The following is a 576,716-nucleotide window of genomic DNA, read 5'->3' on the forward strand; positions in this document are numbered from 1 at the left end:
AGCTAAATCAGTGTGTCTTTACTGTTGTTTGATTGGGTGATCGAATCTCATGTTAATATTTCAAATCCATCCATTTGCTTTTAATTAAACTAAAGCATTTGTCCTTAGTCTAATATAATCAACTTACATTCAGTGTACATTTTTCAATCAGCTAGTTCTATGAACTGCTGCTGGCTGGTGCCAGTAAACTTTGGTTTTACTAGTTTCAATTCATCTTGTTTTTCTAGGTAGTGCAAGTAAAGCATCTGTTTAAATCAAGTGACAAAGTCCTTTGATTTAACGACAGCTCCTTCTCATCCTTGCCCACGTTCACCATCTCATGCCATGCATTTCTTCAGTTAATGCCAGGCAAAGACCAGCAATTTAGAAAACAAACCAATAGTAACCATGAGCTTCCAAGGGCAGTGTTCGCTCAGTTGAAGCCACAGTGAGCGGGCTCGTGCAAATGTAAACACTCTTCTTTTTATCAATGGCCAATTGTCAAGTTAAATATACTGTAAGTACTGACGACAATAGTAACATGGTAGACATGGTAAATATTTACCTCGGTAGTGATTTAGGTATTTAGTAGGGATGATCTGTCTGTATCTGTATCTGTTCACCCATCTTAATTATCCGTATCCATACCTGTACTCGAAGTGGGCGGGGCATAAACCAAAAGTGGGCATGGTTTAACTGGAAATAGGTGTTGCTTAAATCGGTGAATTATTTTAAGTCTGAAATTGACATGGATTGATCTGAAGTTGCTACATTTATTGTTTATCATTCAGCTATGTGTGTACTGTGCATGTGTGCAAGTGATCTGAAAGACTTTATTATTTCATGACTTTTTAAATGACGTTGGTGATTCATGCAAACATCCACTGATGGCAAGGGGAAACAATCTGTCAGCCTTGTTCACTGCATTTTTCTGAAAAGCACCACTTACTACAAGCAAAGTTTTCCAACTTTACTTTTTTTACTGTTTCATTTTTATATGTAAAAAAATACACAGATCCACAAGCATAGTTCTAGCCATTTTTCATACAAACCTTGGAAATGTCCACCATGAGATTTCAAATTTTTCTTGCGGACACCCCACCCTTGTTCCGAAAGGCTTCCATCATCTGTGTGGCGTATCGGTCCAGCTCACAGATAGCAGAGGAACCTTTGATTTACGCATGAACTCCTTATCGATCTAAAAATGATTAATGCACTTGTCAGATATTCCATTGTAACACCAGAACAATATACATCAGAGGAAGGATGAAAACAATCATTTACAGTGCAAGCCATTTGATGACTAGATATGTTAAATATCACTTTATCAATATCCTTGCTTATGGTCATATTTGATTTGCCATTATTTCTCTGTTCTTGTGTGAGCCCACTAGACATAGAGGTGTGAAATAGATTTACGACATGGAAAATGTGCACTTTTTTTTGCTGTGAACAGAGCTGGCCATCTGCTGTTAAAGTCTGCAATCAAAGGCTGTCCTTGTAGAACTTCTTGCCTTGTCTTGCCCATTTTGGAAGCCACTACAGCTTTGTTGTTTCTTTTTGTAATGTCTGAGTAGTGCAGTTCTCTCCTTTTCAAGGCTGTCAGTGGTTTCACCGTGTGGGTGCTGTGGACAGTAATTGACCTTTTCTCTTTTTGGCTTCTTCACATTCCACACTCCATGTCTTGAATGTGCTTGGACATTTTCCATAATGGTGATTAGGTTTATCGTATTTGAGCAATTTGTTTGTATGAGATGAATTAGAAACTTACCATTTACTGCTGGGTGACCATGGGTGACCTGGGTGACCATGAGAGCATGAAACCATGAAACCACAAAATGGTTTATTTTGTGATGGACATGCAAAGAAAAAAGAAACGCAACACTCCTCAGGCCAACTCATGCGGCGTTTACACATTTTCGAGTCCAATAACACAACCAACCAATGGAGCACCCCCCAAACCAAAAGTTAGAGCAATTGCATTATACTGTCAATAGGTCACGACACTGGCCTGTGGTGTGTCCCAATGGCCTCGGCTGCCCTGGTGGCGGGCCGAAACCTGTCACGGAGATGTGCCAGCCGGTTGGTGCGGTCTTGTGCAGCGATCGCTACACGGGGGCAACCAGTACGAGGGCAGTCGTTAGAGGTGGTATCGCTCAGCAAGACGACATTGGTAGAGCGGTGGACTCCAAACACCCTGGCGACAGCAAGACAGCGGTGGACTCCAAACACCCTGGCGACAGCAAGACAACCCCGTATTGAATCATGGCAGTAGCTCGATGCCTCTTTGGTTGCGACAACCCTGGCATCGTGACAAAGAGTGTTTTTGGCTTCATTCTGGTGCCCTTTCATAGAGAAGGCTTGAGCACAGTTAACAAGCGGTAAAACTCAACTCTAAGTTTCAAACACGAGCCTGAAATACACTCTTTATTGTCCTCACGTCAGTCAGTCAAGCGGAACCAAGGAATCTGTTCACCGGTCTTCAGCCCAATTTGGAGCGAAACCATGATCCTAAGCCATTTTTCCAAATGCACCCGTATTTCTTAGGAATTTTCGAAAATTAAAATGTTGCATTACTTTTTTCCTTGAGTATAGTTCTGGTAAAAATGACAAATGTTTTCAAAATTTACAACAGAAATCATGAGTATTAAAAGGTCTAAAATTACACATACTTACTGAAAAGAATGGTGCCCAAGCTTAGACTACACAATCAGACAGCGGAAGAACATAAAATTCCACCTCATTTCACATTATTCTTATTGTGATAGTCCTCAAATTCTGGGGCCAAATAAATGTATCAGTCTGCTGCACCAGGACATGTTTAACTGCAACGCAGGGCTATGCTGTTTTTACATTATATTGCTCTACAGTACTTTGTCAATTTTGGGGAGAGCTGAGTACACAGCATACTGCTATCTTCACATAAAAACTATAAACCACGTTCAGCAGATCTTTGGTTTGGTTTGCATCCAGTTTGCATACGTACAACCACCTTGTAGATACTATGCAGTATTGTGCTATACTTTATCTTGAGCCTATATAGAAAGTAAAAAAATGAGCAACTTAATCATCGTAAACAATGATTTACCTTGGCTACGACTGTGTCCTGACACTTCTCTCAGTCTTAGTGAGAGAAATGTCATTTTACTGGATTGACGTTTATGACATTGCGTCTGTGTAGGCTCTCAGTCGTACAGGAGTTGTCCATCGAGGAAAAGGCTTCTTGAGACGTCATCTGTACTTCTGTGTAGAAGGTGTCGGACGTTTCGCTCCTCATCCGAAGAGCTTCGTCAGCAAACTAATAAGTGCTGGTAGCTTAGGCCTTAAATACAGTAAGAGTGGGCGGAATTGGTGTGCCAACACCCTCCTCCTATTGGTTCGTTACACTAAGCCTGGGCGGAGCAGTGGTATAATCCTATCCTGTTATTCACACCTACGATAAAAGGGAAGTGTCGCTCCCTGAATTGGGTATGAACGACTCTGATACTGGCTTGTTAGCATCTATTGTTCTGGCTCGGCCCTGCCTTCACCTCATTTGCAAGACTAAGAGCTGTGGGTTTTGGTCTCAGTAACCTGCTGAACACAGGGTCCAAATTAAACCTCAAACCACCATTCCGATTCAATGATGGGTTCTGTTGTTTGACAAAAATAGCTTCCTTTACTCCTCTTTCAAACCATCTGTTTTCTTTGGCCAAAATCTTTACCTCGCTGTCCTGAAAAGAGTGATTGGTAGCTTTCAGGTGTAGATGTACTGCTGATTGAGGACCACTAGCATTGTCCCTGCGATGTTGATAAAGCCTTTTTTGGAGCATTTGCTTAGTTTCCCCAATGTAGTGCTCTTTGCATTCCTCATCTTTACAGTGGATGGAATAGACCACATTGCTCTGTTTCTGGTTTGGAGCCTTGTCTTTAGGATGCACTAATTTTTGTCTCAGGGTATTTACTGGTTTGAAATAGGTAGGAATTTTGTGTTGCCATAAGATCCTCTGGAGTTTTTCGGAGACCCCCGCTACATAAGGGACTACCACTCCTCTCCTTTTTGCTTCTGTGGGCTTTTGGGTTTCTTTCCCTACTCTCTTCTTTTGACATTTGTTAAAAGCCCACCGTGGGTACCCACAGGTTGAGAGCGCTCTCTGGACATGTTGTGTCTCCTTTTTCTTTCCCTCAGCACTAGTTGGTATTTGCTGAGGGAAAGAAAAAGGCAAATAGCAACTAGTGCTGAGGGAAAGAAAAAGGAGACACAACATGTCCAGAGAGCGCTCTCAACCTGTGGGTACCCACGGTGGGCTTTTAACAAATGTCAAAAGAAGAGAGTAGGGAAAGAAACCCAAAAGCCCACAGAAGCAAAAAGGAGAGGAGTGGTAGTCCCTTATGTAGCGGGGGTCTCCGAAAAACTCCAGAGGATCTTATGGCAACACAAAATTCCTACCTATTTCAAACCAGTAAATACCCTGAGACAAAAATTAGTGCATCCTAAAGACAAGGCTCCAAACCAGAAACAGAGCAATGTGGTCTATTCCATCCACTGTAAAGATGAGGAATGCAAAGAGCACTACATTGGGGAAACTAAGCAAATGCTCCAAAAAAGGCTTTATCAACATCGCAGGGACAATGCTAGTGGTCCTCAATCAGCAGTACATCTACACCTGAAAGCTACCAATCACTCTTTTCAGGACAGCGAGGTAAAGATTTTGGCCAAAGAAAACAGATGGTTTGAAAGAGGAGTAAAGGAAGCTATTTTTGTCAAACAACAGAACCCATCATTGAATCAGAATGGTGGTTTGAGGTTTAATTTGGACCCTGTGTTCAGCAGGTTACTGAGACCAAAACCCACAGCTCTTAGTCTTGCAAATGAGGTGAAGGCAGGGCCGAGCCAGAACAATAGATGCTAACAAGCCAGTATCAGAGTCGTTCATACCCAATTCAGGGAGCGACACTTCCCTTTTATCGTAGGTGTGAATAACAGGATAGGATTATACCACTGCTCCGCCCAGGCTTAGTGTAACGAACCAATAGGAGGAGGGTGTTGGCACACCAATTCCGCCCACTCTTACTGTATTTAAGGCCTAAGCTACCAGCACTTATTAGTTTGCTGACGAAGCTCTTCGGATGAGGAGCGAAACGTCCGACACCTTCTACACAGAAGTACAGATGACGTCTCAAGAAGCCTTTTCCTCGTTTATGACATTGGTTATTCTGATTTTTGTATGAATCTTATTCAAACAGTTAAATCATTTATGATTGGGTTAAAAGTTACCTAGCAAACAGGAAGCAATTTGTAAAGCTAGGGGAATACACATATGCAAGTTTAAATATCACGTGTGGAGTACCCCAGGGGTCAATATTGGGACCAAAACTGTTCAATTTGTATGTCAATGACATCAAAGTGACAAAGACTTAAAGTTGGTATTATTTGCGGATGATACCACTGCCTTTTGTTCTGGGGAAAGCACACAAGAACTAATTAAAAAGGTCAAGGATGAAATGATAATATTAAAGACATGATTTGATAAAAACAGATTATCCTTGAACCTAAGTAAAACTAAAATAATGCTCTTTGGAAATAGCAGAAAGGATACGTACGATCAAATACAAATAGACGGAGTGGATATCGAAAGAGTGAAAGAAAATACATTTCTGGGGATCATAATAACCGAAAAATGAGTTGGAACTCTCATATCAAAAGTATTCAACAAAAGATGGCAAAAAATCACCCCACACTCCTTACTGTTCTTTGGTATTAGCATATCTAACCTATTGTGTGGAGATATGGGGCAATAATTATAAAAGCAATCTTCACTCACGAAATGTACTGCAAAAAAGAGCAGTGAGGATAATTCATAATGCCTCGTATAGAGAACATACAAACCCTTTATTTTTAAAATCACAGATATTAAAATTTGCTGATTTAGTACGTTTTCAAACTGCTAAAATAATGCATAAAGTTAACAATAACTTGTTCCCCAAAAACGTCATACAGTATTTCTCTATAACAGAGGAGAAATATGATTGTAGAGGAAAATGAAACCAAACCAAACATCAACACCATAACTTCATTTACAGTGAACATGTTTGGATTTCACTAATCATTGGTTGAATATTCTGGGTGCATGAAAAGGAGAGTGAAAATATGGACTACGACTCAGTATTCACTTTGAGTAGGACGTTCCTCACTGCCGCTAAGGTTTGTTTAAAACACCCTAGAGATGGGTGGGTGAACCTTTGAGGCTTTCCTTCAAATTGTGCCAGAGCATTTCGGAGCTTTGGTGCTTCAGTGAAAGCAAAATTTGGGACAGCTGGTGGAAGAGTGAAGTCAAAGCAACCTACTTTATGTCACTAAACGGAGTGAAACACTGTCAGCGACTCACTTGTGTTATCGTCAAGCAAAAAAAGTAAAAATAAATACGATACCGATTGACTGTTTGCTGTTGCCATAAAATAGCTTGTTTCATAAGTAAATATGTTGGTCATGTGTGCATCTTTATTATAAACAGAAACAACAAAGGGAAACAAGGATGTATTTACAAGTTTTTCCAAAATAATTTCTACACAATATAAAGTTTTAGGTGGCCTCTCTTCACTTTCAATATTTTTCTGGCTTTTAAAAATATATGTTCACATGGCACTGACGATGCTGGAAGATGTAAGTATTTGCAAGCCACTTGTCAGTGACCCAGTACTTTAAAGGGTCCTCTCCTCGTGGCAGATGTGCCTCTTTCAGATACCTATAAAACAGGAAAAATTTGCATGCTGTAAGTCAGTAATGCATAGTATATTTGCACTCATATGTACTTCTGGATTTCCACTGCCAACTTGATTTTCAACATCCACATGGCGATCAAGTGGAGCCCACAGGCTCTAGTCACCCTTGTTCTCATCCGGCCAACAATTGCTACACAATTTTCAACTGGTGGAGAAACAACTTGTGGCGTGGCACCACATATGATGCTAACACCTTTCCACTCAGCCTTTCCACTGCCATTTGAGCATTTGTGTGGCTACAGAATCCAACAGTTTTGAACCGTGGATTCAATATTAATGCCGTCTTTCCCAATCCATGAAATTTTTCATTCCGATTTTTCATTAAGTTATTTGCCATTACCAATCTGTTGCTTGGCACTGACTGGTGATGAAATATTTAAGCATTTTTGCAATGAGGATTGCTTTTGAGCCCGAGACCCTTTTCTGCTCAGACTGCTCCGTGGGGCTTTGTTGAAAAGCTTGAGAATCAAAAGGCACTGGTGAAGTGAAGTGAAGCCAGCGCAGTGGTTCTCTGTTCATATAGTTGCTGGAACATGGCATATGTGCTGTTCCACCAGTATCCATCTCCTGGATGGTTTCATCTGAGGTTTTCTAATATTGGTTTAAATGGCATACAATTTTTCTTTACCTCTGGTGTTGGACTTACTTAAGTAGCCTACAGTTTTGCAAGCTGTGCTGCCCGGTGAACTGTGGTTTCTAAGTCTGGGCAACGGATTTCTTTACCACAGTATTTGGCATGTGTGCAAAGCAGTATATGTGTCTGATGCTGAGCTGGTTAACGCTTGCCACAATATTAGGAGCCCCACCTTCTCAGTTAATTCCCACCCAGACATTACATTGGTGACAATCTGCATTAACTACTGAGTGGCTTAACATGGTTTCTTCCTGGCTTTTAGCCTTTCCACTGCCATTTGAGCATTTGCGTGGCTGACAGTTTTGAACCGTGGATCAATACTGTTGCCATCATTTTTCCTAATCCATGAAATTTTTAATTCAGATTGTTCATTAAGTTACTTGCAAGTACAGCACTGATACTGCGATCTGATGCTTGGCACTGACTGGCGATGAAATTTTTAAGCATTTTTGTCATGGGGATTGCTTTTGAGCCCGAGACCCTTTCCTCCTCAGCTCTGTGGGGCTTTGGTGAAAAGCTTGAGAATCAAAAGGCAGTGGTCATATTCTTGATGTCCTTACTAAGTGAAGCCAGTGCAGCCGCGAGTAATTCTCTCTGTTCATATAGGCTGGAACATGGAACATGGCAATTGTACTGTTCCACCACATATCCACCTCCTGGAGGGAAAATGGTGACTACCTAGAAACACAGTGGCCAGACCCATGTTTGGTTTGACATAGTGGAATGTTACTTATTTTTATTGTTATTAGTTATTGTTATGAGGCATCCATATTGGTGCAGTCAGACTTACAGCTGAAGCCGACTTGACTTCATCCATCGTCTTTTCCCTGGTGCTGAACTTTGCCTCCATCATTGCCGTCACAGCGTTTTGTGTTGATACGGTAGATTTGTAGGGATGAGTGAGTACACCACTATCTGTGAACAGATACTGTACTGTACTGTACTCCTAAATCAGAAGTGGGCGTGGTTTAACCGGAAATTGGTGGGGCTTAATTCAGTAGATTATTTTAAGTCTGAAATGGACATGGATTGATCAGAACTTGCTATATTTATTGTTTATTATTCAGATATATGTGTACTGTGTATGTGAGTAAGTGATCTGTAAGGCTTTATTATTTCATTATTTTTTGGAATGAAGTTGGTGATTCATGCAAACAGGAAAATAATCTGTCAGCCTTGTTCACTGTAGTTTTCTGAATAGCACCACATTCAGTACTACAAGCAAAGTGTTCCAACTGACTTTATGTCACCAGTCAAATTAGAAGCAAGCAGACGTAACAAAAAAAACCCAGCTGTAACCGACGCAACACGAGCCGTTTAGAGTCTTGTCAAATGCACCCCGTACGTAACGAAACAAGTCTACCAGGTAACTTTAGATAGGTAACAAGCTGAGCTGAGGGAAACCTAAAAAAAAAAGTGGAGGCAGTGTCCAACGCGACGCAAGCCGTTTTCAACTGTGTCTTGTCAAATGCACTGCGTACGTAACAAAGCAAGTCTTCTAACTAACTTTAAACTATCATACAAACTGAAATAGAGCGAAATAAAGAATGTGAGCTGCAATCAAGCCAAGCAAGCAGAGAGTCACGGTGTGTATTGTGTTTGTGTGTGAACGAGTGAGAGGCATGGCTCCTCTCTCTGGCTGTAGCGAGTCTGTCTAGGGAGGGGCGGTCGCTGTATGTGACTGGCCAATCACAGAGCGTGAAGAGTGAACACATACGTAGTTACCCAATGAGGATTTTCCTTCATCACAATTATGGATAATGACGAGCTGTACTCGTTTCATGCTCGTACTCGGCAAAAATGCATTATCCGTAACGGATACTCAAAAAAACGTTCAAACATTTTTCCGTAAGTTTCAGGAAAATATCAGTTCCCGACTAGAAAAGGGAGAAAACCAGCTTTTTATACCAACATAAACAACACAAAAAATGGGTTGTTAACATCAAAATAACAATTTATTTACAAATGCAACACCATGAACTATTCACAATTTTCACATTTGGAACTGAACTATGTGTGTGTGCATGAGTTAAAATTTTAAAATAGGGAACGCTGCACTCCCATGCTATCTCACTTCCTCCTTCCTGTCATGTGTGATTCTTCCACTCACATGAAGCCTGCCCAGCACGTATCAAACGCACTTCTGCCACTTTGTGGTGTTTTTATGGCTTAAATTGCTCTGAAGTGAAATGCGTTAGTGAAGAGTTGCGTCACCACCTCTTTTTGCCTCTTGTGCAAAAAAAAGTAAAAGACGTATAAATACGTTGTTGGGATGGGGCGTTCGGGTTTATAAAAACGTATAAGTACGTCATTGGTATTGAATGAGTTAATATGGAAACGGCAGAAGTGCACCGGTGAGGTTACCTTACGTCTGGTGTAACTTTCAATGCTTCATTGTTATTGTTGGAGCCAGAAATGAGTGTTATGAATGGGAAATGAGACAGGCAGAAACACTGAGTGTCACCTACGACGCGGCGCCGAGTTGATAGACTGTTACGTGGGAACCGGAGTAGATGTGTATGCATGGACGGTTGTGAACTTCAGCCGATCCCACCATATTTACATACATCTGAAATGACTTCTGTCTGTTCTTACATACATACATACAAAACAACAAAGAAAAACAAATTATATTCATCAACCCTTACTCCTGTAAGAACTTTACTAGAATACTAGAATTACTAGAATCTTCTGTTTGATGCTAACAACATTTTTGAGACTAATCCCCCACCTTGTCAAAGAAAGGCCATCCAACACCCCCCTTATAAGCCTCACGGCCTGTACCACTTGACAAGCCAAATAAATTGGAGATTAAAACATCCAGTCATTAAAACATCCAGGGTCAAAAAACATCCATTATTACATTTATGTTTCTTTTAACATTCTTTAAATACAACCATTGTAGTGGTTAAATAGTGTTCATTTGTCCTTCTGTGATGAGTTCACACCCCTGCACCGAGTCCCTGCGTTGGTTCAGTCTGGCAATTGCCTCCATGGCTACGTTCACACTGCAGGGTACGATACCCACACGGATAAAAAAAAACCCCTGATCTTTTTAGATAGTTGTTCACATTACTCCAAAAAATGTGTCCGGGAAGTGATGCACATGCGCACAAAACACGTTGCCACTCCTCGTAGTCCTGTTGTGTTCATGGTAATTTCAAGGATTTTGTTCATCAAAGTCAATATTTTCTCAACCAGTTCGCGTAGGAAACTAAAACGGAAGAGAGCAAGAATTTTGGCGATGGCAGTTTTTGGGACACTTGCTGCAACGTCTGCTTGGAAGACGGTGTGGGTGAGGAACCGGAGCCAGGAGGGGTGGGACATTTACGCGAGCCACTTTACTGACACAGATGTTAAAAATAATTTGAGGATGACAAGAAGAACTATTGCCTACATCTGTGAGCACCTTTCCCCAACTCTCGCAACGCAAAACACAAATTTCCCATCCCCATAAGAAAGCGCGTTGGAGTTGGGCTACACTGGCTGGCAGCAGGTGCTTGTTTACGTACAGTAGCAAGCCTTTTTGGTATCGCTTGCAAAATAATTCACGAGTTCTGCAGGGCAGTACGTCTGGTACTCCTGCCAGAATACATCAAGATGCCAAAAGAGAGATGACTTGCAGGACGTAATTGAGGGCTTTCGACAGAGGTGGGGTTTCCCTATGTGCGGAGGAGCACTAGGTGGGGGGTCAAATTCACATCATTGCTCCAGAAGTTAACCCTACAGAATACTTTAACCGCATTCTGTCATCCTTCAGGGTGGTGTGGTTCACCAGTGCTGGTAAGACTTATTCAGATGTAATATTTCTTCGTTGATCAAGTTTATTTTTTGAATATGCATTTAATATTGTACTTTTATGATTTATAATGCAGTACTCACATCACTCACACAATCTATTTGCATCCATACTTACACCATGGACTATATTGTTCTTGGAAAGATCTGTAGATAGCAGAGCCAAGTTATATTTGGTATTCATTGCAAATTGTTAGATTTTCTTCAACCAGCTTTATGAACATCAAAGTTGGATGTCGGGGGGTGTCCACAATGCCACAGTTCTGAGGAATTCAGATATCCAACTTTTGGCAGAGAGAGGAAAGTTTTTTCCACCAGTGAGTTGTTTAAACTTTTATTAATAATTTACTCATTCTGTTTTTGTGAATAGCTTCTATTATCCACTATGAAAGTGGCTGCTCAAAGGGTACGCAGACACAGGGGCCCTGACAACTGAGCAAAGGTACTTCAATGAGCGCCAGAGCAGGGCCAGGATGACTGTAGAATGTGCATTCGGTCGACTGAATGTGGTGCAAAACGCCTGGATGTGGACATCTCCACTGACACCACCATCATAAGTGCATGCTGCACACGTCACGACATTTGTGAGAAGCATGCGGAGGCTTATGAGGAATCTGACAGACCTGTTCGTCAAGAAGACTGGGCAGAGGAGGTTCGATATGGACCAAAAGTCATATCCCGATATATACAGTACTGTGTTTAGGTTGAATATCAATATACGATATCCTGTATATCCCAATATTTTTTTCCATAAAGTGAGTTTAGACAAAGGTCAAAGCCAAATATGCATGCAAAGTTGTTTTGTTAAAATGTGAAAAATCTTACAGAAAAATAGCCGCTGAAATAAAATTGTCCATTCTCTTTTTGAAATAACTTTACAAAAAGTGAAATATAATCTTCTGTCTTAATCAGGCTGTACCCTCTACAGCTGGGTTAACGGCGTTAGCTCTTCCATCTTGTTGGGGAGAGATCGCACGTTCCCCATGATGACAGACGGTAAACATGGTTTATACTGTCTTTTCCGCCGTCGGCGCTTCACTCCTGCTATGCAGCCTCCTCCTCCGTATCTCCGCGGGGATCTCCGGTCGCTCGGCGAAGCGAAGGGGTGTGTGGCTCAAAGCTACAGCTGCTCCCGAGTGTAAACAATGGAGCCGTGAATGAATGCGTCTCCCGCAACAAGCAAGAGGCAAGCTACAAATATAACAAGATGAACATCATAGCTGCACACTTACTTAAGGCAGGGGTGCTCAATACGTCGATCGCGATCTACCAGTCGATCTCCAAAGTGCTATTGGTAGATCGCATGACAATAAGATTCGATTCAGTCTGTTTCCTTAGCTAGGCTGTTATGTATTTGACTTGTCTGTTAAGCGCCCTGAGGTGACATTGTCATGAATTGACGCTATACAAATAAAGTTGAGTTGTTTTGAATAAAAAATAGACGTCAGCCTATCATCCATCCTTTCACATCTGATTTTTTTAAAACTTACAATTAGGTCACTGTGCATGTTCAAACAACGCCCCCAAGTGCTGCAAAACTAACAAGCTAGTTGTTAGTTACCGCCCAATTTTTCACTTTCATGTTTTTCCTCTTAAACTTACAGTAAGACAGGGTATAAAAATGAGTGGGGGAGCTGGACCAAGAAGGAAGATAAAAACATATTACTTTCATACGGAATGGGAGGAGGACTTATTTTTCACGATGACATTTTCAAAGTGCGTTTGTCTCTTCTGCCAGTCTACCGTCGCAATACCAAAGAAGGGAAATCTGTATCGGCATTTTCGGACTCTTCATGGAAAAGGGGAGCTGAGAAAGACAAAGGTGAAGGAGCTAAATCCCAGTTGTTAGGACAGCAGTCATTTTTCACACAAGCTACTTCTAAAGCGAAAGCTGCCACCGAAGCATCATTCCGAGTATTATAAATATATTACACATTTAGATATTTAAAAATACATTTTCCATGTTTTTAATAGGACGCAGATCTTTGGGACTTGGTCATTTTAAAAGTAGCTGGCTGAAAAAGTGTGAGCGCCCCTGACTTAAGGGGTTGGTTTGACACAAAAACTACAAGAAAGTAAGAATAAAGCACTTTTAAACCCTAAAAACGCCACAGAAAGTACGAAGCTACTGTAACTAGCTGCTACTCGGGCGACGCCATCTTGAAACATAAGACCTCTACATCATCAGTCTATAAGGATATGAACGATATGCTTGTTTTTGATATCGTGCTTAAAAGAAATATTGATATTTAAAAAATATCCCTCTATCGTCCAGCTCTAGTTCTTACCAGATGTGGAACTAACAAGACTGAGAGAAGCACTTACCTCTTTTGTAGCCAACGATGAACAAGAATACACAACAGACTGAAGCGACATCGCAGGTGAACTGTTTTGAGTTCAATAGACACAAACAGCAACATTGGGGACTTGTCTGAAACTCAGTTTATTGTGAAATGTTCTGGTAAAAATGAAGCAAAGTCTGTCTAGAGCAAGACAAAAGTATATATTTTTCAGTTTTACATCAAACGTCAGTGTTCAACATGGAGCATGTTAAAATGAGTCAGAATATTACAGTGACTAAGGCTGGCTGTAATGCTACCTGTATCAATAATACAATTAAAAAAGAATAAACACTCTCATCTTGGAAAATGCTTTTTTTGAACATTTGGATTGTCAATAGTATCAATACAAACTGGTACTACTCGTATTGACAGCAGATACTCATTTGCAACACAGTAGTAGTAACTTTACATTGTGCAAAACTGCATAACATGACTTGTAGGAACCTCTTTTTTGTTTTGTTCATCTGAAAGACGGTAAGGTGAAGGATGTTGCTGTCTGAAGAATGTTTGCTGCTCTTCCCAATTATCTGTTGTCTGTCTAAAGGGCTGAACATGTGTATTGTTGAAAGGCAGAGGCTGGCCTACATGTTGGAGGAAAGATGTAGGCTGAGATGAAGTTGAGGGCAACAGTGTGGAATGTTGAGGAGGTGGATGTTGTGGTGTGTAGAGCTGGGACGGCTGCCTCGCTGCAAAATAAAAAGGTGGTTGTGGCGCTTGTGACCTGTTCCGGTACTGAGTTAACGGCATCAACATTTTACGTTCATGGTCGTGTTGAGCTGTTGCATCTTCAGCAGAATGTCGTCATCAATGAAAATCTAGTCGGCAAAAACTTCCAATGTTGTCTCCATATTTGATCTTTTTCTACTCTTGCAGAGGAACCTGTACGCAAAGAAATATATATTTTTTTAAATTGATAAGGCTTACCTTTTGTCTTTACTGTGTATATAAAATATGATAGTTTATTGATAAGAAATTCATCATGAAAAGTAAAATACACTGACATTCTCAAATAATAAAACAGGAATGGTGTTGTAGGAACATTTTCTACCAATTATTTCTTACCTCAAGTGGATGTGGAGGATGCATCTCGAGAACGCCGTTCTTCTGAGGCTGCCTCAGAAGATGCCGAGTGCCCATTACCCTGTAAACACATATCCAATATCAACACATAGTTATGGAAATTGTAACATAATTATTGTTAAGAGATGAATATGTAGGTTTGATAAAACAAAAATAAAAAATACATTTGGTTATTAGTTGATTCATCAGGTCTAAACAGGACACAGCTTCCTGTTTATATGCTATACTTTGAGGACATGTAACCATTCAAAAGACATATTTTGTAAATTGCTGTGGCAACGGTTCAAATTTTTCATCATGAAACTCATGGTTACCTGGTTGGCCAATAGAGCTGCTGTGGCGTTCCCTGAAGATGAGGTGTCCTCCGTCGAGACATTGGAGCTGCCAAACAGCTGTACGGGCTGAGAGCTGGGTTTGTCACCCAAAATTGTATACAGCCCCTCGTAAAATGGACAGGTTACATGACTGCAGCCGCTCTTTTTGTTGATGTTTATTGACGTGCGAAGGCTTTTGATATTCCGCTAGCACTGCAGCTAGCACTGCAGCTAGCACTGCAGATTGATGCCTCACTCATTCCTTGACAATCTCTTTGAATACCTGTCCCCCCATATATTAATGAGTTCTAAAACATCTTCTTTTCACCATTGACTGCTTTCTACTCCTTCGTCCGCCATTTTTTCTCACGACTGTCTGTTTTGGTGGCGAATTGTGACGTATGTCGCCTTTCAATGACATATACGTTGGATAACAAGACCCGAACGTTCACACTGCAGTCACATCGCATACATGTCGGATTTACATCCACATACGAATGAGGCCTGAGTCACATTTGAAAAAAATGGAATTGTAATTGTAATTGCATTGAATTGAAATTGTACTGTTCACACTGATGGGAAAAAATCAGATACAGGTCACATATGAGGAAAAAAAAATCGGAATTTACCTGCAGTGTGAACATTGTGGACAGTTCAGGTGTGCTCAATTTGGAAGCCTACAAAAGAGTTTTTTTGTTTCTTTTACAACTAGTCTCACTCTTTTGAGATGGCTCCAGACCAGCCATATGGTAAGACCGCTGTGTTTGATAGTGATGGGCAGATGAGGCATCATGAAGCGTTGTGGCACATTATCAAAGCTGTATTGATACCACATCGAATCTTAAAGATCGTTGCAGGCAGGGGTGGACCGACCATCGGGAGTACCTGGAGTTTTGTCGGTGGACCCATCAAGTCAGTACGAGGCTCTGTCATCAGTTAGAGAATAGAATTTGCAGAGTTAACCCACACTGATGACAGTCTCAGCTGGTGTAATGGGACATGCTGCTCCCTTTCAAGGTAGAAGTTGCAGGTTTGATCCCAGCCCAGAACTTCTTCTTTATAAACAAGAGGAGGTTCATATGTGGTATTGGGCGGGGCCAGTCTGAACAAAAATGTCCGGAGCTGAATTTTTGTCCCAGTCCACCCCTGATTGCAGGCAACAGTCAAGACTCAGCTGACATACTGATTCCATGACCTAGTATACACAATGATATTTAAATGATTGTATTATTTTATATATTATTTTATACTTACAAGTAAAACACAGTGATTTGAATTTCACAGTGAATTCCGTCTCTTTTTAGAGAGCCGGTTCTTTTGGCTCGGCTCACTAAAAAGAGTCATCTCTTTCGGTTCCTAAGTGGGTCCTAAGTTTTTTTTGTTGTCTTAAATGAATTTATTACCAAATTTAGTGTATTGTGTAAAATCAACTACTAATGTCAAAAATACAGGTTATGAAATGTTTATTATTTAAATAGATTTATTTAACCCTCAATGAACAGCTCCAAAAATATACTGTATTATAAAATGTTACATTATAAAATACAAAAACAAAGACCTATCTCAACAAACAAATTAGGTCAAATCTCTTCATACAAATTTCTCTCCAACGAATCGGCTCTAAGAGCACCACAGCGTGTTTAACCCCGCCCCTCCACCTGCTCAGTGTGGACACAGAGACGTGGCCACACATCTTGACATTCGCCTTTAACAGAAAAAAGCCGAGGAAAAAATGAATTGGCTCCCAATTGGCTCCCAATGACGCGAACCGGCTCCTGTCGTTCATTTTAAAGAGCTCACTCTTACAGCCGATTCGTTCGTGACCGACACATCACAAGTAAAATAGCTTTGATATCTTTCAAGTATAGTCATCCCTCTCAATATTGCGGACCAATTATCGCTCCCTTGCTCTCTCGTATATCATATTAATGATCACTGTGGTTGACTGTGGTGTATTATTCGTCCAAAATATTGAAAGACAAAGGTATATGTAGTATTCTGGCCCCTAGGCGTCAGTAGTGTTCCTTTATTGAAACAAAACATTACATTACCGTCACACTGCATCTAGTCAGCCATGGCAGGTCCGACATGATAGAGTGAAAAAAAGTTCTCCTCTCATTCCATGTGGAAGTGGTAAGTTCTTGGCTTCATTGTCCGTCTTCTCCACTCTGTTTTAAACCCTTTCTTAAGTTCAGAATCCAGTAAATAAATTGGAGGCGGCTAACTAATTAGCTTGCTAATGGTTAAAGTCATGGCTGTAATCCTGTAGTCCGTGCAGTAATCCTGTAGCCTGCGCATTACAGTTGAGCAGTGTGGTGTAAACAACATTGGTTGTATTTAGAAAGTCGTAAACACGTTTTCTATGCTCCAACTAGGAAAATTAATTAATATTGAATCCTACTTTGTGGAAATTCACTTATTGCGGTCGTGTCTGGGAGGTAGTCAATAAATATGAAACGTGGAAATCAAAATGAAAGTGTTGTGAATGTGATGTTGACTATCGTCTGTAAGACAGGAAAGTTTATTTTGTTTTTAGTATTTTTTATTCGAGAAAATAAGTCTTGGCATTCAAAGGTAAACCAAAAGCAAATCAATATTGTATACTGAAATCAGGTATTAAATTAATTTAATTTTGTATACCTTCGCTCTGTGTTTATTCTAGATGTATTTGTGACCTTCTCATTTTCGTACCTCGCTCTGAAATGCCTCAGCATTAATGAGGTACAATTCGGTAAAACAAATACGACATTTAACCTGCAGAAAATAATACAAATATTTTCTCATAAGAGCCACTAAAATGGAGATGAATTCTGATAGCTCGAGAGGAGATGACCTTTTTCCAGAGGAACAGAATGAATCAAGAAAATAAAAACAAGTAAATAAAAAAACAAATAGCTTATTTGTCGACATAAGATCAAAATGGTCCCACATGGTGGAATTTTTTTTTTTTCAGTCTCCATGTCACCCTGGATTAAATGGAAGAATTGTGCCTCAAAAGATTTGTTTTTATCGCAGAGACGTTGCACCGCTTCCTTATAAACACAGTTTAGCACCTCAGTGACAGGTGAAACAGCAACTGTATTGCTTACGTGACTTTTTCTTAAAGCGATACGCGCATGTGGCTTCACTGCATGAGGCTGACACATGCACACATACACATCGACGTTACCGGAACCATCACTGGTGTTTGATGTGTGATGTGGAGTTTACTTTGTAGTCAAATAGTCACAATGTCCGTTACGTTACATTAATGAGGTTTTCCCAAACCAGCTGTCCGAAGATGATAGCAAAGCACTTGGCTTGGGCTATGTGCCGAGGAGGACAGGCTGCATGTGACGGTCACTCTGAACTTTTCTAAAAGAAAGAAAACAGGCGATGGGGTGATGACCTGAACACAGATTGGTGGTGGATACTCAGGTCAGTGAACATGGACATTATTACAAGAGGTGCTACCCCCAAAGACTTGGCAGAAAGTTCTGTATGGCAGACGGGTCACAGTTCCGCTAAATATGTTGCTGCCGCATCCAGAAATAAAACTGTGAAAATACAATAAACTTACCAAAGCTGGTGCAAAACGTCAGGCAGATTAGAAGCTGGGTCCAAAACAAGTGAAACAAACAAGGCCACCTGCAGGCGTTTCAGTCAAAAACCTGGTCGATGTCAAGCTATTCAGCACCCTAACAAGACAAATAAAGATTATAGCACTGGTCTGGAGAGCAGCAAACTAATTCCTGTGGGCCGAGACCAGGAATTGACTAAAGTGAGAGGCAGTCCCTGCAGCTGATGTCGTCACGTTTCAAGAGAAGGAAGATGCATTCCAGGATACTTGACTGGCGGCTCAAGAAGGTTTGACTTTGGAACTGCTGGAACGGGCCTTTGCAGGGACATCAGGCGCCTCATTGTTCTGCTTCCTGCTGAGGAGCAGTTTGCTCCCGAGTCGTGCAACCTTCCTACAGTAGTGTCAGTGCCGAAAGGTTGAGTGAGAAATGTTATGGCAAGCTCTGCCCCGCCCCGCCCCGCCCTTCTCAGAGGAGACAAGCGGCAGCTGTGCCTCATTTTCAGTCAAGGTGCACTGAACTTTAAATGCTGCACCAACACTCACATTCAGTATGTCCTGGAGCCAAGCATAGAAAGGAGGGTGAAATTCTGAACTAAGACTCACTCTGTATATGATGTGACTCAAGACTGCCAGTTTGTTTAAATGCTCGCTCTTGTTGTTGCACATGCTGTATTTTGTTGCTGGTTTAAAATTTTTTGTTTAGTTTACTTAGGTTTAGTAGTACTAAAATAAAGGCTAAATTTAATGTAAAGTTGAAAATATAAATGAGTCTTAGGTTCAAGGAACTACAGTATATCACATGGAGTAATTGGGCTCGATGGTCGCACATTGACACTGTTCATTGTAGAACAGGGGTCACCAACGTTTGTCCTTGTGAGAGCTACTTTTACAAAATGAAAATGGCCAAGAGCTACTCATTTTTGTAACATTTATTTTCAGAGCTTATTTTAAACCCAAACAAAGCAAATATGCTTGTTTTACCAGAACATGAACAAAATGCTGGTGTCCACAACTCACATTTTGTATTTCAGAATGCATTTCTTTCTACTGTTCTTTCATTATTAACTGAAAATGAATGAAAAGCAGGCTTGCGGGCACCTCATGTGGTCCTGGGGGGGCTACCTGGTGCCCGCGGGGACCATGTTGGTGACCCCTGTTGTAGACTATTCAACTGACAGTGAGTAGAGAAAACACGCTCATAAAAAAAACTCAACAAAAAGTGGACTAATTGTGGAATATTGCAAACCACCTGAGTGGAATACAGGAGTGGAATACAGGACATACAGTGAACGACTTGAGCAGTATTGTCTTGCTAATAAAATTGAGAATGAAAGAAAAGTTGCCGCACTGCTGAGAGTAATGGGCGCAAAGTCATAAAATCACAATTTAATGGGGCCACCTAAACCTGCTCGGAAGACTTTCAAGGACATTGTGGATGCGCTGCAGCATCACTTAAACCAAAACCACTGGCCATAAGCGAAAGGTCACATCACAAACAGCTAGCAGGCGTACAGTGGTGTCAACATTTTTCGGTCCTCTGATTGGTTGATCAGAGCAAAACTGTTCAGCAAGCCAAGTTACGCCCCCCAGTGGCTGACTGAGCAGAAACTATCATCTCTGGTGAGTAGATGTATTTTATTGAAAAGTTGGATGTGTTGTCATGTTTTCAGATAAATCTTGATCGTAAACTGCTCCAGATGATATTGTAGTGTAGAAGTTTGGAGTTGTCTGAACCCTTAATCACCAAACCATTCCATTTACACTCATTAGGGCTCACTTTACAAGCGCCGGCGGTCACTGGTGGACGTTAGTTACTAATGCTCCAAGTTACTTGCACTAACATAAGTCAGGCGTATCGGCCCATCATCCACAATCCTTATAAGAGACATGAACACACGCCTTTCTCTTATTTGTGCCTTGTAAGGATATAAAAACAGCTAAAAAGAGGCAGCTGAGAATGCACGTACCGGGACACACCTTTTCCATCTATAAAACCTTCTGAAAAAACCTTCAAAAAGCGCCAACAACACTCCATTTACATAATGTGACCTGCATATTAACCAAGCTACAGCGGCATTGTTATATTGTTACTTGCGTTACTTGCCGGATAGCGACTAGCTTCACCTCACACTCGCCTGTAGTGTGTCAGCGCCACACACACAAGGTGTCACCGAAAGGTAAATCTACATATTGGAGCACTGCTACTGTGTTTTTGAGTTTGGAAAAGTTAATGCTTGGTGTAGCGGTTGCTTTTATCTTGCTATGTGAAATCAATGGACCCAGTAAGGAAGTTCCGGTAACGCTTAAAATAACCAAAATACAGGAAAATACTGTATTACATATACACGTATGGCAGGAGCTCTGTTGAAGATACTGGAAATTTCAACTATTTTGGTGCTTTCCTGACTATACTTCATGAACACAAGATCAGCACTGGTTGCTGAATCCCCCAACTTGAACTTGGATAAGAGAGAGGTACAGATTCCTTGAAATAAACTAGTTACAAGTGTCGATACCTGCTAGCAAGTCAGGCTAACTGGCTAACTGCTGAAGTTCAAAGCGGTTGCCTAGCAACAATGCCAAACACAGCAAAATGATACTGGCTCTGGAGTTACAGACTCAAAATCAGAAATAAGGTCAGGCAGGCTGTCGGATTAAAAAAAACAACTCCAGGATTTGAAGATTTTATCAAGAAGAAGACACCAGAGATTACTCCATTACAAATAGTGCAAGGAATTGAGAATCTGCAATTAAAATCCGTGCAAAATTCTGCATATATAAGGATGGACATATCGCTTCTGAAAGCAGAAGTTACATTTCATTACAACAGCTTCTATGAAATGATCACGGATGTCCATAATGGTGTCACAGAGATTATGAAGAAATCGAGCACTGAGCAAGGCTGTCAAAGCACTAAGAAAAGAAGTCAAGGAGTTGCAAGATGGAAACACGGACTTGAGTGCTGCTCTTAAGGAGGTTAAAAACCCTATAGAAGATATCAAGGCTCTGCAGGACGATATCAAGGTATTATATTGAATGACAATGCTGCCTTGCCCGCTGCTCTTTAGGAAGCTAAAAACCCTAAAGGAAATACAGCATTATGCAGGATGATATCAGGGCATTATTGGAAGGCAATGCTGCCTTGCGAGCTGCTCTTAAGGAGGTTAAAGACCCTACGGAAGAAAATAGAGCATTATGCAATGATATCAACATTCTACAGGATGATATCAAGGCACTATTGAAGGATGGTGCTGCCTTTCGCACCACCCTTGAGGAAGAGAAAGAAGCAAAGGAAAAATCATTTAAAAAAGTGAAAAAGGTTTTCCTTGTTGATGAGGCACCCAATGAAGACCACCTGGGGTCTCAACATCCATGAGACCGACATGGGAATCAGGATACAAGCAATGAAAAATCAGCAATGGTTTTGTATCAAAATTTTATTTACTAAACGAAAAGAATGCACCAAATACCATTTCTATAAAAAGGAGCATGGGACTGTTCTACAGTGTGTTACAAAACCAGCATTTGTACTGAACATTGTGGATAGAAACCTCACTTGACTTTATGCCAGACACACATTTCTTGTCTCCTTCATTCAAATGGGGGAAAATATTAAACACTGCAGCAACTAAGCTAATTTGGAGATAATTCAAATAATGACATACAACTATTTACGTGACCCGAGTGGGCCGGTCCTCTGTTGATGTTCTGGATGAAATGAGGTCATTGTGTGTGTGAAAAGGAGATAAGGGGACTTTTAATTTGGCCCTTTCACTGCAGTGAAGTCGAAATCATGTTTTTTTTTCTCCACGTCTATTCAGACACAATCATTTCCTTCTTGTTCAGCACTGCACTCATTCTGTCTTTCATAAACCTGCCAGCTAGATTTTTTTCTCTTTGTAATTTCTCCCTTTTTTGACCTTTAGTGGCTCCCACACGCGCGCACACACAAAAGCAAATGAATGGAATTGAGTTTCTCTTTCAAATGTGGGAGACAAGCGCCCTGAATGGCCACCTTATCAGGTGTAGGTGTTTCTGATTTCCACACAATCACCACATGCACAGGACAGGCTCATGAGGGTTTGGACCCTTTACAGAAAAATAGTTAGGTTCTGTTCTGGGAGGTTTCTGAAAGTTACACCATAAAATAAGGACTTCATCAACTTTCCTTCACGTAACACAAATCTTTGAAATCCACATTGTTTTTGTTGAAAAATAACACATTTTCAGACATAAGAATCAGACAAAAGATGCTTAATTTAAATGCTTTATCAGATAAATCCCAGTGTTACCATTCTTAACCCATAAGAAAGCCATTCAGCAATTCTAATGCATAATAGAGTTGCAATTCAACTCTTACTATGTTTCGTCAATGAATTAATAGAAAACAAGCTAAGAAAATATCACCATCGGTCTTTTAGCCTTAAAATTGGAATGGGAAGCCTGACATGATATATTTTTCAGAACAGCAAAAATGTTAATGAGGCAGTGTTTCAATGAATTTCAATGAATATGTTTTTTTGGTTCAATTGAAAGTACATTTGTGCTCCACAAAAAGTTGACTTATTTTCAAATACATACAGCATGAAAAATGGAACATATATGTAACATCACATTATCTTCCTTTTAATTATTTTTATTGTGGATGCTCTACTATGATTATTTTATTGCATGTAAGGTGACCTTGGGTGTTTTTGAAAGGCGGCAACAAATAAAATTTATTATTATTAGTAGTACCTGTAGAGTGGTACCTCGGTTTTCATATGCCCCACGTTTTGTGCGATTTTTTTTTTTTAGCCACAGTTTACAAATACCATTTTGGTTCCCATGCAGTCAAACATTGCGTGTATCAATCTAGTCTGTTTGCCCACGTATCATTCTGCAGACTGAAGTGACAAAGCATCCCTTGTCTTGGTGCTACATCAGCCAGAAAGTTACGAGCGCCAGCACTTTGACAAAGACGATGAGAAACTGAAAATTTAATTCAAGAAAGAACTTGTAGCAAAGTATGACAGTACCCCTCCTCCCTCAGCAGCGTCTTTGCCAACAAGAGTCTTCAGTAAAAGTGAAAGTTTTATGTTAAATGTTAATTTATCCATTTCATTCTTTATTTATAATTATTTTTGCATTTTTTAATGCATATAAAACAATAATTATTCTTCATAAACATGTTTTTTGTTTACTTATGGTTTTCTGGAATGGATTAATTGGAATACCATTATTTCTTCTGGGAAAAATTACTCTGCTTACTCCCTTTTGAAGGGATTAATGAAAACCCAGGTACCACTGTATTTTAGAAAAAAAAAAACATCACAAATGTCTGTGTTCCATTTGATCCGTGGTATATCTCCCACATTTTAGTTTAAAGGGGTCTGGATACTTATGGGTTAATTCATGATTATTATTGCAGACAGTCAGCTAAAGTAGGACCTGATGACATTACATTTGTGTAGATAAGGTAAAACATCTAAAAAGACCACAAAGACAGATTGGACTTCAACTTGTTCAAATCTCTTTCTCTCTGGTGGAAAATGTAAACTAAGGTATCAGATCTGCGCTACAAAATATCACTTTCAGTCACAGTTTGTTATAAAGGATAACGTAAACGTGAACTCAGTTAAATGTACATTAAATTGTGGTGACTGTTCCTCAGAAGGAACCACTTTGGCACTGAATCCCTCATTTGAAAATCTAAATACATATAGTTTACAACATCAGACACCTGAAGGCAACAAAATACACCAAAAAGTGCATCCTTTTTTCCTCTTTACTTAACAAAATGGACGTTTGTTATAAGTAAACATTTGAACGTTCACTCATAACAAAGTAAATACAAAAAAATATTAGCAACCAGAGAAGGCAAGTGATGTAGAAATTGTGTGTGGATGCTGGTGAGCCAAAGCTGAACAGAAAATGCGGAATTACGGAAAGTGGGAATTGTTGGAATGTGGAAAATTGTTAGCCTAAATGTTTTGATACTGGAATGATTTGAATGGGTTGAGAAATCGTGGAATAGTTACAATTTCAGGCAAAGGTCATTTGTGTTTGGAAAATATGGAACTTGGGCAAAAGTGGGAATTTTTTGGATGGGGAATATTGGGAGTGATCGGTCCTGGCACGAAGGCAGCTGGGATAGGCTCCAGCATAATCCCCAGACCCTGGTGACGACAAGCAGCATAGAAAATGGATGAATGAATGAATGGAATATTGGTAGTCCTGAATGAGCTGAGGTTTTCATGTAGGAATGTTGTAAATCATTTAAGGAATTGAAGAAGTCTGAAACCTGTAAAAATGGGAGGGTTTTTTAGGGCCACAATTAATTATTTTCCTAGTCAATTAATCTGACGCTTGTTTCGATTAATCGAGTAATCACGTAGGCCCTACACCATGGGTCAGCAACCTTTACCATCAGAAGAGCTATTTTGCATCCTCTTCCTGTTAGGAAAAATAGTCTGGAGCCACAAAACATTACACAGCTTGTACATTTTTAAAAGTTGTTGTTGTTCCGAAAACAGAATTCAATTAACAGAAGTCCTACTTTGAAATAATTTAAACACTGAACTATGTAGGCCTTTTTCAGTCATTCCCATATTTGTGTAAAATTAAAACAAAACAAAACGTAGCCAACTTCACATAAAAAAGCCCATCAGAGTTGACACATCTGCTCAATATGGGAACTTGACTCATCACAGCCAATTCAATTTGCTAGCACTGAATTAATGTCATCTGCCAATGTTTTGGTCCCTGTCTTTGCAGAGACGGTATTGCTTACATTTTCAAAATAATTTCCTGTTGAATTGGGAGGATAGATGTGCTGATATTTGAATGAAAGGTTCTTTCATGTATTCTGCATCTGTGAACGACTTCAGCCTCCTTATGATCTCATATGCAGCCACAAGGCTAGCAGCTGTAGTTGAGTTTGGAGCGTTCATCCACTTCTAGAAAGTATGCTCAACTTTCAGTAGTAGTTCCCAAATCGCTCTCTCACGCCCATCTGCAGTTGGGTACTTTTCAGAAAAAACTAAGTGCTTGATTTGAAAATGTCTTTCAACGTGTTATTGGCGAATTTCTTGCCACATATTAAGCAGACGGGTAAGCCAGCGTCATTGGCAGTGAAGACCATTCAGAAATAAAGTCGATATTTTCTTCTGAGATTTTTCTTTTTAGGGAGGTATTCATAGTTAGAGATACAGTAGCTTAGCAGGGGTAGCACACTCAACAAGATGGCTTTTTCATGTGTCACTGCACACGACGGTCCCCCTTCCCAGCACACGACGGTCCCCCTTCCCTTGCTCATTTAATCAGCAGTCACAACACAGTCTAGATGCATTCACAGACCTGCAGTGAGTCAAGTATTTCAAACTCTTTTCGAAAAAGCACATTTGCTCCACTTCGGTGTTAAAAAAAAAAATCACCCAACTTGGCAAAGGGAGCCGCAACAAGTAGGCTGAGGAGCCACGGGTTGCCGACCCCTGCCGACCCCATGATGGACCAAATATGAACCAAACACAAACAGTTAGTGACTTGGTCCACAACACATCAAGAAAGAGGCAAAAATGTCGATCGCTGATTTCCAAAGTTAAAGCTGATACGTGTGAATATTTTGTTTTGCCTAAAACACAAAAATAATAGGTTTGCTTTCATGTATGACTAAGGAAATTAAAAAATATTCACATTGAGGGGCAGAAATAGAGGATATTTACATTTGTAAATCAAAAACTGATTTATGGAATACCAAGATAGTTGTTGATTACTTGGATAATCAACTAATCATCGATTAATTGCTGTAGCTCTACTTTTGTTATAGAATTACAGAAAAAATGGGATGTTTTTGGAATGTATCAATAGCGAGCCATTGTGTCGCAAATGAGAGGAACATTCTGATGTGGGAATGGTTTGAATGCTCGTCAGCAAACACACAATATAATACTTGTATTAAATCTGATTATAAAATTACTGCTACTGAAGTTGAGATCACACTCAAAAATATATTAAGCAGCATTTTGCAACATAGTTCTGCTACAGCAACACTGATCAAGGCGAAACCAGAAGCCGTTTGCGGATTACCACGACCTGGATGCCTGAGAATCCACACAGACTCATTTTGATAACTGATTGAAAAAAGCCAGACGCCCGCAGAAGGTATACTTTCATATCAGGGCACATTTTAGTTCAATGAAATGAAAAAAAAAGTTTTCCAAGCAAACCGTGACCTTGAAGCTGGTATGTACGGTGATTATGGTGAACCGTGAAACCCTGGTTCATAATGTGATAGGTATTTGTTAACAGCCACCTTTTCGCCTACCAAAAATGGAGGAATGCAACACATAGCCATAATACCTTTGAGGAAATTGAGAAGCAATGAGGTAGTCTGCCCTCATGATGAAACAGAATCAACGTCCTATTATTAACGACGACTACTAGATGTGGCGTGATGTCACTTTTTGCTGGAAAATCATTTTTAAGATGCTTCTTTAACATTTCTGTAGCTTGTCTTTTTTAATTTAACCAACATTTACCTTGTATGAAAGGGAACCCTAACCCGTGGCTTATGTTGGATGTTCTGTACGTTGGATTCAGGGTGAGGTCAAAAAAGGTTTCGGGTATGAATTGTTGAAGAATGTGATCATTTTGCAACATGTAATTGTCTCAGTAAAATTGAACTAACATAAATGATCCCTTATCCTAACCGTTAGTCTTACACTAACCCTAATCCTATATTTGAACCATTTTACATGAACTCAAATCCTAACCTTAACCGTGATCCGTACCTTCACTTTAACCCTTAGTCTAACCCTGAACTAACCTTTGAACTAACTTACTTTACATTAACCCTGAACCCTTAACCCTACCCGAACCCTAACCCGTACCCTAACATTGTGCAAGTTGAAAGCATTGCACACCAAAATAATAAATACCCGCTCCATATTCTTTTCCATCGTGACGTGAAAGACGATTAAATTGTACAAAACTATTTCCTGTTGTTGATGTTGCTAAAATAAAAACATTCCTACTACTGAATCGAACTGATCTAAGGTCTCAGGCGAGAGAGGAGGAAGACTCGGAGAAGAAAGTAAGTGGATTCATCTCCCAGAGCAGGTTGATGAGTTTGATCCCCACACCGCCTGTACCTGCCCTCTCTAACCTTTCATTGCTGCATCCATTCTGCGGAGACGTTACCTTTCTACCGTCTCTGTCCCCGGGACTTTTTCCTGCCGCTGTAACGGCCCAGTGAGCATGAGCTTGAATCATAATGTTTGCAATGTCTTTTTAATGAATTCGCCACCTCATTCCTCAGTGCCCTGCTCACACTTGCGAGCCAGCGTTGAATATCAATGCGACTCGTCTGCCCGAATCTCCCCCAGGATTTTCCTTTTCATCACATAGAGATAAAGGTCTGTAAATTGCAATATGGTGACGAGGGTGTCAACTGTGGAGCAGACTGATGGCTTGTTTTCTTCACCTCACTTGGAATCATTTGTCAATTTAACCCATAAGAATCCAGAGACATTTCAAATTATGGAGGAAGTGGAACACAGAAAATATTTGTGATGTTTTTTCTAAAATACTACGACAGTGGAACCTCGGTTAGCGTCATTAATCGGCCCCGGTAGGTACAACTCAAAGCGGAACGTAACCAAAACAGTGTTTCCCAAAGAAATAATCCAATTACTCTAATCTGTTCCGGAAACCCAAAAATTTGATCTCAAACAACTTAAAATGCATATAAATGATGAATGAAAGGGAAACATGAACATTTAACGTCACCTTTAGCTTCACTGAAGATGTGATTGTTGCCACATACACGATGTGGCATCGAGATCAGCGTGGACACCACCTTCGTGCTGTGTGATGAGTGTTTCTCTGTCTCTATTGTGGGTTATTTTGCAGCCGTTCTCAATAAGCAGACACTTGTGACGTAACTGTGTTAGATAGAAAAGAACTACAGAGTCATCTGCTGATGATGTTCCGGTTCCGGTTTCCATTTTGTTAACATGCTAACAAGGACGTTTTGTGATAAAAATACATTAATAGTTGGGCTCACGCAGTAGATTAATGACACCACAAGGCACGCACCATATTGTATGACATGTACACAAACCGAGGCAAAATTTTGCAATACATTTTTTACCTACTGTAGACGAAAAACACGCTAACCGGGCTACGCTAATCAAGGTTCCACTGTAATTGATGTCAAATTTGTGTGACGTTACATATACATTATTTATGCTAGATGTATTCCTGATTTGAAAAGAAGTCAACCTGACACTTTTGTGTAAAACAAATGTACTTTGAATTGAACAAAGAACATATATTCATAAAAAGTCATTAAAACTTTGACATTTATTGAGTGTCTTACTAGCATTTTTGCTGTTGTGACAAATACGTCAGGTCAGGCTTTCCATAGCAGTTTTAAGTATAAAAGCCAGAGAGTGATATTTTCCTAGCTTGTTTTTTCTGAAATCATTGAAGAAACTTTAGTAAGAAGAGTTGAATTATTAATATCTGACACCCTATTATGCATTCAAGTTGTTAAATGCTAAATAAATGTTAACAATTAGCTTTCACAGCAAAAATACATTTTTGGAAATGAGCTAGCTTACCTGACACACCGCCATTTTGGGGAAGCCATATCCTGGGATAGTGGTCACATGACACCACTCGGCAGTGTTTCACTTACGGCAGGCGTGTCATAATGGGTTCTTATGGGTTAAGTTGAAAGATATTTTTGTCTCCAAACACTTGGAGATTAGAGGAGGAGATTAGGTCTGATATTGGGGAACATATTCTTTCAGAGATTTCTACAAAGGCTCGCTCCCACTGCTTTTCATAAATGAATATTCTCTGAAGCAAGATAAACAAAAGGAAGGCAAACTCCACTAATTGGACACTTTTCCTTCTTCGCTGTCAATACAAATTCAAAGAAGAAAGCCTCTGATTGACCTGATGTTTGAAATGTCTCACTCCAAACCAAAACACTGTACTGCATTGACATTCACTACATTTCCATGCACTCAATATAAACAATATTAATATTATTATTAACACAGCTGCCAACATTTGGTGTTGGCAATGTGGGAGATGCATTTCCATCCCCACCTGCTCAGCTGGAGCCCTCTAGACATGAAATAACACCCCTATATTCACCTTTAACCTCATATTACCCAATATGGTAGACATAATAAGATAAATAGGCTCACACGTGAGAATTGGGAGAGTTCCTTGTTGTCCCTTTTTTACTTCCGTTTTCATACTTCCTGCAATGGCTTTTGTCGCATCCTTGTGACATTTAGTACCAAATACTACATAACAGAATGTCTTTTGTGTGTTTTCTTAATGCCTTATATTTCGATTTTATTTAGCAAATTTTGTGCTGGAAAATTTGCTTAAACATGCACATTCTTTGACTAATAATAGGCCGTAGTCAACCACAAAACAGCAATGATTTGTAGGAATGCTCCGATCTATCGGCCACCGATCAGTATCGCCCGATTTCTGTGGAAAAGCATGTGACCAGCATTTGCAGATCAATGCCTTTCAACACGGATCACAAACACCGTACTATTGCAGCCTGTAGAGACCCTTGTGTGCAGTGTAGTGCCCCCCTACCCCTTTCTTTCACACTGTGCAGGCGTGCGGCCGCAAGCCAAAACGTTTGTGCCGTGTGGACCTTATCTGCCATTTGTGACAGTGTATCCTGCAACACATGCCATGAGAAATACCTCACAAGGGAAGCATGTTAAATAGCTGTAATAATTACTGTAAATTGCGGTGTATAAGCCGCTACTTTCTTCTTAAACTTTCAACCCAGCGGCTTATGAAGCGGTGCGGCTAATTTATGGCTGAATTCTAATCTCGTGACATCTCCTTTACTTCAGAATTACTACTGATTGTTTAAATACTGTGCCGCTCACGAGTCAGTGAGGAAGCGGTAGCTCTTTCTTTGCCAGGAGCCAATCATGAGCTATCAGTGCACTCACAACGAGCTTGTCAACAGGCCCGTCTGATTCACAGTGTCATCTTTTAAAAACATTTAACTAATAGCGCTAAATTCAGCACAGGGCAACTTGATACAAATATCGAAACATGTCCCAATGTGACATTAAAATAAAGAAAAAGCCAACATTTTAAAGGTTTCCCAAAATACATTGCGTGTGAGCAACGCATTCTTTGGGCTGGTGCAATGACTTCACTTCCCCCCATCGCAGTCTTTTGGCCCTCTGGCTTCCTCTGGTGGACAAAAGCAGCATTGCAGCCATTTTCTACAAGTATGCTTTGTATGCTCTCCTCCAATGAAATGGTTTTCTCAACCAAAATGCATTATGGGCACACTTTAAAATGTTTGTTTTTTTTCATAAAAAACTTGTATCGATACATGTTTCTATATTTCTGAGGTATAACGTTTGAGAGTTATTTGTTGTGTGATGAGTTCAATGTTGTTTGTAAGACGAAACAGTGAGTCGGACTGTTATACTGAGTAATGACCTCCTGCAATTTCCAATGCGTTGACAAGCTCGTCGTGCATTTATTCATAACTTATTGATGGCTCTTGTTAAATAAAGAGCTGCGTGGTCCTGACGGACTCGTGCGCGCCACAATATGCAACTTTATGATGTGGGCACATGCGGCCTATATAACAACAAATCTGTTTTTTCCTCTAAATTTAGTGGGTGCGGCTTATACACCGGAAATCATGGTAAATAGCTAACATGGTCATCACTCACCCGGATGTGTGTGACAGTCAGAAAGTTAAGCAAATGACCCCAAAAAATAGTTGACTTAATCAGATTAGGCGACCAGCCTTTCTTAACGGTGGAAGACACCGCGGTCCGGCCAAACTGCTCTCTCACTTGGAGCCCCGCTATGTGCTACCTTGAAGGGGATATTTCACAGGCGTAGCACCGCCAGAGGTTCACCAGATAATGTACTCTCACGATTGTATTTACATTACATTTGTTTCCTCCTCACCCCACACGTGACCTTTCCTGCCTCCATCACGCCATGCCGGACAAACAATCCCTTTGCCATCTGAGCAGTGAGCATGCTCGATAAACACTTCATATTCCACCATTTACATTTTATTATGAGCTCGTATTGGGCATGATGCAGGCTTACGCCAGGCTTATGCCAGGGGTGCCAGTGGGGTTTTTTATAATTGGAAAACGACCTTGACTGGAATTGGTCTTCGTCAAAAGACGTCAAGTTTTGTATTGACTTTATTCGGGTATATTGTGTGCATGGAAACATATCGAGTGTTTGCTTATTTCACTTCATGCAGACTGCTTGCATTACAAAAATGAAACTGGAGAGAACGATTGCCTGTAATGTCTTCTACATGCTGTCTGTATCTATGCTGACCTCTGGTTTAGCTCTGTGGAAACGTGTTCAAAAGGTGAAAAAATACACTTTGTGGAATATGCATGATTTGGGGTTTGTATTCTTGTTTTGTATCAAAATCTGACCCCTCCATGTGAAACTTAAAATTCAAGACTGACATCGGTACAATGTGGGTTTATCTAATCCAAAATAAATATGAATCTATTAAGAACACATCCACCTTAATAAGTCAAATATATACTGAAAATACACAAAGTAAAAAAATAAACAGTTGTCATTTTCACACTCATTACTGCCATCATCACTACTGTTTTGTTTGAATTACAGCGCAGGTCCGGTCGCCACATAACATCCAGAACTGACGAGCAACCGCCCGTCCAAAACTGCTGGAACAAATGCAGGGCTGGAATGTGACAGGGACGCTTCCCTACATGTATTTGGCAACAACACACATCCTTGCTGATCAAGTTCGTCCGGTTTGGTGGTCTGTGGTCCAGAGTTGAAAGTGGTTTGGTCCGGTGAAACCACACCAAAACGAGAGGCTGATGGCAAACGTGCAGAAATGTCAGCCTGAAGTTCACCAACAGGGAAACTAAAAGCCGTAGAAGCAGAATGTTTTGGTGAAACGCTGGAGGATGGTGTGTATTTCACACCCAGGGTACTGGTTCCAACCATATTCACATCGTGTAAACGGTGTGTGTGAAGGTTTGTTTTAAATAGAAAAAAATAATAATACTCCCGACGGCAAGGAGGTGCAGTCACAGTAACTGAGTTGCAGAGAACTCAGCAGAGGTGGACGTTAATAAATACTACAAAGAAGAGAAACAGGAAAGGTCTTACAATTGGGTCTTCTTTTTCTCTCATTTCATTAAGTCATGGTGGTGGGCATTGGTAGTTCCTCATTTTGTTTCTGTTAGCTTGAACGCTCCACCCTTATCTTGTTCCTGGAGTTGATGATGTGTGGTTCAATCCAGCACAGATGGAGGTCTGAGTCCCCGAAGGCATCTTCAAACTTAAGATGCTGCGGCTGTTGCCGGAGACATGGAGGCTTGAAGAACTGTTCCTGCTCTGGGGGCTTGAAAGGTTTAGAAAGCAGAGCCAGTAATGGCGTTGAGCTGCTTCATCAGCCCCTCTAAACTAGCCATCTGCTCCGAAAGGTCGTCCTGCTCGTACACCTGGAAAACAGAATCAGAAAAACGCATTACACGGCTTTCAGTGGTTAGTAGGCGGTACTGTGCAAAAGTTGCCATTACTTCAGTATGAACAACATGTAGAATTGGTCTCGTTCTGTGCATAAAGGGAATTCCCCTTTATTGGATTATACCCGGGTACTTCACTAGTGGACTGCGGTCTGAGTCCAGACGCAGATGATGTAAATATTCGCTTCTATTTTGAACGCTACTGGTTAATCAGGAATTTCATTGACCAATTGCATGTTAAGTCGTCCCACATGGTACAACTCAGCCAACCAAATCTGTGCTTTCCAGACGCTAAAAACTGCGACTAAATACAGCAACAGATGGAAGAACAGGACGGGACAAGCAGACCTGGCAACATGTACACATTTTTCACACTTGGCACGCAGTTTGACCCTTGAATACGCTTGTACGTTTTGCTGGTCTCCATGTGCACATTTTGTTGCATTTGTTTAGGTTTCACACACCAGCCAGTCTGCGGATCGTACTCCTGCCTCGACACGTTTCAGGACCTCAACTTCTTCCCGTTGCTACGGCCAGCGTCATACTCTTACATCTATCATTGGTAATCACTGTCAGCTGTCAAAAGAACTAAGAGGTGCTCGGAGTTAATAAAAGAAGCTTAAAGCTAAATGCAAAGCCGAGCCTTTAAGTCAGGAGAGTCTGGACGTACTTGGATGTAAACAGACCGCTACTGGAGTGAGCCCGATTGCAACGGGAAACTGACTCGCCACCAGTTCAGTCACTCAGACAAGCGTTACGTTTACAGCGTTGTGAAAGTTCGGGCCAGGCATTTACTAATATGGACATGGGTGCGCCAAACACAGCAGTACAGTGTAGCACAGCTGCCGGTCAGCTAGCTGAGTTGCTAACTGACTATACTGGCCATTAGTGTTGTTTGCAGTGTTAGGTTGCAAGTCTAAGGCAACCTAGACTTGCAACAGGCCCATCGTACGCTGCCTGGGACCACTTCACACCTAAAATCCGGTATGTTTGGCTATTGCAAGCACAGTCATCTGCGGCCAGACTACGGCACGAATTGAAGAGGTAGTATAAATAAGTATACAGACGTCCCTCGTTTATCACGATTTTGACTATCGGTGCTTCAAAGGTTTGGACACACGTTCTCATTAACTAGCATGAGCAAGCGTGTCCAAATTTTTGACTGGTAGTCTATAATACAGACCTGTCAATTACACATGCGATTGCTCCTCTTGTACGTAATTAATGATAGACTCGAAATAAGACTGGAAATAATGCACAAAGTGACAGAAATTGGAGTAAAATATGGGATAAGCAAACAGGCTGCAACAGGAATCAGGAATGGTCAGTGTGAGCGCAGGCTTGCGTACAGTCTTGATTTTATAAACAAGCGTGACATCTTGAAAGACACGATAAAGCGTCAGGAAGGCAAACCTCAAGACCAAGTGCAACCAATGGAGCACCGTCCAACGCCTGATTCTAGCTTTAGTAAAACTTTTGCAAAATTTTACATTTTATTTGTCATTGTCAAATTTGAAATGGGACTGCAGCTCTGACCCCGTAATATTTTCCAGTCCATACCTCCAACACTTGAAGTGTGCCGTGCGTCTTGCTGGTGTTTTGTAGACGCAAGTAAAAGGCTAATTTATCATTTGTATCGTCCTGCCTCATCATCATTTCGCCGACCTTACAATATTTTATACTTTTATTTAACAGATCTGCTGCGCTAAAACAGTTTTGACTAAGCTTTTGGACACGCGCAACCGATTCAAACCAATCTATTGGATTTTTTTGTTGTAATTATAAAATATTCTTGTGAAAATTACTGCTGATTTTTCCATTTTTGCTGTTTGTTTTGTTTATTTCTTTAGTGTTGTTGGTAATTGGTTCCAGAGGGTTCCTTATTTATAAATGGAATATTTCATATAGAAAACCTATTTTTGACATTCTAACACAGTTTTTTTTAACATTATTAGGGCCCTCTAGACATGAAATAACACCCTTACACTTGTACTACCCAATATAGTATGCTATAGAGAAAATAAATAATAATAAAATAAATATATACACACACACAGATATATATATATATATATATGTATGTATGTATGTATGGGACTAAATAGTACTTTCATGTTAGCATTGGGAGATTTCCTTGTTCCTTTCTGACTTCTGGCGTCATGACAGAGCCTTCCTGCGGTGGCTATTACTCATCAACAACTTAACAACATTACTGACACCTGGTGTGTAGAATACTGCATATCATCATGTCTTTAAATGCATCGTCTGAATGTCGTGATCCTCCTTTGTTTGGTCTTGCTGCCGCTTTACCGCGGTGCCTTTTCTGGTAGTTCCCGGGGCAGAGCCACCTGACACTCATCTGCTGCACACCTGCGACCATTTGCTCATCAGACTTTATCAGCAGGCAGTTTGCCACACTCCGACTCTGGACTGTCTTCCATGCTGTGCCACTTGTCCTGTAGTCGTGCTCTTTGCCCTGGTTAGAGTTTTGTTTTTTTTATTTAGTTCTTGAATTGTACTTTGTATTTTTTTGTGTGGCTTCGCCCCAAGCTTGCGCTGTGACTGTTTTTGTTACAATTTTGTTTTCCTTTACGGAAACCTTTTGTTGCAGACACCTTTTGTTCTATTTATTTATATATTGCGGTGCTTTTGTTCTTAGTAACGTTACATCACTCAGTGTCTGCTTTGGAGCCCAAACCTATGGCTACGCCTCTCCTTGTGACACTGAATGCCTTATATTTATATTTTAGTTCATTTAGCCAGTTTTATGCTCGAAAATGCTTAATTAAAAAAAAAAAGCAAAAAAAACATAAAATGTGCTTAAATATACATATTTCTTCACTAATAACAGGCCTTACAACCACAAAACAGCATGATTTATTAATATATTTTTGTGAAACCATGTTTGAGTGAAGCTGCAAAATTCGAAGCATGAAGTGGTGCGGGGTTGCTAGACTGAAAAAAATGTGTTTATGAAGTTATGAAACCTTTTTAAGATCTTACGAAGTCGATGCAATTTTTGTTTGAAAAACTTGGCTGGTTAAAATGATTCATTATGTATGTCTAATGCATAATACATGCATAATAATATCATAGTGGGGCTTCATCAAAAAATGGCCTTTTCCTGTGTCCCACACAGTTTATGGCTTTTTAACCTTCCATTTTCACACTGAACGAAGCGATTAAAAGCTCATGTAGTGTCACCCCGCTGGATTGTCCACTTCCGACATAGAATGAATAGCCCAGTTCCAGTACCTTTTCATCTCAGTTGTCCTGTAACGCGTCACTGATGGGACAAAAAGGTCTGTCATAACTCTCTGGTGGTATTAGTGTGCCCGCTGACCTGGACTGAAGCTCTGAAATCCATCGGAAGAGCAGGACATTGAGTGCTCACGTTCCAGTAGGTGCTGCTTCGTGAGGATGAAGATAACGTTAAACTGTTGCTATGATTTGTTCGTGTAGAGTACGTAAAAACTATAGCCAGCAAGTTGCACACAAACAACCTGTGGACAAACAAAGCACATTGTCACGCTTCGCAGGACAGGAGCGTGTACTTCCTGTCCTGCGCCATTATTCTGGCAAGCTATGCTTCCGGGGTGGTGGAAGGAACTGCCACTCCACGCCTGGTGGCCGCACAGCTGCGGTCAATACTAATCACTGACAGTTAAAAGACCAGCGCCGTCGTATGCGCCGCGCTGGTTCATTGTTGTTGTCATTTCCATCGTTGATTTTTCCGTGCTGTCACCTACCTGTGTATAGTTGATATTATTTTTCCCACAGAGTTTTTCCTCTGTTATTTTTAGTTTGTTCCTGTCCTGCGCAATAAAATTACTTTTATTTTTGCACCTTGCCGCCTTCTCTCTGCACCCTGGGGGTCAACCTGCCGACAGCTTCAACGTTCGTGACACACATGACCTCCTTGGCTGAGGTGGTTTCATACAACAAGTATTTGATATTACAGTAATATGCTGTATTTGTGCATATTTCAACACAGTGGGGGTATTATTATCATTCAGACTGTATTAAGTTGACTGCTACATAAAAGATCAGTCCCTTGACATCTATTAAGAAGAAACTCCTTAAGATTCCAGGATTTTCGAGCTAAAACTAAAAGCTAAAAAAATGTAAAGCTATCCTTGCACAATTTGGAGTAGAGCGAACAAGATAAATGTCCTGAAGTGTTACTGACACTGACAAATAGGAGTTTGAAAACACTGAAAACGAAGGATTTTTTAATTTTAATTTTTTGCCTGTTTTTTTTTTTTTTTTTTCAGAAGCATATGTCTTCAGAACACAGTGGAACCTTCGTTAGCGTACGCCACGCGTTTTTCAGTTAAGGTAGAAAATTTACACCAAAATGTTGCCTCTGTTTGCGTACATTTTCCCGTTAGTGCGCAATATGATGCTATTAATATTATATAATGCTATTAATACACTGCATGAACCCAACTGTGTTTTTAATGTATTTTTATCACAAAATGTCCTTGTTAGCAGCTTGCTAATACATGGAAACAGTAAGCGGAAGTCAGCTCCGTCGCCCGTCTATGATGTCATCAGCGGCTGACTGTAGTTCTTTGCTAACAGTTAAAAAAGTTAACACAAAACGTTTTTACAGTTTCACAATGATAGTTTTACATGCATAAAACAATTCTAATGCATAGAGATGATGAATCTAATGGATAAACAAATATTTCAGCTTACTTTTACCTTCGTTGATGACGTGATGGTTGCCAAAGACACCGTGTGGCGGCGAGATCAAGATGGACACCACCCTTGTGTTTTGCTTTGAGTTATTTGTTGAATTCAATAGTGTTTCTCACCTTCTTTATCAAAACTTCCAACTTTCTATGGCCGCATTTTGGGTTATTTTGCAGCCGTGATGAAAAGAAAAGCAGAGCGTTGATGTGAGAAACACGACTAAATGAACTCATGTCAAACATAAAGGTGGTGTCCGTGTTGATCTCGCTGCCACGTGGTGTCTTTGGCAACAATCATGTCTTCAATGAAGGTAAAAGGAAGCTGAAATGATCATTTAGCCCTTTCATCTTTTATATGTATTTATATGCGTTTTTTGCATGTCTGTGTTAAAGTTTTTTGCTTTCTGGAACAAATTCTTTGGATTTACATGATCTCTAATGGGAAAAATTGATTCAGTTAGAGTGCAGACACATAGTTGGACCTTGTGGAACAGACAATGATGCTAACCAAGCTGGCACTAGTTCCAATGTACAGACTGGAAAACACAACGAGTCTTAGCTTGAGTCCTGAACTAATCCCATTTGACAAATTTGGCAATGATACGACAAAAATGTAGTATTTTACACATCTTTTTCTGAAGGACCAGGCATTCCAAAGGTCACACTAGGTCAGAATCTTCACAAACTCGCGTTCATGGCTTCCCGACTACTGCAAATGTGTCTTTGAAGACCACTTTGTCACGATTGTTTGAAAAATAAAGACTGAAAATGAACTTCAAAGTTGTAACGTTGACGCACAGTCCACGTTTTCCGTTGCTCCGTCACGCAGGAAAATGTCCCGCCCGTCCTCCCACGTATGCCGCATTAAAACAGGGAGTGACATCAAAATGAAAGTGTCATTGCGCTGTCTGGCGTTAAGCCCCCACTCTGTGTGTGTGATGGAGGGGCCAGAGGGCTGATGGGGAAAGACTCGATCAATTACAGCGATGAAGAGCAGATGAAGAAAAAGACCTGCTGACCTTTCACACCCCGTCTGTCCTCGCTCAGCCTTTCCATCTCCTTTTTCTCCACCTATGACACAGACGGTTCTGGCCCAGTCTTTCTTTGCTTCATCCGTCCGTCACCCTTGTCTGTCCCCCTTGAACTGTCATCACACTCACCCTGCCCCTTCATTCCCTCTTAGTTTGTATACTTTCCTCCTTTTGCTTCTGTCTGCTGGCCTCTCCTCCCTGTTGTCATGGCAACCACTTGTCCTGTTCTGTTGTCATTGAGTAGATATGAATATTTAACAAGTTCTAGCATCTGGCAGCCCTTCACATCTACTTCTGTCATTTCTTCTGTACTTGCCCTCTACCGCTCCCTCTTTTCCATCTTTCAGTCATGTTCTCCCTCAAATGTCCCCTCAATTCTTTTCCCATGCCATCCTCCCCAATATCACTTCTGATGCCCCACCCCCCAACTCGTCCTTGGTTCTCTTCTCCGTACCCCACTCTTCCCCTGCTTTCCTCCTCACTTATCTTCATCAGGCCATACCCCCTCCCTCTTCTCCCTCCAGTCCTTTTTGTCAAAGGCTATCAAGCAAGCAAGATTCCAGATTGAGGGATGTAGCTTTGGTTTAAAAGTAAACCGGCAACATTAGCTGCATTGCTTTGATCTCCACTTACGTTGGCAGCTGAATCCTCTGTGGGTTTTGTTCCTCCGTCCTCGAGTATGTCAGGCGCTGTCGGAACTGAGACAGGGAGCAGAGGGGATCGAGCCTTCCCAGCTTGACCCAAAGAAGCTGTCTTCACCTGAGGCTTTGGGAGGCTTGTAGCTGTGTAAAAAGGAATATATATGAGTACAGGCAAATGGAATCACATTTCAGATGTAGGTCTGCAGTGCTTTTATGACATTTGATGTTTTTTCTGTTGACTAAAATAGGCAAAAATGAACAAGATTGGACATGTCGCTTGAATAAGTTTTATTGACTAGAGAAGGCAATTTGTGTAGAAATTGCGCGTGAGTGCTGAAACTGAGCTGAAATGCTGCACGGGACATGTGGATTTATGTGAAAGTGGGAATTTTTAGGATGTGGAAAATAGCCTGAATGTTTTCATGTTGGAATGGTTTCAATCGGTTGACAAATGTGGAAGTACAGTCCATTACATACACAGTACAAGTACAGTACATCCATGCTTTTCACGGGAGTTACACGGGTCGGAGACCACCAACGATTGGCAAAAATCCGCAGCTAATTCAGACGCTTCCAAAAACGTATATTTTTGACACAGAGCTCACACCTCCCGATCCAAATCCTCCTGCTAGCTTGACGTTGATGAACCCCTGCTGCTGACCGATCCAGACGGCAGCCACTCGTCAGAAGAATCAGGGTCAGGTTCTGAGTCACCCGACTCTGAACTGCTTTGGTGTCAGGCTCCGGTGTTGCGCCACATGGCTCAGCAACGCTAACCACTAGCTTGTTGCTTCGGCTGGCGTTGTCAACTGCATTTGTGTCTACGTCACCTGCATCACCCATGTCACCTCTATCTTTCGTGATCGTGTCACTGCTAAAGGCAGATCCACTGCCAGACGAGCTCTGTGACAGTGTTAGCTGCCTGTATTTTTTTGTCTCCGCTCGATTTCTGCATGTGTTTTGCTGTTTTCCTCTCTCAACCCACAATCCGTCTTCTTCATAGACAATCTGTTGCTGCCGGTTGGAGGAAAAGAGAACTGTTGCCCCCTACTGGGACAGAAATACATTCACACACAAGATGAATAAGACTTTGATCTGTAGCTCCTGCGAAAAAAAGCAAAAGACGTCAATAGACGTCTTTGGCAGTCAACGTTACTTTTGGAAAAGACGTCAATGGACGTCTTTGGCAGTTCATTGGACTGAAGCATCTCAAGAGTGCTGTTTTTTTTTTATTGATATATTTTATATAGATCGCATCAAACACAAAGATGTTCATTCCGCAAGTCTTTTTTTTGGTCCATGTCTAAATATAAAAATACATTTCATGTAATTCTGTTGTTGTCTTTTGGCTTCTTTATTTTATGACGTAAGCTTAATGACTACATGAACAAATGATAACCGTAGAATCGTATCAATCTGTTTTTAAAATATATCTTATCTGTATCATAACCCGTGTATCTCGATGTGTATGAAATTGTCTATCACAAGGAGATATACAACCCTGCAATTATCCACGAAGGGTGAATGATTTGTTTTCTGCTGGAAAGAAAGTAACTGCGGGGCCATGAAGGCTTCTTAAGATCAAGGGGCGTTGGACTTTGGAAAATGCGGAATTTCGAGAAACGTGGGAATTTTTGGGATGTGTAATTGTGGTTGTCTGAATGCCCTGAAAGAGATGAATGTTTTCATGTTGGAGTGGTTTGAATGGATTAAGAAATGTTCAATCATTGTCAATGTTGTCATGAAAAATGTACATTTTGACATTTTTGGAATGTGTCACTCTAAAGCCGTCATGTGAGCTGAAAGGGTTGAAATATGTGCAAGTAGTTGAGCATCAAAAAGGATGGAATAAGAATAAATATATTTTTGGAACAGAACAACATATAAATTCAAATCAGCGCTCATGCAAGTCTTACATATGCTCGTGATAAAACACAAATAAAACATCACTCAAGAACATTGCATGCAAGAGAGAAGATTAGTAGTTACATAATCTAGTTATTTCTCGTATAAGCTCAAATATGTACTGTTGATCTATTATTATGATATATTTCATCATTTCTCCTTGTGTCACTCCTTATTCAGCAAACAATCCGCTATCTGCTGTTGAATGCTCGTGTCCCTGCGGGGTCAGTTTGATCTGATTACACACAGTTGCCATTGATTGATCTAAATGACAAGTTCATATGCGACTAAGTGGACCGTCAAACAGGAAACAGATTGGAGTCTGAGTCCTCCGGTCATTTGTCTGACCGATGAACCATCTACCAATTCATCCATTAACACAAATGGACTCAACACAGGAAATATTTTAACAACAGAACTAATATGGATTGACAAGACAACAAGAAAACTACAGATGGCAATTTGTGTATAGAATTGCGTGTGAATGCTGAAGAGCTGAAGCTGACCTCAAATGCGGAATGACTGTTCAAGTGGGAATCTTGGCGATGTGCATAATTGTTAGCCTGAGTGTTTTGATGCTGGACGGCATTCATTTCAATGAGAAGCAGAACCTGAAACTAGATGTTGGTACGGGTTGAATCTGTTGGCAAATGTGGAAGTGGTAATAATTCTTAAAGTGTCACCGGCATGATTTTTCAACTTTGCTTACATATGTTCCATATTGTTTGTAATTATGTTCTACGTTGTTTGTTTTTTTTTAAACCGAACGTTAAATAGCAAAAATTACATTTTTGTACGTGGTGGCCGCCATGATGGTCTGACATCGTCAGAAAAAGGGCGTTTCCCGTCGGCAAAGGAGCAGCTCTCATCTTAAGCAGAGTAAACCGCTTGTAGAGTTAGCGCTAAAGCTCTAGCTTAGATCGGTATATTTTTCATCAAAATAGTAGTCATTCCAAATCGTTGTGTTGCCGCCGGCTGCTCACAGTGTCCGGGTGATAATGTAAGTTTGACATCACGTGACCACTCTGAGGAAGACTGCAAGTGGGCAGTCGAAATGGTCAGGTACGGAAAAAACTAGCTAACTCTGGTCTTCAAACAGAACTGTTTTAGAATACTGTAAGTTTGTTTTCTTTTCCAAACACTACAATGAACGACGCAAGTACAACAACCACCCGCCGTGCCCGAGGAAGGTGCATTGCAAGCGGACCCGTCCTCTGAGCAGCTCCGGGTGGGGCTGTGGATGTCAGGAGAACCAGAGCATAGCGCGGGATGAGCCACCGGCCATGGCCGACAAAGATGGACCAATGGACCACTGCCTCTTGTTCATTGTACTGAAGACCGCTATGAAGAAACACCTTTACAAGAAGCATTCAAAGCAATATCCACGTTATAAAACATATTTCACAGCGATATGTTGATGGTGGGGGCGGGGCGGCGACGACGCCGAACTACACAAGGCTCCAGAGAGCCCTTTACTCTCATTAAGAAACCGATTTAAAGCAATAATTGAAAAATAAGCAACTCCAAGGTAATTTACGTCTCACATTTTATGTTTGAAGCTTCATAGATATAATCTTCATAGATAGATAGATATACAGTAGATAGATATATTGATCGGCAGGTCAGACATCCAGTTCCTGTAGTCCCATCGTCGCTGGTTCATCTCCAGATGTTTTTTCCTCCTCCAAAACCAACGACCGATCACTCAACTCTTTGCTATAATCACAGTTAACGTCTTTGTCACGTCCAGTCTCTCATGTTTGTTTCTTCTAAGACATCACTTGGGAAACACCCCTTTTCTGATGACGTCAGACCATCATGTACAAAAAGTTGACTTTTACTAATTTAACGTTCTCAAACGTTTGAAAAAAACTAACAACGTTCGACTTTTTGGGATGTGGAAGAGACATAGCCCGGATTTCCTGAATGAGCTAAATTTTGGACATTGGAATGGTTTGAATTGGTGGTGAAATGTGGAACTTTAAATAAATAAAATAAAATAAAAGTCCATTCAAAAACGCATTTTAATAGGAAAATGTGTAATTAAAGAAAATGTGGGATTTTTTTGTAAAGCATCAATAGGTAGCCATTGTGTCCGGAAGGAGCTGAACATTTTGGTGTTGGTTTGAATTGGTTGAAAAATGTGGAAGTATTTGAGGAATAAGAATAATAAATAGAATCATTTTGGTTGTGTGAATGACTCACACAAACGCTCCAGATGATAAAATAGAAACAAACCTTCAAGCACACAGCAAGGAGGAAAGAGAGACAAAATGTACCCAAAGAAAAAAAAGACAAGGAGTAAAGAAAAACACGAGTGAATATTATTTTGCCTTTCAAATTCCCTGAACAGTCTCCTGATGTGTCAACATCCCCAGGCTTCTTCTACACGCAATTCCTCTCTCTTTGCCCTGCGCTCATTCACAATCTGATCAATAGACATCCATTCTTGCTCCTGTGAAACAAAACACTGGGGACAGTCTTGACAGCAATGAATTACAGCAGAAAAACAAGGCACAGCTGGATCTAAACTGGTCAACCAAATTCGTGTCACAACAGACGGGACATGCAAACTATTTATTCAAGTGTGAGGCCATACACCGTTGCTATGCAAATACTCCCCGCTGTCTTACGTGTCTTTTACACAGATGAAGATATGCCGCAAGGCTATCTCGATCTGAACATCTCAAAACCCGCAGCCCTCTTTACAGGGGGCAGCGTGGTTGCGTCTGAGTTGCTATGGTAACTGCGGCGTGACACTTGCATCAACATACACATGCTATACATCCACGTAACCGGAAGAACGTCAGCTAAAAGCAAAATCTATTTTAGAAAAACAGAAGACCGTTCAATGCACAAGCAAAAAAAATAGGCCATTGTTTTCCACACGCAAGAACAAACTTAGCAGCATTTGAACGCTAACACTCAACCCTTCTAGTGTCATTCCTCTACCACTGAAACCCACTGCCAGCATCTTCATTTACTCTTATACCGTAGTAGAGATGTGCACATGTTCACATTTACGACTAGATGAAGCAATTTCAGTAGAAATTGCGTGTGAATGCTGAAGCGGAACTGAACTGTAGAATGAATATGTTGAAGTATCCTAGAAATGTGTTGAAATGTATTCATCGACTGAGGATCGAACCAGCAACCATCCCACTGGGAGACGACCGTTCTACGACCTGAGCCCGGCCACCATGCACAGAATAAGCGGAATGTTGCAACGTGAAATGTAAAATGAATTTCCACCAATTGGTAGCGACACTGAAATTTGTCCATTCATTTTCAATGGAAAAAATGTCACAGAAAATGTTGAATTTTAGAAAATACATTTTCAGTGTCCTGAATGAGTTGAACTATTCATGTTAGAATGGTTTGAAATGATTGAGAAATGTGGGAGGAGTTAGCAGGCAAAAAATGGCAGAATTAGAAATGTTGGAATGCAAAAATTGGGAATGATTGTTTTACATGAGGAACGGACCAGCAATCTCGAGGTTGGGAAAAGATGGAGCATATTTAGGAGAAATTGTGTGTGAACGCTGAATCTCAACTGAACTGCAGAATGAATATGTCGAAATATCCCACAAATGTGCTGAAATCAATCGACTGAGGATTGAACCAGCAACCATCAGGTTGGGAGAAGACCACTCTACATCTCAGCAATGTCACCCGGTAGAAGAAGTGGATTGTTACAGTAATGTAAAATTATTTTTCACCAATAGGCGGCACCATTTAATTTGTCCATTTGTATAAATACAATAAATGATTACAGCGAGATCGAGGCTCGAACCATCAGGTTGGGAAACAGAACATATGAAACTGCAGGAAATGTGAGATTTTTTTGGATTAATTCTGATAGGTAGCCAACGTGTTCTGAAAACGTTTTGAGGTTGGTTTGGTTTGGATCGGTTGAGTTGGTGAACAAAACATGAGGCGGAATCAGAAGAAGTGGAGGAATAAATACGAAAAATAGTGTACAATTTTCCATCACACAATAACCATCAAAGCCTTTCCTTTAATATCAACATCATCCATGTACACTCAAATATGATTGTTTTGGATATACTGTATGTTTTTCTCATGAGCCTCCAAAGCCAAGGGTTTAGGAGGTTAAATCTGGAACTCGTGTTGGAATTCGTGCTTTCATGCAAAGTGAAGCATGTCTCTTGGCCTCCGGCTAAGAGCACGGTTTTGTTTAAGAGTTCTGTTTGATTCCATCAAAGGACTAATGCATCTCTGTGACGGATGTTCATTCATGCCAACATTGTTTCTGGTCATATCTCCAGTCAGAGTTGTGGGATCGGGACGAATGAGGGAATATGGCCTCTGTTCAAATCATCTCTAACTGTCTAAAATGCCAAATATAGCATGCCTACTAAATTATCAAGGTGCATTGTCTGACAGGTGTCGATTTATTCCCCCACGGTCACTAACAGAAATAATTACTGATTTGATCCAGTCGGATTTGATACATTTTGGATTTCCCTCTGATGCTGTCGAGACTCGGAAGAAAATCATTTTATTAATGCCCAATGTTCTTCAGTGTCTAAAAAATATCATTTTTGTATGTGAAGCGCCAGTATGTTGTGTTTTTTGTTATGGGCTCTACTTGAGCGTAATATTGCAAATCCTTTCGAAATTGCCACTGAATGCAAAAATGTGGTGTCTGAATGAATTAAACATTAAAGCCTCATTTCCACAAAACAGCAGGGTTCATTTGCCTTATTTCTTATGGGAAAAATTGATTCAGTTAGACTACGCTTTGGTTTGAGTCAGACCTTTTGGTTTGGATTAATGATGCTAACCAAGGTTCCACTGCATAGATACCACTATGAATGATAATTTAAGAAGATGGTGTAGAAGTTATGTAGTGTATAAGTTTCATTTTTGCGTCTCACTACAACTACAGAAAGTTTGCTGCTTTAGTGTTTTTCCATCTTTTTGTCAGATGTTACTATGCCACTTGCCACTAGAAAGCGTATTGTTCGTCACTAAACTGTTCTTGAATGTTGGGGTGAAGTTGCTTTCGGAGGCTGTTTTGTATCACTCTTTATTCATGGCTGTGTTCTTAGGCAAAATTGTGAGTGAGCTCACTCCTTTAGGTGAGAAGCAACCCCATAGAAGAATGATTTCAGAATGCTTTGCTGTTGGCATGAGACAGGGCTGATGATGGTGCTCAACTTTTCTTCTCAGCAGTCAATGCCTGTACCTTTTTGGACAATACCAGTCTGTCCCCAAATGGCTCTATGCTGCTATGGCTTCTTGACATCATGCAATCTTCCAAAAGTCTTCGCCTCTCTGTGCGAGCAGATGCACTCGCACCTGCTTGCTACCATTCTTGAGCAAGTGCTGCGTAGGCGGTGCCCCGATCCCGCAGCTAAATTTAAACATTAACTTTCGGAGACAGTCCTGATGCTTGCTGGACTTTCTTGGGCGCCCTGAAGCCTTCTTCACAACAATTGAACCTCTCTCCTTGAAGTTCTTAATGATCTGATGAATAGTTGGTTTAAGTGCAAACAAACCAGCAGCGATATCCTTCCCTGCGAAGCCCCTTTTTATGCAAAGCATTGACGACGGCACGTGTTTCCTTGCAGGTAACCATGTTTAGCAGAAGAAAACCAAACATTTTAAGCACCACCTCGCTTTTTCGAGTCTATTATTTTCACTCAATCAAGATAACAGAGCCTTTGTCCTGTCAACACTCTCACATATGCTGATCAGCGGATAACTAACACCATGTCAAGTTCATTTTTATGACAAGGAGGGATGTTGTAATTAATTGCCATTCATCTTATCACCCTTGATGACATTCTGGCCCCGGTCGTTCAAAACCTGGTTATTTACTTAACCACTGGTTCAGTAAACTTAACCAATCGTTAACGGCGCCGTTATCTTGTTGTCCAAAACTCGATTAACTTTAACCGGCTGTTAACTTGGCGTTAAAGTTAACACACCTAAGGACCACCGCTAACTTTTTAACAGGTGGTTAACTCTCAAGATGGAGTTTGCAGCGAACGCTGCCTTCATGACGCCATACTGTCATGTCTCCTTACGTGCGTTGCTGAAGTCTGGGTTATGCATTACTTCACACTTTACTGTACATTGCAGCTTTTCAGCACATGACAATTTATTTATATTTGCAAGACAGAAAAACATGCTTTTAACTGCCTAGATTTGAAAGGAAACTATTTTATTGAACCGTGTCAAGCTTGCAAATTCTATCTTAGTCTTGTTTAACAACAACTACTTTCATGGAATAATTGTACATAGAGCTATGTGAAGCTTTATCGGCGTCCCAAGATTGTATTTTTATTAACTTGCAATTTCAGGCGATAGTTACATTATTTTGAAAGCTTTCCAGAGGAACTGTAAGTATAGCGTGTCTGATGGTGTACATCGTCTTGCCTTTGCAATGTATTGAACGCTGTGTTCTGTAAAATCGTGTAACAATAACAAATAAAACACACATTTGATAAATATGGCTCATGTGTGGTTTATACATGAATAGCTATTATACGTACTATCGTCTTGGCACCAATATTAGGTTGAACCCTAAGACTTTTACTTTGAAGGCGAGCCGACTTTCAGTATTTTTCCAAACTATAACACCTTGTGCTGAGCAAAATACTGTCTTTTTAACACTTTCACAGTGAAAACAAGATGAGGAAAGCTCATTGCTGGACTTTGCTTGTTTTTATGTACAATAATTACCTTCAGTTGTGTATTAAGTAGTGACTTCATTTAGTCACTATGTTTACATGCACACAACATTCTGTATTAACCAGAAAACAACAAATATTCCGAAAGCCTTTGAGACAACACCAAGGCAATTTGGTGATTATTAAACAAAACGGTTGACACCCCTGGCATATGCTGTCTCACACCAAATATTAGCTCAAAAATAAAGACATAAATGGTGGAATAATAAGTGGTTATTACACATGCTCACTGCTGATGTCTGGCATGAGATGGAACGGATCCTTGAAGACTTCACTATTTTGGACTGCATCCATCAACACTCACAATTTCAAGAAGCTGCTTTTGTCTGTACAATATCAGGACAATAATCAACCTATATTGCCCACAGTAGTGATGGGAAACTCAATTTTTTCACTGACTCAAGTTCTTATGAGTCATTCAGTGAAGTGAATCGGGTACTCTCTACATTTGAGTCACTTGCCACAGAGCGCATGGGCAGAGTCTTGTGTACGTGTAACAAGCAGCCCTGCTGTAGATGCTCGGCAAGCACCTGTCAGTTGGTGAAACTCCAGTCTTCGTCGAGCACCCATTAGTCAGTGGACGTCAAGTCTTTGTCGAGCACCTGTGACTCAGTAACACGCGAGTCTTTGCTGAGCAACTGTTAGTCAGTCAGTGTTAAGTCAGTCCGTTAGTCAGTGAAACTCAAGTCATTGTTGAGAACCTGTTAGTCAGTGAAACTCAAGTCTTTGCCGACCACCCGTAAGCGACACTTGCATATTTGTTGAGCACTCGTGAGTCTATGAAACTGATGTCTTTGCTGAGCAGCTGTTAGTCAGTGAAACTTGAGTCTTTGTCAAGCACCCGTTATCCTTAGCGCACAGAAACAAAGTCCATGTTTAGTGTCTTTGTGTTTTGAAAAGCGCTATATAAATTCTATCTATCTATCTATCTATCTATCTATCTATCTATCTATCTATCTATCTATCTATCTATCTATCTATATTATTATTATTATCTTCTGTGTAGGGTAGAAAAAGCCGACTGCCTCCAGAGACACAATGTCTCCCTAAAGACACTTTTAATCTTGAGCTGTATTTTTCTTCAAACCGTCCACAGGATCAATAACCCCTTCGCTTCCATCTTCACCTCATGGCGCGGTATATCGCTCAATCTTTCACCCCAACCCAGAAAAACAGACAGACAGCGCTGATGTGACCCCCGGCAGGCATTTCACAACTCCGGTCCGACATGTCTGGTAAATATATCCACCTGCCTTAGCAGACAAGCCGCCAATCTCCCCCCACCTCCACCCTTCTCTGACAAACCCCCTGAGGCTGAGCCAGACACCATGAAAGGCTTTTTATGGCTTTTCCCACTGTGGCTGTGTAACCTGCAGCGTATAGTTGCAGCACATTGTGTTTTACCCACAACTTGTTTTATTTCTTTGCTTCACTTCAGTGAATTTGGTCCGACAGCCGCTTGCAACTCCAAAGATGTCAACACTCTTGATATTCCAGAAAACCCAGGAGGGAGAATTCACTTTGATTCATGTAGTCACACTTTTTTTCATTTGGCGGAAGCTTAGTCAGGTGCCACTTGTATGTGTATGTGTGTGTGTGTGTGTGTTTCTGTATATATACTGTATATACAGTATATGTGTTACAGAATACATTCTCATATACTTCTGCCTTGGAGACTGTGTCTGTAAGTAATATGCAACTCCAATGATATGATACCTGTGTGGATTGAAAAATGTGGTATTTTAGACAGCAGTGTCATTTAATTAGGACACCAATTATGCCCAGCTTGGAGATTGTATTTACTATTTCAATCATTTGTGAATACACAAAAAGGTTTTTGTGTCAAAATACAGCTGCATTATATACATATACTTTTCTACACACAAAGCGCAGCGGCATCGGATACATATGGGATTTTGACCACATATGAAAGTGGCCTGCGGCGCATTTGAAAAAAAAACAGACTCGTTCGCACTGACATGAAAATATCAGATTGTGGAGATATGGGGAAATAATTACAAAATCACACTTCAGTCACTCAGTATGCTGCAAAAAAGGGCACTTGGGTAACACATAAGGCTGAGAGCATACAAACTATATTCATTAAATGACAAATACAGTGGATGCCTGCAAATGTGCGGATTTTTGGTTAAAAAAAAAAAGTTGTTTCTCAGAAAGTATAAAAATAGTCATGGCCAAAAATATTGGCATGCCAGAGATGCCCATGCTTTTGGCCATGCCTATGTGTGTATATATTAGGGCTGTCAGTGGATTAAAAGATTTCATTGCAATTAATGGCATTTGTGTTAACGCATAATTAATCACGCTTAATTGCAGATAGATGTCTGACTACTGACTACGATGTCTGACTACTTAGAGGAAGTCTGTCGTAGCGTGATATATTTGCATGATTGCATTTGCATGATATCATACTGTTCAACTGAGCCAACTGCTCTTTTTTAAGAAGTTAAGCCAGACTTTTCATCTGCTTCTTCTTCGCTGGTGCTTGCCGGCTACGCAACTTATCTGGTACTTTTTCAACAGTCGTGCACAAAGCAAACAACAAACTGCTACCCCCATTTGATAATGGACAACCATTTTTTCCAACATGAGGAGAATACAACACAAAAAACTTTATCATATCAGTTTATGGAATTCTATGACCGAACGGACTGAGCAAGAAGCTACTATTAAATAGCTTATCCTTCTTTTTCCCTATAATAAACTGGTAACCTGGTACTTGAGCAAACTACTGGTAATTGTTGACAAGCGGTAGGATGAAGTGAATTCGGCTTCTTTGTCCTTTTCGGACATGTGGAATTGTGCAAGTGTAAACGTGATGTTCCTTAATGTAACTTTAACAAAATAAACAAAACATTACCATTAAATTACCATTAACAAGCTCCTCCTGAGTAATCATGGCCGATCCATGTCTTTGTAAGAAGAATCAAATAATTATTTCCACAACTTTATCTTCTACAGTCCCAGCAAGACATGAAAAATCTGATCAAAGTGCTACTTGCTGTCACAATATCGCACTTTCGGTAGCGCTTGTCCTCATCAGGGTTAAGCTGGAGCCTAATGTCAGTTGACTTTGAGGTACAACCTGTGCATTTAGTATGTGCATTTACTGTACTGTATATACAAACTCACACCTGTAGACTTTAAGAGGCACCAATTAGATGAGTGTCATTAGTCCAAAAATAAACACAAAGAATACCAAGACCAGCAACACATGGCTTCAGTTTTACGTTTTGTTGTGACGGTTCTGTGGAGGGTGGGGGTTATTGGGGTGTGTAGGAGGGTTGGGGGTAGGTAGGGGACCTTGATGGACGATTTTGAGGTCTTAAGTTGGTAGCCACAGGCTTGCTTTTCCTGTGAGAAAGGTTTCCTCGAGCTGAAAATCAATGTTGATTTGAGGCCACCTGGGTATATAAATATAACGAAATGGTACAAAACCCAACACACACTGGTAATGCACACCTACACAATTCACAACACATTTACGCCTACAATCAAGGGCACGCACGGTCAAGAGATCAATTTGCTTTCTGCTTGTGCTGCTGCAGGCGATCAGAAAGGATGACGGCATGAGACACACACGGAAAGCAATTAAAATACTATCTGGTAAGGAACATATCTGAAGGATGAAGACAGAAGTGTAGAAGACTATGTGGGAGAAATGTGTTTACCAGTGCACGTCTGCTGACTTTGAGGGTTCATGAAAGAGTGAAAATCAATTCTTTTCCATGGCTGGGGTACTTGTTTATACAATAGATCTGTTTACAGTTAAAAGGAGGTGAAACCATTCACCAAACATTGTTACTTTTTGGAAAACTCAAGTGACCCTTTGTACCTGTAGAGTACAGACCTCTGCCATGCTCATGCTTATCTAGATCAATTGGGGCGGCAGTGGCTCAGGGGGTAGAGCAGGTCGTCCAGTAACCAGAAGGTTGGCGCTTCACCCACCTTGCCTCCAGTGCTGCCCACACTGGTGTATGAATGTGTATGAACGTTTGGTGGTGGTCGTAGGCGCGAATTGGCTGCCACGTTTCCGTCAGTCTACCCCAGGGCAGCTGTGACTACAGATGTAGATTACCACCACCGTGTATGAATGAGGACTGAATGAATAATGGGTTCACTTGAAATCGAATCTATTATTATTATTATTATTATCAGCAATGATATGATTATAGACCACAGTTGATGCCCACCGACTGAATTAGGGGTGTAATGGTACGGCATCATCACGGTTTGTTACATCCTTTGGCTATAAGGTCATCGTTTGGTTTATTTTGGGTACAGGAAAGGAACAAAATGCACTCTCAGGGTGTCGAATGGATGGCAATTAGACATTTGAGCTTGTCTGAGAAGACATTTCACCCCTCATCCTAGCAGGTTTGATCAGTTCATGCTCAAAGATTAGGTAGGACAGCTTTAGTCTAGTGTCCTATGTAGACTTTGAGCTTGAACTGATGAGACAACCTGAACATCCTGATCTCCTGTCGTAACAGTTCCCCAACGCCTGAAGTGTACAGCGCTATTTACAATCTGCATCAAACTCAAGTATTATTTATTTATAACTTATTCAAACCCTTTTGACAACAACTGATTTAACTTGCAAAAAGTTTGTCTTGTCACGCCGACTTCTGCAGCGGTAAACGCTGTTAAACGTTGATAAATATTGTTAGTCCACAATGGATGCAAGCCTTTGCTTGCACACATGCACAGAGACACAAACACACAATGTAGAACCTCAGGGCACATTTAGCGTTAACCAATAACAGGTTATTGTGCTGAACAGTAAAGAGAGAAACCTGAAATGCAGCTTAAAGACGCATGTGACAAAACAAAATAACCTTGCGAGTCTTCAACAGATTTGAATTGTGCATCTGCTCATTTCCTATTTTTACAGCAAGCAGCTGCACAATGAGAATTAAGCGAGATGGATCTGTTCCAAAAGCAAATGGCTTCTCTGTAAGTCAATGCTACACACAGAAAATCCTTTAAATCACTAGAGTCCAAACGACAGCGTGCAGGCCAATTTTGGCCCACAGTTCATTTTTAACGGGACCCTATCGAAGCCTTAAAAACAAAATTGACTATCGCCCACATATAATATGTACTTAATTGTTTTGTACTTCTTAGTTTAAATACTACATGGAGCTATTGTCTTGAACAGGGGTCGGCAACCCGCAGCCCCGCAGCCGCATTCAGCTCTTCAGCTTCCTTGTTGCGGCTCCCTTCACCGAGCTTGGTGTTTTTTTTAACACCCAAGTGGACGGAGGCATGAGCAAAGAATGAGCGGAGAGGTGCCAGTGTGTGCAGTGAGACACGAGTGTTGAGTGTGCTGCCCACACTGTAAGTTATCCATAAGCATGAATAAGTCCCTACAAAGAAAAATCCCACAAGAAAAATTAGTTTAATTCTGAATTGGCATTTTTAGTGCCAATGACGCTTACTTGCTGCTTGATATGTGACGAGAAATGAGCAAATAACAAACAATGTAATGTTAAAAGACATTTTCAAAACAAACACTCAACGTTTTCTGAAAAGTAACCAAGTCAAGTGCAGATGGGAAGGAGAGTGATTTCGGAACTACTATGGAAGGTTGAGCAGAGCAGGGGAGGGGGAAGCCGTTCACAAATGGGGAATACATGAAAGAATTGTTCATAAATTATATATATATATATATATATATATATATATATATATATATATATATATCACATCAAAAAAAGCATCCCGGCGGCAACTGTGGACCCTCTACAGTTTGCATATCGCCAGAACCGGTCCACGGATGATGCAGTCAACACTGCCATCCACACAGCCCTTTCTCACCTACAGGGCCAGGACACATATGTCAGAATGCTATTTATAGACTATAGCTCTGCTTTTAATACAGTCAGCCCCCACAAACTCACAAATAAGCTCCTCACACTTGGCCTGTCTCCCTCCCTCTGTAACTGGGTGTTTAACTTTCTCACAGGCAGACCACAGTCAGTCAGAGTCCACAACCGCACATCCAGCTCAAGAATTGTGAGCACTGGGACCCCACAGGGGTGTGTGCTGAGTCCGCTCCTCTACACGCTCTTCACCTACGATTGCGTGGCCTCCCAGAACAACACCAGCATCATTAAATTTGCGGATGACACTACAGTCATCGGACTGATCACTGGTGGTGTTGAAACATCATACAGAAGAGAGGTAGCGGACATGCTTGGTGTCATGCTAACAATCTCCTTCTCAATACAGATAAGACTAAAGAGATGATCATCGACCCAAGAACAAGGGAAAAGGCGCCGCATAGACCCCTGTTTATTGATGAGACTGAGGTGGAGAGGGTGAAAACCTTCAAGTTCCTTGGCACACACATCAGCGAGGACCTCACCTGGTCTCACAACACCCAACAAATTCTGAAGAAGTCCCAAAGGAGACTGTACTTCCTGAGAAGACTGAGGAAATTTGGCATGCCCACCACAATCCTGAGTTGCTTCTACAGATGCACCATCGAAAGTGTCCTTACCGCCTCCATCACTGTTTGGTACGGTAACTGTACAACACGTGATAGGAAGGCACTCCAGCGGGTGATCAAGACCTCACAGAACATTGTTGGGGCAGCCCTCCCCTCACTGCAAGACATTTATACATATAGAGTCCTACGCAGAACACACAACCTCATCAAGGACAGCACACATCCACAACACTCATTATTCACACTCCTACCGTCAGGCAGACGCTACAGGAGTTTGAAGTCCAGGACCACAAGGCTGGCAAACAGCTTTTACCCACAGGCCATCAGGCTCCTCAACGAAGCACTCGCACACGCCGCACGCAACACACGCACACACTCATAGCACTTTATTTATTTATTTATTTATTTGCATTATTTACTTGTATTAATGTCTCTTCTGTTGTTGTTGCTTAATTTATTGGTATATATGTTTATGTGTTTATGTTTCTTATGTTCTTATTCTTTCTTGTGTTTTCTTTCTTTTCTTGGGAGAATGAACAGGATAAGATTTTCATTGCATGGTATAACTGCTGTTTTACTATGCACATGACAATAAAACTCTCTTGAATCTTGAATATATATATATATAAATCATAAATAAAAAAATAAAGAATTCATAAAAATATCACAGCATCTATTTTCTGAATTAAAAAACAAACAGGAAATTGTTCAGAGAATTAAATAAATTAAATTAAATTAAATAAATACTCTCTGCAAAGACATTCAAGGACCGGACCAACAGAATGGCAACAAACGTCACCAGTAGGCAAACTGATGACTGATGACTAATTCAGCACAAGCATATTGAATTGCCTGTGAGTAATCCATCCATCCTGTGAGTCATCCATCCATTTTCTATACCGCTTCTCCTCATTAGGGTCGCGGGGGCATGCTGGAGCCTATCCCAGCTGACTTCGGGCGACAGGCGGGGTACACCCTGGAATGGTCGCCAGCCAATGGCAGGGCACATATAGACAAACAACCATTCACACTCACATTCATACCTATGGACAATTTAGAGTCACCAATTAACCTAACATGCATGTTTTTGGAATGTGGGAGGAAGCCGGAGTACCCGGAGAAAACCCACGCGCACATGGGGAGAACATGCAAACTCCAAACAGAAATGCCCCAAGGGAGAATCGAACCCAGGTCTTCCCGATCTCCAAGCTTAAGTGATGTAAAAGTTATATTGAGCAGACAACACTGATAAGCAGATTTTATGTTTGTTTTTACACAAATACAGGAATGACACAAAAATGCCTGTATAGTTCAGTGATTCAATTATTTCTAAGTCTACACATGCATGCTGCACTTCTGTTAGTTGAATTCTGTCAGGTCAAACAGGTCAAATTAAAAATGTTTTAAAATGTTTAAAAGTTTATAAGCTGTGTAATGTTTTGCAGCTCAAGACTATTTTTCTTTACTAGAAGAGGAGGCAAAATGGCTCTTTTGATGGTAAAGGTCGCCGACCCCTGGTCTTGAACATGGCAGTGGCTCCACAAGGAAAGCGATCACAGAATAAAAATTGTTCAGAGTAACGAGAAATGGCAGAAAGGCATGCAAGATTGCAAGCGGGTGCAGAAAATTTCTGAATCGTCGGAAAAATGAATATTTAAACCAATGGGAAGTGTGTGTGTGATTTACAGTCACAGTGTGGCCGTGATGAAAGAGTACAATGTACGACGGAATTATAAAACAAAACATCAGGCCTTCACTGAAGCGGAGGGGGTAGAGAAGTTTAGGTTTGCTATGGCAGCAGCAGTTTTTTCCCCCGTGCTAAAAAAGCTCAACAATGCAATACTCAACAATAGCCAGTTATGAGGTAGCTAAACTCATTGGCACAGACGGAAAACCCTTCTCAGACGGTAACTTCATCAAACAGTGCCTCACTGAAGTCGTGGGAATAAACATGCATCAGCAATGTCAGCATGTCCAGATTGTGCAAATTGAAGACTTGGCTTGAAGCTTTTGTGTTTTCGATTTTTACTCAATTGCACGTGATGAGAGAGCAGATGACACAAACACTGCACAGCGGGGAGTTGTTGTCATTTTTGCATTACAGATGTATTGCTTGATCTTTGGAGTCGAAAGGGGACAACAATTCGTCATAAGACGTTTTTGAAGCTGTGTCAAATACAACTGACCAGACTGGACTTCAGTGGGAGAAGCTGTGTGGTATTACAACAGGTGAGGCTCCAGCAGTGAGAGGAGAGTGCAAAGGCATTTATAACATGCTCCAAGGCGCGGGAGAGCTGAGGTGACGCTGTCAAAATGCACTGCATCATCCACCAAGAAGCCGTCTGTGCCAAGACAGTCCATCTTGGCGATGTGATGAACACAGGAGTAAAAACTGTCAACATACTGTAATTCAGACACAAGGGTTCGACCACAGCAAATTGCTGCTAATTCTGACAATGGGCACCTACTCTACCATTCTGAAGTGCACTGGCTCAGTCGCGGCTCTGTGCTGCAGCGGTTTTATTCCCTGAGATCAGATACCGACAAGTTTATGTAAGACAAGGACAGAGCGCTGCATGAGACCAGTGACCCTTCATGGCTGGCAGACCTGGCATTTTCAGTTGATCTCAGTGAGTGTGTGGTGAAGCTAGTCACTAGCCGGCTAGTAGCTAGCTGGTGTGGCGAGGCGTCACTACGCCAGTAATGTAGTACTTCATCGTGACAATATTAACAATAACAAAGGATGAGTCCGTTCGGCTCAACATACATACATGAAATAAAAAGCTTGAGAACCACAATGACTGATCTCTGTGACGTCCTTCACATCTCAACCATAAAACGTATTCCTGATCTGCCGGCTATCCTTCAGACCTCCCACAGAGTGCAACATTTTTCCATGACAGTGACTTAAAAATATAAACAGTTTTCATGTGTTAATAGGACAAATTATTTAATAAATTGTATTAAAGTGTGTTATTTTCCTCTTCATTTTGTTAGAACAGTGGTTCTTAACCTTGTTGGAGGTACCGAACCCCATCAATTTCATAGGTATATGTTTGTTATAGGTATATGTTTGTTTATAGGCATATGTTTGTTTATAGGTATATGTTTGTTATAGGTATATGTTCGTTTATAGGCATATGTTTGTTTATAGGTATATGTTTGTTTATAGGTATATGTTTGTTTATAGGTATATGTTTGTTATAGGTATATGTTTGTTATAGGTATATGTTTGTTTATAGGTATATGTTTGTTATAGGTATATGTTTGTTATAGGTATATGTTCGTTTATAGGCATATGTTTGTTTATAGGTATATGTTTGTTATAGGTATATGTTTGTTATAGGTATATGTTCGTTTATAGGTATATGTTCGTTTATAGGTATATGTTTGTTTATAGGTATATGTTTGTTATAGGTATATGTTTGTTATAGGTATATGTTTGTTTATAGGCATATGTTTGTTTATAGGTATATGTTTGTTATAGGTATATGTTTGTTATAGGTATATGTTCGTTTATAGGTATATGTTTGTTTATAGGTATATGTTTGTTATAGGTATATGTTTGTTATAGGTATATGTTCGTTTATAGGTATATGTTTGTTTATAGGTATATGTTTGTTATAGGTATATGTTTGTTTATAGGTATATGTTCGTTTATAGGTATATGTTTGTTTATAGGTATATGTTTGTTATAGGTATATGTTTGTTATAGGTATATGTTCGTTTATAGGCATATGTTTGTTTATAGGTATATGTTTGTTATAGGTATATGTTCGTTTATAGGCATATGTTTGTTTATAGGTATATGTTTGTTATAGGTATATGTTTGTTATAGGTATATGTTTGTTATAGGTATATGTTCGTTTATAGGCATATGTTTGTTTATAGGTATATGTTTGTTATAGGTATATGTTTGTTTATAGGTATATGTTTGTTATAGGTATATGTTTGTTTATAGGCATATGTTTGTTATAGGTATATGTTTGTTATAGGTATATGTTTGTTTATAGGCATATGTTTGTTATAGGTATATGTTCCTTTATAGGTATATGTTCGTTTATAGGTATATGTTTGTTTATAGGTATATGTTTGTTATAGGTATATGTTCCTTTATAGGTATATGTTTGTTTATAGGTATATGTTCGTTTATAGGTATATGTTTGTTATAGGTATATGTTTGTTTATAGGTAGATGTTCGTTTATAGGTATATGTTTGTTATAGGTATATGTTTGTTTATAGGCATGTTTGTTATAGGTATATGTTTGTTATAGGTATATGTTTGTTTATAGGCATATGTTTGTTATAGGTATATGTTTGTTATAGGTATATGTTTGTTTATAGGTATATGTTAGTTTATAGGTATATGTTTGTTTATAGGTATATGTTTGTTATAGGCATATGTTTGTTTACTGGTGCACAAAATGACAGAGACAGGACGCTGACTCCCATCACGGTCCGTGATACGTGTGAATCCATGCTGTACATATTTGTCCTACCACTTTCTTTTTTGCTCGACATAGTGAGCATGGATTAAAATAATAAGATCAAAATCACATGACGTGCTACCACATCAGTCACACGTTGACTCCTTGATGGTGCGTTTCATTTGTACTTGGAACTGGGAAGTCGGAGTGAGAGTTTCAAGTTTCAAGAGTTTTATTGTCATATGCACAGTAAAACAGGTAGTTCTGCTATGCAATGAAATTCTTGTTCTGTTCATTCTCCCCAAAAAAAAGAAAGAAAAAAAACCACAAGAAAATGAATAAGAACAGAAGAAACATTAATACCAATAAATTAAGCAACAACAACAGAAGAGACATTAGCTTTCCAAAATGGGGACTTGGAACAGCCTTCAAAGCACCTTTCATGTTGCTGTAGACTTGGTACAGGATGCTATTTGCCCTCGTGGGAAAGCTTACATGCTGGTAACATTCGGGGAGAACAGTCCCGAGACTCTGTGTCCACAAGACGCTGAAGTCGGCAAATGTCCCAAACCGGACCGCTGAGTCTGGTATATCCTCCGTCCGAGCAAAAAATAGAAAAAAAACGGAGAGTGGCGTGATCTCCGAGTTAAAGGTGTTCCAGTTGCCAAGTCAGAAAAACTTCACACTATAGCAATATTTTTTAAAAATTATTTATTGGTTATTTATCGTTTACACACGAGGCAGCCATCATTGATTGTTGACTCGGAGGTGGTGTGGATGCTCTGACTTCCAAGTTGAACATTCCGACTTCGGGGGACGTTTCAGTCGGGTGTTCCCGCTAGGAACTCGGAAATTCCGACTTCCAAGTACAAATGGAACGCACCATGAGCTCGCTAAATTCTTCGCAGCACTGATTGGCCAAAGCAAACAATGTAATGTGATTATCTGCAGCCAGTGATGGCTAAGCGGCGGCGAGTCATCACGAATTGACACGATGGGTCCGGTGTGTCTTAACCTCCGTGGCGGAGGCTCCGCCAAACCCCTGGGACTGACTCACCGAACCCCTAGGGTTCGATCAAACCCAGGTTAAGAACCACTGGGTTAGAATTTAAGGATGTACACTACAGTCAGTTAGATAGCAAGATATCTTTAAGTTTCCTGAAAGTTTTTTTTTTCAGACAGATTTTTCTTTATTGTATGTGGCTTTTAAAGATGAAATGCAGAGTGATTTTGATAAAACTTTATAATTTGTGTTCCATGTGAAGAATTTCAGGCCCTCACACACGACCACCTGACCAAATGTGGCGCCCTTTACAAAAGGTTTGGACACCCCTGCTTTATATCTTGTGAAAATGCCAAGTGTGACACCCAAGAAGAGGCCATGATCACATCACTTCCTACTTCCTTTTACCAACATGAAATATGACCTTGCACAAACTTTCAGTGTTCAAAAACTGAACAAAAGAGCAGTACTCACTGGACTGTGGCATCATGGAGGTGTACACCTTGGGGTCGATGGTCCCCATGGGGGGTGGTAAAAGCGGGTTGGTGAAGCTTCGTAGTGGGTGGGTCGGCCGAACACACGCAGTGGGTATGTTCCGACTTGCACCCACTTGGCCTTCCTCTGAGGCAACAGCGGTCGCGGCAGTAGCAGGGGCCCCGGGAACAGGGCCCATGCCTGGAACATGCTCCCCGGGAGGGACGGAGGAGCCGGGGAGGAGGGGAGGTGGCTGTTGTGGCGGAGACTGCTGCTGAAGAAGAGGATTGGTGGAACCATCTGTGGGTATGACTGCAGAGGAAGGATGTACAGAACACAAATCAAGAAAGGAAGATGAGATATAATGAGTAAAATAGGAGTAAAATAAAATACTCTCATTTACTGAGCTGCATCTGTAGAGTATATATTACTATACAGTATACATACTGTATACAGTAATCCCTCGTTTATCATGGTTAATTGGTTCCAGACCCAGCCATGATAACCGAATTGCCGCAAAGTAGGATTCCTTATTTATAAACAGAATATTTTTGTAGTTACAGCATAGAAAACCTGTTTCCAACCGACATTATTAAAGCCCTCCAGACATGAACTAACACCCTTATAGTCACCTTTACACTCCTATCACCCAATACAGTAGACATAATAAAAGAAATGAAGCCAATGAAGACATAAAGAAGACTTACGCTCATGTGTGTTGCTGTGAATGTGTTCTGTAGGGAGCTGAGAGGAGGGGCAGACAGGAAATCATGTTGGGGGTTCAGAGTTAAGTTTCAGCTTTGCGTGGGTAATAGCTGCAAAAGTAGCTCATGTTTTTATTTGGTTGGATTTCTGAATTGGATCTGTATTAGGGATTATTGTGCTGGAAGTGAGGTCATTTAAATATTTAAAAAAAATCCTGTTTCTGCGATCAAGTTGTGTGTCTCACCAAACGTTACAGTAACATTACAGTACTGCCGCCTAGTGACCACTGTAGAGTACAACATATATACAACACCTTTCAATGTGTCTTTTGAATGCCTTATATTTGCATTTTTGTTAATTTAGCCATTTTATGGTTTAATTTATGTTGAACAAGCATACAGTTTACATTGGAATACTTCATGTTACAATTCCCAATTCCACATGCAAGAAGCAGATGATATTTAATCCCACCACCTCTTCATTTCACATCTATTGCTAATACATTTGTGCACTTCCTGTATTCAAATGTCAAATGTTACTGAATGTAATCCTTCCAACTGCATCGTTCTTTGTTCGTGGGTTGTACCCTCCATTTTCCTTGTTGACATGGTGATGTGATCGTTAATATTTACAGTGTCCAGATCCTTGATATGTTTGACAACAAGCACTCTTGCCTCTTCTGGTCCTCCATTTAGCTTGATGTATATTTTGCCGTTGGCACTTGGAGTGCCTTTAATTTTTCCCAGCTTTCTTGGCGATGTCAGCGTTGCGTTTTGTCAGATGCTCATTCATAAAGATGTTTGTACTTTTCAGCTTCTTTCTCTGTTTCAGCAAGGCAGTTTTCAATTCGCTGTCTGTAAAGTTAATGGTGATGACAGGTGTGGCATCATGTATTGCTTCTGCCATGCAGTGGGAAGCAAGTATCGATGGTGTCAATATCTACATCTGCCTCCTTTGGTTGTAGAAAAAATTGATAGTAGAAAATTAGCAATTTGTTGAAGGAACATTAATTTCTTCTCTGTTCTGGACTGCCCTGGCTTTTGTCCTAGGTATAATTTAGAGCCCCGTGAGGACCACATTGTTCATTTGTGCATACTTTCCATCCAAGGCAGCATTATCATCTTGTAGTACCTTGATATCATCATGTAGTGCTTTGGTATCCTTGCACAGCGCTCTATTTTCCTTAAGTTTTATGACCTCTTCATAGATCTCCAAAAAGCCCTTCTTGAGGCTGTTGTTGTTGAGGCGGTGTCTTGTGGGGGGTACTCAAGGAGTACGGGATTGCTGGTGCGCTACTACGTGCCACTCGGTCCTTGTACAATCGGGGCAGGAGCCTGGTTCGCATTGCCAGCAGTAAATCGAGCCTGTTCCCGGTGAACGTTGGCCTCCGCCAAGGCTGGCCTTTGTCACGCTGTCAATCTGTTCATAATTTTCATGGACAGAATTTCTAGCCGCAGCCAAGGCGTCAAAGGAGTCCAGTTCAGGAGCCTTAGGATCTCGTCTCTGCTACTTGCAGGCGATGTGGTCCTGATGGCCTCATCGGGCTGTGACCTTCAACGTTTACTGGGGTGGTTTGCAGCGGTTTGAGTGTGAAGTTTCTGGAATGAGATTCAACACTTCCAAATCCGAGGTCATGGTTCTCAGTCGGAAAAGGGTGGATTCCAACCTCTGGTTTGGGAATGAGGTCCTGCCCCAGGTGGAGGAGTTCAATTATCTCAGGGTCTTGTTCACGAGTGAGGGTTGTGAGTGAGGTTGGCCTGTGAGGTCAACGGGAGACTGTTGTGGTGAAGAGAGAGCTGAGCCGGAAGGCAAAGCTCTCAATTTACCGGTCGATCTATGTTTCCACCCTCACCTACGATCATGAGCTTTGGGATGTGAATGAAAGAACGAGATTGCGGATACAAGAGGCTGAAATGAGTTTCCGTTGGGTGGCTGGACTCACCCTAAGAGATAGGGTGATGTGCTCAGTCATCCGGGAGGGGCTCAGAGTAGAGCCGGTGCTCCTTCACATTGATAGGAGCCAGTTGAGGTGGTGGTAGTCCGGATGCCTCCTGGGCGCCTCCCTGGTGAGGTGTTCCGGGCATGCCCAGCCAGGAGAAGGCCCCGTGGCAGACATAGGACACGCTGGGGGGGAGTATGTCTCACAGCTGGCCTGGGAACGTGTTGGTGTCCTCCCGTTGGAGCTGGAAGAGGTGGCCCGGGGAAAGGGAAGTCTGGGCTTCCCTACTGAGACTGCTTCCCCGCGACCCAGATAAGCGGAAGAAAATGGATGGATGGATGGAGTTCAAGTGTTTGGTAAGATGCTGTATATGTGCGATGTAGTGATTGCTCTGTCGTTTCTATTAACAATGCCTGGTACTTTTCATGAAACAGCAAGTCAGTGGTGTTGAAAATGGAACTTTACTTCAAACAGCACCTTCAAACATTCATGAGCCATTTATACTTAAGCTGTACTTGAAAATCATACAAGAAGGTTAAGGAGGTATAATGCAGCATGAATTAATTTTTGATGCCAGAGGAAGCAATGGAATAACCTCTCAAAGTCATTCCATGGAGCTAAAAGACATCCTGCAACCTTCAACATCTAATTGGGATGACATTTGTGTTATCGTAATGAAAATTAATTCAAGCTTGTCTCCCATACCTCTGGTAATGATGCATATTGTAATAGGCCCTATTAATATCAAAACACACTGCATTTAATGTCATTTAAATACTGTACAATGCTTTCCACAGAAGATACACGTGAAACGGGACAATCCTCGGCCCAAATGAAAGTTGTTACTGCTGCGGGCCCAATAACCATCAGACGGCATGTGCGAGAGAAGATTCCACTGTATTGAATGGCTCGATGCAGATACATGTCCTGTTGCACCCCTAGGAAATAAGTGTTTGATGGCATACAAAGGTGGTTTAGTAATTGGTGTAGAAAGTCTTGTTGGCAAGCACAGAGGTCAGGTGCTTGTTGTAGTTCCTCGTCAGGGTTGCACACATCTCAGCAGGGATTTTGGTCAGAGAAACATCCCCAAAGCAGAATGCTCCCACCTTCGTGTTTGACAGCAGGGATGCTGTTGTTGGGCTCATATTCATGTTCATTCTCTGCCTCCAAACATCCATTTTGGGATCATGTGAGCACATCCCATTCTACCAAGCCATGTGTGAGTCCTTCAGACGTTTTCATGTTGAACGTTCGGACGGGTCTGCACATGTGTCTTCTTGAGCAGGGGGACATTGTGGGCACTGCAGGATCTCAATCCATGACAGCAAAGTGTCAATAATGCTTTTCTTGCTGGCAATGCTCCCAACTCCTTTGACATCATCAACCACCTCCTCCCTTGTCATCCTTACCCCACCAGGTGAGATCTTACATGTGGGATGCTTGACTGTTATCTTGGATTTTTTTTTTTACATTGAACCAAACTTATTCTTCATGCTGTTGTAGTCCATTCCAGTCTTGTGCAGGTCTACAATCTTGTCCCTGAGGCCAGCTCTTTGGTCTTGCCCGTGGTGGTGGAGAGGTTTGAATGGAAGAGAGTATTTGTGTGGCAGGTGTCTGTTGTCCACATCATGAATTGAGATGAAGAGTACTTTCTGAAAGGGACAGGACTCATTTGTGTGTTTCATCAACATGTAACCACTCTGTGGGGTCACAGCGCTTGCTGGTTGGTAGTGGATCAAATACTTTCCTTCATTAACTACAAATAAATGTATTACCTTTATTCAATGGTAACTTTTCATGATTGTTTTTTACATTCTGTCTCTCTCTGTTAGAATGAGCCTACCATGAACATTTTTGGACGGTTCATATCTGGGATCAAACATTTTTATCACTAATGAGAACTTAAAGTTAGTGTTATTACTTAGTTAGTATTATTTGCAGATGATGATGATGTTTTTTGTTCTGGGGAAAGCACACAAGAGCTAATTAATAAAGTCACACATGAAATGGCCATATTCAAAAGATGGTTTGCTAAAAATGGATTGTCCTTGAACCTAAGTAAAACTAAATTAATGCTATTTGATAATACCAGAAAGGAGAGACACGTGCAAATACAAATTGAAGGTGTGGACATTGAAAGGGTGAACAAAAATACATTTTTGGGAATCGTAATAGATGAAAAAATGAACTCAAAATGTCACATAAAAAATATACAACATAAGGTGGCGGGAAATACCTCAATATTGAATAAAGCAAAATTTGTCCTTCAGCAAAAATCACTCGACACTCTTTACTGCGCTTGGCATTACCATATTTAGGTTATTGTGTGGCAATATGGGGTAATAACTACAAAAGCAAACTTCACTTGCTAAATGTCCTGCAAAAAAGATCAGCTAGGATAATGCGTACTGCTGCGTCTAGAGAACATCCAAATCTTTTATTTCTAAAATCACAAATATTAGAATTTGCTGATTTAGTAAATTTTGAAATAGCTAAAATTATGCATAAAGCAAACAATAATCAGTTACCCAAAAATGTCTTAGAGTACTTTACGACAAGAGAAGAGAAATATGAAACTTAAAACCAAACTAAACTTAAAACACTGATATGCGAGAACAATGCTAAAAACCCACAGCATTTCAGGATGTGGAATTAAATAAGGGAACGGATTGAGTGAGGAACTCAAACAATTTTGATTTCAAGAAACAACACAAGCAGTTGATGTTTGCAAAATACAAGGAAGTCTTGAACTTATGTTTTGTCTATTTGTATTTATTATTATTTATCGATAATTATATTGATTATGATATATATTTATTATCTATTATGACTGTGGAAAAACCCTGACATTTATATTACCACATTGATACATTACTTATCACTTTTTTATGTATTAAAAAGTTCACATGAAATACAGGAAGTCAATAATTGTACTTCAACAGATGTAAAACGAATGAGGGGTAGGATTAAATATGCTTCCTACTTCTTTTGGACATGTGGAACTGTGAATTGTACTATGTGATGTATTCCATTGTAACTTGTATGCATGTTCAAATTAAATGAAACCATTAGCATTAGCATTAGCATTACCACTGTATGTAAGCGGTACAGAAAATGGATGTCTAAATAGGACATCTCTGATCAACTCAGAGGTTCTACCCCCAGTACACAAATGAATCAAGTATACATCTTCTGCACAACACACACCGCACACTCACCTACTCAGGCCGTTTTTAATATGCTTAATGTAATTAAACTTTGGTCAAATTAGACAGAAACTAATTAACTAATTGAATTGCATTCACTGAGTGTGTGTAATGTCATCTTCATCATTAAGGTGCCAATATGAACGAATAATGAGGTGTGGCTGAAAAAGCCCCAGCCCCACCCCACCCTCCCCCACCCCCATCCCCGCCTGGCGACAAACCAGGGGAAGCGGAAACCAAGTGAAATTATTCACCCGAACAACACATAAGCAGGGAAAGTAGCAGGTCTAAAATGATCATTTTTAAAGGCTAATGAGAACTGATGCATTAAGCAATGTCACACAAGGTGTGATGGACACAAAGGCTTCATCTCACTGCCAGTGATCAGTCCTCCAAGTCCTCCACACAAGGCAGTGTGGAGTGAAGCTGAAGCTCTTCCTTGTTGCTTAACTGTCTGTAAGGCTATGTCTATGCAAACATGCAAAAATGCATATATTTCTATGCTTCTGTATGTGTGTGTGTTTGTATGGCCGGGAAAAACTGAGCATTTTGGTTTGTGTCATAAGACATGACACGGTAGTCCTGCCATTCTTTAGTTAGGAGTTAAAGCTATGATATTTTTTTACACTATATGTCACATTTATTTTTGTTACTTTGGCTGGTCCTGCGACTTATAGTCAAGCACGACTTACATACAGTCACGGAAAAAATGATCAGACCTGCCTTGTTTCTTCAGTCTCTTGTTCATTTTAATGCCTGGTACAACTAAAGGTACCTTTGTTTGGGGAAAAACCTAAGAACTAAAGTAAGAACTAAATGCATACCTCACTCACAGTGCAACCAACCATGTGAAATAAACGCTTACACACTAATATACATGCAAAACAATAACATTTGCTAGTAAATGTTATACTTTTACACTAATTTGCTGGGTGACTTCCTGTTGGGGAAGTGTAGGCTTCCCAGCATGCCTTGTGGGTGATACAGTAATATGGTTTTGCATGTATATTTTAGTGTGTAAGTGTTTATTGTTGGTTTGTCATGTGTGAGTAAGAGTGTGAATATCCAGCTGCATATAAAGAACACCTCCTCAAGAAAGTTACTTCGGAGTCTTTCTAATATGAAAGTTTTGAAAGTAACTGTGAAGGACCAAATGCAGTGGTCAGTGCTGCGTGTTTGTCTACCCTCCCGCCGCCACCACCCTGACGACGTAACCTAAAAGAAACACTGCTTAATATGTCATACTGTACTGCAGTTTTACCTTGCGTGTATCCTCTGTCCAACGTTAGGCTGGAGAAAGGCATTGGCCTTAAGCTGAATTTGTTGTGGGTGAAACTGCAGGAGGGGGAAGGAAGTATACCAGGATACTGAGAAGAATCTAGAGATGGCACTGGGATGGCACTGACCACAGCTGAAAGAGAAAGGAACAGTGGTCACTGCAAGACGTTTCAAAGGCAGATCCCAGATCGATAGATGACGTGTGCTGATGCTGCTGAGGGTTCTACCAAAATACAATTTGGGAACATCATGACTGATGCAATGACAAAATGAGTACACTTAATTCATTACAGTGGTACCATGGTTAACGTCCACCCCAGTAAGCACATTTTTTAACATGTTGCCTTGGTTTCTGTTCACCCGCATGGTTAGCGTTCAATATGGCGCACGTAACAAACTGTTGTATTTGTGCCTGTTTTGTTTTTTTTAAGCAGGCATCTTGGATCACGCGCCCCAGACAAAATCTCGCGATACTTAGTTCACCCGTTACAACGACAGCCTGTAAGGCACATACATGGAAGGCATCTGGAAACAATGGACCCTCAGTGTTGACGACTCCTGTCGGGGCATTTTTTCCACTGAGTGCGACAAACTCAAATGAGACGCTATGAGTTTGAAGAAGGTTGGCGTGACCGCAACATTCCAAAGAGTGAAGACCACTCAGGGTTTTCTCAACATGTAATTAATTGTGGCAGCCCCCCACTCCAAAATAACAGCTCCCACACCCGAAAAAAGATTTTTTTAAAACTTGAAAACAATATTAAGTCAAATATTGTATGAATGGATATACTGTATATGCTATATAGATACGTATGTTGTATACTGTAGCTTATTATTTACGCACATATTGACCACAAGTAGTTTGAAAACAATTTAAAATATCCTAAAAATGTTTTACTGCGATTTATTTTGATAAACATGCACAGGAATCGCCTGTCTGACGTGTCGGCAGTTGCGTATGTGTGACCAGATAAACGTACGCATCTTGTCTTCTCATTGAAAAATAGTCCGTGAAATGCGTAGTCAATTGACGACGGCTTGCCACAGGTGAAGCCAGCGTTTGTGATCGCTCACGTTTCAATCTCATTCGACTTTGTGGCATCTTTGTTTACACATTTTGCCTCTCTGGCGATAGCTAGATAGCTCGTTTTTGTCCCACGGCCAAGCTACAAGTGGCTGTCATGTTCATGCTCACGTGCTTATTTTACTTGCTTTCATTTCAGACTTATGGCTTGTCTTGTACTAGTTGTGTTTCTAAGTTGTTAAACCTAAACACAAAGCATACAACTTTAAGATAGTAACAGGTCTCCAACAGGTCGCTGGTATGCTATACAGGCGCTCACTAGCTGATGTTGAGCAGTTCACCAAAGAATATTTAGTATTTTTATAAGTGTTCTATTCAAACATGACGCCTGTATTTAATGACAAATGAGCAAACTGAGTGGAGATGTGTTTTGTAAAAAAGTGCCATTTAAATGCTGGCTTTCTTTTTGTTTTAATGCTGCTGCAAGTTGGATACACCTGTGCTATCATAACTCTGAATTATACTGTTTATACAGGAGAGACAAGAGAGAACAAAATAATTTAATTGTTATTTTATTTGTTGTGTTATTTTGAACTCAAAAAAATATATTATATATTATATTTCCCATGTATTTGTATTACTCTAAAACAGTGTGTCAAATAGTTTGTGTCAAATAGTACATTTAGTACTTCTGTACTTGTTACATAGTACTATTGGACTAAATAGGTCAGGTAACAAAAGGAGGCTCGACATTGAGACTCTCGGTTTAAGTGCTCTTAGCAAATTTGCCATAAAATCAGCAGTTTTGCAATGCTCTCGGTTGATATTCTGCTGGTTGTTGAAAAACCTTAAGTAATTAAGTTAATAAATAAATACGTCATAAAAATTATTTGTCATAGCAAAACAAATTGCAGACACAGCAGCGGCCGTCCGCCCTCCCATGCAGCCCACCACCACAGCTTCAGAAAATCTTAGAGCCTGCCACTACTGAATTCAAGAAAGAAGTCATAGCAAAGTTGGAAGATGGCGTCCGTGTTGCCGATCTCGCCAGGATGTGCTGGACGCGCTCATCAACAATAAGTACCAACGTGAAGAATAACAATGTCATCAAGTGAGCTAATGTTGAGTAACAGTGTTCAGAAAACAGACACCACAAGTCATCAAAGGTGTTGAGAAGTTGTTGCTGGTGTGGATCAATAAAAAACAGCTGGCGGGAGCTGTTTCAGAAGCAAGCCTGGTGCGTGCGGATCTAACAAAGAAAACGCCTGCAAGGAGTGAGTCTATTCACGAATTTAAGGCAAGCAGAGGCTGGTTCGAAAATTAAAAAAAAAAGAAGGCAAACATAGCGTCTTCAGGCATGGCGAGTTTGCAAGTGCAGACACGAGCCTCCAGACTCCTCCATCCCCAACCCTTTCTGGGTGTTTGCTAGGGTATCCGCTACAGGTACAAGGATATTAAATGTTTATTTCCCCATTTCATATGTCATGTTTGTAGCATTATTTTTAAATGTAAAACTGTGCATGTTAAAAAGTCATTAACAGACCTGTCTGCATAGATTTTTGTGCCACATGCGTGCTGTAACAATTTAAAAAAAAAAGAGATTTTTCGACTCCTCCCCTCTCTCTTTCCAAAACTACGTAAAAGTGATGTTAAATGTTCAGTTGTCCATTCATTTGTCATTTTGTAATTAGTTTTGCATTGTTTTCTGCATGCACAACTGTGAAAATGTGTTTTGAATTAAAATCTTTGGGTGTCTGGAACTTGCCTTGGTTAGAGTCTGCTTTGGTTAGCAAACCAAAGCACCACTGTACTTTTTTAAAGGTTAAGTCACTTTGGTTGACACAGTAACAGTGATAACATGACTTGCTGTTGATCAGTGAAGAATAATTTGCTGATGGTGTGAGTATTTATTTACTTTGGGAAAGTTGACAGCGTGGAGAGAATTTAAACCCATAAAAACAAACACTTAACATGTGCTTAAAAAGTGTCCCGTATAGTTTTGTACTTGACTTGTAGTCATCAAGTCCAGAAGTGATGTGTAAGTGGCGTATTTTGGAGTGGTTGTCATGTGACTATCCCAGCATCTGGCTTCCCCAAAATGGCAGTGTGTCAGGGAGGATCGCTCATTTGCAAAAGTGCATTTTTTTGCCAGGAAATCGTACTTCAAATCCATTTAACAATTGTAACGCTTTAATAGGGTGTTAAATATTGCAATTCAAATATTCTTACTGTATTTATTGAATTAATTTATACAAAACAAGCAAACAAAATATCGCGATCGAGATTTTCGCCTTAAAATTGCTATGGAAAGCCTGACGTTATCCAAAATAAAGCCTGACGTGACGCATTTGTCGCAATTGATGATTTTCAATGGATATGTTCTTTACATCAATTCAAAGTAAAAACATGAAGTGAAGAATACATTTAGCATGAAGAATAATAAGTTAAAATAAATAGTCATATTTGTCCATTGAACTGAATTATAAATGTGTTTTCTGTATGATTCCAATTGCTTTCAACATCTTCTTCAGTAAAAATGGCTACATTTGCACATTTCCTGATCAAATACAGGGCAGAAACCTAAGGTGAGGCAGTCGCGAGCGTCTCTTCTCGGCTTAGTGCGCAAGCCCCGCCGACTAATACTACTATTAGTAATAATAATAAAAATAAAAATAACAATAATAGTTATTATTATTATATAATTTGATCATTGAATTTAGATACTGTAGCTTGATATATTATATAGTATGTTGGGTACAAATGCCATTGCACCGGATCCACACAGTGTAATGTAATGTAATGTAATGTAATGGGATTACATCCGTATGCTCAACAGCATGCCCAAATAGCTTTTTCAATTTCACTGAAGAGGACAAGCGGAGAGGGGGTTTTATTTACCTCCTTTGAAAGACGAGCTCTGATTTCACTAAACTCTGATCGATAGCAGTATTGATTGGAAAATATTGATTATTTGAATGCAGCAAGGCTGTGATCAGCAGCTTTAAAGAGATTAGTGAGTGAGTGTTTACGTGCGGTTTACTGTATGTGTCCTGATCACTTAAAAGCCAAGCAGCAATGGATTACTGCAGCAAGAGGGCCGCAGATGAGCCAGGGTCATCAATATTGTTATTGACTGACATTATTGATCAATCAGTGGGGCAGCTGCAGGTTGTGGAGACTCGTGCATTTGTGTATGGAAACAACGTGAAAATACCCGGGAAAGAGTGAAAAGCTGTTGAACGTATTCGTATATGAAAAGCAGAGAAAATGCAAAAAATGTCTATAAATTGACAATATAAATAACAAGAAAAGTGCCTGAAAAGTAACCAAAAAGATGACACGATGTAAAGAAATCACCAAAACCACGTCTGTCTGAGGTAGAACATATCGGTCTTCTCAGATTATACGAATGCTATGCAACAAAAGCAGGGAATTTAGCACTGGCAAGTGAAAACATCAAAAAATGTAAACATTTTCTACAATGTTATCTCGAACAGCACTAGGATTTCCCAAATGAATGCCCAAATAAGGAGTGTCAAAAGAATGAATATACTGTATAGAATCTACTCTCCCATACTGCTGTTTAGATTTTACATCAGGCGGTGTCATACGGCAGCAAATTCAAATTTTTTGTAGATGTACGGTAGATGTACGGCTGTCCAAACATGACGTCTGCTTCAGTATGAATAACGAAACGGCTAAAAAAGGGCTGAATTACATTTATCAACATCCAACAGTCGTAGCTCCTGGATGCTCCACGTCGCGACGATACGATCCAAAACAATTCAGTAACTTTAAATCGATTCAGTAATTTTTTTGCCAAAAATTCAACCACTGTGACTGTGAAATAAATGTGCTGGATACTGGACAGTGCAGGTGAAGTTTCTTAGTTTCCCATTGTTTTTTGTAAGGGAATCAGGTATACATTGTTAATAATGCTGACATACTTAAGAATAAATTGAGGAAAAGGCTTCTTGAGACGTCATCTGTACTTCTGTGTAGAAGGTGTCGGACGTTTCGCTCCTCATCCGAAGAGCTTCGTCAGCAAACTAATAAGTGCTGGTAGCTTAGGCCTTAAATACAGTAAGAGTGGGCGGAATTGGTGTGCCAACACCCTCCTCCTATTGGTTCGTTACACTAAGCCTGGGCGGAGCAGTGGTATAATCCTATCCTGTTATTCACACCTACGATAAAAGGGAAGTGTCGCTCCCTGAATTGGGTATGAACGACTCTGATACTGGCTTGTTAGCATCTATTGTTCTGGCTCGGCCCTGCCTTCACCTCATTTGCAAGACTAAGAGCTGTGGGTTTTGGTCTCAGTAACCTGCTGAACACAGGGTCCAAATTAAACCTCAAACCACCATTCCGATTCAATGATGGGTTCTGTTGTTTGACAAAAATAGCTTCCTTAACTCCTCTTTCAAACCATCTGTTTTCTTTGGCCAAAATCTTAACCTCGCTGTCCTGAAAAGAGTGATTGGTAGCTTTCAGGTGTAGATGTACTGCTGATTGAGGACCACTAGCATTGTCCCTGCGATGTTGATAAAGCCTTTTTTGGAGCATTTGCTTAGTTTCCCCAATGTAGTGCTCTTTGCATTCCTCATCTTTACAGTGGATGGAATAGACCACATTGCTCTGTTTCTGGTTTGGAGCCTTGTCTTTAGGATGCACTAATTTTTGTCTCAGGGTATTTACTGGTTTGAAATAGGTAGGAATTTTGTGTTGCCATAAGATCTTCTGGAGTTTTTCGGAGACCCCCGCTACATAAGGGACTACCACTCCTCTCCTTTTTGCTTCTGTGGGCTTTTGGGTTTCTTTCCCTACTCTCTTCTTTTGACATTTGTTAAAAGCCCACCGTGGGTACCCACAGGTTGAGAGCGCTCTCTGGACATGTCGTGTCTCCTTTTTCTTTCCCTCAGCACTAGTTGGTATTTGTTCCGCTCTATGTTGGAGGGTCCTAATAACCCCTAGTTTATGTTGTAGTGGATGGTTTGATTCAAAAAGCAGGTATTGGTCAGTGTGTGTGGCCTTTCTAAAGACCTCTGTAAGTAGCTGTCTGTCCTTTCCTATAATTACCTTGCAGTCTAAGAAGGCTAGTTGGTTTTCTTTAGTGTCCTCGCGAGTAAATTTGATATTGGTGTCCACCGCATTGATGTGATCTGTGAAAGACTGAATTTCTTGTTTTTTGATTATGACAAAGGTGTCATCCACGTATCTAAACCAGTGCCTTGGTTTTGTCCCTGAGAAGGATGTGAGAGCCTGTTTCTCCATCTCTTCCATGTACAGATTCGCCACTATGGGTGAGACTGGTGAGCCCATAGCACAACCATGAATTTGTCTCTAGAATTTCCCTCTAAACTGAAAATATGTGGTGTTAAGGCAAATTTCCAGTAATTGGCAGATGTGGTCAGCACTAAGTTTTGTTCTCCGATGCAGAGTTGAGTCCTCGAGCAGTCTCTTCCTCACCACCGAGACTGCTGCTGAGGTGGGGACAGATGTGAAAAGTGAAGTCACATCATAAGACACCAAAGTTTCCTCTGGCTCCAATCTGAGGTCTTTGATGCTCGCCACAAACCCTTTTGTGTTCTCTATATGATGATCAGTGTTGCCTACCAATGGGGATAAGACTGTTTTTACATATTTCGCTACATTGTACGTGGTAGAGTCAATGCTACAGAACCCATCATTGAATCGGAATGGTGGTTTGAGGTTTAATTTGGACCCTGTGTTCAGCAGGTTACTGAGACCAAAACCCACAGCTCTTAGTCTTGCAAATGAGGTGAAGGCAGGGCCGAGCCAGAACAATAGATGCTAACAAGCCAGTATCAGAGTCGTTCATACCCAATTCAGGGAGCGACACTTCCCTTTTATCGTAGGTGTGAATAACAGGATAGGATTATACCACTGCTCCGCCCAGGCTTAGTGTAACGAACCAATAGGAGGAGGGTGTTGGCACACCAATTCCGCCCACTCTTACTGTATTTAAGGCCTAAGCTACCAGCACTTATTAGTTTGCTGACGAAGCTCTTCGGATGAGGAGCGAAACGTCCGACACCTTCTACACAGAAGTACAGATGACGTCTCAAGAAGCCTTTTCCTCGATGGACAACTCCTGTACGACTGAGAGCCTACACAGACGCATTAAGAATAAATTATCAATGAGTACAAAAAATGAGTTAAAAATGCAATACAAAATCAGGATGGACAAAGGTTGGTATAGAGGTTGCCATGATTTATTATTTACTTTAAATAGTGCAATCCAAACCTGCACTTTGCACCCAAATACCTCAGCAAATGAATGTGGTATGGTATCTTTGATTGGGTGTTGAAACTTTCTCACCTGTACGGGTCGATGGCAGCAGGGCCTTTTTTGTGCCGATAATCCCCCTGATCAGAGCAGCCATTTGAAAGAACGGTGCAGCAACTAGCAATAATACGCAAGCACACGTGTGTTTTGACCTGGACACGCCGTGCTGGATATTGACTAAGCATCACTCGGTCATAAACTACCAGGCAAAAACAAAACGTCCTTACTTTCCATGTTGTCCCCATAAATGTCACTTAAAAGGAGTTCCAAATAAGGACAGATGAGTTAATATGAATACTGAATGAAGTGAATCTGACCAAAAGAAAAGCGAATCAACCACCACATACCCGGAAGACGATGATGTCACAGACAGGCAGACTGAATCGAGTCACGTTTACATCTTTTTCATTAAAAGTGCTAAAAAACCCCACATCCATATAAAGCCTGCCGTGCAAAAATCCAATGCTTTATTTCCCAGTCTCGATTCAATTCATTGATTACCTTTTCAACGATGTCGTCCGGAATGGAAACTTGTAGAAAACAGATCAATGTAGTTGAACCATAGCAATATAAATCGATGAATTGACGTAGTGGATGCAATGTTACACCCCTAATATAAATACATATAAATGATGAATGAAAGGGATACATTAACATTTAAGGTTACTTTTACCTTCATTGAAGACGTGATTGTTGCCAAAGACATGATGTGGAAGAAAGATCAACACGTAAACCAGTTTTGTGTTTTGCCATCAGTTGTTTCTCGAATTCAGTAGCGTTTCTCATCTCAAGCCTCTGCTTTTCTTTTGATCACGGCAGAAAAATAACCCAGAATGGAGCCAAAGAAGGTTGCTGGTGCCAGCATTTTGATAAAGTAGGTGAGCAACGCTGCTGAATTCAAGAAAAACAAGCAAAGCAAGATAAACAGTTTTTATGGCGAATTCTAAAGATCATCACTAAAGTTAGTGAAAGCCCAAAATGCCACGTTGGACCTCAGCGGCTTAAGAAAAGGCTAGAAATGTCTCACCATGAGCACATATCACAGACACACTTCCAGTTTACGAATACACAGGATGGCATGTCACATTGCAAGCACCCACTGACTCATGCTCTCCACAAATAACCACATGGGGCTGTGACCTAATTACTGATGTAAAATTGCTGATTGCTGGATGGTTGTCTTCTAACTGCAGTAAACAACAACCTCAACACGAGTGTGGAAATGAAAACAAGATAAAAGAGGGCAGGAATCCTTAGAAATACACCAGGAGAGGGAAAAGCATCATTACCAGTGGGAACTTTCAGCTGAATGTAAGGTGACGCACACAAAGAGAGTTTGATCATTGGCTCTATGGAGATGGAAACTTCATGCATCCGACTTTCAAACCAGCCTGAGAGAAGGAATCCCAGCAGGTAAATTGTGTCAATACTAGGCGTGTAACGGTACACGGATTCCTCATCTGATTTTGCGGTACGGTATCGTACACCTTGGATGTTAAGTGTTTTTTTTTTTTTATTTTACCAATCATCTCCAATGTGAGACCAGAATACGTCTTTCCCTTTTCTGTGAGTTCTAGATAGCCAACTCATGCTGGCAGTTTTTCCACTAACAATGCAGGTAATTGGGACTCACCTACAGTATTTCGCCTATAAAGCCCTCAAAAAAAAACATCCAAAAACAGCTAACCCCATTTACATACCGTGACCTGCATATTAAACATGCTATAGTGACATAGTCATTGTAGCAGTTAACACAGAGGAACTACTTTTCTGACGTAGTAACACAGCACCTTGCTCAGAGCACTTAGATGGACCGTGTAGCTGTGATATCAAGCACTACGTGCTCCATGTATCAGAATCAATAGCATGGCAACTTAGGCGATGGACACTTGTCCATATAGTAGTCTGGCTGGTAGGTGGAAAAAAGTTTCTAACACTTCAGGATTTGTTAGCTTTAACAATTCTTCATTGTGATGCAGTCTCTTGGAGCAGTGTCCTCGTTGCAGGTACATGAAGCCTTTCCATCGACGGTGCCACTGGGTGCCACTCAGTGTAGTAGAAACACTGGATTTCTGTCAGCACGGTCCCGTCTGCTCCGCCGTTTATTCCGCTTCAAAAATATAAGGTTCTGATCCTCATTTGTCCTCAAGTTATTGTTGGTGGCGGCTCTCACAAAGTCTGCCATGATTAGCAGCAGCAAACACAGAATGCACTCTCTATGCTGCTGTTGTATGGAAGTAAATCAGTGTGCCCAGGAAAGCGTTTCTGGTAATGATTAAAATGACCAAAATACAGTAAGTATTATATGTTATCATAAATGTGCCTACTACATGGTTACAGCTGGTATATAAAATGTTGCTGTTTTTAAAAAATACTTTCTTAAGGGCTTTACTGGCAGAATAGGTGAATCTTTCTTTACTTGCATTGTTGTGAAAAACTGCCAGCACAAGGCGGCTATCGAGAACACACAGAAAAGGAAAAGATGTGTTCTTGTCTCACAAAGGGATTAAAGATGATGGGCAATATTTTTTTAACTGCAGTTTGCAAGAGGAAATACTTTTCACAACATCACTGTAGTCAACATTTCATACTATCTCGTGGGCCACACTTCCTTCTACACTCGCAAGAAATTTAAGAACTACAAAAGCATGAAGACACATCATTTCTTTACATGTGGTTTTAAGTCCATGAAAGAAAATGTGCAAGGGTAAGTAGCGTATTTGACGGATGTTAGTGCATGTCGTGAGATCTTTGTTTATCTGAGGGTGTTGTCAAGCAATTTGCTTAGAAATCTCAGATTTCGGATTCTTCTCAAATATGTTGCTGTCATTTGTAAGTTGCCATCTGCAGTTGCTTTGATGCTGTCAAGTTAATTGTGCCTGAAAGTTTAGTGAGATGTTTCACTTGCTTAATCCCTGTTGTCCAGCATAATAGTTTTGCATAATAGGCGTTGCTACCATTTTCAAGACCTTTTAAAATCAACTCCATTTCCACTCCCTCTGTTGAAATTATTTGAACGCATCACTTTAAAACTACTCTCCTCCAGCCCCCTTAATTACTGTAATCTGCACAATCTGACCTTCGCCATCTGAAAGCACAAAAACTCTGGCTTGAAAGATTTTCTAAAAAAACTCACAGCTTCTCTTCAAGCATACACAGACCATCTTCAACTCCACAAACGAACCCTTATCCATGGCAGCTCCACCGATTACTCAAACCTCAGTCACACTGGCTCCAACAATCAGACTCATAAAGACTCTCTTTTCCACCATTAAAAACATCCTCAGCTGCAGCGACAACACCTCAACCACATTCACCGTCGACAAATGCAATTCCGTGCTCTCGTTCTTCCAATTAAAAATTTACTCCATCTACAACTCACTATCCGCACTGCCCTCTCCCCATGTCTCGTCCGTCCCCTCTGCTCCCCTTATCAGCTCTCCTCTCTCCAAATTTGCACCCATCTCCCAAACAGATTTGTCTAAAATCATCGCTTCCATGAAACACTGCACTTTTAGACCCCATCCCATTTGACACAATCAACCATTCCATTCTGCTTTCCTGCCTAAAATATTTTTGCCACATCACGGACAGCAGCCTCACCAGGCTGACATACGCAAAAAGTTCATCTTTTTTATAACCGCTCCTCTACTGCTACCCTGTCCCAAGGGGTCCCTCAAGGTTCAGTGCTTGGTCCTCACCTCTTCATCGTCTTCCTCCTCCTCCTTGATCAGATTTATCCATTGGCACACAGTCTTTATTTCCACTGTTACGCAGATGACATCCAACTTTACATATCCACAAAATCCACCAACCCTCAACCCACTCTTCCTTCTCAAACTGTCTGATTTTAGCTTCGAGATGCAAACACATTTCCTTAAACTTAACTGTACCAAATCCGTCATCCTTCATAACTCCCTCACCTCAACAATCAAAGACTTCCGACTGTCCTCTGATAACTCCACCCTCTCACCTCCTGCCATTGCCGGAACCTTGCAGTCATCTTTGACAGTAAACTTTTATTCTCGCAACACATTCAAGCAGTCGCTAAAACAGATTTTCGCCACCTCAAAAACATCACCCGCCTTTGCCCCTCTCTTTCCCTGTCGCTGAAACAAAGCTGAAATAAAGGATATAGATATAAATAAAGGGGAACAGCGCTACAAGCTGTAACTATTAATTAGCCAATGCGACCGGATATCCGATTTGACGAGCCAACATTTCGGCTGCGCCAATAGCAGGGTCCTGTGTCAATAAGAATAAGCCATAAATCTTCAGATTAATCGATGATGGAGACATTCACTGGGTATCGCAAGAGAAGCAATTGGTTGACAGAGTGTCTTTTAAACAACGCGACAGCCTGGGTTGCCGGCAAAAGGACTGTCGCGCATGCTCCATAGCTTGCCATGGCAGAGATGAGAATGGATGTAAGCTAGCTAGTCCGCCTGCTAGCTAATCTCCGCCTAGCTAGTCACCGTGAAAGATTTTCAACACGTCAATTAAAAAAAAAAGAAAGTTTGGAGTGTCTTTGGATTTTACAAGAAGGACACAAAACTTGACCAGCCAGACCAAAAGAGGTGAGTGTGGTAACTTTTTTGCTTTGTAACTTGTTAACTATAAAATGTTGTAACTTTGTTACCTACCTGGAATGTTGAAAACACTATGGTCAGTCTGAAATGTTGCATGCTTACAGGCGGTGTAACGATTCATCTACTACATCGATTACTGATTTATATTCCTGTGATCCAACTACATCAATCTGTGTTCGGCAAGTTCCAGACGACGTCGATCTAACATCGTTTAAAAGGTAATCAATCATTGCATTGATACTAGAAATAAAGTATTGGACTTAAGTATGGCAGGCTTTAAATGGATGTGTGTGTTTTTTTAGCACGTTTAACTCTTTCAATGCCAAAGACGTCTATTGATGTCTTTTCAAAAAGTAACGTTGACTGCCAAAGATTGATGTCTTTTGCTTTTTTTTCGCGAGAACGACAGACCAAAGTCTTATTCGTGTTGTGTGTGAATTTCTGACTTGTGTGAATGTATTTCTGTCCAAGTAAGGGGCAACAGTTCTCTTTTCCTCCAACCGGCAGCGACAGATTGTCTATGAAGAAGACGGATTGTGGGTTGAGAGAGGAAAATGGTGAAACACGTGCAGAAATCGAGCGGAGACAAAAAAATACAGGCAGCTAACACTGTCACAGAGCTCGTCTGGCAGTGGATCTGCCTTTGGCAGTGACACGATCACGAAAGATAGAGGTGACATGGGTGATGCAGGTGACGTAGAAACAAATGCAGTTGACAATGGCAGCCGAAGCAACAAGCTAGTGGTTAGCGTTGCTGAGCCATGTGGTGCGACACCGAAGCCTGACACCGGAAGCAGTTCAGAGTCGGGTGACTCAGAACCCGACCCTGATTCTTCTGACGAGTGGCTGCCGTCTGGATCGGTCAGCAGCAGGGGTTCATCCCCACATCCAGCAGACCCCACCATCACTCTGCTTGAATTTGCTTCTCTGCAGAAAAAGCTTGTTTTCTCTGTTTTTGGTCAACTACCGCCAATTTCTAAAGAACCAAAAAGGCTAGAAACAAACTTTTTTTTTCCTGATGAAAGAAGAAAGTCTAAAGTTTCTTTAGATAGTTTCAGTGTCTATGTCGTCCTAAAACTCAATATTCTGTGGGTCTTGAAAGTTCAGCAAAAATGCTCAAAAACTCTGGCAGTATGGAGCTCTCTGCTCTGAACATGACTGGCAGTCAATGGGTTAATGATAAAGTGTTAAACGTTACTCGATTCAGTCTGCTTGTCTGTAACGTCATCGCCACACGCCAGCTGACAACAAAACATAGCATGGCGGATGGCAGAGGACAAGCCGGCAAGCGCTGAAATCATTAAGCCACCATTGCGGTCCAGTGTGTGGAAACACTTTGGTTTTTGGAAAGCGGGAGATGCTCTAAATAAGTCGCTTGCTGTTTGTCTCTCCATTTCATTCAATCAGTCATTCACACTCTTCAAACTCTTACTGTTGCACTTACTTACTGCATCTTTACACTTTACTAGAAAGAAACCTTGTACAGTATAGTATTAAATATCATTCATATTTAGGTACTTATTTTTTAATTAGAAAATTGTATTCATTGGAGAATTGCCAGCTTGCAGTTTGCAGGTTTTTATGTTTCATGTACACAAAAGCTAAGCACTTTCCTGTTTTGCATTTTGTCCTCTTACTGCACCCAGGGGCGGACCTACCATTGAGGCAAAGTAGGCAATTGCCTTAGGCCCCCAACCAGTAGGGGGCCCCAACCAGCTTCCCCCTCCCTCAACCAGGGCCACCACTGCAAGCAGCACCCCCAACTATATTCATATTATTATCAAATTCATATTATCTATCCCCCTCTCCCCCACACTATAATGGACTGTTCCATGATGACGGCTGTAATGAGCCTTTGTGAGAAGCTAAGTGTGACGCTACTTAAAATGAAGCCAATTCACCAGAGCGGGTTTGATAAGAGGCCAGAGGACGCCAAAAAATATGCCTCATTGTCTAAGGTCTCAACATTCTTTACGGTGTCGGTAGAAAAAAACTAAAGCGGCCTGTGAGCCGAGTTCCAGTCTGCTACCGGAATGCTGAGTTTGGTGCTGCGACACCTCACCTGTGTGCGAAGTCCGGTGAGAAGTTACAGCAACAACAGCAAGTAGGACTTTCTTTCTTTGACATTTATGCAATGAAAAACATGGACAACAATATGGATGGACTTCAACAAGATAATGAGCATCCACGTTATGTATTTGTAAAATATGAGAAACCGCCATTTGACCTCTCTCCCACGGAAGGCATGGAAATGGGGAGAAAGCAATAGTTTGCAAAGTGTTTATGTCTTCCTCCTGACACTAGTTATAGTTATGACTGTTGGCATACTTTATATTGTTTAGTAATTGCTTTTGTTACATTGTAATTCTTCAACTTCACCCTCAATACATGCACAGTCTCTTCCACTTTCTCTCTTAAACACACACACACACGCACACACACACACACACACGCACACACACTCACACACACGCACACACACTCACACACGTGTTGTGATAATGTCTGGGTTGTTTTTGTTCAAAAATAAATATCTGTCATTTTGACATACATTGGTTTGATATCTCAAACTTTATTCTCTCATTCTGTTCACCCCATATTAGTTTAGTGCAATGTTGTATACTGATAGGAGCCTTTCAGGCTGCCTTTCCTGCTTTTTTGTGTTAAAAGAACATGTGAAGCGGGCCCCTGGCTGTGTTCGCCTTAGGCGCCAAAATTGCTAAGTCCGCCACTGACTGCAGCCAAAATGAATCGTGAAGTCAAAACCAAGGTACGTACTGAAACGTGATGATGGCACACCGTTACATCGAATACATCGTGATTTATACACCTGACAGATGACAATGTTAAAAACTGTCCTCTATGACGCCAGCTGACTTTAGCAAGCCTTCCGGATTCTATGTTTGCTTCACCTATGTGTAATTCATTATTCATTATTTTATTTCTTTTTTTTCCGATTTTACCTTATTTTATGACGCTTTACATTCTACTTGCATGAGAGTGAACGGCTGTTTAACTGTTATATAAAACATTGCCTGTACAATAATTCAAGTTTTATGATGTTGAATTGACACTGGAATAATTTAGGAAAATTCTCACTGAAATTAGAACAAAATGGAAGTGTTACGTAATAGACTGTGGTTGAGTTTGGAGGTTCAATTAAACAAGGTGCTGCATCAGTTGCCAAAGAGTTGTACGACAATGGAACCTCAGTTAGCGTGTTTTTCGGTATGTAAAATGTACGCAAAAATGTTGCCTCGGTTTGTGTTTTTTCCTGGTTAGTGCACAATATGGTGCATGTTTTGTCGCGTTATTAATACACTGTGCGCGTCCAACTTTGTTCGTAACGTATCTTTAATAGAAAATGCGCCTGTTGGCATGCTCTCAACTGGAAAGCGGAACTGTAAGTCATTGTCCCCCAGCTCTGTCGCCCTTGTAATTCAGTTTATATGAGTTGTTATGGGAAAAATTGATTAGGTTAGGGTACATTTCCGTTTGAGTCTGACCTTCTGGAATGGATTAATGATGCTAACCCAGGTTCTACTGTACTGGGTTACATACTTCCATAGGTTCTGTGTTACTTCAGCCTCTTTCATACACACTTGGCAGTGGCCAGCTCACAGTGTACACAGACGCCATTTCCTGAGCCCTAGACATCATGATGAGACTTGCTTTAACACTCATCAATGCTACCTTGACAGGCACCAAGTCACAACAAATTACTGATGATGCTGACCTGCAGGCAGTGACTCAGAGTATGTGTCGTAATTGCTTACAGTACTTCCACATTATTACCATGAGAGGTTGCAGCAGAGTGACACTACGCTTAGACAGAGCTCACACAGAATGCTGTCTTTCAGGAAGTCGTACTCTGGTCATATTGAGACAAAACAATCCAAGTATTGTAGTACTGTGGGAGCTACTTCCCTTCACTGGACTTTAAAACAGCTCTGCTTGTGTACAAGTCCTTTCATGGTCTTGCGCCAAAGTACATCTCTGACATGTTAGAGCCACATAAACCATCTCAGGCTCTGAGAAGCTCAGGGAGGGGTCTCCTGCGGGTGCCCAGAGTCAGGGCTAAACACGGTGAGGCTGCGTTTCAGTTTTATTCTGCCAAAATCAAAAGATGTGCAACAATCCTCAACATTGGCGATGTTCAAATCCAAGCTGAAAACACTTCCATTCAACTCCACTCTTCATTTTTTGGTTTTATAGAATGATTTATGGAATTTTATGGAATGATTTTACAATATTTTTATGTTTCAAAAGCACTTTTCGCACCTTGTGTGCGAATTGTGTAAACTTGTCTTGCCTTTCTAGTCCGCCTCTGCCATTTACAGTATTATCTATCTATCTATCCATCCATCCATCCATCCATCTTTGCATGCATGCTTTTTTTTGGTACTTTCTTTTCCTGCTAGCGTTTTTGCTTTGACTCAGCTGTTATTTTTGTTCTAGTTTTGCTATTTTTCCATGGTCGTTTTGGAATCACCATTTTCGTGCTTTGATTTGTATTTTCTATCTGAGCAATCTAATAAAGACAACATTTTGTCTGTTCTCCACATCCGGGGTCTGACCAGTATGAAATCCTCACCACGATACATCTTAAGTATCAAATGCATTCATTCAATTAGCGGAATTGCAGTACATACGTGTGTTGCTTGGTTGTGAATCCATAGGAATCATCATTTTGCCCCGTGTTCCCCTCCTGGCAGCCAAGGAGCGTTCCAGAGTAGAAATAGCGCTGGACGCCTCATCACCGTCTGCTCCTGAAAAAATACAAACACTTTACTGGAATTTACTCAAGTTTTACCTTATTTTCTAGACTATAAGTTGCACTTTTTTCATAGTTCAGCTGGTCTGGGGACCGTATATGTAGCAAGTACTGTAAATACTGTATATGAAGCAAGGAGTGAACATTACAGTCAACAACCGCAAGAGGGCGCTCTCGGCTTGAATTCAGTGATGTGGAATGAGATTGAGAGCTTGGTGAACTTGCTTAGCTTGTTGGACTCACTGGCTTCTTATGTTATGCTTATGTTCTTATGCTTCTTATGTTAATCTAACCGATTCAGGTATGTTCTTTGTGCTATTGTGTAGCATAAAGGGGGGGGGGGGGGGGGGTGTATGGAAGCTAATCGATACACAGTGTTAATGTGTTACGTTAACATAGCGGCCACCTATTCAGCTGACTTAATAATAGAAAATAATAGTTTAGCACGTTTCGTGCATGCTTTGTTCCTGGACTGATTAAAAATGACTTACTGAGGCTTGAATAAATCATCACATCTGAATGACACTTTCAATTTCAGTGCAATCTTTTCACAGTTTCCGGAAAGCATTTTAATAATTAACTGAATATATTCAGTAACAGGGATAAATCCTGCACCTGAGTGGCTACTCTTGCTGCCCATCTGGCTCTCTGATTGGCTGTGAGCGACCTGGGGGAGGTCCTGGCAAGAATGGATCGGTGAATCGTGTCCAGACGGGGCCACACTGGGAGCCTTCTCAATGTTCTTCATCTCCATCTCTTCATGATGGATCCAGAGATCCGGCGGTCGCAGATCCTTCTGACTGCCCTTCCTTTTACTCGCACTGTGGCTCGCTCTCTTCCTGCAAAAAGTCGTTGAAGAAATATCCATGGGGAAGAATATAGCAATAAGACTGCAAAGCAATTAAATTTGGTGTGCCCACGTTCACGACATGTGTGTGTCTGTTGGGGGGGTTGTATGGATGCTAATCGATACACAGAACAAACATGCGCTCACATCCACAGTTACGTTTCACAAACTTTCGTAATAGCAAGCGAAAACTTCAAATTAGTCCACAATAAAGTGTGATTTAATTAATTAAATCACACTGCGATTGCTCCTCCACACACGTAAAATTGTAACTGTGACCATGTTGACAGAAATGATATGCTGTCATGTAAATAAGATAAGACTACTTAGTTTAATAAAATAACAATGTGCTATTGAAATGTATCCTTAAATTACGTCTGCTGTGATTTGAGTGCTACAAGACAAGCTAAAATTTGGCATGAAAAAGACCAGTTTTTGTGAATTTAATTTGATATTTAGCTAGCTCCCATCAGCTTTTTTTTCCTATTTTTTTATTTGTATATTTGCATGTATATTATGCAATTATGTATTTGTGTGTTATTATTCAAAAATATATCAATTTTAAGCAGGTTTTATGTATTTTTTTGCCTAAATGAAGCATTTTCAAGCATAAAAACGGCTTTAAAAAAAGCAAAGAGCAAAGTTCATACTCGTTCATACATGTGAGAAGGAGTGTAGCCTGTCTGATACTGTATGTCAGGGGCGTCCAAACCTTTTCCACTGAGGGCCACATACTGAAAAACAAAAGGATACATGGGCCACTTTGATATTTTGTAAATATACTAGGAAGTTATATATATTTCAAGAAAAACAATGCATCTTAGCTTTGTGATATAGAGGGAAAGGCTTCTTGAGACGTCATCTGTACTTCTGTGAAGAAGGTGACGGACGTTTTGCTCCTCATCCAAAGAGCTTCGTCAGCGAACTAATAAGTGCTGGTAGCCTAGGCCTTAAATACAGTAAGAGTGGGCGGAATTGGTGTGCCAACGCCCTCCTCCTATTGGTTCCTTACACTAAGACTGGGAGGAGTTGTGGTATAATCCTCTCCTCCCATTAGCGCCTCCGATAAAAGGGAAGTGTCGCTCCCTGAGTTGGGTATGAACGACTCTGATACTGGCTCGTTAGCATCTATTGTTCTGGCTCGGCCCTGGCTTCACCTCATTTGCAAGACTAAGAGCTGTGGGTTTTGGTCTCAGTAACCTGCTGAACACAGGGTCCAAATTAAACCTCAAACCACCATTCCGATTCAATGATGGGTTCTGTTGTTTGACAAAAATAGCTTCCTTTACTCCTCTTTCAAACCATCTGTTTTCTTTGGCCAAAACCTTTACCTCGCTGTCCTCAAAAGAGTGATTGGTAGCTTTAAGGTGTAGATGTACTGCTGATTGAGGACCACTCGAATTGTCCCTGCGATGTTGATAAAGCCTTTTTTGGAGCATTTGCTTAGTTTCCCCAATGTAGTGCTCTTTGCATTCCTCATCTTTACAGTGGATGGAATAGACCACATTGCTCTGTTTTTGGTTTGGAGCCTTGTCTTTAGGATGCACTAATTTTTGTCTCAGGGTATTTACTGGTTTAAAATAGGTAGGAATTTTGTGTTGCCATAAGATCCTCTGGAGTTTTTCGGAGACCCCCGCTACATAAGGGACTACCACTCCTCTCCTTTTTGCTTCTGTGGGCTTTTGGGTTTCTTTCCCTACTCTCTTCTTTTGACATTTGTTAAAAGCCCACTGCGGGTACCCACATTTGTGATATTGTGTATTTGTGATGTATATTTGTGATATAGGTGAAAAAGCATATTATTAGTATGAACTTAGCTCTTTTCCCATTTTGCTGTTGTTTTTTTATTTGCCAAATATTTCAACTTTCTTCTTAAATAATTTTCTTTTTTTTTTTATATTATGACTTTATTCCGATAATATTTTGACTTTATTCCCATCTAACTATTTGCCTAACCTGTTTTGTTCCTTATGTTTTGAGTGAGTTTCCTGGGATTTACGAGCATACTTAAATGCAGCAAATTGTAGTTCCGCATTAAGAGTTAGAAAGTAAGTGATAAGAATATCCACTTATTGTTTTTCTTTGCATTTCTGTTTATTTAGACCACACATACATGCATAATAAAAACGTTGTTGTGATGTTTGGACACACCGTTTTGTGGATTTTTTTAAAGTAAGATTTTTTTTTTTTTTTCTACAGTGTATATAACGCTGTTGCAGGCCGAGCCTGGCCCTTTAAGAAGAATTGCATTGTGGGAAGTTGAGTGTTGTAGTTCTGTGCCTTAGCACAGGCAGCGGTCTCTCTCTCAATTCTCTCTTTTCTGTCTGCACCGCCCATTGTCTTCTGCGTCCTGATTGGCTGTAGACCATTGTCAATCAATCTCCTTCGTGCGGTCTCTTGTTGTGGTCATGGCTAGTAAACGAGCTAACCGTGTAAGGTGCTTGCTGACCGCCAATACTATAAACAATAGGAGAAACAGAAGAAGCTAACCGTGTGAGGAAAATACGAAGACAAGAAGAACATGTTCGAACAAGGATACAAAAACGTCGCCAGGACAAAGAGGCACGGTCATAGGGTGAAATATGTGTGAGTCACTTAATAATTTCTTGTGTCCAACCTAGTAGGTTGATCAGTAAAATTTAAATGAGATTTGAACTTTGAGAGTGTTTAAACAAGAGAGAAAAGTGAGAAAATGTTCATGCCTTTTTTAGAAGAGTGTATAAAGTGTATGGTGAAGGGTTCTACAGCCTTAAAACATATAATATATAATAATTATAAACATATATATATATATATATATATATATATATATATATATGTTTATAATTATTATATATTATATGTAAAATATATTATATGTAAAATATCTAAAAAAGGCATGAACATTTTCTCACTTTTCTCTTTTGTTTAAATATATATATATATATATATATATATATATATATATATATATATATATATATATATATATATATATATATATATATATATATATATATATATTTAATATAATATAATATATAAACATGGAAAATATATATACATATTTGGCTACTTTGCAGATTTCACTTATTGCAGGCTATTTTGGGAACCTATCCCTCGCGATAAATGAGGGAACACTTGAAAACTGCCCTGAATATAATATAAACTTTCTTCCATTCAAATAGGACTTTTTTCTCTTTATATTTTTTTCTTCTAAAATTTCAGCTGTTTTTTTCATTTCTGCTGTTTTTTTTTAAATATATATTTTCCAAATATTTCAACTTTCTTGAAAATTTTCTTCCCGTAATTATGACTTTACTGCCATCATATTTTGACGTTATTCTCGTAAAATTGTAACTTTTTTCCCCAACCGAATTCAAAAAAAATTCAAACTTTGTTGTTTTGTGTGTTTTTAATAATATTACAACTTAAAAAAACAAAACATCTTTCGTTACTATTCCAACTTTATGCTACTAAAAATATTTTTTTCCTCATAACATTATGTTTTCTCATAAAATTATCGTTGGATTACAACTTTTTTTCTCATAATATTTTGATTTAATTCTCCAAAAATTACTGCTGATTTAAATTTTTGCTGCTGTTTTTTTTTTTTAATTTTCTTGTTAAAATAGATTTTTAGAATGTGCCAATAAAAAAAAAAAAAGCACGGGCCGCAAACGGCCCCAAGGGCGCAGTTTGGACACCTCTGCTGTATGTCTGTCTGTCATAACTAAAATTGGCCAAGATCATCGTTGCTGAGAGGAACACAAATTGTGTGTGACACATGGCAGAGGCCATGGAGTTATTTCAGTCTCTCTGATACTCACTAAAACATTCCAATCAAAAGAATAACTGACAAAACATCACAAACACGCGTTCAGTTTGATTTAATGATTTGTGGAAAAAATGACGTAATATTCGGGCTAACAGTAAAAAAAAAAGAAAACAATGGCAGCTACGTGATAAATGAGAAGTAGAAGACGAACAGATAAATTATGGATGAATGCTGGTGTAGATTTTACATAAACAGGAAGAGCAAATTACTGTTAAAAAGTAATATGTGAATAAATCCTTACAGCGCAGCTCTGTTTCGGTTTTAAATGGAATTTAGTTTGTCATACATTCATTGGAGGCCATATTCGGTAGAAAATAAATAACTCTAGAAAGCAATCAGGGCGAATCATTAACCATCTGCTGTGTTGCACGCTGATGTCAGAGAGACCAATTTTAAGGCGTCTTACTTGCGCTGCTGGGCGGAGGAGCGTCGGGTACAGATGAGGGCCACGATGACCACCACCACCACGGTGATGGCTCCCACGGAAACCACGATGATGACCAAAAGGTTGCTGTTCTTTTGAGGCGTTGCGCTGCCATGTGGCGGATGCATTTGACCGATGGGAGACTCTGGAATAGAAACAAAATAGGATCACTGTGCATGATTAACACAAATGTTTCGGTTATGCCCTGGTGGTGGAGTGGTACATTCAGCAGGTTCAATTCCTGGCCAGGTCCCCAACACCCAGCCACTTGAAATGTCTAGTGCTGGTCCCCAGCCCAGATAAATGGAGGGTGGCATCCGGATTGTTTTATTGGGACCCCTTGGTGCCAGCGTTGTTTATGGACTACCGTAGGTTTGACCTGCTTTGCAAATTTCAGCGGTGTTCCCGCAGTCTCTGGAACAAGAGGGATCCTAAAGCCCATGACCACAAAACCTACCAAATGAGAGTTACATCAAGCAGGCGGGGGCGCGTTGTTTAGGAGGGGGGCGAAAGTTGTTTTTTTTCATCTAGGTGATCTTATGAGGATCCTCATTCCGTTTTTTGCGGTGCTGCTTCAGATGTGTGATGGGGTTGGCTGTGTTGAACTTCCCCAGTTCCCCCCCAGGGGACATGTGCATGGCGGGTTTTGCACTGGCAGTGGTGTCTTTTTCTGACTTTGACGTCGCTGCTGCTAGCACATTAGCACACGCTGTGGTCACTTATCCAGTCACTACTGGATAGAAGTGCTGAAGGGGAGTCTGAAATGGACTGCTTGTATCGGAGTGTTGATATCACAGATTTTAGAAGCATCCATCCATATTCTTCTGCTTGTTTGGGGTCGGGTCGTGAGGAGAGCAGCCTAAGCAGAGAAGCCTAGACTTTCCTCTTCCCAGCTGCTTCATCCAGCTCCTCCCGGCCAATTCCGAGGTGCTCGAAGGCCAGCTAAATGGCATCGTCTCTCAAACATGTCTTGGGTCTTCCCCAAGATTTCTTACTGGTCGGGCGTGCACTGAAGACCTCCCCAGGGAGGCGTGCATGAGGCATCCTGACCAGATACCCAAGCCGCCTCATCTGACCCCTCTTAATGCGGAGGAGCAGCAGAGGAGCATCCAGGCTTTACTCCTGGATGACAAGGCTTCTCACCCTAGATATTACGTGCAGGCTGATATATCTGATATTTTGCTGATATCAAACTGTGTCCCATACCAATATATAACCTTGTACATGCACACGCACATATTATTTATTATGAGGATTTATTTTTCTAGCAAAATGGCCTTCTTAAGAGCAGTTATTTGTATTTGATGGCATGCATATCTGCTTCTCAGTTGGCACAGAAAGAAAGAGAATAAGTAGAACACAACAATGAAACCCAATGGAGTTAAATGAAAGTGCGTTACAGAGCATCAGCAGAAAGAGAAAGCATGAACAAGGTCAAATGGTGTGAAAATGGAATGGAAAGCTGAAATGACGAAGGAAAAAACATGAAGGACTGAGTGGAAGAGAAAGAGAAAATGACTGTGACACAGAGAAGGGGGCATTTTACCTCTTTCACCTCCTCACCAGGGCCCTCTGTCTTTCTGAAGTCAGTTGTCTCTCCCAATGAAAAGCACAATCCATCACATCTTACCACTGAAGCAAAGGGAATTCAGTGTAATTCGCTCTTTTGAGGAACATTTTGTAGTCTTTAAACCAGGTGTCTTGAACTCATAGCCCACGGGGCAATTGCAAATTCCAAAAAGCCTGTCTATGTCGTTTCATAAGAACGATCGTTTCATGCAGTAACAGGCAGATTCATGATAACATGTAATACTTCATGTATTTTGCCGAATTTGGTCATTTTCAGCATTACTGGAACTTCCTTCCCACACACTTTGATTTCATAAAGCCCATAGCAACAAATGTTACTTCCGCCAGCACCAAAAGCCTAGAGAGTGCATTCTGCGTTTGCCACCACTAATGTGACAGCCACCGCATTGACTACTTTTGGACAAATGACAATCCAGAACCTTTTTTAGCCTGAATATACGGAGGATGAGCAACAGGTTTAGAAGCTGAGCGGGCAAGAAGAGCGGGTGAAACTTCGGAGCAGACAGGGGCTGAGAGAGTCAGGACTGTTTTGGAGCCTTCTATCTCCTGACTCCACAAACTGGACGATTGAGACGATTGTTCAGTGGGTCTTTTTGTTTATCAAGGTGCACAGATATATGTGCTGTAGCAGTCAACTGGATTGAGAACCCTCATCCAATCCATGTATTTTGGATTGTTGCCTCCCATTCACTGTTTTTTGTGATTTCTGCCCAGATGGCAGTACATCCAGGTGATGGGCGGAACAACGAGGCACAGCCGCGTTGAATTGATGGTGATTCTTAAGCATGCAGCTCCAGCAGGAAGATGCTGGATTGGTACCCTGCACCCAACACTGACTGATTTGCCCTTTTCCCTCATCCGCGTCCCGGCCTGTTTTGCTACGTTTTATAGCTTCATAGTTACTTGCTTCTTGTTCTGATCTTCCACTACATGGTTAAGACTCTTAAGTTTCGTCTATCATGTCTTCCTGCACCTGCCTCGTTGTTTTTAGCCTAGGTGTGTGTTTTCTGTTTTATCCTTAGTGGTTTGTGCAATACACTATTGCTTTTTGTTAATTGTTCTTCCATGTGTACCTTCTTTATTTTGTTTTGCACTGTGCATGTGGACCTTCAAGCTCTCACTTAAGACTATTTTTGTACTCACTGTCTCTGTCTCTGCATCTCGGCTCCAAGCCCCCCGTGAACACTCTTGCGTCAGACACATTTAAACCCAGTAAACTCACTAAGCAAATGATTACTGGCTGAAACATTCAGTGCAAAGGGAGTTTAGTTACAAAAGGACTGGCAGAACCAATTGGTCCCAGGATATTTCTTCAACTGTTTAGCAGCAAATGTCGACAATTTACTACTCAGCAGCTAAACACTTTCCACAAATTTAGAGTAGGTGTTTTCATCTTGGCTATATGAGATGCATTTACCAAATTGAACACATCCATTTATTTTGTACTGCTTATCAATTACTGCTTATCAATTACTACCCAAAGCTCATGACCATATGTGAGGGTGGAACCGTAGATCGACCGGTGAATTGAGAGCTTTGCCTTTTGCCTAAGCTCCCTCTTCTCTTTCACATCCTGTGATTAATATTAGAAAAAAATGAAGACATTATGGGTCATGATGTCCTGCAGTAGAGAGGCTGTGCTGCTTAGAAGCTCTCCAACAAGCTCAGATTAGAACGCAGCAAAATTTTCTCTGCCGGGAGTTTCTTGGGTAGTGAGAGAAAGCTCAGCATCGTGAAGAAGAAATGTTAAAGATGAAAATTGGTCAACCCAGTGAATGAGCCTTTGCCCTCAGTGACCTGCCATCCAGCCAGAGCAGGGCTTAGGTCAGAGAGGATGGATTTATGATCATCTCTGGCAGCAGCAACAGAAATGCGGACAAAATATTCGTCCACAGACTCCAATGGCCTACAGTGATACTCTAAATCACTACCAGATAGAAACCTTGACTTCTGCCCTCCACAAAACAGGTTGTCTTCAAGCACAAAAATATTTATCTACTGATCTCCAGTGGAAATAGTAAGCATTTATAGGCTCTGTTGATTTTGTAAGTACAAGTAAGTACCCCCTTACTTCTGATTTTTAATGGTAAGTTTATTTTAACAGAGAGAGACTGAATGTAAAAGAAACAATCCCAAGTAAGTATTTGATGACCAAGTAAAGCATGACCTAGTAGTGTACAAAATCTTGTTGGTAAAAACTAAGGTTAGATTTTTTTTTTTATAGTCGCTCACCAGGGTTGCACACATGTCAGGAGGGATTTTGGTAACAGAAACATACCCAAAGGAGAATGTTTGACAGTAGGGATGCTGTTGTTAGACTCATATTCACCATTTCTGAGTCTACCTGATGCCAAAGAGCTCCATTTTAGTGTCATGGGACCACACCACATTCTCCAAAGCCTTGTGTGAGTCATTCAGGTGTTTCCATGTCAACCGTTCAGACGGGTCTGTACATGTGTCTTCTTGAGCTGGGGGACCTTGTGGGCACTGCAGGATCTCAATCCATTACATCAAAGTGTCTTTCTAATTCTTTTCTTGCTGGTTGTTCTCCCAACTCCCTTGATATCATGAACTTTGTCACTGTGGGCAACTCCTTCACCTTTCTCACAATCATCCTTACCCCACCAGGTGAAATCTTGCAGGGTGATTGACTGTTATCTTGTATTTCTTCCATTTATCAATGATTGCACCAATAGTGCTCCCTTTCTCTTCTTCTTCATGCTCTTGTAGTACATTCTAGTCCAGTTTTGCGCAGGTCTACAGTCTTGTCCCTGAGGTCCTTTACAGCTCTTTGGTCTTGCCCACGGTGGTGAAAAATGGAAGGGAGTTTTTGTGTGATCGGATTTTATCCACACAATGATTTGCGGTTAGGAGTACTTTCTTAAAGGAAAAGGGACAGCATTAATATAAAAACGGCCTGTAAGGATCGGAATGCTCAATGGTTGGTAGGGGATCAAATACTTATTTCACTAAAGCAAATACAATGAATTTATAACCTTTATTTGATGTTTTTGTCTCGGTTACCATACACCTACCATAAAAATGATCAACTGTTAATGTTAAATTAGCTAAAATTAATGAGCAAATGGGATTGAGGAGGTCTTCAAAGTATTCCTTCCACCGGTCCACAACATCTTGAGTCGAGTTTAGCAGCGCACCATCGCCACCATACACGGTGTTGACAACGCACTGCTTCCCCCTCCTGAGACGGCGGATGGTAGTCCAGAATGTCTTCGAAGCCGTCCGGAAGTCGTTCTCCATAGCTTCTCCAAAGTCCTCCCATGTCTGAGTTTTTGCCTCAGCGACCGCCAGAGCCGCAGACCGCTTGGCCTGCCGGTACCCGTCAACTGCCTCCGGAGTCCCATGGGCCAAAAAGGCCCGATAGGACTCCTTCAGCTTAACATAAAAAATCATCAGGAATAACAGACGCTCGTTTACTACAGCGTACGTCAAACTATTTACAATATATCATATCAAGATGCTGTTATTACGTTGATGAGTTCATGGCTTTGCAGCACATTTTGTCAGTTGGAATAACAATAAAATACACAAATAGAGATATTGCTTGTTTCATTGCTACTACTACCGTAGGTCCAATTAAACCAAATATTTTTTTCAACTATCCATCTTCAGTCAAAGAATAAAAAACAATACAGTCGTTTTACCGTTTATGTTGCTTCTGTCAATCAGGTTGCTATCAGGTGGCCAGTAGGCGTGGTCTCCTCCTCGACCTTGAAGACCCAAAAAGACAAGTACATTAGAACGAGATATCGGAAGAAGGTAGGGGACGGAGAAGCAAAGACTTAGATGTACTCGACCTGTTGCCCACAGATATTGTTTCCTGGAAAGTAATGGTCAGGGTATACAAACCTCCACCACCACCACCACTATACCACTACAATTCAGCAGGTCAGCTCTATTTTTTGGTTCACTTGGTAAATATTGAAGGAAACGTGAACAGACTACCTTCTGAAATGGAACACCATAATGAAGAGCAAGAGAAGGTTCTGGGGGTGGTGATTCCACATCAATTATTTTGCTCCAGTGCCACTGTTAATTTAGATTGTGAACATGGAATAGTAGCACCATGTTGGTTCTTATTCTGAGACCAAGTACTTCTGCCTTCAGTACAGCAGTTAACAACACAGATGGTAGTACTTCATTACTACGTTTTATTGTCAGTGCAACAGGTCAAGGCTGATTTTGGCTTTTTCCTTAAGCCTGGGGCACCACCGGACGTACGATTTTTTGGCCTTGCCATTTGTGACGCTCCCCAAATCGCTGTTTTTGTTTTTTGTTTTTTGCTTGTGGAGAACATAGTTGTGGTGACCATGACGGAGTAAGAGAACTGTGCACCTAACGTACAGCCTGTAAGTCAAACGTGAATACTACACACAAAATCTGAGGCTGGTCGGACGTACGACTGCGCTTCATTTGAACAGCCAACGCTCGTAAATTGTAAGACCAAAGTCCATCAAATTTAAGTATTGACCTTGCGTTCCATGTGGGCTTTGTAGGGTTGCAAGAACTACGCATGAGCTGTACGTTGTGCGTGCCAACCACATGAGATCCCCATCGGAAACATGATTCCAATTTATGAACATAAATGGCCAATAACCCTACATAATATGTGTAATATATATTGGGGGTTCTTTTCCATAATTACACTTATTAAAAGACTTCGCCAGCATGTAGACTGTCTTTATTCAACAACCCTGACCTCGTGCAGCGCATGTGCAGACGCACCAAAGGCATAGACGTCATATCTGGTATAAATAACATAAATACATAAATAACAATATGCATTGCAACAGGAATCAAATATAAATATATATTTACCTATCTATTACAGACATAGCAAACAGAGCAAAAAACCAAATATACATTGATAAATACAAATACAGATACAATACATCATATAAAATAAAGCCCTTAGGCACACTTGCAACTTTACATACCGACGTATTTGTGCAATTGATGCACTGTTGCCGTACGAGCAACGCACGACTGACTTACTCAACACGCATATAGCATGTAAGAAATATCTAAACATGCATTGGCCGCACTAATTACATGTGTGGGGTGCACGTAGACCGGTCGTAGGAGTCTGTACTACCAGTTGTGACCTAGGCTTTAATTATGAGCAGTGTTGGCAGTAACAGCATTAAAAATAACGGCATTGCCAAGTGACAACTCATCTAAAAACCATAATATAAGTATGGTCTTGTGGATCAATAGCTTATTGCCATCCATGTAAATGCAGACAAGGTGGTAACATCATGTTGATGTGTGTGTGTGTGTGTGTGTGTGTGTGTATGAATTTCACACAGAGTCAAAAAGCTACAAAAGATAACAAGATGAGACAAGTGTTGGAAAACGAGGTCATGGGAAGTCAATGGAACTCATCAACGATGGCCAATGACCCTCAAAATATCTGCTGCTACACTAATCTCACCTGGAGTGATTTCTTTAGAGCAGCGACTTTCCCTCCAAGGCCTGAATACAAAACAATCAAATGATGGAGGGGGGTGGGGGGGAGGCACTTGATATTCTTCACGGTTGTGTTTATATGACATGCTGGAACCAATCCAGTGTAGGTCAACATATGCTAAACTGTTTTATATATTTCACTACATATTTTACTATGCTCTTTATGAATTAACACTTTTCCTGGTTATCCAACTTTTCAAAGATTTCAAAGTTTAGCGGAGAAAATTTGGCAATCAATCTTAAAGGGGTCCTATTCTGCTAATTTCAGAGGCTTTTAAAATGATATTGGGGCAGTATAGTAAGTTCTTTTAGTAAAATATGCCGTAAGTATCAAGTTGTGTACAGTGTAAATCTGCATTCTTCTCTAACATGCTGGGTTTCTGCAGTCCCCTCCCCAACCACGCCTACTCTGCTGCTGCAATCGGTCAGGGGTCTAGGGTTGGCTCCAGCCACCCAACCCCTAACCCCCACCTCTGCCACCATTCAGTGCTGCAGAGAGACATGCCCCTGTAACAGTTACGTGCTAATGGTTATCAGCAAACAGTAAAGAAGAATTGGATATTGGATATGCAGGTGGTCACGATTGACCACCTGTTTGGAGACGATACGACTGCATTTTGCTCTGGAGAAAGCACAGAAAGCTAATAAAAAAAGTCACAGATGAATTGACTATATTAAAAACATGGTTTGATAAAAAACAGACTATCCCAGAAACTACGTAATACTAAAACAATGACATTCAGTAGTAGCAGAAAGGATACTTGAGAAATTGACAGCGAAATTGACAGCGTGGACTTTGGCAGGGTGAACGAAAATCATAATAGATGATAATGGTCATAATAGATGATAATATGAGCTGGAAATCTCACATTAAATATATACATATATATACAAAATTTATACGCTTTATTGTTCTCTGGTATTACCATTAGGAATGGCCATTAATATCGGCCCCATATTGGCATAAAAATTTAATATCGGTCAATATCGGTATCGGGATTGTTCCCTATAATTAAAGCCGATAATAAACATAATGCTTTTTATAGGCCCATGTATACAACCGTGTGCGCTAATAGCAAGCTAGCTCACTCCATTCCATCCATTTTGTAATGCCGCTTAGCCTCACTTATAGGAAGGTTACAATTCCCAGAAGTAAGCAATGGTAAAATCTGACACTTCGTGTGCGTGCTCGATTAGGAGAGTCCGTGAGGACGTCTGTGAAAATGCTGCTTTTTGATGTGTTACTGGGTGTATTTTCATTCGAATACATGTTTGTTAGGTAGATTACTTCTTCCTCTTCAATTCTGTATCGGATTTATACTGAGTGCTGGACCACCTCTGGTCATATGAGTGCTTTGAAAGTTAAGTCCAAATTTAAGCCTTTCAAACTCATGGATTGGAGCTTTAGGAAAAGATAAAAGGTAGGATATAAATTCACTTTAATGTCTATCTGCAGATTCAATTTCATTAAAATCTAGTGGTGCCAAATATGTTAATTTTGGCCCTGAATTACTGTGTACATGCAATTTGTAGTGTGGCGTGGAAACCAATACAGCGTGCTGCTGCACTAACAGTGCGAGGCCTACGTGAAAATTATGACACTTGATTTTCTTCCCTGGACTTTTTGCTAATCAAAAAAATGTAAATGGCTACTCTGTTGACCTTTGAAACAAATTTCACAGCCTAAGCCTAATTGCAAGTATTTCCCTGATGTTGTACAATGTTGATTACACGCTGAGAAGCTAATTGTTGATGCTGTATCACGACAGAAGTGTGTTAATTCCATGACACGGGATATGTGATGTTATACATATCGTTATCGGCTTATGTCGATATCGGAAATTGAGAGTTGGCATATCGGATATCGGCAAAAAATCGCACATCCCTTATTACCACATCTAACTTATGTGGAGACACGGGGAAATAACCATAAAAGTATACCTTACTCGATAACTGTGCTACAAAAACAACCAGTTAGGATAATTCATAATACCGCTGATAGAGAACATACTTACCTTCAAATGATCATACTTTAAGGAAATTTATCGTACATAACCGATTTGACGTTACTAAGGACCACCTGCTACATACAGTAAATCATTACCACAGACTGCGCTATTTCAGCTTATTATGCATTTTTTTAACCTTTTAAATAAACTAAAAAGGACTGTCGGAAAAGAAACTGCAGCTGGCAGAACAGCGTCCCCACCTGGCTCCAAAGAGGCACCTGAGACAATACACAATGACCGCTCACACAATTTAGGAGTGGCGTAAAAATGAAAGAGGGGATAATAAGTTAAAAACATCATGTAGAACAAGAGTACAACATTTTAAACATATTCAGATTTTGCTGTTTTGTGGTTGCGCACACACTTCTATAAATAATTTATGCTGCAAAACTAGTCCACACTTTTGTGACTTCCAGGCTGACTACTGCCAGCAGGTCCAAAACGCCCCTGCACATATTCTAACCAGAACCAGGAGAGGAGATCATCTAAGTTCAGTTTCACTTCACCGGCTACCTAAAAAATATAGAATAGAGTTTAAAAAATTCTCCTCCTCACCTACCAAGCACAACATGGACAGGCACCAAGGCACCACTGTATCCTAAAGACCTCTTGGTCCCTTACCATCCTAGTAGAACTCTACGCTCTCAGAACTCACGTTTACTCTTGTTTCCGAACTAGAGTGGGAGGTTGAGCCTTTAGCTGTCAGCCTCCTCTCTTGTGGAAAAACATCTTTCTGATTCAGTCCGGGGAGCAGACACCTTCTCTTTATTCAAAAACAAATTTAAATCTCACCTTTTCATTATCGCTTATAATAGTGCTCGTTAAACAGAAATTTGCCCTTAACCCTAATACCTCCATTAGCACCTCCCCTCCTGCCTTCACTTCAAAGATGCTGTGTGGAGAGAGGTGAAGGCTGAGCGACAAGCCCAGCCTTCCTGACCCTCATCTCCATCAAACCCCAAATTACTGTAATTTCTATGGTGTGTACACTGGTATGTAAGTTGGACCCACTAAATAAAAAATAAAAAAAAAGATTTGTATATACAGTTGTCACACGCTACATTGCGGTTAATTAATGAATTCATAAATGACCGCTGTTTTGTGGTTGACTATGAACTAGTATTCTGGTCACCAGCTGTCAGTACTGTTAGACTGATGAGACGTGATACTGCACGGAGGCAGCCATGGCAAGTCTGACATGACATAGTGCAAAATAGTTATCCTCCAATTACGTGTGGAAGTGGTCAGTTTCTGGCTTCTTACTTTGTCCTTCTTCCCCACTCCGTTTGAAACCCTTTCTCAAGTTTAGACCACGTAAATTGGAGACTAACGTTATAGCTCGGTCGCATGCGATGTTTAAAGCGGCGGCCGTCTTGTGTCCCTGCAGTGATCCTGTAGCCTGCGCATTACAGTTGAGCAATGTAGTGTAAACAACAAATTATAGGAGTGTAAAGGTGCCAAAGGGGTGTTATATCATGGAAAGTAATAAACAGCTTTTCGATGATTTAAATACAAAAATATTCCATTTATTAATATTGAATCCTACTTCTAAATCCTAAATTCACTTATTGCGGCTGGGTCTGGAAAGCAATTAACAGCGATAAAGGAGGGACGACTGTATATAGGCCGCACTTCTCTATTAGCAATAGGTGTCCACGTTGTAAAATGGGATATTTAACACACAGAAAGATGTTGGACGGAAAGACTTTAAACTTTAAACTAAATTTTCCGAACAGTGTCGAAGGTGCGTGTAAGAGTAGCCTGCCAGAAAAGTCATTCATCGCTGTCCTCCTCTTCCTCCTGGGAACTAAAACCACTGAAGTCAGCATCACAAATGAACAGCCTCATAATTCTTTGTCAGGCTCTCTCTCTGTCTTTCGTTGTCACTCTTGGTTACTTTTGTCCCGAGGCAAGTTATAGATTTAACTTGGGCTATCCTCTTTATCACGCAGTAGTCCAGCCTTTTGAAACCCGTTTGTGATAACAGACGGCTGGCGGTCCGAGTAGTCCAAACAGAAGCTGTACTAATTCTACACTTGATCAAACTTACTTAAGATGTGTCATAAGACTTCAAAACTTGAAATGATCTTCCCCTTCACTCGTCGACGTCACTACTTCCTGAAGCTGCACTCTAAGCATCATGGGAAATGTAAATTTGTTGCATCACTGTACAAGCCGCAGGGTTCAAAGTGTGAGAAAAAAGTATCGGCTATCAACGTATCAACGGAATTACGGTAGTCTTCCCTAAAACCCCAACCTGGCAACACCCCTAATAAATACCACAACCTTCATCTTGATGATATTTTATATGATGATCTATGAAGTGTCTTACTAACCCCTCTTTCTTTGTCTTTCTCTCTCCCGTGATTGGTGCTCCTTAGCCCCGGGAGATGTGATCGACAAGGGCACTATTGCACCCTCACTTTCATCTGCTCTTCACTGACCATTACTGTCGCTGCTGTCATCTTGGGACTATTACTCTTGTTGCTGTTGTGCCCATTGTTCTCTCCTCCCCCCCCCCAGTTGCTGAACCCCTCCATCCTATCGTCTCTCTCTATCTACCCTTTGTCCTTCTACTCAGTCTCTCTACCTCAACCCAACTGGTCGAGACAAACAGCCACCCACTAGAACTCGGGCTCTGTTGGAGGTTTCTTCCAAAGAGGAAGTTTTTCCTTGCCTTTGTCGCCAAGTACTTGCTCATTTGGGGTTCAGTTGGTTTCTCTTAAACGTATAAGCAGCGTAGTTCTCGACCTGCTCCATGTGTAGAGCCTTGAGATAACTGTTTGAAATGGTGCTATATAAATACATTTGAATTCAAACTAAATTAACTGAGATTGCCCTATAAGCGGCACAGTGGCAAAATGGCGACAAGCAACATTGCGGAATTGAACATGCCAGTTCTGCAAATATGGTGCCACAAGTAGTTAATACTTTACACCAGGAGATGGCGGACATCTGCAACTTCAATCTGAGCAACACTTGTGGGCGTGTTTTTATGCAAAGTTTAGGAGGTTATAGACTTTGAACCACCGTGTGCGTGCGGGAGCGAGTCCGCTCGCCACAGTCCACACGCAGCATATACTTGAGCCGATGCTTTGCTTCGGGGAGGCAGGAGGGGATGTGGTGTGTTGTCACAACAGCACTAATGGTGAGGGGGGTAGTGGGAATGCAAAAAAAAATGTGAAAATGGCAGCATACGAGGTACTATCCGCTGGAGACTCCTCGACAGAAAATGCACTAATAGATAGAGAATAGAATAGAGAATACAATCACCTGGATGTGTGAAAATATTCAAAGGCATAATAGATAGCTACATAGATACTTTATATTCATATATGTAATCATTGCGGTAATAATAGCGGTTGAGGCAGCAGTGCTGTTCAAGATTCCGCTGCAAATGACGATGATGATTGCTGGGTTTGCTTGAGAGATGAGGAAGAGTATCACAAGTGGATCAGAAATTTTGATGAGCCTGTTGATTAGCCGGTGGGATCAGACAAATTCTGAGCCTGGTGACATCATAATATGCAAATTAGATGAGTAAATTTAAACTTTGGGTCATACTGATGATTGTTCTCATTTACAGTATGCCTTTTATCTAAACATTTTCAAGCTACAACGTTTTGAAATAGTAATGCCAACCTTAATTAATGCCTAAAGGGTTAATTAAGGTATAATCTTGGTATAAGATTCGGCTAAAACTCGATTTACATCACAGTCTAGGAAGGTGACCTGAGGACCACCTGTACATACGTGTGAGAAGTTGCAAATGTAGGCTAGGACCTCTTTAAGAGTCATCATTAGCGGCATGTAACGCGATGCTTTTGGTCTGCTGAGACTGATGAAAGGCCTGCAGGACTGGAGAGCAAAGCGTGAATTATGTCAGCTCTCTTCTATTGTCTCTCAATTTAACGATGACAAAATGTTCTCCTTCTGCTTCTTGTTATCCGCCCTGCTTTAAAGAAAAAAATCATTTTACTGTGCTGGTTCCTTAGAAAAATCAATTCGGCTTAGCTCAAAAATTAATAACCTCCTTTATTTTCTACTTTTGTGTCCTTGTTTTAGCAGAATTATTCATCAACTATTTCCTCGCCTCATTGCTCCCTATCACCTCCTGTCACTTTTTACTTTAAATATACTTTTTACACATTATAATAATGCAGAAGCAGACAATTATATTTGGTTTTTAAAACCTGCAGACCCCAGTACAGGGGTCATTGCGGTTGCATTTGTGTTGCTATGGTAACCGGAAAATAATATCAACTAAAAGCTCAGTGAAACCAGTTGTAGGAAAACAGAAGACAATTCAAACCACAAACACTTACATGGAGAAATGTCTAAAACACGCAAGCAGTCAGAGAAAAGCATATGGCATGAATAATTTCATTAAAAAAAAACTCGAATGCCACCGTTTGAAAGCGAACATGTAACCAACCCTTCCAACCATACAAGTATTGTTCTTCTACCACTAAAACTCACTAACGAGCAGCATTTACACTTACCCGATAGCATAGATAGAGTATCTAAATGGTCGTAAAAACAGGAAGCATCATAGTCTCCCTTTTCGTGCATTTAAGGGGGTGTAGATATATTTTTCTCTTTATAATAATGCAATTATGCTTGCTTTATTTAAACCCGCGGCACATTCTAAAAATACAATTTAACAAGACAACTAAAAAAAAGGCAAAAATGTCAATCATTTTAGTATTATAAAGTTAAAGACGTCATTTTTTTAAAAGTTGTAATATTACAAAAAACAAAACTACAAATGATGGTGATTTTTGGGGAAAATTGGGTTGCAGAAAAAGTTACAACATTATAAGAATATTTTGGAAAATTACGTTTGGAAAATCTTCTAACAAGATAACACAGGTATTACGAGAAGAACATTTCCGAAGATGAGTTAATTTAGGAAGAAAGTTGCAATACTTGGAAAATTAAACAAAGAACCGAAAAAAAAAAAAGCAAAGAAAATTCTCCAGAATACTTAAATAGTAGGCTACTGCATAAAGAGGTAGATTAATGCATTATGAACACATTATTACCACACTAACTAAAAGTCATCAATAGACATCAATGACCTAATAGTGATTGATGTCATGCTTGTGTGTTTGGGCCATTTGTCACAAAGCATGAAATTGCATGCATACATGCATGCGTGTGATTAATGACAAGTCCTTTTAAAGGTCATTGCTACAAGTGAGACAGTTGTCCAACTTCAGGTTGTCTGCATACATGTTGATTATGTATGAATTATTTGCATTATATATGAATATACTTGCCTTGGTCATTTGCCATCTTGTCTGGATGTTCCACTGAACAATAAACAAAACAAAACAAGAACAGATTAAGCACACTGACTGCATACAGAGGGAAGAAGCACATTCATAGAATATGAAGGTTTCTACACATATAGAGTTTGTATGCACTCACTATTGAAATGAATGTCAAATTTATACATCCAGGCTGAAATATATACTGTACATGCATTCACTTAATTATTATAACAAGTGGTGCTGACGGTTCCAGGCCGTGTAAACTTCTCATTAATGGTCATGATTGACTGCAGCTGATTTCTCTTTGGCAGCATAAAGTAACAAACAATACTTGCAACAATTGGGAAATCCAAGGAATTCTGTGAACATCTAAGAACTTGTAGATTTACACAAGTTGGGAAAGTCTTTTGGAGCCATTTCTACAAAACAGCCGATTCCAACATGATCATTGTAAACAATTGTAGTACTGTGGCAGTTGAAAGTAACATGCAGTGTTGGTCTCAAGCAGGTCTTTACTCTTCAACCCCAACAACAGAATGATTGTCAACATAGGAAAATTCTCCTTGAAGCCAAAACATAGTCCACAAACCACACCGCCAACCCAACAGCCAAATGGGTGAGAGGCATGCCCTGATGTCCACCACACAGCCCCCCGCGAACACCCACACCCTAGGGAGATGGCAATAAGCTAACAGGGGACTTCACCAGTCTGCCACAACGGCTGTGTAATCCTTCTACGGGAGTAGTAGATGAAACCCGAGAGTAACAAGAGGGAAAAAGACACCCAAAATTGACCTGTGAAGGCTCAGCAGGCGGTGCAGGGGGGTGATCACGTTGGCGTCACCAATGTGGCAGTTGAAAGGAACACAGTGTTGGTCTCAAGCAGGTCTTTATTCTTCAACCACCAACAACAGAATGAATGTCAGCACTGAAACTTCTTTTTGGCGGCAGCACCTGCACGCCTAAAACACAGTCTGTAAACCACGCCCCCAACCCAACTGCCGAAAGTGAAAGGTGTGCCCTCTCGTGTCCATCACAGTACAAATGTATGGATGTCTTTGTTTTTCAAAGAAAAACACATTTTTGCACAATTCTCCATCCATCCATTTTCTTCTGCTTATCTGGGTCCGGATCACGGGGGCAGCAGACTTAATAGGGAAGCCCAGACTTCCCGGTCTCCGACCAACTTTTCTACTTCGACCAGGAGGACATTCCCAGGCCAGGTGTGAGACGTAATCCCTCCAGCGTGTCCTCTGTCTATCCTGGGGTCCTTTCCCAGCTGGGCATGCCTGGAACACCTCACCAGACAAGATGCTCGAGCCACTTCAACTGGCTCTTCTCAACGTTTAGGAGCAGCAGCTCCACTCTGAGCTCCTCCCGGATGGCTGAGCTCCTCATCCTATTTCTTAGGGTGAGTCCAGCCACCCTGTGGAGCAAACTCAACTTCAGGCACATTGTTATCCATTTCGCAAACAATGACAATCAATCAGAATGTTAAAGTTGTAAAATTAAAGTTATTCAATAATTAATCCAATGAGCCGATGAGGATGAGAACGATTAACATTTTTGCACAGCTATCAGCAACTGTCACTACTCCATATCTCCCAGTAAGGTTGTAAATCCGAGTTAATCCATTTTCTAAGACTTATTGATTATTAGAATTATAGGGAGCGTGCCGTGCTCAATGTAAGCGTATTCCGGCAGCTGTTTGTCCAAGCTTGTAAGACCCCTTTAGCTTGATGGCCGCCTTAATGTCTGGTGTCCATCATCCAATTCCGGGGTTGCTGCCACAACTGTCACCTGCCTGCCTACCGGACGCCTCAGCAATGGAGCCACAGAATACGGCCCATTCGTACTCAATATCCCCGGCCTCACACGACACAAATGTGAGTTGAAGATTCAACTGCACCCTCACTATACACGGTCAGGCACCCTCCCCAGCCATCCAATCCAACGCATCACGATGTGGTGATCAGTTGACAGCTCAGCCTCACTCATCCGAGTGTCCAAAACATGTGGACGCAGGTCGAGGGTACGACCACAAAGTTGACCTGCGGCCTAACGTGTCCTAAGGTGTGATCTCAGGTGTTTTGGTGTCAGGTGAACTTATGATCAGTTTGAACATGTTTCTGGACAAACTCCAATAAGTGAACACCACATGGGTTCGGATCCGGGAGGCCGTTGTTCCGCCGAGTCACAGCCCTGTAGGTCACATGATTGTTACCAACATGGCCATTGCATTCTCTCAGTGCATGTAACCTACAGGTAATACTAGTGGGGTCGTATGTTTATATTTGAGCCCATGTGTATAATTTTGAACCTGTGAAAATGCAAAATAAAATAGCAAAAGAACAGTTCAAATAAATCATTAAGGGCCAGAAATGAATCTGTGCCATTTGCTTGTTGTCACTCTCTCAGAATAAACTTACATTTCTGTATGTTTTTTCAACTCTAAATCTCATAATGCACATATTGAACTACGTACTCAAAATGTGTATCGGCCCATCTGAAGCAACTTTATTTAATTTTTTAAATAAAGATGACTCATTTGAGTAACATGAATGGACATACAGTAGAAAGGCCTACTTACCTTTGGCTGTCCTAAAGTGGACAGGTTCTGATAGTGGACCAACTCCTTTGGCGTTCTTAGCCTGGATCCGGAAGTAATATACCGTGTCAAGGTTTAAATCAACAACCTGATGGGTCAGCCGGTCGCCGCTGATTGTCTCCATCACCCAGTTGTCTATTGGCATGTTTTTGTCCAAGGTGTAGTACAGGATGTAACCTGTGTGAAATTTATAGCAATGATTGATTTTCAAAAAGCTTCTACAGTCCAAAAATAAACCGTCTATGCCAGGGGTGTCCAAACTTTTTCTACCGAGGAAAGCCTACTGAAAAATCAAAGAACGTGGTATTTTTATCTCATTTCTTTTGTAAACAAGTTCAACCCAATCCAACGCGGATGTGCTAAGAAGTTATATACTGTATATTTTTAAAGATATACAGTATATTAAAGATGTTTGTGAAATATGATAGAGTTATCATAGAGTATTAAAGTTGATATTATATCAACTTTTTCTTTTTATGACATTTTGCTCCTTTTTTTAATTTTTGCTGTTATTTTCTTGTTTAATTGTATTTTTAGAATATACCACGGGCCAATACAAACAAACACAGACGGCACACATGCCAAAATTTGGACACCCCTGATCTATGTGAATGATATTGATGATACCTGAGTGATACATATTGAAAAATACCGTTATACTATTTTAGAATGATGTTGTATACAGTTTAGCACAGCAGTTTAATATGTGGAAAATACATGGATAATGAATAAATGAAACTATCTATGACGGTGAAATAGTTGATCCCGAAGAAATGTTTCACTCTACAGCAGTGATTCTCAACTGGTGGGTCACGACCCGGAAAACTTTTCAGTGGATCGTGGGTCTTTGCTTGAGCAAATGATCCCATGTTCATGAATGCACCTTGCGTTGTTGTCTGTGCAATTTGCTTGCTACGCCACCAAGAGGTGTGTGCCAGGTATATGGGCCACTTTGTCAAGCTTGCGCGGGAGGGGAAGGACACCAAGCCGGGACTTAACGTGCCGTCCGTCCGACACACAGCCGCAGGAGAAGAGCGCACGATAAAGAGAGAGACAGCGTTGCACCGCTGCAGCTGAGCTTGTGTCGTCCCTTTAAATATGAGACATTTGACAAGTCTGAGTTGAAAAATTTCCGCAATTCACGTCACTGCTTGTCATTGAGGGGTGACGGTGGCTCCCGCAGCCAAACCACTTGAGAATCACCACTCTACGGAACGCTGCCGCAGAGCTCGTCAAGTGGATTGCCCTCAGGAAAAGGGAGAACAATAGAAGCATGTGGATGTCTGTGTGTGCAGCCCAATAAACACTTGTACTTTCTTTTAGTGTTCATTTTATCGGTGACATGAGATGAGGTTGATGGCTGGTGAGGACTGACTCCTTTTTAATTGGTTGCTCGTTAAGAGGATAACCAAACAATAGAAGAGACTAATTCACTTTGGTTAAAAAAAAAAAAAAATCAAATTTTTTTCCTGGCAAATGACAAGCACCTTCCAGCTCCCACAAGCCTGACCCCTTCAGGATGGATCGGTACTGCAAGCGCCTCGTGGATGACATTTCTGTGCATTTTATTGTCTGATTAGCAAGAATAATGATGTCACACTTACATGAAAGACATCATACAGGCTGTAGAAGGTCATGGCATATAATAAATGTTTCTGCAACATTACATTATTGGCGATATGCTGAGAAACACAAACTGGCAGGCGCCATGAGCCAACTCAGACTAACCGCTCACGGTGGCTTCACATTAGGTTTCTGCCTGTATTTGGTTTGGTTTGGTTTGGTTTAGTTTATTTGAACATGAAGGTTACAATGGAATACATCTCATGAATCATTCTTTGACAGTTCCACATGTCCAAAAGGAGTAGGAAGAAGCAAAGCTTATTTAATCTACCCCCCATCCATTCTACATCTAGTACAGTACATGTTGTTCACTTCCTGCTTTCCATGTCATGTTTTCAGTGATAGTCAGGATAACACATAATAGATAACGGTAAGATAGCCCTCCCCCCCCAAAAAAGAAAGAAGAAAAAAAAATTGTATATATATACACTGTATATATATATATATATATACATACACATACATTAATAATAATAATAATAATGATGACAATAAATAAAAAAGAACAAAGCTTTTTTTTTAAACACAACAAAGAAAATTATAAAAAAAATAAAAAATAAAAAAAATAAAAAATAAAATAAAATAAAATAAAAAAAAATAAAATAACAAACCTGACAGAACAATCAGGACTCTTCTGCCTTGTATTTAGCAAACATCAACTGCTTGTATTGTTTTTTGAATTTGCTCACCTCTGTACATTGTTTGAGTTCTTTACTCAATCCGTTCCATAATTTAATTCCACACACGGAAATGCTGTGGGTTTTCAGCGTAGTTCTCGCATATAAATGTTTTAGGTTTAATTTTCCTCTAAGGTCATATTTCTCCTCTCTGATTGAGAAATACTTTATTAGGTTTTTGGGTAACGAGTTGTTATTAACTTTATACATTATTCTAGCGGTTTGAAAGTGTACTAAATCTGCTAATTTTAATATACTTGGCATTATGAATTATCCTCACAGATCTTTTTCGCAGTACAGTGAGTGAGTGAAGATTGCTTTTGTAATTATTTCCCCATATTTGATCAGGAAATGTGCAAATTCAGCGATTTTTACTGAAGAAAATATGAGAAAAACAATTGGAATCATACAGAAAATATATTTATAATACAGTTGACAACTATTAATATTTATTATGTTATTGTTACATTTTTGTTTGTTTTTTTTCATCATGACAAGTAAGGCTTTGACTCACCTGCCTCCCCTGACTGCACCTGACTGGATCCAGTCCTCCCATGAGTAGACAGTATATGTATTTGCTGTGTTTTTGGGAACACTCACCTGTTATCCGCCCGTTAGCCTCCATTGGTGGTTGCCAGCTGATTAAAATGGCTCGGGGCCGTCCCTCCCGACTAATAACTGTCAAGTCTTTGGGAGCCGAGTTGGGAGCTGTCAACCAAGCGTGAAGAAATGGTGAAACCAAGCAAAGACAAAATGTTCACACAATACCCCTTACGACTAAAAGCTCTGCAAAAATGACTACCTTTAGAGAGATAACATGGAGCAGAACCTGGACCCGACCGTAAGACTTTTGTGTCTTCAGGTGTACGTTATCACATAGGAAATATTCACAGATGAAAATGAATGTGGTGTTTTTGTTGGTGCAAACATGCCCCCCTGCCTCCGGCTTGGCCTTCTTGGCTTGTGAATTTAATGTTGTTAAAGCTGCACCATTAGTCCACAGATGATGCGAAAGCGATGCTTTCCAGTGTAATAGTCTACATGTGGTAATCCAACCTTTAAAAAGTTGACCACTATATAATTAAGGTGTTTCAACCAAATTCATGCAGTAATTTGTTTTTTTGTCATCGTCATTGTTTTCAGGACCTTGCACGTCTTTCTTAAAAAAGACCAATCAGCATCAGTTTGAATGGTCTCATTAGACCAGTGGTTCTCAATTGTTTTCTATCTCCCCGAGGAGACAGAAATGTTTTCATGACCCCCAGATTTGAAATATTATTGAGAAACTGATAATATCAATTTATTCATCTGTACTGTACAGACTGAACTTGAAAGTGAAGCCAGGAAAATAAAACAAAGAGCTGTGATGCATACAAGCTTCACAGTTTACAAGCATACAAGAGCCAAATTGCATGTTGAGTACGATAAATTTGTACATGTTCGCAAATCTGCAGTAACACTGAAAGTACCCCCCCCCCCCCGCCCCCCGCCCCCCGCCCCAGGGGTGCCTGCCAACTATTTGAGAAGCACTGCACTGCATTAAACTAAGGTTGGATTTACACTACATGGTTGAAGTGACTCCATTCCATTTTTTTCTCCCATGTGGCCCAGTTTGGATATGCTTCATGGCAACAAAAGCGGGGAAAATCACATATCCACAGATCCTAATCGGGTCTCAATATGTAATGCATATAGAAATGTGACTACAGTATGAGTAGAGAGATAAGATATACTGTAACCTGTCATTGGGAATGCTTGGCTGTGCATTGGCAAGCCTTTTCAAAAATTGCTTTTTTGTGTGTCACAGATGATATAGTCACATGGTAAAGGTACTCTTTATTTAAAAAGACAATTTTTTGTAGTTTGAATTGAAGCAAAGAACATATAGCCATTGAAAAATGTAAAAATTGATTGTTTATTGAGTGTCTTATTAGTATTTCTGCTATTGTGACAAATACATCACGTCAGGCTTGGGTGGCCAGCAGAGTAATGCTGAGGTAAACACTTTTGCGCATATACACTATGAAGCCTGCTCAAATGAGAGTCAAAACATCTTTTAAGACCTAGGTTCCCAAAGTGGGGTACCTCTAGGGCAGTGGTGGGCAAAGTATGGCCCAAGGGCCACATGTGGCCCGCCAAGCGTTTGAATCCGGCCCGCCAGTTGCTTCCAAAGTATTTAAACCTTTAACATACAAGCTGGCAACATGACTTGCAAGTAGTCAGAGTCAATCTGAGAACCTTTTGATGGTTTAAATAGCTTTTCACTACCTCACCTATGGTGCCGAACAAACAGTCAACAAATATGATGTAAAACACAACTTAACCTACCCACTGCACTGTCTGGGAAGTAAAAAACGAGGGACGTTCACCTACTCTTCCATAGTCAATGTTTTATCATTCATATTGTGTATCACACATCCTTTATTCATGTTCACTCCGGTTATCTTATTCAGTAAAAATACGGTAACATTAACTTCGTTATTTGATGTGGTCTGATGTTTAAAGTGCTCCTGAAAAAAGGGACACGTTTACAGATAAAATAAGACAAATAATGCGTAAAGTAGTGTGCATGTATCAAATGTATAGTCTGACCCCCCAGCCAATTTTGTTAACTTAATGCGGCCCTTCGAGTCAAAAAGCTTGCCTACCCCTGCCCCTGCCCTAGGGGTAGGCAGAGTGCCGTGGGGGTATGTGAATAAAAATTAAAAACTGCTTGACTACATGAGCACCGAACACTGAAATGTACATCATGCGCTCGAATGCCTCATGTGAACAACAATAGCAGGTAGCACAGTGCAGAAGAAAGGTGACAGCATGAAGTTGTTCATTGTTCTGAGTACATGAGATGAGCAACGTTTGATGATGACGTTGTACATTAAAAGGTTTTAATCTTGGAGATTTTTGAAGATCATTTATATTGTGTGCTAATTGAGAGCTGGTCTTCTTAAATGGTGCTGTCACTAATTAGTGCATTTCCTGTGCTGCCATTTGTTTGTTGACTGGATGCACTGACTGTTAGAAAGCCTCCAATTTTGCACATATAAGTAAATTTATGCTTAAACGAATAACGGCTGCAGCGCCCTTCTGCGGGCGCTGCAGCCACTTTGTTCGGCGGCCCTTGAAGACACCATGTGTGACGCAGATCGAGACTTACGTGTATGACTTTGTCCGACGCTGCACAGACAAACGTGCATTTTCTATTCTTCCTTTCATCTCGTCATTGTTCACAAATGTTGATGCTGTGCGTAAATGCAGAGAGGTGAGGTTTAATAATGCTAGCTCTGGGCTGCTGTGAATTTTTGCTTGGTGCACAATATCATGCTACATGTGCTCACATGTCCATTCGGCTCAGTAATAAGCCTTGTATTGAATTAATTTCCATATTGATTTCTGTACGTTATCTGCCTTTGTTTTCATAATTATTTAGACGTTTGTGTAACATTAGTTGCAGTGTACTGCTTATTTCCATGTTGTCGCAGACCAAATCACAGCAAAAAGAGCATAAAGTTCACAGTTCACCACATCTTACCACAGTTTGTCACCACTTGTTATAAATAAATTCACCAAACACAAGACAAACCTGCCAGGAGATATCTTATCCCTTTAAAACCCTCTAGGTTTTAAATTAGTAGCCTATGTGTGCAGTTGAAAAATAAGACACGTGATGTTTTAATATAATGTCATAATATATTTAATAATATATCAAACATGTTTTATTGTGTAGTTTATGTTTGTTAAGTGTGCAGGAGTAGGGGGTACATGACATCCACTCAGATGTCTGAAGGGAAACGGAACTGCGACACATTTGGGAACCACTGTTCTAAGACAATCTGAACAGTTCAGCTTCATCAGTTCATGCTCAAAGACGAGATAAGACAAACTGATAAAGCCTGCGGATGAGAGGTGAAACATCTTCTAAGAAAACCTGACCAGTCCAGTTTCATTAGTTAATGCTCAAAAACTAGATAACACAGCCCCAGTCTGTAGTCCTATGTAGTCTTTCAGCATAAACTGTGCTGACATGTCACATCTCATCAAATAAGAAGCGTGTTCATGTTCAAAACATGCCCATTAGGCTTTAATCACTTATGCAGAAGCACAAAGATGGCGTCACGTTGGAACGAGGCCAATCAACCGAGCGCACTGCACTGAAAAGTGAGTCACATTAGCGTGTCAGCAGTAATATGTAGGTGACGCTTCATGGGGTTTGAGGGTCAAGACATTTTTTTCACATTTGCATATATTCATATTTTATGAACTTGTATGAAGCCGAATGAGCTTGATCTCAATACAGACCAGCACATTCAGTCATTTGCTTACATGCAAACTGCTTTGGGTGACTGACAGGCAATAAACTTTGGCTTTAAACTTTTGCCTTCATCCTTGCATTTGTGTGGTGTTGTTGTATCTTACAATGCATGCAAGAATGCATGTCCCCTCAGAGCTCAAACATAGTATGATAACCCAAAATAAGTTCTGACATGTGCACAGGAACAGGGAGAGCGATGGAGAACACTCTGCCTCCATCAAGTTCAGCGTTTGATTCTGTGAAGAAGGGACAGGAAATGGTTGTTGGTGGAAAATAAGTTTCTGGCAGGAATGTGAGGAGTAGACTGAGGGGGTCTGGTTTTGGAGGGCTTTGTGGGTGTGGGGGAGACCCCCACTCCAACAAGTCATTGTCTGTCAGTGAAACATACAATCGTGAGGCTCTTTTTAGGAGAAATTTAGATAGTGCTCACCACTCCAAAAACTGCATGAGGCTGCAAATAAAAGTGGTAAGAAATCTTACCTTGTTCTGTGTTTTTTGCAGTGTCATGCAGGACAAGAAGCAGGCGACACAGATGTCTGTCTTCCAGTTGTGTTTGTGACCCCAATTATGTTACGTGAGGGGGGGCGGGACATTGTGAGGTTTCTTGACAAACTGAAATCTTGGATGGGGGATTTTGGAGTGATATTGAGGAGTTCCGTTAGTTGAGTTTGATGAAGTTGTTGGCATGATGGACCGGATTGAAATATAATTATGTGTGTCATCGGCATAGTAATTGTAGTTGGCGTATTATTTGTCTGAATGGGAGTATGTACAGAGTAAAAAGGAGGGGGATAAGTACCGAACCTTGGCGGACACCTTGGAACAGGAGGGCGATGAGGTATAGTTATTGCTCTATAAATTGCTGTCTGTTGTTGAGTTATCACCGTGCGTAGCCTACACTGCCAGCTACAACATGGGGTACACATACATAATCAAAGGCAATCCAATGCAAGAGCTGTGTTAAAAAATATTATGTAATAATGTCCATATCTGATTGACACGGTCATGAGTGTATCGATAACGCAGAAATATGTTATTTTACTGGCATATAGCATTCGGTGTTTGTGTGTTTTGACTTTGTGTTGAATTGGGAGTTACTCTAGCAGGTGTGAAAATGCAATAGCAAAAGTGACACAGGTCACCAGCGTCCCCCTTTGGAGCCAGGCGTGGAGATGGGGCATGATTGCAAGCGTCTGGCGGTCCATGGTCTGGCGAGCTTCCACCCGTAAGGCCCAGCCTGAATAATATGAAGAGGCAACCTCCGGATGCCACCTGGACGCCTCCCTGAGGAGGTGTTCAGGGCACATCTGACCAGTAGGAGGACGTCCTGGTAAGACCCAGCACATTCTGAAGAGACTTTGTCTCTCAACCTGGAAGAGCTGGACGAAGCAGCCAGGGAGAAGGACATCTGGGCTTCTCGTCTAAGGCTGCTGTCCCCGCGGCCTGACCTCGGTTAAGCGGAAGAAGACGGATGGATGGATGGACGGACACACACTGGTTTCATTGATTTAATTTATGTGTTCATTATTGCTGGAAGCTGTTCCTTTAAATCGTATCAACAGAATGGGAAGTTCCAGATATGTCAGTTTATTACTGAGTGGAGCTGAGAGGATAACGCACTCACGTCAACAGCACAATATTATCAAGTGGTTTAAGAAATGGTATTGTATTGAGATTTCATAACAGATAGAAATTAAGATGTGTATGAGATTCCTTTTTTTTACATACCAATAGCAATTATGAAGTTATTAAATAGCGGCATGAGATGCAGTAAAGTTAGTATTTCTTCTTTTGTTATGTGTGGTCAGTGTGCGTGCGCGTGTTGTGTGTTCAGAAGCGGTGGACCACTGTGGGGACAGAGTGGGCTCCGTCCATCTGCTCTCTCTGAATGTCAATGTATTCCAGCACACCCCAAGGGAGCTGGTGGGTTAATGCCGCTCACGCTTAATTGGGTGACAAATCCGACAAACATGATTGTAAACACGCTGTAAGGGATACCTTGACATTTTGATTCTGGTCAGCTCTTGTGTTTCATTGTTGTAGACGATTGTCATGTTGTTGCTGTAGGGTAGTGTTGCTCACACCAAACCCACCATTTGTGTTTTTCCTCATTAGAGCTAATCACTTTTCAGAGACACAAACAAGGAGGGGAAAGTTCAACACTTTACTGAATGATGCTAACTGCATTTACTCAGGTTGCACCTTGATTTCAAATAGAACTTCCAAAGAAAACATTTTCCCTCCTCTTCATTTCGTGTTTTCCATGTACATTTTGATGGATTGATATACAGTCATGGAAAAAATGATTAGATCAGCCTAGTGTCTTCCGTTTCTTGCTCATTTTAATGCCTGATACAACTAAAGGTACATTTGTTTGGACAAATATAATAATGACAACAAAAATTGACTGTAAGAGTTAATTTAAGAGCTGATATCTAGCCATTTCCATGTTTTTTATGATAACCAAAATCACTTAAGTTCTTACAATAACCAACAAATTAAACTCTTATGAGATATCTTTTTTGTCATCATTATATTGGTCAAAATAAATGTACCTTCAGTTGTATACTTTGGAATACTTCCAGGCCTTTCTCAATCCCACTGACATACCTTCCATAGAGGAAGCAGAGTCTGAAGGACAGCACGTGGACATGAGGTATCTGAGGTAGCCAAAAAAACGACACAGTGGCAAATTTCCAGGGGTAGACGTGTCTGAATGGCTGTGGATGTTGAGGCACTGTCTTGGTTGACACCTCTCTTCATCATTGCACGGAAGCCGAGAACAGTACCTCTGGACTGGCAGACTGGGGTGACGGTCCCCCTTTTCAAGAAGGGTAACCGGAGGGTGTGTTCTGACTACAGGGGGATCACACTCCTCAGCCTCCTGGACGCCTCCCTGGTGAGGTGTTCCGGGCATGCCCAACAGGGAGGAGGCCCCGGGGCACGCTGGAGGGATTATGTCTCACAGCTGGAATAGGTTGCTGAAGACCAGGAAGTCTTTACTTCCCTATTGAGACTGCTGCCTCTGCGACCCAGATAAACGGAAGAAAATGGATGGATGGATGTACGGATGAGTTTTTTTTGTTGTCATCATTATACTTGTCCAAACAAATGTACCCTTAGTTGTACCAGGCATTAAAATGAACAAGAAACTGAAGAAACAAGGGTGGTCTAATCATTTTTTCCATGACTGTATGAGACAATGTACATATGTGTTTTGTCACTGAGTAATATCTGTGAATATTCTCATTCATCCAAGTCATTGTATTCTCAGGACATGTAATGGATCGCAACTGGACTGTTCAGGTTGTCTTAGAAGAAATTTCGCCTCTCATCTGAGCAGGCTTCATCAGTTTGTGCTCAAAGACTAGCTAGGACAGCTGTAGTCTGAGGAGATGGTGCAGGATACAAAGTACTTATCCTCTAAGGTAGCGGCACGACCAAACAAGCGATGTTCCACTCTTTTGTGTTACAAAACGACAGTCGTTACGAGACAATGGAGTCGGGCCAGCCAACAACAGTCATTTGGATGGTATCACTCTCCTTATTAGTTTTCTATTCAGTTGAGACAGTAGTCATAGCCGCTAACAAATAAACATGACACTGTCCCATTTGGTTCCAGGTACTATCGTGACCATTGTTACAAGTGAATGAAATGTTAATGACTGTGATTCCTCTCAAACAACTGTCGACTACAAAAGTGTGGAACCAATCTGGTTTGGGCACTGGACTAATATAAAAGCACTACTTCATTCACATGGAGAAAAAAACAGCAAAAGTAAAACAGGATTCATAACCATTGTTTGGCAATCATGTTTTGGCTCAATTTTAGCGGTAGAGGAATAATATTTGCACCGTTCAAAGTGGCAGTTAGCTTCACGGCAGGTGATGTTTGTCATGGAAATCCTGTGATTTTATGAACTTATTAATGATATAATTAATGGCATAATCTCAAAGTGTTGGCTTTTTTTCACATTTGCCCATTTAAGTGCTTGTGGTTGGAATTTTCCTAAAATTTGCTTTGTTGAACTTTAAGCTGACACTTGATTATCTGCAGAAAATTGTACTTTTTTTATTTTTTAATTTTGCCCATCATCCACAATCCTTATGTGAAACATGAACACGTCTTTCCCTTTTCTGTGCATTCTAAAGAGAGAAAAACAATTAGCATAAGGGAGCTAACAATGCACATAATGGGATACCACCATTTAGACTGTAAAGCCCTATAAAAAACCTCCAACAACGTTTTATGGTTTTATATACATGCAACAACAGGTACTTTCACAATACCACGTGATACTTACTTTGACCACCGGAATTTATTTCCTGGGCGCATTAATTTCACAGAGCCCACAGAGAGAAACTAGCGCTACTTCCGTCAACAACAGCAGCATAGAAAGCGTGTGTCTGTTTGCAACAAGTCAGTTGTGTAAATAGAACACTTTTGGTATTTTTTGTTGTTTTTTTAGGGCTTTATAGTCTAAATAGGTGTGTCCTGTTACATGCATTGTTAGCGCCCACGTGCTAGCTGTTTTTCTCTCTTTACAACGCACAGAAACGGGAAAGACGTATGGTCCTGTTTCACATAAGGACTGTGGATGATGGGCAAAATTCCAAAGAGTGCAGTTCCTTTAACGACTGGATGTTCAGCAATTTCCTTTAGCTAAATGCTGACAAAACTGAAGTTCTGCTTGTTTCTGTTGCATGTATGTTATCCCACAGATGGTTAAAGGATTAGGTCCACTCGGTCTAAATGTGCATCCTGATCTAAGAAACTTGAGGGCTACTTCTGGTTATTTTTGTTTTTTCACCTCCAGAACATTGCAAAAGAGAGAAATGTTATCTACCACTCTGAGCTACTTGATAATTCATGCGTTTGTTTCCTCTACACCGGATGAGTGGAATGCCTTGTTTTCCTGTCTGAGTAAACCCTCAGTGGGCTGCCTGCAGTTTGTGCAAAATGCTGCTGTCGGGCTGATGACAAAGTCTAGTAAATACTGTCACATAACTCCTTGACAGCCTCCTGACACTGCTTACCTGTGAGCTGCAGGGTCCAGTTTGAAATACTGCTCCCTACCTAGAGAGCCTTAAATGGGCAAATACCCGCATTAAGTCAGGATTTGTTTAAACTAGGGATGAGCCGGATACTACGGATACGGATTTTTGACAAGTGCGAACATGAAACGAATACAACTCTTTATTATCTGTAATCGTGATGAAGTCACGCTCTGTGATTGGCCGGTCACACACAGCGACCGCCCCAGGCTCGCTGGCTGGAGCGCACAGGCAGCGCCTGTCTGTATTGTGTCACTAGCATAAAGGAGCACCCGGGTGAATACGTTTTATAACCCTATCATTCGCATTTTGCTCCTGAAATAAGTCCATAAAAAGTGAATCAAACTAGAGTCAAATTTTCGTGCATCTGTATATAAATCGACACGTCCCCCACAGCTTTTCTTTGTTTACATCGCCAACTCTCACATTGATCCGCGATGACGTCTCAGCCGCACAAGATGCACTTGTAGCTAACTAGCTATGTTACCAGATGCATTCTTATGGGCCTGTGAACTGCACATTGTAGAAAGAACATAGAAAATAAAACTGGAAAAATACAACAAAACTGAAAGTGGTAGAGTTGATAAGTCTTACAGATCACTTACACACATGTACAGTACACATATACTGTAGCTGAATAACAAACAATAAATGTAGCAACTTCTGATCAATCCATGTCAACTTCAGACTTAAAATACTGTAAAGTACAGATTTAAGACACGCCCATTTCCGGTTAAACCACACGACTTCCGGTGTATGCCCCGCCCATTCCGAGTACAGGTAAGGATACAGATAATGTAGATGGGTGAACACATACAGAAACAGATAGTGGTGAACTCGCTCATCCCTAGTTTAAACTGTACATTCCCTGCCAATCTTTGAGGTCATGTCATCAGTTTCTCCTGAGAACTGCAACCGAAATCCATAAAAAAAAAAACACTTCTCTTCAGACAAGCATTTGACTGTTTGCTGATTACACTGTATTTTACTGTATTTTAATGTTTTTATTGTGCTCTCGCTGCATCTTATTGTATGCTATTATTCTCTACCTTTGATTTTATTATTGCATTTTGTTGTTTATTATTTTGTAAGTTGTGTTTTTATTTTGTATATTGATTTAGTGATATAGCATTTTATTGTATGTTATTATTTACTATATTGATTTTATTCAATGGCATTTTTTTGTATGTTATTTTTTTCCATGTTGAATTTAAGCTGTCAAGCACTGTATGACTCATGTCTGCGAGAACTGCTCTCAAAATAAAGTCTTACTGTAAGAAGTGCTGCTGGTCCAAAGGAGATACCACACCTTCAAACCACACGCTTAAAAACCATCACAATATTCTTCAGGAATGTTATGTTATTTATATATTTCCCAGTCCACCATGTTTGTGGGGAATCACAGTTGCACTTTGTTTTGGGGAATATGTCAGTCTGTATGCCAACAACTTCTTATTTTGGGCAGTTCCTGTTCTGTCTGGTGTTCCTGTTGCTGCTCTGTGTTTTCGGCAGCCTGGTCTGGTGACTGGGGTCGTCGCTATGAGGCAGGTGGACGTACTTTGCAATTAACTCCATTCATAAACTCCATTCATAAACCCATGCTGTGCCTCTTGTTGAGTTTTGTAAGACTTTTTATTGTTCTCTGTCTCCTTTTTTTGGCGTCTTCTTGGGCTGCCTTGTTGCTCGGCTGACAGCTCATTGTTTTTATTCCTGTTTTTGTCTCCTATTTCGACAAAGTGAGTTCTTCCTTATTATTATTTTATTATTTTTTTTGCCTTTTCCGCAGCTCTGTCGTTTTTAGTTTGCTTTGTACTCCACTCCTGGCATTATTGTTATTTGCTCTAGTTTATGCTTGTGCATTACTCAGCAATAAAGCATTTTTTGTATTCCATCCATGACTCTCGCTGAGTACTCTAAAACGTACCCTTTGTGTACGTAATATTGTGTATGCGCTTTGAGCTATCCATCCATTTTCTATGGCGCTTATCCTCACTAGGGTTGCGGTTATGCTGGAGCCTATCCCAGCTGACTTCGGGCGAGAGGCGGGGTACACCCTGGACTGGTCGCCAGCCAATGGCAGGGCACATATAGACAAACAAACATTCACACTCACATTCATACCTGTGGACAATTTAGAGTCACCAATTAACCTATTTTTGGAATGTCGGAGGAAACCGGAGTACCCGGAGAAAACCCACGCACACACGGGGAGAACATGCAAACTCCACACAGATGCCCAACGGAAATTCGAACCCAGATCTTCCCGATCTCCTGACTGTGTGGCCAACATGCTAACCACAAGGCCACCGTGCGGCCCGCTCTGAACTACTGGAGCTATATTTTTCACCCATTCCAAACAATGTGCAAACATTGTTAATTCGGCTCAAGTCTCAGCCAAGAAAAAAGAAAAACCCATATATGCACTAATCATTTTTGTGTATTTTCCCTCACAAATAGGGACTGAGTGTACTTGTGTGATGTACCTGCTTCATAGGTGGTGGCGTGTGCTGTCATACTCCAGGTACTGGACTTGCGACCTTTGGTTACCATGACTGCAAACTCATACATGGTGTTGGGTTTGAGGCCAGTGACAGTGTGGCTGAGCGCGGTGGTGTCTGCAGACTGGGGGGAAAAAAAGGCATCATTATTTATTAACTGTTGGCCTATTCTTACAATACCTCTGGAAACGGTTTGGACACCTCTGCTTTAAAGTGAACTGTAACTGTAACGTCCCTCAACAAGTCTTCAATAAAGGTAAAAGTTACAATAAAAGTTAATTAATCAATTTCATTCCTCGTTTATATGTATTTCACATTGTCTTCTGCTTGTAAAACTCTAATTATTCTCTCTCCGTGTTCATATTTTCCCGTGTCTGGACTGGAGGAATTGGATTTACATGATTTCTTATGGGAAAAATGGATTCGTTTTTTGTAGGTTTCACACCTTTTGGAACAGATTAATAATAAAAACCGAGGCTCCACTGAATTTAAAGATTATTCAATGAAGTTGACATGAGCTAAAAAAAAAATACACTGAATATTTTGTTTCCCCCCAAAACTATTGTGTGCTATTCGTGTACATATTGCTGTGTAAAAAGTTACAGTATGATACAGGGGATGGTTTAGTTTGTGCTTTGTCCCCACAAGGTGGCAAGTATGACAAATGCATTCCAGCCATTGCTGATCGTTTTTTGAAAGTGGGCATGCTGTGAAAGAAGCAGGTGAAAAACTAAAACCTCTACAGAAAAATGAATAATGCTGACTCATACAAAACAAGTTAACAATCCATTAAAAGGACAAAGTCACATGAAGTCGCTGAGGGTTTATTCTGTCGTCACCATTTTAGTGATGTAGAATGACTGCACTTGGATAGTCTGCGTTTACCTTGTACTTGCCGCTGGTGGAATAGCTGGTCTTCCACTTGACTGAGTAATAGCGAACTTCAGATGACTTCTGGTTTTTGGTCATGGAGTTGTCAGCCCACGAGACCCGGACGGAGTCTGAGGAGAGAGCCACGGCTTGTACCCCAACAGGGGGGATCATGGGTGTGCTGGTGTCTGGCATGGGAGTGGGGTATTTATCAAAGAGGTGGAAAAGGTCATCTTCAGATGGGTCTATGGGGTCTGACAGGGTTTGATAATATGACAAGAGTGTTTGGAGGACATTGATGAGATTGTGTGATTTGTACAAGCAGTAAGGCAGGCATATAGTTATATATTTTGTCATGGAGCACAACGTTATAAAAGGAAATGCGTGGGACAGACATGCACGTTTGGAAATGACATGCAGGGAGGGAAGTTAGTTGAAGAAAATGATGCAGGATGTGGATGAATGAGGGAGGGGAAGGGGAGAGAACAAATGTGGAGAGAAAAAGACAAAGAATAAGAGGAAAGTTGGAGACAAAAGTTTTGACTATCAGAAAGATACTGGAGCCACAGATCAACAGTGTAGAATTGAAAGTAGCAGAGAATATTGACTCATCAGTTACTGCAGCGTTCCAACGGTTTTCTTATACAACTGCAAACATTGGAAAAAATAGTTTGTTGGTTAGGGGATGAGGTGAGGGTTTTTTAAGGCTTAAGGTTTGGTTTGGGGTTAGGGCTAGGAATAATAGCTACCTGTAAGTGTTGGGGTTGGTATTAGGGCTAGGGATAATAACTACCTGTAAGTGTTGGGGTTGGTATTAGGGCTAGGGATAAGAGTTAAGAGTTGGTGTTGGGGTTAGGGTTATGGGTTAGGGGTAAGGGGTAAGGGTTGAGGATTAGGGGTTAAGGGCTCAGGGTGAGGGTGAGGTTTAAGGGTTAGACCTTGCCTCTATGACAGTTTTACAGGCTATGCAATCTGCAACACATACATTTGCTTTACTTTGAGACGCTTTGAAATATGAGCTTTGAAAATCAAGTTTGACACGAGATACGAGATGATTACATCTCCGCCATGCACAGTGAAGATACAAACTTTTAATAAAACAATATTGTTGTCCGGTTCTCATTAGAATTCACGCATAAAACCATGTTTATCATTGAAACTCATCTGATCTGTGGCTTCAGACAATCAAGAGAGTATGCTGCCTTCAAGTGCATTCAAAAATGGAGGCTATAAGTAAAACATTTTTATGAATTGGGGGATAAAATACAGGAACATGGAGATACGTGTAACAGGGGCTTGTTATTGAAATACTGTTCTATGTCTGTGTAATTTCATGGATGAAATCTCATTATACATTTTTGGTCAGAGCAGTGGGATATGTTTGTTTCCGTCATGCACCAACTAAACCAGGGGTGTCCAAAGTGCAGCTTGGGGGCTGTTTGCAGCGTGCAGCTCTTTTTTATAGGCCTGCGCCACATTCTAAAAATTGAATTTAACAAGAAAACTAAAAAAAAAAAAAAAAAACAGCAATAAAAGTTGCAATTTAACAAGAAAAAGTCATAATTCTATGAAAAGAAAATATTGTGGCGTAATATGAGCAAAACTAATGTTATTTTAATAGCATAAGGTTGAAACATTTGTTGTGTGGTCATTGACTCATATTTTGATTTGTTTGATGATGTGAAACACTTAAGTGTGACAAACATGCAAAAAAATAAATCAGGAAGGGGCAAAAACTTGTTCACACCACAGTAGGTGAAAAAGCGTATTAGGAGTTCGAACTTTGGTCTTTATGCTTTTTTCCCCCTTTTAAAAAAAATATCTTTCAAAATATTTTTCACACCACTGTATATCACAAAGCTGAGATGCATTTTTGTCTTTAAATATATGTAACTTGTTAGCGCATCTACAGTATATGTGCTGCTTTACAAAATCAAAGTGGCCCTTGCATTCTTTCATTTTTCAGCATATGGCCCTCACTGGAAAAAGTTTGGACACCCCTGACCTAGGCATTTCTCAGACCTTCTAAATGCGACTGCTCCATTAATACAAAGTCGTCAGCATCATGAGGAGCACCTGAAGGCAGCAAGACACAAAACAGACGCTATGACAGATGTCACCACAGAGCGGGAATGAGCACAGGGAAATATAAAAACGAGGTCTGCTTATTCCAGCTCTGCTAACTGAGATCTGCGGACAGTCAAACCTAGTGGAATCACAACAACAGTTACCGACAAACAGCTATACAACATAACAATGCTTTGTAACTGGACCTGGATATTTTTTTACTAGACTCCTTATTTATAGCTAAAAACAACAATGTGTGTTATTTTTTTTTATATTTGATGGCTACAAAAATCAAACATTATTTGAAGGCTGTATTTAGTACACCTTTGATGATGTTTACAGAGTATACAGCATTTTTAGACATGCTCGACATTGGCGTTCTTACCGATATCTATATTTTACTGATACCAATATCAACCGATACCGATATAGGCAGCAGCTTTTCTTTCAAACTAACGTCATGAATGAATACATGGTGCTTCTTTTATTGTGATGCCACAGGATGCATTTCACAAATAAACACTTATATATGTAATGTATAAAACCTAAAAAAGTAAAAGTGCCATGTTTATTGTCTCAACATAATTAGTTAAAAAAAAATCATAACCACTCGTCAACTACAATAACATGTTTGACTATCAACAAATCAAATTAAATAATGCAATTTGGAAAGCTGCACATTTCTATGTGGCACAAACATCTGTATAAGAAGTAAAGTGCATAACAACCCTCTAAATTAATGGTTTGCCCCCCCCATATCAACATTTTAGAGGTGAAAACTCCACAAGAAGCAGCCTCATCTCGCCTCATCGCTCATCTCTATGGACGTGCTGCTTTGCTCTGTTTTGAAACCGAACACCACAGCGCTGCATCTTGGTTCATTTGCATACTAACAGTGCTTTGATGCTTACATTTGGAATACAGGAAGTGGATAAATGTATTGCAATTGATGTGAAACGGATGGGGCTTAGGATTAAAAAAGCTTTTCTTCCTACTCCTGTTGGACATGTGGAACTGCGAATCATATCATGTGATGTATTCCAACTAAAAACAAAGGTTAACATAACATCTGTGTAATACATTTGTTCAATCAACTGGTGTAATAGTTATCACATAGCTGTTTTTCCCCAGTGGGATCTTTTCTTAACCACACAAGCACAGAGGGGAGACTGCATGTAACAGACTGCCAGGAGTTGACTCTTCAGGTGGGACACCCAAGTTTGGACAGGTCTCAGGGTAGAGACCTGACAAAGTGCAATTCACTTCTCCAGTGGAGAGCTGGACACACAGCTAACAACCCATGCCGTGAAGAAAACATTGTTATAAAAAAAAAGTGTTAGCGCAAGTGTTGGCGCATGATGTGTATTCATAATGCCCTCTTAACATTTCTGACTGCCTCCCCATATGTGCATGCGTAGAACCGGCCGTGAGTATACATAAAAGCCAAGCCGACGGACGAGTGCCAACATTTCCAAGATGGCGAAGACACAGAAGAAGGGGTCAGCTGCAACTGCAACTCAAAAGGCAGCGCATAGCCAGAGGGGCCCGACAGAAACGGGCCGCGGAAGGAGAAGTGAAGAAGCTCATGCGCTACCACTTGAAGCTGCTCTTGCAGCATCAGAACCCAGAGTCTCTGCAGTGGAATGGGCGGCATCTTGAGGCAGCAGCAGCAGGGACTTCTGGAGAACCTCGGAAGGTCGTCCAATATACAGTCATGGAAAAAATGATGAGACCACCTTTATGTCTTCAGTTTATTGATCCATTTTAAGGCCTGGTACAACTAAAGGTACATTTGTTTGGACAAATATAATGATGCTAACAAATATAGCTCATAAGAGTTTAATTTAAAGCTGATATCTGGCAACTTCCATGGTTTTCTTGACAATAACCAAAATCACTTAAGTTCTTACATGAATAGCTATACATTGTACTGCCAAAAAATGTAACTCTTACAAGCTATTTTTGTTGTCATTGTTATATTTGTCCAAACTAAGGTACCTTTAGTTGTATCAGGCATTAAAATGAACAAGAAACTGAAGAAACAAGGGAGGTCTAATCATTTTTCCATGACTGTTTGTTGGTGTATTGGTCTGATCTGGTTACAACCAATCATGGCTAGGAGGTTGTGCATCTCAGCTAGGAGACAGAAGGGTAAGTCATAATAATTATACCATAATTTTCGGACTAAAGAACACACCAGTATTTAAGTAGCACCCACTAAATGTAAAGAGAAAAACAAATTTGTCCATCATAAGCCACACTAGTCTACAAGCGGCATGTTTCCATGTCCTGACATGGGATATTTAGTAGACAGAAAGATGTTACACACAAAGATTAAACAGTACCCTAACAGAAAAGTCAAGCTGTCATTGCGTCTTCAATCTACTCTTGAAAAGACCAGCAAGGTGCACTGTGGTTGGACACACTCTTCGAGCAGCCCTGGCGTGCCACCATGTTCTCCAACTGTCTCTTCTTCAGACATTTGCTCAACATTACTGAGGATATAACTAGATGTTCTGATCGCTTATGGTATTGCAGTTCACTGCATGAACCTCCCGACACCTACAACCTCTCCACACATTCTCCATGATGAGGGTGCTGCTTGGAAGCACACGAGATGTTGTGAGACCAGAACGTGCCACATATTAGCCGCATCACTGTATAAGCCGCAGGGTTCAAAGCCTGAGAAAAAAGTAGCAGCTTATCATTGGAAATTATGGTATGTGGGTGTGTGTGTTGTGAGTGTGTGTGTGTTGTGAGTGTGGTATCTCTCTGTTGTAGATACGTGTTGCAGCACCCATCCAGAGAAAAGTGGAACACATTCCATTCCTAACACTGCGTTCGGATCAAACATGAGGCTAGAAATAACACTAATTTGAGAGCCGTTTGGGACCAAAAAGAGCCAAGCTTCTCATCACTACCAGCTCCACAGTAAAGCTTCAGTCAGGACAGAATACTGATAATGATTCTTTATCCTCTTCCTGTATCCTCTGCTAATATCGCTCCCTCTTTGACCACCTTTTCATCTTACCGCTCGCCCATCATTCTCTTGACACATTCTGCTTCTGCTTCTGCTTCCATTCCCCGCCTTTCCTCCCGATCCTAGCTCACTTTACTTTTGAAGTTTTTCATTTCTCATTTTACATTTCTTGTTTAATCTTCTCAGGGGTCACTTGAGGTCCCGCCCCAACTGTTCCCCTGTCCTCTTTTTTGCACTTTGAAATAGAAACTGTGTGTGTACAGAGAGTGTGTGTGGTGAGGCCAAGACAAACCGGTGTATGTACTGTAGATGAGGAGCACACTATTAAAATAAGTGTCTGTTAAGGTTAAATATAACATGTAAAGACGCCAGCCACAGTTATGAGAACACAGATCTGATGTTCATGAACGGGTCGAGTTTTTCAGCGACTCTTTTGAGTGAACAATGAGAACCAATTTACATTGCGCGAGATGCTTTTTTGTGAACCATTCTTATATGCAAATTGTCGATGCTGCCTTTATACGTCACCACCTGTATGCCTCATTAGTTGGACTTGTTGGACGCTCCATTTACGTGAACGCAGCCATACAGTAAATGTGCAGCTAACTTAGCCTTAGCTAACGTAGCCTATTAGTGAGCGGCAATTTTCAACATTAACCGAAAAACATGCTAGCCGGGTTGTACGCTAACTGAGGTTCCACTGTACTACAATAGAAGGCAATTTGTTTGCCAAAATCACGTGTGAATGCTGAGCTGAACTGAAATGCTTTATGAAAAATGTAGAATTAGGAGAGAAGTGGGATTTTTCCCATTTTTTGAATGACAGCCTGATTGTTTTGAATGGACGAAATGTTTTGGTGTTGAAATGGGCTGAATCGGTTGAGAAATTGGGAGAAATGTTGAACTATGAAAATTGTCGATTCACTTTTAATTGGAATGTTGTCGCGGAAAATGTGGACTCACAGAAAATGTGCAATTTTTTTGGAATGTGTCAATAAATGGCCCACATGTCTCAAATGAGCTGAATGTTTTTATTTTGGAATGGTTTTAATTGGTTGAGAAATATGGAAGTAGCTGAGCTTTAAAAAAAAATGGGGCAAAGTCAAACGATTACATTTTGATGCACATATTTAGAATTGTTCAAATATTACTTTGAAAAAATCCTGTCCGTATGATGACAACAGAACAGAATATTCCTATTCCAATTCTTTCAAACAAATCAGAGGTTGTCAAGCTCCTGTCAGACGTTGGAGGTTCTACTGTGCTTCTACCTGTTTTAACGTTTTCTGTGCTGCCATGTTCCTGTCTCTCCAACGGCTAGCATCAATATCAGGTTATCAAGTGTTCGACAAGACATGCATTGTATCATTAACCTTGCAAATGTGATTATAAAGGACCTACCTGTCAGAGATCGAGTAACAGCACTCTCATATAGAGGAACTCCTTCTCCGGCATTGTTGAAGGCCTTCAGGGAAATCACATAGTGCGAACTCGGCTCTGTCAGACACAAAAACACAGGTGGAGAGTTCTTTGGTGACATCCAACTCATCATACACTTTTAAAGAACTTTAAAGAACTTTTCATGTCATTTGCTTTGATTTATTTTACTCAACACTCTACAAATGTAAAAAAAACCCACTCCAAATTAAAATGAAATGATTTTTTGTTTTGTTTTACCCAGTTTCACTACAACATACGGCTTTTTACTTTACTACTTTAGTTTACTTTGCTTTTAGTCACTTGGAAGGGGCATTCAATGAATGTAGAACTCATGTGCAGGGTTTAAGTTGGCGCGGCATGATAATGCAGCAATGCAAACACTCCTTTTCAACTGGCATGGAAAGTGCAGACTTCAAACTGCATACCGAGTCTTTAAATGGTGTCAATCGGTAAAGTAAAACCAGGCTTAGGATCAATAATATTTGCTATGATTTAGTTTTTCTGTTGCAGGAGAAGGATCCGCTTGCAAACAGAAACGTAGAAGGGGGAGGGGTAAGCAAACACTGCCGCCATGTGTGTAACGATGTCCAGAAACAGGTCGTGCCTTTGAAAGACCTACAGGCCTAACTCTTCCCCTGGGCTGCCCTTGGTGTTACATCAGCATATGGAGGTGGACACAAATAGTGTTTTTGGAATGGGAGACATTGTTTGTTGTGGAAAAAGTTAGTATCGTGTTCATATAAGTGCTGATTTGGTCCCATATTTTCCAGAGTACACCTTCTTTCATAGTTTGGCTGATCCTGCAACTTAGTCAGGCGCCACTTATACTGTACATCAAAATATACAGTACACTACACATGACTGGAATCGTTTTGCTACGGAATACCTTCTAATATGCTTCTGCCATGGAGACTATGTATCTGTAAGTAATGTGCAGCTATAATGATATGTCCACCTGTGTGTTGTATGCTACAGTGTTTTAGACAAGTGTTGTTTCATAAGAACATTAATCATGTTTAACTTGGCGATTGTAGCTGCGGTGTCAGCCACTGACTAACTAAATGCACACATATGATTTTCAGTCTATTTTCATTCATTTGCGAATATGAAAATTATGTTTTGGTGTTAAATACGGCTGTTTGATACGTTTCTACACACCGGGATGTGTCCAAGCTTCCATGTACCAAAAAAAAATGTTAATTTTTTCAGCTTGTGTAGCTTAGTTTGTGTTTTTGTTGGTGTAAACATCACCCTCCCTCTGGCTTGGTGTTCTTCTCTTTTTTTAATTTAAATGGTTTTTTTTTCTATGAAGTTGTATGACATCCCCATCAGCAGTGTGGTACATCGACAGTGACTTATCCCCCGCTTTGTTCCGTGAGCGGAGTTGTGGTGGGATTTTGGTGAGGAGGAACGTAGTTCTGGTTAGTTGCTGGGGTCACTTAAGTAAAGAGTTTGGCTTCTCAAAACAATATGCATTCAAAAGAGTAATACATTTGCATCACAAAACCGTTGCTAACAAAAAAAAAATCAGCCCTCTTAGTCGCTCAGCGTTATTTCCTCTCTGTTCGTATCACTATGCGCTCTCGCCTGTACATTGTTGTGCATGTGTTCCACAGCGGATGGAGACTGCTGCGACGGGAGACTCTCGCATTGCAGCAGTCTCCATCAGCGCATGTAAACACTGTGGAACACACACACAGCTGTTAATATACAAACATATTATAATCTTGTCCTGTCTTTTATCTCTCTTTCAATAAAGTACAGTATAAATGGGCAGACGTAGTTGCAGATGGTGATTAATCATGATTAATTTGAAAACTGTGATTAATCTGATTAAAATATATAATCATTTGACAGCCCTAATTTCTACTAATAGACCACAGACAGAGTATTAATTTATTAATGAATGAATTTCTGAAAAAACGCGCTATAGCAAGAGAGCGATATTCGAACTGTGATCTCGCGAGGGACGACTATCTTTGCTTCAATTCAAAATATATTTGTGATACACAACAAAAGTGTCAAGATGACGTCTGTTGAAATACGGAATACATTTAGCATGAACAATGTAACATTAGCAACGTCAAAGTATTTTAGCTCTGGCTGGCTCTTCTTTTCTTCAATACACACGAGAACAAGACGGCAGTGGAAGGACATGATGGAGTGTATTGTCATGCCTTTTCTTATTCTGGTGCTGCTCCATGTTCAAGAAGTGATGATGCTGCATGTTCTCTCTGTTAAGCGTTCAACACTTGCATCAGTTAAACAAACACCTTCTCTGCTCCCCAAGCGCTTCTGTGCCTGCATTCATGATCACCATGAATTATGAATGCCATGTACGTACTGCATGCAGCCTCCATCCACTGCAAGCATGCAATATGACTCTTTCATTACCATTCCATTAGAGACCCGAGATGGGAATTTACATCCACGTCAGAGCATTCGCACAATTTGTTAACATCTGTTTGCCGTGCAAATTGCTTGTTGCCTGCGCTGGGAGAGTTTTTTTTATTCACAATTAGATTTCCACCTCAAGCAGCTCCCCTATTAATGCCTTCTAAATCATTGATTCCAATGAAATGAGTATTTCATCATCACAATTAACAACACGCCGGGCTGCTGTGTCAATATTGGCACAAGCAGGTAGATTTATAGATGGGGGGAAAAGTCTTGATGAAACATTTGCTGACAATGTGTGGAATCATTAGATTGATTAATTAGTTCGCCGTGGAAAATCTGCATGTCTCTCCAAAAACTACTTTGATTGGGATAGATTCATAAAAAAATAAATACAATTCTGATAAATGGTCTGTGCGTAAGTCATACAAATGTATTTTGCACTCCAGCTGAAAGAAAGAAAACCAAATCAGGTGAAGTGAGGTGCTTTATCGATCAACAAGACAACAAGGCACTGGATTAAAGCCACGTGGGTTTAAGGTGGTGCATCATGATGACACGGTCACGCAGATGAAAGTGCAGACTGCATTGGAGTGTTTAAACGGTATAAATCAGTCAAGTAAAGCCAGACTTATGATCAGTAATGTTACGCCTTTGTCACGCATTTGGATGCACTTTTGGTGCAGGATGCAAGGAGACGGATCCGCTTGCACGATGAAAGTAAATGCATGCAACCAAACATGACATTGCCGTCCTATTGGTGGAAAAAAAGGATATGTAAATACTGCCATCGTTTGGACAGCTGACTTGGAGAAATAAGTAAGTAACAGACCCTTGGCTGCCATTCGTGTTTCTTCATGGGGCACATTATTTGTTGTGTACAGTAGATCCCTGCTTTTCATTGGGGTTACACTCCGGGACCATCGGCGAATGGCAAAAAACCACAAGTAATTGATATGCCCATAAAAATGGCTATTTTTGACAACTCCAAACCCCCCGACCTCCAAACATATGGAATCACAGGAATGCCAAAATTAAAAGGAAATACGTGTGGAAATACAACGAGAATCAATAATAAAAAAATATAGAAATATAGTCATATTCTTTTACCATTTTGTCATTGTTTTTTCTGTATTGTCTTTGTTTTTTTCCATTTTGTCATTGTTTTTCCTGTTTTGTATTTGTCTTTTCCACTTGCGTTTTGTCATTGCTTTCAGTAATGACAAAGACAAAAGAATGATTTCTGTATTGTCTTTGTTTTTCCATTTTAGCGTCGCTTTTCCTGTTTTGTCTTTGTCATTTCCATTCATGTTTTTTCATTTAGTAATGGCAAATGCAAAAGCATGCAAATGCAAAAGAATGACGACCATTTTTTTTCTTTTTCCATTCAAACAATTCCCATTGTTGACTTGCGACACAGGCCAAGTTTAAGCTCTAAATATGCTTCACACACTTAAAACTTAAAAAAGTACAAAATGTGTAGCTAATCACCACTAATGAATGATAATCTAAAATGATCTATAAACAGATGGAATCTGAGTCATGATGTAGCCTATGGCATGGCCCGCCAGGCTAGCGCTAGAGGCTATCGGTCGATAAGGCGTTTCTCCAGGACACATCTAAATAATTCACACTGCTTATCTTTTGTAATTATGTTGTAATTCCAGTAACCGCTTACCATCACATATTAACTTTTTTTTCACCTTGCGAGTTTTGCGGCCAGTGCTAATGTAGCCAAACAAATCTAGCCAAGCCTCACAAGTTGTTTGAGTTATTTCAACATACAAGGCTACGTCGTTTATTGTGGTTAATTACAGTTCCAGACCAGACTGTGATAAGTGAATTTCCGCAAAGTAGCATTCCTGATTTATAAATGGGCTATGTTCGTAGTTAGAGTATAGAAAACCTGTTAATGACCCTCTAAATACAGTTTTTTAACATTATTTGAGCCCTCTAGACATGAAGTAACACCCCTGGAGTCACTTTTACACTTGTATTACCCAATATAATAAAGAGAAAATTATACACAAAATACTACTGCTTGTGTTTGTTGCTGAAAATGCGTTCTGTTGATAGGGAGGCTAAGCGGGGGGCGGACAGGAAGTCACGTCAGGGGGGTTCAGAGTTTAATTTTAGCTTGTTGTGGGTTACAGACACAATGGTAGCCGGTATTAGTGATTATTGTGCCTGTTGTGAGATTATGCACACCTGCAATTAAAGCCTGTTGTTCCGGCGATCAATGTGACCAGTGTAGAATACTGCATATCATCACAATTTCTTTGAATAAGTCTTCTAATGCCTTATATTTGTATTTTACTTTATTTTGCCATTGTAATGCCGGAAAACGCTTGTTTTGGGCAAAATGTATGTAAAATTTGCTTGAATATACATATTTTTGGACTAATACTAGGGTTTATTAAACCACTAAACAGCATAATTCATGAATTAATATATATAATATATAATATATAATATATAATATATATATAATATATATAATATATATAAAACTGTGATAGAGAGAGGCAGTGAAATTAGAAGCACGATGTGGAGAATGATTACTGTATCTTGTATTGTAATTGTGCGTGTCCCACCCTCCTCCTTCTCACCGAGGTTTTCGATGGAGAAGTATCTCTGCTTGCTGTCCACGCGAACCGTCTCTGCATAGGGACTTCCCACTCCATAGCCGATGATGTAACCTCGTACCAGGATGTTGGGACTGATTGGAGGAGTCCAAGACATGATGATGCTGTTGGGAAGTGGTCTGACATGCAGAGAGCTGGGCTGGTCCGGAACCTGACTCTCTGTCAAAAGACAAACACAATCATGTTCATTTGCTTGTTTGTTCAGTCCTTGTTTTTCTGATTTGGATCATGGTTTTGTTAGCCCCACCCTGTCCCTTTCATGTCATCCAATTAGCTATTTGTCTGCAGTTGGTATCACCATCTGTGTCTCATGTACGTAATTAGCCGGAGTGTATTTAATCTCTATTAGGTGCACTGAGAACATTGTTTTGTAATAGTTGCTTGTCTCTGTGAGTCTTGTCGACCTTGAAAATTAAACAGCGCTTCAGTTGCAACCAGTTGCAGCGAACTTATTTTTTAATCCACCTGTAAAGACAAAAAGGACTCTTAGACCGCACTGTTAAGTTCTGTATTTTCTCTTCCTGTCTTTTATTTTGTGTTCGGACGGAGCAACGAGGCACCACTGCAGCCACCATTGGCATTCATTAGCACAGTACGCATATTTCTTCGTGTTAAAACTACTGTGACTGATGTACTACCACTGCATTCTGAATATAGTAATCCCTCACTGCTTTGCACTTTGAATTTATTTGCACTTTGATTTTTCCAAAATATATTCATTAATAAATCATCACTGTTTTGTGATTGAATATGGTCTATTATTATAAAAAAAAAATGCACATGGAAGCAAATTTTGCATATTTGTTGCCTAAATTAAGCATATTCACCCATAAAATGGCTACATTAAGTATTTATTTATTGTAAATGTATGATTTATATCTTAAATGTAAACATTCAGGCCGATCGATCGGCGGCGCTTTCCTTAATTTTGGGGGATAAGCGATCGGCCGATCCTTGCATATACGTAAAACCCATCTTATCCATCTGTCCCCTTTTGCTTTGCCAGACCAGCCATTTTTACCTGCTGTACACTTTCGTTTTGATCAGAGGCTCTAAAAAGGTCTACAGTGTGAGCTGTTGTGCGAATTTTGTTTGTTTTTAAAATGTGAAAAATAAAAGATTAAATGATTTGATAAAAATAGGTTATCCTGGAACCTACGTAAAACTAAAATAATGCTATTCGGAAATAGCAGAAAGAACACGCATGTGCAAATACAAATTGACGGTGTGGACATTGAAAGGGTGAACGAAAATACATGTTGGGGGATCATAACAGATGAAAAAATGAGCTGGAAATCTCACATTAAAAATATACAACATAAGGTGGCAAGAAATACATCAATATTCAATGAATCAAAATTTGTTCTTGACCAAAAATCACTCCATACTCTTTACTGGTCTTTGGTATCACCATATCTAACTTATTGTGTGGTGGTATGGGGTAATAATTACTGTATAAAAGTAATCTCAATTCGCAAAATGTAGTGCAAAAAAGATCCATAATGCCGCGTATAGACAACATGCAAAATCTTTTTCTAAAATCACAAATATTAAAGTCTTGTTTACGTATGTGTTTCACAGCGGAAGAAGATGCGAGTGTCTTTGTCACATCCACATGAACGCACAGGCGGCAGTGCGCGGGGAGACAGCTATAACGCCGAGCGTTTTGTGAGGTTTGAGTATTTTGAGAAGGCATTTTTGTGATGCAAATGTTTTTAATCTTTTGAACGCATTATGGTTTTGAGAAGCCAAACTCTTTACTTAACTGTCCCCAGCAACTAAGTGGAAGTACTGTACGTTCTCTATCACAGAAATCTGACCAGAACAGGACTTAGGAGACCAAGTGGGGGGTAAGTCGCTGTTATTGGACTACAATGCAGATGGAGTATACATGAGAACAACACTAAAAACCCACAGCAAATTATGGAACAGCTTGAGTAAGGAACTCAAACATTGCATCAATTTAAAGCAATTTAAAGAAACAATACAAGCAGTTGAAGAGTCTTGAACTTATGTTATGTCCATTTGTGTTGATTGTTATTTATTTATTATTATACTGATTAGTAGATATGATTATTATTTATTATGATTGTGGAAAAACCTTGACAATTATATTACCATATTGTTACATTACCTTATCACGTTTCTATGTGTTAAAAAGACCACATATGAAATACAGGGAGTGAATAAATGTCTTGCAATTAATGTAAAACAGACGTGGGGTAGGATTAAATAAGCTTTGCTTCTTCCTACTCCGGTTGGACATGTGAAACTGCAAATTGTACTATGTGATGTATTCCATTGTAACTTGTATGCATGTTCAAATAAGATTAAACCATTACCATTACCAAAGGAACTGATGTAAATTGTCATTTATATTTGAGAGTGCTACTTCATGTGCAGTTAAAACTACAAATTTTGCATTGTTTCACGGGTATTGTTCAGTGTTTTTCAACTAAATACAATTGGACATTGAAGGTTTATAAAAAATTAAAAAATAAAAAAGAATCGGAATCAACCAAAATCGAAAACCATAGGTCAGGCTTTTTATAGGACAGAAAATTGGAATCGGTGCACCTCTACCTAAAGGTCGTTTTTCTCTGATTATGTCTACTGTATCGGGTAATAAGTGTGTGACTACAGGGGTGGTACTTCATGCCTAGAAGTAACATTATTAGATCTAATAATGTTAAAAAGTGTATTCAGAAGGTCGTACACAGGTTTTCTATGCTGTAACAACAAACATATTCTTTTTATAAATAAGAAATCGTAGTTTCAGTCACTTGTTTATCGTAGTTAATTAGTTCCAGACCCTACCACGATAAGTGAATTTCCACAAAGTAGGATTCAATATTATTAAACGGAATGTTTTCGTAATTAGAGCATAGAACACCCGATTGTGACCTTCTAATTACACTTTTTAACATTGTTATAGCCCTGTAAACATGAAGTAACGCCCTAGAGTCACCTTTACACTCGTGTTATGCTTTCTTTACACCCCATTGAGGTGACAAGATACAAGCAATGGCCGCCGCTTTAAGCATGGCAACATCTGAGCTAACTATGGAGCCTCCAATTCATTTATTCTAAACTTCAGAAGGAGTTTGAAATGGAATGGGGAAGAAAGACAAATAAGCCAAAAACGTACCACTTCCACAGAGAATGGGAGAACTTTTTTCCATTGTGTCATGTCGGACTGACCATGGCTGACTCCATATTGTACTACAACTACTACTACTACTGTATTACAGTAATGTAATATCTCATCAATGTAACATTACTGACACCAAGAATACTACGTATGACTTGTATTTCAATATCTTTTGACCAATAATAGTCCAAGAAACAGAGATCATGTATTCATTAATGAATTAAAAAAAAAAAAAACACAATAGAGTGAGGGAGCGATGTTCAAACCACAAAGTGGTGAAGGATGACTGCACCTGGATTGGATGGTTGACTGATATTTTTTTAAGGGGGTAATCTTACAAAATCAGCAGGGGATCCGATACATGTTATCCCTACTGTATAATCAGACTGTAAGAGGAAAAATATAAACATTTGATCTATGTTTTGTGCATTCGGAATTCATTCACTTTGACAAAACCAGCTTTTTGTTTTTTGTTGTTTTTTTTACACATAATATGCACTCTCTTACAAATCACTAATGCGATGCCGAGCGAACAAAAGGTTTCCTCGGGATTTTGAAAATCCGGGCTTCGCTCCCACTTCCGACAGCTGTGGCTAACATATGCTAACACAGTTAGCTTCACATTAAGCCCCAATAAAGCCTGTCACTTTGTGTTAAAACTCAGCACCAGATTATATCAGATTAGCCTTCTCTGGGTCTTTAGGGAAAGATGCTCCCCTTTCACTTTATTGAGTGATAATCCATTGAAACTACATTAGGGCCTCTGCCCCACCGTGCAAAGACGGTTACCTTGGAATTTTTTTTTTGCTGTTAGTGTTTCCCCTCAGCACAGATACTCCAAGTTCCAACATGTTCTTAACTCTTTATATAGAAGCACAAAAGCAGCATCTTAGCAAAGTCTTAAATAAGATTTCCTTAAACACATCTTGCTTTAAAAAGCATCTCCCAGGATCTCCGCATGCATCATTTATACGACTCATTAATTGTGTTTTTTTTTTTTTTTCATTCATCCCCCTACTTCCCCCTACGACGTCAAGCCTCCTTCCACGTGTCTTGGCCTTTAAACTGCTAAATATTTATGAGCCTGTTGGGATAGCGGCGGTATTTACATTTAGTTTCACAGATCAGTGCACTCACACAAACATATGCGCGCACACACACACGCGCTACCACTCTGTGATTTCTCACCATCCAAATCGTTCTCGGGTGTCTCAGCGGTATACCAGTCACTGGCTGGACCTGTTCCATTGGTGGTCATGGCAGCTACTTGGAAACTGTACTGACTGCCCTTCTCAAGACCTGGAAAGAGAAAGAGAACATGAGATTAGACAGTACATGCATTCATTTATTCTTATACTGCTTATCCTGTCCCAGTCATCGGTGAGATGGAACTGATATCAACTGACTTTGAGACTGGTTGCCAGTCACAGAAACAACCATTCACACCTTTGGACAATTTGGACATTGGACTCTGGACATTTGCACTATGCAATAACTACATACAACAATTACTGTATATAAAATACCAACTGTATGTACAAAAGTTGTATAAAATACTTACATGCAACTATATGCAAAACTAGGCACACAAAAGACAGACTTATTTGGTAATAATTTGGAGTAATATTGATTGGGCATTGCTTTACGTTTGAATCAATGTGAGCTTTTCCATTTTAATAGTAGTAACTAGTTTTAATATAATTACAGTCGTCCCTCGCCACTTTGTTCTTCAAATTTCACGGATTCACTCTACATCTCTCACTCTCTTACTTCCTCTTATTATGTCTACTATATGGGATAATATGAGTATAACGGTGACTAGAGGGGTGTTATTTCATGTCTACAGGCCTCTAATAATGTTAAAAACTGTATTCAGAAGGTCATAAACAAGTTTTCTATGCTCTAACTACAAAAAATATTCCACTTATAAATAAGGAATCCTACTTCACTTATCACGGTCTGGAATCAATTAACCGCCAGGTTGGAGCTGCAGAGCTTATTTTGTGTAGGACAACAGCGGAACAAGATTGTTAAATCGTAAAACAGAGCACAAATCGAGTTTCCTCAGGGTCAGCACGGTATGTCAGCAGCTTCATGTCAAGTAATGCATTGTCATCCTTAGATGATGAACATGATGTGATTTACTGATTCCCGCTCAGGGGACCAATAGCATCATCAGACCACATCTCTCGATGAGACATCAACTTAATTAATTGGATTTGTGGTTCTCTTGATTTGAGGATCTGGTTCAGGAAATAGGGTTAAAAATGCCCCGAGGCAGATGAAGGCTTAACGATGCTCCGGAGGAATGCAAATAGCGGTTATTGATTGATTGATTGATACATTTACAAAGCCCATGCACGCACAAAGAGAACGTGTAAACTCCACACAAAGCTGTTTAAATGGAGATTTGAACCCAGATCCCCTGACTGTGAGACAGACGTGCCAACCACGACGCTATTATTCTGTCCTCAGCGCTTCTCAAGAACAGTCATTGTCGGAATTTAGTATTTTTCCACAGGGAAAGTCTTGTATAGTGACTTGTGACGGCATGCGGCTCGTGCGTGCTAGGTGTACTTCATGTAAGACCTTTCACTGACCGGAGACGTACGTGTGTGGACATTGTACGGGGCTCGTTCAGCCCACTCACTTCGATTGCAAGATGGGCGGACTGGCTTCCTACGGCACATACGGCTATCGTGACCGGGAGAAGCGAGCAAGACGCATTGATATTAATTGCTTCTTAATTGTGCATTGATTTGCATCCCAATTTTCTTCCTATCAGCTTTGCGTGCTGTCTGCGGGTTTGAAAATCTGTGCGGGTCACGTGCGTGTCTCTTGCGATTTTCCCCATTTTTGCACATAGCCAGTAATTCGTTCCAAAACTGATATGATTCCTTTCTGGGATATTCCATTCACTTGGTTAACTCGTCATTATCTTTGGTCTGGGACTTGATCTTGCAACCTAAGATTCAAAGCCCAAGTCCAAGTCTACTGTATACTGTGGCCCTGATTGCCACTTGAATTAGGGTTGTGTTCTGACACCAATGTTCATTTGAAGTAGAAATTCTACTAAAGAAGTCGACGTTGTACTAATAATACTACTTCAGGTTGTCTTAGAAGACATTTTGCCACTCATCCGAGCAGGCTTCATTAGTTCGTGCTCAGTGACACAAGTCAGACTAGATAGGACAGCTCCAGTCTGAGAAATTGGTGCAAGATACAAGATCTGAGAGTCAAAACATCTTGTAAGACAATCTGAACAGTCCAGTTGCAATCCATTCAGCGCCCTGGGAATACAATGACCTGGATAAAGGAGAATATTCACAGGCAACCATTCGCTTGTTTTTGACATTTGCCCATTTAAGTGCTTGTGGTTTAAACTGTCCTAATTAGGGATATCCAATATTATCATCCAGTACAATAATCCATTGCCACTTTGTGCTTCAAATTTCATGCTTCACTCTATCACGGTTTTTAAAAAAATATTAGTTGATAAATCATCGCTGTTTCGTGGTTCAACGCGGCCTATTATTAGTCAAAACACTAGCATATTTAATAGGGGTGTAACAATTTCTTTAAATAACGATTCGATTGGTATCATGGTTCTTGATACGATTCTAGGATGATATTGGTTCATTTAGAACTATACGATCTGAAATGACTCAGTAACTTAAAATTTTAACCAAAAATTCAACCAGTGCGACTGTGAAATAAATCCCTGGATACTGGACAGTGCAGGTGAGGTTTCCTAGATTCCCGTTGGTTGGTGTATAAATGATTAATAATGCTTAAGAATAAATTATCAAGGAATACAAAAAAATGAGTTAAAAATGCAATAAATGCAAAATCAGGATCAACAGAGGTTGGTATAACTTGCCATGATGAATTATTTACTTTAAATAGTGCAATCCAAACCTGCACTTTGCACCCAATGAGCGATATTATGCAAATTCCTCAGCAAACAATGTGGCATGGTATCTTAAATAGGTGTTGAAACTTTCTCACCTATACTGGCCAATGGAAGCGGGGGCTATTTTTGGGCTGATAATCCTCTTGATAAGAGCAGCCATTTGAAATGGTTTTGATTTGAAACATTTGAACGGCGCAGCAACTAGCAAGGATAAACTGACAGACCGTAAACTACCATCCAGAGGCATACAAAACGTCCTTACAATGTCCCCATAAATGTCACTTAAAAGGAGTTTCAAACGAGTCCCTGAACACTGAATAAAGTGAATAAACTGACTAAAAGACAAAGAAGCAAATCAACTGTATTTCATAGGTCAACTACAACTCCCATGACCACCACATACCCGTAAGACAATGATGTCACCTTCAGGCAGACTGTAACGTTTAACGTTTTTATCATTAAAAGTGCTAAAAAACAGCACATCTTTATAAAGCCTGCTGTGCTTAAATCCAATGCTTCACTTTCTAGTATCGATTCAATCAATTGATTACCTTTTAAACAATGTCAGATTGATAAATATGATCTATAATAAATGAGGAATTACTGTACTCTATTGGCATAAACATGAGACATCAGTTCATCATCGATATCAGTTTATCTGCCATTACAGATCGGCGGTCAAGTGACGCAACAAGCTTGCTAGCTCAGTATGTGTGGAATTAAATGATTTTAATAAAATGTCTGCTGATGCTGTACAAGCTCAACACAACAAAAGGAGGGCAGGCATGAAGCTCGAGAGGCACACAGCTTCACCTCACCGCTAAGTCACACCACACTGTCATCAAGAACAAAAAAGGCAAAATGATTTATATTTACTAGCCTCTTTTGTCATTGGCTGAGACCGGAATCCCTTTACTGTGATTGAATGAACCGTGCCAAGAATGAAAGTAATGAAATGTGTGTTAATAAAGATTTAATCTTCTGTTCCTCCTCCCTCTTTCGAACCTCAGACAGTCAACGGGGATGATTACAGACGACAGCTACACTTACAACACTCACACTCACCTGCCACGGGGAAATGAATTCCTAGGCGAACAGTGAAATGAAGATAACCATCAGTGTAAAAAATATATATATGAAAAGGAAGATCAGCTTCTTCTAAATCCTGCAAACATTAAATTGAAATAACAGCTGGCGGCGATAAATGAGACGCACACGCAAATACATACATTAAAAGTGAATTTATGCAAATGCAATTTATACTTCACAGATGAAAAGAAAACAAAACCGACTAAGTCCACCCAGTGTGAACCCAAATTCAAGTTGAAAAAAGCCAGAGGCTGCGGAATGTGTTAAGATCTGTATTTCCCCGTCTCATCCTCTGCTTTTCCCCTCCAGTCATGTCATGTTTTTATGCGTGCTGTCTGTCAGGGTGTGGCTAAAGCTCTGCCTCTGCTTACCGCCTCTCCACCATGCTTGCAACTGATTGCCACACTCTTATATGCGGTCGTGTCATTCAACAATTCAACAAGCGTTTTTTTGAAGTTGTTCACATACTGCTGCAAAAATATTAGTGTTGATGGTTGCTTGCCATAATATTGAAGTTTTATGGAAGTTTGGTTTATGCAGTTAATTGGTTCCACACCCAACCGTGATAAGGGAATTTCTGCAAAGTAGAATTCCTATATATATAGAAATAGAATATTTCTGTATTTAGAGCATAGAAAACCTGTTTAACACCTTTTGGAATACAATTTTTAACATTATTAGAGTCATTTAAACATGAAATAACACCCCTATAGTCACCTTTGCACTCGTATTACTCAATATTGTAGATAGAATAACAGAAAATAAGATGACATAAATAAGACTTGTGCTAGAAATGTGTTCCGATCTGGGAGTTGAGTGAGGGATGGACAGGAAGTGATGTTGGGGGTTAAGAGTTGAATTGTAGTTTGCCGTGGATTAGGACCGCAACAGTACAGTAGCTAGTGTTAGAGATTATTGTGTCTGTTGAGAGATCATGTAAACATGCAATAAAAGCCTGCTGTTTGGGCGATCACGTCTGGAGCTTGTGTGTTTCACCAAACATTACAGTAACATTACTGACACTTAGTGACAAGTGTAGAATACTACATATTACAGATGTCTCCATAAACAGTTTTGGCCTCTGAATCCAATCAAATTTTTTGGCTTCAGATCTGATCCAATTTAGAGTCCCGATACTTTGACAATGTTATTATAGAATATGGAACTGAAAATCTTTTTAGCAAGTAAAGTAAACACAATAACACATTTTTATGAAGCTTATTGCCTTAAACTAAAAATTTGCTGGTATTGTTGTAAACCAACTATGTAGTGTCGTGATGGCAGAACACAGCATGGATTCATACACTGTAAACGACGGGAAAAAACCCACGGAAAACCCCACGGGCGGAAATGGGCTGGTTGTCAAGGCGCGGTATGTCATTTATTTTCTATTTATGTAATTATTATTAATCTATGTATTTAAATAATTATATAGATTTATTTTTATTATGTGTGTATGTACGCTACCGGTCAAAAGTTTTAGAACAGGTTACCCAAAACTGAAAAATAACGTGTGTTTCAGAATGATACAAAAAGGCCTGTTTCAGGGACCACAAAATGGGTCCACAATTTAAAGCTGTTCTGCAGAAATGGAGGTTGATCAAGCCTTGCCAGTTGGTGCAACTAATTCCTACAGATGTTCCAAGTTCTGGAGTACTTACTACCTCCTCCGTCTGCATAAAAATAGTGTTCAGAGCACACTGTGGTACTACACTCTCGTGAACAGCATTGTATTAAAGAAAGTAATTTGTTGCTACAAAAATGGCAAGAAAAGAGGGAATTAACAATGGAAGAGAGACAGAACACTTAACTGCATAAGATATCTGTCTATTGTTACATATTCTCTATTCCTTTTTGTCCCTTTTAATATTTAGTCATAAATATTGATATTTCATATTTATAAATTTTATTTAAACACAGGAGTTGAACGGTGATTGTTAACACATTGGGCTGCACAGTGGCCTAGTGGTTAGCATGAACTAAACGTTACTTAATAACAAAGGTTGGATCACTCCAGGAATTCTCACCTGTGAACAGATACCAGAGGTTGTTTGGCTCAATGGCCTCCTGGTCCCCACGGCGACCCGTCTTCCTATATTTGATCTTGTAAGCGCTGATGATGCCATTCTGTGTGCCTCGTGGAGGTGGTTGCCATGACACTTTGATGCTCTGAAGGAGTGAAACAATAAAACAATGAGTGGATACTGTGTGGAAATGACTGGATAGTAGCCAAAAAATGGTCAACCATTTATTGTTGTTACTTTGTTTTCTGTTTGTTTATTCAAGTGATTATAATACCACAATAAGGCATTCACTTTCCACCCTGCTGTATACTATATGCAGTGGGGTAAGTAGGGTAAACAGGTTATGTATCCATGAAACACACAAACAAGTCCTGTCCCATTTAAGAAAGTGCTCCTAATCTCAACTCAATATGTGGCCAAAAGACACGTCATGCTAAACACTCTCCTCCATTCAAACAACAGGATGATAGAGACCTGCACAAAGCTGGAATGGTCTGCAAGACGATCAACAAGATTGTTGATCTACACAAGACTGGAATGAACTACAAGATCATCAACAAGATTGTACACCTGCCCAAGACTGAAATGGACTACAAGACCATCAACAAGATTGTTGACCTGCACAAGACTGGAAAGGAGTACAATACCATCAATATGATTGTTGACCTACACAAGACTGGAATGGACTGCAAAACAATCAACAAGACTGTACATCTGCAGAAGACTGAAATTGATCACAAGACCATCAACAAGATTGATGACCTGCATAACACTGGAATGGACTACAAGACCATAAACAAAATTGTTGTCCTGCACAAGACGATCAACAAGATAGTTGACCTTCACATGACTGGAATGAACTACAGGACCATTACCAAGGTTGTAGACCAGAATGGACTACAAGACCATCAACAAGGTTGTGGATCTGCCCAAGACCAAAATGGACTACAAGACCTCCAAGAAGATTGTCGACCTGCACAAGAATGGAATGTACCACAAGACCATCAACGAGAAGCTTTGTGAGAAAGAGAGCACTTTTGGCGCAATTATCGATAAATGGAAGAAATCCAAGATAACAGTCAAGCACCTTTGCTCTGGAGCTCCATGCGAGATTTCAACTGGTTGGGTAAGGATGATTATGAGAAAGGTGAGGGAGCAGCCCAGAATGTCAAGGGAGGATCGGGTTAATGATTGTAGTGCTACAGAGTTGGGAGCACAGTCAGCTAGAAATGCATTAGTACTTTGGGATGCTCTCACATGACACCAAAACGGAGCTCTTTGGCATCAAGTGGATGTGTTTGGAGGCAGAGACACGGAATGTGAGTCTAACAACAGCATTCGTCCTGTCAAACATGGAGGTGGAAACATTCTGCTCTGGGAATGTTTGTCAAAATTACTCCTGAGATATGTGCAACCCTGGTGAGCAACTACAAGGAACATCGGATCTCTGTGCTTGCCAACAAGACTTTCTACACCAGCCACTAAGTAATGTTTTCCTTTAAATACTTCAATACACACACATACACACAAGCACACACACACACATTTCCAACAGACGTTTGCCAGTGCTCGAGTGTGCAATGCTTTCAGACAGTTGCTATCAACAATCCAGCTGACAAACATGGTATATTCAGCACACTCCTGTGTGAATGTGTGTTCATTGGCTACAATGAATTAAGATGATGGGATTTTATACATTGCTCATCAAAAAGACGATTTACAATTTCAGCAACTCCAAATCTAGAGGTGGATTACAGAGTGTTTGCGTTAATGTAGTTGTTGTCTCAGACAGTCATGGTGTAGAGAGAGCTTAGCCATAAGGTAAAGTTCTCAATTTTCTGGACAATCTAGGCTCCATTCTCACCGATAGTCGTTGCGTAGTGACCAAAAGAGCAAGCCGAAATATATTTGCAAGTGTGGAGCTTCATCACTCAGGAGGGACTCCTAGTCGTGTAACTTCTCCTTCACATTTAGAGGAGCCAGTTGAGATGCCTCTTGGACCCCTCACAGGTCAGGATAGACCGAGGGCACGGAGTGTTTACAAGCCGTGTCAGAAAAATTGATGGTATCCTTGGATGACAGGGGCATCGTTCACTGCAAGTTCTTGCACAGAGCCACACAATCAACCAGTATGTCGACCAAGAGACACTGAAGCGTTTGCTTTGTTCAGAGCACAAGAAGAGGCGAGAGTTGTGGCAAGATAACTCGTAGCTGCTTCCCCATACCCTGAGCATCCAAGACTTCCTGGCCAAGAAGAACATCACGGTGCTGGAGCAACTTCCCAAATTGGCTCCATGTGATTTTTTTGTCTTTCCCAAGATCAAGGGGGTCAAAAGGACCCGTTTTGAAGATGTGGAAGACATCAAGATGGCTGTGATGACAAAGTTGTGGTGGATGCAGGAAGAATCCTTCCAGGAGTGCATGAAGGCATGGAAGGGAAGGCTAGCAAAGTGCCTAAGACTCCAGTTGAAAACTTGGATGTTTGGATTTGAAATATATATTTTTGTGACACTAGTCCTTTTCAGACACACCTCATATGCCTCCCAGTTGACCTGGGAATGGAACTGGAGGAGGTGGCCGGAGACCGGGAAGTATGGAGAATGCGGCTCCCGTAACCTGGACCCAGTTCATGGGAAGAAAGTGGATGAATATTTTACAATACCAATTTTTTTCTGGACTACAGTATATGGGCCTGAAACTTATAGTCAGGTGTGACTTACAGTATATATATATATATATATATATATATATATATATATACACACACAGTATATATATATTTAATTTAATATATATTTAAATGTGAATTCATACTGACTGTCTTGAACCAAGGTGTGAACATTATTGGCACTCTAGGCTTGAATTCAGAGTTGGGGAATGAGATCAGGAGCTTGGTGAACTTGCTTACCTGTAAGTTGCTTGTTGGACTTGCTGGCTTGTTATGTTAATTTTGCCTATTCAGCCTCCCAGGTATGTTCTTTATGCCATTGTGTAGCTGAATAACTGTTAATGTGTTATGTTAACATAGCGGACACCTATTCGGCCTGTTGTTACGTGTGCTCTTGTGTAGTTTCGTAACTTGCCTTTCCAGATTAAATGTCTGCCCTTGGTCTTGAATTTTGTGAAATAAATGCATAAGAAATGTGACTTAAAGTCCTTTTTCTCTTCATGACACATTTTTTAACTGATGCGACTTATACTCTGGAGCGACTGGAAAATATGGTACCTTTGAACTAGTAACTATTATATACTGTATTTACAGTGTATATGTTGGGATACGTTGGTTTCAATATTTTAGACTTTAAATTAAGGATGAAAACATTTTGAAACCAGGGATTCAATTACAAAGGCTAGAATGTTTCATGGTGACAGAGAGGCAATATTAACGGCAATGACCTTGTTAACCAGGATGACCTTTAGATCTTCCCTGCACTCGTGTGTCAAACCTTGACGCATGTACACTCATAAGTTTCTCTGTACCCTTTTACCAACTATAGCATGTACTATCGGATGTATCGGATGTGTTTTAATTTATTCCAAAGCAAAGGGAAAACATTGTTATGTTTCTGCTGTTTCCCAAAGGTTATACTGTTTCATCCAGATCCCATTTTTTTCGATGTAACTTTTATGATAGTCTTTTTCTATCCTCTACTGAAGGATTCATTTTTAAATCATATGAGCATCAAAATGGCAGAGTTAGTAGATGTCAGAGAGAACATCACAGATTCCAATGCATCTGAAATGATATCTGATGTAGATTTTTACACGTACCCATGCACACATTGCCTCAAACACATCCACATATCTGTTTGTAGATGCCACAGTAAAAAATGCCCCGACACAGATGGATGGTGCTCCCCGTCAGGCCAATGAGCAGTTTAAAAATCCAGTCAATGTCACTGTGACAGTGGCCACAGAGGAATTCATTTAGCATGCACCTGTTCCCAGTGCTTCTCCTCGCCCTGCTAATTGATTACAGCAGAACTGATTATGGAGAGGAGGAGGGAGCAGTCAAGAGGAGAAAAGATGTTGTACATTTGCCAAATTCCTCCATATTCTGTCTTCCCCTCTCCGACCCCACCTCCCCTCCTCCCTGGCATCAGTGTGCACTTCATTAACTAATTAGCCACTGTGACAGCACAGAGTTGGATGTGTGGTCTCCATGGAAACAACAGTAAATACATGGATGAACATCTCCCACAGAGCCAGGCGGTGGAAAACCAGCCATAAATGTGAATGGCAGCGCCAAGCACGCCTTTATCACCTCACCAGTGACAAAAAAGGAAAACAATCAGAGAAAGATTACCAATAACAACAAATAATTCTGGCCACGTTAGGTATACAGACATAATTAGGCTGCAAGGAATAATATCCATCTGCCTGTGATGAAGCATACTGAACAGTGTTTCTTTTATTTGCTTCATGTGGCAAAATAAGGTTCTCTAAGCAAACAATCTCAGTTTAATGCCGTAAAATCCTGCATAATTGTGTCCTACAGTCACCATTCTGGGTTGTAACAGTACGGGTGGTCTTCAGTTACGTTTCGTGGCTATGTACTTACTCGCATACATTAATTAAAAATGTAATTTTGGTATGTAAACACGAGACGCTCGAGAACTAGTTGCAGCATACACCAGTGAATATATGCGGTGCGCAGCACAAGACTGCAGTGTGTGCCTGCAGCCACACTGAGGAAGAATAAAGTTGCTTATTGGTTAGGACGACAGACTGAAGCTGTTCTAGCTTGTCTTTCAGCATGAACTGATGTAGCCTCAGTTTATGCTCAAAGACTAGGTAGGGCTACAAGTAGTGTTACCCCATCTAGCCTTTGAGCATGAACTGGTGAAGCTGTTCAGATTGTCTTGAAGACATCCTACCAGGCTTCATCAGTTCAAGCTCAAAAACTAGATAGGACTACAGAGTAGAGCCGTCAGACTAGAGCATATACTGATGCGACCGGATATCCAGTTTGACAAGCAAACGATACGACTGCACTGGTAGCAGCCATCTGTATCAATAAGAATCAAGCCATAAATCTTTTGATTCATCGACTGTGCAGACATTCACCGGGTATCGCAAGAGAAGCAATCGGTTGACAGAGTGTCTTTTAAACAAGCAGACTGGGCTGCTTGTTTAAAAGATTGTTTTGCATGCTCCTTAGCTTACCATGACTGAAGACGAGAATGGATGTAAGTAGTAGCAGGCGCAATAGCTAGTGCTAGCTAGCTAGTCACCATGAAACATTTTCAACACATCAGCAAATAAAAAAAACTAAAGTTTGGAATGTCTTTGGATTTCACAAGAAGGGCGCAAAGCTTGACCAGCCAGACCAACAGTATGGTAACACAAGTATGGTAACTTTTTTGCTTTGTAGCTTGTTTACTTTGAAATGTTGCACCTTGTTACCTACCTGGAGTGTTGAAAACACTCCAATGTTGCACGCTTACTATTGTTATGGCATTTTGAGTATGGGATTGTTGACTTTTCCAAGCTAACAGGATTTTTATTGCACCTGTGTGACAAATAGTTCTATTTACTTATCTGTGCTTGGACATATTTTTGCCACTTTTGAAGAGATCTGTCATTATTTAAGGGGCTTTGCACTACAGTGTTCCCAGCTCTATCGCGGTTGACCTTTCGCGGATTTGGTGTTTTGCAGATTTTTTTTTTTTGTGCTTAGCGTATGAACGCTGATACAGGCAGAGCCTAGCCCTTTAAGAAGAATTGCATTGTGGGAAGTTGAGCGTCTATCTCTTCCCTCTCATGTCTGCCTGCACCACCCATTGTTTTTTGCATCCTGATTGGCTGTCGACCATTGTCAATCTTGCTTGAGAGTGTTTAAACAAGAGAGAAATGTGAGAAAATGTTATTGCCTGTCTGAAAAGTGCATAAAGTGTACGGTGTGGGGTTTTACAGCCTTAGAACATATAAATCATTGTAAACAAATGAAGTTAGCTACTTCGCGGACTTCACTTATTGGGGGCACCAATTTTGGGAACCTATCCCCCACGATAAACGAAGCAACACAGTATTTATTTGTATTTATTGTTATATTTTATACAGCTAGATTGATAGATCGATGTTTATTGTCATTGCACACAGTATACAACAAAACTTAGCTTGGTGGCTCCACTTCCATTTCTAGCAACATGAAGACATGTTAAAACTTAAATGTTCTAAATCCAAATTTAACAGGTATAAAAATATAAAATATAGAATGTAAAATATTGATCCCATCAAGCAAAAAGATGTTCACTCAGCTAGTCTTTTTTTGGTCTGTGTCTAAACAATAAATGCATTTGACATGTTATTCTGTTGCCTTTATTTTAGCCAGTGCCTTAAAGCATAGTTAGGGATATGGTGTGCTCTTTTACACACTGGAAAATACTGTAAGAATGCTACTTTCATATAATTGGCATCTTCATTTTATAATGGAAGATTAAAGTCTCCATCAACAAACATTAACCGTAGAATCGAACCAAATCATATTGTTTGTACACTGCATTGAATCGTATCAAATTGTTCTGTTTTTAAAATATGTCATTTTTGAATCATAGAATAACCTGTGTATCTAGATTCAAATCAAATAGTCTATGACAAAGAGATGTACATCACTAATTTAGGCTGGATAGGATTACAGACTACAGCCGTCCCATCTAGTCTTTGAGCACGAACTGATGAAGCCTGCCGGATGAGAGGCGAAACATCTTCAAGACAATCTGAACAGTCTAGCTTCATCAGTTCATGCTCAAAGACTAGATAGGATAGCACTAGTCTGTAGCCCTATCTCGTGTGTGTTGCTGCTCAAAGACTAGATAGGATAGCACTAGTCTGTAGCCCTATCTCGTGTGTGTGGCTGCTCAAAGACTAGATAGGATAGCACTAGTCTATTCTTTGAGCATAAATGGAGGCTTCATCGCTTCATGCAGAAAGACTACATGGGAGAGTCTGTAGTCCTAACCAATAAGTGACGTTATTCTTCCTCAGTGTAGCTGCAAGCACACACTGCAGTCTTGCGCTGCGTGCCATGCACATTTGCTGGTGTGCGCTGTAACTAGTTCTCTATCATCTCGAGAACAGGCTAGAGCCGTCCTCTCTAGTCTTTGAGCATGAACTAATGAAGCTGGACTGTTCAGATTGTCTTGACGTTTCGCTTCTCATCCGAGCAGGCTTCATCAGTTCATGCTCAAAGACTAGATAGGACTGCTAAGATCGAGTGGTCCACAATCACGACCACGGCTGTTGCTTTGAATTAGTTTTACATGAAGCATTTCTATTTTTCTATTGTCAAATGCCAGTTTACTTTTAATAGAGGACCAACCACAGCTGCGATTCTCTTTCCATGCTGTATAATATTAGTGGTTTATTAGTGGCGTACACACACTGGCTGGGTTAAATTGGCCTATCAGATCAATTAATTTGCCTGTTCTTTCTTTTATGCGTTCTTGGTGAAGTGGCCGCAGGCTGTACTGAATGTGGAATTGTGTTGATGTTCATAATTTTTTCATGAAGAGAAGAATACAAGTGTTGGGCGGGGCTGCTGCTACTGTTTTGTATTCAAATGCATCTGGCATTATAAAAAGCAATGAACGGCAATTCCATTTGCAACATTGTTAATGCCAATGCCTTCAATGCAGAGAGAGGAAAGAAGGGTTTTTAAACATTCAAATATTGCTGTGTACTTGCCGCTGTTGCAGTAGTTTGACGGATGGATGCATAAATAAGTTTTGAAAAAAACAATACAACTTTAAACAGATTGGCCATACTTTTGTCTTGCGTTTCAGTATGCAGACCTGTACTGAGTGCAGCATTCTAAACACGTCACCGGCTTTTATTGACTTGCACACACACACACAGCCACCCACACACACGAGCGATCAGGTGAGTAAACACTCACAGAATTCAATCTGTGATTGTTTGTTCATGTCCTCCGGGTGAAAGCTGCAATCACATCAAATGTGCCGATGTGTGTGTGCGTCTGGGTAAGAAGAAGGTGGACAGTCTCTCTTTGCACCAACATAAAGTATAGTCACCTTAACATTCCTATTGCAAAATACAGTAGACTCTCGGTTCCCAAAGTGGGGTACGCTAACTGTGATGGGGGTACGTGAATAAAAATGAAAAAAATAAAAAATACAAGCGCACCCGAACGCCTCATGGCGCGAGGATAACAGAGTTGTTCATTCATTGTCGTTCATTGCTCCGTGTGCATTATATAAATAAATAAGTTTGATGATTATTTTCTACATTAATAGTGTTTAATCTTGAATATTTCATTTATATTGGTGTTCCAATCCTTGCACGGCGCAGCGGTGAAAACACTGAGTGGGAATTCCCCCTAAAATGAGGCTTTATCGTTAGTTGTATACATTTTTGTATTTCGGATACTGCTTTATCACACTTGTTAAACCTTCCCCTTCAATTTGGTATTACATGAATATGCAGATTTAAACCACAGGCTTGTGAATGGACAAAAATGTAAGCTCAAATTCAACCCAGTGAAAGGGAAGCATTCCAAAATCAGACTGGAATAAAAAATATGCAGGATGATTACTTATCCAATTATCAGTGCTCACTTGATCAAAATGTGACCATGACACATACGCATTTTTGACCCAGACTATGAAATTAATTACCAAATTAATTAATATTCAATATTAATGTTCAATATTTCAATTTGTTTTAAGTGTGCAGGAGTAGGGGGTACATGGCTTCAGGTCAAATGTCTGAAGGGGTATTCCACTGTAAAGTTTGGGAACCACTGCAGTAGACATAAAAAGAGAAAATAAGACATTTGAGACATAAAAAAGACTCGTGTGTTGCGGTGGTAGGGGAGCCGAGTGGGGGGTGGACAGCAAGTGATGTCCGTGGTTCAGAGTTGAGTTTTACTTGGCGAGGGTTACGACCACATCAGTAGCCCGTTAGGGATTATTGTGCCTGTTGTGAGATCATTCAAACCTGCAATAAAAGGCTGTTGGTCTGGCAATCAAGTCTGGTGCTTGTGTGTCTCACCAAACATTACAATAACATTAATGACACCTAGTCATTCGGGGTGTCTTAGAATAGTCGACTATTTGGCGATTTGATTTGGAGGAGTCTGATTTGCTGTTGAATCATATAAAAAGATCAAGTTTGTAACATTCTGACTACAGTACATAGGGGGTGGCCGCAGCTGCTGCTGAACACACATTTTTACAAAGCATGTCTTCATTTTTGTTATAAACAGCCTATTTTCATACAAAAACAGTCTAATTTGTGCTAATACATTGAAAACCCTAACGAAAGTGATACCACCCATGTATCGTTGGCGGGCAGAGGCCCCACTCCACTGTATCCTGACGACCATCATTTGACACCACAAAAGAGTAAAACCATTCCTGTGTGGACATGCCTCCTCCTTTAGAGGATAGATACATTGGATCTTCCACCATTGTCTCAGACTACAGCTGTCCTGTTTAGTGTTTGTCTCAGCTAGTCTTTGAGCATGAACTGCTCAAGCCTGCGGATGAGAGGTGAAACTTCATCTCAGACAGCTTCATCTAAGACAACCTGAACAGCCCAGTTGCCATAAATGCAATGCCCTGAGAATACAATGACCTGGATGAATGAGAATATTCACAGGCGTCCACGTCACTGAAAATCCAGTCCATGTTTTGCAGCACGTGTGTACATTTGAATCAAACAGAGCCGAATAAAACAGCATAAAAAGAAACAAGAATGAATATCAAAAATGTTTTCAAGAAAGTAAGTATTCACCACTACTGGTAGTAGCTGTCACTGCACAACAAGTCCCGGAAACGCAATCGGTTCTACGCATTTGCAGAACACGTCTACATCCAGTCAGCCAATTTTTAGGCATGTGTATTCTACGCCATCCGTCAATCTAGCTAATCTTTTGAACGCATATTGTTTTGAGAAGCCAAACTCTTCACTTAACTGTCCCCAGCAACTAAGTGGAACTACGTTCTTCATCACAGAAATCTGACCAGAACTGGATTTAGGAGACCAAGTGGGGGGTAAGTCGCTGTTATTGGACTACAATGCTGATGGGGATGTCATACAACTTCATGTCAAAAAATCTTAACTATCCCTTTAAAGTGCTCAATCATCTTTCATTGCAAATATCAGATAAATGTCGACTTACCCTCGACAGCACAACCTCTAAGGTGATGTTCTGGGGAGGAGCACTGGGTACTGCATCCAAAAAGACAAAAACACACAAACATCAAAATGCATCACAGTAAGCACCATCTACTTTCTGGTACATAAACATACACAGAAAAACACGGACAAGACAAGACAACGGAAGTTGCATTCACAGACACTGCGTCATTAAATTTGTATTTTTTTTCCCCAGGCAAAGACCCGTGACCCACTGAAAACCCACTCTTGAGTCACGACCCACCAGCAGAGCCGAAACAGAGCCAAATAATCAGTGTTTTAAACCATATGTTCGTATCATCTGCAAGTCGGTGGTGTTCCTATATTTTGGGGTTAAAAGACGAATTTATAGCCAAAGAGGGACAGCACCTTTAAAAAGTCAGGCAATTACCATCGCAGTGCGGACACAAGCCAACATCCCCCAGAACCTGGGTCCTGCGGTACATAACGTAATAAGTGCCACTGGTAATAATTGACATGTTACATTAAATCAAGGGTGTCCAAACTTTTTCCACCAAGGGCCACATACTTAAAAATGAAAGAGTGTAAGGGACACTTAGATATTTTGTAAAGCCACACATATAGATATGCTAAGAAGTTATATACTGTATATTTCAAGAAAAAACTGCATCTCAGCTTTGTGATATAGGTGAGGTGAAAAAGCCTATTATGAATTTCGGATCCTTGCTTTTTTTCCCCGTTTTTGCTGTTGCATTTTTCTCCATATATTTAAACCTTCTCCTGAAATAATCTTCGTAAATTTCCTTCTTGTAATACTATGATTTTCTTCCCATAGTATTATAGTATTAATTGTTATAATTTTGGGACTTTAGAAAAATATACTTTCAACTCTAAGTTGACACTCCTGCATTGAACACTAAGTCGTCCTCTGGGAATAACAATTTGACTGATGGTCACGTTGAAAGCCTGACAAAATGAACAAAAAATGAACCAAGCACCAACAGTTATTGCATGTGTGGGCCAGGCAGAACGTACAAAGGCCACACAAAGACTTGAATTCAAACCAGAATCTTCCTGCTGTGAGGCAATCACTCTTCCAAAAAGTCATTTTAAAAATTGTGTCAGTAGCAGAGTACTGCAGAGTACTGTTCATTCACACAACACGGCTCCAACAGTGTGTGACTAAGCACGCTCACATGACCTGAACAGGAGGGAGCTTTCCTACTAGGTCACCTTCCTACATCTTCTGGAATGTAAAGGCTTTCCAAGTGATGCTACGGATTTTATTCTCCTTGCTTGCGTGCGCGCCCCTCATGTCAGAGTCCGTGGGGTGATGTGCTGTGGGGTTATGTCGGGGCTGTGACCAGAATGCCCAAAAGAGTGAAGATGATGTGATCTCAGTCGCTGACACCTTAAGCGAAATACTTTACCGTCGAGGTTAGCCATGAATTCCCCTCGCCAAAGGTTAGACTGCACTATAATTACAAGGAGACGCATAACGCCACAAACACATCCGGGCTCTTACCGGTACTTTAAATGTGTGGGAAATTGGTGGCTTTTACCAATACATGTACCGCTACACCCCTAGTGAGAACTGCATTACAATGGATTATGCAGTTTGGGTGCCAGGGTGCTGAACAGACTTTGTTTGGTGTTACATGACCGCCGTCAATCAAATGCGTGACATGAAATAGGAAGCTGACAGACTGACGCGCTGACAACATTTAGCCAGCGCAATCTGTCACGTCAGCAAAACAACACTTGACAGGTGTTGCTGTCCACACACACACACACACACACATGCATGCGCCCCCCCCCCCAGCCCTCCACACACATTCTACTTCCTTCTGAACCATCAAGATGTCATTGCGAGTCTTTGCTGAATCTGAATCTTCATATGGCAATTAAGATAAAATCACAATAGGAGACGCACACAATAAGATAAAAAATAATACAATATAAAAAAAAAATTGCTTGGCTAGAGTTCTTATAACTAGAATAGATTTTTTGTGACTTAAGACTATAATGAGTCCTAAAATAAGAAATCAGGTCCAAGTTGAATCCAGTTGTTCTTGTCACATAGCTAGATTTAAGTAAAATGTTCTTATTACAAGGTAAGAATTAAGCCAAATACTCTCATACGATTTATACATCGAGATAAGATTTGCTTTTAGAGGCTAGATTTGAGCAAAAAGCTGTTACATATTGCAGAGTTAGGAATATTATTCTTTAACAGAGGTGTCAAACTCAAGGCCCTGGGGTCAGATGTGGCCCATCACATATCACATTTATATGGCCCGCAAAAGCCCGGAAATAATGTGTGTCAATGATGCACGTCACCCTTTTCCTTCTAAATGTATTTATTCTTTCATTTTGACAGAAAAATCGTATCACATGCAGTTCTTCTAAATGTCAATATTATCTGATCATGCAACAAGATATTACATGTTTTTTTTTATAATCTAAAAGAAACACTTGAATGTCTGCTTGTGACTTTGACGTTCTCACTTCACTTCTCATTTCAAAGCAAGTTATCCATCGGTGTGTTAGTAAAAATATCATCATCAAATGCATGGGCAATTGTGTAATAGCATCACGAGGTTGTATTCATACATACCGACAGTTACAAGTGGCCCTCTGAGGGCAGCCATAACCGCAATGTGGCCCTCAGTGAAAACGAGTCTGACACTCCTGCCATAAACAAGCAACCATTTACACTTTTTAGAGTCTCCAATTAATGTGTGGAATGTGGGCGGAAGCCAGAGGGAGACAGGGAGAACATAGAAACACCACACAGACATGTTACAACAGAGATTTGAATCTGATTCTGGGGCCAACATGCTAACCACTTGGCTATCGTGCAGCAAACATGCTTTCTAACAATGATTATAACAACAAATTATTGCAGATAAACAATATTATTGCCCACATTATTTTGAGACCAATTTTTCATTAATGCAATGATAATATATGGCATAACAATGCGAGTGCAGAGTATCAAAAGTAAAAAACTATAGTTTCTCACGAGTATTGAGCATTGTAATAACAATGTTTGAATGCGCTTTTCCATCCATCCATTCTCTATGCCGCTTGTCCTCACTAGGGTTGCGGGGGTACGCTGGAGCCTATCCCAGTTGACTTTGGGCGAGAGGCAGGGTACACCCTGGACTGGTCGCCAGCCAATCGCAGGGCTGTCACGATCTTTTAAATAAAATAAATTAAACAAACAACATAAAAAACTCAACAGTCTCTTTGAGCAAAAATTGCACTTGCGGTAAATCAAATTGCAAAAATTGCACTTAAATAAATATATAAATACATTTCATAAAAATCGGAATCATTCACAATGTTTCTGATTTTGAATCAGTGCCACTTTCGTTATTTCATGACACAAAATTGTGGAATTTGAAAAGAACACTTTAGCGAGGACTCGGGATCGGACCAGTAATCATCGGGTTGGTAAACAACCACTCTACCTCCTTAGCCATGTCACCCAAGCAGAATGTTCCAGTAAAGGAACATGTAGAATCATTTTCCCCCAAAATTGTTCATTCATTTTCTATTGGAAAATTGTTGCAGAAAATATGAAATTACAGTAAATGTAGGATTTCTTTTTCCTGATAGATGACTTTGAATTGGTTTGAATCGGTTTAGAAAAGTGGTCGTTAGCTAACAATTAGGTCAAATAAGAACAAAAAGCAGAGAAATAAACAGATGAAAAATGGTGTAAAATTTGATATCCTTCTCTGCATTCACACAATTTAATACATTTTTAAAAGTTGGAAATGAAAAAAAAACATGCATTTTACCTGTAATAAGTAATAATATCAGTATAAAGTTATAATAAAAAAAAAAATATCCGAGCGGTTGGGAAGAGAAGAAATAATCAGGTGAGCAAAGTGATGCAACTACGATGATGGTTAGAAGAATCAAGAGACAGTTTGAATGTTGTGGTTTCAGTGTAGTCTGTCCAACCACCTACCTGATTAACTGTCTACAGCCTATCTGTTGATCCAGCTGTTCATTATGGGTGTGTGTATGCGTGTTTGTGCGCACGTGTGTGTGTGTGTGTGCAAGAGAGAGAGAGCGAGCGAGCAACGTAATTAGCCCACAAGTCTTGGTTATCACAGAGCGACAGATGCGGAGATGCACAATATGGTCACTCGAATCACGGTGTGCTGCCGCTGCTGCAGCACACATTATATTCTTTTAATTTCTATGCATGCATGTTATTTATGACAACTTTCCTATCTGAGCACCTCCCAGGACTTCAAATTGAAGTTGACAGCCTCGTCATATTCATGCAAGAGACAGCAACTAAAGCTTAGTAACATTTATTGCAATAGGAGATTTATTTCACTAATGCAGGGGGCCTTAAAACTGTATTATCCCAGTCAGTGGCAGTTTGGGGCATGAGCATTATGTATACTGAAGAGGCGGTGCCTGCTTGCCATCAGCTACAGCAGTTCCAGCTACAATTCAGATTTGTCTAATGGGAAGTGTGTGATCACATTGGCTGCTAACAGATCACGCATGACAGAAGCTGGACGCCATTCTACACTCCTGAAAAAAATCTCAAGACCAGGAGGAAATTATACACATTTATAAATGTAAATACGTACAGTCAAACCTCGGTTTTGGAATGCCTCTGTTTTCATATTATTCCCGGACTGGGCTTAACTGTGATATTTGATCCTTTGGTACGCTGATAGCATTGTTTGTTTATTCAGCCGTCTTGGATCACACACCCAAATTTCACGATACTTTCAGCGGAATCAAGTGTCCAAAAACATTTGACACGACTCAGTCTTGTCACGTTATTAATAGACTGCGTGAGTCCAACTGTGTTTGTGATGTGTCTTTAGTACAACTCTCACCCTGAAGTCCACGCAGGTCTAAGGTTGGATCACCTCCGGCTCAAGCGCAACACAAAACCGAGGCCAGGTGCTCGTGCTCAATGTAAGGCCGATGACAAAGCACCTCCAGTTCTTGTCCCAGTTCTGCGTACATGCCTGCGCCAGCCGGCTCCAGTTCTTGCTCGGCTCCATGGACGTGGCCGCCTCCAGCAGGCCAAGGCACTATCCTGCTCACCTGCAGCAATGGCGTACGACTCCTCCAACTCCTCCTTGGCCAAGCACCCAGAGGGGTGTCAATGTTGCTGGACTTGCCGTCCCAGCCGCCCCCCTGGATGGGTTCCAATGACACCGCTGGGCTTACCATCCCAACCGACCTGCTGACTTCTCCAGAGGGTTCCTTCTTTGTTTCTGTTTTGTGTTTTCTCTGGACTTCAAGCTGTAGCTTTGTATTTTGGATCCGGTGTTTCTACATCTTGGAATTAAACCTTTTTAGAGCAACATTCCACTTTGACCTTACTGCTTCCAAGCACTTGGGTCTGCCACGCATTGCCACCAAATTAGTATACTAAGGCTCCCAGCATTTGTGAAATAAATCTGTTTTGTAATAAATGTTATGATGCGTTACCTAATATTATGTGATAAAAATTCATATATATATGTATATATACAGTATATATATGTGTGTGTGTGTGTTTGTGTGTGTGAACTTTATTAGTGTCAGACTGAGAAGACCTTAATTAAAAGACCCAAGGTCCCAAGTGAAATGACTGACAACAGAAAAACACAACATTGAAGTGTGCACAGCTGATCTTTGCCTTTGCAGCGCACACACACACACCAACCATTCACATAAGCCACCAACCGTGACGCGTCATACGTAGCAGATCATACACATCAAGACGATGGCCACGTTTGCGTACTGACTTGAAATGGTATGATTGATTATAATAATTATTGTGGTAGAAATGTCTGCATAAGCTGGTTGGTTGAAGGTTTATAACATAATAACATGTTGCTGACATCTAGTTACCAACAGCAGATAAATGAAGAGGTACAGCACTCACCATCTGATTGGGTGGTGACAATGATGCTCTCTGAGGTGGGTCCAGGTCCAAAGCGGTTGACTGCCAAAACGCAGACCACGTATTGAGTGAATTTATTCAGTCCCTCCATCTTGTAGTTCAATCCACTGACATTGACACTCTGAACACAGATCATTCATAGGACTTTAGACTTCTTCATACTGTACAGTATATTGACAAAGACCAGACACCTTTTTGAAAATATGAATTGTGTGTTGATTAATATGTCTTCTACTGGATTTACAACAGATCTTTCAAGTGACACAATTCAGATTTTTGTAATGGGAAGTGTGTGACCACAGACAGATCACGCATATTCTGTAATTGCGAGCCAGATGGTGTACGCCAATGTACACTCCTGAAAAAAAACTCAAGACCAGGAAAAAAATTATACAAATTTATAAATGTAAATACAGTCAAACCTCGGTTTTCGAACGCCTGTGTTTTCGTACACTGTCTCGGTTCTCAAACAATACTGGGCTTAACTGTTATATTTTATCCTTTGATATGCTAATACCATTGTTTTTTTATTCAGCCACACACCCAAATTTCACAATAGAGTAGACGCCCCTACAACGTAAATAATCCGTTCCGAGAACCTTTATGTTACAGGGTTTTTATGTTATACGAAGCGTAAAACACATGTAAATACATGTAAATGCCCCGATAATCAGCCAATGAGACGAGAGCGGAGGCGGTGCCCCGAAAATCAGCCAATGAGAGCGTGATGCGTCAGAAGGCGTCACCAAGTGTTAGTCTGAACTTGCACCGACTTCAGGCATAAATAAAGTTGATTGAAAAAAAAAAAAGACTTGCACTGACTTGACGCTTTATGTTATATGGAATTTCTTCTGTAATACGAAGCAAAAACTTAAAAACATAAATTCTTTATGTTCTGTGGAATTTATGTAAAAGGAGGTTTACGTTATGCGAGGTACTACTGTACTTAGTAGACAAAATAGTGTGGTATCCTGTACGACACATTCATTTGGCAAACTCATATGCGAATGTTACACAAACAGTCTGTTTCATTCAATGCCCAAATGCCCAAACAAAGAATTTGATGCGACTCAGTCTTGTCACGTTATTAATACACTACATGAGTCCAACTGTGTTCGTAATGTGTCTTTCATAAAAAATGTGCTCTCAACTCACACCCTGAAGTCATTGATCCCCACCTCCACCACCCGTCTATGACATCATCAGCGGTTGTCTCCGGCTCTTTGCTAACTAACACAGCTTTTCTTCCCACAATATAGCTAAAGAAAGTTGCTAGTTCCAGCATTTTAATAAAGAAGGTGAAAAACACTACTGAATTTAAGAAATAACTCATGACAAAACACGAAGGTGATGTCCGTGTGGCTCTCCCTTCCCCTGCTCCCTCACTGCTCATCGCTGTCTTTTTGCCAACAAGAGCGTTAAACAAAGGTAAAAGTGATGTTAAATGTTCATGGATCCATTGGTGAATGTACCTCCCTGTCAGCTAGTGACAATGGAGAAGAGTCTTTCCCAGGAGAGCGGACTAAGAGACGTGTTTGTGTGTTGGAGACACACACAGGGTGTTGGAATTGCACTGCTGTTTATGTGTTCAGGTCAAAATAAAGTTATTGAAGAGACTGTGGGGAAGCTACTGTCGCTTCATCTGCTGTCATTAAAGAGAGGTGTGCCTTGACATCATGCACATGCATTAATGACGCTAAAAATTTTAACGTAATTATCTCTTTCACTGCCAAAGACGTCTATTGACGTCTTTTCAAAGAGTAACGTTGACTGCCAAAGACGTCTATTGCTTTTTTTCGCGAGAGCTACAGATCAAAGTCTTATTCATCTTGTGTGAGAATTTCTGACTTGTGTGAATGTATTTCTGTCCCAGTTGGGGACAACAGTTCTCTTTTCCTCCAACCGGCAGCAACAGATTGTCTATGAAGAAGACGGATTGTGGGGTGAGAGAGGAAAATTTCCAAAACACACGCAGAAATCGAGCGGGATAAATTACAGGCAGCTAACACTGTCACAGAGCTTGTCTGGCGGTGGATCTGCCTTTAGCAGTGACACGATCACGAAAGATAGAGGTGACATGGGTGATGCAGGTGACGTAGACACAAATGCAGTTGACAATGGCAGCCGAAGCAACAAGGTGGTGGTTAGCGTTGCTGAGCCATGTGGTGCGACACCGGAACAAGTTCAGCCTGATTCTTCTGACGAGTGGCTTCTGTCTGGCTCGGTCAGCAGCAGGGATTCATCCCCACATCCAGCAGACCCCACCGTCACTGCCTGAATTTGCTTCTTTGCAGAAAAAGCTTGTTTTCTCTGTTTTTGCTGACACTAGCCTATGTTTATCTTATATTAATATCTAAAGACCCAAAAAGGCTAGAAACAAACTTTTTTTTCTGATGAAAGAAAAGAGTCTAAAGTTTTTTTAGATAGTTTCATGTTTATGTAGTCCTAAAACTCCCACATTCCAAAAACATGCATATTAGGTTAATCAACGAGTCAGAGTCTGCACGTTCATTTCAATTTCGTCAGTCTAATCCCCCTCAACCTTCGCCACATAAGGGAAATGATGGCTGACGGCAGCCAGTGGATTTATGCAGAGGTTAGCTGCAATTAAAGCTATGGGTCCAGTCAAACTACACAGTATATGTTAGTATAGTACAAGTATATGCATGTACAGGAGTTGTTTCAAGTGCTCAGTGAATGTACACACAGTGACATGGGATGTTTGCCATTCAGCAGAACTCCATGCTTCAAATATTCCATTCATTGGGGGGTGATTCTGCATCCAGTAGAATGACGTGTGTCACGAGACTCACCTGTTCCTTGCTTGATAAGCTCTCGGTCCATAGCACCCTGTATCCCAGAATGGGTCCGTTTGGAGCGTTGGGAGGCTCCCAGTTGATCTGGATGGAAGTTGGAGAAAGAGCTTCAGCACGTAGTGACTCGATCCTGCTGGGAACCTGGACTGCAAAAACAGACAGCATAGTTTACAAACTGACTGCACAGCTCTCTTCCAGAACAACCCATGGTTTCATGGTAAATACCGTAGAGAAGTGCAAGTAGATTCTTTCAGGAGGAATAAAGCAATAAGAAACCCCAAGTAAACTAGTACATTGAAAAATGCTTGTTGGACATGTGATGGCACACAATAATGCCAAACAAAGAACATACCCGAATGTTCCAATGAACGTACCTATTCAGTTTACTGCACGTCATCTATAGTCACTGGGTGCAGGGTTTATAATACAGCCTCTGTTTAGCACCGAGTCAGCAGTAAAAAACTACAACATCTTGATGTACGTCTTAATAATAAAAAAATAATAATAAAAAAATACAAATTACCGGTTATTTCATGTACACTTGCATGCCTTCAAAATGCGTATTGATGTGAAACAACTGTTGTACATTATGTTGCTGAGCAGTTTTTTCCTGATTGGGATTACAACATTGGTTCTGTTGCTATTGTGTTGTGCAATACACTTGTTATAATAAAAAAAAGTTATGTACAGTATACTGATCTTTGTATATGTGCTGTTTTTGCTAATTTACTGCGTCATGATTTCCAAACACTTGAAAAGACATAAGATGCATGGCTTTTTTATATCTTACGATCGGGTTTGGTTGTGATTCTCAGGGGGGCGGCGCTTTCTCCTGGTCCCACATCGTTGTAAGCCACAACTCTGAAGCTGTAGCTCTCCTCTGGCTTCAGGTTGGAAACAGTCAGTTCCAAAGACTCGGGCTCTGACACGTTTACTGACCTCTCCCTGTGGCAGGAAAACACTTTTTTGAAAAATCAAACATACTAAAATGCTATTTTATTTATTTTTTTTCCAAAAAAAACATCAGTTGTTGTCCATTCAGTGATGTGGTAAATGCACCATTTGGACTGTGTTGAAGTTTACATTTTAACATATTACAGAATTAACAAGAGAGCCACATTTTATTTTGCAACAATGCAGATAATCACGGGAGTAATCTATGTAATCCCTCGCTAACTACCGTTAATCCTCAGATTACAGCGCCACTGCAGATGTCTAATCACCACTGCAGAGATGAGACAAAAGCAGCAGCTGATGACACTTGCCAGTGCAGCGTCAAATACAAACTGCACACCACTTTTTCCAGTTGCCATAGAAAAATGACGAAAATACCACTAATTTTTGGCAAAGATTATGTTACATTGTTCATGCTAAATGTATTCTTTATTTGAAAAGAAGTCAACTTGGCACTTTTTTTGTGTCGCACAAATGTACTTTGGATTGGAGTAAAGAACATACATTCGTTGAAAATCATTGAAACATTTATGACATTTATTGAGCGTCTTACTTTGCTATTGTGACGGAAGCCATATCCTGGGATAGTCACATGACACTTACTCCAAAATGTTTCATATACACTCCTGATCAAAATCTTAAAAACAGTTGAAAACATTATTTATTTAAGAATTTATATTTTGCACTAATGGATCTTAAGGAGGTTCTAAGTAGAGCTTCAAAATTCAAAAAAAAGAAGAAATGGGAGTGGGACAGAAAATGTTTTGAGAATATTTGGGGGATGGATGGCAAGGGACGTTTACAGTTTCAGCTCCAGTGGATGCCCTTCATGAAGCCATCTTCACCACCTACAGCAACATTCCCACTAGCCTCCTGGAAACACTGGCATCAAGCATGCCCAAACCCATTTTTGAGGTGATTGAACTATTGAGTTCCTTTTTGAAAATGTTATTTCCTTTTAGGAGGGGTTCGGGTTTTTCTGATCTATGGTCTTAAACTTTTGATCTGCTAATGAGTGCCTGAATGTTTGTTTGAATGTTTGTTTGCAGTAAGTAACTCAAAACATGTTTTGTCTTACTTAGGGATTTCAGTTCAAATGAAACACAAAATGGGATACAGAAGATTTTAGGACATTTAAAGGGAAACTGCACTTTTTTTGGAATTTTGCCCACCATCCAAAACCGTTATGTGAAAGATGAGCACACGTTAGCATGAGGGAGCTAACAATGCACGTCATGGGACACACCTATTTCAACTATAAAGCTCTCTAAAAAAACCTCCAACAACGTTTTATCGTTTTCTATACATGCTGTGATGATGCACATTAACAGGTACATTCATGATAACATGCAATATTTAAAGTATTTTGCCGTATTTTTAAACATTACCGGAACTTCTTTCCTGGGCGCAATGATTTCACATCTAGTGCTCCTTCCACCAACAACAGTAGCGTGTCAAGCGTGTGTCTGTTGACTACTACTAATCATGGCAGAATTTGTGAGATCCGCCACCGCCGACTAATTTTGGACAAATGAGGATCCAGAACCTTTTATTTTTGAGCCCGAAGGATACTGAGGATAATCTACAGGTTTTAGAAGCTGAGTCCACAAGAAGAGAGAGTGAAACTTCGTAGCAGATGGGGGGCATGACTTGGTGGTGTAAATGTGGAGCTTATCAAGCCATGCCGACGGAATTGGAGTGTGGCATACAGTGTTACCATCGATGGAAATGCTTTGTGTGTATGGCGAAGACGACATTGCTCCAAGAGATTGCATCACAACAAACAAAGAATTGTTAGCGCTAGCAAACCCTGCCGTAAGAGAAACTTTTTTCCACCTACCCAAAATAAACTGGAAAAGATGCCCCAGACCAGCGAGACCAGACGGACAACTGTCCATCGAGTAAGTCGTCATGATATTGATTGTGATACAGGGACCATATAGCAAATGATATCCCAACACAGTGGGCTAATATTTTACCGAAAATGTGGTTGTCTATTCGTAGTTGTTCATATGCTTCTTCTTGTTTCCTAGTCAGTACAGATTGGTGTCCTATTGCACTGTTTTGAACAACACTCGGTTGTGGTGTGGGGTGCTATGTTAGAAACAAATAGTTGTTTGTGTTAGCTGCTACAATAACAACGTCGTAGGTTGGTTTATATACAGATCAGTTGTTCATAGAACACTGTTGGCATTTTTGGAGGTTCTTTTTAGGGCTTTATAGTAGAAATAGGTGCAGTTTTTCATTCCTAAAGTGCTAAGGGTCCTATGCTTTAATATCTGCTGAGGATCGTTGAAATCCTGCCTCCTTCATCCCAGTCACTGTTTTTGTGTCCTTGGGCGAGACACTTTACCCCACATTGCCCCCAGGGTTCCCCACACGCGAATGCTTGACTGGCCTAGATGCTGACCTACAACCCGGCTGTGGTCTGCAGGCCCCGCACAATGGCTGCCCACTGCTCCTCAAGAGGATGAGTTAAACACAGAGACCAATTTTGCTGTACATACGACACGTGACAAAGACCAGTCTTTTTCTTTCCTACTGCATACTGCAAATGACTGCTGCCAAAGTGCATTTATTTCAAATGAATTTCCAGCTTTAAAAAATGAATCCCACTTCTTGCTAACCCGAGGGTTAAATGTCTTTGTCGTGCCTGTTGATGAGACGTGAAATGAGAATGTGAATATCAAACTCATGTCACCAATCTCTATTTCACAGTGCAGTATTGCCGTCCAGCCTGGCGATGCATAACAATATACTATGATATATCATATGAATAGACTATGATGTATCATATCGATATACAGCTAATTAAGAACGGATTATTTGCTGTTGCTGTAGAACATCTGCTATTTTTTACTTACGCCATGCACCAAGCATAATGGGGGAGGATGCTTCATTGTTTCTCTGTTACCAGCATAACTGAATCACTACCCAAGCATTCGTCCGTCCATCCATTCACTCATCCATCTACGCATTCATTCAGCTATTTATTTTCTTTCAATTCATCAGGGTACAGATTGCCAGGGCAGCGGTCTAAGCACGGATGCCCAGAATTCCCTGTCTCTAGTCATCTACTCCAGTTCCACCAAGTGGATATCAACATATTCCCAGGCCAGGTATGAGACATAATCCCTCCAGTGAGTCAGAGGTTGACCACAGGGACTCCTTGGTTGGACATGCCTGGAACACCTCATTAGGGCGTCCTAAATAAGATGCTCAAGCTATATCATCTGGCTTCTCCCTATGTGGAGGAGCAGCAGTTCTACCCTTGAGTCCGTCCCGGATGACCTCCTCACCCTATCTCTAAGGAGAGCCCAGCTGCCCTGCGAAGGAAACTCATTTCTGTTGCTTGTATCCGCAAATTTGTTCTTTCGGCCCCTGCCCAAATATTCTGACCACAGGTAAGGTAAGAACAAAGATGGAACGGTAAATTTAACTTTTGGCTCAGCTCTCTCTTTACCATGACAGTCCGATACAGCAGCTGTGTTCCTGCTACACTGATACTTTTGTCAATCGTGCAATCTATATTTCGCTAACTCGTGAACAAAACTCTGAGATACATAAACTCCTCCACCAGAAGGAGGACTTTGCATGCTCCCAACACAGGAGGCAATCCATCCTTTTCCAAATGAGAACCATGGATTCAGATTTAGAGGTGCTGAATCTAATCCTGGAAGCTACATACTAAGTGGCAAAATGCCTCAGTAAACTTTCCAGCTCGACAAAGCCATCAGGACAACATTATCTTACATTATATAGCAGGGATGAGATCCTGAGGTCACCTAGGAGGTGAGACCAAGAAAGGTCCAATAAAATGTTGGTGCATCTCCAGACATCCGGTGCAGGATTTTTCATTTATGTATCTTCAAATTATTATTCATATTGATCTTCCAAAAACTGCGGACTATATGGTCATTTTCAACATAGAGATGATCAGCTTTGGGGGAGAGTGCTCTTGTTTGAGAGGAACCTGATACTTTGTTTTTGTTTTAAAGTGCAGATGTAGATTACATTGAAAATGAAAGAGACACGGTTGGGGAGCTGTGAATTCCCACACGTACCCAGACTTTCTGAAACAGAGCAAGATCCGCTTCTTTTGGAATCTGGGCCGCATACTATTCACAAGATGCCAGTGATACCAAAACACACCTCCACGATGACAACTGCCTTAGTGAGAAAGCTGAAGGTCTGCTGAAGGCTGACTGTCACCTGCAAACATCCTCTTTTTCAACCCCAACTTTGACTCAGTGGTACACACAATAGCCTTGGGCACATTGGGTCAAAGCAAAGCAAGGAACTTTAAGCTTACACTTGACTTTTGACCATCAGAACCATTATTGCTATGCCTGAGCATTTAAACACTAATCAGATGGCAAACTGACTTTGAATCCAACAGCAGAAGCAAGGAGGTAAGTGCAAAGATACAGTTCTCAGGGTTCCTGAACCCAAATATTCATGTAAGTTGAAGCTTGAAAGGCCTTCCAAGCTGGACATGGATTGAACCAGCAGATCTTCTGTGTGAAGTCAGTTTGTTCTTCAAAAGCCAGTGTTTGAGGTGAGTCTGCATCCTGCAAAACAAGTAACCCACTGACAGAAAAGTCTTTTTTTCTCTCTTATTTCTCCTGCTCTTTCTCTCTGATACTCAGAAAACGCAAATGTCAGACCATTTCATTATTTATTTCACCCTCTTCAGTTGTTTTGTTCGCAGCATCGAAAACCTCTTTTACTCTGCTTGCAAAAGCCTGGGTTTCTCTGAGTAGCTTTTTGTAAAAGCTCTACTTTGAGGAAAAGTGGGCACTAAAATATTTATATACCCAATTCTCCCTCACAATATTGCGGTTCGATTATCAATCCATCGCTATATCGCGGTTTGTCAGACACTAATGAATTCATTAATTCATTGCTGTTTCATGGAAGACTGTGGTCTATTCTACAACAGAAAGAGCTACCGTTTCCTCACTGACACACATGTATAGCGCTTTTCCACCTCCAAGGCACGCAAAATGCTTTGACTCTGCTAGCATACTTACTACTGAGGACGCAGCATCAGGAGCAACTGGGGGTTCAGTATCTTGCCCAAGGACACTTTGACATGATCACAGGAGGACGGAGGATCAAACCCGCAACCTTTAGGTTGGGAGACGACCACTCTACCACCTGAGCCATGCTGCCCCTTATACTGTATATACAGAAGGGTATACAGTCATGGAAAAAAACATGAGACCACCTTTGTTTCTTCAGTTTATTGATCTATTTTAACGCCTGGTACAACTAAAGGTACATTTGTTTGGACAAATATAATAATAACAAATATAGCTCATAAGAGTTGAATCACAGAGTTTATCACATAAAGCTTGCTTCTCCGTCACGCATCGTTTTTTTCTGCGAGGCAGTCGCTTGAAAAACCTCTAGTCCAGAAACCGTTTCAAAATGGCACTGCAAATCCTCTCGCCGGCAACAGCTTTGATTTTAATAAAAAAAATTTGGAAAAATTGTGCGGGCCAAATCAAAAAGCTTTACGGGCCGTCGTTTGCCCATGCTTGGTCTAACATGTTCAACACACCCCTCCCCCACTTGCACATAGTATCAAGCATCATAAAATGCAGAGAGGTGGTTAACTAGCAGCTGATCATGAATATCACCTCCTTTCTGTGAAAGAGTATATGTGAGCACCATCTGTACAGCTTAATAGACCGTAAGAAGCCATTATTATTACGTTCCTGCTCTAGCAAGAAATAAGGCCACCTGCCATGAGCTGCATGTAGCTGCCAGGTGCTTTGTGTCATGTCTAACAACTGACTTTTTCATATTTATATTCCTCTTCTGATTGTGTGAAGAGCAACGCCGTTTCAGTTGGAATAGTTCATTTAATTTGTACGTTTTGGCATTACTGTCTTGTGAAATAATAATAATTCCAGTTCGATGTCTTACTTTGTAATGTTAAGGTGCACTTCCACAGTTTTGCTGACAGTAACTCAAAAGCAACTCAAAAGCGGTAGTCATACAGTTCAGAGACAGTCATAACATTTGTTGTATGTAATGTAATTACTATCAAAGTCATTAGCACAGACAAAATCATCTGTAAATCTTTTTTGTTCTTTCCGTAAGCCTTTAACAACTGACAGATTCTGTGTTCTTTCATAAAGAAAACTCAAAGGCTCTTTAGTCCTTCCTGACGCTCCAAAAACGCTGCAGGCTGGTCAGTCCCCCAGGTAACAAAGCTTAAAAGCCTGGATGTGAAAGCATTCAGCTGGAGCTTTGACTGTCAGAGGTTACCATTTAACATCAGCGGGGGACTTGACAATGTCACCCAGAGGGTTTTTACTAAACGTTTAGAGCCGCTGTGTGCAGCAGAGATGTAATGAAAGGATAAAACTACCATATCTGACATACAGTAGTGTTAGTATACAACACTTACACCATGTCATTTTCAGCAGCACTCTCACAAATACAGGAGGTCTCATATACTTTCAAGACCAAGGATCAACCACTTTTTATAAACCACAGGCCCTGTGCACCAATGGAACAATGTGAAGTTACAGAAACGTGCCCCTTTAAACCTGATGGACACAATAAAATCTTTGGCTGGCTGTTGACTGTTTTACTATGTCACAATGTAAAAATAGAATCATTAACGCAATACCGCATGGCCTCAGCAGCAAATGCTAACGGGACGTAATACATGAACTATGTATCATGAACGCTATGTAGCTATTTTGACTGACATACTACTCACATTATGTACAGAGCTATTGAAGAATTATGTGTAATTATATTTATTGTCATATTGAACTGAATTGTGATTTGATGAACTGTGAATGTGACATACTAGATAGCTAGCTAGCTAGATACTTTATTTATCGCCAAGAGAAATTAATTAGTATTTAGTATAGAAGTTTCAAAGTTAGATTTGTTGTGTTTTATAGTAAAGGTGGATCATTTTCACTTGTAAATTGCATGCTAGATATACATGCACAATGTACATGAATACTCATACTAATAAATATACTAAATACATATATTTTCTGTGTTTATAGTAAGAGGTCTTTGGGACTTGGTCATTTTAACAGTAGCTCACAGGATGAAAAAGTGTGAGCACCCCTGCGCTACACAGAGCAACACAGTGCTTCAGCTTTTGATCAGCACAGGAGTGGCAGCCTCGCTATTTACACAAACAAGTCATTGTGGAGTGATGCTAAAATAAAATCTCAACATGATGTAGAGTTCCTGGTGGTCAAACATCAACCTCTCTACTTTCCACCAAAAATGACAGCAGTGTATATGCCTCCCCTCTGGCGAATGCACAAGTGGCTAGGAAAACCTAAGGCGCATTCATCAATGCAAGAGATTTTAGCATAGTACTGTATGTCTACTAACGACTGTACATACAACCTTGGCTTATTGCATCCTGGAACTTGTTAACACCAGCATCAAAAATCTATACAGGTGGTCCTCGGGTTACGGATGAGTTTTGTTCCTAGACTGTGATGTCAGTCAAAATTTGGTGTAAGTCGGCTCTCACACCTAAATTAGCTCGTAAGACCAAAGGCCCCTCCATCTCAAAACCGAGGAGGGCAGGACTTTCCAAGACATCTATGACTGTGTTATCAGTGTACCGGAGAGAGATAGATTAGGACTCTAACAACAGCAGAGAGGGTGACCCACTGTCATCCCTGCAAGAGATATCCAGCGCAGCCACAGATGAATTCGAAGTGGGTGCTGCATCATGAAAAACTCCTCACCCTTTTCTCACTCTCTTCTCTCTCATACAGTCAGGTAGAGAATGCAGAAGCATCTGTGCAAAGACATCTAGAAGGACAGTTTTCTTCCATCTGGCATCAGATTTTTAAATCAATATGTCAAAACTGTGGTCCCAATGTTATTATTTTTCATACTGTTCTTTTTTTAGGCTAAAAGATTTTAGATTGCACAGTAATAACATACCCTGACTCCAAACCTGTAACCCCAATCCCAATTCTAACCCAAACCCAATCCTAATGTAGTACTTTGTGTATTTAATAGACTAGAAAGTAGATTGTCTATCGGGTTTAATTGAATATTTCTATTGCACTTTTTTTGTCTCATTTAGACGACACAATCTATTGAGTATTAATGTCTTATTTAATTAGACTGCACAGAAATGTTTTCATTTGATTTGAATTTTCTATTTAATCGCGGCGCTGTCTTTGAGGCACTTTTTCTTTTTTGTGTTTCATAAAGCAGCAATAAAGGAATGAAAAGAAATAAGTGTTGAGCAATGACTACACGCAGCAAATAAAGAGAATAAGTGCAGTGTTTCCCCTGCCATGTGGTTTTTGTCTCTACACGTTTACAATCTCTCAAATGATCACTATCGTGTGCAGAGGCGCAATCGCATTATGCATGTGTGTGTGGTGTGTTTGTGTCGATGCTCGTCCATCCACTTACCCTATTACCAAGCTCCCCCCTTTAATCCACCCTTCCCATACACACCCACTGTGCACGTGCAACCCCAATGTAAACTGGCAGAATGATCACATTACAGTTGGCTAGGCTGCGTGCGTTCATGTGTCCACAGTCGTAAGCCACAACCCCACGAGCCCACCCAATCATAAACCGAGAGGAACACTGCGGTGCAACATCATGCCGTATAAAATGCAAGGTGCCGATGTTACACAATACAAGTGGCACGATAGTAAGTTTCTTTTAAAACAATACACTATAAATATCAAGGTTGTGTCAAGGGCAAAAGTGCCTTCTTCTCCCTCGGGCCAAAACACTCGGATTGGCAGCCTCTCCCTCTTCATGACTCTGCCTCTGTTGCGATTGATCAGGAGTAAAGGGTTGGCTCCAGCCCCGCCACCGCTCAGAGGTGCATAGAGACACGTCTCCTCAACCGGTTACGCGGTAATGGTTGTCAGCAAACAGTAATGAAGAATTGGATATGTGGCTGAGAAGTGCAAAACACTTTCAAAAACTGAAATAAATTCCAATTACCCAAACTAGAAGGTGCATCCCAGATTTACAGGAAGTGGTAACCAATCTCTTTCCGTTTTGTCGGTGGCCGGGATGCTCAAAACACTAAGAAAGTAATTAACATTTCAGAAAACAAATTTATATATTTAAACAGCTTTATATATTAATGCGTTCCATATAGTGCGTACGCTGTTTACCTTAAATATTTATTAATGCGTTCATATAGTGCGTACGCTGTTTACCTTAAATATTTATTAATGCGTTCCATATAGTGCGTACGCTGTTTACCTTAAATATTTATTAATGCGTTCCATATAGTGCGTACGCTGTTTACCTTAAATATTTATTAATGTGTTCATATAGTGCGTACGCTGTTTACCTTAAATATTTATTAATGCGTTCCATATAGTGCGTACGCTGTTTACCTTAAATATTTATTAATGCGTTCCATATAGTGTGTACGCTGTTTACCTTAAATATTTATTAATGCGTTCATATAGTGCGTACGCTGTTTACCTTAAATATTTATTAATGCGTTCCATATAGTGTGTACACTGTTTACCTTAAATATTTATTAATGCGTTCCATATAGTGCGTACGCTGTTTACCTTAAATATTTATTAATGTGTTCATATAGTGCGTACGCTGTTTACCTTAAATATTTATTAATGCGTTCCATATAGTGCGTACGCTGTTTACCTTAAATATTTATTAATGCGTTCCATATAGTGCGTACGCTGTTTACCTTAAATATTTATTAATGCGTTCCATATAGTGTGTACGCTGTTTACCTTAAATATTTATTAATGCGTTCATATAGTGCGTACGCTGTTTACCTTAAATATTTATTAATGCGTTCCATATAGTGTGTACACTGTTTACCTTAAATATTTATTAATGCGTTCCATATAGTGCGTACGCTGTTTACCTTAAATATTTATTAATGCGTTCCATATAGTGCGTACGCTGTTTACCTTAAATATTTATTAATGCGTTCATATAGTGCGTACGCTGTTTACCTTAAATATTTATTAATGCGTTCCATATAGTGCGTACGCTGTTTACCTTAAATATTTATTAATGCGTTCATATAGTGCGTACGCTGTTTACCTTAAATATTTATTAATGCGTTCATATAGTGCGTACGCTGTTTACCTTAAATATTTATTAATGCGTTCATATAGTGCGTACGCTGTTTACCTTAAATATTTATTAATGCGTTCATATAGTGTGTACGCTGTTTACCTTAAATATTTATTAATGCGTTCCATATAGTGCGTACGCTGTTTACCTTAAATATTTATTAATGCGTTCCATATAGTGCGTACGCTGTTTACCTTAAATATTTATTAATGCGTTCCATATAGTGTGTACGCTGTTTACCTTAAATATTTATTAATGCGTTCATATAGTGCGTACGCTGTTTACCTTAAATATTTATTAATGTGTTCCATATAGTGCGTACGCTGTTTACCTTAAATATTTATTAATGCGTTCCATATAGTGCGTACGCTGTTTACCTTAAATAATGCGACGATTAAAAGCAGCAATCCAAGCTGGTGTCCCTGTTTCAATTTATAAGAGGTCATAAAACACAAACCCAAATAAATAACAATTAGTCAGGGGCCTCATCGATAAAACTCTGCGTAGAAATCTGACTAAAAGTCTGCATACGCCAGATTTCCAGAAACCCAAAATGTGTTTACGGACAAAAATATTCAGACCTAAAAAAAGTGCTGTACGCACACATTCATGCAATTTGTGCTTCACCTGCTGTCCAAATGTGCGTACGCAACTCCACCCCACGTCACGCCCTCTCCACGCCATCAATTCGCCATAAATGGTCAATGCACAGCGGCGTCCATATTTAATGACACTTGACTGCTCGGTTCTCCTGAATCACGGCTGTTGAGACGCCAAAGACAAGCAGAACTTCACCGAAACTGAGGTGGAAGCTGGAGGCCCGTAAAAAAATAATATTTGGAGGACACAAGTAGCGTCCACTATGCAGTGGTCGGATATCAAGGCACGCATTTCCATTTTTCCTAATTGATAGCACATTTTAGATGACTAGAAGCTTCGCAAAATCGGTTTCATTTAAGGGTGGACGCAATGACTCAAAAACAGGAATTAAGTTATGTCGAAAATTATTTGCTGTAATTCCAGACGGATATTTTAAAAATATTGAACTTAATGATGACATTAACACCATCAACATATTTGGTAGATTATAATTCTTTTATGAGGAACTACTGTATGTTATTTCTAAGCACAACAAAAGAGTACGTTTACGCACACGACCCTGACACTATCCACACAAATAAAAGCCTTGGTAAGACAAATACATGTTGCCATTGATGACATACTGGACATATGCAATGACAAACGGCGATATACGGCGCATTAAGGACATATTAGCTCTGTGTCGTGTAAATTTAATGCCTGGAATGATTTAATTGACAACCTGATGTTTGTTACAATTAATATTAGTTGAACACAAAATATTATCATGATTATGAAATAAAATGAAGTATTCAAGCGCTGCATTGTGTATTTTTATTTATCTTTTCGTGGGGATACTACACGCTTGCGCATATTAGTGTTTGTGATAAATGCCAAATGATATCCATCAGTGTCACGTCAAATAGCAACACGTTCCAGAAATGTTCTAACTCAATACCAGCATGATGTTTTCATGCAATGATGAATAAATCTTTACTGGCATCCATTGCATGTTTGTTTATAACATATAATTTCACCTCAACACTTTAAATGTGCGTCGCCTTTTTGCCATGTCTCCAAAAGGTGCTTACGCCAACTACAAAGGTGGCGTAGCGGTGCACACAATCTCATGTCAAGTTGTGTTTTTACAGATACCTTACTTGCCGTGGAAAACGGCGCACACAACTTTTCAACCCTGTTTTGTGTGTACACAAGCTTAATAAGTTAGGCCCCAGGTCTGTTGCACGAAAGTAAAATGTAAAAGTAACATACGGGGTGAGGAGGGGAGTCGTAACAGTTGCAACAGTCGAACTGGAACTCACGAGGGAAAGTAAAGTTACACCCAGAGTGCCCAGAGGGAACACATCTTCCGCTATTTAAAACAAATATTTCCCGGCAAAGTAACACAAATTAAATAATTAAGGATCACGATCATGGCCCGGTTGTTCAAAACTCGGTTATTTATATAACCACCGGTTAAGTACACTTAACCGACCGTTAACTTCAAGGGCAATGTTATCTTGTTGTACAAAACTCAATTAACTTTAACCGGCTGTTAACTTGGCGTTAAAGTTAACACACCTAAGGACCACCGCTAACTTTTTAACAGGTGGTTAACTCTCAAGATGGAGTTTGCAGCCAACGCTGCCTTCATGACGCCATACTGTCATGTCTCCTTACGTGCGCTGCTGATGTCTGGGTTATGCATTACTTCACACTTTACTGTACATTGCAGCTTTTCAGCACATGACAAATTATTTATATTTGCAAGACAGAAAAACATGCTTTTAACTGCCTAGATTTGAAAGGAAACTATTTTATTGAACCGTGTTAAGCTTGCAAATTCTATCTTAGTCTTGTTTAACAACAACTACTTTCATGGAATAATTGTACATAGAGCTATGTGAAGCTTTATCGGCGTCCCAAGATTGTATTTTTATTAACTTGCAATTTCAGGCGATAGTTACATTATTTTGAAAGCTTTCCAGAGGAACTGTAAGTATAGCATGTCTGATGGTGTACATCGTCTTGCCTTTGCAATGTATTGAACGCTGTGTTCTGTAAAATCGTGTAACAATAACAAATAAAACACACATTTGATAAATATGGCTCATGTGTGGTTTATACATGAATAGCTATTATACGTACTATCGTCTTGGCACCAATATTAGGTTGAACCCTAAGACTTTTACTTTGAAGGCGAGCCGACTTTCAGTATTTTTCCAACAGCTTGTGCTGAGCAAAATATTTTTAACCAAAAACATTTTTATATAATTGTCTCCTTCATAAATTGCTTGCTTGTTTGAATTCGTGAAATGTTTAGCTTCATTTGTTGCAGAATACAATTTGAACATTTTTAAGTTAAGCGCGTCTGGGCTTTTACTTTGAAGGCTGTTTAATTAGTTAAGTAGTATCCGGCGTAGGGCCAGAGGTTCATTTTGCTGTAAAGCTGGAAACTATATTAAATATTGCTTACTTTAATTAATAATATATACTAAACAAAAATATATTTTTTTAATTTGTTAAATAATTTCGCTATCAATTTTTCGCTAAACCATAAGTCACCAAAATGAGGAATTGTGGGATATATTGGCGCTGACCAGTGACGTCAACCACTCGGTTAACTTGACGGTGCAGTTAACTAACAACATGACTAATCAGTTGTGAACAACGCATACTTAACAGGTCGGTTAGCTAATGGCGGGTTTAGAATTTAACCGCTGGTTAGGGGTTAACCGGTGGTTAAAATAACCGAGTTTTGAACAACCAGGCCCATATTGTATGTGACGGGATGCCATTTAGTAAAGGGGTGAGACTAAAACGTGACAAGATTTCTGTTCAGAAAAAAAATGTCTTGTGGGCACGAGGCCTGGGATGATGATGAATAAATTATTATTAATTGTGTGATCAATTAATCACACATTAAATGAAAGTGAATTTGATCATTTTGACGGCGTCATACATCGCCATGCGCATGCGTGTGTGTTTTCCTCGTCTCCCACCTCCAAACAACCAGGAAGAGGTGTTTACTGCATTGGTTTCAGCACCTTGACGAGTTTGTTCCATAGAAGAACAGCATGAATGGAGTGAGCCCTTTTGTCAGTCATACAGTCTCGGAGGGTGGAGGCAGGCATACACGCAGTGCAGAAGAGTGTAACGTAGTAGAAATTGTATTAGTAAATTGCAATATATTGTCGTATATTTGTTCATTCTACTTTTCTTAAAAGTTAAAATCTCGTCTCATCTCGTAGACCCAATCTTGTGTATTGTCTCGTCTCCTGAGTGTCTCATGACACCTCTACCATTTAGTCAAGTCGACTTCTTTATTGATACATGCAGGTAGAATATAACATCCGTGTGCCAACAGTGCCATCTTGTGGTATGAACTGAGTATGAACTGCATATCATTGTAATGTCCAATGAAAAACAGCGCAGTGAAACTGACATACAGGAATGAATTCATGCAGACTGACTTGGTGTATGAACGCAAATAGACATGTTAGAAGCGCTATCTTCACCTGCTACATTCATCGCTGTGTGATCGACTTGTTTTCAACTATACTATGTCTTTATGCAACACACCATGCACACTCAGATGTTTAGATTGACGACATCCACCGTAATTGGCATCCGTTCCTTTTTTTCTCCTTTGATTAAATTGTTTTGTCTGATTTTAACGTATTTCAGAGTTGGTTTAAGTGTTTTGCACTTCCCAGCCACCGTAGATATGAGATATCACTGAATGAACATGGAAGCATCCGGCGTTGAACAGTGACGTGTTCGTAAAACTGCTGTCTGTGAAGTGGCGAGGGCAGAGGAGCAGTAATCCTGAGGTAGGTCGTTAGCTCCCCTAAAAATAACAAATCTTGCCATTTATTCCTTAATCTGGTATAGATACACAAATCTTACATCTGGGGAAAAAAACTTTCTGGCTGAAGTTTTTAAGAAAAAGCAACGCTAACCTAAAGTTGTGGCGTGCAAAATACAACAGACCTTGTGGAAATCTTGTGACGTTCTCATGTCCGACCGTACACAAGTTTTAGGAGCGATGTCAAAATGAAAGCAGTGATAAGTTAAACACACCAACCTCACGTAGAACCACAGAGAACAAAAGTACATGTTAAGCTTGTTAAGTTAAGTATGAATAGTTGCAAATGTACGATAGAAACTTTAATGGTTTGCCTCAGGACTTGATGCGCATGCAGAAAACAATTGCTTCATTTTCTCAGTCATGATTAAAAGCTGGAGTAAAGAAAAACACTACCTACTACGAGAGGGGCCCCCACTGATACTAAAACCTTTATGACATTTTCATTTGCTGTCTGCATTCAGTCAGAAACCAATTAATTGAAGGTGTAAAGTTCATAGATCATGGCGATGGGACAAGTGTCTTTTTTGCTTCTCTTGAACTGAGATGGTGGAAACTCACCTTTAAAACAGACTCCCAAGCATAAATGATATGAGCGCAAAATTGATTCTTCTGCGCTGGGCAAATAAAGCCAACTGATTTAGTTTTATCCAGGGCAACACAATATTGTATCCTCTAACTCACACAGGTAATCACAAGCACATGTGCACATTGGCCTTGTTAACTCATAAACAATAAAGTACTATAATCTCATTTTGTGACAGTCCGAGGTTCCTAAAATTGGACAAAATCATGGCTCACAATTGTCCTGGTTCATCCTACAAGGGTTTAATGGGTGTGAGGTTCAGGTTATTCCAAACTCATCAAACAATGCCTTTATGGAGGTTGCCTCATGCACAGGGACCCCTTTTTAAAATGAACTCCTATGTCACTTCCAGTGTATATATAACACATAATGGGCATATACTGAAAATATGCATATCCATTTTCTGTCCTCACATGGGTGGCGGGTATGCTGGAGCCTATGCCAGCTGTCTTCGGGCGAGAGGCTGGGTACCCCCTGGACTGGTCGCCAGCCAATCGCAGGGCACATATAGACAAACAACCATTCACACTCACATTCATACCTATGGACAATTTAGAGTCTCCAGTTAACCTAGCATGCATGTTTTTGGAATGCGGGAATCTTTGGAGACACACACGGGCAGAACATGCCAACTCCATACAGAGATGTTCCAACGGAGATATACGATATACGATCTCCTGACTGTGAGGCAAACATGCTAACCACTAGGATACCATGTGACCCATATGCAGTCGTAGAAAGATGAAATACAACAATGAAATGAAACACTACCAAAAAAAAAAAAAAGAAAAATTCCTTACTTTTATCCTTGTGGTTGTCTCGCACCCTGGAAGGGATTTTGTAAGGGGGGGAGAAACAGGCCTTTGTTATCACTGTCCATTTCATAGGAGCAGATCCTTTCACATGTTCTTTATTCATCATGCAGGTCGCAGTGTTTGAGGGGCTTGGACCACAGCCAGTGTTAATCACCACTTTCTGAGCCTTTTACCCTGTCGATGTTCCCTTCACTTTTCACTTTCACTTCCTGCCTCACGCTTGGGAGACATAATGAAGGAAAAAAGTTAAAGAAAATGAACTCAACATTCTCCTTCCTTACACACTGCCATAAATTATTAATAGTGCACTAAAAGAAAAAGTACTCTTTACATCGACGGACAAACACATCAACATAAAGAAATCAACATTGGGTGCATGCTGCTGAAACACTGCGACCATCATGAAGAATAAAGATAGTATCTTCCAACATGTGAAAGGATCTGCTCGTGTCAAACGGACGGTGATAAGTAAGCTGTGAAGTGGTGTCACCATTGTGACTTCCTCTTCCCAATAAGCCTTTCTCTCCCTCCCTTGCAACGCCCCTTCCAGTGAAAATACAGGGATAAAAGTAAGGAGGGGCTCTTTTTTTTATTATTTTTTCATTTCCTTCTTGTATTTAATCTTTTTATTAATGTGTTTTCCATCTCTTTCATGTGTTGTACAGTGCGACAACTAAAAAACAAGGAAACTGTCTTACCTTTCAACACCATCCTGGGAGTAGTAAACGCCATAAGTCTGGATGGATCCTCCTGTCTCCTCTGGGGGGCGCCAGCTGAGTCGGACAAATCGGCTGGACACTAGGACAGGGACCAGGTCGCGAGGGGCTGAGGGGAGGGCAACGCCTGGGCTGGGGGACACTGGTGGGGGATCAGAGGAGGAGGAGTAAGTCAAAGGGGTGCCAGAAGGAGCAGGCGGAGCAGGAGGTGGTCGGGGGGGAGGAGGCGTGTGGGCGGGCCTGTACTGAGTGGGTGTGGCTTCTGTGAATGTTTCATTCAGAGTAGAAGGAGGGGAAAAGATGCAGGAAGGACAAGGGACAACCACAGCAGGGAATGGAGGGGAGGCATAGCAGGGACGTGGCGTTGCAAAGTAAAGACAAAAGGAGAAAATAACAGATGAACAGATAAGGAACAAAAGACATGGAAGAGACAAGGAGGAAAAAGGAGGAAGAAGAGTGGTAAAGAAGATCCAAGACAAGAAAAAATAGTGGCAGATCTTCTGAGATTTCTAGTTACTAATAAAATATCAAACATATGAAAGCAAACACACATCAGAAAACAACAGGAGTGTAACGGTTTTTCAGGCTTTTCCCACACGGTACGCATTAAGTGAGGGATAGAAAGTGTTTGTGACGGTATTGCCATCCATCCTTTGGTTAGCAATAGTACCAAGGAGAAGCAAGAGCTTGAAATGCCTCTGGTTCAAGTCTCCTGTGTGGGAACACTTGGCCTTCTCTGTGAAATACGTAAACGCACAAGACAAGTGCATAAGATGAAGGCAGTGTGCCACCATTGTTCAGTAGAGGCTCAGTATAAAGATATCATGAAGATGACCATGACTCATTTACTGCACATGTGTTGTTGGCTTTTTCATCAGGGATGCCACAGCGAGTCTGTCGCAAAATGCACACTCACAACAACACAGCACTTTGGTTTTTGCTCCTGTTTTTCATGAGCTGAACTCAAAGATCTAACATTTTTCTATGCATCTCTCTCAAATACTGTTCACAATTCTGTGCTAGTGAGCACTTCTCCTTTGCCAAGACAATGAATCCACATCTCAGGCGTGGCATATCGAGATGCTGACTAGACAGCATGATTATTTCACAGGTGTGCCTCGGGCTGACCACAGTAAAAGGCAATAAAATGTACCGTATCCACAGGGTCCGGGGGGGACATCGTGTTGGAGGTTAACAAAACCAAATTAAGCCATATTCAACCAAATCAGGATATTAACTAAATAATAGAATAATTTAAGTGAACATGAATGAATGAATGTAGGGTGTGCATGAGTGGAAATTATTGTGTGTATGTTGAAGGGTGTAAAACATAAAGTTAAACACCAAAACCAAGGGGAGGAGGACCTGCTGGAACTCCTGGGCGCCACAAGTGCTCCAGGTCATTCAACCAAACAACTGCAAACTGAAGAACCAGCACAACGAAGAGGACTAACACCAAAGAGCCGTAACACCCTCACCCTTAAGACAGTGGTCTTTAGGGACCACCGCAAACTCAGGACCTAAATCTAAAATCTAATAAAATCTGCTATCTGCCCTGTGCAGTGACAACCGAAATTCATCCGTGAAGAGAACACCTCTCCAAAGTGCCAGATGCCGTCGAATGTGAGCATTCGAGTCCGTTACGACAATGAACTACAGTGGGCAACGATGATTATGCAAAAGTCAATGCAGCCGAAGTCAAGGCAACATATTGAAAAGGTTTCACTAATGGGCACATTTTTAATTTCATCATGAAATAATAGTTTAAGAAGCGAACGTGTCGAAAACACTGATTTCTGTAGGAGAGTTCATGATGCGAAGCAAAGCCAGTAAACAATACACTTTTTTTTACGTAGCTAGCCGCTACAAGTGAACAGATAACTTTCGTCATAGATATAGACATCTTACCGCTGAGTTAGTTCATCCATAATTAGAATAATAAAGATGAAAGTTGCATCTTTGTGTGTAGCTTGAAACGCTGCGGGGGAGCCAGCACGAATCAGGAGGGGAGCCTAATGTCAGCTGACTGATGTCATATGACAACTGCAAAGCAACGTTTACGCAATCTACTCAAACTACCTTGGCGATCTCCCGTGATCGACGTAATGGCCACCCCTGTTCTATTATTAGTGAAAACATTTTATAATGCAAGTGATATGTAGTATTCTGGCCACTAGGCAGAAGTAACGTTACATGGATGAGAAATCCATCCTTATTACATTACCCGACCTTGCACTTGATGTAGTCAGCCATGGATGCACAGTGGAAAAAAAGGTTCTCCTCACATTCCATGTGGAAGTGGTAAGTTTGCGGCTTCCTATATTGTGCAAATTAATTTGTTGTGCTTGGGTCTGGAGCCAATTATCCAGACGATTGTACTGCCAAATTCATGGGAACCATCACTGGGGGACATTCCTGCAGTCAGCATGCCTATCACAAGCTCACTCAACACTTGCAATGTGTTTGGCAATGTGTTGTGTGATAAAACTGCACATGGTGAATTGGCCTTTCATTGTGGCCAGCCTAAGGCACACCTGCACCTCAATCATGCTGTCGAATCACCTGTGAGGTGGATGATTATCTCGGCAAAAAAAGAAGTGCTCACTAACACAGATTTAAACAGATTAGTGAACAATATATGAGAAAAATAGGCCTTCTGTACATTGTAAAGGTTTTCATTCCTTGAGTTCAGCTCATTAGATATTGGAACAAACACAAAAGTGTTGACTTTCTATTTTTGTTTTCTTGTATTTTTGTTAATTTTTATTCCAGATGCCTTTCCGGATGCCAACCCAGTGTTTCCCCTACCGAAATACAACCTGTGTACATGGGCACCCCAAATGCAACTGTTAAAGTGAGATCGCATTACAGTTGCATGCTGTGCTCGTCTCAAGTAAATTTGAAATAAGAAATTGTGAATTTCAAGTACAACACTTCAGTATCGGCAAATACTGGTCCTGTATTTACTTGGTATCAGATTGACACCAAAATTTCCATGATCCCATATCCCTATTTTCACCGTTTTATATGCTGAAGGTTTTTACTGTTGTGCGTGCATGCAACATACTTCTCCTTTCTTGTTGAATTTTTTTTTGACATTATTGTGTAGCAGGCTGTTGTTTACTTTGTACATAATTTCAGCACCTATTTCTCCATATCGCCACACAATATTTCAGATATGGGAACACCAGGGACCAGTGTAAAAATAGGTTCTTGTTGGATGACCTGGTGAGAAAGTCGAGGAGACTCGGAGCAGCAAAGTGCCACCTTGCTACAAACAGATGAGTGTGCTAAATAACAGAGCTAGACACAACAGAAGACTGCAAAAATAATCTGAATACATTTTAACTTGACACTGCAGTCTGTCTGACGGTAGACCATACACACACACGCAAGCAGCCTGTGTTTTCCAGTCAAAATGTCAAATTTCTACAAGCTACTCTGCATTTATATTGTTTCTGCTGCCCGAGTGATCTTTAGAGGAGTTTGCGTTCCACTGTGAGGTTCCAGCTGTCAAAAAAGTTGTATATATTTTTTTCATTCTTTATTTAAAAAACAATCGATGCACAGAATTTACACCACCTTTACAAAAATACTCAGGCTGTCATATGATTTTGAATTAGATTAATCACAGTTTTTAACTAATTAATCATGATTAATCACCATTTGCAACTGTGTCTGAAATATGCCCATTTTTACTGTATTTTATTGAAAGAGAGATAAATGACAGGACAGGATTTTTGATATTTATATGTATTAATAGCTTCAAATGAAGTGAAAGTTTTAATTAAGCTAAAACAGCACACGTCTAAAAATCCATTTACCTAACACTAGTTTCTTTAATAGTAGCAGAACATTTGAATCACACGTTATTATAAACAATGAAGGGTTGCGTTCAGAGACAACAGGTCATGTAAGTTCAATTCACTCATTTGTTTGAATTGAGTGTATTTTCTGGGATTTCCGAGCATACTTAAATGCAACAAATTGTACTTCAGCATTAAGAGTTACAAAGTGAGTGGTAAGAATATCCACTTATTGTTTTATCTTTGTATTTCTGTTTATTTAGAACACACACACGCACACAAGACGTTGCTGTGATGTTTGGAGTGTCTGTGAATGCATCTTGTGGTTGTGTAGTGACAATGAGGAAGTGTTGCTCCCAGGATGAATGAACGAGACACGTATTTGTGAGTTAGAGATACATAATTTGCACTGCTGTTTGATGCGTTCAGGTCAGCAGGTCAGAATAAAGTTATAAAAGAAGTGTGACTCTGTGAGGGCACTGTGGTTTGCCGTGATGCACATGCATTAATTACATGTGGACACCCTTATGCTTGAACATAGTGCTTGTTATCGACAATCTGTGACGAGCACAGAAGTCCAATAACAAAGCACCGCTCGGGTTCAGATCAGGGGGGCCGTTCCTCCCAATAACGCCTCTCCAGGTCTCACTGTCCCCTAGCAGCAACAAGGGAATCTCCTGAGGGACCACTCTCCAGTACTCCCTCTTGAGACTCCAAAATGGGTGGGTATTCTGAACTGCTATTTGGCGCATAAGCACAGTTTATTAACATAGTATAGAAAGGGTACTGAGGACATGCAACATGCTCATGTGTGACGCTGATATATTCAGTTGTTTAACCCTGACCACTTTGTCAAATTAATATTTGCTTTACTTCTCTTTTTCATCTATTTGTCTTTTTTAACCTTGTTTTATGCAGAAGAGGCTGCTGTGCTTGTTCATACGCTTCAACTTCACCCTGCTTCAAAATTCATACTTTTCTTTTTCTCCCTGCACTCAATTTCAGGCTTCATTTCAGCCAGCTGCCATTAAAAACAGCTGCACACCCTCACACCACACAAACACCTTAGCTCTGGTTAAATTCCTTGAACATATTTATTCTCATAAATCTCCACTGCTGTGGATGAGTGAGTACAATCTCAAACAACTCAGCCCGTGTGTGTGCACACCCACGGGTCTCTGTGGAGATAAAAGTTAAATAGATGTTTGCCGATTAAGAAGTTCCAAATACAGTAGTACCTCGCAAAACGTAAACCTCCTTTTACGTAAATTCCACTGAACGTAAAGAATTTATGTAAATTTTCCACATCGTATTACATAAGGAATTCCATATAACATAAAGCGTCAAGTCCGTGCAAGCGACAGAGACTAACAGAGTACACTTGGTGACGCATTCTGGCTTCACGCTCTCATTAGCTGATTATCGGGGCACCGCCTACGCTCTTATATCATTGGCTGACTTATCCAGCGTCCATGTTTGTATGTGAGCTCCCTTCCTCATCATAGTCACCCTTAAACTAGTTTGCATGCGTCGAAATCTCTTCTTAATTTGTTTACTTTTATTTGTGTTACCGTAGTCATGGGCCCTTAAACCAAGTGTAAGGGATAAGAAAAAAGGGAAAAGTTGTCGATCAAAACAAAACAGGAAGTTATCCACAAATTCTGACGCTTCATGCTCTCATTAGCTGATTATCGGGGCACCGCCTACGCTCTCACCTCATTGGCTGACTAATCCAGCGCGTCGGTGTGTTTATGAGAGACATGCTGCTCTGTTCCTCATCGTAGTCGCCCTTAAACTGGTTCGCACGCATTGAAATCTCTTTTTAATTTGTTTACTTTTCTTTGTGTTAAAATTACCGGAGTCATGGAACCTAAACCAAGTGTAAGTGAGAAGAAAAAAAGGGAAAAGTTGTCACTCGAAACAAAGCAGGAAATGATCCAGAAGCATGAAGGTGGTATGAAGTGAAGTGATGTTGCTAGACTATACGGCCGTTCCCCATCGACCATTATACCTTATTTACCTTATTTTATATTGGAATGTTACTCTACTATGTTTATGCTGTTTTGTTCTATTTTCCCACCATATTTGGTGGACTTTGAATATTTTGAAGGGCCAAAGGTGTGAGTTTGGGAAGATCTTGGAACGGATTAGGCTATTTACATGTATTTTACGCTTCGTATAACATAAAATCCCTACAACATAAAGGTTCTTGGAACGGATTATTTACGTTGTAGGGGCGTCTACTGTATTTATACCAGGGCTGTCAATCGAGTAACATATTAAATTGTGATTTGTCGCACATCTAAAAACACTCACAGGCGGCTCTGTCTTGTTTGTGACCTTAATAAAAGCCACAAAAATAAAAACAGAAAAACATTTACTTGTAGTTTTAAATATATTTGTTTTGTTTTTCATGTATTTTACTCACTTTTTGCAACAATTACATGATTACGTCATCAACGTATCTTACGTATTTATTTATTTATTGGATCGAGAAATATATATATATATCAAGATGTCAAGCATGTTGTTTGTTTATGTCATACTTACCCCAATTAAGGAAGTCATGTTTTCAATGCAATTTATGTGTTTGTTTGTAATTATGCAAAAAGTACTCCATCAACGTACGTGCAAAGGGAGATTAAATTCAGTTTTTATAACCGAGTACATGCATATTTTCTGCATGGTTAGGGCTGCATGCAGAAAAATCAACAAATGTGGGTGACCACTTTGATAATTTACTTTTTAAACTTTTTTTTTTTTAAAGCTTATAAAAAAAACTTGTTTTTTAATTACAGCTTTTTCTCTTCATATTGTGCCTTTTTGCTCTATTTTTTTCTCATTTTTGCTGTTTGTTGAGTGTTTAACTTCATTTCTAAACTGCTCCGCAGGCCAATATAAATGAGTCACGGACCGCAAATGGCCCCTGGGACGCACTTAGGACAACCGTGGGTTATCACATGAAGCCAAACCCTGGTAGAGCTGATACTGCATGAGGTATAGTATCATATGGCACCTTAATGTCCACATAAATCAGAGTGATTTACAATGCCGCCTCACTGCTCATTCACCCGTTCACACTTACATTCACACCACCGTGCTGCTAACTAGCTCATCGGGAGAAATTTGCGGCTCATTGCCACTGTCAAAGAGCTATGACATCCAATTAAATATGACGGTTAGTGTTTGGGCTGGATTAAAAAAAAAAAAAATGAACATAGGATACGCCACAAAGATATGACAACTGTAATAAACCAAAGTGTTTCCAAAGTGTAAATTCATGAATATCATTCAGTCATCACAGTTATGTTGTGATGACTGAATGATATGATATAACTTAACAATACATACCGTATATACCGTATGAAGCCCAATATGAGATTATATAAAGACGTAAATGGTAGAATATGAAGTGGTTATTGCACATGCTCACGGTTCAAGGCTCTGTCACACCTTGACGATTTAGCCAGCTTACGCCAACGTATGAAAAAATTGGCCAATACGCTGGCATACGTCCAATAAGTTATGGGTAAGTTTTGTATAAGTTAAGAGCACGCTGAAGCACGCCGGCATACGTCATAGTATGTCCAAGTCGTCCAAAAATTTTGTGCATGCACAAAACATTTAGACGTATGTCAACGTATAATTAATACGTCCCGCATCCGCGGGCAATAAGTTATGCGATCGTTGACGCCCGTTCACACACGTTATTTGTAAGTCAAAATACGTCAACATACCTTGAGACAGAACTGTCTTCTTGGCGAGTGAAGATGGAGAGGAGGAGAGGCTGTCGTGTTTGCATGTGCAGGTAAGTTTGCAGCTTGACAAGTAGAGGGCACTGTGACACTGGGAATGGAACCAACTTTGGATTTTTTTGATCAACTTTATTAATGCATTAGCGAGTCACAAATCCATGAGTGGTAGCGTATGCAGCCTACACCAGGGGTCTCAGACTCGCGGCCCCCGGGACGATAGTTTGCGGCCTCCGTCTTAATATGAAAAATTAATATTCGTGTGGCCCGCAACTTTGATATGAATGACACTTGTCGTGTGCAGAGCTGAACGAACCAATCAAGGTGAGGTATATGGTCTGGAGGGCGGGACCTCGGCTGAACAAAACCAATCACGGTGAGGTATATGGTCTCGAGGGCGGGACCTCGGCCGGGCAGCACGTCCAACGCCTCACCGCCTTTACTTGTTCGCTCGCTCATTCATTCATTCCTTGGAGACTGAGCGGAGTCAGCGGCTTCAAGGCTTCTCCTCTGCCCAGCTGAGTGGAGGCCCTCGAGACCATACACCTCACCGTGATTGGCTGCATCAGGCTACATCTAAAATCTCCGATATAAGCAATTCGATACAAGCAGTCCATCCCAGATTCCGCTCCAGCACTTCCATCCAGCAGCACCGGATCCAGCATGCAGAGCCCACATGATCAAAACAACGTGCTAACAATAAGCTATAAAAGATAATAGAAGATAAAAGAAAAGAGCCAGCCCATGTCTGTGGTGAGTAATGTCAGGTTTAAACGCTTCAAGCCTCGCTACATTATGTCTATTGTTTTCTGTGTGAGTAATCACTTCATCAAGCCTTTTCTAACATTCCACACTACAAAATAAGTACTTAAAGTATGTCGGATTTTCTCTGATATTGCATCATAAAAGAAAGAGCAAATATGGGGAGTCGCATATTTGCGGTAATAGGTGGGGATCTACTGTAGTCATATTGCAAAAAGACAGTTTTTTCAAGTAACTATGTTTTTCCGTCCTGTCTTTTAGTTTGTTTTTGTTCCTCCTACTGGTTTCTTTTTGTATTTCCTCCCGAGATTACAGTGGAATCTCGGTTAGCATACGCCCCGGTTAGCCTGTTTTTCAGTTAACGTCAAAAATTTATGCCAAAAGTTTGCCTTGGTTAGCGTACACTTTATGAGTCCAACTGTGTTCTTTGTGTATTTTTATCACAAAGTGCCCTGTTAGCAGCTGGCTCATACAAGGAAACAGGATGCGGAAATAAGATCCATTGCCCGTCTATGAAGTCAATAGCGGTTAACTCTGTGGTTCTTTGCAAACTAACACAGTTATGCCACAAGTCTCAAAAATGTTAACACAAAACACATTTTTATAGTTTTACATAATAGTGTTACACACATAAAACAATTCGGAATCCATATAAATGATCAATGAAAGAGATAAATTAACATTTAAGGTTACGTTTGCCTTCAGTGAAGACTTAATTGTTGCCAAAGACACAACGTGGCAGAGAGATCAACACCTTTGTGTTTTGCTATGAGTTATTTCTTGAATTCTCACCTTCTTTATCAAAATGCTGCTACTTGCAACTTTCTTTGGCTCCATTTTGGGTTATTTTGCAGCCGTGATCAAAATAAATGCAGAGACTGGAAGTGAGAAACACTATTGAATTCAAGAAACAACTCAGAACAAAACACAAATGTTCATCAATTTATACCTTTCATTCATCATTTATATGTATTTACAGTACAGTAGTATCTCGCATAACGTAAACCTCCTTTTACGTAAATTCCACTGAACGTAAAGAATTTATGTAAAGTTTTTGCATCATATTACGTAAGGAATTCCATAGCGTCAAGTCGGTGCAAGCGACAGAGAGACTAACAGAGTACACTTGGTGACACCTTCTGACGCTTCACGCTCTCATTGGCTGATTATGGGGCACCGCCTATGCTCTCATCTCATTGGCCGACTTATCCAGCCCGTCCGTGTGTTTGTGTGAGAGACATGCTGCTCCCTTCAACTCCCTTCCTCATCGTAGTCGCCCTTAAACTAGTTTGCACGGATTGAAATCTTTTTAATTTTTTAAATTTTCTTTGTGTTAAAATTACCGTAGTCATGGGCCCTAAACCAGGTGTAAGTGATAAGAAAAAAAGAGAAAAGTTGTCGATAGAAACCAAGCAGGAAATTATATGCCTGCCTCCACTTGTGTGCTCCTGATCAAGACATCTCCTGAACGGTAGGATTGTTTTTGTTTTTCAGTTTTATTCATTTACAGTAATCTTATTTATTACCTTATTTTATATTGGAATGTTACTCTACTATGTTTATGCTAATGTTTTCTAAGATTTTCCCACCATATTTGGTGGACGTTGAATATTTTGAAGGGCCAAAGGTGTGAGTTTGGGAAGATCTTGGAACGGATTAGGCTATTTACATGTATTTTACGCTTCGTATAACATAAAAACCCTATAACATAAACGTTCTCGGAACTGATTATTTACAGTACGTTGTAGGGGCGTCTACTGTATATCCATCCATTTTCTATACCGCTTATCCTCGCTAGGGTTGCGGGGGTATGCTGGAGCTTATCCCAGCTGACTTTGGGCGAGAGGCAAGGTACACCTTGGACTGGTCGCCAGCCAAATATGTATTTATATACATTTTGAATTGTCTTCTTCATGTAAAACTATAATTGTAAAACTATAAAAAACGTGTGTTGTTTTTAGCTTTCTGGAACAGATTAATTGGATTTACATTATTTCTTATAGGAAAAATGTATTTGGTTCAAGCACATTTTGGTTAGAGGCGGACCTGCTGCAACGGGTTAATGATGCTAGCAAGGATTCCATTGCTCCTTGCTTCCGGTGAGGGGGCGGAGCAACAACGCACCCCAGCAGCCAGCTGGATTGTTCACTTTCTTTTTCCACTATGCCAAGAGTGCTGGGTGAGAGTGCTGCCTTCCTTCCTTAACTGCCTCTGCATCTTTCTGTCACTTTTTGGTTTTCCTAGTCCATTTTTTGTTCATTCCCGTATTTCTGCATAGTCTGGTCTCTTTTCTAGTTTTCCTGCCCGCCTCGTTGCTCCTCCGTCCTTTAAGCATACCTATTTTTTTCATTAGCATTTTTTGTGTTTTCTTTGCAGTCATTTTTAGCTCCTTGTTAGCTTAACGTGTCCTCAGTTTTGTATTTTTTGCTTAAATTAAATTAAATTAAATTAAATACATTAAAGACTGTCTTTTTTTGTATCACTGCCTCTGTCTCTGCATCCGGGATCCAATCCAAAACCAAAACATTACATAACTTAAAAGAACGAGAAGAAATGTTGATTGAACGTTCTATGCAGTGGTTTCTCAGAGAAGTCTGCGCTGGGAAAGGCAGCTGTCAATAACTCTGTCATGCATGCACAAACACGCTCAACACACTATCGTCCTGTCCATGACTGATGTAAGGGACTGAAGGGAAGGTGTTTCATCAAAAAGGAGATCAATGTTATAAGTGACAACACATGCACACACAGCATGGTGACACATTTAGGTGGATGAGGTGGGGTGCAAACCTCCAACCTCTACCTGATTGATTGGCGAGGACATGGACGCACTATGGGATGACCTTCTACTTTCTTCGATCCATAAAAGCAGTCGCAGAAACATCACTGCCGTTAAAGAAGGGAAGACAAACATTTCCCTTTGTCTCTTGTCTTCCTTTTTGAGGTCTTCTGCAGGGCATGATGGACTATATAAATAAATGCTAGCGGACTGAGACCAATAAGAAATGAAGAAATGATGTCAAGTGAACCATGAGGTCAGCAGATTGGAGAAGGATGATACACCACAGGACTTTAAAGTACCAAACATTTGTAACCTCCCTGGGATCTTCTGTCTTTGTGCTTGGAAATCACATTTGGGATGTCAATCTCAGACTCAGTATTAGCTTGAATGTTAAGCTAACTCCTTGCATTTTGACAGACTCGAATCTTAATTATGACTGATGCATTGGATAGCCAATGAAATAGTGAAAACACAGATATGCTGGTTGATGGGTGTGCCTTTGACTTAAAAGCGAGGAACTCCTGCGTAACGGGCAACAGATAATGTGGACTCTGCATCAATGGTGCACCTTTTTTAGTTATATATTTTATTTATGTTATTTTGAAGGCAAATATTTCTGAAAGGAGTCACTGATGGTCTAGTGCAGGGGTGTCAAACTCAATCACAGAGGGGGCCAAAACTCAAAGCCTACTTTACATTGTGGGCTGAAGTGGACATTAGGCCCCACACCTTCCCCCAACTTTGGATCTTTCTTATTATCCATCCATCCATCCGTTTTCTACGCCGCTTCTCCTCATTAGGGTCAAGGAGGCATGCTGGAGTAGGCTCCAGCTGACTTCGGGCGACAGGCGGGGTACACCCTGGACTGGTCGCCAGCCAATCGCAGGGCTCTTTCTTATTATATAGCCTGCAATTTTCAACACCAGTATATTTCTGCACACTGAAAGTATTAAAAACCTTAAAACTTTCTTGTCTTTTTAACCGACATAATTGGTGAATGAAGCACACTCATATGCATCATCAGTGCACACACACAGATGCTCGTCTGAAGTTGCAAACATGACAGGGCTTGCCCCAATAATTAATAATCCAGGCTCAAAAAAGAGTAGTTAGCATGGTCAAACATTGAGCAAATGTCTCATTATCACTGACGACCAGATAAGAAAGCAGCCTACGCACCTTCAATCCCGGTTCCCCATGCACGCAGTGCAAGGATTGGAACGTACCAATATAATGCCCCCTTGTGGTTGTGTTTTCAGGTTGAGACAAAATGTGCATGACAGCTGGTGAATGTATTTTTATGTGGACATACAGTTTCTAAAAACTTCCCTCATGTGGATGGACATTTTTTGTATGTTTTCTTGTCCGTTCATTCCTGCTTGAAATTTCTTCTTCCCGACCATGGTTGTTTTGGCGTCGTCGTTTGTTTCAATAATGTGATTGTTGGTCATTCTCTCAATGTCTGGGCACAAGCCACAGTATTTTATATCAACACAGAAACATCACAATCCCTGAGATGTGTAACCCAGAAGAGTTTGCAGCTGTGGAATGGGCAGATTACGCATTTCCCAGCATGCTTTGGTGTACTTAAAATGATCAGTTTTGACTGTCTTTGCCTCTTTAAGGTGTTACTTTGTACAGACAGGGTGTAATAGTTAAAGTGCTGCCGTTTTTAGTTGTGTTCGGTTAAGTTATTTTGGTCTGAATCTGGCAACATTATTAAGAATGGTTGTGAATTTTTGGCGACATGAAATATTGTTTCCACTTTAAAAATTAAAATGCCAGAGTTTATATGGGAAGAGTCGCTTAATTACGCAGATCGCTGTAAGCACTTTGTTTGATGAGGTCCATGAGGTGGGCCAAGTCAATGCTATTTTCCAAACAGTTTCGCAGGCCGGATGAAAATGCAGCACGGGCCAGATTTGGTCCCCGGACGTGAGTTTGACACATGTGGTCTAGTGGTTGACTCAATCGACTTCAGTTGCAGGCAGCCCTGAGTTCATTCCCCGTTCAATGACAGCATAAATGGGGGGTATGAACAGTTGTCTGTCTCTACATGTGCCCTGTGGTTGACTGGTGACCAGTCCAGGCTGTAGTCCGCCTTCAGGCCAAAGTCAACTGGGATAGACTCCAGCTCTCCATGACGTTGATCGCATATGACATCAGATGTACAGACGTCACAAGCTACACACGGAGATGCAACTTTCATCTTTATGAGTCTTTGAAATTGTGAATGTGAAATGCTAATCATTAGTTTTTAGTATAGTAGTTTCTAAGTTCAACGGTGGGATTTTAATATGTTCTATGTTTTATGGTAAAAGAGAGATCATGTTGACTTGCATTTTGCACATTTGGATCTTAATGAGGTTTTAAGTAGAGCTGCAATATGCAAAAACAAGAAGGGGGAGTGAGACAAAAAGCATTTTGAAAAAAGTACTTTATTGAAAACAACAATTAAACTGAAATAGGCTGTTTATCAGCTGATCAAAAGTTTAAGATCACAGGCTATAAAAGCCAAAATCTGCTCAAAATTGTCATTTTCTGTCAGGCATTCACACGGTCATGCCCTCCTGATGGCTAAAGCTAAGAAGCTTTCTCTTTTTGAACGTGGTCGGATTGTCGAGCTGCATTAGCAAGGCCTCTCGCAGCGTACCATTGCTGCTGAGGTTGGGCGCAGCAAATCAGTCAATTCTTTGAAAGATCCTGAATATTATGGAATAAAAAAGTTAAGTGGTAGACCCAAAAAAAACACACCTCCGCTGAACCGGAGGATCCAATTGGCTGTCCATCAAGACACAGGGCGGTCTTCGACCCAAATTAAGGCCCTTACTGGTGCCGACTGTAGCACAATAACCATCAGACGGCATCTGTAGGAAAAGGGTTTAAAACAAAAAAATAATTCAAAGACCTTGTCTCCTTCAACGCCACAAAACTGCCTGATCAGGGATGCCAGGGAGCATCAAACATGGGACATTGAAAGGTGGAAAAAAGTTGTATTCTCTGATGAGAAAAAATGTAACCTTGACAGTCCAATTGGCTTCCAACGTTACTGGCAAGGAGATCCCACCTGAGATGTTTTCTACCCGGCACAGTGGAGGGGGGTCCATCATGATCTGGGGGGCTTTTTCATTCAGTGGAACACTGGAGCTTCAGGTGGTGCAGGGTCGTCAAACGGCGGATGCTTATGTGCAGATGTTGCAGCGGGCATCCCTCATGACTGAGGGCCCTCGTCTGTGTGGTAATGACTGGCTTTTTCAACAGGACAACGCTGCAGTTCACAATGCTCGCTTGACCAAGGACTTCTTCAGGGAGAATAACATCACTCTTTTGGACCATCCTGCATGTTCCCCTCATTTAAATCCCATAGAGAACATTTGGGGATGGATGGCAAGGGAAGTTTATGAAAATGGCCATCAGTTCCAGACAGTTGATGCCCTTGGTGAAGCCATCTTCACCACTTGGAGCAATGTTCCCACTAGCCTCCTGGAAACACTCGCATCAAGCATGCCCAAACCAGTTTTTGAAGTGATGAACAAGAACGGTGGAGCTACTCATTACTGAATCCTACTGAGAACATTTTTTGTTCTGGTCTGGAGAGTTTTTTGTTATTTTTTGAGCGATGGTCTTAAACTTTTGATCAGCTGATAAACAGCCTATTTCAGTTTAATTGTTGTTTTCAATAAAGTACTTTTTCAAAATGCTTTTTGTCTCACTCCCCCTTCTTGTTTTTGCATATTGTAGCTCTACTTAAAACCTCATTAAGATCCAAATGTGCAAAATGCAAATTCTAGCAATTTTCAACTGGTCTTAAGATTTTGATCAGGAGTGTATATATATATATGTGTGTGTGTGTATGTGTGTGTGTGTGTGTGTGTGTGTCAAAAATAGCGCTGTGTGTTTTCTTGGAAGACACATGACCTGCACCTATGACCAAGCTTTCTGACAATGGGTAACACATTTTGCTCCAGAATGTCTCCAGAAGACCCCAGACACTGTGGGCCGGATGCAGCCAAACACCCCCAGGACATAACCGGGCCTCCTCAACTTTATACGCTTCATTTTTGCATCCGTAAATACAGTGGAAGATGATGTGACTTCCAAAAAAAACTCCAAATTTCTACTCATTCAGCTTATTTTACTTACTTTTGTCATTTTCAAAATCAATTCAGTTCAGTTCAATTGTATTAATTTTAGGGCCAATCACAACAAAAGTTATCTCAAGGCACTTTACACATGAGTTTGCTCTATAATCAGGCTCTTATAAATGAAAAGAGAAACCAGCTGAACCCCACATGAGCAAGCACAGAAAAACTCCCTCCGGGAAAGAAACCACGAACAGAACACAAGCTCTGTGCGGCGGCAGTCTGTCTCGACCAGTTGGGTTAGGATAGGACAAAATAGAGTGGCGGGATCAAGGTAGGGTAGATTAAGTGACAAAACATTCCAGTCTTTATCTTTGTCCAAGGGACAGGGAGGCGTATCAGGACAAAAGGGGTCAGTCTAACTACTGTATATGCTTTAGCAAAAAGGTGAGTTTTCAGTTTACTTTTAAACAGAGAGAGGGTGTCTGCCAACCAGACTGTGTCAGGCAGAAGGTTCCATAAAAGAGGAGCCTGATAACTAAAACCTGCCATTCCACTTCTAAAAATTCTGGGTCGATCGGGCACTAGTACCTCTCTAAGATATACTGCCCTCTGACTGTGTAGTGCTGCATCTGTAAGAAGGAGAATTTTGAACTAAATTCAAAGTTTTACAGGTAGCCAGTGCAGTGAGGCTAATACTGGTGAAATATGATCTCTTCTTCTGGTTCTTCCGGTTTTGGAACAACCAAAGGGTCTTTATTTTTGTTTACAGGGAGTTACAATAATCCAGCCTGGAGGTCACAAATGCATGAACAAGCTTTTCGGCATGTGGTAGTGGCAGGAAATTTCAGATTTTTTTAATGTTTCGTAGACAAAAAAAAATGCTGTTCTTGACACTTGTGTTTGGGAACTAACGGAAAGCTAACGGAAAGCTCCTGATCAAAGATGACGCCAAGACTCCTGACTGTGCTGTGCTGGTGATTGCAAGACCATCGAGGGCGGTTATCTTGTTTGCAACCTTGTCTCTGAGGTGCTGGGAATCAAGGACCATGATTTCAGTTTTATCTGTATTGCAGAATGTCAAGTAAACCCTCAACCAAGCCAATTTTAGGAAAATAAAATCACACTTCAAAACACAAGCACTTAAATGGACATGTGTCGAAAACCAGCAAGCAGTCAGAGAGCAGTATATTAGAAAAAAATGTGTTTTTTCTGTTTTCATTTTTTACAATTCCATTTTTTACCTTTTAAACTTATTTTACCAGCATAGAGTTTACTTTGATACCAAGATCATCCATGTCGACCTTGTACATGCAGAGAAAAGTCCAGGGTTTAAGACAGGGGTGTCCAAAGTACTGAAAAATGAAAGGATGCAGCTGAGTCAGTTGTGGGCATCAGACTGGCTACATTGGAGGAGGTGATCAGAGACAGAACGCTGTGTAAGATCAGAGCTATCATGAACAATGTCTCTCACCCCCTTTATAGCACCCTGGACAGTCTGAAGAGCAGCCGCTAGCAACAGACTCCTGCAGCCTAGGAATCTGAAGGAGCGCTAACTCACATGCAGCCCCCAGAAGTGTTGCACTGAGCCTCTGTTATTGTTTTTAACTGCTTGAAGAAGTACATTATATTTATATGGGTGTTTTACATGTGCATGTTTTTTTACGCTAAGACAAATGAATTTCCCCTTGAGGGGATTAATAAAGTCTATCTATCTATCTATCTATCTATCTATCTATCTACAGTATCTATCTTATATATAGTTCAAGAAAAAACTGCATGGTAAAATGCTACTAAAATTCATTGTTTTTTCGCCATCATATTCCAAGATTGTTCTCGTAAAATTGTGACTTTTTTCCCACTTGACTACAACTCTGTCTTAATATTTGTATTTTATTCTTGTAAAATTACAGCATTTTTTTCCATTTTGTGTGTTTTTTTTTTTTTTTTTACATTTTCCAACTATTTGCCATTTGTACATTTTCGTCTCATAATTATGACAATATTCCCCTGATATTTTGACTTTATTCTCTTAACATAACTTTTTCCACAACCCAATTTTTTAAAAAGTTCAACTTTATTTGCTGTTATGGGTTTTTTTGGTCATATTATTTCTTTTAACCTCACATCTTTTTTCTTTAATATTTCAACTTTATGCTACTAAAATGACGTTATTTTTTCTCATAGTACCAGTTCAACATCGTAAAATTTAATATTTTGACTTTGTTCTTGTAAAATTTCTTCTGCTTTTGACATGTCTGCTGTTGCTTTTTGGAAAATAATTCTACAAATATTTCAACTTCTTCGTATTAATGTTTTTATTATTATTATGACTTTACATCATATTATTACTTTTTCCCAACCTAATATTGCCCAAATTACAACTTCATTCAATGTTTGTTTCTCATAATACTACAGCTTTTTTCTTGACATTGACACAATTTTTCTCATAATATTGTAAAATTACGACTTTTTTCTTGTTACATTACAACATATGTATCTTAATATTAATTAGTAATAATTATTAATAATAATTTATATTAATAATTGATATTACTAATTCCAATTGATAATTAATAATACTATTTTTAAAAATTCAATGGCCCCCAGGCTGCACATTAGACACCAATGGTTTAAGATGAATAAAGTACTATTGAAAGAGAAGGTGTACAGTCATCAGCAGAGAACCGACCATAGAAGTGTGATGTTTCCCTTTAAGGGAATTTAGTGTATGAATTATACTGTACGTGCATTCTGTATTCTAATATAGTGTGTCTGTGAAGGTGAATGGAAGGTACAAGTCTCAGTCTGCCTCTCTTCTCGTATCAAACAGGTCTTATCGAGCAGAATTTCATTAAATCGTCCGTCTCAGAGCGCTTTGAAGCCGTTCGTGGCTGTCGCTGGGTGGCCGTGCGTCGCCGATTGAAATGACACTCAGCAGGCAGCGAGCGTCTTCAGCTCGCAATCTCCATTCGTACGTTCGTATTGATACTTTGGAGTGAAGTGAGAGTCAGACCAGCAAGGGGTGCTTGTTGTGACCCTTATATAACATCACACCATTTCTACACAACTTGTATACTACTGCCATGATTATCTATTCTATCAACACAGCATCATATTTGAATATACAATATTTCTGTTTTAGTACCTGCACAAATATTACAGTGGATCTCCGCCTATTCACCATCACCATTCGGGACACCGCAAATTTGTAGATTTTTGATCAAAACACCTTTTTGTGTGTGGGAAAACCCACAATTTTAATTTGATAATCTCCATAATAAGGAAGTTTATAATCCCATTTGCCCTACATTGGTAAACCTTCAGTTGCACAGAAACCCGAATACCTGCCTCACTCATAGTGCAACCAAAAATAACCCGTGGGACACACGTTGTAACTGTGCCACACGGACTATGCGGATAAAGAAATAGATACTGGGGAATACAAAGAAATTCAGACACATTGGCAACCAATTAAAAACCTCAAAGTAGCTTAATGTGAGTCGCTAAAATCCATTAACTGCTGCTGCTAATGTAGACTTTATTGCAGGACATTAACTGTTATCTTTACAGTGTCGCTTTATTTTGCAATTTTTCACAAGAAGGCTTTATTCTTGCCGTGTCAGGCAAACACTTAATATGTATCTGTACCTACACACACTAACATGAACATAGACTGGAGGGTCTATTGTCACCATGGCAACAGACGGAAACCCCTCACTGCCATACATCCCATCCCCCAGACGACACACACCTCCTGTTGAAGATTGGGGAACGTGTGCTCGCGTGCACATGTGTGAGGGTACAGAGTAAAAGCATTTTTGTGTGTGTGACAGTTAAAGTGTGTGTTCGTGCATGCGTGTGTGTGCGTGTGACGAGCTCACTAAGGTCAGTCACTCACAGTGGAATACAAATCTGTCATGGATGACACACTTTCTCTTCTTGCTCTCCATCTCGCTCTAACTCGTCCTGCCCTTCGCTTGACCCTCCTGTCTCACTCCCCACCTCTAGTATCCCTCTCTCTCTTTCTGTCCATTTCCTTTCTTATTTCTTTCCAGCCGGAATTTCATCAGTTGGGCCGCTTTCATTTTCTCCATGATCCCCTTTTTACCCCTCTCCCCATTCATCCCGATCGCCTTCACTTCCAGTGACTACCAAAGGGTCTGGGTTCCTCCTTTCACTCGCTCTAAAGTCACCTTGCTTCCATGTCTGTTCACATGACTAACCATAGCTGATTTAGATATGTACATTACATTCTTCCTGTTAACACTTATTTATAACCCATTTTACCCGATATACGCTGGTCCCAGCAACAAAGGTTTAGCTACACAGTAGTCCCTCGTTGATCGCGGTTAATTGGTTCAAGACCCGACTGTGGCAAGTGAATTTCTGCAAAGTAGGAATCCTTATTTATAAATAAATTTAAAAAAACGGAACCCGCCTTCCACCTATCCGAGCATTCATGGATGACATGACCACGCTGACCACTACTCCAGCATGCACCAGGCGACTACCTGGAAAGCTGCAGGAGAACATCAGATGGGCCCGGATGAAAATCAAGCACGAAGCATCTCAATAGTCAAGGGAGAGCTTAAGAACGTGAACGTTTGTAAAGTTTTTATAAAATTACAAGCGCTATATGGCACCCTATCTTCCAGGGTTAAAACTAATGGAACTTTATCAAGATCATTCATATTCCAGAGAGGAACCCGTCAGCGTGACCATTTATCACCATTACTATTTCCCCTGTATATTCTGTAGAAGTATTGGCACTGGCGATTAGACAAAATCACAATATAAAGGGGATTCAAACAGGAAGTGAGATACATAAACTAGCACATGCAGGTGATATAATGTATCTTGCTGAATCTGATCAATCTCTACCTGTACTAATGGAAACTACTTGAGAATATAGTAATGTATCTGGACATACAATTAATGTAAATAAAAATGAATCATGAACAATAAATCATTCAATCAGTCAAACCGCGAAGGATAGTTATACATTTAACTGGGATGCTCCAAAAATGTGATATCTAGGAGTCAATAATAGTCAGAATATTGTCTGCAGGTGAGAAGTAAACATAAATATTAAGAATAAATCTGAAAATAGTTGAATTAATTATTTAATAAATAAATCTAAAGGTAAAATAGTAGAAATCTATAAAATAATGCAAGATTATCTTACAAAAGATAATCATATCAAAAGTGGGAAGGATTGAAAATTAAAATAGCACAAGGTGAATGGGAAGAATGTATAAAAGAAAACTTTAAGATGACTCAGCACTGGAGAGAATATGTTTGGAAAGTGACTATGAAGTATTTTATTAGCCCGGCCCAGAGTGGGAAGTAGCACCCCTCAGCAGGGACTGGCTGCTGGCGGGGATGTGGTGAACCTATTGCAAATCATACGCATGTGCTGGTTACGTGCCCGGTGCTAGCACCTTTTTGGGAAAAAGTGAAAAAGATGATGAAAGTACTACTGAATATTCAAGGGAATATGTTGGGCTTTGACATAAAACACACATTGAATTTAGCACATGTATACTTACTGTATTTAATATATTAAGAATTACAGCAATAAAACAGATAACAAGGACCAGGAAAGAGACATTAGGACCTAATGGATAAAATGAACTTTTACTATTAGAGATAATGTCCATATTCAGTAAGTTATATCCACAATATTTCTGTAAAGCAATTGAGAATATGGAATTGTAGGCCAACTTTTTGTATATGGTAGATGTTGTTTGTTTTGTTTTTGTTTTATTTTTATTTCTGTTTGTGTTATTTGTATTTTTTTTTTTTTTTTGAGGCGAAGAAGTAAAGAAAAAGGGAAGGGAGAAAAAAAGGCAATGTTGAAGGATGGGATGATGATTTGTAATTCATGATTGATTCATTGTAATAAAGTAATACAAAATAAAAATAATTTAAAAGAACGTGAGGTTCTGCATTGATGATGACCCAATACCGAGTGAGAGCAACCCGCCAAAAGCCTGGGCAGATGGTACAATACAACCCTCAGGGACAAAGACCAGGTGCAGGTGTTAAGGTAGGACATCACCACCAGTCTGGACACCATCAGGACAATGCTGCCAGGGAAGCTCAAACTCTGGTGTCTACAATTTGGACTTCTCCCTTGGGTAATGTGGCCACTCACGATCTATGTGGTCCCAATAACAACAAACTGTGCAAAAGATGGAGCGAAACATAACTTGGTATGTGAAGAAGTGGCTTGGGGTCCCACGCTGTCTGACCAACATCAGCATCTATGGCAAAGGAGTCCTTGAAGTACCTATCATGAGCCTCACTGAAGAATACAAGTGTTCTAAAGTGAGACTACAGATGACATTGAAGGACCCCAAAGATCAGACCGTCAGAAATGCGCATCACCTCTGTTAACGGGAAGGAAATGGACAGCATCCGACGCAGTACAGCATGCTACGTCAGCTCTGAAGCACAACGCCATTGTGGGACATGTCCAGCTGGGAAGAGCGGATCTGACATTGCAGTGAATAAACCAACTTGGCACAAAGCTTCAGCCTCACAAAGGAGGAAAATAGTGGTAGAGGAAGTGCACCGTCAGGAGGAGGCTGAAAAAAGCACAAAGGCTGTCTCTCTTGCCAAGCAGGGGCAATGGATGAGGTGGACGGCGTGGAGAAGAGAAAGCTCACCTGGAGGCAGCTCTGAGAAATGGAAGGAAGAAACATCAGCTTCATCATAAGAGCTACATATGGCGTGCTCCCATCCCCAAAAAACCTTCACCAGTGGTATGGCGAGCACCCAACCTGCACCCTCTGCCCAAATTCTCTCAAACACATCTTCACCAGTTGGAGGACCAGCCTCACACAAGGCCGCTACACCTGGAGGCACAATCAGGCCCTCAAGAGTCTGGCAGCAGCCCTTGAGAGCAAGAGGGACACCATCAAGTCCTTGCCCTTGAGAGCTGCCAATTCGCTGCCATTCGTTCAAGAGGGACAGAAACAGCCTAACCAGACTGGGTGCGATGGTCCCCTTCACTAAAGGTGCTCTACATCATAGAGCACACGGTTCCATGGGAGGATTCCACCAAAGAAGCCTACGAAGGAAAGAAACTGTGCTGCGCAGATCTGGTAGCAGATGCGGTGAGTGGGTCAGTTTGTTATTTTTATTTTTTTATTTCTTCCTAGCTCATCTCCCTCCACTTTCCAGGCACTCATTTACTCATGATTGGGCGTGGGACACAGGCTCAGTCTTGATCACCCTGTAGTTGGCCGCCTTTGATGAGGGTGTCTAGTGTTGAAAGGCCGAAACACCCACATTTTCAATCAAAGGTACACTACTGATGATGTGTCCCAAAATGCACATCCTTCCCATGGCTGAGGTAAAGTTCCCACGCCACTCTCAACATCAACGCCTCACGTGATTACCACCTATTGGCACGAAGGACATTTTCCAAGTCCAAGTCCTGTGTATTTATGAACCGAGGGTTTCCTCTAGGATTTTCTGAAGCTGTGGTGGTGGGTTGCATGGGACTCCCGCCGCTGTGTCGTGCCACTACTGGATCTGCTTTTTTTTTATTATGACATAACAATTTTCATGACTTTAGTCATTTATTAACTTACTTAACGTATTTCAACAAGCAGCAGAACATGAACCGAGAATATTGCAAAACTGTTAATTTAATGGCAAAGTTGCTGAGAGCTCTTAAAGTGAGTCAAAAATGACCAGCCTCCTTTTGTTACCTGACTTATTTAGTCCAATAGTACTATGTGACTAGTACAAAAGTATGACATTTTGTACTGTTTGACACAAGCCTAAATTTATTTTGATGTCTGTTTTATAGTAATACGAATACATGGGAAATTAATTGTTCGATAAAATATTTTTAAAGTTCAAAATAACACAAATAACAAAATAAAATATTATAATTTAAATATTTTTCTAATAGAAATGTGTCCTGTATAAAGAGTATAAATGCAGAGTCCAGGGTTATGATAGCACAGGTGTACAGGTATCCAACTTGCAGCATCAATAAAGCTACTCTGACAAAAAGAAAGGAGAGGTGAGCTATTTGTGTTTGATGTGACTGCCAACATTTAAATTGCACTTTACAAAGCGCATCTCCACTCGGTGTGCTCATTTGTCATTAAATACAGGTGTCATGTTTGAATTGAACACTTATAAAAATACTAAGCGGTGAAGCAAATATACTTTGGTGAAGTACTCAACATGAGCTGGTGAGCTACTGCTTGCACACGACTAGCAAATCGTGTTTTGCAGACAAGCCATTAGGGTCATAATGGCAACAACAGAACAAGATTGTTAAGTGACACTTTAAAAACGTAAGTTAGCATGTGTCCCATGATAGACACTTGTAGCTCGCCCAAGGGACAAAAACAAGCCAGCAATCTGCTGCAAGAGAGGCAGTGAGAGCAAGGCAAAATGTATAAACAAAAATGAAACAAAATCAAATGAGATTGAAACGTGAGCGATCACACACGCTGGCTTAGCCTGTGACGAGCCGTTGTCAACTGACTCCACATTTTACGGGCTACTATTCATTCTCACAATAATAATAAGGAACAAAGTGAACATCAACACAAGACACGTACTTTTATCTGGCCACACATACGCAAGCGCCAACAGGGCAGACAGGCAATTCCGGTGCATGTTTGTCAAAATAAATGTCATAAAGCATTTTTATGACATTTGAAATTGTTTTCAAACTAATTGTAGTCAATATGTGCGTAAATAAGTTATATATGTACCTACAGTGGTGTGAAAAAGTGTCTGCCCCCTTCCTGATTTTTTATTTTTTTGCATGTTTTTCACACTTATATGTTTCAGATCATCAAACAAATTTAAATATTAGTCAATGACAACACAACTGAACACAAAATGCAGTTTTTAAATGAAACGTTTTCTTATTACTGGAGAAAACAAATCCAAACCTACACGGCCCAGTGTGAAACAACCGAAACTTAAAAACGATGGACGGAATTAATGACACTAATAAAACAATAAAAACAATTTAAAAAACAATGAAAAACAAAAACAATAAAAACAATGTCCAGGTTAACCCGTGTTAAACGTCAGTCCATAAAAGTAAGACTCCAATAAAGATTTCAAATGCTCCAGTGATTATGCAGATCTAATGTTTAGGGGCAGGTCATTGCAAAGTCTCGGACCAGCGACAGAGAAGGCCCTATCACCCCCAGATTTAAGATTAGATCGAGGAGTGGTTAAAAGGACTGTGAGCTGGACCTCATAGTTCTAGCGGGAACATAAACAGTGAATAAATCAGATAAGTATGAGAGAGCCAGACCATTCCGAGATTAAAAAAAAAAGATTAGAATTTTGAACTGGATCCTGTAAGTAACACGCAACCAATGTAAAGAGGCCAGGATTGTGTTTATATGTTCCCGTCTCTTGGCGTCAGTTAACAGGCAGGCAGCTGCATTTTGAACCAGCTGGAGACGATGAATGGATGACTGATCCCAATAACAATATAGGAAATTACAGTAGTCCAAGCGGCAAGCAATAAATAAATGAACAACATGCTCAAAGACGTCAGCAGAAAGGCAAGGTTTTACCTTCGCTAACTGTCTCAGGTGGAAAAAAAAAACATGACTAGACCACAGCACTCACTTGTTTACACAGTTTTAAACCATCTAAAAGCACACCAAGGATTTTTACATATGGTTGACAGTATGAAGATAATGGGCCAAGTGCACTGTCCACACCATCTAAAAGAGCCGGATTGCCAAAAACAAGAATTTGTTTTTTTTTTCATTAACCTAAAGGAAGTTCAAAGACATCCACTGCTTAATATCCTTAAGACAGCTCAGTAGAGCAGAAAATGAGTCTGTACCTGGTTTCAAAGGCAGATAGACTTGCTGATCATCTGCAAAACAATGGAATGTAACACTGTATTTTGAAATAATTGACCCCGAAGGCAACATATACAGGCTGGGCCCAAAATGGAGCCTTGAGGAACGCCACAATCAAGGCTAGCTACTTTTGAAATAAAGTGACCCATAGTGATGCAAAATGACCTTCCAGATAAATAGGATCAATGTAGAATACTACATATCATCCCAATGTCTTTGAATGCATCTTCTGAATGCCTTATATTTATATTTTACTTCATTTCACTATTTTTATGCTTGAAAATGCTTAATTTAAATTGTGTTTTTTTTATTTTAATTTGTCAAATTTACTTACGCATATTTGTCAAATTTGCTTAAATATGCATATTTTTCTACTACTACAGTACACTGTACTCAACCATGAAAGAGCATGATTCGTTTATTAATATATGATTGAAAAACCATGATACTGTGAAGCAGACAAATTTGAAGCGCAAATTGACAAGGAATTACTGCATTGCTAGATAAAGAATAATCAATAGCTTGAATGAGCAAATTTAAAAAACAAGCAAACATTCTGAGACCAACATACTGTATGCCATGAATATGTCTTCTGTGGCTTTACAGATGTCATTTTTATGTCAGAGTTCCAGTATTGACCCCTGGGGTACACCGCAAGCATGATGATATATTGTACAGTAGTACCTCGCATAACGTAAACCTTCTTTTACGTAAATTCCACTGAACGTAAAGAATTTATGTAAATTTTTTGCATCGTCTTACGTAAGGAATTCCGTATAACATAAAGCGTCAAGTCCGTGCAAGCGACGGAGAGACTAACAGAGTACACTTGGTGACGCCTTCTGGCTTCACGCTCTCATTAGTTGATTATCAGGGCACCGCTTTCGCTCTTATCTCATTGGCTGACTTATCCAGCGTCCATGTTTGTATGTGAGCTCCCTTCCTCATCTTAGTCGCCCTTAAACTAGTTTGCACGCTACTATGTTTATGCTGTTTTTTCCCACCATATTTGGTGGACTTTCAATATTTTGAAGGCCCAAAGGTGTGAGTTTGGGAAGATCTTGGAACGGATTAGGCTATTTACATGTATTTTACACTTCGTATAACATAAAATCCCTGTAACATAAAGGTTCTTGGAACGGATTATTTACGTTGTAGGGGCGTCTACTGTACGTTCACTGTGCTTCACATATCGCTTCTTGCTCTTTAAGTAGCTTTTCACTCAGTTTAAACCCCCATTGCTAGTAGCATACCGTACTAATGTATTCATTAATATATTATGATGAATTGTATCAAATGCTTTGGTCTGATCCATAAATACTCCAGTTACACACTGTTTTATAGTATCGGTATTATTAGTTTATTATTATTATTAGTACCACCGACAAAATGTTGCTGTATCCGTTTTGGTTGTCTGAGATAGTTTACTTTTGTTGCTGTTGGAAAATTTCTCAATGCTTTTGAAAATGGGATTGAAATACTTTACAGAGTTTCCTTTTGTGTGTTGGAGGTTGCTTTGATCTAGCCTTCACACCTTTCTATACTTGGTGTATTTCACTCTCTACTACATATTTTCAAAAATGATTAGACAACCCTTGTTTCTTCAGTTTCTTGTTTATTTTAATGCCCGATACAACTAAAGGTACATTTCTTTGGACAACTATAACAATGACAATAAAAATCGCTCATAAGTGTTAAATTTTTTTGGCAGTACCCAAAGTCAGCTGGGATAGGCTCCAGCATACCCCCCCCGACCCTAATGAGGAGAAGCGGCATAGAGATGGACGGATGGATGGACAATGCTATAGCTATTCATGTCAGGACTTGGTTATTATCAAAAAACCATGGAAGATGCTAGATATCAGCTCTTAAATTCAACTCTTATGAGCTATATTTCTTATCATCATTATATTTGTCCAAACGAATGTACCTTTAGCTGTACCAGGCATTAAAATGGATCAATAAACTGAAGAAACAAGGGTGGTCTAATTATTTTTTCCATGACTTTATATCCATTCCTTTCTCAGCATCAATCCAGGTTTCTGAGACAACAACAGAACTTGAAGTTACTGACTCACAAGTCAGTGTCAGATCTCATGTCACGAGATAAAAACGTGACAATATTTCTCATTCAGAGAAAAGCTTTCTCGTGGGAACAAGGTAGCCAGAAACCAATCAGACTGTGAGCTGTGGGAATGCTACTGTGAATGATAATACACGTCATATGGAAGTGGCAGTGCACGAGGCAGGATTGGAACCACACATTATGTGTTTTATGCACATTATAAACCTTGCAGTCCAACCTATCTCGGTGTTCCCAACAGCACTCGCTCGTGGCGTGTGGCTATTTCTTCCATCGGAGTTGAACAGCTACCGCCCTGTTAATGTCCAAGCGAAAACTGTAGTAATTCTACATTTGATCAAACTTACTTAAGATTTGAAAGATCATAATACGATCGCTGCATAAAATTTCTGTCAAAACATGTAACAGTTCATCTATTTCATTACTTCCCAGCTAGCCCACTCTAAGAATCATGGGAACTGTGATCTTTTTAGCAAAAATAAAACTAATCTACTGCAATCTGCAGTCTATTTTAAGTGTGTCCCTTGTGGTTCAAACATTGCTCCCTCACTCAATCGCATTGTAAAATAAATAAATAAATAATAATAATAATAATAATTTTATATTGCTGTTTCTTGGTTGACTATGACCTATTTTTAGTCCAAAATATGCATATTTAATTAAATGCTACGTATTCTTGGCCTAAATTAAGCATTGTCAAGCATAAAAATACTATAAATAAACTAAAATACAAATACAGTTTAAGGCAATACAAGACTATGAACTATACACTGGCCACTAGGTGTCACTAGTAACATGCACCAGACTTAATCCCCAATGACAGGCTTTTATTATTTTATCTTGCAACAGGCACAATAACAACATAATCATCATCATCATGATGATCATAATCATCAATAATGGGATACTGTTGTGGCCGTACATCACTTCCTGTCCACGTGTCCAGAAGACATTTATTGAAACACACATGAGCATGGGTATTGTTTTTGGCTTAAATTGCTTATTCCATCTGATTATATCTACTATATTGGGTAATATGGAAGTAAAGGTGACTATAGTGGTGTTATTCCATGTCTAGATTGCTCTAATAATGGTAAAAATCATATTTAGTTGGTTGGTTGAATTTATTTCGAACATGCATATGTCCGAAAAGGAGTAGGAAGAAGCAGAGCTTATTTAATCCTACCCCCTTTTGGTAGCACATCAATTGCTAATACATACATGTGTATACATCCAAACGCGTGCATACATATATATACACATACATCTGCACCTACACAAGTACACACATATATACATATACAGTATACACTTATACAGTATACAGGTACACAAATGTGTTAAAAAAATCTTTTTTTTTGTTTTTCCTCCTTTTTCCTTTCCTTTCCCTTAATTAATCCTGTCCTTTCTGTTGATGTCCACATCCTCTTTAGTATTTCACTGCTAGTGACGCTGGGTTTGTATACAAGAGTTCCTTTTATTAATTAAGTCAAGGTTATTGCTATGGAATGTAGTCCTTCTCGTTGCGCTGGTCTGTCTTGTAGGGTGTTTCCTCCATCATCCTTATTGTCATAGTATTATGATATTTAATATGTATCCAGATCACTGATATCTTGGACAAGGAGCACTCTTACGACTCCTGGACTTCCTTTTAGTTTGATGTAGATTTTCCCGTTAGTGCTCCAAGTGTTGTGAATATTTAGAGTATTTAGAAAGTATTTTTTGAGTATTTAGAAAGTCATAAACAGGATTTCCCTGCTCTAAATACAAAACTACGAAATGTTTATTAAATATTGAATGCTACTTTGTGGAAATTCACTTATCACAGTCGGGTCTGGAACCAATCAACTGCGATAAACGAGGAATTACTGTGATGGAAGTTGATAAACAATGCAAACTCATATACAATCATTTACACCCGGTTTCACACATATGGATAATTTACAGTCTTCAATGAATCTAACATACTGTATATGTTTTAAGAGTGGGGGAGGAGGCCAGAAGCAGCCACACAAGCAGAGGGAGACTGCTTGTGTGAAGGAAAGGCAGAAATTGATTGATTCTCCTCAAAAATAAAAAATTCTGGGAAGCCGTGTGCTCTTATTTTGTAGTTTGAGTGTGTCTGTCTCAAGAGTCACTTAAAGGATCAAATGGCCTGCAGTTGTCAAGGGTAACAAGGTGGGACGCTGACATTCGCACAAACACTATGATTTCTCATGGGACCACTGATTGTCCACTGTGGAGCCTGCTGAGATGCTCATTTCCCGTGGCGATAGCAACCGAGTGTTAACATCAACCATCTGACCCTCATAATGTTTCACCGTGTGTGTGTGTGTGTGTTGCATCTGTGCCTGAAAAATAAACCATGTACAAATGTTGAATGTGATTTCTCTGATGTCAAACCTGACATCAACCCATATTCATCCATCACGTTCAATCTATCCAGTGGATCTCAACCGGTGACAAACGGCGACCCATAGTTTTTCAATTCAAACTTCTCAAATATCTGATATTTACAGGGACTGTTTGCGACACAACATGAGATGCAGTTGTGCGACCGTGTTGCTCTCTTTATGGCGCACTCTTTTCCAGCATATTTATGCAGCTGTGTGCTGGACGGGTGGCATGTTGAGTCCCCACTCAACGTCCTTCCCCCCCCGTTCAAGCTTGACAAAGTTGCCCATAAGCGTGGCACACACCTCATGGTGGCGTAGCAAGTAAGTAGCACAGACAAGAACACGAGGTGCATTCACGGACATCGGGTCATTGAAAACTGCTACACAACAATTGTTAGATATCATTATTATACTTTCAGTTTTAGTCTAATAGCTTTGTGTATTTCAGTCAAATAGCTTCCCATAAGAATGCTTTCAAGACACACCACTCACATAGCACAGCTACACAACACCCACAGATAACTCATGGAAAAGTACTGAGAGGAGAAGACAGTAAACAGACACGCTATCAGCATAGTTAGAACCAGTTTGAGCTAGTCTCTCACACACAAACGTAACTACTTTCATTCCGGGCTCTTTGTCGATCTTCCTCGTTGATGATAGAGTCCAACGCTGCAACCAAATATATTGCTTATATTTTTTTAATACAATTTGAAAATATTTTAAATTGTGTGATCATTGACTACTTCTCCGATAGCAACGCAGTCCAAAGAACCAGGAAGAAAGGCTAAAGAAAGGAAATAGCTTTTCAACGACCCACCAGTTAAGCATCACCGATCTATCAAAATAAGCCATAATAAATAACGGTAACGTTACATGTATTTGTAATCTGATTTTCTGAACCTTGGGTTCCATACAGGAGGTGGACCAATTTCTCACACGGTACACATGAAAAGTTTATCACGTCATGGCTAGCGATAGTCCCAAGCAGAAGCCAGAGATTAACAAGTCTCTTCCGTGGTTAAAGTCTCGTGTTTGGGAACACTTGGCCTTCCCGTTGAAATATGTTAACGCACAAAGACAAGTGCATGAGTTGAAAGCAGTGTGCCGCCATTGTTCAGTAGAGATGGGGAACGGGGCTACAAGCTGGAGCTATTAATACTACACTTCAATCAGTAAGAAACTTCAATGTCCTAAAAATAAAATAATCATTAGCATTTCCGAAAAGAAACCTTGTAAATTATTATATTGTGGCGCATGTTGGACATAATTCACCCATAGGAACTTTATGTCAGTTGCAGTTTCACCTGGGCCCTTATGGTTGAGGGACCCTTGTTTTTCCAGAGAGAGACATGTGCATTTTGCTCTGTCAGGTTGTAAGCTCGAGAGGAGCAGGGAAATAAATGTTCCCAGTTGCTGTTCCAATAACTCCGCCTGCGACTCCTTCTTCCTGGCACCACAATATATTAATGTATTTTTTTGTCCTTTTTTAAATGCAATTTTATTGTTATTTATTAGAGAATTACCTGCTAAGAGTTTGCAGTTTTTTATGTTGGATTTTTAAGATAATTCAATTTCTTTCTACCAGAGCTAAGCTGTTTTATGTTTTGCATTTGATTCCCTTACTGTACCCAAAATAAACCAAACCGAGATCTTCACACCAAGGTACTGTATGTACCGAACTCCAAATAGTGCCGTTTCTAACAGCACAGAAAAATTTAACCACATGAGAAACTAAGAAACTAAATAGAGAATTGAAGAGAGGGAAATCAGTCAGTAGCCTCTGAAGAAATAAACTGTACAGTCAGCAACCACAATCTCGTAAGATTCAATACAAGAGCTCCTTTTTTGCTTTCTGCTAGCTTCCATGCTTCATCTTGTTTCTTGTTTCGGTATGTTCAGTCCTTGGTCACCATTTGTTACAGGTAGTGTAGGTTTTGTTTGCTATTTTGTCTATTATTTATCTGGTGTCTTCCTGGATGTTACTCCATTCCTATAGTGACTGAGTTTTCCCGGCCTTACACTGTAGTATCTGCTCTTTTATATACATTGACTTGAATTATTATTATTATTATTATTATTATTATTATTTCATTTCATTATTAAGTTAATTACCTCTATTATCATTCGATCATTCGATCATTCTAATGGCATTTAATAGGCAATGTGTATGCCTGATAATATACAGGGTGCACCTGTAGTCTGGACAGTGGAACCTTGGTTAGTGTCATTAGTCTGTTCCAGAAGGCCTGACTCTAACTGAAACATATGCTAACAAGGACATTTTGGTTAGAGTCAGATCTTCTGGAACAGATTAGTAACACTAATCAAAGTTACTGTACCAACGTTTTGAATTACAAAAATATATTTTATTTTACCAACTATAAAGGGTTTGGTGAATGTGTGTATGAAACTTATGGAGTTCAGGACCTCCAACAAGGTTATGAAGCACTGTACTAAAGTGTCATTAGATGGAAGTACTTCTGTTTCACAATGACACAACAAAAAAATGTCATAGTAAATACACAGTGAGAAGGATTTGTCTCATGTAGGAGAGCACATGTCAACACATACAGTAATTCATCCTTGCAGGCTGACAGTTCCTACCTGGCTCTCGGAGCAACAGTTGAGCCATAGCCTGCGAGCTGCCGGCAATGTTCTCTGCAACACACTGATAAAATCCTTCATCTGACTTGACCAAACCCAAAATCTGCAGGTTACTGCCATCCTGAAAAACAAAACAATAAGCATGTCATAAGAGCCTATTGTGTGAGGGCCTTAATCAAACATGTTGTGGCTTTACTCTCGGTTATGGAATGAGGCATTATAAGTAAGGGTGTAACGGTACGCCACAATCATGGTTCGGTACGCAGTTTGGTACGCAGTTAACTTTGAGTACAGTAAGAGAACAAAATGCAAAACATAAAACTGTTTGCCATCTCTGCTTACAAATGGTGGCACACTGCTTTCATCTTATCCACTTATCGTTGTCCGTTTACATAGTCGACTGGGAAGACCAGATGGCTCCAAACAAGAGACTTTAACCACAGAAGAGACTTTTCAAGATCCTTGGCACTAACAATAGCCAAAGGCTGGACTCCACTGTAAAGTAATCCCTTGCCACTTCATACTTCAAATTTCACGGCATCACTAAATCACATTTTTTCAAAAATATAGTAATTAATAAATTGTTGCTGTTTCATGATTGACTATGACTTATTATTAGTAAAAAAAATCATATTTACGCAAATTGTAGTTACAGTATATATACATTGAAAAACAAATATAAGGCATTCAGAAGACACATTCAAAAACGTCATAATTATATGTAGTATTCGGCACTGGTCACTAGTTGTCAGTAATGTTACATTGATGAGACAATAGCCATTGCAGGAAGTACTCTCCAGTACAGGAAATAAAACAAAGAAAAATGAACTTTCCCAATACTAACTGTGTGAGTGTATATTATGTTTTATATTATGTTTTATATGTCTTATTTTCTCTTATTAGGTCTATGAGTAAGACAAGTGTAAAGATGACTCTGGGTGTGTTATTTCATGTCTGGAGGGCTCTAATAATGTTAAAAGCCATATTTATAAGGTTGTAAACAAGTTTTCTTTGCTCTAACTATAAAAAAAATGGATAAATAAGAATAACTACTATACAGAAATTCACTTATCACTTAACTGCACCAGATAGACGGCATAAACACTTCCTGTCCTCCACTGCATGTGTACCCTGGTGGGAACTTGGTATGCCTCAGTCCCAAAAAATCTGATTTAAAATACATATACGGTTATACCCTAATGTGTGTCATGACGTACTATGACTACTGGTATTGCTATGTGCATTGATTGTTTCCCTGTCCCCCAGCTCAACCCAACTGTACCGTACACCAGGTTTCGGCTGTATTTGAAAGTTTTAAAGAGCTTTTCATCATGCAATTATCGGTCAAATGCTTGCCCATGTGGGAAATTACCAAGCCCAAGTATAAAAGTAAGGAGCATGGTCCTTCATATATTAAGTGAACTGAACAGAATTCAATAATTCTGTGGTGTGTGTGTGTGTGTGTGTGTGTGTGTGTGTGTATGTGTGTGTGCATGTGTTTTTGTCTGGGCTCTGCTTGGCTCACCACTATTTGGAAGTAATCACTGGGGATAACTTCCTCTCCATTCTTCATCCAGCGGATGGTCGGTGCTGGGTTTCCTGTCACCGCACACTCCAGCTCAATGTCAGTGGATTCGTAGGCGTATGTGTTGGTTGGATAGTTCAGGAACTGAGGTGGACCTGCACAAACAAACACAACACAGACATAAACAATAAAGTAATACCACAAGTCCCACAAGTCTCTTCTTGCTTCGACTCAGCAACTCAACACTTGGTACCTGATTCTAGATTCTTTCACGGATGCGTTGCATGCCTCAGCTTACGCAGAAAGTCAGAATGTCTTCTAATATCCCAAGCCTTACGCCGGTTAGCCGAGGAAAGCTTTACAGTCAAACCTCAATTTTTTGACCGCCCAGTTTTCGTATGATTTGTTTTTGACCAAATTTTTCACCAAAACCAGTCTCATCGTACAATATTGTGCATAACAAACTAGTCAGTTTGCCCAAACAAAGCACCCTACGCGTTGCTGACTCACTGTCCGTTTTTTTTTTTTAACTGCTAAATAACTAACCATGGGGCCACAGGAAGTTGTGAGTGCCAGCACTTTCATGAAGAAGTTGAGAAACACTCTTGAATTCAAGAAAGAACTCATCACAAAGTACGAAGATGGTGTCCTCTCCCCTCCTCCCACTCTGCTCTTTGCCCTTTTTGCCAAAAAGTCTTCAATACTTCAATACTATCATTTATAATTATTTCAGATTGTTTTCTGACTGTAAAATGATATTATAAGTTATTTTCTATAAAATAGATTTTTTGCACCTATGTTTGGGTGTCTGGAACAGATTAATTGGATGTACATTGTTTCTCAGAGGAAAAATAGCTTCAGTTTTCACCTTTAAAATTAAAATGCCAGAGAAGTGATTTTTACCGGAGGAATCCCTTAATTAGTATTGGTGCTATTTTCCAAACAGTTCCGCGGGCTGGATGAAATTGCAGTGCGGGCCGGATTTGGCCCCCGGGCCTGAGTTCCACATATATGGTCTAGTAGTTTCATCATCAGCACCGATTTAGACACTCTGTGTTTTTGTGTCTCAGGCGAATTCCTGAACATGTCTTTTAGACAGAGATAATTGTGTCTCAGTGTGTCGTTATTGGTGCTGTGAAGCTGCAGCAGTCCAGTTTAAAGGAAATCATTAGCTCTTAATTAGAGCATTAATGCAGTGATAAAGTTTCACCTCCTGATAATGATGTGTTGATAGGAAACACAAACACTCACCTTGCTTTTGAACTCCTCATTTCATTCTTTCAGTTTTCCTTTGCCCGTGACCTGGTTAAAATCGTTTCTCGGGCTGTCTTCAACTAATGATTTTCATAGTCGAATCTGATTTGTTTGTTTGTTTTGTGCAGTGTCAACTAATAGTCAAATGTTGTAGTTTTTTCTTCAACTAATGGGGAGCCCACACAAATAAATAGACCTCATTTGCCACTTTTTCCACCTCAGAGAAAAAGGCTAAAACACTCAGATAAACAAATAAACATGGTAGGTGTGCAAAGGCAATGAGATCTGTTTATTCGTAGGGATCGCCATTTTTCGGTGCTATATATATATATACACACAAATATATATATACACACAAATATATATAGATACACACACACACACACACACACACACACACACACACACACACACATATATATATACTGTATATATATAGTTAATTCAGTTCTTTATTAACACAAAATATGCTGATCTTGTGAGAAAATAGGTACTGCATAACAAAAATCAAAAGCAAAGACATTGAATGTAAAAATGTATGCACAGCAGCAGCCGTGGGCACCCCCCCATGTATTCAAAATGCTACAATCTTCATCACATGACTTTTTCATATGATTTTACGGTGAGGTTGATGATCGAATCAGACTCCTCCCAATCAAATAATCAAATAGTCCATTATTACATATTTTATTATACCCCCACTCATTGATCTAACTTACTTGCACACGTAAACAAGCTTCCAGTGTACATGTGCCCTTTTTTCCCATCCATCCATTTTCTATGCCTTAGCTTTTCATAAACAAGCAAGTCATGTGGATTCACCTTTTCTGCCTATAAAGTCATAAAAAAAAAACCATCCAAAACTCTTCAAGTACGATCCATTTACATGCTGTAATGATGTAGCAACAGGCACATCCATGATAACGTGTCATACTTATTTTGTATTTCGGTCATTTTAAGCATATGAATTATGCCACAGCAATGAAATTTGCTCTGCATTAAATGCAACCATTCCTGATACTAACCAAATACTTTCCTCTCAGATAAATCTACATTAGAATTACTATAGAACTTTGAAAAGTAGTACTAGTGACATTTTGTGAATATGGATACAATTTGGCACCGTGGTGTTTTGGAATACCTGCAGAAAAGGGGTTAGCCCAAGGGCATTCGCACATGGTTGCTACATTAGGGGATGACTCCTGTGCAGCTGAATTCAAGAGGGGTACAGATAGCCACAAAGATGACCCACGTTCCCGACGTCCTGCCCTGGCCATCACTCAAGAAAACACTGACGTTGTTCACCACATGGTGATGGATGACAGACCTTTAATTGTTAATCAGATAGCTAAAGCTGTTGGCATCTCCCGTGAACAAGTTGAAAACATTCTGCACAAAAACAGCTAACTTCGGGCGAGAGGCGGAGTACACCCTGGACTTGTCGCCAGCCAATGGCAGGGCACATATAGACAAAGAACCATTCACACTCACATTCATACCTATGGACAATTTAGAGTCGCCAATTAACCTAACATGCATGTTTTTGTGATGTGGTAGGAAACCGGAGTACCCGGAGAAAACCCACACACGCACGGGGAGAACATGCAAACTCCACAGAGAGACACCCAACGGAGATTCGAACCCAGATCTTCCTCCTGACTGTGTGGCCAACATGCTAACAACTCAGCCACCGCGCGGCCTTGATTGGCACCATCTGACTATTTTCTGTTCCCCAATATGAAAAAAACACTTGCCTAGGAAGTGTTATCGGACCAATGATGTGGTCAAATCTGCTATTTAGGACTTTTTTTTGCTGTTTAGGACTATTTTGACAATCAGGATAACCGCGTCTATACCACGGGAATCTACACCCTGCAACACCGATGGAAGAAGTGTGTGGACCGCACACGAGTTGGTCAATTTCAATCATTGCATCATTGTCAGCCTGTGAACTTTTCAGCCCAACTTTATATGTGGAACATCGCACATATGAAAATGTGAAAATGCGTGTGGCAGCAACATGTCATGCTGGATGTTAGTTGTACATTTGCTGGCAGGCTGATGATTTGTTGTTTTCAACAACTACACAAGGCCCTTCAGGCTCTTTTTAATCTCTGTCGAGGCTCAGAAATGTCTTTTGTTTTTCATGGCTGCTCAAAGTCTAAATCATGCTCTTCGTTGTAGCCTGGTTTCATTCTTCTGCATGTTCATGACCTTACCATTAAAACCTGTTACTTTCTAACGTACAGTTCCTGTTAGAAACCTCAGTAGCTAACTCCAGTCTTCATTCATGCCACGTTCCTTAGAGTCATAGGATGCCAAAGGTGTTTGTTTGTTGCAGTCCAGTTTGTTATACTATTGCCCATGAAAACTCCCTACATCGAGTTGCACCACAGTGTTTACATGCGCAGATGAAGGCCGCTATGACGTGAGACTCTTGCATTGCAGCGGTCAGTAGAACACATAAACAACAATGGACAGGCGACAGCGCTTGTGACGTCTGATTTTTTTTTCAAATGCAAATGTATTACGCATATTGTATTACGCAACTTCATGTCAAAAAATCCAAACTCTCTCTTTTAAATGTTCATTTATCCCTTTCATTCATCATTTATGTATGTAAAACTATTGTTGTAAAAAAAAAATAAACGTGTTTTGTGTTAACATTTTGAGAGTCAATATCATAGGCGGGTGACATAGCTGACTTCCGGATGCCATTTTGTTAGCAAAGTAAGGCTGCTAAAAAGGATGTTTGTGCTAAAAATACATTAAGAACACAGTTGCACTCACGCAGTGTATTAATAGTCATGCACCATATTGTACGCTAACTGGAAAATGTACTCAACCGAGGCAACATTTTGGTATAAATTCTCAACATTAACAAAAAAACATGCTAACAGAGAATAAATATCCTGTAATTCATAAATCTTCGCTATTTCGTAGTTGACTACGGCCTATTATTAGTCAAATATTTTGCAATTTTATGTATTTTTTGCCTTAAGCATTTTTAAGCATAAAAATGATGAAATGAAGTAAAATACAAATACAAGGCATTCAGACGCATTTAGAAACGTTGTGACAATATGTAGTATTCTACACTGGTCACTAGATGTCAGTAATGTTACTGTAATGTTCATTTATTGCAAAAAATGGAATGATCTCACAACATAATCCCCAAATCGATCTGCTGTCTTTCAAATCTCTGATATGGATGTGATGCAAAATTGACTTGTTTTATACCTACGTGACATGCCCATCACATGCATTATATGATGCTAGCTGGCTGTGCACAGTAAATTAATGGTAAATTTAGTGGACAACGAAATCACACTACTAGTCCATTGATTGGTGCAGAAAGGACAGTTGAGCTTGGAGATGTTTTGGGGTGGTTGTGGCCGACAGTAGTCTGTTTTGTTTTTGCAGTAAAGAGAATGTTGATCCACCACCTCTTCTTCATTCTGACAACGTCCAGGTGGGTGAAAAAATACCATCTTTATCCTTCATGATGGTTGCGACTGTTCAGTGTTGAAGGTAGTGTGGCTGCGCGTGAGTCACATATTGTAGTGTATTCTTCCGCGATAACTCGTAAAAGACAAGGCACAGGTGACAGATTGTGGTGAAGAGCAACCAAAGTGTTTGTTTTTAGTTTGTTTCTTTCCCGCCAGAAGACTACAGGTTTGAAATGATCTACCTGAGGAGACGTGTTTACAAAAGTCTTTGTGTTTTAAATGAGAACAGATGAGACACACAAATACAATTCAGCTTCCTGAGGGAAACAGCTGAGCTATTCACATGTTAATGCTGTGCATCAGCAACCAGCTGACCTCCAGCACATGGAACAACCCACAATCTAACCTGTCAGGACACACACGCACGCACGCACACACACACTCGCACGCACACGCAGCATCACTTGAACATTGTTTGCGACTGATCATAAAATGAGCGGCAATTGGTCAAAATAAAAAAGGCACAGCGGCGATTTATATATGCTTGCAAGCACATGCATGCACACATTATGTCTCTTAGTATCAATGACGCTGCACCATAATAACTTCCACTCAGCATTCAAATGGAAATGGGCCCTATCATTCATTTCAATGAACATCTGCTCCGTGTGTGCGTGTGCGTGTGCATAATGAGGAAATCCAGATAGAATCCATTCCGGAGACTGGCAACTTTCACTTCTCCCCATCTGAACATCAACTCATTAGCAGCTTTTAGCCCATAAGAAGCCAGAAATAAACACTACTAAATGATGTAAAAGCTGTGTGCATTGTTCATGCTAAGTGTATTCCTTATTTGAAAAGAAGAATAAATGTACTTTTAATTCACGTGAAGAACATATATCCATTAAAAATCATGTTTGTCTTATTATCATTTTTGCAATTGTAACAAATATGTTACGCTAGGCTTTCCATAACAATTTTAAGCCCAATAATTCAATTTTCCTAGCTTGTTTTCTATGAATGCTTTGAAGATATTTAGTGAGAAGAGTTGAATTGTAACATTTAACACTCAATTAAAGCGTTACAATTGTTAAATGGATTTGAAATTAGCCATTAGAAGATAGATGCACTTTTTGCACAATAATAAGAACTCTGGTCCTGTGGGGGCTCGTGGCAGTAGACTTCATTCATTCATTCATATAGACTTTGCTTGGTTGACAGTCCTTTTGCACATCATATTTTTGATTTACTTGATGTTCAACTTGTTCACAAGCTGCTTGTTCCACACCGTTTCTGATAATAGAAGTACAGTCGTCCCTGATTTAGCGTCGTTATTTGGTTTCAGGCCTGACCGTGATAAGTTAATTTCCGCAAAGTATGTTTTCTTATTTATAAACGCAATATTTTCATAGTTTGAGCAAAGAAACCCTGTTTCCAATCTTTGAAATACAGTTTTTAACATTATTAGAGCCCTAGACATGAAATAACACCGTGTTACCCAATATAGTAGACATAATTAGAGAAAATAAGACATATATAAGGCATAAATAAAACTGTTTTTTTTTTGTAAAGTCGTTTGCAAATCCCCAAGTTCCCTATTGTTTTGGGCTTGTTTTTTCAGAGAACTAGTCGCTTGTTTCTCTCGCAAGACCTGGCAACACTGAAACATGCACCCATAGCTTACGATTTGTTTCGTTTGATATGCATACTACTCACTTACAGTATATAGTACTATTAATGGCATACTTGTATATCATCATTACACACGCACACACACACACACAAAGTTTTTACACACAACCACTGAACCACTGACCACTGGAGATGCTAAGTTAGGTACGCATACCAGGGTCTTTGTCTTTGAATGGTTGAGGACAGTTTGTCTTGTGAATGTATTATATTTGTACTTTAGTTCATTTTGCCATTTTTATACTTGAAAATGTCTGATTTAGGCCAAAAACACATACAATTTGGTTAAATATGCATATTTGTGACTAGTCTACCACAAAACAACAAGCAACAGTGATATGACTTTTAAAACATTTATATATTTGGAAAAACTGTGACAGGTTGAAGCCACGAATGTTGAAGAATGAAGTGGTGAGAGACCACTGTGTTGGAAAATAAAATGTTCTCCTTTCAATTTATATCTTTGTATCAAGTGTAAACCAGAAAACAACACACTGAGAGAGCATTTGCTACGATGCCTCGCTCTGCTGAATTAGACTTATTAGAATGCCGGTTCCGTCATGTCACAGCAGGATTACCCCGTGAATATTGATTTAGGGTAATAAACTATGTGCAGCCATGCTGTTTGACAGTCCTACTCCAAATTCTGTCAACCCTGTCTAGTGCTGTTCCTGCTGTGAGATGCAGCTGGGGTGGCACACCTGAGGCCAACCTCAATTGTTTGTCTCAGCCGGAGCTGTCAGGAGGCACAGGAGAAGTTGGTGGGAAGGAAGTCTCCAAAGACAAACAACGGCAAAAATAACCCCCAATCCTAACCCTAATCCTAGCCCTAAACCTAACCCTAACGCCAGCCACAATGTCATCAATAATCTGCTGGAAACAGTGAATATAAAATGTATTTTGCAACTCCGGCCAGAGTGCTATTTTTCGTGACATCAGGCTTGATTTACAGTCATCCCTTGCTACGTCGCAGGTTGAACATTTCTCCCTCACTCTATCGCATTTGTTAAAAAAATTATAAATTATCGCTGTTTCGTGGTTGACTATTGCCTTTTATTCGTCAAAAAACATTGAAACACAAGTGACATATAGTACTCTGGTCAGTAGGCTTCAGCAATGACCGAAAATGATGAGATATTTACATTACCTTCACAGTGCATGGAGTCGGCCATGCCACGTCCGAGTGAAAGCAAGTTCTCCTCCCATTCCCTGTGGGCGTGGTAAGTTTTTGGCTTCTTAATTTGTCCTTCTTCCCCACTCTGTTTGAAACTCTTTCTTAAATTTAGAAAATTGGAGGCTAACTTGTTAGCTCGCTAGCATGTTATGCTGAAAGTGTGGGCGTGTCCCTGCAGTGATCTCGTAGCCTGCACATTAGCAATTTAATGTAAACGAAGAATAAAAGGAGTGTAAAGGTGACTATTGGGGTGATAATTCATGTCTACAGAGCTCAAATAATGGCAAAAAATAATTTAGAATGTCATAAACAGGTTTTTCTATGCTCTCGCTACAAAAGTATTCCATTAATATTCAATCCTACTTCGCGGAAATTCACTTATGGTGGTCAGGTCTGGACTCGATTAACCGCGATACACCAGTGACGGCTGGAACAGCTTAGAAAGTCTACTCTCATCAAACGCTCACAAATATGAGAAAATTAAATATGCTAGACAAGAACAGAGTGGACAGCAACCAGAATGACAATCCAAAGAGTCGTCCCAAATATATAATGCAACTCCAAAAGAGACAGATGGGAAATACGAACATCTGTCTTTAACTGTTGAGCTCACATTTGTTGTGTTCAGGTCGAGCTGAGCAAGATGTTTCCTGTTTCCACAAGGTCACATACTGTATAGTATTTTTTGATCAGGGTTTTGGCTTTAAAGTCCAACAGAGCATGATTGGTAGAAATAATCCAGGTGAAACCCTTTGGGCTCGAGTCACATTGAAAAGTCATGTTAAATCTCTCCCCCTCCTCTGTAACTTGATTGACTTCAAATCCTGGATTACAGAGCTTAAGAGACAAAGGGACTGGTCAAGTTGACTTGATTCATCAACCGGGTGGATCAGACAGGCACATTCAAAAACATCAGTCGGGCAGAATGAGTCGAGGAGGGGCACTAACTGGACAGACTGAAATGCATTAAAGCATCTGAACATACGAAGCTAGAGAGACCAGGAGGCATTAAATCCGTACACCACACAAAGTGGTGCATACTAGGATTAAGAGAGAGAGAGTTCTGTCCAACATCAATAGTGAACAAACTGCTTCACAAGCAGATTCATGAGTATGAGAGACAACTGAACGCTGTGTTGATGGAGTCAGAACGAGTCAGTCAGGGGACTGTGCAAGCCCATGTGGCATAAACAAGGCACACATGTTTGTTTTTGGTCTGCAGCATGTTAGCTGCCCTGTTGCAATGACTGAATGTGTTGCTTGAGTACATGTTGGTCTGAATGCACCATCAGCGATGCAGTTAACCTTCTAGTACCACAGGACCCCCTTGGAGGGGCTGCTGGTTTGTGTCTGCGTTGCTATCGTAACTGCTCAATTGTAATTGCTGGTTTGTGTCAATTGGTGTAACCAGTACATTTCAGAAAAATATTACAATTTACAGAAAATGTGATGGGGAATAAGATGCAATCCTCTATTGCAATGTACTAATATCTACAGTATGTTAAGAGTTTATGCTGAGGTGTCTTAGAATATTCCACTATCCTATTGGGACGAGTCTGACATATGAAAACGTCATGCAGGCCCAATTAAATCTGTTTTATTTTTTCCCAAATTCAGTTTTTTTCCTCTTTTAATGTTTTTTTTAATTCCGTTTTTTACTTTTACACTTATCACCACAGATTGTGTGTGTTTTTTTTGTGTCAGTGGATACAATGAAAAATCCTTACATTTATTGACATAATACATCTTTGGACAATTTTGCCCACATGCGCGCGAGTCTCGCGTCGCAATGGTTTTCATTCGCCGTGGAACACGTTCACAACAATGGATGCAGTGATACGACGGGACAGAAAGTAACAGAGCGATTGTGAGGTCAGAATTTTTTGAGAAGGCATATTTGTGATGCAAATGTATTACTCTTTTGAATGCATATTGTTTTGAGATACCAAACTCTACACTTAAGTGGTCCCACCAACTAACCGGAAGTACGTTTCTCATCACCGAAATGTGACTACAACTCGGCTCACGGGACGAGGTGGGGAGTAAGTCACTGTTGATGCACCACACTGACGATGGGGATACATTGTCAAATCCAAACTATCCTTTTAACAAGCACTAAAGCACAACTCATACAGCCTGAGTGGCACACAAAGCCACACTAGCACGCACCGCTAAACTAAAGGAACCCAGCCAGCTTACACTGGCTTTGCTGTATGCGGGTTCACGCTCGGTGACAAGGAAGAGGTTCAAAGTTTTTTCGCCAACTTAGCTGATGTTTCCGGTTGCTGCCTCAACATGATTAGTTCAAGAGGGAGGGAGCTGGTTAGTCTTTGGGAGAACGTGCCGGTATGGTGAGTGGTACGCTGGGGAAATATTTCCCTATACTAACTATTCCCGATACTATTTTGATACAAAGACAGACTAATTTCTGTTAATAAAGAACTGAAAATGGTGTGTGTATTTATAAGCAGACATGACGCGCAGTGTCGTGACGTTTTCCGGGCCTCGCGATGTTGTCCGTGTATTTTTTTTTTTCACATCACGCATGTAAACGGGTTATTCCAAATGTTTCAGAAACCGAAATATTGACCTTAACCCGAATACTGACTGCATGTAAACGTAATGAGTGTAGTTAAATTGGGATTTGCCTGATTTTGTCACACAATTCCTCTACAATTTCCGAGCGGACACACTGGATTCTGGAAGAATGAACGTACCGTATATTGGTCCGTCCATTCACTTTTAAATGTTCGCTTTTTTAAACTTTTCAGCAAGCCATGTTCTCTCATTGACTTCTCCGCAAGTAAACAAACATTTTCATTGCGCTACATTAATTGGTAATATATTCACCAACAATTTTAATAACAGTACAACTAGAGGGCTGCTAAGTAATGATATAAGTGATCATCTTCCAGTGTTCATAATCTATAATGAAAACTATAAAAAGGGAAAGAGGGAAGACATCAGGACCTTCAAAAGATCACATACAGAGGAAAGTATTTGCGCCTTTAAGAAAGATCTAGAAAAACAAAGATGGGAGTGCGTGTATAAGGAGAATGATATAGATGAGGCATATGAAAACTTTCTTAACACTTATAGGAAGTACTAGGATAAACACTGCCCACTGAGAGAATGTAATAAGCAAAAAAAGAGGAATCAGCTGTGGATGACAAAAGGATTGCAAAACGATTGTAAGAAGAAAAACACATTTTATCGAAGATTTATAATTCAAAAACTAAAGAAGCAGAAAAAAACATATAAGATATATAAAAATAAGTTAAACATTTTGAGAGTGTGTAAGAAAGAATATTACAGTCAATTATTAGATAAAAATAAGAACAATATCAGAGCGACGTGGGGCATTGCAAACGCTATTATCAGGAATGGTGCAAAGATCACCTTCACTATTTTACAGAGGGAAATAGATAGTTAATTAAATAGTTAGTTGAAAGGCTCAATGCCTTGTAAATACTGGACCAAAATTGGAAGAAAAGATACCAAATTCATTGTCAGTAGAGGAAAGGAATGAAACTATAGACAGGAATCTCTATGTTCCTCACTGAGGTAACAAAAAAGGAAGTCATTGTTAATAAATGTAAAGCAAAAACATCAACCGACTGTACTGTAACGGAATAGGAATGGAAATGATAGAAAGAGTTAATGAGATCACAGAACTGCTGATGTACATCAGTAACTTATTATTCCAGACTGGTAAATTCCCTAACAAAATGAAAACAGCTAAAGTAGTTCCAATTTTCAAAAATGGAGTAAAAAATAATTGAAAAGTTACTCAACAATAGGTTGGACAAATTTATGAATCAGAATGAATTACTAGCAGACAGCCAATACGGATACAGAACAAGCATTTCAACTTCCATGGCACTAATGGAAATCACTGAGGAAATTACCAATGCTGTGGACCATGTGGATCCAAGGATCCAAGTGTGCAGCTGCAGTATTTATGGATTTTACCAATTTGAAATTGGTGTTATTTGCAGATGGTACAACCGCATTATGCTGTGGAGATATCACACAGGAACTAATGGAAAATATCATAGAGGAATTAACTATACTAAAAAGATGGTTCAATTATAATAGACTATCCCTAAACCTAAGTAAAACTAAAATAATGCCATTTGGTAAGTGCGAAAATGATACACATGCACAAATACAAATAGAAGGCACAGACATTGACAGAGTAAACGAAAATACATTTCTCAGTCACAATAGATAATAATATGAACTGGAAATCTCATATTAAAAATATACAACATAAAGTGGCTAGAAATACCTCCATACTCATTCATTCTAGACCAAAAATCACTCTATACTCTCTACTGCTCTCTGGTAACTTATTGTGTGGAGATATGGGGGAAACAACTATAAAAGTACACTACACTCATTAACTATGCGACAAAAAAGGTCAGTTAGGATGGTCCATAATGTCGCATACAAAGCCTTTATTCCTAAAATCACAATTATTAAAATTTGCTGCTTTGGTAAATTATCAAACAGCTAAAATTATGCATAAAGCAAACTATAACATGTTACCCAAAAAATGTAAAACAAATATTCTCAACAAAAGAGGAGAAATACGATCTTAGGGAAAAACACTTACCCGTCTCTTTACCCGTGTGTCCAAAACATGCGGACGCAGGTCTGATGATACGACTACAAAGTCGATCATAGACCTGCGGCCTAGGGTGTCCTGGTGCCATGTGCACTTATGGACATCCTTATGCTGGAACATGGTGTTTGTGATGGACAAACTGTGGTTCGCACAGAAGTCCAACAACATCACACCGCACGGGTTCAGATCGGGGAGGCCGTTCCTCCCAATCACGCCCCTCCAGGTCACACTGTCATTGCCCACATGGGCGTTGAAGTCTCCCAGCAAAACGACAGAGTCACCAGTTGGGATGCTCTCCAGCACCCCTCTGATGAACTCCAGGAAGGCTGGGTACTCTGAACTGCCGTTTGGCGCGTACGCACAAACGACAGTCAGGACCCTTTCCCCAACCCGAAGGCGTAGGGAAATGACCCTCTCGTTTACCGGGGATGACTCCAACACAGAGGCACCGAGCCGGGGGGCTATTAATAAGCCCACACCAGCTCGCCGCCTCTCCCCTGCAGCAACTCCAGAGTAGAACAAGGTCCAACCCCTCTCGAGGAGTTTGGATCCAGAACCCAAACTGTGGGTCGAGGTGAGTCCGACTATATCTAGTCGGAATGTCTCAACCTCTCTCACAAGTTCGGGCTCCTTCCCCGCCAGAGAAGTGACGTTCCATGTCCCAAGAACCAGATTTGGCCGCCGAAGACCAGGTCGCCTAGGTGCCCGCCCTCGACCGCCACCCAAAACGCAATGCACCGGACCCTTATGCTTGCCCCCGCAGGTGGTGGGTCTACGGGGGGAGAGTACAAGCAGTTATACAATATACATACAATACTATACTTAACCAGTCTTACACTGACTACAAACTCTTCATTTTCGGTGGGTACATTGTCTGTGCTCACTCACCATCAAACTGTCTCTGTCAACTACTGCATCAGCTATTATCAATTCCTTAAATTGATAGTCAGTTGTACATTGAACAAATGTATTGCAACTGATGTGAAACTGATGAGGGGTAGGACTGAATAAGCTTTGCTTCTTCCTTCTTATGTGATGAGCTCCACTGCAATTTGTGTGCCTGTTCAAGATGAATTAAACCATTACCATTACAATTACCAATTTCATTGGATCATCTTGAGTGACGTCACCGCATTTGCTGTCACATAACAGTAATAACTGAAGTAATTATGCCTGCAAACTGCCGCTGCGATTGGTATTATTATATATTATTATTATTATTATCATTATTATTATTATAGTACCCTTTCACTTTAATTGGCCATGGATCCGTAGGGCCACCGATGGGTCCAGACCGAGGTACACCATTTGATGATGGCTGGTTTATTATTATGTATGTGACAGGACATTTACATCTGTGAGGCATCTGCACATGCGCTACGTGTATTACGTAAGTTTTTACGAAGGGTCACTCTTGGTGAATAAAGATGATAGAAATGTCTGTATGCTAGCGAAGTCTTTTATTAAGAGTCACTAAGAGAATACACTCCCAGCATTTTTTCCCCTTGCTGTCGACTGGGGAGGACATTCATGGCAGGAGCTCTGTTGCCGATAGTGGAAATTTGAACTATTTTGTGCTTTCCTGACTACACTTCACGAACACAAGATCAGAATTGCTTGCTGACTCCCTCAACTTTGACTCGGATAGACGAGACATACAGATCCCTCGAAATATTTGATTTGATTTTTTTGTCCTGTCCAGCCATTAGGGCAGATAGTATTGTTGATCTTAATGCCCTCGCGTGCTCAACAGATTTGCTCTGCCAGGGAAAAGTATGAGATACACGTCCCCTGTTATACAGAATTTATTTGACTTTGATGTTTTGTTGTTATGCAAATTTGGAGAGGCCGGACCGGAGCAGAAGGGGATAGAGAAGAAGAGAAAAGAAAACAGAGAGGGGAGTGCGGGGACAAGAGGGGGACAAAGAACAAAACAACAGAAACAAACAGGACCACAAATGTGACTGCTGTAAAGACCATGACGGAAAGGACTAAATAATATCAACAACCACAATGATAATACTGCATTGAAACAGTCACACATATTAGCAGTAATAGTAGTAGTGATGGGAATGATAATCACTGTAATGCACACAATTGTAAAAACTATAATCATATTGCTGACATTGTCTATATATAGTTCATTCCTCTATGATATTTTCCATTAGGCTATAAACCCTATGGAAGCTGCCTTGTGTGCTGCCCTTAAGGAGGTTAAAAAAGATAGGGCAGTCCAAAACAGAGGAGAACCAGATGAAATGGATATTCCTTCAACATAGCATCAGACACAGACTGCTAACTTCCTACAATCAAAGGAGGTGGCTGTAAATATCAGCACCATCGACGCTTGCATCCCACTATACGGCAGAAACAACACCACACCTGTCAAACAAAAAAGCTGAGAGTCATAAGCGTCTACATAAATGAGCATCTGACAAAATACATCGCCAAGAAAGCACAAGACTTGGGGAAGCAGGGAAAGATACAAAACACTTGGAGCACCAAATGGAGGTCCAGGGGAAAGCAAGAGTGCTTGTTGTTAAAGATATCAACAATCTGGATACATGTTACAGTCGATAGCATTCACTTTGCTATCATCGTTGAAAGGGCCTACTCTGCAAAGTACTAAGATTAGGAACCAATGTATCGACGTTCAATGACACTCAAAGTACAACACACAAGACGGCAGGAAATGGATCTGGATATCAACAGGGGGGGAAAAAAAGGAAGCATTTTTTTGTTTGTTTTTTTTTTGTTTAAAAAATATGTATTAGCAATTAATGTGATACAGAGAGGGGGTAGGATTAAATACGCTCTGCTTCTACGTACTCCTTTTGGGACCTGTGGAGGAAGTGACGTAGGCCTCGCGCATGTGTCCAACCGATCGTGTTTCCAATAGGGATGTGCCAGTGAGTTTGGCACAGGGTTTGTAGCGTGATCTATCTAGTACTACCACTAGCTCTGTGTTCCGTGATAGAAACGTCACCATTCATTGTGTCACGTCCTGCTCAGCCCAACAGCACCAGGGATGGTAAGCTGTGAAAAGAACTTAACAGAAAAAGCCTCACCATCGTAAACTGTAATAAACAGTGCACAATATAATTTGACTGTTTATGTGACTATTTATGTGTATGGACAAAAAAACTAAAACAGTGAGGCACGTGTTAATCACACTGAAGCACATGCAAAAATGCCAAAATTGTTCTATTTACTTACCGTAAAGCACCGTGTATAAACCGCACCCGTGTATAAACCGCACCCCCATTTTCAGGCTCACGGCGGGGGAAAAAAAAAATTTTAGTTCATAAATGCTTGCCAACTCTTTCATCTCAAATCAACATGCGTAAAGGTACTAAGCAATTTCAAAAAGAAGAATAAAGAAGAAATCTGAACTTCGGCATCTAGATCTTTAATATTATGGCTAAGAACAGATTAATAATAATAATAATAAAAAATCAAAATAAAGAAATTTGCAATTTTCAGAGATGTTTTGATATCTTATCTTTCACTGCTTCTCTTTTTCTCTATTATTATTTTATTGCATTGCTTCAGTGTGAATTTATTGTATTGTATTTTACATTGGAAGCTTAGGTTAGCTTCAGTGTATGTAGAGATGGTTTCACTGTGTGAAAATACAGACAGCCGTCAGATTAGTTAGTTGCATACACAAGCATTTTCAGCAACTGTACAGCAGAGGGCGCTAAAGTCAAAGCAACTGTCTGACCCACAGACGGCTATTCTAAAATGGACTTCTCGTCAATTTCTGCGTCTGGTCACAGACCTGTCAGCGTGTATAAACCGCACCCCGATTTTTTTGTGTCTTACCAGTGGAAAAAAAGTGTGGTTTATACACGGTGCTTTACGGTATACAAAGTGCAAATCAAGCATTTATCCCCCTCCAAAAAAGTAAATTAATTGTAGCATTTTTTTAATTTAAATGCTACATATTGAGATTTAGTAGTAATAGTAATAGTAACCAGTGCCTTGCCACCATGAAATATACCAAAATGTGATATTTTCTTGCAAGTGTTTTTTCCATAAACTGAGAGAACAAGTGATACTTTATTCTAATATGCAAATTGGTTAGAAAATAACAACTAAAATTTTTTGCTTGCAATGTCATGCCTTTGGTGCCCCTTTCAGGTGAATGACCCCTACGCTTACTACTAGAGGTGTTGGGTCTACGAGAATGAGACGAGGCAAGAGTTTAACACTACTCTCCAGTAGGGCTGTCAAAAATAGCACGTTAAGGGCGGTAACTAATTTAATTATGTCAATTTTTTTTGCCTTGCATGTGCATCATGTCAAGCCACACCTCTTTGTTATGACAGCAGACGAGACACAATATACTGTAGTGTCCCCAGTCACACACTGCAGCTCTTTTATAACTTTATTCTGACCTGAACACATTAACAGCAGAGCAATTCCAACAACATATACAGTAGTACCTCGCATAACGTAAACCTCCTTTTACGTAAATTCCACTGAATGTAAAGAATTTATGTAAATTTTTCGCATCGTATTACGTAAGTAATTCCATATAACGTAAAGTCCGTGCAAGCGACAGAGAGACTAACAGAGTACACTTGATGACGCCTTCTGGCTTCACGCTCTCATTAGCTGATTATCGGGGCACCGCCTACGCTCTTATCTCATTGGCTGACTAATCCAGTGCGTCCATGTTTGTATGTGAGTTCCCCACTGATCTAAAAAAAAAGACTGGATCAAGCAACCTATTGTTTTCACGCGCCAAAATTTGAAGCCAGATTTTTTCGATCGCCGCCATCTGCCATCTGATTGGCTGATGATCGGGGCACCGCCTACGCTCTTATCTCATTGGCTGACTTATCCAGCGCGTCCATTGTGTGTGAGCTCCCTTCCTCATCGTAGTCGCCCTTAAACTCGTTTGCACGCATTGAAATCTCTTCTTAATTTCATTACTTTTCTTTGTGTTAAAATGACCGTAGTCATGGAACCTAAACCAAGTGTAAGTGAGAAGAAAAAAAGGGAAAAGTTGTCAATCGAAACAAAGCAGGAAATGATCCAGAAGCATGACGGTGGTATGAAATGAAGTGATGTTGCTAGACTATACGGCCGTTCCCCATCGACCATTATACCTTATTTACCTTATTTTATATTGGAATGTTACTCTACTATGTTTATGCTGTTTTGTTCTATTTTCCCACCATATTTGGTGGACTTTGAATATTTTGAAGGCCCAAAGGTGTGAGTTTGGGAAGATCTTGGAACGGATTAGGCTATTTACATGTATTTTACACTTCGTATAACATAAAATCCCTACAACATAAAGGTTCTTGGAACGGATTATTTACGTTGTAGGGGCGTCTACTGTAGTATATGTATCTCCATCTCACAAACTCTAGTCCACTCGTCATCGGAACAACACTTCCTCACTGTCAATAGATAACCGGGAGGCGTGTTCAGGGACACTCAGAACGTCACAACAGCGTCTTTATTATGTGTGTATATGTAGTATAAATAAAAACAAAAACTAAGAATACTGTAACAGTGGCTATTCTTATTCATTAAAGTGGATGCACAATTTGCTGCATTTAAGTATGTTAGGAAAGGAAATACACTTTTACAATTTTACACTCAAAACATGTGGCTCAAATTATGTGGTTTCTTTGAACGCAACCCCTCATTGCTCTTAATAGCACTGATAAAGTGTGATTAACATGTCCTGCTACTATTACTGTTAGGGAAACACATTTGGTGTGGTATCCTTTAGCTTGGCCTGTGAATATTCTCATTCATCCAGGTCATTGCATTCTCAGGGCATTGAATTTATCGCAGCTGGACTGTTCAGGTTGTTTTAGAAGACATTTTGCCTCTCATAGTATATCTTTTAGCTTGATACACATTTTCAGTTCAATTGGAGCTGTTAATACATACAAATAAATATAACTGTGTCCTATCAATTTATCTCCGTTCATAAAATAAAGTAAAAATGGGCATATTTCACACATCGTTGCAAATGGTGATTAAACATGATTAATTAAATAGAAAACTAACAATTAATTTCATTCAAATTTGTAATCATTTGACATGCCTACTTTTAACAAAAGATAAAACTAAAAAATATTCAAGAAAACATGACAATATATTGTAATCAACTAATTTAATTTCTACTATGTTGCACTCTTCTGCACTCTGTGTGTATGCTATCGGCCCCGCCTCCACCCACCGAGACAAAGAGACCGTGACTGACAAAACGGTTGTTCCGTGGAACAAATGCGCAAAAGTTGTTGAAACCAGTGCACAGAGTTAACCTTCTTCCTGCCTGTTTGGAAGCAAGAAAGGACGAAAACAGACGCATATGCATATGGCAATATAGTGAGGCCAGCAAAATTATCAAAATCATTTTGATTTATTGTGTGATTAATTTATTACTGTCCCAGGCCGAATGCCCACAAGACATTTTCTTTTCTGAACGAGAAATCTTGCTACGGTTTAACCTTGCAAGAACTTGTGGCACGAGAACTGAGATGAGCGTGAGGACGATCATCAACATGGATGGACGGAAAAATTATACAGTGTGGAAGTCTTTTGAAACGGTTAAAGATGAGCCCATGAAAGTAAAGCGCAACTTGTATCAGCAGCTTCTTACATATCACACAGCAACCAACATGACGTATCGTTTAAAATGGATAAGGCTGTTCCGTCAATTTAATGTTATATCCCTACTGTGGATTTTAATCCAAGAAATTAGGCTGCTAACTGAGAGCTTTGTTATTTTTTTTTGTTTTGCAAGATATGTAGTTTATGTGCACTTCGCTGATGTGTGATGCACCCCCTGTGGCCCAAAAGTGGCCGTGTTTTGCTTTTGTTCATCTTGCTTTCTGTGTCACTAAATAAAGGTACTGGTGTTGCACACCTACCATGTCTGTTTATCTGAATGTTTTAGACTTTTTCTTTGAGATGGAAAAAGTCGCAAATGAGATATGTTTATTTGTAAGAATCCCACATTAGCTGTGCTCTAAAAAAAAACAAAAAATGTCTGACGATTAGTCAACTACAAAATGTAACAAATCAGATTCAACTACGAAAATTCTGAGTTAAAGACAGCCCTAATTTATACAGAAAACATTTCATTTATTTAGAAAACATGGAAGGGTTTTCAGCATTTGTCCTGCTTTATATTAAAAAAACACATCAAATCAAGTCATCCTAATAAAATAGATTTTCAAGTGGTATACTAAAATGAAGTAACTCTCTTTATAAGTACACTTGTATACACTTGAGGTGGGGAATTCCATCTTTTTGAAAAAAATCGTTCAAAAGCAGTTTGAAATGACATGAAACCATCAGAAATCCAGAATATACATTCTGATGCAAGCTTTTAAAACAATTGATTAAAATATTTTTTGTTGTCACTGACCCAAACGCATGTCCATGTAACGCAAAGAATGTCTGCCAAAAGCAAAACGGAACGGAATTTAGGAAAAGAGAAGACAATTCCAACCGCAAGTACTTAAATGGGCAAATGTGGAAAACAAGCCAGCAGTCACAGACCAGCATATGTCTTGGATCCTTTTGGGAAAAAAAGACTAATGCAATGAAATTAAAACCTTTCCAATGCTGCAAGTATCATTGCCCTACCACTAAAACTCACTGAACAAGCATGTTCACTTACCCTCATCCAGTTGTAAATATGCCATTTTTACATTTACAGTAACCATCAAAGTCATCATGCACAGAACAAATAATATAGGTAACGTAATTGCTACATAATCTATCAGTCTGCTGATGCTGGCAAAAATGGTCTTATTTCATACTTACTTGTTACGTGCTCATAACTAAAGTGATCTTGACACCAAAACACATTTTAATCTTATTTTCCCTGTGTAAAATAACAATGAACAGCATAGTTCCTGTGTTAGATGTGTGCTCGAATGTTGACATATTTACCCTTTTTTACATTTTTTGTCACTGAAAAATAATCGTGTCAGAAACCTGAGAAGAAGGGGGGAGGTGCCATCACTCAGAGAACCCTCCCTCTTGGAACTATGCATAGAATACATTGGTTTCATATTGTGGTGCATTTTTTGTTGATTTTATGTTGTGAAATATTTTTTTGCTATTGTGGCCATTCTTTGTGTGGGAGGCTTTTGCTGGAACACTCGAGCAGACGGTATAAGCCTGTTGACATTTCCAAAAGACAGCTTTCGCAGCTTTCGATCTTCCTCAGTCCAGCGCTGTAACTAAAGCTGTTATTTTTTATATTAAATTTTAAAACCTTCTAGATTGCGTGATCATACTTCTCCAACAGCAATGCCGTCAAAAGAACCAGGAAGGAAGGCTAAAGAAAAGAAATAGCCTTTAAATTAGCTATTCTTGGAGAAGGTTAAGGCACATGGCCTTTGTGTACAAATAAAAGGTAAGGTAAGGTCAGTGCCTCACCAACCATGAACCTCACCGCACTTCACTGGTACTTTTTAAGTGGACAACCTCTCATGCGACATGCTGGAATTTATCATTCTTTACTGTAGCAACCGTGCAGCCGCTAGTGACACCCTGGTTCTCTTTTCCTTTTTCTGGGTTCATTAGGCCGCTAACAGCAACCAGCTAATGAGCTAGGCTGCACTCATTATTATAATTATAGGACATAACACATATATTTGTTATTCTTATCAACTCATGGTGGTCACTGCCTTGTGAGGGCAGCATACACACCACCATTCATCACCAAGATTTGGCGATCTATCACTCGATAACTGCTTCCGCTCGAAAAGTTGAAAAATGTTACAGCTGATGACAATTGATATATGGTGCATCTAAAAAAAATAAGGACACAATGAGGAAAAAAAATCTATATTTTTTGTCAGTTATTTCAGAAATGGAATACTGTGCTATAAACTCAACATTTGTGAACCATAATGTTTAAAAAAATATATATATATATATATATATATATATATATATATATACTGTACATGTATATATTATGCATATACTGCATATACTCAGGCTGCACAATTCTGCAAAAAATGTTAATCGCGATTTTATTGCTGAAGATTGGAATTCTCCGGGGCAACTTTTTCCACAGGCGCGACACAAATACACACACCACACGTTTTAAAGAAGTCAAACTGTTTTGTATTCCTAATTATTGTTGTTCTTGTTATTATTATTTTAGACTCCTCATTGTCTTGCTCTGCTTCAAAGAATGGTTGAATAGAAGGCCTGAAAATAATCCATAAAGTCAAAAACATGGCAAGTTCATTCACTCTCCAGGACATTCACGCATGTAATAAACAAGTCAAATTGAGCCGATGAATGAATGATGAATGAGACGTTCGCTGGTGGCGTGGGCTGGGGACAGGGTGAAAGTATGAGTCCTTGAGTAAAATGGTAGGGTTTGTTTATGCAGCTCGGAAAGGAAACTGTCCTCATTTAGAATTACAAATTAGATTGCAAGTTATTGTGAATCGAGATCACAATTTTTTCAATCAAATTTCAGTCACTTCCTCTTCAGTACAAAGTTAAAAAAAAAAAAAAAAAAACACAATTCTACCACAGCAACTAACAAAATACATCCATTTATTATTTATTTTTTCCATTGTCAACCACCGGAAGAAAGATTTGTGCTCGTATGAAAGATTTACTGTCATTGTAGTCAAGACATTCAACACATTTCCCACAGCAGCTCTGTTAAATAAGCCTATAAAATATGGCAGAATAATAAATATATAAACAGAAGACTAAAAAAAAACCCAGCACAAATGGAAGAAAACCATTTCAACAAACGGCCTGATCGAAAAACCTCTGGTATATTTAGTATTCTCCTTATGTCACTGGCCGAAGTCATAAGCCAATTTGAGGGGTGAAGACTTAAACGGGTTCCACTGTAAAATCTACTGTAATTTCCGCTGTGTAATACACACCGGTGTTTAACTCGCTCCCACTAAATTTAGAAAGAAAAACTGATTTGTAGTACATATATAAGCCGCACCGGATTATAAACTGCACATGTCCATGTCATAAAATGGCATACTGTGACGTACACGAGTCCATGAGGACCAGGCAGCTCTTTATTTGATAAGAGCCAATTATGAGCTATGAGAAAATTCACAACTAGCTTATCAACCCATCGGAAATTGCAGGAGGTCATAACTTAATATAACAGTCTGACTCACGGTGTCATCTTACAAAGAATGCTAAAATAATCTCACAGCAACTTAACACTCAAAAGGAAGCTAGGAAATATAGCTCAGCGGAGCTCATGAGCTCCCTCTGGTGGCCTGGCCATTGGCCAATGAACTGCTCTGCTGGAAGTAATGTATGATGAGTAGAAGTTAGAATTTTTGTTGTTTGCTATTTTATACTTTTACTGTTTATTTACCAGCTACCTTTTGAGTTGTAAGTTGTTGTGTGATGATTTTAGCGTTCTTTGTAAGATGACACCATGAGTCTGTTATATTGAGTAATGAACTCCCGTGATTTGCGATGGGTTGACAAGCTCGTTGTGAGTTCCCTTATAGCTCGTGATTGGCTCCTTCTAAAGAAAGAGCTTCTGACTCGCTCACTGACTCGCAAGCGGCACAGTATTTAAATGATTAGTAGTAGTTCTAAAGTATAGGAGATGTCCCAAGATTAGAACATGGTCATAAATTTGTGCCATGAAAGCAGAGGACAAGGCCAAGGAACAAGTCTTCGAGTTTGTGTTTCAAACAGGATAGCCTCGTTCAATAGTCCGTAATACGATAATACGTTACCCTGAGGATTCTTTTCAGGCATTGTTGCTGAAAAACATCAAGTCTTTGTGCCAACTGTTTAGTTAGAGACCAGGTCTCACATGCACAGACAGCCAGAGGGACTACTATTAAGTTGAACAGGTGGATTTTAGGTCATACTGTACATCAACCGAGGAGGGAAACCAGATAGGACTTAATTGGCTAAAAACAGCGAGGGCCTTGCCAATTTGCTGGGAAATGTCTGTAGTTGTTCAACCATCTGTCTGTCACAAAAGTTTGGGACTGAGCTGTTCGTTCCCAACTCTGATTTTTCCAGTTGTCACACATAACTTTCATCTTCTTTGTGCGTATTCCCAATCCAGCTTGCGTGACCGACATGTCACATTTGGTAATGGTTTAGTTCTGCACGTGCACCTTCATTTAATCCTTTAGTATCTGACTGAATGGGTGTGTCAATGCATACAGTGCATTATACATTGTCCAAATACGCCCAAAATGTTTACATTTGCAGGCAGTCAGGAGTGTCGAAAGCTCCAGTATGTTGTGTCTTTATCAGCAGCAGCATTTATTTATTTGTTGTGAACAATAACAGGTGGATCTGCTTCAGGCAAATCTGCCTCAGGCCAGTGAGACTACCATTCAGTTGAACAGGTGGATTTTGGTTCGTACGTCAACCAAATTGGAAAACCAGATTTGACCTAATCGGCTAAAAACAGTGAGGGCCTTCTCAATCAGCTGGGATATATCTGTAGTTGTTCCACCATCTGTGGTCACAGAAGTTTGGAGCCGAACGGATCATTCCCAACCCTGACTTTTGCAGTTGATGCACATGACCTTCATCTTCTTTGTGTGTATTCCCAACCTAGCTTGAGACCAACATGTCACATTTAGTAATGATTTAGTTCTGCTTGTGCACCCTCACTTTAGTACCTGACCGAGTGGGCTTGTCAATGGATACGGTATTTCATGCACTGTCTAAATCCTCCCAAAATGTTTACATATACAGGGAGTCGGGAGGGTTGAAAGGTACTACAGTATGTTGTGTATTTTATCAGCATTTCATTCATTCTTGTGAAAAACAGTAATAGGTGAATTTGCTTCAGGCAAATCTGCCTCAGGCCAGTGTGACTAAAATACCAATCAGATGTGGAAAATACATGTTTTTTTTCTGTTTTTTTGTTGTTGTTTTTTTGGCGTGGGGGGTGGGGGCTGTTTAATAAATAAAGCTGCTGCTGCAGATCAGTGCTTCAGTCTGAAGCCACCAGTAGCTGAGAAGCAGTCAGACGATAAATACAAACATATTTCGTTCACAAAACGTCCTAAAGCGAACAGATGGTTTACGTTACATATTTTATGACATTTATCTTGGATATAATTCTCTTTCCTCAGAGGCAGTCTGCATACAGTCAGCAGAATGGTAGCCAGCAGAGATGGGAGGACTTTTCCTCGAGTTTTCGTCCATACAGTGGAACCTCGGTTAGTGTCTTTAATCTCTTCTAAAAGGTCAGACTCAAACCAAAATGTACTCTAACCAAGTAATTGTTTTCCATAAAAAAATCATGTAATTCCAAATTGATCCATTCTAGAGAGCCAAAAGTGCATAATAATAAGATATATATATATTATAGTTTTACATGCACAAAACAATAAAAAATGCATATAAATACATAAAAATGATGATTGAACGAGATAAGTAAACATTTAAAGTTACTTTAACTTCACTGAAGACATGATTGTTAAAGTCGTAATATGGCAGTGAGATCAACACACCACCTTGCTATGAGCTATTTCTTTGATTCAATCGTGTTTCTCACCTTCTTTATCAAAATGCTGGCACTTTCTATGGCTCCATTGTAGGTTATTTTGCAGCCGTGATCAATCAGAAAGGCAGACACCTGTAGAGGCAACTGCTGACGACTACGTCGACAAGCAATGGAGCTGGAGGACAATGACTTCCGGTTCCAGTTTCCACTTGCTCATAGGGTCCTAACAGACGTTTTGTGATTACAAACACAGTTGGACTCACGATGCATATTAATGATATGACAAGACGCTAACCAAGAAATGTATGTGGAAAAAAACCCTGAAAAATACGTATGCTGGTGTATGCTGACGGAAGTTCCACTGCATTATGATTCCGTATTAACAGATTATGATTCCGCATAAATGACCTCCCATCAACCAGGTCTGCATGGATAACATTAGATTTCATTTTATTTACATTGAAAATTCCCTTTGTAACTAGCAGGGGTAACGGGAATGTAAAAAAACAAAACGCGGAAATAGCAAAAGTCGCTAGAAAATGCACGGCAGGAAATCCACTTTGAATAGCGCAGTAGTGTTCCCGCTGAAAATGATGATGATGATGGCTGGGTTTGCTTAGAGATGAGTATAACAAGTGGATCAGACATTTTGATGAGCTAGTTGGGTATCGTGGAGACAGGGATCTGACAATTTCTGAGCCTGGTGATGTCATAATATGCAAATTAGATGAGCAAATTTACTCCCACCACAAACTTCAGGTCATACTGATGATTTTTCTTATTTCCAGTATGCCTTTATCTCTGACCATTTTCAAGCTACAACCGTTTGAAATAGTATTATCAAAACTAAATATTTTCTTGAAAAAACTCTGGCACCTAAAGGGTTAAGAAGATGGAAAATAATATTTTAGCTCGCTGATTAGTAGCTGGTCATTTCGAGCAAACAATACCGTGTAATTGAAGAAGGAAGTGTGTGTCTCAGTCGTTATATGCTCCACCACAGTAGGTGTCTTTATTTTAGTTTGCACACTGCAAAAACTCAAAATCTTATCAAGAATATTTGTCTTTTGTCCAGTCAGTCAGTTCAGTTTTATGAATGCACAGCCATCAACATACTGTGATATATAATTTAGTCTTGTAATGTCAGTTAACCAATAAATGATCTCCTTTTTCAGTACACATATCACAATGTCGGATGAATAAATTCATGTACAAAGCAGCATTATGCAGTCATCAGACCCAAGAAAATACCATTTGTTCCTACGCACAATGTGAACGTAAGAAATAAAACGACTGATTATCTAAAAAAGGAAACCAACTAGTTCTTATATTAAGTGAAATGGATGATTTGCTCGTGTATTTATAATTGCTCTTTAACCAAGCAAAAATACATTTTGTCCAATTACTCGATTCATCGAAGGAATTTTCAGGAAAATACTTGATTACATAAATGTTGGAGAGCTGCAGTCCTACTTATTTTATAACCTTTTTCTGGATTTTATTTCATGTTTTACATTCTGTCTGTATTACAATAAGCCTACCATAAAATGATGTACTGTTGTTTTCTTTGTAAGAAGCTTAACTTACAAAATCAGCAGGGGATCAAATACTTATTCCTCCATTGTATATTTACGGTCGGACTTTTCCAACACCGTCCTTGTGAAGTCTTCAGCATGGTTGTTTAAGTAAGTTTACATGGACCACAAATAAGAGGCTCACACTTGAGTCACCTTAGGCACTTGTCGATCAAGGTCACCCAGTCAGAGAACAGAATGCATTGTTTCCCCAATCCACACTTTGTTCAGCCTTTGTTGCACATCATCCTTCCTCTTATCCCTGCCCCCTGTTTTTGCAGTAGGAGAAAACAGTATGTATCCCATCCAACCCCCCCAAGCCACTCAAACCAACACCAGCCAGAGAAAGACACACTCCACCAGCCAAAGGCAGGCCCAGCCAGGCAGCAATAGCTGGTAATATCAAAATGAATGCATGCACAGCACAATACAGTACAAATATTTCTATTAAGAGGTTTCTTACCCAGCACACTCAGTTCTGCGCTTGCAGTGATGTTGTGGTTCTTGTTGGCAGCTGTGCAGCTATAACTGCCGGAGTCATCGTCAGTGACACTCCTAATGATGAGATTGCTTCCCGCCAACAGAGAATACTTCTTATTCCTACAGGGAAAAAGAGCTGCATTATTTTTATGCTTATGTTTTTTTTTTTTTTGCATCCCTGAAGGAAATTTAATGATCACTCTTCTGTACACTATTAGTGCACTACATCAGACCACACAGGCAAAAAAAACAACCCCCCCACCACCCAAGACCTTTTCTATAAAACAGCTCTATACACTGTTCTTTTATTAGACAAACTACAGTGGATCCCTGCATATTTGCAATCCAGATGTTATTTTTCCTCTAAATATATCATATCAAATGTCTTTATGCTTCATTGATCATGTTTTTCGTCAAGCGTCGAGTGTTCGTCGGCAGTCCTTAAACGCACCATAGTTGCTATGAGACACAAAAGTGAAACTTCTATATAACAATCCAGCCTCACAAGTTAATATATGATGGTAAGTCATTACTGGAACTGCAACAGGCAAGCAGCTTTGGACGTAGAGCTGTTGTCAAGCTAGCACATGACTGATTCATCTGTTCTATCGATGATCTTTTTCATTCATTTGTGGTGAGTCGCAATACATTTTACACTTAAAATGTGTAATAAGTGTCTGAGGCATATTTAGGGCTTAAACCTGGATTGTGTCATGAGTGAACAATGGCAATTGAAGTGAGAAGGGGAGGGTTCTGGAGCTGAATGTAATCTAATAATTTTGCAACAGTCACTTAGGAGAATGTCAACAGCAAGCTTGCATGAGGGTTTGGAGGGAAGGAGCGAACCATGTGTTAAAAATAGACATTATTATTACTTACTCACAGATTTGATTTCGGCATTCGCTGATAGCCTTGGAACGTAACCCCCACCAAGAGAGGTGGTCATGTTTACATTTAATGATCTGCTCCTTGTATCACATGCGGAGAAACGAAAGTTGTTAAACAACACGTTGTGGATTATTTTGGAATCTTTCTATTGCTTTCTATTATGAACGTTTGTGAAATGCAAGAGGAGCGACTGCAATACAGTTGAATATACTGCCTGCGTGTATGTGTGCACAGGCTGGTATTGGTTTTAGTTTAGTTTAGCTAATTTCAAACATGCATTCAAGGTTACATCTCATATTTACAGTTCCACAGTTCAACATGACCAAAAAGGAGTAGGAAGAAGCAGAGCTTATTTAACCTGTGGCCCCAGGGCCGCATGCGGCTCCTACAGGTTTATGCTTCTGTTTAGTCACTACTTCGTCTCTTCTGACGCCGTCATGAGGCTTTCAAAGTACTGCGTCGAAGTTGAGCTTGTGCAGAGCAATTATCTGCCAAAGTGCAAGGGTCAGTGTTTTCTGGTGAGTCAACACTGTGAGAGAGCATGATGCTGGTCGACCATGTTGCTTGTTAGTTTCCTTTGTCCCCAATGAACAATGGCAAAAAAAAGCAACACGTAGAGTGGTTCTGGAACTTGAAGTAAGTGATGTGTCACAACACTTTTATTGCAAATATTGATGAGAAATCAGTGGAGAAGGCTTAGGAAACATGACTAATTGCCAAGTGGCAACAGGTGTGGCTTGTCACTCCGCCAGGAGGAAAAGGAAGGCAGAAAAGGGACGTGACAATACGCTTCAGGGAACTATAATGTAGCGTTACCTTTAATTTAGTGACCGAATAGGTTTTGTGGCTCCAAGGGGCTTTTAATTTGGTGGAAACGGGCCCAAATGCCTCTTTTGATGCTTGAGCTAGGGAAAAGGCAAAAGTGCAACACTACCTCCGCAGGGGAACCCGGCCGTGTCTCCCAAACTCCTGAATGCACACGTCCAATGCCCAACGCCCCAGTGCCCTCCTCACGACCCCTGCCTCCAACAAGGAGCCGAGCGTCAAAACCCACAAGGACACGGGATCCATGCACAGGCCGATAAGTCTGACGGTTTGTTCAGATTAGATCCACAAGGTGTATTGATTATTAGTGATATTTAACTTTTTAAATCTACTTCTTATATCTATTTATGTATTTTTTTCATGAATGTTAAATGTCCCAGCTATGAACCAGCACCATGTTTGTCTAGACATAAATATCATTGATTATTTTTATGCACACTTTGTGACTGGCTGTTGTAGGCCAGCCCTTGTACTGCTCCCATAGTCGATCAATTCCCACAGTTGAACGGGTATGAAGTAAGTGTTTTCCTCTGCCTGAATGTTTGCATTGACCAAACCATGAAAGAGATGCCAACAAATGTGACTTTTACAGATATTCCAGGTGACGACACAAGGAAGGAGCAGACCACTAGTAGTTACGTTGCCTGAAAATATACCCTAATTCATTTTGCACATATACATCTATGTCTAATGAAAAACACAAACAGACCGAGTTTCGATCACTTCGTCTCCTCTTCGCCATTGAATGCTCGGAGTGGGGTATCCGGAGATGGAACATTCCAGCACAGCATCAGTTCCCAGCACAGCAGTTACCCTCAAAGGACGTTGAAGAAACTGCAGGTTTCGGTTCAGACCAGGCTCTGAGTGAAAGAGAGACAGGTGTGAAAATCTGAAGGGTAAACCATAAAGACATTTGCATTAACCAAATCACTTCAAGGGATCAAAATGACACACATTTTCAAACCTAGAAAAAAATCCTCCCGGAAAACACTACTATAATTATTTAACATTTAAAAATGGACTCTGATGCATCTCAATTCAAAACAGTTTTCCACTTGTTTTTGTTTGTTTGTTTGTTTTTTTAAATCAGTGTGAAAAGCGGAGCAGGTATTTACTTCCTGAGCGCCACAACCGCTATATAAGTATTTTGTCACTTTCCTGACCACAGACCTTGACAACAAAAACAGGATTGGGGAATTCAGAGCAGAAGAAGGAAAAGCATATGTCAGTTCAGATCAAGGAGATGCATGAATTACCAAGCAGACTGCAAAGATTAAAAAGCAACAACACAAGAAAATGCTTTTTACAACTTAAAGAAGACTGCTGAGGAGCAAAAAAGGCAACCGGGAATCTCCAAGGTATTGGCAAGAAACTGAGAGATGACATAATCAATAATCAAATTCATAATCCAACCACCGCATGGGTGTGGCATATCAAGATGCTGATTAGACAGCATGATTGCACAGGTGTGCCTTAGGTTGGCCAAAATAAAAGGCCACTCCATAATGTGCAGTGACACTGCTTTGGGGGTGATGTGGAGGGATCCAAAAACCAGTCAGTATCTGCTGTGACCACCATTTGCCTCAAATACCGTATACGCCAACATGGAAGCTTTGTGTTTTTAGCATCAACATTTCAATTTTTCCCCCTTACATTACGCCTTTTTGCACTTTTTCCTTCTTGTTTGCTGCTTTAGGAAGTGAATCCGTAGTACGTGACACAAGTCAATATGAAATGAGCTGCGGGACACAAATGACTGTATGACAAAAATTGTCCATTGAGACAAGTCACTAAGAAGTAAAAGAACAAAGACCAACTGTGGATGACAAATTGATTGCAAAATGCTTGTAAAAAGACGATAGAGTAAATTTGTAAAACAAATAACTCAAGTATTGTATGGCAATCAGTCATTAAATGCAGTATGAGAAGTATAAATTAGCATCTAACAAGTATGTAGGAAAGAATACCACAGTAAAGTATTAGACAAGAACAAAAGCATGAGAGGAACATGGGACGTCTTAAACGACATTATCAAAAAGCTTTGATTTCTATTCTGTTGCTTCAATAATCCAGTCAACGAGTGGCCGAAATTTAAAATATGTGGAAATTGTTTCTGAATGAGTGTTATAGACCACACATGAGAGCGGTGGTACGGATACGTGGTCTGTGTGGCGGGGAACAGCGCAGAGTGGCGATAGAGAGAAAAGCAGGCTCAAAGAAAAACAGTGTTGGGTGAAAGAGTAGAAAGTGCACAAAGGAAACGACAAAAACTGTCTAAAATACAAACAACATGGTGCAATGTTTGCACTGTCAAATGGAGCTGGCCTTCCACAGCAGTACTACATCCATGCGTCCTTAGCAACCTGCGTATTTACACAGCAAACAACCAGAAACAAGGTACATGTCTACTTTGGCAGCAAACACCGCCTTATATGCGTGACTCACATAACCAAAGGTCTCTTCAAATACATGGGGGCATGTGAAAACATGTTAGCATATTAATGAATATTAATTTCTCCAATTATCAAACACAACTTCTCTAATTAATAGCTTTTGAAATGTGTATGTGTTAAATTGTTAAATACATGGTCACACAATTTTGAATATATATTAATAATAAAAAATAATAATAACATTAATAATAATAATAATAATAATAACAATAATAAAGGTTATGGCCAGCAGCAAATTATTTGTTTATTTCAACCGTTTTCCATAAAATCTGCACTGAAGCTATAAAGTTACCAGATTACTTGTCAATAGAGTATATTACTCAATTACTAGAATCAATAGCTGCAGGCCAAGTTCAAAGATCAATATTTGCATGGAAATCCAACAAAGGGAAATATAGATAAAGCCTTCAATAACTACTTTGTAAATATTGGAAAAGACCCCCAATTCCATGTCATTTTAGGACTGGAATGATACCATAGTGCAGATGGAAATTCCCAGTTCAAACTTCCTCCCTGAAGCAACAGATAAGGAAACAATTGGTAATGTGAATTGCAAATCTAAAATATCCACAGACCACATCGTATTAAAATGGATTTCACAGACCACAATATTTTAAAATATAGTTCAGCACATGCCTAAGAACGTGACACCCACTCATGATTAAAAAAATATTCACCGGTTTTATCAATGCATTTGTTATCACGCGTATCCTGTGTTTTTTCACCGGGGAGCTGAAGCTGATCCCAGCTGACGTTAGAGTAAAATATTCTAAAGCAGGGGTTCCCGTTATGTCGATCGCAAGCTACCGGTCGATCCCGAAGGTAATGGGGGTCGATCGTGTAAATGTCACTTTGTAGATGTCATATGACATCAGTCAGCTGACATTAAAGGAAGACTGCACTTTTTTTTTTTATTTTGCCCATCATTCACAATTCTTATTTGAGACATGAATACGACATGAATCTTTGTTTTCTGAGCGTTCTAAAGATATAAAAACACATTTAAAGAGACGACTCACTACCGCATGTAATGGGGAACACCGACAAATACCGACAAATACTGCTATTAAAACACCTCCAAAAACCTCCAACAAGGTTTTGTGGTTTTATATGCATGCTGTAACCATGCAGTAACAAGTACATTCATGATAACGTGTAATATTACAGTATTCTGCCATATTTTGGTCCTTTTAAGCATTACCGCAACTTGCTTCCTGGGCGCTTGATTTCACATACAGTCGCAACATAGAAACAAACGCCTAAACCTAGCGTTAACTTTTCCAAACTCAAAAATAAAAACATAGCAGCAGCTCCAATATGTATCTTTACTCTTCGGTAGTTTCCTGAGGCGTTGTGACTTGCTGCGGTCAAGTCTGTGGTGAACCTAGGCACTAGCCGGCTGTAGCTAGCCGGTGTGCTGTGCCAAGGTGTCAATACGCCAGCAACCTAGTCCGATCGGCGTAAAAATGTTAATAATGATAACTGTCGCTGTAGCTTGGTGAATACACACGTCACATTATATGCAAATTGTTGGCACTTTCTGGATTTTTTTCCCCCGAAGGCTTTATAGGCAGAATAAGTGTTTCCCATTACGTGCAGTCTTAGCTCTGTTTTTATATCTATTTTATATATGCCTATATCTTTAACAAGTTATTCGTTCATTTGTAGCAGCTAGTTATGGAGAAAAAAAGTGTTGTTTGATGGCTTTGCTTCACGTCCTGAACTCCACTATAGAAATGCATGTTATCTACACTTCCGTTTATTACGCTGTTACTTCATGATTCATTGGAAAATGTGCCATTGCTGAAACCTTTTTAATACGTTGCCTTGACTTCAGCTGAATTGTCTTTTGCATAGTCATTTCGTTTGTTGTGTATCTGTATTATTTGATAGCAAATGCTAAGTGGACATAATACATAAACTGTGTGTCTGCTGAACGCTACATACGTATTTTCACTGACATTTTACTGGCACTCAGGTTATGTACACAACTATTAAGGAATTATGTTAATTATCTTTAATGCCATATTGAATTGAATTGTGAATTATTGAATGATATCAACTATTTTCATTACCTGTAAACTTTGAAACTGTGCGTGTGAAATACTAATCATTAGTATTAGTATAGTAGTTTCAAAGTTGACCGGTTATATTTTATATATATCTTATATGTTTTATAGTAATAGATGCTAAAAAAGGTGTGTGCACCCCTGCTATACAGTGTTGTGAAAAAGTGTCCTGATTTCTTTCTTTTCTTGCATGTTTGTCACACTTAAATGTTTCGGATCATCAAACAAATTTTAATATTAGTCAGTGACAACACAACTGAACACAAAATGCAGTTTTTAAATGAAACTTTTTATCATTATGGGAGCAAAAACTCCAAACCTACAAGACCTTGTGTGAAAAGTGATTGCCCCCGGCTGTTAAAACATCATTTAGCTGAGATGAATTCAGATCTATCAGTCTGGAAAAGGTTATTAAAGCCATTTCTAAAGCTTTGGGACTCAGGAAGGAGAACAAACACTTTTTCAAACAACTGCATACATAAATACTCATATTTATAAATATAGTAACTATATGTCTATATATGTTTTATTTTCTGGTAATTTTAAAGGTGTGAGCTCACCTGTTCTATAGTCTGTAGTACACCCTGGACTCATCACCAGTCAGTCACTACAAATGACTCATTCTCAAGAGCCATTAAATATATTAATTTAGTCATTGACTTCCATGCTGGATCTCCAGCTAAAGGCTTCCCCGCCAGGGCTGTTAAGTGTCGTCCACAATGTATGTTAAGTATGCACTTGTGTAGCTGGCATGCAAGATAACTTGTCCTCCTGTGATAAAAGCTGTGGGCTATCATTTCAAGCAGTGGTTCTCCACTGGTTTGGCAGCGGGACCCACCATCGCCCCTGCTAATTTAGCACATTGAAAATCCTGTACTGTATATGCTCCAACAAATACAATGATGAGTTTTGACATGGATATTTCAAACACGTCCAAATATGACAAATAAATAGACAACTAATATGTAAGATGTTTCACTTACATATAAACAGCTGATATTTAATAACCATAACATGCTTACAGGCAAACACTTTAAGGCTCAAAAAGAGACAAGGCTGACACAGTCAACATCATAATGGCAGTCGACTTCGAACAAATGTTTTTCGATGTTCTTCTATGACAGCAGGTTTCAAATAGCACTACAGAGTAGGGCTGCAGCTATCAAATATTTTAGTAATCGAGTATTTTACTGAATTTTTTTTGGATTTTGTAAACAGTGGTTGGATTCCTCGGACTGGATGGCCGACTGTCGGCGGCGGTACAGGAAACCAGGTTTGCTGACAGCCTGGGGTCCTGCTGGAGTGCCATGAAGCTGCTCTCGCATCCAAAGTCTCTTTAAAGAAGGTGTCTGATCTTCTAAGTTTCACCAGTGATTTTGAAAAAGTAAGCCAGACATGTTTTTGTCTAAATTTATGGTTCCCTTTTCATTCTATGTAGTCCAGGAGTCACCACTGTGGTGACTCCTGTGGTTTTAATTAAACCACCTTTAAAATGACCTATAGATCTGAAAGCGCATTTTGTATGAGATGTAAGTGCTTTTGTTAGTGCCAATAAAAATGATGATATCTGCAGTCTTTAACAACCCTTTTAACGACTATGAACTGTTAAAAACTATAAAGTCAATCAGCCTAGCCAAGGACAAAATGTGAAAGTGGTCTTGATTTTAAAAATTGCTCATCAGTCAAGTCATGAGTCTCTTAACCCATTAGAATTTGTGCTTAAGGTAAAATGATATCGCGGTGGAACACATAGAAGACACGTGTTTATTTTTAAATAATACTATTAAGTAATTCATGTGTGATGTTACATGTTGTGAAAGAGGGGTATCTAATCCAAACTTGTGACCTTTAAAGCAGCGGTCCCCAACCTATTTTGACCAATCAAATTAAAAGCACAAAATGAACACAGACCCACCATCCACTACAGGATGGTGATGAGGAGAAGCGGTATAGAAAATGGATGGATGGAAGATTATTGCATCACTGTTTGATGTGTGTGGTAAAAGGCAGCAAATATTCACATTAGCAGTTAATAACATCATCAAAACTTACCTTTATGCATTCCCACACAGTATCAGCATTTGAGACCAAATATGGGATGAAAGAAAAGCAGTAAAAAAAAAACGTTCTGTGCAGCGTGGGAGAAAGTTAGCACACACACAAGAACCGTCCAACAGACGGTCCAACATACACATGCAAAAACTATGGGATGTGTAACTATGTATATATAACTGTGTATATATATATAAAAATATATATATATATATATATATATATATATATATATATATATATATATATATATATATATTTTATAAAATAATGGCCAATATTTCCAAAATGTATATGCATTTACATAAAATTTGACATGGTTATTTTCAAATTTATTTTTTAAGTGTATTTTTTTTTTTTTTAATTATTGCACCTGAAAGCTTCCCAGCGACCCAGTGGTTTGGCACACCTGCTCTAAAAACTGTACTATTTGAATCCTCAATCTTGCAAGGTTGAGGGTATATCAGAAATATCCATCCATCCATTTTCTATACCGCTTCTCCTGTTTAGGGTCGCGGGGGTATGCTGGAGCCTATCCCAGCTGACTTCGGGCGAGAGGCGGGGTACACCCTGGACTGGTCGTCACATTCACATTCATACCTATGGACAATTTAGAGTCACCAATTAACCTAACATGCATGTTTTTGGAATGTGGGAGGAAACCGGAGTACCGGGACACACAGAAATGCCCCAGGGGAGAATCGAACCCAGGTCTTCCCGACACTGTGTGGCCAACGTGCTAACCACTAGACCACCGTGCGGCCTATCATAAATATGATAAATGTCTGTTACACCCACGCCACTCTTTATTATTGATGTTTATGTTGAAGATGGTGCATATTCCTCTTATCTAAACATAGAAATATATCTAAATACAAATGAAACTGACACCAAAATAGTGCATTAAAGACAATTACTGACATTTGTGTCAATTCTCGCCTAACACTGAAAAATGCAATTGTCCTTGAATGTATCATTGGCTGTAAACCAATGAATCTTCAGATTACAGACGGTCAGTGAACTGTCAAAAACACAACAGTAAACATTTTAAGCAAGTATCAAAACCGATTACTTTGCACAGGGAACCCAACATTGCACTCAACTTGAGTAATTCAACCTGCGTAATTGACCAGGAGATCAAAGAGGCAACTTACAGTCTCATGTACGCATAAACATCGCTGACGTGGAATCTAAGTGTCCATATGAAAAGGAAGGAGACTTCAATGACGAGACAAAGTTACTGTTCCTCTGATGGCTGCCACCTGCTGACTAACGGGGTGCTTGATTGAGGTGGGCGGAGCCCATAGAGGAGGAAATAATTGCTATAAGTTGCAGATGCGTTCAAAGTGTCCAGGAACAAGTAAACTTAAACCTTTTGAACATATGTTACATTGGGCGTTCATGTTATGTTAAATGTATTCCTTATTAGAAAATATGTCAACTGGACACTTTTTGTGCTTAGTACCACAAATGTACTTTGAATTGAACGAACAACATATATTCATTGAAAATTACAGAAGCACACATTGTTTCAGTGTTATTGAGTGTGTTAAGATTTGTTCTATTGTAACACATAAGCAAGTCAGGCTTTCCACAAAAATTTTAAGGCAAAAAGCATTCATTGAAGAAATTTGGTAAGAAGAGCTGAGCTACAATATTTATCACCCTATTAAAGTATTACAATTGCTAAATGGTGTGCTAATCTTGTTTGTTACATTTACGAGTCTCATTTGCAAGTGCACATTTACGCTCAGTTTGTCCTAGAGGTATTTCTGTAGTCACCTACTATGGAGATGTACATTAGCTTTGTCCCATTTCGGGGTCTGCATCCTTCAGCGACCCAGCCTATGTAGCCGACAAAGGCTGGGTCCTAAAGCCGCAGCTGGAGCGATGCAAAATGGGACGGTCTGGCCTTCAGAACATGTCCTGGTTGCGTCATGTGTTCACACCCTCTCGCTTCTTGCGATATGCCGTTGGGTCCGCAAAGTACAAAAAAAAAAAAAAAGATGCAAAGACTGAACAAAATATAAAATATGAAGCCACGGTTGTTGTTTTATATTTATTTTGGGTTTATGTGTTGCTGGAAGGGGAAGAGCAGCCATCTGTTGGCAGATTTATCTCCAGCTCAAAGAGAAGCCTTGCATTTTGAACCATAATAATAACTACTTTGTATGGCACTTTGGTCAACATGGTTATTTTTTAAATAGTTTTTATATATAGATTGGAGCATGAAGAGGTTGTTTGGCTATCTACACGTCACGTGATGCATTATTATTATATTATTATTAATAGTTATTATTATTATTATTCAATAGTTATGCAATATTTTAAGGAGGAGTTCTTTTGTACTTAGATGTTTGTGAATGATTATTTGTTTGTGTAATCCCTCATTTATCGAGGTTAATTGGTTGCAGACCTGGCCGCGATACGTGAATTTCTGCAAAGTAGGATTAAAATTATTAAACAGAATATTTTCATAGTTATGGCATAAAAAAACGTGTTTACGATCTTCTAAATGTGTTTTTTTACATTATTAGAGCCATCTACACATGAAATAACACCCATATGATCACCTTTACCTTTGTATTACCCAATATAGTAGACATTCAGCTCTTTCTGCTGGCTGTCAACAAAGGCGGTCGCATCTTTCCCCCTCTCCTCTCCCTTATCTTCCCTGCTTTGCTTCTCATGTCTCATTTTAGTCCTGTTTCATACTTTTCAGAGTCTCTCTCTGCACTGCTCTCCAAATCAAAATCATGGAACTGATCAACTGGTCTCTCCAGTTGACAAGGTCTTCTCGGCGAGAAGCTCGGGTTTGGGGGAACCTGTCTGCTCTGATGGAAGGTTCACCGCCGGGTACATGATAGACAGTTGGGGGAAGTGGAAGGTCATGTGCCTGGCGATTATTCTTTCCGTGGAGGACATCAAAAATAATAACAGGTCTGTTGCTGATTGGATTAGGCACTGCTCTGTGCTCGGTGTATCGCAGAATTCCTAAGACAGACGCAGCGGTTCAACGCGCCCAACAGCTGCCCGTCATGACTGATAAGATGGGTAAAGCTGTTATCACTGTGAATCACAACAAGGAAACATCTTGGCTTCCGGCTTTGCAAAGGCAGATGGATCGATGGAGAGACCAGAATGGACAAACAGAGTAGCCAGGTCTATTGGAATGTGGCTACTCGCACAAACCCAAACAACCTAATCTGCATTCCGGCCTCCCCCCTCGGCACTGGCCTATCCAAGGTCGCTGCTCGAACAACAACTCCTCCAGGAGATTGCTGCAGTGGGACGCTCTGGTCCCCTCCTCTTCTTCTTTCACAGACACCTGTTGTTTGGTGTCTCTGTCTGGGGCCCGCTCACAGTCGTCTCCATGGCAACTGCTGTGTTATCACGATGACACCCTGCGGACTTGAGGCTCCAAGATTGGGCACTAGTCTGGGCAAACTTCTTCAGGCGTACACACATGCATCCAAGGACGGTCACAGCCACATAAGCACACATATCCCTTCCCCCACCCCATACCTTTGTCCCCAATATAGTTAGGGAACAAGGGCCCTATGATTTCCGTGTTAAGTGTTAAATGCGGAATCTCATGGAAATTGACAGTGTGCATAAAATCAAATGCTGAAACCGTGAGAAGAAGGAACATTCATAGCGGCATGTCCTCACTAACACTAACCTGCCACCTCCTGAACTAAACATGTCGAGACGGCAACCGGAAACATTGGCTAAGTCGGCGAAAAAAAATTGAAACTCTTATTTGACACCAAGAGTGATCTTGCGTACAGCAATTGCCAGTGTAAGCTAACTTGGTTAGCTTAGTTTAGCGGAGCATGCTAATGCGGCTGCGTGTGCCACTCAGGCTGTATGAGTTGGGCTTTAGTGCTTGTTAATGTAACCGAGCGTTTTAGGATGGCTGATGACTTTGTACAAGCTGTGTCTGCTAAAAGGACGACAGCCACGACTGCAAGAGGCACTCAAATAGCTATCACTTAGCAAGGGTCAAAACCTATTTTCAGCACACATCACACTTCCCGCCTTCATACTAACAGCAGTGCACATCCTGTGATAGTGGCAATAAAATAAGATTGAAATAAGATTTAAAAATAGCTACTACAACGATGTCTTCTTTAACCACAAGCACGGATATGATCGTTTGTTGAGTTCCTGTGATGCTTACAGTGCCGTTCCAGGAAGTGAATTAGTAGTGTCTATTCTAGACTACTTCGGACTATCTCATGTTTTGATAGAAGTCATATGCAACAATCGTTTGTAGATCTGACAAATCTTAAGCAACGTTGATCAAACATGAAATTACAGTCGTCCCTTGTTTAATTAGTTCCAGTCCCGGCCGCAATAAATACATTTCCGCGATATAGGCTTAAATGTTAATAAATGGAATATGTTCGTAGTTAGAGCATACAAAACCTGTTTATGACTTTCTAAATCCGTGTTTTACATTATTAAAGCTCTGTAGATGTGAAATAACCTTTACACTCATATTATTAATTTTTTACAAGACATTGTGCAACTCTTATACTGTAGGGACTCGAGACGGACCCTAGCTAGTGAGCTAACAAGCTAGTGAGTTATCCAGTTAGCCTCGATTTTATTTCTTCTAAACTTAAGAAGTCAAAATTGACCACTTCCAAACGCAGAATGGGAGAAGACATGCATTCACGCAATGTTAAGGTAATGTAATGTAATGGAAGGCAGTGTCTTAATGTTTTGTGTCATTACTGCCGCCTAGTGACCAGAATACTACATATCACTTGTATTTCAATATGTTTTGACTAATAATAGGCCACAGTCTACCACGAAACAGTGATCATTTATCAATTAATTAACTTCAGAAAAAAACGCAATATAGCGAGGGTGCCATAATCAAGCCATAATTGCGAGGGATGACTGCACTACAATTTCTGCTTGGGCATTAGCACCAGCAGCTGTTGACCTCAAATGAAAAATAAGAGCAGCCACACGTTGCGGCTGAATGACGCTGGAACACCGAGGTAGGCTGGATTGACTGCTGCAAAGCACTTAATGTGCGATTCCAATCCTGCCTCACGCATTGCCACCCCCACATTACATGCATTATCATTCTCAGTAGCGATGATTGGCTTCTGGCTGCCCTGTTCATGACACCCCTACTAACAATCCAAGTAAAAGAGTTAAGGCTTTACTTAAAAAAAAAAAAGCTCCCTGCATGAAGCTGTCTGCACAACCGCACTATGAGGCCCTCTTTCTGGGTAATAAAGCAGCACGGTGGTCGCTGAACATTACGGTAGTCGAGTAACATGAATTTAAGTTTCAAATGTCACAATAAGCTTTACATATCTGGCATTACATGTTCTAATAAAAAAGTAAAAAAAAAAAACTACACTTAAATTTTAAAGTCACTCTTTTTTTCCTCGGCGTAGTGCCACTTTGTTGAAATATGTTTTCAGAGCTGGCCACACAAAGGATCTTGGGATCTTGGGATATGAAAGGTCGGTCAGGGTAGTTCTAATGAACACTTTGTGGTAGTGGACACGTGTTGGTAGCATTGTAAGGAATCTTGGAGTGTTTCCGAATTGGGACAGCCTTTGCGCACCACAGCGACATTATGCACCCTACAAACGTGCACTTGTCCTCCAAAATGGGACTCAGCTATTGTGTCGGTTTTTGTTGTTGTGTCTGCAAATGTGTGTTTTTACATCATCTGATAAAATGGGATGTACGTCATTTTTGGAAGTGTTTGAAGTTGCTCTAAAAATAAATCACTAATCGCTAGCATGCATGGGATTTCTAATGCTGGTTATTGTTGAGCTAGTGCATTCGTTTTTATCTTAGTTGTTATCGTATGTAAATCGTACTTTGACATTCTGTACTTTATTTTATGTATGTTTATTTTTACAGTGCTTCAAGCAAAGGTTCTACATGACTTCAAAAAAGTCTTCAAAAAAGACTTCAAAAAAGTGGTTTCTAAACCGTTATCGGTCTGCTGAGCTAGCAACGTCCCATATTTGAATCCCCGGTGGTGTAATGGTTCATGCTTCTGCTTTTCATGGCAGAGGGCATGGGTTCGATTTGCGGTCAACAAATGCATCCAGCGTAAAAACAAAAGCAAAGACCATTCATGCGATTGACTCACTGTGGTGACCCCTGACAGGAAAAAAGCAGAACATGAAAATAAAATTTAATCCAGACATATTTTCAGCTCAGTGAAACAAGGCCTTCCGACCTCTCCTGTATTTTTCGTGAAAACTTTGACAACTTCTAAGCCAGTTCTCTTTTCACAAGACGATTACTTCCACGTTCAGAGGGAATTTTCACGGAATGTGTTCTCACTCAGCTTTCTGTCTCTCTGGTTTCTGCATCTCCAGCCAAAAGGTTTCAAGACATTCCCACCTATGCACTTCTGTTTCTCCTTGAGTACAGCGTTTGGCACACTGCAAACATATCTCACATGCCGCTCACTTAAGCCATTGTTTTTACAGTCTTGCTGAATTGTGTTACCTGGTTTGTTTGTGTATTTCATGAGGTCCAAATTGTGGGCCCGAGGGCAAAATCACAGAATATCACGTGTTCCTTTTTCCTGCCTGTGTCCAGTCTTGCTGCCGCTTCTCTGTTTTCTCTCGTAAGTGCCCATCGGGGTGTTCTGCGAAGGTAACTCTCTTTTAAACCAGCTGTATCACCATGGTAACTTAGGATAAATTCATCACCTGGTCCTGACCAGGTTATGTCCAGGCTTTCAGCTTAAAATCGGCGGAAAAAATGTCACTGTTTAGCTAACTCGGAGATGGTGTCACCATTTATTTACAACCTACGCAGGCCTCGAGGGGACATGGAGAAAAAAAGAGCATTCCCTGATATCCATCTATGGGTGAGATAGATTTCCAGGCGAGGGAATACGCTAGATATGCTCACACGAGCACCAGAAATAAATGCAGTATGAAATATTAATAATTAGCCCAACATTAGCAGACGTAAATGTCACAGCAGTCCATGTGTGACTACTCAGCCCGTTGGTCTCTTTATATTACAATATTTTCTGGAGGAATAAATACTCTGACGCATCAATCAACTGGAAGAAAACACTTGCTTATAATAACAAGGAAAACATTTTAAAATTAAAAAAATAAAAAGGTTGCCACAAAACACGTCAACACTGCCATCTGGTAGTCACAACGAGATACAACAAGAAGACATATTTCAAAGATTTAAAAAAAGACAGTTGTTGCTACAATTTATTAATTTTTTTATTATTATTTATTATTTATTAATTTATTATTAAGTGTTAAAATGTCAAAGTTGTGCAATGATGAATGCCGATAAATGAAAAGATAGTAGGGTATAGTTATTAATTATAATAGTTATTATTATAATAAATCAATGTTCTTCTTCTTTTCTTTTCGGCTTTTCCCTTCAGGGGTCGCCACAGCGAATCAATTGCCTCCATCTAACCCTGTCTTCTGCATCCTCTTCTCTCACACCAACTACCTTCACGTCCTCTTTCACTACATCCATAAACCTCCTCTTTGGTCCTCCTCGAGGCCTCCTGCCTGCCAGTTCCAAACTCAGCATCCTTCTACCTTATATATTCCCTATCTCTCCTCTGGACATGTCCAAACCATCTCAGTCTGGCCTCTCTGACTTTATCTCCAAAACCTCTAACATGTGCTGTCCCTGTGATGTACTCATTCCTGATCCTATCCTTCCTGGTCACTCCCAGAGAGAACCTCAGCATCTTCATCTCTGCTACCTCCAGCTCTGTCTCCTGTCTTTTCCTCATTGACACTGTCTCTAGACCAAACAGCATCGCTGGTCTCACCACAGTTTTGTGCACCTTTCCTTTCACTTTAGCTGAAACTCTTCTATCACACATCACACCTGACACTTTTCTCCACCCGTAGCATCCTGCCCGTACACGCTTCTTCACATCTACATATATATTTCTCGATAATAAATCAATGTTAACTAGCATTATTCTGTCAGTGATCCTTCCTCGCTGTCTTGGCAGCGACAGTCTTGCTTTTTGCAGTCAAAATCTTTTAGGAACTCTTCATAACGCTCCATAATAATTTCTTACTCATTTTTTGTAAAGTACAGCGGCCAGGATGGCTATTTTTTTGAGCGGAAGTAGAATAATATGACATCAAACGCCCCCTTTCATGTGAACGCGCACTGAGAGCAAAGCCGAGAACCACACTTGACAAAGTTAGCTGATGACCACCGTTGCAGTACCCATTCATTTTGTTTGGGGGATTTAGATTTTGTTGAGCTGCATCTTGAGCACAAAGCCTGCGTTGGTTGAGCCAATTTGCAGCATAACCCCCATGTTTGACGCTGCGGGCGTGATTGCACCCTGTGATCAAGACTTCATTAGCCATGAGGCTGCGACAGGAATATACAGTATATACAGTATATACAGAATATATACAGAATATACAGTACAGAATATACAGGCTGCGACAGGAATATACATATACTTCCACATTTCTCAACCAGTTCACACCATTGCAACATCAACATGTTCAGCTCATTCAGGACACGTTTTCACACATTTATCGGAAAGTTTCTGTTTGAAAATGAATGGACAATTTTTACAGGTTCCACCTTTCTCAACAGATTCAAACCATTTCAACATGAAAACATTTCGATCATTCAGGATATCTCCTGCATTCCCAACATTCCCACTTTTCCTAAAATTCTACATTTCTGTAACACAAATTCCATTTGATTTGAGAATGTGTACTACTTCCACATTCCTCAACTACTTCACACCATTCCAACACCAACATATTCAGCACATTCAGGCTAACTATTTTCAAAATTCCCCTCCAAAAAATCAGGGTTTTCCAGGAATTCCACATTTTACATCCCATGAATTCCCATTAAAATGAATGTCATGTTTCAGTGCCCTTCAGTACCGGCCATTTTAGACACAGAATATTGTGTTCTACGGCTATAGAAACTTGGAACCTACCAAAAGAAAGATTAGTCTTTCATCAGAACGAAAACGTTTGTTTCTACCTTTTTCCGTTCTTTGGTAATCAGCAGTAGAACATAGGCAAGTTTCAAATATCAGTTCCCGACTTGAAAAGGGAGAAAACCAGCCTTTTGTGTTTTCAAGCATAACTTTTACTTTGACACAAATATTTTTTTTGTATTATCTAAACAACTATACCAACATAAAAACAAAAAAGGGGTTGTTTTACATAAAAATAACAATTTATTTACAATTATAACAGTCATGTGTGATTTTTCCGTTCCAAGCTCTTATCAAATGCACTTCTGCCACCTTGTGGCCATTTTTAATGGCTTAAAATTGCTCTGAAGTGAAATCAATTAGTGGAGAGTTGTGTCATCACCTCTTTTTGCCTCTCCTGCAAAAAAACGCTAAAGACGTATACATATGTTGTTGGAATCGGGCGTTCGGGATTATAAAAACGTATAAATAAAGTCTTAGGTATTGAATGAGTTAATAACATAAAAAAATGTATGCTCATGATGTCAAGCCACATGTTTCTGTTATGATGGCAGACAGAGCCACAGTAGCATCCCCAAAGAGTCACACAAAGTTTGCCTCTCTTTAATAACTTTATTCTGACCTGAAGTGAGTGATACTACTGATTTAATTTCCGATCCCTCCATCCATTTTTTATGCTGCTTATCCTCATTAGGGTTGCAGAGGTATGCTGGAGCCTATCCCAGCTGATTTTGGGCAAGAGGCGCGGTACTCCCTGAACTAGTCGCCAGCCAATGGCAGGGCACATATAGACAAACAAGCATTCACACTCACATTTATACCTATGGACAATTTAGAGTCACCAATTAACCTAATATGCATTTTTGGAATGCAGGCTGGTATCAGCAATACCGATCCGCTACCGATACGTTGTGCAAATTGAGCTGATGTGTCTGAAACAATAAACATCCATCCATCTATTTCTATGCCGCTTATCCTCATTAGGGTCACGGGGGTATGCTGGAGCCTATCCCAGTTGACTTCGGGTGAGAGGCGTTGTACAACCTGGACTGGTTTCCAGCCAATCGCAGGGCCCATATAGACATAAACAATAAACAAAATAAATAAAATAATAAAACCATTCAAATAAATTATTAATTATTAGGAGTTACAAAAATGAAAGAAATGAAAACTGTATTCACAATTCAGACATGGTTGTGTTTCAACAGACCAGCATTTCAGACAAACATGACCTCAAATGACTGAAGTATGAAAAGTATCGATATTTTGATTTGAAAATCAATTTTAGAGCACGAGAGCTAGTATCTCACAAACACGTCTCGAGTCGGCTTGTCCTGGTGGGCAACACTTTAGACGGCAGCAAGATGCATTCACGGACACCCCGACAAACTCTTTATGTGTGTATGTGTGGTTTAAGTAAACAGAAAGACAAAACAAAACAGTAAGTGGATATTCTTTTCTCTCACTAACGTAAATCTTACTGTGGAAGTACAATTTGCTGCATTTATATCCCAGAGAATACATCTACACTGAAAACATGTGAATTCAACTTAAATTACGTGGCGTCTTTGACTGCAAACCTTCATGACTCATACTAAAGCCGTTCAAATGTGATTCTGCTACTATTAAAGAGATTAGTGTTAGGCAAATATTTGCAAATATTATGTGTGGCATCTTTTAGCTTGATTTAAATGTTCTGTTCTTTTGGACCTGTAAATACATACAAATATATACAATTGTGTTCTGTCATGTATTGTTCTGTTCCTAAAACAGCGAACATGGGCATCTTTCACATATTTGATGATGATTAATTAATGATTATGATTAATTTGAAAACTGTCATTCATTTGATTAAAATTTTTAATCCTCTGACAGCCCTAACTTCCATATTTCTCAACCCATTCGAACCATTCCAGCACCAAAAGATTCAGGCTACCAATTATCTGAAAATCCTCCCCCTTCCCATATTTCCCACAAAGTGAGCACGCTAATGTTAACTGGTTTAATAGAAATGTACATGTTGCTATGTTATATAATAATAATAATAATAATAATAACAATAATAATAATAATAATAATAATAACTGCGTGCTTGGATGACACCACACAACACATATGCAAACAATGAAATGTACCAAAGTGATTGGACATTCAAGCGGTACTGCGTCGCTGAGCTGAAATGGAGGGTTTGCTGGGAAGCTGTATAGTATTCAGGAAGCAGACTAGCAGACGTATCCACTGGCAATGCAATGTTGTTGTTTTTTAAAATATGCTGCGGACCAACAAGAAACAAGCTGCAGCCACAAATGGCTCCTGGGTCGGGCTTTGGACGGAACTGCCTTAAACTGCTTCCCAGCAACGACTGAAGCCCGAGGATATGAAATAACACACACACACTTCCCTAGTCTCTGCTGGTTCATGATGGCTTTGCCCTTAGGTTGGCCTACAGGATGGATAGTGTTTTTTTTATCCTGTCCAGCCATTAGGGCAGATAGTAATGTTGATCTAAATGCCCTTACATGCTAAACAGATTTGCACTGGTATATAGATTTTATTTGACTTTATTTTATGTTTATTATAATGCAAGTTTGGAGCGGCCAGATCGGAGTAGGAGGGGACAGAAAAGAAGAGAAAAGAAACCAGGGAGGGTAGTGTGGGGAAAGACGGGGGCAATGCAGAGAGAGACAAGAACAACAACAACAACACCAATTGCAACGGCAATAACAAAACAACAGAAAAAAACAGGACTATATCAGCAAATGTTTATAACGGCCATAAAGGCCATAATGGAAATAAGAAAATAGTATCAACAGCCACAGTGACATTACTGAATTGAAACAGTCATACTTATTAGTTGTAATAGTAGTAATGAAAATATTAACCATAATAGTGAACAGAATTGGCAATAACTATAACACACAATTGTAATGACTATAATCAAATTTTCGACATCACCATGACTGTAATAAAACCAACAACATGATAACACCATGGATAAATCAGTGAGTTATGTGGTGAAGTACGTACAGGTACGTACTAGGATTGTGTATATGTATGCGTGTACACAAATCTCTGTTGATGTGTATGTGTGCATGTCTTCATGCATATACAGTATACGTGCATAAGAGTGCGCATATGTGTGACTGTGTAATTGACACTGAGAATGTATGAAAGGAGAGGGACTGCCTCCTACCACCTAGCAAGGCCCGCCCCACATAGCCAGGCCGAGCCCCCACCACCAGAGAGCCAGGAAAAAGACAACAGCAACATCGGATACCATTTTGCAATATGTTTATGATGGTAGTCTTAAATTTGTTCTTAAAATTTGGTAAGTTGGATTCATAAACATGTTGGAGAATCGCTCATCTTGCTCGGAATGTCGCCCACCCTGCCTTAATGTTGCATTGTTTCCCCCTACTGGTTACTTTTTTGTCTTTCCTTTGCAGATGTCTTTACTTACAATGCGGGGCAGAATAACAACATATTACATACTTGCGTCCGTCTGCCGATTAGTGTCATTCAAAAGCACAGCGGCTGCAGCAGGAAGACACCAGGCACTTCTCGTGACCATGCCAATAACTGCGAGCGTTCTAAGGTTTGGTATCGTAGTGCCTATTTTCCATTTATCCCAAATTTTCTCCCGCTTATTCAGGTCTGAGTCGCGGATTCAGCAGTCTCAGTAGGGAAGTCCAGACTTCCATGCTTTCAGCCACCTCTTCTCATGCTAGGGGGACAACAAGGCATTCCCAGGCCAGTTGTGTGACAAAAGCCCTCCAGCGTGTCCTAGGTCTACCCCGGGGACTCCTCCTGGTTGGGCATGTCCGGACCACCTCACCAGGGAGGCGTCCAGGAGGCATCCGAATTAGGAAGGTGAAGGTATTAAATATGATACTATGATACGAGTCAGCGAGAGCAACGGACTTACACAAGTTACCTTTCTTTTTATATTGTAGTTTCAATTGAGCATCTAATATGCTGACTGGCCAGGTTGCCTGATGCACAGTGTGTGAAAACACTTCTTAGGTATGTGGTTTTGTGTTGACACAATTTGTTTTTCCATTCTATATGTCCTTTCATCACGTTGTAAGGAATGATCTAAAAATGGTTGCGTGTTTTAAACAGGGCTTCATCTGCTGCCCTTAATGTATGATGTCATGTTAGTGTCGTTAGTGCCAAAACACAAGCTGGGCCAAACATTCAGTTAGGAAAGTCTGGTAAATAACAGGTGAGCTACCGCTGCAATGTACTATATAGAAAATATTTAAGCAAGTTTTTGCTGTAGACTGAAGAATACTGCTTCATTCTGCTACTGGCTCAAAAAACATGTTTCTCTTTACGTACAGTAGATTTCTACACCAAAGCAGATCAGGAGTGTTTGCAGCTGATGGGTTGCTCAGATAGTGAGACGGAGGGTGACACGATCCTCCTTACATCCTGGGAGCATAGACGCCCAAAGTGGTGTGATCTGATGTGTTTTTGTGCCTTTTTCAGGTCATCAGATTTCTCAGTCTCTACCTCCTGCATGGACATTTTTTTTTTAATTGTCTAATGTAACAGCGTAGATTCATCTTTACAAATGAAATGTGTAAGAAGCCCACCATAAAATAACTGACCAACATTCATATCCACATTCTTTTCAGATCAGTCAACACCACCCAGGCACGCCACGAGTCACGGTGATACATCTCGTCAAACCCCAGTTTGTCAACCAGCCAGTCACCCAGGATCGGAAAAGTCTTACACAGATTTGAACTCAGTTCACAGTACAGTGCCATTGAAATTCTAGTTTAATACAATGTCATGACCAGGAAGGTGAAGACAAACCTTTTTTTTTTGTTTCAAAATCTTCAGCATTGACTCATGACAGAGAGGAAAGTGTCTCAGCTGTGGCTAACGTATGTGTACTCTACGCACACATACGTTTTTCGAATAGGAAAGTATGTTACGTTTTTACCTTTATGTGTGCATCATGCTTTTGTTTCAGATGTCTTCACCCAACGGCTTGGCACTGCTATGAATGATGATGCCTTTGCTCACAGTGAAGAAGTGGCTCCGCTATGTGCCAGACCAGGCAGGAAGATTTAGTCGTGGAAATGAATGGAATTACATAAAACTGTTGGATTTCTGTTATAAAAGTATGTGTCTGCTATTAGACTAGATACAACCATAAATCTTTTAAGCCTATGACGTCCTGACTGTAGATAAAGCAGGATTTTTTATGAAATGCTGGCAGTGAACAGCATTCTGGTATCAGCATTGAAATATAATTGAAACCACATTGATTTTTAGTCCATCAATTCACCGCTTGTCCTCACTAGGGTCGCTGGACCCTATCCCAGCTGTCTGCAGGCAAGCGGGTGCACCCTGGATGTCGCCAGCCAATCGCTTGACACATATAGACAAACAACCATTCACACTCCCATTCACACCTATGGACAATTTAAAGTCTAAAAGTCTCTAAAGAGTGGCTTTAGAGAATTAACCCACCATGCAGATTTTTGGGAATGTGGAGAGAACCCACACATGCACAGGGACTCCATCCACACAGATGGAGTGGTCTCCTGACAGTGAAGCCACCTTCCTAAACACCAGGCCACCGTCTAGCAATTTTTAGTTACGTTGGAATTTCAACGTTTTTTCAATATTAACATCAGTTGAAATACAATTGAAATTGTGTTGATCTATGTTACGAAATCAACATTGTTACAAACTGAATGCTAAATCAACATTGAAAACCAATGTTGATTCAATGATCTAAATTGGAGGCTTCATCGTAGATTCAATGTCACCTGGCTACAGTATGATAGTATTTTCTGAATATAAACTAGATGGTATGTTCTCATTCAGGCAACCTGCACTTCACAGCAGACATGGGATTATCTTGCTGAATGTCTACACTTTAGCTCCAGGGAACCCCTCAGGAACCAAAGTGCTGTTTAACCCAAAACTGACAGAGTAAATTTGATCTGACTGATGAAGTGGGCAATGTATTGACTGGTAATAATGTGCCAAAAGAGTATGGTACTTCAGAGACTGACTCTATCCTTCTCTCGGGCTGCAGATATTATCATAATCACAGTATATATTAATTACAACATCAATGAGCCGATCTAGGAATAATAATTACAACCTCTCAAAAGGATGACTGCAGTATAATGCTGTTAAATACAGCTGTGAGTTTGGCAGTTTCTTAGTTCATCTCCAGCAACAAGTACTTGTACTTGTCATACTTGTCAAAAACGCAAAAAGAAGCCATTTATGGCCGGCTGCCATTTATGTTTGTCCGCAACAAGCCCACACGGTTTCAAAGTCCTGAGCTGCTGTTCTCGTTGACAATGTCATCTAGCAAATTTTAGCACAGTAAGCAGAATAACACAACATACACTCATTTCAGTGAAGCATTAAAAAAAACTATGAATGAATTAAAGTTATGATATTAATAAACTATATTAAAAAACACACCATCTGAACAAAGGTGTCAATGACTGCATTAGCTGCGTATCAGAGGTATGTCACTCACCTGGGAGCACCCGCAGCTCGGCATCTGTCCCCGTCCTTGTGCTGCCAGGGTTGTCAGCCAAACAGCGATACGTGGCTGAGTCCGGCGGCTGGACACGGCTGACCTGCAGAGAGCCAGACGGCAGCACCACGAGGCGTGAGGACGGATCAAATGTCAGCGGCAAATCGTCTCGATTTTTCTGCCAGCGGATGACGGGAGTTGGTTCTCCTGAGACCTCACAACGTAGCAATGCCGTGTCACCAAGGTAGGATGAGACGGACTCGGTGGGGACAACTACCCTCAGTGGACCTGGAGTTGACAAGATAGCAAAAGATTAATTAAACTCATTACAAAATGTTATTTTTGGAATTAAAAGCATATGTATTTATTAACTTAAGCTGCTGGAGAAAAAAACAATCTTAATGACGATGTTATGTTTACGTTTTTTTGTAACGAGCTGCAGACTGCCATTGTACTGAAGGACTCACGCTGCACTGCCATCGGCATGATGGCCTGGCTCTCCCCGTCCCCCAACGAGCCACACCGGCCAGGTTGAGTTAGCTCTACCGCCCTGGTTTGACCCGTTATCAATCAATTGGCTCACGGGAGATTGCATTTAACTGATTAACTGACTTTTCTTCTGACCTGTCTTTATTACATACATGAATGTACTGGCAAAGGAGCGAGCGTGCCATGTTTTTGACTTAATGGATTATGTTCAGTGTTTCAATTGATTTCTATTAAACTATCCCATCAACTGTCTTTCTGGGACCTCCCACAAAGACCTGGAGAAAGTGCTTGTTGTCAAACACATCAAGGAACTCTACAAATATTGAAGATTACATCATGTCAACTACAAGAAATTTAAAAACACAACTCACAATTGGAAGTCATTTTTTTCTAGAATTCTGCAGCTCTAACTGAGTGTATACGGTGTATCATAATTATAGTAGATAAGTCAACAGACAGCAAGATAGTGAAACATTGATAAGATGGTTTGATCCCAGCTGCTTGTTGTGTTGTGGTAATAGTAATTCTTAGTTTAAACCTATAATATCTTAAAGTATGAGTGCACTCCACACATTTCAACAAACAATTTATTATATCTTCTCAAGGTACAATACTATAAAAATGAATTTAGGGTGTAACTTAAGGGTAGTCAATATACAACTTGAAAAGCAGCATAGATTTCTGAAAAGTCACCACACAACCATTTTTGTCTGGCACTGGCACAAGTGAGTACACCTCACAGCGAACGTGCCCAAATTATGCCCAAAGTGTGAATATCTCACACTACACCATTCATACCCGTATGCATTGGCCCGTTTCATTGTCCCATCACTTTTACACATGACTTTGTGGATTAGTTCAGGTTTTTTTTTAGTCGTTCTGATCACCGAAACCTCCTTTGGAGTACACTACGGTTAGCGTGTTTCTTCTGTTTAAGTCGGAAATTTACCGCAAAATATTTGCCTCAGTTTGAGTACATTTTACGGTTGGCGTACAATTTGGCGCAGGTCTTGTCTTGATCAATAACAATTGCTCGAGGAGTGATCACCATTAATGAAATACCATATGTATTCTGCACAGGAATGAGTGTGCCGAGGACTTTCACTTTTGGGTTATTTCTTTGGGTTTTATTCATATTATAGAAAGTTTTGGTTATCATGAACTCATTCAATGCCAGCCATTTTTCAAAAGACAATCCATTTACGCCTGGGCATTTTAGACGATGTTGACTGATCTTTCAAGGCACACAGAATATTGTGTTCCATGGCTATATAAACATGGACCCGCCAAAAGAAAAAGTAGACTCTCATCTTTCATCAGAATGAAAAAGTTTGTTTCTACCTTTTTCCGTTCTTTAGTAATCAGCAGTACACCATAAGTAAGTTTCAGGAAAGTATCAGTTCCTGACTAGAAAAGGGAGAAAGACAGTTTTTTGTGAAAAGATACATTTAAAGCAGAACTTTCACTTTGACACGAATACTTTCTTGCTTTTGTTACAGCTCAAATATCTGAACAACTATACCAACACAAACAACACAAAAAGGGGTTGTTTTACATCAAAATCACAATTTATTTCAAAATAGAACACGGTGAACTATTTACAATTTTCACATTTGGAATTGACCCTAGTGAGGATAAGCGGCACAGAAGATGGATGGATGGACATTTGGAATTGAACTGTTGTGAACTGTTGTGTGTGCACGTGTGTATGTGCGTGCATGCGTTAAAATTCCCCTACAATGCGTAACCTTCTGCAGCCTACACTCATCCATGATCTCTCACTTCCTTCTTGCTTCCTTCTCTTCATGTGTAATTTTTCCGTTCACAACTCTGCAGAGCTCTTATCAAATGCACTTCTGCCACCTTGCAGTTGTTTATATGGCTTAAAATTGCCCTGAAGTGAAATGCATTGGTGGAGAGTTGTGTCATCACCCCTTTTGCCCTCTTGTGCAAAAAAATGTAAAAGCCGTATAAATACGTTGTTGGGATTAGGCATTCAAGATTATAAAACATATAACTACGTCTTTGGTATTGAATTAGTTAAGAACCTACGAGGAGCGATTGCATGATAGTCTCATGATAGCCTCATTTACACTTGCACATGTGTTAACATATGCGTTAACTGTGTGGAGCTGCGAGCCAGTGTGCAAAGAAAATGTTGAAATGTTCAAAATTTATGGCTCGCATCATTTCCATGAACAAGTCGTGAATGCGGCATGAACGCACCGCAACCTATGTGCAATGTGAGCGGTTCGTATCAGAGCGTGCCTCTGCGTGTCTCATTCACAAGCATGGGTTAATTTTTCAACCACCTCTTGGAGCATTCTCAAGTCATTTCTGTAGCCTCTTGGATCTTCCTTGTGATTTTCTGTTAATAAGTGATCATAATGGCCAAAGTGATGTCTACTAGTCAACAGTTCCCTCTACCACACTTTCTGTGCCTCTTTTTTGAATCTATTTTATTGCCTCCTTCCTGGTCTTCGTACATTCTCTTTCTGCAGCTGTGAGAAAATGTAGACTTACATTTCTTTTTTGCATGAGCTTTTTCACTTGAGTTCAATGCTTTTTCTCCCTTGCAAATAGAGGAATTAATGAAGCTATAGGGGTGATGCCTGAAGAGAGACCAAATAATGCCATTCATGGATGTGGGAAGCCGTGGTGCATACCCATGCAACAATGAACGTCGCATGTACTATTGTCGTGCACTAGACGTAAACACTACTTGACTGTAAGTCATGCGGGAGTGTGGTCAGTTCATGTGAATGCGCACCATTATCGGTCACAAATTGCGTACCAAGTGCGTAATTTATGCTTAAACAAACTACTAGTCCTCATTAGTCTACTAGTCTTCAAGCTTATTAATAAAGTTAAATTTAAAAAATGACATGCATTGCCACAGCAAATTGTGGGACAATGTCAAGGCAAAATGCAAAAGGCAAAAAGTGTAAGACTTGTCTATTTTCCCCATGATTGTGCATATGTTTGGCCTAATGTGAGTACACCCTTAATCCTCTTGGGCATAAAATTCACCAGAGTCGCACAGGTCGTTACTTGCACCCCCTTCCACATGGTTTCATTTCTGTAGTGTTGTTTCCTGAGAAGATATACGTATGTCATAAAAGTGGTTGCTGAAGTTATGCGCCTGTAGACATTTGTGGTGGCTGTGCTCCAAATGTTTTGGAAGATTAATTTTCAGCCTTTCGCATGCAGTGTTCAGGTGTGGAGCTTAGACAAATGCTTGTACATGACTGCATGCTGAGACAGCAAGGTGAAAAGACAAATGAGGTGATCAGAAATGAAGGTTTTTTGGGTCAACAAGGAGAACAAAATACAAGGAAAAAGAAAAGATCAGAAAGAAAATTGAAAGACGACAGGTGTTCCCATGTGATGTTGCGATGAAAGACTTAGATGGTAACAGCGGGAAGACCAACAAAAAGGAAAGGACAGGTCAAACATTGTAGACTGACAGTGTCCAGCCTGCTGTGTTTAGCGCCTATGCTGCTTTCTGTCTGCTCACATTCACTTCAAGAGCAAAGAGCCTGTGGCTACATAAACACACCAGCCTCTCACTGCCAGTCTCACTCGTTTCTCCTTGTCAAAAGACAATGTATCTTGGTGTTTGTTTTCATTTGACTGAGGCTGCACGCTTCACATGTTCCTGCTGAGGCATTTCTAAACAGGTGATAAAGTGTAAATATGTTTCCAGTCTGCTGTATGGTTGCACATCAACCTCGTGCTGAGAACGACTCCATGAAGGCATTTCCTCTGGCAACGGTGGTTATTTGGTCATTTTCCCTCCCAAAACAGAAAAGTAGCACTGAGGGTCCAAGTTGCAAGAATAGCATTCTAGATCATTGAAATGATTATCCAGTTCCTCAAAAAGGTTATTCTTTCACCTCTCGCCGTTCACTGGAAAGCTCATTTCGCTGAGATTGGACTGATATACACCATTCCAGGATTCCAATCATAACTGCAGGCTGGGTCAACACTACAAACATAAAGGCAACTCACTCTGGAAGCCTCACAGTACCATAACAGCAGATAAAAGTCCACACCAAGCCTTATATCCATAAAGACACACCGATCACTGCTGCACGCTTTCATCATTATCATCAGATGCACATATTGTCCACATATTACTGATAACTTGGATGAATTAGCCACACTGACACCTCACTCAACCCACCATACGGTTCTTATATTGGGGTAGTACCCCTTGGGCTACCTAAAAGACACTCAGAGAATGCTTGAGATTTAGAAATGCAATTGTCCCTCGCAACTTATGATTCAAACATAAGTGACTCCCTCACTATATTGTGGTTTAAAAAAAAAAATCATAAATGATGGCTGTTTTGTGGTTGACTATGGCCTATTATTGGTCAAAAAATATTGAAAGACAAGTCCTATGTAGTATTCTGGTCACTAGGCTTCAGTAATGTTACACTGATGAGACATTAGCATACATTACATTACCTTAACACTGCATCAGCATGGCATGTCCGACATGACATAGTGGGAAAAAATGCAGAAAAATTATTTTTCTCCTCCCATTTAGCTTCTTGCTTGTCCATTTGGTAAACATCACTCCATGACGCCTTAAGAGTCACGCCAAACATCAGGTTGACAGTACGGGTTTTCAGCTAGACTTTCATTCTTTAGAGGCATTTACACGTGCACGCATTTTGCCTCCGCATTGTCCTGCTATCTGCAGTGGCAATGTATGTCATTTATTTATTTATTCCTATGTTGAATTTTAGGGAAGAAGCTCATGCAATAAAAAAGGTAAGTCTATATTTTCTCACAGCTGCTGGTAGAGAATGTGCAAAGCAGGTAGAAGGCAAACTAGAAAAAAAAAGAGACACAGAAAGTGTGGGAGAGGGAATTGCTGACTCGAAGATAGGGATGAGCGAGTACACCACTATCTGTAACCCCTATATGTTCACCAATCTAAATGATCTGTATCCGTATGTGTACTCGGAGTGGGTGGGGCATAAACCAGAAGTGGGCGTGGTATAACTGTGTGGAGCTTAATTCGGTACATTATTTAAATCTGAAATTGACATGGATTGTTCAGAAGTTGCTATATTTATTGTTCATTAATCAGCTATATGTGTATTGTGTATGTGTGTAAGTGATCTCTAAGACTTTATTATTTCACTATTTTTAATGATCTGTGTGAAGTTGGAGATTCATGCAAACATCCAGTGATGGCAAACAGGGAAATAATCTGCACACTGTAGTTTTCTCAAAAGCACAGCGTTCAATACTACGAGCAAAGTTTTCCAACTGACTTTATATCACCAGCTCCTCTCTCCAGCTGTAGGGAGTCTGTCTATGGAGGGGCGGTCGCTGTGTGTGACTGGCCAATCGCAGAGCGTGAAGAGTGAATACATAAGTAGTTACCCAGTGAGGATTTTCCTTCATGACAGTTAAAGATAATGACGAGCTGTACTCGTTTCATGCTCGCACTCAACAAAAATGCATTATCCGTAGCGGATACTCGTCTAAAAGAGACATCACCTTGGGCAATACTGTATGATTATTTATTATCAGAAAATCAGAAGGAAGTTCAAAGACATTCCCTCCAATTGCTGCAATAGGTGGTGGAGAGGTTAACTCGTTCATGTGAACGAGACACACTATGACCTGCACTGCTTGCATTGTTTGAACATAGATTGTGGTGTGTTCACATTGCATTCACGACTAGTTCATGGAAATGATTGAAATTTTGAATATTTCAACATTTTCTTCCACATACTTCACAACTGTTAACAACTAATTTACTCATTGGCACGCACAATTGCGTACCACTGCGGGGAAGAAGTGCGTGCAAGTGTAAACTAGGTTTTAGGACGCTGGTTCGAGCACGGACCATTTTTGGGGGAGAAAAAATTGTGAAAGAAATCAGCTTGTTAGTTTTCAAAAGTGCCGAAAGCCATTCATCTCCACCACACAAGGGCAGCTTTACATTTACTTTAAGTATGACTTTTTCAGGCGTTTTACCTGTGTAATATACTGCATTTTTGTAGTATCACTGTCAAATTTAAAATTTGATTATGCAAGGACTTAAGCTATGAGCTGATTCCAGCCCATACCTTGACAACAAGTTATTTTGCAGGTTTCAATAAGTCAAATTAAAGGCTTGACTTTTTCAACATGAAAACAACACAATGAAAACAATTTAAGGCACATTTCAAATCCAAGCTGGCAAAAAAGTACAAAAGACATGAAGGAAAACCGGAGGCCCACGGTGTGTGCATAGCACACTAGCTGCTTGTGCTCAATAAAAATTTTAAACATAAAAACATTTAAATTTTTAAAAACAAAACTAAAGTTTACGTATTTGTTTCTTTTGAGATTGTACGAGAATTTCAGACATTTTAAGGCCTTAAATTCAAATAATTAGATTTTAGACCTTTTAAGACCCCGTGGATACCTTGGGAAAGCACATGCTTCTAAAAATAAGATTTGCAAAACTAAAAAAAATCATGTTTCTGTGTCAATGGCAGTAGCATTTGAAAGAGCCCAAACCCACATGTCTCACGCAAGAAGTTCAAGGAAAGGGTTCTACTATTCTTGAGCTGATTTAGCAAAACACCTGCACTGTTAATGACTGAGAAACAGCAATGCGCTCTTCATTGGGAACATGAACTTGGACAGACGAGTATTGTCTCTAGTCCCCTAATTCCGCCTCTGGCCAATGAACCAGTCTGTGTACTTGACTTCAGTACATACTGATGGCTTGAATGTTGAGTCAATTTAATGATCTCCCTTGACGATTGTCAAAGATATATTGCAAAATATTATACCAGGCAAACATGCTTCTAAATCTCAAGACATTGTGCTGGTTGTGTCAGGATCAGCAAGGCTTTTCATGCATCCAAGAAACGGATAAAATCTGGTTGTAATGCTGTTTGCTATCATGACGCTTTGAATCATATCCTCTCTTGTCACCGACACAAACATTCATGTTATTCTGTTGTTTTACAAGATGAAGGTTGCTTTGTTTTGATGGCAGCAAGGACGTGAAGCCACTGTGACATCACCCAGAAAGGAGGCGACATGGAACACTGATGTGAATTCAGATTGTGTGTCTTATGTAAGTTCTGCAGCTGTCTGTTCATGTGTGGATCACAGTGCTGCCTACAGCTGCGCTAACACACACATAAAGCATATCTCCTCTGAGGAAACTGCGCCGACTCAGATTTTTAATTAACCCTTTGACCAGAGGTGCTATGTGTTTAATCTGCAAACCTCAAAACAAATGTTTTGTTAAAAGGAAACCCTTGTCAGTCTTAACCCCTACAAAGGTATGCTGTGAGCCAAAGCATTGGGTGTCTTGTAAGGCTACTTTTTTGGTAAGTCATATATATTCTACACTATTTCTAATCTATTTATTCCTCTACTTTTTCTTATTCCACCTAACCTTTTTACTCGCTAACTCCTCCCACATTTCTCAACCGAGTCAAACCAATCCAACGTCAAAATGTTCAGCTCATTCAGGACACTTTGGATATCAGGACTTTCTGGAAAAAAAATCACATACTTTACTTGGGTGACAGTTTTTTCCCACTGAAAATGAATGAACAATTTATTTGGCACCCCGACGACAGAATGTTACAGTAATGGTAAATGGAAAATGGAAAATGATTTTCCATTTTCCATTACTGTAACATTCTGCTTATTCTACAAGGTGACATGGCTCAGGTGGTAGATTGGTCGTCTTACAACCCGAAGGTTGCTGGTTCGGTTCTTGTCCTCGTGCAATCATTCAACCTATTTATACATTTCAACAATCATTCTCCATTGTTAGATTCCAACTTTTCAAATTCCGCAATTTTTTGTCAAGTAACTATTCCCACGTTTCTCAACCGCTTCAAGCCATTCAAATATGAAAATGTTCAGCTCATCGAGGACATGTAGGCTATCTATCTTTTCTAAAAATTCCTACATTGTCCATAATACAATATGGTTGCATGGCTCAGGTGGTAGAGTTGTCATTTCCCAACACGAAGGTTGCTGGTTCAATCCTCAGTTGGTGAATAGATTTCAAAACATTTCTAGGATATTTCAACATTTCAGTTCCATTTCAGCATTCACACGCAAGTTAAACTGAAATTGCCTCATCTAGTTATTTGAGCTGTTGCTTTGCAGGTAACACAAATATTTCCAACAATTTGGAAAACAACATGCATCCAGCGGTGACAAGTATTTGATCCCCTGCTCATCATGAACAGTTCATAATGTTTGTGGGTTAGGGGAAACTGGATGTAAAAAATCCAGAAATAAAATACAGTTAAACCTTGGTTTTTCAACAAAAAATATTTGCCAAAATTCCATCCCAGTTTTTTTTTTTTTTTACACTGTCTCAGTTTTCGTACATCGACAGACATAAAATTCCACGGAATGGAACGCACAAAGAGTTGGTGACTCAGTAGTTGTGTTTTTTATTGAATGTGACTGCTGAATAACCCATCCTGGACAACAAAGAAGAAATCAAGGAAGCTAATGTTGTGAAAGGGATGAAAACCGAGCTCACAATGAATGAAGATGTTGAGATGTTGTTGCTCCTCATCGTTTCCTCAACAACCATCTTCAATAAAGGTAAAACGTTAAATGTTCATTTATCCAGTTCATTTGTCATTTACAATTACTTTGCATTGTTTTTTGCATGTAAAACTATAATTACTATCTATAAAATGTATTGATGTTAATATTTTTGGGTGTCTGGAATGGATTGATTGAACAAAGTTGATAAATTAGTGTGTTTGATTTAGTGACATAAGTACTTAATCCCTACCAACCAGCAAGCATTCTGACACCAAAAGAGCGGTTCTAAATGTATTTCCTGTGCCTTTCAGAAAGTTCGCCTAACCTCAACTCATTATGATGATGAAAGACACCTGTCACACAAACACTGTCTTCCATCGAAACTCTCCACCGCCACGGGCAAGAACAAAGAGCTGACGTCAGGGAACAGATTGTAGACCTGCACAAGACTAGAATGGACTACAAGAGCACAAAGAAGAAGCTTGGTGGGAAAGGGAGTCCTATTGGTGCAATTGTTTGTAAATGGAAGTAATCCAAGATAGCAGTCAATCATCTTTCTATGGAGGTTCCATGCAATAGTTCAACTGATGGTATTGAGAAAGGTGGGAGAGCAGCCCAGAATGACAAGGGAGGAGCTGCTTTATGATGTCAAGGGCGTTGGGAGCACAATCAGCAAGAAAAGCATTCGGACTTGGGAGAATGTGATGTGGTGAAATGACACCAAAATGGACCTCTTTGCATGCATCAAGTAGACTTGACGTGTTTGGAGGCAGAGAAAAGGTGAATATGAGGCCAACAACACCATCCCTCTTGCCCTACACAATTTTCCTGTGTAATATTTTGTCCCACTTTTAATCTGTTCCAAGATTTACACCATTCAATATGCATGAGGGATGTATGATGACACAAAATAAAAAGTGATTCAGCAGATAAAATTTAGGAGGGGGAGAAATGGGTCAAAGCACCACCAGAAAGAAGGGACGGCGACATGAAAGGACGGAGAGAGGATGCCTGGGAAGTGAAAGAAGCATCAAGCATCAAGGAGAAGGAGAAAGAGGCTGGAACTGAACATGCTGAACATGGCGTCTCTTCAACTTCTTACATGCATTCAAACCTCCAACCATCTGTGAAAAGGATTGCTGTTTTCATCCTTGTTTGACAAACACACTAAAACAAACCTGGGGGATAATAACATGCAAATCACTGCAGCAGAGGGACTTTGAGACCTACTTGCTCTGAAAAGCTACCTTGGGAACTTGACCTTAATAGGAATAAGCACAATTTTGCTATAATGGAAAGTGAAAATGAAGGAAATGCAGAGGTTGATAATACTCATTCTTGTGCGCCACCAGTAAAACTGTAAGTGTTTCTCGTAAGCATTTATTTAAATTGAGTGGAACTTTGGTTAGTGTCATTAATCCGTTCCAGAAAGTTCAACTCTAACTGAATCATACTCTATCCAAATCATTTTTTCCCATAAGAAATTATGTAACTCCAATTAATCCATTCCAGGAAAAGCCAAAAATGTTAACACAAAGCATGTTTTTACTTTTACAAGGAGAAAACTTTTCAAAATGCATATAAACACCATACACATAAATGATGAGTGAAAGGGATAAATCAAAATTTAAGGTTACTCAGGTCGCCTCAAGTCTCTGCTTTTCTTTTGATCACGGCTGCAAAATACCCCAAATTGAGCCAAAGAAGTTGCAAGTGCTAGCATTTTGATAAATGTGAGACACGCTATTGAAATCAAGAAATAAACCATAGCAAAACACGAAAGTAGTGTCTGTGTTGATCTCGCTTCCACATTGTGTCTTTGTCAACAATCACATGTTCAATGAAGGTAAAAGTAACCTTTAATATTCATTTATCCCTTTCATCCATCATTTATATGCATTTCATTTTTTTCTGCAGCATAAGTATTATAGCATAATTATAAAAACCTGTTTTGTGTCATTATTGTTTTAGACTTGTGGTGTAACTGTGTTAGTTAGCAAAGAATTGCAGTGTCAACGGCTGAAGACGTCATAGACAGGCAACGGTGATGACTTCCACTTCCTGTTTCCATGTATTAGCAAGCTAATAGGATGCTAACAAAGAATAAGAGCACAGTGGAACTCACACTGTGTATTAATAACACAAGACACACACCATATTGTGCGCTAACCGGAAAATGTAGGAAAACTGAAGCAAAATTTTGACGTGAGTATCCAGCGTTAACCGACAAACACGCTAACCGGGTGTAAGCTAACCAAGGTTCCACTGTCTGAACAATTAGGAAAGACGTTTAGGACGGTAAACCATCTCTGCTCAGCCGCCTGAACGTTACATTTGTCAGACAGCAATGTCCTGCGGAAGTGAACGCTGCAGTGATCATGGGAAATGGATTCCCAACAATAGCACCCACCCGAAAAGTGTTTAGTGATTCTACTGAATTCCTACTTCACTGTCATCTGTGTTTGCATCCACACACACCATAGCCTCATTGATTAATTAGCATTTAGCCTTGGAATGTATTATTAGTTGCTATGCTTTTTTCTGTTTTTTTATTTAATTTTTTTTATTTTATTAATTGAGCCCTCTTCCCTGTTTGTGTGGAGTTTGCATTTCCCCCCGTGCGTGCGTTTTCCCCGGGTACTCCGGATTCCTCCTACATTCCAAAAACATGCATGTTAGCAATTGGCAACTCTAAATTGTCCATAGGTATGAATGTGAGTGTGAATGATTGTTTGTCTATATGTGCGCACTGCGATTGACTGGCGACCAGTCCAGGGTGTACCCCGCCTTTCGCCCAAAGTCAGCTGGGATAGGCTCCAGCATACCCCCACAAGCGGCATAGAAAATGGATGGATGGATGGAGTCCTCTTCCAGATTAACAATATTTTTCTTAATTGTCAGTCTCATTTTTGCATTAATTATGGCTATGATTTCAAAGCCCATCAAGTAAAGACCGTAAAACATACTGTATGCCCTGCAGTCAGTGTGTGGTAATTCACTATACTGTACGTTGAATAAACATGGACAGAATGTAATAGTATGTCATGTTGTTGAAATACCCATTTCACATGTATTGTTTTTGTACAATGTTATTTATAGACATGACTTTGGTGTTGAATGTATACAGTTGGCATGGCACTGGATAGCAGCATGGCATTGTTAGCATTGTCAATTGTCTTGGGTATTATCAACAAAGGTCAGTTTTGCTCCTTTTTGCATGGACTAGCATTGTTTTACTAAATAGCCTCGATGTCAAACGTTATGACAGTCAGATGTTGATTTTTTTATTTTTTATGGCTATTTTTAGCATATTGTAAAAAGAAGTGCAGGAAGTGTTTTAATGATCTGTGACAGAACAGTTACCGCATCTTGCTTTATAGTGAATGTGGTGGAAATATGCCAAACACTTGCTCATGTTTCCTCCGTGTAGACCTCAGTGCGCTATTTGTGCCACATTTCTTATTTTTATTCTCTACAAGCTTCCATGCTACATTTGGAATTCTAGTTTTTGTCTTTTGTCGTGCTTCGTTACGAGTACATTTTTGTTGCTAGCGTTTGCTATTGTTTCTTTCTTTGGTGGTTTCCTGTGCGGCCTTGTTGCTCTGGTCCTAGCAGTTGGTCCTGAAGCAATAGTATCTGCTCTTTTCACTGCTCTGCCTGTTGTTTTTTGTATGTACGTCCCTCGCTACATCCCCGTTCAAACATCGCTCTCTCACTGGATAAATTCTTAGTTCTGGCCCGTAATTACTCAAAACATATTGAAAGACAAGTCATATGTCGTATTCTAGTAACCAAGCGTGACAAAATGACACAAAACATTGATGAGACATGACGTTATATGACATTGTGTGTATATATATATATATATATATATATATATATATATATATATATATATATATATATATATATATATATATATATATTGCATTATATATTACATTAATATATTATCTATATTACATTCTATATATATTACATTACCTTCACACTGCATGGAGTCAGCCATGGCATGACCGACATGATAGACTGAAAAAAAGTTCTCCTCCCTTTCCATGTGGAAGTGGTAAGTTTTTGGTTTCTTACTTTGTCCTTCTTCCCCACTCCGTTTGACACCCCTTCTTAAGTTGAAAATATATAAATAAATAAATAAACTAGTTAGCTCGCTAGCATGCTATGCGTAAGGCCATGGCCATCTCTTGTGTCCCTGCGCATTAGCAATGTGGTGTAAACAAAAAATAATAGGAGTGTAGCAGTGACTATAGGGGTGTTATTTCATGTCTCTAATAATGGTAAAAAAACATATTTAGAAAGTCATAAACAGGTTTTCTCTGCTCTATGAAAGTATTACATTAATTCATATTGAATTACTATTGAATCCCACTATGCGGAATTTCACTTAACGCGGTCGGGTTTGCATTGTTATTATTTCTGTAGTCCTGTCTAGTTGGGTTTTGTCTCTCCCTATCAATAAATGTGTACAACTTTCATTAATCTTGTGTCTGCGTCCAAAACTTAGCCAGGCCATCACAACTTGTTTTGCTTTCTTTGAAGATGTTTTGTCAGATAATTACTTTAGATTTATGTCAAAATGGAAATGACATTTCATTTTATTGTAGCATGTATTTTATGTATGTTTGTTGCTGTTATTATTAGTATTATTATTTTACATCTAATCATATTATTGCTTGTGGCTTGACCAGCTCTTATTAACGGGCCATTTACTCAAAGTCTCCCCACAGAGAGAAAATAAAACAGTTGGGAAATTGTACACAAATGATTTTAATATCTACCCTGGTAAAGAAAAAAAATAATCATCAAAAGTATTTTATGAAGCTTTCTCCCCAGAGTCCCTTGTCAGAGTCTCTTCTCTCTCACCGTTTAATTAAATTAAATTAAAATATTTTGTATTTTCCCTTTTGTCCATTTTTTTAGAATGTTTTTTAAAGGGCTTTATAGGCGAAATAGGTAAATTCCCATTACCTGTATTGTTTGTGAAAAACTGCCATTTAGAACGCACAGGGAAAGACGGAGGCAAAATATACATATATATATATATATATTTTTAAGTGCAGTTTTTCTTGAATGATCACTCCTCCGCACGCTATACAGACAGCAGGTGATACATTGTAAAGTTAACAAGTTATCCATGTCGAGACAGAAATGATATGCTGTCATGTTAATAACGTAACCAGATCCATCAATTTATAGGGTGGTACAGTTCCACTGAAGTCATCTACACCACCTCCCCAGGAGTGGGGAACACTTTGAAAAATGTTGTAATATTATCTTACCTGCCACGGTGACTTTAGCAGTCCGGCTCACAATACTTCCCAGGCCATCCAGCGTGGCAAGGCACTGGTATTCCCCCTCATCAGGCCGGTGGTGCCGTGAGTGTAGAATATTCTGAACCAGCAACGATCCGTTGGCCAGCTCCTGCCGCCGCTCATCCACCAGAGCACTGAGGAGCACACCGTCTTTCCGCCAGGTGATGGTGGGGCTTCCGGCCAATGTGTTTGAGCGGGCCTGGCAGTCGAGCTGCAGCAAGCCGCCTCGCACCGTCACCGTGTCCTGAGGCTCTTGGGTGAATGTGAAGTCCACAAAACCTCCGGGACTAGATGAGGAAGGTGATGACAGGGAGGCGTCTGAGCCTGCAGGAAGGAGGAAGAGCAGAGGCACACATATTATTATAGTTATATCGAAAAAAGAAAAGGACAAAGGACAAAATACAGGTTAAAGATTTTAAGTAAACAAAAATAATATTTCCAAATAGTGTTCCAACTATCATGGGATCACACGTCTCAGCATTCCTGGTAGTCTATTCAGGGTTCTGGAGAGATGGGTCTGCCAAATAGTTGAATCACAGATTCAGGAGGAGCAGTGTGGTTTTCGGCTTGGTCGTGGAACTGTGGACCAACGCCACACTCTGGGCAGGGTATTTGAGGGTGTATGGGAGTTTGCCCAACCAGTCTACATGTGTTTTGCGGACTTGGAGAAAGCATTCAACCGTGTTCCTTGGGGAATCCTATGGGGAGTACTCTGGGAGTATGGGGTCCCGGACCGCCTAACTCGGATGGTCAGCATTGCCAGCAATAAGTCTGACTCATTTCCAGGTAGAGGCAGAATCCACCAGGACAGCCCTTTGTCACTGATTTCATTCATAACCTTTATGGACAGAATTTCTAGGTGCATACCAAGGCTTTGAGGGGATCCAGTCTGGTGGCTGCAGATTGGGTCTCTGCTTTTTGCAGATGATGATGTAGTCCTGCTGCCTTCATCGGGCCGTGATCTTTGGCTCTTACTGGATTGGTTCCCAGTCAAGTGTGAAGCGGCTGGGATGAAACCGGAAAAAGGTGGCATGCCACCTCCGGGTCAGGGGTGAGATCCTGCCCCAAGTGGAGGAGTTCACTACCTTGGGGTCTAGTTCACGAGTTAGGAAATGATGGAACACGAGATTGACGGGCAGATTGGTGCAGTGGCTACAGTGACGCAGACTCTGCATCAGTCCGTTGTGGTGAAGAGGAAGCTGAACCGAAAGGCAAAGCTCTCAATTTACCGGTCGATCTATGTTCCTACCCTGACCTGTGGTCATGAGTTTTGGGTATTGACCGAACAGACAAGATGGTGGTTACAAGTGGCCAAAATCAGTTTCCTCCATAGGGTGGCTGGGCTTTCCCTTACATATAGGGTGAGAAGCTCCGCCATCCGGGAGAAACTCAGAGCAGAACCGCTGCTCCTCCACATTGATAGGAGCCAGATGACGTCCCTCAAACATGTAGATGCCTCCCTGGGGAGGTGTTAAGGGCACGGCCGATCAGTAGGAGGCCTTGGGGAAGACTCGGAGAAACCATGTCTCTCAGATGGATTGATTTTTTTGCATTCAACACCTCAGATAACATTATCAAATAGAGAAATGACAAAAATGTGACTTTTTGTCCAAAAGACTAAAACTATGATGGCTACCAAAAACAACACTATTCACAGGTCAGTTATTTCATGCATGTCATTGCAATCCCATCGACAATTCAATTAGACATACAAAATGACCTCTGAGAATAATAACTTGACGGCAATATTGCAACTCATCAATAAGGCTAACTATTATAACCAACAGCACAACATGAAAATGTTATTTTATGAAATGATTAACAGGAAAATGAATATGTTCATTTTTCTATGGCCCGGCCTGCCTGGTTCTCGAGCCTATAGTCCCAGTATGCTGTGCGGCACTAAAACAAGCATTGTTTACCGAAACAGCAGATTTGCCCTGCTTTACTGCCTGCCTGTCAACATGTTTTATCAAAATACACACGGTGCCCATTCCCCAGCACATTTATGTTTAGCTAAACTGCTCAGCACAAGGTGTTATTTACAGCCAAGAGCCAATTTGTATCCCCGAGGCAGCCTTGCACTTCGATCAAGCCACGTTTGTAGCTCTAGCACACCATAAAGAGATTGTTAGACAACAAAGGTAGTAAAACACAAAGGAAAACTATGGATGCGGTGATGGTTTATAGATTTTGCAATAAAAGCTGCAGGTGAGTTGGAAATGCAGTTTCATTGCGACTAATAGGGCGCTCCTCCAGCGTTTCAAATGGTAAATCTGACCTAACATCAGTGCAGTGGTCTTCTCATGTGAGCATTGAGGAACGTTTACATTACAATTAACTTTGACCCTGTTGCTGATTCACAGTGCAACTCAACCAGGAAGACTGGCATTGTTCCTGTCAGTTTAAGATTCTTACATGAATATATTTGATAATATATTTCACAAAAACCCATGCTGATCGGCTAGATACTGTAGCTGGCTTTATGAAAATCATATTGCTCACTTAAACTAGGTTTTATTTAGCTACATAATAAGCAAAACATAGAAAATCTAGGGTGACCATATTTTGATGACCGAAACCCAGGACACTCGGTCCAGCAATACTGAAATGATAATGAAAGTTTACTCAAAAGATGCCTTTATAATTTCAATACAAATAGAAAAGTTTGTAACCTGGGTTTTGTATGTGCCAGTATTTGCATGATTCCTTTTTTGATGAAAATCTTTGCTAAAATTTAAAATTTTAATTGCACATTACAAACTAGTCTGTTTACCCTGTATTGTAATAATTCCACAAAGTTAAGTTTCATCAATTCGTCATTGGCAATTAATTTTGCATTATTTTTAGCATGTAAAACTATAATTATTCTCTGTAAAATGTTCTATTTTTTCTGATTTTTGGGATTTGTAGAATGGATTGCAGTAATCCTTCGTTTACCGTGGTTAATCGGTTCGAGAACTGACTGTGATAAGTTAATTTTCACAAAGTAGGATTTCTTATTTATGAATTTAACCTGTTTACAACCTTCTAAATATGTTTTTTTAACATTATTAGAGTCCTCTAGACACAAACTAACACCCCATAGTCACCTTTACACTCGTACTAGCCGATATAGTAGACATAATAAGAGAAAATAAGACATAATATAGACTCACACATGTTAGCATTGAGAGAGTTCCTCGTCGCTGTTTTTTTACTTGCGGTTTCTGTGGTGGCAATTGTCTCATCAATATAACATAATGTAACATTACTGACACTTAGTGACCAGTGTAGAATACTAGACATCTCAATGCGTTTTTCAATGCATTTTCTGAATGCCTTATATTTGTATTTTAGTTCAGTGAGCCATTTTTTTTGCTTGAAAATGTATAATTTAGGGCAAAAATATGTAAAATTTGCATATTTTTACTAATAAAAGGCCATAGACAACCACAAAACAGCGCTGCTTTATTAATGAATATATTTTGAAAAACAGTATTAGAGTGAAGCCGCAAAATGCCAAGCACAATGTGGAGTATAACTGGATTAATATTATGGATTACACTATGGAAAAAATTGCCTTGGTTTTCCTACTGTTTGGTTTTTTCACTCACCTTTAGGATCAAATGAATGACAAAAATTATATTAGTATTATTATATTATAAAATTTTACCTATAGTCAAACACAAAGGAAGACTAATCAAAAACAGACACAAAAATGCTTCCAAAAAACAGTTTCCTTGTTAAGTTTTGTAATGTAACCAATATTTTCGGGGAAAATCGCAAGAACTTGGGAATTTGAACCGCCGTTGTGTCTCCAATTTTATTAGACTTCAACTCTGTAAGCGTCCGAGCATTAACTCTGGATCAGTATCAGCTGTTTTGCTTTTTTTTAGCTTTTTGCGGCCTTTTGGCTGCACTTATTCAAAAAGCTGCCCACGCGGCAGTCTCTCAAGGATTACGTCACATGTTCCACTGAAAAACAATGAAAACCAGGACATTTTCATCACTTTCTAAAAACCTTAAAATGAAGACAGCCAGGACAGGATGTGAAAACAGGACACATCCCAGGAAAACAGACCTTTGGACACCCACACAGTGCTGTATTGTACAGTAATTAAGGCAAAAGCAGGTAAATTATATGACACATTAGATGCCACCAGCACCTCTCAACCTGCTTGTTTTTATGTTCTTATATTATATTCAGTGTGATCTTGCAAAAGACTCAGACAGCAGAGAGCAGCAACCGCATCTCTTCTTGCGTTTGATGTTGACGCCGCGAAACAGGCTTTTATCCTGATCAGAGAGGCAGTTTGTACGGTCCAAAACGTCACGCTGTGCCTGCGGGCTTCCCGGGAAGTCTCAATGTAGGCTAAGTACAAAAAGTCATGTCATGGAACAGCCTCTATTTCAAATGATCAAACATATTAAGTGAAATGTAAGACAACAACAAATCAGATTTTCTACTGGGGCCACTAAACATTCACCCTCACGTAGACTGTGTACCATGAGAGTTCAATTGAGTTTTAAGAACTATTATACATATTCTATGCAAAAGCTTCAAGTCATGGTTCCAACTTCCCATAACCCCAAGTTATGTGAATCATTTATGAGTTGAATCAGAGATGGAAATAGGTGTTTGATCTGATTTTCTAAGTTTACCCTCTTAAAGATATGAGCAGTCCATCGTTTATATGCTAGATTTATTGGACCATACATCCAGAAAAAAGAACATCAAATCAAGGTTTTAAATTAATTTATATTTGACTGAGATAAATACAGATTGTGTCTAACTCATCCCACATTTCAAACGATTCAAACCACTCCAACGTCAAAATGTTCAACTCATTCAGGGCACATTTGCCATCTATCAGGACCCCCCCCCCCCCCCTGTAATTTTATACTTTTTGGGAAACTTTTCCCATTGAAAATGAATGGGCAATTTATTTGAAATAACTTCATAAAGTTAAAAACTTAGGTTTGGCCCTTAAAACACGAGACTAGCTCGGAAATTAGTTGAAGGAATACACTATGGGCCTGATCAACTAAGATCTGGTTTTCTCCCAACCTGATGGTTGCTGGTTCGATCCTGAATAGATTTCGGTAAATAGATTTCAACATGTGTCTAGGATATTTCACCATTCATTCTACATTCATTCTACAATTCAAAACAGATCAGCTCCAGCATCCACACGTCAATTTCTACTGTTATTTCTTAAACTGGTTCAGCTGTATTTGATCCCCTACCAACCAACAGGCATTCTGACACCCACAAAGCAGTCACGTGTCCATGAAACACACAAATGAGTCATGTCCCTTTAAGAAAGTACTCCTCATCTCAGCTCCTATCAAATGCAAACACATTTATAATATTGTGTTTTTTAACATACTGTGTCTGTTATGATAAACCAGGAGTGTCCAAACTTTTTTTTACTGTGGTCCACATAATGAAAAATGAAAGAATGCCAAGGCCACTTTGGCAAAGCAACACATGTAACACATGCTAAGAAGTTCTATATATTTCAAGGAAAAACTCCATCTCAGCTTTGTGATATAAGTGGAAAAGTGTATTATTGGTATCAGCTTTGCTCTTTTTTCCCATTTTTATGTTCTTTTGTTTCCATTTTTAAAATATTTAAACTTTTTTCTTAATCTTTGTTAATGTTCCTCTTGTAATTTTTTGACTTCATTCCCAAAATGTTTTGGTTTTATTCCCATATTATAACTCTTTCCCCAACCAAAATTTCCAAAAATTATAATATTACAACTTTTAAAGAATAATGTCTTTTTTCTTTAATATTTTAACTTTGATACTAAAATGTTATTTTAATAATTTTATAATAATAATTGTTATTTTTATCATAATATTATTCCTCATAAAATTATAACTTCCCCATTAGATTGCAACTTTCTTTCTCAATATTTTGACTTAATTCTTGTAAAATTACTAGTGATTTTTACATTTTTGCAGTTTTATTTTTTAGTTTTCTTCTTTTTTTCTTTCTATTTTTCGAATGTGCTGTGGGCCACAACAAAATAAACAGCCACAGGCTCCCCCCGGGCTGCACTTTGGACACCCCTGCAATGAACCTACCATTAAAATGATGTACTGTTCATATCTTTGTAAAGAGTCAAATACTTATTTCTCCCCACTGCACATAATCTTGAAGAAATCATTCTAGTGCCCTCAGGTATGCCCAAGCAATGAAACCATGCCGCATATTATCATTTTTTTCTGCTCTTCTTTGTTCATCCACTAGTTCTCTTTGTCTCTAAGTCCTAATGTGTCCACCCTTAACTCCTTCCGTTTTTTTCACCCCCTCATTTACTATGTCGCTCTCTTTTTTTTTTTGCTTTCCTTCTTATTGATTCCCTTTCAGTCTTACCCCCTACTCTCTCTCTCGGTAAATCACTATCCAGACAGCTCTATCTCCACTCACTCCCACTGGTCTCTCACTCACACACACACACACACACACACACACGCACACACCACACATACACACTTCCTCAGTGTGTCCTTGTCCTAGTTGTCCTGCAATTTGATGTTATCACTCCCTGTCTGCTCAACACTTCTCTTCTTTTCTCAGACAGAAAGTCTGTTTTTGGAAAAAAAAAAAAAAAAAGAAAAGCATCTTTGATACATTTCCATCACCACAAAGATGCCAGTGTAGGTTAATATATGCTAAACTATCTGAACAAAACATCCACATCTTAGTTTTGTTTTATAGGTTACAAAGCAAACTCGTGTAATACTGTATCTAGTAACAGATCGTGAATAATCAATCCCGGAGGGGGACACAATTTGAAATGCTATTGAGAACCTGTATTATTTGCCTGTACAAACCACTGTATCCACTGTACCCCGACACTTCTCTGCTAGATTTGTTGAGAAGTACTGCTTTAGACGTACTGTCATCCCTCGCCACTTCAAATTTTGAAATTTTTTAAAAGTATATTAATTAATAAATCACGCTGTTTCGTGGTTGAACATGGCCTATTCTTAGTGAAAAAATATGCATATTTCAGGTAAATTTACATATGTTTTTGCCTAAATGAAGTATTTTCAAGCATAAAAATAGCTAAATGGAATAATGGGTGCCACACACTGTAGGAGATAAACAACAGCGATAAGTGAAACTCATCCCCAACGCGTAGCAAACACTGCACACGGGAGGCGACGAGCGGCTACATTGGTGAGCGACGCGTTCACATCCAGAGCGTATTGTACAAGTCTCCCACGGTGTAGGCGAACACAAGCCAAAGCAAAATGTTTGCAAAAATGTTGCATGTTAACTGAAAAACACGCTAACCTGGTCGGACGTTAACCGATGTACTACTGTAAAAGTCTGATCACCTTCTGGGTATACAGTATCTGGGAAGTCAAATCCATTCATTTGTTCGTCGGAGCATACAAATATATCTCATACATTTGACTTGCTGCTCCCCAGCTGTCAAAAAAGCTGGCTTTTCCTCTCTATAGAAGGATGCCAGTGACACCTCCCCACCCCTTCAGGATCTCTTCAGGGTGAGGAGAGTACTGCAGTACCTCCCGTATGACATTTCTATCATGTATTTTATTGTGGAATTAGCACAATGATGCCACACTTACATTAAAGACATTACAAGGGCTGTAGAAAGCCATGGTGTATAATAAATGTTTTTGCAACATTATATTATTGCCGACATGCTGACAAACACAAACTGGCAGGCGCCATGATCCAACTGAGTGCACTTAGACAGTAGGTGGAGCTTGTGCACTAAGCCAAGAAGAAACGCTGGCGCCAGCCTCATCTTAGGTTTCTGCCCTGTATTTGATCAGGAAGTGTGCAAATTCTGGTATTTTTTCTTCAGAAACTGTTAAAAAAAAACACAATTGGAATCATAGAACAAATGCATACAGTTAAATGGACAATATTATTATTTATTTTACTCAAACAATTTTATGTAATAAAAGGAATAATTGCAATATTTTGTTGCTATTGTTATATTGTTTTATGTTGTTGTATTTATATATTGTTAAATTGGTCACAAATAAGTTTGTTGACATATATATACTGTATATATATATATGTTGTTTTTATTTATTTATTTATTTATTTTTGTTTGTTTGTTTGCCTAAAATCTTTGTCCTGTGTTTTATTCTGATTATAATCATAAACAAAAATTAAAGATAAATCACAAAATCATTCAACAATCTTGAAAAAAAATCACATGAAATGTATTGATATCAATACTGGCATTTTAGTGACTTGGTATCGTTTGCAGTACAGTCGTCCCTCGCTACATCACGTTTTTTTATTTTTTTATTTTTTTTAATGTATTAATTAATAAATGGCCGCTGTTTTTTTGGTCTAAAAATATTGAAAAACAAGTTATACATAGTATTCTGGGCACTAGGCATAGTAATGTCACATGACATTAGATTAGATTAGCTTCACACTGCATGTAGTCAGCCATTGCATGTCCAAAACGACATAGTTCTCCTCCCATTCCATGTGGAAGATGTAATGTTTTGGATTCTTACTTTGTCTTTCTTCCCCACTCTGTTTGAAACACTTTCTGAAGTTTAGAATACAGTGTTCATCGCAGGGGATAGATTCCCAAGATAGCTCGCCATAAGTGAAGTCCACGAAGTAACCAACTTTATTTGTCAACAATTATTATATATGTTTTAAGGCTGTAAAACCCCTCACAATACACTTTGTACACTTTTCTCAGACAGGCATTAACATTTTCTCACATTTCTCTCTTGGTTAAATTTCGTTTGAATTGTAATAGTCCATCTATTAGGTTGGACACAAGAAATTATTAACTGACTCATGCGTATTTACTCCTCTGACCATGCCTTGTCCTGGCGCCATTCGGCTGTAGCGTTTTGCATCGTTGTTAAAACATATTTCTCCTTCCGTCATATTTTCCTCCTGCTGTCCTACTCCTTGAACCGAAGATTCATTTATTCCATAATGGCGCCCTAAAGCCGTTTAGCTTCTTCGTCTGTTGTTTATTGGCGGTTAGCAAGCAGCTCACCCAGGTAGCTAGTTTGCTAGCGACCACTGACCATAACAGGGAACGGCACAAAGGAGATTGATTGACAATGGCAAATCAATCAGCCAAATCAGGATGCAGAACACAATGGACAGGCCAATAAGCCAGTAAGGACTGTGGTGGCTCTATATTTAGCCGGGTATTGTCCACTGTGAGTTCCTAATATGCTCGTACCGGTACGTAAACACATACTGAGATGAGATGGAGCTGCACACATCTTCAACTCTCACATGAGTGTACCACACCCTCTACTGGTAGCAGTAGTAAATTCAATAACAGACACACACACACACAACAGAGCACCGATAGATAGCTTTAATACACAAGGACGCAGAACACAATGTGCGTTCATACGCTGTTAAAAACAAACATGCAAAATTGCAATTAAAAAAAAATCTGTGAAACAGCAAATCCACGAAATGTGAAGCATGATGTAGTGAGGGAGCACTGTACGTAAATTACAGAGGCTAGCTAGTTAGCGTGCTATGCTAGCGACGGCCGTCTCTTGTGTCCCTGCAGTGATGCCATAGGCTGAGCAATGTGTTGTAAACAAAGAATAATACGAGTGTAAAGGTGACTATGGGATGTTATTTAATGTCTACAGGGCTCTAATAATGGTGCAAATATATTGGTATTTATTTATTTCCATCCATCCATCTTCTATGCTGTTTACTCTCACTAGGGTCGTGGTTATGCTGGAGCCTATTCCAGCTGACTTTGGGCGAGAGGAGGGGTATATTGGTAAAAACATATGGTATTTATAAAGTCATATATACAGGTTTAACTACAAAAATATTTGTTTGTATTATTATTGAATCTTACTTGGTGGAAATTCACTTATCACGGCTGGGTCTGGAACCAGTTAACCGCGATAAACAAGGAACGACTGTACAAAATATTAACCTTTGATGAACAGCATTATAAGTGGAGCATAAAAAAAACAATAGACATGTAAACATGGTGGGCTTTCTAACATATCCTGAAAGTGCTGTATTGTTACACCACTGTGATCACTGATCACTGACAAAAATGTTAATTACAATTCTATTCAGTCTTCATTTTAATGTGCAAACAGAAAAAAACCCCACCAGAATCCTAATGTAGAACACTCCAGTTCCGCCTTATAATGTTGACAATAGATTTTATCATAATCCTCTTTCAAAGGATGATGTCAATTTTTCACACAAATTAAGATGGTTGAGTATTGACTGAGTCGTTCCAAGTTTTTTACTGAACCGCGACTCGTGGGTATTCTTCTGTTAACTCATTCATTTATCCAACTGCTGCAACCCAAATTAAAAAGGAAAGCAGATAACATGACATTAATTGTGCAACTACATTTCCATACATTTATTAACGCCATGGAAAAAGCAACTGATCTGCTCCTTGCCTCAAAACAACTCTCCTTCCACTTCCTGTTACTGTCCGAACTGCTAGCTAACACCCAGCCAAGCACTCGAAGAACCCAGGAATTTGTAAACTTGAGACTCAGTAGACTCACCAACGCCAGCATGAGCAAGCGAATCGTGAACCTAAGTCGAGTAGGTGGACTCGGTTGGGTTTCTCGAGTGACATAGTCGCCGTATTATGCACTGAATTATACGTTGATGTCACCGCCATATTGGATGTGGCAAGAGAGAAAGGGTAAGATGCCTAACTCATGTTCTGCATGAACCAGTTTACAGTTCAAACAAGATCTCATAGGATTACCTTTCACATGTAAGGCTGAATTTTTTGGGGGGGGATTGTTGTGCCATAATACTGTGGATTCCTGTGGTGAAACCAGCCTCTTTAGTAGAAAGGCGATTTATTAAGTTTGGTCTGTTTTCTTGCATTTGTTTTTGCCACATCCAAATCTATCGTTGCAACAGACCAACCATCTCAATGTTTGCCTTGTGCTTATATATGTCTATAGGATTTTTTTTTTTGGCGCGCATGCGTGCTGTGCCCCCCGACTCGAGTGAATCGAATACTCAATTCACTTGAGTGACTCAAAAAAACTCGAGTCAGTAAAAGCAATCGAGTTTACCAATACTAACACAGATCTGGATGGCATGCGTGTTTCTTTAAGAAGTTCAGTAGATGGTATTGCTGCTGTAAATGTTCCACGTATATAATTGTGTCTACAAAGGAGTGAGACAAAATGCAATCCCATTTTTGTCATCATGTGAGTAATGTACAGAATACAAGTCCAATAGCTGGTCACAAATGGGCTCGAGGAAAAACACACACATGTACCTGAAAGGCAGTATGCCATCACAGCCCCAGAAAACTGTAATTAGCTTTGATCCTAATCTCATCAGGTGACCTGACAGGGAACACCAACACTAATGGTAACATAATGCATCACCCATTACAAAGCAAAAAAGGTGAATAACTCCTTTCTGGCTGTATTGTTTGGATCAGTTTAGTACAGTATGGTTTGGACTACACATGTACTGATGCATATTAGCTTTGAATTTACAACTGCAACATGAAGCACACTATTTAAAGGGGCTCATCCCACTCATAGCAGGGGCTTTTTAAATGATATTGAATCTCAGTGGGGCACTATGGTATGTTTCTTTCATAATCAGTCATTCACATTGCTGGTCTAGCACTAAGAAAATCAGGCACAGAATACAGTATATACTACAGTGGTGGAGGGATGGTAGGATATAAAGCCATCCAGGATTTTGAATCAATGGATGTGAACAAAAATGTGGACAACAGCCAAACTCTCCCATTAAGGGCTAAAGCCTGGAAGAAGACTGTATCAAGACTCTGGGGTATGTGTGTGTGTTTGTGTGTACGTGTGCTAACTGTGTGCCAACTCAACCACGCCAGCAAAAAAAAAAAAATCAAAGAAGAAAACTGGCAACAACTCATATAACTGTACTGAAGGAATAAGAGACAGGAAGGGAGAAGGAAATGATCATTAAATAGTGTAAAAATTTGTCAATTTAAATCAGGGGCTTTGAGCTCATGGAAATGGCCGGCAGACCCCTGATCTAATGGACCATATTTTGTGGCCCCCTACTTGACATGAAAGATTAGTGTACAGTATGTGAGGCCTGCTTGGATGAGTTCAGAGGCACTTGCTAGGACAAGCAACACTAACTATCATGTTGCCAATACAAAAATCATAGCACAACATGTAACAGGTAAGTAAACACACTACTACTACTACTATGGAGAACTATGGTAAGTTAGTCTGGTTGAAACTGATCAGAGTGAATACTTGATGCGGCCCAACCCCCAGTTACATTGAGTCTGAGACCCCTGGTTTAGAACATATTCTGTAGGATCCAGGCTTTGTGTGCCTACTGTATGTCTGGGCCACACCAAGTTAGGACAGGTTTTTACAAGAGTGACATTGTAAAATATGCAAATTCGGCGTGTGTATGGAGTGTCTAACGTAAAAATTCAATCACACTTCTCTCACATTTATCTCTATTTATCTTTGTTCTTCACATTTGAGGTAGAAAATCAATGGTTAAACTAAATGTAAATCAAATCTAAATATTAAAATTAATTATAAATATACAGTAATCCCTCGCTACACTGGGGTTCAGATGTCGCTCTTTCATATCATGGTTTATTGAGCTAGCAGACCTGAGCCATGGCTGAGATCGAGTGAGTAAAGGTTGGCAGTGGTAAGCTTTTGTCTCATTTGTCCTCCTTCCCCACTCTGTTTGAAAAGCTTTCCTAAGTTTAGAATACGTAAATTGGAGAGGCTAACTAGTTAGCTCACTAGCTTGCTATGCTACTGTCTGTTATATCCCTGCAGTGATCCCAAAGCCTGAGCAATGTGATGTAAACAAATAATAATCATTTTGTGTCTACAGGGCTATAATAATAATGTTAAAACCTGTATTTAGAAAGTCATGAACAGGTTTTCTATGCCCTAACTAAGAAAATATTATATTTGTTAACATTAACTCATAAAATTAATTTAACATGGTAAGGTCTAGAACGGGTATACTGGACCCTGTCCTAGGTGATTACAGGCAACAGGCGGGGTACACCCTGGACTGGTCGCCAGCCAATCGCAGGGCACATACTGTATATACAAACAACCATTCACACTCACATTTACACCTATGGACAATTTACAGTCTCCAATTAACCTAACATGCATATTCTTGGAACGTGGGAGGATGCTGGAGTACCAGAAGAGGACATATAAATCTACATATAAATGTTGTGTGTGAATGAGAGGGACCCAAGTGGAAGAGTGAGGTTACAGGTAGAAAAGATCAAGAAGGTGGAGGATTTCAAGTACTTAGGGTCAACAGTCCAGAGCAATGGAGAGTGTGGAAAAGAGGTGAAGAAGCGTGTACAGGCAGGATGCTACGGGTGGAGAAAAGTGTCAGGTGTGATGTGTGATAGAAGAGTTTCAGCTAAAATGAAAGGAAAGGTGTACAAAACTGTGATGAGACCAGCGATGCTGTTTGGTCTAGAGACAGTGTCAATGAGGAAAAGACAGGAGACAGAGCTGGAGGTAGCAGAGATGAAGATGCTGAGGTTCTCTCTGGGAGTGACCAGGAAGGATAGGATCAGGAATGAGTACATCAGAGGGACAGCACATGTTAGAGGTTTTGGAGATAAAGTCAGAGAGGCCAGACTGAGATGGTTTGGACATGTCCAGAGGAGAGATAGGGAATATATAAGGTAGAAGGATGCTGAGTTTGGAACTGCCAGGCAGGAGGCCTAGAGGAGGACCAAAGAGGAGGTTTATGGATGTAGTGAAAGACGACGTGAAGGTAGTTGGTGTGAGAGAAGATGATGCAGAAGACAGGGTTAGATGGAGGCAATTGACTCGCTGTGGTGACCACTGAAGGGAAAAGCCGAAAAGAAAAGAAGAAGAAGAAGAAGAAGAAGAGAAGATAAACATTAACTTAAACGTTAATAAAATATGGAAATAGACCCCACCTCTGACCGCTGTGCTGCGAATGCAAAGGTGAAGTGAACAGGATAAAAAAAACAATTAATGACTGGACACCAACAGATACTGATTAAAACTGCCCAGGTGTTGCATGAAAAAACACACCACTAGCCTGCTGTTACACATATTTCCCAACCAGGGTCCCATCTGCACTGAGCTCAGACACCAGCTGGACAACATTGTTGTGTGTGTGCTTGTGTCTGTTTAGCATTTTAGAATTGAGCTTTCATTAACAAGTTTCACCTGTCAGCTGCCTTCTGCGTCTCATTGAACTATAATTCCCATAATCCTGTCTATAATGTAACATCTGAGTTCCCCTAACCAGTATAGGCACACACAAACACATAGTCACTCAAATCAGTCGTCATTATCATAATCTATTTTTGCTTTTTGTGATTCTCATGACTGCATTTGTGTGTGATTTTATGTAAGGCTGTCTGTTTTTTGTGTGTTTAAATGAAATCAGACGGATTAAGCAGCAAAACAGCCCCAGACCATCACACTACCACCACCATATTTTACTGTTGATGTTTCCTTTTCTGAAATGCAGTGTTACTTTTACGCCAGATAGAATGGGACACACACCTTCCAAAAACATTTGTCTCGTCAGACCACAGAAAATTTTCCCAAAGATCTTGGAAATCATCAACATGTTTTCTGGCAATGTTTTCTAGAACGCGTATTGTTTTGAGAAGCCAAACTCTTTACTTAACTGTCCCCAGCAACTAAGTGGAACAACGTTCTTCATCACGGAAATCTGACCAGAACTGGATTTAGGAGACCAAGTTTGTGTAAATTGCTGTTATTGGACTACAATACTGATGGGGATGTCATAATACTAAATACTACCCTATACTAATATATAATAATAATAATAATAATAATAATATTAATAATAAATAATAATAATAATATAATATTATAATAATATAATAATACCCTAAATACTACCAGCATGTAAGCTTTCCCACGAGGGAAAATAACATCCTGGACCAAGTCTACAGCAACATGAAAGGTGCTTTGAAGGCTGTTCCAAGACCCCACTTTGGAAAGGCCGACCACATCTCCATATTCCTTTATCCAACATACAGACAACTTCTTAAACAAGCTCCCCCTGTAAGTACAGCAGTTAAAGTGTGGAATGAAGAAACTGATCAAGTACTTCAGGACTGCTTTGGCTGCACAAACTGGGATGTGTTTAAAACTGCACCGGGGAGAGAAGATTGTACAGTTGATTTGGATGAATACGCGTCTGCTGTTACTGGCTACATTAGCACATGTATAGAGACTGTTAGCACCACCAAGTATTACAGAAAATACCCTAACCAAAAACAGTGGATGAACTGTGATGTAAGGGCTAAGGTACGTGCTTGTTCGACTGCATTTGTCATGGGCACCGCTGATGACTACAAAAAGGCCAGATATGACCTGAGGAGGTCCATACGAGAGGCCAAAAGACAGTACAGACAGAAGCTTGAGGGCTACTATTCCACCTCAGACCCTCGGCACATGTGGGCGAGGCTCCAGCACATCACAGACTATCGACAGCGGAGTAGCATAGCCACATCCAGCCAAACCACACTTCCAGATGAGCTGAACGAGTTCTATGCCCGCTTTGACACCCAAACTCCTGATGAGATGAGAGGGTGGCTGGATTTGGGGAGCACACAGGACTCACCTCTCATGGTGACATCAGCTGATGTGCGCAGGGTTCTGAACAAAACAAACCCACGAAAAGCAGCAGGCCCAGACAACATCTCAGGTCGTGCACTTCGGGTTTGCTCATCAGAGCTAGCTGATGTGCTTGCTGACATATTTAACCTGTCGCTTGCACAAGCATCTGTACCGACCTGCTTTAAGTCCACCACCATAGTGCCCGTACCCAAGAAGAGCAACGTGACCTGCTTGAACGACTTATTGCCCTATAGCACTCACTCCTATTGTAATGAAGTGCTTTGAAAGAATAGTCATGACCCACATCAAAAAGAGCATCCCGGCAACTGTGGACCCTCTACAGTTTGAATATCGCCAGGAACCAGTCCACGGATGATGCAGTCAACACTGCCATCCACACAGCCCTTTCTCACCTACAGGGCCAGGACACATATGTCAGAATGCTATTTATAGACTATAGCTCTGCTTTTAACACAGTCAGCCCCCACAAACTCACAAATAAGCTCCTCACACTTGGCCTGTCACCCTCCCTCTGTAACTGGGTGTTTAACTTTCTAACAGGCAGGCCCCAGTCAGTCAGAGTCCACAATCGCACATCCAGCTCAAGAATTGTGAGCACTGGGACCCCACAGGGGTGTGTGCTGAGTCCGCTCCTCTACACGCTCTTCACCTATGATTGCGTGGCCTCCCAGAACAACACCAGCATCATTAAATTTGCGGATGACACTACAGTCATCGGCCTGATCATGTCATGATAACAATCTCCTTCTCAATACAGATAAGACTAAAGAGATGATCATCGACCCAAGAACAAGGGAAAAGGCGCCGCATAGACCCCTGTTTATTGATGAGACTGAGGTGGAGGGGGTGAAAACCTTCAAGTTCCTTGGCACACACATCAGCGAGGACCTCACCTGGTCTTACAACACCCAACAAATTATGAAGAAGTCCCAAAGGAGACTGTACTTCCTGAGAAGACTGAGGAAATTTGGCATGTCCATCACAATCCTGAGTTGCTTGTACAGATGCACCATCGAAAGTGTCCTTACCGCCTCCATCACTGTTTGGTACGGTAACTGTACAACACGTGATAGGAAGGCACTCCAGCGGGTGATCAAGACCTCACAGAACATTGTTGGGGCAGCCCTCCCCTCACTGCAAGACATTTATAAAACTCGAGTCCAACGAAGAACACACAATCTCATTAAGGACAGCACACATCCACAACACTCATTATTCACACTTCTACCGTCAGGCAGACGCTACAGGAGTTTGAAGTCCAGGACCAGGACTGGACTGGCGAACAGCTTTTACCCACAGGCCATCAGGCTTCTCAACGAAGCACTCACACACGCCGCACGCAACACACGCACACACTCATAACACTTTATTTATTTACTTATTTATTTATTCATTTATTTGTATTATTTATCTGTATTAATGTCTCTTCTGTTGTTGTTGCTTAATTTATTGGTATTTATGTTTCTTATGATGGCATTTATGTTTGTTATGTTCTTATTCTTTTTCTTGTGTTTTCTTTCTTTTCTTGGGAGAATGAACAGAATAAGAATTTCATTGCATAGTATAACTGCCTGTTTTACTATGCATATGACAATAAAACTCTTGAATCTTGAATACAACTTGATGTAAAAAAAAATCAGAACTATCCCTTTTAATAATAAAAAAAAAAAGTTGCATTTAAACACTGCATTTTCATGTTCAGTTGTGTTGTCATTGACTAATATTTAAATTTGTTTGATGATCACACACCCAACACCAAATCTCACAATAGTTAAGTTTACACAGTACTGCGGTATCCTGTAAGGTGCATTGTGGTCAAAACCTTTGTCAACCCCTGGTCAAAAATAATATATATATATTTTTACCTTGCTTTCAAGTATTTAATCTTGCTGATATTTCCATTTGTGCAATGCATAGTGTCACCCTAAACACTACAAGACCATATTTGGATTTCTACCATTTCGAACTAAACATGCAAGGTGTGTGTCGCCCACGTTTAAGTGTTTAGTCTAAGTGTTTGCATGCATATTGATTTCCTCTAGTTCATGATTTTGCATGCACTGGCCTCTTTGCATGAAATGAGAAGACATGCAAAATGTTAAGACTTGACCCTATTTACGCGGGCATACAAAAACACATGTAGAAAGTGAAATGCAAATAAGATGTGCTCTCTGGCTCTTATGCATAAATAATTTATGTAAATGAGTCACGCTTGCGGGAAAATGACTGCTGCCTTGTAAAGGGACAGCGGTCATCATGGCACGATGCCGTGCAAGCTGAATGAGTATTCAGTATTCTGCTGTGTATTTTATCATCTGAAGGGACTAAATATTTTCTGTCCATTCGTCAGACGCTTCTTTAATCAGCACCGTATTACTTGAATTGTATGTGGTGCTAACGTTGCCCGCTGTTAGGAGCCTCATTTCAGCTCACTTTATGAGTTTACTGACAAGAATGACAAGTTGAATGAAATTAATGACATTTGCAAACACAAAGTGAACATTTTAACCCATAAAAAAGCAGCCAGCCCTTACCAATGTGCACCCCCATCCATAAGCGACTTAAATATGCTTACAAAAAAACTGAAAAGCATTGTTTTTACATTTATCTTCAACTAAAAAGATAACGTGCCACCCAATTTACAAATTAATACAAAAAATCTGAAATAAAAATACCGTTACCTCAAAATTAAAATGCTGTAAGTGAAAAATAATAATAATAATAATAAATTATAACTACATCAATCAACATCAACTTACAACATACAAAAACTAAATAAAATACCAATACTGTAGAGTCGTCCCTTGATGATTCGTGCTTTGACTTCCGTGGCTTATCTTTATCACGGTTTTTATAAATTTATATATTAAAAAAATATTTTTTGGTTGATTTCATGCTATTATTCGGCAAAAATGTGCACATTTAAACAAATTTGATGTGTTTTTGAACAGAATCAGTGACACCGATTCTGTTCATAATTTTCTTGGACAGAATTTGTGGGCGCAGCCAAGACGTTGAGGGAATCCAGTTCGGGGGCCTTAGGATCAACGTCTCTGCTATTTGCAGACAATTGGTTTATGATGGCCTCATCAGGCTGTGAACTTCAGTGTTTACTGGGCCGGTTTGCAGCTGAGTGTGAAGTGTCAGGGATGAGACTCTGCACCTCCAACTCTGAGGGAGGACTTTTTTGCACACTCCGGGTTTGGAATGAGTTCCTGCCCCAGGTGGAGGAGTATCTTGTGGCCTTGTTCACGAGTGAAGGAAGGTTGGAGCGTGAGGTCGACAGGCGGATCGGCGCAGCGTCTGCAGTAATGCGGTCGCTATACCGGACCGTCGTGGTGAAAAGAGAGCTGAGCTGGAAGGCAAAGCACTCAATTTACCGGTCAATCTAGGCTCCCACCCTCACTAGAACGAGATTGCGGATACAATCAGCTGAAATGAGTTTCCTTCAGTGGCTGGACTCACCCTAAGAGATAGGGTGAGGAGGTCAGTCATCTGGGAGGGCCTCAGAGTAGAGCCACTGCTCCTTCACATCGAAAAGAGTCAGTTGAGGTGGTTCGGGCATCTAGTCCGGATGCCTCCCGGAAGCCTCCCTGATGAGGTGTTCCGGGCATGCCCAGCCGAGAGAAGGCCCAGGCGATTATGGGGGGGGTTATGTCTCACAGCTGGCCTAGGAACGCATTGGTGTCCTCCCGGTGCCACTGGAAGAGGTGGCCGGAGACCGGGAGGTCTGGGCTTACCCTACTAAGACTGCTTCCCCCACGAACCGGACCCGGATAAGCGGAAGAAAAATGGAATGGAATGGAATGGAATGGAATATTTTTACTCTACTACTCTTGTGCTAACTAATAATGTCTCGAAGAACACAGTGTTCACACGGAGTTTGAAGCAGCGTCCATCCAATAGTTAATAGTTAATAGTAATAACTACTTTTAATATGATTATATTAAAGACCAACTATTTTCTCCAATTTTTTACACCCCCTGGTGACCACAGCACACTTAGCATTTGCCTATATTGCGTAATGGACCAGCTGGCTCTGTGGCTATACTGTATAACACATGAAAGCCATTAGTGAGGTTTTTTTGTAAAATACAACTAGTCAAAGATGTGCGATGTTACGCATTACATTGTCACATTGTTCATGCTAAATATGTTCTTAAGCTGACACTTTGTTGTGCTGCACAAATGTACTTTGAATTGATAAAAAATATTTTCCTCCACTGTATGTACACAATCTAACAATGTACAGTAGACGACCCGTGACTTTACCAAGATAATGAGCTCAATTTGTATGAGGTAATCGAACTATGTTCCTTTTTCATGTGTAGCACAGCACGGAGCCATTCGACAGCATGGTGAATCAAGTTGATACGAGGTAAAGAATCTTATTCATTTGAAAAAGCTGAGAGGAAGTCACAGAGTGGCCCATTGCATCCTCTTCACTTCCTCCCACATTCTCTTTCTTACTGATGCATTCCTTGTTCCTTCCCCAATTCTTAAAGCTTGAGTCTCTGTGGACTCGTGCCCCTGATCTGACAGCGTGCACACCGAGGCCTCAAGAGTCTGTGGCACACAATGGAGGATGCTGCTGCAGACAGACAAGGACTTTTATTCACTGACACCTTGTGATATTTTCACTCACATCTTCACACATACTGCTAGACAGTGTTGAATGGTCGGTGAGGTATACATGCTTGTGTCGGTTACACACATTTCGCAACAGTTATACCCAACAAGGGTATATAGTGTGGAAAATAAGTATTTGATCCCCTCTATCATTGTTATGATATATTTATTTTAACAATGATACAAGGGGTGCTCCGATTAAAGGGCCACTAATCAGTATTTGCCGATTTCCGTGAAAAAGCACGGTATTGGCAAATGCCAATACTTGCTTTATAACACCGATCACAACCGCCGATCAGCTCTGCACCCCATTGCAGCATCCAGTCGATAGCGACTGTCTCCCCCTCACTTTCCCTTCACAAAGCCAAAACAAGCATGGCTACCGTGTGAGACTTATCTGTCGTTGTGAGAGTGATATGAGTTTTGCATTCTGCAAAACATGCCACGGAAAATGTCTCGACAGGATGGAGCGCTGGGTGGCATTTGTGGGACGAGCACTTGGCAGGGTCTGGTGAGTTATCGAGGCTCACGATTTGATCATTGGTCGGGCAGCGGCTATTGTAGTGCCCATTGCGGGAGGCGACAAGCAGCCACAACGCGCGAAACCCACTGCCAACACGCAGCAAACGACACACACGAGAGGTGACGAGCGACGCACCCATGGGGCCCGAGGGAGCAGAGCCCGAAGAGACAACATGGGTCACCCCTCCAATGAGCTAACCACTCATGGGAAGGGCCAAAGGGTTCGGGTGCAGAGTGAGCTGGGTGGCAGCCAAAAGTGGGGACCTTGGCGACATTGCACATGCTCTGTGGTGGGGAAGAAGCCAGACCTGGTGTGTTAGGTGGAGAAGTTTCAGACAGATATAATTGGACTTGCCTTAACGCACAGCAAGGACTCTGAGACCAGTCCTCTTGAGAGGGGCTGACGTTGCCAGCACTGAGAGGCAACGGGCAGGGGTGGTAATTCTTGTTACGCCACGATTTGTGGCCTTTATGTTTGAGTTTAACCCGGTGAACGAGAGGGTACTTTCCCTCTTATGCGCCAAACCGCAGTTCGGAATACCCAACCTTTTTATAGTCCCGAGAGGGAGTACTGGAGAATGCTTCCTCGGGGGATTCCCTTAATTCTGCAAAGTACTCCCCACAGAAATTCTTAAGGAACACGATCAAATGCCTTCTCCAAGTCCACAAAACACATGTATACTGGTTGGGCAAACACCCATGCACCCTCAACGGCCATGCCGAGAGTGTAGAGCTGGTCCACAGTTCCGCGACCAGAACGAAAACCACACTGTTCCTCCTGAATTAACTGAGATTCAACTATCCGGAAGATGCTTCTCTCCAGAACCCCTGAATAGACCTTACCAGGAAGACTGAGAAATGTGATCCCACGATAGTTGGAACACACCCTCTGGTCCCCCTTCTTAATAAGGAGGGGACACAACCCGGCTGCCAATTCAGAGGCAACGCCCCCGATGTCCACACAATGCTGCAGTGCCGTGTTAACCAAGACACACCCACAGCATCCAGGGCCTCAAGGAACTCTGGGCCCATTCGGACTCAATGTACACCGCCTCTCTCGGAACATGGTCGAAGAGGAGGTGGGAGTTGAAACTCCTTTTGACAGGGGACTCTGCCAGATGTTCCCCGCAGACCCTCACAATACGTTTGGGCCTGCCAGGTCTGATCGGCATCTTCCCCCACCAACGGAGCCAACTGATCGGTTGACAACTCCAGCCCTCTCTTCACTCGAGAACATATGGCCACAAGTCCGATGACATGAGCACAAAGTCAATCATCAAACTGCACCAACAACTGTGTTGGTGCCAAGTGCACATGTGGACTCCCTTATGCTTGAACATGGTGTTCATTATGGACAATCTGCGATGAGCACAGAAGCCTAATAACAAAGCACCGCTCGGGTTCAGATCAAGGGAGTTGTTCCTCCCAATCACGCCTCTCCAGGTCTCACTGTCGGTGCCAACGTGAGCATTGAAGTCCTCCAGTGAATATGGGGTACGGCCTAATTCAGACTGTTCATTTCCTGTATGGTGTACTGGTGTCAGAGTTTGGTTTGCATTGCTGGCAAAAAGTCTTACCTGTTTCCAGTGAGAGGTGGACTTCGCCAGGGCTGCCCTGTCACCAATTCTGTTCATTACTTTTATGGACAGAATTTCTAGGTGCAGCCAGGGTGTTGAGGGGTTCTGGTTTAGTGGCTGCAAAATTGGGTCTCTGATTTTTGCAGATGATGTGGTCCTGGTGGCTTCATCAAGCCGTGACCTTCGCCCAGCCCAGTGTGAAGCGGCCGGAATGAGAATCGGCACCTTCAAGTCCGAGTCCATGGTTCTCGCCCGGAAAAGGGTGGAGTGCCATCTCCGGGTCAGGGATGAGACCCTGCCCCAAGTGGAGGAGTTTAAGTACCTTGGGGTCTTGTTCACAAGTGAGGGAAGGATGGAACGCAAGATCGACAGGCGAATTGGTGCGGCTTTTGCAGTGATGCAGACTCTGCATCGGTCCGTTGTGGTGAAGAGGGGGCTAAGCCGAAAGGCAAAGCTCTCAACTTACCGGTCCATCTATGTTTCCACCCTCACCTACGGTCATGAATGTTGGGTAGTGACCGAAAGGACAAAATCGCAGGTACAAGCAGCAAGCATTCTGACCCCCACAGACCGGTTTTTATTTTAGTCCTGTGCTTTAAGAAAGTACTCCTCAACTCATGGATGAATGACACCTGACACACAAACACTCTCTTCCATTAAAATCTCTCCACCACCATGAGCAAGACCAAAGAGCTGACCTCAGGGACAACATTGTAGACCTGCACAAGACTGTAATGGACTACAAGAGCATCAAGAAGCAGCTTGGTGAGAAAGAGAAGGTGAGGAAGCATCCCAGAATGACAAGGGATGAGCTGGTTGATGATGTCAAGGGAGTTTGTAGCATAGTCAGAGAGAAAAGCATTAGTAAGACACTTTGCTGTAATGGCTTGAGATCCACCTCACACAAAGCAAATGTGATGTGGTCACATGACACCAAAATAGAGCTCTTTGAATGTATCAAAAGAAATGGTGAATATGAGTCCAACAACAGCATCCCCAAACATGGAGGAGGTGGAAACATTCTGCTTTGAGGATGTTTCTCTCACCAAAATCCCTCCTGAGATGTTTGCAACATCTGGCAAGCAACTACAGGAAACATACAGTATAACCTCTGTGCTTGCAAACAAGACTTTCTACACCAGCTACTAAGCACTGTTTAGCTTGGGGATCAAATACGTCCCAACTGTACATTTAAGTCATAGCAGTTGTCTTCTTTGTGCCTGATGGTGTAAACTTATTTTCATACTGTCGTATCAATGCAGTAAGGGAAAGTGTATTATTTACTGTATAAAAGTGACTTTGTACCGTCAGTGATTCAAAGCAATTTGCTGATGGCTTATTCGTCATTGCACAGATTGTCTATTGGACTCTAAATGAGCGCTTTTGTCGTTTCTGACAGATGCTGAGACACGTCTGCTGCTTTGAGGACAATGCAACACATTCGCAATCGTGTGTGTGCGTGTGTGTGTGTGTGTCTGACATCCGTGACCAATCAAGACAGAAGCCACAGGCTTTCCAACTGCCGTCCCCCGAGACAGACCAGTGTGGACAGCCAATATGTCTCACACACATAAGCAACCACACACACACACACGCACGCACACACACACACATTGTAAAGCTGACAGATTGGTAGTTTATGGGTGTTAACAGACAGAGGGAACCTCTTTCTTCACCATAATCCGTCATTGCCTTCACACAATCCTCCTCTGTGCGTGCACACACACCCACACCCACATGCAAACACACAAAGGGGAGCTAGCATAGGTGTGTGTTGATTCTTGAAACAGGAAACAATCAGAGAATAGCGCTATTCAGCAGTGACGTCAACCAAGACAATATACTATCAGTGTGTGTGTGTGTGCGTGTGTAAAAAATAAGGAAATTAAAGGTTCACAATCAATAGCATGGTGACCTGAAACACAGAAAAGATTTTGCTAACAAGGAATCTAAGATGTAAATAGGGTTGGCTATTGTTTACATTTTATCGGATTAAGACTAGGAATGAGCCGGATACTCGTTATAAACGAGTATACGGATAATATACGGATATCCGTTACGGATAATGTATTTTTGCGAGTATGAACATGAAACGAATACAGCTCCTCATTATACGTAATCGTGATGACGACATGCTCTATGAGTGGCCAGGGACACACAGCGACCGCTCCTCCATTGACAGGCTCGCTGGCTGGAGCGCAAAGGCAGCGCCTGTCTGTGTGTCAGGGCTGTAGAGTGGAGCATGTCACGAGTATAAGGGAGCACTCGTGTGAATACGTTTTTCAACCCTTTCATTCGCATTTTGCTCCTGAAATAAGTCCATACAAAGTGAATCAAACTAGATTCAAATTTCCACGCATCTGTACATAAATCTACAAGTCTCCTCCAACTTTTCTTTGTTCACATCGGCAACTCTCGCGTTAATGCGTGATGACGTCTCAGCCGCATCAGATGCACTTGTAGCTAACTAGCTATGTTACCAGATGGATACTGGAGCGATGCAGGAAAAATGACTGCTCTCTGCGACATAACTGCTGTTCCACTCATGCGCTAAAAATACCTTTTTTTTTGTTTAATAAAGTACAATACAATACAATGCAATATATCATAAGGGAAATTTTGATTTGGTGAGAGTACGTTTCAGTTAGAGTGGTACCTACTGGAACGGATTAATGACACTAACCAAGGTTACACTGTATATTTTGGTAACACTGTAGACTATTTTCATATGTATTCAGGAATATGACTACTAAGCACTGACCAACGGACTTGGTTGCGTAGGGGTGGAAAGTTTGAAAAGACATATCATCCTTGTTGCTCAATGACTATTTCTGCTTGTGGTTTAGTTAAAGGGAAGGTCATTCACTTGACAAAGACCGGTCATGTGGCAATCTATGGACACAGACAGAGCCACAGGACATTTTTAGAAAGCATTAGTAGCATACTACTGTAGATGCTAGGAGTTGCTGAACAAGTGTTCCAGCATACAATGTCGTGTTTTGCTGAATTCCCTCTGCTACTCTGGTACTGATGTCCATGAAAGAATAGATACGTATGAATAAAACAATGTTTGATCATCATGCTGTGTTTAATTGTATTTGACAGAGACACATGTCAGGCATTTCATTACTAAACTACAGTAGTCTGCTTGACATTTATACCCATAATACACAACAACAACAACATTTCTTTGTGAAGAATTCTAAAATAAAGTTGGAATTTTTGGAAAATTAGGTTGGGGAAAAAGTTAGATTATTGTTGGAATAAAGTAATCATATTACAAGAAGAGTAAGAGTAAGTTGAAATATTTGGAAAATTGGAAAATTGCAAAAAGAAACCAACACCAAAAAGGGGAAAAAAGAGCAAAGAGAGAAGTTCATACTACTAATATGCTTTTTCACCGATATCACAAAGCTGAGACAGAGTTGTACATATCTACATGTGTTGGTTTACAAAATAACAATGTGGCCCTCGTGGAAAAGGTTTGGACACCCCTATTTTAAGCTTTTTTTGGAATCATCCACAATCCTTATGTGAGACATGAACACACGCCTTTCTCTTTTCTGTGTGTTCTACATAAAAAGAGGCAGCTAATTCATGGGACACACCGATTCTGCCAACAAAGCTCGCTATTAAAACACCTGGTTTTATGGCTTTATATAGATGCCGTGACCATGTAGGTAGAGGTACATTCATGATAACAAGTCATACTTAAAAGTATGCTGCCGTATTTTGGTCATTTTAGCTTTACAGGAAGTTCCTTCCTGAGCGCACTGATTTCACATAGCAACAAAGAAGCGAATGCTCAACCTAGCATTCACTTTTCCAAACTCCAAAACAAAAACACAGCAACAGTGGCAGCAGCTCCAATATGCAGCGTTACCTTTGGGTTGTGGCCTGAGGCAGTGTGAGCGAGGGGCTGCCGCACTGTGAGTTTGTGGTGAAGAGTCGCTAGCTGGCTAGTAGCTAGCCGGTGTGGTGTGGCAAGGTGTCACGAAGACAGTAATGTAATTTTTCCGCGTAACAGTGTTAATAAGAATAATAACAACAATGTCGCTGTAGCTTGGTAAAGGTCACATTTGGGAAGTTTTTTCAGATGGGTTTATTGGTGGAATAGTCGCATCCCATTACGTGCAGTACATTCTTAGTTGCCTCTTTTTAGCTCTTTTTATATCTTTAAAACACACAGAAAAGACAAAGTCATTTGTTCATGTCTCACATAAGGATTGTGGATGATGGGCAAAATTCCAAAAAAAGTGAAGTTTTCCTTTAATTCTCCCAATGATTCCTTGTCTTTCTGCCATTATCGCTGATCTGTGCCATAGAGTGGCAAGCTGGTTGGACTGTTTTTCTTTCTTCCCTGACTAAGGAATAAGGATATTTAACATAAAGAAAAAACTGAACTGAACTTTACGCAACTTTTACAAAAGACTCAAGGAACCAAAGCCTTGTTTTTTTCTTAGTTTCTTTTTTTCAAAAGATTTGCAACCCAGCAATATAAAAAGCCATGATTTGATGATGATGATAAAAAGCAATTCATTTTATTGTTTAGGTTATACATTTTGTTGTACTTAAACTTTTCCCCAAAACATTAGCAAAATAAAATTTTATTTAAAACTCAATTTTTGGGTGTGTGGATTTTGATTCACACCAGTTTTGGCTTTGTTAAGAACCATTTCTTCTGAGTACAGTCGTCCCTCGCTACATCACGGTTTGAAGATCGCTCCCTCACGCTATCGCTGTTTTTCTAAAATAATTAATTAATTAATTAATTACCGCTATTTTGTGCTATGAATTCTTATTAGTCACAAAATATTGAAAGACAAGTTACATGTAGTATTCTGGTCGCTAGGTGTCAGTAATATTATATTGATGAGACATGACATTGGATTAGATTACCTTCACACTGGCATGTCCGACATGACATAGTGAAAAACAGTTATCTTCCCATTCCGTGAGGAAGTGGTAAGTTTTTGCCTTTTTACTCTGTATTTCTTCCCCACTCCGTTTGTAACCCTTTCTTAAGTTTTGAATAAATAAAATGCAGGCTAACCAGTTAGCTCGGTAGCATGCTGTGTTTAAAGCGGTGGCCATCTCTTATGTCCTTTTTTGCAGAATTTAGTCATAAAGCTTGCTTCTCCATCTTGTTTCTATTCATCTCTCTGCTTCGTATCAAAGCCTCGTCTTCTGGGTGCTGCTGTCTCATGGATTATCATGATAATGTCATGTATATCACTGGAAAGCACAGAACCTCTCGTTCCAGAAAGTATTGGAGCTATTTTGATTGTTCAAATGCTTCAAGACTTATGGTAGTTTAAAAATAACACTGCAAAGCCTGTCGCTGCAAACAGCTTCAGTGTTCAAGGGTTTTACTAAAATATTTTGGAAAAATTGGGCCGGATTAAAAAGATTAACATAGTTTTTCCGTGTCTGACATCGAGCCTATGCCAGGTGACTTTAAGTGAGAGGCGGGGCGCATCGTGGACTGGTCAGCAGTCCATCACAGGACACATGTAGCCTCTCTGGACAACATTATTACTCGATGAAGCAATTTCAGTAGATATTTTGCGTGAATGCTGAAGCTGAACTGAAATGAATACTGAAATATCCTAGAAATGTGTTGACGTCTATTCACCGGCTGGGGATCGAACCAGCAACAACAGGTTGGGAGACAACCACTCTACAACCACAGTCATGCCACCGTGCACAGAATAAGCAAGTGCACGAGCAGTGAGTGACAACAATTAATGCCACTCCCCCTTTTCGGGCAGAACAACAAAATCTCATTCAGTTTAACTCCTAACTGTGAATAATATACACATTTTTTGGTACAATCTGTTCTCTGAAGGCACTATTGGTAACATATGCTAGTCGCTCGTGGTATTCTTATATTTTTTTGATAGAAAAAAGTGGAAGCAAGGAGGGATGGCACCTTCAATGTCAAGTTTAAAACAAAAACATGAAATAAACTTGCAGCAAGCCAGTCTGTTTTAACAAACCACACACACACACACACACACACACACACAAACTGATGTAGACGCACACACACAGACACACAAATAATGGACAAAAACCCTCAACAAGTACCCAGAGGCCTGTGTGGTTTATGTTTAGCGTACATGTTTCACCACCAGTGTGTGTGTGAGTGTTTGTGTGCACTTGCGAAGGGGGTTGGTGGCTGTCAATCACAATCACTGGAGCATGACACTGGAGGAGGGGTGCAGCCATTGGGAATGATGAGATCCCCTATCTCCTTCTTTTCTCTCCTCATCCTGCTTTCACCGGCTTGTTCCTTCCTCTCATTTCCTGCTTTTCATTTATTTAACCCAACATCTCATCACTTCTTTTTCAGTTTATTAGTCATTCAGTTATAGTCATTAACAGTAGACACTCACCAGGCATTTCATTAGGTAGATAGAGCCTGTCCTCTGACAGGCTCTATCTACCTAATGAAATGCCTGGTGAGTGTCTACTGTTAATGACTATAACTGACACACACACCCTGAAGCATACTGTATGTTCGAGACTTTGTACTTTACGCTGATGTAGAACTGCATAGTGCAATCCTGAGTACTAGTAACTGTGTACTGCGTTTCAATTTACGCACTTGCGTGCTTGCTTGTCCTTTGAGTGCATAAGTGCATTATGCACATAAGTGCATTATAATATTCCGAAAAGGAAATTTACAAAAATTATTTATGAAGAACAGCAAAACTGGGAAAAAAGACCGAAGTTCATACTAATTTTTTCACATATGTTACAAAGCTGAGATGCATTTTTTTCTTTAAATTTATTATAACTCAGTAATCTCCTTTCATTTTTCAGTATGTGGCCCTCAATGGAAAAAGTTTGCACACCCCTGCTATAGAAAAATATTCAGCCTCTGATGACAACATCGGGGTTAACCCTAACCCCCAAATCCCCTAACCTTCATCCAAAATCCTAAACCCAAAACTCCCGAACCAAGTGTTTGAATTGGACCATCCTCTCCAACTTATCCGGCTGCACTTTCCCCTTAGCATGGAAATGAACATTAACATACAGACACACACGCATACACACACCCTGAAGCATACTGTATGTTCGAGGGTCATCGCACCATCCCTGGCTATGGTCCTGCAGGGGATTATGGGTAGCAAGAGAAATAGCTGTAAGCAATGTGAGGGCAATGTAGATGTGCACACACACTCACACACACACCCTCATAAACTAGAGCTGAATCTCTCTTGGGTTTGATCTATGCAAGAACAGCCTTCAAGCTTTATTCTTTGTCCGTGTGCGTGTGTGCGTGTGTGCGTGTGGGTGTGTTTGTGTGTGTATGTGGGCGAGGGAAGGAAAGAGAGAAAGCTCTCTTCACATACCACCCAGCTGTGTTTCTATATGGCAATATCCTCATTTGCAACAAAAACACACCTATATTGTCTGTAGCATATCTATGACTCTATCTATCACTTAATGACACCACAACCATCTCTAAAACTGTATATAAATCATAATTGGCTTTCCAACACGCTATGTCCATGACAGCTCAAAACAATTGCACACCTGAGCCAAGTCCGATGAGTTTCAAGTCTTAACTTTGCAGAAAACTGTAAGCAGCGTTGCATGTAACTGTGGAGGAGCGACTGTAATCGATGGTGCACGTGTTTTGCATGTTTGTTGGTTTTGTCAACTCGACCCCCCGCAACCCACAAACACACACACACACACGCACACACTGCCCCCGACTTGCCACCCCAAAACTGTAAACCTAGTGGAAACACTGGGCACTAAATTCAACAAGAGACAATTACATACACAGTCGCACTTGAAGCACTTGTTGCTTAGGCTGGTGAGGTAGTGGACCAATAGGCCATCATTACCATTCTAATGTTCTCCATCCCTGAGTTCTCCTGTCTGTGCCACAACTTTCTTGCCACCCTTTTGCTCGTTACAAGCGTCCATGCTAAGTGTTTATTTCTTGTCTGATGCACTTTTGGCCTGCTTTGTTGTTGATTTTTCCCTGTTTCTCATGTGTCTCATCATGTTGTTTGGTTTCCAGCCTTAAACCGAAGTAGTCACACTCTTGACTACTTTTACTCATTATTATTATCATTATTAATTATTAAGTTATCCGCAGTAATGCTTGTTGTCCTTATTTTATGCTTTGTTTGGGGAAATCTTATTTTTGCCCCATCCTGAGTACTATATTTTGGACATTCGTAATAAATTGTTTTGTACAACATTCACGAGACATGTTTTCCAGGGCCGCACGCTGCTGGTAATATGTGTCGTGACCTCCGTTAGGTGGTTAAATTTATATGTATTTATATCCGTCGGGGACTTAAAGCTGGAAGCAGTGTTGAACGATTCCTTGCAAAACGTGTATAAAGAAGCTCCATTGTTCGACTGAAGGAAAAAGCACTGTAGATCATGATGGCACCCCTTGGTGCCATGCAGAAAACATCACAGGTGGGATCTCCTTGTCATGCCAGTGACATTGGAGGCCATCAGGACCATCAAGGTTACATTTTTTTTTATCATCAGAGAAGAAATCTTTCTTCCACCTTTCAATGTCCCATGTTTGGTGCTCTTGTGAAAATTCCAAACGGGCAATTTTGTGGCGTTGAAGGAGATACGATGTTTTTTCTTCTTAAAACCCTTCTTCTTAAAATTCTTAAAATTTCTCGCAGATGCCGTCTGATGATCATTGGACTGCACTTGGTACCAGCTTTTTTATCTTTGCCAACAAGAGATTATGACAGTGTGAATACCTGACAAAAAATGACATTGAATCCACATTCAATGTCAAGAGTTTGGCTACTAAAGGCTGTGGTCTTTTGATCAGCTGATGAACAGCCTATTTCACTTGAATCTTCTACTTAGAACCTTAGAACGTGGCCTTGAAGTTGATCAGGAGAGCATAAAAAAACGTGTCCAGTATGTGCTGTATCGTTCAAGTTGTGAGCCTAACTGCATCACATACTCAACTCAATGAATTACTGCTGTCACTCGGTGTCGCCATAAAAATCAACCACCACTCTAATTTAACATAAAGGCAGCACATTATGTAAGGTATATGCTTTGATATATAAGTTGCACCTCACCATAAGTCGCAGGACCAGCCAAACCACGAACAAAAAGTGTGACTTATACTGCGGAAAATACAGCAGAATAACCCTTTTGTTACAATCTTTCATTTTCCGCAAAAGTCAGTTCGTGATTAGATGAGTTCCATGCCTCAATGTGTGTCACACAGCGAAATGAGCAGTCTACGTGTGTTTGAGTTGTATTTAGGTCAAAAGCTGCCAGGAAATCTGTGTTTTGGGTTCCTGCTTGTTCAGGTTGCATTTGATTGTCAGCTCACCAAAAACAGCCTCATTAGGCTAATTAGAGGGATTAAAGCAGAGGTGACCTGCATGGCGTCATGGCCCAGGGGCTGAACAGATGGGGCGGCAACACCATCAACTCGTCAGTTCTGTGTTCACAGTCACTGAGTCAACAGTTCTTTAACACTGCAGAGAACCTGGCAACAATGTTGCAGAGATATGTTCATTTGCGAGCTGGATAGGCTGAGAATTTATGACAACACTCTAGTTTATGTACCGATATGGGCAGTCAAACAATATCAACATTACCTTTTATATAAAGGAACAGGTTTAAAATGTGGACACAATACAAGTAAAATATTCGATTTATGATGGGGTGTTACGATTCATTCACTACATCAATGCATCGATTTATAGTCCTACGATTCAACTACATCGATTTGGGTTCTCAAGTTTCCATTCAGGACAACATATATCAATCTAACATCGTTTAAAAGGTAATCAATCGATTGAATTGATACCAGGACACGAAGCATTGGATAGAAGCACAACAGGCCTTATATGGATGTGCTTTCTTTTAGCACTTTTAATGAAAAAGACTACGGATGTCCTGATCCACATTTTTTGGCTTCCAATCAGATTTTTTTTAATAATCTTGCCGATCCAATCCGATACCAATCTTTTTTTGTTTGTTTTTAATAATAATAAACTTTTGTTACAAACATTAATTTGTGGGATTACATAGCATGACCAACAATATTGTTTGGCTTTTGTAACAAACCTCTGTAAATCAGGTGCCTAATCCAATGAAAGATCCAATAAAAGATCAAATTGGACAAAATGCTTGTACAGGTGAGAAAGTTTCAACACCCAATTGAAGATACCACATTCATATCACATTCATTTGCTGTGGAATTTGCATAAAGCCCCTCACTTTCCCTTACAAAAAACAGGAATCTAGGAAACTTCACCTGCACTGTCCAGTATCCTGGTATTTATTTCACAGTCACACTGGTTGAATTTTTGGCTCAAAAGTTACTGAATCATTTCGGATCGTATCGTTCTGAATGAACCAATATCATTCTTGAATCGTATCGGCAACCACAAATTGTGATACAAATCAAACCGTTATTAAAACGACTCGTTACAGCCCTAATTTACTACCATTAACCAGGATCCGTCACAAAGTAGACATGAATAGAGGTGAAATGCTGTACGCTGGTATGAATATGGCAACATCAACCATAAAAATGTCATTATCGTTACCAACAGAGTCCAGGGTGCACAAAAAGTACAAGCCAACTGCACAACAAAAGTAAGAAGAAAAAGCAGCAAAGACCGTGACTAAGAATAAGAAGAAGCAAGTCTGCCAGTGTAGAAGTCATTACCTGGTCCATAAGTGGCAGAACATTTTTACACCCTATCCTGGCAGGAAACCTCCAGAGATTTTTTTTTTGGCTGGTTGAAAAAAAATTGCGTCCACACTGTGCTGGAATAATAAATAGTTGCATCCAGACGGGAACAGATCTCTTGAGTGAAAACGATTTAGTACACAAGACACACCTACGTGTGCAGCTGTGGACAGACACGCAGACAGAACCATGTGACACACAATACCATAGAAGAAAAAAGAACGCATGCACACAAGTCCGTCGTCTTCCGCTTTGCAAGGCTCATCTAGACTTATGAGAAGTGGAATTCCTTCTGCGAGTCATGATGGAGCATAGACAACAAAATATCAGGAGAAGGTCGACTGGGATGACTCATGTAAGTCAAAATATTTAAATATTTTGATGGCTTTTTGTCAAAGCTCATTTCTGGTCATGTGACGCGACGGGGTGGCGGATTGGTGATGTCAAGCCGACATTTTCCCACTCTGAAAGGCATTTTGAAAAAAAAATACTGTTTCAGGGTACCCATGTGGATGAGAGGCTGAAACCTTAAAATGCTGTTTTGATCTTAAAACCTTTCCATCTGGATCGCCCCTGGCCACGAGCTACTCATTTTTGTAGAAATGATTTTCATACCTTATTTCAACCCAAACAGATCAAATGTGCTTGTTTTACCAAAACATTCACAAAATGCTGGTATCCACAACTCACATTTTATGTTTCAGAATGCATTTCTTTCTCACATTCTCACATTAACTGAAAACCTGAATGAAAAGCAGGCCTGCGGGCACCTCATGTGGTCGTGGGGGGGCTACCTTGGGGCCACGTTCGTGACCCCTGCCCTAAAAGAATCCACATTCTTGTTGGGTGACCATATTTTGATTACCAAAAAAAACAACAAATGACACTGGAGGTTTACTCAAAGATGCCTTATCATTTCAAGACAGTAATCCCTCGACCTGACCGTCATAAATGAACTTTCGTGAAGTAGGACTCCTTCTTTATAAATGTAATACATTTCTTATTTGTACTTATTAGGGATGCTCCGATTGATTGGCCACCGATCAGTATCGACCGATTTCCATGAAAAAGTATGTGATCGGCAAATGCGGATAAATGTCTTTCAATGCCGATCTGACTATTGCAGCCTACAGCCTGTAGAGATGGTTCCACGCCCACTTTCCTGTTTGCCAAACCCAAAACAAACAACAAAGCATACCACGAAAAGGTAGCACATTAAAAAGAGTTTTTGAGGCTCAGTCAAACGGCAGCAAATGCAGCCAAAACACTTGCACGTATGTACTTGTCAGTCAGAAGTCTAAAGCAAATAACCCGAAAAATAATTGGATTCATCGGACTAGATGACCAACCTTCCTCAGCGGTGGAACACACCGGGTGTGTCGACTGCTCTCTCACTTGGAGCCTGCTGCAGACTCTCACATCCAAAGTCTCCTTAAAGAAGGCATCTCATCCTCTGTAGTTTCATGAGTGATATATGAGCTCTTGAAAAAATAAGGAAAATGTGTTTTTGTCAAAATGAAGTTTATTTTATTGTTAGATTTTTAATATCATATAGCCAGTAGCAAGGGTGCAACCAGAATTCTGGGCCCCATGAAAAAAAAATCATTTTGCCCTCGTATTTACCTATTTTTTGGGCCCCTGGCAGTCAGGGGACCTTGGAATTTATACGGCAACCCTGGCCAATAGCACTCATCATCAATAAATTGAAAATTGACAGTTAATCTGTGTGATCAGTATCGGCCGATTTCACTTGTGGATGATCACTATCGGAATCGGCAGGATAAAACCCTGATCGGAACATCCTTAGTAGTTATAGCATAGAAAACCTATACAACCTCCTAAATATGATTTTTAGCATTATTAGAGCCCTCAAGATATGAAATAAAACCCCTATAGACGTCTTTACACTCCTATTACCCAATATATAAGCCAAGACATAAATAACACTTGTGCACGTGTGTTTCTATAAATGTGTTCCCTAGGGAAGCTGAGTGGCAGGTGGACAGGAAATGACATCAGGGGTTTAGCTTTAGCTTGGTGTGGGTTACTGCAGCAACAGTAGCCTGTGTTTTCGTTTGGGATTACTGAGACTGGTGTGAGATAATTCAAACCTTCAATAAAAGCCTGTTGCTCCGGCGAACAAGTCTGGTGCTTGTGTGTCTCACTGAATATTACAGTAACATGACTGACACCTAGTGACCAATGTAGAATACTACATATCATTCACATCGTCTTCGATCGTACCTTCTGAATGCCTTATACACTGAACATGTTTTTTTTTTCTTATTTTAACCATTTGCTAAATTTCATGCTTTAAAATGTTCATTAAGGCATAAAATATATAAAATTTGATCGCTGCACACTCACCATTTTGTGTTTTGAGTACAACATTCCCGTCCTACATTTTGCCATACTTCCCAGCGTGAACGCACTTATGTACGCAAAAGAATAATGCTATGTCCACACGAATACACATTTTGTATGTGTTTTGGCCTCTCGTCGACACGCAAACATAGGTTTTGTCTGTAAAAAATGAGAGTTTGGAAAACTCTGGCCAGGGTTATGCGTACGTGTGTGGACAGCGAGGACGGAGCTTTTAGCTTACGGCTGACAGATGACGTGACAATTGTGTGCTGTCATTTTCACACTAGATAAGAGTAGAGTTTAATGTGTGAAATGGAAAACATTACATTGCTGTTTTTAAACATACTAAAATTGCTTCATGTGTATTTTAAAAGTAAACATATGAACAAAGGTGCCATGATGGGCTGTTTTGCGCTCTGAAAAGGCCATGACGCTCCCGCCAACAACAAGCATGTCCTTATTTTGGAAGAATGGGGTGAGAATGTTTGCATGGCAAGGACATTGTGATTGCATTTGACTGAGCTGGTTCGCCCACACATTGGAAGCTTTCCTGTTACATATGCCTGTTTTGTGCTTCATAACTACTGTTGTGGAGGCAATTAAACAAGGACAATTTGCCAGACACGCAGAATTACTTCAGAAATGATAGCACACCAGCCAATGGAGTTCTGTCTTGACTGATAAAATGAACTACACTTCACACCATCGTAGTGATAATCAACATTTTAATAAAGAACTTATGTTTCATACATTTTCAGTTTTAGATTTAATACATTTTGCTGACAAATGTGAAATAAACGACTGAAAAGTAAGACTACTTCGCTAGGAGTCCACATGTATTTTGTCCTGCAAATCGCCATGTTTGTTATTGTGCCGTCTAAGGAAAGGCAACGATTCTCAAGAATTATTAGTCTGTGCAGTTTTTTGTCTCTACTAATGTGCCACATCCAAACTGACGTTATGTGGCTTTGTTTGGTTTTGTGCCGTCTTCTATCAGCACGAGTCAGTCTGATAATAGCCTGGGTAGCTGCTATTAATTTCACACAGACTGGTTCACAGGCAAACAGGAGAGCCCGGCAGAGAGGGAAGAAAAAAGACACAGAGAGAGGAAAATGCAAGAGTCTGTTGATTCTGTTTCAGTCTTGACCCACCCACCCTCCTCTGGTGCATTTTCAGTGATGTATGGCTGCCATCACCCAAAATAATGACTCGTCTGCCTGTAATCTTTTATTTCACTGCAAGCCTGGGGAAAAGGAAGAGGAGGAAGGAAAAGACATAGTCGAATTTGGTCTCCTTTCCTTAAAGGTGAGGAGTAGCTGGAAAAAAATTAAAAGGTGGAGGAATAAGATACTGTGTGGTCTGGATGAGGAGGAAGAAGGATTTGCCTGTAAAAAGGCACAAATAAGAAGAAACAAAGTGGATGTGGAAATGAGGCCAAGAGGAGGAAAAAGACGCAAAAAAAGAGGAGGGATGAAGATACATGTTCAATCAGCTTAGTGACTTTAAAAAAGTATGAAAAGTGTGACTGAACAAGCTGATCTCATTCTGTTTCTGCCTGAAACACTGTAGTCCCTCTAATCCAAGGAAAATGTGCTGATAGGAGAGCTTTAAAAAGAATGGGATGAAAAGGTCGTGCATGTGACATCCAGGATATACTGGAGAGCGGCCTGCAAATTTTACATCCAAATCTATGCAGGAGCTGTAGGAGTCCAAAGCCGTTGCACAAGCCCCCCCAAAATATATCCATATACAGTCAAACTTGTCTATAGCGGCCACTAGAGGGAGTCTGCAAAAGTGGCCGCTATAGACAGGTGGCCTCTATAGACAGGTTGGCATCCAGTTTGAATGTTGACCAGTAGAGGAAAAAAGGGCAAAAAATAATAATAATAATGTTGACCAGTAGATGGCACTGCGGACTGCTGATAAAAGTTGTACAGCACTTGTTATTATCATGGTTCATGGTTTTAATTCATCCTGAACATGCATATGAGTCAAACAGTAGCACATCACATAGTACAATTCACAATTTTGCATGTCCAAAAAGGAGTAGAAAGAAGCAAAGCTTATTTAATCCTACCCCTCAACAGTTTCACATCAGCTGCAATACATTTATTCACCTCTTGTTCTTCCAAGTGTACTTTGTAGGTCTACATGACAATGTAGTGCAATCATAGCCAAGGTTTTTACTTACTAAAAGGAAGCTAGAGGCTTAATAATAACTGATAACTGATACAATACTTCAGTTAAGTACAAGCGAACTCAGTTTTGCTCCCGCTGCCGCATGCATGCTAGCATATGTTTTTTTTTTTTTTTTTATTGTAGCGTCGCTGGGAGCACGTCCTGTTCCCAGCCTACTTTGCGGTAATGCTTTGGTGCAAATGCTCTTAAAGTTACATGTTTGACCAGGAAATAGCAAGCTCAAAAGAAGACGGCTTTTTTTATGTGGAACAACTGACAGTTTGTGTGGATCTTGTGAATGATTGTGACTGAGCTAGGACTCAGTAATTAAAGTCTACACACGATGCCTTCATTGATTGAAAAACAAAACTTTTTCGTGCATGAAGCTTCTACTTGAGTTGGTAATTTGGCTGCTATATGCAGGTCAGATATTGACCAAGGGAGACAAAATGGGTGGCTGCTGGCTGCGTTGGACAGGTGACTGCTATACACAGGGTCTATAACATGTAAATTTGCTGGGGGGGATTTTTCAGTGGCTGCTATAGGCAGGTGGCCCTTCTATAAAGGTGGCCGCTAAGACAGGTTTGACTGTATCACAATCACAATTAATCCTATTTCTGCCATAGTGCAGTAGTGCAGTCAGGCTATAGCTTATATTTCACTTCCAAACACTCCAAACTCACTTTTACAGAGACGCTTTTCTTAGTCTGGTCACTTTAACGACATGCAAGTATGACAGCATGTCAGCCATCTGCCAGACTGCTAAACTCACCATTCAAAATACCCTTCTGCTCAGTATTTAACACCACTGTACATATATACTGTATACACACACACACACACACATATATATATATATATATATATATATATATATATATATATATATATATATATATATATATATATATATTATATTATATTATGTCTGATATTATTGGCCACTGATAATTATCGGCCAACATTGGTATGGTATTTTTTTTCCCTACAATAGAAGCCGATCCGCAAATTTCCAACACTACTGAACTTGCTGCACCATAAAGTTAATATTGTGCTGCTCAAAAGTCTGTGAGAATAAGGTAACTCTATATTTAAAGCAGAGTAACAACAAAGCTCACAATGAACTCACCAGCTGGGAGGTGTTCCTATTCCACACACTAGTCTTACTCACTGTTTTTTTGTTTTGTTTTTTTTAAAGAAAGAGCTAAAAAAAAACATCGCACAGCAACGTAAGGTAGATAACAACAGACAAGACACTACCAACGAGTAATGCAGAATAAACGACAACTACAGTATGTGAGCTCTAAAGTTAGCAACTATTTACAACGATAGTACAGCAAAGCACGCTGGGAAACAGGAAGCGCTGTTGTCAAAACCATATACGTAGATGCCGCTTCGCTGAGCCGTACATCAATGTTGCCGCCATATTGGATGTGATCATCAAAATGATCATTTACACAATGAAAAGAGAATTCAACATGTTCTTTTAGCCATGTGACCATCTACTCGTGACATCAAATAAAGCATGGAATCCTTAAAAACTGCTACCAACAGCAAACTAATCATAGTTCCCTACAGAGACGCTTTTATAATGTTTTTTTTTTTTATTTTGTTCTTCTTTATTTGTGAATTGTCAGTTCTGCATAATTGGCCATGATGTACATGTTCTTTTTTTTAAGGCTTTAAAAATCAAAATATTTAAAGTCAAGTATTTGTGTTATTAGTTTTTAGTATCATTCGGAGCGGCGTTATGATGCATACAAACAGGAAAAAAAGTATTTTTAGTGCATGAGTGGGAAATCACTATCGTACGTCACAGAGAGCAGCCATCTTCCTTGCAGTTGCCGATGTGAACCAAGAAAAGTTGTAGGAGACTTGTAGATTTATATACAGAGGCGCCAAAATGTTCCTCTACTTTAATTCACTTTCTGTGGACTTATTTCAGGAGCAAAATGCGAATGAAAGGGTTGAAAAACGTACTCGCATGTGTGCTCCCTTTTTATTTATTCTCCTCGCACAGTAAATTTAATTTGAACTTCTTCATTTGAACCATCAGCCGTTCCCTCATCGTCTGTTTCCCCTCTTGTTCAGGCTGGATGGGTGGAGTCACGTGACTGCACGCTGTACCTCGTCTTAAAGGCTTGATTGCAGTTGTTGTTGTTAAGGGTGGCCCAACCTGTCATTAGGTTGAGAGGGCTTTTTTCACACAGGGCCATGTTGATTTGGATTTTTTTCTCCCTTAATAATAAAGGTTTCATTTAAAAAGTGCATGTTCAGTTGTGTTGTGATTGACTAAAACTTTTTGTTTGATGATGTGAAACATTTAAGTGTGACAAACATGCAGAAAAACAAGAAATCAGGAAGGGGGCAAACACCACTGTATATATTGTCCCCTGTCAATTATAACCTTGTAAATCAATTATAATAATAATAAATCATTCAGTTATTATTATGACCACTGTGGGACTGCTGAAGAGCATTCAGACGTTCTGCTGCAACAATATTATTTCATTTCTTCTCAGGGCATTGAAATTGTATGACACCTAGTGACCAGTGAAGAGTACTACATATCATCACAACGCATTTGAACATTTCGTCTGCATGCCTTATATTTGTATTTCACTTCATTTAGCCATTTTTATGCTTGAAAATGCTTAATCTAGGCAAAAATATGTCTAATTTGCTTAAATATGCATATTTTGCTACTAACAGGCAATATTCAACCGCAACACAGCATAATTATGATAATGATTGTAATAGTAATGATAAAATTATATAATGATTACAATTATAAATTGAAAAACTATGATAGAGTGAAGCCAGAAAAGTCCTTGCTTGGTGTCCCTGTCTCCCTTTTGTTTTTCTATCCAGATCCCATGTTCCTGGCTGGAGGCGGAGCTGCTGAACGCACCTGAGCTTGATTGTCTACGCCCACTACTAAGGGGGCTGACTGCTGACAGCTGGGGAACGCCAGATTATTCCTCTCCACTCCATGCTTCACCTGTGCTGCTACCCCTGGACCTCTGTAGATTCATTGTTACCTTAGCGTTCAGCAGCACCTGCCTCCAGCCGGCACTTTGTTGTTTGTTTTTTCCAAGGTGTACCCTTTTGTTGGTACCATCGCCTTGAGATTAGGTTTTTTTTTATAACAGAATAAATTCTGTAAAGACCTACCTGCCTCCCGTCTCTGCGTTCGGGATCCAGAACCACGCCTCATCCGTCCGTGACAACGAAAGCCACAAAATTGTGTGAATAGTGATGAGGGATTACTGTATACTGTGTATTGTAAATATACAGGAGGTCCTTCTGTTACGTTTCGTGTTATTACCTTTTGTGTACGACATAATCAGTTTTTCCCATTAAAAATCATGTAAATCCAATTAATTTGTTCCCGAAAGTCAAAAATGTCAACACAAAAGATGCAGAAAACAATTCAAAATGCATATAAATACATACAAATGATGAATGAAAGGGTTAAATGAACAATTGGTTACTTTTACCTTCAGTGAAGATTCTGTTGCAGCAAGATCAACATGGACACCACCTTTGTGTCTAACCATGAGTTACTTCTTGAATTCAGTAGTGTTTATCACCTCAGGTCTCTGCTTTTCTTTTGATCACTGCTGCAATATAATCCAACATGGAGTCAAACAAAGTTGCAAGTTGCAAGTTGCAAGTGAGCTTTGGTTTGTTTTGATACAATTTTGCTTCCAAAAAATCTTAATCTTAAATTGATTACAATTGATTATCATGGGCAATGTGTTGTAAATATGCATCTAATTAAGAATGTTAATGAGTAACGGCTGTTGTCCTTTTCTGTTGTCTGATTCCAAAACAAGTGAGCAGAGTTTTAGCACCACTCACAGGACTCATTAACATGGTCTTCCTTCATTAAAGATCTGTCTTCTTGTTAAGGCTCTCTCTCCTAACGAGCCGTTTGCTGACCTTGAGTTGTGGTTTTTGGCAGCGTGGGCTAACGAGCGTGCTCAGAGCGTCCTGTCAACATATGGAGGGGCTGTCCAGGCGTCTTGGATGGAGATGGAGACTCCACAGGAAGAGCTGGAGTGAGTCCAGATGGAAGCAACCCCATGTAATTAAAATACATGAACACTTTGCTGGTGCTGCTTGTGTGTTTCTTCTACATTAAAAAAATAACTCTGGCTCTGTTTTGGTTGAAGTAGGAATATGACATTCCAATAATACATCTTATTGCTTCGGCATTCCCACAGCAATCATGTTGTCCTCCAACCAGTCAGTTTGATGTTTCCTGTGCGCACACACTGCATACTTCTTGGAAGGACACACACGTTTTGCTCTGGTTTGTTGGCTGTAGTGTGTTCTTCTGAGTGATTCGGTCAGAAGACGCTATGCCAATAAACCTCAGAGCTTACAGACAGGAACTATTGACCTTCACACATCTAGCCATATGTGCATGTGTGATTATGAAGCATAATGTACAGTATGTCTTTTTATAGTATACAGGAGCGATGCACTATTCTGACCATTTTCTTGCTTAGAATTGTCATTGCTGTTTTCTGGGACACTTTTTTCCATGGAAACAAAGACTTGTGTCATGCCACAATTGCTTGTGTCTCCAGATACGGCACTTGGAGCAGAACAAGAGTCTCACAAATCTTGCTGAAACATAAATCGACTAGAATTGTGTCAGCCTTACTAGCTGGGATAACTTTAGAGCTCTCGAATCTGCCTCTCCGGTTGTCCTGGATGAGAGGTGAAAGGCTCTTCTTAGAACCTCAACAGTCCAGCTGTGATCCATTGGATGCCCTGAGAACACACTGACCTGCATGAATGAGAATATTCAACGGCATTGCAACTTTATGGTTCATTGCAACGCGATATGGCAAAAAGATTTCCAGGTGCTCCATCAGTGCTTGAACTGATCAACCTGATCTCCTTTCAAACATGATCCACGTCCTGAAACCTGCTCATGTGTGTGATGCCTTGTGCGTTTGTGCTCATCTTTGTGTATTCATCTGCTTCTTGGCTGTCCCTCGATCAATGCATCTCATCAAGCAGCAGTTGATAGATAATCGATTGTCGTCAGGCATTTGTGTGCGCAGACAACCTTTAATTACTCTGTCAATCTGCCTGCACACTGGCTTCTCTCTCTTTTGAATCTGTGTTTGTTATGTGTATTCCTTTTCGACATAATACAAACATGTTTTCATACTTTCCATGACTAGGACACATCCATTTTAAGCTTTGCATCTTAAAATTAAAATACACGTGACCATCTTCACCTGGCGTCCATATGCATTTCCAATCAGCTTTGACCCTGACCTTGCATTCTCTATACATACCGCGTATGTCTCATCCTGTTTTCGTTTGAATATATTGACTTAAACTTGCTTTTGTACAGTTCATGTTCTCATTGTGCTGTGTGTTGATGTTTCAGTTACACTTTAATTATCAGGGCTTTGAATTGATCTTAAATGCACATTTCACCTCTCATACGAACAGGCTTCATCCGTTCATGCTCAGGGACTAGGCGGGACAGAAATAGTCTGTCTTGTGGAAAAATCCACAATTCATGATACAAAGACATAACAAGTGGAAGACCTTCACGTTTGACACAACATCATGGCTGATGTCTGACGAGAGCTGTCCTACCTAAGTCAGAGCATGAACGTGAAGTACAATGACCTGCTAATTGATATGCCCGTATGTTTTTAACACACGGCTCCCTCCCCTCCAAACCCTCCTGTTAGCCTAACGTAGATGTTCTCCTCTGATTTTGGCTCGACATTTGCAATAAAAGTGACTGTTGTAATTATTAGATGAGATTCATCTCCACAACACTGCCCTTCTGTCTTCAATTGCCGTTGTTCACTCATAATGGGGTTAATCCATAAATATGCCTCACACACTTACACACGTTTAAAATATAAAATGTAGGGCGTGTAACAATCCATACACTACATCGATGCATTGATTTATATTACCATGACTCAACTACATCGATTTGTGTTTAGCAAGTTTTTCATTCTGGATGGTTTAAAAGGTAATCAATTGATTGCATCGATACTAGGAAATAAAGCATTGGATTTAAGCACGACAGGCTTTATATGGATGTGTTTTTAACTCATTTGTCTTTATCTGAAACTCCTTTTAAGTGACGCAAAGTAAAGTAAGGACGTTTTGTACGGTTTGTACGGTCCAGTCCAGTAGCAGTGATGCTGAGTGACGTCATCATCCAGCGCGGCATGTCCAGGTCAAACACATATGTGCGCATTTGTGTACTTTTGCCAGTTGCTGCACCACTCTTTCAAATGGCAGCTCTGACCAGGAGGATTATAAGCACAAAAGAAAAAGGCCCTGCTTCCATCAGCCTGTACAGGTGAGAAAGTTTCAACATCTAATTGGAGATACCATATTCATTTGCTAAGCAATTTGGATAATGTCTCTCACCTTTGGGTGCAAAATGCAGGTTAGGATTGCACTATTTAAAGTAAATAATGGCAAGCTATACTACCGTCTATACTCATTATAAACAAATATCCATTAGGGATAATGCATTCTTGCTGAATACGAGCATGGAGCAAGTACATCTCGTCATTATCCGGAATTGTGCTGAAAGAAAATCCTCAAGGAAAAATAATGCATTTTTATAGCATAGAGTTCATACATTAAAGAAAAAAAATATTTTTAAAAGTTGTACTATTACGAGAAAACAAACAAACCAAGTTGTCATTTTTGGAAAATGAGGTTGGGGAAAAAGCTATAATATTATAGGAATAAAATCATGACATTACCAAAAGAAAATTTCCAAAGATGATTTAAAAAAGATGTTGAGATGTTGGGAAAAAAGCAGCAAAAACAGGATCAAATGAGCAAAGACCAAAGTTCATACTAATAATACACTTTTTTACCTATACCACAAAGAGATGCAGTTTTTTTCTTGAAATACTGTGTATATAACTTCATTGCATATCTGTTACTTTACAATATATCAAAGTGGCCCTTCCATCCTTTCATTTTTCACTATGTGGCCCTCACTGGAAAAAGTTCGGCCCCCCCGGTGTAATCCAACCTGAAGAGGGCGTGATGGTGGGCCTCTTGGTGGGGGTTCCTTCACCTCTGAGCCTATTAATTGTCCGTCTCGCTGAATCCATTAGAGACAATCTGTGATATCTGCTAGCATCTCATCAGCATTCTGCATTTGCATAAACATGCATAATGAAGTGAGGCAGCCAAGAGGAATCAGAGGCTGTGATTACAGATGAAGAGTTTGTTTATTTACGTATCTGAAGCATCATTCTAACACACGTGACAACCAGAGGTTTGGGGTGATACACACACATTAGGAAGCACAATCTATCTTTCTCTCCCCCGATTGTCAGTCTTCATTCATGGGTGCCACTGAAGTGCTGAGAAGAGAGGACCATGTGTGTACTCAATATCTATGCTGCTGCTGCTGCTGCTTGACTGCTCTTTTCCATTTAACTGCTTTATTTTGGTGCCTTTCCCGCACCAACAAGTCCGTGGTCCAAATAAGAGGGAAAACCCGCAGCTAGAATGCAAATCCAATTGCTGTGTCTACCAAGTTGCAGACACAGCAGCGAGCATCTCTTTTAAACACGTGGCGCTCCTGTCCTCATCATCTGAGCTGGGCACATGCACAGACTACTTGTCAACTTACAACGACAATCTTTTATTTAGTGAAAAAAAACACAATACATGTTTACAAATAGCTATAATCAATAACAACATGGGTTCAAATTTAAAACCGTCACACAACCGTCACCAAAAGTCACATATAGACTTTTTAGGGAAACAGCCGACTGATTTGTGACTAACCGAGCTGCCTGTCAACTCCTGGCCAAACTTGAAAAATGGCCTGCTGAAGCACAAAAGGACACTTACTCACTCCTTTTTCCTCTTCGATTTCCACTTCTCCTCACTTATTACCATTGTTCTTCCTTTTGTGAAGACCCAAATTAACTTGAATTGACTCGTTTTATCATTATTAGTCAGAGCATTGGATCAGAACGGATATTTTAGGTTGATAACTTTTAAATAAAGAAAAAAAACAAACATAATTGCCTTGAACAAAGAGGTCTGTTTTGTGCTTATTGCACACATTTTACACCATTTTTCATCTATTTATTCATCTACTACTTCTGCTTATTCTGCCCATTTTTTGTCCGCTGACTACTCCCACTCCGAACCATCCCAAAATGAAAATGTTCATCTCATTCAGGACACGCTGGCTATTTATTAGGATTCAAAAATTGCCACATTAACTATAATTCAATATTTTCTGTGACTGGTTGCTTGTTCGATCCTCAAGCTCGCTAAAAACATGCCACTTATTTGTGGGTGAGTCTTCTGAAAGGGGTACCAGAGAGAGTGTCGTCACTTTGACACACAAACTACAGTGATTATAAGCTATAACCATTAAAAATATACTACAAACACACTAAAATAAAATGGGAAACAGGGTTGAATACTTTCTTTGTGTCTGGTGTGTATAAAACAGTCTAACATCAATTTCAGCCCATTTGCGCACAGCCATTTTGTGACATGCAAAAGTGTGTCACAAATAAAATTAAATAAATCACACAAAACAGTACTGTACCATTTATATTTCAGCTGTTGTGATTTCCTATGTATAACACCTCATTGTGCACCAAACGCATTTTGCTGAATCCAAAACATGTACTTTGACCAACAAAAAGAAAATGTTATGCGTTGCTAACGTAACCAGGGTATTCAACACAGAATGGAACTGAAATTTAATTGCAGAGGACTATATGCACATGCATGCCTTGACACACAATGTGAACTTCAAAGCATTTCCGGGTTTTAGGTCAAAATTCTGAAAATAACGAAAGTGACACTGATTAAAAATCTGAAATATGGAGTAATGTCTATGATACGTGTTACGATCCAATTTTCTGCACATCTATTTTTTCTAATCAAACTTTGGGCCGACCCGACCTACACTGCTCAAAAAAATTAGAGGAACACTTTGAAAACACATCAGATCTAAACTGAGGGAAAAAGGTTGTTGAATATCTTTCCTGATAATAAGTGGGTGATGTATTAGTAACAAAATGATGCCACATAATTTGATAGAAATGAAAATGATCACCCTATAGAGGGGGGAAATCAAAGACACCCCAAAAATGAAAGTGAAAAAAATGATGCAGCACACTGGTCCATTTTGCCAAAATGTCATTGTAGCAACTCAAAATGATTCTCAGTAGTTTGTGTGGCCCCCACATGCTTGTACGCATGCCTGACAGCGTCGGGGCATGCTACTAATGAGACTACAGATGGTGTCCTGGGGGATCTCCTCCCAGATCTGGACCAGGGCATCAATGCGGTACCTGGACGCATGGAGGAGATTCCAGGAGACAGGTAGTTACTCCAGGAGAGCTGGACAGGACCGTAGAAGGTCCTTCAACCCTCAGCAGGATTGATATCTGCTCCTTTGTGCAAGGAGGAATAGGATGAGCACTGCCAGAGCTCTACAAAATGACCTCCAGCAGGCCACTGGTGTGAATGTTTCTGACCAAACAATCAGAAACAGGCTCCATGAGGGTGGCCTGAGGGCCCGACGTCCTGTAGTGGGCCCTGTGCTCACTGCCCAGCACCGTAGAGCTCGATTGGCATTTGCCATAGACCACCAGAATTGGCAACTACACCACTGGTGCCCTGTGCTCTTCACTGATAAGAGCAAGTTCAACCTGAGCACATGCGACAGAGATGAAAGGGTCTGGAGATGCCGTGGAGAACATTATGCTGCCTGCAACATCATTCAGCATGACCGGTTTGGTGGTGGGTCAGTGATGGTCTGGGGAGGCATATCCCTGGAAGGATGCACAGACCTCTACAGGTTAGATAATGGCACCCTGACTGCTATTAGGTATCGGGATGAAATCCTTGGACCCACTGTCAGAACCTACGCTGGTGCAGTGGGACCTGGTTTCCTCCTGGTCCACGACAATGTCCGACCTCATGTGGCTAGTGTATGCACGTAGTTCCTGAAGGATGAAGGAATTGATACCATTGACTGGCCCCCACATTCACCTGACCTAAACCCAATAGAACACCTCTGGGACATCATGTTTAGGTCCATCCGGCGCCACCAGGTTGCTCCTCAGACTGTCCAGGAGCTCATTGATGCCCTGGTTCAGATCTGGGAGGAGATCCCCCAGGACACCATCCGTAGTCTCATTAGGAGCATGCCCCGACATTGTCAGGCATGTGTACAAGCACGTGGGTGCCACACAAACTATTGAGAATCATTTTGAGTTGCTACAATGACATTTTAGCAAAATGGACCAGTGTGCTGCATCATTTTTTCACTTTCATTTTTGGGGTGTCTTTGATTTCCCCCCTCTATAGGGTGATCATTTTCATTTCTATCAAATTATGTGGCATCATTTTGTTACTAATACATCACCCACTTATTATCAGGAAAGGTATTCAAGATCATTTTTCCCCCAGTTTAGATCTGATGTGTTTTCAAAGTGTTCCTCTAATTTTTTTGAGCAGTATATTTTTACTGCTTTTTGGGGTGTCTTTGATTTCCCCCCTCTATAGGGTGATCATTTTCATTTCTATCAAATTATGTGGCATCATTTTGTTACTATTACATCACCCACTTATTATCAGGAAAGATACTCAAGATCATTTTTCCGCCAGTTTAGATCTGATGTGTTTTCGAAGTGTTCCTCTTTTTTTTTGAGCAGTATATTTTTACCCCCTCCGTGAAACACCACCTTACCGTGGTGGAGGGGTTTGTGTGCCCGAGTGATCGTAGGAGCTATGTTGTCTGGGGCTATATGCCCCTTGTAGGGTCTCCCAAGGCAAACAGGTCCTGGGTGACAGGCCAGACCAAGAGTGATTCAGAAGACCCGTATGAACAAACACACAAGGAGAGACCGCACCTCGCCGGAAAGTGGGATACCGGGGCCTCACCCTGGAGCCAGGCCTGTGGGAGGGGCTCGCAGGCGACCGTCTGGTGGTCGGGCTTTCACCCGTGGGACCCGGCCGGGCTCAGCCCGAAGAAGCCACACGGGATCTCCCCCCCGTAGACCCACCACCCGCGGGGGCAAGCATAAGGGTCCGGTGCATTGCGTTTTGGGTGGCCGTCGAGGGCGGGCACCTAGGCGACCTGGTCTTCGGCAGCCAAATCTGGTTCTTGGGACATGGACCGTCACTTCTCTGGCGGGGAAGGAGCCCGAACTTGTGAGAGAGGTTGAGACATTCCGACTAGATATCGTCGGACTCACCTCGACCCACAGTTTGGGTTCTGGATCCAAACTCCTCGAGAGGGGCTGGACCCTGTTCTACTCTGGAGTTGCTGCAGGGGAGAGGCGGCGAGCTGGTGTGGGCTTATTAATAGCCCCCCGGCTCGGTGCCTCTGTGTTGGAGTCATCCCCGGTGAACGAGAGGGTCATTTCCCTATGCCTTCGGGTTGGGGAAAGGGTCCTGACTGTCGTTTGTGCGTACGCGCCAAACGGCAGTTCAGTGTACCCAGCCTTCCTGGAGTCCATCAGACGGGTGCTGGAGAGCACCCCAACTGGTGACTCTGTCGTTTTACTGGGAGACTTCAACGTCCATGTGGGCAATGACAGTGTGACCTAGAGGGACGTGATTGGGAGGAACGGCCTCCCCAATCTGAACCCGTGCGGTGTGATGTTGTTGGACTTCTGTGCGAACCACAGTTTGTCCATCACAAACACCATGTTCCAACATAAGGATAAGTGCACATGACACCAGGACACCCTAGGCCGCAGGTCTATGATCGACTTTGTAGTCGTATCATCAGACCTGCGTACGCATGTTTTGGACACACGGGTAAAGAGAGGGGCTGAGCTGTCAACTGATCACCACCTGGTGATGAGCTGGATTAGATGGCGGGGGAGGATGCCTGACAGACCAGGGACACCCAAACGTGTAGTGAGGGTGTGCTGGGAACATTTGGCAGAGTCTCCTGTTCGTCGAGTCTTCAGCTCTCACCTCCGGCAGAGCTTCTCCTGCATCCCGGGGAGGACAAGGATATCGAGTCCGAATGGGTTCTATTCCGTGCCTCCATTGCTGAGGCAGCCAATTGGAGCTGCGGCCGCAAGGTGGTCGGTGCCAGTCGTGGCAGCATGCCCCGAACCCGATGGTGGACACCAGAGGTCAGGGCTGTTCTATCGAGCATGGATGGCTTGTGGGACTCCTGAAGCAGCTGACAGGTACCGGCAGGCCAAGCGGCATGCGGCTTTGGCGGTGGTCGAGGCAAAAACTCGGGTGTGGGAGGAGTTTGGTGAGGCCATGGAACACGACTTTCGGTCAGCCTCGAAGAGGTTCTGGCAAACCATCCGGCGCCTCGGAAAGGGGAAGCAGTGCCCGGTCCACACTGTTTACAGTGGGGACGGAGGCCTGCTGACCTCGACTGAAGATATAGTTGGGCGGTGGAAGGAATACTTTGAGGCCCTTCTCAATCCCACTGACATACCTTCCACAGAGCAAGCAGAGACTGAGGACACAAACGCGGACAGTTCCATCACCGTGACTGAGGTATCTGGGGTAGTCAAAATGCTCCCCAGTGGCAAAGCTCCGGGGGTGGACGAGTTTCGCCCTGAATTCCTCAAGGCTCTGGATGTTGCGGGACTGTCTTGGCTGACACGTCTCTTCAACATTGCGTGGAAGTCGGGAACAGTACCTCTGGATTGGCAGACTGGGGTGGTGGTCCCCCTTTTCAAGAAGGGTGACCGGAGGGTGTGTTCCAACTATAGGGGGATCACACTCCTCAGCCTCCCTTGGAAAGTCTATTCCAGGGTGAGAGAGCGGAGAGGAGATAGGAGAGAAGGGTTTGACTGTTAATCGAACCTCGGCTACAGGAGGTGCAATGTGGTTTTCGTCCTGGTCGCGGAACACTGGACCAGCTCTACACCCTTGCAAGGGTACTGGAGGGTACTTGGGAGTTTGCCCAACCGGTCTACATGTGCTTTGTGGACCTGGAAAAGGCATTCGACCGTGTCCCTCACGGTGTCCTGTGGGGGGTGCTCCGGGAGTATGGGATTGGTGGCCCGCTACTACGTGCCATTCAGTCCTTGTACAACCGGAGCAGGAGCCTGGTTCGCATTGCCAGTAGTAAGTCAAGCCTGTTTCCCGTGAACGTTGGCCTCCGCCAAGGCTGCCCTTTGTCACCGATTCTGTTTATAATTTTCATGGACAGAATTTCTAGGCGCAGCCAAGGTGTCGAGGGAGTCCAGTTCAGGGGCCTTAGCATCTCATCTCTGCTATTTGCAGACGATGTGTTCCTGATGGCCTCATCAGGCTGTGACCTGCAGCGTTTACGGGGACGGTTTGCATCTGAGTGTGAAGCTTCTGGGATGAGACTCAGCACCTCCAGTCCGAGGCCATGGTTCTCAGTCGGAAAAGGGTGGATTGCTCCCTCCGGGTTGGGAATGAGGTGCTGCCCCAGGTGGAGGAGTTCAAGTATCTCGGGGTCTTGTTCACGAGTGAGGGAAGGTTGGAGCGTGAGGTCGATAGGCGGATCGGCGCAGCGTCTGCAGTAATGTGGTCGCTGTACCGGACCGTTGTGGTGAAGAGAGAGCTGAGCCGGAAGGCAAAGCTCTCAATTTACCGTTCGATCTATGTTCCCACCCTCACCTATGGTCATGAGCTTTGGGTCATGACCGAAAGAACGAGATCGCGGATACAAGCGGCTGAAATGAGTTTTCTTCGTAGGGTAGCGGGACTCACCCTAAGAGACAGGGTGAGGAGCTCGGTTATCCGGGAGGAGCTCAGAGTAGAGCCGCTGCTCCTTCACATCGAGAGGAGCCAGCTGAGGTGGCTCGGGCATCTAGTCCGGATGCCTCCCGGACGCCTCCCTGGTGAGGCGTTTCGGGCATGCCCAGCCGGGAGAAGGCCCCGGGGAAGACCTAGGACACGCTGGTGGGATTATGTCTCACAGCTGGCCTGGGAACGCCTTGGTGTCCTCCCGGTGGAGCTGGAGGAGGGGGTCGGGGACCGGGAAGTCTGGGCTTCCCTACTGAGACTGCTGCCCCCACGACCCGGACCCGGATAAGCGGAGGAAAATGGAATGGAATATTTTTACTCTACTATTCTTGTGCTAACTAATAATGTCTCGAAGAACACAGTGTTCACACGGAGTTTGAAGCAGCAATTACATCAATTACATCACGTCCTGGTCCCCCCAACAAGACCAAAAACGGTATTTGGATGATGGTTATTGAATAATGAAGAAAAATAATTTCTTTACAATACTTTCAAATGTGTTTTACGATACCTGTGTTGTGATGCCCATGTTATGTTGAAAATGTCTGTTTAAAAATGCTGATTTTTTAAATTTATCCCAAAATCTGTGGAAATATCCCCATGGATCGCGCTCTTTTTCCCACATCTTGTTCAAGTTATAATATGACAAGTACAATAAAGTGCACAATATAATTTTTCCATTACACTTTATGTGTTTTTTTCTTGAATTGAATGGACAATTTCAATGTCACCCCCTGCTGGTGGAAATTCATTTTACATTTAACATTACATGTAACACTTTGCTTATTCCGTACACGGTGCCATGGCTCAGGTCATTAATGGTTGCTGGTTTGATCCTCAGTCAGTGAATAGATTTTACCTTCGGATATTTCAACATGAATTGTATGGATTCGTATCGTAAATGTGCAGGATCCACTGTAATTAGATGGGTAGAATCCAGTGGCCAGCATCATGAAGAGCTGGATTATGAAAAACAAAAAATAAGAAATGAGTGTGTTTGTTTTTCTTCAGGTTATTAGGGTTCGGCTAATAGAGTGTAGCGTGTACAATATCTCTGATCTAGCTGATCAACAAATCAGCATGCTCACTGCTGTCCGACTGTATTGCTAACAATAGAGAAAAAATAATAAAACAACAAAATGTGTGTGTTAAACTGGAAATGACATCCATCAAATCTATGACGAAAATGCATTCTTGGACATTGGCTCTCCTCTGTGGCTTTTAGTCAGATTTGTTAAATCCTATTGTCTCTTGAGGTGTGTCGTACCTGGAGATGTCCTGACTTTCACGTCGTACATTAGATTGAGCAATGACGGCGACATCCCTATTAGCAGCTGTGCACGTATAAGCAGCTTCTCGTGCGTCCTTCAGGAGGATTGGAGCATCTGCTTTGTTTCAGATACATTCTAGTGCATTTCCATCTACTGGATTTGCAGTTTGGTATGTTCTATGAAAATATCCCATATCACATTGCTTTCAAAAGGTGACTGAAATGTTTAACTGAACTTGACTTATTGTGAATTCACTGCCTGTATGTAACCGCGGGATGAAAGGATGAATGGTTTTATGGTCAGCATGTATCATATGCAAATCCATTCATTTCATCACATATGCATTCACTGCTTTGAACATACAGTAACTAACAGAATGTTTAACACGACTGCACAAATGTTTGCAACAAACAGAGACAATGTATCTTCAATATTGTTGTACAAATTAAATTCAATATTCCAAATGGTTTAAACAATGTCAATGTTAATAATTAATGTGGTCTTTTTTTACTTTTTATTTTTCCATAGACTTAAGAAAGAAAAAAATATATCTAAAATATATATCTAAAATAAATAAATATAAATATAATATCTAAAAAAGAGGGAAATTGAGGTATATACACAGAGTCACTGGTCACAGGGACATGTCGCATCTTATCTGACATCGTCATTGTCCACAGTTTGGATATAACTGTCCCATTTTTTCCAATATTTTCCCCCTTGTGTTGTTGTAGGCAAAGGTTAAAAGTCCTAAGTTCCAATATTCTTATATGTTTAACAGTTTGCATCAACAAAGCTAAAGATAGTGTGTCTTTTTTAAGCCAATATTTAGTCATATTTTGCAGCAACAAGGATGATCCTAAATAAATACACATGCCTTTGACATATTCCCTCTGGAGGTATACCAAAGAACAGAGTAAAAAAATAAATTTTTGCTGGAGTACCTGACACTGAATATATTCTCGTTTTCACTGCCTTCCAAAAGTCAACAATAACCAGGCATGACCAAAAAATATGAACATGGTCTGCCTGGGATCCACACTCCCTCCAACAGAATGAGGAAGTACTGTAGCAAATACTTTTGATTTCCCCACGGCTGTAATAAAGAAACGAACCAAACTTTGCCAACAAAAATCACCCGTTTGTAGTACAATTTTGAGATTTCCATCCTTCCAACCAAAGATCTTCTGGTGTCTCAACTTTAAAATCTTTATCCCATTGTTTTTTCGCATATAAATAAGTATGTGTATCAGTTAAAGCTAAAATTGTATAAATTGTTCCTACAATATTTTTACTACTGAAACCTTTATAAGTATCTACAAAGATCTGAATTAAATAACAAACATTTTCAGTAAGAACAGATTGCATTTAATTTGTAAAATAATGACAAAGTTGAAGATACCTGAAGAAATCATGTTTACTGAGCCCAAATTTAATTGAAAGATTTAGAAAACTGTCCAACTGATCTTGAATGATAATACTAGTAAATGTTGTTATACTTAATTGTAGCCTTTGTTTAAATGTAGGGTCATGCACTGTTGGCTGGAAGTGTGGATCACATACGGGCCAGCCCAGAACCTTGATTTGTTCTTAAAGCTGGAGCATCTTTACAACTTCAAGCCATACTCTGATGGATGTATACAAACAAAAGTTCCCAAGCAGTAAAACTGATTTGGCACAATGTATAAACCCAACTACTGACTGTGCTGGTATTTCAATCAGGGAAAACTCCAAACCTTTCAATTTAGCCTCATAAGACACATCAACCAAAGTACAAGTACAAGGTCTTATTTAATGTGGTCTTTGACCAAGTAAATTAACGTTAGTTGACGACAAAACAAAGTTTGTGAAACTCTGTGGCAGGCCAACACTCTTCTTTTTACCAGAGGTGGGGGACTCGGGTCACATGACCTGACTTGAGTCAGACTGCAGTCGCAAATTTGAGGACTTGAGACTTGCATGACCAACACTGAAAAAGACTCAGACTTGCTCATGCCTTGGTCTTCATGACTTGAGGGTTGACTTGACACGGTTGACTGAAAAGGACTTGAGTTCTTGTGGTGGCCTGATAATCACACAGTATGCAGCTTACCTCACGTCTCTTCCTCACAACATGTTCTCCTTATCCATCTATAACTTCCACAGTGAGGTGCATTCATGAACACCCCGATTAACAACACACGTTACAACATCAACAGACCGTTAGTATGTAGTAGAATAACCACCACGTTTTCCCGAATCCATTACAGAATAAAGTTACGTGTTACGTCCATTACGTGCCATGGCGAGAGACGGTCTTAACTCATCTTTTTCAGGCTGCGTAATCACTTGTTCTGCACTGTGTACATCATTTTTTAAATTTAGAGCTCGCACACATGGAGCTCAGGAACCATTGTGAACATTTTTTTAATCTCTCATGCACCTCATAAATTTCAATGCTCAAAATTAAACCCTTCAGTCAAAAGCTTCATGTTCCGTTGTTAAAGAGGACCTATGATGCTTCTGCTCTTTTCTGACCTATAAATCTTGTTACAATGTTGTATTCTCGTGTTAAACAATGCCAAAGCGTCAGATAATGAGGTTTGCGCATTTGGAAGTGAGCCCTGAAAGCAATTTTGGACGGCTCTGCTTGCTGTGTTTTACAGTTTTTTTTAACACCGAGTTCCACTGATGTCAATGCAACCCGGACTTCCTTATATGCCCACCAGCTCCACTCTGCTTCACTCTGTTCACAGTGTTAGCACGTCAAACAATGGCTCCCAGGAAGTGTTTGTTGGGGTGTGCCTAAAGAGGCAAACATCAGGCAGAAGTGGTCGGAGTTGCTGATTCCCGGCCAGCAAGACAAAAATAAAAACAGCACTTCACACGGGACTGTTTTGTGAACACGGCCCAATACAAAGCTGGACTATCCGCCAAACTGTTGCTGAAGTCCGACGCCTTTCCAACGTTATTTGGCCGTGTTGAAGAGTCAGAAGAGCAAACTGTAAGTACGAATTTTTCAGTGTCCTAACTGTGTTTATTTTGTGTAAGTAATCGGACTAACGGGGTTCAGCAGCTCTCTGGAAGTCCTTGGGAGCGCTTGTGAGTGTGACCAGTCACAGCGAAATGGGATCAACGGGAGGCAAACCTGGAAGAGGGCTGCGGGTGGCATAAATTACACAAACCGTTTGGGCGGGAGGCAGGACAACACTGCAGGAAAAGATGCAGAGTCTGGAACATCTAGAATGATTTCTCTGCGGGTTATCATGTGAAGCTACTCTATAGGAGCCCAGAACTCAATACAAAGGGCCAAAAATTTGTATAATAGGTCCCCTTTAAAGGCAAGTTGAGTAAGTCTATCTAAATTTGCCTCTGGCTCTAGATAGTACTTTGTAATATAACAATTTTCTATCCATAGGCATACTTTGCATGTATTGAAATGATATATTATAAACACATATTTCGGTAAACTACCAGTATCATTTGAGTATCTTGAGTGTCCTGGTTGTCGGTGTCATGTTTTGCAGAACAGGGTTTGGTGTCACTTCCTGTTCTGCACATTTATATCATATGTGTTTCCTGTTTGTTGTGTTTTGCACACGCTTGACTCCTGGCTTGGTGGGGAACACAGCTGTTGGCAATGTGTAATCAGGAGGGTTCTTAAGCCCAGCGTTTTCACTCAGACACTGCTGGCTCGTTCCTTGAGGAACGCCGCTGTTAAAGACTCTTTCCTAACCTACAACAGTGAGTTGTAGTGAGTAACAACAGTGAGTAACAACTTGTGACAACTTTTCGGACATATGCGTGTTCGAAATAAATTCAACCAACCAACAGTCGGCAATCAAAATGTGGTATCCAAGGCTAAATGAGCCTCCGTCTCTGTGGCTTTAAATAATCCAGGTTATATATCAAATGCACTTCTCTGTTGGAATTTTAACCAGAACTGTTGGACATGCACATTTACTTATTCACTTATTTTGTATTTTTTCAAATTTTTGTCTTATGTTTGAAGCAGAAGTAGCATATGCTACGCATTAGAAAAAAACAAATGAATGTTATGTTTGGGATTCTACCAAATGACATGTCATAGTTGACTAATCTCATCGCACTCATCGACACTCAACATTCAAACTCCTTCTGTTCCCCTGCTGGTGTTTTCTTTACGCACAGCAGCTTCTAAATCGTCACCTTCGTAGGACATGAAGCTCCTTGCTGACTTCCAAACACGAGCCATAAAACACACACCAGGAGACGCACATCAGCTGCCTCATAAAACTGCACTCTTCCGCTCTGACAGTCCTCCAGCCAGCAAGGTTACGACATTCTACAGTGATGCTAGCGCCTTTACAGTGCTACAAAATTTGATTTGATTAAAAACCGATACAGTACTATGTTGAGCTATCGAGTTCTTTTACAAAACAGACATATAGTGGTACTGTACTTCGGTTTTTGTACGCCCTAGTTTTTTTAATTGAGTATGGCTGCAAAATAACTCACCATGGGGCCAAAGAAAGCTGCAAGTACCAGCACTGATAAAGAAGATTAAAAACACGACTGTTTCGGTTTTTGTAGGGTTTTTTTTTCACCATTTGGGCCAAATTAATAACAAAAAACGAGGTCCACTGTACATTGAAGGGGAGCTGTGAAAAGTCACATACAGTCCTATTTGTACCAATTCAAGCAAATATCTAGAGCAGGGGTGTCCAAACCTTTTCTATAAATGGTCGCATACTGAAAAGCAAAGGATGTGGGTGGCCACTTTGATATTTTTATGTATTTTTCCTCGGGCTGTCAATCAAGTAAAATATTTAAGCGTGATTAACCAAATTTTGTCCATTGTTAACTCATAATTAATCACAATTAATCGCAGGTAGAAAGACGGTTTTATATATAAGTGGGGATGTAAATCTCTTGGTGTTAAACAATTTGATATGCATCTAAATACAGGAGTTACGATACGATTAAAAAGATATACATGTATTTTAAAAACAGAAAGATTTGATATGATTCAATACAGTGTACATACAATACGATTCAACAGTCACAGTTGTTGATGTAGACATTAATCTTACATTACAAACTAAAGATGCCAATTCTATAAAAGTGGCATTCTTACAGTATTTTTAAATGTGTAAAAGAGCACATCATATGCCCAAGCATGCTGTAAGGCATGGGTCCTCAACCATCTGGCCATGGGAAACATTCAGGGGCAATGAAAAAATAAACACTTAAAAAAATAAAATAATTTGTAAATAACTACAAAAAAAGTTTATGTAAAGGGATATTAATTTTGTAAATATGGGCCATTATTTTATAAAAAAAAAATAATATGCTGTTAGAAATCCCACAGGGTTTTTGTATGTTTAATGCGAGCGGAACGGTCCTTGAACGCACCTTGTAACTTGCTCCCACGCTGCACAGATAGACGACTATACTATATTTTCTCCCTTTTCCATTCACCTCATATTTGGTTCCAAATGCTGATACGATGTGGGAATGCATAAAGGTAAGATTTGATGACTTTATTGAGTGCAAGTGTAGATATTTGTGCGATGCATCTTTCTGAAAAACTAATTCTAGGCTCGTACTGGTTGATGGTGGGTTTGTATTAATTTTGTGCTTTTAATTTGGTGTTGTCATAGTTTTACAAAATACAGTCAAACCTGTCTTAGCGGCCACCTTTATAGAACGGCCACCTGCCTATAGCAGCCACTGAAAAATCCCCCAAAGCAAATTTACATGTTATAGACCCTGTGTATAGCAGTCACCTGTCCAACACAGCCAGCGGCCACTCATTTTGTCTCCCTTGGTCAATATCTGACCGCATATAGCGGCCAAATTACCAACTCAAGTAGAAGCTTCATGCACAAAAAAGTTTCATTTTTCAATCAATGAAGCCGTCGTTTGTAGACTTTAATTACTGAGTCCTAGCTCAGTCACAATCATTCACAAGATCCACACAAACTGTCAGTTGTTCCACATAAAAAAGCCGTCTTCTTTTGAGCTTGCTATTTCCTGGTCAAACATGTAAACTTTAAGAGCATTTGCACCAAAACATTACCGCAAAGTAGGCTGGGAACAGGACATGCTCCCAGCGACGCTACAATAAAAAAAAAAAAAACATACGCTAGCATGGATGCAGCAGTGGGAGCAAAACTGAGTTCGGTTGTACTTAATTGAAGTATTTTAGAATGTACTCACGTTATTTTTCATCAATCCTCATCCACAAATCCATCAAAGTCCTCATCTTCTGCATTTCACACAAAAAAGCCGTCTTCTTTTCCGTTCGCTACTAGTCTGTTAACTTGTCAGTGTTATTCAGCTCCGAAGCAAAGAAGGAAACTTCTCCTGTTGCTTCTGCCAACTTTATTTCTTGAACGCGGCCACCAGACAGCAGCTCAGAACACACACACATCTCTCAGCATCGTCTCTCCTTCCTGCTTGCCCACAAGGCAAAGGTTAAACAAGCCCCACTACATACCTGTCCAGGCAATGCCTGTAAGAAATGACACCGTTTATTTCCTGGTGTGCACTGGTCAATACTGTAATGCCGCTTGTTGTGGGGAAGGAGAGACTCACATCACCGATGCACTTTAATGGCTTTATTAACAGCGGAGAACACTGCAGGACTTTACATCCACGCCAACATAAACACACTTCCCAACTCTCTCGAAACTCACAGCTAGCCCTGAGCCTAGCTCTCTTGCTCGGGACGCCCACCGTCACTTCCCGTCACTTCCTGATGAACTAAAGCTGTAATGACACTCTGCCGTATAAAAAGTAAAATATTAAAAACAAGCGTAAGACATTACTAGCACAGCTTTGTTCCGTGGGTCGTGGATATATTCTATCAGTTATTATTAAGCCTCTAGCTTCCTTTTAGTAAGTAAAAACCTTGGCTATGATTGCACTACATTGTCATGTAGACCGACAAAGTATACTTGGAAGAACAAGAGGTGAATAAATGTATTGCAACTAATGTGAAACTGATGAGGGGTAGGATTAAATAAGCTTTGCTTCTTCCTACTCCTTTTTGGACATGCAAAATTGTGAATTGTACTTTGTGATGTGCTACTGTTTGACTCATATGCATGTTCAGGATGAATTAAAACCATGAACCATGATAATAACAAGCCAAGTAGTGCTATACAACTTTTTTCCGGAGTCCGCAGTGCCCTCTACTGGTCAACATTATTATTATTTTTTTTTCCTTGTTTTCTTTTTTTTTCCCTACTGGTCAACATTCAAACTGGAGGCCAACCTGTCTATAGAGGCCACCTGTCTATAGCGGCCACTTTTGCAGACTCCCTCTAGTGGCCGCTATAGACAAGTTTGACTGTACGTAATCCATCCATCTATGCATCCATCCATTTTCTATACCGCTTCTTCCTCTTTAGGGTCGCGGGGGCATGCTGGAGCCTATCCCAGCTGACTTCGGGCGCTGACTGTACGTAATAAATAAGATAAATTACATGGCTATAATGTACGTACGTTTTGCTGAAATGTTGAAAATCTTTCCCGGTGACAAACTAGTGCACTGCTAATGCTAGCACCGCTAATGCTATTTACATTAATTCTCGTCTTCAGCTATGGTCACATTGACACAATCCCCGAAATAACTGTCCTCGGCTAAGCCTGCCGGTAAATAGCAGCTCGTAACCAAGCTTGCAGTTCAATGAAAAAAATTAGCCAAGAGACGGCTCGCATCAAAAAAAAACAAGAAAACACTCATTAGTTGGGACACTCGTATGCCAAGGTACCACTGTATAAATGACAATACCGACACAGCTCCACCTTCTCACTTCTCTGGTAGTCGACTTACCAGTAGTCACAGAATACGACTACTTAACTCAAAGCGACAGTACATACAAATAACTTTGGTTTTGTTACAAGAGCCATCTGCCAGGGCTTTGAAGGTAAAATAACCATTCAAAATACCCTTTTCTTTGTCCATTTCTCCTCAATATCTGTTACAGCTTGTGGGTCCACATCCACTACTGCGTTTCATCAAACTATGGTGGGAGCCGAGGGTCAACAGGACGTACATTAATTGTGTGTCAAAAAAAATTGTGCCTTAAAGGAAACTTACATTAATGCGTTACCTTTGACGTTACCTATTTATTTTATGTATTTTTATTTTATTTAAATACAAAGATTTGTGTTACTGTCAAATGACACAAATTTTGAATCAGATTAATCACGTTTTTCTAATTAATTCATCATGACTAATCACCATGTCACACTGTCTGAAATATGCCCATTTTTACTGTATTTTATTGAAAGAAAGCTAAATGACAGGGCAGCATTATACATATATATATACATATATACAGTATATACACATATATATATATTTGTATGTATTAAAATTAACTGAAAATTCTAATCTGAAATTCTATTTACCTAACCCTGTTTTCTACAACATTTGAATCAGACATTAACTGTGTTATTATGAGCAATGAGGAGTTGTGGAGTAATATCCACTTATAGTTTTCCTTTTCATTTCTGTTTCTTTAGACCACACATACACGCATAACAAAGACGTTGTTGTGATGTTCGGAGTGTCCGTAATTGCATCTCACGGTCTACAGACAATGAGGAAGTGTGGCCGCAATGACGAATAGACTAGAGACGTGTTTGTTTGGAGTTGGAGTATTGTGTTGCAATTGCACTGCTGTTCGTATCACCATTTCAGCTTCTTCTCTTTACATTTAGCCTTTTTGCTCTATTTATCCCTTTTTTGCTGTTTTTTTGTTTTGTTTTGGGCCAATAAAAAACAAGCTGTGTGCCACACATCGCCCCTGGGCCACACATTGGACACTCCTGAGCTAGAGAGAATAGATTAATCTAGGGCTTTTCGCCAGTCTGGACAGGCACTTGCACGGACACACACACTGCAAAATGTACCGCAAAACCCCTGTTGGATGGACTGGATTGTCCCGTGCAGGGCGGCTCAAACGGTACACGGTTTTACCATGTACGTTACATTCCTAGTAATTACCATGTAATGGATCAACACCGCAATTTGCTCATCCCTGTTGGTTTGTACTTTGTTCTTGACAATCTTATTTTTGCCATAGCCTTGACTATTGTTTGTATTTCCTAATACATTGTTGTTGCGCAACATTAATGACTTTATCCAGAGAGTTAGCCGAGCCGTCTCTACGTTTCGCTGCTACAATGTTTCAACCATGCTGGCCAACATAAAAGTTGCCTTTAAAAGGCAGGTGCAGATGGCCACTGAACCTCCAGAGGATTTCAGGGGTTGGCACACTTTACTGTGCCCAGGAACCTGCGCTCCTGCTGGGCTTTGTGTGGACTCAGGACACCCTGCTGTCTCTGGATCTCCACCAAGATAGACTGTATTACATAAATTGCTTAAAAATGGAATGTAAGCAATTAATACATAGCTACCTGTATAACAATGGAAATATCCTCTAATAAATCTGGTATATAGCAGTACTGTAAACGTAAACGGTGCAATAAAGCGCAGATGGTTTGACAAGGTCTTGTGGGATCAAGGGTCAGCCTGTGCAGGGTGATGAGTCTGCTGTCCTGCTGGGCTTTTTAAATCTAGTACCCCACCCAACCCCACCCCCTTCAATCCCCAATACACTCCTCCATCCATATTCCTGAAAATCCTTGAACACACACACACACGCACAGTGACTCATGCACTAAATGCATCCCATTGCAAGTTGTCCTCGCACACGCAAACTGAATGGGAATCACACCCACACGTGCGTTAACGTTAATATTCAAATTCCCTAATTAAATTATGATTTACATGAGATTAAAGTCTTACGGAGCTTTAAAGACATTTTTAGAGCGCTGCCATCACGCCCCTATTGTTGTACCGTGCGCACACACACATACACACTGTCAGTCTGGCTGCCAACTAATCCCACAATACACACACATACACACTGGCAAGCAAAGTCAATAGTTAATCCTTCACACACACACACACACACACACACACACAATAATGGCAGTGTTAAGGGGGTGTGGTGGCGTATATAAAAGACTGAACAGATGTTGACTGTCCAGTTACCTCCTTCAGCTGTGTGTGTATGTGTGTTGTGTTCATGTAATCTTTGCAAAGGCCCGTATCAATTTGAGGACATGTGTTTCCGCTTTTGTTTTCCGACGGCGCGCTATATGCTCCAGATCAGCCTCCTCAAAGTTGTGTTCTTTTCGGCATACAGTAAGCTGTGGAAAACTGCAAAAGTCTGGCCAGAAACACGCCCATGCCAGCTGCCACCAACGTGTTTACTCAGCTGCTGATCAGTGATCACAGAGCCAATTGGCAGAGGAGGAGATACACGATTGTCATCACAGATTTAGAATTTGGATTTTAATTAACATTCAACGTTCAAGTTAACTTATTCAATGTCTATTAGGGGTATTCGGAACATATCTTGGTCAGGTGGCAGGAGGTAGAGCAAGTCGTCCAGAAACTGGAAGGTTGGTGGTTGGATCCTTGCTCCCTCCAGCCAGTTACTGTTGTTGTGTCCCTGGGCAAGGCACTTCACCCACCTTGCCTCTAGTGCTGGTGTAGTAATGTGGTAGGCGCAAATTGGCAGCCACGTTTCTGTCAGTCTACCCCAGGGCAGCTGTGCCTACAATGTAGTGTGTGACTGAGGAGTGAATGAATGATGGGTTCACTTCACTGTGAAGCAGTTTGCGTACATTGTAAAAAGGTGCTACATAAAATCAATGCATTATTATTATTATTATTGTCGGTCTTCAGGTCAGGTATTCAGGTTCGGTTCACTGTAGGGTACAGTAAGACAGCATGTCCAATTATTTTTCATCGAGGCCGCACACAGAAAAACTGAAGGATGCTAAAACCAGCTGGTCAATATGTGCTAAGGAGACAGGATTATTGTGAGGAGGAGGTCTCAATAATGAAACCACGACCTTGCTCAGCACCTTTCACATGAGCAGATCCTTTCACATATTCAAGGATAACATCTTTATCCTTCATGATGGTCACAACAGCCCAGCATCTTAGACCAAGCAATGTTCCTTTTTAAGCATTTTACGAGGATTAATTTCACTCTTATTTTGGTGTGGTTGCTAATGACTTCCTGTTGTATCTCTTTGCCCTCATACTTCCGGGTATCTGGTGGTGGGTGCTGGTGCTGCCACTGTTAGGCAATTTCATGTGTTCACAGATCATCTTACATTATCATTCGTTAGTGGTGAGTAGCTATACATTGTATACTTTAAATGTGTTTAATAAGTGTGTGAGGCGCTTTTATTGCAAATGTTGATCCAAAATCGGAGGAAAACAAGAAACCAGGAGGGTTTGGAGGGGGGAAGTGAGCTGTGTGTCAAAAATGGACACGTTTATTGGCGTCTCAATTACTCGTGGATATTTGGCATTCGCTGTTAGTCCCGGGCAGTAGCCTCTCCGAAAAGCGGGGATCTACTGCATTAATAATTTATCAGAGTGTGTCACGGAGAAATGAGTGATGGGCAAAAATGACCCTTAGGTCGTACTTTGGACAACCCTGTAATGGGGGAAGAAAATGCAAAACATAAAACTGCTTAGCGTTTGTGTAAAAAACTTTCACGATTTCAATGATTTTATAAATAGCAAACTACTCGCACGTAATTCTCCACTCAAAAAAGTCTTTAATAAAAAAAAATCATAACAGTTGTATTCAAATGAGTGAACATAATAACGTGTTAAGGCAGTTAGGGATAATTTTTTTCTTGCGGGATTTTCTTACATTTAATTTTACATTTTCTTTACATTTCAATTCAATAAAAAAAAATGTTTGAAGTCATTGGAGTCATTGTTAAGTAAAAGTAAGTCACCTTCTTTCCACTATCACATCAGTTAAATGTAAATATAAAGCCTGTGGGCAGCATTTCACACCAAGTCACTTTATTCAAATAATCTGTGCCGTCTTTGTTGCGAGAAGCCCATCTGCTAAGCCAACAGTGACCTCCTACTCTGCTTCTTCTTCTGTCCCTCAACATCTGCCATGACCCCCTGACTGTGTGACTAACAGCACTGTATCAAGTCACTGTGTGTGTGTGTGTGTGTGTGTGTGTGTGTGTGTGTGTGTGTGTGTGTGTGTGTGTGTCAGACAGATGGGATCATGGGTGTTGATTGTCATGGATATGAGGGCAAGCATTTTTAGCACACGCACACACGCACACTTGATTGCAGCCTGTCTGTAGACATGATTTCAAGCTCTCATGACTTTATAAATGAAACTAAAAACTTCATGATCACAACTGATTCCCACTTTGAGGCACCAATATGATGTTTTAAAATAGGAAATCTCTTAATTTGTTGTCATTCACCATCTCCAAGGGTCTTGAAGTCCCTGAAATCTGTTCCACGCACGGTAAGATAGGAGCTCAAGGTGTACTTTGTTTATAAAAGATGTTTAGAATTGTGTAAATGTTAACTAGAATAGTAATGTAATTATTGAACTTTATTTATCACATATACGATCGATAGTGAAATTGGGCTCTGCATTCCCACCTCTTGAGGAGCAGTGGGCAGCCACCATGCGGCGCCCAGGGGTCGGATCCGGGTTGTGAGTCAACATCTTGGTCAGTGAGGCAACCGTGTGTGGGCGACCTAGTGGGTGAAGTGTCTTTCCCAAGGACACAACAAGGATGGAGGGAGCAGGATTCGAACCACGGACCGGCTCTACCTCCTAAGTCACACAAATTTTGATTGGCGCCAGGCGTTACTATTCGAGAGCAGCATTTGGTGTTGAACCTCTGGTATGTCAGAAATTAGGTTGAACGTTACAAAGATCACCCGGGATTTGAACCCAGGTACCCAAAACAAGAATCATACTCCTAGACCACTGATTCTTAACCATGGGGCTGCCAAAAAATATCTGTTTTGAAGGCCACGAGAAGGTCAGTTGCAGACCTGCCAATATGTCCATTTTTTTTACTCTGTACGCATTCTGACCCTTAATTCCCTTTGTACGTTTTGTTGCTGTCTAGGTATGCATTTGCACTTTCAGTTCCGAGTTGTCACAGTAATCTGCGTGTAGGTGGAGTGACAAACTCTCAGCAAATCAGAGCGTTCCCTTTTATAATTTCCTCCTGCAGCTGCCACTCCTTGGAATTTCACTCAAATTCAGTTAATGCCTCAAAACAAGCAGGAATTACCATCACTTCTGCTGCCCGTCCCTTGTTCATCAATGCAATCAGCGGTTAAAGATGTTGACTTTACATGACAGCCCCATTCACCTTTTTGTTAGTATTGTATGGTCTTAATAGTCACACAGATTGACGGCTGAAGCTGTACGTTATATAAACGCCCACAGTAGTACTCAATTCCAAAACAGTATGTAGATCAGCTCTCACACGTCTCTTCATCTATCACAACCACCACACTTTCTCCTCATCCACCAATAACATGCACAGTAAAGTGCATTCATGAACACCCCAATTCAGAACGTCAATGTTACAACACCAACAGGTCGTCACAGTACTTAGTAGAATAAACATGTTTCCCGAAACCACTATAGAAAAAAGTTAAGTGTTATGTGCCATGACAAGTGATGGTCTTGCCTTATCATTTCCAGGCTGCCTAATCACACGTATATTATCTTTAAAATAGCGCAGGCTTACTTGGAGCCCAAGAACCACCGTGAATGTTTTTTTTTTTTTTTTAATGCTCGTCCACATTACGCTTGAAATGAAGCCAACACCCGGAAGTCAAGAACTTAAGTAAAATGTTCTGCTGTTAAATAAGGTTTAAAAACACAAGATATGTCGCACATGTTATATGACACAAACCAAAAAGTTCTGTTGCCATAAAAGCAGGGGTGAACAATGTGTGGCCCAGGGGCCATTTGCAGCAAGTGGTGTTAAGAGGGGAACATTAAAAGGAGTTGTAACAAGTAATAACACTGAGTTGTTTTCGGGTAACCTTACCTTTTTTTTTTTTAACTACTGGCACTTCACCACTTACCTTTGTACCAATTCAAGCTATTCATTGGACTTCAACTACTTGAATTTCGATAAATAACTGGAAATATTGGGGTGTTCTAAACATACAGTATATGATATGAGCAAAGGCTGGCTCTGATGTGCAAAAATACAAACTGCTAAAGAAAGTTTTAAACTAATTTCCAAATTGTAAGGCTGTATTTTCATGTGCTCTTTACTTACATTTTATTAACAGTTAAATATCAACAAATTATATTATCAATTAATTTATTATTTGGAATTTATTTATTTTATCACCACATAATTGTGTTTATTGTCTCTTTTTCAGCAGTTTTATGAGTTCCTCCATTTTATTGCACTAAATTTGATTAGTTTATTTTTGTGTTAATCAGCCTGAGGTGAGCCGAACTCTTTTGGAAACAAGCTTTATCACGGTTATATGAATTGAAAGCCTGTTTGGCACATTGTTGTACGTTTGTGCTGGTTTATGTTTTAATGTTAAATATATTTGTGATGAGCACATGGTTTTATTAAAATGTCTTCATGGTTGGCAGGTCGTTTGTGTCTTTATACATGCGTTAGCAATGCTGGTGCCAGAAAGTCATGTGGTGGTTTACATAAATAAATGAATATTCACGGGTTCTTATTAGTATTTCAAATCGGTGGGTGGGGTGGGGCGTAAACAAATGTCTGTCTTCTAGGGGGTCATGACACAGACAGTAATTGAGAACCACTTGAGAACCACTGCTCTAGACCAACAAGCCATCAAAAGTGTGGACCATTTCCTGGAGATGCCAGGGATCGAACCAGAGGCCACATGTGAAGCAAGCGCTCTAACACTGGGCTGCATTCGCACATTTTTCCAGAATTCACACATGTAATTCTTATATGTCATACGTCCATGTGTTACGATTTCCAAAATTACACAATTTATTGTTTTTATTCAGTCATTTTTCAGCAATCAACTATTCCACATTTTTTATCCCATTCAAACGTCAGACCTATCCTGGCCACCCATCTGTTTTACACATTTGAAAATGCTCCAGTTTTCTGTCCCCAAACATTCCCATTAACGTAATTCTCTAGGGGTGCATGATAATTATAAGACTGACAATTATCAGGCTGATTGTCATGTTTAGGCATCATCATGAACCCAGGATGCAGAGAAAGGAGCGTAGTGCAGGTAAAAAAAAAGGTCTTTAATTGCTGCACAACCAGGTGCAAACAGGCAAAACACTAACAAAAACCAACAGTGCAAAAAAGGAAGCACTGTGGCAAAGAAAAAACGACACAGAAGTAGGGAGAGCTGAAGTAGCGGAATGCATACCATCACAAGAGTCCAACAACCAAACAACAATGAACCAGCTAACAACAAAGACCACACGCTCTCCTGAAGAAGCCAACTAATTAAAAATGAGAGCCAGCTGTGACTGGCAGCTTCCTCACAAAGAGGTAAAGATGACTGAAAAACAGAACAAACCAGGAAGCGCTAGCAAAATAAGTATAAAGAGTATAAAACAGGTACTAAGGAGAACCAACACAAAATAATTTCACAATTAACACTGTGTGACTCTGATATGAGAAATGATGACATTATACCAATAATTCTGATAAGATAAGAAATAAAAAACATAAAAAAGGCTCTTTTTTTGGCCTGCCTGTAATATTAACGGCCTGTCGTAACTTCCCCTGAGCTCACTTGCAAACATTCACTGTTTCGGAAGAAGATATTTTGCTTGCTAGTTTACAAAAGGGAAAAAAAAAACATCAAGCTTGGACAAATCAAACCTTATCGGCCACCTGAAACGCCAGCATCTCTACGATGCCCGGGGCTTGTTCCTATCACCGCAGCGTTTGAAAAGTGCAAAAAGTTTGGTGCTAAAGTGATCTGTGATTACATCATGGAGATGACAGCTGTAGATGACCAGCCCTTTACCATCATTAAAGATACCTGCTTTTGTCAGCTAGTAAACCCCTTGAAGCCACAGTTTGACCCTGGTAAGGACAAGCGGCATAGAAACTGGATGGATGAATAAAAAAGTTATCGGGATCAGCTTGAAAAAAAAAAAAAATTGTGCATCCCTACAATTTTCCCATATTTTTTAACCCATTCAAACCATAATAATTTTCCACATTCTAAAAACCCACTTTCCACGTAATTCCACATTTTCCGTACAATATTCCAGTTCAGCTTCAGCATTCACACACAATTTCTACGCAAATTGCCTTCTCTCATGACTGAATGACGCGCCGTCATTTGTAAACCACACAAACCTGATATTTTCCTGTCACCTCCCTTTCAAGAGATGAACTCTTGGAAAGTACTACTGCAACATTGGAATAGTGGGTAAATCTGGAGCACTGACAGAGCTGGGTGTCTGCAGCTTTAACAATGATTGCATTGTCAAGCACACAATATCCTGTATTAACAGAATATAGTTAATACTGTGAAAACTTTTGACACATGTAAATCTTTGTCAGATTGACAATTCCAATTCCAGGTAATTTGGTCGATTGGGACCCCTGGCATATGCCTGTATCAAGCCCAATATAAGCTCATATAAAGACCTAAATAGTGGTTAGTGCACATGCTCACTGCTCACATGGCAAAGGAGTGTGGTTTTTGGGTCTGGCATGGTGTGAAGTAAAGGTTTATAATAGTCGGGTGAGGAGGAGACAAATGTAATCATAAAAAAACAGTGTTTCCCATACACTCAAGATGTTGCAGGAGGGATCAGACCCCTCTGGATATTCTTTTTCAAAAAAGCAACTCGCGACAAACCTAGTGAGAGAGTTTGGCAACTCTGCCATGAAAGCACGTGTTGCTCTTCTCAACGAGCAGCAGGTTCTACTGAGGGCTCCTTCATCTAAAATCTAACAGCTTCTTGTTTGTGACAATACGAACTGACATTTGAAAGTACATTTGTAGTACTTAACATGTTTTGCTTTTCATGTTTTGTTACTGACTTTTTGGTAATGTGCCATAAACGATGCAAATTCGACAATGATGTGATGACATCATTTCCCTCCCAGAAGACCCCAACGTCACAAACAAGTTGCAGTCTTTAATATTTGTATATCGGTATGTGAAAAACCTCAACAAGCTGCCTTTGTGCATACGATTGTTGTTCATATGTACAGTATACAAATAATGCTTTTCATCAGCATATGATGCAAAATTGCCAAGGCAACAAAATGTAACATAAAGGAAAGTATTTGTCTTTTTGGTGGAACAAACAATGATTGTTGTGAGGCCATGATGTTAGTATTGGGAATATGCTGATTAACATGTAAACATAAATATTCTTATTCCTTGTGGAGGTCCTGCCTAAAAAAACAATATCAACCTTAACCGCAAAATTGTGTGCTCCTAAACACCGTAACTGTCGACCATGTTGGATGAATGAATTGTTTTTCAAACATGAACTCTGACTGTGAAGAATGACTGACAGTTACTTCAAAAGCAACAATGAGCTCTGGCAACATTTCTGTCACATGCTGTGAGTGTTTCCAAAACTGAAGTCAGTGAAAGGAGCTGATGGGTACAACAGAACCTGGGGAGCAGCCAATCAGCTGGCATGGCTGATTCCTCAAATGGTGAATGTGTGCAGAAACCCTTGCTAGACTTGTCATTTAATTAGCAGAATATGATGAGACATAAACATGAGCTTGAGACAAAGTTCTGAATCGATGCATACATCAATAAGGAGTTGGAATAGTGCCTTTAGTGCCTTATCTACTAAGATTCCAAATAACAAGCGCTAAAGGAAATTAATTAATACAAAGTTTAAAAACTGCACATACTATTAGTGGCCATGTTGCGGGGTGATGATGATTGCGATGAGTGCTTGTGAAATTTTGCAAGAGCGATGCAGCTGACATCTATCATTGATCAGCTCATGAGGGGAGTGAGCACATGAATGAATTTACTTTTCTCTTGACTTGTTTTTGTTACTTATACAGTATATTAGGGCTGCAGCATGACATGTTTTACTATCAAACCGTTTGATACATTAATTGGGCTTCGCAGAATGAATGGGACGATACTGTAACCCAAATGTAGATGTCACATGACATCGGTCAGCTGACATCAAAGTCCCCGCAGGCCAAAGTGATCAGCGGCTCCTGTTGTGGCTGGCCGGCGGCAGATAGCATCTCAAGCGGCATGCAAAACTACATTTTTCATATTTATTATCAATCAGTGGTAAGAAGTAAATACATATAATAAACACCCTCATTGCATTTGTACCTGAACCCTAAACTCTGTTTTTCTACAGTTTTTACAAAATATTCACAGGTGTGTTTTTCCTTCACTAAGCACTTACAGTATTGTTGCTATTATCCTACAGCACAATGAATTGAACAAATCTTCCTGTAATCTTCCTGTAATTATTTTTGTTTATTTTATAATTGTGATGTTTAATAGCAAATTAGATGTCTCCATCTATCTATCCATCCATCCATCCATCCAGCTTAGGTAGTTGGGTTGTGGAGGCAGCAGCCTAAGCAGAGAAGCTCAGACTTCCCTCCCCCCGGCTAAATCATCCAGGCCAGTTGAGAAGCATAGTCTCTCTAACGTGACCTGGGTCTCTCCCGAGACCTTTTGCCGGTCCGACGTGTCCTGAACACCTCCCCAGAGAGGCGTCCGGGAGGCATCCTGACCAGATGGCCGAACCATCTCATCTGGATCCTCTCAACGCGGAGCAGCAGCGGCTGTACTCCGGATGACAGAGCTTCTCACCTTCTCACCTCATCTGTAAGGAAGAGTCGAGCCACCTTATGGAGAAAACTCATTTCGGCCACTTGTACCGTGAACGTGTCCTTTCGGTCAGTTATGATGAAAAACAACAAATATTAATATTTGTCCATTTAACTGTATTCTAAATGTATTTTCTGTATGAGTCCAATCATTAAAAAAAATTTCTGAAGTAAAAATCGTCAAATTTGGTGATCCTGAGGCTGCCGCAAGCGTGCCTCTCTACTGTCACACTGCACACTTAGTTGAGATGGCGCCTGCTAGTATGTGTTTGTCAATTTCTGTTTGTCACCATGTCGCCAATAATATAATGGTACAGAAACATTGTCAACGTAAGTGTGATTCCCAATATTTCAATAATAGTTGACCAGTCCTGGGTGTACCCCGCCTGTCGCCCGAAGTCAGCTGGGATAGGCTCCAGCATGCCCCCACGACCCTAATGAGGATGAAGCGGTATAGAAAATGGATGGATGGATAATAGTTTTCAATATTCTTGCTAATCAGAAAATAAACTACAAAGAAATGTCATACGGAAGGCACTTAAGGGGTTAAACATGCATGCATGTCACTGATGTCCTTCCACAGAGGAAAAGCCAGTGTTTTTTGTTTTGTTTTTTTTAACAGAAGCAGCTCTAGCTGATCTATAATTTTTATGCTCTGCTGAATGAATGAATTTGACTGCCAAGATGGAGGATTATATACCCAACTCACCAGGAAGTTGTCAGATTTTTGCAGCAAAGTATCAGAACTTTTCCTGGAGAGGGAAGAAAGGCTGCATGCACTTCACATACAGATACAAGGTCTCCCAGTTAATACAAAAATAAATAAATGGGCTAAGATGTATTAGAAAACAATTTGAAGACAATTTTTTAAATAAAAGTGAATTATTATCTTTATTATTTTTCTTGTTATCATCTTAATGAGCAAGCAGTATTAACATTAAAAGGAAAAAAAAAACCTCCAAAAGACTCAGTGCCTCACCAGCCATGAACTTCACTGCACGTCACTGACCGTAGGTGAGGGTAAGAACGTAGACTGACTGATACATTGAGAAATTTGCTTTCTGGCTCACCTCCCTCTTCACCATGACGAACCAATGCAGAGTCCGCATCACAGCAGATGCCGCACCAATCCGCCTGTCAATCTCGCCATGCATCCTTCCCTCGGATGAACAATACGCCAAGGTACGTGAACCCCTCCACTTGGGGTAGGATGTAGGTAGGATTATTTTTTTTTACAAGGTGCTGTTTTTTTTATATAAGTATGCACAGTAGAAATTGAGGGAAGTACAGCCACTGTTGCCAACTCCTCAGGAAGAAAAATAGCTATTGGTTGTCCTAAAAGTCGCTCGATGATGTCATCGGCTAATTTTCAAATTTACAAATGATACTGTGACAAATGTAGGAAAAAAGCATAACATCACAGGAGACAAAAAGACAAAATCACCTTAATTACATTTAGAACTACAAATAAACTTGATTCTTAGTTTGTTCATTTAAAATTGGCCTCATCAAAATAAAATAACTAATATTTTATCTTAGCCAACACCTCTGAGAGTCTAGACATAACAATTACATCCCTTCCAGCATCCACCCTTTATCTTGCATTTAGGACTACTTCAATTTATCATGCAATGTTCTTCCATCACACGTTCTGGCACATCGGCAGGTAAGCCAAATTACCAAACTACCGTAAATACCTATACCGCTTCTCCTCATTAGGGTCAGGGGGGCATGCTGGAGCCTATCCTAGCTGACTTTGGGTGACAGGCGGGGTACACCCTGGACTGGTCGCCAGCCAATCGCAGGGCTAAAGTATCTATCCATCCTTCTCACTTTCACAAGGGACTCTACGTAAACCTTACGCAATGTACATAGCGCCATAGGCGTACACGTCACATCCGCTCATGTATCTTATACAGCAATAAATAGAAATGCAGATGCAATAAAGCATATAAAACAAAACATAAAATGCTGTGTTGTTCTCTTGGAGATGAATAAAGTATCTATCTATCCATCTCAGACTGATATAGACTTTCTTCATCTTCTTCTTATTCTTGTTTTTGGCGGATCGCAACCAACCTTTAGGTGCATACCGCGACCAACTGTACCGGAATGTAGACACACTGTGCAGATTCACAGTGACAACCCGGTAGTGACAAGCTTCTATCATAGAACATACACGAAGAAATGAAATTGAGGCCACATTCAAGATGAAGGCAATGGTTTTTAGGATAAGCGGCATATAAGATGGATGGATGGATGGTAATGGATTTGGCTGTCAAGACAAGGAAACATGGCTGCTTTGCGTAGGACTACTGCAAGTTGAAGACCGTGATCATGCTGCTACATGACCACTCAGACACCCCACCTCGTCTCCGTTCCTCATCAGCTTGCAAAATTTCCTCCATCATCACTGCATTTCTCCCAAATGAGCTCCTCCTCCTTCACCTCACTTTCGCTACTCGCTTCAGTCCACCTTCTCCACCTTCCAACACCAAAACAGAGAAAGAGCCGGCAACCATGTGATGAAGGAATTAGGACGCACTTCAATTCTGACACAGAAGACAGTTGGCTATTGTTATTGCACTATTCGGCAATGTTTTTAAGTAGCTGTGTACTGTCCTGCACCGTTAATTAGCAGTGTTGCACACACGGGCACGCACTGTTTGGAAAAAAAAACATGTATTTTATTAAATTTTTTAAAAAATCTTTCTGTGTAATGCCTTTCTGTGCACTAAATATCCCATTTTATGACGTGCACAACTGTGGCTTATACACTGGTGCAGCTTATATCTGAGCAAATCTGGTTTTTTTTGTGTCTAAATTTAGCGGGTGCGGCTAATACACCAAAATTTACGGTATTAATAACATTTAATCCAAAGCCAAAATGTAAGATGAGGAAGGGGAATGCTGTCGGCAGCTGCCAGGAAACAGCAAATAACATTTAAAATACATGGAAACCTTATCCAGATCAAAGCAACTGCCTACAGTCTGCAGCACTCATTAAATCTAAAAATACAATGCAGTCTTGGACGAAACAAGCAAGATATTAGATTGTGTACAATGACTTTTTTGTGCAACTTCAAGCCCGGCAAAGTTTTAATGGTATCCAAGTGAATTGGATGCCTAACACCCGTGACAGTGATGAGGTGGTCATGGTCTGCATCCCAACCACTATTAACGTAATCAGTTCCTATTTTCTGTCTAGCCTTTCCTGTCCTATGCTCTGTTAACAGGAAGCTTGGACTGTTGACTGGGGGCGAAGTAACAAGGCAGGTGGGCATAAAAAAACGTTTTTCAACCAGGTTCCTCATGGCCCTGAGCCACTACTTCCTGTTACCCTTTTGCTCGTTACTAGCTTCCTTTAATTCCTAGTTTTTTGTACTTGGTCTGTTTTGCCCTCTGCAATGGGTTGTATGTTGACTGTTGTCAGCTACTTTTGTTCTCCATTTCCTAACTCTTGTTTAAGCAGAAGTAGTTACGGTATTTTCTGGACTATAAGTGGCATTTAGCGGTATTTATGATGGAGCTATCATCAGAGCAAACTTTTTTTTAGAAGTGTCATGGCATCGCCCCTAACATTTAATTCACAAAAACAGAGGACGAAGCCAAAGGGAGGGGGTTAATGTTTACACCAACAAGGAGACAAATTAAAGCTACATAAGCTGAAATAAGTCACATTTTTTTAAAGTTTATGGATACAATAAAACCTTACCCTTAACCGTCATAATGTTGTGGAATAATGAATACGTGACATGACGCCTAGACGCGCCCCGGTGTGTAGGGTATCAAAAAGCTGTAGTTTAACACAAGAACGTCATGTTTGTATTCACAAATACTGCAAATATATACAAGATTGCAAATCATACATGTGCATGTATTCATTCAGTGGCTGATACAGGAGCTGCAATCACGAGTGTCTTAATGAAACTAAATTTAAAAATGTCAGTCCACACAATCTTCCAATCATACGATTATACTTATAGTAAGTAATGTTACTTATAGACACACACACATATATATACACTCCTGGTCAAAATCTTAAGACCAGTTGAAAATTGCTAGAATTTGCATTTTGCACATTTGGATCTTAATGAGGTTTTAAGTAGAGCTACAATATGCAAAAACAAAAAGGGGGAGTGAGACAAAAAGCACTTTGAAAAAGTAATTTATTGAAAACAACAATTAAACTGAAATAAGCTGTTTATCAGCTGATCAAAAGTTTAAGACCATCGCTCAAAAAATAACAAAAAAATCTCCAAACCAGAACAAAAAATGTTCTCAGTAGGATTCAGTAATGAGTATCTCCACCGTTCTTGTTAATCACTTCAAAAATTGGTTTGGGCATGCTTGATGCGAGTGTTTCCAGGAGGCTAGTGGGAACATTGCTCCAAGTGGTGAAGATGGCTTCACCAAGGGCATCAACTGTCTGGAACTGATGGCCATTTTTATAAACTTCCCTTGCCATCCATCCCCAAATGTTCTCTATGGGATTTAAATGAGGGGAACATGCAGGATGGTCCAAAAGAGTGACGTTATTCACCATCAGGAGGGCATGACAGTGTGAATGCCTGACAGAAAATGAAAATTTTGAGCATATTTTGACTTTTATAGCCTGTGGTCTTAAACTTTTGATCAGGTGATAAACAACCTATTTCAGTTTTATTTTTTTGTTTGTTTAAATGACAAGTTCCAAATGTTTTTTTGTCTCACTGCCCCTTCTTGCTTTTGCATATTGTAGCTCTACTTAAAACCTCATTGAGATCCAAACGTGCAAAATGCAAATTGTAGCAATTTGATTTTGATCAAATTTGATCAAAGATTTTGATCAGGTCTGTACATATACATACTGTATGTACACATATATATACACACATATATACACACACACACATATATATATATATATATAGCAGGGGTGTCACAAGATCTCATGAGATTAACATGTAATTTTTCATTAAAAAAAAAAAAAATTGAGAATGAGCTCGATATTTTTGCCATGTCGTCTGTCGCTCCCAAACAACAGGATAAGAGTTTACTCTGTGCATTGGTTCATCACCTAGATGCTCCACAGGACAACGCAGTGAGACCTCTTGTCACACAGTCACTTTGCATCGGTGTCGGCGAGAGAGAGTCTTTCACCCAAAGCTGGTGTCTAGTAAAGGTGACTTGTAGTGCTTGCAGCAAAGTGATTCATAAAAACAGGTTAGCACAGGCATGGGTAAACTCAGGGCCATAGGCAATATATGGCTCCTTATTAACGAGCTGTACACTGTTCACAAACCAAATATATATATATATATATATATATATATATATATATATATATATATATATATATATATATATATATATATATATATATATATCAGATGTAGCAGATGTTACCAGTAGTGGTTTAAAAAAAACAGACTGAACAAATGAATGTCTATATTTGTCACAATTCAAGGCTAAACTTTGTAAAAATCTTCGTTCCGTGTATAGTATACACGTACTTGTGGGTAATACCTGCACATTCACGAGATTCACTGACAATTTGGAGTTGTGTGATTATGCTATACATTCAATAATAGGCAACGTTAGTCGCGACACTTTGCCAAATCGCCACTATTAGCTGAAGACAGGCTCCAGCATACCGCGGTGACCCTAGTTAGCAAAAGTGCCGTAGAATATGCATGGATGGATAGCTGAAGAGAAACATAACGTGTGTGTGTGTGTGTGTGTGTGTTTTAGGTGAGGCGTAGCTTGCAATGTGAACGGAAGAAGACAGCGGGATACAATGCTTGCAGCCCTCAAAAGTAATGGCCCTGTGCAGTACCAAACCAAGGCACACAGCACCTTTTAAGCTCTTGAATCCGGCAATGCTATTTTTGAACTACAATAAGTCTTGAGCCATTTGCACAATCAAAACAATAATGATAATTCCAGTAGTTTCTGAAACTGGAGGTTCTGTGCTTTCCACATGTCATTATGGTAATCCAAGAGTGCGTTGAGAAAACAAGACTTTGATACAAAGCAGAGTAGTGGTTAGTCGACAAGAGTGTGAGCCTACAAAAAGAAGAGGGACAGCGAAGCAACTGCTAATTTATTTGTGTGTTTCATATGGTAGGTTTTCACGTTTCACTGTGTTGTTGCATTTTTGTGGTGATTTTTTTTATCGTAAACATGTCGAGGAGGTGGATACACAGCTGATTCAAGCAGAGAGAATATCAAATCAAATCAATCCCAGGAAGTAGACTCCTCCAAACAATTAATACTGGCCCTGAGTTAATCTTCTCTTTGATGTTCAATGTTCATAATAAGTTAACATTATTAGAGCCCTCTCGACATGAAATAACACCCCTATAGTCACCTTTACACCCCAATTACCCAATATAGTAGACATAATAAGAGAAAATAAGACATTTAACACATAAATAAGATTCATGCTCAAGTGTGTTGCAGTAGCTTGGCATGGTTTACGGCCGCAACGGTAGCCTGTGTTAGGGATTATTGTGCCTGTTGTGAGATCATTCAAACCTGACTGAAGCCATGAACAAAGTCTTAAACACTAACGACCACTTTTAAGCTTCTGCTCAACATCTTTGGCTCTGACTTCTACATGAAATACAAGGACAAAACACTCTCAACCCACTTCCACAGGAGTCCAAGTAAAGTCACCATGGGTGATAATCATTAATTAGCCTGTGATGTCAGTGCTGTGTCATCCTGCAGCTGCACTGTCACCTCCTGTTGCTGATGCAGTTTGACGTTGCCACTCGGGGCAGTAAATTAACATCATGACCGGATGGTGCATGCAGCAAACCTACTGACGTGGCTGCAGGCGTCGCTCTGCTGCGGTTATGTGACTGTAGCCGGTTAAGTCGTTGTGACATTTCTCAGAAGTTTGCTTCTGTGGAAACAAACTGAGACGTGGAAGTCTTCCGGGTCAGTGAAGATATTGTGCTTTGAATCACAGTGACCGGTTCTCGCAGGGTCACACTCTCACTGATGTGTGCAGGGTCATGATGAAGAGTGACAGGATGGTGTTGATTGACACGGTGATGTCATAGCAGCTAATTTGAATGTCTTTCTCTAGTTTCTAGTTTCTCTAGTGGAGTCTCTTCATGCAGCTTTTTTTGCCCTGCCTTTTATTGTGTTCCTTTTTGTGTTCCATCTGCGGATCCCTTTGCTAGATGAACTACACTTGCAGCTGCTTCCCAGTTCGTGGTGTTCAAAAGCACAGTGGCTACAGCAGGAAGACGCCAGATTGTTCCTCGTCTTTCACACTTCTCGTTAGCATGGTAAAAACTTTGAGCGTTACATCTCCATCTCGTCCTCCCGTTTCTCCTATTACTGTACAGTATTTTTGTCCCTTTATTGCAGCTTATATTATGCTTTGTTCTCCCACTAATTCCTCGTCTTCCTGCCATTCTCGTTGCTCTGCTTCTGTAGCTTTTGGTTACTTCTTTCACGGGACCTTGTTTTTGGTTATTTCCTGTTCATGTTCTACAGCACAGAGACCATATTTTGATTACCAAAAACCAGGAGACTTGGCCTGGCAATGAGATACTCAAATGATTCTCAGTGAATACTTAAAAAGGACTTATAATTCCAATACTCAATAGTCTTCTCTGTATGGATAGCAAATGAATACAATTTTAAAAAAATGTACCGTAATTATAATTATATACCGTATAAGATGCATCGGTGTTTGAGCCACATCCACTAAATTTAGAGAGAAAACCAGATTTGTACATACAGTATATAAGCCGCACCAGACTATAAGCAGCACATGTCCCCGTCATAAAATGGCATATTGTGACGTACACAAGTGCGTGATGACCAGGAAGCTCTTTATTTGACAGGAGCCAATCATGAGCTATGAGAAAAGTGACAACGAGCTTATCAATCCATTGGAAATCGAAGGTCATTACTCAATATAACAGTGTGATGCACGGTGTCATCTTAGATAGAAGGCTAAAATCATCACACAGCAACTTAACACTGATTTATATTCTCATATAAGTGCTTTAGGTTTTATTTTTCCCTGACATCATATTTATCCCCTTTTGCTGAGAAGAATTGTTTTACGTTTTTGGGTAACACGTTATGTTAGTAGATATAATAAGAGAAAATAAAACTTTAAGACACACACAAAAAATGTGCTAGTGTGTGTTGCTGTAAATGTGTTCCAGTGTTAGGGAGCTGAGTGGGGGACGGACAGGAAGTGATGGTGGGGATGCAGAGTTTTAGGCCATGTCCACACGAACACAGAACGCACATTTGACACTCTCCGGCGTCTATCCACACAGTGGCGTTTTAAAACTATTTCTGTCCACACAAATACACATTCACACGCTGTCATACGCACGCCAAAGAAATGGTGGGACTGCAGCAATGGACTGTTAGGAAATTTTAGCCAATCAGAAGAGTCATTCTTCACTTCCAAAGACGCACAATAACAAACATGTCAATTCACAGAAGAACATCCATGTGGACTGCTAGCAAAGTAGTCATACTTTTCAGTACTTTATTTAACATGTCAGCAACATTTATTGAATATAAAACTGACAATATATGAAACACGTTTTTTATTAAAATGTAGCAGATTGATTATCACTACCATGATGAGAAGTGCAGGAAATTTTATTGGTCAAGACAGAACTCCATCGGCTTTGACACTATGATTAATGAAATAATTCTGTGTGTGTCCCTGTTTGATTGTCTCCACGACAGTAGTTATGTAGCACAAAACAACACAAAACAATGTGCGGGCGAAGCAGCTTAGTCAAACACAATCACAATGCCCTTGCCATGTAATCACTCTCACACCATTCTTCCAAAATAAGGACATGTTTGTCAAAGATGACCCACCAGCTAGAGGTCCAATGATTGGGTCTTGTCCCAAATTGCCGTCGTTGGCGGCAGCGTCATAGCAGTTTTAGTTTTAAAGAGTAAAACAGCAGCAGTAGCCTCAAAGCCTATAATGGTGGCTTTTGTTGTTTACTCTTAAACACACAAAAAGTAATTTCACCATGCTTAAAAACAGCAACATAATGTTTGCCATTGCACATACTCAATTATGCATACTAGTGTAAAAATGACAGGACATAATTGTTACGTCATCTGTCGACAACAAGCCAAAATGTCCATCTTTGCGGTCCACACGCGTTTAAAAAAACTGTATTATGGGGCTATAGCCTTAGCTTGACATGGGTTACGGCCACAACAGTAGCCCGTGTTAAGGATTATTGTGCCTGATGTGAGATCATTTAAACCTGCAATAAAAGCGTATTGTTCCGGAGATTAAGTCTGGTGCTTATGTGTCTCACCCAAAATTACAGCAACATTACTGACACCTAGTGACAAGTGTAGAATACTACATATGAGCATGTCATGAGCATCTTTTGTATGACTTATATTTGTTTACTTTATTTAGATACTGTTGTGCTTAAAAATGCTTCATTTAGGCAAAAAAAAAAAAAATATATATATATATATATATATATATATATATATATATATGCTCAAATGTGCATTTTTTTTTACTAATACTACTATTTGTAATATTAACACCATGGTTTATTAATATATTTTTGAAAAACTATGCCAAACTGTGATTGAAGTTGAAAATTTTGAAGCGCAAAATGGCAAAGAATTCCAGTATTAGAGAGAGATATTATTATGGAGGAAGCAGTAAACAAATTGAATGAATAATTCATTCATGAGAGGACATCTTTCTGAGATACGTGCAGACACTGTCCAAAAACGTACTACTTCCACATGGAACGGGAGGAGAACTTTTTTTCGCGATGTCATGTCAGACATGCCGTGGCTGACTACATGCAGTGTTAAGGTAATCTAATACACACAGACAGGCATCGTGTCTCATTAATGTAACATTACTGATGCCTAGTGTCTATAACTTGGCTTTTAATATTTTTGGACTAATAATAGTCGTCCATAGTCGACCACGAAACAGCGGGCATTTATTAATTAATTTTCAAAACCCAAAATAGAGTGAGGCAGCGATGTTCAAATCGTGATGTCGCGCGGAGTGATTCTACATATATGAAGTTTTGGTGTAAAATACAGCTGTTTGATACATTTCTACCGATCACGATGCGTCCAGGCATCATGTCACGTATTAAAAATCTCTAATTCTAGAACATTCTGACATTTTTTAAACAGGTAATATTTTATTGTAGCCATATACTTCTTTAAAAAATGACTTCTGTAGCTTTAGTTTGTGTCCTTGTTAATGTAAACAGTGCCCCCTCCCTCTGGCTTCATCTTCTTCTCTTGTGAATTTAATGTTGCTAGGAGCGGTGCAATTGCACTCCTAAAAAAAGCTCGCTCTGATGATAGCTCCATCATAAATACTGCTCAATGCCACTTATAATCCAGTGCAACTTAAATATCTTTTAAGCAACTTATCGTCCGGAAAATGCGGTAATGAAACTGGCTTGGACAAAAATGATGCTACACGGAACCTAATATTTTGTTGCACATTTATGAAACAATTACTACAATGAAGCACTTCCTGTAAATCTCAATGAGACTCCTGCACTTGCCCACAAGTATTCTGGCCCACTCCTCACAAGCAAACGCTCTCAGATTTGATGTTGTCTCCTCCAGACTGCATGTTTCTTTCCATAGATGTTCCACCGGATTGTAATCAGGGCTCATGGAAGGCCACTTCAGAATAGTCCAATAGTTTTCATTTATTTTTTTTGTCATGCCCCTCCCTGTAGGGAACATACTGTAATTATTTTAACCTGTAATAATTTACGTATATCTGTACAAATCGCCATATGAGTTCCTGGCACCAGCATCGTTCAAGCACTAAGATACCTGCCAACCTACAGTATAGTAATGACCCCCCCAACCTTGAGTATAGTATGTATTGAGCCCCCACCCCGCGACAACACAATTTGCAATCCCTTATTTGAGAAGCACTGGAATAGTCCAATGTTTAGATCTTAGTTATGCTTGATGTTTTTGGTTTCATGTTTTGGGTCATTGTTCTGTTGGAGGACCCATGACCTCCAAGACCAAACATTGGGCAACGCACATAGCTCCAGAATGTTTTGATGGCAGGGATGCTCTGGTCGATCGACCACCAATCAGTATCGGTTTGATTTCAGTGAAATATCACATGATCAGCATATGCCGATAAATGCCTTTCAATGACAATCACAAAAGCCGATCACCTGTGGCTAGCACTATTGCAGCCACAGGCTTGCAGTGTCTTGCTCTAACTAAGGTCTTGGGCAACGTCGTCCTCCTACTTTTGTTCACACTGCGCAGGGAAAGCACGTTAAAAAGCTTTCCTATGGCATTTGAAGTATGGTGAGTTTTCAAGGCTCACGGTGTGGTCATCAGTCAAACGGCAGCTAATGCAACAATGTGGCCACAATGAGGAGGCTCCTTTCCATCATGGACAACCAGCATCATCCAATGCACAGCGTTAAGAAGAGCAACAGAAGAGCAGTTTCAGCGGCAGATTACTATCACTGCCTTGCTCCACCGAAAGACTGAGCATATCATTCCTCCCCCACGCCATGCGGCTTTTCAACACAACAGAGGGGAAGCAATAAAAACACACACAGGACTGGACTTATTACCTTATTATGTATTATTTATTATGTATGTATTATTGCACTACAAATTGTATGTGATCTGTTCCGTATTAATTTATTCTTATTCTCTTTTCTTTTTTTTCTTATCTCGCATGTCTTGCCTTGGTTGTTTTATTTTGTGATTAAGTTCATGATATTTTTGCAGAGCTGCTGGAAAAGTGAATTTCTCTTGGAGAAGGCTAATCAAATATACCAAAAAATAATTAAATTCATCGGACAAGATGACCAGCCTTTTTAGCAGTGGAAGACACCGGGTTCGTCGAGTGCTCTCTGACCTGGAAGTCCTGCTAGTGCTCCACCAATGTACTCTCACAAAGAAGGGGTCTCATCCTCTGTACGAGTGATATATGTTCTCTTTAAAAAGTCAGTAAAATATGTTTTTGTCTAAATGATTTTATGGTTCCTTTTTTGATATCATATAGCCCGTAGCAGGGGTGTAGCCCGGAATTCTGGGTCCCATGAAAAAAAATCACGTTGCCACCCCCCTTATGAATTAATTACTAATTCTATTAGATGTCAAGCCACTGTGGAGGTGTGTTTGTTTGTGTGCGTTTACATGCAGTAAGTACTGTTGCTCAGTGAGAATCCATCTCACCCAAAAGGAAATCGAAACAAGAGTTGCATGGTGGTGATAGAAGGTTTTTATCTGACAAGAGATCCACACGGAAGAGTGCCGGTCCACGGATGTGTGTGTGTGTGTGTGTGTGTGTGTGTGCGTGTGTGAGAAACAGAAAGAGAAAAAAGTGTGTGTGCTGCATGCAGGACGCATCACTAATCTTTATAAGTGGCTATAAATCCAACTCTCTGTGCCGGGCGATGTGCTGCGGGTGGGTGTGTGTGTGTGTGTGTGTGTGTGTGTGTGTGTGTGCGGGAGGGGAGGGGGCTGGGGGGAGGTGGGGTCTTTTGGTGAGGGTTTACTGGAGTGCTCCATGCATTCTTGTATGACGCAATACCTCACCAAATTAATATTTATGAGGTGAAACCACTGCAGTTGTTGAGATTCATCTCATCAGGTAGCTGTGCTACACAGGAAGAGAACATTTAAGCACTCAAGGCTTCTGGATTTCTGCCAAACATGGTGGACTATTTGTCATTCCCAGACCTCCGAGTCGGAACCTTTTGTTGTCATCTCATCTTTGTTTGTGTGGTCAAGCCTCAGTCAGCATACAAGTAATGACAAAGTAACGGCGTTCTTTTATAAGCATACTTTTAATGCCAAACAAATGTGTTAATGTCACCTTCAATTTTGTATTGTTCCCCCTGACTTGTTCCTCTTTTGTGTTTCCACTGCAGATCCCTTTACCTCCATTGTAGGGCGGCCCAACGAGACACTCCTGCAGCCACTACCCAATCAGTGGTGTTCAAAAACATGCCGGCTTGCTCTGCTTCCTCCATGCTTCCCGTGACCATGTCAAAGAGTGTGAGCGCTTTATCCCGTTCTTCCTGTCCTGTCCTTTATTACATTGTTATATTACATTTTTGTCACTTAATCTCACTTAGTCCGACAGTGTGACCTCCCACTCTGCACCAAGAGATCGGCACCACAATATGACTATATGGCTGTTTTGTTGTCTGTAGTTGCATCCTGCTGAAACACGTTCAAGAGGATCATATTTAGTCCACCTGGACCAGCGGATTTGGTTGTTTTCCATTTTTGTGTTGCTATATTTTATTCTCAGGAGCGCTTGGGAGTGTGACCAATCTCAGCGGCGTGGGCTTGGTGGGAGGTGTACCTGGAGCCGGAGTCAATTACACAGACCGTTTGGGAGGAAGGCAGGAAATCCAAGGAGGAGCTTTCTGTGCGGGTTATCAGGTGTAGCTGCCTTATAGGAGTCCAGAACTCAATACAAAGCCCGGAAATTTGCATAATAGGTCCACTTTGACAATTTTGGCTTTCTGGAATGGATTAATTGGATTTACATTTTTTTGTGTGGGGAAAAATTTATTTGGTTAGTATGTATAATGTATATGTATATGTATGTACGTATATGTATATGTATATGTTTCGGTTCAACAACTGGAACAGTTTATTGACCAGTGTCCAAAAGACCAGATGCAGCAGCTTAAGACTGTCTAGGAATGGAGTAACAGGGAACAGGAAGATCCTGGAGAAACAATAGTTAAAAGTATAGCAACAAAATCCTACTTGTAATGAAGGGCGAAAAAACGATTGAACATACAAAACCCAGAAACAAGACATAGCATAGCACGCTAGTACCAAGCAAACAAGGAACCAAGGAGGTTCTAACACAGAGTTCAAGTCAACACGCAGGAGGAATAATCTGGGGTCTTCTTGAGTTTGTCGATCAGACTAATTGCCAATTGTGTCCATGTGCCTCTGTGCTACGCACCAAACCATAAAATCAAAAAAACGTCAGACAAAAAACTGGAACTGACCCAATCAAGAGTTTGTTGGGAGTCAGACGATGACACCATATTTGTATTCCTTGAAGTACATATTTTTTCCATGGCCATATAAAAGTATAGTAGTATGTAGTAGTATGTGTCATTGAGGTACTGTAAATTTTTTTCTGTGTAATCTATGCCAATTCTTCTGTGTAGGCTCTCAGTCGTAAAGTCGTCAGCAAAAAAACCTTTTTTGCTGACGAAGCTCTTCGGATGAGGAGCGAAACGTCCGACACCTTCTTCACAGAAGTACAGATGACGTCTCTTCGGATGAGGAGCGAAACGTCCGACACCTTCTTCACAGAAGTACAGATGACGTCTCAAGAAGCCTATGCCAATTCTTGTAGTTCTTGTGTCCGAAGCATTTATAAACATGACACTGTAAAGTTAGGAGAAAATGTACACTGCAAGATCTTAGTGTTCTGAAATGCTAACTCACGTTGTACAAGTAAATCTCTTACGACAGGAAGTCAGTTATAGATTGAAGTGTTAAAACAACAATGGTCATCCTGACATGACTGCTCACGCTGCATGTTCAGGCCCGCTGTCAAAACAAAGAAGACGACATTTCCAGTAGAGCTGCGACGATTATTATTATTATTATTATTATTATTATTATTATCCAATTAATGGACAACTATTTTGGTAATCGATTAATCGTTTCATTTTAAAATGTACTGTAAATATCCTCTCAAATGTGCCTCTTTTGTTAATTTCCTTAGTAATCCATGAACGCCGACCTATTATCTTTGTGTTAACAAGACAGTCACATCAGCTTTGACTTGCGAAACAAACCCTTGCAGAGATGTGTATGTAGAGCATGCGTAAGAACATTCCCATGCAAAGTATGGGATTTATCCACTTGTACTTGTGCGTAGGAAAATGCATACATTTATGCACAACTCTGACCATGTCTACACATAAAACCGAGTGGTAGAACAGTGAAACAACAAATAGCAATGGCTATGCCTTTCCAGCGCAGGCCATATCATTTTACTACGTGCTTCACAACTTGACCATAAAACAAGGTACCGCCCAGAGCAGTGGTCAGAGCAGACGAGCCGATGCAAAACGCAAAGCCTGCCCCTAAAGTTTATTTATTTGTTATTTCTTCTTCATTTATTTATTTATTGGTGATGCACATGCAGCAGTCTGTGCCAGTGACTTGTTGATTTGCAGTAGAATGTGATGTTTGCCAGCTGATTTGTTATACTTCTCTACTTCAATTTCGGTGTCAGAGAAATTCTTCCCTTGTCTTTGTTATGATTTTGGGGAGGGAAAAACTCCATTCATGCATTCTTAAAGGGAGTGCTGCTAAGAGGCGGAAATTTAAAATGTGTGGTTTTTTTTAATCCGATTCATCAATTAATCGACCGATGAATTGATTATTAAAATAATTGTTCGTTGCTGATTTCCACACTGCTGAAATGATAAAAACAACACAATGTGAGAGAAAGACATGGGCACATAGAAACGTAACAGCACTTTTCATTCATGTTGATTCATGATGTTGATTCACTTTGCAGTGAATGGAAAAAGGAGATTTTTTTTGTACCTTCAATTATTCAAGATGAAGCAAATTCAATTCAATTTCTGACACACCACAGTACATGCTCAGCTTGAGAGAACTCAAAGGACTCACAGTGACTCTTTTTTGTTGTTCTTCTAGCAATATGGTCAAACTCAAAAGCATGACATTGTTGAAAAACTCTACAATGGTATTAACAGCCATCCATCCATTCATCCATTCATCCATTTTCTATGCTGGCGGTAGGAACAAGCCCTGGGCCACGGTCTTCATCGCGATGCTGGCATTTCAAGTGGCTAATAAGCTTTGATGTGTTGAAGCTCCATGTTTTTTACCCTTATCGCGGAATGTTTGCAGAGAATTTGGAAAAATGTCTTCCTCTGAAACAGTGAGACACAATCAATGCCACGTTTGTTTACAAGTGAGCTCAGGGGAAGTTACAACAAGCGGTTTGCAGGACGTCATATGAAAGGTTTGCTTGATTTGCTCATGCTAACCCACAACAGCACAGCACAGCATGGGTAATCTTACCTCATTGGAGCATCAAGCATTGCCATGGAATGAGTCTGTGACCATTTGAAAGAGGATTTTTCAATGGATGCCACAGGGGCACTGTAGTTGCATCATTACTCCGGCAATCTTGGTCAGAAGTGGGGACTACACCTTGCTCTTTGTGCTTGGCCTGCGAGATCCCCAAACCTTACCATGTGTGATTATTATTGTTTTTTCTTGTGTGGGTATGTAAAAGATCTCATTTACGTTCCACCATTAACCTCGACGACCTTAAACATCGAATAACAACAGCAATCAACTCAGTAGTTTGTGATATGCTGACACTCGTCTGGGAGAAATTGTCTTATCGCATTGATGCTGCAGGTAGTGGTCACAATGAACACTTGGCTGGAGTATTAAAATAAATAAATAATATACAGGTATATAAATATATGTAAATATTGTATATATATATATATATTTATTTATGTGTGTTTGTGTGTGTGTGTGTGTGTGTGTGTATATATAATTTTGTAGAAAAGTTATTTAAAAGTGATACGTATTTTTTTTTAAAGTTTGTTATTATTGGTTGCTAGTGTCAACATTACAGCTTTTTTTCATTGTGCCTTTTGCTCTGTTGGCATACGCTGGCATGTCTGGCATGACTGATGTGATTATACATTTATTTTTTTTTATATTTTTGCGATTGTAGCGGATAGCTAGGATTGCATGTGATTTAGGTAAATTTCGCTGGAGCTCCTTCCTCCTCCACACAGCCACTCCGGTCAGAGAGCCGGACGCAATGGAACGTTTGATGGGCATGATTAATACACATTTAAAATTTTCATCCAGTTTGCTGATTTGACATTGATATAATGTTTGATGGATTGTCTGATGTCTTTCAACAGCGAAACAGACAGACATAAACATATACTAGAATTTCAGCAACAGCTGCCTGGATGACTCACATGTGCCATCCTAAGAGGGAACCTTGGCTGCCCTGCAAGTTGCCTGGCGTAAAAATACAGTCTGCCCTGAACAGTGCCTGTACTAAATTTAAACGTGTAACTAGCGAATTTAGAAATATGAAAGAGCGACTGGTTGATCGCTATCGACAAGTTGGCAAACCCTGTATTCAACTATACAGTGGAACCTTGGTTAGTGTCACTAATTCATTCTAGAATGTCAGACACTTATCAAAACGCACCCTAACCAAATCCATTTTTCCCATAAGAAATGCAAGCCCAATTAATACATTCCAGAAAGCCAAAAATGTTGACACACAACACAATTTTATCATTTTACAATTGCAGTTTTACATGCAGAAAACAATTCAAATGTCTTTTGATAATAAAGCAGAAGTTCTAATTAATCTTACATTAGAAAATAAAGAAGCCAATTCTATAAAAGTGGCATTCTTACATATTTTCAAATGTATAAAAGAGCACATCATATCCCCAAGCATGCTCTAAGGCAGGGCTCCCTAGCCACCGGGAAATGTTCAGATACAATGATTAAAAAAATAAATAACACTAAAAGTAAAATAATTTCTAAATAACTATACACCGTTTTATGCAAAGGGATATCAATTTTGGAAATATGGGCTATTGTTTTATTCAAAATATAATATACAGTTTTTGTATGTTTAATGCAAGTAGAGACCTCCACTCTGTTCGATGGTCCTTGAACGCACTAATTTATCCCACACTGTACTGAAACTCCTATACTGTATTTTTCCCCTTTTTCTTTCACCTCATATTTGGTCCAAATGCTTATACTATTCAGGAATGCATAAAGGTAAATGCATAAAGGTCACCGAGGCCCCCCTCTGGAGCCAGGCCTGGACGTGGGGCACGATGGCGAGCCTACAACCATGGTGTTCGGCCGGGCACAGCCTGAAGAGGTAACATGGGTCCAAAGGGGTTGGGTGCAGAGTGAGCTGGATGGCGGCCGAAGGCTGGGGCCTTGGCGGTCCAATTGTCGGTTGCAGAAGCTAGCTCTGGGCACGTGGAATCTGCTCGTTGGTGCGTGAGGTGAAGTTCCGGCTAGATATAGTCAGACTCAACTCAATGCACAGCAAGGGCTCAGGAACCAGTCCTTCTTGAGAGGGGTTGGTCTTTATTCCACTCTGGCGTTGCCAGCAGTGAGAGGCGACGGGCAGGGGTGGCCCCCAGCTCAGTGTCTGTACGTTAGAGTTTAACCCGGTGAACGAGTGGGTAGTTTCCCTTCGCCTTCGGGTGAGGGAACGGGTCCTGACTGTTGTTTGTGCTTATGCGCCAAACAGCAGTTCAGAATACCTGCCCTTTTTGGAGTACTTAGGTACTCCAACCTGCAAACCTATGTGCTAAAGTACGTGCTGGAGATTGCTCCCTCGGGGGATTCCCTTGTTCTGCTGGGGGACTTCAACGCTCACAGTGAAACCCGGAGAGGTGTGATTGGGAGGAACGGCCCCCCTGATCTGAACCCGAGCGGTGTTTTGTTATTGGACTTCTGCGCTCGTCACAGATTGTCCATAACAAACACCATGTTCAAGCATAAGGGTGTTATGTGCACCTGGCACCAGGACACCCTGGGCCGTAGTTCAATGATCGACTTTGTGGTCGTGTCGTCGGACTTGTGGCCACATGTTTTGGACACTCGAGTGAAGAGAGGGGCAGAGCTGTCAACCGATCATCACCTGGGTGAGTTCGCTCCAATGGTGAAGGAGGATGCCGGTCGGACTTGGCGGGCCTAAACTTATTGTGAGGGTCTGCTGGGAACGTCTGGTACAGTCACCTTTCAGAAGGACTTTCAACTCCCCATCCAGGAGAGCTTCGACCATGTTCCCAGGGAGGCAGTGGACATTCAGTCCGAGTGGGCCATGTTCCGTGCCTCCATTGTCGAGGCGGCTGATCAGAGCTCTGGCCGTAAGGTGGTTGGTGCCAGTCATAGCTGTAATCACAGAACTCGTTGGTGGACACTCATGGTGAGTAATGCCGTCAAGATGATGAAGTAGTCCTATCAGGCCTTTTTGGCCCATGGGATTCCGGAGGCAGCTGACGGGTTCCAGCAGGCTCTGGCAGTTGCGAGATCGACAGGCAGAATGGTGCGGCGTCTGCAGTAATGCATCGGTCCGTTGTGGTGAAGAGGGAGTTCAGCCGAAAGGCAAAGCTCTCAATTCACCGGCTGATCTAAGTTCCTATCCTCACCTATGGTCATGAGCTTTGGGTAGTGACCGAAAGGACAAGATCGCGGGTACAAGCGGCCAAAATGAGTTTTCTCCAAAGGATGGCTGGGCTCTCCCTTAGCCATAAGGTGAGAAGCACTGTCATCCGGGAGAAGCTCGGAAAAGAAACGCTTCTCCTCCACATTGAGAGGAGCCAGGGGAGGTGTTCAGGGCACGTCCAACCGGTAGGAGGCCTCTGGGACAACCCAGAACACATTTCAGAAACTATGTCTGTCAACTGGCCTGGGAACGGTTCGGGATCAGTGGGAAAAGCTGGACAAATTAACTGGAGAGAGGAAAGTCTGGGCTTCTCTGCTTAGGCTGCTGCCCCTGTGACCAGACCTCCGTAAGTGGAAGAAGATGGATGGATGGATGAAATTAGATCGCTATATTGTACGTATGTTTTGCTGATGTGTAGTAAATCTTCCCCAGTGACTAGCTAGCACGCTGCTAATGCTCGCGCTGCTAATGCTATTACATCCATTCCCGTCTTCAGTCATGGTCACATTGACACAAGACAATGTAGCTGCCAAATAGATGTCCTCGGCAATGCCTGCCAGTAACTAGCAACAACTCATCTTACAGCAGCAGTAGACACAAATCACTTTGGTCTTGCTGCACACTGCGCATGCACCGCTTTTACTGCTGATTGGCTTTTACTAGGGACACAACTGAGGCAAACAATCAAAATCGTCCGATTTCCGTGAAAAAAGCATGTGATCGGCATATGCCGATAAATGCCTTTCAACACCAATCACAAAAGCCGATCACCTCTGGTTCATACTATTGCAGCCTGTAGCGAGCGTCCCCCATCCACTTTCCTTTACATTGCGTGGCCGTGCCAAACCCAAAACAATCATGTCTGCCGTGTGGAACTAAATTGTCGTTTGTGAGAGTGATATAAATTTTGCACCCTGAAAAAACATGCCACAGAAAATAAAAAAATCTTGCTGGGGTAGCACTAGATGACCAGCAATGGAAGACACCGGGTTTGCCGACTTCTCTCTTACTTGGGGCCCAAATATGTTTCTGGGCACCATGAAAAAAAAATATCATGTTGGACGCCCCCGCCTTTTTATTTTTCAATAATTACCTACTTTTGGCCCCCTGGCAGTCAGGGGACCTTGGAACCTTTCCCCATTATACGACACTCTTGGCCAATAGCACTCATCGTAAATACATTTAAAAAATTACACTTCATCTATGTGATCGGTATCAAGTGATTTCACCAATGGCTGATCGGTATCAAAATCGGCAGCATAAAACCCTGATCGGAGCACTCCTAGCTGTTACCCATGATGTGGCTCTGCATGTAACCAATCAGATGTTGCTGTGGGTGGAGCAATGCTAGAGACAGAACTGCAGACAAAGTAGTTCGCCTGCATCAGAGCCAAAATAACCCAGTTTAGAATGTATCTCTTATGGGTCGTTGGATTAAAAAAAAAAAGACAGATGCTGATATGTGTTCAAATGTCGATTACCGGTCGATCACTACTAATGAGAAGTAGTTAAAGGTGAGGGATGCTGCAGCACTCCTCAGGCAGGTAATGCAGGTTTGCAGGTTTGAATAATGTATGAGTGGCAAAGCCAAGTCGCTGATGTTAAATATAGACAGCTGAGAGTACCAAACATTATCTTCTGTAAATGACTCACTAGTTTCTTTTTTTTCTTTTCTTTTTCCCCTTATTTCAGCCTTTCTAAATAACAAGGAGACACAAAAAACACGATCCAAATACACACTTTTTCGATGTTAAAAACCATGGCTCAGTTTGGTTATAAAATAACAGAAGCCTTCACTGTAGGGAAAAAAGTATCCGAGGTGAAGAAAAGAAAAGTTTTGAAAAGTTTCAATATGTTATGTAAAAGTATTAAAACGAACAATAATATGATCACTCTGTATTGTAATGTGATTGCCCCTCAAAGATAAAATTGAGGTGCGGCCACACATGTGCACAGCGCACGTGTGTAAGGTGGAGAGGTGGGCTGAGGCAACCGCCACAAACGCGTGCACGCATATTTGTATGTAGCAAACTGCAATGCAATCATACCTCTACAGTTACATTTGGGATGCGTGTGTTTGTGTGTGTATGTGGGAGGGGTGGGTGTGTGTGGGTGGGGGAGTTTGGGAGAATGCAACCGATACAAACTTGTGCACAAACCTGCACATACGTAATTCTGCATAGGTGACTGTAATGCGATTGCTCCTCCACAGCTACATTTGAGGTGCACATGTATGTGGGTTGGGGAGGTTGGGCCAATGCAACCGCCACAAACACATGTATGCGTATTTGTGTGGAGCTGAGAGTAGTGCCATCGCTCCTCTAGACAATTTACATTTAAGGTGCACACATGCAGGTGCAGTGTGCGTGTGTGTGTGTGTTGGGAAGACTGGGACCCAACCAAACCAACACAAATATGCAGACACATGCACATGCGCAGCACAACCACCTCTATTGCAATTGCTCCTCCACAGTTACATTTCACAAATTTTCATAATAGAAAGCAATAGAAAGATTACAAAATAATCCACAAAGCCAAAATAAAGATGTCATTTCACGAACGCGATCGCTCCTCCAATAGGTCAGCTGATACGCAGCTGCAATATGTCCTACCACAACTATGCAGACAACACTCAGATCTACGTGTCACTGACAACAGGTGAACACGGTCCTGCAGATTTACTTTGTCACTGCATCAAACAGATCAGTGTGTGGATTTCAAAACAACTTTCTCCAGTTAAACACAGACAAACTGTAATCATTGTCTTTGGCCCACAGAAACAAAGACAAAGTGATTCTAAGAGACTCATCTATGCCTTTGTCTCCAGCAGGCTGGACTACTGTAACAGCCTTCTCAACAGGCTCTCTAAAAGACCTGTAAAACAGCTGCAGTACATCCAGAATGCTGCTGTTCGAGTCTTGACTAGAACCCGGAAATATGACCATATTAGTCCAGTACTCAGGTCTCTGCACTGGCTTCCTGTTGCTCAGACAATAGACTTTAAAACAGCTCTGCTTGCGTACAAGTCTTTTCATGGTCTTGCGCCAAAGTACATCTCTGACATGTTAGAGCCACATAAACCATGTCGGGCTCCGAGAAGCTCAGTGAGTGGTCTCCTGCAGGTGCCCAGAGTCAGGACTAAACACGGTGAGGCTGCGTTTCAGTTTTATGCTACCAAAATCTGGAACAGTCTTCCAGAAGAAGTGCGACCATCACCACTGGCAATGTTCAAATCCAGGCTGAGAACACTTCTATTCAACTGTGCATTTCACAACTGAAAATATTTTATTTGCATCCTTCATTTAATTTTTTTTTGTTTTATGGAATGATTTTATGTTTTATGGAGTGATTTTATGAAGTGGTTTTACCTTTCTTTTCTGTAAAGCACTTTGAATTACCTTGTGTACAAATTGTGCTCTATAAATAAATGTGATACAGAGAGCAGATGATGAATTGTAAACAGGAGCATGTCGACACAGAAATGCCATGCTGTCATGTCAATACCATCAAAAAAATAAGAATACTTAGTTTCTTTAATGAAATATCCGTAAATGACTTCTGTTTTTGTGATACCAACTATAAAGCACAGCAGAGGACAAGGGCGTCCGGTATTTATCAGGAAAATTTGCTGGTAAAGTATCTTAACTTTTTTTGCTTTCAGTTGACGACAGACTGATGGTTGAGGCTGTGTAGTAATTAAAATGGTAAGGTAGGAAATGACTTCCTGTCCGCCACAGGAGTAAAGAAGTAAATGAAAGTCAGCTGATATGTCATTTTCACTTTGGTGCATTATTAATCTGCCTGCTCCTGGTGCTGATTACATACAGTCTTTTTCATTTGGCCCAGCAATCAACCTCCCAGACCTCAGTGGCGCACACGTCATTTGTTACAGTAGCACACTTGGTGCCCACAGTGGCAGCGTAAAAACTTTTAAAGCGTCTGCATCCAAGCAACACATCAACTGGATGTATGGACGGGTGGCAATGAGTGGAAATTGGCATCTCTGAGTGTTAAAAGCTTGTGTGTCTCTAATGGATCATCTTTGACTTTATTATTCACTTTGCTCCTTAATGAAAAGGTTTTACAGCTTAGAGCTTTTAGCTTTAATGCCATTTTGATTAAATTTCACTTCTGTTGCTTCACTTTTTCTTGGGCTTGCAGCAGTGTTTGCATTTCTTGTGCCTGAAGAGGTCACCCTTAATGAAGCCAATGTTTCCATACGTAAATGTATTTGTAGCGGGCTGCCATGAGCGTGTTTAGAGCTACTATGTTGTGGTGGTATGCATTAAATGTGTTTCTTGTGTCATGCATTGACTCGCTAATCAAATACAAGCAGTCACGAAAGACAAAGTACAGCAGAGATCCAGACATGCACAGCATCTCCACAAGCTGAGGTAGTCTGCATTACCACAAATCAAATAAACAAAAGCATGGAAAAATAGAGTAAAAAGACATAATGTAACAAGAAAAAGCTGATAAAATAACTAATAATAACTGCAACTTGTTCGATGATGATGCTACGTAGAGCTGCATACCCATGCCTTTGTGTTTGAATGGGTGAGTAGAGTGTGTCTTCTGAATGGCTTATATTTGTAATTTATTTCATTCAGAAATGGTTATTCTTGAAAATACTTATACCAAAAATATATAAGAGCATGGTTCAGATCAAGGGTACCCTTTGCTGTCTTCAACTTCACTTGAGTAGTATTTGAAATTGTTGTTCTAACAATGTATACTATCCCTATCACTCTGACGTTTATAGAGTGAGGAAGCTTACCAAACCATAAATTAAGCCTGTTCATGTTTTTATTTTGCGCTAGCAGGGCTATGTTGTAAAAAAGTGTATATATTTGGACATTGAAATGTTACATGTAAAGCATGTCTACTTTTGTTGTGAAATTAAAAATATTTTATCTGATAATTTTGTCATGATTTCTACTTAGAATTAAAGAATGATGTCTGAAATTGGTTTCTAAGGTGTTTTATTCAAATATTCTCAGTGTAAAAAAAATAACTGTCGTGTAATCATTAGCGAAAATTACATTACCTTCGAGCAGTGTTACTCGTTTTGACAGCCGTTTTTTGTTTTTTTTTTTACCTCTCGTAGGTCGCCGTTCGTGTCGTGTGCACGAAGCGGCGAAAAAAACACGCGAAGTGGGCAAAATTATTAATCATTATTGTCGGATTTTACTTACTTTTATCCGTTGTATTATATGTCGTTGACATTCATCCGAACCAAATAAATTCCAGCGTGTTCGTTGATAAATTGCTCCGTATTTAACCCGGAAGCGATCGGCGTGTCCCTCATGAGAGGTGAAAGATCGCCTTGTAATTTTGTCTTTAGCATGATAATTCAAGAACCACTCACTCAGTGCTTTTCATTGAATCCTGGCTCATGTTGCCACAGTGCTGCAATGATTAGCTTATATTGTGGAGTTGATAGGTCAAAGTTTATGTTATTACAGTCGTAAGAACGGCTGATGGGATTTGTAGTCTTTGTAGTGCTACAACAATGGCATGGTAAGGACTGAAGGTAAATTTTTCTTTGCCATATTTTCAGAGCTTTAACTCAAGATCTAGATTTGTCACTTGTTTTAATTTACTTTATGATAGTCTCGCAAATATAAGTTACTTTTCTAACAAAAGTCAAATCTATGCAGAGATAACAGCATAAAGTCGACACTGAGTTATGTGCATTACATTTAAGAAAGAGTGAACTTTGGAGGGTTGCAATGGGAAATGGAAGATGTCTCGATTTCTGGTATGTTGGGTGTGTGTTTGGCAATGATTGAAGTTAGTGTTTATAACATTACCAAGGTCTATCCACGAGTTTGAAATTTTACCCAAAATGTAACACTTGGGTACCCTTGATCTGAGCCATGCACATAACATTTGATTAAATATGCAATTTTTTTTCTAATAGGCTATAATCAACCCCAAAACAGCGCTGATTTTTAAAATGTATATATTTTCAAAAACTGTGATGGAGTGAAAGTACGAAAGTCAAAGCGAGAAGTGGCCAGAGACAACTGTATAACTTTTTAAAGCCTTTTTAGGAAATTACATGCACATGCGTCATGACCAATGATGCAAATTAGACGACGACATCATCATAAACTTTCAATCATAAAAAGCAGCAACGATTCCAAAATAATCCACCAAGTCAAAAATAAATATGTGTCATTTAATGAGAGTGGCTGGCATGTTGGCCACACAGTCAGGACATCGAATCTCCGCTTGGGCATCTCTGTGTGGAGTTTGCATTTTCTTCCTGTGAGTTTGTGGGTTTTCTCCGGGCACTCTGGTTTCCAAAAACATGCATGTTAGGTTAATTGCCGACTCTAAATTTTCCATAGCTATGAATGTGAGTGTGAATGGCTGTTTGTCTAAAAGTGCCCTGCGATTGGCTGGCAACCAGTCCAGGGTGTACCTCTCGCCCTGGGATAGGCGCCAGCATACCCCCCCGCGACCCTAATGAGGGTAAGCGTTAAAGAAAATGGATGGATGGATTATAAACGTGAGAATGTAGACACAGTAATGGCATGCTGTTGTTAGATATTATAGTGCCTAATACCTCAGTGCACTGCCAACCTAATTCTCATTGAGGCCTTTACCTCACCTCACCTAGCACAATCAGATTTGCGGAAACCTTAAGATAAGACTCATGAAAACTTACTGGGAGAAACACAATCGATGCATGTTTCTCACATACTTGGCTTTCACACATACTTGGCTTTCATTTCCCGGGCACACAAACTTAAGTTTCACCTTCTAGACGGGTGCGGCAACTGCTATGTGCTCTGTACTTTCATTCTGTGCTCGTTCCTCAATCTTCCTCATTGATGATAAGAGTCCAGTGCTATAACAAAATATATTGCTCTTATTTTTTTAATACAATTTAAAAACCTTTTAAATTGTAAAAATGAAGTGTTCCCAGACGGTGAATTTTACACAAGATGAGCAAGTAATTATTAAGGAGCGTTACGAGGAGTTAAAAAAGATTACTGCCAAAAGCAACACTGTCGCTGCCAAGAGAGAGTATTCCTTCGGCAGAAAAAAGCTGAGCGTGTACATTTGCAAGTTAACACTCATTATTATACTAACTATACCCTACTAGTCTTTTCATTTATCAATGTTCAACATTGCAACTGCAACTTTGACACATTAACACTTGTCCATTAACACTTATCCGGTGTGTTACTGGACTCCTGTGTGAACCACAGTTTGTCCATAAACACCATGTTCAAACATAAGGATGTCCACAAGTGCACTTGGCACCAGGACACCTCCGCAGGTCTATGATCGACTTCGTAGTTGCATCATCAGACCTGCGTCCGCATGTTCTGGACACGCCGGTGAAGAGAGGGGCTGAGCTGTCAGCTGATCACCACCTGGTGATGAGTTGGATTACAATTTATTGTAAATTGTGAACACTGGAAGATGGTCACGGATATCATTAATTAGCAGACCACTTTTTGTGTTATTAGCAAGATCATTGGTGAATATATTATCAATTAGCGTGGCACAGCTTGGTCTGGTTTTAATCTGAGAAATGTGGAAGTGTAACCACAGCTTCACTCTGTCACAGTTTTTTAAAAATGTATTAATCAATTATGCTGTACGGCCCATCAAAATGCATATTAAGATAAATTGTGAATATTTTTTTTTTGCCTAAATTAAGCATTTTAGAGCATAAACTGTCATGTTCTGTGTCCGTCGCTCTGCTGCCGCCTGTCTGTCGTATGTTTCAGTGCACACTTCCCTGCTGACTGAGCTGATTGCACGCACCTGTGGCCAATTACCAGGACCTTTATCAGCTGCTTCCAAACAGCAGACCAGTGCCAGTTATTCCTTCGTCCTCTCCCGTGCACCTTCTGCTATTCCCTCCTCCGGTGGCTCATAACCGGTCCCTTACCTTGTTGTTGTCGTCGTTTCCTGCCTGATCTTCTAGCTATTTGCTATTGATCCCGCTAAAGTTAGTTCTGCTACCTGTTTTCATAGCAGCTTTCTTGTTTTTCCACGCGTGTGTTTTTCCCTGCCTTTATTTTTCCATGGCAGTGTTTTTCTTTCGTTTGTCTACCTTTCCTTAGGCCCTGAGTCTTTTCATTCTATTTTGTATTTTTTTTTTTTTTGGTGTTTGCCCTGAGATCCTTAGTTTCCATTTTTACACTCACCTGTTTGGCTGTAGCCCTTTTTGTTAATAAACTCTTTTATTGTATTTGTACACTGTGTGTTTGCTCTCTGCAACTTGGAATCCAGAACTCTTAGCTCTTAGCTGCCTCGTGACAAAAACATGGCTAAATGATTTAAAATACAAATATAAGGCATTAAAAGACAATGTGAATGATAATGTAGTATTCTACACTGGTCACTAGGGTTCAGTAATGTTACTGTATGTTGGGTGACACACACAAGCATCAGACTTTATTGCCAAAACAAGCTTTTTATTGCAGGTTTGAATGATCTGACAACAGGCACAATAATCTCTCACATGGGCTACTGTTGCGACCATAACCCATGCCAAGCTAAAAGTAAACTCTTAACCCCCGACATCACTTCCTGTCCACCCCCCACTCAGCTCCCCTAGCACCGCCTCGGCCATCTCCATTACGACGGTCCCCACTTACTGTCCCCTGCTACAATGTAGCAAACCAACACAGAGATGTCAACGTGTGGCCCAGTGATGCAGACTCTGTGCTACAGGATTGCTTTCAGTGCACAAACTGTCAGGTCTTCAGACAAGCAGCTGTAAAGGAGGGAGAGGTGGATTTGGAGGAATACACTTCTGCAGTCCTCGGCTACATCTCAAAGTGGGATGAAGATGTCACCACCACAAAGACTATCACCATCTATCCAAACCAGAAACCCTGACTGAATGTGGAGGTCAGGTCTCTGGTGAAAACTAGGGATGCTGCTTACAGGTCAGGTGACACAGAGGCACTCAAAGCACCCAGGAGGGACCTGACTATGGGCATAAAGAGGGCAAAAAAGGCACATGCCCAAAAAATACAAGACCACTTCTCCAGCAGCGACCCCAAGGGCATGTGGAAAGGCATAAAAGTACATCACTGATTACGACACCAAAGGCGCACAATGCCCCAGACACCCGTCACTGCCTGATGCCCTCAACAAAGTCCCTTTGAGGACTCCAACTCCACCGCCCCCTCCAGCACCAAACTCACCCCAACATCAGGAGAAGTGCCCCTCAGTGTGAGCCCAGCAGAAGTGAGAAGAACCCTGCAAAAGATCAGACCTCACAAAGCTGCCGGTCCAGATAATATACCTTCACGGGTACTGAAGGGCTGTGCACATCATCTCTCTGAGGTGCTGACGGACATCTTACAACACCTCACTGTAACAGGCTGCTGTTCCTTCCTATCTGAAGACGGCCACCATTATCCCTGTCCCGAAGAGCTCCACAGTGGCAGGCCTGAACAACTATCGGCCCCAATAGTCATGAAGTGCTTCGAGGGGCTGGTTATGGCCCACATAAAAAAACTGTGTTGATGTCACTGTGGACCCGCACAAGTACGCCTACCGCAGAAATATATCCACTGACAACACCATCTTGTCTGTGGTGCACACTGCCCTCACCCACTTGGACAGCAAGGACTTCTATGTACGACAATTGCATTCAACACAATCATACCACAGACGCTGGTGACAAAAGTACACACACTTGGACAGAGCACCTCGACCTGCATTCAGGTCTTGATTTTGTACAAAATCCACAACATCTCCTCCTCCACCATCTCCCTCAGCACTGACTCCTCCCCAAATTTTGTATGAAAGCTGTTTTTGACTTTGCTTTAGAGCAAAAATATGATTTTGTTTTCTACGCTCAGGATTTTAGTTTGAATTCAGAAGTCTATTATTTATTTGTGGATAATGGCAGATTTTTTATTTTGGTGACTCAGAATATGCTGAAGTTTGTTAAATATTATAAATGCTGCTACTGGTGCACTTTACTTTTCCTGCTGGTTCTGTGCAATGGGAAATATGTTGGTAGATGTAACCTTCCAATTATTAACAGATAATGGAAGTAAATTAATCTGTTTCATGTTTATTTTAATTGTGGATCATTACAAATATGCTTTGTTTTAGTAGTACACAGTGAGAAAAATAAATTATATATGACAAACTATCACAAAAAAAGATTCATCGATCATCGCATCGCAGAGATTCCCACCCCTAACAACAACCAACATGGCATATCGTTTAAAACGGATAAGACTGTTATGTCAACTTAATTTTATATCCTGACAGTGAATTATAATCCAAGAAATTAAGCTGCTAAGAGTTTTGGCAAGATGTTGTTTTTCAAGCCACGTTGTTCCTATTTTATTTGCTGATGTGTGATATGCTCACTTGCCATAAGCGACTGTGTTTCACTTTTGTTCATCTTGCTTTCTGTGTCACTAAAAAAAATAACGGTACTGTTGTTGCACACCTATCATGTTTATTTGTTTATCTGAGTGTTTCAGCCTTTTTCTTTGAGGTGGAAAAAGTTGCAAATGAGATATGTTTATGTGTATTGTTTCCCCTTAGCTGTCCTATAAAAAAACTATGGACAAAATCTAAATAATCAGATTAGACTATGAAAATCCTTAGTTGAAGACAGGCCTAATAGTGATTGAGTTTGGTAAATCTGCCAAAAGTGAGGAGTCACTGTTTTGAGAAGACAGCAAAAACGTAGAAGATGAATTCACTAAAGCCTCCACATGAAGCAACTGGAAAATGGAAGGTTCAACTTCCCACCCTTTGAACATCTTTGTGCAAGACACTGAGCCTCTGGTGCTCCTGCTTCTAAGTTAGCAGTGTATGAATGAGACTTCCATGGCAACAACATGCCATTACCATTGCTTGTATGGGTGAATGAGGCATTGGAGTACGTTTAAATGTGCTTCAAGTGCTGAATGAACACAGCCCACTTAGCATTATCATTCCTCCTTTATGTACAGCTTCCTGATTTTACTCTTCATAACCATGATACATTTGCAGGGAGAAATCGTATACCACAATAAATAGAGCATTGTGATGCTGCTGATGTTCTAGTTTATCAACCACGCGTGTGCACAAACAATTCTTCTGTTTTTGGAGCAAATAAAAAAAAGGTATATTGTTATCGTTTTATAGTGGTTAAATGGTTCCAGACCTGATCGCGATAAATGAATTTCTGAGCTATAGGATTCAATGTTAATGGAATATTTTCGTAGTTTTGTCGTTACAGCTTAGAAAACCTGTTTATAACTTTCTAAATACGTTTTTTAACATTATTAGAGCCCTGTAGACATGAAATAACACCCACACAGTCACCTTCCCAAGTAACACCAAACGATAAAGTAACATTCTCCTAATGTTCCCGCATTGTTCAACACTTATGTAACATTCTTGTAACATTCTATGAATGTTGTGCCTCAAGTGTGCAGCAAATATATTCCGAACATTCCTGCGTAATGCTAGCAGAACGATCAATGAACGATCCGACTGTTTCTCAATTATTCTTCTTTAAAGTTTCAGAAAAGATCTCAGCAAGCTATAATATAGTTCTCAGCGTTTCTCAACTTTTGTGTCTCTTTGTGATCTTAGGCAGAGAAATCACAGATTTCTCTCAACGAACTAAATCTGTTTTCATCCCAGCTTCAGTTCATGAATCTCATACGCGAGCGTCTTCACCACATACACTAGAATGGACAGGCGACAATGCACAGGGATACGACGGGAAGCGATTTGTGAGGTGAGATTTTTTTCGAGGAGGCACTTTTGTGATGCAAATGTATTACTCTTTTGAAGGCATATTGTTTTGACTCCTTACTTGAGTAACCCCAGCGACTGCCAGGAACTACGTTCTTCATCACCGAAATCTGACCAGAACTGGACTTAGGGGACCAAGTGGGGGGTAAGTTGATGTAGTACACTGCTGATAGGGATGTCATACAACTTCATGTCAAAAATCCGAACTATCCCTTTAACCGAATCATGCTAACCGGGGTGGATGCTAACCGAGGTTCCACTGTACATAAATAGACATGCATAGCCCTAAGCTACACATGCCACTACGTCGTTGGAAAGCCCACCTATACCTGTGTAAGTGAGTAACAAATTCAAGCAAAAGTTGACTGATTCTATATAATAATACAGTGTTTTTCACCTTGTTTATCAAAATTGTGGCACTTGCAACTTTCTTTGTCTTCATTCTGGTGTATTTATATTGCAGTGAAAAGCAAAGGAAGGTAGACACTTAAGGTGAGGAGCACTGTTAGATTCAAGAAATAACTCAAAACACAAAGGTGATGTCCATGTTGATCTCATTACCACATCGTGTCTTTGGCAGCAATCATGTCTTCATTGAAGGTAAAGTAACCTTAAATGTTAATTCATCCCTTTCATTCATCATTTATATGTATTTACAGTATATGCATTTCCAATTGTTTTCTGCATGTCAAACTATAAAATATGTTTTGTGTTAACATTTTTGGCTTTCTGGAACGGACTAATTGTATTTACATAATCACTTATGGGAAAATTTGATTTTTTTTAGAGTCAGTTTCGGTTAGAGTCGGACCGCATGGAACGGATTAATGACGCTAACCAAGGTTCTACTATAGTACTAGTTTCAGTTGTAATTCAAATTTACATCCCATGTGGTCAGGTTTACAACTAACTGCATAACCTCAGCTGATGATAATGTATAAGTCAGTGTTTTTGATTTTGAAATGATACAGAATAAAGATGCTGTAACTTCATGTCAAAAAATCCAAACTATCCCTTTTAATAAACAGTGGTTTACTTTCAGTTTGAAAGGTGCTTGAGTTTTAGCATACATTCTGAATTAAGTAGATGTAAACAAAATAGGCATGGGAATGTACTTTCAATGTTCTATAAAATGGTTAAACATTCTAGAAATGTTCTGTGAATCTTCTAATAAAATGGTGAACATTCTAGAAATGTCCTGTGAATGTTTTTGCATAACAGTAGCAACTAACATTCCGATAACAAAAATAGAACTCCACACATTACCATTCTGCACACATTCCCAACTAACATTTCGGAAATATGGTCAGAATGTTCAAATAACATTCTTAGAATGTCAATTTGTTACCTGGGTTTACACTCCTTTTTAGTCTTTGTTTTTCCCTGTGAGTACATTGTCTGTGCTCACTCATTATCCAAATCCGTTTTTGTCAACTATTAACCTTTCATCAGTTATCATTGTTATATATTTATTATCATTTATCGTGATTATTTATCACACTATTTATCGTTTTATAGTTTTGCATACATATTTTGGCCATGTAGTAACAGGTATTTCATGAAAACATATAATACTTAGAGTATTGTTGTATTTTTTATCCTTTTAAGCATTACCAGAACTTCCTTCCTCAGCGCATTGATTTTACATAGCAACGTAGAAACGAACACGTATACCGAGCGTTAACTTTTCCAAACTCAGAAATAAAAACACAGCAGCATTGTAGGCAGCTCCAAAATGTAGCCTTACATTTTTGGTAGTGGTCTGAGGCACTGTGAGAGCAACGCTGACGCGCTGTGGCCGAGTGTGTGGTGAAGCTAGTCGCTAACCGGTTAGTAGCTAGCCGGTGTGGTGTCAATGTGCCAGTAACGCAGTTTGATCGGCGTAACAATGTTAATAATAATAATAATAGTAATAATAATAACAATGCCGCTGTAGCTTGGTTAATATGCATGTCACATTATACATAAATGAAGCATTGTTGCTTTTTGGAATCTTTTTCAGAAGGCTTTATAGGCGGAATAAGTATTTCCAATTACGTGCAGTAAGGAGCTGTGTCTTTTTATCTGTGTTTATATCATATAGAAAAGAGAGACAGATATGTTCCCGTCTCACATAAGGATTATGGATGATGGACATTTTTTTTTTTTTTTAAAGTACACTTACCACTTCCACACGGAATGGGAGGAGAACCTTTTTTCACTCGATCATGTCAGGTAGGGCATGACTGATTTCATGTAGTGTTCAGGTAATATAATGTAAGGTAATGTCTTGATGTTTTGTGTACTTACTCCTGCCTAGTGAACAGAATACTACATATCACTTGTATCTTAATATGTTTTGATTGATGATAGACCATAGCCTACCATGAAACAGCAATTTTAAATAAATTAATTTCTGAAAAACTGTGAGATAACGATAATTTAACCAATTGCCACGGACGACTTCATCTGTGGTGCACAGCATGGATGTGAGTACATTTCATGAATGAAGGACGTAGAAAATACACAGATAGGTGCTCTGTCTGACTCAAACATGCAGCACAGGATTTTACAGTTGAGCTGCAGAGGGAACATCAACCGCATACACGCACACACAGAAAAATGCAGCAACAGCGTGTATACGCTCCTACCACCAAGAAGCTAAATCAAAGTGCTTCAACATAATGCATTGACAGCAGACGACACTCAAAGAAGTGTTCTCATCCATTTATTCAAATACCAAATCCTTTAAACAACAAGCATGTACTGATTCTTAACTTTAATGTGCATATTTGTTCAAGTTTTCACTGCCAATCCAAGAAGGTAGTTTTATTGTATTTTATATTACATTGTTTTTCCATATACAATAATCCTTCGTTTATCGCGGTTAATTGGTTCCAGACACGACTGTGATAAGTGAATTTCCCCAAAGTAGGATTCCTTAATTATAAACAAAATACCGTAATTTCCGGTGTATAAGCCGCTACTTTTTTCTTAAACTTTGAGCCCTGTGGCTTATACAGTGGTGCGGCCAATTTATGGCTAATTTCTAATCATGTGACCTCTCCTTTACTTCAGAACTACTACTAATTGTTTAAATACTGTTCCGCTTGCGAGTCAGTGAAGAAACGACAGCTCGTTCTTTGCAGGATCCAATCACAAGCTATTAGTGTACTCACGACAAGTTTGTCAACCCATTGGAAATCGAACGGACAACGCTAAAAACATTCAGCATTTCAGTATGTGGAATCAAATTAGGAAGGGATTGACTAAGGAACTCAAACAATGCACTAAAATTAGCAATTTTAAGAAACAGTACAAGCAGTTGGTGTTTATGAGGTACAAGTAAGTAGAGACGTGAACCATGGTACAATACATACAATGCTAAGTGTAATCACTCTTACACTGACTACTAACTCTTCAACTCTGGTGAGTACTTCCTATCTGTACTCACTCATTATCAAATTATGTTTCTGGCAACTATTAACCCTTTTATCAGTTATTATCTATTCGTTATCATCATTAAGTCTGCCATAGAGATGTCCCGATCCGATCTTCAGGATCGGGATCGGCTGCCTGTATTTGTGAAGATCCGATAATATCGGCTTCCGCCATGAGATTGGGCTGATCCGGTTGCCGTATCACGTTCGTAACTCTGAGCCACACTCCAACATGGTAGGTGCTGTAATGTGCCTCAAAGCTGGCTGCCACTCGACTCGCGCCACCCACAAGAAGAAGAAAACACAACACCACCTTGCAGACATGTCCGCTGTGTACAGTGCTAAAGTTAGTTTCACGTTGGACGTTGGATATTCGGCTCCGTAGCTACAGCGGTACTTCCCTCTGCGTCATGGTGTAGGTGGCTCGCACGGGAAGTGCCGCTCTAACCACTGGTTGCTTGTAATAGGAACCACACAAACACTAGTAAATATGTCGAAACAGTGGCGAAAAACCTTGGAAACTCGTCTGTTAAGGAGCGTGAATGGAAGCTAGCAGGGTTCACTTAGTTTAGCTAGTGCAACTGTGTGTTTGCGCGACTCAGGCTGGAAGAGTATATTTTCACCGTGTTGTGTTTTACTGCTTTACTGTAAGGACCATTTTACAATGCCCACTGACAACATGCTGTCAGGTTCAACAATCTGGCCATTTACATGGATTCCGCAGAGCTCGAGCATTTCCGCAGAGCTTTGTCTCACCAGGGGCAAATGCTCGGTGAACACGAGCAATCCCTGAAGGAGAGAAGGAAAGCACTGGCTACGCTTGCTACCAGTGTGTCCACTATTAGTGAGAGCCTGGGTCTACCACCTAACCCAGTAGCTTCCTTGGACACCGCCACTCTCGCGATGGTGGCCACGGGTAGTACTCAGTCAGTACCGACACAGCCGGTCATACCACAGAGGGAACCAAGTCGCACGTTGGGCACTATTCCTAACCCGTTTTGATTTCTCTATTACATACAGACCCGGATCCAAGCCCAAGCCCGACGCTTTATCCCGAGTCTTTGGCCCGGCGGAGAGAGAGGGAAGCCCGGAATCCATTGTACCTGTAGCCAGAGTACTGGGTGCGCTCCAGTGGGAGGTGGAGAAGAGAGTCATCGAAGCCACTACTGACGTGGACCCTCCAGAGGGATGCCCCGAGGGCAGGCTCTTTGTCCCGGATCACCTGAGGACGGAAGTGTTACAGTGGGGCCACGAATCTAAGGTGTCATGCCATCCGGGGACCCGTCGTACCCAGTTCCTGGTTTCACAGAGATTCTGGTGGCCCACACTCACAGCGGACGTGAAGGAGTTCGTAGCAGCCTGCTCTGTCTGCGCCAGGAGTAAGTCCTCCCATCGCCCTCCTTCTGGACTACTTCATCCGCTTCCGATACCATCACGCCCGTGGTCACATATCGCACTGGATTTTATTACCGGACTACCTTCATCACACGGTAATACCGTCATTCTGAACATTGTGGACAGATTCTCCAAGATGACTCATTTCATAGCTTTACCCAAACTACCATCCTCTTTAGAGACTGCTCGGCTGTTAATCCGACATATTTTTCGCCTTCACGGCATTCCGTCCGACATAGTGTCCGCAATTTGCCTCTCGTGTGTGGAAGTGTTTTTGTAGGGCGTTGGCAGCAACGGCAAGCCTGTCTTCCGGCTACCATCCGCAATCGAACGGCCAAACAGAGCGGGCCAACCAGGACTTGGAGGCAGCTCTCCGGTGCGTCTGTCACAGACATCCGTCCGCTTGGTCCATCCACCTCCCCTGGATCGAATACGCCCACAATTCACTCCTATGTTCGGCTACAGGTATGTCACCGTTTAAAGACGCTTATGGATATTAGCCTCCGCTTTTTCCCTCTCGGGAATCTGAGGTTGCCATCCCCGCCGTTCAGCTGCACCTCCGTCGGGCCCACCGCGTTTGGAAGGAGACTCGTGCTGCGCTATCAAGGACTGCAGAACGCAACAAGGTTCTGGCAGACCGCAGAAGGATTCCAGCGCCCTCATATCAGCCAGGACAGGAAGTTTGGCTATCGTCAAGGGATTTATCACTGGCCGGGACAAGCAGGAAGCTGGCTCCGAAATTCGTGGGACCATACGTCATTGACTCTATTATTAATGATTCCTCCGTCAAGCTCAAGTTGCCCTCCTCACTCAAAGTCCACCCTGTGTTTCACGTCTCCAGCCTGAAGCCTGTAACCTCCAGCCCACTGTGCCCTCCAGTTGAACCTCCACCTCCGCCTCACATCATCGATGGTCAGACAGCTTACACAGTAAGGGCCATCTTGGATTCGAGGAGAATGGGGAGGGGGATCCAGTATCTGGTCGATTGGGAGGGGTAAGGGCCAGAGGAACGTTCATGGGTCGCCCGCTCCTGGATCCTCGATCCTTCACTTATCCGGGACTTCCACTCGCTCCATCCTGACAAGCCGGGTAAGCTGTCAGGGGCCGTCTTATCAGGGGAGTACTGTCAGGTTCTGTGTGCTGCTCTGCTGCCCTCTGGCTGCCTCTCGTTACAGCACACCTCTGAGGTTGCAGGTGGGATTGATTAAGCACACCTGCAGACAATTAGGAGCTGCCTACATAAGCTGCAGCCAGACTCCAAGCCATTGCCAGATTGTTGCCAAGCCTGCGCCAGCTACCTGCTCCTTCCAGCATCTAGTCTCCCGGATTGTCACTCTCTGACCGTGCTTTTTCCCGCATGCCTTTTTCCTCCCTGCAGTTGTGTGGTTCCCTGCAGCGGTGAGTTTTCTGATACCATTTCCTGCTTGATTATTCAGCAGCGTTTTCAGTTTTTGCTCTGCCTATTGTTTTGTGCAGCTTTTTGTGTTTGTACCTTTTTCCCTCTAGTTTTTCCGCAGCACCCTTAGTTTCATCGTTTTTCCCTGTGATTAGATCCAGGTGTTTTCAGTTGTACTTTATGGGTTTTGTTGTATATTTTTCCATTACTTGGAACCCTTTGTTATAATAAACTTTTTGTTACGAATTGCTTGTCTAGTTCACGGCTTAGCCGTTTCCTAACACATGCAGGTTCTGACTGAAAAAAGACAAGAGGCACGTTTATTCTTGCACCCAGCGCGTATCAACCCCGTCAATTGCCATTCTCAACACATTCCGCCCTTCAAAATAAGTCACATTTGTCTAATTGTGTAAACAAAATAAAGGTGTCATTAAAATATCTTACATGAATAACTGTAATTGGAATTGCATCTTGTTGACATTTGTTGAATATTTTGTAGCAATATGTGCTGAGCCTGACATCCCATTAGTTAGCTAAAGTTAGCTAAGCTACATCCATTTCGCAATTACTGGACAAAATGGGCCAATAATGTATTGCATCAAAATGTAAATGTAAGTTTTTTTTGCATTTTATTCACTAATCCAAATGCTGGTAAAATAAGCGGAAAAGGTAAAAACTGAATTCAAAAAAGTTAAAACGGACAAAGCAATTTGGGGGACAAATAAAACAGATTTCATAGGGCCCTAAGAGAGTTCGTTAAAAAAATGTAATATATTCTAAATCACACCACAAATTGATCTATAACCATGTCAAATAACTAGTCCTACCCTAAAAGTATGGTCATGCTGTGTAATAAAAAGTAAATTCGGCAATACTTTGAAGAGCTATTGTCATAACCACATTCAATTCCACAAATTCATGTTTAACAAAAGCATATTATTATTAAAAAACAAACAAAAAAACAATCGGATCGGATCGGCAAGACTGTAAAAAAAAAATCGGATCAGAGCGGAAGCCAAAAAATGTGGATCGGGACATCCCTAGAGCGTTTGTATGTTCTCTATGCGCGACATGATGGATTATCCTAACTGATCTTTTTTGCAGTACATTTAGCGAGTGAAGTTTACTTTTATAGTTATTACTCCATATCTCAACACAATAAGTTACATATGGTAATACCAGAGAGCAATAGACAGTATGGAGTGATTTTTGGTCAAGGAGAAATTTTGCTTTGTTCAATAGTGAGGTATTTCTCGCCAACTTATGTTGTAAATTTTTAATGTGAAATTTCCAGCTTATATTTTCATTTATTATGACTCCTAGAAAAGTATTTTTGTTCACCTTTTCAATGTCCACACCGTCAATTTGTATTTGCACGTATGTATCCTTTCTCCGGTTAACAAACACACACACACACACACACACACACACACACACACACAGTTCCCCATAGGACTATAATTTATCTGTGGCGTCGTGTGTGTGTGTGTGTGTGGGGGGGGGGGGATTTTTATTATTTCCTTAAAAACTGAACTTCTCTCAAATGAATCTGAATCTCCCAAATGCCAAATCTCTTTGTGTCAGTCCAAATTTCTTCTGCTGCCAAAAATAAAATAAATGTGCACATGCATGTGTCTGACTCGACTCTAACTGCAGAGGAGCAATTACAGTTGGACATGCTGCGCAGGTGCACGTGTGTGCATCTGTGTTGCCGTCCCCCCACTACCCATAGGCATTGAAGAAATCCCAATCATGAACACCAAACGCTATCTTTCCCATGAACATGAAACACAAAGTTGAAAGAAGCAAAATCCAATAAAACTAAAGTAATTGCTGCTTGCATCCAGGTAAACTGCTAAAAAAAAAATCACATTTGATTTTTTCAAAAGTTAGAGCACCAAAACAAAAAACAAAACAAAAAAACAACCCATCATCTCGTAATTTATTTGACTTTGTCCCAGAAACCAACAAACAAAACAATCGCTGACAAATTGCCTGGCCTATGTAATATTTACTGTATATAGTATTGGGATAGTCTTAATGATGAAACTTATTAATTCATTACAATTGTAGACAGAAGAAATTATTCCAAAAATATACCTACAGTATGTCTGGTTGAACATCCTTTTAACATCCATTTTAACATCCTCAGTGAAAACTGCAAAATGCCATGGACTTAAACACAAGTTATAAATGTGGCACAATGTTGCAGAATCTCTTATCTTGTCTCTAATTGGATGTCGGTCTGGCAAAATTGAGCTTCAAGCAGCACTTTAACCAGCATTTAATATGAATAAATAAAAAACTTATTTGCAAATGATCAGCACCAGAGAGATCCAGTCAAATGTGCTGAAGCTCAGGCCAACGTTACAGCCTCTGGCCTACACAACGGAGTGGACCCCCCCCCAGGTGCCGGAACCGGGTCCCGGTAAGCTTTTGACACACGCAACAATGTGTTCGAATTTGCGTTAAATCTGCAGCAATCACACGCACGCACTCACCGTGCGCTGTAGTGTGAGCAGCCAACAGCCAGAAGAGCAGCAGCAGGTTGATTCCTCCTGTCCTCCTCCTCAGGACAAGCACCTCCCAAACATCTCCATAACATCCAAACAAGGGCATCTCCATGGCGTCCCGATCCAGTCCTGGCGAGCGAGGGGAACCACACAGCATTACACAAATCTCCACAATGATAAAAATCCTTCAGTGGCTCCGACACGTGCAAATAAAAAGCAGCGGGTATTGAGTTGGCAGGGTGACGAGGAGACAGCCTCTCCTATCCCAAAGCGGCTGGGTTGTGGTCCCCAAAAAGAAAATCCCAAACAAACGAATTTCCACCCGTTTGAAGAAGAAAAGAAGTTCCAGAAACTATGAAGTCTCCATCATTCCGGCACGCCCAACGCGATCAGTGAGATGAAAGCAGGGTTCAGATCCTCGCTGCCTTGCCGGAGGTCTGCTCAGACGATGGAGAGACCGTGGAGTGGAGAGAGAGAGACCCCTCTCTCTCTTTCTATTTCTCTCTCTCTCTCTTCTCTGATAGCCAAAGAGAGGGAGGAGAGCGACCTAGAGCCAGAATGGAGCATTGATCTAAAGTGGGTGGAAGGAAAGCCTGGAGATGAAGCTGCCGGAGCGGAGCAGCTGCATCCCCGCCAAGAGGGCACCATCAGCGGGGAGAGATTAACTCAACTCTCCTGCCCTCTCTGGTCACAGCGGGAACTTAATCACTCCTCATCCAGCTGGGAGAACATTCATTTTCAGCGGGCGTGTCCGAACGTCCGAACGACCACACACTGAAAAATCAAAAGGATTTTTTTCTTTCTTTTTTTTTCCCCAAATATGTTCAATCTAATCCAGCATAGATAATAACTAAGCAATACATGTTGTGGTTTAATTCGATTTGCTATTTACAGTAAACATCATTTCATCATGCAGTTTACATTTTGACACGATGAGACCAGGGCTGCGTGTGGTTTGGTTTAATTTTATTTGAACATGCATGCCGGTTACAGTGGAATACATTTCATGAATCATTTCACAGTTCCACAGTTCCACATGTCCAAAAGGAGTAGGAAGAAGCAAAGCTTACTTAATCCTACCCATCCTTCGTTCCACATCTTGTGCAGTACATATTATTCACTTCCTGTATTCCATGTAATATTATTCCAGATAATAATCAGTGTAATAATAAATAAATAATTGTTAACTTTATGCATTATTTTAGCAGTTCGAAAATGTACTAAATCAGATCATTTTAATATATGTGATTTTAAGAAAAATAAAGGGTTTGTATGTTCTCTATACGAGGCATTATGAATTATCCTCACCGATCTTTTTTGCAGTACATTGAGATTGCTTTTGTAATTATTGCTCTGTATCTCCACACAATAAGTTACATATGCTAATACCAAAGAACAGTAAAGAGTGTGGAGTGATTTTTCATCAAGAACAAATTTTGCTTTATTCAGTATTGAAGTATTTCTCGCCACCTTTTGTTGTATATTTTTGATATGATATTTCCAACTCATTTTTTTTGTCTATTATGATCCCCAGAAATTTATTTTCTTTCACTCTTTCGATATCCACTCTGTCTATTTGTGTTTGATCATACGTATCCTTCCTGCTATTTCCAAATAGTATTATTTTAGTTCGATTCGATTAACCGAACTAATCGAACCTCGGCTACAGGAGGTGCAATGTGGTTTTCGTCCTGGTCGCGGAACACTGGACCAGCTCTACACCCTTGCAAGGGTCCTGGAGGGTACTTGGGAGTTTGCCCAACCGGTCTACATGTGCTTTGTGGACCTGGAAAAGGCATTCGACCGTGTCCCTCGCGGTGTCCTGTGGGGGGTGCTCCGGGAGTATGGGATTGGTGGCGCGCTACTACGTGCCATTCAGTCCTTGTACAACCGGAGCAGGAGCCTGGTTCGCATTGCCAGTAGTAAGTCAAGCCTGTTTCCGGTGAACGTTGGCCTCCGCCAAGGCTGCCCTTTGTCACCGATTCTGTTCATAATTTTCATGGACAGAATTTCTAGGCGCAGCCAAGGTGTCGAGGGAGTCCAGTTCGGGGACACTAGGATCTCATCTCTGCTATTTGCAGACGATGTGGTCCTGATGGCCTCATCGAGCTGTGACCTGCAGCGTTTACTGGGACGGTTTGCATCTGAGTGTGAAGCTTCTGGGATGAGACTCAGCACCTCCAAATCCGAGGCCATGGTTCTCAGTCGGAAAAGGGTGGATTGCTCCCTCCGGGTTGGGAATTAGGTCCTGCCCCAGGTGGAGGAGTTCAAGTATCTCGGGGTCTTGTTCACGAGTGAGGGAAGGTTGGAGCGTGAGGTCGATAGGCGGATCGGCGCAGCGTCTGCAGTAATGCGGTCGCTGTACCGGACCGTCGTGGTGAAGAGAGAGTTGAGCCGGAAGGCAAAGCTCTCAATTTACCGATCGATCTATGTTCCCACCCTCACCTATGGTCATGAGCTTTGGGTCATGACCGAAAGAACGAGATCGCGGATACAAGCAGCTGAAATGAGTTTTCTTCGTAGGGTAGCGGGACTCACCCTAAGAGACAGGGTGAGGAGCTCGGTTATCCGAGAGGAGCTCAGAGTAGAGCCGCTGCTCCTTCACATCGAGAGGAGCCAGCTGAGGTGGCTCGGGCATCTAGTCCGGATGCCTCCCGGACGCCTCCCTGGTGAGGTGTTTTGGGCATGCCCAGCCGGGAGAAGGCCCCGGGGAAGACCTAGGACACGCTGGAGGGATTATGTCTCACAGCTGGCCTGGGAACGCCTCGGTGTCCTCCCGGTGGAGCTGGAGGAGGTGGTCGGGGACCGGGAAGTCTGGGCTTCCCTACTGAGACTGCTGCCCCCGCGACCCGGACCCGGATAAGCGGAGGAAAATGGAATGGAATGGAATGGAATGGAATGGAATTATTTTAGTTTTATTCAAGGATAATCTGTTTTTATCAAACCATGTCTTTAATATGACCATTTAATCCTTGACTTTTTTATTAGTTCTTGTGTGCTTTTCCCAGAACAAAAGGCAGTGGTATCACACTGCAAGTCCACACCGTCACTGTATTTGATTTGTTTTATGTCAGTAAGAACAGCAATTGAGAATTTTTCAAATGCGACTCAGATCTCTTTCATCTGTAAATGTACTGTAAAAAACAGTAAATCTATGTGTCAGAGGTCGCATATTTATACCTCATCGAAAGCCGTGCTTTATCGTGCGAAACTTGGATAAAGGTACTCACCGATGTCAGCAAAAGTTATTCTTCTCATCTGAAAATTATTTTTAAAAAGTGTCAGCGCAGCAGCTCCCATCAGTGTCCCACCGCTCCTGGCTCTGCAATCCACCCACATGCTCCTCGGAACAGATGTCACAGCAAGTTCTCCACAAACTGCCGTAGCCAAAAGTCTTGCGCTATTTCTTCTTAATCTTAATCGTTTGGTTAAGAAAATGTTAACTCCCATTTAACACAATCCTTAAAACTGCCACAAACGCACCAAGGAGAGCACAAATTGAGGCAATGTGTTATTTCTGTGAAAACACGGCAAAGTGTGTGATGTCATGCTTTTGCACATGCGCGTCACTTCCCTGGCGCATATTCATATTTGTAATTTTTTTTATGAACGAGAACATAAAAGATCAGATTTTAATTGGGCATCATGCCCTGTATTGTGAACGTGGCCCAAGACCACACCTAAGAATTGCTCAAGCTTAGAGCACAGGTGTCTAAAGCCATTTGCAGTCTGTGGCTGTTTTTTTTTTTTTTATTGGCCTACGGCACATTCTCAAAATAGAATTTAACAAGAAAAGGAAAAAAAACAGCAAAAATGAAGAAATCAGCAGTAATTTTACAAAAATAAAGTCAATATATTAAGAAAAAAAAGTTGTAATACAATGAGAAAAAATATTACGAAAATGTTGTAATATTATGACTAAAATAACATAATTTTAGTAGCCTAAAATTAAAATATTAAAGAAAAAAGATGTTATTTTAAAGTCGTAATATTATGAGATGTTTGAAAAAATTGAATTAGGCTGCAGAAAAGTTATAATGTTACGAGAATAAAATCAAAGTATGAGAATAGTCATAACATGACGAGAAGAAACTATAAAGAAGTAAGTTGAAATAGTTGGAAAATGTAAAAGAAAACAACAGCAGAAATTGAGAAAATAGCTGTAATTTTACAAGAATCAGGTCAAAATATTAAGAGAAAAAGAGGTACTGTATACTAACAAGGAAAAATTCACAATTATACTACAATACACTTGTACATTTACTAGGAAAAATTTCATTATTTCCTAGTAAAGAAATAAAGAGGAAATAAAAAAGAAATAAAGAAAATATGTTATTTGTTTTAATTCATAAAATTATGAGAAACAAACAGAAGTAAATTAAGTTGTAATTTTTGGACAATTAGGTTGGGGAACTTATCATTTTAAGGGAATAAAGTCACAATATTTTGGGAAAAAAGTCATAACGAAAAAATACATTACAAAGATGATTTAAGAATAGAGTTGAAATATTTGGAAAACTGAGAAAAAAAACCCAGTAAAATGAGGGGAAAAAAGAGCAAAGGTCATACTAATAATGTGCCTTTTCACCGATATCACAAAGGTGAGAAATGTATATCACTTATTTATATATCAGGGAACACTATCATCAGGAACACTTCAAAAACACAACAGATCTAAACTGGGGGAAAATGATCTTGAATATCTTTCCTGATAATAAGTGGGTGATGTATTAGTAACAAAATGATGCCACATAATTTGATAGAAATGAAAATGATCACCCTATAGAGGGGGGAAATCAAAGACACCCCAAAAATGAAAGTGAAAAAATGATACAGCAGACTGGTCCATTTTGCTAAAATGTCATTGTAGCAACTCCAAATGATTCTCAGTAGTTTGTGTGGCCCCCACGTGCTTGTACGCATGCCTGACAACGTCGGGGCATGCTCCTAATGAGACTACGGATGGTGTGCTGGGGGATCTCCTCCCAGATCTGATAATAGCATGAATAGCTATAGCATTGTACTGCTAAAAAAATAAACTTTTATGAACTATTTTTGTTGTCATTGTTATATTTGTCCAAACAAATGTACCTTTAGTTGTATCAGGCATTAAAATGAACAAGAAACTGAAGAAACAAGAGTGGTCTAACTTTTTTTCCATGACCGTATATAAAACTTTTTGGCACATCTTGCTGCATGTGTTGCCTTACAAAATATCAAAGTGGCCCTTGCATCCTTTCATTTTCAGTATGTGGCCCTCATTGGAAACATTTTGGACATCCCTGACTTCAAGCATCCATCCATCCATTTTCTATACCGCTTCATCCTCATTAGGGTCGCGGGGGCACGCTGGAGCCTATCCCAGCTGACTTCGGGCGACAGGCGGGGTACACCCTGGACTGGTCGCCAGCCAATGGCAGGGCACATATAGACAAACAACCATTCACACTCACATTCATACCTATGGACAATTTAGAGTCACCAATTAACCTCACCTGCATGTTTTTGTGAGGGGAGGAAGCCGGAGTGCCCGGAGAAAACCCACGCGCACACGGGGAGAACATGCAAACTCCACACAGAAATGCCCAAGGGAGAATCGAACCCAGGTCTTCCCGATCTCCAGGAACAGCCTGGAGATCGGGAAGACCTGTATTGTTCCTGCATTGGCCAACGTGCTAACCACTAGACCACCGTGCAGCCCTGACTTCAAGCAATATGTCTGTAATCACGTACAGTGTATATAAAAACCGCAATAATTCAGTTGGATTCCAATGAATTTGAAAAGACTTCACAGTAGAAATCAATGCACTTACAGTAAATATCTGTGAGGTGTGTGTGGAGGTTTTCATAACAAAGATGACCGTCTCAGATATGCCAACACAGGCATGAAAGAGAATAGTTTGGTGCATGTGTGTTGCACGTTTTTAATCTCTGAACGGATATTAATGTCTAAGGGGAAATTACACGGGTGTGTGTGTGAGACAGAGAGAGTAGTGGGGGAATCTGTAAGAAATACCAATAAATATGAGGTACACAATGATGAATATATGCTTCTACTCTGAAGCTCAACTTTAGTTGTTTCATTTTGTCGAGCAGTGACACTCCCAGTACACCACTGGGTTGTGTCGATGCACACCAAAGAGAGGTTGTGAGCCGAGCGAGTCTTCTTGCTGTTATCAGAATGAAATGGCTATCCAGTAGCAAAGCTCTTTAACGGGTCTACGTCAACAGAAGCAGTATTTCCACGAAGAATTTCAATAAATCAAAAAGCTGCAGAGCTTTCTGGATAAAAAACCCATCAAAGATTAATTTAATAGGCAATACACAAATAGGCTTACACACCTTGTTGGAGAGCAAAGTTCAATACAAAACAAAAAGGAGTGCGAGTTACGGGATTAGATGAAAATATATACAACATGGGCAAAGTAAAATCTTACTTTATTAACTTACACACAACCTTTTAATATTAAAATTGAAAACAGTAAACCTGATAACGTCAAATATGCTGCATGTACTATGGACTCAATTACAGATACTCACATGCAATATACTGATGTATTCACAAATACACAAAAATGGAACCCTCTAGACATGAAATATCACCCCATAGTCACCATTACACCCATACTAGCCATTATAGTAGACATAATAAAAGAAAATAAGACAGACATACAGTGCTGTGAAAAAGCGTTTGCCCCCATCCTAATGTCTTTTTTTTGCATGTTTTTCAAACTTAATTATTTCAGATGAAACAAATGTAAATATTAGTCAATGACAACAAAACTGAACACAAAATGCAGTTTTTAGATGAAACTTCTTATTAAGGGAGTACAAAAAATCCCACTCCCACTTTTAAAACATAATTTAACTGAGATTAATTGATATCTACCAGTCTGGAAAATGTTATAAAGGCATTTCTAATGCTTTTGGACTCCAGCACACCACAGTGAGAGGCATTATCCACAAGCGTCGAAAACGTGGAACAGTGGTGAACCTTCCCAGGAGTGGTTGGACAACCAAAATTACCCCATGAGCGCAGCGATGACTCATCCAAAAGGTAACAAAACCCACAACAACATCCAAACAACTGCAGGACTCACTTGCCTCAGTTAAGGTCAGTGTCATCATTCCACCATAAGAAAGACACTGGGAAAAAACAGTTTAACTTTTTGGAAGATGTGTGTCCCATTACATCTGGTGTAAAAGTAACGCCACATTTCAGAAAAAGATCATCATACCAACAGTAAAATATGGTGGTGGTAGTGTGATGCTCTGGGGCCGTTTTGCTGCTTCGGGACATGGAAGACTTGCTGTGATAAATGGAACCATGAATTCTGCAAATCCTGAAGGAGAATGTCCAGCCAACTGTTCGTGACCTCAAGCTGACACCAAATGGATTCGGCAATGATTAAAAAAAACACACCGGCAGATCCAACAATGGCTGAGGAAAATCAAAATGAAGACTTTGGAGTGGCCTAGTCAAAGTCCTGACCTGAATCCTATCTGTGGCATGATGTTAAAAAGGCATTTCATGCTGGAAAACTCTCCAATGTGGCTGAATTACAACAATTCTGCAAAGATGAGTGGACCAAAATTCGCTTGATAGTTGCTGCTAAGGGTGGCCCAACCAGTTATTAGGTTTAGGGGGCAATCCCTTTTCAAACAGGGACAGGTAGGTTTGGATTTTTTTTTTCTTCCTTAATAATAAAAAGTTTCATTGAAAAACTGCACTTTGTGTTCACTTGTGTTGTCATTGACTAATATTTACATTTGTTTGATGTGAAACGTTTAGGTGTGACAAACATGCAAAAAAATAACAAATCAGGTAGGCCAAACACTTTTTGACACCACTGTATTTATAAATGTGTGTGTTTGTCTGTGTGTGTATACAAATGCTAAAATAATATAAATTATTTGATCAATTCTGGTGGCAAGGACAGAATTTTCCTTATTTTTCTCGAAAATGTCCCTTATTTTCAAATGCAAATGTTGACAGGTATGAAACAAAGTTCTTATGGTTACAGTTAGTAGACATATGGTTTGGAAGTACTAATATATTTGGAGATTGTTTTGCTTCTGTCATGCTCGGGCATTTGACAACCACATTATCCTTCTGTGTGTTCTTTGCCTAATTACTCAAAAAATAAGCCAGCAGAGCCGAGCCAACATACCAAAACTAAGCTCAGAATACCCAGTCTTGGGGTCTTTCGGGGAAATTCTAGAGAGCATCTCTACTGGGAACTCCATGGTTCTACTGGAAGACTTCAATGCCCATATTGGCACTGACAATGTGATCTGGAGGAGCGTGATTGGGAGAGCAGTTTGTCCATAATCCCCTAATCGTTACCCTAGAAGGTGTTTCCAAATGTGGTTCATATTACTTTAAGTGAAATATTCAAAGAATAAATTCTTCCTTGAGAAAGCCCTACAACTACCTGATGATAATAATTATAATAGTTAGCCAAATTAAGGTATAAAGTTGCCCTGTTTTAAGCCATAAAAAATGGGCAAAGGCGTTATCAGTTTATTAGTAGTGGTAGTGTGCCAGCGACTCGCATGATAAGGCTGAATGCTGCTGCACTCCAAACAGCAGCTAAATGGACTGAACATGCTGCTGTGTGTGTCTCACAGCAAGTTGGATTGTATCTGCAAAACAAAGTGAACCACAGAAATTGCAAAGGAGGGAGGGGGCTTAAATCAATGTTGCTCAGAGACCAAGGAGAGAGGATCTGAGAAATAGTCACAAGAATAGGAAGGAAAAAGAATAACTTCAAAGAGGCACCAGTGCAGGAATGTGTTAATAATCATATTCTGGGGTTTACGACATGGTTCAAGTGATCCAATTCCAATGTCTTTGTCCTGTGTGGCCCAGTTCATATACACTAGTAATCACAATTTTAGTGTCAGTTAAAATATTGCAAGAATTCAATTTTTTCCACTGTGAATCTTAAGGAGGTTCTACAGTAAGTAAAAGCTTCAAAATGCAAAAAGAAGACATGGGAGTTACATTTGGGGCTATTGCGCAAAACTAGGATTTAGAAATCCAGGATAAATTACTAAACTGAGCTCAACCAACCAAAAGCAAGCTTAATTGGTTGTAGAAAGCCAGGATGAGGAGACACTGATTAATCAAGCCCATCCCTGATCATTGGGAGTACACGAGTTCCTTAAATAGACCAAGACTATCAATCACAGAGTCACGGATTCACCATGGCAATGAGAGTGGCGTACTTTTCCCCGACGGAAGCAGGAATTCTTATAGAGGCTTACGAGGAGCAAAAGAGCTAATAAAAAGGAAAGGCAATTCCACGACAGTCATGGAACAAAGAGAGAAAATGTGGAAAAGTATTGGAGAGACGATCGACAATGCTTTGTGCGTTAGTAGTACACAAGTAGCCGCACAGTGGTCTAGTGGTTAGCATGTTGGCCACACAGTAATCGTCAAGAAATCGGGAAGACCTGGGTTCAAATCTCCGTTGGGCATTTCTGTGTGGAGTTTGCATGTTCTCTCCGTGCGTGCGTGGATTTTCTTCGGGTACTTCGGTGTCCTCCCACATCCAAAACCATGCATGTTAGGTTAATTGGTGACTCTAACTTGTCCATAATGAATGTGAGTGTGAATGGTTGTTTGTCTATATGTGCCCTGCCATTGGCTGGCAACCAGTCCAGAGTGTACCCCGCCTGTCGCCCGAAGTCAGCTGGGATGGGCTCCAGCATACCCCCGCGACCCTAATGAGAAGAATCGACATAGAAAATGGATGGATAAAAATGGATTAACAAATCAAGAGTGTGAGTGAAATTGTGTAAATATAACTCCATCAGACTTGTATAATTCCTTTATGTTGTAAATGTGTATTATTTATATGGGATGCGTATTTTATATATAGTATGTGTAAATTATCTAATAAATCATGTAATCATTGCAACATCATCTAAAACCCTTTAAGTACAATGATTGAAATGAATGATGACAAATGCTGAAATCATGATAGTGGTTGTAGATGAATGTGATTACAATACGTAATGGGCAGTGGATTAATTATCATCCTGGACCTTAGTCTGGCCTGGAGCAGGCAAACTCCACAGAGTAAATCTCCATGGTAACTTATGTCACAACATATTCCACTTTCCACTATCCCACTTTTGTGCAACCGGATCACAAATAAATTGAGCCAGGAGAACAAAGATATCCCGGTTTAATCCCTTCTCCTAGTTTTGTACAATACGGTCAAGACCACCCTTGTTTGTACAGTTTATTGATCCATTGTAATGCCTGGTACAACTAAAGGCACATTTGTTTGGACAAATATGATGATATAACAAATATAGCTCATAAGAGTTAAAAATCATCTTATTACAAGGGAACAATTAAGCCACATGCTCTTACAGTATAAGATTCATAAATTGAGATCAAATTTGCTTATATGAGGCCAGATTTAAGCAAAATGTTATTACATATTGTAGAATTAGGAAAATTATTCTTCAACAGAGATTTTCCCATAGAAAAACAACCATTCACACCAATGGACAATTTTTTTGAGTCTCTCGTCAACCTAATATGCAATTTTTTTTCAATATGAGAGGAGTACAAGATGCAAACTCCACCCACAGATGTGAATCCAGATCATTTGATTGTGGGTCCAACATGCTCACCACTCTCCCACCATGCAGCCAACATCTGTTCGTGTCGGCATGTTACCATATGTGGTTACGTGCGGTTATGTGCTCACTCACTTATGTATCACCAGATTATTTTTTTTTCCAAAATCTAAGCTTTTCAACAAGCATGAAACATATTCAAATTATATGAATGGGACTGATTATATCTGTATTTATTTTTAATTTACGAAACCTATTGTCATAAACACTATTTGAATTATTTATTTTGGCTTGATATGCATGTAAATTCACAATTTTTTTTTAATTTATAAACTTGATAAAAAGGAGAGAAATTTTCTTGAATTAAGTTTAATAATCTTACACTCATTTAGCTTGTATTTAATGAAAAAGTCTTAAAAACATAAGATTTTATGACTAGATTTAATATATTAAATCTTGGTATGGTCTAAGACAGGGGTCACCAACCTTTTTGAAACCGAGGGCTACTTCCTGGGTGCTGATTAAGGCAAAGGGCTACCAGTTTGATACATATTTCTGAAATAGCCATTTTGCTCAATTTAGCTTTAATTATATGTTGTTATTAATAATTAATGGTATTTAGCTATATGAAGACACTGATTATGTTAATGATTTCTCACAAAAAATATCAACAATGGTAACAAGATAGGAAATAAATTAATATCAGTATGCAGCACTTTATTTCTATATTTTGAAGTTTCAGTGTTTTTCAAATTGAACATTTTCAAATCATCACTTAACATTTTTAACAAACACCCTGCACCAGCCTAAAAAAAAAAGGCACTTAACAGTTGTGCTATCAAATGTTACATTTTACACATTTAACAAATCATGAACGACACATTTTGAACTGGACACCAAATCTGGTTTCTTTGTCAGTTAGTGGGAAGCCTGGCATTGCATGCTCTCCACCAGTGTGTTGTACTCTGGTGTGTAACTTGACATTGCAACTCTGAGTGAGTCCTGCAGATGTGCATCAGTGAGGCGTGTTCTGTGTTTGTTCTTGATGAAGTGCATGTCAGAAAAGGCTGATTCACAAAGATAGGTTGAACCAAACAGGTTTGCAACCTTCAAAGCTGCTGTGCATACACCACTGTACTTTTCAGTGTCAACAAGGCCCCAAAAGTTTGGTGCACCCTGATAGGCTTTGAGATGGAGGTCGTTTTGCAATGTTGCAATTTCAAGCTCCATCTGTCCAGCATCAAGCCTGAACGTTGCACTTAACTGCTCAGCAATGCTTGATATATCCACATTCATGAAAGGATTGGAAATGAATGACACGCATGGCTCAAGCTGACTCAGGTCACAAAACATGTTCTCAAACTCTTCTCCAAGTTTTTCTATGACCTCAGAGTATTTTTCTGCAACTTTGTCAAAAGCCTCAGATGCAGAAGTATTGTCTTTCAGGACCATCTGCACAGAGGGAAAGTGCAGGACCTTTTTTCTCTTTAAATGCACAGAGAAAATGCTCATCTTGGCTTTAAATGCATTTAAAGCACTTATCATATCAGCAACAGTCTTACCTTTGCCTTGCAACTCACGGTTCAAACTGTTCAGTTTCTCAGTAATGTCCGTTAAAAATGCAAGGTCAAGGGTCCAGTCAGTGTCCTCCAGCAGCGAGGTGTCTTCCCCTCTGGACTGCATGAACTCTTTGATTTCACCCAAAAGTGACAAAAAACAATGCAGAATCCGTCCCCTGCTGAGCCATCGGATTTCTGTGTGTAGCAGCAGGTCACCATATTCAGCTGACAGCTCCTCCAATAGTACCTTGAATGTTCTGTGCTGTTTAGCTTTGGAACGGATGCTGTTTATGATCTTTACAACGGGAGTCATCACGTGTTCAAAGCCGATCACTTTTGCACATAAGGACTGCTGGTGGATGATGCAGTGGTAATGCAGAAAGTTTGGGAAATCTGTGTCACCTTTACAGTGAGCAATGAATCCTGCGTGTCGGCCGATCATAGCAGGAGCCCCATCCGTAGTCACAGACACCAGCTTTTCCAGCGGCACCTTTTTCTCCACTAAAAACTCCTTCACCGCGTTATAGATGTCAACTCCCCTGGTAGTTGTCTTTAAGGGTAGTAGTGTCAGAAGTTCTTCTTTTGTGGAGAAATCATCAGACGACATCCTGATGAAGATCATCAGCTGTGCTGTACTGCTGCTGTCCACCGACTCGTCACACTGGATGCTGAACCACCTGCACCTCGCCAGATCACGGTCCAACTGATCAGCCAAGTTCGCAGACATCGCCGACACTCTTCTTACCATTGTCGATGCACCGAGTTGAACATCAGAGAGAGTGGAGATTACATCGGTTCCGTACTTCTCGTCTTCAAGCACAGTTTTAGCAATTATCATCATTGCTTCTTTGACAACAGCCCCATCTGAAAATGCCTTCTTTTTCTTCATCAAGAATTGCGTAGCTCTTAATGAGGCTTCGGTTGCTTTCCGGGAGCTTTTCACCGGTCTCGTAAAAAAAAGATTGCTGTTTACTCAGAGCTGCCTTTAAATCGCGAGCTTTTTGTGCTCGTAGTGCGCTGCCCGGCGGGTAGTTAGCATGGTAGCTTGTGTGGCAAGTTGTGAAATGTCTCTCCACATTGTGTCGCTTTGCAATCGCTACAGTCGCCCCGCAAATGAGACACACGCAGGCTCCTTTCTCAGTAGTAAAAAAAAACTGTACCTCCCATTCATCGTGAAAATGATAGGTTTTCTTTCTTTTTTCTGCCATCTTTTTTGGGGTCAATCATCGTCTTTTTGCTGCTCCACAAACGCTACGTTTTGGGCCTGCGCACAATACTGACCCTTGAACTACAGTAGGTCAGAGTTCATTTATATTAATTACTTTTAAAAAATAAATTAATTACTATATTGTCATTTCCAGTTCACATGTAAGTGTGATTTAATCAAGAATAGCAAAAATAAAATTCAAATAAAATAAATGGATACGTGATACGTGACACCGATACGTGTGGTTATTTGAGCTAATTTTAGAACAGGCCTGCGGGCGACTTAAGTGGTCCTTGCGGGTGACCTGGTGCCCGCGGGCACCACGTTGGTGACCCCTGGTCTAGGAAATTTGCAGTGCAGCCTTCACACTGGTCTGAAATCAGCAAATATTTAAATTTTGTTTTTGCAGTGTGGCTACTGGACCACTAGCATCAAACATGCCAAAACCAATTTTTGATCTGATTAAAAGGAATGGTGCAGCAACTAGTTACTTGGGAAAACCAACATAACTTCTTTTGAGAGTCAATTGCTCAATTAACATTTCTGAACTAAACTAGACTTCCTATTACTTTCTATTTTAGTAGGGTTTCAATTTTTTTTTTATCTATGGTCTTAAACATTTGTATCTGATGAACAGCCTATTTCATGTTAATACTTGTTTGTAATAAATTCTTCACTCAAAAGATTTGTTCTACTTAGCTCTACTTAGAACCTCCTTAAAGAAAAACTGCAGGTTTTGTTTTTAATTTTGCCCATCATCCACAATCCTTATGTGAGGAAATGAACATACATGTCTTTGTCTTTTCTGTGTGTTCTAAAGATACAAAAACAGATACAAAAAAGGCAGCTCATTAATGCACATAATGGGACACCTATTACGCCTACAAAGTCTGCTATTAAAACACCTTTAAAAACCTCTAACACCGATTTGATATTTATTTATATCCAGGTATGAATGTGAGTGTGAAAGATAGTTTGTCTCTATGTGCCCTGCGATTGGCTGGCGACCAGTTCAGGGTGTACCCCGCCTCTCTCCCCCGAAGTCAGCTGAGATAGGCTCCAGCATACCCGTGCATATCCTCACCCCCAGTGAGGATAAGCGCCATAGAAAAGAGATGGATGGGTTTTATATTCATGCTGTAACAGGCACATTCATTAATGATAACATGTAATACTGACAGTATTTTGCCTTACTTTGGTTGTTTAAGCATTCCCGGAACTTCCTTCCTGGTGCATCCATTTCACATAGCAACATAGAAACGAACGCTACGCCTACCATTAACTTTCCAAAACAAAAAGAAAAAGAGCAGCAGTGGCCGCAGCTCAAATACATACCGTTACCTTTCAGTAGTGGCCTGAGGCATTGTGAGCGCGGCGCTGATGCGCTTTGAGTGTGTGTGGTGAAGCTAGTCACTAGCCGGCTATCTAGCAGGTGTGGTGTGGCGAGGTGTCACTACTGTAGCTTGGTTAACATGCAGGTCACATTATGTAAATTAAGCATTTTTACAATTAAACAAAAATACAATTAAACAAAAAAGAAAAACAAAAAACCCCAGAAAAAGTTAAAAAAAAGAGCAAATAGGCGTAATATAGAAAATGTCATGAGTTGCCGTGGGACACGGTGAGGTGTAGGATCCCAATGCAGACAAAAAGAGTAGAGCAAGTACAAAAAAAGGAAAATTTAATATATACAAAAAGAGTCCACAAAAGTACAAAGTACAAATAAGGAAAATCCAACGAGGGTAGTAACAACAAAAAACACTAACAGCAAAAGGCAGTTAGGAAAAAGACTAGAAAGTAACAAAAAACACTGAAGGCAAACCTTACAGGAACAGATCAAAATACTAAACAGGTAGGTACAGGTAAACAGGGAGCCAGAGAGTAGGGCAAGGAGCAGGAGGGGGCAGGGGGGCAGGAGGCAGGAGGCAGGAGGCAGGAGGCAGGAGGCAGGAGGCAGGAGGCAGGAGGCAGGTGGTCAGGGCATACAATCTGCCACTGGTAGACAGCTGCTTAAGAAAGCCAGCACTAATGAGCCACAGGTGTGTTCAATTAAAGTCCAGGTCAGGTTCAGGGATGTGCTGCAACACATGAACGGCAGAGGGAAGCAGAGCAGAACACAGAACATGACAGAAAAAGTTGAAATGTTAAAATTATTAACATAACATTTGTCACCTATAGCACAAAGCTGAAATGCAGGCTGTTTTTGCTTTAAATATATAGACAATATAAGACATCTTAGCATATCAACGTGGATTGGTTCCAGCCTGTTTACAAAATTAAAAGTACCAAAATCATTTTTTTAGTGAGCAGCCATCTGTGGAAAAAGTTGGACACCCTTGGAATTGGGAAAAGACGTTCTTTTTTGATAAAAAGAACAAAAAACAAAAAAAACCTGTTGACGCCATGCAAGGTGTTCAACAGGGAGTGTTTAAAGCTGCTGTGAGAATGAAAAGATTCACATGGAGAATGGACTAAATATATCAAGTACAAAAGAAATATGAATGATAAAACCAGAAAAATGTAACTGTAAAAATGTACATCAAGTTAAACTGAGGGCTGGAGGAAAGTACAAAGTACTAGCTGTCAAAAATATCTAGGAACTGGACAAATATTGAATATGAAATGATCTCAACTACAAGAAAATTAAAGAAACAACTCATAAAGACTTGACGCAGCTGGAAGTCAACAACAATTGACAATGATACGGATTATGCCAAATTCAACACTACAGTAATCCATTGTTTGTCGTAGTTAGTCAAATAAGTGCTGTAAATGTGTTACGGTGCTAGGGGAGCTGGACAGGAAGTGACGTTGGCGGTTCAGAGTTGAGTTTTCGATTGGTGTTGGTTATGGCCGCAATTGCCTGTGTTAAGGATCATTGTGCCTGTCTTCTGAATGTCTTCTATTTGTATTTTAGTTCATTTACCCATTTTTATGCTAGAAAATGCTTACTTTAGACCATTTATGCTTCATATGTGGCAAGAAACAACACAAAATGCTTCACTTACAACACTCAACACTTTCTGAAAAGTTGTCATTGATTTCAAAGTAGATCTATTTATGTAACAGTGGCCATTCCTGTAGTCCAGCCCTGCACACGACAGGCTCGAACAAGTGTTTGTGTATACATGTACGTGTATACATATATACATACTGTATATGTGTATGTATGTAAATATGAGTTTGGATGCAGTAGTAATATTAAACGAGAATAAGTAATGAAAAAAACTAATAATACTAACTAATAAAAACTAATACTAATAAAAATGATATAATAATACGTAATGATAAATGTTATTTACCTTTGAAGAGGAGTGGTCGAGCATACGTCGTTGGTGGTGGAGGAGGAGGAGATATTGAAAAAAAGGACAAATGGTCGTCGTGCTTAGACTCTTCTAAAAGAGGTAGTGTTCTGTGGGTGGTGTAGAATTAAGCAGGCCTATTAACTCTTCATAAACTTTAATCACACGCTCTGTCCGGGTTGTATTATACAGCTACAACTAAGCCTTCCTCTCTCCTCTTCCTCTTCTTCCTGGTGGTCCCATTAGCAGTGTCACAGTGCCCTCTACTGGTCAAGCATGTAGCAGCATAAATATGGACTTCCAAAAGCCAAAATACATGAAAATATACAGTAGACCAGTCAGCTTGTGTTCATATCTCCGAATGTTCGCATGTCGGTTGTTCGTAAGTTGGGGACTTAGTGTATACAGTACACTACACACATATACAGTATACAGTTACACACATGTTTAAAATAATAATAATAATAATTTCTTTTTTCCCCTTTTTTCTCCTTTTCCTTTTTTTTCCCCCTTTCTATTTATCCTGTCCTTTCTCTCCTGTCGATATCCACATCCTCTTCGGTATTGCACTGCTAGTGACGCTGGGTTTGTATGCAAGAGTTCCTTTTATTAATTATGTCGAGGTTATTGCTGTGGAATGTAGTCCTTCTCGTTGCATTGGTCTGTCTTCTCCATTATCCTTATTGTCATCGTAATATGATCTTTAATATGCATCCAGATCGCTGATATCTTGGACAACAAGCACTCTTGCAACTCCTGGACCTCCTTTTAGTTTTGATGTAAATTTTCCCGTTAGTGCTCCAAGTGTTTTGAATCTTTCCCTGCTTCCTCAGGTCTCGTGCTTTCTTGGCGATGTCGACATTGCGTTTTGTGAGATGCTCATTCATGTAGACGTTGGTGCCTCTTAGCTTCTTTCCCTGTTTCAGCAGTGCAGTTTATAATTCCCTGTTGGTGAACTTAATGATGACAGGTGTGGTGTTGTTTCTGCCATGAAGTGGGACGCAAATATTAATACTGTTGACATCGACATCCACCTCCTTCGATTGTAGAAAGTTAGCAATCTGTTGCTTTATTGAAGGAACATCTCTTGACTTGGGTGTGATTCGGAGCCCTGTGAGGACCATATCATTCTATTTTCTTCCCTGGGGTCTTTAGCGTCCTTAAGATCAGTACTTGAGGTGGCTTCCATATGGTTTATAGCCTCCTTGAGAGCAGTGCGCAAGGCAGCGTTATCTTCCAATAATGCCCTGATATCATCCTGCAGAACCCTAACATCCTTGCATAATGCTGTATTTTCTTTACGTTTTTTTGCTTCTTTAAGAGCAGCGGGCAAGGCGTCATTGTCATTCAACAGTTCCTTAATATCGTCCTGCAGAGCCTTGATATCTTCCATAGAGTTTTTAACCTCCTTAAGAGCAGCACTCAAATCAGCATTTTCATCTTGCAACTTGTTGACTTATTTACTTAGTTTTTTGATAGCCTTGCTCCGTGCTCTATTTTCTTCCATAATATTTGTGATAAACTTGCTCTGTGCTCTATTTTCTTCCATAATATTTGTGATAAACTTGCTCTGTGCTCTATTTTCTTCCATAATATATGTGATAGACTTGTCCTGTGCTATATTTTCTTCCTTAATGTTTGTGACACCAATACTGACATCCATTATGACTTCCTTTATAGCTGTAAATGAAGCAATATGCATCTCTGCCATTGAATGCAGATTCTCAATTGCTAGGTTTCCTGGAATTATTTTTATGTCCACGTCCTCTGAAAATTCAGAGCCAGAATCATTTTCCTTTGTGTTTGGCATTGTTGCTGAGCAACCTCTTTGAACTTCAGCAGTTGACTAGTTAGCTACACTTGCTAGCAGGTATCGATACTTGTATCTGTACCTCTCAACTATCCAAGTTAAAGTTGGGGAGATTCAGCAAGCAGCACTGATCTTGTGTGCATGAAGTGTAGTCAGGAAAGCACCAAAATAGTTAAAATTTCCAGTATCATCAACAGAGCTCCTGCCATACACGTTCTTCCCTGTCAAGGGAAAAAAAAATAAATTTAATCTAATATTCAGATATTTATCCTCAATGTTTGTGACTTACTTATTTTATTTAATTCTAAATTATTAATATTTTTTATTAACAATATATTCGTATTTTAGCATATTTATTTCATTTTAATTAATCAGTAATGATGATGATGATGATTATGATGATACTAATACTACTACTACTACTAGTAGTAATAATAATAATAATAATAATAATGTTGTATGTTTTTTCAGACATGTTGAATTGTGCACTACATGATGTTCCTTAAGGTAACTTGTTACCATGTCTGAAACAAATAAATTAAACAAATTAAATGGAGATCAATTAATTTGTTCTACATTATTTAGTGGTTGTTACTTCTCACAGATGCAGACCCAGATCAAACATGAGAGCTTCCTGATTTTCAGCATGGCCGCCATTAATGTGACAATGTTAACAGGCACCTCCCCCCTTCCTCGTCAGTATTCTGGCGACGGCAGCAGAGAGCGCTGCCAGCCTCTATCGATCAGACATTTAGCTGAATGTTCTCATCGAACAGCCGGCTGCCGCGGATGAGACGCACGTGGGGAGACTGAAAAGCAGCTTGGAACTCACACAAATGCAGACGAGTGAGGGAAGAAGTGGGGAGGGAAAATTAATCACCGTCAGCTTGGAGGATGAACCTTAAATTGCTCAAAAAATAAATAAATAATCACTCACAAATGTTTGGACACCACCAACATTCCAAAAGCCAGTTTGTCACATTTTGTATGTTTCTGTTCCTGTCTTCCCCTCGCTCTTTGTGTTTCCTCCGCAAATCACCTGACGCCTGATGTCGGACGGAACATTGAGACACACATGCAGGCGCTTCACAATCAGTGGCATTCATCAGCACCACGGCTGCAGCAGGAAGAGGCAGGATTGTACTCCTTTGTACCTGAACAACTCCTCTTTACTGACTGTACTACCATTGGATTCCGTATACAGTAGATGTTCGTTTTTCATGGGGGTTATGTTCCAGGTGCACCAGTAAAATCCACAAATAATCGATATGAAATTGACAATTTTCGATACACGGCTCACTTGAGTCTTTACTACTTACTTCCGCTCTGCTTGAATCAGCTATGTACCAACCTACTCGACATGTTTACAAGCAAACAAAAACAAAGCGACAAACAACACAGTGAAACACAAAAACCAAAGGCAGGAAACATCCCAAATATCTGATGAAATATGACATTTTTATGGTTTTACAGTTACAATTCTACACGCATGAAACAATTCAAAATGCATGTAAATGCAGAGCGGAAACTGCACTTTAAAAAAAATGTTGCCCATTATCCATAATTCTTATGTGAGACATGTACACACATCTTTCCCTTTTCTGTATGTTCTAAATTTTGAAAAACTGCTAGCATGAGGCAGCTAATAATGCATGTACTGGGGTTTCATCTATCCGCCTAAAAAGCCCTCTAAAAAAACTCCAAAAACCACCAACAATGTTTTATCTTTTTATATATATGCTGTAACACATTCATGATAACGTGTAATTAGTATTTTGACCTATTTTTCTCATTTTACACTGCAAAAAAGGGCTGGCCAAATATCAGCTATAAGGATTAAAAATTTAAAAAACTACTTAAAACTAGTGAAATGATCTGTCCATGCAAAGCAAGCAAATTTTACTTGGTAAAGAAGTCCTAAATTAAGATTTCTATATCTAGAAATAAGCAGGACCGAAATCCTACATTTAAGAGTTATATCTAATAATAAGCAGGACCTTTAAGCTGGAAATAATTATTTCTTAGGACTTTATTTTATTTACCTTTTTACAACCAATAAAAAGTGAATGTTCCTAAAATAAAAAAATATTAACACATTTTTAAGTGAACACTTAGCAGTAGGCATCCATCCTTCTTGAGAAACATACATGTAAGGAGCAAGGTGGGTGACGTGCAGCTGTCAGACTCCCTAATATAAACTGCTCCAATAATCCTGTACTATAACCGTGCATTAAACCTGTGGCTGATCAACATGTACATAGATGTAAATAGTGTATATAACTTAAGCAAAAGGCATAGCTTATCTTATCTGAAGTGGGACATATCATCGGTGACTGGGTGGAGGGCGCAAGGATCGAACGGCCAACCTTCCGGTTTCTGGACAACCTGTACTACTTCCTGAGCCACGGCCACCCCAACTTAATACCTCATACTAGTGTAAAGTAAAAAAGGTGCATCCTGAAACTATTTTATAGATATTGAAATAAGCCTCAATCCATCTTAAATGCAAAAAAGAGATTGCCAAATATAAGAAACAGACTAGATATTAGAAACAAATACTTAAAACTAGTGAAATTATCTTTCTATGTAGCTAGTTAATTTTACTTGATAAAAAATCCTGTGTTGTGGAATCTTTAAACAAGATTTCATTTGTTGGGAAAACCAACGCAACTTATTTTGAGAGTTATTTGCTGAATTTTAACATTTCTGAACTAAACTAGACAAAAGTAATCCCTCATTCAAAAATTAAGGTTATATTATAAAGTCAATGAGTAAATGGCCCTTAAATGTAGGGAAATTATTAAGAAATAATAATTATGAAATAATTAACATGTCAGAAATATGATTTAAAATTTTGGCAAGTGGCAAATCATTTGCAGTGTAAGCATTACAGCACTAGAACACTACGTCCGCCGACAACAACAGCATAGAGCGCGCATTTGCCACCACTTATCATGGCAGACTTTGTGAGAGCCAGTGACAAAAACTACTTTTTACTTTTACTTCCCCAGTCAGACAATAACATAGTTGGGTGCTAAGCAGATCCAGCTAAAGTGAAACAGTAAGCCATTCCAGTAGCATTGTTTCATCGACAAAATAAGAACACAACAAAACAGTCACCTACAATCTCCACTTTCACTGGGGTGCCGACGTTGGGATGGCTGTATCTTTCAGCACAAGACTTGTACTTCCTGTTGAGCTGGTAAATTCAGCATAGTCCTCAGGTAAAACATGCTTAGAGCTAACGAGCATCTTCCTGGGTCTTCCTAGGAATGTCATCTAAGTTGAGAGCTAGTGTCAACTGCTTCAGTTCGTCCGGATTTTTAGTTGGTAATGTGAAATCTCAAAGTTGACCAACTTTTGGCTTATTGCCACAAACTCCTACTATACTCATGGGCCTTGAGCTGGAATGTTATGAATTGCATGTAAATTCACTAGTTTTTAGATTTATAAACTAGATAAAAAAAGAGTAATATCTTCTTGAATCAAGTTGAATAATTTTACACAATTACGCAGATTTTATGACTAGATTTAAGATAATAAATCTTGGTACACTATGACATTTGCTGTGCAGCCTTCACATTGGCCTGAAATCAACAAATCTTTAAGAAATAAATGGTTGCTTAAAATTGAACTTTTTTACTTTCTTGAAATGTAGTTTTTGCTGTGTAGATATATTTTCTGTCAGTCCATTCTTAAATTTAGAAAGTTTAGAAATCAGTTTTATTCCTAACTTAAGACAAATATATATGTTCATCTGTCCAAATAAGATTTTTCTCTTGCTATTAGAAAAAAGAACACATTTTTGGCAAAAAAATATCTTCATAAGAATTGGCTAGCTATACTTTCTTAATATAAGTTTATTTTTCTCAAGTGAAAATTTATAGACAAGTCATTTTTTCTTTTTAGGAAAAAAATAAGAAATGGTTGCTTAAAATAGGACTTTTTTTTACTTTCTTGGAATTTAGTTTCTACAGTGTATATACAGTAGCACACCTAAGTCATGCATTGAAATGTTTGAGGACTGGAACAAAGCAATCTTCACAGACATCAGTCATAAAATCATCTCTGTATGTAGAGACTTCAAAATCGATCTTCTGAATGCAAATAAGCAAAGTAGAATAGATGACTTTATAGATACAATGTTTGAGTCTATATCCTAAAATCACCAGATCAATCAGAATAAAAAAAAAAACGCTGTGCCACGCTAATTGATAATATACACTCCTGATCAAAATTTTAAGACCGGCTGAAAAATTGCTAGAATTTGCATTTTGCACATTTGGATCTTAATGAGGTTTTAAGTAGAGCTACAGTATTCAAAAACAAGAAGCGGGGTTGAGACATTTTGAGAAAGTACTTTATTGAAAACAACAATTAAACTGAAATAGGCTGTTTATCAGCTGATCAAAAGTTTAAGACCACAGGCTATAAAAGCTAAAATCTGCTCAAAATGTTCATTTTCTGTCAGGCATTCACACTGTCATGTCCTCCTGATGGCTAAAGCGAAGAAGCTTTCTCTTTGAACGTGGTTGGATTGTCGAGCATAAGCAAAGCCTCTCGCAGCGTGCCATTGCTGCTGACAATGGGTGCATTAAATCAGTCATTCAAAATTTTCTGAAAGATCCTGAGCATTATGGAACAAAAAAGTCAAGTGGTAGACCCAAAGAAATCACACCTGCGCTGAGCGGGAGGATACAATTGGCTGTCCATTCAAGACACAGGGCGGTCTTCCACCCACATTAAGGCCCTTACTGGTGCCGACTGCAGCGCAATAACCATCAGACAACATCTGTGGGAAAAAGGGTTTAAAAAAAAAAGGAATTCAAAGACCTTGTCTCCTTCAATGCCACAAAACTGCCCGTTTAGACTTTGCCAGGGAGCATCAAACATGGGACATTTAAAGGTGGAAAAAAGTTTTATTCTCTGATGAGAAAAAATGTAACCTTGACGGTCCAGATGGTTTCCAACGTTCCTGGCATGACAAGGAGATCCCACCTGAGATGTTTTCTACCCGGCACAGTGGAGTGGGGTCCATCATGATCTGGGGTGCTTTTTTATTCAGTGGAACACTGGAGCTTCAAGTGGTGCAGGGTCGTCAAACGGATGCAGATGTTGCAGCAGGCATCCCTCATGACTGAGGGCCCTCGTCTGTGTGGTAACAGCTGGGTTTTTCAACAGGACAACGCTGCGGTTCACAATGCTCGCTTGACCAAGGACTTCTTCAGGGAGAATAACATCACTCTTTTGGACCATCCTGCATGTTCCCCTCATTTAAATCCCATAGAGAACATTTGGGGATGGATGGCAAGGGAAATTTATGAAAATGGCCATCAGTTCCAGACACTTGTGAAGCCATCTTCACCACTTGGAGCAATGTTCTCACTAGCCTCCTGGAAACACTCGCATCAAGCATGCCCAAAGCAATTTTTGAAGTGATTAACAAGAACAGTGGAGCTACTCATTACAGAGTCCTACTGAGAACATTATTTGTTCTGGTTTGGAGAGTTTTTTTGTTATTTTTTTGAGCGATGGTCTTAAACTTTTGATCAGCTGATAAACAGCCTATTTCAGTTTAATTGTTGTTTTCAATAAATTACTTTTTTAAAATGCTTTTTATCTCACTCCCCCTTCTTGTTTTTGCATATTGTAGCTCTACTTAAAACCTCATTAAGATCCAAAAGCGCAAAATGCTAATTCTAGCAATTTTTCAACTGGTCTTTTTGATCAGGAGTGTATTCACTAATGAACACAATTGGTCGTGTGCTAATTAATGACATCAGTGACCATCTTCCAGTGTTTACAATTTACAACAAAAACTATGAAAAAGAAAAAGATGGAGTATAAAAGGTAGTGTTGAGCCGAATACTCATTTTGACTGATGATGTCTCTGTGCTTGCTCCAGCTCAGGGGCTCGAATCAGTACTCAGTTTTCCTCAGCTCGCCTGTATTTTTTTGTATGATATTTAAAGTTAGTTGGTAAACTTGTTTCGTCGTTGTGTCACGTTGGTCACTGCCTCCACTCCAGACGTTTTTTTTTTTTTTAGGTTTTCCTCAGGTTGCCTCTATTTTGGTTTGTGTCTAAAGTTACTTGGTACACTGTAAACAGCTCGTGCTTATTCGGTCACTGCCTGTGTTTTTTGGGTTTTTTTTTCCCATCTGCTTGCTTGTAATTTGGCTAGTGACATACAGACAGGTAAAGTCAGTTGGAAAACTTTGCTTGTAGAATTGAATGCGGTGCTTTTGCTCATTCATCATTTATATGTATCTATATGCATTTAAAATTATTTTCTGCATGTAAAACTTCAATTGTAAAACTCTAAAAACGTGTTGTGTTAGCATTTGTGGTTTTCTGGAACCGATTAATTCGATTTACATTATTTCTTATGTTTCGCTTAGAGTTGGACCTTCTGGAAGGAATTAATGACACAGACCAAGGTTCCACTCTATCGCAGCTCAGTCAGATGCCATTCACGCAGAAGAAAGATGTGTCTTGTCTGATTCTACTGTTTGTTGTGCGTGTGCAGATGAGTCTGTCTTTCTCTCTGAGTGTGATGTGCAAAGGATAAACCTACAATCTTTAAAGTATAAATAAAGTATAAATAAACATGTCCATGAATCTCCCTTGCCTTCATCAGAATTTCATGAGGAACAGCCTCATAAAGAGCAATATGGCAGAAAGACTGATAGACACATAGTTAGAGCATATTAATCAGTAGGAGACCCAGCAGGCAGAGGGTTGGAGACAACCTAATAGTCAACTTCCCTTCAGCTTCGTGTGTGTATGTTTGTGCGTGTGTATGTGTGTGTGTGTGCGTATTGTGCAACCCTGAGGTCAAATCTATAATGGAAGATCCTCTCCTCCATCTCACTGTTTTGACCTTTACTCTGCTACTGATACACACACGCCCTTCATTCGTGCACATCGCTTATCATGACGGAGAGCAGGAGACAAAACAAGCAGGTTTGTCTATGGAAGACAAAATACAACACACACACACACACCTGCACAGTGCTTGAATCTCATTCTAAAAAGCTGAGGTTTCTGGGTTGTTCCCAAAACAAGGAAGATATTAAGTTTAATCATTTTAACATCATGAAAACACATACACTGTAGTTTCTTAAAATAATACAATTAAATCATCATGTGATCAATTCATACATCTTTATGGGGAATGCAATCTTCTTGCAGTATATTTTCTAGGGATGTAAGGATTGTATTGCGCCTTCCGATCCTGTATCGATAATAATCAGCAATAAATCTTTAATTGATTGTGGAAACATGCACCGAGTATCAATCGGTTGACAGTGTCTTCTAAACAATGCGAAAGGATTGTCGTGCATGTGCCATTCTGAAGACGAGAATGCTAACGCGCAGGCGAGATAGCTAAGGCCAGCGCGCCCTGGCTAGCTACCAGCGCGTTGGCTGGCTAGCAACAACACATTGTCAGTAGGGTAATTAGCAACAACAACACATCATGAGTAGGGTAAAACAAACCTGTCTCAAGACACAAATTTTCACAAATAGAGTAAAAGTTTCACAAATCAGAAATTGTGTTATTATAAACCTTTGGGGTTTGTAGATTATTCCACTCCATATTTGAGAAGTTTAGGTCCAGTAGTTTCTGAACAGCACCAAGTCTAATTTGGACTAGATGCTGAAAAAAAGGTATAAAAGGTATAAAAGGTATAAATCTAAAAAAAAATATGAGCATGAAACAAGTACATCTCGTCATTATCCGTAATCGTGATGAAAGAAGTATTCACTTTTCACGCTCTGTGATTGGCCAGTAACACACAGCGACCGCCCCTCCCGAGACACACTGTGCAGGCAGGAGCCACGTAGGAGCTGAGCGGGGCCTCGTTCACGTACACGGTGCAATTGGCAAGTTGAAAACGCCTCCTGTGGCGTTTTCAACTACTTCCTCAGCTCGCCTCTATTTCAGTTTGTATCTAAAGTTACTTGGTAAACTTGTTTTGTGTGGAGGCTTGTGTTGCGTCAATCACTTATGCAACTCAAATGGAGTAGCATGACTGCTTTTTTCCTTAAAATGTATTTTTGTCTTATTCCACAAAGTCATCATAAAACAGGGGCGCTACCTACAAAACAAGAATTTTGTTAACTTTCAGTTGGCAGTGCACAGGCAGTGGTAACAGTAACCTACATTGACTGGCCACAACATTAGGTACAGCTGCATCAAACATTCTGCCTGTATGGCTATCATACTACATTATATACGTAAGCGTGGTAAAATATTACACCCTTCTCAATATGTTGCAGTTTGCACGTTGAAATCTTAAATTTGTTTCATAACATACGCGGTGAATTTCACAAGAGAGCTGTATACGACTGGTGTGTCAGTCACTGTGGTTTTTTTTTGTCTGCTTGCTGATAATTCGGCTGGTGATGTAAAGGTGCAAAACTTTGCTTGTAGTACTGAACGCGGTGCTTTTGAGAAAAATACAGTGAACAAGGCTGACAGATTATTTCCCTCTTTGCCATCAGTGGATGCTTGCATGAATAACCAACCCAAGATGCAAGAGTCGATGAGGGTTAACAATATTTATTACACACAGGAGCAACAAAAAATCCAAAGCACAAAGCAGAGTGAAAAAGTCCAACACAAAACCGCCCAGAATGCTCACGGGGGAAGGGCACCAACAAAAAGAGCTACCAAAAAATAAGGTAGAGTAGTTAGCAACAGCAAAAGACAAAACACGAAAGCACTGCTGAGAACCAAGCAGGCGAGGTGAACAAAATGAGATACATACACTGCTGGTAATACACCTACCAGGGGTATAGAGTACAGCACAAGGCTGAGGTAAAAAAGCTATGAAAGCTACGAGCAGGCAATGATTCTGGAGAGAGAGAGCCTGGGATGACGCGAGTCTGGCAACAATCTGGCGACGAGCGAGAGTGAGCTTGCTGCTTAAGAGGATGCGCCAGATGGGTTGCAGGTGCGTCAAGTAGCTCACGGATGGCAGGAGCGGTGCACTGCATCATAAGGCAGAGAGAGGGCAGCAACGCAGCACATATCTTGCGGCATATCTGGCTTGTTGGGGTGAGACGAGTGGAAATCACGGACCAGAGACGGATCAAGGATACAGGAGCGGGCTACCCAAGAGCGCTCCTCGGGTCCTGATCCCTCCCAGTCCACTAGGTACTGCACCCCCTACCCCTCCTTCTCGAGTCAAAAATGTCTCTTACTGTATAGGCTAGCTGACCATCGACAACACACGGCGGAGGAGGAGCCTCAGGCGGAGGGCACAACGGGCTGGTGATGGCTGGCTTCAGTTGGGAAACGTGAAAAACCGGATGGACCCTGAGTGACGGAGGTAGTTTCAGTTTCACGTAGGATTTGTTGATGATGGCTTCCACTCGGTATGGACCCACAAATCTCAGAGCCAGCTTTCTGTGGGTGCCCGCCAGAGGTAAGTCCCGGATGATAGCCACACCTCCTGTCAGGGGCGATCAGCGGGAGCCAGGATGCAGTGTCGGTCGGCCAACAGTCTGTTTCGCTTTGCCGTGCGGGATAGGGCAGCGCGGGTGTCTCGCCAAACGCGATGGGCCCGCCGAAGATGCACGTGCATGGGGATGGCAATTTCGGCTTCCTGGGAGGGGAACAGTGGTGGCTGGTAACCATATGCAGATTTGAAGGGGGACCTACCTGTGGCTGTGCTGATCAATGAGTAATACTCGACCCAGGGGAGGTGCGCCGACCAGGAGGAGGGCTGCCGGTGGCAAACGCAGTGGAGAGTTGCTTGCAGGTCCTGATTGGCCCGCTCTGTCTAGCCATTGGACTGAGGGTGCTGTCCTTAAGTGAGGCTGACCTTGGCGCACAGGGCCCTGCAGAAGCTTTTCCACACTCGTGATGAAAACTGGGGGCCCCTATCGGAGATGATGTCCATCGGGATACCATGGAGTCAAAATACATGCCTAACAAGTTTCTACGGAGGAGGGTAGCTTAGGCAGGGCGACAAAATGAATCATTTTGGAGAAGTGGTATCCTATGTTTAGAATGACGGTGTTATCGTGACAGGATGGCAACCCCGTAACGAAGTCCAAGGCGATGTGAGACCAAGGTCGAGGTGGGACTGAGAGCGGTTGGAGTAATCCCGCCGGTGGTCGGTGAGAGGGCTTGCTCCTGGCGCAGACAGGATACTTTCGCCGCATGGGCCCACTGCAGGACCTCCGACCTTAATTCTGTGGTCTACCTTCAGGGCACCCCTCCGGTGCGTCCGAGCCCGTAGTAGGTTCCACTCTATCGCAGCTCAGTCAGATGCCATTCAGGCAGAAGAAAGATGTGTCTTGTCTGATTCTACTGTTCGTTGTGCGTGTGCGCAACGCAGAGCACAGAACGTGACACTTCACATAGATCATTAAAAATAATTACATAATAAAATGTATTATGGCTACAGTGTTGGGGGGCACTGGGGGTATCGCCTCTGGGGGGTTGGGTGGGCCGGACTGGGCATTCTGGCGGGCCGGGTAGGGCCTGTGGTGTGTCCTGCGGCCTGTGGCTCGCCCGAGCCTGGGCTGTGGTGGGTGGCCGGTCGGTCATGTGTCCTTGGTCCCCCCTACTCGGTTTGGGCGGCGTTGGGGTATGGGGCCCCCGTCTTTGCTGTTCCACTGCACCACCTCACATACATATAGGACTTTGGGGGGTGGCCTACGGTCAGGTGTGGTTGGGGAGGGGAGCTGCCTTGCGGGGCTCCTTTGCTCCTGCCGTGCCACTGACCTGTTGCCCCCCAATTTTAATCGCACAGTAGACACTTAGGGCTTAGTGCTTCCCCTGGACTGACACGTGCCGCGGGCGCTTCTGTGCTCTTGGGGCAGGTTCGGCAGTCTCCGGGGGGCGGTGCCGGTGCTGCAGGTGGCCCGCGTGCCGCCGCGGGGGCTTATGGATGCTGCGCTGCGGCGGCTGCTGGGACGCTGGGCCGACTGGTGCGTTGGGGCTTGGTCATGCTTGCGGGTACTGTAGGCCTGGGTGGCGGGGTGGGGGTGGAGGGGGGGAACGGGTGCCCAAGGGCCGGTCCCGCTGGGGGATTGTGCTCTGCCGGGCGCTTGGGTGTTTGTCGCCGCTGCTCTTTGTGCTCTGCTGGGCCGCGGTCTGTGTCCTCGCCTCCCCGGTCTGTCTGCGGGCTTGTCGGGGGTGGGGCTCCGGTGCGCGGGTGGTGCGCTGTCAGCCCTGGTGGCATGTGGCTGGTCTGGCTTCTGGTGGCTGGTGGGGTCCGTCGGCTGGTCTGCTGCTGGTCTCGCCTTCTCGGCTCTGGTGCTTGGCCTCCCTGCGGCTTGGGGTGTGGTGCTCCCGCTCCCTGTCCGGGGTTTGCTGCCTCGCAAGTGTCGGTTGGCGCTGTGTGGTGGTTCGCCTGGCTGCTCGGCTGTTTGCCCGCCCGCTTGCTCATTTTCCCGCTTTCCCCCTCGCTGACTCCTCTGTCTGCCTTGCTGGCGGCGTCCTACCATTGGGAGGGTGTGGCCTGGTGTCTTCCTGCTCCCCGGCAGTCCGCACCCTCCGCGCCTGGGTTCTGGATTGTATGTACGGCTCTGCTGCTCTTCGGGTTACCAACGGGGGATAGGGCGAGGCTTCTGGGTGTCGGGCAGTCAACCACTGTGTGTGTGCGCGCGTGCGTGCGTGCGTGCGTGCGTGCGTGTGTGTGCGCACGTGGGTGTGTAGGAGTGTGTATGTATGTGCGTGTATGTGTGCTTATTTATTAATTTATTTATTTTAGGTATTTATTTTTTGGGGGGGGGGGGCATACAGGGGTTTGCTCAGTGGGTTCGGGTGCTGGGTGATACATCTCTGCCGCCCGTGCCTCCGTCGGGTGGGTGGAGGGTGTGCCTCCTGCATCCCTGGGCGGGGCGGTCCTGTGTCGGGGGTCGGGCAGGGGTTGGGGCTCCGTTCCCTGGGAGTGGGGGGGATTGGCGCTTCCGGCGTGGGCGGGCTTCTTTCCGGTTGTGGGGGCATCTCTGGGCCTGCCGGTTTGTGGCCCCCGGCACTTGTCTGCCTTTGTGGGGTGTGATCTCTCGCTGGCCTTAGGGGTTGGCTGTCCTTCGGCCCGTCGGCGCCCTGTCTTTCACTGGAATTGCCTCTCTGCGGCCCCTTGCTGGTCTTCCCGGGGGGGAGGGCTCTCTGGGCTGGCTCTTGGGGCGCTGATCTTTGTGCTGCCTGCCCCTGTGGGCCTGGTGGCCTTCTGGCGGCGGGGGCTCGGCCTGGCTATTTGGGGCGGGGCTCTCTGGGAGGTGGAGGGCGGCCCCTTTCCTTTCATGCATTCTCAGTGACAATTACACGCCCACACATTCTTGCACCTTTATATATATATATATATATATATATATATATATATATATGGGGAAGTGTATATCACACTTCTCCCTGGCAGACTAAATCTGTTGAGCATTTAGATCTACAATTCTATCTGCTTTAAAGGCTGGACAGGACAGGGGGAAAAAAAACAAAACAAAAAAAAAAATTGGAAACTAACTTCAGCGTTGTCAGAAGCCATCGCCTTAATGGATAATAGAACTTTCTACAGCTCTTTTGTGTTGACATCTACTTTGGTTCATGTGGTTGTGGTGCTCCTTAGAGGCATAGACAGAAATTGCCATTGAGGTCGATTATTAGACTATTTAAATACAAACTGCCTGCTACATAGTCAATATTTTTTTATTGCTGGATTACATGTCAATGACATCTAGATTGTTGTATATGGACGGTCCAGGCTTACTTTTGTAAATATAGTATTATTAAAAATGTTGACTGTGAATGTGCTTTCTGACATATTTTGATGCTATCTAGCAAACTGTTGTTGTTTGCTAGACAAACAAACTGTTTAATGGTCCTGGCGTGTACAAACTGTTCGTTTGTACACGCCAGGATGAATCCAGGCATCATGTCACATGATGCCTTCTTCCAGAACAGTTATATGTATTAAATATATTACAGTTACATTTATTATTTATTACAGTTATTACAGTTACATTTATTAAACAGGTAGGTTTTATTGTATCCATATACTTAAAAATATGACTGATTTCAGCTTCTGAAGTCCCAAAGGAGACTGTACTTCCTGAGAAGACTGAGGAAATTTGGCATGCCCACCACAATCCTGAGTTGCTTCTATAGATGCACTATCGAAAGTGTCCTTACTGCCTCCATCACTGTTTGGAACGGTAACTGTACAACACGTGATAGGAAGGCACTCTAGTGGGTGATCAAGACCTCACAGAACATTGTTGGGGCAGTCCTCCCCTCACTGCAAGACATTTATAAAACTAGAGTCCTACGACGAACAAACAACCTCATCAAGGACAGCACACATCCACAACACTCATTATTCACACTCCTACCGTCAGGCAGACGCTACAGGAGTTTGAAGTCCAGGACTGGCAAACAGCTTTTACCCACAGGCCATCAGGCTTCTCAACGAAGCACTCACACACACCGCACGCAAACACACGCACACACTCATAGCACTTTTATTTATTTATTTATTTGTATTATTTATTTGTATTAATGTCTCTTCTGTTGTTGTTGCTTAATTTATTGGTATTTATGTTTCTTATGTTTTTATTTTTCTTGTGTTTTCTTTCTTTTCTTGGGAGAATGAACAGAATAGGAATTTCATTGCATAGTATAACTGCCTGTTTTACTATGCATATGACAATTTGAATCTTGAATCTTGAATCACCCATTCTGCGTCCTGATTGTCAATCAATCTCCTTTGTGCCGTCCTGGCATGTCTCGTGTGTCATCGCTACCTTGCTTTCTTACTCACTTGTAAATGAATCCTTGGTTTGTCTGCAGCAATATGTTTTAACAAGGATACAAAAACGCTACAGGACAGCAGAACTGCCCCAGGACAAAAAGGCACAGACACAGGAGTGAAATGTGTGCGAGTGACTTAATTTCTTGTGTTGATGATTAAAATTCAAACCAAGGTTTGAACTTTTTTGAGTGTTTAAACCAAATGGCACGTCATAGTGCGCCACCAATCCCGTACTCCCGGAGCACCCCCCACAGGTCAAATGGTCCACAAAGCACATGTAGACCCAAACTCCTATGTACCCTTCAGTATCCTTACAAGGGTGTAGGGCTGGTCCAGTGTTGCACCTCCTGTAGCCGAGATTCGACTAACGGCCGTAACCTTCTCTGCAGCACCCTGAATAGACTTTCCCAGAGAGGCTGAGGAGTGTGATCCCCCTGTAGTTGCAACACATCCTGCGGTCACCCGTCTTGAAAAGGGGACCACTACTGTGGTCTGCCAATCCAGAGGTACACTTTCATGCAATGTTGAAGACATCTCTTCAACATTGCGTGAAAGTCAGCCAAGACAGTGCCTCTACATCCAGACCATTGAGGAATTCAGGCTGAAACTCCACCTTCTGACTATATTCTCAGAGGTTTCCCAGAGGTTTCCCAGAGGTTTGGGTGGCCTTCCAAGAGCACGGACATCAATAACTTTGTGGCTGCGTCACATCAACCTCCAGCAGGCCTCCTTCCACATTGCATTGGCCTTCATCACTGGTCTTCCTACATCTCGAGGCAAGAGTGTTATCCTTAACATAGTGGATCGTTTTTCCAACATAGCACACTTCATTGCCTTGCCTAAACTGCCCTCCTCCCTAGAGACTGCTCAACTTTTGGTCAAGCATGTATTTAGGATACATGGCATCCCTTTGGCCTTGGTCTCAGACAGAGGGCCCCAGTTTATCTCCCAAGTATGCAAAGCTTTCTGCAAGGCACTACGGGTGTCTTTCAGTCTTTCTTCTGGTTATCATCCACAGGCCAATGGGCAGACAGAATGTGCCAACCAGGACATGGAGGCTGCACTTCTTCCTGGTCCTCCCACCTCCCCTGGGTTGAATACGCCCACAACACCCTTTCTGCTTGGCCATAGGTATGTTTCCTTTTTAAGACTGTGTATGGGCATCAACTGCCTCTGCTTCCCTCTCAGGAGTCTGACATATGCTCGTCCTCGGTCGACGGGCTCATCGAGTGTGGCGGGATACCCGAGCTGCTCTATCCTGTACTGTTGCACGTAACCGCCAAATTGCGGCTCGTCACAGAGTCCCTGCTCCAGATTACCGGCCAGGACAAAAGGAATGGTTGTCGTCACCTGACTTACCTTTGGCAGGTGTCTCCAAGAAGCTGAGTCCCAGGTTCGTCAGGCCTTACAAGATCAAATCCATCATCAACCTCGAAGCTGTGAAGCTTGAGTTGTCTCCCTCAAGACTGACCCTGTGTTCCACATTCCCAGCCTCAAACCTGTGTCCACAAGTCCGCTGTGCCCTCCAGTCATGCTTCCACCACTCCCACGCTTGATTGATGGTGAGCCTGTGTACACGGTGAGGGATATTTTAGACTCCAGAAGAAGGGGTAGGGGGGTGCAGTGCTTGGTCGAGTGGGAGCGATATGGACTTGAAGAGCGATCGTGGGTTTCCGCTCGTACATCCTGGATCCATCCCTCATCCGAGACTTCCACTTGAAACATACTTCCAAACCATGTGGGCCGCCAGGGGGCGTCGTATAAGGGGGCAAGGGAGAATACTATCTCATCCACACCTAGCTGCATGCACCGTTGCTCCTGGTTCATGCCTGCTTCATCTGTGTTTTTGCCACCCTTTGATATTTTGCCTTTCTCCTATCAGCTAAAAAGGGTCCTTGTGTTTTCGCTACCTGTAACCTTCCAGTCTGGCGTTGCATTTGTTTTTTCCTGTGGCTTCGGCCAGTCTTCTTTTGTTACTTTGCTTTTTGTACTCTTTTTTTTTTTTTTCGGTGGTACTTTTACCATGTTGAATCCACTTTGTCAGTGCACCTTTTGTTCATTAAACACTAATTTTTACGTAGTCTGTCTCTGCTTTGGGGTCCTACTTTTGGTGCAACCGCCTTGTAGCAGAGGAGCCATTCCTGTCACTCTTTCACACAAACTATACAGACAGTGACTTTCTGCTTGCTTAGCTCAACTCCAGCTCACGTTTTCTGTTTAGTTGTATTTCAGTTTGTATGATATTTAAAGTTAGTAGGCAGACTTGTTTCGTTGTATATGCAGTGCAATTGGCAAGGCAGAGTTGAAAACGGCTCGTGTTGGATTGGTCACTGCCTCCACTCCGGACTGATTTTTTTTAGGTTTTCCTCAGCTCAGCTGGGATCTAAAGCTACTTGGTAAACTTGTTTTGTTACGTACGCGGTGCATTTGACAAGACAGAGCTGACGTGTTGCGTCGGTCACTGCCGGTGTTACTTTTTCATTTGCTTGCTTCTAGTTTGGCTGGTGATATAAAGTAAATATAATTTAGAAAGCTGCTTGTCGCGGTGCTTTTGAGACAGCTACAGTGAACGAGGCTGACAGATTATTTGCCTGTTTGCCATCACTGGATGTTTGCATGAATCACCAACTTCACACATAAAAAAAAAAATAATAATAAAGTCTACAAAATACAGATCGCTTACACACATATATAGCTGAATAATAAACAATAAATATAGCGAGAAATAAAATAACTTAGAGCCAGACTGAATTTCGAGCTGAAACTCTCAAAGTTGCAGAACTTGATCAGGGAGCCACGGCGTCAAGCTGAACCACATATTTGTACAGACAATCGAGATAGCAGTCAGTTAATTACTAGGATGTCCAAATGTGTAATGCCCACATGTTAGCCACATTCATTTCACTTCGCCAGTCAACACCGGACTCATTCTACTGTGCAATCCTTGTGAAAGAGGGTGGTAGGGCTTTTTATAAGTGCACTCATTTCATTATTTTTTGTGGGGTGGTTTTTTTAATGGCCATAATTCATTTGTGCTGTGAACTTGAATGTTGTCTTCATCTAAAGGACATATTTGTTTCCTTGATTATCTGGTGTACATGGTTGGGACCTGTTGTTGTGCTTCAATACACTGACTTAAATTGGCAAGGTTTGGTCATGTGTGCATTATTTGGGGTGGTTATTTCACGGTTACTTACACATCTAGTTAAAGGTGACCTATTATACTTTTCCTCTTTTCTGACCTATAAATGTTGTCACAATGTTGTATTCTCGTGTTAAACAATGCCAACACGCCAGATAATGAGGTCTGCGCATTTGGAAGTGAGCCCTGAAAGCAGTTTTGGACAGCGCTACACAATTTTTTAAAACACCGAGTTCCATTGACGTCAATGCAACCCGGACTTCCTTATATTGGCATGCCCAGCACTCCCGCTCTGTTTCGCTCTGTTCACGGTGTTAGCACATCGAGCAATTGCTCTCAGGAAATGTTTGTTCAGGTGTGCTTAAAAAGGCAAGCATCAGGCAGAAATGGTTGGAGTTGCTGTCAACAGCACTTCACACGGGACTGTTTTGTGAACATGGGCCAATACGAAGCTGGACTATCCGCCAAACTGTTGCTAAAGTCCGACGCCTTTCCAACGTTACTTGGTCGTGTTGAAGAGTCAGAAGATCAATCTGTAAGTAACAATTTATCAGTGTCCTAACAGTGTTTATTTTGTGTAAGTAATCGTACAATCGTATGTAGCTGCTCTATAGGAGTCCAGAACGCAATGCAAAGGCCTGAAAATGTGTATAATAGGTAGCCTTTAAGTAGACACCAGCCTCCTAAACCTGGATAATAGCACCAGCTCTTAATGAGATATTGCCACTGGCTTTAAGGGACAGGCACTAACGTGGGGTTACATATTCAACAGTCCATTTCGCAAAAAAAGTTCCCAAGCATGTGGAAACTAGCCATTGTCATTCCCATTTTTAAAAGTGGAAACCCTCATTCTGTGACAAACTAGAGCCCCATCAGCACATTGCCCACAGTGTCCAAGACTGCAGAGGAACTGGAAGCCAAACAAATGATCTGCCATTTAAACACCATACCCGTTGCTCTACACCCTGTACAGTTTGGCTTTAGAGACCATCCAATCCAAAAGAAAAGAATCACTGTGAGGATTGGGCCCAAGGCCAGCGCGAGGATCCCAGAATGCGAGAGCTGGCGGTTGATGTAATGGAATTTATTACACACCAATACTAACAGAGGAGACAAAGTAGAAACAAGAAAAGTACAACCAAAAATCACCCGGAGAAATCACGGGGAGGAAAAGACACACTAACCTAAACTGGGAAGCTACCGAAAAGGTAGAAAAGGAGGAACAGCAAAACTAAAACTGTTACGCGTGAGTGCGCGGTGGACCACAAATTGCAGCAGCAAGGTGAGTGATGACAGTTCTTTTAATAGTCTTAGGCGGGAGCCAACAGAAAGCGCTGGAGTCCGTGGGAAGCGGAACTCCAGGAAAAAGGGTGTCCACACAAAATAAACTATGCAAAAGGCAGAACAAGGGGACAACTGGAGCACCCAGCTGTAGAGACGCTGAAACTTGGGAATGCTAGAGTGGAGATGCCGTGAATGCTCTGACCAGCAGCAAGGAAGGAACCGGCGTCTCACAGCTGCTCCTACTCAGGTATAAGTAGGAGGGAGGATGATTAACTGCCGGTGTGCCCAGTTGTCCCTGCTCCTGCTGTGCGCCCAGCTGTGAGAGAGAGAGAGAGATAGAGAGAGCGAGGCGCAGCAGCACATGACCGTCACAAAAACTATGCTAACAAAAAACACTAGCAGAACTACAGCTAGGCACAAGGGTAACATGCAGCCACAGGCACGTGCGGGAACAAACAAAGGAAGGTAGCAGTAGAATGCCGGAGCAGGGTGCTGAAAGGACAGCGGTTGGAGCGTGTCGGCGTGCGGTGTCGAAGAGCAACGAGCAACAACGATCTGGCACCATGCCTCCGCCGCCAGCTGCTTTTCAATCCTCCTCCTTGGCGAGCTGCAGGTGTGCCAGAAGGGCGCTGGGTGGTAGGAGGGGCACTGCAACAAGGAGCAGAGGTAGAGCGGGAGAGAGAGCAGCGCACCATTCCTAACAGTACCTCCCCCCTTTAATACGCCGCCCCCTGGCGGCCTACCTGGTCTTGTCAGGGTGGGACGAGTGGAAATCACGAACCAGGGATGGGTCCAGGATACAGGAGCGAGACACCAAGGAGCGCTCCTCAGGGCCATACCCCTCCCAGTCTACCAGGTACTGCACCCCCCTCCCCCTCTTTCTCGAGTCCAAGATGGCTCTTACCGTGTAGGCTGGCTGGCCATCAATGACGCGTGGAGGAGGCGGAGTTTCGGCCGGAGGGCACAGTGGGCTAGTGCTCATGGTTTGAGTTGGGAGACATGAAAAACAGCGTGAACATTAAGTGAAGGGGGAAGTTTCAGTCTGACAGCCGACTGGTTGATGATGGCCTTCACCGGATAGGGTCCAACGAATCTTGGCACGAGTTTCCTGTTGGTGTTCGCCAAGGGAAGATCCCGGGCCGATAGCCACACCTTCTGTCCAGGAAGGTAAGTGGGTGCCTGAGTCCTGTGCCTGTCAGCCAGGTGTTTGTTGCGGGCAGCAGTGCGGGACAGAGCGGCACGGGTGTCTCGCCAAACGTGGTAGGCCCGCTGAAGGTGGAGTTGAAGTGAGGGAATGGCAATCTCGGTCTCCTGGGAGGGGAACAGTGGAGGTTGAAACCCATAAGCGGCTTTAAACGGGGACATACCTGTGGCCGTGCTGATCTGAGAATTATGGGCGTACTCGATCCAGGGGAGGTGCGTGGCCCAGGAGGGGGGGTGCCGGTGGCAGACGCAGCGAAGCGCCGCTTCCATGACTTGATTGGCCCGCTCTGTCTGGCCGTTAGACTGGGGATGATATCCGGAAATGAGACTGACCTTGGTGCCCAGGGCTTTGGAGAACCCCTTCCAGACGCAGGATGTGAATTGGGGCCCTCTGTCGGAGACGATGCCCATGGGGATGCCGTGGAGGCGGAACACATGCTGTACCAGAAGTTGGGCCGTCTCCAGCGAGGATGGGAGCTTGGGTAGAGCAATAAGATGTGATATTTTGGAAAAGCGGTCGATGATGACGGAGTTGCTGTGAGAGGAGGGCAACCCCGTCACAAAGTCCATAGCAATGTGGGACCATGGACGCGACTGGTAGCGGTTGGAGAAGTCCTGCGGGTGGGCGGTGAACGGGCTTACTACGGGCGCAGACAGAGCAGGCTGCGACGAAGCTCTTAACGTCAGCGGACATCGACGGCCACCAGAACCGTTGCACTGCCAGGAATTGTGTACGTCTGACCCCAGGATGGCAGGCTATCCTGGATGAGTGGGCCCACCGCAGCACGTCCAACCTGAGGGTGTCGGGAACAAACAGTTTACCTGTGGGGCACCCCTCCGGTATGTCAGTGTTAGAGGTGGCCTCCGCTACTTTTCTCTCCACTTCCCACTGGACCGCGCCCAGCACTTTGGCCACAGGTACGATGGGTTCCGGGTTCCGGTTGATGTCCGCCGGGCTGAAGATGCAAGACAGGGCATCAGGTTTAATGCTGCGGGATCCGGGTCTGTATGTGATGGTGAAATTAAAGCGAGTGAGGAATAATGACCAGCGTGCTTGGCGGGAATTTAACCTGTGTGCAGAGCGAATGTAGGACAGGTTTTTGTGATCAGTGATTACCACCACCGGCTCGGCCGCACCCTCCAGCCAATGCCTCCACTCCTTCGTAGCGAACACGATGGCCAGAGGCTCTCAGTTCCCCACATCATAATTACGTTCAGCCGGCGTGAGGCGAAGCGAGAAAAATGCACATGGGTGCAGCCTCTGGTCGACCAGGGACCTCTCGGAGAGCACGGCACCCACTCCTGTATCGGACGCATCAACTTCTACAACAAATTGCAATGCAGGGTTAGGATGTATCAGTACAGGTGCCAAAATGAACTGTCAGGTTCTCGGTGTGATTAGGACCCCAGATGCAGAGGCTGAGAGTTCATGTGGTGATACAGGACTTTTAATAACAAAAAATGTAAGAGAGAGGAGTTCCAAAAACAGAAAGCGATGGTGTCGTGGCAAAACAGAGACAAAAAGGCAAATGAAAGTTACACCATGAAGAAAAGTACAAACTTGGGAGTTAGCTGGACGGCAGGGAGGCGGCAGGTCCAAATTGGCATGGAACAAGGCAGAAGCACTCGGGTGTGTAGCCAGCAGAGGCGAAACAATAAACCAGCGGCTGCCAGCTGTGGGTAGTCGGTTTAAATGAGTATCGAGTAATTAGCAACAGGTGTGCCCAGCGTCCCCGCCTCCAGCCCGCTTAAGGTGTAACTGCAACAAAAAAGAGAAACAAGCCAGAAGAAGGCAGGTACCAAAGCAGTGACAACCACAACAAACGGTAGTCACTAGCAATTGTGACACGAACAACGATTTGAGTTTAGTAAAAGCCTTCTCCGCCTCCGGGGTCCAAGCAAACGGAACCTTAACAGATGTGAGCCTGGTCAGAGGTTCAGCCTTGATGCTGAAGTCGCGGATGAACTTGCGACAAAAGTTTGCGAACCCCAGAAACCTTTGTAGGTGCTTCTTTGATGTGGGAGAAGGCCAATCGACTACTGCCTGAACCTTGGCGGGATCGGCACGCAGTTTGCCCTTCTCCACTATGAACCCCAAAAAGGAGACAGAGGCGGAGTGAAATTCTCATTTTTCGGCTTTAACGAACAGCCGATTTTCGAGGAGGCGCTGGAGGATCTGACGGACATGCAGCACACTGAGCACTTTTTGCTTAACGCTAATGCTCAATCATGAATGCAAGTGATCAACAGTAACTTATTTTAAAAGCTTAAATCAGTCTACCTTCTCCTTTGCAACTTTTATTCAGCTTACTCTTTGATAATTTGATTAGCAATTAACATGTCTTTCATGTGTTCTCCCTGTTCTCATTGAAGCATATTTGAATTCTTGGCATTCAATTAATGCAAATGTAAAATGAAGACTCCACCCAACACCCACTGGATGCATCTTTGTGTCATGTTGTTGATTACAGTGTAGAAGTTCTACAGGGCCTGCTGACCCTGAAATTCTGCTGCCTTAGAGATACCGGCCTTCAAATGAACGACTCGCCCTCATCTTGTCACCCCACCGCCCTACCGCTCTTCTTTTATATTTCATCATTACCCACTCCACTGTTCTCTTTTACTCTGCTCTTAAGTTAATTTCTTCATCCATCCTTCCTCACCTCCAGCCCCTGGTGATGTCTTCATTTTCAAAAAGAAGTGGGTTCTAACCTACATGGAAATGACAAGCCGGCGTTTTCAGATTTCCCCACGTGGAAGCTGTTTAAAAAAAAATACAATTTCAGAACACAATTTCCATGTGGATGAAAGGCTGAAACATAAAGTCCTTTGCCGTTTTGACCTGAAAACGTTTACGTGTGGATAGCCACTAAATGTCACCATTTTCCAATCAGGAAAATACAGAATACAGATATGTAGCAATAAATAGAAAGGTGATGCAGTGATGAAGGAAAAAATACCATAATTTCCGGTGTATAAAACGCATTGGTGTTTAAGCCACACCCACAAAATTTAGAGAGAAAAATATACAGAGTATAAGCCACACCGGACTATAAGCCGCACATGTCCACGTCATAAAATGACATACTTTATTATGGCGCACACAAGTCCATGAGGACCAGGTAGCTCTTTATTTGACAGGAGCCAATCATGAGCTATGAAAACACTCAAGATGAGTTTATCAACCCATTGGAAATCACAGGAGGTCATTACTCAGTCACGGTGTCATCTTACAAAGAATGTTAAACTCATCACAAAGCAACTTAACACTCAAAAGGTAGTTAGTTAAGAAATATACAATACTAGTACACATACGAGTTTAAAATAAAAAAAACCACCTATTTGAACTTCTTCCCATAATGCATTTTGTCCCAGCAAAGCATTTCATTCAAAGCATTTCAAAGCTGATTCATTCAGCTGCCTCTGTCCACCATGGCTGGCTCTCTTGAACAAAAAAAAAAAAAACTAGAGATGTGTAATGAACGGATTGCTAAAAACTCGCAAGCTTTATACTGAATTGAAACTCAAGGGTTAACATGTTCAATGAGTCACCCCTGCTTTGACCAGCTAAATTAAAAAAGTAAAGCAGGTAACATGTCCTTAATTGTGCAGCATTTACTTTATTTTTATAAATGTATTAACCTTGACAGATCTGCTCGTTTCCTCCTATCAAGTCTCCTTTCCTGTTCCTACATGAGCTGAATCATGGGACGTCTCACTACTCCACTATGCCACTATGCCACGTTTTCCTGAATGTTATAGTTATCTTTTTCACAATATTCTTAATGTAATGTTGCACTATTATTTCGATTGTTAATTACATTTATTTTTTAATTTGTCAAGTGGCTTCATTTTTTATTTTAATTAGTTAATTAGAAAAATATTTGGAATATACAGTGCATACTGCATTACACAATGTTTTTTACATCTCCAGAATTTTTCTCAGCTGACACTGTGAGGGCCAGTATTGTTAAAAATATACAGTAATAATGATAATAATGACAGATTCGAACCCTGACCCGCTGTGCCAAGCGCTGATAGGCGTTCAAGCACACTGTGTATTTCTGAGTGTTTGGTGGCAAAATAAGCCAGCATGATGCCGACGTCTGTTTATGCATTCAATGTCTGGCTTCTCCTTGGCACTATTGCTAGCCATGACTGCCGCTAGCACTGTAACCCTCGCCACTTTTTAAATTTTGCACCATCACGCTATCACAGGTTTTTAAAATATGGCTAGGGTTTAATATATTACAAACATACATACAGTTTACATTGAATGCTTCATGTTACAATTCACAATTCCATTATGTCCGAAAAACAGTAGGAAGAAGCAAAGCTTATTTAAACCCCATCTCCGTATCACATCAATTGCTAACATCCTGTATGTTCACTTCCTGTATTCAACGTACACTAATTCACTGTTTACTTATTCTTCCATACAATCAAAGGAGTTAATATTATTATTATACTATCATCACTATTATAATTACTATTTTTTTAAACAAAAAAAACAAACAAAAAGGTTCTTCCTTTTTCCCTTGTTGACATCTGGATGCACTTCCTTATCTTTCATGTTGTACTGTGAGTGTCACTGAATGTAGATACATAGATTCCTAATTTTAGTCCTTTGTTGAGCATGCCTTTGCAGCGATGATATCAAAGTCAAATGTTATTGAATGTAATCCTTCTAACTGCATGGTTCTTTCCTTGTGGGTTGTATCCTCCATTTTCCTTGTTTTCATGGTAATATGATCTTTAATATGTATCCAGATCATTGATATCTTTTGACAACAAGCACTCTTTCTTCTCCCGGACCTCCATTTAGTTTGATGTAGATTTTACCGTTGGTGCTTCAAGTGCATTGTATCTTTCCCTGCTTCCTCAAGTCTCATGCTTTAAATATGTTAAAATATGAAATATGTTTATTAATAAGTCAAGATTTTTCATGGTTGAATATGGCAGTTTTTATCAGTTAAAAAAAATGCATATACAGTCATGGAAAAAATTATTAGACCACCCTTGTTGCTTTAGTTTTTTACTATCCATTTTAATGTCTGGTAAAACTAAAGGCACATTTCTTTGGACAAATACTGTATAATGATGATAACAAATACAGCTCATAAGAGTTTAATTTAAGGGGCTAATATCTAGCAACTTCCATGGTTTTCTTGATAATAACCAAAATCACTTACGTCAGAAAACGCATTCAAAGACGTTTGAATGTAGCTATGACATGTAGTACTCTACACTGGTAGCTAGGTGTCAATAATGTTACTGTAATGTTCGATGAGAAACACAAGAGACACCTGACTGCAAGAAAAACAGCCGTTTAAATTAACTCACAGCAGGCACAATAATTCCTAACATGTGCTACTGTTACAGCCGTAACCCAGACCAAGCTAAAACTCAACTCTGAACCCCAAACGTCACTTCCTGTCCGCCTTCCAACTCAGCCTCCCTAGCACAAGGAGCACATTTACCGCAACACACACAAGCACGCATCTTAAATGTCATATTTTCTCTTATTATGTCTCCTATATTGGGTTATACGAGCGTAAAAGTTATTTCATGTTGAGTGGGCTCTAATAATGTTAAAACCCGTATTCAGAAGGTCATAAACAGATTTTCTATGGTCTACCTAAGAAGCTATTCCATTTATAAATAAGGACTCCTACGCGAAATTCACTTATCACAGTCTGGTCTGGAGCCGGTTAACACCATACACAGAACACTAGAGAAAATCTGATTAAATATAAGTTAACTATGAAAGTGCTTGCAATTAACTATTATTAAAAGTTCGATTTGATTTACAATCATAGTATTACTAAATTTTATTCTGCAACGTGAACTCAAGCGTCAGTATAAAAGCCAACACAGAGCATTAGGATTCAAGCTTTTCTTTGACATTTTGTTCTCAGAACCTGGCTGGGCTTCATCACCACTACTTACCTGTCCTTTGACAGTCATGCGACTGGCCACAACACTAAAAACCTTAAGCAAATCAAAATGTGGAGGAAAAGTATACTGTAATATACTCTGTATTAATCTATTCATTATACAGAAACATTATACAAGGTTTCATTGTTGGTTTCTGTCAGGCAGAAAACATTATACAGTGCGGAGGGGAGGGGGCAGCTGGGCCCATAACTGGTTGGGCCACCCTTAGCAGCAACAACTGCAATCAAGCGTTTGCGATAACTTGCAATGAGTCTCCTACAGCGCTGTGGAGGAATTTTGCCCCACTCATCTTTGCAGAATTGTTGTAATTCAGCCAAATTGGAGGGTTTTCGAGCACAAACCGCCTTTTGAAGGTCATGTCACAGCATCTCAATAGAATTCAGGTCAGGACTTTGAGTAGGCCACTCCAAAGTCTTAATTTTGTTTTTCTTCAGCCATTCAGAAGTGGACTTCCTGTTGTGTTTTGGTCCTGCTACAGAACCCAAGTATGTTTCAGCTTGAGGTCACAAACAGATGGCCGGACATTCTCCTTCAGGATTTTTTGTAGACAGCAGAATTGATGGTTCCACTCATCACAGCAAATCTTCCAAGTCCTGAAGCAGCAAAACATCCCCAGACCATCACACTACCACCACCAGATTTTACTGTTGGTAATATGTTCTTTTTCTGAAATGCGGTGTTACTTTTGGGCCAGATGTAATGGAACACACACCTTCCAAAAATGTTTTGGAAGCACCGGTGTGCTGTCGCTGCCGTGCTAATAACGAGGAGATGGTAATGAAATACAGGTGTGACTAGAGAGCTCTGCCTGCTGCAGGAAGGTGGTGCACTGAAATTACATGGCAGACAAGCAGCAGCAGAGCGACAACATACTGTAGAACATAACACTTTGAGCCATATTAACATACAATAACTACTGTTGGGTGACGCAGGAACATCACTGCCCACTTTCACTCTCTCGCTTTCTCCTGTCACTGAATGCTTGTTGAGGGGCGAGGCGAGCCGAGGCAAGCACGAGTACCTCCAGGGTTTTGGGGACTGGACTCCTGGCTGGAGCTTGCGGGTTGCGTGCCTGGAGGCGGCGAGGCATACGGGCGTGTTCAGTGGTCAGAATGCGTGCCGGTTGGTCGTTCTCCGACAGTAATAATATTTTTTTTTCTAATATTCTTGCAATCAACCGGCAAAGTCCCAAGATCAACTAGTAGCTTGCAATCGAAGGGTTGGTGACCCCAAGCAGTAGTGGATGCACAGAAGATCCCTTTATTCACTACGCCAGGCTGGCAAAAAGAGAGGATATGCTCAATGAGCAGGAACAGAAACACCACAAGCAGGAAAAAATAGTAGAGCTAACAGCAACGGTAAGACTAACACCAAAACATGCTTACCGGGTACCAAACTTGCAAAAGCTGGACAAAGAGCAGATAAATAGACACGATAATGAAGAGAAGAGAAGAGAAGACATGCAGTGACTAGGTGGCAGGAAACATATTTCGACAAACTATAACAGGACCAAGGAGATTAAATAGTGAGACACTGATTACAAAATGGCACCAGAGGCTGCTCGTGGCGCCACCCAGCACTTGGCTTCCGGTGTTCTATGGGCACAGAGAACACAGGAAGTAGTGAGAACACACCAAAATAAGAGCATACGAGATGGACCATGACATCAGACAAAAGTCCAAATCAAGTCCTGAGTCATTGATGTTAAATCCAAGTCAAATGTTTGATGATATTGTCAAGTCGAGTCCCAGTCATCAAAACTGTGACTCGAGTCTAAGTTGAGTGACTCGAGTCCACACCACTGCTAAGCACAAAAAGATACATAAAGATATACTTGCAGCGGGCAAAGAGTAGACAGGCTGGCAAAGGTAAACAAGCATAACTGTAAGCAAGCAAAGGCATAGAGGAAAAATACTCAAACTCGCAGAGTTGTAGCTAAATATGAGCAGACTGATTACTGAGATGGTGCTAACCACTAGACGGTGGTCTAGTGGTTAGCATGTTGGCCACACAGTCACAGTCTGGAAAGTCTGGATGGGGAAGACCTGGGTTCGATTCGGAGTTCGCATGGGTTTTCCCACATTCCAAAAACATGCATGTTAAATTGTCCATAGGTATGAATGTGAGTGTGAATGGTTGTCTATATGTGCCCTGCGATTGGCTGGCTGGTGTACCCGAAGTCAGCTGGGATAGGCTCCAGCATGCCCCCGCGACCCTAATGAGGATAAGCGGCATAGAAAATGGATGGATGATTACTGAGACCAGCTGCTGCTCGTAGCTCTGCACAATACTCAACTCTTGGAAGTCTAAAAACAGAGAAAAACAGAAAGTTGAAACGAACCATATATAATAAGGATGTAACAATACTCCCCCAATACTCCCCCTTACCTGGCTTTTCCAGAAACATACTATAGAATTTCGACAATAATTTGGGATCAAGAATAAGGGCACGTGAGAGCCAAGACCTTTCCTCGGGGCCGTAACCCTCCCAGTCGCCCAATCACTGATTCCCCCCTGCCCCTACTTCTCATATCCAAAATAGCTTTGACCGCGTAGGCAGGGTGACCGTTGCCCAGACGAGGAGAGAGGCAGGCAACTTCAGACAGACAGCAGACAGCCTCTCTGGCCCCACAAATCTCAAGTTGACCGTGTGGGACTTTGATGACAGCCACACCCTCAGTCTGAGCTCTCTTGTTGCCTTCAGCAGTCCGCCCTAACGCAGTCCGGGTGTCCCGGCAGACCCAGCGGGCACAGCTAGTGGATGAACCTATCCACTGTCATAATGATACACTTGACCCCGTCCTGACAAATGACATTAATGTTAAACACTTAACAATAGTTCCACCCCCCATGAATCACCACCTTACCATGGTGGAGGGGTTTAAGTGCCCGAGTTATCCTAGGAGCTATGTTGTCTGGAGCTAAATGCCCCTGGTAGGGTCTCCCAAGGTAAACAGGTCTTAGGTGCCGGACCAGACCAAACGTGATTCATAAGGCCCTATGAATAAACGCAAGAGGAGGGACCGTCAACTGAAGAAGGAGTCCTATTCAGCATGGATGGCTTGTGAGATTCCTAAAGCGACTGACAGGTTCTGGCAGGCCAAGCGGCCTGCGTCTTTGGCGGTGGGTTGAGGCAAAAACTTGAGTGTGGGAGGAGTTTGGTGAGGCCATGGAGCGCGACTTTCGGTCTGCCTCGAAGAGGTTCTGGGAAACGCCTCAGAAAGGGGAAGCAGTGCACACTGTAAACAGTGTGGACGGGGGCCTGCTAACCTCGAATGAGGATATAGTCGGACGGTGGAAGGAATACTTTGAGTCCCTTCTCAATCCCCCTGATATACCTTCCATAGATGAAGCAGAGTCAGAGGACACAGAGCAGTAAGTCGAGTCTGTTTCCGGGGGATGTTGGCCTCCGCTAAGGCTGCCCTTTGTCTCGGATTGCGTCCATAATTTTCATGGACAGAATTTCTATGCGCAGCCAAGGCGTCAAGGTTGTCCAGTTCGGGGGCCTTAGGATCTCGTCTCTGCTATTTGCAGACTGATGGCCTCATCGGGCTGTGACCTTCAGCATTTACTGGGGCAGGCTTGCAATTGAGTGTGAAGCTTCTGGGATGAAACTGAGCACCGCCAAATCCAAGGTCATTGTTCTCAGTCAGAAAAGGGTAGATTGCTCCCTTCAGGTTGGGAGTGAGGTCCTGCCTCAGGTGGAGGAATTCAAGTATCTTGGGGTCTTGTTCACAAGTGAGGGAAGGTTGGAGCGTGAGGTCGCTAGGCGGATCCGCGCGGTGTCTGCAGTAATGCGGTCGCTGTACTTGACCGTCATGGTGAAGAGAGAGCTGAGGCTGAAGTTCCTTCACAATACCGGCAAGTCCATCTTCATCAGTGGCCCTCTCTCACCTCACAACCACGGTTACAGGTTATTCAGTCGTATTCTCTCCCTCCACACATGGCTCCAGTCTACTACTAACACTTTCTCTCTTAACTATATCGACAATTTTAACCTTTTTTGGGGCAGAAAATCTTTTTTTAATCCTGACGGCCTACACCGTAGCAAGCTGGGAAGCCGAATTTTAACAGGAAATTTGCAACACGCATTACACACTGCCAGACTATTTACATCCCACCGGCCACCTCCTCCTTCTTCCTCTTCCATATCCGCTTAGTGTCTCTCACAGCTCCTCCTGCAGGCCGCAGCATCCACTGCACCCTGCTATTGCCTCTTTCACTATTCAGCCTTTCTTCTCTGACGAATGCCACTATCTGCCGACATGACAATTCTGCTAGACATTCTGCTCTGAACGCATCCATTTCAAAGTCCTCCTGAACACTTTCAAAGCTCTCCACAATCTGGCCCCTCCATACCTCATAGACCTGTTCCATCAACTTAATCCCCTCAATGTCCCCTTCGCTCCTCTGACTCCAACCTCCTGACTCTGGGAGACAGAGCCTTCTCCATCGCCGCCCCCACCCTCTGAAATTTATTGCCCCAACCACTCCGTGTCTGCTCCAACCTTCCCACCTTCAAAAAACAACTTAAAACTGTATTTAATGTTTAACTTTTTATACATTGCTGGTTAGCTTTTTTCTAGCTCTGTTTGTTGTATTTTAATGTGTCTTTCTGTTCTGTTTGTTATTTAAGTTTATATTGTTTTATCTTCCATTGTAAAGTGTCTTTGAGTACCCGGAAAAAGCGCTATACAAATAAAAAGTATTATTATTATTATTATATGAGGAGGAGCGACATAGAAAATGGATGTATGGATATTCTTCTTCTTGTTATTATTATTATTATTAACATTAACATAGTATCAGTGGAAAGCAAACTACCCACTTTTTTTAGTTTTCAAAAGAAGCCAGAAAATGGTGTTACAACATCCAACTGGTTCACCAAGTTGTTAGTGGTGTACTCGCTCATCCCTAATACAGTCGAACCTGTCTGTAGCGGCCACTAAAGGGAAACGGCAAAAGTGGCCGCTATAGGCAGGTGGCCGTTATAGACAGGTTGGCGGCCATTTTGAAATTGTGCGCGCACATATTAACATGTCTGTAATTGTTGTGTTTATGTTGTCTTTGTGTGTTTGTTTTTGTTGTGTTTGTTGTGTTGTTGTGTTTGTGTTGTGTTGTCTGCAGATACATATAATTATACTGTTACATGTTGACCAGTAGAGGGCACTGTGTGACTGCGGATAAAAGTTGTAAAGAACTACTAGGTTAATAAACCGCTGTTAATAAAGCGATTAAAGTGCATCGGCGACGTGAGTCTCTCTTTCCCCACAAAAAGGGGCATTACAGTATTGACCAGTGCACATTGTCTCACACCAGGAAATAAACGGTGTCACTGTCTGCAACAAGCTCCAAAGAAGCCCGTTTTTTTTTTTTATGTCGAACAACTGACAGTTTGTGTAGATCTTGTGAATGATTGTGACTGAGCTACCACTCAGTAATTGAAGTCTACACACGACGGCTTCATCGCTTAAAAAACTAAACTTTTTCGTGCATGAAGTTTCTGCTTGAGTCGGCATTTTGGACGCTATATGCGGTCAGATATTGACCAAGGGATACAAAATGGGTGGCCGCTGGCCGAGTTAGACAGGCGACCGCTATACACAGGGTCTATAACACGTAAATTTTCTGCGGGGGATTTTTCAGTGGCCGCTATAGGCAGTAGGCCACTAAGACAGGTTTGACTGTATCTGTATTTGTATCTTTTCACCCATCTGTATTCATATGTGTGTAAGTGATCTGTATGTCACGCCTAACGCGTGGGGTGTTACGTTGGATCCCTGGATGCAGTAGCGAGACAACTTCAGGTAAGCAACAATGTTCTTTATTGCTTGGGATTGAGTAGCAGGAACAAAAAACTACAGCGCAAACCTTCCAGAGTACTGTGGGAAAAGTATAGCGTGAACAAAGTACAATTAATGAACGAAAAACATCCTGAGTAACAGGCGAGCTGCAGGATGAGCAGGTAGTAAAGCAAAAACAGGACACAAAAACATATGCTGTACTATGTCTAGGTAGACAAGGAAATTACGACGTCTCAAGAGGGCTGTCCAGTACGAAGAATAATCCCACACCATGCAGCTGCAAGCCGTGGGGATTAAATAAGGGTGTAGATGGGAAACACCTGTGCTCATCCGGCAGCTCCACCCATCTCAGAAGGATCAGCATCTGAGGAAAACAGAAGGTAGAGCAGTAACTAGACGGAAAATAGGAAGCGACCACAAATGCCATATACTGTGAAACCACCAAAGGTGTCACAGCTTAGTGTGACATTATCCCCCCCTCCTCTCAAGGGACGCCACCTGGCGGTCTGAAAATGAACGACAGGGGAACCCGTCTGTACATCTGTGCACCACCGTTTGTTTATGTAAACACAGACGCCGCCACCTCTGTGTTTACCAGACGCTGACGTGCGATCTCCCCGGTAAGCAGCAAATGTTTCCAAGTGGATCGCCGAGTCCGGTATATCCTCCGTCAGCCAGGTTTCTGTGAAGGTGAGCACACAGCACAGTTCCTGGCACAGATGGAATAGGCGGCCGCAAATCTCTTGGTGTCTGTGTGGAGAGAGGACCACCAGAAGCGTTGTGAAAGGAGGAAGACCGTACGTCTGGCTCCAGGATGGCAGGCGATCTTGGAAGAGTGTGCCCAGGTCAAAACGGAGGGAAGGAGGAACAAAAAGCCGCCCCGGCGAGCAACCTGCCGGTGAGGGTATGTCCCGAACAGCCTCTGCCACTGTTTTCTCCACCTTCCACCGAAGAACCCCCGGGACGGAGGAAGGATGATCTCCAGGGAAGACTCCTCAACCGGAGGCGCGAACATCCTTGACAGAGCGTCCAGCTTGCCGTTACGTGAGCCAGGACGGTAGGTCAGCGTGAAATCGAATCTGGTGAGAAATAGTGCCCACTGGGCCTGACGAGGATTGAGGCGTTGAGCAGCACGTATGTACGAGAGGTTCCGGTGGTCCGTGTAGATGATAAACAGGTGTGTTGCTCCCTCCAACCAGTGCCTCCTCCTGCAGGGCGAGGACTACCGCCAACAGCTCCCGTTTGCCAACATCATAATTCCGTTCAGCGGACGAGAGACGCCTGGAGAAAAAGGCGCAGGGGCGCAGCCTCTGGTCTTCACTGGAGCGCTGGGAGAGCACGGTCCCGACCCCGGTTTCAGATGCATCAACCTCAACAACAAAAGGGTGAGAGAGAAGGGTCAGGGTGGGTCAGGACAGGTGCAGAGGTAAAAGAGTTTTTAAGGCGCTTGAAGGCCAGGTCGGCCCCTGCCGACCGCTCAAAAGGCACCTTAGAGGAAATCTCTTTACTGAAATCTCTAATAAAGCGCCGGTAGAAGTTGGCAAAGCCAATGAACCTCTGCAAAAGCTTTCTAGATGTAGGAGTAGGCCAGTCCGCCACTGCCTGAATCTTGGCAGGGTCGGGTTGAAGTTGGCCCTTCTCCACAATGAACCCCAGAAAAGACACCGAAGAAGAGTGGAAGTAACATTTCTGAGGTTTAACAAAAAGTCTATTCTTTAATAATTGCTGCAAAACATCATGGAGCATGGAGGGAAGAATCGGCGTGCGTTGGGAGCACTCCTGTCGGCGAGACGATGACTGGTCGACCACGTGGAGAGGAACCACCCCCCGCTGCCGGACACGCTCCCACAAGCGGTTATCCAACCTGATAGAGAGGGCGAAAAGTTCCTCCAGAGTCCTGGTCTGGCAGCCAGCTCATCTTGCATCCGGGAACTGAGACTGGCTAGAAACACACAATGGAGAGCCTTATCGTCCCAGCCGCTCTCCACAGCAAGGATACGGAACGTAATGGAATGCTCCGCCACAGAGTTGGAACCCTGGCAAAGGGACAGAAGACGAAAGCCAGCCTCCCACTCCCTCACCGGATGGTCGAATACGCTTCTCATTTCGTCCATGAATCCTCGCACACTGGTGAGTAGCTCCGGCTTGTTCTCGCACACGACCATAGCCCACTTGGCGGCGCGACCCGTGAGCAAGCCAATTATGTATGCCACCTTGGCTGACTCGGAAGAATAGGTCTGGGGTTGCTGGTTAAAGACCAGTTGGCAGTGGTGAAGAAACTGCCTACACCCGCCAAAGTCCCCCGCATACCTTGATGGGTGAGGTAGGTTGGCCTCCCGTGGCAATGGACTGGAGGGCGGGAGAGCCGGAGGTCCGGGGACCAGCAGTGAGGACGCTTCTGCAGCTGTGGCGAAAGGAGCTCCGGCCATGCGGGCGTGCATCTCACGAACCAAGGTAGATGCATCCTATAGGGTCTGTTCGTGTCTGCTGAGCATCTGGCCCTGAGCCTTGAGAGCAAATTGCAGTTGCTCGTTTTCTGCGGGATCCATGATACTGGTGGGATTATTCTGTCACGCCTAACGCGTGGGGTTTTACGTTGGATCCCTGGATGCAGTAGCGAGACAACTTCAGGTAAGCAACAATGTTCTTTATCACTTGTGATTGAGTAGCAGGAACAAAAAACTATGGTGCAAACCTTCCGGAGCACCACGGGAAAAGTATAGCGTGAACAAAGTACAAATAATGAACAAAAAACAACCTGAGTAACAGGCGAGCTGCAGGATGAGCAGGTAGTAAAGCAAAAACAGGACACAAAAACATATGCCGTAATATGTCTAGGAAGACAAGGAAATTATGATGTGTCGAGAGGGCTGTCCAGTACGAAGAATAATCCCACGCCATCCAGCTGCAGCCGTGGGGATGTGTAGATGGGAAACACCTGTGCTCATCCAGCAGCTCCGCCCATCTCAGGAGGATCAGCGTCTGAGGAAAACAGAAGGTAGAGCAGTAACTAGACGGAAAATAGGAAACGACCACAAATGCCATACAAAACCATCGAGATGTCACAGTGTAGTGTGACACTGTAAGACTTATTATTTACTTATTTTTAATGATCTGTGTCAAATTGGTGATTCATGCAAACATCCAGTGATGGCAAACAGAGAAATGACCTGTCAGCCTTGTTCACTATAGTTTTCTCAAAAGTACCTCAAGAGCAAAGTTTTCCAACAGACTTTATATCACCAGGCAAATTAGAAGCAAGACGGAAAAAAAATTTGGCAGTGACCAACGCAACTTGAGCCGTTTACACCTCTGTCTTGTCAAATGCACCGAGTACGTAATGAAACAAGTTTACCAAGTAACTTTAGATACGAGCTAAGCTGAAGAAAAACTAAAAAAACGTCCAGAGTGGAGGCAATGACCAATGCGACATGAGCCGTTTTGAACTCTGTCTTATCAAATACACCACGTACGTAACGAAACAAGTATACAAACTTACTTTAAATATGATACAAACCAAAATACAGCGAAAATGAGTGCACGCTGGAGTTGAGCTAAGCAAACAGTGTCTGTATTGTGTCTGTGTGTGAAACAGTGACAGGCATGGCTCCTCTCTCTAGCTGTAGCAGTGCTGTCCAGGGAGGGGCGGTCGCTGTGTGTGACTGGGCAATCACAGAGCGTGAAGAGTGAATACATAAGTAATTACCTAATGAGGATTTTCCTTCATCACAATAACGGATAATGATGAGCTGTACTCGTTTCATGCTTGTACTCAGTAAAAATACATTATCCGTAACGGATACTCATCTAAAACAAGTATCCGGCTCGTCCCTAGTTGTTAGCATTTCTGAAGAATCAAGAAAGCATTCTTGAACAAGTCTATCAACTCAGTATGCATTGCTTAAGGAAATCGGACCTCGCTTTTGTGAGAAACGAAGCATTTATCAAAGCATGAACCTCAATAACGGACCGTGAGAGCACTTGCCTCGTGTGCAGCGTTGATCAACATCATGACCGTCACTTTTTCTGTCGAAAGTTCAGGGGGCTTGGGCTGTGCGAAAAGAAAATTGCAGTGGCCAACCTAGGGACATGTGAACTGTCTAAGATGCCACGGTGAAGAAGAGCATGTGATAAAACCTACTTTTGTAACTACAGGGAATGCAGAGGCGACCATCATTACTTCTTCTGGCCAAGAAAGGAGGACAGTGGAAGGAAGAGAGAAGGAACAGGCAACCTTACCGGCGAACAGATTAAACTATTGTCAAACACCTTAAGGGTTAGAAGAGTTCAGAAAGTTTGTGTCATCTGAGGATGCACAAACAAATTAAACACGTCAAGTAAGTCAAGCACTTCTTCCAGGACAGTCCTTCTAATGTTGCTAGAGGTGACTAAAAATAAGGGCAAGAAGCTTGGAACACTTGTCGATCTTGGGTCAAATACAAACTCCATTACCCACAAGGCTGCTCACAGACTCGGGTTAAAAGACAACCATGTGACACTAGCCATGCATGGAGTGGGGGGCATCATCACAACAGTGCAGACAAAGAAGTACGCGCTCAAACTGGAAATCATGACATCCAAAGGAACAAGAATGTACGCCCTCATGTTCTATGGTCTCAACAATATTGCCAAAGTTCAAAACACCATTAAACCTGAAGAACTAGTAAAGTTCTTCTGGGTGTTCTACTGGAAGAACTGCAAATACCCAAGGAAATCGAACTACTAATTAGTCATGGCAAAAGCATTTTAGCTCCTCTCTTGTCGGGAAGCATCTTGTCTTGGGGGAGAGTCTGAAAATAGTGGGACAGACTTGCCTGAGGTTCCCGACCTCAGTTCTGAAACATACATCCCTTGATCCATGAGGTAAGTGGTGACGTTATGAGGTACTTTTGTCATGAAATACAAGATTGTGCAAGTTGTTAAGAAAGATGGAAATTAAAGTCTAGATCACCACATTTGGACAAACCTAAGTCTTGAGTATTCCATGATGTCACAAGAAATGTGGAGCAACGAAAGAATGATAAAGCTATGTCTTGATCCTTGCATAGGTTGGCAGGGAAAAAGAAAAAGGACCAAGGTGCCAGCAGGGTGTAGAGGCCACTTGGGTCATCGATCACCGCCTGTGGAAAAGTCCAGGGCCTGGCGGCAGAGATTAACTTTGATTCTGCCAAGGAAACAAATCCAAGACATGTAGTGACGACTACGTTTAACAAGAGGCACGCACACATGCTGTTTCTATCACAGTATACCTCAGTATACCTCCAGCCCAGCGTATTCCCAGTGTTAAAGTGCCTAGGCCAGTCTATACCTCAGGTATAGTATGTCCTAGGCCATTTTATACCCAGGGGGATATAACGGACTAGGCCACTTTATTCCGCCCAATAAAATGTACTTCATATTCATAGATACATGGATATTTTATTTTTTATTTATATTTTATTTTTTATCTCCAAGAGAAATTCACGATATAATAACCACATCCTAAAACTGAATACCATTTATATATTGGCCAACATTTTCAAGGTTGAATGCAGTGTTCAATTGTATTCTGCAGATTTATAATCCACTGGGCCAGATTATACCTGCTGAATTTTAGAGTATAAGATTAATGGAAAAGTTTCTTGAAAATATATGTTTATTTAATTAATCATTAGTTTGAAGTTGGATCATTTATTCTTGTACAAGTGCCGTTTGGTCTTTTTGTACAGGGATGCAATCACATTTTAGATAATCAGTGACTGTGATGGGGCTGGAGGTGGGCCTTCCATCCCATTGCCTTCTTGAGCTGGGCGACGCAGTTCCTCATTTTCTGGAGGGCCTCCATGAGACCGCCAGGTGCCTTGTGGTTCCACAGCATCCGCTCATAGCGAGCGGCTAATTCCGCCATGCAGCAGTGCACTGTCTCTGCGGGGGTCATTCTTGGCTGGTTCATTCTGTCACGGTCTTGTGCTTGACCCCCAGTATGCAGAGACGAGACGGTGGCGAACAAACAGAAAGATCTTTAATTGTGCCCAACAGGAACAAACAAAAAGCGTCAGAGGGAAAAAGGCTCTGTGAACATGGTACAGGTTTCCTGTTGAGTAAACCTCTCAGGTGACAGCACCGACAAGGAGACGAGGAACAAGGGCAATGAACCATCGCCGCACGTACGACCGCGCTGGCCTTTTAACCGCCACTAACGATAATTGTCCGCAGCTGTGCGGCCACCAGGCGTGAAGCGACTGCCTCTTCCTCTCCGGAGAAAGCGCAACCCGCCCAAATAAGGGCGCAGGACAGGAGACGCTCACTCCTGTCCTATAGGGCATGACAATCAGGACGTCTATTTATTGAGTATGTTCCAAATAAACAGAATCTTTGTTAATGAGAAATGAGACACACTCAAAAAGAAAGAAAAAAATTACAATTGTGAATATAATTTATTTAGTCCAGTACATGATTGTATGTATTTCATATTCTATTGATGTAAAACCCTGATTTGAGCAAATTAACAATGGACACATGACAAAGGAAAGAGTGAGTCCTTAGCAAAGACAGTTCAGCAGGTTGCAAACAGATTATGGATTATGTGAGAGTGTCGTTCTTCTGAATTGATTATTTAAAAAATGGGGAAAAAAATACACCATAGCATTTTAAAAACAGACTTACAATAAGTACTAGTTCAAAGCTTTCTAGAGCTTGAAAATTAAGCATTTTCAAGCATACAATTGCTAAATCAAGTAAAATACAAAATATAGGGCATTCAGAATGCATTCAAAGATCATATATATTATTCATTCAACATTGGTCACTAGGTGTCAGTAATGTTACTGTAATGTTTGGTGAGGCACACAAGCACCAGACTTGATTTCCGGAACAAGAGGCTTTTATTGCAGGTCTGAATTATCTCACAACAGGCACAACAATCCATAAAACAGGCTTCTGTTGCAACTGTAAATCATGCCAAGCTAAAACCCTCAAAAATTTGAACCCCCAATGTCACTTACTGTCTAGTCTACTCAGCTCTCCGAGCACCGGAGCACATTTACAGCAACATGCATGAGCATGAGTCTTATTTTCTCTTATTATGTCTACTGTATTAGGTAATAGGAGTGTAAAAGTGACTGTAGAAGTGTTACTTCTAGTCTAGAGGGTTCTAAGAATGTTAAAACCCACATTCATAAGTCATACATTTTCTATGCTTGAACTACAAAAATATTCCATTTAAGGGGCTCCTACTTCACAGAAATTCACTTATCACAGTCAGGTCTGGAACCAAAAACAAGGCATTACTGTACTTGTTCTGCCCCTCAAATTAAAATGTGACTTCCATTATTTCTTGTTTTTGGCACCCTCTAGTGGTTGTGTTAATTGTGGTCAGGTGTCAAGTCATAAAGTTGTGAGTTTTGAATCAGCCATTTTGTTTATGCTGTACATGTTGAAGACAGATGCATTCTATCTCCCTCCATCCTTTTTTACTTTGCTCTTCAAGAAGCACAAACTGTAAGTTTATTTCACTATATAGCTTGATGTATAATATTCTGTTGATATTATTGACATCGGATGATGTATTTGTTCGTTTTTTCTCTATTTGTTTGTGACTCATATATGCATGTGTATCCTACCTGAGTGTGCATATGTATTGTTTTTACAGTTTTACACGGCTTCCACTAAAGCATCTAAAGCCTACTCCTGTCTCTGGTGCTTTTTTGGGAGAGTGTTTGGCTCGCTGCATACCTGTGTATAGGAACACACAGTGAGGGCAGAAGAGTACTTTTATGTACTTTTTAATAAAAAAAAAAAAGAAGGTTATACTCATGAAAGTTATTGTTAAGTTGTTGCCTTGTTTACTTTTTTTCTGTTTCATTTTAATTTTGTGCCATGGGCCAGAAATGGCCCATGCACCGCACTTTGAACACCCCTACTTTTAGAGCTGTTCATCAGGGTGAGCATGTGTGACATGATGCTCAAGTCTGTGACAACTCTTATTAGCAACCACAGCTCTCCACGACTATTTACCTTGTTAGCTTCCCATTGCGAGTGAACAATGAGATGATAATTGGGATTGTTATTGCAGGTGGAACTAATCGGTGCATGACAACACTCATTCCTATTGTAAATCAAAGGAGAAGGCATTAGCGGAGGTGGGGTGTCGACCCTCTGAAGGAGTCGTGTACACACAGGAATAGTGTGCTAATAGTGTGCTAAAATAGTGTGAAAATGAAATCGGTGAAATGCAACAAAATGTGCACCTGGAGAGCAGTGAAGTGTGCAAGCATAAAAATGCGTACACATTGGCAGATGTGCAAACTATTCATTTTTTTACTTTTGTAGTACAACATTGCCTCTGTATCTCAACATTTTCTTGCCTCTGTGTATTAAATAATTTCATATTTAACACCAACAATCCCCAGATGGCTCTTAATTACTTGGTAATAATTAGAAAATCCTGATGAAAAGATCAATTGAGGCAATTCAGCTGACTGACAGCAGAAATGTGCACTCAGCGGTTATCAGGCTTCTCTTCTGGACATCCACTAATTACAACGAGCTGTGACACGCTGCAGGAGTCTGAATCAGCTTCTTTTGGAATTTAAAAGATACAAAGCCAATAATCTCTTTCACACACAAGCAACGTGAGCGGGAATATTTGACACTGTGCTCCTATCAAAGTGTCTCAGTCTTTTCTCAGTTGGCAGCCACAATTTTAGTCTGGATCAGATAAAAAAATGCCGGCCTGTGTGTTTAAAAGAGAATTTTGTCACATCTTCCTCAGTCCCCGCTTCCATAATGTTAGAAGACAATATTAATTAGCTTTATTGCATCTTGATATTTATTATTTTATAAAATGACAATATGCTAAGAAGTTATATACAGTGGAACCTTTGTTAAAAATAATGTAAATCCAGTTAATCAGTTCCAGAAAGCCAAAAATGTTAACATGAAACACATTTTTACAGGTTTACATGCAGAAAAAAAATTGAAATGCATATAGACACATATAAATAATGAATGAAAAGGATAAATCAACATTTAAGGTTACCTTTACCTTCATTGAAGACGTGATTGTTGCCAAAGACATAATGTAGCAGGGAGATCAACAAAGACACCACATTTGTGTTTTGCTATGACTTATTTTTTTAATTCAACAGTGTTTCTGTAGGTAAAAGTAACCTTAAATGTTCATTTTTCTCTTTCATTCATCATTTACTGTGGTGTGAAAAAGTGTTTGCACCCTCCCTGATTTCATTTTTCAGACCATCAAAGACATTTAAATATTACCCAATGACAACACAACTGAACACCAAATGCATTTTTTAAAATGAAAATGTTATTGTTAAGGGAGACAAAAAATGCAAACCTACCTGGCCCTGTGTGGAAAAAGTGTTTGCCCTCTAAACCTAATAACTGGATGGGTCACCCTTAGCAACAACAACTGCAATCAAGCGCTTACTTGCAATGAGTCTCTTACATCGCTATGGAGGAATTTTTGGCCCATTTATCTCTGCAGAATTGTTGTAATTCAGCCACATTGTGGGGTTTACGAGCATGAACCACTTTTTTAAGGTCATGCTCCAGCATCTAATAGGATTCAGGTCATGACTTTGACTAGACCACTCCAAAGTATTTATTTTGTTTTTCTTCAGCCATTCAGAGGTGGACATTCTGGTGTGTTTTGGATCATTGTCCTGCTGCAGAACCCAAGTTCGTTTCAGCTTGAGGTCACGAACAGATGGACTTGTCTGCCACTGCCTCCTTCAGAATTTTTTAGTAGACAGCAGAATTCATGGTTGCATTTATCACAGCAAGTTTTCCAGGTCCTGAAGCAGCAAAACAGCTCAGACCATCACACTACCACCACCATATTTTACTGTTGGTATGATGTTCTTTTTCTGGAATGCAACATTACTTTTACGCCAGATGAAATTGGACACACACCTTTCAAAAAGTTAAACTTTTGTCTCTGATTTCTGTAAAAAATTAGATTAGCCTTAATGTTCTTTTTGTTTAGCAGTGTTTTTGGTCTTGGAACTCTGCCATGCATGCTGTTTTTGCCCAGTTTCTTTCTTGTGGTGGAGTCATGAACACTGACCTTAACTGAGGCAAGTGAGGCCTGCAGTTCTTTGGATGTTGTTGTGGGGTCTTTTGTGACATCCTGGATGAGTTGTCACTACGCTCTTGGAGTAAGTTTGGTTGGCTGGCCACTCCTGGGAAAGTTCACCACTGTTCCATGCTTTCACCATTTGTAGATAATGGCTCTCACTGTAGTTCGCTGTAGTTCACAGGGGGCAATCATTTTTTTCACACAGGTTTGGATTTTTTTTCTCCCTTAAAAAAAATATATATAGAAAAACTTTCATTTAAAAACTGCATTTTGTCTTCATTTGTGTTGTCATTGACTAATATTTAAATTTGCTTGATGATCTGAAACATTTAGGTTTGACAAACATGCAAAACAATAAGAAATCCGGAAGGGCGCAAACACTTTTTCCCACCACTGTATATATCTTTAAAATTGTTTCATGCATGTAAAACTATAACTTTCAAATTACAAAAATGTGTTTTGTGTTTTGTGAGCTAACTTCCAGGTCCTGTTTCTATATATTAGCATGCTAATAGGATCCTAAAAAGGATGTTTTGTGATAAAAAATACATTAAGAACACAGTTACACTCACGCAGTGTATTCATAACCCGACAAGATGTGTACGCAAACAGAAGCAACATTTTGGCATACATTTTTGACGTTTTGACATAGTAACATTTCAACTTTTTCATTTTGTTTTTTAAATTGTATTTTTCTAATCTGCCACAGGGCCAATACAAATTATCAGTAGGGCAACACAATTGATGGACATTATGTTAAGTTTACAGAGGTACAGTAAAACCTAAATTCTGAAATGCTCAGGTTTTCGTATGATGCAGTTTAAACTAAATTTTGCCTCAGTTCTCGCACACTGTCTCAATATTTCGTACAATATTGCATGTAGCTGTTGTATTATACCTTACGTTGAATTTTGTGAAATAAACAAAGATGTGGATGGACTATTCCCAGCATTGCTCATTCATTCAGCCATCTTTGATCACACACCCAACACCACATCTTACGGTGCATAGTTAGCCTTTAAGGCAGTGGCGCCCAAACTTTCATCTCGCACCCTTGAGACATTTGAGCTTACCGTAAGTCATGTATGTTGCGATTCGGACATCGCTCCCTCACACTGTCGCAGTTTTAAAAAAATGAATTAATCACTGTTTCATGGTTGACTATGGCCGATTATTAGTAAAAAAAACACTGAAAGAAAAGTCATATGTACTATTCTGGTCACTAGGCATCAGTAATGTGTCATTGTCAATGTGACATTACATTACATTACATTAACACTGCATGTAGTCAGTCATAGCATGTCCGGCATGAGAGAGTGAAAAAAAGTTTTCCTCCCATTCCGTGTGGAAGTGTTAGACGTTTTGGGCTTCTTACTTTGTCCTTCGCCACGTCAAAACCCTTTTTTAAGTTTAAAATAAATGCATTGGAGGCTAACTAGTTAGCTTGCTTGCATTCTATGCTTAAAACCGTGGCCATCTCTTGTGTCCTTGCAGTGATCTCGTAGCCTGTGGAATACAAACGTGGTGTCAACAAAGACTAATAGAAGTGTAAAGGTGACTATAGGTGTTATTTCATGTCTACAAGGCTCTAATAACGGTAAAAACGTATTTAAAAAGTCATAAACAGGTTTTCTATGCTTTAACTACGAAAACATTCCGTTTATTAATATTGAATCTTTCTTCGCTGAAAATCACATATCGCGGTTGGGTCTGGAACCAAGTAACCAAGATAAAAGAGGGACGGCTGTACCCCCTGCGCCTGCGCACTTAAAAAACTTCAACCACAATAAGCACATAATAAAGCATTGTAGCAGTTGCAAGAAAGACTTGAGGTTTGGTCTCATGCAAAGCTTTATTTTCAAACTGCACACAACAACTGCATGACAAAGATCAAACATCTCTTTATAGCGCTAACACTTGCGCGCCCAAAACCTGGAATACCAACCACGCCCCCAACCCGACTGGGTGAGAGACATGCCCCCTAGTGTCCACCACAGCATCTTTGTTTAATATATTGAATTCATTAGTATATAACATATATAGATTATTTTGTAAAAGTAAATCTTTTCAGAAGAGCATGTCCCTTGTCCCTTCGTGAATGTATGCATATGTAACCCGCCCTGTTTCGCACCGCCCGCAATGGGGCTCGAACACAGGACCTTCACAATGGGAGGCGAGAGCGCTGACCACACGGTCAAAAGCCCGGGCTGTCGACCGCGTATTCAGCGCAGCTTTTAAGCTGGCATCCGTTACACATATACTCCAGGACATGTGCCAGGCTGCAGTAAAATAGTATGCACTGTAGAAGCTGTTTTACACATCCTCCACCATGTCATTAGTGTGCCGAGAAACAATGTTTGACGAATGCATGGCCTGTATAATTTTTCTGACCTTAATCGTCTCCTGGAATTTACTGATTAAGTGGCAAAAGGTGTACATGGGGGTGTCCAAGGCAAAGAACATGGCAGGTTTCTCTTCTATTTGATGGATTTATTTATAACAAGTGTTGACAAGCTGTAGCAAGATGTGAACGGTGAGTTTTTTAATGCTCTTTTGCTGTGACCTACAACAACAAAGAATAATCAGTGAAACAATGCAACTGATGTTACACACAAACATAGTAATTATAAATACTTACTGGGGTAGTAGAGGTATTTCATCAGTGCTGATCACCCCATCCTTGGCCAAGCGATTCCTCCCGGAACACGGTCTGTTATGAGTCTTCTTGATGCTTTCAGACTAGGTCATGTATAGCACATACCTCTACCGCACTTCAGGGTAGATGGAGCTCGACAGCCTTGGTTGGCAGTCCATCTAGGACAAGGACAGTCTGATATAAAACCTACGACCCCAGGACCTCGCTGTCGCCGTCCCAGCTTGCTCGGCCACGACAGATGAACCCCGGGTGTAATAGGGTGGGAAACGGTATGCGCACACCGTCTCTCACCTAAAAAAAAAAATGCGCAAAATCCTTTGCGCAGGCCCTAGGGACAGGCTCCACGTCCTCCCACCCTCCTAATCCCCCGCCCCTTTTTTCTACCCCAACTCTTCCAAGTCCTGTAGCGATGGGAAAGGGGCGAACACGGTAGGTGAAAGATGTCACTGGAAGCCACAGTCTCAATCCCGCATGCAGGCAGTTCAGGATATTGGTCGTCTGATTGTTGACCCGGAGATGACAACAATGTTCGGCAGCACCTTGAATGACCAAGCAGCCCTCTTTAGGGACAGCACTGCTTGCTCCTTATAGAGACGGGCCTAGAAAAGGTGGCCTAAACAAAGCTCATCTTCATTCCACTCAGTTGGCTAGCCGCGGTCAACGGGCATCTTCCCAAGCGGTAAAAGAACTTCCAGTGGTTCTGCACCTGCCTCTAAAGGTGCATCTGCACTTAATCTCGCATGCTGGAATATCAGGACTATGCTAGACACAGCGGAGAGCAACCGTCCTCAAAGACGCTCTGCCTTAATTGCGCATGAACTCTCCCGCCTGAACATCGACATCGCCGCTCTCAGCGAAGCAGAGGTATGCAGAGCATGCAGAGGTACCACTGACATAGTCTTCGTGCTCAGACAGCTCCAAGAACAATGCCGTGAACAAAACAAGGGTCTATACGTCACCTTCGTAGACCTGACAAAGGCTTTTGACACCGTGAGCAGAAAAGGCCTGTGGCAGATCCTGGATCGTCTTGGCTGCCTCCCAAAGTTCCTCAGCATGGTTATGCAGTTGCATGAAGATCAGCGTGGTCAGGTCAGAAACAGCACGACCTCTCGGAACCTTTCCCGATCATCAATGGCGTGAAGCAAGGCTGCGTCCTCGCACCAACTCTCTTCACTATCTTCTTCAGCATGATGCTTCAACGGGCCACGGATGACCTAGGTGACAAAGATAGCATCTACATTCGATACCGCACTGATGGTAGCCTGTTCAACTTACGACGCCTACAGGCCCACACCAAGACCCTAGAGAAACTGATTCGGGAGTTACTCTTTGCTGACGATGCCGCCCTCGTAACCCACACAGAGACTGCCCTGCAATGTGTAACATCTTGCTTCGCAGTGGCATCCCAGCTCTTCGGTCTAGAAGTCAGTCTGAAGAAGACAGAGGTTCTCCATCAGCCCGCCCCCCAGGAAGCGTACTGTTCACCACACATTACAATTGGTGAGACAAATCTGAAGGCAGTCCAACAGTTCACCTACCTGGGATGCATCATTTCCTCCGATGCAAGAATCGACAAAGAGGGGGATAACAGACTTGCAAAGGCAAGCAGTGCTTTCGGCAGACTCCATAGTCGTGTCTGGAACAACAAACACCTAAAGAAAGCCACAAAGATCAACGTGTACAGAGCTGTGGTACTAACCACCCTCCTTTACGGCTCCGAGTCATGGGTCACTTACAGACACCACCTACGACTCCTGGAACGTTTCCACCAACAGTGTCTCCGTTCCATCCTCAGCATTCACTGGAGTGACTACAGCACAAACACTGAAGTACTTCAACTAGCAGGGATCACCAGTATCGAGGCTATGCTGTTGGAAACGCAGCTACGCTGGGCAGGATACGTCTCCAGAATGGAGGATCACCGCCTACCCAAGATCGTCCTCTATGGTGAACTCTCCACTGGGCACTGTGACAGAGGAGGACCAAAGAAGAGGTACAAAGACTCTTTGAAAAAATCCCTGTCTACCTGCCACATCGGCCATCGACAGTGGTCAGTCCTAGCTGCTGACCGAGGGGCTTGGTGGCGCGCTGTCCACCAGTCAGTCTCCTCCTTTGAGCGCAACCGTAGGGCTGCCATCGAAGAGAAGGGCAGTAGGAGAATGAACCGTGCAGTCACAGCACCAGCTCCAGATTCGTCATTCCCCTGCCCCCACTGTGGCCGAGTGTGCCTGTCACGAATCGGCCTTGTCAGCCACCAGCGCGCCTGTGCTAAACGTGGTCAATGCCCCTAAAATCTTTGTTCGCGAAGCCTAGCCAAGAATTATAAATAATGGCATAAAGTACAGAAATTAATAAGGAAAATAACTCAATATGAGTCTTATTATTGAGTTGAATGGACATATGTGCTCAATCAGCATGAGATTATGCACCAAACTAGCACACTAGCACTCAGCATAGAGCTAACATTATAAAATCTTTCCTCAACACATTTCCACACAGTATCAACATTTGTGAAAAGGGAAATATAAATATAAGAGAAATATAAAATACACGTCTGTCTGTGCAGTGGTGGAGAAAGTCAGACACCTTCTGTAAGTCTCAATCTGCGTCACACAGCACACAACTATGGTGCGTTCAAGAACTTCCAAACAAAGTAGCAAAGAACATAAACATGCAAAATTATGGGCTTTCTAACATTGTAAGTGCATCCAGTCAAGAAACAAATTAGACTACAGGCTCATACAGCTCAGAAAACTTACCGTATTTTCACGACCATAAGGAGCACCATATTAAAAGGCGCAGTTTCAGTTACAGGTGCTATTTCTGTATTTAACACATATACAAGGCGCACCATACTATTAGGCGCATGTATGCACGCTAAAACATACTGTGTCGCAAAGAAGTCAGTGAGGAAGTGACAGTTCTTCATTTCTTTAGATAAATTAAGAACAGAACTCTCATTCAGTTTATCAAACTCACTTGAAATCAGGATGGTGCTCACTCAACACAACAGTTTCAGTCATGGTGCACAACTAAAAACATCACACATCAACGCAAAAACAGGCAAGACACTACCGCTATTTTTGCAGAACAATAACTAACAACTATGTAGCTCAAACATGTAATTTTAAGAGCATTTGCACCAAAACAGTACCGCAAAGCACGCTGGGGAACAGGAAGTGCTCCCAGCGACGCTACAATGCGCCAGCATGCATGCTATTGTATGTTTTTAAAAAGCCAGCAGGAGTAAAACTGAGTTGGGTTGTACTTTATTGAAGTATTTAACAATGTACTCACGTTATTTTTGATCAGTCCTCATCCACAAATCCATCAAAGTCCTCATCTTCTGTATCCCAAATGAACAGCGGGACAAGTTCAGAGTCAGTGTCGTTGCCGTGCCTCAGAAATGGTGCTGGCTTTTGCGAAAGCTCGAACAACAGTGCATCAGACACGTTAGCCCAAGCATCCACAATTGTGGCGTAACTCCAACGCCGCTGCCTCCCAGTCTTAGTAAGCTGTGTTCGCTAGCTGTCATTCATCGCTCCCACGCCGCTCGCAACTTCACTGTAAATGCCGTGTTTACATCCATTCACAAATTGTGGCGTAATTTGGCCGGTGCTGCCTCCCAGTCTGAGTGAAGCTGTGTTCGCTAGTTGTCATCCATCGCTCCCACGTTGCTCGCAACTTCACTTTAAACGCCGTGTTTACACCGATGTCCAGGGGTTGGTGTTCCTTTGTCAAGCCTCGCGGAATGATGTCAAGCTCCAAGTTCATTTGCTGCACTTGGTTTTTCACAGCGGCTGTGGTGATGCGTGGGAAAAAAAACCATCCGGTCTCTTTCTGTACACGTCACTCAGCCATTCAGCCATTTTCTCCTCGTCCTTCCAGCCCTTTTGATTGGTCCGGCTGGAAACTTTTCTTTAGGCAGCGTCTTCCTCTCGCCACAGGTAGCAGTTTCTGTCCATTACCATTACCATGGAAACCAAGCACAACAGTAAAAGCCGACTTCTCTTGTGTGTGTTGCTACCGTGCTGGTCCCCTTCTCTACAGTGTGGTTCACCGGGATGTTGCTCACCGGGCTGGATGTGTTTGTCGGCAATGTTTTTACTGCAGTAGGAGCGGAAGATGACCAGCTTTCCTTGTAATACGCTGGATGTTGCTGCGCCACGGTAGTCCTTGCCCGGATGGATAGATGGCGCCATTTCATAAAATAAACCTACAGTATATAACTACTGGGGTGTACCTCTAGTGTCCTCAGTCACGTCCACCTTTCCTCTATATAAGCAGCGTGTCGGCAGGAGACGCTCCCAGTCAGTTGAGTGGAGCGCTCATAAAAGTCACACAGCAACACTTACAGATTTTGGAACTCGGTACACACATAAAGCGCGCACATAAGGCGCCCTGTCCATTTTGGACAAAATTTAGGACTTTTAAGTGCGCCTTATGGTCATGAAAATACGGTACTAGTCACAGCGCCAAGTAAGTAGACCATCTCTCATTTAGCACACAATATGACTGAAACCTTCAACACTAAACACTCTTAATGCACAACATCATCATCATGCACAACATCATCATCTGTTCACATGAGGCGTTCGAGCGCATTACAAAAAGCTTAGGTGTCGGGCGCTAATGTAGTCATGCTGTTTTTAATTTTTATTCACATACCCCACGACAATTCGTGTACATATACTCCCATTTTAGGAACCTTTAAGGCTCATTCATCTGGCAAACTCAAAATGAGATTGTTACACAAACTAGTCCGTTTGCCCAGTACTGTATCATTCCACTGAATGAATTGCCCAAACGAAGCATCCTTTTTTATTGAGTGCTAAAATATAATCAAATGTATTTTATTTAAAAAACCAAACAATTTGAACCCGGCAAAACACCTGAAAGACAGTCAACCCCAACTTGTTTACAGAATTCAAAGTAAGTAAGTTTCAGTTTACCATCACTGGTGTCACATTCAAGATTCAAGGTTCAAGAGTTTTATTGTCATATGCATAGTAAAACAGGCAGTTATACTATGCAATGAAATTCTTATTCTGTTTATTCTCCCAAGAAAAGAAAGAAAACACAAGAAAAAGAATAAGAGCACAAGAAACATAAATACCAATAAATTTTATTATTTATTATACATGACCCGAGTTTCAAATTGATGTGGGTTACGGCAGTGCCTGTTTTGAGATAATTCAAGAGACTTGTGGAGAATACTCCATATCAGTGTCTTTAAATGCGTATTTTCAATGACTCATACTTCTACTTTTGTTCATCTAGCCATTTTTATGCTTTTATAATGCTTAATTTAGGAAGAAAATACTTAACATATTCATATGTTTTGACTAATAATACTCTTGCGAGCTACCGACCACATTACCAGGCCAGAGTGACGTTTCTGCAATCTCCCTGGGGAAGTGTAGCTGCTTCCCAAGGTCAACCCTCATGTTCCACGCACTTCCTGGTGAGAGGAGCTCTGGCGTATCTCTCTTGCGGAATGTATTGATGTTCTCTCCTGCTCTGGCAAACTGTGGCCGCAGGTCTACTGTTCGCCTCCTGTCTGCATGCCTCCATTACTTCTGCCAGCTTTTTCAACACCAGGTCGTGTCGCCACCTGTATCGGCCTTGTGTAAGTGCTGTCTTGCAGCCCGACAGGTTGTGCTGAAGCCTTGCGTTGATGGTGTTGCACAGGGGACAGGTCTCTTCAGCGGCGTACTATTGGTGGAGGTTTCGTGGACAAGGTAGGGTGTCATACCTGATCAGGAAACTGAACCTGGCTTGGGGGTCTTCCACAGATCAGACCACGACATGGGCCTACCTGTGTCACTCCTTCCCATGAAGTCCAACCTCCTTGCCAGCTCTGAGACACTGCCTTGATGTTCAGACTTTTCTGCTCGGCCCTCACCACCTGTCACCATCATGGCTCTCTGCTGTTCCCTGGAGGCCTTTGACCAGAACACAGATGTCTCGTCTCTTCCGAGACCTGCTTGACCTCACTGGTCTCTGCCGACAACCTCAAGATGTTTCAGCCTGCTGACTGCCTTGTGAGCTTCCTCCTGGGCTTGCCACTTCCTCCCCATTCTCACTTGGGTTCCTGCTCCTCTCACCAGCTGGTCAGTGGATTCTCTGGATTCTCTGAGCTCCAGTACCTGGTTGTAACCCATGCTGATGGATCGCAGTGGCAGCTGTAGCCTGTTTCTACCAAAAAGGCCTACCTCCGAAAGGCTTCTCGGCAGCCCTAGCCACTTTCTGATGTAAGAGTTTGCAAGCTCGTCCATCTTTCTCACCACTGAGATCGGGATCTTGCTCACTTTCAGAGGCCACATCACCCGTTGGTACAGAATGGACTGATAGCACCACACTTTGTACTTGCCCTGGAGCTGGCTCTGGTTGATCCTGGCTAGGCCGTCTGCAAGCTGCTTCCTCACTGTTTCCCCCACCTGCGTGTCAGAGAGCTCTGCAGTGTAGATTCGACCCAGGCTACGGACAGGTTGCTTCACCAGCAAGGGGATCTCCTCGCCACCTCCGACAAAGATGGTGTGGTCGCTCGTGACCCCTTTTCTGAGGGATTTGGATTTGGAGGGTTTGATCTTCATCCTTGCCCATCCCACAAGCTTGTCAATCCTTTTCAGCAGTCTTGCTGTACATGCAGCTGTCTGGAGAATGGTGGTGATGTCATCCATGTCTTTGCCCCGATGGTAATTTCACTCCTCCTCCGATTATTAATTATTATTATTAATTGATTGTTATTTAATATATTTTTGAAAAAACGTGAAGCCACCAAAGTGGTGAGGGACGACTGTATTTATAGAAAGATAATATCGTAGAAAGGAGACATGTCTGGTGTTTTCTGTCTTTCAAAAACTTTGAACATGTTTTGACAAATTTACATTGACTAAATGATGTCTTTGCTCTGGTTATGTTACATTGCATCTACAGTTACATCTTGTAAAAACAATTACTTGTTTCTGTTGTTATAAACAGATAGAATTTATATTAAGCATAATTTAGCTGAGGCTGTTGGCCCTCCACAATATCTTCTCATGTGCCCTCTTGGGAAACTAAATGCCCACCTTTGGTCTGAAGCTTCCTTTCATTTTCAACAGTGACTAAAGTAATGACAATTATTATTGTTCTTAATTGAATAATAATGGACTGGCAACCAGTGCAGGGTGTAACCTGCCTCTCGTCCAAAGTCAGCTGGAATAGGCTCCAGCATACCCCAGCGACCCTAATGAGGATAAGCGGCATGGAAAAAGAATGGATGGATGCAGGACGCGATTGGCACCTACTGGCACATCACAATCAGTCGCACAACAGAAAGATAGAAGCAAGTGAACCATGAAACCATCATAAATACTGTACTGTTAATGAACAGCAACCAAACTTTTAGCAACAGGAAACAACACAGTGTGACACAGCCTCAAACATTAAACCTCTTGTTACCAGGACACACACACACGCACAGTTTAGTTGGCCACTGCCCTCTCTCTGGTCCAGCTATAAAAATACATTAGTAATCATTCCTCGACTCTCTGCACCTCTTTTCCCAATGGCATTTCAACTGGCCAATCTGCATAAATCTGCATTAATAGACCATTTTTCCAAAGAAAACAAATGTGCTTTAAAAAAAACCTTCTAATGTGTTGGCATTTAGAGTAAACTTCAGAGAGTGGACGTGAACACACTCCATCTAACAACACACACAGCTTCTGTCCACAGCAAATGTAAATGTTTGTTAGCGGCACATGAACAGCTTCAGACAACTGATCATGTGGGTCTAGGTCGACGGATGGCGGTCATGCACATTTTCTTCACCACAATATGATTTGAATCTGGTCTTGAGCCTTTCTGTACGTATGGTCTCTCTGTGTTTACATAGGCTTCCTCAAAGTACATCCTCTAAGGTTTAACACTCTAAAGTAGTGCTGTGCGGATCGATACTGAAATACTGATACTTCTGATATCAGATCTTTATACTCTAAAATCGATTCTTACATCAAAATATTGATACTTTATTAATTTGAGATAATATATATCATTAACAGAAACGCTGTGGGAAGTAACTAAATTATTGAGATTTTGTCTAAATGAAACGCAGTTGGTGGCAACAACTTTTCTCCTGCCTCTGTGAGTGCGTGATGCTTGAGCGCAGCAGCACACTGCTTCGCCAGTGAGTCGAATGAGCGATCATAAACGGAGCAATGTGTGAATTGTGAATTTGTTTTCATTCTTATAGCAGCTTATTAATAATTGTAATGGTTCATTTCAAAATACTTTTCTTTTTTATTGTTTAAAACACAATTTTCACATATTTTATATTATTTAGTCCTCTGTTTTTTTCTGTTCTTGAATGTTAGCTTGGCTATATTATAAGTCATGCTTTTACTTCAATATACTTGAGAGTTTGAAATTTTAAATCCCAAATAAATAGGAATTCATAAACCTACCAATGTTTTATTTTTGCTGTTTGGTGGGTATATGATTCATCAGCAGATTTAAAAACATCTCATGGGGGCAGTGGGGGCTCGGCCTGGCTATTTGGGACGGGGCTTTCTGGGCGGTGGAGGGGGGCCCCTCTCCTTTCATGCATTCTCAGTGACAATTACACGCTCACACATTCTTGCACCTTTATATACATATACAGTATATGAGGACTTGCACATATACAGCGATATCTGTATGGTTGACCCCACGTACAGTACATATGCACACTCACAACACATACATACTTCCCCACATTACTCACTGAGTTAACCAGGGTGTTATTGTGTTGTTGGTTTTATTACAGTGACGGTGATGTGAGCAATATGATTATAGCTTTTACAATGATGTGCATTACAGTTATCATTCTGATCACTATCATAGTTCATCATTTAATACCTACTATTATGTGTGACCGTTTCAATGCAGTATTATCATTGTGGTTGTAGACATTATTTTGTCTATTCCATCAGGGTCTTTATAGTCGTCACAGACATTTGCTGATGTAGCCCTGTTTGTTTCTGTTGTTTTGTTATTGTTGTCACAATTGTTGTTGCTGCTGTTGTCCTTGTCTCTGTCTTTTTTTTTTTTGTCCCCCTCTTATCCCCGCAACCCCCCCTGTGTTCTTTTCTCTTCTTCTCTGTCCCCTCCTGCTCAGGTCCGGCCGCTCCAAATTTGCATAATAACAAGCATCAAAGTCAAATAAATTCTGTATAACAAGGGAAGTGTATCTCAACTTTTCCCTGGCAGAGTAAATCTGTTGAGCACTTGATGGCATTTAGATCTACAATTCTATCTACCTTAAAGGCTGGGCAGGACAGGGGGAAAAAATAAAATAAAATAAATGGCATTATTTGTCAATAGGTTTTTTTCTTGTAAATGGTGATCTGCAATGACATGAAGTAAAAAGAAACTTCTTTGTAAAACTTTTTCTTAATTGGTCAATGACTGTGGACGGAGGAACAAGGCAGGTGGACTCAATCAGCAATTAGTCTGATTCATAAGCCCTGCGAGCACGCACAGAGGTGCCAAATGAGTCCCCATGTTTTCCCGTGTTGACCTGAGTTTTATATTCTGCGCACTACTTCTACATCTTTTTTCTAGTTTTTGTATCATGTTCACTTGTATTAGCCTTTTCACTACAAGTGGGTTTTGGCTGTTACTTTTTACAATAGTTTCTCTGGCGTCTTCCTGGACTGCCTCCGTCCCTCGTAAGTGGTGTTTTCCTGGCCTTAAGCCGTAGTTTCTTCAGTTGTGGACTTTGCTCTGGTTAATTGTATTATTATTTTGGTTTTAGATTTTCTCAACTGTAGCTCAGTTTGCTGTTTTAGTGTGCACTTTGTTTTCAGCAATTTTTAAATAGCCAGTTTAGTTTAATTAATTTCACAACTCTTGTGTCTGGGGGGTCCATCGGGGACTGTCACAGAGGTACAGTTTTTAATTCTGTACAAAAAAGTATGAATATGTTTGTGTCCAGGTCTCATGTTTCTGTCTTCAAGCCGTCATCCTTCCGGCATCTCATGGGTGTTTTCAGCAGCTCGTGCCAAACTGTTGGCCATCACACTGTCGGCACCTCCTCCAGTTTTGTGTTTGCTTGATGAACGTTCACCTCCTGCTCTGTCAAAACACAACCATAATGTCCTGTTATGAATCAGAATCAACTTTCAGCAGCAGATTTCTGGGCTACATGTAACGTGTCTGGTTTGCAGTCGTTATGGGGTCAACCATATGGGGGGCAAACAAGCGTAGTGTAGTGAGACATCAAGTGAAGCCTGTTCCAAGTGTGAACACGCTCCAGTTCCAGTGACCAACAACAAGCAAAATGTACAATAAAACCAATGTTAAAATATTGTTGGAACTGAAAAATGCCCATGAAAATGGGAAATGCCAAAAGACTTGCCTAAAAAACACTATAAAACCAGTTTACAGTCGCCCCTCGCCACATATCGGTTCAAATTTTGCGGATTCATTCTTGCATGGTTTTTCAAACATATATTAATTAATAAATCATGTGGTTTTGTGGTTGAATACAGCCTACTATTAGTCAAAACTAGGGATGTCCGATCATATCCGTGAGCCGATATTATCGGCCCAATATTGGCATAAAAATGTAACAATTGATAGTATTTGGCCCATAAACTGCATGATTTGGCTGTTACAACATAGTTTTGAGAGCATAATTTGCCGACGTTGTGGAAAACACGCACATTTTATTCATTCTTATGTCTATGGCAGCCATCACCAAATGGCGGACCTCGGTCCGGATCTCGGACTCACTGATGGCCCTTTACGGACCTGTGACCAATTAAAGTGAATGGGAAATACCCATCCATCTTCTATGCCGCTTAAGCTCACTAGGGTCGTGGGTACGCTGGAGCCTATCCCCGCTGACTTTGGGCGAGAGGCGTGGTACACCCTGGACTGGCCGCCATTCACAACCATTCACTCTCACATTCATACCTATAGACAATTTAGAGTCGCCAATGCAAAAACATGCATGTTTTTGGAAAGTGGGAGGAAACCCGGGTCTGGCCGGGCACAGCCCAAAGAGGTAACATGGGTCCCTGCTCCCATGAGCTCACCACTCGTGGGAGGGGTCAAAGGGGTCAGGTGCAGAGTGAGCTGGGTGCCTGCCGAAGGCGGGAGCTTTGGCGGTCCAATCCTCGGTTGCAGAAGCTCTTGGCACGTGGAATGTCACCTCTCTGGTGGAGAAGGAGCCTGAGCTGTTGCGTGAGGTGGAGAAGTTCCGGCTAGATATAGTCGGACTCACCTCAACGCACAGCAAGGGCTCAGGAACCAGTCCTCTTGAGAGGGGTTGGTCTTGATTGATTCCACTCTGGCATTGCCAGCGGTGAGAGGCGATGGGCTGCGTGGCAATTCTTGTGCCCCCCGGCTCAGGACCTGTATGTTTAACCCGGTGAACGAGAGGGTATTTTCCCTTCGCATTCGGGTGACTATTGCTTGTGCAGTTCAGAATACCACCCTTTTCGGAGTCCTAGAGGGACTACTGGAGAGTGCGCCCTCGAGGGATTCCCCTGTTCTGCTGAGGGACTTCAACGCTCACGTTGGCAGCAAGAGTGAGACCTGGAGAGGAGTGATTGGGAGGAACAGCCCCCCTGATCTGAATCCGAGCGGTGTTTTGTTATTGGACTTCTGTGTTTGTCACAGATTGTCTATAATGAACACCATGTTCAAGCATAAGGTGTTCATATGTGCACCAAAACACCCTGGGCCGCAGTTCAATGATCGACTTTGTGGTCGTGTCGTCAGACTTGCGGCCAAATGTTTTGGACACTCGGGTGAAGAGAGGGGCGGAGCTGTCAACCGATCACCACCTGGTGGTGAGTTGGCTCAGATGGTGGGGGAGGATGCCGGTCAGACCTGGCAGGCTTACGTATTGTGAGGGTCTGCTGGGAACGTCTGGCAGAGTCCCCTGTCAGAAACCTCCACCTCCTGGAGAGCTTCGACCATGTTCTGAGGGAGGCAGTGGATATTGAGTCCGAGTGGGCCATGTTCCATGCCTCCATTGTCGAGGCGGCTGATGGGAGCTGTGGCCGTCAGGTGGTTGGTGCCAGTCATGGCGGTAATCCCAGAACCCGTTGGTGGACACCAGTGGTGAGGGATGTTGTCAAGCTGAAGAAGAAGTCCTATTGGGCCTTTTTGGCCCATGGGACTCCGGAGGCAGCTGACGGGTACCGGCAGGCCAAGCGGTCTGTGGCTCTGGCGGACACTGAGGTAGAAACTCGGACATGGGAGGAGTTTGGAGAAGCCATGGAGAACTACTTTCGGACGGCTTCAAAGAGATTCTGGACCACCATCCGCCGTCTCAGGAGGGGGAAGCAGTGCATGGTCAACACCGTGTATGGTGGGGATGGTGTGCTGCTGATCTCGACTCGAGGTGTTGTGGATCGGTGGAAGGAATACTTCGAAGACCTCCTCAATCAATGGACCACCTCAATGGATTCAGGAGGATTAGTGTGGTTTTTGTCCTGGTCGTGGAACTGTGGACCATCTACACTCTCGGCAGGGTCCTTGAGGGTGCCTGGGTGTTTGCCCAAACAGTCTACATGTGTTTTGTGGACTTGGAGAAGGCATTCGACCGTGTTCCTCAAGGAATTCGGTGGGGAGTACTGCGGGAATATGGGATACTGGACCACCCAATTCAGTTTGTTCCCTGTATGACTGGTGTCAGAGTTTGGTTCGTATTGCTGGCAGTAAGTCGGACCCGTTTCCAGTGAGGGTTGGACTCCGCCAGGGCTGCTCTTTGTCACAGATTCTGTTAATTATTTTTTGGACAGAATTTCTAGGCGCAGCCAGGGTGTTGAGCGGTTCCGGTTTGGTGGCTGTAGGATTGTGTCTCCTGCCTTTTGCAGATAATGTGGTTCTGCTGGCTTCATCGAGTCGTGGCCTTCAACTCTCACTGGATCAGTTTGCGGCTGGGATGAGAATCAGCACCTCCAAGTGCGAGTCTATGGTTCTCACTCTGAATGAGATCCAAGTGGAGGAGTTTAAGTACCTCGGGGTCTTGTTCACCAGTGAGGGAAGGATGGAATGCGAGATCGACAGGCGGATTGGTTGCAGCGTCTGCAGTGATGCAGACTCTGCATTGGTTCTTTGTGGTGAGCCGAAAAGCAAACCCGAAAGGTAAAGCTCTCAATTTACAAGTTGATCTTGGTTCCTACCCTCACCAATGGTCATGAGCTTTGGGTAGTGACTGAAAGGACAAGATCGCGGGTACAAGCGGCCGAAATGAGTTTTCTCCATAGGGTGGCTGGGCTCTCCCTTAGAGATAAGGTGAGAAGCACTGTCATCTGGGAGAAGCTCGGAGTCGAACCACTGCTCCGCCGCATTGAGAGGTGCCAGATGAGGTGGCTTGATCATCTGGTCAGGATGCCTCCCGGACGCCTCCCAGGGGAGGTGTTCAGGGCACCAACCGGTTGTAGGCCTTGGGGAAGACACAGCACACGTTGGAAAGACTACACTCCTGATCATAATCTTAAGACCATTTGAAAAATTGCGAGAATTTGCATTTTGCACATTTGTATCTTTATGGGGTTTTAGGTAGAGCTACAATATGCAAAAGCAAGAAGAGGGAGTGAGACAAAAAAAATGGAGCTTGTCCTTTAAACAACAACAAAAAACAAGCCAAAATCTGCTAAAAAATTTCATTTTCTGTCAGGCATTCACAATGTTTCCCTCCTGATGGCTAAAGCGAAGAAGCTTTCTCTTTTTGAACGTGGTCAGATTGTCGAGCTGCATAAGCCGAGGCCTCTCGGAGCGCCACATTGCTGCTGAGTTTGGGCGCAGTAAGACAGTCATTCTAAGTGTTTTGAAAGGTCCTGAGCGTTATGGAACAAAAAAGTCAAGTGGTAGACCCGAAAAAATCACACCTGCGCTGAGCCGGAGGATCCAATTGGCTGTCCATCAAGACACAGGGCAGATTTCGACCCAATTTAAGGCCCTTACTGGTGCTGACTGCAGCGCAATAACCATCAGATGGCATCTGCAAGAAAAGGGTTTAAAAAACAAATTCAAAGACCTCGTCTCCTTCAATGCCACAAAACCGCCCGTTTAGACTTTGCCAGGGAGCATCAAACATGGGACATTGAAAGGTGGAAAAAAAGTGTAACCTTCAAGGTCCAGATGGCTTTAAATGTTACTGGCATGACAAGGAGATCCCACCTGAGATGTTTTCTACCCGGCACAGTGGAGAAGGGTCCACATGATATTGGGTGCTTTTTCATTTAGTGGAACACTGGCGCTTCAGGTGGTGCAGGGTCGTCAAATGGGGAATGCTTATGTGCAGATGTTGCAGCGGGCATCCCTCCTGACTGAGGGCCCTCGTCTGTGTGGGAACAGCTGGGTTTTTCAACAGGAAAACGCTGCAGTTCACAAGGCTCGCTTGACCAAGGACTTCTTCAGGGAGAACATCACTCTTTTGGGCCATCCTGCATGTTCCCGTCATTTAAATCCCATAGAGAACATTTGGGGATGGATGGCAAGGGAAGTTTACAAAAATGGCCATCAGTTGCAGACAGTTGATGCCCTTGGTGAAGCCATCTTCACCACTTGGAGCAATGTTCCCACTAGCCTCCTGGAGACACTCGCATCAAGCATGCCCAAAACAACTTTTGAAGTGATTAACAAGAACGGTAGAGCTACTCATTACTGAGTCTTACTGGGAACATTTTTTGTTCTGGTTTGGAGAGTTTTTTTGTTATTTTTTCTGCGGTGGTCTTAAACATTTGATCAGCTGATAACCTATTTCAGTTTGTTTTTTTTTTGTTTAAATTACAATCTCCAATTTTGTTTGTCTCACTCCCCTTTCTTGTTTTTGCATATTGTAGCTCTACTTAAAACCTCATTAAGATCAAAATGTGCAAAATGCAAATTCTAGCAATTTTTCAACTGGTCTTAAGATTTTGATCAGGAGTGTATGTCTCGCAACTGGCCTGGGAATACCTTGGGTTCCGTGGGGAGGAGCTGGACGAAGTAGCTGGGGGAGAGGAAAGTCTAGGCTTCCCTGCTTAGGCTGCTGCCCCTGCAACCCGATCTCGGATAAGCGGAAGAAGATCATTGGATGGATGGGAGGAAACCGGAGTATCTGGAGAAAACCTACGTACACACAAGGAGAACATGCAAACTCCACACAGAGATGCCCAGTGGACTTTCGAACCCAGATCTTCCCGATCTCCTCACTGTGTGGCCAACTGCACTGCTGAAACAAGGAAAGAAGCTGAAAGGAAAAAACGTCTTCATGAACGACCACCTGTGCAATGCTGAAATCACTAAGAAAGGACATGATTTGAGGAAGCAAGGAAGGATCCAAGGAACATGTAGTGCAAAATGCAAAATCTTCATCAAATTAATTGGAGGACCAGAGGCCAGAGTTCTTGGTATCAAAGACATCAAGGATATTGATAAATACTGAGGTCTCCCAACATGGTGGAAAACAGCTTTAATATGCCACAAGAAGATCTACAAGCTCCTGGCAAAGACTGTTGTTTTTATACAGAGGAGCAATATAACAATAAACTTAATATTGGCAATACGTTTTCCATTATCCACATAAACAGCAGAAGCTTGTATGCAAACTTTAAAAACATACATTTTTCTGTTTTATTTTATTTTATTTTTATTATTTTTTAAATTAATGTATTACTTATTTTATTGTATTTTATTGATTTATTTGTATATTGTATGTGTGACTTGTGCAGTCGGATGTGCAGTTTGGGCATGGGATGGGGGGGTGCGTGGTGCGGGGTGGGGGGATCCCTTCCTTTCACCATTAAGGGACGGGGCCGCTGTGGTTTGGTGGATGGGGGGGGAGGGGGCCGCGGGCGGATGGTGTGTGGGTGGCCGTGCAGGCGGGTGGCGGGGTGTTCTTCTCAGTGGCGCTGGCCGGGATCGGTGGGGGGATGCTTCCTCCGGGGTGGGGTGGTCGGGGATGGCTGTGGTGGAATGCTTGGGGGTGGGTCTGGTGGGGGGCTGGCGGGCGGTCCCCACTGCTTGCTGGTGTCTGGCTAGTCTCTGTTTCCTGGCTGGCGGTTGTCTACCAGCCTCCGGGGTATCTCCCTTGGCGTATTGGTGGATGGGCGGGGGGTGGGGTGATGGCTGGTCTGTGGCGTGGCGGAGGTCGGGGCGGGCGGGGGTGTTTGCTTCAGTGCCCGGCTGGGGGTTGCTCCTCTCGTGGGTCCTGTCGTGCGGTGCTTGCTTCTCTGTCCCTCTGCCACGCCACTGACCTGTCGCCCCCCCAGTTTTAATCGCACAGTAGACATTTAGGGTTTGGGGGGGCTGGTCAGGTGAGGGGCCCACCGTGCGTCAGCTGTCCCCTAATTTTAGTTGATCCTTAGCTATCATCTACATACACCCCTATCATATACATGCACACAGATACACCCTTCAGGGACACAGAGAGCAGCTCTTCAGAGCTGTCCTCTTTTATTTATTTATATTTTTAATTGCATAATAGACACAATCACACCTTATCATATACACTGGTGGAGCAGGCTGTTCCGCGGCGCCTGTCGCCTGACGCGAGGGTGTGGCCGTGGACCTGTCCGCTGGCCGTCGCGGCGCAGTGGCTCGCCCGGGGTGGCCTGGCTTGTGGGATGCTTTTGTCTGGTTTGCCTGCCCTTCCCTGGGGTGGCCTGTTACGACCTGTTGATGCTGGGCTTGCGCCGGGGGGGGGGGGCGGCTTGCAGTGCTTCCCTTGGACTCGCATGGGCCGCGGGCACCTCTGCGCTCTTGGGGCGGATTCAGCAGTCTCCAGGGGCGGTGCCAGTACTACGGATGGCCCGTATGCCGCTGCGGGGACTTGTGGTTGCTGCACTGTGGTGGCTGCTGGGGCGCCAGGCTGTCTGGTGGGGTGGGGGTTGGTCCTGTTCGTGGGTACCGTGGGCCTGGCCGGGCTCCATTCCCTGGGGGTGGGGGCGTCTCTGGACCTGCCGGCGTGTGGCCCCTGGTGCTCGTCTGCCTTTGTGGGGGGTGATCTCTCACTGGTCTCGGGGGTTGGCTGTCCACGGCTGTCCACGGCTGTCGACGCCCCATCTTTGGTTGGAATTGCCTCTCTGCGGCCCCTTGCTGGCCTTCCCGGGGGGGGAGGGCTCTCTGGGCTGGCTCTTGGGGGTACACGCTCACTTATTCTTGCACCGTTATATATATATATATATAGACTTGCACACATACAGAGATACCTGTACACACGTACATATGCACACTCACAATACGTACGTACTTCATCACATTACTCACTGAGTTAATCAGGGTGTTATTGTGTTGTTGGTTTTGTTACAGCAACGGTGATGTCAGCAATGTGATTATAGTTTTCACAATGATGTGCGTTGCAGTTATTGTCATTCTGATCACTATCATAGTTAATCATTGCATTACTACTATTATGTGTGACTGTTTCAATGCAGTATTGTCATTGTTGTTGTTGATATTATTTTGTCCTTTCCGTCAGGGTCTTTATAGTCATCACAGATATTTGCTGATGTAGACCTGTTTGTTTCTGTTGTTCTGTTATTGTTGTCACAATTGTTGTTGCTGCTGTTGTCATTGTCTATGTCTTTTTTTTTGTCCCCCTCCCTACTCCTGCCCCCTCTGTTTTCTTTTCTCTTCTTCTATTGAATAATAACAAGCATCAAAGTCAAATAAATTCTGTATAACAGGGGAAGTGTATATCATACTTTGCCCTGGCAGAGTAAATCTGTTGAGCACTTCAGGGCATTTAGATCTACAATTCTATCTGCCTTCAAGTCTGGACAGGGCAGGGGAAAAAAAAAAAAAAACTTGAATAACATCAAACAATATTTGAACCAATTCAAAGAACCCTTTAAAGTAATTGCAATCACAGAAACTTGGATTAATGCTAACAGAGGTATGGACTTTGAGCTGGAAGGATATGAAATGACCTGTATAAACCGGAACAATTCAAGTGGAGGAGGCGTGGCTGTGTATGTGGACAAACATCTGAACCACAAAATGGTGAAGAATAAGTCATTGGTTATTGACAACATCCTAGAATGTATAATGTGTTACGCTCCCAGAGGGGGTTAGGACCCCAGATGCAGAGGCGGAGAGCTTGGAGTACAATAGAGTCTTTTAATGGCACAGCGTGGCAAAAATCAAGAACAAAAAGCGATGGTGTAGCATAAAACAGGAACTGATAGAGACACCATGAAAAAACCTAACCTAACTAGGAACAGCTGGAGAACAGGAAAAAGGCTGGGCTGAGCTTAAGGCGATAATACCCCAAATAAGAAAAGGCAGTCCAATGATAGAAGGCAAGTCCACATGCGTGTAGCGAGTTGGAGTTCGGACAAAGAACCAGCGTCCTCCGGCTGTAGGCAGTCAGTTTAAGTAGAGGGAGCAATTAGCCACAGGTGTGCCCAGCCTTCCCGTCTCCAGCCTGCTCTTGAGTGACTGCAACACAGAGAGGAAACAGGCCAGGAGTAGCAAATAACATAAGTAGGTGACACGTACGTGACATTAATCGACTATGGTGAAAATAGTTGTGTTGCCATTGGAAGGTGGTAGTCCTGTAACAAAGTCCAGTGCTATGTGGGACCATGGCGGGAGGGAATGGGGAGTGGGCGCAGGAGCCCTGCTGGAGCCTTGTTGCGTGCGCAGATCGGGCAGGCGGCCACGAACCTCTGGACGTCCGCTCGGAAAGAAGGCCACCAGAACCGCTGAGACAGGAGGAAGGCGGTGCGGGAAACTCCGAGATGGCACGCCACTTTGGACTCATGCGCCCACTGAAGAACCTCAGAATGGAGTTCCCGGACCACAAACAGCCGGCTCGCCGGACAGCCCTCAGGGACAGAGTCCTCCTTAACTGCGTCGGCCACCCGCCTCTTGATATCCCATTGCAGGACACCCAGGATCCGGGACTGGGGCACGATGAATTCCTTGTGGGCCTCCTCCGGGACAGGTGAGTGTAGTTGGGATAGGGCGTCCAGCTTGCTGTTCTGGGAACCTGGGCGGTAGGTCAGGGAGAAGTTCAACCGGGTGAGGAACAGGGCCCAACGTGCTTGTCGAGGGTTGAGGCGTTGGGCAGAGAGGAGGTATGACAGGTTCTTGTGATCTGTGTGAATGATGAACGGTAGTTCCGAGCCCTCCAGCCAGTGCCTCCACTCCTGCAGCGCTAGGATGACGGCCAATAACTCTCTATTCCCAATATCATAATTCCGTTCGGCAGCAGTCAGGCGGCGAGAGAAGAAGGCACAGGGGTGCAATTTCTGGTCGTTGTTAGAGCGTTGGGAGAGGATGGCCCCTACGCCTGTGTTGGAAGCGTCGACCTCGACAATAAATTGAGAAGATGGGTTAGGATGGGTGAGAACTGGAGCAGTGGTAAATAAAGATTTTAGTTTATTAAAAGCTGAGTCGGCCTCTGGGGTCCACACGAAGGGAACCTTAACAGATGTAAGCTTTGCCAAGGGCTCCGCAACTAGACTGAAGTTTCTAATAAACCGACGATAGAAGTTACCGAAGCCCAGGAACCTTTGTAGAAGCTTCCTTGATGTGGGAGTGGGCCAGTCAACCACAGCCTGGATCTTGGCTGGGTCGGGACTTAGCTGGCCCTGCTCCACGATGAACCCCACAAAAGAAACAGAAGAGGAGTGAAACGAGCACTTCTCGGCCTTAACAAACAGCCTGTTTTCAAGTAGTCGTTGCAGGACTAACCGGACGTGTTGGATATGTTCCTTGAGTGACGAAAAAAAAATCAGAATGTCATCCAAGTAGACAAATATAAAACGGCCGAGCATGTCCCGCAGGACGTCATTAATGAGACTCTGGAACACTGCCGGGGCGTTGGTGAGCCCGAAAGGCATGACGAGATACTCGAAGTGTCCGAGAGGGGTATTGAATGCGGTCTTCCATTCATCCCCCTCTCGGACACAAACCAGATGATAGGCGGAGCGGAGGTCGAGCTTGGTGAAAATTTTAGCGGAGTGAAGGGAGTTGAAGGCGGAGTCCATAAGTGGTAAGGGATATTTATTTTTAACCATGATATCGTTGAGAGCGTGGTAATCGATACAAGGGCGGAGGGATTTATCTTTTTTCTCAACAAAAAAAATCCGGCTGCTAACGGAGATGTGGAGGGGTGAATGAGGCCGGCAGCGAGGGAAGTGGATATATATAGCTCTAGCGCCTCTCTCTCAGGTTTGGAGACATCGTATAACCGTGAAGACGGGAACGGAGCACCGGGGAGGAGATCGATGGCGCAATCATACGGGCGGTGAGGTGGAAGTGATTGGGCTTTCTCAGAACTGAAGACCTCCCGGAGGTCGTGATAGACAGAAGACACGGAGGAGAGGTCAATTCTTTCCGGGGGAACTATCTGAGTGGACCGAGTGCGTGGAAAGGCAGATTTAAGGCAGTGGGTATGACAAAAAACACTCCAGTTAACAATAGTGGATCTAGTCCAATCAATGTGAGGATTGTGTTTAAGCAGCCAGGTAAGCCCAAGCACAATGGGTGCAGCACGGGAAGGAATGACCAGGAAATGCATAGACTCTCAGTGGTTACCAGACAAACGGAGCAAAAGTGGGATGGTTTGGTGTGTGACGGTAGCTAGGTGACGCTCATCAAGAGAACGCACAGCCTTAGACTCTGAAAGCTTTACTACAGGAATGCCAAGTTCTTTGACAAAAACTGCGTCAACAAAATTATCGTCTGCCCCCGAGTCAATTAATGTCTTCATATCAACTTGTTTGGATGACCAGGAGAGCGTACCTGGAAGTTGTAGTCTTCCCGCTGGATCAAACAATGACGTCAACCCGGAGGGCGTGCCCGTGGAAGCGCGTGGAGGACTGGAGCGTGAGGCTTGAGAGCGTGGGCTGTTGGGGCGCACGGGATAGCGGGAGATAGGATGACCTGCCTGGCCGCAGTAGATGCACAGATGCAGTTGCTTGCGTCGGTTCCTCTCTGCAGGAGTGAGTCGACTCCCTCTCAGCTGCATTGGTTCGTCTAGTTTCGGCGCCGGGGGAAACTCCGTGTAAGCTGGCGGCCAAGGCGGAGTGGGTGGAGCCCTGTGATTGACATAGCTGCCGCTGGGAATGGCGCGCTCCTTATCCACTTTGCGGTCCTTGAGGCGCCTCTCAATACGAATGGCTAAGGCGATGAGGTCGTCGAGGTGTGTAGGAGACTCCAGTGGAACCATTTGGTCCTTGATGGGGTCCGAGAGACCCATCAAGAAGGCGTCCAGCAGGGCCGAGGCGTTCCAGTCGCTCTGTGCCGCCAGCGCGCGGAACTCAATGGCGTAGTCAGCAGCGCAGCGACGTCCCTGGCACAGCCGCAGAAGGGAGCGTGCTGCGTCGCGACCCGGAGGAGAACGCTGGAAAACTTGCTCCATGGTTTTGGCAAAGGTGGAATAGGAGGAACAGAGAGGTGATTGGCGGCTCCATTCCGCCGTGGCCCACACTCCAGCTCTTCCAGACAAGTGTGACATGACAAAAGCCACTCGTGCCCGCTCGGAGCGGAAAGCGGCTGCCTGGAGCTCAAAATGAAGCTCACATTGGGTGAGGAAGGGTCGTACCTCGCTGGAATCACCGGAGAACCTCTCGGGCTTGGATAGAATTGGGCCCAAGGCAGGTGAGTGGGCGTCTGACGTGGGTGGTGGGTCCGTGGGAGTCTCATGACTTGCTGGAAGCGCGGTCGTGGTTGTGTGGTGCTGCAAAGCAGATACCAACACGCCGAGCTGTGCTTCCAGTCCCTGCATGCGTGTGTCCTGACGGTCGGCAAGGCTTTTGACGCACGCACCCAAAGCACTCAATTGCTCCTCCTGTTTACCCAGGCGTTGCGCCTGGTGGCGTAATGCCAACTTAACGGGCTCAGGCTCCGTCGGGTCCATAACTTGGCTGGTTCTTTCTGTTACGTTCCCAGAGGAGATTAGGACCCCGGATGCAGAGGCGGAGAGCTTGGCGTACAATAGAGTCTTTTAATGGTACAGCGTGGCAAAAATCAAGAACAAAAAGCGATGGTGTAGCATAAAACAGGAACTGAGAGAGACACCATGAAAAAACCTAACCTAACTAGGAACAGCTGGAGAACAGGAAAAAGCTTAAGGCGATAATACCCCAAGTAGGAAAAAGCAGTCCAATGATAGAAGGCAAGTCCACATGCGTGTAGCGAGTTGGAGTTCGGACAAAGAACCAGCGTCCTCCGGCTGTAGGCAGTCAGTTTAAGTAGAGGGAGCAATTAGCCACAGGTGTGCCCAGCCTTCCCGTCTCCAGCCTGCTCTTGAGTGACTGCAACACAGAGAGGAAACAGGCCAGGAGTAGCAAATAACATAAGTAGGCCACGAAGGCCAGGAGCGAACGTGACATAATGATTGAAATCTGTAAAGAAAAAAGCCAAAATGTGTTCATAAGATGTGTATATACACTCAACAAAAATCTAAACGCAACACTTTTGTTTTTGCTCCCATTTTTTATGAGATGAACTCAAAGATCTAAAACCTTTTCCAAATACACAATATCACCATTTCTCTCAAATATTGTTCAAAAATCTGTCTAAATCTGTGATAGTGAGCACTTCTCCTTTGCTGAGATAATCCATCCCACCTCACAGGTGTGCCATATCAAGATGCTGATTAGACACCATGATTAGTGCACAGGTGTGCCTTAGGCTGCCCACAATAAAAGGACGTGCAGTTTTTTTTTTTTATTGTGTAGTGGGGGGAACACACACGCTGTTTACCATCTGCCCTGAACAGTGTAAACCAGGACTCATCCTTGAAGAGAACACCTCTACAACATGCCGGACGCCATCGAATGTGAGCATTTGCCCACTCAAGTCGATTACGATGACGAACTGGAGTCAGGTTGAGACCCCGATGAGGACGAGCATGCAAATGAGCTTCCCTGAGACGGTTTGTGCAGAAATTCTTTGGTTATGCGAACCTATTGTTTCAGCAGCTGTCCGAGTTGCTGGTCTCAGACGATCTTGGAGGTAAACATGCTGGATGTGGAGGTTCCTGGGCTGGTGTGGTTACACGTGGACTGCGGTTGTGAGATTGGTTGGATGTACTGCCAAATTCTCAGAAACGCCTTTGGAGATGGCTTATGGTAGAGAAATGAACATTCAATACACGAGCAACAGCTCTGCTTGACATTCCTGCTGTCAGAATGCCAATTGCAAGCTCCCTAAAATGTTGAAATGTTAAAACTGCAAATTTCAGAGTGGCCTTTTAATATGGGCAGTCTAAGGCACACCTGTGCACTAATCATGGTGTCTAATCAGCATCTTGATTTGGCACACTTGTGAGGTGGGATGGATTATCTCAGCAAAGGAGAAGTGCTCACTATGACAGATTTAGACAGATTTGTGAACAATATAGAGAGAAATACAGTATGTATGTATAGTACTTCATTAATCCCACAGCAGGGAAATTCACTTGTTACAGCAGCAAGCAAGATACGCAAGTAAAGAATATATAGTGACACATGGTTCAAGTGGTGCAGGTGTTGTAGAGCCTGACAGCGGTCGGTATGAAGGACCTGCGGAACCTCTCCTTCTTACACCGTGGGTGTAACAGTCTGCTGCTGAAGGAGCTGCTAAGGGAACCCACAGTGTCATGTAGAGGGTGAGAGGTGTTGTCCATGATGGATATCAGCTTAGCCAACATCCTTCTCTCCCCCACTTCCTCCACGGAGTCCAGAGGACCGTCCAGGACAGAGCTCGCTCTCCTGATCAGTCTATTGATCCTGCTCCTGTCCCTGTCCGTGCTGCCTCCTCTCCAGCAGCCCACAGCATAGAAGATGGCTGAGGCCACCACAGAGTCATAAAAGGTCCGTAAGAGAGTCCTGCACACACCAAAGGACCTCAGTCTCCTCAGCAGGTGGAGGCGACTCTGGCCCTTCTTGTAGAGGGCGTGCGTGTTGACGGACCAGTCCAGTTTGTTGTTAAGGTGAACACCCAGGAATTTGTAGCTGTCTACCAACTCTGTGTCCCTGGATGTTCACCGGTGTGAAGTGGGATGTTTTCCTCTGGAAGTTAATGATCATCTCCAGTAGTGATATTTTATACAGTTTGTGGAAAAAGTTCAAAGTCAAGAATTGGAATATTTGAGCACTGGATTAGGATTTTTTATTTTTATATGTGGAGACTCAATATTGATCTTTTGAATCCACATAAGTACAAGGAAATCGATGACTTCATAGACACAATGTACAGCTTGAGTCGATATCCTAAAATTATTAGACCAAGCAGAATAGCAGAATAGCAGACCACTGTGCCACCCTTTTCGATAATACAGTCAAACTTGTCTATAGCGGCCACTAGAGGGAGTCTGCAAAAGTGGCCGCTATAGACAGGTGGCCTCTATAGACAGGTTGGCGTCCAGTTTGAATGTTGACCAGTAGAGGAAAAAAGGGAAAAAAATAATAATAATAATGTTGACCAGTAGATGGCACTGTGGACTGCTGATAAAAGTTGTACAGCACTACTAGGCTTGTTATTATCATGGTTCATGGTTTTAATCCTGAACATGCATGAGTCAAACAGTAGCACATCACATAGTACAATTCACAATTTTGCATGTCCAAAAAGGAGTAGGAAGAAGCAAAGCTTATTTAATCCTACCCCTCATCAGTTTCACATCAGTTGCAATACATTTATTCACCTTTTCTTCTTCCAAGTGTACTTTGTAGGTCTACATGACAATGTAGTGCAATCATAGTCAAGGTTTTTACTTACTAAAAGGAAGCTAGAGGCTTAATAATAACTGATAACTGATAAAATACTTCAGTTAAGTACAACCGAACTCAGTTTTGCTCCCGCTGCCGCATGCATGCTAGCATATGTTTTTTTTTTTTTTATTGTAGCGTCGCTGGGAGCACGTCCTGTTCCCAGCCTACTTTGCGGTAATGTTTTGGTGCAAATGCTCTTAAAGTTACATGTTTGACCAGGAAATAGCAAGCTCAAAAGAAGACGGCTTTTTTATGTGGAACAACTGACAGTTTGTGTGGATCTTGTGAATGATTGTGACTGAGCTAGGACTCAGTAATTAAAGTCTACACACGACGCCTTCATTGATTGAAAAACTAAACTTTTTCGTGCATGAAGCTTCTACTTGAGTTGGTAATTTGGCTGCTATATGCAGGTCAGATATTGACCAAGAAAGACAAAATGGGTGGCTGCTGGCTGCGTTGGACAGGTGACTGCTATACACAGGGTCAATAACATGTAAATTTGCTGGGGGGGATTTTTCAGTGGCTGCTATAGGCAGGTGGCCGCTAAGACAGGTTTGACTGTAATCAGTGACATCAGTGATCATCTTCCAGTGTTTATAATTTACGATGAACATTATAATAAAAGACAGCACTAAGAAAGCAGACTACCCTCACTATTTTATGGTTGGAAAAACTAATAAGGATGATATGAATGAGGTAGTTGAAATGTTCAACAATTATTTGGAAAATATTGGACCAAACTGGAAGAAGAAATTCCAAAACTCTGGACAATGGACGAATACAATGAAACCATACAGTAGATAGGAATCTCAATTCCATGTTTCTCACTGTTGTAATTAAAAAGGAAATCACTGACATTGTTAAAAATTTTAAGGCAAAAATATCAACTGATTGTAATGGAGTGGAAATTTAAACAATTAAAAGGGTTATCAATGAGATTGTAGAACCGTTAACATATATTAGTAACTTATCATTTGAGACTAGAAAAATTCCTAACAAAATGAAAATAGCTAAAGTGGTTCAAATTTTCAAAAATGAAGATAAACATCAATTTACAAAGTTATTATTACCACAATTTTTGAAAATTATTGAGATGTTGGTGGGACAAATTTATGAATAACAACAAATTACTAGCAGGTAGTCAATACAGATACAGAGCTACACAGAGGAATAATTATAAATGTAATCTTCACTCACTCAATGATCGGTGAGGATAATTCATAATGCCGCGTATAGAGAACATACAAACCCTTTATTTTTAAAATCACAGATATTAAAATTTGCTGATTTAGTACATTTTCAAACTGCTAAAATAATGCATAAAGTTAACAATAACTTGTTACCCAAAAATGTCATACAGCATTTCTCTATAAGAGAGGAGAAATATGATCTCAGAGGAAAATTAAACTTAAAACACTATGCAAGAACAACGCTGAAAATCCACACCCAGATGCAGAGACTGAGAGTTTGTGTGGTGATGCAGGACTTTTAATAACAAAAATGCAAGAGAGAGTAGTTCCAAAAACAGAAAGCGATGGTGTTGTGGCAAAGACAGAGACAAAAAGGCAAATGAAAGTTACACCATGAAGAAAAGTACAAACTCAGAAGTTAGCTGGACGGCAGGGAGGCGGCAGGTCCAAATTGGCATGGAACAAGGAGTGGTAGCAGAAGCACTCGGGTGTGTAGCCAGCAGAGGCGAAACAATAAACCAGCGGCTGCCAGCTGTGGGTAGTCGGCTTAAATGAGTATCGAGAATTAGCAACAGGTGTGCCCAGCGTCCCCGCCTCCAGCCCGCTTAAGGTGTAACTGCAACAAAAAAAGAAACAAGCCAGAAGAAGGCAGGTACCAAAGCAGTGACAACCACAACAAACGGTAGTCACTAGCAAATTGTGACAGTATAAGGCAGAAGAGTCTTGATTATTCAAGATTCAAGAGTTTTATCGTCATGTGCATAGTAAAACAGCAGTTATACTATGCAATGAAATTCTTATTCTCATTTTCCCAAGGAAAGAAAGAAATCACAAAAAAAATAATAGAGCACAAGAAACATATGTACCAATAAATTAAGCAACAACAACAGAAGAGACATTAATACAGATAAATAATACAAATAAATAAATAAATAAAGTGCTATGAGTGTGTGCGTGTGTTGCGTGCGGCGTGTGTGAGTGCTTCGTTGAGAAGCCTGATGGCCTGCGGGTAAAAGCTGTTCGCCAGTCTTGTGGTCCTGGACTTCAAACTCCTGTAGCGTCTGCCTGACGGTAGGAGTGTGAATAATGAGTGTTGTGGATGTGTTCTGTCCTTGATGAGGTTGTTTGTTCTTCGTAGGACTCTAGTTTTATAAATGTCTTGCAGTGAGGGGAGGACTGCCCCAACTATGTTCTGTGAGGTCTTGATCACCCACTGGAGTGCCTTCCTATCACGTGTTGTACAGTTACCGTACCAAACAGTGATGGAGGCTGTAAGGACACTTTCAATAGTGCATCTGTAGAAGCAACTCAGGATTTTGGTGGACATGCCAAATTTCCTCAGTCTTCTCAGGAAGTACAGTCTCCTTTGGGACTTCGTCATAATTTGTTGGGTGTTGTGAGACCAGGTGAGGTCCTCGCTGATGTGTGTGCCAAGGAACTTGAAGGTTTTCACCCTCTACACCTCAGTCTCATCAATAAACAGGGGTCTATGCTGCTCCTTTTCCCTTGTTCTTGGGTCGTTGATCATCTCTTTAGTCTTATCTGTATTGCGAAGGAGATTGTTATCATGACACCAAGCTATGAGGTCCGCCACCTCTCTTCTGTATGATGTTTCAACACCACCAGTGATCAGGTCGATGACTGTAGTGTCATCCGCAAATTTAATGATGCTGGTGTTGTTCTGGGAGGCCACGCAATCGTAGGTGAAGAGCGTGTAGAGGAGCGGACTCAGCACACACCCCTGTGGGGTCCCAGTGCTCACAATTCTTGAGCTGGATGTGCGATTGTGGACTCTGACTGACTGGGGCCTGCCTGTTAGAAAGTTAAACACCCAGTTACAGAGGGAGGGAGACAGGCCAAGTGTGAGGAGCTTACTTGAGAGTTTGTGGGGGCTGACTGTATTAAAAGCAGAGTCTATAGTCTATAAATAGCATTCTGAGATATGTGTCCTGGCCTTGTAGGTGAGAAAGGGCTGTGTGGATGGCAGTGTTGACTGCATCATCCATGGACCGGTTCTGGCGATATGCAAACTGTAGAGGGTCCACAGTTGCCGGGATGCTCTTTTTGATGTGGGTCATGACTATCCTTTCAAAGCACTTCATTACAATAGGAGTGAGTGCTATAGAGCGATAGTCATTTAAGCAGGTCACGTTGCTCTTCTTGGGTACGGGCACTATGGTGGTGGACTTAAAGCAGGTCGGTACAGATGAATGTGCAAGCGACAGGTTAAATATGTCAGCAAACACATCAGCTAGCTCTGATGAGCAAACCCGAAGTGCACGGCCTGAGATGTTGTCTGGGCCTGCTGCTTTTCGTGGGTTTGTTTTGTTCAGAACCCTGCGCACATCAGCTGATGTCACCATGAGAGGTGAGTCCCGTGTGCTCCCCAAATCCAGCCACCCTCTCATCTCATCAGGAGTTTGGGTGTCAAAGCGGGCATAGAACTCGTTCAGCTCATCTGGAAGTGTGGTTTGGCTGGATGTGGCTATGCTACTCCGCTGTCGATAGTCTGTGATGTGCTGGAGCCCCGCCCACATGCGCCGAGGGTCTGAGGTGGAATAGTAGCCCTCCAGCTTCTGTCTGTACTGTCTTTTGGCCTCTCGTATGAACCTCCTCAGGTCATATCTGGCCTTTTTGTAGTCCTCAGCGGTGCCCATGACAAATGCAATCGAATGAGCACGTAGCTTAGCCCTTACATCACAGTTCATCCACTGTTTTTGAGGTATTTGGGGTATTTTCTGTATTGGTGGTGGTAACAGTCTCTATATATGTGCTAATGTAGCCAGTAACAGCGGAGGCATATTCATCCAAATCAACAGTACAATCTTCCCTCCCCGCTGCAGTTTTAAACACATCCCAGTTTGTGCAGCCAAAGCAGTCCTGAAGTACTTGATCAGTTTCTTCATTCCACACTTTAACTGCTGTACTTACAGGGCGAGCTTGTTTGAGAAGTTGTCTGTATGTTGCATAAAGGAATATGGAGATGTGGTCGGCCTTTCCAAAGTGGGGTCTTGGAACAGCCTTCAAAGCACCTTTCATGTTGCAGGATGCTATTTTCTCTCATGGGAAAGCTTACATGCTGGTAATATTTGAGGAGAACAGTCCTGAGGTTGCAGTGGTTGAAATTGCCAGATATAATGAATACAGCGTCCTAAAGTCCGATCACCCCGATACGCGGCAAATGTTTCCAACTGGATCGCCGAGTCCGGTATATCCTCCGTCAGCCAGGTTTCTGTGAAGGTGAGCACACAGCATTTCCTGATCTCACGTTGAGCTGTAATCCTTGCTCTTAGTTTGTCCAACTTGTTTTCAAGAGAGCGGATGTTGGCTAGCAGCAGGCTTGGTAGCTGTGGCCTAGTCGCTCTAGCTTTTAGCCTAGCATGCAGGCCGCCTCTCTTGCCTTATTACTTATTGTTCTGTTATGCTTGTTTTTATTATTTATTTATTACTACACTGATTGTTATATTAAAAAATATTACATGTAAAGCAGGAAGTGAATAATATGTACTGCACAAGATGTGGAATGGACATGTGGAACTGTGAAATGATTCATGAGATGTATTCCATTGTAACCTTCCCGCCAAACCAAACATTCTGACCAACCACTAGGCCACCGCATGGCAAATGGGAACTATAATAACATATAATCATGCTTGTGGAACAATTGCAGCGGCAGTTTGCGGGTGTAATTACTTCAAGTATTACAGTTAACGTGACCGCAAAAGCGGTGACATCACTCAAAATGAGCCAATGAACTTGTGTACTTGCCGGGAACGTTCATCCATTCATTTTCTTTGCTGCTAATCTTCGAATAGAACCGTAGCTTGCTCAAAAGTAAGAAGTTGATTGAGAATACCAAACATTTAAAAGTGAAAGGACGGACCAATAATGTTCATTCTTCCAGAATCCAGTGCCAAACCGCTGTGTCTCATATGCTCTGAAAGCGCCCAGTATGAAAAATCTACGAGATTCATAGCACATTCTTTTACAACACATCAACGTGTCCTCACTATTGTATGGATTGTATGGATATTGGAACAAAACAACAATTTGTCACTGACGGGAGAGTGGTAGAGGAGTGCTTCTGCTGCAGAGACCTTACTGAAAGGTAAACAATGTACTGTTTTGTTAAAGAGACACTTATTAAATTATTATTTAACATATTTTTTTTCAGAGAAACCAGTGCAGTTCTATTACCTTAAAAATAAACCTTTTGTACTCATTCATTGTTTGTACAGTCAAACTTTTTATTATTGATGTGAAATTTGGTCCTGTTTTCTTTTAAATGCGATTTAGGTGCCAAAATAAGTATGTTACACATATCTGTATCGATATCGGTTGATATTAGAATCGGAAAAATTGAGAGTTGGACAATATCAGCATATCAAAAATCGGCAAAAAAGCCAATATTGGACATCCTTAGTCAAAACATATGCATATTTAAGCAAATTGTATGTACTTTTTGCCTAAATTAAGGATTTTCAGGCATAAAAATGACAAAATTAATTAAAATAGAAATATATGCCTTATGGCTTATATTTCTATTTTAGTTAATTTTGTCATTTTTCGTCAGAAGACGTGTGTAGTTTCCTACATTGGTCGAAATAGGATTCCTTCTTTATAAATTTAATATTTTCGTAGTTAGAGCACAGAAAACCTGTTTACAAGCTTTTTTTAGCATTATTAGAGCCTTGTAGACATGAAATCCCACCACCACGATAGTCATTTTTACACTCGTATTACCCAATATAGTACACATAATAAACTAAAATATGATATTTTAGACACAAAATAGACATAACATAGATTCACATGTTGACAGTACATTGACAGCGTACTTCTTGAGGTGGCTATTGTTTCATGAATGTAACATTACTGACACATTGTGACTAGTGTACGATACTGTTTGTGGTTAAGAAGAGACTCAAGATGCACTTCAATCACTTTATTAACAACATTCACACAGGAGATGCTGTCGGCCACAACTCACAACAGTCATGGAACCACACCACTAACCAAAGACACTGCTGCTAACAATCAGTTAAAACAGTCATTTCTAGCTAGCTGACACACATCACTTCGCAGGCCCCGTTCCTTTTAAGCTTCACACAAGTCCCAAAAATTAAACTACATCATGTCTATAATTTTATTTTTGTTCATTTAACCATTTTTCTGCTTCAAAATGTATAATTTAGGCCAACAATTTTTACAATTTGTTTAAATAGAGTTTTTTTTTCTAGTAATAATAGACCAACCACAAGAAAGGGATCATTTATTAATTCATTCATTTATGAAAAACTGCAATAGAGTGATGGCGCAATGTTGGTGAGGGAAACTGTATATGTCTTATTTTCTCTTATTATGTCTACTATATTTGGTAATATGAGTGTAAAGGTGATTATAGTGGTGTTATTTCATGCCTAGAGGGTTCTAATAATGTAAAAAACTTATTTAAGATCGCAAACAGACTTTCTATGGTCGTTAAATTGGCACATGCATTAACGCAATGACGTCTACGTCAGATATTCAATATTCAGAATTGATTGCAGCGAGTCACCACTATAAAAAATCATCTCAAAGACCCATCTTTGGTCTTGTAACAATAGAGGATGGAACACATCCTGAGGAATGCAGGATGTGCAGCCTTATCCTGGAAATGTAAAGGGGATAAACAAATTGAGTTGAAACTTAACCATCCCCTGGAAAATTTGGTCTAAAGAACTTATCTGGAATAAGGAATATCTGTCCACAGGCAGCCTGAGAAGGAAAGAAGAGAGGAATGAGAGCAATTTAGAATGACGAGCACATTCAGGGGAGGGAAGAGAGAGAGAATTGGAAATTAATGGAGGAAAGAGATAAGAAAAGAGGGGAGCACAGGAGGCATAAATGCTGGAAGGAGGGAGGAGATATAAGCTGAGGGGGAAGGGGTTGAAAATAGCAAAAAAGGAATGGAGATGGAAAAACAAAGAGGACGGAGACAAATGTGGGGATACCGAAAGGATGAGAGTGGTGCTAAATGATGGAGAAGACAGAGAAAGCAAAGCAGCAAATGAACAAAAAAAAATGGAAATTTAGCGCTATTAGGAAGATAGAAGGATAGAATACATCAAAAAGGAAATGTTAGGAGTGAAAACTTTAGGCCAGAGAGGAAACAAGACAGATGCATTCCAATGAGTTTGCTGTAATGGCTTTGGCCAGCTGTTACCTCTGCTGCTGGAACACTGGACAAACACAAAGTTGCAGACTGTGGCTGTGTGTCGCCACAGTGCCCCCTGCTGTTACAATAACAAACTTCAAATAGTGTAGCTTATCAAGCATCAATTTGCTACATCACGCCTCATGAGCGTCACGTGTAAACGTGGGCCTGTATGACATTCTGATGGTATGATAACTGTGGGCAAAAATATCACGGTTTCAGTGTATTATAAGTAAAGCTCTAGAATGAGTTATTTTGAAGGAGAGAGAAAAGAAGAGAAAAAGTCATTTTTAATAATATAATAGAATATGATGGAAGTGAACCATATGTATTTAAAATAAATAACCAATAACTGAATTATTTCTAAATAAATAATAAATAAAGTGCAGTTCTTAATGCAGTCTACTGTGGCTCATCATGCAACTCAAGGTCATCAAATCATGTTGCAAGGTCACAAAATAAATTTAAAAAAAATGTGTATTATATGATCACAAATGTGATCACAAAAGTGCCATTAAAAGCAGCGACTGAGCAAACATCATGGTGCTGTCCCGTTCCATGCCCTAGATTTCGCCATGACTGATGCACGTGGCCAGCGGGTCCTCAAAGTGGACGCCTCATGGTCTGACCGTTACCCACAGCTGTTCCAGGGACTGGGTTGCATGTCGGGTTTTGAGCACCGGTTGACAGTAAACCCGACGGTCCACCCTGTTATCCAGCCGCTATCGGGCATTCCCCAGGCGCTTTGCGATGCCCTTGAGACAGAACTCTGCCGTCTGGAGGAAGTGGGCGTCATTGAGCCGGTCGATGCCTCTCCATGGCTTTCTAACCTGGTCGTTGTAAAGAAACGGGGGGTGGTGTCCATCTGTGTGTGGATCTGACTGGCTTAAATAAACTGACTGACAAGTACCCCCTGCCCACAGCAGAGGAATTGGCAAGTCGCTTTCACGGCTCTGTCATCTTCAGTAAGATGGACTTACGGAATCGCTACTTGCAGGCACCAGAGAGCATGAACCTCACTGCTTTTGTCACGCATGTGGTGGTTTTCAGATATAATTGCATGGCTTTTGGACTGTCGTCATCTCAAAGCTGCTTTCAGAATGTAATGTCCCTTGTTCTGGAGGGCATCCAAGGGCTCTCCATCTACCTCCCATGACGTGGTGGTGCATGCGCCCTCTATCACGCTGCATGATGCTTGTCTGGAGCAGGTGTTCCAGCGTTTCAGACAGCATGGTGTCACGCTTAAAGCCCACATGAGATTTGAGCCTATGGCACCTTCTGCTGGCTTGCAGTGACTAAATCTAACAGTTATTGCTTAAAAACACCTTTCAGACCAAATAGAGTGCATTTATGAACATGGCCCACAACTGCCCAACAATGAACCACATATGCACCAAACCACTGAAAAAGTGCTTGAAACACCTGCTCAGGCCGATAGAGTAACTTTTTTCATTTTGCCTGTAACTGCCCAGCAATACATCCCAGCAGCACCAAACCACATTTTCCATGCAGGGGGTAAGAAGCTACACCACATACATGAGATTTGAGCCTATGGCACCTTCTGGTGGCTTGCAATGACTAAATCTAACAGTTATTTCTTAAAACCACCTTTCAGACCAAATAGAGTGCATTTATGAACATGGCCCACAACTGCCCAACAATGAACCACATTTGCACCAAACCACCTAAAAAGTGCTTGAAACACCTGCTCAGGCCGAATGGGTTACTTTTATTCATTTTGCCTGTAACTGCCCAGCAATACATCCCAGCAGCACCAAACCACATTTTCCATGCAGGGGGTATGAAGCTACACCACATACATGAGATTTGAGCCTATGGCACCTTCTGCTGGCTTGCAGTGACTAAATCTAACAGTTATTGCTTAAAAACACCTTTCAGACCAAATAGAGTGCATTTATGAACATGGCCCACAACTGCCCAACAATGAACCACATTTGCACCAAACCACCTAAAAAGTGCTTGAAACACCTGCTCAGGCCGAATGAGTTACTTTTTTTCATTTTGCCTGTAACTTCCCAGCAATACATCCCAGCAGCACCAAACCACATTTTCCATGCAGGGGGTAAGAAGCTACACCACATACATGAGATTTGAGCCTATGGCACCTTCTGCTGGCTTGCAGTGACTAAATCTAACAGTTATTGCTTAAAACCACCTTTCAGACCAGAGTGCATTTATGAACATGGCCCACAACTGCCCAACAATGAACCACATTTGCACCAAACCACCTAAAAAGTGCTTGAAACACCTGCTCAGGCCGAATGGGTTACTTTTATTCATTTTGCCTGTAACTGCCCAGCAATACATCCCAGCAGCACCAAACCACATTTTCCATGCAGGGGGTAAGAAGCTACACCACATACATGAGATTTGAGCCTATGGCACCTTCTGCTGGCTTGCAGTGACTAAATCTAACAGTTATTGCTTAAAAACACCTTTCAGACCAAATAGAGTGCATTTATGAACATGGCCCACAACTGCCCAACAATGAACCACATTTGCACCAAACCACCTAAAAAGTGCTTGAAACACCTGCTCAGGCCGAATGAGTTACTTTTTTCATTTTGCCTGTAACTGCCCAGCAATACATCCCAGCAGCACCAAACCACAATTTCCATGCAGGGGGTAAGAAGCTACGCCACATACATGAGATTTGAGCCTATGGCACCTTCTGCTGGCTTGCAGTGACTCAATCTAACAGTTATTGCTTAAAACCACCTTTCAGACCAAATAGAGTGCATTTATGAACATGGCCCACAAATGCCCAACAATGAACCACATATGCACCAAACCACTGAAAAAGTGCTTGAAACACCTGCTCAGGCCGAATGAGTTACTTTTTTTCATTTTGCCTGTAACTGCCCAGCAATACATCCCAGCAGCACAAAACCACATTTTCCATGCAGGGGGTAAGAAGCTACACCACATACATGAGATTTGAGCCTATGGCACCTTCTGCTGGCTTGCAGTGACTAAATCTAACAGTTATTGCTTAAAAACACCTTTCAGACCAAATAGAGTGCATTTATGAACATGGCCCACAACTGCCCAACAATGAACCACATTTGCACCAAACCACCTAAAAAGTGCTTGAAACACCTGCTCAGGCCGAATGAGTAACTTTTTTCATTTTGCCTGTAACTGCCCAGCAATACATCCCAGCAGCACCAAACAACATTTTCCATGCAGGGGGTAAGAAGCTACACCACATACATGAGATTTGAGCCTATGGCACCTTCTGCTGGCTTGCAGTGACTAAATCTAACAGTTATTGCTTAAAACCACCTTTCAGACCAAATAGAGTGCATTTATGAACATGGCCCACAACTGCCCAACAATGAACCACATTTGCACCAAACCACTTAAAAAGTGCTTGAAACACCTGCTCAGGCCGAATGAGTTACTTTTTTCATTTTGCCTGTAACTGCCCAGCAATACATCCCAGCAGCACCAAACATTTTCCATGCAGGGGGTAAGAAGCTACACCACATACATGAGATTTGAGCCTATGGCACCTTCTGCTGGCTTGCAGTGACTAAATCTAACAGTTATTGCTTAAAACCACCTTTCAGACCAAATAGAGTGCATTTATGAACATGGCCCACAAATGCCCAACAATGAACCACATATGCATCAAACCACTGAAAAAGTGCTTGAAACACCTGCTCAAGCCGATAGAGTTACTTTTTTCATTTTGCCTGTAACTGCCCAGCAATACATCCCAGCAGCACCAAACCACATTTTCCATGCAGGGGGTAAGAAGCTACACCACATACATGAGATTTGAGCCTATGGCACCTTCTGCTGGCTTGCAGTGACTAAATCTAACAGTTATTGCTTAAAACCACCTTTCAGACCAGAGTGCATTTATGAACATGGCCCACAACTGCCCAACAATGAACCACATTTGCACCAAACCACTGAAAAAGTGCTTGAAACACCTGCTCAAGCCGAATGAGTTACTTTTTTCATTTTGCCTGTAACTGCCCAGCAATACATCCCAGCAGCACCAAACCACATTTTCCATGCAGGGGGTATGAAGCTACACCACATACATGAGATTTGAGCCTATGGCACCTTCTGCTGGCTTGCAGTGACTAAATCTAACAGTTATTGCTTAAAAGCACCTTTCAGACCAAATAGATTGCATTTATGAACATTGCCCACAACTGCCCAACAATGAACCACATTTGCACCCACCACCTAAAAAGTGCTTGAAACACCTGCTCAGGCCGAATGAGTTACTTTTTTTCATTTTGCCTGTAACTGCCCAGCAATACATCCCAGCAGCACCAAACCACATTTTCCATGCAGGGGGTAAGAAGCTACACCACATACATGAGATTTGAGCCTATGGCACCTTCTGCTGGCTTGCAGTGACTAAATCTAACAGTTATTGCTTAAAAACACCTTTCAGACCAAATAGAGTGCATTTATGAACATGGCCCACAACTGCCCAACAATGAACCACATTTGCACCAAACCACCTAAAAAGTGCTTGAAACACCTGCTCAGGCCGAATGAGTTACTTTTTTTCATTTTGCCTGTAACTTCCCAGCAATACATCCCAGCAGCACCAAACCACATTTTCCATGCAGGGGGTAAGAAGCTACACCACATACATGAGATTTGAGCCTATGGCACCTTCTGCTGGCTTGCAGTGACTCAATCTAACAGTTATTGCTTAAAAACACCTTTCAGACCAAATAGAGTGCATTTATGAACATGGCCCACAACTGCCCAACAATGAACCACATATGCACCAAACCACCTAAAAAGTGCTTGAAACACCTGCTCAGGCCGAATGAGTTACTTTTTTCATTTTGCCTGTAACTGCCCAGCAATACATCCCAGCAGCACCAAACCATTTTTTCCATGCAGGGGGTAAGAAGCTACACCACATACATGAGATTTGAGCCTATGGCACCTTCTGCTGGCTTGCAGTGACTAAAGCTAACAGTTATTGCTTAAAACCACCTTTCAGACCAAATAGAGTGCATTTATGAACATGGCCCACAACTGCCCAACAATGAACCACATTTGCACCAAACCACCTAAAAAGTGCTTGAAACACCTGCTCAGGCCGAATGAGTTACTTTTTTTCATTTTGCCTGTAACTTCCCAGCAATACATCCCAGCAGCACCAAACCACATTTTCCATGCAGGGGGTAAGAAGCTACACCACATACATGAGATTTGAGCCTATGGCACCTTCTGCTGGCTTGCAGTGACTCAATCTAACAGTTATTGCTTAAAAACACCTTTCAGACCAAATAGAGTGCATTTATGAACATGGCCCACAACTGCCCAACAATGAACCACATATGCACCAAACCACTGAAAAAGTGCTTGAAACACCTGCTCAAGCCGAATGAGTTACTTTTTTCATTTTGCCTGTAACTGCCCAGCAATACATCCCAGCAGCACCAAACCACATTTTCCATGCAGGGGGTAAGAAGCTACACCACATACATGAGATTTGAGCCTATGGCACCTTCTGCTGGCTTGCAGTGACTAAATCTAACAGTTATTGCTTAAAAACACCTTTCAGACCAAATAGATTGCATTTATGAACATTGCCCACAACTGCCCAACAATGAACCACATTTGCACCAAACCACCTAAAGAGTGCTTGAAACACCTGCTCAGGCCGAATGAGTTACTTTTTTTCATTTTGCCTGTAACTGCCCAGCAATACATCCCAGCAGCACCAAACCACATTTTCCATGCAGGGGGTAAGAAGCTACACCACATACATGAGATTTGAGCCTATGGCAACTTCTGCTGGCTTGCAGTGACTAAATCTAACAGTTATTGCTTAAAAACACCTTTCAGACCAAATAGAGTGCATCTATGAACATGGCCCACAACTGCCCAACAATGAACCACATATGCACCAAACCACTGAAAAAGTGCTTGAAACACCTGCTCAGGCCGAATGAGTTACTTTTTTCATTTTGCCTGTAACTGCCCAGCAATACATCCCAGCAGCACCAAACCACATTTTCCATGCAGGGGGTAAGAAGCTACACCACATACATGAGATTTGAGCCTATGGCACCTTCTGCTGGCTTGCAGTGACTAAATCTAACAGTTATTGCTTAAAAACACCTTTCAGACCAAATAGAGTGCATTTATGAACATGGCCCACAACTGCCCAACAATGAACCACATTTGCACCAAACCACTGAAAAAGTGCTTGAAACACCTGCTCAAGCCGAATGAGTTACTTTTTTCATTTTGCCTGTAACTGCCCAGCAATACATCCCAGCAGCACCAAACCACATTTTCCATGCAGGGGGTAAGAAGCTACACCACATACATGAGATTTGAGCCTATCGCACCTTCTGCTGACTTGCAGTGACTAAATCTAACAGTTATTGCTTAAAACCGCCTTTCAGACCAAATAGAGTGCATTTATGAACATTGCCCACAACTGCCCAACAATGAACCACATTTGCACCCACCACCTAAAAAGTGCTTGAAACACCTGCTCAGGCCGAATGAGTTACTTTTTTCATTTTGCCTGTAACTGCCCAGCAATACATCCCAGCAGCACCAAACCACATTTTCCATGCAGGGGGTAAGAAGCTACACCACATACATGAGATTTGAGCCTATGGCACCTTCTGCTGGCTTGCAGTGACTAAATCTAACAGTTATTGCTTAAAACCACCTTTCAGACCAAATAGAGTGCATTTATGAACATGGCCCACAACTGCCCAACAATGAACCACATATGCACCAAACCACTGAAAAAGTGCTTGAAACACCTGCTCAGGCCGAATGAGTTACTTTTTTTCATTTTGCCTGTAACTGCCCAGCAATACATCCCAACAGCACCAAACCACATTTTCCATGCAGGGGGTAAGAAGCTACACCACATACATGAGATTTGAGCCTATGGCACCTTCTGCTGGCTTGCAGTGACTCAATCTAACAGTTATTGCTTAAAAACACCTTTCAGACCAAATAGAGTGCATTTATGAACATGGCCCACAACTGCCCAACAATGAACCACATATGCACCAAACCACTGAAAAAGTGCTTGAAACACCTGCTCAAGCCGAATGAGTTACTTTTTTCATTTTGCCTGTAACTGCCCAGCAATACATCCCAGCAGCACCAAACCACATTTTCCATGCAGGGGGTAAGAAGCTACACCACATACATGAGATTTGAGCCTATGGCACCTTCTGCTGGCGTGCAGTGACTAAATCTAACAGTTATTGCTTAAAAACACCTTTCAGACCAAATAGATTGCATTTATGAACATTGCCCACAACTGCCCAACAATGAACCACATATGCACCAAACCACTGAAAAAGTGCTTGAAACACCTGCTCAGGCCGAATGAGTTACTTTTTTTCATTTTGCCTGTAACTGCCCAGCAATACATCCCAACAGCACCAAACCACATTTTCCATGCAGGGGGTAAGAAGCTACACCACATACATGAGATTTGAGCCTATGGCACCTTCTGCTGGCTTGCAGTGACTCAATCTAACAGTTATTGCTTAAAAACACCTTTCAGACCAAATAGAGTGCATTTATGAACATGGCCCACAACTGCCCAACAATGAACCACATATGCACCAAACCACTGAAAAAGTGCTTGAAACACCTGCTCAAGCCGAATGAGTTACTTTTTTCATTTTGCCTGTAACTGCCCAGCAATACATCCCAGCAGCACCAAACCACATTTTCCATGCAGGGGGTAAGAAGCTACACCACATACATGAGATTTGAGCCTATGGCACCTTCTGCTGGCGTGCAGTGACTAAATCTAACAGTTATTGCTTAAAAACACCTTTCAGACCAAATAGATTGCATTTATGAACATTGCCCACAACTGCCCAACAATGAACCACATTTGCACCAAACCACCTAAAGAGTGCTTGAAACACCTGCTCAGGCCGAATGAGTTACTTTTTTTCATTTTGCCTGTAACTGCCCAGCAATACATCCCAGCAGCACCAAACCACATTTTCCATGCAGGGGGTAAGAAGCTACACCACATACATGAGATTTGAGCCTATGGCAACTTCTGCTGGCTTGCAGTGACTAAATCTAACAGTTATTGCTTAAAAACACCTTTCAGACCAAATAGAGTGCATCTATGAACATGGCCCACAACTGCCCAACAATGAACCACATATGCACCAAACCACTGAAAAAGTGCTTGAAACACCTGCTCAGGCCGAATGAGTTACTTTTTTCATTTTGCCTGTAACTGCCCAGCAATACATCCCAGCAGCACCAAACCACATTTTCCATGCAGGGGGTAAGAAGCTACACCACATACATGAGATTTGAGCCTATGGCACCTTCTGCTGGCTTGCAGTGACTAAATCTAACAGTTATTGCTTAAAAACACCTTTCAGACCAAATAGAGTGCATCTATGAACATGGCCCACAACTGCCCAACAATGAACCACATATGCACCAAACCACTGAAAAAGTGCTTGAAACACCTGCTCAGGCCGAATGAGTTACTTTTTTCATTTTGCCTGTAACTGCCCAGCAATACATCCCAGCAGCACCAAACCACATTTTCCATGCAGGGGGTAAGAAGCTACACCACATACATGAGATTTGAGCCTATGGCACCTTCTGCTGGCTTGCAGTGACTAAAGCTAACAGTTATTGCTTAAAACCACCTTTCAGACCAAATAGAGTGCATTTATGAACATGGCCCACAACTGCCCAACAATGAACCACATTTGCACCAAACCACCTAAAAAGTGCTTGAAACACCTGCTCAGGCCGAATGAGTTACTTTTTTTCATTTTAGCTGTAACTTCCCAGCAATACATCCCAGCAGCACCAAACCACATTTTCCATGCAGGGGGTAAGAAGCTACACCACATACATGAGATTTGAGCCTATGGCACCTTCTGCTGGCTTGCAGTGACTCAATCTAACAGTTATTGCTTAAAACCACCTTTCAGACCAAATAGAGTGCATTTATGAACATGGCCCACAACTGCCCAACAATGAACCACATATGCACCAAACCACTGAAAAAGTGCTTGAAACACCTGCTCAAGCCGAATGAGTTACTTTTTTCATTTTGCCTGTAACTGCCCAGCAATACATCCCAGCAGCACCAAACCACATTTTCCATGCAGGGGGTAAGAAGCTACACCACATACATGAGATTTGAGCCTATGGCACCTTCTGCTGGCTTGCAGTGACTAAATCTAACAGTTATTGCTTAAAAACACCTTTCAGACCAAATAGATTGCATTTATGAACATTGCCCACAACTGCCCAACAATGAACCACATTTGCACCAAACCACCTAAAGAGTGCTTGAAACACCTGCTCAGGCCGAATGAGTTACTTTTTTTCATTTTGCCTGTAACTGCCCAGCAATACATCCCAGCAGCACCAAACCACATTTTCCATGCAGGGGGTAAGAAGCTACACCACATACATGAGATTTGAGCCTATGGCAACTTCTGCTGGCTTGCAGTGACTAAATCTAACAGTTATTGCTTAAAAACACCTTTCAGACCAAATAGAGTGCATCTATGAACATGGCCCACAACTGCCCAACAATGAACCACATATGCACCAAACCACTGAAAAAGTGCTTGAAACACCTGCTCAGGCCGAATGAGTTACTTTTTTCATTTTGCCTGTAACTGCCCAGCAATACATCCCAGCAGCACCAAACCACATTTTCCATGCAGGGGGTAAGAAGCTACACCACATACATGAGATTTGAGCCTATGGCACCTTCTGCTGGCTTGCAGTGACTAAATCTAACAGTTATTGCTTAAAAACACCTTTCAGACCAAATAGAGTGCATCTATGAACATGGCCCACAACTGCCCAACAATGAACCACATATGCACCAAACCACTGAAAAAGTGCTTGAAACACCTGCTCAGGCCGAATGAGTTACTTTTTTCATTTTGCCTGTAACTGCCCAGCAATACATCCCAGCAGCACCAAACCACATTTTCCATGCAGGGGGTAAGAAGCTACACCACATACATGAGATTTGAGCCTATGGCACCTTCTGCTGGCTTGCAGTGACTAAATCTAACAGTTATTGCTTAAAAACACCTTTCAGACCAAATAGAGTGCATTTATGAACATGGCCCACAACTGCCCAACAATGAACCACATATGCACCAAACCACTGAAAAAGTGCTTGAAACACCTGCTCAGGCCGAATGAGTTACTTTTTTTCATTTTGCCTGTAACTGCCCAGCAATACATCCCAACAGCACCAAACCACATTTTCCATGCAGGGGGTAAGAAGCTACACCACATACATGAGATTTGAGCCTATGGCACCTTCTGCTGGCTTGCAGTGACTCAATCTAACAGTTATTGCTTAAAAACACCTTTCAGACCAAATAGAGTGCATTTATGAACATGGCCCACAACTGCCCAACAATGAACCACATATGCACCAAACCACTGAAAAAGTGCTTGAAACACCTGCTCAGGCCGAATGAGTTACTTTTTTCATTTTGCCTGTAACTGCCCAGCAATACATCCCAGCAGCACAAAACCACATTTTCCATGCAGGGGGTAAGAAACTACACCACATACATGAGATTTGAGCCTATGGCACCTTCTGCTGGCTTGCAGTGACTAAATCTAACAGTTGTTGCTTAAAACCACCTTTCAGACCAAATAGAGTGCATTTATGAACATGGCCCACAAATGCCCAACAATGAACCACATATGCACCAACCCACTGAAAAAGTGCTTGAAACACCTGCTCAGGCCGAATGAGTTACTTTTTTCATTTTGCCTGTAACTGCCCAGCAATACATCCCAGCAGCACCAAACCATTTTTTCCATGCAGGGGGTAAGAAGCTACACCACATACATGAGATTTGAGCCTATGGCACCTTCTGCTGGCTTGCAGTGACTAAAGCTAACAGTTATTGCTTAAAACCACCTTTCAGACCAAATAGAGTGCATTTATGAACATGGCCCACAACTGCCCAACAATGAACCACATTTGCACCAAACCACCTAAAAAGTGCTTGAAACACCTGCTCAGGCCGAATGAGTTACTTTTTTTCATTTTAGCTGTAACTTCCCAGCAATACATCCCAGCAGCACCAAACCACATTTTCCATGCAGGGGGTAAGAAGCTACACCACATACATGAGATTTGAGCCTATGGCACCTTCTGCTGGCTTGCAGTGACTAAATCTAACAGTTATTGCTTAAAAACACCTTTCAGACCAAATAGAGTGCATCTATGAACATGGCCCACAACTGCCCAACAATGAACCACATATGCACCAAACCACTGAAAAAGTGCTTGAAACACCTGCTCAGGCCGAATGAGTTACTTTTTTCATTTTGCCTGTAACTGCCCAGCAATACATCCCAGCAGCACCAAACCACATTTTCCATGCAGGGGGTAAGAAGCTACACCACATACATGAGATTTGAGCCTATGGCACCTTCTGCTGGCTTGCAGTGACTCAATCTAACAGTTATTGCTTAAAAACACCTTTCAGACCAAATAGAGTGCATTTATGAACATGGCCCACAACTGCCCAACAATGAACCACATATGCACCAAACCACTGAAAAAGTGCTTGAAACACCTGCTCAGGCCGAATGAGTTACTTTTTTTCATTTTGCCTGTAACTGCCCAGCAATACATCCCAGCAGCACAAAACCACATTTTCCATGCAGGGGGTAAGAAACTACACCACATACATGAGATTTGAGCCTATGGCACCTTCTGCTGGCTTGCAGTGACTAAAGCTAACAGTTATTGCTTAAAACCACCTTTCAGACCAAATAGAGTGCATTTATGAACATGGCCCACAACTGCCCAACAATGAACCACATTTGCACCAAACACCTAAAAAGTGCTTGAAACACCTGCTCAGGCCGAATGAGTTACTTTTTTTCATTTTGCCTGTAACTTCCCAGCAATACATCCCAGCAGCACCAAACCACATTTTCCATGCAGGGGGTAAGAAGCTACACCACATACATGAGATTTGAGCCTATGGCACCTTCTGCTGGCTTGCAGTGACTCAATCTAACAGTTATTGCTTAAAAACACCTTTCAGACCAAATAGAGTGCATTTATGAACATGGCCCACAACTGCCCAACAATGAACCACATATGCACCAAACCACTGAAAAAGTGCTTGAAACACCTGCTCAAGCCGAATGAGTTACTTTTTTCATTTTGCCTGTAACTGCCCAGCAATACATCCCAGCAGCACCAAACCACATTTTCCATGCAGGGGGTAAGAAGCTACACCACATACATGAGATTTGAGCCTATGGCACCTTCTGCTGGCTTGCAGTGACTAAATCTAACAGTTATTGCTTAAAAACACCTTTCAGGCCAAATAGATTGCATTTATGAACATTGCCCACAACTGCCCAACAATGAACCACATTTGCACCAAACCACCTAAAGAGTGCTTGAAACACCTGCTCAGGCCGAATGAGTTACTTTTTTTCATTTTGCCTGTAACTGCCCAGCAATACATCCCAGCAGCACCAAACCACATTTTCCATGCAGGGGGTAAGAAGCTACACCACATACATGAGATTTGAGCCTATGGCACCTTCTGCTGGCTTGCAGTGACTAAATCTAACAGTTATTGCTTAAAACCACCTTTCAGACCAAATAGAGTGCATTTATGAACATGGCCCACAAATGCCCAACAATGAACCACATATGCACCAACCCACTGAAAAAGTGCTTGAAACACCTGCTCAGGCCGAATGAGTTACTTTTTTCATTTTGCCTGTAACTGCCCAGCAATACATCCCAGCAGCACCAAACCATTTTTTCCATGCAGGGGGTAAGAAGCTACACCACATACATGAGATTTGAGCCTATGGCACCTTCTGCTGGCTTGCAGTGACTAAAGCTAACAGTTATTGCTTAAAACCACCTTTCAGACCAAATAGAGTGCATTTATGAACATGGCCCACAACTGCCCAACAATGAACCACATTTGCACCAAACCACCTAAAAAGTGCTTGAAACACCTGCTCAGGCCGAATGAGTTACTTTTTTTCATTTTAGCTGTAACTTCCCAGCAATACATCCCAGCAGCACCAAACCACATTTTCCATGCAGGGGGTAAGAAGCTACACCACATACATGAGATTTGAGCCTATGGCACCTTCTGCTGGCTTGCAGTGACTCAATCTAACAGTTATTGCTTAAAACCACCTTTCAGACCAAATAGAGTGCATTTATGAACATGGCCCACAACTGCCCAACAATGAACCACATATGCACCAAACCACTGAAAAAGTGCTTGAAACACCTGCTCAAGCCGAATGAGTTACTTTTTTCATTTTGCCTGTAACTGCCCAGCAATACATCCCAGCAGCACCAAACCACATTTTCCATGCAGGGGGTAAGAAGCTACACCACATACATGAGATTTGAGCCTATGGCACCTTCTGCTGGCGTGCAGTGACTAAATCTAACAGTTATTGCTTAAAAACACCTTTCAGACCAAATAGATTGCATTTATGAACATTGCCCACAACTGCCCAACAATGAACCACATTTGCACCAAACCACCTAAAGAGTGCTTGAAACACCTGCTCAGGCCGAATGAGTTACTTTTTTTCATTTTGCCTGTAACTGCCCAGCAATACATCCCAGCAGCACCAAACCACATTTTCCATGCAGGGGGTAAGAAGCTACACCACATACATGAGATTTGAGCCTATGGCAACTTCTGCTGGCTTGCAGTGACTAAATCTAACAGTTATTGCTTAAAAACACCTTTCAGACCAAATAGAGTGCATCTATGAACATGGCCCACAACTGCCCAACAATGAACCACATATGCACCAAACCACTGAAAAAGTGCTTGAAACACCTGCTCAGGCCGAATGAGTTACTTTTTTCATTTTGCCTGTAACTGCCCAGCAATACATCCCAGCAGCACCAAACCACATTTTCCATGCAGGGGGTAAGAAGCTACACCACATACATGAGATTTGAGCCTATGGCACCTTCTGCTGGCTTGCAGTGACTCAATCTAACAGTTATTGCTTAAAAACACCTTTCAGACCAAATAGAGTGCATTTATGAACATGGCCCACAACTGCCCAACAATGAACCACATATGCACCAAACCACTGAAAAAGTGCTTGAAACACCTGCTCAGGCCGAATGAGTTACTTTTTTTCATTTTGCCTGTAACTGCCCAGCAATACATCCCAGCAGCACAAAACCACATTTTCCATGCAGGGGGTAAGAAACTACACCACATACATGAGATTTGAGCCTATGGCACCTTCTGCTGGCTTGCAGTGACTAAAGCTAACAGTTATTGCTTAAAACCACCTTTCAGACCAAATAGAGTGCATTTATGAACATTGCCCACAACTGCCCAACAATGAACCACATTTGCACCAAACCACCTAAAGAGTGCTTGAAACACCTGCTCAGGCCGAATGAGTTACTTTTTTTCATTTTGCCTGTAACTGCCCAGCAATACATCCCAGCAGCACCAAACCACATTTTCCATGCAGGGGGTAAGAAGCTACACCACATACATGAGATTTGAGCCTATGGCACCTTCTGCTGGCTTGCAGTGACTAAATCTAACAGTTATTGCTTAAAACCACCTTTCAGACCAAATAGAGTGCATTTATGAACATGGCCCACAAATGCCCAACAATGAACCACATATGCACCAACCCACTGAAAAAGTGCTTGAAACACCTGCTCAGGCCGAATGAGTTACTTTTTTCATTTTGCCTGTAACTGCCCAGCAATACATCCCAGCAGCACCAAACCATTTTTTCCATGCAGGGGGTAAGAAGCTACACCACATACATGAGATTTGAGCCTATGGCACCTTCTGCTGGCCTGCAGTGACTAAATCTAACAGTTATTGCTTAAAAACACCTTTCAGACCAAATAGAGTGCATTTATGAACATGGCCCACAACTGCCCAACAATGAACCACATTTGCACCAAACCACTGAAAAAGTGCTTGAAACACCTGCTCAAGCCGAATGAGTTACTTTTTTCATTTTGCCTGTAACTGCCCAGCAATACATCCCAGCAGCACCAAACCACATTTTCCATGCAGGGGGTAAGAAGCTACACCACATACATGAGATTTGAGCCTATCGCACCTTCTGCTGACTTGCAGTGACTAAATCTAACAGTTATTGCTTAAAACCGCCTTTCAGACCAAATAGAGTGCATTTATGAACATTGCCCACAACTGCCCAACAATGAACCACATTTGCACCCACCACCTAAAAAGTGCTTGAAACACCTGCTCAGGCCGAATGAGTTACTTTTTTCATTTTGCCTGTAACTGCCCAGCAATACATCCCAGCAGCACCAAACCACATTTTCCATGCAGGGGGTAAGAAGCTACACCACATACATGAGATTTGAGCCTATGGCACCTTCTGCTGGCTTGCAGTGACTAAATCTAACAGTTATTGCTTAAAAACACCTTTCAGACCAAATAGAGTGCATTTATGAACATGGCCCACAACTGCCCAACAATGAACCACATATGCACCAAACCACTGAAAAAGTGCTTGAAACACCTGCTCAGGCCGAATGAGTTACTTTTTTTCATTTTGCCTGTAACTGCCCAGCAATACATCCCAACAGCACCAAACCACATTTTCCATGCAGGGGGTAAGAAGCTACACCACATACATGAGATTTGAGCCTATGGCACCTTCTGCTGGCTTGCAGTGACTCAATCTAACAGTTATTGCTTAAAAACACCTTTCAGACCAAATAGAGTGCATTTATGAACATGGCCCACAACTGCCCAACAATGAACCACATATGCACCAAACCACTGAAAAAGTGCTTGAAACACCTGCTCAAGCCGAATGAGTTACTTTTTTCATTTTGCCTGTAACTGCCCAACAATACATCCCAGCAGCACCAAACCACATTTTCCATGCAGGAGGTAAGAAGCTACACCACATACATGAGATTTGAGCCTATGGCACCTTCTGCTGGCGTGCAGTGACTAAATCTAACAGTTATTGCTTAAAAACACCTTTCAGACCAAATAGATTGCATTTATGAACATTGCCCACAACTGCCCAACAATGAACCACATTTGCACCAAACCACCTAAAGAGTGCTTGAAACACCTGCTCAGGCCGAATGAGTTACTTTTTTTCATTTTGCCTGTAACTGCCCAGCAATACATCCCAGCAGCACCAAACCACATTTTCCATGCAGGGGGTAAGAAGCTACACCACATACATGAGATTTGAGCCTATGGCAACTTCTGCTGGCTTGCAGTGACTAAATCTAACAGTTATTGCTTAAAAACACCTTTCAGACCAAATAGAGTGCATCTATGAACATGGCCCACAACTGCCCAACAATGAACCACATATGCACCAAACCACTGAAAAAGTGCTTGAAACACCTGCTCAGGCCGAATGAGTTACTTTTTTCATTTTGCCTGTAACTGCCCAGCAATACATCCCAGCAGCACCAAACCACATTTTCCATGCAGGGGGTAAGAAGCTACACCACATACATGAGATTTGAGCCTATGGCACCTTCTGCTGGCTTGCAGTGACTAAATCTAACAGTTATTGCTTAAAAACACCTTTCAGACCAAATAGAGTGCATCTATGAACATGGCCCACAACTGCCCAACAATGAACCACATATGCACCAAACCACTGAAAAAGTGCTTGAAACACCTGCTCAGGCCGAATGAGTTACTTTTTTCATTTTGCCTGTAACTGCCCAGCAATACATCCCAGCAGCACCAAACCACATTTTCCATGCAGGGGGTAAGAAGCTACACCACATACATGAGATTTGAGCCTATGGCACCTTCTGCTGGCTTGCAGTGACTAAATCTAACAGTTATTGCTTAAAAACACCTTTCAGACCAAATAGAGTGCATTTATGAACATGGCCCACAACTGCCCAACAATGAACCACATATGCACCAAACCACTGAAAAAGTGCTTGAAACACCTGCTCAGGCCGAATGAGTTACTTTTTTTCATTTTGCCTGTAACTGCCCAGCAATACATCCCAACAGCACCAAACCACATTTTCCATGCAGGGGGTAAGAAGCTACACCACATACATGAGATTTGAGCCTATGGCACCTTCTGCTGGCTTGCAGTGACTCAATCTAACAGTTATTGCTTAAAAACACCTTTCAGACCAAATAGAGTGCATTTATGAACATGGCCCACAACTGCCCAACAATGAACCACATATGCACCAAACCACTGAAAAAGTGCTTGAAACACCTGCTCAGGCCGAATGAGTTACTTTTTTTCATTTTGCCTGTAACTGCCCAGCAATACATCCCAGCAGCACAAAACCACATTTTCCATGCAGGGGGTAAGAAACTACACCACATACATGAGATTTGAGCCTATGGCACCTTCTGCTGGCTTGCAGTGACTAAAGCTAACAGTTATTGCTTAAAACCACCTTTCAGACCAAATAGAGTGCATTTATGAACATGGCCCACAACTGCCCAACAATGAACCACATTTGCACCAAACCACCTAAAAAGTGCTTGAAACACCTGCTCAGGCCGAATGAGTTACTTTTTTTCATTTTGCCTGTAACTTCCCAGCAATACATCCCAGCAGCACCAAACCACATTTTCCATGCAGGGGGTAAGAAGCTACACCACATACATGAGATTTGAGCCTATGGCACCTTCTGCTGGCTTGCAGTGACTCAATCTAACAGTTATTGCTTAAAAACACCTTTCAGACCAAATAGAGTGCATTTATGAACATGGCCCACAACTGCCCAACAATGAACCACATATGCACCAAACCACTGAAAAAGTGCTTGAAACACCTGCTCAAGCCGAATGAGTTACTTTTTTCATTTTGCCTGTAACTGCCCAGCAATACATCCCAGCAGCACCAAACCACATTTTCCATGCAGGGGGTAAGAAGCTACACCACATACATGAGATTTGAGCCTATGGCACCTTCTGCTGGCTTGCAGTGACTAAATCTAACAGTTATTGCTTAAAAACACCTTTCAGGCCAAATAGATTGCATTTATGAACATTGCCCACAACTGCCCAACAATGAACCACATTTGCACCAAACCACCTAAAAAGTGCTTGAAACACCTGCTCAGGCCGAATGAGTTACTTTTTTTCATTTTAGCTGTAACTTCCCAGCAATACATCCCAGCAGCACCAAACCACATTTTCCATGCAGGGGGTAAGAAGCTACACCACATACATGAGATTTGAGCCTATGGCACCTTCTGCTGGCTTGCAGTGACTCAATCTAACAGTTATTGCTTAAAACCACCTTTCAGACCAAATAGAGTGCATTTATGAACATGGCCCACAACTGCCCAACAATGAACCACATATGCACCAAACCACTGAAAAAGTGCTTGAAACACCTGCTCAAGCCGAATGAGTTACTTTTTTCATTTTGCCTGTAACTGCCCAGCAATACATCCCAGCAGCACCAAACCACATTTTCCATGCAGGGGGTAAGAAGCTACACCACATACATGAGATTTGAGCCTATGGCACCTTCTGCTGGCGTGCAGTGACTAAATCTAACAGTTATTGCTTAAAAACACCTTTCAGACCAAATAGATTGCATTTATGAACATTGCCCACAACTGCCCAACAATGAACCACATTTGCACCAAACCACCTAAAGAGTGCTTGAAACACCTGCTCAGGCCGAATGAGTTACTTTTTTTCATTTTGCCTGTAACTGCCCAGCAATACATCCCAGCAGCACCAAACCACATTTTCCATGCAGGGGGTAAGAAGCTACACCACATACATGAGATTTGAGCCTATGGCAACTTCTGCTGGCTTGCAGTGACTAAATCTAACAGTTATTGCTTAAAAACACCTTTCAGACCAAATAGAGTGCATCTATGAACATGGCCCACAACTGCCCAACAATGAACCACATATGCACCAAACCACTGAAAAAGTGCTTGAAACACCTGCTCAGGCCGAATGAGTTACTTTTTTCATTTTGCCTGTAACTGCCCAGCAATACATCCCAGCAGCACCAAACCACATTTTCCATGCAGGGGGTAAGAAGCTACACCACATACATGAGATTTGAGCCTATGGCACCTTCTGCTGGCTTGCAGTGACTAAATCTAACAGTTATTGCTTAAAAACACCTTTCAGACCAAATAGAGTGCATCTATGAACATGGCCCACAACTGCCCAACAATGAACCACATATGCACCAAACCACTGAAAAAGTGCTTGAAACACCTGCTCAGGCCGAATGAGTTACTTTTTTCATTTTGCCTGTAACTGCCCAGCAATACATCCCAGCAGCACCAAACCATATTTTCCATGCAGGGGGTAAGAAGCTACACCACATACATGAGATTTGAGCCTATGGCACCTTCTGCTGGCTTGCAGTGACTAAATCTAACAGTTATTGCTTAAAAACACCTTTCAGACCAAATAGAGTGCATTTATGAACATGGCCCACAAATGCCCAACAATGAACCACATATGCACCAAACCACTGAAAAAGTGCTTGAAACACCTGCTCAGGCCGAATGAGTTACTTTTTTCATTTTGCCTGTAACTGCCCAGCAATACATCCCAGCAGCACCAAACCACATTTTCCATGCAGGGGGTAAGAAGCTACACCACATACATGAGATTTGAGCCTATGGCACCTTCTGCTGGCTTGCAGTGACTCAATCTAACAGTTATTGCTTAAAACCACCTTTCAGACCAAATAGAGTGCATTTATGAACATGGCCCACAAATGCCCAACAATGAACCACATATGCACCAAACCACTGAAAAAGTGCTTGAAACACCTGCTCAGGCCGAATGAGTTACTTTTTTCATTTTGCCTGTAACTGCCCAGCAATACATCCCAGCAGCACAAAACCACATTTTCCATGCAGGGGGTAAGAAACTACACCACATACATGAGATTTGAGCCTATGGCACCTTCTGCTGGCTTGCAGTGACGAAATCTAACAGTTGTTGCTTAAAACCACCTTTCAGACCAAATAGAGTGCATTTATGAACATGGCCCACAAATGCCCAACAATGAACCACATATGCACCAACCCACTGAAAAAGTGCTTGAAACACCTGCTCAGGCCGAATGAGTTACTTTTTTCATTTTGCCTGTAACTGCCCAGCAATACATCCCAGCAGCACCAAACCATTTTTTCCATGCAGGGGGTAAGAAGCTACACCACATACATGAGATTTGAGCCTATGGCACCTTCTGCTGGCTTGCAGTGACTAAAGCTAACAGTTATTGCTTAAAACCACCTTTCAGACCAAATAGAGTGCATTTATGAACATGGCCCACAACTGCCCAACAATGAACCACATTTGCACCAAACCACCTAAAAAGTGCTTGAAACACCTGCTCAGGCCGAATGAGTTACTTTTTTTCATTTTAGCTGTAACTTCCCAGCAATACATCCCAGCAGCACCAAACCACATTTTCCATGCAGGGGGTAAGAAGCTACACCACATACATGAGATTTGAGCCTATGGCACCTTCTGCTGGCTTGCAGTGACTCAATCTAACAGTTATTGCTTAAAACCACCTTTCAGACCAAATAGAGTGCATTTATGAACATGGCCCACAACTGCCCAACAATGAACCACATATGCACCAAACCACTGAAAAAGTGCTTGAAACACCTGCTCAAGCCGAATGAGTTACTTTTTTCATTTTGCCTGTAACTGCCCAGCAATACATCCCAGCAGCACCAAACCACATTTTCCATGCAGGGGGTAAGAAGCTACACCACATACATGAGATTTGAGCCTATGGCACCTTCTGCTGGCGTGCAGTGACTAAATCTAACAGTTATTGCTTAAAAACACCTTTCAGACCAAATAGATTGCATTTATGAACATTGCCCACAACTGCCCAACAATGAACCACATTTGCACCAAACCACCTAAAGAGTGCTTGAAACACCTGCTCAGGCCGAATGAGTTACTTTTTTTCATTTTGCCTGTAACTGCCCAGCAATACATCCCAGCAGCACCAAACCACATTTTCCATGCAGGGGGTAAGAAGCTACACCACATACATGAGATTTGAGCCTATGGCAACTTCTGCTGGCTTGCAGTGACTAAATCTAACAGTTATTGCTTAAAAACACCTTTCAGACCAAATAGAGTGCATCTATGAACATGGCCCACAACTGCCCAACAATGAACCACATATGCACCAAACCACTGAAAAAGTGCTTGAAACACCTGCTCAGGCCGAATGAGTTATTTTTTTCATTTTGCCTGTAACTGCCCAGCAATACATCCCAGCAGCACCAAACCACATTTTCCATGCAGGGGGTAAGAAGCTACACCACATACATGAGATTTGAGCCTATGGCACCTTCTGCTGGCTTGCAGTGACTAAATCTAACAGTTATTGCTTAAAAACACCTTTCAGACCAAATAGAGTGCATCTATGAACATGGCCCACAACTGCCCAACAATGAACCACATATGCACCAAACCACTGAAAAAGTGCTTGAAACACCTGCTCAGGCCGAATGAGTTACTTTTTTCATTTTGCCTGTAACTGCCCAGCAATACATCCCAGCAGCACCAAACCACATTTTCCATGCAGGGGGTAAGAAGCTACACCACATACATGAGATTTGAGCCTATGGCACCTTCTGCTGGCTTGCAGTGACTAAATCTAACAGTTATTGCTTAAAAACACCTTTCAGACCAAATAGAGTGCATTTATGAACATGGCCCACAACTGCCCAACAATGAACCACATATGCACCAAACCACTGAAAAAGTGCTTGAAACACCTGCTCAGGCCGAATGAGTTACTTTTTTTCATTTTGCCTGTAACTGCCCAGCAATACATCCCAACAGCACCAAACCACATTTTCCATGCAGGGGGTAAGAAGCTACACCACATACATGAGATTTGAGCCTATGGCACCTTCTGCTGGCTTGCAGTGACTCAATCTAACAGTTATTGCTTAAAAACACCTTTCAGACCAAATAGAGTGCATTTATGAACATGGCCCACAACTGCCCAACAATGAACCACATATGCACCAAACCACTGAAAAAGTGCTTGAAACACCTGCTCAGGCCGAATGAGTTACTTTTTTTCATTTTGCCTGTAACTGCCCAGCAATACATCCCAGCAGCACAAAACCACATTTTCCATGCAGGGGGTAAGAAACTACACCACATACATGAGATTTGAGCCTATGGCACCTTCTGCTGGCTTGCAGTGACTAAAGCTAACAGTTATTGCTTAAAACCACCTTTCAGACCAAATAGAGTGCATTTATGAACATGGCCCACAACTGCCCAACAATGAACCACATTTGCACCAAACCACCTAAAAAGTGCTTGAAACACCTGCTCAGGCCGAATGAGTTACTTTTTTTCATTTTGCCTGTAACTTCCCAGCAATACATCCCAGCAGCACCAAACCACATTTTCCATGCAGGGGGTAAGAAGCTACACCACATACATGAGATTTGAGCCTATGGCACCTTCTGCTGGCTTGCAGTGACTAAATCTAACAGTTATTGCTTAAAAACACCTTTCAGGCCAAATAGATTGCATTTATGAACATTGCCCACAACTGCCCAACAATGAACCACATTTGCACCAAACCACCTAAAGAGTGCTTGAAACACCTGCTCAGGCCGAATGAGTTACTTTTTTTCATTTTGCCTGTAACTGCCCAGCAATACATCCCAGCAGCACCAAACCACATTTTCCATGCAGGGGGTAAGAAGCTACACCACATACATGAGATTTGAGCCTATGGCACCTTCTGCTGGCTTGCAGTGACTAAATCTAACAGTTATTGCTTAAAACCACCTTTCAGACCAAATAGAGTGCATTTATGAACATGGCCCACAAATGCCCAACAATGAACCACATATGCACCAACCCACTGAAAAAGTGCTTGAAACACCTGCTCAGGCCGAATGAGTTACTTTTTTCATTTTGCCTGTAACTGCCCAGCAATACATCCCAGCAGCACCAAACCATTTTTTCCATGCAGGGGGTAAGAAGCTACACCACATACATGAGATTTGAGCCTATGGCACCTTCTGCTGGCTTGCAGTGACTAAATCTAACAGTTATTGCTTAAAAACACCTTTCAGACCAAATAGAGTGCATTTATGAACATGGCCCACAACTGCCCAACAATGAACCACATTTGCACCAAACCACTGAAAAAGTGCTTGAAACACCTGCTCAAGCCGAATGAGTTACTTTTTTCATTTTGCCTGTAACTGCCCAGCAATACATCCCAGCAGCACCAAACCACATTTTCAATGCAGGGGGTAAGAAGCTACACCACATACATGAGATTTGAGCCTATCGCACCTTCTGCTGACTTGCAGTGACTAAATCTAACAGTTATTGCTTAAAACCGCCTTTCAGACCAAATAGAGTGCATTTATGAACATTGCCCACAACTGCCCAACAATGAACCACATTTGCACCCACCACCTAAAAAGTGCTTGAAACACCTGCTCAGGCCGAATGAGTTACTTTTTTCATTTTGCCTGTAACTGCCCAGCAATACATCCCAGCAGCACCAAACCACATTTTCCATGCAGGGGGTAAGAAGCTACACCACATACATGAGATTTGAGCCTATGGCACCTTCTGCTGGCTTGCAGTGACTAAATCTAACAGTTATTGCTTAAAAACACCTTTCAGACCAAATAGAGTGCATTTATGAACATGGCCCACAACTGCCCAACAATGAACCACATATGCACCAAACCACTGAAAAAGTGCTTGAAACACCTGCTCAGGCCGAATGAGTTACTTTTTTTCATTTTGCCTGTAACTGCCCAGCAATACATCCCAACAGCACCAAACCACATTTTCCATGCAGGGGGTAAGAAGCTACACCACATACATGAGATTTGAGCCTATGGCACCTTCTGCTGGCTTGCAGTGACTCAATCTAACAGTTATTGCTTAAAAACACCTTTCAGACCAAATAGAGTGCATTTATGAACATGGCCCACAACTGCCCAACAATGAACCACATATGCACCAAACCACTGAAAAAGTGCTTGAAACACCTGCTCAGGCCGAATGAGTTACTTTTTTTCATTTTGCCTGTAACTGCCCAGCAATACATCCCAGCAGCACCAAACCACATTTTCCATGCAGGGGGTAAGAAGCTACACCACATACATGAGATTTGAGCCTATGGCACCTTCTGCTGGCTTGCAGTGACTAAATCTAACAGTTATTGCTTAAAAACACCTTTCAGGCCAAATAGATTGCATTTATGAACATTGCCCACAACTGCCCAACAATGAACCACATTTGCACCAAACCACCTAAAGAGTGCTTGAAACACCTGCTCAGGCCGAATGAGTTACTTTTTTTCATTTTGCCTGTAACTGCCCAGCAATACATCCCAGCAGCACCAAACCACATTTTCCATGCAGGGGGTAAGAAGCTACACCACATACATGAGATTTGAGCCTATGGCACCTTCTGCTGGCTTGCAGTGACTAAATCTAACAGTTATTGCTTAAAACCACCTTTCAGACCAAATAGAGTGCATTTATGAACATGGCCCACAAATGCCCAACAATGAACCACATATGCACCAACCCACTGAAAAAGTGCTTGAAACACCTGCTCAGGCCGAATGAGTTACTTTTTTCATTTTGCCTGTAACTGCCCAGCAATACATCCCAGCAGCACCAAACCACTTTTTCCATGCAGGGGGTAAGAAGCTACACCACATACATGAGATTTGAGCCTATGGCACCTTCTGCTGGCTTGCAGTGACTAAATCTAACAGTTATTGCTTAAAAACACCTTTCAGACCAAATAGAGTGCATTTATGAACATGGCCCACAACTGCCCAACAATGAACCACATATGCACCAAACCACTGAAAAAGTGCTTGAAACACCTGCTCAGGCCGAATGAGTTACTTTTTTTCATTTTGCCTGTAACTGCCCAGCAATACATCCCAGCAGCACAAAACCACATTTTCCATGCAGGGGGTAAGAAACTACACCACATACATGAGATTTGAGCCTATGGCACCTTCTGCTGGCTTGCAGTGACTAAAGCTAACAGTTATTGCTTAAAACCACCTTTCAGACCAAATAGAGTGCATTTATGAACATGGCCCACAACTGCCCAACAATGAACCACATTTGCACCAAACCACCTAAAAAGTGCTTGAAACACCTGCTCAGGCCGAATGAGTTACTTTTTTTCATTTTGCCTGTAACTTCCCAGCAATACATCCCAGCAGCACCAAACCACATTTTCCATGCAGGGGGTAAGAAGCTACACCACATACATGAGATTTGAGCCTATGGCACCTTCTGCTGGCTTGCAGTGACTAAATCTAACAGTTATTGCTTAAAAACACCTTTCAGGCCAAATAGATTGCATTTATGAACATTGCCCACAACTGCCCAACAATGAACCACATTTGCACCAAACCACCTAAAGAGTGCTTGAAACACCTGCTCAGGCCGAATGAGTTACTTTTTTTCATTTTGCCTGTAACTGCCCAGCAATACATCCCAGCAGCACCAAACCACATTTTCCATGCAGGGGGTAAGAAGCTACACCACATACATGAGATTTGAGCCTATGGCACCTTCTGCTGGCTTGCAGTGACTAAATCTAACAGTTATTGCTTAAAACCACCTTTCAGACCAAATAGAGTGCATTTATGAACATGGCCCACAAATGCCCAACAATGAACCACATATGCACCAACCCACTGAAAAAGTGCTTGAAACACCTGCTCAGGCCGAATGAGTTACTTTTTTCATTTTGCCTGTAACTGCCCAGCAATACATCCCAGCAGCACCAAACCATTTTTTCCATGCAGGGGGTAAGAAGCTACACCACATACATGAGATTTGAGCCTATGGCACCTTCTGCTGGCTTGCAGTGACTAAATCTAACAGTTATTGCTTAAAAACACCTTTCAGACCAAATAGAGTGCATTTATGAACATGGCCCACAACTGCCCAACAATGAACCACATTTGCACCAAACCACTGAAAAAGTGCTTGAAACACCTGCTCAAGCCGAATGAGTTACTTTTTTCATTTTGCCTGTAACTGCCCAGCAATACATCCCAGCAGCACCAAACCACATTTTCAATGCAGGGGGTAAGAAGCTACACCACATACATGAGATTTGAGCCTATCGCACCTTCTGCTGACTTGCAGTGACTAAATCTAACAGTTATTGCTTAAAACCGCCTTTCAGACCAAATAGAGTGCATTTATGAACATTGCCCACAACTGCCCAACAATGAACCACATTTGCACCCACCACCTAAAAAGTGCTTGAAACACCTGCTCAGGCCGAATGAGTTACTTTTTTCATTTTGCCTGTAACTGCCCAGCAATACATCCCAGCAGCACCAAACCACATTTTCCATGCAGGGGGTAAGAAGCTACACCACATACATGAGATTTGAGCCTATGGCACCTTCTGCTGGCTTGCAGTGACTAAATCTAACAGTTATTGCTTAAAAACACCTTTCAGACCAAATAGAGTGCATTTATGAACATGGCCCACAACTGCCCAACAATGAACCACATATGCACCAAACCACTGAAAAAGTGCTTGAAACACCTGCTCAGGCCGAATGAGTTACTTTTTTTCATTTTGCCTGTAACTGCCCAGCAATACATCCCAACAGCACCAAACCACATTTTCCATGCAGGGGGTAAGAAGCTACACCACATACATGAGATTTGAGCCTATGGCACCTTCTGCTGGCTTGCAGTGACTCAATCTAACAGTTATTGCTTAAAAACACCTTTCAGACCAAATAGAGTGCATTTATGAACATGGCCCACAACTGCCCAACAATGAACCACATATGCACCAAACCACTGAAAAAGTGCTTGAAACACCTGCTCAGGCCGAATGAGTTACTTTTTTTCATTTTGCCTGTAACTGCCCAGCAATACATCCCAGCAGCACCAAACCACATTTTCCATGCAGGGGGTAAGAAGCTACACCACATACATGAGATTTGAGCCTATGGCACCTTCTGCTGGCTTGCAGTGACTAAATCTAACAGTTATTGCTTAAAAACACCTTTCAGGCCAAATAGATTGCATTTATGAACATTGCCCACAACTGCCCAACAATGAACCACATTTGCACCAAACCACCTAAAGAGTGCTTGAAACACCTGCTCAGGCCGAATGAGTTACTTTTTTTCATTTTGCCTGTAACTGCCCAGCAATACATCCCAGCAGCACCAAACCACATTTTCCATGCAGGGGGTAAGAAGCTACACCACATACATGAGATTTGAGCCTATGGCACCTTCTGCTGGCTTGCAGTGACTAAATCTAACAGTTATTGCTTAAAACCACCTTTCAGACCAAATAGAGTGCATTTATGAACATGGCCCACAAATGCCCAACAATGAACCACATATGCACCAACCCACTGAAAAAGTGCTTGAAACACCTGCTCAGGCCGAATGAGTTACTTTTTTCATTTTGCCTGTAACTGCCCAGCAATACATCCCAGCAGCACCAAACCATTTTTTCCATGCAGGGGGTAAGAAGCTACACCACATACATGAGATTTGAGCCTATGGCACCTTCTGCTGGCTTGCAGTGACTAAATCTAACAGTTATTGCTTAAAAACACCTTTCAGACCAAATAGAGTGCATTTATGAACATGGCCCACAACTGCCCAACAATGAACCACATATGCACCAAACCACTGAAAAAGTGCTTGAAACACCTGCTCAGGCCGAATGAGTTACTTTTTTTCATTTTGCCTGTAACTGCCCAGCAATACATCCCAGCAGCACAAAACCACATTTTCCATGCAGGGGGTAAGAAACTACACCACATACATGAGATTTGAGCCTATGGCACCTTCTGCTGGCTTGCAGTGACTAAAGCTAACAGTTATTGCTTAAAACCACCTTTCAGACCAAATAGAGTGCATTTATGAACATGGCCCACAACTGCCCAACAATGAACCACATTTGCACCAAACCACCTAAAAAGTGCTTGAAACACCTGCTCAGGCCGAATGAGTTACTTTTTTTCATTTTGCCTGTAACTTCCCAGCAATACATCCCAGCAGCACCAAACCACATTTTCCATGCAGGGGGTAAGAAGCTACACCACATACATGAGATTTGAGCCTATGGCACCTTCTGCTGGCTTGCAGTGACTAAATCTAACAGTTATTGCTTAAAAACACCTTTCAGGCCAAATAGATTGCATTTATGAACATTGCCCACAACTGCCCAACAATGAACCACATTTGCACCAAACCACCTAAAGAGTGCTTGAAACACCTGCTCAGGCCGAATGAGTTACTTTTTTTCATTTTGCCTGTAACTGCCCAGCAATACATCCCAGCAGCACCAAACCACATTTTCCATGCAGGGGGTAAGAAGCTACACCACATACATGAGATTTGAGCCTATGGCACCTTCTGCTGGCTTGCAGTGACTAAATCTAACAGTTATTGCTTAAAACCACCTTTCAGACCAAATAGAGTGCATTTATGAACATGGCCCACAAATGCCCAACAATGAACCACATATGCACCAACCCACTGAAAAAGTGCTTGAAACACCTGCTCAGGCCGAATGAGTTACTTTTTTCATTTTGCCTGTAACTGCCCAGCAATACATCCCAGCAGCACCAAACCATTTTTTCCATGCAGGGGGTAAGAAGCTACACCACATACATGAGATTTGAGCCTATGGCACCTTCTGCTGGCTTGCAGTGACTAAATCTAACAGTTATTGCTTAAAAACACCTTTCAGACCAAATAGAGTGCATTTATGAACATGGCCCACAACTGCCCAACAATGAACCACATTTGCACCAAACCACTGAAAAAGTGCTTGAAACACCTGCTCAAGCCGAATGAGTTACTTTTTTCATTTTGCCTGTAACTGCCCAGCAATACATCCCAGCAGCACCAAACCACATTTTCAATGCAGGGGGTAAGAAGCTACACCACATACATGAGATTTGAGCCTATCGCACCTTCTGCTGACTTGCAGTGACTAAATCTAACAGTTATTGCTTAAAACCGCCTTTCAGACCAAATAGAGTGCATTTATGAACATTGCCCACAACTGCCCAACAATGAACCACATTTGCACCCACCACCTAAAAAGTGCTTGAAACACCTGCTCAGGCCGAATGAGTTACTTTTTTCATTTTGCCTGTAACTGCCCAGCAATACATCCCAGCAGCACCAAACCACATTTTCCATGCAGGGGGTAAGAAGCTACACCACATACATGAGATTTGAGCCTATGGCACCTTCTGCTGGCTTGCAGTGACTAAATCTAACAGTTATTGCTTAAAAACACCTTTCAGACCAAATAGAGTGCATTTATGAACATGGCCCACAACTGCCCAACAATGAACCACATATGCACCAAACCACTGAAAAAGTGCTTGAAACACCTGCTCAGGCCGAATGAGTTACTTTTTTTCATTTTGCCTGTAACTGCCCAGCAATACATCCCAACAGCACCAAACCACATTTTCCATGCAGGGGGTAAGAAGCTACACCACATACATGAGATTTGAGCCTATGGCACCTTCTGCTGGCTTGCAGTGACTCAATCTAACAGTTATTGCTTAAAAACACCTTTCAGACCAAATAGAGTGCATTTATGAACATGGCCCACAACTGCCCAACAATGAACCACATATGCACCAAACCACTGAAAAAGTGCTTGAAACACCTGCTCAGGCCGAATGAGTTACTTTTTTTCATTTTGCCTGTAACTGCCCAGCAATACATCCCAGCAGCACCAAACCACATTTTCCATGCAGGGGGTAAGAAGCTACACCACATACATGAGATTTGAGCCTATGGCACCTTCTGCTGGCTTGCAGTGACTAAATCTAACAGTTATTGCTTAAAAACACCTTTCAGGCCAAATAGATTGCATTTATGAACATTGCCCACAACTGCCCAACAATGAACCACATTTGCACCAAACCACCTAAAGAGTGCTTGAAACACCTGCTCAGGCCGAATGAGTTACTTTTTTTCATTTTGCCTGTAACTGCCCAGCAATACATCCCAGCAGCACCAAACCACATTTTCCATGCAGGGGGTAAGAAGCTACACCACATACATGAGATTTGAGCCTATGGCACCTTCTGCTGGCTTGCAGTGACTAAATCTAACAGTTATTGCTTAAAACCACCTTTCAGACCAAATAGAGTGCATTTATGAACATGGCCCACAAATGCCCAACAATGAACCACATATGCACCAACCCACTGAAAAAGTGCTTGAAACACCTGCTCAGGCCGAATGAGTTACTTTTTTCATTTTGCCTGTAACTGCCCAGCAATACATCCCAGCAGCACCAAACCATTTTTTCCATGCAGGGGGTAAGAAGCTACACCACATACATGAGATTTGAGCCTATGGCACCTTCTGCTGGCTTGCAGTGACTAAATCTAACAGTTATTGCTTAAAAACACCTTTCAGACCAAATAGAGTGCATTTATGAACATGGCCCACAACTGCCCAACAATGAACCACATTTGCACCAAACCACTGAAAAAGTGCTTGAAACACCTGCTCAAGCCGAATGAGTTACTTTTTTCATTTTGCCTGTAACTGCCCAGCAATACATCCCAGCAGCACCAAACCACATTTTCAATGCAGGGGGTAAGAAGCTACACCACATACATGAGATTTGAGCCTATCGCACCTTCTGCTGACTTGCAGTGACTAAATCTAACAGTTATTGCTTAAAACCGCCTTTCAGACCAAATAGAGTGCATTTATGAACATTGCCCACAACTGCCCAACAATGAACCACATTTGCACCCACCACCTAAAAAGTGCTTGAAACACCTGCTCAGGCCGAATGAGTTACTTTTTTCATTTTGCCTGTAACTGCCCAGCAATACATCCCAGCAGCACCAAACCACATTTTCCATGCAGGGGGTAAGAAGCTACACCACATACATGAGATTTGAGCCTATGGCACCTTCTGCTGGCTTGCAGTGACTAAATCTAACAGTTATTGCTTAAAAACACCTTTCAGACCAAATAGAGTGCATTTATGAACATGGCCCACAACTGCCCAACAATGAACCACATATGCACCAAACCACTGAAAAAGTGCTTGAAACACCTGCTCAGGCCGAATGAGTTACTTTTTTTCATTTTGCCTGTAACTGCCCAGCAATACATCCCAACAGCACCAAACCACATTTTCCATGCAGGGGGTAAGAAGCTACACCACATACATGAGATTTGAGCCTATGGCACCTTCTGCTGGCTTGCAGTGACTCAATCTAACAGTTATTGCTTAAAAACACCTTTCAGACCAAATAGAGTGCATTTATGAACATGGCCCACAACTGCCCAACAATGAACCACATATGCACCAAACCACTGAAAAAGTGCTTGAAACACCTGCTCAGGCCGAATGAGTTACTTTTTTTCATTTTGCCTGTAACTGCCCAGCAATACATCCCAGCAGCACCAAACCACATTTTCCATGCAGGGGGTAAGAAGCTACACCACATACATGAGATTTGAGCCTATGGCACCTTCTGCTGGCTTGCAGTGACTAAATCTAACAGTTATTGCTTAAAAACACCTTTCAGGCCAAATAGATTGCATTTATGAACATTGCCCACAACTGCCCAACAATGAACCACATTTGCACCAAACCACCTAAAGAGTGCTTGAAACACCTGCTCAGGCCGAATGAGTTACTTTTTTTCATTTTGCCTGTAACTGCCCAGCAATACATCCCAGCAGCACCAAACCACATTTTCCATGCAGGGGGTAAGAAGCTACACCACATACATGAGATTTGAGCCTATGGCACCTTCTGCTGGCTTGCAGTGACTAAATCTAACAGTTATTGCTTAAAACCACCTTTCAGACCAAATAGAGTGCATTTATGAACATGGCCCACAAATGCCCAACAATGAACCACATATGCACCAACCCACTGAAAAAGTGCTTGAAACACCTGCTCAGGCCGAATGAGTTACTTTTTTCATTTTGCCTGTAACTGCCCAGCAATACATCCCAGCAGCACCAAACCATTTTTTCCATGCAGGGGGTAAGAAGCTACACCACATACATGAGATTTGAGCCTATGGCACCTTCTGCTGGCTTGCAGTGACTAAATCTAACAGTTATTGCTTAAAAACACCTTTCAGACCAAATAGAGTGCATTTATGAACATGGCCCACAACTGCCCAACAATGAACCACATTTGCACCAAACCACTGAAAAAGTGCTTGAAACACCTGCTCAAGCCGAATGAGTTACTTTTTTCATTTTGCCTGTAACTGCCCAGCAATACATCCCAGCAGCACCAAACCATTTTTTCCATGCAGGGGGTAAGAAGCTACACCACATACATGAGATTTGAGCCTATGGCACCTTCTGCTGGCTTGCAGTGACTAAATCTAACAGTTATTGCTTAAAAACACCTTTCAGACCAAATAGAGTGCATTTATGAACATGGCCCACAACTGCCCAACAATGAACCACATTTGCACCAAACCACTGAAAAAGTGCTTGAAACACCTGCTCAAGCCGAATGAGTTACTTTTTTCATTTTGCCTGTAACTGCCCAGCAATACATCCCAGCAGCACCAAACCACATTTTCAATGCAGGGGGTAAGAAGCTACACCACATACATGAGATTTGAGCCTATCGCACCTTCTGCTGACTTGCAGTGACTAAATCTAACAGTTATTGCTTAAAACCGCCTTTCAGACCAAATAGAGTGCATTTATGAACATTGCCCACAACTGCCCAACAATGAACCACATTTGCACCCACCACCTAAAAAGTGCTTGAAACACCTGCTCAGGCCGAATGAGTTACTTTTTTCATTTTGCCTGTAACTGCCCAGCAATACATCCCAGCAGCACCAAACCACATTTTCCATGCAGGGGGTAAGAAGCTACACCACATACATGAGATTTGAGCCTATGGCACCTTCTGCTGGCTTGCAGTGACTAAATCTAACAGTTATTGCTTAAAAACACCTTTCAGACCAAATAGAGTGCATTTATGAACATGGCCCACAACTGCCCAACAATGAACCACATATGCACCAAACCACTGAAAAAGTGCTTGAAACACCTGCTCAGGCCGAATGAGTTACTTTTTTTCATTTTGCCTGTAACTGCCCAGCAATACATCCCAACAGCACCAAACCACATTTTCCATGCAGGGGGTAAGAAGCTACACCACATACATGAGATTTGAGCCTATGGCACCTTCTGCTGGCTTGCAGTGACTCAATCTAACAGTTATTGCTTAAAAACACCTTTCAGACCAAATAGAGTGCATTTATGAACATGGCCCACAACTGCCCAACAATGAACCACATATGCACCAAACCACTGAAAAAGTGCTTGAAACACCTGCTCAGGCCGAATGAGTTACTTTTTTTCATTTTGCCTGTAACTGCCCAGCAATACATCCCAGCAGCACCAAACCACATTTTCCATGCAGGGGTTAAGAAGCTACACCACATACATGAGATTTGAGCCTATGGCACCTTCTGCTGGCTTGCAGTGACTAAATCTAACAGTTATTGCTTAAAAACACCTTTCAGGCCAAATAGATTGCATTTATGAACATTGCCCACAACTGCCCAACAATGAACCACATTTGCACCAAACCACCTAAAGAGTGCTTGAAACACCTGCTCAGGCCGAATGAGTTACTTTTTTTCATTTTGCCTGTAACTGCCCAGCAATACATCCCAGCAGCACCAAACCACATTTTCCATGCAGGGGGTAAGAAGCTACACCACATACATGAGATTTGAGCCTATGGCACCTTCTGCTGGCTTGCAGTGACTAAATCTAACAGTTATTGCTTAAAACCACCTTTCAGACCAAATAGAGTGCATTTATGAACATGGCCCACAAATGCCCAACAATGAACCACATATGCACCAACCCACTGAAAAAGTGCTTGAAACACCTGCTCAGGCCGAATGAGTTACTTTTTTCATTTTGCCTGTAACTGCCCAGCAATACATCCCAGCAGCACCAAACCATTTTTTCCATGCAGGGGGTAAGAAGCTACACCACATACATGAGATTTGAGCCTATGGCACCTTCTGCTGGCTTGCAGTGACTAAATCTAACAGTTATTGCTTAAAAACACCTTTCAGACCAAATAGAGTGCATTTATGAACATGGCCCACAACTGCCCAACAATGAACCACATTTGCACCAAACCACTGAAAAAGTGCTTGAAACACCTGCTCAAGCCGAATGAGTTACTTTTTTCATTTTGCCTGTAACTGCCCAGCAATACATCCCAGCAGCACCAAACCATTTTTTCCATGCAGGGGGTAAGAAGCTACACCACATACATGAGATTTGAGCCTATGGCACCTTCTGCTGGCTTGCAGTGACTAAATCTAACAGTTATTGCTTAAAAACACCTTTCAGACCAAATAGAGTGCATTTATGAACATGGCCCACAACTGCCCAACAATGAACCACATTTGCACCAAACCACTGAAAAAGTGCTTGAAACACCTGCTCAAGCCGAATGAGTTACTTTTTTCATTTTGCCTGTAACTGCCCAGCAATACATCCCAGCAGCACCAAACCACATTTTCAATGCAGGGGGTAAGAAGCTACACCACATACATGAGATTTGAGCCTATCGCACCTTCTGCTGACTTGCAGTGACTAAATCTAACAGTTATTGCTTAAAACCGCCTTTCAGACCAAATAGAGTGCATTTATGAACATTGCCCACAACTGCCCAACAATGAACCACATTTGCACCCACCACCTAAAAAGTGCTTGAAACACCTGCTCAGGCCGAATGAGTTACTTTTTTCATTTTGCCTGTAACTGCCCAGCAATACATCCCAGCAGCACCAAACCACATTTTCCATGCAGGGGGTAAGAAGCTACACCACATACATGAGATTTGAGCCTATGGCACCTTCTGCTGGCTTGCAGTGACTAAATCTAACAGTTATTGCTTAAAAACACCTTTCAGACCAAATAGAGTGCATTTATGAACATGGCCCACAACTGCCCAACAATGAACCACATATGCACCAAACCACTGAAAAAGTGCTTGAAACACCTGCTCAGGCCGAATGAGTTACTTTTTTTCATTTTGCCTGTAACTGCCCAGCAATACATCCCAACAGCACCAAACCACATTTTCCATGCAGGGGGTAAGAAGCTACACCACATACATGAGATTTGAGCCTATGGCACCTTCTGCTGGCTTGCAGTGACTCAATCTAACAGTTATTGCTTAAAAACACCTTTCAGACCAAATAGAGTGCATTTATGAACATGGCCCACAACTGCCCAACAATGAACCACATATGCACCAAACCACTGAAAAAGTGCTTGAAACACCTGCTCAGGCCGAATGAGTTACTTTTTTTCATTTTGCCTGTAACTGCCCAGCAATACATCCCAACAGCACCAAACCACATTTTCCATGCAGGGGGTAAGAAGCTACACCACATACATGAGATTTGAGCCTATGGCACCTTCTGCTGGCTTGCAGTGACTCAATCTAACAGTTATTGCTTAAAAACACCTTTCAGACCAAATAGAGTGCATTTATGAACATGGCCCACAACTGCCCAACAATGAACCACATATGCACCAAACCACTGAAAAAGTGCTTGAAACACCTGCTCAGGCCGAATGAGTTACTTTTTTTCATTTTGCCTGTAACTGCCCAGCAATACATCCCAGCAGCACCAAACCACATTTTCCATGCAGGGGGTAAGAAGCTACACCACATACATGAGATTTGAGCCTATGGCACCTTCTGCTGGCTTGCAGTGACTAAATCTAACAGTTATTGCTTAAAAACACCTTTCAGGCCAAATAGATTGCATTTATGAACATTGCCCACAACTGCCCAACAATGAACCACATTTGCACCAAACCACCTAAAGAGTGCTTGAAACACCTGCTCAGGCCGAATGAGTTACTTTTTTTCATTTTGCCTGTAACTGCCCAGCAATACATCCCAGCAGCACCAAACCACATTTTCCATGCAGGGGGTAAGAAGCTACACCACATACATGAGATTTGAGCCTATGGCACCTTCTGCTGGCTTGCAGTGACTAAATCTAACAGTTATTGCTTAAAACCACCTTTCAGACCAAATAGAGTGCATTTATGAACATGGCCCACAAATGCCCAACAATGAACCACATATGCACCAACCCACTGAAAAAGTGCTTGAAACACCTGCTCAGGCCGAATGAGTTACTTTTTTCATTTTGCCTGTAACTGCCCAGCAATACATCCCAGCAGCACCAAACCATTTTTTCCATGCAGGGGGTAAGAAGCTACACCACATACATGAGATTTGAGCCTATGGCACCTTCTGCTGGCTTGCAGTGACTAAATCTAACAGTTATTGCTTAAAAACACCTTTCAGACCAAATAGAGTGCATTTATGAACATGGCCCACAACTGCCCAACAATGAACCACATTTGCACCAAACCACTGAAAAAGTGCTTGAAACACCTGCTCAAGCCGAATGAGTTACTTTTTTCATTTTGCCTGTAACTGCCCAGCAATACATCCCAGCAGCACCAAACCATTTTTTCCATGCAGGGGGTAAGAAGCTACACCACATACATGAGATTTGAGCCTATGGCACCTTCTGCTGGCTTGCAGTGACTAAATCTAACAGTTATTGCTTAAAAACACCTTTCAGACCAAATAGAGTGCATTTATGAACATGGCCCACAACTGCCCAACAATGAACCACATTTGCACCAAACCACTGAAAAAGTGCTTGAAACACCTGCTCAAGCCGAATGAGTTACTTTTTTCATTTTGCCTGTAACTGCCCAGCAATACATCCCAGCAGCACCAAACCACATTTTCAATGCAGGGGGTAAGAAGCTACACCACATACATGAGATTTGAGCCTATCGCACCTTCTGCTGACTTGCAGTGACTAAATCTAACAGTTATTGCTTAAAACCGCCTTTCAGACCAAATAGAGTGCATTTATGAACATTGCCCACAACTGCCCAACAATGAACCACATTTGCACCCACCACCTAAAAAGTGCTTGAAACACCTGCTCAGGCCGAATGAGTTACTTTTTTCATTTTGCCTGTAACTGCCCAGCAATACATCCCAGCAGCACCAAACCACATTTTCCATGCAGGGGGTAAGAAGCTACACCACATACATGAGATTTGAGCCTATGGCACCTTCTGCTGGCTTGCAGTGACTAAATCTAACAGTTATTGCTTAAAAACACCTTTCAGACCAAATAGAGTGCATTTATGAACATGGCCCACAACTGCCCAACAATGAACCACATATGCACCAAACCACTGAAAAAGTGCTTGAAACACCTGCTCAGGCCGAATGAGTTACTTTTTTTCATTTTGCCTGTAACTGCCCAGCAATACATCCCAACAGCACCAAACCACATTTTCCATGCAGGGGGTAAGAAGCTACACCACATACATGAGATTTGAGCCTATGGCACCTTCTGCTGGCTTGCAGTGACTCAATCTAACAGTTATTGCTTAAAAACACCTTTCAGACCAAATAGAGTGCATTTATGAACATGGCCCACAACTGCCCAACAATGAACCACATATGCACCAAACCACTGAAAAAGTGCTTGAAACACCTGCTCAGGCCGAATGAGTTACTTTTTTTCATTTTGCCTGTAACTGCCCAGCAATACATCCCAGCAGCACCAAACCACATTTTCCATGCAGGGGGTAAGAAGCTACACCACATACATGAGATTTGAGCCTATGGCACCTTCTGCTGGCTTGCAGTGACTAAATCTAACAGTTATTGCTTAAAAACACCTTTCAGGCCAAATAGATTGCATTTATGAACATTGCCCACAACTGCCCAACAATGAACCACATTTGCACCAAACCACCTAAAGAGTGCTTGAAACACCTGCTCAGGCCGAATGAGTTACTTTTTTTCATTTTGCCTGTAACTGCCCAGCAATACATCCCAGCAGCACCAAACCACATTTTCCATGCAGGGGGTAAGAAGCTACACCACATACATGAGATTTGAGCCTATGGCACCTTCTGCTGGCTTGCAGTGACTAAATCTAACAGTTATTGCTTAAAACCACCTTTCAGACCAAATAGAGTGCATTTATGAACATGGCCCACAAATGCCCAACAATGAACCACATATGCACCAACCCACTGAAAAAGTGCTTGAAACACCTGCTCAGGCCGAATGAGTTACTTTTTTCATTTTGCCTGTAACTGCCCAGCAATACATCCCAGCAGCACCAAACCATTTTTTCCATGCAGGGGGTAAGAAGCTACACCACATACATGAGATTTGAGCCTATGGCACCTTCTGCTGGCTTGCAGTGACTAAATCTAACAGTTATTGCTTAAAAACACCTTTCAGACCAAATAGAGTGCATTTATGAACATGGCCCACAACTGCCCAACAATGAACCACATTTGCACCAAACCACTGAAAAAGTGCTTGAAACACCTGCTCAAGCCGAATGAGTTACTTTTTTCATTTTGCCTGTAACTGCCCAGCAATACATCCCAGCAGCACCAAACCACATTTTCAATGCAGGGGGTAAGAAGCTACACCACATACATGAGATTTGAGCCTATCGCACCTTCTGCTGACTTGCAGTGACTAAATCTAACAGTTATTGCTTAAAACCGCCTTTCAGACCAAATAGAGTGCATTTATGAACATTGCCCACAACTGCCCAACAATGAACCACATTTGCACCCACCACCTAAAAAGTGCTTGAAACACCTGCTCAGGCCGAATGAGTTACTTTTTTCATTTTGCCTGTAACTGCCCAGCAATACATCCCAGCAGCACCAAACCACATTTTCCATGCAGGGGGTAAGAAGCTACACCACATACATGAGATTTGAGCCTATGGCACCTTCTGCTGGCTTGCAGTGACTAAATCTAACAGTTATTGCTTAAAAACACCTTTCAGACCAAATAGAGTGCATTTATGAACATGGCCCACAACTGCCCAACAATGAACCACATATGCACCAAACCACTGAAAAAGTGCTTGAAACACCTGCTCAGGCCGAATGAGTTACTTTTTTTCATTTTGCCTGTAACTGCCCAGCAATACATCCCAACAGCACCAAACCACATTTTCCATGCAGGGGGTAAGAAGCTACACCACATACATGAGATTTGAGCCTATGGCACCTTCTGCTGGCTTGCAGTGACTCAATCTAACAGTTATTGCTTAAAAACACCTTTCAGACCAAATAGAGTGCATTTATGAACATGGCCCACAACTGCCCAACAATGAACCACATATGCACCAAACCACTGAAAAAGTGCTTGAAACACCTGCTCAGGCCGAATGAGTTACTTTTTTTCATTTTGCCTGTAACTGCCCAGCAATACATCCCAGCAGCACCAAACCACATTTTCCATGCAGGGGGTAAGAAGCTACACCACATACATGAGATTTGAGCCTATGGCACCTTCTGCTGGCTTGCAGTGACTAAATCTAACAGTTATTGCTTAAAAACACCTTTCAGGCCAAATAGATTGCATTTATGAACATTGCCCACAACTGCCCAACAATGAACCACATTTGCACCAAACCACCTAAAGAGTGCTTGAAACACCTGCTCAGGCCGAATGAGTTACTTTTTTTCATTTTGCCTGTAACTGCCCAGCAATACATCCCAGCAGCACCAAACCACATTTTCCATGCAGGGGGTAAGAAGCTACACCACATACATGAGATTTGAGCCTATGGCACCTTCTGCTGGCTTGCAGTGACTAAATCTAACAGTTATTGCTTAAAACCACCTTTCAGACCAAATAGAGTGCATTTATGAACATGGCCCACAAATGCCCAACAATGAACCACATATGCACCAACCCACTGAAAAAGTGCTTGAAACACCTGCTCAGGCCGAATGAGTTACTTTTTTCATTTTGCCTGTAACTGCCCAGCAATACATCCCAGCAGCACCAAACCATTTTTTCCATGCAGGGGGTAAGAAGCTACACCACATACATGAGATTTGAGCCTATGGCACCTTCTGCTGGCTTGCAGTGACTAAATCTAACAGTTATTGCTTAAAAACACCTTTCAGACCAAATAGAGTGCATTTATGAACATGGCCCACAACTGCCCAACAATGAACCACATTTGCACCAAACCACTGAAAAAGTGCTTGAAACACCTGCTCAAGCCGAATGAGTTACTTTTTTCATTTTGCCTGTAACTGCCCAGCAATACATCCCAGCAGCACCAAACCATTTTTTCCATGCAGGGGGTAAGAAGCTACACCACATACATGAGATTTGAGCCTATGGCACCTTCTGCTGGCTTGCAGTGACTAAATCTAACAGTTATTGCTTAAAAACACCTTTCAGACCAAATAGAGTGCATTTATGAACATGGCCCACAACTGCCCAACAATGAACCACATTTGCACCAAACCACTGAAAAAGTGCTTGAAACACCTGCTCAAGCCGAATGAGTTACTTTTTTCATTTTGCCTGTAACTGCCCAGCAATACATCCCAGCAGCACCAAACCACATTTTCAATGCAGGGGGTAAGAAGCTACACCACATACATGAGATTTGAGCCTATCGCACCTTCTGCTGACTTGCAGTGACTAAATCTAACAGTTATTGCTTAAAACCGCCTTTCAGACCAAATAGAGTGCATTTATGAACATTGCCCACAACTGCCCAACAATGAACCACATTTGCACCCACCACCTAAAAAGTGCTTGAAACACCTGCTCAGGCCGAATGAGTTACTTTTTTCATTTTGCCTGTAACTGCCCAGCAATACATCCCAGCAGCACCAAACCACATTTTCCATGCAGGGGGTAAGAAGCTACACCACATACATGAGATTTGAGCCTATGGCACCTTCTGCTGGCTTGCAGTGACTAAATCTAACAGTTATTGCTTAAAACCACCTTTCAGACCAAATAGAGTGCATTTATGAACATGGCCCACAAATGCCCAACAATGAACCACATATGCACCAACCCACTGAAAAAGTGCTTGAAACACCTGCTCAGGCCGAATGAGTTACTTTTTTCATTTTGCCTGTAACTGCCCAGCAATACATCCCAGCAGCACCAAACCATTTTTTCCATGCAGGGGGTAAGAAGCTACACCACATACATGAGATTTGAGCCTATGGCACCTTCTGCTGGCTTGCAGTGACTAAATCTAACAGTTATTGCTTAAAAACACCTTTCAGACCAAATAGAGTGCATTTATGAACATGGCCCACAACTGCCCAACAATGAACCACATTTGCACCAAACCACTGAAAAAGTGCTTGAAACACCTGCTCAAGCCGAATGAGTTACTTTTTTCATTTTGCCTGTAACTGCCCAGCAATACATCCCAGCAGCACCAAACCATTTTTTCCATGCAGGGGGTAAGAAGCTACACCACATACATGAGATTTGAGCCTATGGCACCTTCTGCTGGCTTGCAGTGACTAAATCTAACAGTTATTGCTTAAAAACACCTTTCAGACCAAATAGAGTGCATTTATGAACATGGCCCACAACTGCCCAACAATGAACCACATTTGCACCAAACCACTGAAAAAGTGCTTGAAACACCTGCTCAAGCCGAATGAGTTACTTTTTTCATTTTGCCTGTAACTGCCCAGCAATACATCCCAGCAGCACCAAACCACATTTTCAATGCAGGGGGTAAGAAGCTACACCACATACATGAGATTTGAGCCTATCGCACCTTCTGCTGACTTGCAGTGACTAAATCTAACAGTTATTGCTTAAAACCGCCTTTCAGACCAAATAGAGTGCATTTATGAACATTGCCCACAACTGCCCAACAATGAACCACATTTGCACCCACCACCTAAAAAGTGCTTGAAACACCTGCTCAGGCCGAATGAGTTACTTTTTTCATTTTGCCTGTAACTGCCCAGCAATACATCCCAGCAGCACCAAACCACATTTTCCATGCAGGGGGTAAGAAGCTACACCACATACATGAGATTTGAGCCTATGGCACCTTCTGCTGGCTTGCAGTGACTAAATCTAACAGTTATTGCTTAAAAACACCTTTCAGACCAAATAGAGTGCATTTATGAACATGGCCCACAACTGCCCAACAATGAACCACATATGCACCAAACCACTGAAAAAGTGCTTGAAACACCTGCTCAGGCCGAATGAGTTACTTTTTTTCATTTTGCCTGTAACTGCCCAGCAATACATCCCAACAGCACCAAACCACATTTTCCATGCAGGGGGTAAGAAGCTACACCACATACATGAGATTTGAGCCTATGGCACCTTCTGCTGGCTTGCAGTGACTCAATCTAACAGTTATTGCTTAAAAACACCTTTCAGACCAAATAGAGTGCATTTATGAACATGGCCCACAACTGCCCAACAATGAACCACATATGCACCAAACCACTGAAAAAGTGCTTGAAACACCTGCTCAGGCCGAATGAGTTACTTTTTTTCATTTTGCCTGTAACTGCCCAGCAATACATCCCAACAGCACCAAACCACATTTTCCATGCAGGGGGTAAGAAGCTACACCACATACATGAGATTTGAGCCTATGGCACCTTCTGCTGGCTTGCAGTGACTCAATCTAACAGTTATTGCTTAAAAACACCTTTCAGACCAAATAGAGTGCATTTATGAACATGGCCCACAACTGCCCAACAATGAACCACATATGCACCAAACCACTGAAAAAGTGCTTGAAACACCTGCTCAGGCCGAATGAGTTACTTTTTTTCATTTTGCCTGTAACTGCCCAGCAATACATCCCAGCAGCACCAAACCACATTTTCCATGCAGGGGGTAAGAAGCTACACCACATACATGAGATTTGAGCCTATGGCACCTTCTGCTGGCTTGCAGTGACTAAATCTAACAGTTATTGCTTAAAAACACCTTTCAGGCCAAATAGATTGCATTTATGAACATTGCCCACAACTGCCCAACAATGAACCACATTTGCACCAAACCACCTAAAGAGTGCTTGAAACACCTGCTCAGGCCGAATGAGTTACTTTTTTTCATTTTGCCTGTAACTGCCCAGCAATACATCCCAGCAGCACCAAACCACATTTTCCATGCAGGGGGTAAGAAGCTACACCACATACATGAGATTTGAGCCTATGGCACCTTCTGCTGGCTTGCAGTGACTAAATCTAACAGTTATTGCTTAAAACCACCTTTCAGACCAAATAGAGTGCATTTATGAACATGGCCCACAAATGCCCAACAATGAACCACATATGCACCAACCCACTGAAAAAGTGCTTGAAACACCTGCTCAGGCCGAATGAGTTACTTTTTTCATTTTGCCTGTAACTGCCCAGCAATACATCCCAGCAGCACCAAACCATTTTTTCCATGCAGGGGGTAAGAAGCTACACCACATACATGAGATTTGAGCCTATGGCACCTTCTGCTGGCTTGCAGTGACTAAATCTAACAGTTATTGCTTAAAAACACCTTTCAGACCAAATAGAGTGCATTTATGAACATGGCCCACAACTGCCCAACAATGAACCACATTTGCACCAAACCACTGAAAAAGTGCTTGAAACACCTGCTCAAGCCGAATGAGTTACTTTTTTCATTTTGCCTGTAACTGCCCAGCAATACATCCCAGCAGCACCAAACCATTTTTTCCATGCAGGGGGTAAGAAGCTACACCACATACATGAGATTTGAGCCTATGGCACCTTCTGCTGGCTTGCAGTGACTAAATCTAACAGTTATTGCTTAAAAACACCTTTCAGACCAAATAGAGTGCATTTATGAACATGGCCCACAACTGCCCAACAATGAACCACATTTGCACCAAACCACTGAAAAAGTGCTTGAAACACCTGCTCAAGCCGAATGAGTTACTTTTTTCATTTTGCCTGTAACTGCCCAGCAATACATCCCAGCAGCACCAAACCACATTTTCAATGCAGGGGGTAAGAAGCTACACCACATACATGAGATTTGAGCCTATCGCACCTTCTGCTGACTTGCAGTGACTAAATCTAACAGTTATTGCTTAAAACCGCCTTTCAGACCAAATAGAGTGCATTTATGAACATTGCCCACAACTGCCCAACAATGAACCACATTTGCACCCACCACCTAAAAAGTGCTTGAAACACCTGCTCAGGCCGAATGAGTTACTTTTTTCATTTTGCCTGTAACTGCCCAGCAATACATCCCAGCAGCACCAAACCACATTTTCCATGCAGGGGGTAAGAAGCTACACCACATACATGAGATTTGAGCCTATGGCACCTTCTGCTGGCTTGCAGTGACTCAATCTAACAGTTATTGCTTAAAAACACCTTTCAGACCAAATAGAGTGCATTTATGAACATGGCCCACAACTGCCCAACAATGAACCACATATGCACCAAACCACTGAAAAAGTGCTTGAAACACCTGCTCAGGCCGAATGAGTTACTTTTTTTCATTTTGCCTGTAACTGCCCAGCAATACATCCCAGCAGCACCAAACCACATTTTCCATGCAGGGGGTAAGAAGCTACACCACATACATGAGATTTGAGCCTATGGCACCTTCTGCTGGCTTGCAGTGACTAAATCTAACAGTTATTGCTTAAAAACACCTTTCAGGCCAAATAGATTGCATTTATGAACATTGCCCACAACTGCCCAACAATGAACCACATTTGCACCAAACCACCTAAAGAGTGCTTGAAACACCTGCTCAGGCCGAATGAGTTACTTTTTTTCATTTTGCCTGTAACTGCCCAGCAATACATCCCAGCAGCACCAAACCACATTTTCCATGCAGGGGGTAAGAAGCTACACCACATACATGAGATTTGAGCCTATGGCACCTTCTGCTGGCTTGCAGTGACTAAATCTAACAGTTATTGCTTAAAACCACCTTTCAGACCAAATAGAGTGCATTTATGAACATGGCCCACAAATGCCCAACAATGAACCACATATGCACCAACCCACTGAAAAAGTGCTTGAAACACCTGCTCAGGCCGAATGAGTTACTTTTTTCATTTTGCCTGTAACTGCCCAGCAATACATCCCAGCAGCACCAAACCATTTTTTCCATGCAGGGGGTAAGAAGCTACACCACATAGATGAGATTTGAGCCTATGGCACCTTCTGCTGGCTTGCAGTGACTAAATCTAACAGTTATTGCTTAAAAACACCTTTCAGACCAAATAGAGTGCATTTATGAACATGGCCCACAACTGCCCAACAATGAACCACATTTGCACCAAACCACTGAAAAAGTGCTTGAAACACCTGCTCAAGCCGAATGAGTTACTTTTTTCATTTTGCCTGTAACTGCCCAGCAATACATCCCAGCAGCACCAAACCACATTTTCAATGCAGGGGGTAAGAAGCTACACCACATACATGAGATTTGAGCCTATCGCACCTTCTGCTGACTTGCAGTGACTAAATCTAACAGTTATTGCTTAAAACCGCCTTTCAGACCAAATAGAGTGCATTTATGAACATTGCCCACAACTGCCCAACAATGAACCACATTTGCACCCACCACCTAAAAAGTGCTTGAAACACCTGCTCAGGCCGAATGAGTTACTTTTTTCATTTTGCCTGTAACTGCCCAGCAATACATCCCAGCAGCACCAAACCACATTTTCCATGCAGGGGGTAAGAAGCTACACCACATACATGAGATTTGAGCCTATGGCACCTTCTGCTGGCTTGCAGTGACTAAATCTAACAGTTATTGCTTAAAAACACCTTTCAGACCAAATAGAGTGCATTTATGAACATGGCCCACAACTGCCCAACAATGAACCACATATGCACCAAACCACTGAAAAAGTGCTTGAAACACCTGCTCAGGCCGAATGAGTTACTTTTTTTCATTTTGCCTGTAACTGCCCAGCAATACATCCCAACAGCACCAAACCACATTTTCCATGCAGGGGGTAAGAAGCTACACCACATACATGAGATTTGAGCCTATGGCACCTTCTGCTGGCTTGCAGTGACTCAATCTAACAGTTATTGCTTAAAAACACCTTTCAGACCAAATAGAGTGCATTTATGAACATGGCCCACAACTGCCCAACAATGAACCACATATGCACCAAACCACTGAAAAAGTGCTTGAAACACCTGCTCAGGCCGAATGAGTTACTTTTTTTCATTTTGCCTGTAACTGCCCAGCAATACATCCCAGCAGCACCAAACCACATTTTCCATGCAGGGGGTAAGAAGCTACACCACATACATGAGATTTGAGCCTATGGCACCTTCTGCTGGCTTGCAGTGACTAAATCTAACAGTTATTGCTTAAAAACACCTTTCAGGCCAAATAGATTGCATTTATGAACATTGCCCACAACTGCCCAACAATGAACCACATTTGCACCAAACCACCTAAAGAGTGCTTGAAACACCTGCTCAGGCCGAATGAGTTACTTTTTTTCATTTTGCCTGTAACTGCCCAGCAATACATCCCAGCAGCACCAAACCACATTTTCCATGCAGGGGGTAAGAAGCTACACCACATACATGAGATTTGAGCCTATGGCACCTTCTGCTGGCTTGCAGTGACTAAATCTAACAGTTATTGCTTAAAACCACCTTTCAGACCAAATAGAGTGCATTTATGAACATGGCCCACAAATGCCCAACAATGAACCACATATGCACCAACCCACTGAAAAAGTGCTTGAAACACCTGCTCAGGCCGAATGAGTTACTTTTTTCATTTTGCCTGTAACTGCCCAGCAATACATCCCAGCAGCACCAAACCATTTTTTCCATGCAGGGGGTAAGAAGCTACACCACATACATGAGATTTGAGCCTATGGCACCTTCTGCTGGCTTGCAGTGACTAAATCTAACAGTTATTGCTTAAAAACACCTTTCAGACCAAATAGAGTGCATTTATGAACATGGCCCACAACTGCCCAACAATGAACCACATTTGCACCAAACCACTGAAAAAGTGCTTGAAACACCTGCTCAAGCCGAATGAGTTACTTTTTTCATTTTGCCTGTAACTGCCCAGCAATACATCCCAGCAGCACCAAACCATTTTTTCCATGCAGGGGGTAAGAAGCTACACCACATACATGAGATTTGAGCCTATGGCACCTTCTGCTGGCTTGCAGTGACTAAATCTAACAGTTATTGCTTAAAAACACCTTTCAGACCAAATAGAGTGCATTTATGAACATGGCCCACAACTGCCCAACAATGAACCACATTTGCACCAAACCACTGAAAAAGTGCTTGAAACACCTGCTCAAGCCGAATGAGTTACTTTTTTCATTTTGCCTGTAACTGCCCAGCAATACATCCCAGCAGCACCAAACCACATTTTCAATGCAGGGGGTAAGAAGCTACACCACATACATGAGATTTGAGCCTATCGCACCTTCTGCTGACTTGCAGTGACTAAATCTAACAGTTATTGCTTAAAACCGCCTTTCAGACCAAATAGAGTGCATTTATGAACATTGCCCACAACTGCCCAACAATGAACCACATTTGCACCCACCACCTAAAAAGTGCTTGAAACACCTGCTCAGGCCGAATGAGTTACTTTTTTCATTTTGCCTGTAACTGCCCAGCAATACATCCCAGCAGCACCAAACCACATTTTCCATGCAGGGGGTAAGAAGCTACACCACATACATGAGATTTGAGCCTATGGCACCTTCTGCTGGCTTGCAGTGACTAAATCTAACAGTTATTGCTTAAAAACACCTTTCAGACCAAATAGAGTGCATTTATGAACATGGCCCACAACTGCCCAACAATGAACCACATATGCACCAAACCACTGAAAAAGTGCTTGAAACACCTGCTCAGGCCGAATGAGTTACTTTTTTTCATTTTGCCTGTAACTGCCCAGCAATACATCCCAACAGCACCAAACCACATTTTCCATGCAGGGGGTAAGAAGCTACACCACATACATGAGATTTGAGCCTATGGCACCTTCTGCTGGCTTGCAGTGACTCAATCTAACAGTTATTGCTTAAAAACACCTTTCAGACCAAATAGAGTGCATTTATGAACATGGCCCACAACTGCCCAACAATGAACCACATATGCACCAAACCACTGAAAAAGTGCTTGAAACACCTGCTCAGGCCGAATGAGTTACTTTTTTTCATTTTGCCTGTAACTGCCCAGCAATACATCCCAGCAGCACCAAACCACATTTTCCATGCAGGGGGTAAGAAGCTACACCACATACATGAGATTTGAGCCTATGGCACCTTCTGCTGGCTTGCAGTGACTAAATCTAACAGTTATTGCTTAAAAACACCTTTCAGGCCAAATAGATTGCATTTATGAACATTGCCCACAACTGCCCAACAATGAACCACATTTGCACCAAACCACCTAAAGAGTGCTTGAAACACCTGCTCAGGCCGAATGAGTTACTTTTTTTCATTTTGCCTGTAACTGCCCAGCAATACATCCCAGCAGCACCAAACCACATTTTCCATGCAGGGGGTAAGAAGCTACACCACATACATGAGATTTGAGCCTATGGCACCTTCTGCTGGCTTGCAGTGACTAAATCTAACAGTTATTGCTTAAAACCACCTTTCAGACCAAATAGAGTGCATTTATGAACATGGCCCACAAATGCCCAACAATGAACCACATATGCACCAACCCACTGAAAAAGTGCTTGAAACACCTGCTCAGGCCGAATGAGTTACTTTTTTCATTTTGCCTGTAACTGCCCAGCAATACATCCCAGCAGCACCAAACCATTTTTTCCATGCAGGGGGTAAGAAGCTACACCACATACATGAGATTTGAGCCTATGGCACCTTCTGCTGGCTTGCAGTGACTAAATCTAACAGTTATTGCTTAAAAACACCTTTCAGACCAAATAGAGTGCATTTATGAACATGGCCCACAACTGCCCAACAATGAACCACATTTGCACCAAACCACTGAAAAAGTGCTTGAAACACCTGCTCAAGCCGAATGAGTTACTTTTTTCATTTTGCCTGTAACTGCCCAGCAATACATCCCAGCAGCACCAAACCATTTTTTCCATGCAGGGGGTAAGAAGCTACACCACATACATGAGATTTGAGCCTATGGCACCTTCTGCTGGCTTGCAGTGACTAAATCTAACAGTTATTGCTTAAAAACACCTTTCAGACCAAATAGAGTGCATTTATGAACATGGCCCACAACTGCCCAACAATGAACCACATTTGCACCAAACCACTGAAAAAGTGCTTGAAACACCTGCTCAAGCCGAATGAGTTACTTTTTTCATTTTGCCTGTAACTGCCCAGCAATACATCCCAGCAGCACCAAACCACATTTTCCATGCAGGGGGTAAGAAGCTACACCACATACATGAGATTTGAGCCTATGGCACCTTCTGCTGGCTTGCAGTGACTAAATCTAACAGTTATTGCTTAAAACCACCTTTCAGACCAAATAGAGTGCATTTATGAACATGGCCCACAAATGCCCAACAATGAACCACATATGCACCAACCCACTGAAAAAGTGCTTGAAACACCTGCTCAGGCCGAATGAGTTACTTTTTTCATTTTGCCTGTAACTGCCCAGCAATACATCCCAGCAGCACCAAACCATTTTTTCCATGCAGGGGGTAAGAAGCTACACCACATACATGAGATTTGAGCCTATGGCACCTTCTGCTGGCTTGCAGTGACTAAATCTAACAGTTATTGCTTAAAAACACCTTTCAGACCAAATAGAGTGCATTTATGAACATGGCCCACAACTGCCCAACAATGAACCACATTTGCACCAAACCACTGAAAAAGTGCTTGAAACACCTGCTCAAGCCGAATGAGTTACTTTTTTCATTTTGCCTGTAACTGCCCAGCAATACATCCCAGCAGCACCAAACCATTTTTTCCATGCAGGGGGTAAGAAGCTACACCACATACATGAGATTTGAGCCTATGGCACCTTCTGCTGGCTTGCAGTGACTAAATCTAACAGTTATTGCTTAAAAACACCTTTCAGACCAAATAGAGTGCATTTATGAACATGGCCCACAACTGCCCAACAATGAACCACATTTGCACCAAACCACTGAAAAAGTGCTTGAAACACCTGCTCAAGCCGAATGAGTTACTTTTTTCATTTTGCCTGTAACTGCCCAGCAATACATCCCAGCAGCACCAAACCACATTTTCAATGCAGGGGGTAAGAAGCTACACCACATACATGAGATTTGAGCCTATCGCACCTTCTGCTGACTTGCAGTGACTAAATCTAACAGTTATTGCTTAAAACCGCCTTTAAGACCAAATAGAGTGCATTTATGAACATTGCCCACAACTGCCCAACAATGAACCACATTTGCACCCACCACCTAAAAAGTGCTTGAAACACCTGCTCAGGCCGAATGAGTTACTTTTTTCATTTTGCCTGTAACTGCCCAGCAATACATCCCAGCAGCACCAAACCACATTTTCCATGCAGGGGGTAAGAAGCTACACCACATACATGAGATTTGAGCCTATGGCACCTTCTGCTGGCTTGCAGTGACTAAATCTAACAGTTATTGCTTAAAAACACCTTTCAGACCAAATAGAGTGCATTTATGAACATGGCCCACAACTGCCCAACAATGAACCACATATGCACCAAACCACTGAAAAAGTGCTTGAAACACCTGCTCAGGCCGAATGAGTTACTTTTTTTCATTTTGCCTGTAACTGCCCAGCAATACATCCCAACAGCACCAAACCACATTTTCCATGCAGGGGGTAAGAAGCTACACCACATACATGAGATTTGAGCCTATGGCACCTTCTGCTGGCTTGCAGTGACTCAATCTAACAGTTATTGCTTAAAAACACCTTTCAGACCAAATAGAGTGCATTTATGAACATGGCCCACAACTGCCCAACAATGAACCACATATGCACCAAACCACTGAAAAAGTGCTTGAAACACCTGCTCAGGCCGAATGAGTTACTTTTTTTCATTTTGCCTGTAACTGCCCAGCAATACATCCCAGCAGCACCAAACCACATTTTCCATGCAGGGGGTAAGAAGCTACACCACATACATGAGATTTGAGCCTATGGCACCTTCTGCTGGCTTGCAGTGACTAAATCTAACAGTTATTGCTTAAAAACACCTTTCAGGCCAAATAGATTGCATTTATGAACATTGCCCACAACTGCCCAACAATGAACCACATTTGCACCAAACCACCTAAAGAGTGCTTGAAACACCTGCTCAGGCCGAATGAGTTACTTTTTTTCATTTTGCCTGTAACTGCCCAGCAATACATCCCAGCAGCACCAAACCACATTTTCCATGCAGGGGGTAAGAAGCTACACCACATACATGAGATTTGAGCCTATGGCACCTTCTGCTGGCTTGCAGTGACTAAATCTAACAGTTATTGCTTAAAACCACCTTTCAGACCAAATAGAGTGCATTTATGAACATGGCCCACAAATGCCCAACAATGAACCACATATGCACCAACCCACTGAAAAAGTGCTTGAAACACCTGCTCAGGCCGAATGAGTTACTTTTTTCATTTTGCCTGTAACTGCCCAGCAATACATCCCAGCAGCACCAAACCATTTTTTCCATGCAGGGGGTAAGAAGCTACACCACATACATGAGATTTGAGCCTATGGCACCTTCTGCTGGCTTGCAGTGACTAAATCTAACAGTTATTGCTTAAAAACACCTTTCAGACCAAATAGAGTGCATTTATGAACATGGCCCACAACTGCCCAACAATGAACCACATTTGCACCAAACCACTGAAAAAGTGCTTGAAACACCTGCTCAAGCCGAATGAGTTACTTTTTTCATTTTGCCTGTAACTGCCCAGCAATACATCCCAGCAGCACCAAACCATTTTTTCCATGCAGGGGGTAAGAAGCTACACCACATACATGAGATTTGAGCCTATGGCACCTTCTGCTGGCTTGCAGTGACTAAATCTAACAGTTATTGCTTAAAAACACCTTTCAGACCAAATAGAGTGCATTTATGAACATGGCCCACAACTGCCCAACAATGAACCACATTTGCACCAAACCACTGAAAAAGTGCTTGAAACACCTGCTCAAGCCGAATGAGTTACTTTTTTCATTTTGCCTGTAACTGCCCAGCAATACATCCCAGCAGCACCAAACCACATTTTCAATGCAGGGGGTAAGAAGCTACACCACATACATGAGATTTGAGCCTATCGCACCTTCTGCTGACTTGCAGTGACTAAATCTAACAGTTATTGCTTAAAACCGCCTTTAAGACCAAATAGAGTGCATTTATGAACATTGCCCACAACTGCCCAACAATGAACCACATTTGCACCCACCACCTAAAAAGTGCTTGAAACACCTGCTCAGGCCGAATGAGTTACTTTTTTCATTTTGCCTGTAACTGCCCAGCAATACATCCCAGCAGCACCAAACCACATTTTCCATGCAGGGGGTAAGAAGCTACACCACATACATGAGATTTGAGCCTATGGCACCTTCTGCTGGCTTGCAGTGACTAAATCTAACAGTTATTGCTTAAAAACACCTTTCAGACCAAATAGAGTGCATTTATGAACATGGCCCACAACTGCCCAACAATGAACCACATATGCACCAAACCACTGAAAAAGTGCTTGAAACACCTGCTCAGGCCGAATGAGTTACTTTTTTTCATTTTGCCTGTAACTGCCCAGCAATACATCCCAACAGCACCAAACCACATTTTCCATGCAGGGGGTAAGAAGCTACACCACATACATGAGATTTGAGCCTATGGCACCTTCTGCTGGCTTGCAGTGACTCAATCTAACAGTTATTGCTTAAAAACACCTTTCAGACCAAATAGAGTGCATTTATGAACATGGCCCACAACTGCCCAACAATGAACCACATATGCACCAAACCACTGAAAAAGTGCTTGAAACACCTGCTCAGGCCGAATGAGTTACTTTTTTTCATTTTGCCTGTAACTGCCCAGCAATACATCCCAGCAGCACCAAACCACATTTTCCATGCAGGGGGTAAGAAGCTACACCACATACATGAGATTTGAGCCTATGGCACCTTCTGCTGGCTTGCAGTGACTAAATCTAACAGTTATTGCTTAAAAACACCTTTCAGGCCAAATAGATTGCATTTATGAACATTGCCCACAACTGCCCAACAATGAACCACATTTGCACCAAACCACCTAAAGAGTGCTTGAAACACCTGCTCAGGCCGAATGAGTTACTTTTTTTCATTTTGCCTGTAACTGCCCAGCAATACATCCCAGCAGCACCAAACCACATTTTCCATGCAGGGGGTAAGAAGCTACACCACATACATGAGATTTGAGCCTATGGCACCTTCTGCTGGCTTGCAGTGACTAAATCTAACAGTTATTGCTTAAAACCACCTTTCAGACCAAATAGAGTGCATTTATGAACATGGCCCACAAATGCCCAACAATGAACCACATATGCACCAACCCACTGAAAAAGTGCTTGAAACACCTGCTCAGGCCGAATGAGTTACTTTTTTCATTTTGCCTGTAACTGCCCAGCAATACATCCCAGCAGCACCAAACCATTTTTTCCATGCAGGGGGTAAGAAGCTACACCACATACATGAGATTTGAGCCTATGGCACCTTCTGCTGGCTTGCAGTGACTAAATCTAACAGTTATTGCTTAAAAACACCTTTCAGACCAAATAGAGTGCATTTATGAACATGGCCCACAACTGCCCAACAATGAACCACATTTGCACCAAACCACTGAAAAAGTGCTTGAAACACCTGCTCAAGCCGAATGAGTTACTTTTTTCATTTTGCCTGTAACTGCCCAGCAATACATCCCAGCAGCACCAAACCATTTTTTCCATGCAGGGGGTAAGAAGCTACACCACATACATGAGATTTGAGCCTATGGCACCTTCTGCTGGCTTGCAGTGACTAAATCTAACAGTTATTGCTTAAAAACACCTTTCAGACCAAATAGAGTGCATTTATGAACATGGCCCACAACTGCCCAACAATGAACCACATTTGCACCAAACCACTGAAAAAGTGCTTGAAACACCTGCTCAAGCCGAATGAGTTACTTTTTTCATTTTGCCTGTAACTGCCCAGCAATACATCCCAGCAGCACCAAACCACATTTTCAATGCAGGGGGTAAGAAGCTACACCACATACATGAGATTTGAGCCTATCGCACCTTCTGCTGACTTGCAGTGACTAAATCTAACAGTTATTGCTTAAAACCGCCTTTCAGACCAAATAGAGTGCATTTATGAACATTGCCCACAACTGCCCAACAATGAACCACATTTGCACCCACCACCTAAAAAGTGCTTGAAACACCTGCTCAGGCCGAATGAGTTACTTTTTTCATTTTGCCTGTAACTGCCCAGCAATACATCCCAGCAGCACCAAACCACATTTTCCATGCAGGGGGTAAGAAGCTACACCACATACATGAGATTTGAGCCTATGGCACCTTCTGCTGGCTTGCAGTGACTAAATCTAACAGTTATTGCTTAAAACCACCTTTCAGACCAAATAGAGTGCATTTATGAACATGGCCCACAAATGCCCAACAATGAACCACATATGCACCAACCCACTGAAAAAGTGCTTGAAACACCTGCTCAGGCCGAATGAGTTACTTTTTTCATTTTGCCTGTAACTGCCCAGCAATACATCCCAGCAGCACCAAACCATTTTTTCCATGCAGGGGGTAAGAAGCTACACCACATACATGAGATTTGAGCCTATGGCACCTTCTGCTGGCTTGCAGTGACTAAATCTAACAGTTATTGCTTAAAAACACCTTTCAGACCAAATAGAGTGCATTTATGAACATGGCCCACAACTGCCCAACAATGAACCACATTTGCACCAAACCACTGAAAAAGTGCTTGAAACACCTGCTCAAGCCGAATGAGTTACTTTTTTCATTTTGCCTGTAACTGCCCAGCAATACATCCCAGCAGCACCAAACCATTTTTTCCATGCAGGGGGTAAGAAGCTACACCACATACATGAGATTTGAGCCTATGGCACCTTCTGCTGGCTTGCAGTGACTAAATCTAACAGTTATTGCTTAAAAACACCTTTCAGACCAAATAGAGTGCATTTATGAACATGGCCCACAACTGCCCAACAATGAACCACATTTGCACCAAACCACTGAAAAAGTGCTTGAAACACCTGCTCAAGCCGAATGAGTTACTTTTTTCATTTTGCCTGTAACTGCCCAGCAATACATCCCAGCAGCACCAAACCACATTTTCAATGCAGGGGGTAAGAAGCTACACCACATACATGAGATTTGAGCCTATCGCACCTTCTGCTGACTTGCAGTGACTAAATCTAACAGTTATTGCTTAAAACCGCCTTTCAGACCAAATAGAGTGCATTTATGAACATTGCCCACAACTGCCCAACAATGAACCACATTTGCACCCACCACCTAAAAAGTGCTTGAAACACCTGCTCAGGCCGAATGAGTTACTTTTTTCATTTTGCCTGTAACTGCCCAGCAATACATCCCAGCAGCACCAAACCACATTTTCCATGCAGGGGGTAAGAAGCTACACCACATACATGAGATTTGAGCCTATGGCACCTTCTGCTGGCTTGCAGTGACTAAATCTAACAGTTATTGCTTAAAAACACCTTTCAGACCAAATAGAGTGCATTTATGAACATGGCCCACAACTGCCCAACAATGAACCACATATGCACCAAACCACTGAAAAAGTGCTTGAAACACCTGCTCAGGCCGAATGAGTTACTTTTTTTCATTTTGCCTGTAACTGCCCAGCAATACATCCCAACAGCACCAAACCACATTTTCCATGCAGGGGGTAAGAAGCTACACCACATACATGAGATTTGAGCCTATGGCACCTTCTGCTGGCTTGCAGTGACTCAATCTAACAGTTATTGCTTAAAAACACCTTTCAGACCAAATAGAGTGCATTTATGAACATGGCCCACAACTGCCCAACAATGAACCACATATGCACCAAACCACTGAAAAAGTGCTTGAAACACCTGCTCAGGCCGAATGAGTTACTTTTTTTCATTTTGCCTGTAACTGCCCAGCAATACATCCCAGCAGCACCAAACCACATTTTCCATGCAGGGGGTAAGAAGCTACACCACATACATGAGATTTGAGCCTATGGCACCTTCTGCTGGCTTGCAGTGACTAAATCTAACAGTTATTGCTTAAAAACACCTTTCAGGCCAAATAGATTGCATTTATGAACATTGCCCACAACTGCCCAACAATGAACCACATTTGCACCAAACCACCTAAAGAGTGCTTGAAACACCTGCTCAGGCCGAATGAGTTACTTTTTTTCATTTTGCCTGTAACTGCCCAGCAATACATCCCAGCAGCACCAAACCACATTTTCCATGCAGGGGGTAAGAAGCTACACCACATACATGAGATTTGAGCCTATGGCACCTTCTGCTGGCTTGCAGTGACTAAATCTAACAGTTATTGCTTAAAACCACCTTTCAGACCAAATAGAGTGCATTTATGAACATGGCCCACAAATGCCCAACAATGAACCACATATGCACCAACCCACTGAAAAAGTGCTTGAAACACCTGCTCAGGCCGAATGAGTTACTTTTTTCATTTTGCCTGTAACTGCCCAGCAATACATCCCAGCAGCACCAAACCATTTTTTCCATGCAGGGGGTAAGAAGCTACACCACATACATGAGATTTGAGCCTATGGCACCTTCTGCTGGCTTGCAGTGACTAAATCTAACAGTTATTGCTTAAAAACACCTTTCAGACCAAATAGAGTGCATTTATGAACATGGCCCACAACTGCCCAACAATGAACCACATTTGCACCAAACCACTGAAAAAGTGCTTGAAACACCTGCTCAAGCCGAATGAGTTACTTTTTTCATTTTGCCTGTAACTGCCCAGCAATACATCCCAGCAGCACCAAACCATTTTTTCCATGCAGGGGGTAAGAAGCTACACCACATACATGAGATTTGAGCCTATGGCACCTTCTGCTGGCTTGCAGTGACTAAATCTAACAGTTATTGCTTAAAAACACCTTTCAGACCAAATAGAGTGCATTTATGAACATGGCCCACAACTGCCCAACAATGAACCACATTTGCACCAAACCACTGAAAAAGTGCTTGAAACACCTGCTCAAGCCGAATGAGTTACTTTTTTCATTTTGCCTGTAACTGCCCAGCAATACATCCCAGCAGCACCAAACCACATTTTCAATGCAGGGGGTAAGAAGCTACACCACATACATGAGATTTGAGCCTATCGCACCTTCTGCTGACTTGCAGTGACTAAATCTAACAGTTATTGCTTAAAACCGCCTTTCAGACCAAATAGAGTGCATTTATGAACATTGCCCACAACTGCCCAACAATGAACCACATTTGCACCCACCACCTAAAAAGTGCTTGAAACACCTGCTCAGGCCGAATGAGTTACTTTTTTCATTTTGCCTGTAACTGCCCAGCAATACATCCCAGCAGCACCAAACCACATTTTCCATGCAGGGGGTAAGAAGCTACACCACATACATGAGATTTGAGCCTATGGCACCTTCTGCTGGCTTGCAGTGACTAAATCTAACAGTTATTGCTTAAAAACACCTTTCAGACCAAATAGAGTGCATTTATGAACATGGCCCACAACTGCCCAACAATGAACCACATATGCACCAAACCACTGAAAAAGTGCTTGAAACACCTGCTCAGGCCGAATGAGTTACTTTTTTTCATTTTGCCTGTAACTGCCCAGCAATACATCCCAACAGCACCAAACCACATTTTCCATGCAGGGGGTAAGAAGCTACACCACATACATGAGATTTGAGCCTATGGCACCTTCTGCTGGCTTGCAGTGACTCAATCTAACAGTTATTGCTTAAAAACACCTTTCAGACCAAATAGAGTGCATTTATGAACATGGCCCACAACTGCCCAACAATGAACCACATATGCACCAAACCACTGAAAAAGTGCTTGAAACACCTGCTCAGGCCGAATGAGTTACTTTTTTTCATTTTGCCTGTAACTGCCCAGCAATACATCCCAGCAGCACCAAACCACATTTTCCATGCAGGGGGTAAGAAGCTACACCACATACATGAGATTTGAGCCTATGGCACCTTCTGCTGGCTTGCAGTGACTAAATCTAACAGTTATTGCTTAAAAACACCTTTCAGGCCAAATAGATTGCATTTATGAACATTGCCCACAACTGCCCAACAATGAACCACATTTGCACCAAACCACCTAAAGAGTGCTTGAAACACCTGCTCAGGCCGAATGAGTTACTTTTTTTCATTTTGCCTGTAACTGCCCAGCAATACATCCCAGCAGCACCAAACCACATTTTCCATGCAGGGGGTAAGAAGCTACACCACATACATGAGATTTGAGCCTATGGCACCTTCTGCTGGCTTGCAGTGACTAAATCTAACAGTTATTGCTTAAAACCACCTTTCAGACCAAATAGAGTGCATTTATGAACATGGCCCACAAATGCCCAACAATGAACCACATATGCACCAACCCACTGAAAAAGTGCTTGAAACACCTGCTCAGGCCGAATGAGTTACTTTTTTCATTTTGCCTGTAACTGCCCAGCAATACATCCCAGCAGCACCAAACCATTTTTTCCATGCAGGGGGTAAGAAGCTACACCACATACATGAGATTTGAGCCTATGGCACCTTCTGCTGGCTTGCAGTGACTAAATCTAACAGTTATTGCTTAAAAACACCTTTCAGACCAAATAGAGTGCATTTATGAACATGGCCCACAACTGCCCAACAATGAACCACATTTGCACCAAACCACTGAAAAAGTGCTTGAAACACCTGCTCAAGCCGAATGAGTTACTTTTTTCATTTTGCCTGTAACTGCCCAGCAATACATCCCAGCAGCACCAAACCATTTTTTCCATGCAGGGGGTAAGAAGCTACACCACATACATGAGATTTGAGCCTATGGCACCTTCTGCTGGCTTGCAGTGACTAAATCTAACAGTTATTGCTTAAAAACACCTTTCAGACCAAATAGAGTGCATTTATGAACATGGCCCACAACTGCCCAACAATGAACCACATTTGCACCAAACCACTGAAAAAGTGCTTGAAACACCTGCTCAAGCCGAATGAGTTACTTTTTTCATTTTGCCTGTAACTGCCCAGCAATACATCCCAGCAGCACCAAACCACATTTTCAATGCAGGGGGTAAGAAGCTACACCACATACATGAGATTTGAGCCTATCGCACCTTCTGCTGACTTGCAGTGACTAAATCTAACAGTTATTGCTTAAAACCGCCTTTCAGACCAAATAGAGTGCATTTATGAACATTGCCCACAACTGCCCAACAATGAACCACATTTGCACCCACCACCTAAAAAGTGCTTGAAACACCTGCTCAGGCCGAATGAGTTACTTTTTTCATTTTGCCTGTAACTGCCCAGCAATACATCCCAGCAGCACCAAACCACATTTTCCATGCAGGGGGTAAGAAGCTACACCACATACATGAGATTTGAGCCTATGGCACCTTCTGCTGGCTTGCAGTGACTAAATCTAACAGTTATTGCTTAAAACCACCTTTCAGACCAAATAGAGTGCATTTATGAACATGGCCCACAAATGCCCAACAATGAACCACATATGCACCAACCCACTGAAAAAGTGCTTGAAACACCTGCTCAGGCCGAATGAGTTACTTTTTTCATTTTGCCTGTAACTGCCCAGCAATACATCCCAGCAGCACCAAACCATTTTTTCCATGCAGGGGGTAAGAAGCTACACCACATACATGAGATTTGAGCCTATGGCACCTTCTGCTGGCTTGCAGTGACTAAATCTAACAGTTATTGCTTAAAAACACCTTTCAGACCAAATAGAGTGCATTTATGAACATGGCCCACAACTGCCCAACAATGAACCACATTTGCACCAAACCACTGAAAAAGTGCTTGAAACACCTGCTCAAGCCGAATGAGTTACTTTTTTCATTTTGCCTGTAACTGCCCAGCAATACATCCCAGCAGCACCAAACCATTTTTTCCATGCAGGGGGTAAGAAGCTACACCACATACATGAGATTTGAGCCTATGGCACCTTCTGCTGGCTTGCAGTGACTAAATCTAACAGTTATTGCTTAAAAACACCTTTCAGACCAAATAGAGTGCATTTATGAACATGGCCCACAACTGCCCAACAATGAACCACATTTGCACCAAACCACTGAAAAAGTGCTTGAAACACCTGCTCAAGCCGAATGAGTTACTTTTTTCATTTTGCCTGTAACTGCCCAGCAATACATCCCAGCAGCACCAAACCACATTTTCAATGCAGGGGGTAAGAAGCTACACCACATACATGAGATTTGAGCCTATCGCACCTTCTGCTGACTTGCAGTGACTAAATCTAACAGTTATTGCTTAAAACCGCCTTTCAGACCAAATAGAGTGCATTTATGAACATTGCCCACAACTGCCCAACAATGAACCACATTTGCACCCACCACCTAAAAAGTGCTTGAAACACCTGCTCAGGCCGAATGAGTTACTTTTTTCATTTTGCCTGTAACTGCCCAGCAATACATCCCAGCAGCACCAAACCACATTTTCCATGCAGGGGGTAAGAAGCTACACCACATACATGAGATTTGAGCCTATGGCACCTTCTGCTGGCTTGCAGTGACTAAATCTAACAGTTATTGCTTAAAAACACCTTTCAGACCAAATAGAGTGCATTTATGAACATGGCCCACAACTGCCCAACAATGAACCACATATGCACCAAACCACTGAAAAAGTGCTTGAAACACCTGCTCAGGCCGAATGAGTTACTTTTTTTCATTTTGCCTGTAACTGCCCAGCAATACATCCCAACAGCACCAAACCACATTTTCCATGCAGGGGGTAAGAAGCTACACCACATACATGAGATTTGAGCCTATGGCACCTTCTGCTGGCTTGCAGTGACTCAATCTAACAGTTATTGCTTAAAAACACCTTTCAGACCAAATAGAGTGCATTTATGAACATGGCCCACAACTGCCCAACAATGAACCACATATGCACCAAACCACTGAAAAAGTGCTTGAAACACCTGCTCAGGCCGAATGAGTTACTTTTTTTCATTTTGCCTGTAACTGCCCAGCAATACATCCCAGCAGCACCAAACCACATTTTCCATGCAGGGGGTAAGAAGCTACACCACATACATGAGATTTGAGCCTATGGCACCTTCTGCTGGCTTGCAGTGACTAAATCTAACAGTTATTGCTTAAAAACACCTTTCAGGCCAAATAGATTGCATTTATGAACATTGCCCACAACTGCCCAACAATGAACCACATTTGCACCAAACCACCTAAAGAGTGCTTGAAACACCTGCTCAGGCCGAATGAGTTACTTTTTTTCATTTTGCCTGTAACTGCCCAGCAATACATCCCAGCAGCACCAAACCACATTTTCCATGCAGGGGGTAAGAAGCTACACCACATACATGAGATTTGAGCCTATGGCACCTTCTGCTGGCTTGCAGTGACTAAATCTAACAGTTATTGCTTAAAACCACCTTTCAGACCAAATAGAGTGCATTTATGAACATGGCCCACAAATGCCCAACAATGAACCACATATGCACCAACCCACTGAAAAAGTGCTTGAAACACCTGCTCAGGCCGAATGAGTTACTTTTTTCATTTTGCCTGTAACTGCCCAGCAATACATCCCAGCAGCACCAAACCATTTTTTCCATGCAGGGGGTAAGAAGCTACACCACATACATGAGATTTGAGCCTATGGCACCTTCTGCTGGCTTGCAGTGACTAAATCTAACAGTTATTGCTTAAAAACACCTTTCAGACCAAATAGAGTGCATTTATGAACATGGCCCACAACTGCCCAACAATGAACCACATTTGCACCAAACCACTGAAAAAGTGCTTGAAACACCTGCTCAAGCCGAATGAGTTACTTTTTTCATTTTGCCTGTAACTGCCCAGCAATACATCCCAGCAGCACCAAACCATTTTTTCCATGCAGGGGGTAAGAAGCTACACCACATACATGAGATTTGAGCCTATGGCACCTTCTGCTGGCTTGCAGTGACTAAATCTAACAGTTATTGCTTAAAAACACCTTTCAGACCAAATAGAGTGCATTTATGAACATGGCCCACAACTGCCCAACAATGAACCACATTTGCACCAAACCACTGAAAAAGTGCTTGAAACACCTGCTCAAGCCGAATGAGTTACTTTTTTCATTTTGCCTGTAACTGCCCAGCAATACATCCCAGCAGCACCAAACCACATTTTCAATGCAGGGGGTAAGAAGCTACACCACATACATGAGATTTGAGCCTATCGCACCTTCTGCTGACTTGCAGTGACTAAATCTAACAGTTATTGCTTAAAACCGCCTTTCAGACCAAATAGAGTGCATTTATGAACATTGCCCACAACTGCCCAACAATGAACCACATTTGCACCCACCACCTAAAAAGTGCTTGAAACACCTGCTCAGGCCGAATGAGTTACTTTTTTCATTTTGCCTGTAACTGCCCAGCAATACATCCCAGCAGCACCAAACCACATTTTCCATGCAGGGGGTAAGAAGCTACACCACATACATGAGATTTGAGCCTATGGCACCTTCTGCTGGCTTGCAGTGACTAAATCTAACAGTTATTGCTTAAAAACACCTTTCAGACCAAATAGAGTGCATTTATGAACATGGCCCACAACTGCCCAACAATGAACCACATATGCACCAAACCACTGAAAAAGTGCTTGAAACACCTGCTCAGGCCGAATGAGTTACTTTTTTTCATTTTGCCTGTAACTGCCCAGCAATACATCCCAACAGCACCAAACCACATTTTCCATGCAGGGGGTAAGAAGCTACACCACATACATGAGATTTGAGCCTATGGCACCTTCTGCTGGCTTGCAGTGACTCAATCTAACAGTTATTGCTTAAAAACACCTTTCAGACCAAATAGAGTGCATTTATGAACATGGCCCACAACTGCCCAACAATGAACCACATATGCACCAAACCACTGAAAAAGTGCTTGAAACACCTGCTCAGGCCGAATGAGTTACTTTTTTTCATTTTGCCTGTAACTGCCCAGCAATACATCCCAGCAGCACCAAACCACATTTTCCATGCAGGGGGTAAGAAGCTACACCACATACATGAGATTTGAGCCTATGGCACCTTCTGCTGGCTTGCAGTGACTAAATCTAACAGTTATTGCTTAAAAACACCTTTCAGGCCAAATAGATTGCATTTATGAACATTGCCCACAACTGCCCAACAATGAACCACATTTGCACCAAACCACCTAAAGAGTGCTTGAAACACCTGCTCAGGCCGAATGAGTTACTTTTTTTCATTTTGCCTGTAACTGCCCAGCAATACATCCCAGCAGCACCAAACCACATTTTCCATGCAGGGGGTAAGAAGCTACACCACATACATGAGATTTGAGCCTATGGCACCTTCTGCTGGCTTGCAGTGACTAAATCTAACAGTTATTGCTTAAAACCACCTTTCAGACCAAATAGAGTGCATTTATGAACATGGCCCACAAATGCCCAACAATGAACCACATATGCACCAACCCACTGAAAAAGTGCTTGAAACACCTGCTCAGGCCGAATGAGTTACTTTTTTCATTTTGCCTGTAACTGCCCAGCAATACATCCCAGCAGCACCAAACCATTTTTTCCATGCAGGGGGTAAGAAGCTACACCACATACATGAGATTTGAGCCTATGGCACCTTCTGCTGGCTTGCAGTGACTAAATCTAACAGTTATTGCTTAAAAACACCTTTCAGACCAAATAGAGTGCATTTATGAACATGGCCCACAACTGCCCAACAATGAACCACATTTGCACCAAACCACTGAAAAAGTGCTTGAAACACCTGCTCAAGCCGAATGAGTTACTTTTTTCATTTTGCCTGTAACTGCCCAGCAATACATCCCAGCAGCACCAAACCATTTTTTCCATGCAGGGGGTAAGAAGCTACACCACATACATGAGATTTGAGCCTATGGCACCTTCTGCTGGCTTGCAGTGACTAAATCTAACAGTTATTGCTTAAAAACACCTTTCAGACCAAATAGAGTGCATTTATGAACATGGCCCACAACTGCCCAACAATGAACCACATTTGCACCAAACCACTGAAAAAGTGCTTGAAACACCTGCTCAAGCCGAATGAGTTACTTTTTTCATTTTGCCTGTAACTGCCCAGCAATACATCCCAGCAGCACCAAACCACATTTTCAATGCAGGGGGTAAGAAGCTACACCACATACATGAGATTTGAGCCTATCGCACCTTCTGCTGACTTGCAGTGACTAAATCTAACAGTTATTGCTTAAAACCGCCTTTCAGACCAAATAGAGTGCATTTATGAACATTGCCCACAACTGCCCAACAATGAACCACATTTGCACCCACCACCTAAAAAGTGCTTGAAACACCTGCTCAGGCCGAATGAGTTACTTTTTTCATTTTGCCTGTAACTGCCCAGCAATACATCCCAGCAGCACCAAACCACATTTTCCATGCAGGGGGTAAGAAGCTACACCACATACATGAGATTTGAGCCTATGGCACCTTCTGCTGGCTTGCAGTGACTAAATCTAACAGTTATTGCTTAAAAACACCTTTCAGACCAAATAGAGTGCATTTATGAACATGGCCCACAACTGCCCAACAATGAACCACATATGCACCAAACCACTGAAAAAGTGCTTGAAACACCTGCTCAGGCCGAATGAGTTACTTTTTTTCATTTTGCCTGTAACTGCCCAGCAATACATCCCAACAGCACCAAACCACATTTTCCATGCAGGGGGTAAGAAGCTACACCACATACATGAGATTTGAGCCTATGGCACCTTCTGCTGGCTTGCAGTGACTCAATCTAACAGTTATTGCTTAAAAACACCTTTCAGACCAAATAGAGTGCATTTATGAACATGGCCCACAACTGCCCAACAATGAACCACATATGCACCAAACCACTGAAAAAGTGCTTGAAACACCTGCTCAGGCCGAATGAGTTACTTTTTTTCATTTTGCCTGTAACTGCCCAGCAATACATCCCAGCAGCACCAAACCACATTTTCCATGCAGGGGGTAAGAAGCTACACCACATACATGAGATTTGAGCCTATGGCACCTTCTGCTGGCTTGCAGTGACTAAATCTAACAGTTATTGCTTAAAAACACCTTTCAGGCCAAATAGATTGCATTTATGAACATTGCCCACAACTGCCCAACAATGAACCACATTTGCACCAAACCACCTAAAGAGTGCTTGAAACACCTGCTCAGGCCGAATGAGTTACTTTTTTTCATTTTGCCTGTAACTGCCCAGCAATACATCCCAGCAGCACCAAACCACATTTTCCATGCAGGGGGTAAGAAGCTACACCACATACATGAGATTTGAGCCTATGGCACCTTCTGCTGGCTTGCAGTGACTAAATCTAACAGTTATTGCTTAAAACCACCTTTCAGACCAAATAGAGTGCATTTATGAACATGGCCCACAAATGCCCAACAATGAACCACATATGCACCAACCCACTGAAAAAGTGCTTGAAACACCTGCTCAGGCCGAATGAGTTACTTTTTTCATTTTGCCTGTAACTGCCCAGCAATACATCCCAGCAGCACCAAACCATTTTTTCCATGCAGGGGGTAAGAAGCTACACCACATACATGAGATTTGAGCCTATGGCACCTTCTGCTGGCTTGCAGTGACTAAATCTAACAGTTATTGCTTAAAAACACCTTTCAGACCAAATAGAGTGCATTTATGAACATGGCCCACAACTGCCCAACAATGAACCACATTTGCACCAAACCACTGAAAAAGTGCTTGAAACACCTGCTCAAGCCGAATGAGTTACTTTTTTCATTTTGCCTGTAACTGCCCAGCAATACATCCCAGCAGCACCAAACCATTTTTTCCATGCAGGGGGTAAGAAGCTACACCACATACATGAGATTTGAGCCTATGGCACCTTCTGCTGGCTTGCAGTGACTAAATCTAACAGTTATTGCTTAAAAACACCTTTCAGACCAAATAGAGTGCATTTATGAACATGGCCCACAACTGCCCAACAATGAACCACATTTGCACCAAACCACTGAAAAAGTGCTTGAAACACCTGCTCAAGCCGAATGAGTTACTTTTTTCATTTTGCCTGTAACTGCCCAGCAATACATCCCAGCAGCACCAAACCACATTTTCAATGCAGGGGGTAAGAAGCTACACCACATACATGAGATTTGAGCCTATCGCACCTTCTGCTGACTTGCAGTGACTAAATCTAACAGTTATTGCTTAAAACCGCCTTTCAGACCAAATAGAGTGCATTTATGAACATTGCCCACAACTGCCCAACAATGAACCACATTTGCACCCACCACCTAAAAAGTGCTTGAAACACCTGCTCAGGCCGAATGAGTTACTTTTTTCATTTTGCCTGTAACTGCCCAGCAATACATCCCAGCAGCACCAAACCACATTTTCCATGCAGGGGGTAAGAAGCTACACCACATACATGAGATTTGAGCCTATGGCACCTTCTGCTGGCTTGCAGTGACTAAATCTAACAGTTATTGCTTAAAAACACCTTTCAGACCAAATAGAGTGCATTTATGAACATGGCCCACAACTGCCCAACAATGAACCACATATGCACCAAACCACTGAAAAAGTGCTTGAAACACCTGCTCAGGCCGAATGAGTTACTTTTTTTCATTTTGCCTGTAACTGCCCAGCAATACATCCCAACAGCACCAAACCACATTTTCCATGCAGGGGGTAAGAAGCTACACCACATACATGAGATTTGAGCCTATGGCACCTTCTGCTGGCTTGCAGTGACTCAATCTAACAGTTATTGCTTAAAAACACCTTTCAGACCAAATAGAGTGCATTTATGAACATGGCCCACAACTGCCCAACAATGAACCACATATGCACCAAACCACTGAAAAAGTGCTTGAAACACCTGCTCAGGCCGAATGAGTTACTTTTTTTCATTTTGCCTGTAACTGCCCAGCAATACATCCCAGCAGCACCAAACCACATTTTCCATGCAGGGGGTAAGAAGCTACACCACATACATGAGATTTGAGCCTATGGCACCTTCTGCTGGCTTGCAGTGACTAAATCTAACAGTTATTGCTTAAAAACACCTTTCAGGCCAAATAGATTGCATTTATGAACATTGCCCACAACTGCCCAACAATGAACCACATTTGCACCAAACCACCTAAAGAGTGCTTGAAACACCTGCTCAGGCCGAATGAGTTACTTTTTTTCATTTTGCCTGTAACTGCCCAGCAATACATCCCAGCAGCACCAAACCACATTTTCCATGCAGGGGGTAAGAAGCTACACCACATACATGAGATTTGAGCCTATGGCACCTTCTGCTGGCTTGCAGTGACTAAATCTAACAGTTATTGCTTAAAACCACCTTTCAGACCAAATAGAGTGCATTTATGAACATGGCCCACAAATGCCCAACAATGAACCACATATGCACCAACCCACTGAAAAAGTGCTTGAAACACCTGCTCAGGCCGAATGAGTTACTTTTTTCATTTTGCCTGTAACTGCCCAGCAATACATCCCAGCAGCACCAAACCATTTTTTCCATGCAGGGGGTAAGAAGCTACACCACATACATGAGATTTGAGCCTATGGCACCTTCTGCTGGCTTGCAGTGACTAAATCTAACAGTTATTGCTTAAAAACACCTTTCAGACCAAATAGAGTGCATTTATGAACATGGCCCACAACTGCCCAACAATGAACCACATTTGCACCAAACCACTGAAAAAGTGCTTGAAACACCTGCTCAAGCCGAATGAGTTACTTTTTTCATTTTGCCTGTAACTGCCCAGCAATACATCCCAGCAGCACCAAACCATTTTTTCCATGCAGGGGGTAAGAAGCTACACCACATACATGAGATTTGAGCCTATGGCACCTTCTGCTGGCTTGCAGTGACTAAATCTAACAGTTATTGCTTAAAAACACCTTTCAGACCAAATAGAGTGCATTTATGAACATGGCCCACAACTGCCCAACAATGAACCACATTTGCACCAAACCACTGAAAAAGTGCTTGAAACACCTGCTCAAGCCGAATGAGTTACTTTTTTCATTTTGCCTGTAACTGCCCAGCAATACATCCCAGCAGCACCAAACCACATTTTCAATGCAGGGGGTAAGAAGCTACACCACATACATGAGATTTGAGCCTATCGCACCTTCTGCTGACTTGCAGTGACTAAATCTAACAGTTATTGCTTAAAACCGCCTTTCAGACCAAATAGAGTGCATTTATGAACATTGCCCACAACTGCCCAACAATGAACCACATTTGCACCCACCACCTAAAAAGTGCTTGAAACACCTGCTCAGGCCGAATGAGTTACTTTTTTCATTTTGCCTGTAACTGCCCAGCAATACATCCCAGCAGCACCAAACCACATTTTCCATGCAGGGGGTAAGAAGCTACACCACATACATGAGATTTGAGCCTATGGCACCTTCTGCTGGCTTGCAGTGACTAAATCTAACAGTTATTGCTTAAAAACACCTTTCAGACCAAATAGAGTGCATTTATGAACATGGCCCACAACTGCCCAACAATGAACCACATATGCACCAAACCACTGAAAAAGTGCTTGAAACACCTGCTCAGGCCGAATGAGTTACTTTTTTTCATTTTGCCTGTAACTGCCCAGCAATACATCCCAACAGCACCAAACCACATTTTCCATGCAGGGGGTAAGAAGCTACACCACATACATGAGATTTGAGCCTATGGCACCTTCTGCTGGCTTGCAGTGACTCAATCTAACAGTTATTGCTTAAAAACACCTTTCAGACCAAATAGAGTGCATTTATGAACATGGCCCACAACTGCCCAACAATGAACCACATATGCACCAAACCACTGAAAAAGTGCTTGAAACACCTGCTCAGGCCGAATGAGTTACTTTTTTTCATTTTGCCTGTAACTGCCCAGCAATACATCCCAGCAGCACCAAACCACATTTTCCATGCAGGGGGTAAGAAGCTACACCACATACATGAGATTTGAGCCTATGGCACCTTCTGCTGGCTTGCAGTGACTAAATCTAACAGTTATTGCTTAAAAACACCTTTCAGGCCAAATAGATTGCATTTATGAACATTGCCCACAACTGCCCAACAATGAACCACATTTGCACCAAACCACCTAAAGAGTGCTTGAAACACCTGCTCAGGCCGAATGAGTTACTTTTTTTCATTTTGCCTGTAACTGCCCAGCAATACATCCCAGCAGCACCAAACCACATTTTCCATGCAGGGGGTAAGAAGCTACACCACATACATGAGATTTGAGCCTATGGCACCTTCTGCTGGCTTGCAGTGACTAAATCTAACAGTTATTGCTTAAAACCACCTTTCAGACCAAATAGAGTGCATTTATGAACATGGCCCACAAATGCCCAACAATGAACCACATATGCACCAACCCACTGAAAAAGTGCTTGAAACACCTGCTCAGGCCGAATGAGTTACTTTTTTCATTTTGCCTGTAACTGCCCAGCAATACATCCCAGCAGCACCAAACCATTTTTTCCATGCAGGGGGTAAGAAGCTACACCACATACATGAGATTTGAGCCTATGGCACCTTCTGCTGGCTTGCAGTGACTAAATCTAACAGTTATTGCTTAAAAACACCTTTCAGACCAAATAGAGTGCATTTATGAACATGGCCCACAACTGCCCAACAATGAACCACATTTGCACCAAACCACTGAAAAAGTGCTTGAAACACCTGCTCAAGCCGAATGAGTTACTTTTTTCATTTTGCCTGTAACTGCCCAGCAATACATCCCAGCAGCACCAAACCATTTTTTCCATGCAGGGGGTAAGAAGCTACACCACATACATGAGATTTGAGCCTATGGCACCTTCTGCTGGCTTGCAGTGACTAAATCTAACAGTTATTGCTTAAAAACACCTTTCAGACCAAATAGAGTGCATTTATGAACATGGCCCACAACTGCCCAACAATGAACCACATTTGCACCAAACCACTGAAAAAGTGCTTGAAACACCTGCTCAAGCCGAATGAGTTACTTTTTTCATTTTGCCTGTAACTGCCCAGCAATACATCCCAGCAGCACCAAACCACATTTTCAATGCAGGGGGTAAGAAGCTACACCACATACATGAGATTTGAGCCTATCGCACCTTCTGCTGACTTGCAGTGACTAAATCTAACAGTTATTGCTTAAAACCGCCTTTCAGACCAAATAGAGTGCATTTATGAACATTGCCCACAACTGCCCAACAATGAACCACATTTGCACCCACCACCTAAAAAGTGCTTGAAACACCTGCTCAGGCCGAATGAGTTACTTTTTTCATTTTGCCTGTAACTGCCCAGCAATACATCCCAGCAGCACCAAACCACATTTTCCATGCAGGGGGTAAGAAGCTACACCACATACATGAGATTTGAGCCTATGGCACCTTCTGCTGGCTTGCAGTGACTAAATCTAACAGTTATTGCTTAAAAACACCTTTCAGACCAAATAGAGTGCATTTATGAACATGGCCCACAACTGCCCAACAATGAACCACATATGCACCAAACCACTGAAAAAGTGCTTGAAACACCTGCTCAGGCCGAATGAGTTACTTTTTTTCATTTTGCCTGTAACTGCCCAGCAATACATCCCAACAGCACCAAACCACATTTTCCATGCAGGGGGTAAGAAGCTACACCACATACATGAGATTTGAGCCTATGGCACCTTCTGCTGGCTTGCAGTGACTCAATCTAACAGTTATTGCTTAAAAACACCTTTCAGACCAAATAGAGTGCATTTATGAACATGGCCCACAACTGCCCAACAATGAACCACATATGCACCAAACCACTGAAAAAGTGCTTGAAACACCTGCTCAGGCCGAATGAGTTACTTTTTTTCATTTTGCCTGTAACTGCCCAGCAATACATCCCAGCAGCACCAAACCACATTTTCCATGCAGGGGGTAAGAAGCTACACCACATACATGAGATTTGAGCCTATGGCACCTTCTGCTGGCTTGCAGTGACTAAATCTAACAGTTATTGCTTAAAAACACCTTTCAGGCCAAATAGATTGCATTTATGAACATTGCCCACAACTGCCCAACAATGAACCACATTTGCACCAAACCACCTAAAGAGTGCTTGAAACACCTGCTCAGGCCGAATGAGTTACTTTTTTTCATTTTGCCTGTAACTGCCCAGCAATACATCCCAGCAGCACCAAACCACATTTTCCATGCAGGGGGTAAGAAGCTACACCACATACATGAGATTTGAGCCTATGGCACCTTCTGCTGGCTTGCAGTGACTAAATCTAACAGTTATTGCTTAAAACCACCTTTCAGACCAAATAGAGTGCATTTATGAACATGGCCCACAAATGCCCAACAATGAACCACATATGCACCAACCCACTGAAAAAGTGCTTGAAACACCTGCTCAGGCCGAATGAGTTACTTTTTTCATTTTGCCTGTAACTGCCCAGCAATACATCCCAGCAGCACCAAACCATTTTTTCCATGCAGGGGGTAAGAAGCTACACCACATACATGAGATTTGAGCCTATGGCACCTTCTGCTGGCTTGCAGTGACTAAATCTAACAGTTATTGCTTAAAAACACCTTTCAGACCAAATAGAGTGCATTTATGAACATGGCCCACAACTGCCCAACAATGAACCACATTTGCACCAAACCACTGAAAAAGTGCTTGAAACACCTGCTCAAGCCGAATGAGTTACTTTTTTCATTTTGCCTGTAACTGCCCAGCAATACATCCCAGCAGCACCAAACCATTTTTTCCATGCAGGGGGTAAGAAGCTACACCACATACATGAGATTTGAGCCTATGGCACCTTCTGCTGGCTTGCAGTGACTAAATCTAACAGTTATTGCTTAAAAACACCTTTCAGACCAAATAGAGTGCATTTATGAACATGGCCCACAACTGCCCAACAATGAACCACATTTGCACCAAACCACTGAAAAAGTGCTTGAAACACCTGCTCAAGCCGAATGAGTTACTTTTTTCATTTTGCCTGTAACTGCCCAGCAATACATCCCAGCAGCACCAAACCACATTTTCAATGCAGGGGGTAAGAAGCTACACCACATACATGAGATTTGAGCCTATCGCACCTTCTGCTGACTTGCAGTGACTAAATCTAACAGTTATTGCTTAAAACCGCCTTTCAGACCAAATAGAGTGCATTTATGAACATTGCCCACAACTGCCCAACAATGAACCACATTTGCACCCACCACCTAAAAAGTGCTTGAAACACCTGCTCAGGCCGAATGAGTTACTTTTTTCATTTTGCCTGTAACTGCCCAGCAATACATCCCAGCAGCACCAAACCACATTTTCCATGCAGGGGGTAAGAAGCTACACCACATACATGAGATTTGAGCCTATGGCACCTTCTGCTGGCTTGCAGTGACTAAATCTAACAGTTATTGCTTAAAAACACCTTTCAGACCAAATAGAGTGCATTTATGAACATGGCCCACAACTGCCCAACAATGAACCACATATGCACCAAACCACTGAAAAAGTGCTTGAAACACCTGCTCAGGCCGAATGAGTTACTTTTTTTCATTTTGCCTGTAACTGCCCAGCAATACATCCCAACAGCACCAAACCACATTTTCCATGCAGGGGGTAAGAAGCTACACCACATACATGAGATTTGAGCCTATGGCACCTTCTGCTGGCTTGCAGTGACTCAATCTAACAGTTATTGCTTAAAAACACCTTTCAGACCAAATAGAGTGCATTTATGAACATGGCCCACAACTGCCCAACAATGAACCACATATGCACCAAACCACTGAAAAAGTGCTTGAAACACCTGCTCAGGCCGAATGAGTTACTTTTTTTCATTTTGCCTGTAACTGCCCAGCAATACATCCCAGCAGCACCAAACCACATTTTCCATGCAGGGGGTAAGAAGCTACACCACATACATGAGATTTGAGCCTATGGCACCTTCTGCTGGCTTGCAGTGACTAAATCTAACAGTTATTGCTTAAAAACACCTTTCAGGCCAAATAGATTGCATTTATGAACATTGCCCACAACTGCCCAACAATGAACCACATTTGCACCAAACCACCTAAAGAGTGCTTGAAACACCTGCTCAGGCCGAATGAGTTACTTTTTTTCATTTTGCCTGTAACTGCCCAGCAATACATCCCAGCAGCACCAAACCACATTTTCCATGCAGGGGGTAAGAAGCTACACCACATACATGAGATTTGAGCCTATGGCACCTTCTGCTGGCTTGCAGTGACTAAATCTAACAGTTATTGCTTAAAACCACCTTTCAGACCAAATAGAGTGCATTTATGAACATGGCCCACAAATGCCCAACAATGAACCACATATGCACCAACCCACTGAAAAAGTGCTTGAAACACCTGCTCAGGCCGAATGAGTTACTTTTTTCATTTTGCCTGTAACTGCCCAGCAATACATCCCAGCAGCACCAAACCATTTTTTCCATGCAGGGGGTAAGAAGCTACACCACATACATGAGATTTGAGCCTATGGCACCTTCTGCTGGCTTGCAGTGACTAAATCTAACAGTTATTGCTTAAAAACACCTTTCAGACCAAATAGAGTGCATTTATGAACATGGCCCACAACTGCCCAACAATGAACCACATTTGCACCAAACCACTGAAAAAGTGCTTGAAACACCTGCTCAAGCCGAATGAGTTACTTTTTTCATTTTGCCTGTAACTGCCCAGCAATACATCCCAGCAGCACCAAACCATTTTTTCCATGCAGGGGGTAAGAAGCTACACCACATACATGAGATTTGAGCCTATGGCACCTTCTGCTGGCTTGCAGTGACTAAATCTAACAGTTATTGCTTAAAAACACCTTTCAGACCAAATAGAGTGCATTTATGAACATGGCCCACAACTGCCCAACAATGAACCACATTTGCACCAAACCACTGAAAAAGTGCTTGAAACACCTGCTCAAGCCGAATGAGTTACTTTTTTCATTTTGCCTGTAACTGCCCAGCAATACATCCCAGCAGCACCAAACCACATTTTCAATGCAGGGGGTAAGAAGCTACACCACATACATGAGATTTGAGCCTATCGCACCTTCTGCTGACTTGCAGTGACTAAATCTAACAGTTATTGCTTAAAACCGCCTTTCAGACCAAATAGAGTGCATTTATGAACATTGCCCACAACTGCCCAACAATGAACCACATTTGCACCCACCACCTAAAAAGTGCTTGAAACACCTGCTCAGGCCGAATGAGTTACTTTTTTCATTTTGCCTGTAACTGCCCAGCAATACATCCCAGCAGCACCAAACCACATTTTCCATGCAGGGGGTAAGAAGCTACACCACATACATGAGATTTGAGCCTATGGCACCTTCTGCTGGCTTGCAGTGACTAAATCTAACAGTTATTGCTTAAAACCACCTTTCAGACCAAATAGAGTGCATTTATGAACATGGCCCACAAATGCCCAACAATGAACCACATATGCACCAACCCACTGAAAAAGTGCTTGAAACACCTGCTCAGGCCGAATGAGTTACTTTTTTCATTTTGCCTGTAACTGCCCAGCAATACATCCCAGCAGCACCAAACCATTTTTTCCATGCAGGGGGTAAGAAGCTACACCACATACATGAGATTTGAGCCTATGGCACCTTCTGCTGGCTTGCAGTGACTAAATCTAACAGTTATTGCTTAAAAACACCTTTCAGACCAAATAGAGTGCATTTATGAACATGGCCCACAACTGCCCAACAATGAACCACATTTGCACCAAACCACTGAAAAAGTGCTTGAAACACCTGCTCAAGCCGAATGAGTTACTTTTTTCATTTTGCCTGTAACTGCCCAGCAATACATCCCAGCAGCACCAAACCATTTTTTCCATGCAGGGGGTAAGAAGCTACACCACATACATGAGATTTGAGCCTATGGCACCTTCTGCTGGCTTGCAGTGACTAAATCTAACAGTTATTGCTTAAAAACACCTTTCAGACCAAATAGAGTGCATTTATGAACATGGCCCACAACTGCCCAACAATGAACCACATTTGCACCAAACCACTGAAAAAGTGCTTGAAACACCTGCTCAAGCCGAATGAGTTACTTTTTTCATTTTGCCTGTAACTGCCCAGCAATACATCCCAGCAGCACCAAACCACATTTTCAATGCAGGGGGTAAGAAGCTACACCACATACATGAGATTTGAGCCTATCGCACCTTCTGCTGACTTGCAGTGACTAAATCTAACAGTTATTGCTTAAAACCGCCTTTCAGACCAAATAGAGTGCATTTATGAACATTGCCCACAACTGCCCAACAATGAACCACATTTGCACCCACCACCTAAAAAGTGCTTGAAACACCTGCTCAGGCCGAATGAGTTACTTTTTTCATTTTGCCTGTAACTGCCCAGCAATACATCCCAGCAGCACCAAACCACATTTTCCATGCAGGGGGTAAGAAGCTACACCACATACATGAGATTTGAGCCTATGGCACCTTCTGCTGGCTTGCAGTGACTAAATCTAACAGTTATTGCTTAAAACCACCTTTCAGACCAAATAGAGTGCATTTATGAACATGGCCCACAAATGCCCAACAATGAACCACATATGCACCAACCCACTGAAAAAGTGCTTGAAACACCTGCTCAGGCCGAATGAGTTACTTTTTTCATTTTGCCTGTAACTGCCCAGCAATACATCCCAGCAGCACCAAACCATTTTTTCCATGCAGGGGGTAAGAAGCTACACCACATACATGAGATTTGAGCCTATGGCACCTTCTGCTGGCTTGCAGTGACTAAATCTAACAGTTATTGCTTAAAAACACCTTTCAGACCAAATAGAGTGCATTTATGAACATGGCCCACAACTGCCCAACAATGAACCACATTTGCACCAAACCACTGAAAAAGTGCTTGAAACACCTGCTCAAGCCGAATGAGTTACTTTTTTCATTTTGCCTGTAACTGCCCAGCAATACATCCCAGCAGCACCAAACCATTTTTTCCATGCAGGGGGTAAGAAGCTACACCACATACATGAGATTTGAGCCTATGGCACCTTCTGCTGGCTTGCAGTGACTAAATCTAACAGTTATTGCTTAAAAACACCTTTCAGACCAAATAGAGTGCATTTATGAACATGGCCCACAACTGCCCAACAATGAACCACATTTGCACCAAACCACTGAAAAAGTGCTTGAAACACCTGCTCAAGCCGAATGAGTTACTTTTTTCATTTTGCCTGTAACTGCCCAGCAATACATCCCAGCAGCACCAAACCACATTTTCAATGCAGGGGGTAAGAAGCTACACCACATACATGAGATTTGAGCCTATCGCACCTTCTGCTGACTTGCAGTGACTAAATCTAACAGTTATTGCTTAAAACCGCCTTTCAGACCAAATAGAGTGCATTTATGAACATTGCCCACAACTGCCCAACAATGAACCACATTTGCACCCACCACCTAAAAAGTGCTTGAAACACCTGCTCAGGCCGAATGAGTTACTTTTTTCATTTTGCCTGTAACTGCCCAGCAATACATCCCAGCAGCACCAAACCACATTTTCCATGCAGGGGGTAAGAAGCTACACCACATACATGAGATTTGAGCCTATGGCACCTTCTGCTGGCTTGCAGTGACTAAATCTAACAGTTATTGCTTAAAAACACCTTTCAGACCAAATAGAGTGCATTTATGAACATGGCCCACAACTGCCCAACAATGAACCACATATGCACCAAACCACTGAAAAAGTGCTTGAAACACCTGCTCAGGCCGAATGAGTTACTTTTTTTCATTTTGCCTGTAACTGCCCAGCAATACATCCCAACAGCACCAAACCACATTTTCCATGCAGGGGGTAAGAAGCTACACCACATACATGAGATTTGAGCCTATGGCACCTTCTGCTGGCTTGCAGTGACTCAATCTAACAGTTATTGCTTAAAAACACCTTTCAGACCAAATAGAGTGCATTTATGAACATGGCCCACAACTGCCCAACAATGAACCACATATGCACCAAACCACTGAAAAAGTGCTTGAAACACCTGCTCAGGCCGAATGAGTTACTTTTTTTCATTTTGCCTGTAACTGCCCAGCAATACATCCCAGCAGCACCAAACCACATTTTCCATGCAGGGGGTAAGAAGCTACACCACATACATGAGATTTGAGCCTATGGCACCTTCTGCTGGCTTGCAGTGACTAAATCTAACAGTTATTGCTTAAAAACACCTTTCAGGCCAAATAGATTGCATTTATGAACATTGCCCACAACTGCCCAACAATGAACCACATTTGCACCAAACCACCTAAAGAGTGCTTGAAACACCTGCTCAGGCCGAATGAGTTACTTTTTTTCATTTTGCCTGTAACTGCCCAGCAATACATCCCAGCAGCACCAAACCACATTTTCCATGCAGGGGGTAAGAAGCTACACCACATACATGAGATTTGAGCCTATGGCACCTTCTGCTGGCTTGCAGTGACTAAATCTAACAGTTATTGCTTAAAACCACCTTTCAGACCAAATAGAGTGCATTTATGAACATGGCCCACAAATGCCCAACAATGAACCACATATGCACCAACCCACTGAAAAAGTGCTTGAAACACCTGCTCAGGCCGAATGAGTTACTTTTTTCATTTTGCCTGTAACTGCCCAGCAATACATCCCAGCAGCACCAAACCATTTTTTCCATGCAGGGGGTAAGAAGCTACACCACATACATGAGATTTGAGCCTATGGCACCTTCTGCTGGCTTGCAGTGACTAAATCTAACAGTTATTGCTTAAAAACACCTTTCAGACCAAATAGAGTGCATTTATGAACATGGCCCACAACTGCCCAACAATGAACCACATTTGCACCAAACCACTGAAAAAGTGCTTGAAACACCTGCTCAAGCCGAATGAGTTACTTTTTTCATTTTGCCTGTAACTGCCCAGCAATACATCCCAGCAGCACCAAACCATTTTTTCCATGCAGGGGGTAAGAAGCTACACCACATACATGAGATTTGAGCCTATGGCACCTTCTGCTGGCTTGCAGTGACTAAATCTAACAGTTATTGCTTAAAAACACCTTTCAGACCAAATAGAGTGCATTTATGAACATGGCCCACAACTGCCCAACAATGAACCACATTTGCACCAAACCACTGAAAAAGTGCTTGAAACACCTGCTCAAGCCGAATGAGTTACTTTTTTCATTTTGCCTGTAACTGCCCAGCAATACATCCCAGCAGCACCAAACCACATTTTCAATGCAGGGGGTAAGAAGCTACACCACATACATGAGATTTGAGCCTATCGCACCTTCTGCTGACTTGCAGTGACTAAATCTAACAGTTATTGCTTAAAACCGCCTTTCAGACCAAATAGAGTGCATTTATGAACATTGCCCACAACTGCCCAACAATGAACCACATTTGCACCCACCACCTAAAAAGTGCTTGAAACACCTGCTCAGGCCGAATGAGTTACTTTTTTCATTTTGCCTGTAACTGCCCAGCAATACATCCCAGCAGCACCAAACCACATTTTCCATGCAGGGGGTAAGAAGCTACACCACATACATGAGATTTGAGCCTATGGCACCTTCTGCTGGCTTGCAGTGACTAAATCTAACAGTTATTGCTTAAAACCACCTTTCAGACCAAATAGAGTGCATTTATGAACATGGCCCACAAATGCCCAACAATGAACCACATATGCACCAACCCACTGAAAAAGTGCTTGAAACACCTGCTCAGGCCGAATGAGTTACTTTTTTCATTTTGCCTGTAACTGCCCAGCAATACATCCCAGCAGCACCAAACCATTTTTTCCATGCAGGGGGTAAGAAGCTACACCACATACATGAGATTTGAGCCTATGGCACCTTCTGCTGGCTTGCAGTGACTAAATCTAACAGTTATTGCTTAAAAACACCTTTCAGACCAAATAGAGTGCATTTATGAACATGGCCCACAACTGCCCAACAATGAACCACATTTGCACCAAACCACTGAAAAAGTGCTTGAAACACCTGCTCAAGCCGAATGAGTTACTTTTTTCATTTTGCCTGTAACTGCCCAGCAATACATCCCAGCAGCACCAAACCATTTTTTCCATGCAGGGGGTAAGAAGCTACACCACATACATGAGATTTGAGCCTATGGCACCTTCTGCTGGCTTGCAGTGACTAAATCTAACAGTTATTGCTTAAAAACACCTTTCAGACCAAATAGAGTGCATTTATGAACATGGCCCACAACTGCCCAACAATGAACCACATTTGCACCAAACCACTGAAAAAGTGCTTGAAACACCTGCTCAAGCCGAATGAGTTACTTTTTTCATTTTGCCTGTAACTGCCCAGCAATACATCCCAGCAGCACCAAACCACATTTTCAATGCAGGGGGTAAGAAGCTACACCACATACATGAGATTTGAGCCTATCGCACCTTCTGCTGACTTGCAGTGACTAAATCTAACAGTTATTGCTTAAAACCGCCTTTCAGACCAAATAGAGTGCATTTATGAACATTGCCCACAACTGCCCAACAATGAACCACATTTGCACCCACCACCTAAAAAGTGCTTGAAACACCTGCTCAGGCCGAATGAGTTACTTTTTTCATTTTGCCTGTAACTGCCCAGCAATACATCCCAGCAGCACCAAACCACATTTTCCATGCAGGGGGTAAGAAGCTACACCACATACATGAGATTTGAGCCTATGGCACCTTCTGCTGGCTTGCAGTGACTAAATCTAACAGTTATTGCTTAAAAACACCTTTCAGACCAAATAGAGTGCATTTATGAACATGGCCCACAACTGCCCAACAATGAACCACATTTGCACCAAACCACTGAAAAAGTGCTTGAAACACCTGCTCAAGCCGAATGAGTTACTTTTTTCATTTTGCCTGTAACTGCCCAGCAATACATCCCAGCAGCACCAAACCACATTTTCAATGCAGGGGGTAAGAAGCTACACCACATACATGAGATTTGAGCCTATCGCACCTTCTGCTGACTTGCAGTGACTAAATCTAACAGTTATTGCTTAAAACCGCCTTTCAGACCAAATAGAGTGCATTTATGAACATTGCCCACAACTGCCCAACAATGAACCACATTTGCACCCACCACCTAAAAAGTGCTTGAAACACCTGCTCAGGCCGAATGAGTTACTTTTTTCATTTTGCCTGTAACTGCCCAGCAATACATCCCAGCAGCACCAAACCACATTTTCCATGCAGGGGGTAAGAAGCTACACCACATACATGAGATTTGAGCCTATGGCACCTTCTGCTGGCTTGCAGTGACTAAATCTAACAGTTATTGCTTAAAAACACCTTTCAGACCAAATAGAGTGCATTTATGAACATGGCCCACAACTGCCCAACAATGAACCACATATGCACCAAACCACTGAAAAAGTGCTTGAAACACCTGCTCAGGCCGAATGAGTTACTTTTTTTCATTTTGCCTGTAACTGCCCAGCAATACATCCCAACAGCACCAAACCACATTTTCCATGCAGGGGGTAAGAAGCTACACCACATACATGAGATTTGAGCCTATGGCACCTTCTGCTGGCTTGCAGTGACTCAATCTAACAGTTATTGCTTAAAAACACCTTTCAGACCAAATAGAGTGCATTTATGAACATGGCCCACAACTGCCCAACAATGAACCACATATGCACCAAACCACTGAAAAAGTGCTTGAAACACCTGCTCAGGCCGAATGAGTTACTTTTTTTCATTTTGCCTGTAACTGCCCAGCAATACATCCCAGCAGCACCAAACCACATTTTCCATGCAGGGGGTAAGAAGCTACACCACATACATGAGATTTGAGCCTATGGCACCTTCTGCTGGCTTGCAGTGACTAAATCTAACAGTTATTGCTTAAAAACACCTTTCAGGCCAAATAGATTGCATTTATGAACATTGCCCACAACTGCCCAACAATGAACCACATTTGCACCAAACCACCTAAAGAGTGCTTGAAACACCTGCTCAGGCCGAATGAGTTACTTTTTTTCATTTTGCCTGTAACTGCCCAGCAATACATCCCAGCAGCACCAAACCACATTTTCCATGCAGGGGGTAAGAAGCTACACCACATACATGAGATTTGAGCCTATGGCACCTTCTGCTGGCTTGCAGTGACTAAATCTAACAGTTATTGCTTAAAACCACCTTTCAGACCAAATAGAGTGCATTTATGAACATGGCCCACAAATGCCCAACAATGAACCACATATGCACCAACCCACTGAAAAAGTGCTTGAAACACCTGCTCAGGCCGAATGAGTTACTTTTTTCATTTTGCCTGTAACTGCCCAGCAATACATCCCAGCAGCACCAAACCATTTTTTCCATGCAGGGGGTAAGAAGCTACACCACATACATGAGATTTGAGCCTATGGCACCTTCTGCTGGCTTGCAGTGACTAAATCTAACAGTTATTGCTTAAAAACACCTTTCAGACCAAATAGAGTGCATTTATGAACATGGCCCACAACTGCCCAACAATGAACCACATTTGCACCAAACCACTGAAAAAGTGCTTGAAACACCTGCTCAAGCCGAATGAGTTACTTTTTTCATTTTGCCTGTAACTGCCCAGCAATACATCCCAGCAGCACCAAACCATTTTTTCCATGCAGGGGGTAAGAAGCTACACCACATACATGAGATTTGAGCCTATGGCACCTTCTGCTGGCTTGCAGTGACTAAATCTAACAGTTATTGCTTAAAAACACCTTTCAGACCAAATAGAGTGCATTTATGAACATGGCCCACAACTGCCCAACAATGAACCACATTTGCACCAAACCACTGAAAAAGTGCTTGAAACACCTGCTCAAGCCGAATGAGTTACTTTTTTCATTTTGCCTGTAACTGCCCAGCAATACATCCCAGCAGCACCAAACCACATTTTCAATGCAGGGGGTAAGAAGCTACACCACATACATGAGATTTGAGCCTATCGCACCTTCTGCTGACTTGCAGTGACTAAATCTAACAGTTATTGCTTAAAACCGCCTTTCAGACCAAATAGAGTGCATTTATGAACATTGCCCACAACTGCCCAACAATGAACCACATTTGCACCCACCACCTAAAAAGTGCTTGAAACACCTGCTCAGGCCGAATGAGTTACTTTTTTCATTTTGCCTGTAACTGCCCAGCAATACATCCCAGCAGCACCAAACCACATTTTCCATGCAGGGGGTAAGAAGCTACACCACATACATGAGATTTGAGCCTATGGCACCTTCTGCTGGCTTGCAGTGACTAAATCTAACAGTTATTGCTTAAAACCACCTTTCAGACCAAATAGAGTGCATTTATGAACATGGCCCACAAATGCCCAACAATGAACCACATATGCACCAACCCACTGAAAAAGTGCTTGAAACACCTGCTCAGGCCGAATGAGTTACTTTTTTCATTTTGCCTGTAACTGCCCAGCAATACATCCCAGCAGCACCAAACCATTTTTTCCATGCAGGGGGTAAGAAGCTACACCACATACATGAGATTTGAGCCTATGGCACCTTCTGCTGGCTTGCAGTGACTAAATCTAACAGTTATTGCTTAAAAACACCTTTCAGACCAAATAGAGTGCATTTATGAACATGGCCCACAACTGCCCAACAATGAACCACATTTGCACCAAACCACTGAAAAAGTGCTTGAAACACCTGCTCAAGCCGAATGAGTTACTTTTTTCATTTTGCCTGTAACTGCCCAGCAATACATCCCAGCAGCACCAAACCATTTTTTCCATGCAGGGGGTAAGAAGCTACACCACATACATGAGATTTGAGCCTATGGCACCTTCTGCTGGCTTGCAGTGACTAAATCTAACAGTTATTGCTTAAAAACACCTTTCAGACCAAATAGAGTGCATTTATGAACATGGCCCACAACTGCCCAACAATGAACCACATTTGCACCAAACCACTGAAAAAGTGCTTGAAACACCTGCTCAAGCCGAATGAGTTACTTTTTTCATTTTGCCTGTAACTGCCCAGCAATACATCCCAGCAGCACCAAACCACATTTTCAATGCAGGGGGTAAGAAGCTACACCACATACATGAGATTTGAGCCTATCGCACCTTCTGCTGACTTGCAGTGACTAAATCTAACAGTTATTGCTTAAAACCGCCTTTCAGACCAAATAGAGTGCATTTATGAACATTGCCCACAACTGCCCAACAATGAACCACATTTGCACCCACCACCTAAAAAGTGCTTGAAACACCTGCTCAGGCCGAATGAGTTACTTTTTTCATTTTGCCTGTAACTGCCCAGCAATACATCCCAGCAGCACCAAACCACATTTTCCATGCAGGGGGTAAGAAGCTACACCACATACATGAGATTTGAGCCTATGGCACCTTCTGCTGGCTTGCAGTGACTAAATCTAACAGTTATTGCTTAAAAACACCTTTCAGACCAAATAGAGTGCATTTATGAACATGGCCCACAACTGCCCAACAATGAACCACATATGCACCAAACCACTGAAAAAGTGCTTGAAACACCTGCTCAGGCCGAATGAGTTACTTTTTTTCATTTTGCCTGTAACTGCCCAGCAATACATCCCAACAGCACCAAACCACATTTTCCATGCAGGGGGTAAGAAGCTACACCACATACATGAGATTTGAGCCTATGGCACCTTCTGCTGGCTTGCAGTGACTCAATCTAACAGTTATTGCTTAAAAACACCTTTCAGACCAAATAGAGTGCATTTATGAACATGGCCCACAACTGCCCAACAATGAACCACATATGCACCAAACCACTGAAAAAGTGCTTGAAACACCTGCTCAGGCCGAATGAGTTACTTTTTTTCATTTTGCCTGTAACTGCCCAGCAATACATCCCAGCAGCACCAAACCACATTTTCCATGCAGGGGGTAAGAAGCTACACCACATACATGAGATTTGAGCCTATGGCACCTTCTGCTGGCTTGCAGTGACTAAATCTAACAGTTATTGCTTAAAAACACCTTTCAGGCCAAATAGATTGCATTTATGAACATTGCCCACAACTGCCCAACAATGAACCACATTTGCACCAAACCACCTAAAGAGTGCTTGAAACACCTGCTCAGGCCGAATGAGTTACTTTTTTTCATTTTGCCTGTAACTGCCCAGCAATACATCCCAGCAGCACCAAACCACATTTTCCATGCAGGGGGTAAGAAGCTACACCACATACATGAGATTTGAGCCTATGGCACCTTCTGCTGGCTTGCAGTGACTAAATCTAACAGTTATTGCTTAAAACCACCTTTCAGACCAAATAGAGTGCATTTATGAACATGGCCCACAAATGCCCAACAATGAACCACATATGCACCAACCCACTGAAAAAGTGCTTGAAACACCTGCTCAGGCCGAATGAGTTACTTTTTTCATTTTGCCTGTAACTGCCCAGCAATACATCCCAGCAGCACCAAACCATTTTTTCCATGCAGGGGGTAAGAAGCTACACCACATACATGAGATTTGAGCCTATGGCACCTTCTGCTGGCTTGCAGTGACTAAATCTAACAGTTATTGCTTAAAAACACCTTTCAGACCAAATAGAGTGCATTTATGAACATGGCCCACAACTGCCCAACAATGAACCACATTTGCACCAAACCACTGAAAAAGTGCTTGAAACACCTGCTCAAGCCGAATGAGTTACTTTTTTCATTTTGCCTGTAACTGCCCAGCAATACATCCCAGCAGCACCAAACCATTTTTTCCATGCAGGGGGTAAGAAGCTACACCACATACATGAGATTTGAGCCTATGGCACCTTCTGCTGGCTTGCAGTGACTAAATCTAACAGTTATTGCTTAAAAACACCTTTCAGACCAAATAGAGTGCATTTATGAACATGGCCCACAACTGCCCAACAATGAACCACATTTGCACCAAACCACTGAAAAAGTGCTTGAAACACCTGCTCAAGCCGAATGAGTTACTTTTTTCATTTTGCCTGTAACTGCCCAGCAATACATCCCAGCAGCACCAAACCACATTTTCAATGCAGGGGGTAAGAAGCTACACCACATACATGAGATTTGAGCCTATCGCACCTTCTGCTGACTTGCAGTGACTAAATCTAACAGTTATTGCTTAAAACCGCCTTTCAGACCAAATAGAGTGCATTTATGAACATTGCCCACAACTGCCCAACAATGAACCACATTTGCACCCACCACCTAAAAAGTGCTTGAAACACCTGCTCAGGCCGAATGAGTTACTTTTTTCATTTTGCCTGTAACTGCCCAGCAATACATCCCAGCAGCACCAAACCACATTTTCCATGCAGGGGGTAAGAAGCTACACCACATACATGAGATTTGAGCCTATGGCACCTTCTGCTGGCTTGCAGTGACTAAATCTAACAGTTATTGCTTAAAAACACCTTTCAGACCAAATAGAGTGCATTTATGAACATGGCCCACAACTGCCCAACAATGAACCACATATGCACCAAACCACTGAAAAAGTGCTTGAAACACCTGCTCAGGCCGAATGAGTTACTTTTTTTCATTTTGCCTGTAACTGCCCAGCAATACATCCCAACAGCACCAAACCACATTTTCCATGCAGGGGGTAAGAAGCTACACCACATACATGAGATTTGAGCCTATGGCACCTTCTGCTGGCTTGCAGTGACTCAATCTAACAGTTATTGCTTAAAAACACCTTTCAGACCAAATAGAGTGCATTTATGAACATGGCCCACAACTGCCCAACAATGAACCACATATGCACCAAACCACTGAAAAAGTGCTTGAAACACCTGCTCAGGCCGAATGAGTTACTTTTTTTCATTTTGCCTGTAACTGCCCAGCAATACATCCCAGCAGCACCAAACCACATTTTCCATGCAGGGGGTAAGAAGCTACACCACATACATGAGATTTGAGCCTATGGCACCTTCTGCTGGCTTGCAGTGACTAAATCTAACAGTTATTGCTTAAAAACACCTTTCAGGCCAAATAGATTGCATTTATGAACATTGCCCACAACTGCCCAACAATGAACCACATTTGCACCAAACCACCTAAAGAGTGCTTGAAACACCTGCTCAGGCCGAATGAGTTACTTTTTTTCATTTTGCCTGTAACTGCCCAGCAATACATCCCAGCAGCACCAAACCACATTTTCCATGCAGGGGGTAAGAAGCTACACCACATACATGAGATTTGAGCCTATGGCACCTTCTGCTGGCTTGCAGTGACTAAATCTAACAGTTATTGCTTAAAACCACCTTTCAGACCAAATAGAGTGCATTTATGAACATGGCCCACAAATGCCCAACAATGAACCACATATGCACCAACCCACTGAAAAAGTGCTTGAAACACCTGCTCAGGCCGAATGAGTTACTTTTTTCATTTTGCCTGTAACTGCCCAGCAATACATCCCAGCAGCACCAAACCATTTTTTCCATGCAGGGGGTAAGAAGCTACACCACATACATGAGATTTGAGCCTATGGCACCTTCTGCTGGCTTGCAGTGACTAAATCTAACAGTTATTGCTTAAAAACACCTTTCAGACCAAATAGAGTGCATTTATGAACATGGCCCACAACTGCCCAACAATGAACCACATTTGCACCAAACCACTGAAAAAGTGCTTGAAACACCTGCTCAAGCCGAATGAGTTACTTTTTTCATTTTGCCTGTAACTGCCCAGCAATACATCCCAGCAGCACCAAACCATTTTTTCCATGCAGGGGGTAAGAAGCTACACCACATACATGAGATTTGAGCCTATGGCACCTTCTGCTGGCTTGCAGTGACTAAATCTAACAGTTATTGCTTAAAAACACCTTTCAGACCAAATAGAGTGCATTTATGAACATGGCCCACAACTGCCCAACAATGAACCACATTTGCACCAAACCACTGAAAAAGTGCTTGAAACACCTGCTCAAGCCGAATGAGTTACTTTTTTCATTTTGCCTGTAACTGCCCAGCAATACATCCCAGCAGCACCAAACCACATTTTCAATGCAGGGGGTAAGAAGCTACACCACATACATGAGATTTGAGCCTATCGCACCTTCTGCTGACTTGCAGTGACTAAATCTAACAGTTATTGCTTAAAACCGCCTTTCAGACCAAATAGAGTGCATTTATGAACATTGCCCACAACTGCCCAACAATGAACCACATTTGCACCCACCACCTAAAAAGTGCTTGAAACACCTGCTCAGGCCGAATGAGTTACTTTTTTCATTTTGCCTGTAACTGCCCAGCAATACATCCCAGCAGCACCAAACCACATTTTCCATGCAGGGGGTAAGAAGCTACACCACATACATGAGATTTGAGCCTATGGCACCTTCTGCTGGCTTGCAGTGACTAAATCTAACAGTTATTGCTTAAAAACACCTTTCAGACCAAATAGAGTGCATTTATGAACATGGCCCACAACTGCCCAACAATGAACCACATATGCACCAAACCACTGAAAAAGTGCTTGAAACACCTGCTCAGGCCGAATGAGTTACTTTTTTTCATTTTGCCTGTAACTGCCCAGCAATACATCCCAACAGCACCAAACCACATTTTCCATGCAGGGGGTAAGAAGCTACACCACATACATGAGATTTGAGCCTATGGCACCTTCTGCTGGCTTGCAGTGACTCAATCTAACAGTTATTGCTTAAAAACACCTTTCAGACCAAATAGAGTGCATTTATGAACATGGCCCACAACTGCCCAACAATGAACCACATATGCACCAAACCACTGAAAAAGTGCTTGAAACACCTGCTCAGGCCGAATGAGTTACTTTTTTTCATTTTGCCTGTAACTGCCCAGCAATACATCCCAGCAGCACCAAACCACATTTTCCATGCAGGGGGTAAGAAGCTACACCACATACATGAGATTTGAGCCTATGGCACCTTCTGCTGGCTTGCAGTGACTAAATCTAACAGTTATTGCTTAAAAACACCTTTCAGGCCAAATAGATTGCATTTATGAACATTGCCCACAACTGCCCAACAATGAACCACATTTGCACCAAACCACCTAAAGAGTGCTTGAAACACCTGCTCAGGCCGAATGAGTTACTTTTTTTCATTTTGCCTGTAACTGCCCAGCAATACATCCCAGCAGCACCAAACCACATTTTCCATGCAGGGGGTAAGAAGCTACACCACATACATGAGATTTGAGCCTATGGCACCTTCTGCTGGCTTGCAGTGACTAAATCTAACAGTTATTGCTTAAAACCACCTTTCAGACCAAATAGAGTGCATTTATGAACATGGCCCACAAATGCCCAACAATGAACCACATATGCACCAACCCACTGAAAAAGTGCTTGAAACACCTGCTCAGGCCGAATGAGTTACTTTTTTCATTTTGCCTGTAACTGCCCAGCAATACATCCCAGCAGCACCAAACCATTTTTTCCATGCAGGGGGTAAGAAGCTACACCACATACATGAGATTTGAGCCTATGGCACCTTCTGCTGGCTTGCAGTGACTAAATCTAACAGTTATTGCTTAAAAACACCTTTCAGACCAAATAGAGTGCATTTATGAACATGGCCCACAACTGCCCAACAATGAACCACATTTGCACCAAACCACTGAAAAAGTGCTTGAAACACCTGCTCAAGCCGAATGAGTTACTTTTTTCATTTTGCCTGTAACTGCCCAGCAATACATCCCAGCAGCACCAAACCATTTTTTCCATGCAGGGGGTAAGAAGCTACACCACATACATGAGATTTGAGCCTATGGCACCTTCTGCTGGCTTGCAGTGACTAAATCTAACAGTTATTGCTTAAAAACACCTTTCAGACCAAATAGAGTGCATTTATGAACATGGCCCACAACTGCCCAACAATGAACCACATTTGCACCAAACCACTGAAAAAGTGCTTGAAACACCTGCTCAAGCCGAATGAGTTACTTTTTTCATTTTGCCTGTAACTGCCCAGCAATACATCCCAGCAGCACCAAACCACATTTTCAATGCAGGGGGTAAGAAGCTACACCACATACATGAGATTTGAGCCTATCGCACCTTCTGCTGACTTGCAGTGACTAAATCTAACAGTTATTGCTTAAAACCGCCTTTCAGACCAAATAGAGTGCATTTATGAACATTGCCCACAACTGCCCAACAATGAACCACATTTGCACCCACCACCTAAAAAGTGCTTGAAACACCTGCTCAGGCCGAATGAGTTACTTTTTTCATTTTGCCTGTAACTGCCCAGCAATACATCCCAGCAGCACCAAACCACATTTTCCATGCAGGGGGTAAGAAGCTACACCACATACATGAGATTTGAGCCTATGGCACCTTCTGCTGGCTTGCAGTGACTAAATCTAACAGTTATTGCTTAAAACCACCTTTCAGACCAAATAGAGTGCATTTATGAACATGGCCCACAAATGCCCAACAATGAACCACATATGCACCAACCCACTGAAAAAGTGCTTGAAACACCTGCTCAGGCCGAATGAGTTACTTTTTTCATTTTGCCTGTAACTGCCCAGCAATACATCCCAGCAGCACCAAACCATTTTTTCCATGCAGGGGGTAAGAAGCTACACCACATACATGAGATTTGAGCCTATGGCACCTTCTGCTGGCTTGCAGTGACTAAATCTAACAGTTATTGCTTAAAAACACCTTTCAGACCAAATAGAGTGCATTTATGAACATGGCCCACAACTGCCCAACAATGAACCACATTTGCACCAAACCACTGAAAAAGTGCTTGAAACACCTGCTCAAGCCGAATGAGTTACTTTTTTCATTTTGCCTGTAACTGCCCAGCAATACATCCCAGCAGCACCAAACCATTTTTTCCATGCAGGGGGTAAGAAGCTACACCACATACATGAGATTTGAGCCTATGGCACCTTCTGCTGGCTTGCAGTGACTAAATCTAACAGTTATTGCTTAAAAACACCTTTCAGACCAAATAGAGTGCATTTATGAACATGGCCCACAACTGCCCAACAATGAACCACATTTGCACCAAACCACTGAAAAAGTGCTTGAAACACCTGCTCAAGCCGAATGAGTTACTTTTTTCATTTTGCCTGTAACTGCCCAGCAATACATCCCAGCAGCACCAAACCACATTTTCAATGCAGGGGGTAAGAAGCTACACCACATACATGAGATTTGAGCCTATCGCACCTTCTGCTGACTTGCAGTGACTAAATCTAACAGTTATTGCTTAAAACCGCCTTTCAGACCAAATAGAGTGCATTTATGAACATTGCCCACAACTGCCCAACAATGAACCACATTTGCACCCACCACCTAAAAAGTGCTTGAAACACCTGCTCAGGCCGAATGAGTTACTTTTTTCATTTTGCCTGTAACTGCCCAGCAATACATCCCAGCAGCACCAAACCACATTTTCCATGCAGGGGGTAAGAAGCTACACCACATACATGAGATTTGAGCCTATGGCACCTTCTGCTGGCTTGCAGTGACTAAATCTAACAGTTATTGCTTAAAAACACCTTTCAGACCAAATAGAGTGCATTTATGAACATGGCCCACAACTGCCCAACAATGAACCACATATGCACCAAACCACTGAAAAAGTGCTTGAAACACCTGCTCAGGCCGAATGAGTTACTTTTTTTCATTTTGCCTGTAACTGCCCAGCAATACATCCCAACAGCACCAAACCACATTTTCCATGCAGGGGGTAAGAAGCTACACCACATACATGAGATTTGAGCCTATGGCACCTTCTGCTGGCTTGCAGTGACTCAATCTAACAGTTATTGCTTAAAAACACCTTTCAGACCAAATAGAGTGCATTTATGAACATGGCCCACAACTGCCCAACAATGAACCACATATGCACCAAACCACTGAAAAAGTGCTTGAAACACCTGCTCAGGCCGAATGAGTTACTTTTTTTCATTTTGCCTGTAACTGCCCAGCAATACATCCCAGCAGCACCAAACCACATTTTCCATGCAGGGGGTAAGAAGCTACACCACATACATGAGATTTGAGCCTATGGCACCTTCTGCTGGCTTGCAGTGACTAAATCTAACAGTTATTGCTTAAAAACACCTTTCAGGCCAAATAGATTGCATTTATGAACATTGCCCACAACTGCCCAACAATGAACCACATTTGCACCAAACCACCTAAAGAGTGCTTGAAACACCTGCTCAGGCCGAATGAGTTACTTTTTTTCATTTTGCCTGTAACTGCCCAGCAATACATCCCAGCAGCACCAAACCACATTTTCCATGCAGGGGGTAAGAAGCTACACCACATACATGAGATTTGAGCCTATGGCACCTTCTGCTGGCTTGCAGTGACTAAATCTAACAGTTATTGCTTAAAACCACCTTTCAGACCAAATAGAGTGCATTTATGAACATGGCCCACAAATGCCCAACAATGAACCACATATGCACCAACCCACTGAAAAAGTGCTTGAAACACCTGCTCAGGCCGAATGAGTTACTTTTTTCATTTTGCCTGTAACTGCCCAGCAATACATCCCAGCAGCACCAAACCATTTTTTCCATGCAGGGGGTAAGAAGCTACACCACATACATGAGATTTGAGCCTATGGCACCTTCTGCTGGCTTGCAGTGACTAAATCTAACAGTTATTGCTTAAAAACACCTTTCAGACCAAATAGAGTGCATTTATGAACATGGCCCACAACTGCCCAACAATGAACCACATTTGCACCAAACCACTGAAAAAGTGCTTGAAACACCTGCTCAAGCCGAATGAGTTACTTTTTTCATTTTGCCTGTAACTGCCCAGCAATACATCCCAGCAGCACCAAACCATTTTTTCCATGCAGGGGGTAAGAAGCTACACCACATACATGAGATTTGAGCCTATGGCACCTTCTGCTGGCTTGCAGTGACTAAATCTAACAGTTATTGCTTAAAAACACCTTTCAGACCAAATAGAGTGCATTTATGAACATGGCCCACAACTGCCCAACAATGAACCACATTTGCACCAAACCACTGAAAAAGTGCTTGAAACACCTGCTCAAGCCGAATGAGTTACTTTTTTCATTTTGCCTGTAACTGCCCAGCAATACATCCCAGCAGCACCAAACCACATTTTCAATGCAGGGGGTAAGAAGCTACACCACATACATGAGATTTGAGCCTATCGCACCTTCTGCTGACTTGCAGTGACTAAATCTAACAGTTATTGCTTAAAACCGCCTTTCAGACCAAATAGAGTGCATTTATGAACATTGCCCACAACTGCCCAACAATGAACCACATTTGCACCCACCACCTAAAAAGTGCTTGAAACACCTGCTCAGGCCGAATGAGTTACTTTTTTCATTTTGCCTGTAACTGCCCAGCAATACATCCCAGCAGCACCAAACCACATTTTCCATGCAGGGGGTAAGAAGCTACACCACATACATGAGATTTGAGCCTATGGCACCTTCTGCTGGCTTGCAGTGACTAAATCTAACAGTTATTGCTTAAAACCACCTTTCAGACCAAATAGAGTGCATTTATGAACATGGCCCACAAATGCCCAACAATGAACCACATATGCACCAACCCACTGAAAAAGTGCTTGAAACACCTGCTCAGGCCGAATGAGTTACTTTTTTCATTTTGCCTGTAACTGCCCAGCAATACATCCCAGCAGCACCAAACCATTTTTTCCATGCAGGGGGTAAGAAGCTACACCACATACATGAGATTTGAGCCTATGGCACCTTCTGCTGGCTTGCAGTGACTAAATCTAACAGTTATTGCTTAAAAACACCTTTCAGACCAAATAGAGTGCATTTATGAACATGGCCCACAACTGCCC

General features: G+C 41.5%; 1 protein-coding gene across 3 annotated transcripts; it reads right to left on the bottom strand.

Annotated features, from left to right (window-relative positions):
- Nucleotides 1-21,652: 21,652 nt before the first annotated feature.
- dcc (DCC netrin 1 receptor) lies at nt 21,653-389,583 on the bottom strand. 3 transcript variants are annotated; one of them, XM_054756233.1, is made up of 29 exons: nt 389,124-389,583; nt 278,010-278,366; nt 263,677-263,964; nt 242,318-242,468; nt 239,879-240,015; nt 213,165-213,319; nt 211,640-211,760; nt 179,480-179,639; nt 162,669-162,823; nt 161,876-162,024; nt 159,045-159,183; nt 153,147-153,196; nt 143,006-143,147; nt 137,165-137,275; nt 132,790-132,984; nt 127,745-127,840; nt 121,312-121,550; nt 120,412-120,550; nt 109,165-109,272; nt 106,247-106,441; nt 103,663-103,695; nt 94,547-94,612; nt 89,274-89,436; nt 84,819-85,042; nt 84,082-84,198; nt 67,493-67,642; nt 60,382-60,693; nt 39,367-39,515; nt 21,653-32,981 (listed from the first exon to the last, which is right to left on the bottom strand). In XM_054756233.1, exons 1-29 carry the CDS (start codon nt 389,290-389,292, stop codon nt 32,892-32,894), a joined length of 4,560 nt encoding a protein of 1,519 aa, XP_054612208.1. In that variant the 5' UTR covers nt 389,293-389,583; the 3' UTR covers nt 21,653-32,891. The 3 variants fall into 3 exon arrangements, with proteins under 3 accessions (XP_054612208.1, XP_054612207.1, XP_054612209.1); XM_054756232.1 differs by having other exon boundaries at nt 179,480-179,759; XM_054756234.1 differs by lacking the exon at nt 389,124-389,583 and adding an exon at nt 373,854-377,189 and having other exon boundaries at nt 179,480-179,759.
- Nucleotides 389,584-576,716: the final 187,133 nt, after the last annotated feature.

Source organism: Dunckerocampus dactyliophorus, chromosome 17 (genome assembly GCF_027744805.1).
Source record: "Dunckerocampus dactyliophorus isolate RoL2022-P2 chromosome 17, RoL_Ddac_1.1, whole genome shotgun sequence".
Lineage (NCBI taxonomy): Eukaryota > Metazoa > Chordata > Actinopteri > Syngnathiformes > Syngnathidae > Dunckerocampus > Dunckerocampus dactyliophorus.

Excerpts from the sequence above, each read along its gene's own strand:
- dcc (XM_054756232.1), bottom strand. The coding sequence starts at position 389,292 with ATGCTGTGTGGTTCCCCTCGCTCGCCAGGACTGGATCGGGACGCCATG. Across the intron at positions 159,184-161,875 it reads GCTTATCAAGCAAGGAACAG|AGTGTCAATGTCAGTGGATT; the intron begins GTGAGTCTCGTG and ends ATCTGTGTTCAG. Across the intron at positions 137,276-143,005 it reads CCTCTGGTATCTGTTCACAG|GTCTTGAGAAGGGCAGTCAG; the intron begins GTGAGAATTCCT and ends TTCTCTTTCCAG.